Source organism: Chrysoperla carnea, chromosome 1 (assembly GCF_905475395.1).
Source record: "Chrysoperla carnea chromosome 1, inChrCarn1.1, whole genome shotgun sequence".
Lineage (NCBI taxonomy): Eukaryota > Metazoa > Arthropoda > Insecta > Neuroptera > Chrysopidae > Chrysoperla > Chrysoperla carnea.
The window spans coordinates 123,963,373-124,420,322 of NC_058337.1; the positions used below are offsets into that span (position 1 = coordinate 123,963,373).

Here is a 456,950-nt window from a genome sequence, read left to right on the forward strand (position 1 = left end):
TTTGTATAGAGTCATAATTTTTAATTACGAGTAACTTTTCTTAGTAACATTTCGCCAACTTATAAAAAAGAAGAGTAGTTTACCAAAAATAAAAATAGTGATTCCAAATTTTTGGCTACCCTGTACATTATTAAGAAGTTTTAAATATTCCTACATACTTTTCATAATAAGCAAAACTTCTTATAAAGAATGACTTTTTTTTTTAAAATGTAAAATAAGGAAATTTACAAGTATAGTTACCTCTATCTGGGGACACACTATATATTTTTATACCTTGTTTTACTTATACTTAGTGTTAATAGTGTATATGTCGAAGGCAATTAGCTTAATTGGACGTTCAGTTAACAGCTTAACCTTTTTACTAAACGGCACTGTTCAATTAGCGCCGTGAATGATACTCAGCCGCAGCGTCTAATACAACATTTAATAAACTAGCTGACTGATGCTTAGCCCATTCGTACAATAGGGTGCCCATTTGACAGTAAAAGATTAATTATTTGGCATTAGAAATTGTTTATTTGCGTAACTTAAAATTATAACATTCTAACTCGATCTATTTGGAACGCGTAGCCATTTGCTTAAATTAGTATTAGGATCAAATGTTTAAAAAATAGTTCAATTTGAAATATATTGTTATAATAAACATTTTCTTTATTTGGTTAGTTGTTGCATTCAGTATTAGTAAAACATCTATAAAAACTGTTCGCCCATTTAAAATTACCCTTAATTATTACGCTTAAGCTTAAATTTCAAATTTAAGAGCTTTAAAATGAGGGGTAAATCATAGAATTTGATAACCCTGGCCACCAAAAAGTGACTAACTGGATTGCCACAGCGAAAGAAATTGAATTTTCTGAAATTTCGTCGCAATGGTTTGTATCTGCAACTTTTTTCTTACTCAGTTGCAACTTTTTGTCACTACGCAATCAATCTGTGAGAAACACGAACAATATTGTTGCTTGCCGACGCCATATTGACAGTGTGTGAGTTTCAGCTCCCGGTGCATGAAGCATATAGGTAGGAGAACGATTGCTATAGAAAATATTGTCCCCGAAATATGGATAAAATAAGTGAGGCGCTGCGATCAATACGTAGTATCAATAAAAGCGGGCTGTTGTGCGCTAATTTCAAATGATATATCAATTTGTACATTATGCTAACAACAACAGCTAACTTCACAGATACTACTTCTTGACAGCGCGGCTGGTGGCTTAAAAATGAACTATAAATTCTACAAATTTTTAGGGACAGGTACGCTAATGCTTTAGTACATAGCGATCTTTCTCCTGTTCTATAACCTTCATGTCCCGGTGGATGAAAGTGGAACTAAATTTTAATAACTAGGCTAGGCAAGTAGTTAACCATTATCGATCCAAGTCATTTGATTAGCTGTTTGATTGAATATCGTTCAGGCCGCCAGTTGAACGGTGTCGTTTAGTACAAAGTCTAAGCTATTCATTAAAAGGCTAACTAAGCAAGTTGGCTTCGACATATACACCGGGGTACAAAAAGAACATATTTTTAATTATGTTCTCTAGTTGTTTAAGTTAATTAAATACCTATGAATGTTACTAGTCAAACATACTTTCAGTTTTTATATATAATCCCCCCCCCCCGTATTTAGACACCACAAACAATTAATACAAATCCCGACAAGATGGTTGCGAATGAATTTTTGTAATTTCGTTTTTTATTTATTTTATTGTTTTCTAGTTTTTACCAGAAGCCAGATATTATTATCATAGACGTAATTGAATTTATTATTTGTATGCTAGATAATTTGATAGGGAGCTGGTGTCAATTTAGGTTTATGATTTTTTTGGAAAAAGTTTCTTAAATTATTTGTTCATATTCTGACATTTTTAATTTTTATATTAAATTAATTTTTTAAACGCTTTGATAGAGAGCATAAGCGAAAAGTAAAAGAAAAATTTCAATATCTTTAATATTGAATAAGGACTGCGCATTTAAGGTCCCTATATATTAGAAGTCTGAACCAAGGACCATCTTCTATAGTCTGGACAGCTTCATGATTGAAGTCAGGCATGATCCTTCTGTTCTCATCTCTCCGATGTGTTAGAGCTTAATAGCAGATATCGGACATCTCATTGCTTCCATTTATTTCTTTCACTCGCTCGTCCAAAATCATGAGCTGCATCTATTGGACAGACTCAAATATATATAGGGACTTTATGTGCGTTGTAATTGCAGTGCCATCTAGTGGTATGGATATACGTAAAACGTAACTTTGTATCGTAATTATTTTTAATGTAACTTAATTTACTTTTCTTTTAAAATGCTTCTTTAAATCAAATTTGAGCCTGAGTCCAGTAAAGCTAAAATCACATCCTGAACAAAAATTTGGTTTAATTGGACAAAAACAAAATTGTTTAATTTGACTGCGTCATATTTTGAAACAAACTGATTGAAGATTCGAAGGATTCTTTCCTAACTTATTTTAGGCAACGTAAAGATGAAAAATTTCTTAATCATCCCCCTGACGATAATGCTATTTTACAATGTGCTATAGTTGCAATTTTTGGACGCCCCAAGTATAATTTTTATGACCGTTATTCTAAGAAAATTATGTTAAAGACGAACAAATAATTTAATGAACTTACGTGCTTCTTGAAAACATTGTTATTGACTTTTTAATTAATAATATCTGACACAAGCTCCCTATTTGTGAGATTTTGTTCCATATAATGTTTCTAATTTATTTTATGCTCAGAAAATGTTTGTTTTTTCAATAAAAAATATTAACTTGAAAAATCTATAAAATATTGACTCAAAAAAAAATTCTAAAGAATCATTGCATTTACTCGTCCTGTAAATGATTGACCGGCCAAAAACGACCCAGCAAGAATAACCCAATAAATAAAAGTATACTTTATATAACCAATTCAAAATTAATTCAAGAAATACATAACTCATGACAAAAAAGCTTGCGGCAAATGTAGGTATTGACTTTCGTTCCGGTCGAGTTTAGTTATTTTGGGTTGAGTTTTTAATTCTTGAAATGGGAAGAATTTTGATGTTTTTATTTGTTTGATGAATATAGATAAATAAAATCAATAATAATTGGTCTCCTCGGTAATTTGAAGTCAAAGCAATAGCATCCCACCCGTCAATACCCGGCAATCATTTGATTTCCGGGCTTCCCTTCTCTATAATTTGAAGCGTTTATGATGATCAGACCTGTCGTTGGTTTACATTATGAAGAGTAGAGATAACGAGGGCCATCTTATGTATCAAAAAGTGTCCTTCGAAAAGCAACAAATAAGGATGACGCTGCTGTAGCAAAAGTGTAAGTTTTAAAAGAAATGCTCAAAATAATTAGAGTAAGATCTAAACAAGTTGTTACAGAAGAATAGAGAAGTTCACATTAAACACCTTTTGCTAGACAAGCGCCATTCTGGTCAATTTTAGAACTGTTATTTGATGTTTTCAGCTGGACATTTTTTTACTTTGACGAATATTTAAGATGATCCTCCTTACCTCTACCCTCCATAGTTTACGTACATATACAGACCTATCGATTGTTTACATAAATGAGATAAGAAGTGAATTTGCAGTTCGCATTCGGTTAGTTATACTCCTGTTATTTTGAACTCTTGGTAGTTAGAAATTTTTTTCTCTGGGCTATTGAGTGTCGAATTATCGAGAGTTGACTGTATATAAAATGAATTTAAAATAAAATTTAAATCGACAAAGTTTATGAAATATTTTTGTCATGGGTAGATAATTTTTCTTTCCAATTATATTAAATCATTGTATGGGTTAGTATTAACATGGATTTTTTGCTGGAATTAAAAAGTATAAAGTTTGTTCATAGACAAAATTTGTGCACATTTTTCCTCAGCTCCTTTTTTTGGTTCAATAGGAATGTGGAAAATTTAAATGTTAGTATATTGTTATTAAATGGAACATAATCTTAGTCAATGAAATCACAAAAGCCAATTATAAAAATTTGTATATTTATAATATAAAAAAAAATGTGTATATTAATACAATAATTCTAGCGAACTGAAAATCTTGGATTGATAAAAATGGAATTCTAGAACACGCCTATTTTTAATAAACTCCCATTTTTATCTCCATAATTTTAAATATATATATATAAAATTTTTGTTCAGTAAATTTTTATTAATAATCACTCTTAGAAGTTCTGTATTTTATTGCCAAAAAATATATTTTGAAAGGACTAAAGTTGATAACGTCCCTTTTAAGTCTATTGTAAAGGTATTACCAGTTTTCTTGCTCAGAATGAAATAAAATTTTACGTAGCTGTTCTTAGTATAAACTACGAAATAACTGTTCTAAAAAAGACAACCAAACAAGACCAATATAGGGATATAATAAAACAAAAAACGGTCGTTATGAACCTTAGTCCTTCATATGGTATTTATCCACGTCAAACATATCTATCCACTGTTTCATTAAATTTATTAATTTATGCTTCTTTGCTTAGAAATGCAAATCAACTCTCAATAGCTATGACGAAACTGAACTTATATTAAAAATTAGAGCATTTTCTAATTAAGTAAACATTTTCTGTGTGCAAGAGCTTTGACGGCATTCGGCGAAGTTTGATAAAATAAGGCGAATGTTTGATACAGCAATTTTTGTCAGATGTTTAGGGCTACTATTCGTATGTGTAAGTTCTTTGTAAAACTAAAAGATAATTACTAATTAGTAAGGTAAGCTAAGGTACGAAAAACTTTTTTCTCCCGTAATTTACTTCAAAAATTATCGTAAATCAAAGTAATTAAAGTCCCTGATCCCTGACGGTTTTTGAATTGGGAAAATTCTCGAAAACGCGGTGTTTTCTTTCACGGCATCAGGAAAAATTGTAATTAAGCTTAAAATTTATGAATATCCACTTTTCTTTCGCATTTTGGAAGAAGATAATTGAATAAATATAACGCAAATATGACCAACACCCAAAATATTGCAATTTGTGGTGTATTTTATTAAAAAGCATAGAAAACAGCCGAGATTTACATCACCCTGCCCCAGAGCCGAGGGATTCTAGATTTAGATTTTTTAATAATACCTACCAACTAGAAGTGAGTCATTGATATTGAAAGCAGTTTTAGAAATGGCTCTTTCATTCAGTACAAATTTTCTACTTAATATGCTTAAAAATAAAATATTTTTATTATTGAACAAACTCTAAATAATTTGAATTTATCCCATTCAATTATGAGTACAGGGTGCTATATTTTGGCATTTTTGAAAGTCCACTGAGGTATAGAACTATCAGAGATCGTCGTAAGCAACCAACACGATCTTACACGATCAGTATTTAATTTTTGCTTCATTATTTTTAATCTTAAGCCCAAGCTGTTAAAACAAATAGTAACTATTGACGTACTGAAGTGCCAAAACTTACACGATCAGTAATCATACCAAAACCTATAAAATTTTAAGCGGAGAATCGAACCGTCAATATTTGCAAATACTGACCGTGTAAGATCTTCACTAAAATTTAATTCTAAAGAGTGTTAAATCTCGTCGAACTCTGTGATTACCACTGAATGTCTATAAATGCCCAAAAAAAGGCACTCCGATCTAAGTACTCTTAAGGATCTCATTGATTATTTAAAAAATTTGTGTATTTATACAGAAAATGAGACAATAAACTTTAAAACAATGTTATATCAACTTTTACGGTCTAGCGAAAATAATTTTCTCCAACTACTCTCATCCACATTATTATCAAATTCTACAAATTTTTAGATGTAACCTCATGATGACGCTTGACGCTGGCTTTGAGCGTTAAATTGGGGTTCCATGTAACCTCAAGAGACGCTTGCTTTAAGCGTTAAATTAGCGTTCCACCTAGCTGAAAAAAGTAGACTCTACTTTCTAATCAAATAAAAGAATATTATTTTGATCCAAAGGAAACAAAATGGATGATACCATTTTGGGCCTTCACAGTTTAAATAATGTGAGTAATTTCTAACCAATCAAAAGTTGATATTTCATTTATGTTTTATATTTTTGTCGATTAGCATAATATATTTTGTTTACGGTAATTATGTTCAAAATTAATTTAAAAAATATTATATATTTAATTATACAACAACAGTTCGCTTAAAAAATTAGTAATTTATTTAATAAAAAATAAATTGTGTATTTATAAATAAATTAAAAAAAAAAAAAATAGCCTGAAATATTTTTTGTATTTAATTTAAAATTTATATACAAAAAAAAATAATAATAAAAAATGTTTTTAGTATATTTTAATTGATATATATAGTCTTATTATTTGAATAAAATTGAACAAATAAAATTTTAAACAACTTGTTTTATTTAAACTAAATTTTTTATTTACAGCATCACAAATTCAAACGTATAATTATTTATTTTTATTTAAATTTTCAAAAAATTCTTCCTTAATTTTTGCTCGTTCACTTAATGGTGGCATATTTGGTATAATTCCTTTTCGTTTACGACTTAATCGTATTTTATTCTATAAAAAAATTATTTTTTATTTTAAAGTTATGAAATCAGCATCAAACAGATAAGATTGCAAATTTTCGAAAAGCTGAAAATGTTAGAAAAAATCATAACGCTAACGGCCTAACACAATTCTATGCGTTAATTTTTCAGAGGATATCATAATAAATAAGGTTCATAGAAATATCTACATCATCCTAGTTTGGGCGCATAAGTGATATACATTTTTACCATAAATTATTTCTCCAAAGAAAAGCTAATGTAGTCTTAATTTCTAGTTAGATTTCAAGAAAGCTACTAATACGCTTCTAAAAGTTTAAATTTTAAAATAACATCATCTTTCTAGACAAGGAGATTCAGCTCAAACGGGAGAATTGACCAAATTTGTTACTAGTGTTCCTTTTGCACCGATGTGCATAGCACGAAACAAATACGATCATATACGAACGAAACATTACATAAATGCGTCATATTTTCAACTCGCGCGGCGCGCGTTCCACTACCTGGGGCAAAAGGAACACTTCCAACGTCATTTTTTTGGCAGATATTTGGTTAAATGGAGTTGAATCTCCTTGTGAGTCTCCATGTTCCTACTATTCAGAGAATATATCTTTACTGATATAGTCTCTGTACTATTCGTGATTCTAAAATACTGAGCTGCTCCCTATTGATTTAAATATGGAGATATTTCTTGAAGTCGCGAATCGATTTACACATTTAATGAAAATTATTTGTATCCGATATTCATTGCAACTATTTCAAAAACTTAGTATTTTTGAGCTAATATTTAAATAAACTAAGAGGATCAATATTTTCATAAACACTCTGTATATTCAAATAATAAACAAAAACCATTACCCAGAATTCTTTGCAATTGTTGTAATTGACAAAAAACACTTCGCATTTTTCTCGATCGAAATTGTTGTCATTTAAACATTTATATGACATAGCTTGTTCCTAAATAAAATTAAAAAATATAATTTTACAAAATAAATTTATATTATATTTATTCCTAACCTATAACTTAAATGTCTTAAATTTATTAAAATTACCTTCGAACAAGGATTTGCCTCTTCTTGATTTCTTTTCATAGGCATTTCCATATACTTTATTCCAAATTTCAAATCACAAAATTAAAATATTTAATTTTCTCATATAAATATGTCCAACTTTTGTCAAATAGTTATGCTTGTTTGAGTTACGAAAACCCCATCGGTTAATTGTTGAGAGATAATTTATGTAATCTAAACAATTCATTTTTTAGTACAATAATTTTCAATTATTATCCAGAAAGGAAATGAGAAAAAAATGAATATACAAAACAAAAATTGAAATTTACTTATTTTCTCATAACCAATATAAATTATCACTGTACATAATATAGTATTGTAAAATCGTATTTCTTAATTAGATTATTTGTACACGTGATAAAGACTTTCTTGGAATGTTTGTAATCATGGACTTGCCCAACTTTTGGTCCAAGGGGAAGTCAAAACAGGAATTCATGGTCTAGAGAGGGGCTAAGCAGAAATTTTGGCACAAAAATTTCATAAATTCAATAGTATTTTTGCATATAAACACATCCTTGTTGGTTAAATTATAATAAAATGTAAATTCAGATCGAAGGGGGAAGCTCCCTTGGACTAGTAAGTATAAAAAAATCATCATTCAACTCTACAGCTCTATGGCATTTAAGTATTATTATCTCTATGTGTTTACACATAGTCGTGTATATAAGACACAATATAGGCTTATAGGAAAAAAACTTTCAAGATAAGGAAGTAAAGAAGACATAGGAAGTAGATGATAAAGCTATAAAATAGGAAGTAGATTGATATTGCTAAAGCCACAAGCACAAAAACCGCAAGCAAATATATTGTTATCACTTTCAACTTTTTAGACAAAATTTATTTTGTTAGTAGTATTAATAATTTAGTATCGCTATCATTTGAATAACAATTGTTCGTGTCTAATTTTACCGGAGTTGATGTTAACCCCTTTATTTTGAATTGCAAGAGTCAACGAGTAAGTGAATTTTTTACATTATTGTAATGGACCATTTCCCCGAAATCTTTAAAATTGTTCAATAGATAAGCCCTAAGTGATACAAGTAGGTACAAATCGTTTTTAGTATGTACAACCAAGTATTTACGCCGAGATACTTGAAATTTAACTAGCCATTATTGAAAATAATTGAATGCTGAAAGATACTTTTCTAAAAGTATAGGTGATACAAGTAGAAACAAGCAATTTTCGGTTTTCGGAAAAAAGTTTTAAACTAAAATCTTCAAAGAACGTTTCAAGTTTATTAACCCTCGAACCAAAAAAAAATGTGTTATAAAGACCGCTATGTGTGCCTGCCTGTCTGTCTGTGACATCCTGGCATTTAAATGGATGAACCAATTTTGATTTTTTTGTTTCGTTTGAAATGCGAGTATGTTGTCCGTTTCAAGTTTATTGTTCCATACCCAGAACAACTAAAAAATAGGCCATGATCTTCAAAATTGATTCAGTTTGGAGAAGGGTTTAAGGAAAAGGAAATTTAATGGAGAGTGTTCATAGATATGTTTCAAGTACGAGTTCAGGGTTCGGTACCCGAAAAATTTGTAAGGGGCTTTTTAAATTTTGTAAATTTCACTTGTTTTAAGGATGGATGCCATGTCAAATTCGGCTTTACCTACATCTAATTAATTTTTGAATTAATTTTTATAGAGAATCATACATACCTACTAATATTTTTTTTAGTAATTATAAGTATGAAATAATTAATATTGTATCTTTAATTAATTATTTATCATAAAACAAGTATTATTTGACTTGAAATTTTCATAAAATAATATCATAATGACATTTAAATGACATAAAAGTATGACTTTCCCAAAATTGAACTCAAATATTTCTACAAAAACCACAGTAACGACCAATTTTTTTTGCATAAAATAATTCTAAAAAGTGCATAGTTTTCAAAAATTAGTTTTTTTTTTACTTGAGTTCAATTTTACGTATCATATTTTTTAATTTTTTTCTAACTTAAACTACTTCCGGCAAAAATAACCCGGAGTTAAATGACGCTTTCAATTTCGATTATTTCTCTTAAACCCACGGAAAAGTACTATTTTTTTCCATGTAATCGAAAGAGTGGAGTTTATTCTTCAACATACTTTAAATTGAATAAAATAACTTCAAATTTAATATTGGGTATCCATCCTTAAGATTACTGAATACATTTTTTTAAACCAATTGTTGACACTTGTTCAAACGATTTAAAAAAAAAATTTTCTAGAAAGTTGTTGAGTCGTTTTGTATATATGAAAAAAGGAAAAAGAAGGAAAATCGCTTACCATATAATTTCTATTTTAAGATGAATATTTGCTGATTTTTCTTTAATTAAAGCAATCTATAACAACCTTTATGAAATAGCAAAATACAAAATATAATAATAATAATATATTCAATAATTTTAAAATTTGGAATTACAATATATTTCTTTTTTTTTTACATAAATTACAATATTTTTTTTCATTCAAATATATAAATACATTTTTTTTATTTATTTATTTTGTTCATAAAATCCATAATAAAATTGAAATAGTAAAACACAACAAGATTTATAAATATATGTATATGTATTTTATTCTTAAATTTACGAAATAAGTGTAGCATTTTCATTGAAAAATATGAAAACCAAAAAATTCCCCATTTTCTTTTTATAAAATTTATATTTCTTTTTTACTATTATTTATCACTATAGTGTTCATTTTTATTTTGCTTTCTAAAATCTATTTGTTTTTTTACGGTGCAACGCGATTTTTTATACTTGGTTTGTGCGTTTGTGCTACGTTTGGTTTTTAAATTTTAATTTGTAGATGTAGGATTTCGATAATATGAAATAGGTTTAGTTTTATTTTACTATATTGATTTTGTATTGATGATGAAATTTCAAACAAATTTCAAATGTAATAAATTATAACGGGACAAAAAATGTTTTAAGAAGAGTAGGATTACTTAGAGGGACAATAAACCAAAATTATGGAAAATAAACTTACAATTTCGTTTTTTTTTTTTTTTTATTACTTCTAATATTCTGGCTGCCCGATCACTGTAGCGTGTATCAAGCGGAGTGATGGCTACTTACAAGGTATGCAAATCTATAAGACTGTACACTCTTATGTGCAGTGACATTACTATCCTCACCAACAGTCAAGCAGCGCTAAAATCCTTCAGCTCGGCCTATCTAAGTTCAAAGGTAGCACCAGGACTGTCTAACGTCTTACATAAGCTGGTGGGACAAATGAATGTTGTCCTACAAGACAACATTTCGAAAACCTTATATCGCTTCAACGGGCCTCTATAAGCAAAATTGTTGCGGTTATTACTAGACACTGGCTAGACGGCAGGTACGCTGAGTGCCTGGGCCTGACAGTATATCACGATTGTTGCAGGAGCTGTCACAGTGGGGAGGAGGAAGAAACGATGTTTTATGTCCTCTGACACTGCCCAGCTCTTGCCAAGAGGAGATAGACTCACTTGAGCCAACCTTTCTTTGAGGACCTCCCCGATCTAAAGTCCATTAACGTCAAAGCACTTCTACCGTTTTTAAACATCTCCAAATGGTTTATGGAGTACTGACCGAGAGTGGGATAATCCTTTTTCGGTATCACAACGGACTCTATGGTCTAAGTGTGTCCCATCCCAGGACAGCCGTTTTAACCTAACCTAATATTTGAAAACTTAAAAGGTGCCTTATTTTAATATATTATCGCCAGTATTTTATCATGCAAGTCCCCAGTTAAAAAATTACTTGGATGATCAAAATCAACTTAATTTCATAACTGACGAGAGAGATTTACACGTCAAATTAGAACGTAAATAGATTCGGCAAAAATTCATTTATTATTTTTGTCCCTTTTTAACATTCCATTCCATTATTTCGCCAGGAAAGTCCTTCGCCTTAAAATGACCTCCATGAAAACTGTTTGTATCAAAATAGAGCAACTTATTGTAGCCTATAATTTGACTTTGATCTTCCAGGTTATCAATGTACAGAAAATATATTAAGATATTATAAGTTTAGCCTAAAGTCTGCGATACATGTTGAGTGTTGACACGTATTCCGAGTTACATTCCGATTTGTATCTACGACAAAAATTTTTCAAGATCCACTTACTTTTATAAATCGTTTAGTACAAGATCTTATCTACAAATTAAAACTTGTGTTCGGTTTAAATATATTGTGCTTGGCCCTCTAGAAAAATTTAGCAATTAAAATCTAGTAATATGACACACTAATTTTTTTTTAAATTATAGCCACAAGAAATCTCATCTTAACAGAGAATATCTGGGCACACATAATTATTGAGGGAATTTTTTGGATAAAATATGAACAAAATATTCATATAAATCCCAAATTTAAAAAAAAAAAATTTAATTCGTTTTTAGTTACTGTATAATAACTTTGGCACTAAAAAAAATCGGTAAAAAATAGGAATAATGAATGACTTTTACCACCACCATTTGGAAACAGCAATTAAAATACTTAAAATATAAAATATGGCACGAAATAGGGTATTCCACTATTTTTGAAAAAGTACTTCAAAATGTCGATTTTGCTAATAAAAAGCCACCAAAAATTTATATCGTAAAAATACACACGCTTTCTTGTCAAAAACTTAAATTTTAAACCGATTTTTAATTTTAATACTAATAATAGTATTTTAAAAGAAAAAAGTGTTTTTATGACTCGAAATCAGAATATTTAAGTATATTTTTACATAAATTTTAACTTTTTTTCAAATTTCATGATTTATTTTTGACTAACGATAATACCCTATTAAAAAGTTAGCGAGAATTGTTCTACGTTATAATTGTTTTTTAATATTGCAAATTTGTCACTTTATATTTGACTTAAAATCAGCCTTAATCTCTACTAAACCTATTAATAAGTTGACCATAAATTGAAAATAAATAAAGGGCTCTAGGTAGCAGGGATTTATATGAAATATTTTTAAGCGACTATATAATATTCGTTCTCCTAAATTTCAGTTGTGTGAATTGTTTAAATTGAGAATTAATCTTATTCAGGAGGTGGTTCCCGCATTCCATCACTGTGAATTGTTCTTCCAGCCATTTCCAAAAAGGATTGCTGTTCAACATTATCAAGTATACTTCCTACTTTCGTTCCATCATCATCATCCTATATTTAAAAACAAAATAAAATAAAGCTTACCATAAATTGTTTAAATATTCCGAAAAACCGGATTATTACAAATAAAAAAAAAGACGGAAAAAGCATTTTAATAAAAAAAAACAGCAACTAGGGGATTCTAGCGCTAATAAAACGAATAAAATGAGACTAACTGAAGTCAAATCCGTTCGAAACTATACGAGTAACCCGTTAGGAATTCCAAAAAGTTTCAATTCGAGTATCAAACGGATTACCTGCGATTCAAGTTAGCCAAGAAAATAAATGGCGAAAAAACAGTATTTTCTCGAAAAGTTTCGACTGTCTCAACTATGTTCTAAAAAGTTTCAGGCAAACACATTCGAATGGCCTAGGTTTGTCGTAGCCATTTCTTGATTGGGTAAAATACGAAACATCTTGCTATGGCAGGCTCAGGTGAAAGGGGCGTCTACGACGACCCCTCTCGTGACAACCAGTGCCTTGCTTCAACTGAACCAGGTCAGCCTGATTGTGTTAGTTATTGCCAGACGAATCAATTCCTCAAAGCATTCATAGACGAATCGATTCCCTTTTTCTAGGTTCATAAAATTCCACACTAGATAAATCTCCTTGTACTCATCCGTATAAAGGCATTATCCGGGTGGTAGTAAAAAGTTAGGTACATCTCGATCTCATTCTTCACGGATAGGAACGATTACTCTAAATTTGTGAACAAAACGGTAAATCGGAACAGTGGAATTTTCTCTAGGATTCCTGATATTAATTAAAATGAAAAAAAAAAAAAGATTCTTACTTCAGAAGCTGCTGGATTTTCCAAGCCCCACACCTCTAAATGACTAAAATTAAACTCTTTTTGATATGACATTTGCGTATAGCCTTTGTACGTTGTACAACTCTCACTAGTATGTCCTAAGCCGTATTCACTATTTAACCATAATCCACAATAATCAAATTGTCCACCCATACACTAAAAACAATTTGATTGTTACACACAAAATTTAAACAAAGAAATTATCATTCTTACCATTCCGTTTGGCATTGTTTGTTGATTTAAATTTAAATACTGATAATGATCATTATATCCAGTACTTGGAAATATTCTCATTTTTGGTGTCAATGTAAATAGAAAACTAGAATCGTCTCCAACCCATTTTGGACTTAAATTCCATGATACAGGTGCAAAACCACCGAACATATAACCATTTTTGTCTTCGATTATTAACACTGAAGGCCCTTGATTTATTATTCTTCCTGGATAAATCAAAATAATACAATAATAAAACAGGAACAAAGTTTGAAACGACGCAAATAAGTGATACAGTTGTTTTACCCAGTAGTATTATCCCTGTCACTCAAAAGATAATCTATCGTAGACATCTAATTTTATTTTCGTAACGAAGGATTCATGTATAAGAACCTATCGATATATTGGGCGAGTGTCCCGATTTAATAACGTCTAAACACGGAGGATCATTTTAATCTAAAAAGTCGTACTCAAAAAAGAACATTTTTTAAGCACCTTGATCCCGAAAATTTTCAGTGTTCTTTTAATCTCTTATCAGTGACTTTTAGATGACCCTGAAGGTAGAAAGATATAAAGATGCTCCACATCAAACTTAACGTTTTTAGTTTAAAAAAGTGTTCTTTATTTTAATTACCTTTCAAGAATTTTCCCAATATCGGTTAAAACGATCCACATTGTATATGCAGTAGCTTTAAGTTAACCCGAGAAATCTTGAATTAAGTTTATAATATGTATTTCTATCTCATTATTGATTGTTTAAATCAGCTATTCCCAAAATGGTCTATATCGATCCCTTGGGGTTGATTCGATGGCAAAAGAGGTCTACAGTATTAGAAATAAGAATAGGTGGTCTATAAGAATAGAAAGGAGTCTACAGTAGCGAAAGTAAGAATATGGGGTTTATAAGAATAAATCATTTATTTAAGAGCCCCGACAAAAAGGACTGTTGATGGATGAATGTAGGTTAAAAGTTAAAAAATAGTCATGATATACTTGTTGTCTAAAAAAGGAAAAGGAAAGAGGTTAGGTTTTTGTAAGTAACGATCCATAAACGGAAAAAAGCAGCGGGTAGATTCACGATTACTAAAAAAATGCGTGGCGGGGAATTGCCGGCATTGCGTGGCGGGGAATCTATCTAAATAATGAAAAACTGACAAATGGTTCCACTGGATTAAATTTTGACCTTTTTTTATGCTCACCTATTAAAGTTGAAAATGATTCACCATGTATTTCACTTGAAAATAAAAAACGCCATTCGTAACGGTATTTTGCGGGTAAATTTGCATTTATAAAAACTAATTGATTTAAATCCAATAAACTTGGATATGATGGTATTAAATCCAATCCACGACAAAATGGTATTAGATTTTTTTCTCGATCACATATACTTATTTCGTGTGTCTCATCTGGTGAATAATATGCTGTGCCTACAAAAAATAGAAAGATCTTAGTGACCGTCAAATTTCAGGTAAATCGGGTTTATAGTTTTAGAGATCTTTTGATGACTTAGTGAGTGGTATTTTATTTATATACAGAGTGGACCATTTTAATATGTTATGGCTAATAGTTCATTTTGAATTTAATTTATCAAAAACTAACTTAAACAAAAGTTGTAGTTTAATGCGGGACATCACTTTTTGACATCAGGTTGGCCCTTGTTCTCCGAGTTGCTTTAATAGTCAATTTAGATGCTACAAGGTAAGAGATGGAATAAATCTTCAAATTAGAAAATTGATCCTTTCAGTTTTTATTCAGAGCATTTTTTCGATAATCATTAGCTTTCGAAAAAATGTGTTACTATTACATTTAATCGAAAGAAAACATACTAGCTACAGAAAAATGCTTTAGCCAAAACATAAGGGCAAGATAGGACATTCGCCTGTGTTCATGACTATGACCTGAAATTTTTGTTTCAAGATCATTTTACTTTGATTTTCAAATGAAATCTAACGTTTTTCGAAAAAAATGTTAGCTTTTTATGTAGATCAACTTTTTAATGTAAAGTTTTATTCTATCTCTTATCTCTCAGGATCTAAATTGACTAAAGCAATCTGGAGAACTAATAATAATAACTAATTTAAACAATCTAGAGAACTAATGATAATAACAAAAAGAGGGGTACCGCAAATGGATCCCTAGAACCTAGACCAATAGTCCTCTGTGTCCTTGAGAAGGACCTGTCACCCAAAGACAAGACGTCTTCGGATTAGAGGCGCTACTTAAAATCGGATGAAGCTGTATGATTCTATCGAGACCCGACGCCACGCAGAAAGCCCACAGCTTCCCCGTCAGGATTTCTCCCAATCTGATGTCAGAAAATGATGGCGCTCATCGAACTCTACAACTTTCGTTTAAGTTATTTTTGATTGGCTAACTACAAATCGATCCACCCTGTATGTTTAGATTAGTATAAATTTCTTAAAAGTTATATACCTTGCGATTTATCTTTATCCTTTTCTTTCTCCTTATGTGTTATATGATACAAATGATTAAATACATGCTGTAATAATATTCCTAAAATTGTACAACTACCAATCCATTTACTTAAATCACTTTCAGTAATTGTTTGTGTATTTATTGCTAATTCATGTGTTAAACTTTCAGCAAACTTTTGTACATTTTGTGGCGATGAAAATGATCCACGTGATATCCATGATTGATACTGTTTTGTATTTGAAATTTTTTGTATTTTCATAAATGTTGATACAATTGATTCTACAAACTGAAATATTTCGATTGATTAATTTATTGGAAACAATTTAATGATGCTATCGATTGATGTGCGGTCCTAGCTTTTAATTTGCAAATATTAAAAAGTGTCTTCAACAATAGGGAATATTCATGTATTTTTTTTATATTTTTAATTCATTGTTTACACCATTATAACAAAGTAAAAAATATAAATACTGCTTAAAAATGCTGTATTTAAGTGTAAAAAAAATATTTAAAATAAATTATAATTTTGAGATATTTAAACGCAGTTTTTTGGCGCTCTATGTTGATGACGTATAAGAACGTGATCTGTCAATTGGTGACAGATCAATGTAGAGTCAATTTACATACCTTTTTTTAGGGGCAGAGATTGTCACCGGGGGTACTCGACCTATTTCAGTTGGGAGTTTTTCTACCTATAGCAAATGTTAGTTTCGAGGACTGGGATGACCTAAATAAATTTATTTAATGTAAAATGTATACTAGATACGAAATGTATAAGACGATTTTCGGGGGGTGTGATCACAACCTTTTTTGAGGGCTGGATCCGCGCCTTAGCTGTAGATAAGTATTTCAAAATGGTATTTTCATTTGGACCCTTTTCTAGTACTATTATTAAATAGTTACCTCTTTAACTAAAATGTACGTAACATCAAATGGATCAGCAATATCATTTTTTCCTAGACATTTTAGTAATACTTGTAAACGTTCATCCACCGTGCCTCGAATACAAAACACATACATTTCAGCAAATTTCTCAAATTCCACAGTTTGTTGTCGATTTGTAGCACGACCAAATAAATAATTTGTTATATATTGCATTAAACGGCTATCCATTTGAGGTCCCCATAATTTCTATTTAAAAAAAAAAAAAAAAAAAAAACTATTTTGAAACATAAACTCAGTAAAAAACAAAAAATGGATTAACTGTGGTTTTTTTGGGTTTTTGGTTAACCCTTTATCCAGTCAAATTACACTTTGAAGGTTACAAAAATTCCCATAGAGCTAAAAATTGATATGAATGTTCAGGATAATATTATAAATGAATTGTGAAAAGTCCCCATCAATCCCTCTTGTGCAAAAAATTTTATTGAGGGGGAAATTTGAAAAAATGGGTTTTTCGCGTTTTTCAGCAAAACGGTGAGTTTAACAGCAAAAATTGTAGATCATTCAATATGCAACAAAATGTGTCTCTGCACCTTTTTTCATAAGTATTGCCATTTTCGTGATATAGCGGTTCAAAGAATTGAACAAATTATTTTTTTCGTAATATGCACGTTTATATATACATTTTTGTACTGTTATACGAGTAAAAATATGAGTCCCTATATCTTATACATACAAATTAAAAAATTTTTAGAATATAAATCAACGTCAAGAACTCCGTCCCTATTTTTATTTAGTAGCATAGCCTGAGTAACATCTGTCTTCCATTCAATTATCAGCTTGGTGATGCTCATATACCTGCTTCGTTTCAAAGGTCTCATACTCCACAAAATACTGTTAGTCATAAGTATTGAAAGAGGTGGTGAATTTTCGGAGTACCTAAAAGACCAGACATTTGTAGAATTCCTTCGCAGTGTCGAAAAAATTTTACACTCGAAAGAGTAGCATTGATGCTGTGAAAAGACAGCGCCAAAAAGAAGAAGTTGGTTTATCAAAAATAAGTCCTCATATTTTTACTCGTATAACGGTTCAAAAATGTATTACAAAAAAAAAATTTGTTCAATTCTTTGAACCGCTATATCACGAAAATGGCAATACTTATGAAAAAAGTATAGAGACACTTTTGGTAGAGAATCGGATTATCTATAATTTTTGTCTGAACTATTTTTGCTGTAAAACTCATCGTTTTGCTGAAAAACTCGAAAAGCCTATTTTTGCAAACTTCCCCCCTCAATAAAAATTTTTTGCACAAGAGGGATTGATGGGGACTTTTCACAATTCATTTATAATAGTATCCTGAACATTCATATCAATTTTTAGCTCTATGGGAATTTTTGTAACCTTACTTATATATTATGGACTAATTTGACTGGATAATAGTGTCTCGTTTCGTTCATCATAAAAATTTATTACTCAAAAAATGAGAATGTTATTTGAAGTCAAACAATTTTACCTAAGTTATCATTATTTAAAAAAAAAAATATGCTTACAACTAAATCGTCTTCTTTAATTTTCTCTGAATTCTTACTGACAAGTCGAAACGATTGACTAACAATAACCTGTTCATCTTTGGATAAAAACGAGCATTTTGCAGCTAATCGCTTACTATTATTCACTCCCATGATTCTACAACAAACATAAAACATATTTTTTTTTTACAATTTAAATCATTACAAACTCTACTTACATTACTAAGTACTTGAGTTATGGAAATTTTTTGGTCGTTATCAAGAATTTAACTCGATATCGATATGCATAATTGATTCGTTAGATTATGATTGAAAACAAAATAATTAATTTGAATAATATTGTAGTTCTTTTTTTATGGTGACCTTTTATTTTTATTTTATTTTTTAATTTTTAATGTAAACATTGGATAAAAATTTTTGATATTGATTTTTAGATAGGTTGCGCAAACTTAAAATTTTATACAAAATTTTTTAATGAAAAAATAAATTCAAATGTATTTGATCTTAAAACGAAAACTTTCGAAATGTTTATTCTCTGTATTAATTTTTAAATTTACTTACTTTCTATTTTAGATAATATGCTACAAATAAAATTTTAGTAAAAATGTCATGTGAGCTGTAGCGCATGAGGTCCCTTTTTTAAGTAAAAGTGATGTCGAGGTCGACATTTATATTTTAATTAAATTTGATTTAATATAATTTTATTGTTGTATTGTTTTAATCATTATTAATTGTTGCTTTATTTTTGTTTATAATGAATTATTCCTTTTTAAAATATTACCAATAAAAATTCACGGTATTTTCTTCGGTATTTTTTTTAATATTCGACCAAAGACTATATGCTCTTTGTATTCGACATTATTCGGTATTATTGACATATCCTGTCAAATAGCGAATTCTATATCCTGTTTATGTCAGACAAAGAGGGGCATATTGTTTACATTTCATATGATTTAACGTGGATTTATTAAAAGGGACAAATGGAAGATGGAAAAAAATTTGGAAAAAAAGTAGTATTTGTTTATGAACACACAAAGAAAGGTTAATTATAATTAATATTTCAAGGTTGGTCATTATTAAGCAATTACAAATTGGAACGTCTATTATCTGATTAGATAACATATTAACAAATTACGACAAAATAAATATTTATCTAAATCTGTTTTTATAAATAATCGCTTAAAGTCTTCCTAAATTAAAAATTATATTCTAATATAATTCTTCATATCTCTATGAATGTAATCCATTTGTTCCTATCTTCATTCGATTAGACTGGTCGTTAATTCATTAATTTTGTTTTAACCTTGAAAATGACAGGAAAGATGATGTCATAATCATGACTCATGGATTCAGTATGGCGGAAGACAATCTACCATTTTGATTCATGGATTCAATATGGCCGATGTTATTATTCCATTCAAAAGGTCTTTGAAATTGTTGTCAATGCCAAGATATTTGTATTAAAAACATTTATTTCGACTATAATGTATCAATATGAGTTTTAATTAGATAATCGTAATTATTCTTTGGATTTATTGGAACTTATTTGAAATATTACTTAAATATTTCGACTCGAGAGGTATCTTTAATTACTTCGACAATTTAATAGTTTAGGATTTCCAGAAATCAACTAAAAGCTCTCAAGCGGTTTACAAGTCTATAACAATACTATTATTATAAACTGCAGTTTTTGCTCTCTATTTATACCTCACTATTTTAGTTTTATTTTACCTAACTCCAGCAACGTTGCCATGCTTATTATATAAAATGTCATGTTCTACGTTTACATTATTTTTGATTGAAAATTTTCAAGTTTGATTAGAAAAGTTTTGAAAATTGACCATTCAATGAAGATATACATTATTTTAGATTTAAACCTCTTTCTCTCAGTTGGGTAATTTCTTTGCTATTTTCAGTATAAGACATTTTTCTTTCCTAAGGTCGCTATAAATACTTTCTATAATTTATACATAATTTTTTATAAAATCCTTTTGACTCATTATTCGAGGTAGGAAAATTTTCAGCTAAACCCAAAAAATGACAGAATAAAAAATATATTTCAGAAGATTGTTGTAGTAAATTTAAGAATATTTTGTAAAATGACTAATTCCGGCCCTAATTCCAATTCAAGTGACAATGACAATGCAGCTTTTTGCTATTGCCGATAGAGAGACATTCATGTTTACCTAAGCCTTATTTATTATCTACAATTCATAGATAATAAACACTTGTTTACTTAATGATCTATGATTCGTAGAAAAATTTATTGGAATATATACACGACTGTGCTGAGATGTATTTCATATTTGAATTAAAACAATAAAGACATTTGCAAAGTGTTTGCAGTCAGTGTCGGTACATCTACTAAAAACTTGTTTCATTTCTCAACATTTTTGTGAATCGTCTCATGTAAGTAGGACTTTAGGAATTTGTATACGCTTATTATAAATCAGGCTTTAGTTTAATACAAATGAAATGACTGAAATTTAAAAAAAAATATTGAATTGTTTTTCTTATCTTGTGAAAAATAAATTTATGAAATATACTTTTAATTATATTTTACTCATTTGCTGATATATAATTTTAAAAAAATTATTAATTATTAGATAGTGTATATACCAAAAAATGCCAATTATTAAGTTTTAAACAATCAGATCAGCATTATTTTATTTAAATTATTTTCTAAAATAGCAAACAAATTTCAAGTAATATATTTTAGAATTATTAATTACCTATTGAAAATAACATTTAATGTTGGTTTTTTTTTTTTTTGGAATTTATTTTTAGGTGATATTAAAAATGTCGACTACAAAACTTCAAAAAAAACGTATTGCCACAAGCTGTATCACCTTGCCATTAAAGAAAGAAGTGCTAGAAGAAATTGTTGATAAGGCGAAAGATTGGGCATTAATGCATGGAGCTGCTATGCGTTCAAGAACAAAATATGAACACGATACTTTAACACTAGCTCCATTTATATTATTACCTTCACCGTTACCAAAATCGGAATTTGAGAAGGCAGTTGCAATACAACCAACGTTAAATGAGTTAATGCATAAAGTTGCACACGATTATGACTTTTTAAAGGAATCGTTAAAAGATACAATTGAAGTGGATGATTTTACGAAAAATCTGTTTGATATTTATGAAATAATTCATTCAGAAGGTGCTGCACAGGTATGTTTGATGTATTTGTTTACCTCGTTGTTTGTACCTAACAGAAATTTATTCCTTAAAAGTTTTCTTTTTTACTTGAACGAAAATATTATCTAAATAAAATGGGTAAATGTTTACATGGGGTGTACGTCATCACAGGGTGAAAGAAAGGGCCAAAAATCCCGTAGATCTTTGCTAATTCGACTCCATTAAAGGAATGGCTAGCCCGTACATCAAAGGGTGAACGCAAGGGTCAAAAAGCCACTTTTAGCAAAAGTGATTTAAGTAAACATTTACCATAAAATGTATTTGGCTAGAAACCAGACCAAAATTTAAAACGGAAGAGAATGTACCGAATTTTTGTTGAGGCGGGATTATCTTTGTAAATTTTGTACCAAAGTTGATCAATCAAATCGTTTTAACTCTCAAGTTACCTACGATTTTGTCGATCCAAAACCTGTATTCATAGAATTATTTAGTTTGACGAGATCTATCTGTAGAAAATAGTTATATTTGGCCAAAAAACCCGCAGACTTGTGCTAATTCGACTCTATTAAAGGAATGGCCCACCCGTACATCAAAGGGTGAACGTAAGGGTCAGAAAGCCACTTATAGCAAAAGTGATTTAAGCAAACATTTACCATGAAATGTATTTGGCTAGAAACCAGACCAAAATTTAAAACGGAAGAGAATGTACCGAATGTTTTTGAGGAGGGATTATCTTTGTAAATTTTGTACCAAAGTTGATCAATCAAATCGTTTTAACTCTCAAATTACCTACGATTTTGTCGATCAAAAACCTGTACTCATAGAATTATTTAGTTTGACGAGATCTATCTGTAAAAAATATGTAGTTATATTTGGCCAAAAACCCGCAGACTTGTACTAATTCGACTCCATTAAAGGAATGGCCCACCCGTACATCAAAGGGTGAACGCAAGGGTCAGAACGCCACTTTTAGCAAAAGTGATTTAAGCAAATATTTACCATGAAATGTATTTGGCTAGAAACCAGACCAAAATTTAAAACGGAAGAGAATGTACCGAATGTTTTTGAGGAGGGATTATCTTTGTAAATTTTGTACCAAAGTTGATCAATCAAATCGTTTTAACTCTCAAGTTACCTACGATTTTGTTGATCAAAACCTGTATTCATAAAATTATTTAGCTTGATGAAATCTATCTGTAGAAATTAGTTATATTTTATTCCGTATAATTTCTTATTCTAAATATTTTCGAGAGGAATAAATTTCTGTACAGATTTTTGTTTGAAAAAAAATATTTAACACAAAAAAATTATGTATATTTTGTAATTAAATTTTTGAAGTTATTATCATTGGGCTTGATAAGGTCTGATTTGATGCTAGAATCTGTATGTCCAAACGTGGATGATATCAGTAATTTACAATTAGATGATTTAGAGCAGTCAGACGATAATCATTTTCGAACATATTGTTGTTGGAAACAAGTCGAAATTAATACGATCGCGTCTGGTTTCGGATGGCTTGGCCCAATTTCTGCTGCTATCCAGAGGTACAAACATAACATTTCATATTTTGACAACAATTTTCATTTTTTTTTTTTTTTTTTATTAAACATATAACTAAATTAGTTGGTATTGTATTTTAAAATTATAAAATAAATTCTACACTATACGGGAAAAATTATCTATTTTTAGCTTCTTGTTCATATAAAATTTCATAATTTTTACTTTAATATTTCATTAGCATAGAAATACAGAATAATATTATTTAATTTGATAGAAAATACCGAAAATATTCTTCCTGAGCACCGAAATCGAGTACCGCGAGTTGGAAAACAACACTTGTAATACAAGGTGGTCTCATTTTAAAGAACTATTCCTAAAATTTTATTTATTGTAGTAAATTCTTAATCTCTAAGCTGCAGACCTTTAACACTCCTTAAGGATTATTTTCAAGGTGAATACCCACAGTAAAAATTAAAAGAATATTTTGAGAAACGTCCTACCTCTGGAATAGTCGATTATCGGAGGCCGACGGCTTCCCTAATTTGGCTTTATATAGTTCTTTTTTATGGTACTGTTTGAAAATCTTATGAACACCGATTTTCCAGGGACCTTGGATCAACTTAAGAAAACATATGAGGAAGCCAAATTTGATATTCCCGCCTCTAAGCGTGAGAGTGTGAATATAATGCTTCAGTGGATAATAGTGGGAAGTAATTACGTGATGTCATTTTCAGGAATACATCAAAGTATTTTTTAAAAGTCGCTGTTTTGAATTAGATCACCTCCGAGTTTATCCCAGTATCGTTGCTTTTTAGGGAAACAACTAACTTGTAAAAATAATTGTCAAATAATATTAAACTAAATGCTTATGGCATACGGACAGGGTCGGATTAACTATTTCCGTAGACAATGCAATTCTTGGAACCCCTTTAACTTTACTTTCCAGATTAAATTTTTCTCTATGAAACATTTTCAATTTATTTTGTGCGCGCGCGGGACTTCTAGGCAGTTGCCCGCAAACAGAAAATGAACGTGTTCATTTTTACAAATATTTGACAAAAATTACGTTTATTTGCCACAGATTAAGTTGCAAATAAATAGTTAAATTGCGGATATAGTTTCAGTAACAAATTGGATAGATTTCAAAAATTATCTTCAAAGTATTTTTCCCGTATGGTGTTTTATAATTTTTTATAACATTTTACAAATCACACAGTACATTCAAAATTCTGAATTGATATGATTATGAATCATGCATATTATCGAAAAAAAAATGCTTGTTCATTATTATTTAATCCACTAATTTGCAAGTATGCTTGTGTGTTTGAAAGAATTTTGTTTTATAAAAGAATTTTTATAGTTCAATTAAATTTTTTTTGCATGATTTACTAATTAAATAAGTAATAATAAGTTATTGAATTCAATAGTTTATCGTTTCAATATCGTTTATTTAAATTTTTTTTTAGTTTGAATGTATTGAGATCTGTACAATTTCATAATTATTTTTTTTTAAAGAATTTTACGTCATATATTGATAACGCGTTAAAATGTAGTTTGTAGGCACTTAACCAATTTGATAATTTTAATTATCAAATAAAATATGCTTTGGTTGCTAAAATTTAGTTTTATTGAATTTATAAGTTAATAAAAAATTAACAGCCAGCGTATTGTAAGATCCTCGTTAAAAAAACAGCCCATTATACAATGGAAACTACAAAGAGGGATTGATACGCCAAGCGACATAGAAACAAAATGTAGCTACAATACAGTGTATTAATCAAACTTCTGTAGCAGCATAGTAGCTCGCCCCACTATCTTGCGTGGTATAAAGTTGTAGTGCTTTATGTGCTTTAACGTATACGATTTAAATAAGTTTTGATTTTTCGATTGGTTTATGTTCTTTACAGTTTAAAATGGTCCCCACAAAGGTAAAATTGAAGTGATCTAATAATATTATACACAAACAAGTGAAAACAAACAATTGACTGAGTTAATTGTTGAAATACCATGTATAGGCAGTGTTGATAACTCTGTCACATTTCACATACATACATATCTGACATATTTAATTGATATTCTCATATAATGCGCAAGTGTTGATGCGCAATTGTTTTTTTTGACGTCACGTAAATAATAAAAGATATTCACTTTGATATTCCTATATTAATACATACTATAAAATTTGCACCTAATTAACGCCCTCGTGGGTAAACAGTGATGTTTACAAAAAAATGTTTCAAACAAAAGTTTTTTATTTTTTTATAAGCAACATTTTTTACATTTAAACTTTTGTTCTATCTCTAACGGTTTACAAGATGGGTCCTACGGGCCCAAGACCCAACTGACCTATGATGCTCATTTACGAACTTGACCTGACTTTTTACGTCCTGAGTACGCTGTAAAAATTTCAAATCGATATCTTCTTTCGTTTTTGAGTTATCGTGTCCACAGACGGACGGACGGACAACCGGAAATGGATTAATTAGGTGATTCTATGAACACCTATACCAAAATTTTGTTCGTGGCATCAATATTTTTAAGCGTTACAAACTTGGGACGAAACTTAATATACTATGTATATTTCATATATACATGGTATAAAAAGGAATTGGAGTAATTCCGAAAATCTAAAAATTTTAATCATTGATCCGTAAATAAAAAGACAGCTTGGGTTCCATTGTGTAGACAATACTATTATAATCACTTTTTGAATTTTAGAAATTCCCTTTTGGTTTTTACTACGCAAAATTGGATGAAGCCATAATTATAATAAATTAAATTTTTTTAGGCTACCGCATTGATTCTGGGGGAATTATTCAATCATTGACACAGTAGCCAATATAGTGCTATTAACATATAAAACTGCATAATATTATTAGATTGAAACACTGAACTGTAAATGGGATTTATTACCGTAGGCAAAAGTTGTTCAGTTTAACACCATTTAAATAATTTCAAATCGTAATACATATATATATATACTAGAAAGTCCGAAAACAGGAAATAGGCTTGCTGCCTGCTAAAAGTTACCATGCGCTACGAAAGTGAAGAGCAGCTTGAAAAAAACTGCAACACACGCAATCGAAAAATCGAAACGGATTAGAATTTATAGAATAAAGCACGACAACGTGTTTCGCAAGAGAGCTAGAATCGATCGGGTTACATACCATTTGTATGTCGCATTATAGTTACTTGACATTCGATGTTGTCTGTTGCAGTAATTCATCTTTGTAGCGTAATATAACGTTCAGTAGACGACGGGCTAGTAAAATGAATGCTTTTTATTGTGGAATTAATTGTTTATTATTTATTGCAGTATCAAATTGTAATTTTAGTCGTTAATTTGGCAATTAAGCCAAAATAGGGTTATTACAAATGATTCATCAAGCTTTTAAACAAAGTTTTTCGCGTAGTTGTAAAACTAGAATGTCTACCAGTTTGTTCTAGTAACGAACCGAAAGAGTTATATTGTAAACTTGTTGTTGGTAGGTGGATAACAGATTTACAATTTGCTCTTTAGATTAGTAATTAGTATAAACGCGTAGCTATTTTAGATTTGCAACTAAAAAACTTCCAACTTAGTGAAAATTTTGTAATAATTCTTTATATTTTGTCCAAATGGGTACCTATGTAGTTGTAGATTTAAAGCTTTCGGTGATAATATGAATATTGCCTAGGCTAAATTACTACATCGTTATGATGAACCAAATTTCTTATCGAAAAATATCACAACTTTCATGTAATCGTTTTTTTTTTGCCAAGAAATTTGGATCAATCTAAAATACCAATTGGAATAATTAAATTTCGTTGAGTAGTTTCGAATAAATCACCGAGAAATCGTTAAGATTCTAACTGACAGTCTTTACGAAAATTATTTACTTTTTATAATTCAAAAGACGTGTTTTATTTAAAAACTTTGAAATAGAGCTGTACTCGTACTTGTATAAGTCCCGTAATAAAGCAGTCAATATTCCGGGCTACCGTAACTGGCTATGTGCTTGCAAAATTTTGTTTTTGTATTTTTGGATCCTGTTTCCACGGAATCTAGCCGGTTTCAGAACCTGAATGTGGTTTTGTAAAATTAGAAAAGTTTATCTCAACATTATATTGTTCCGTAAATATTATATTTTTTATGATAGATCTCGATGTAAAAATATTGGTGATGCATGGAAATTAATTTATGAATGCATGAGTTTTATTTATTTTATTTTTTTATTAAAAAAAAAAAATCCTAAAATATTTCAAAATTCATAAGTCATGGTTAATAAAATATATTTTAGTGATTTGAAGTAAGTTTATCGTAAAATGTAAATTCCATTTAAAAAAAAATATCATTTCATGACAATAAAAAATTTCTTATAGATGTTCCTACTTCTGGTTTAGCAGCAGCAGCAAACTAAATTTTCATCAAAATTTTAAATTTTATTGAAATATGTATCAATTACTATATTGTTTTCGTAATGAGGTAAAAGTGACATCAAACCAATATTAACATCAATGTTAACATTTCTATAACTTTTTGTAGTGTATTTTATTTTCTAAGTTTAGCCAAAACTTACAGTCGAACCGCAATAATAAAAAATTAAAATTAAGCCAAATGAAAATATAAGTGAATTTGATTATATTTGATTAGATATAAATCCTAGAAAAAGGTGTTAACTCGAATCATAATGTAAACGAAGATGAATTGCACAATGAGTTGGCTTAATTTCAGCAATAGCACCTTTAGCAATTGTTTATGGTCTATTAGCATCGATTCAGGATCCTTCAACTGGGTTAGAAAATTTTATCAATAAGTAGACCATGTCGCGGCAGCCATTTATTGGTTATAATATTCCATTATTAATCCCCTCAAGGTTTTCTTTTATGAAATCTGAAGATTACCACAAAGGATCGCTAATTCGATGACTGTATCCCTGAACGACGTTGTCTCCTGAACGAAGTCAATCGCTTTTATACATCTAGCTCCGATAAAGGGACCATCTTAGTATATCAAAAAGTGTCCATCAAAAAGCAGAAAATAAAGATGGCACTGCTGTAGTAAATGTGTAAGTTTTAAAAGAAGTGCTGATCTTAACAAGTTGTTAGAGAAGGATAGAGAAGTTCACATCAAACACCTTTTGCTACACAAGCACCATATTGGTCAATTTTAGAACTGTTGTTTTCTGTTTTAGATGGTTCACCTTATCTCTACCCTCCATAATATTAGCTTTCATATTTGCAAGCATTTGACATTGCCAACTATTAAGGAAGTTCATTAGCACCACCTGTTGTTTGTAAATACCCAAGGCCCACGTACATAAGAGGGACATTTTCTCATAATAGTCTCCTATATTTCTGCAAAATTAATTGCCATTTATAATTAAATTTATTACCGTAATAAGAAATTGTTTTTTATGAAGTAAAATTTTTGTAATTCGATTTTAACGTTAAAATGTCAGCGCCACAAAAAATTGTAAGCCATACTTGAATAACTAAGCTGATTTTTTCATTGAATGAAAAGGTAAAAGATATCTACTTTATTATACATTTTAATGTGCTGTACTCTTTTATATGTGTATGGTATGTGCGTATGGTTTACAAGATTGCAAACAAACATTTCCGTTAAATATTATGTATCTATGGGCGTTGCGAATTATAGTTTTCTATCGCCAGACAGAGCCTTTCTTAGTATTAAAATTCAAAATGTTTTAAGGTCGTTGTTAACATTGATGGTAAAAGTGTTTATGATCATGTTTATATTTTATCGCATAAACAATAGTAATTGATTCATAAAAAATTATTTAAGTATGTGCGTTATATCTGCAAAAGAATAGAAATTAATTATTTTATTGTCTGTAATCAATTTATGCTACTAAATTATAAATAATTTTTATCATTAAATTTAAAATATTCTTAAATTGCATATAAAAAATCGTGCATATTTAAAAAAATTTAATTAGCCCAATAAAATTAAGCCGTTAATAAAAATCAAAATTCCAACTTAACTGATTTTTGTCTAAAGTTTTACTTTTTATCCTAAACATATTAATTTGAATTGTTTTGGTAACATAAGTGAAAGAATCTCCGTTTATTTGTCGGAAATATCTCTAAATTTCACCACTAGCAAATTATTTTAGCCCTTTTTCTTTGAATCAGCCGTTTTCTACTTTTATTTAAAATATTAGCCTTTTCTTCGAAATCGAGCCTCATTGAAAAAAGTCTTGTAAGAAACATTATTTTTTCCCAACTATTTTCTTTCCAAATTTGACAACCTAAGAGATAATTGCGACAAAATAAAAGTCACATAATTCGAATTAAGATATACCCGTGAAATTATAAACTGAATACAATCGGAATTTCAATTTTATTGGGCTAATAATATCAAAAGAAAAAAAAATGAAGTCTTAACCAAAAATTAACCTTTTTACAGCGCATTTCTTTGGGCTTACTACGTTCAGACTATATGCTGCATAGTGATTGTAATTATATTATAAAGCAGGTCGAAATAAACTCAATCGCCTCAAGTTTTGGGGGTATTGGGTCAGTCCTAGTTGACATAAATAGGTAAAATTATTAATTAAGGAAAAAATAAAAAATAAACAGTGCAGCATAAAATTAATAATTTTTTTTATTACACTTCAAATCTCACAATATAACCACGCCGTTTTTCGTATTTTTATATTTTTATATTTTTGGCTATTTGGTTTTTAGTATTTAATTGTGTCTTGTTGCGTTATGTTTGAATTTTTGTTGTGATGTTATTGTCATGTGTAAATAAAAAAAAAGAGAAAGGATAAAAATTTATTTAGAACTACCTTGAATGGAAGATAAATGGAATATAAATCAAAATTTTGATGGGTTGTCTGTTTATTATATTTCTTAGTATCCAATGCCATTCTCTGATCTTAAGTAACCAGAAGTACCATTTGACCATCTGCCTTCTATATTGATGTCATATTACCATTAAATACACACCTTATATCTTTGTTGCTTCTTGCTCCATGAACATTGTTAGCTTTCGTGGACAGTGGTACTTTTCTGTATGTGCAATGACATTAAGATGGCGGAGAAAGTATCCCCTTATGGTAGGATGTGTAATAACAGTACCAGTTGAATCAAATGGTTTAGAAGGCGAAACGATATAACACTAAAAACGCTTTGAGATAGTTTTTTTTTTCGGGCAAGACAGATTGAGATCAAGTCAATTATAAAATTTGTGACTTATTTTGATTTTATACAATCCATTAATGTTTTGGGATCCCCAGGATGCATTTTCATAAGTGGATCTTACCAAAAAAAATTATCATTTGGTAAAAAAATTAAGAAATCATTGCATTTGGTATTCAGGACGATTTGGTTGTTCACCCTATTCCCAGGATTATCTCTAAATTGTTATAAAATGCATCCAAAATAATTACATGGAGATTTTCGAGGTTGGTGATCACGAATATTTCTAGATTTTCTGCCGCTTTAGTTCGGGCTTCTTGTGTTGTCTCCATGATATCTAGATTCATCTTTTTTGCTTTATATTATAATTATTAGCTGTAGATGATGATATTTTTGTTTATCGAGAAATCAGATAACGTTAATTTAAATTTTTTTAATTTGGTCACTGTTTTGGCAGCTTTTCTATCGCTTGAAATTCGACAACAACAATTAGCTTTATCCCAACAGATAAACCATCAATGTAAAAAATGCTTTAACAGAATAAAAGTTGGTAATGATTAAATAAATTTTCGTAAATTGGTCTTTCTAAATAAGTTTTACTATCCTAATAATTTTAATGCTTAGCTTAGATTTTTTTTGTATATACTTTAAAATTTAGAAATTCTTTTTTGTTGCTTTTGTAGTTGTTTAGTTGAAATAATTTAAATTCAAAAGAAATACGGATTTAGAAAAATAATTTTGTACCATGTACGTTATTTTATTTCTATTTTATATAAATTTAAATCGTCTTAATGATTATTTCTAAATCCGCTTTTCCGTAATTAATTTTTCATCACTTTTTCTTTAAATTTTTTAGCTGTTTCACACTATACAAAACACTTTGAATATGCTTAAAATACAAATTAGTGTGGCTTTTGCCTAATATTTGATTATATGTTTTAGGTTTGTGTTATCGGAATTAGGTTATTATGAAAAATTAAAAAATGTAAGTTGTGATTTATTTTATTATCATTTATTTATTTTAAAATATGTACCACTTTCGATTTTACGGTAGTGGATTTAGGCTTAGGTCCTTGGGACTGTCATTCAAGTTTAAAACGAAAAAATATAAATCAAACCGACCTTATAATAATACATAATAGGAATATCGAAAATGGGTCCCTGGATCTAGACCAAGGGAACTTCTGTGTCCTACTTGAAGTCAGACGCCACGCAGAAATCTCACAGCATTTCCGCTGGAATTTCTGCCAGGATTGATGGATCCAAGATGGACCCAAAAATTATAAACCTTACGTTATGCTGGTCTCTGCAGGTGAAAATAACATGTTTGGAGGTTTCATCGTCATCCAAGCAGGCCCTGCAAGCGTAAGGTTTGGAATGTTTGGATCCTGTGGTTATACACAGTTTGGCCTGCTGCACGTCCTACGCAAAGTCCTAGTAATCAAGATGGATTAATCGTGCAATTCCTTAATTTAGTAAATTACGGAGCATCTTGCTATGGGAATAGCCCAGGGATGAAATGAAAGGGACGTTTGAGACGACCCCACTCGTGCCAAGGAGCCTGCTGCTTTATTCCCTTTAATGCCAGTTTGGCTGTGTGACTTATTTAGTGCCAGGAAGTTAAGTTCCTCGAAGCATTTATAGACAATCCTGGAATCTTAATGCCTCAAGGGCCCGAATTGTGACTTGATTTTGTGAGAAATTTCTGATATGTGCCCCGCTGTAACCTTTCGTGTTACAGATCTGGGTACCTCTGAGCATGACGAAGATTTCTGATTGAAAAACGCGTTGCGCATTGACCAAGAAGAATCGATTCCTTTATTCTAGGTCAATAAAGTCCCGCACCATATAAATCTCCGGTCCTTGACTCATCTGTATAAAGATATGGTCTGGGATTGGTGAAAAATTAGATACATCATAACCCTAAATGAATTATAATAGTATTAATTTGCAAATACATTTTCAGTTACCCGACAATAATGCACTTAGTGGCCTATGTCAAGGAATGATTAAAGCATGGGAATTGTATAATACTAAATCTGCTGTAATTATGTTCCTTGTTGAAGATGTAACATACAATATTTGTGATCAACGATTTCATGAATTCGAAATTCATCGATTAAATCGTGATATTAAAGTAATACGGCGTACTTTAACTCAGGTTGCAAATAATGCAAAATTGGGACCAAACAAACAATTATTAATGTAAGTAAAGTTTTTTTTTTTAATTTATAAACTTAATTATTCCTTAATAAAATTAAAAAGGCAACATAACAACAGTTTCATATCCTCCCTTATCAACGTACCATTCTTTTAATGCTTAATTTAATTAAAGGGAATCCGGAATCGAATCCGGACCTCTTGGTTCAAACAGTTTCTGAATTTTGTGTTACTATTTTTTTAGAGATGGTTGTGAGGTAGCAGTTATATATTTCCGGGCAGGATATGAACCTGGCCATTATCATTCACAAAAGGAATGGGATGCCCGATTATTAATGGAACGTTCATTGGCTATTAAATGCCCTTCAATACATTATCATTTAGCGGGTACTAAAAAAGTTCAACAAGCATTAGCACGACCGAACACATTGGATAAATATTTAAAAACACCGGAAGCAATTGCATCTGTTAATGAAATATTTACTGGTTTATATTCATTAGATTTTGATGAATATGGTGAACGTGCTATTAAAATGGCAATGGAAAATCCTGAAAGGTATCTAAAATTAAAATTTAACTTATTATATGTATGTATTCGTTTTCTAATTTTGTTGTTGTTGTATTTTTTTAGATATGTTTTAAAACCACAACGTGAAGGTGGTGGCAATAACGTCTATGGAAATGATATTCGTGATGTTTTATTGAAAATGAAAGATACTCCTGAACGTACAGCATGGATTTTAATGGATAAAATCAATCCTCCGTTTACACAAGGCTACATGATACGTCCAAATAATCCTGGTCTACCAGAAATTGTTGATTTAGTTTCTGAATTAGGAATATTTGGTGCTATTATCGGGTACGTAGTTTTATTTTAACTTAACCTTAATTGTTAAACGCATTTTTCACACAAAGGCTGTGGTCTTTTGTGCTGTTCCAATTCTTACAAATTTATAATCTCTTTTCTAGTTCTTTAGTTTCATAGATGTCTGATACTGTTTAGATATCTTGTAATAATTTTTGTTTGAGATTCATGCAGGGCCGGAGCCAGGCTGTGTAATCAGGATAGGCTCAGGAAAAGTCATGGTAGGCTGTATACATTAAAGTTTGCAAATTATTTACTTTCCCTAAATCAATGTTTTCTTCTTCGGTAATAGGAACCGCAATTAAGAACTTGACGTTTTCTACATATCTTATTTCATTTTCGTTCAATATCCAGTGTTTCACAAAATATTTCTATGAAATGTTCTTCGTTTTCATCCACGTCTTGTGATCTTCCACCTCGTGTTATCGTAGTATCCTGCAAGCATGGTATGTCACCTTTAGAGACTTTGTAATCGATGTTGATTTTGGCATCAATTCTCTGTAAACGTCATTATTTCTGTATGAAGTAAGCGAATTCACTACTGATCTTATGACAACCATCGAGTCTCTTAAACCCGTTTCGTGGGCCTGAAGTACTTTATCAGCAGGGTGAATAGTTTTTGATACTTTTTTCATGAATACCATGCACCCAGTATAATTTTTCCAAGAATTATTGGAAACTATAAGAGTAACCGCTTGACATTATTAACTTAAAATTTCTAAATCCTTACCAAGCTCTGGCTATCGACTAGGACAGGCTCTAGATTTTCCAGAGAGTACCCCTGGATATGGGCCTGCATTTATGACCTCTCTTAGTTTTGTCAGTCCATAAAATCTTAACTGTTCCGCTTAGTTCATGAGAATGTCACACGTATTTCTGAAATATATATTTACTGTGAAATTTTATATTTCAGTAATGCTGACACGATATTATATAACAAACAACTTGGTCATATGTTACGAACAAAATTATCAACATCAAATGAAGGTGGAGTAGCGGTTGGTATTGGTGCCTTAGATAGTCCGTATTTAATTGATGATATGGATTGAGTGAGTTTTATTCTTTTTTTTTTAAAATAGTGTTGAATTTTTTACATATAATTCCAAATAATTAAAATATTTTTGTACATACATAAAAAAAAATATACTATATTGTTTTTACTTATTTTTCATATAATTTTTACTGTTATTATGTTGGTAGTACAAAAATTTTAAAGAAATATATGAGTATTTTATTAATAACAAAATATTGTGAATTTTTTAAGCCTTTCTTATTTATTGAACAAGAAATATATAAATCTACCAGCGGCCAAGCTTAGTCATTTCAGAAAGATCAATCTCACCTCGACTACATTTTTTTGGACTATCTGTCCATTAGAAACGGTTATACCCTTCCTGGAAATCAGTTCAAACTTGACACAGATGCTATAATTTGGCACTCCATTGGGACCAAAGCTCCCCCCAACATTTTTCGTTTGAAGCATTTTTATCGATAAAAGTTATTTTTCAAGTTTCAAGCATATGTCAACTTAAAAAAACACCTTGTACATAAGTTGAAGGTTCTCAATTTTTTTTAAAGCTTTAATAATTAATTTTTATCTATATTTTTATTGCGAATTTATTATTAAGTAAATAATTAAGTGATAAAACGTTTAATGACTCTTTGATTTATTTTTTATGATTATTAAAATTAATAATTGTAAATTATTTTATCAATATAAATTGATATTTAAAAATGAACGCGTATTTTTGGACTGCTATTTTCACTAATTTAATAAATTTTTCCACACCGGCTTAGATAAATCCTAATTGAGAAATTTTAAAATTTCTTTTTATTTGGTATTTATAATATATAATGCCTCTTTTTACGTAGCTTATAGTATGCAGTACTACACGTTAATAAAACAGCGTAGAAATATCTTAATTTCAGAAGTATTACCATAAATATTATAAAAAATCACACGAGACTGCTTATTTAACGTAGTCGGGATTTAAGTTATGCAAAAAATTATTTAAATAGAATTGAAAAAAATACACTCGAACCCGGACTTCTTGGATTAATGTCAAAAAATTATCTTTTAAAATTTTATGTAAATATTTCAATAATAAAACAAATACTAATTTTATTGAAATAAATATTAATAATATTTTTAATATTTAAACCAGATACATAAATAATTAAAGAGTTTAATATCAATATTTGAAATTGATAAATTTATGAGCGTTTTGTTAAATTAAAATGTTATTAATGGTTTATCAATTAACGAATATTCATTATTATTCTTGTTTTATTGTTTATAATATAAGGCATTTCGAGAGGTGAGTAATAAAATTGTTAGAAATTTAACACCCTATATATAACTGAAGTCTACGGAATTTTCGAAAAAAAGTTTTAATTAAAATCATTTATCTATAATTTTTCTAATTCGTTTCGCATCATACGTGATTATCTGAAGAAATATTTAAAATCTTAAGCCAAAATAAGTAATTAAAAAAAATTTTGGGTTACGTATGCCTCCCGTTGGATCCCTATGCTCCCCTATGACTAGGTACTAGGTTAAGTTGACTGAATGTTCCTTGGGGTCCTATAAGCACACTTTAAAAAGTTTTATTAAAATCGATTCCTTTTCCCAACTGTTCAAAAGTTTCTGAAGCTTGTAGTTCCGAAAAGATCTTTTCTGGATACATTTTTCTTATACCAAAATGCTTGTTTTACAGTATCCTATGACTCCTTGATTATTTACCATTTCTCCATATACAACCCGGCATACACTCAAATTTGCCATTAACGAGGCGTTGATGCCTCTGTTATTATTTTATTAAAGAAAAGTTGGATATTTTTAACTGATAAGGTTTGTATGGATTTAATTTAGCATTAATTTTATATAATTTTATTTCTAGAAGGACTTATTTTAGAAAAAAATAATTTGCAATTCGAATTTTTAGATTAAAATAATTAAAGATGTCACCTGTAAATACTACTTTCAAAAATGGGACTAGTATATTATCTAATGGAATAAAATTACCTTCAGAAAAACAAATACTATTAGAAATTATTGATAAGGCAAAAGATTGGGCAATAACACATGGAATCGGAGTTCGTGTAAACTATGATACAGAATTAATAAAATTTATATCATTTATGTTGCTACCTTCACCATTCCCACGATGCGAATTTCAAAAAGCGATTGATTTACAACCAGTTTTAAATGAATTATTGCATAATGTAGCTCATGACTATGAATTTTTAAAGGATTCATTAAAGAATACGATTAAAGCAGATGAATTTACTAGAAATTTGTTCGAAATATATGAAATTGTCCATAAAGAAGGTACAGCACAGGTATGTTATCCTTTTTTAAATATATAGGGGAAGGTGGGACCATTGTGCTGAGAAAAAGTCTTTAATAATTTAATGACTTACGACGCTATCAGCACAATAGGAGCCTAGCCAAATTGCCTTTTTACGACAAAAAGGGCATGTCTTTAACATGGTAGTATTATATTTATACTACTTTTTCAAAGATTCCCTCATTTGTCGCAGAAAGGCAGTTTTCATTTGTTGAAAGAACGCCAGTTTAATCAAGAACCCTGGTGGAAAAAATTCTCGAAGAAAAAATAAGTCTTAGGAACTCTGAATAACTCTGAATTTCTCAACGTTTTTAGACTGTCTAATTCAGACTTAATAAGTCTGGATAACTCTGAATTAGAAAGTCTAAAAACGTTGAGAAATTCGGAGTTAGTCAGAGATCCTAAGATTTTTTCAGAGTTTCTAAGACTTATTAAGACTTAATATTCTTTCTTTAAATATGTTTTCCACCAGGGACGTTCGCTTCAATCACATTCTTAAAAAAAATGCTAATTTACAAGAATATAAATCTTTGTTATACACAAAAACTTTCCGCAGGATATATCACTTGGAATATTTCGTTCTGATTACTTGCTGGATTTTGGTTCTGGTTCTCATATTAAACAAGTTGAAACAAACACAATTGCAATTGGTTTCGCTACTATTGGTCAAAAAACATACGACTTACATAAATACATGTTAACCGAATTAGGATATAACGAAAAATTAATAAATGTAAGTTCTACACAGTAATTACGTTGATTGGTATCCAGACAAGGTCTGGTAAAATTTTCAACTTCCTTATTTAATGTGTTATTCTATATCTTACCGTTTAGAATCTACATACGCTATTAAAACCCATAGAAGTAGGTCAATCTGATGTCAGAACATGATGTCCCCTACCTACATTTTTTCATTGGTTAACTACACCCTGTATACATGGTGGAATCATTGCGTATATTTCATTCAAAGAACCCTGTATGTAATAAAATTTGTTAAAAGTTTGTTCTTATTACTTCATGGTGGTCCAAAACGTCGTTAGTAGACTTATAGTTTTTAAGCAAAACGTTTTTGAGTTCAAAGGTCCTCTTACTCGTATTACCTAGATCCGAGAATTTCAGAAAAGTGCCCGCATCATAAAGCATTAAATGGCAGTTCAATAAATATTCAAAATGGCTAGTGTACGATATGGATGTGATTGGCAACGCGTGTACAAATGCATGTCGCCCTACCTCACGTAGTAGTTTTCAAAATTGTTGGGCTCTATTCAAGGTCGCGTTTTGATACACTACTGCAATTTGTGAAGTTTTTTCAAAGCCTATCCTGTATTGTTGCCGTTTTAGTTAGTTTTAAATTTGGATACCCATCTGCGAAACATAATAAATATTTTAATCACTTGAAAATGAATTTTTTATGTTGTTTCGTTAAATCTTTTTTCAGTTACCAGAAAATAACTCTTTAACAGAAACAACATTAGGTTTAATAAAAGCATGGGAAATATATAATAATAAAAAATCTGTAATTTTGTTTGTAATTAGTGAACCTGCACTAAATAACGTTTGTGATGTTCGTTTTCATGAATATGAAATTAATAAATTAAATCGAAATTTAAAACTAATACGTCGTACATTAACGCAAATTGCAAATACTGTAAAATTAGGTCCAAATAAACAATTATTAGTGTAAGTAACTCACACAAAATACGTGTTAAAGGTTTTCCAATAAGAACGCCGGTTTTGAGTTTTAAATAAAGCATGTATATTTATGGCATAAATTTGAAACATTTATTAATTAATGATGTACTTTGATTTTACGCTCCGACTTTGTTGGCACAGACGTACTCTTTTAAGGACTGTGTCGAATAAATTTTGCGATATTTCAGTGATACAGCGTTTAATTTTTTTTATAAGGCTTCAATCGTTATGAGTTTATTTACATAAACTTGTGGCTTTAAAAAACCCAACAAAAAAATCCAACGGCATTAAATGGCATGATCTAGGCAGGCAATGCCGATTTCCAAAAAAACACCACCAGGAAATGATTCATGCAGTTACTCAACAGTTTCTCTAGTTGTATGGCATGTTTTACTGGCCTGTTAAAACCACATGCTGGTCTTTTAATCTTTTTGTTAAAATTCGACGCACAGTGGTTAAGAAATTTACACCAATTTCCTGAGTTCTATGCCGAATTGATGTGGTTGAACTTTCTCCAATTCGAGCGACCAAGATGGGCACGTGTTTCTGTTTTCTCGTCATTTACAGATTCAGTTTACTCAAATTTTTTAATTAATCTGCTCACCGTGGCTTCATTTCGATAATTTTTATGACCTATAAATGTACGCATTTTGCGAACTGCGGCTTCGAAACTTTCACCATTTTGACAATGAAAATTCGTTGTTTTGTGTTGTAGCACTCCATTTTACTTAACCCCCAGCTGTCTAACAGCGTACAATTCAAAACCGGCGTTCTTATTTGAACACCCTTTACTTCGAAATTATTATTTTCCTTAAAAACACAAATTTTTTCAGTGACGATTTTGAAATCGCTGTAGTGTATTATCGAACAGGTTTTATGCCGGAACAGTACAATTCAAAAAGAGAATGGGATGCAAGATTATTAATGGAACGTTCATTAGCTATTAAATGTCCTTCAATCCAATATCAATTGGTTGGTACTAAAAAAATACAGCAAGTATTAGCACAACCAAATGTTTTAGAGAAATTTATAAAATCACCAAAAACGATTAAATCCGTAAGGGAAACATTTACTGGTTTATATTCGTTAGATTTTGATGAATACGGTGAACAAGCTGTTAATATGGCATTGGAAAATCCTGGGAAGTATGTTTTAAAATCACAACGTGATGGTGGGGGAAATAATGTTTTTGGGGAAAATATTAGTGATGTTTTGTTAAGGATTAAATATAGTAAGAATCGTGCTGCATGGATATTAATGGATAAAATATCATCTCCAATTTCGCAGGGGTATATGATTCGATATGATAAAGTACAAAAAATGAATTTTGTCTCCGAATTAGGAATATTTGGTGTGATCTTAGGGTATAAAATATACTTTATTGGATATTTATCATTTTCTTAATTTTTTAAAATAATTTCAGGAATTCAAATAAGATTTTCTATAATAAAGAAGCTGGTCATTTGTTACGAAGTAAATTATCAACCGCAGATGAAGCTGGATGTTTGAAAGGAAATGGAGCCACTGATAGTTCATATTTAATTGATTATATAGAAATATAATATATTGTTATTCTACGGTAGTTGCTTAATGTCGACTTTGCTAGATTACACATAAAAATAAAAATTTGAAAGTGAACTTATTTTTAGGATTTCGGGGATTTTATTTTTTACGATTATGTTTCAAAAATAGAAGGGATATAATCTTTTTTTGAAATCGGATAGGTATGCTATAAAAACTTAAAAGGGGCCTGGCGAAGTTTAGCGATAGAAGTATTTGGTGGGTTTTTTTTACATTGGTATTTGTTAGCAGTAGATATTTGACCTCATCCAAAATAACATTTGGACTTGATACGGCGGTTTTTAAAAAAAAATTATTATTCAACTAAATTTAAGACGATAAAATAATTAAATTACAATTAAATTAAATTTACTAGACGTGCAATAATAATAAATATGGTAAACACAATTTAATTTAGATACCTGCATAATATATTGGTTTTATACTCTGTATATATGTAATATATATCAAGGTATATTAAGTTTAGTCTCAAGTTTGTAACGCCTAAAAATATTGATGCTACGAACAAAATTGTATTATAGGTGTTCATAAAATCACCTAGTTAGTCCATTTTCAATTGTCCGTCTGTCTGTCTGCCCGTTTGTGAACACGATAACTCAAAACGAAAAGAGATATCAAGCTGAAACTTTTATAGCGTATTTAGGACGTAAAAAATGAGGCTAAGTTCGTAAATGAGCAACATAAGTCAATTGGGTCTGTTAACCGTTAGAGATAGAACAAAGTTCAAATGTAAAAAGTGTGAGGGCGCAAATTAGGACAAAATTTTAGTGTACATTTTCTCCAAAACTATAAAAGATCGAGAGGTAAAAATTTGCAGGTAGCTTCAACTAGTGGTCTTCTGAAACATTCTCGAAAAATGAAATAAAAATCTAGAAAATACTTTCGAAATTTTTGCAAGCACTTTTGCAAGAAAATTCAACACTTTCTATACAGGTATTTCAACAATTAACTCAGTCAATTGTTTGTTTTTACTTATTTGAATAATTTGATTGTTATGTAATTTAAATTTAACACAATGTATAACAATTGATAACAAATTAAATGAGAATAGGCACGTCTGTCTTGCACAAAGTCTCAATAAAAAGTCCATAATTTTAACCATATCGCAATAATTAAAAATTTAATGCCAATATTTACAACTTATAAATTTTTGAGCGTTTTGTTAAGCTAAACTTTTCGGTTTAATAGTTAACGAATATTCATTATTAATTATTCTTGTTTTATTGTTTGGAATATAAGGCATTACGAGAGGTGAGTAATATATAAAAATACTAATTTAATTGTTTAAAGTTAAACACTCTGTGTATACTGAAGTCTCTTAATCTTACGAAAATTTTTTTTAAGAAAATCATTTATCTATATAGTTTTTCTAATTTGTTTCACATCATACGTGATTATCTATAAAAATATTTAACTGTTTTAACTTTAAACAATATCTACAGGATTAAATGTCGTGGTAAAAGTCTTTTGCAGTGAAATATGTTAATTTTTGACATAAAATGGCTTTTGAAATAAATCATTTCAGTTTCGAAGTAATTTGTGCATAAATTTCTCATTTTTCATGAACGGATTTTTATACGGTATAATGGTGACAGATCAAGTGAGTGATTGAGAGATCAAGAAGGTAATCCACTTCATTGCTTCTGTCTCAAAGGGTCAAAGCTACGTGAGTACCTAAAGTACCTAAAATATAAAAGGATTGAAGCTATGGAATAAATATCCATATTATAAATGTTTCCGATTGTATATTGGTATAGCCCATCGCGATTTCCTCCCTGTTTTTATCAGCCAACGTATCTTATACAGCTCCCGAAAATCAGAAGTTGTGGGTTCGTTCCCCGAATGAGTGTACTCCTCTTCATATTGAATGATTGATTTAAAAAAACGTTAGAAGTACTTCAGAACAATGAAACACTGGGTTTTGAATCCTATTACATATTCCATCAAAATCCATTAAAATCATTTTTTGTGTGAAACAATTTATAAATAAAATTTTAAATAATTATTTTAAATATTTATTTTTATATACATTTTTATTGATGGCATAATTTACAAGTTTTATGTCTCTATCGAAATCGAACGATGTACAATTTTCTGTACAATATTTATGATACAATTCATGTAAATTTTCATCTATAACATGGTCTAAACTTGTATCTTTTGGAAAAAGTAGCTGTACGTTTGCATTTGTAAATTTTGTACCATAAAAAGAATCCCAAAATTGTGTATTCAAGCCCACTCCCATGTGACAAAAATACACATATCTTACATTCTTTCCATAATTTTTAAATACGTGCTGAACCTATAAATTATAAAAATATTAATAAATTTGTCATTATTATTCGCTATCTATAAATCGGCGAAGGCGTTAGACATCGGCGCTCTTATTTGTATTTAGAAGAAAATCTCATTTAAGTACAACATTTCGACAAATCAAAACATCGGCATAAAGTCTTTCGAATTTAAGTATATGAAGAACTCTGGTTTTTTTAAATCTAATTCTCTAAACTCTATTAATTGATGCAAAACAACTTCTTTAGTACATTTTAGAAAATAATTTGGAAGACATATTAAAATGTTAACATAGCAATTATCGTCATGTTTACAGTTTCAATCAATAATGCTTCTACGGAGAGAAGCTTCTCAAAGTTAAAAGTGATTAAATCTTACTAGAAGCTCGGTGAGCTAAAGCTATAGAGAGACTTCCTGCGTTAACAGTGCGATCAATTGAAACTGAAACAGGCTAAACCTAATCTTAGTTAACTTGAGTGAGGATAAAAGCAGAGTTTCAAACGTTTACTCTCTTTAAAAGCATATATATTCTCGATTAACAGTGCGATCAATTGAAACTGAAACAGGCTAAACCTAATCTTAGTTAACTTGAGTGAGGATAAAAGCAGAGTTTCAAACGTTTACTCTCTTTAAAAGCATATATATTCTCGACCACTCTTTTCCTGAAAAACTCTTATTGACGCCTATGATAACCATGCCTTTTTAAGTCTGTACAGTGTCGAATTTAGGGGGGCGGGTCGATCAGGATGCCAGGAAGTGGGGAGGAAAGAGCTAAATTTGATGTGGGCAAAGTATATTTTGCGAAGCTCTCTATTGGCGTACGAAAACAAATTTCATTGAAATAATAATAGATAAACAAACGAAAGTGATGGGGGTGCGACCAATTAAATATATTTCTGACATGGGACATCGCCTGATATAGGACATTTCCAATTTTGACAGGCAGGATTTTCTGGGACGGTAACGCAACGCATGCAAATTTTGCTAGAGTAAATAAAAACCGGTTAGGTTAGGTTAGAGTGGCTGTCCTGAGGTGGGACACACTTAGACTATAGGGTTCGTTGTGATACAGAAAAAAAGGACTGGCCCATCCTCGGCCACTACTCCATGAACCATTTGGAGCTGTTTAAGAACAGCAGAAGAGCTTTGACGCCGACGGACTTTAGGTCGGAAAGGTCGTCAAAGAGAGGCTTGCTCAAGTAAGTCCATTTCCTCTTGACAAGAGCTAGGCAGTGACAGAGAAGATGAGACATTGTCTCCTCCTCCTCTCCACTGTTACAGCTCCTGCAGTAGTCGTGATACATTGCCAGGTCCAGGCATTCACCATGCCTGCCGCCCAACCAGGGCCCTTGGAAGGGATATAAGATCTTCGGAACTCTGCCTGCGTTTGTACTCAGACCATATCTGTCTTGTAGTACCACAAGAGGTGGTTCTCACTCTGTTGCCAAATTCAGTTAGTATATTTTCAAACGTTTCTACAAGCGCAACGCGCGCCAGGTCAACTTAACCACTTAATTTGAATATCTATTTCTATCAATCTAAAGGAAAACTTAACTCAGCAATCAGCATAATAACTTTTATAAACTTATTTCGTGGCATGTTTGTAGTTTTCTATGAATTAAAAAAAAATGGTATAAATTCAAAAGAAGTTTTTTAAATTATAATCAAATAACTATACCTAAAAGGGCGCCAAATGTATTACTCGCTCGGACGCCTAGATGGCTAAGACCGGCCCTGAGTCTGTATAAGTAAATTATATATTTAATTGAACTTAAAAATAATGCATACTTTTTGAAAAAAACCTTGACCTTCTTCAACTTCATATTCAAACGTATAATTACAATTACACCGATTAATTTCTTTATAATCTGCATCAAATAACATAGCACGTAATTCATAAAAACACAATTCACTATCACGACGACTCCCATACCATTCACTTATATAAATTGGCGGTTGATATTCATCAATAAATCGTTGTGAAAGACCAGTTTCTTTAAATAAATCAATAATTTGTATTTTACTTGATTCAAAAGACGATGTAAAACATCTTGTAATTTTACATGCTTTCATTTCATCATTAATTGTACAAATATTATTATCAAATGATTGAATATCTTCAATTCGAAAACTATTCTCATCATTTCGATCGATTACCCAATATTTAAGACCATTCATACCACATGGATTTTTTATTAAATTTTTATAAAATGAATTTTTAAATACACTTATCGTTTGATACACAATATATGAATATTGTTTTTCTTTTATTAATTTTAATTTATTTTTATAATCATCATCTCTCATTAATTCTTGTTCACATTTTAATTTCCATACATATTCCTTAATTGTTGCATTCCATTGTTTACATACCAACGTACAATGTTTGTGCAATGTTTTCGTATCAACGTTAACCAATATCATCGGTAATATTTCTGGTGGTATATTATATTGATTGTTGAATAATAGACCATTGTTGATTGCATTAAATGAGTCGTTATTTGATGAAAATTTTGTTAAATGAAAAAAACGTTTGAATTTTTTGTAAAAATCACTCATTTTTGACATTCACAAGGTTTTCATATTAGTTTTGATAAGTTTTACTTATCTTATTTAATAACATTTATGTTCTAAATCATATGAATTTTATGATGTTTGCTGTCACATGTTTTGGAGATTAGTTTAGGAGATATTGGCATAAATATTTACAAATTAGGATATAATTTAATATTTGGAAAACTTCAAATTATATGCGCCTAAGTCAAATTCGGGCACACAATATAATTTCACTACTTTTTGCCGATCAAACTATAATTTAAGCTATTAAAGTTCTCATGAAGATTTTTGCCCCGATTGAGCCGTTTTCGAGATATTGACCTTTTCGGTTCAAAATCATACCAACATTACAATATGATGACGTCATCGTTGATAATGTTAAATTGTTGAATACATAAAGAATGAAATGGCAAACCGAGCTAGGAAGTCATACTACCATGTATATAAAAACAGAAGCTCGGTCATTTAAAATATTCAATTTGTTCTCAACCCTTTATTACCTTTGAAGTTTCCTTTCCTTTTTAACATGTAGATAGGCCCTTTTTTAGCAATTAGAAATGGTTAGTTATATTTTCAAATAAAATTCCTCAAAAGCTTCTCAAAAATGCGTAAACTCTCTAAGGAACGTTCAACTTTGATAACAGCCATTGTGTACAAATTTTAGATAATCATAGATAATCAAACCTAAAACGTTGTTCCACGTCTATAAAAAATTGTGAAGATAAATACAATTTTCAACGGGAAATCAGTTCTAAAATAAAAATATTAACCTAATAGTGTTTTAGAATTTTATAATGTTTTTCCATGCGCCAATACCTCCTAGATTAATTTTATGACAGCTAATTATTAAGTTTGTTGTTTTTTTTTACTCGGTGTAGTACACTAAGTGTAAGTAGAAAAGGTAGTCCGATTAGAGTGTAATAAGACTATCTTTTTCTATTTGCACTTAGTGTATATAGTGTATTCACTATTGTACAAAACAACATACTCATAGATATGTAATAGAACGAGAGTTGGTGGCCGATTTATTTATTTACTGCTTATATTATTGTTCTTATATTGTTGCATCCAATACTTGAGCATAATACAAGATATGGATATGGACATGCACGGACCGATGGGGAGGGGAGATCAGGTCAGCTTCAAAGCTGGGCTTTAATCATTATAAAAATTATTCAAATTAAGATGAGCATTTCTGTGGGCTGTATTATGCATTTTGTTAAAATATATCCCCTTAAGGACCCACAATAAAAATATTTAGCTAGATTATAAAATTATTAATTAGCTATAGCTACAGTGCTGGATTTACACTAGGGGTAGTCGGGGCTAGCGCCCAGGGCGGCAAATTTTCTAGGGCGGCAAAATTTGGAAAGTGAGAAAACATTTTCTATACAATATATAAATAACTAATTCTTTTAAATAAACATTTGATCTTTCAAGAAATATATAATTGCATTATGTATCAAATTAAAATTTTGTATATTATAATATATTAAATTTAAGTGAAAACTATATTAAAATAAAATTAATTTATTTCCATAAAGGTTTGAAAAAATAAAATTTGATATTTTTTTTTCTGGAATTGATAAATATAGTTTTTTTTTGAAGAATTAAAAAAAATTTTTTTTCTAATATTTATTGAGAACTCTGGACATAAAGCTGAAGATTTGCTAGTTGCTGTATTATCTGTTCTTGAGTTTTTTAATCTTGATCTCTCAGATTGTCAAAGTCAGTCATATGATAACGCGAATAATGTATCAGGGATTTATTCGGGCTTACAGGCAAGAATTCATGAAATTATATCTTGCAGAACATGCTCCTTGTGCTGCTCATTCTATGAATTTAGTTGGAGTTCACGCAGTAGAATGCACCCCAGAAGCTGCTTCATTCTTTCATACAGTACAAACTTTATACAACTTTTTTACTGCATCAACGCATCGCTGGGAAGTCTTACAGTTTCATAATGAAAAAAGAATTGCGTTAAAATCTTTATCTGCAACCAGATAGTTAGCTCGTTATGAAGCGGTTCTTTTTTCTGCAATTAATTAGTTATTCTAATTCTTAAAAAATAAGATATCAAAACTATTAAAATAAAATTTCAGTCATAGGGCGACATTTTCTTTAGTGCCCCAGGGCGGCAGAAATTTAAATCCGGCCCTGTATAGCTAATTAATAATTTTATAATCTAGCTAAATATTTTTATTGTGGGTCCTTAAGGGGATATATTTTAACAAAATGCATTATAAAAATTATTTATATCGAAATCTGAGACATTTTTCTTAAGTAATGTGAAAAAATCGACCCTTTGAAAAGATCACCCTCATTTAGTGATTGGATTAATGTAAAAATTGGCATAAAAGTTAATAAGTAGGCAACTTGTATTACTTATATGTTATACATGAATAAGATTATGTTTCATGCCTGTTTGTCAAATAATAAAAAACTCTTATACATATGTACAACATATATGTAATACAAGTTGCCTACTTTTTAATTTTTTAAGTCAACTTTTACATGGACTGTTTTATTTAATTAACATTTTATTGTTCATTAACAATAGAAACATTTGGGCAACTAATGCATGGTGCACAAATGATACTTGACACCTACAAATGATATTTGACACCTAAGAAACACATTCCACCAGGTGTACACGTTTTACTGTACTATATATAAAGATTAGGTTTGCAAATTTTTGAAAAAGTTACAGCTACAACAAATTTGGTACATGTGTCACCATAATCTTAAGTGTTTTCCCATTGTATTTTTTCCAAATTAATTCAAATTAATTATTTCTAGATTCTATAACTTGAAATTACAAGAAAACTGGTGGTTTAAAACTTTTGAAGATGTCATTTTCAAATACCACTTTCAACAATGCTAATAATTATACTATTCTAAGTAATGGGATAACATTACCATCAGAAAAACAAACACTATCAGAAATTATTGACAAAGCAAAAGATTGGGCAGTAAATCACGGAGTTGCAAAGCGTGCAGAAAATGATTCAGAATTCGTAACTTTTATACCTTTTTTATTGTTACCGTCACCATTCCCGCGCTGCGAATTTGAAAAAGCGATTGCATTACAACCAATTTTAAATGAATTACTGCATAATGTGGCTCATGATTATGAATTTTTAAAAGATTCCTTAAAGGATACGATCAAGGCAGATGAATTTACAAGAAATTTATATGAAATTTATGAAATTATTCATAAAGAAGGAGCTACACAGGTTTGGCTTTTATTTTCAACTTCTTTTTTATACCCTGTATATATGGAATATAAATCGAGGTATACGAATTTTAGTCCGAAGTTTGTATGTATAATATTATATGCTATAAAGTGACCTATAATAAAGTTCCAACTAAAATCGGTAGATAGAGTCTTCTTTTATGTCTTGTGGTCAATAAAATTGCGACACAATCGACATATTAGATATATTTGGCGGTTGAAAAATACACATTATTTAATATGTGTTTTAATGCCACCAAATATATCTGATGTACAGTTTTGTTGCAATTTCATTGATAACAGGCACAATATATATATATATATATATATATATATATATATATATATATCTTATATATATAGGAGACTTTCTATAGATATAGATAGATAGTCACTCATCACGATATCTCTGGAACTATAAGACCTAGAGACTTGAAATTTGGCAGGAATATTTCTTTTGCCAAGTAGAGGTCAGCTAAGAACGGATTTTACGAAATTCCACCCACAAGAGGGGTTGCGGGGGTGTTCATGAATAAAAAATTCATATTTTTAAATTCTGGCTTTTAATAGTTCAAAACTTGGTCAGAATGTTTTAAATTACATTTAGAAATTTTTTTAACCTTCGGAGGGTAGAAAGGTGTAGCGAGAAAGTGGGAAGGAAATATCGAATATTTACAAATATACCTAAGTGGGGTATCAAATAAAAGAGCATGACGTGTACATTACAAAACTGTTATCCAACGCAAAGAAATGTGGAGGGAGGGGTGCAAGTGGGGATGTTGCCCAGCAAAGCGGGTATATTTTACGCCACGCAAAGCGGGCGGGTAACAGCTAGTATATATATATATATATATGTATATGACTGTGACCGCAAGATACATACTCCATTTCTGCACTCCGTGGTAATTACTATGTAGGCTGAGAATTATTTTTTCTGCAGGATATATCATTAGGATTATTCCGTACGGATTACGTGATGGATGTCAATTCATTTTCTAATATTAAGCAAATTGAAACAAATACAATTTCATGCGCTTTTGCATCTCTAGCTCAAAACACGTACCGTTTACATAAATATGTGCTAACAGAAATGGAACATCATGAAAAACTAAAAAATGTAAGCCATGTAAAATTGGAAAATTTGTTTTTTTGACCAAAAAATTAATATTGTAATTCTTGTTCAATTTTTTAGTTACCCGAAAATAATGCTCTAACGGAAACAATAATAGGCTTAATAAAAGCATGGGAAATATATAATAATAATAAATCTGCTATTTTATTTGTTATTAATGAATATTCGAAAAATACTTATGATATTCATTTTCATGAATATGAAATTAATAACTTAAATCGGGATTTAAAAGTAATACGTCGCACATTAACACAAATTGCGGACACTGCAAAATTAGGTCCAGATAAACAATTAATAATGTAAGTAACCTCCAATTGCCTCCATAGGATCAATTTTTATAAATAATTTTTCAGCGAACTCATCTCGGAAAATAAGCAGATGTTAACTGTAGAGCTAGGCTCTGAAAAAACTTTCCAGTCAAATGATAACAAACAAGACTAATTTCGTTAAAATTTTTTTGTCTCGTAGACACTTTTTGCCAGTTTTTCACTATTTAAATAGACCATCCGTCACACAATTTCGGATTAAGATAGCGCGGGGCTCTTAACAAATTGTATCTGAACTTTTTTTTTTGTAATCGTGAATCTACTTCTCTGCTTTTCCTCTTTTATGGGCGATTGTCAATTACAAAAACCTTACCCGCACCCTTTCCCATTCTTTTAGCCACAACTACATCATCATTTTTACCTTTTAACCTTCGTTTATTCACCACATACTCTCTTTTCGGCGACGCTTCATATTTTCGTTAATATAAACTCTTTTCTATTCTCATAAGAATCAACCCCAAGGGGTCGATATAAACTACTTTGGGGCAGGTCTCAAATCACTGCGTGACATTGCCTTATGTATAATCCGCCTTTGCCACAAAGGACTATGGTTATCGGATAATTTCACCTGTAATTTACCTAGACTTATCATTATCAAGTTTTTCTAATTTCAATATTCTTGTTAGCGATGGTTTTGAAATCGCTGTAGTGTATTATCGAACAGGTTTTATTCCGGAACAGTACAATTCAAAAAGAGAATGGGATGCAAGATTATTAATGGAACGGTCGTTAGCTATCAAATGTCCTTCAATTCAATATCAATTGGCGGGTACTAAAAAAATACAGCAAGTATTGGCACAACCAAATGTTTTAGAGAAATTTATAAAATCACCAAAAACGATTAAATCCGTAAGAGAAACATTTACTGGTTTATATTCCTTAGATTTTGATGAATACGGTGAACAAGCTGTTAATATGGCATTGGAAAATCCTGAAAAGTATGTTTTAAAATCGCAACGTGATGGTATAGGTAATAATATTTTCGGGGAAAATATTCGTGATTTTTTGATACATACTAAAGATAATATTGATCGTGCTGCATGGATATTAATGAATAGAATATTTTCACCAGTTGTTCAAGGTTTCTTGATTCAATCAGAAAGGATGGGAATTGTAGATTTAACATCTGAACTAGGCATATATGGGGTGATCATCGGGTAAATTTCATCAGTATTTACTTGATTTCTTTTTTATTAACTTTATTTTTAATTATAGAAATTCAAGTGAGATTTTGTGTAACAAACAATCTGGTTATATGCTACGAAGTAAATTTGCGGAAGCTAATGGAATTGGAGTTATTAGAATAAAAAATGGAGGTATTGACACTCCTTATTTGACTTAGAGTATATGGTCATTAAGGTAGTAAACAGTATCGGGGATCACAGTTCGGGGACCAAACTTCAATATTCAAAATATTGAAGTTTTCTTATTAGTTATAAGAGCAAAACAAGTGAAAACAAAAATTTTACTGAATTAATTGTTGAAATACTCTGTATTATTACTTTCAAACAAAAGTTGTTGATTTTTTTAAGAAATTTGCCTGTGTTATCTTAAAAACTAAAAAATTTTAACTTTATGACGTCATCAGAATCCAAAAAATTTAATTTTGCTCCATCACATTCAAATTTTATCCTTTTTTGATAATCCATAGGTATGTAATCCTACTAAATTTGGGCTATACTTTTCAAATTTGTGATCAAAATTAACCTAGTTCTAATAGGTTTTAAGAATCTGGAGTCCTGGTCCATGAATTAAGCACATAGTTGATAGCTAGAGAAAAACTAACATCACAGCAGAAAAGAATGACCCAAAATTAGTGGGATGCAAAAAAATTCCAATAAGATCGAATCAAATTTGCCTGTGCTATCAAAAAAAAATTTTTTTTAACTTCATGGCGTCATCAGAATCCAAAAAATTTACTTTTACTCTATCACATCCAAATTTTATCCAATTTTGATAAACAAAGTATGTAATCCTAGTAAATTTGGGTCATACTTTTCAAATTTGTGGTCAAAATTAACCTAGCTTTAATAGGTTTCAAGAATTTGGAGTCCTGGTCCATGAATTAAGCACAGAATTGATAGCTAGCGAAAAACTGACATCACAGATGAAAAGAATGACCCAAAATTAGTGGGTTATAAAAACGGACAACCTTTACTTTAACAATAAATAAATATTAATAAAACAAATCGTTTTTCTCTATTTCCCCCCTCTACCTGAGGGATGATTTACTCCAGGTGCGGTTTTCGGCATTTGGACAAAAAATATTTTTTCGATATTTTATACCCAAAAAGATGAAACCCAACCTTCATGATATTCGTAAAGTTGTAGAATCCTTAAAGTTAAAATATGTTGTCATGTTAATCAACCTTCTTGTCATGTTAATCATTTTCCTTTTCTAGGATAAAGAACTCTGATAATATTTGAAATAATTAAGATTTAAAAAATCATATCACTTTATTTACAAACAATTCAACAATTTACAAAATAAATCCTTTTAATTCATATAATTCCCTTCTTAATCTTAACATTTCGATATTCAATTGTAAAATTGAATAAAGCATCCAACTCACCGAAAATATTCGATATCATTTTAAGTAACATTTGGTTTAAAAATAAGACCTTGCTCAATTAAAAAATCGTACAATTTCCTCGTTTTATTCACATCAATACGTATCGCTTTTCTAGCATCTTGTAATCGTAAACCATTTAATTTCTCACATTCAGCTATTAAAATTCGTTTTAATTCTAAATACGATTCGGGAACTATACGAACTTGACTACATAATTTCTTCTCATCGTCCGATAATCGATCAAAACATGGTAAACCAATTATATCTAACGGTCCAGCGATAGCTCTTTTATTCGGCACTGTCGTATTAAATGGAACATCACAATCATTAAAACTTTTATTTAACGATACATCCGGTCGATTAAAATAATTTTGAACGTCTGAATAAAAATCTTCACGACGTTCTTTTAATTTCACATATAATCGCGCACCATGAAACGTTCGTATTCCTTTTAATCGTAAATCTTTTAAACGATGTAAATAATTTTTTAGTTCGGTTTGACGAAATAAACTATGCATTATAAAATCAAAATCTAACGGCGATAAAAATTGTGTAAATCCTAAAAATCGTTCGAGTGTGTGTCGCGGTAACGAATTTTCATATTTCGAAAAAAATAAAAATTGTTTACGAGAAACGATACCATGTGCTCGAATTACTTCTAATCGTCGTTGTCGTTCACGTAAACGATTATTATACGCTTTAAATACTGCACATGCCATATCTTCGTCTACATCGGATAAGTTTTCTAAATTTGAGTAAGTTGAACTTAAATTTGTGATAATTGTCTCAGCATTACTGTCATATGGATACTCAAAATCTGATCGTGCTGCCGAATATCCAGCCAAATTATTGTATGTAATTGAATTTGGTTCACATCTTGGTGGTTCTTCGATATTTTTTAAACGAAAATTGTACGGTGTTACGATGTTCGGTGTTAAAACATTCGTTTTTGGTATTTTTGGTAGTAACTCTGACGGTTTGTTTATGTAAAATGTGTTGTAGTGTTCTTTACATTCATCGGGATTTCTTGTTACGATTCGTCTTGAAATGTTTAACCAATTTCCATAACCGAATTCCGAGATGGCTTCTAATAATGATATTTCTTCAGCTGATGACCAGTTTGTATTTTCAAATAAACTAAATTTTTCAGGATTCATTTTGATGAGAAATAAACTTTTAAATTCGAATGCACATGTTGTACAATTGACATTGACAATCAAGTTAGTAAACACAATTTGACACAATCCAATTTTCAGAAAAGACATGTGTACATGTGTTTAAAAATTGACGTCTTACGCTTAACGCTAACGGAGCCGTATTTTTACTATTTTCGACGTAACGTCTGTACGTACGTAGGTACGTACACGGTGAGTTATTTTATTCGATACATCAAAAAAATTTCCTAAAATACACCAGCTACTAAAAATTCGTTCACTAATAGTCAATTCGTCGGGGTCACTAAAAGTCAATTCAGGCTTCTAATCGATGGGAGATTTAAAAACGATTAAAGTTAGAAAGAGGTTCCTCATAAAAAAGTCATTATTCAATTTAATCAAAAAATAATAATTCAAATACAGAAAAATGGTTTAGATAAAAATGTAAGGCTCCCAAATCAAAATTTAAAAAATACCGTAAATTACCTTTATTTTGGTCTTCGTACGAAATACGAAAAATAAGTTATTATTTTTTTTTCAATATTCTTGACAAATTAATAATTATTCATGTTATCACAGTATTAAATTAAATAATGTTTTATATATAAAAAAAAATAAATAAATAAATAAATATAATATTAGTTCTAATTTTTAGAAAATCATACTTTTTTAAACTTTTTCCATGCGTCTACCATAGATTTCTATGAAATTAGCCAAAAAACGGAGATTATAATTCGAAAACCTGAGACCAGAAAAAAGCAAGGTCATTTAAAAGCCAAATTAAATTTAATTGAATAAGGACATGAGCTTTTAAGTCGTATATTTTTTTCCAAAATTCAACTTTCGAGAAATTTTTCAAATAAAAAAGGCGACACTATGTATACATAAGATATATTTGGTGTTTTTATACCATGTATATATGTAGTATGCATGTAGTATGCAAGGTATGCTAAGTTTAGTCCCAAGTTTTTAACGCTAAAAATATAGATGCTACGCAGAAAATTTTGATATAGATGTTCATAAAATCATTTTATTAGTCTATTTTTGGTTGTCCGTCCGTCCGTCCGTCTGTAAACACGAAAACTCAAAAACGAAAAAAGCGAGTTCGTAAATGAGCAACATAGGTCAAATGGGTCTTGAGTTAGAGATAGAACAAAAGTTTAAATGTAAAAAATGTTCCTTATTAAAAACAAAGCAACGTTTGTTTGATACATTTTTACATATTATATGGGAATATCAGTTATATTAGTTGTATATGTATGACAAGTATGTATGTGTAATGTGATAGAGTAATCAACACTGTCTATGCATGGTATTTCAACAATTAACTTAGTCAATTGTTTGTTGTCACTTGTTTAATGTGTGTTGTGTCACCAAATATATCTGATTTATAGATATAGGTAGTGTCGCGTTTTTATTGAACGCAAGATCCCTCTTCAGACTTTTGAAATGAAAATGACTTACATTGTATGTAAATGAAGCTTGCATAGCCGCACATGGCTGAAAAATTAATAGCTGTAGAAAGTTAAAAACTAAATTCACGACTTTTTTCATATCTATTTATTTTTCACCCTTCACCTTTCTGTGAAATGATAAGTAGCCTCCACAATGTGTTTTTTACAATTTCCAGATAATGGTCCATTTTATAATAAAATAACTTTGCTTAGTGTGAACATGACTTTATAATTAAATGATTTTTTTGTTATTCATTTTAAAATTGGCAATCCTAAATACCAGACATCAACAATGGTGAAGTATTTGACATAATATATAAATAAAAAAACAAATATTTATATTTTTTATATGAAGAACTAATCAAAAATGGCTAGTTTCCATCCAAAATGTGGTAAACGTGTAACATTATTAAATAATAATACAACCGCAGTCCGTAGCGATAGTGAATTCAATCATGGAATAGTTTTAAGTAATGAACCATTAGTATCAGACTGTTTATTTGAAGTTCGAATTGATAGAAAGGTGCATAAATATATCCAAATTGCTCCCCCAATATTTCAAACACTAAATCATAAGCTAATTTATTTAGGTAAATTCATGGTCAGGAAATGTTGAAATTGGTGTCACATCATGTCATCCTGATACCTTGGAATTACCTGCAGTTGGTGTATCGTTACGGCATGGATCTTGGGTATGTCGAAAAATTTATACTCAAATGATTTAATTACATCGTAGGATATCGTTCAGATTGATTATTGATAGTGTAAAACCTAATTTATTACAGGTGATGTCTGGTAACTCAATACTAAAAGATGGGATAGCGTTAAAAGAATTTTATGGACGTGATTTAGATAAATTAAATGAAGGCGATCGTTTAGGTGTAATGCGAACATCAAATGTATGATTTTTGATATTCTCAATATTGGGCCTGCTCTCGATTCAATGATGTATAATTTATTTATAGCTTGTGAAATCTGTTTCATGTACTAACATGAAATTCAAATCCACAAAAGTAAGAAGGTCCCCTTGTAAGAAGGATGATGAAACCTCTATGTTATTTGCACAAAAGTAAGAAGGTCCCCTTGTAAGAAGGATGATGAAACCTCTATGTTATTTGCACCTGCAGAAACATGCATGGCGTGAGGTTGAGAATTTTTGGGTCTGAAACCTTGCATTCATCAATCGTGGGAGAAATCCTGGCCTCTACAGAATCCTATGGCTTCATCTACTTAAAATAGCATCTCTTAACTGTGGACGTCTCCTTTCGAGTAACAGGTTGTTCTCAAGGAGGACCCCTTGATCAGGGTGCTAGGGCTCTCGATTCAGTGGTGTATAATTTATTTATAGCATTCCCTGTTCATAACATGGAGATATCTGAAGATGGGGACCTCATCCCCATCTTCGTAACATGAGGATCTCTGACGATTCCTCTTGTAAGAAGGGCGATGAAACCTCCATACATGTTATTTGCACCTGCAGAAACCTGCAGGTCGTCAGATTGAGAATTTTGGGTCTGAAACCTTGCATCCATCAATCTTGGAAGAAATCCCGGTCTCTACAGAATCCTATGGCTTCATCTACTTAAAATAGCATCTCTTAACCGGGTGCTAGGGACCCATTTGCGTGAGCCATTACAGTGTAAAAGAAAAGCTTAGTACATTTATCTTTTACGTGAGCAGGCTAGGCCCATTTCTAAAGATGTTTTTAAAATAATTTAAAATAAACAAATTTTTTAGAATGATTTGTTAATATTTATCAACGGTATATCACAAGGTGTAGCAGCAACAGATTTACCCACAACGTTATACGCTGTTATCGATATGTATGGGAAATGTGTACAAGTTTCAATTTATAATGCTGGCCCACTAGAACACAATAACGATGATTTTCTAAGTTGTGGCGAAAGTTCACAATTAACTTTAGATAATGAAGTTACTGGCATGAGTATGTTAATTTTTAATATATATTTATATACTTTCTTTTATTAAATTAGTTTCTTTATTCGTGCAAAATTATTTAAGATTTTTTTCTTGAATTGGCTTCGATCGATTATTGCTAGAATTTTAATCATCAGCTTCTGTATATGATACGTTATGTTTCGATTTAGATACAAAATAGTTTTATAGGGATATTTATTTTAAGGGATAATTTAAGATTATCATTTAGATACAGAAATTTTAACATTTAAGGTAGTACCAGCACTAAGGCAATTTTAGATTTAGGGTTGAAATTATTTGTATCTTATTTTCAACTTTGATGATGAATTTTGAACTTCATGACTGCTGGCGAAAAATAAGAATACAATTTTTCAATATCTGCCTTAGTTTTTGAAATATTGAAAGCTAAATAATAGACCTTTTTCACATTTGTTTATCTTTTTTTTAAATGAAAGTAAATGTCTTGATAAATGTTCTAATTTTTTTCCCCGATTTTTTTGGAGCCTGTGGTAGCCGCAACAACTTTCCGAACAGAGGCCATTGGAAGTGATATGAGAACTTCGGAACGTCTGCGATTGTACTCAGACTATATCTGTCTTGTAGTACCACCAGTACGTTCTTCCTTCCATCTAAGATTGGCCTTTTTCAGGATATCACAACCAATGTTAAACATTACCACCTTAAAAGTAGGCATTTTTAAGGTGATACCTCCCCCAACAGACTTAATCCAACTTTATATTTTTAAAAAAATCAACCTTTTTATTTAAAATTGCCTTGGTACTTGTACATTTTTAATTTTTTTGAATATTCAATCTTTTCATCAGAAACATTTTTTTCTTAATATTATTCTCTAATTAGCTCATAAGCCCTTAAGTAGACAAACAATGTTTATGCGAAATATAAAAATGATATTAGGCTTTTTTAGAGATAAAGAGCACATTCTCTTATGGCTGTTTAACTCAAAAATTGTCCACAAAATAGCATTAAAGCGAAGTGTATAAACTAACTTTATGAATACGTATGGTCTGAACTGAACTTTATGTCTTCTTGAACACCAACCCCATCTTAATTTTATGCTACTTGAGATATACGCTAGTGTCGCTCATTTCCATTCCAATAATATGATTGAATCGTCTTATTAAGGTTTGTCTATGCCTCTACCCTCCATATTGATAACTATGTGCATTTACTTGGCAAGAAGCACAATATAATTATAACGACAACATTGGCTAACAATATTAGTTTATATAGTGCCATTATGACGATGAGATTTTAACTTTAAAATACTTTAGATAATTGTAATGTCAAAGACTTAATATTAGATTTTATTTTCGCATAAACAGTGTATTTAGTGAATTTTATTTAGTACAAAATTTCATTATTCATAATAACAATAAAGGTATGAGTTTGGCGTCTAATTTGAGTGAGCTTAGTTTGGATTTACGGCAAGATTGGAATGTAAGTTTAAATTTACCAATAGAAAATGCAAACAACAATAATGTTTTAATACCAGCTAGTGGTGGTGATAATATGAGTAAGTACAAAACATTTTGTTTCTCATTTTTCAACAATTTTTCCCAAGAATTTCCTACTTTAAAATATAATTTTTTTGCGTCTAATTTTTTTTCACAATTTTAAAAACTTATTTTTTCAATACATGTTATTAAAATTTTGAAATTGAACGTCGAACTTTATATTTTGAAACATTCGAGTCTTGGATAATCTGTATTATTTTCATATAATATTACTTCAGGGTTTCAGCCATCATTCCGAGATGATAACTACTTTGAGCTAGAAGACATGTAGAATTTAGAATCTAGATAATAACAATGTTCATTGCCAATCTAAATAGAAGTCTTAAGATGTTACTTCATGATGACGCTTGATGCTGGCTTTGATCGTAAAATTAAGGTTCCACCTAGCTGAAAAACATAGAGTTATTTCTAGAATAAAAATTTATTTAGTTCGTACTGTCAAAATCAATCCTGAGAATAAAAAGCTAAACTATACGTTTACTTTTTTTACGATGTCACGTTGCTAAACTTTTTTCCAGATGGCGGTACGGCCTAAACTGATCACTTGACCTATTTTGACGCTCAAACGCAGCGTCAAGCGTCAGCATGAAAACACACCTTGAAAGATATCGTTAGTTAATCAGATTTAAAATTTGGAATTTTGAAATTTTAAATGATCAAATTAAATTGTAATAAAATTTAAATTTCACCCCAATCCCTAGATAATTTTCTTTGTAATATAAATACGTATTTCGATTACAATATAGTCATCATCAATATAATTTACCAAGTTAGCGACAGTTAAAATCTCTTAGGAGGATAATTAGGATTTCTAATTCTTGCTAATGATGACTACATTGTAGTCGAAATACGTATTTATAATACCAAAATACCTGCATTCATTTACATTCAAATTAAATTGGGAAAATTGATTATTAAAGCTCTTATTCTTAAGCACTTTTTATTAATTTTTTGGTCACTACTTACTAGACGTTTAACATGATTTTAAATATTTCGTAGTTACATCACCAAGAGATCGCCTTCGATTTCATGTACGATGTGGTTCATTAGTTAAATTAACTGCAAATTATCGATCAGCAGAACGTCGAAGACCTTTAGATGAATTTAATAATGGTGTCGTTATGACTAACCGACCATTACAAGATGATGAATTATTTGAAATACGAATTGATCGTTTAGTAGAAAAGTGGAGTGGTAGTATCGAGGTATGTAATTTAAAATTTCTTCTCAAAAAAGATTTTATGTTGAATTTCATTTGCTGAAGGTTCTTTCAATTTAAGATAGTTTTGAGATAATGGTGTGGAAATTTGAAAATTCTTTAAAACTTTTACTGTTTTCACAAATATTTCTGATTTGAGGAAGTTTTTGAATAATTATGAAAATTTGTAATATTTTTGAATAGGTTGGTGTTACAACGCACAATCCAGCAACTTTAGAATTTCCAGCGACTATGACAAATATGCGTAGCGGTACAATTATGATGTCCGGTTGTGGAATTTTAACGAATGGTAAAGGTACACGACGTGAATATGGTGAATTTAATTTAGATGAATTACGTGAAGGTGACCGCGTTGGTATGATGCGTAAATCAAATGGAAATCTACACTATTTTATAAATGGTTTGGATCAAGGTATTGCGGCGTTTAAAGTTGCACATAATGTGTGGGGTGTTATTGATTTATATGGCATGACAATTAAGGTAAAATTATTTATTTTTTACAGGAATTACCTCGCACTAATAATAGGAGGTTCTTCGCCCTTAAGGGTTTCCTTAAGGGTTGTAAGGGGATTTTCTAACAGATTTCCAAACATTATCTTTTTTAGAAGTTGTATCTTTGACCTGTTTTGTTATAGGTAACAATTGTCGATAAGGATGAACGTGAATCACAAAATCTAATCACACGTCGTAATACATTGTTACGTGATCAACATTTAAATATTGTCGAATCTCAATCAGCTGAAATTGATTGTTACGATCGTTTAATGTTTCATCCAAATTGTGGTGCACATGCTGATGTTATAAATAATGGACGAACTGCACATCGACCTAAGTATAAACTCATGATTATTTAATATCGAATATCTCGAATTAAAATATAATTTCGTTTATAGTGCTGTTGATGATTTTAACAATGGTGTTGTTTTAACATCACGTCCATTAAAAACTAACGAACAGTTCGAAGTACGTTTGGATAAGGTTGTTGCTAAATGGGCTGGATCCATTGAAATTGGTGTAACTACTCATTCACCGACTGAACTAGAGTTTCCTTTTACTATGACAAATGTCAGGTAAATGTTTTAACAAATATTTTAGAATAATTTTAAGCGAAATAAACAGAGAAACATTTAATTTATTTTAATTATAAGATCTGGAACATGGATGATGACTGGAAATGGTGTCATGCACAATGGAACTACAGTGATAGATCAATATGGTCAAAATTTAGATCGTTTACAAGTTGGAGATCGTGTTGGAGTCATACGTAAAGAAAATGGTACGTTACACTTTTTTGTTAATGGTATTGATCAAGGTCCGGCTGCAACAAGTGTTCCGGATCGTGTGTACGGTGTAATTGATTTGTATGGACAAGCTGCTCAAGCCACAATACAAGATGCATTAGATTATTCACCAGATACAATGAATTCATGTATTTCAAATACAACACTTTACAGGTAATTTAATTGTTTTTGGTTGTAAGCCAAAATATCGTGAAGCAGAGGCGGATTATGGATAATTCGCCTCTGCGACGTGAAGAGATTATTTGGAATAAAAGTATTTAATTGTAAAATTGATTGTTACAGTGATCTTCGATTCCATCATATTAGTGGTAAAAATGCACGAATATCAAATAATGGATTAACTGCATCCAGGCCACGTGCATTAGCTGAATTTAACGATGCTATTGTATTTTCAAATCGACCGCTACGCGAAGAGGAATTATTTGAAATTGTATTAGAAAAAATGGTAGATCGATGGTCAGGTAGTATTGAATTGGGTGTTAGTGCAGTGCGTCCCGAAGAGCTAGAATTACCAAGTACTGCTACTGATTTAGAACATGATACATGGATGTTGAGTGGTGCTGTTGTCATGGAAAATGGTGTAAATCTTAAAAATGGATATAAATTAGATTTGGATACACTAAGTGCCGATTCGAAAATAGGTGCGTAGTAATCCCGCTCTGATTTTACCAAACGTTCAACTTAATTCTGGAATAAAGATTCTATTGTATGTATCTGATAGGCTACCAGATATTTTCCTGTCGTTTACTACAGTTTCGCTAATTGTGCAGATATTAGTCTTGTACTACCTTCGTCGACAGTAAAGCGGCGATAAAATTCCTTAGCTCGGTTTATTTGCCCTCAAAGCAGAATAGGACTACCGAATGTCTCTAAAAGAATAATTGATAGATGTAATTGTATCACGATGGATATGCTGGACCATAAAAACTACCTAACAAATTATAACTGAACCATAGTTGATCTACCAGAAACCCACGACTGTTGAAGGACTTGCCATAGGGAAAAGAAAAAGACGATGACCTCTACTTGGCTTCTTCTTTTATGCTATTGACATCAATATGCACTTGCTGTTCTTAAACATGATAGTTTTCACGATCACAATGAAATTAAGGGTCTTAAATAGGGTAAGTAATTAAGGGTCCCAGTATACATATTAAATTATTTATTAGCTTACCCTCTATTTAAAATGTCCTGATATCGACAAGAGAGCGAGGTCTATTAAGTTATTTAGTTTATTTAGATAATATAGAACAAATATTATTGCTTTGACAATTTATTTACGAAAGAATAATAAAAGACTTAATTTTTTTCCACTTTAGGTGTATTACGACATGCCGATGGAATGTTACATTACTTTTTAAATGGTGTTGATCAAGGGCCAGCATGTCGTGTAAGTGCATCGTCCGTATACGCCGTAGTTGATTTATATGGACAATGCGCTCAAGTAACCATTATCGGTAACAATTCACGATCAATTGTACCATTAGCATCACCCGTTCAAAGTGAAGAACCTACACCGGCATCGTTACAAGCGAGTATTGTACACAATCCAGCGCATAATGTTATGAATGCTCCACAACCACTTGATTCATATCTTGCACATAAATTCGCTGATTTTCATGGTAAAAATATTATACTCTCAGAGAATAATACAATTGCAACACGAATAAAAGATAATTCACAATGTTTTGTATTTACATCGCATCCATTAAATACGGATGAATTGTTTGAAATTGAGATCATGTCTTTGGCACCACAATATGCTGGTAGCATGAAATTTGGTGTTACGACAATGAATATAGCGGATACAAAAGTTCAAGCCACATTATCCAGTAATATTATGTTAAATACTTTAGTGGCCGATTGGTATGTTACAGGTAATAATTTATTTATTTTTTTAATTTGATCGATTTGATTTCTAGCTAACAAAAATAGAATAAAAAAACAAACTATCGAATTTATTGAGCTTATTATAACAGCTCCACTTTATTACCAACATCTGCATCTGTTGAACTTGCCAACATCTGCTTCTTTTAACTGCTGTATCTTTATATTTATAACGACTACAAATTTTAAAAAACACTTGACCAACATATTCTACACATGATAAGAATTCTATTTACACAAAAAAAAAAAGTTTTCCTCTGTCTCTTACCTGTTTGGAGCAAGAATTCACTTTTGAGTGACCTTGAAAGCTAAGATCTACCTCAAGGTCCAATCTTAACAGAACTCCTTTAGCCCTACAACTTTGACATTAAATTTTTTTTTCTAAAACAATTATTTTTCAAGTTTATCTGCTGTCTCAGTGCTTTGCTAATTTTCCGTATATAACGTAACTTTCCATAAAAATATAACTTCTAAGGCGACGACTCATATGAATTAATTTATAATTTAATTTTCAGGGAACGATATTTATGTAAAATCAAAATTATCAAACATGAAATTTTGTCCAAGTTTAGAGTGGCTTCGTGTAGGTGATCGAATTGGTATTAAACGAAGTCACGATGGAACTTTACGAATTTTAATTAATTCAGAAGAAATGGCTATTATTGCAAATAATGTTCCAGAGGTATAGTGATCAAAGCAATTAAACGAAGGCTGAAACTGAAATGCAGTAATAATTTTAATTTCAATCCGAAATATCATTTCTAGCTAGAATTCCATTCTTATACTTATCGCTTCCAGAAGAAACGGAATATGATTTTATTTAAGATAATCAGTTTCAGTTTACGTCTTTTGAATATTTATTTCACTAAAAATTATCTTGTTATATTCTTTTAGGGTTTATACGGCATGATTACGGTTTGTGGCCGAACGAGTGGTATACATATAACAAGTTTCAAATCACCACCGCCAGCGATGACTACAACAATGTCTATGTCAATGTCACCGTTGGCTAGTTTAAAATTACACGATAGTCTAGAATTAGTATTAGATCCACCATCACATTTGGGTAAACCAATGGATGTAGCGGATGGTACTGATGTTGAATCAATATCAGAGACGGATCGTTATGAATTTTATGAAGTACATGGTAGAAATATTGAAATATTATCAAATCGTGTTACAGCTCGACGTGTTGCATCGTATAATCAAGGTGTTGTTATTGTTAGTCGACCATTAATCAAGGGACAAATTTTAGAGGTAAGCCAAATTTATAAAGCTCGCTTTGTTTTACATGAAATTTTAATTAAATAAACATTACGCGCCCTTAGTCTTTTATAATTGCGATAGATGTCTCGCCGTCGAGTGGCCGGTTGTTCTTATGAAGGGCACAGGGGACCCTTTGGTCTAGGTGCTAGAGACCTATTTGCGATACCCCTCTTATGTATTATTATTATATAAACAAAGGAAAACTAAAATCGCGGTAACTCATATATAATAACGCGTATAAATAATTGATAGTAGCTCATCTATTGTTTTATTTAAATTAGAATACATAGACCATTATATTATAAAAGGCGGGCACAAAATTTATTAAAAACATTTACAAAGACAATTTTGTTTTGGTATTGAATTAGTTCCATCAAATGATGTAACATTTTCACCTCCACCAGGTAAATGTCCACCACGTCTTTGTATATAATTACAATCACCACGCTCAGTACGATGATAGTACACTTGTGGTTTTAAATTTAATATATGACAGTCACCGTCATCATCATCATCATCAACTGGTGAATTTCCTAGTGTATATATATTTATGAATTCTCGCACTAAATAATTTAATTTTTTACGTAATATACGACAATTATTACGTATTATTGATGACATAACTATATATTTTGAATGTAAATTTATAAAATATTTTTATTTAAATAAATAATTACTATTAATTTGTTGCTATGCTTTCAATGAATGCACTTGTTTCTCAGCGACTACAGGGTGTAATAGAAATTCGAGTAATTATATAGGCCGTTTATAAGCTATGCCGTTTACAACCATTTAAAAATCAAATCGCGTTTTTCTTACCTTTAATTAGAGGAACTATAGAACGTACGACATCAATCTTCTTGTAGCCTCGAAAAGTGAAAATGTAGATCTAACTTATGTATTAAATCGTAGTGACATTTCAGAACCGTCGATCTTGCCAGAAATGGAATATTACTATCGTACTTAGCGTTACTTGATAACTAGGTCTACTCTTTGCGAACTATAAGCTAATTCTAAATGAAACCATCCAAGGAAATATTAATTTATTTAATTTAGTTCTTTGTAGTTCTGACACAGGTTCTACAAGAAAAGACCGTTAACGGAAATTGGTTAGAACTCAAACATGCTAAACGTTTGAAAATGCGATACACCATGAATTTTACAGAAGCTTCCACGTCCAATTGCACCAGCTATTTTCATATAGTGATTTGCCCAATTGATTTTCCCACTGACCTAAAATCTTTTGACGTTAAAATCATTATGAAATTCTAGAGCAACTCCAAATAGCTCAAGAAGTACAGGCTTGAACCGACGAAATTTGTTCGACTTCGATATACCGTTTTAGTTATTTGTTGATTAATTTGTTCTAGATTAAAGTAGAAAAAATCAATGAAAAATGGACATCATCATTAATGTTGGGAATTGTTTGTATCCCACCATGTAAAGTAAATTTTTCCGTAACTACACTTCATGGATTCAAAAAACATTGTTGGATTATCTCTAGTGATTGGTTATCAATTAATGGAATTAAGGTTTGTCTGTTCTAGAATTCAAAATTCAAAATTGATTTTAATATTTTCTATACTTTTCATATTTACAGATCAAATCAAATTATGGTATAGTACTTGATAAATTAACAGCTGGAAGTATCGTTGGTTTACTTTTATCGGAAACTGGACGATTATTTCTTTATGTAGATGGTGTTAATTTAGGTCCATTACCTGCTGGATTACCAACGTCGCATAATTATCATGCAGTATTCGATTTATACGGACAATGTGAACAGGTTAGTAACTACAAACTGCTTACGAATTTTTCTCTCGAATTGTAGAGGGTAGAGATAAGGGGAACCATCTCTGTATATAAAAAATGTCCATCTGTAGCACTTGTGTAAGTTTTAAAAAAAAGTGCTCAAAGTAATAAGAGGAAGATAAAAATCTAAACAAAATGTTCAGCTGTACACTTTTTTATTTTAACGCCTATTTAAGATGGCTTTCCGACTGGATTATGTAGCAATATTAAATATTACTTTTTTTGTCTAGATAACAATATTAAATAATCAATGTGATAATTCTGATCTAATTGAACAAAAAACTGCAACATTATCAAATCAATTATCTGCTGACATACCATCAACTTCTGGCACTGATAATAATCAACAATTTGAAAAGGCTGATCTTGAATCTCATGAAAAAGAAACACATAATTCTGATAGTAATTTAGCAGCTTGCTCATCACAAGAACAACCATCACAAACAAAATTAATGATTGCAGATACAGAAACGACAATACTTCATCAGAATATTCAACAACCGCCATTAGTACCGGTTATTATTCAAGAAAATCAATCACAAAAATGTGAATATTTAAAAGAATGTTTAAATTTTAAGAATAGTCTTGTTTTACCTGGTATGTATTAATTTTTTTACAAAAAACTTATTACTAAAGTGTTCGTATTCGTTGTGTGCGTAGTCATGGTAGGGAAAATAAAATCGATGCCAGCGCTTCCAGTGAAAAATTTTGGCGTTAAAGGAGGCTGTTATAACTAATTTGCAATTCTTTACATGTTAATATTATAGAAAATGCCAAATTAAAATTATTGAAAAATACTAATTAATTAAACTTAATGCATTAAAAATTGTGAAAATAAGAAATCTAATTGCACAAATATTATTTTTCAAATGTAAATTATCATAATTATTTATTTAAATTTGTGAGACAATAATATTAAATTTTCAATGTAAGTCATAAATTCAATCCATACAATTCTATAATTAAAGTAGTGTATCATTACCATGGAAACGCCTCAAATAAAACTCACGCACGGAGCGAATAAATCGTTTATTGATTTACAAAATATCCTTAATTATCAAATATGAAGTATAAAAAAAGTTATTTGGGACAAAGACAAATATTGAAATATACTTGTTGTTTTTTTTACAATTTGCAGAAGAATTTTTTTCATCGGATGAACCGATTTGTTATTGTTCAAATTGTTATTATGCTGGTAATGAAACATATTTACGAAAAGGAGATCCACCGGAGGAATATTCAATACCATTCGGCTGGACAAAATTCTTATTAAAATGCCCTGCATCAACAAATGTTATGACTGAAAAATGGCATGTGGCATTTTATGGTACTAAATTAAATGTAATTCGTGCAATTTTAGATAGACGGCAACCATTAACTAAAGGTATTTATTTAATTATGAAATATTAATAGTTAAACTTTTCTTTAATTTATTAATTTTCTATAGAACAACAAGAATCTTCAAATTTATTAAGTTGGCCAATTGAGAAAGGAGAATCAAGCAGCTCGCAAATTGTATTTTCGCCTTGTCTCGAATATGCTACTTCAAATATCAAACATAGGTGAGTACTCAAAATTCAAAACGTAACAAAAAATGATTGCATTAAGGTTGTTATGAAAGTGGAAGATGGGTCTCATCTTCGTCAGGTTATTGTCAGTTTCAAACAATAGATGCTTTTCCTGTTAAACGTACTATATAATATAGTTCATATATGGTAACCCGAAAAAACCCGAAGACATACGATGTACGTTAATTGAGTAGCTATGTAGTCATTATGTATCGATGGGTAACAACTACACTGTGTGCTGTGTCCGTCAGGTGATTTTAAATTTCAAACAATAGTTGCTTTGTCGACACTACACAAGTATACAAGTTATACGTACGCATTACTAAAAAGCACCTGAAACATAACGAGGTCATTCGATCAATAGATTTTATCCTTCATATTTTTTCCTCACCGGGCGCCTTATATGAAAAATCAATTCTTAAGGAGTAAACTCCAAAAATTAAAGGAATGCCTCTATTCCCGTGAGATTATATGATAGCGAGGCTCAACATTTTTTTTTCTTTGGTTACAGCTATATCGATAAATGTACTTCAAATAAAATTCAAGTAACTGCAGCTTTTCAACTACTTGTACGACCTGGTTCATATTCAATAAACCAAGGCACTGAATCGAATACAGATGAATCAAGTTGTACAAGTTCGACCACATCATCATCACAAACATGTAAAACATTACGTTCGGTTAAAGAATGGTATACAAAAGAAACTGGTGCCATTGTATTAAATAGTTTATTATTAAAACTCGAAACATTTTAATTTAAAAAAAAAAGGTGTATAAAGTGTCACAAGTGGTATCGCAAATCTTGTAGATTAAAGTGCCGTAATATTATTACTAGTTACTGTTTAACATAACATGTGTTTTTATGTTTTTTAAATCATTTTGATTTAATAGACTCAAATTTTATCAAAATGTTGTAAAATAGTAGACTTAGCGTGACAGTTGAACCACGAAAAAGGGTTAATCTACGACACCGGTTTTTGAACAAGTCTTCAGCCAATTTTTTTGTACTCGACTTAAAATGGGTACCATGAAGTAGCGAGTTTAATTTTGGAGGACAAAAATAAGTCAGGCAAGACAAAATTTGATAATTACAGTAACTTTCCCATGATATTTATCGGAATTTTGACCATAAATTCGGTCACAAATGCTCTTCATTAAGTTTAAGAATTATTTATTGATTGTCTGTCTTTTCAGGACAGTTTTATGATGGACAATTCACGATGGCCGACTTTAACGATTCTTCCTTGAACGTTTTGTACCGGTTGCAAGTCCGTGTGTTTTATAAAACTTTTTCCGCCTATAAATCTTTTCTAACACTTGTAGCAAGTCGATAAACGATATTTGACGTACTACTAAGTTGTACTGGTTTAACGAGTCCCTGTAAATATAGAAGTTGATCTTGTCAATCGGCTATTATTTTAGACACAAATTTAAAAAAACGATTACCAACTTTAATCATTTTGCTTACTTTTTAAATTATAAATTACCGATACTTTTTCGAAGAATTTATGACAATTTTCATAGTCCATCATTTGATTCCAGATAAAAGACTGCTTCTTTGATATTATACATTAGGCAGCTAGACTACGAACTATAGAAGTTCTTCTTTCTACGAATTATAGAATGAAAAACTTTAACACGCAATAACATTATTAGTATTATTTTCCAACTTAAGGTGGCACTTTAATTGCGTTTAATAAAATACCGCTATTTGCACTATATATACTCTTCCTTATTACAAAAAAAAAATCATACAAATTATACAAAAAAAAACTTTATACGCTTTATTTCTCATATATATATGCGCAGCAACTTTTTTGACAAATTCTAGTCATTGTTTAAAGGTATTTTTCCATTGCACCCAACATGAAAAAGACATTCCGGTTTTGTATTAATTGAAAATAATAAAATTATATAATTTTGTGTTTTACGAAGTTTTCGTCACGAATAGTTTAGTATGAAAAAATGTTTTTAAAAAAATCGTGCGCAAACCATATTTTTATGTATGGTTATACGGGGGTATCAATAAATCTCTGGTAGGGACCTGAAATTTTATTTAAAATGAGAATTTAAATTGATATTAAGACTTTTTAATTTGGATGAAGTATGTCTAAATATTTCTTGATGTAGTGAACAAAATTAAGTTAATACGTTTTCTCTGTCGAATAGAATCAAGAAGTGTTTAAGGTAGTATAGCAGTATCGAGAAGGGGTACAGAATAGTCAAGTCAGCAATCGTTTTTGAATTATTTTTTTTACAATGTTACAAAAGAATTCATAATAAATTAAAATAATATAATATTTTAAAACCCAGTTGACTAAAATTTAACTGTCAAATTCAATGGCCAGCTGCTGTACGAAGTATAAATACAAGGACTCCGAACTAAGATATAGATAGAAGGAGTCAGATAATAATAGTACCATACTTTTACGGTACGGTACGTCCTGAACTCTTGAGGAGTCAGTGGCAGAAAATAGAACTATTATCCGGGTTTGTTATTGTGTACAAGCAATAAGCATTGAAACTCTATCTATTGAAAAGTTGTGTTTTATTTTTTTTAGATGAACTATGTCCCTCAATTTGTGACCCTCGATACTGCTATTGATAACTGGGAATTGCAACCTCGCCATCTGTCTGAATCAGATAAATCCCGCCAACTGGCGATAATAATTAGTGCTAATTAAAACAGAAAGTGCACCCGTTTTCAGTAATTCCAAATTACACTATCAGATTACTTGCCATTGATCAATACTACCTTAAGACACTGGGTTATTAACCACCAGTAGAAGTAACTTTATTTAGATATTCAAAAAGATTGAATGTTAACACTACACTGGGTGTTGTAACCTTTTTTTTTTGACAGCGGGCCAAAATTAATCAAAATTTTCGCGATTTTTATCGTTTTTGCGCTATTGAACAATACTGTAATACAAATGCATGCTTCTTCCTATACATATTCGTCCAAATTAAGTATACGTGCTATTGTTACATAACACATTTATTATTATTGATCTACAACAGTATTCTGACAGAAATTTTTCAAAGTCTTATTATCAGTTTTTGTATTTTACAATATTATATAGAATATACTGATTCACTGTTTTTTATGTATTAATTCAATATTTAACAATTTTGTTTTGTATTTCAATTTAAAAAAGGTAATTTAACAAAAAAAAATAAAAATTCAATATTCATATTTAATGGTTTTATTTTGAATTAAATATAGTAAAAAAATTTACAATTTTAGAGTAATTCTACTCACTTAAAACGAAATTGGTTTTCCAATGTCGTTATATCGCCTTTATAATTAGGTTTAATGAAGAAAAAAAACATGTATTGCTTTCAGATTTTCATCTGATATTACTACAAGAGACGGTATAAGGTTAACCTTCACCCATCTGATAACAAGAAGAGACATATTTTTTAGGAAATTTTATTGATTGATAAACACGCTTATGATAGCTTGCCCATCGAAAAATCTCATCGAAGGTCGACCTTATACGGTCGTCTCTTAGACTATATAAACTTCTTTAATAAAATATGATTCTAGAACAATTAAAATAATAATTATATGGTATATTTTGAACTTTATACTGGAACACAAGAATGCCTTCAATATGCTGAAGTATTTGAAACCCATAATACTAACCATTATACTAAAATTTACTAATTAAATTACGTTTACAAATTTACTTAAAACTATGGCGTTGGATTTTTATGACAGAAATTACAATCGATAATGACAATTAGTAGAGTTGTTAATAATACATTGTTCTAAACGTTAAAAGAACTTTCTATAAATCATAAAATATCGTAAAGTTTCTTTGATGCGAAATCTACGACCAATCTTTGCAACTCTCAGCCCTAAATTTTTGTTTTTTATTCTGTCATTTAATTTTCTGTTACCCAATCAGGTAGTTGGATACATTTCTATATACTCGGGAAAAATAAAAACACGACAATTTTTTATTAAAAATACGCCATATTTGCAGGCATGTAACTTTTTTATCCTTGGTCCTCTTGGTCAAAGAAGTGAATTTGAAGATGTGTTACTCCAATTCATTCGAAGACTCGTAGTGAGCTGTTCTGGCCTTGGCCTTTTTATGAAAACAATTATGATCATTAGAGAGTCCTATTTTTCCTATCTATGTCCTAAAATTGTACGCCTATGAAATGCACACATCAAATTGTAAGGGGAAAATGGAACACTCTAAAGATATCAACAGTTTTAATAAGAAGGCCAAAGGAACACTTGGAAACATTTCGAGTCTTAAAGTAAATTGGTGCAACACATATTCTAATCACTTTTTTGTCCTTTTAAAATAACAAAGTTACGTACCAACAATTTTTGTGTATTTTTAACGAAACAAAAAGTGTCCGATTTTTTTTTCTATATTATATATATGTCGCAGCCAACTAGTTTAAGTAGCTGTTCAATTAACAGCCGTTAATTAAATTAGTTGGTTGCGGATACCAAAATGTGTAGTTGAGTTAAATGAACATAACATCAAGCAAGACACATAAGCACTCATGAAACATTTCAAAATTTCTATAGGAAAACATTATTAGAAATGTGACCTATCCATTGTTAAACAAACTATTTAAATAGCTTATTAAGAATACTATTAAATAGAAAATTTCTCGAATCCTTGAATGGCTGTAAAAACTACTGCATAAACTTGGATAAAGGTGGTTTTATAATTTTATTTATTAAAATCTAAATTATACCCAAACTCGTACATTATTATCCCAACTACAGCTAGCTAATGCCATACCATTTGGAGACATTGCAACGGATGTTACACGATTCTCATGGCCAGATAAAGTACCTAAAAAAAATAACAGTTAGTTATTGCAACAAATTTTTCAAAATAAGGTTTGAAGTAATTAGAGACACATTAAAGCGTCGATGTATGAATAAACATATTAAAATAAATGTTATACCCGTATGTGTAGTTTTTAACGTATCCCAAATATGAACATGGTTATCATCCGAGCCACAAAACAAATGACGTCCACTTAATGATAATGCGCATGATGTGAATCCTGCTGTTCCCGATGGGGAAGCGTATTTTGCTATTTGTTGATCAGACCGTATATCATATAAACGTGCTGATTTATCTTCTGAGGCAGTAGCAAAAGCAAACCCGCTTGGATGAAACTAAAATAAAAGATAAGCATTATTTATTCATACTTACTGCGTGGAAATTACCGGATGTGGTTTAATAAAAATTTAAAAAAAAATTAGGTAGATATTTTGATAATTAAATGAATTAAACTTTAGTTAACTTTAACAATAGTTTTTCCGCCAAACTCAGGGTTCTGAATAAATTTAAAAGAAATAGTAGTTACCTGTGACCCTCTATACTGCTATACTATCTTAAATAGTTAGCAACTGCAACTAGTATTTTGTATTCGGGTAATTGCGTATAAGGGCCACTAGGATTGATAACTCACACCTGCAATGAAGTTTTTTTTTGAATGTGTTAGATTACAATACTTACAGAAACAGAATTCACATCAGAGTCATGACCAAAAAATGTTTGTTTCGCAACTTCTTCACGAACATCCCAAACTTTACAAGTTTTATCAACACTGCCTGTTACATACGATTTAAAGTCTGGACTTAAACTAATTGACACCACATCGCCTCCATGTGCCTCAAAATCAGATGTCTTGCGTCCAGATTCCAAATCCCATGTACAACTATATTCCAATACGAAAAATTAAAATTAAGAAAACCTGTAATAATGTGTATGTTCAAAATTTACATTTTCATGTCACCAGAACCAGTGAGAATTGTTTTATCATCTAAAAATCTACATGAACTTAGGAAACCTTCGTAACCAGCCAGTTCTCGAACAAGCTTTGCAGCTCCTGTTGCATCACGATTATTCACATCATAAACCGTACACATGTTATCCATTCCACCGCAAGCTGAAAAAATATTTGTTTCGGAATAAAACGTAATAAACGTGACCCTAAGTCTCAGTGGCCCAGGCACCCGTAAACAATAAAATTTATTTAAAATAATCCCTAATATTATGGCACAAGTTTTATTCACAGACACAAATACACCCACTTCTATTTATATGTGTACTTACCAACAAAATTACCCGACGGAGCAAATGCAACACTCATAACCCATGATGAACGTAGTGGAATAACTTGAACTTTGTTTCCAGTCCATGTATCCCAAATAATAAGTTTACCATCCAAAGAACCGGTAACACAATGTCTGAAGAAAAATGAAATTTTAGAAAAAATTCGACGTTGGAATTTATAGAATGTTACCAATTACCTACTATCTCCACTAAAATGCACCGAATTGACTTTATTAATGTGACCTTTTAAGAATTTTTTTGTGGACATACGCACTTTTGGAACATCGCCTAAAGATCCACAGGCAGCTTCTAAAGTTGTATCAGCTTTAGCTTTTTGATCTTCCTAGAAAAATTTTTTTATTTTATTACAAGCTTTTATTTCACAATCGATTTTTCATCTGGCTGAAATTTTAAACACAGTTTTGGTTTTGAAGGTAATACAGAATTATGACCGTGATTATAGTTGCAATCATGTGAAGAATATATGCAAGTGGAAGCGTTGGAAAATTAAATTGACTTGTCAATAAAAAGAAATTTTTTTAAGACAAGCTTTTATTTATTTTACTGAACTAAAAAAATGAAAACAAATTAACTTTGTCACCATATTTATGATTTTAAATTAAAGCATTTATAAAGCATAAGGTCGCCGGCGGTAACGAGTGGAGGGGTATGTAAAAGGTTCAATTGCGTTTAATATACTGTACTTCGAAATAAAATCTTAATTTTTCAAATAATAAATAATCATAATTAACTGGGTTTATTAAAATAATTAGGTATTAACATTAAGAAACTATATTAAAATTCCTACACACACTATCGAAGTCGAGTGCATCCTTAAATCCACAATCACAAAACTCCAATTTTCTAAAAATTTTAAACCTGATCATCCCAAGAATTTATTTATACAGGTAAAAAAATTATTTTCTACTTTTAAGCTTATTAAAATAAATAAAATCAGATCTTTAAAAAGGTTTTTTGGTTTTAATAAAATGTTACATTATTAGAAAAATAAATTCGAATTTCTTACAAGAATTTTATTATAAATCCCTTGTAACTCGGTTTTTAATGCAGCCGTTTCGGGATCATCTTTTGGAGGCATTGTGGATCAACTATATAAATACACTGCACGAATGTAATACAAGTTATCGACTAACAATTTATAGTATGTATTTGCCTGATAGAAAGAAAATATGTAATTTTTTAAGAAGCCTTGTTCGAACATTCTATATAATCCAATTATTATATTAAGTTAATAACGAATCAATGGAATTATATAAACACGAAATTTCTAAATAAAGATAATATGATGTTTTTTTATGTATTTTTATATTTATTATTTCATCTACTTATTTATACTCATTATGTGAATATTTTTTTCGAATAATTTCTATGGTTTTTTTTTTACTACTGAAAATTCTTTTGCTGGTGAACTGTAAATACATTTGAACTAATTATTTATTTGATTTTCTTTTAAACTATACTAATGAATCACAAGAACACCCAATCAGTGTCAAGAAATTAACATTTTAGTAAATATTGGTAAATATGAATAGGTAAGTATCTATAAGTACATGATGAGTTTTTATACCATGTATATATGAAATATACATAGTATTATAAGTTTAGTCCCAAGTTTGTAACGCCTAAAAATATTGATGCTACAAAAAAAAAATTGGTATAGGTGTTCATAAAATCACCTAATTAATCCATTTCCGGTTGTCCGTCCGTCCGTCCGGCCGTCCGTCCGTCCGTCCGTCCGTCTGTGGTCACGATTACTCAAAAACGAAAAGAGATATCAAGTTGAAATTTTTACAGCGTGCTTAGGACGTAAAAAGTGAGGTCAAGTTCGTAAATGAGCAACATGGGTCAATTGGGTCATGGGTCCGTAGTACCCATCTTGTAAACCGTTAGAGATAGAATAAAAGTTTAAATGTAAAAAATGTTCCTTACAAAAAAATAAACAACTTTTGTTTGAAACATTTTTTTGTAAAGATTATTGTTTACCCGTGACAGCGCAAATTAGTTCAGAACATAATTGCTATGTTATACAACAAATAGTACCAATTATTTGCATAGCAACAACATTGTTTATTTCAAACATATACGTCACTTATAAGATTGTATTATTCGAATTGTGTATCCGCCTGTGGACACGATAACTCAAAAACGAAAAAAGATATCGAGCTGAAATTTTTACAGCGTACTCAGGACGTAAAAAGTGAGGTAAAGTTCGTAAATGAGCATCATAGGTCAATTGGGTCTTGGGTCCGTAGGACCCATCTTGTAAACCGTTAGAGATAGAACAAAAGTTTAAATGTAAAAAATGTTCCTTATCAAAAATTAAACAACTTTAGTTTGAAACATTTTTTCGTAAACATCACTGTTTACCTGTGAGGGCGACAATTAGGGCGGAAATTTTATAATATGTACTATACTTGATTATCAGTTATGTATGTGTCACATGTTGGTATATGTAATGTGATAAAGAAATCAACACTGATTATACATGGTATTTCAACAATTAACTCAGTCAATTGTTTGTTTTCACTTGTTTAAGAATGCTTTCTTAAAAGTTATCTAAATATTAAAAATTTCAATTCTCTGCATTTCTTTGGAAAAATTAATTAATTTCTTTTTTTTTTTTTAAGATTTTTAGAGGATGTTTATAGAAGCGTACTATCTGAAAAGTAGTCCATTTACAAAATAATTCGCCCATTTGCAAAATAATGCGTTATTTATACGTATCTGAGACAATTTCTATACAATATTACATCAAATATGTAATTTGTATTGCATAAAAAATTACAAAACGAGAATGGATATGAAATTTGATTATTATATAATTTTTCAGTTTTTTGCAATTTTAAGAATGTTTTTTGCATACAGTAATTTATTTTTATTTTTTTATATGAATTTTGATGTCTTTACGAAGAAAATGACCGCCGCTGAAAAGTGCTTATCGTTAAAAAAAAACCTTTTTGAGCGACTTTAAAAAGAGATCTTCTTTACCAAAAATCGTGAATTTTTTTTGTTTGTCACCCCTTTAAACCCCCGCCCTCTTCAAAAATTGTTCAAATTGTTCGATTCAAAAATTGTTATCTTCTCATACGATGGTTTTCGGGGCTCCTATAAAAAGTTATATAGTTTATAACCATATTAAAAAGTTTTAAATTAAATATTACTAAATACTTTAAATTTAATTGTTAAAATTTTATTGTTTTACTTTCACCCGCTTCTGGTTTTGGTCGATTGATCTTTTAGCTATTTAGAAACAAAAACAACCGTTATATAATAGCATTGCTATTTAGTCTTTTAGTAATTTTTGTTATTTTTTGAGAGTAGATTATCTTAAAAGTAAATTATTATCTTAAGAGTAGATTATTGAAAAATTTCCAATTTCTATATTACCTCAACGATATAGAATAATTTTAATTTTTCTATACGATATAAAAGGAAGGTACTTGTTATATAAAGGGTATACTTATATTGATTTATTTCAGTGCAATTCCCTTGAGTATTTTTATACGAAAATACAAATTAATTAATCTTTTCGACAAATTGGCTTAAATTTCTAAAAACATAATTTTTATTTTTAATTGTTTTTTAAACATTGAAATTTATAAAATTAACAATTAAAGTTCTAGACAATTTTTACTTTGTTAGATTTTGGTAAGGAATTTAGAAAAATTCGAGTCCAACCCTCCCCCTTCACGCACAGGATTAAAACCTAAAAAAAGAGGAAGGCGATAAGGTATCCTCCCCTACCGAGACGAAATCCTGGATCCGCTACTGAACAGAGATAATGATAATTAAGCGAAAGAAGGGGAACAAGAGCAAGTGACACAAGCTTACGGGCAGCTTATGTCCAGGCAAAGTCTATTTGAGCAACGAAACGACGAGCAATTATATCATTGGCGGTCAATAGCCTGCACAACGCCGGGTATTTCAGCTAGTGCTAGTTAATGAAACTCAAGTATTATAAACAAAACTAATAATTAAATTTATAATAATTTAACGACTTCAAATAGTTTAAAATTAAAATAAATCAATATACGACTACTATTTGTAATTTGATTTACATGTTATAACTTAAAACTAATCATAATCTTAACAGTGCCGGCCTAAATAAATTTAGTGCCCTAGACAATTATAAACGATCTCAGAGTTTATTTTTTTAACTGATTTGTTCTTTTATTGCTAAAAAATTTTTCGCGTAATTTCATTTATAGTTGCTTTATAGGGAAAATTTATTTTCTACTTTTTATCTGAATAAATGAAAGCTTATAATTTTGTATACTTAAACTTTTAAGTAATTACAGTGGACTCCCGGTAATCTGGTAAATGTTTTGCAGGACAGTGTCGAACTTTGTCATATCATAGAGTACTGCCTAGTCCGCAACTTTACACAAAAGGGTACTTTGTAATCCGAGAATCCGACAAATCACAAATCCAATGATAAGATTCTATATGTTATACTCAATAATTATATCTATATTATTTACCATCTTTTAATATAAAAAAATTGTTAGGATTATACAAAGGACATCGGATCCCGCAGGTCCACTGTAATAAGATTTGTGACATTTTATATCGACAAAAAGATTCGATGACACGCGTTAACTATTAATCGTGTTTAACTTTATGATTTAGAAAATCGTGATTATGAATTCATGATAATCATGATTTAGAAAATCGTTTAATTCGTGAAACCGACTCTTCACAGTTAATAATTCATATAAATATTTTTAAACATATTAATTTAGAATACATGTGCATGAAAATAGTTTAGTCCAGGCAAATTATGATCAAATTACAATATTAAACATTTAAAAATAATCAAATTTATAGGATATTTTTAGTCAAGTAATTATATTGTTATTTTTATGAAAACAAAACAATATTAAATAACATCAACATAGACAAGTGAGATAATATTCTCTGCATTAGTCGTTCAGAAAAAACAATTTCAAGCAATTTTGCGAACTAATCTTTATATGATAAAATATAATGAACAACTTGAAGCAGATGAAGTTATAGAATTCTGTCGAGGCCAGACACCACGCAGAAAGCTCACAGCACCTCCACCGGGATTTAATTATTCATTAATTCCGTAAACATAGTTTTGACACCCCCCCCTGCCACATTATAATACATAAGATTTCTCGAAAGCCCCCACCCTCCCCCATCTTACGTAAGATTCATTCTCGTTTTGCCGAATAATAAAACGTTGTTAGAAAAGGATCAGTTTCACTAAAACTCACAGTTTGACGTAAATTAAAGATTTTTATTCTTTAGCACAGAGACTTTAGTTCGTGATTTACATAAATTATTTCTAATATTAAATTTCAAAACATAAAATCATACGTAAGAATGGGTTTACCCCCCCCCCCCCCCAATGCATACGTAATTAATGGATGGCCCCAAATAACATATGTGTCCTACATATGTACAGACCCTACAAATGGGCTCATCAGATATCCCCATTTTATGAAAGTAGTAATTCAATCGACAATATTTTCTCAAGAGTCCCACCATCCTTCTCAACTGTGCTCTAGTAAGTTTCAGGCGAGTGCAGTCAATTGACCTGTCTGTGGTTATACACAGCCAGGTTATCCCACCCCAGTTATCAAGATGAGCTTGTCGTATCCATTCCTTGATTCGGTTTATTACCGATCATCTTGCTATGAGAATGACTGGCTGAGATAGAAGGAGCGTTTGAGACGACCCTTCTCGTGCCAACGTGTCCAATTGCTTCATTTCGTTTAATGCCAGACTGACCCAGTACTCAGATCAATCTGAATCGATTGGAATCTTGAAGCCTCAAAGACCCGAAGATTGGACTGGCTATTGGCTGTTTTTTGTTGAAAGTATTTGCTTTTTGAAAAAATGTTTGCAGCCAAAGTTTTTAATTATTTTATAAGAAACAACATTATTGATTTTATAGGATGTGTACAGATAGTATAACACACCGATATTTCTAGCGATTATGACCAGAGAATAAAAAATATTAACTTAAAATACATTTTTCTACATAGAATTTTCTAGAAATAATTCATCCAGATCAATATTTGAAAAAATGCAACTTAAATGACTGAACTACAAAATGTAATAAATGGTACACTTTACTGTGACTGTACTGTTTATATTATGCTGTGTTTTATCTCTTCTGTGGATTGTGCCACTGTTCTGTACCTCTCTCAATTTTAACACATTATATCACCCACTCGTTAAAATAACATATAACAAAAACGGGAAAGACAGATGACAGATACACCACACTTGATTAATTCCTTAAATAAATTTTTATCAAAAAAGAAATTGTACGTTATGCTTCATTAAAAAAGTAAAAGTGTTTGTAAATTTTGTAAATAAAACAATCAAAATTATTTCTATCATTTGAATGGACAAAACGAAACGAGCCGGGTATTTTACAATGATATTCAAATTCTGTGTATTCATTTTCTTATTTACAAGTGTTTTATGTGGTAAGTTTTATTTAAAAAAATTGTTTTTAATTTAATTTTAAAATAAATCTCATTTATAATTTTTTCATTTATAGATTATCCAAAAATTTTTGAAGAAGTTGGAACTTCAACATTGGAACGAGATAGTTGTAGTATTGATGATTTAATTTGTAATAAGAAAATTGAAAATGTATTAACTGATTCGAATTTTTCAATTAGTAAGTATTCGCTAAAATATTTTTTTTTTAAATTTTTGGTGGCATAATTTTTGTAATTTTTTTCTATAAGTTCAGATGTTATCAAATATGTAAAAAAATGTTATCTTTAATTTCTTTTGTAAGGAAGTTAAGTTTGCCGGAGGAGTAGGGATTGTGTAAATTAATAATCACAATGTGTTAGTTATTTAATTAAATATATTTTTATATAATATTATGACTTAATGCATTCAACAGATGACGAGATGTGTAGGAAAAAAAAAAGTTCTAATGATGTCATTATTTCGTTTTATAACTTTTTTTAATTGTTGTATGTACGTGACATTTTTTAAGTAGTTTATGGCTGATGGTTTATTTATTTATTCTTGCAATTTTTTAATAGGGAATATTCATGTATTTTTTTTTAAATATTTTTAATTCATTGTTTACACCGTTATAACAAAGTAAAAAATATAAATACTGCTTAAAAATGCTGTATATAAGTGTAAAAAAATATTTAAAATACATTATAATTTTGAGATATTTAAACGCAGTTTTTTGGCACTCTCTGTTGATGACGTATAAGTACGTGATCTGTCAATTGGTGACAGTTCAATGTATAATTTACACTTTAAAAAAATGAATTTACAACACAGAATTTACACTCATTATTATTAAGTTTTATAATAAAAAGCCGTAGAATAGTATAATTTAATAAAATACCATATAAAATGTAAGTAATTAATATCATACAGTATGTCAACAAATTTGACAAGCTCGTACTATGATGTCACGTCCGTATAAAAATTTGAATTTCCGTTTTAGAAATTTTTAAATGCCCTCACTGAATTTGTACTTTTATTAATTAATTTTAAGTAATTAAAAAGATATTAATTACTAAAATAATGGTTTAGTTGAAATGTCCAGTCATTATAGTTACGGAAGAAAAATATTTGAACCAAATTTATATTTCATGAATATTCCCTATTCATCTTTCAAACTTTATTTTTAATTCAACGGGATGCATAAATTTACTCACGTTAAACACTATTTTGCTTTTTCGAAGCAAATAGTTGTGTTAAAAATAGATTTATCTTTATAAAGGAACTTTAAAAAATAAAAATCTTTAAACTCTTATTTAAACTAACATGATAGTTTCAAATAATTTTTTTCGGTCTACTTCCGGTTCGAAACATGAAAAAAATTTTGTTTGACCACTAACTTTCCCTAATGATCGACTCATCTACTCCTTTTCCAATTTCTTTTTCATTTCAAAGGATATAGCATCTCTTCGAAAACTTTTTTCTTCAAGCACATTTCATGCTAGGATAATATTAAATGCTAAAATAAATTTTTAGGTGATATTTTGGTAGTAACAGTTGCGTCAGACTACACTGATGGATTGCAAAGATATTTGCGATCAGCCAAACAATATGACATTACGCCTGAAGTATTGGGATTGGGTAAGCCATGGTTGGGCGGTGATGTAACATTATATCCCGGTGGTGGTTACAAAATTAATTTACTACGCACATATTTGGAACAATATAAAAATGACAATAAAATCCTAATTTTTACTGATAGGTAACTAACTAATAGATCCATATAAGTTGAGCCAGGGAAAGCAAGCAATTAAATTATGTTCAAAACACAAAATTTCACAATCGAAAATGCCATAAAAATGTATTTAAATTGTACATTTTCAAATTCCGCGCGTAATTTGACGAAAACATTGGACGCAGTGGACGTCATATTGGTCTGTGGTCATGACGTCAGTTGGCTGTGTAAGCAAATGTGCTGATATTTTTTTTGATAATTGTTTAAAATTTATACAACCGTATGACGTAGTAATATGGCGGCTGCTATCTCATATTGAGTTAAAAACTGAAAAATTTCTATTGAATTTTCAAATTTTCCGGCTTCAAAATAATATATTGACGATAAATATTTCCATGATGTGTCACTCATTTCTGTTCTGAGTTCGACGAATAAATCTACAAATACACTTGCCTGTTTTTCTCCATATTTTAAGTTTAATTTTCCTGGCTCAATTTTCAAATTATTATTATTCAATCATTGTTTAATCAAATATTCATATTTTTCAGTTATGATGTAATATTTCTATCAAATTTAGAAACAATATTAAAACAATTTTTAAAAATGGATGCAAGAGTATTATTCTCAGCGGAGGCAAGCTGTTGGCCAAAAAAAGATTTGTCAACAAAATATCCATTTATCATAAAGGGTAAACCGTACTTAAATTCTGGTATGTTTATGGGCTATGTACCGGATATTTATAAAATGTTAACGTTGGATGATATTGCCGACACGGATGATGATCAACTGTACTATACGAATGCGTATTTGGATGAAAAAGTACGGGATCAATTAAAAATAAAATTGGATCACTTAAGTGAAATATTTCAAAACTTATATGGTGCTGTTGGTAAGTTATAGTCAAGCGTAATAAATATTTTATCTTTAACAGTTCAAAACGATTTTATCTCTTTATTCATTCCATAAATAGTTATTTTTTTGCATTAGAACACAAAAAAATTTCAGTATGTTCTTATTTTTAAATATCTTGATTGAAGTACTCAAATATGGCTATCTCTGAATATAGGGATCTAACTGTAACATAAACATCGATGAGCAAACATCTAGTTATGATATAGGAATCATTGATTGAAGAAAAGGAATATTGTCCAAAAATATGTTGGTTTTGGCAACATAAAGGTGCGATTACATGGTGACGATTGACGCTAGCTTTTAGCGTCAAATTAGTTCACATAGTATAATTTCAATCAGATTTCAATGACATAGGCTAATTTTTATCCCAGAAAATCCTATGGGATACAGGAACCGTTTTTTAAATAATTTTTTAAATGTTCGTGAAATAAATTTTTGGCGCATTTTTCTTCATTAATTTACACAGTAACGACAAAAACTCTCAAAATTTCTTTTAATCGCGGGTAACACCACGGGGCGCAGCTAGTAATTTATAAAGATATATTTAAAAAAAAATTAATTAATTAAATTTAGTCGTCTGAATGAGCAACATTTTGAACCATAAACTAAAGATTTCTGTAAAAATGTTGAACGACACACAATTCATGGCCACCTGTTTTGATACACTCAATGAATCAAGACTATATAACATTTTTTTAACAAATTTAAATCTGTACATATATTTTACCTGTGTAAGAAACATTCCCTTCCCTTATTTTGAGTTTTATGGGAAGGGAATAAGTGAGAGCAAGGGAGGTGGAGGCTACAACGCGGTGGTCTTTACTTTTAAGTTCGGTAATCGTAGAAAGTCTGAACTAAACTTATTATACACATATACCCTTAAATAAAGAAGAATCTTATATTTTTGACTTTGTTTTCCAAAAAATAGGTAGCTGAACTTCATTTTTTATAGGCGTTAATTTCCATATAAGACTGCCTGAGAAAACTTTTACTTCTTAATCGATAATATTTTCAATAAATAGTAAAATCTTACATTTTTCTAGCTGAAGTACAAATAACATTTGACAATAACGAACCAATGCTAGAAAATACAGCCACAAAAACAGTACCTCTGATTCTACACGGAAATGGTTTTAGTAAATTAGTATTAAACAGTTTGAGCAATTATTTAGCAAATAACTGGAATGCAGAACGTGGTTGTATTGGATGTTGGGAAAATACATTCAGCTTAGATGAAGTAAGATTCATTTACTTTATTAATTAATTGAAATTTTATTGTTTATAAATTTATTTTAGGTAGAAAATAAACCAATTGTATTAATATCAATTTTTATTGAAAGACCAACACCATTTTTAGAGGAATTTTTCGAAAAAATTATTAATTTAAATTATCCAAAAGATAAAATTCATTTGTTTATACATAATACACAAGAATATCATGCCGAATTGGTAAATGAATTTATAGATAAAGTTAATCAAGATTATTTAAGTATTAAATTATTATCGCCCAGTGATAATGTGGATGAAGGAAGTGCTAGAAATATGGGATTGTAAGTGCATTTTTCTATTTTACGCGATTAAGTTTACTCAATTTTAATAATAATAATAATAAGTAAGCATAGGCTGCTTTAACTTATTTCACATTTCCCAATTAATTATAAGATCCTGATATAAATTAACAAAATTTAATAATTAATAAATAATTTTTTTAGAGACAAATGTTTGGAAACCAAATGCGATTTTTATTTTAATGTTGATGCCGAAGCACATTTAGATAATCGACATACATTGAAATTATTAATTGAACAAAATAGGTACATAAAAATTACAAATTTCATTCATTCATAGCAAATCAAAGAAATTATTAAAATTTTTTATAATTTATAGAACATTTGTGGCTCCTTTATTGGTACGACCGGGTAAAGCATGGAGTAATTTTTGGGGTGCTTTATCAAATGGATTTTATGCAAGATCATTTGATTATATGGATATCGTTCATGATAATCGAAGGTAAATTATTTCTACTTATATCAATCTATTTAAAACACAAAATCATCTTTAAAAATAATTGGAATTAACACACCCTATACTGTACCCTCCTTGAGCACAACCCTCAAGAAAGAGACTCCAGGCTACAAGTTCTGTGAAAAGCCAATAAAGCTGTACAGTTCTAATCAAGCTAGAGGCGCTATAAACATTTATAAGATATAATTATATTTTGTAGTCAGCGCTGGATTTATACTAAGGGAACGAAAATGTTCTCCGCGTTATCGAAAATGCTTTTAAAAGTCTAATCGTGTTGGAAACACGATTATTATACCTTGATATATATTACATATATACAGGGCATAACAATCGACTACTAACCAATAATACAGTTATGAGCGTTAAACTTTTAAATTATTTGACAGACGTCTCGCGGTAAAATATAAAATGTTCTTCTTCGTTTCACTCAACAAACTTAACAATAATTTGTAAATGAGATTTTAATAATGCATTTTTTGTATGTAAAGTCATGCTTAGTGAATCATTTAATATATTGCAAAATATTTTATAAAGTGTTTACTTAGGCCAATTTAAATTAATTCAAATTAATTGTATCGCCAAGCTTCTCATTTGGAAAGATCGTTGTATTCCTCGATAGTTAAATAGAGAATATTCATGAAATTTAAATTTGGTTCAAATATTTTTCTTCCGTAACTCGAATGACTGGACATTTCAACTAAACCATTATTTTAGTAATTAATATCTTTTTAATTAATTAAAATTAATGAATAAAGTACAAATTCAGTGAGACATCATAGTACGGGCTTGTCAAATTTGTTGACATACTTTATGATATTAATTACTTACATTTTATATGGCATTTCATGAAATTATACTATTCTACGGCTTTTTATTAGAAAACTTAATAATAACGAGTGTACATTCTGTCTTGTAAATTCATTTTTTTAAAGTGTAAATTATACATTGAACTGTCACTTGGCAGATCACGTACTTATACGTCATCAACAGAGAGCGCCAAAAAACTGCGTTTAAATATCTCAAAATTATAATGTATTTTAAATATTTTTTTACACTTATATACAGCATTTTTAAGCAGTATTTATATTTTTTACTTTGTTATAACGATGTAAACAATGAATTAAAAATATTAAAAAAATTCATGAATATTCCCTATTCATATTCATAAAAATGCATTTCCTCTTCGTACAAATTTTTATTAATTTGTTCAAAGGTAAATAATTTTAGACAAAATTAAATTTATTATTCATATAAATTACAAAACTATTATTATACAATCCATTTGTACAAAAAAAAATTTACTCTCTTTAAAATAGTGTACATATTCATTCGAAACTATAAAAATTATTCAAATTAATTTTTTTATAATCTCAAATGGATCAATTTTTACAAAAAAACCTAGAAACAAAACAAACAAACAAAAAAAAAAACAATTCGTACACTCTTTTTTTTCATCCATCAACAATCAAACCAAAGAAACACACCATTTTGTTATCATATAAATATATAAATAATATTTGTACCACTAATTTCTATTTAAATCACTTTTTTTTTTAATTATTAAAGCTTTAATCAAATGCAATACTGAAATCCGTTTTGAATGATCGTCGATCAATTGAATACATGTTATCCGCTGTACATTCGTATACACCAGCATCCATTTGTGTGGCTGGATCAATTTCTAATTTTGATTTTACTTTGTCCGTACCGATATTCCATTCATGTACCTTAAATGTAAAATGTATTAATTGAAAAAGATAAATCTTTTTGTAGTAAAGTCAACAAAGATCTCAAGATTACCCTTAGATTAGGCTAGATTAGAGTGGCTGTCCTTGGGTGGGACACAGTTAAATCATAGGATCCGTTGTAATACCGAATAAGGGTTGGCTCATCCCCGGACACTACGCCATTAACTATTTGGAGATGTTTAGGAACAACAGGAGTGCTTTGACGTCATCGGACTTTAGGTCGGAGAGGTCGTCAAAAAAAGCAGTCAAGTGAGTCCATATCCCCATGTCAAGAGCTGGACAATGACGGAGACGATGAGAAATAAAAGCTCTCCAGTAATAAAAAAAGCTACTATGCGAGTTAATTTTTATCGACATAATAAAATGTTAAAGAAGGGGTAATTGAAGAATCTGTATCAACTCGGTAAGGTCTGTTTTTTATCTGCCAAATATCACGTTAATGCTTTGACAAGATTTTGGCTCTAATTTGTAAAGTTCCGAAAAATACTAAAAACAGTTCGGTATTATGTTTACCTGTGAGGTAAGCAGTGACTTTCTGTAAGGGAATTTCGTGTTCTAACAGAATGAACACGAATAAAATTTTTTTTAGGGTACAAATGTACATCTTTTCATTCACCTTCTTAAAATTTAATTTGAGAAAGAAGCTATTGGCAAGTTTAGACTATTATTCTCTGATAGTTAAGACACAAAGAGGGTCATCTCAAACGCAATAATGTTACAAATTACTCATTAAGGACATATATAATATTAGGATTCTATCTGTCTTTTAAGAAGTTCTAACAGAAAAGCTTTAGATTTTCTGCATCAGCCTTGGTTCTGAACTCTCACCAGGAGCCATCTGTTGTTCCTGATATTATATTGTTTGTTTTCAGAGTCGATATTTATTACTAGAGACCTATGCGGAAATCTTATCGTTTACTTTTCAGGCTATTCTATATTCATGTTGACTTTACTATAATATTTGTTTTTAATTACATGTAAGTACAAATGTGAGAAAATTTCCACACCATCCTTAAACCATGTAATATGTGGTCGTGGTGTTCCTCGGGCTACACATAAAAATGCAATTTTATGTCCTAATACGTATTCATAATCAAAATGTGATGCCATTAATATTTTTGCACCCTGAAATTACAAAAACAAATATAAGTATTAGAATCTTGAGAAAGAACTTAAAAAAATGTCTTTAATAACTCATGAATTAATTGTTCATTAACTTGCGTTATGAGCATTTTGGTTGAAACTTTTTCTATCTTCATATATTTTTATCTATTTTCGAATTATGAATTATTCAAATTTTTTCAATTTATCCTTAATTAAGTAATTCAGAAATTGTGAAAATTTATCTCATCACGAGAATAAAGGTGTAAGCAAAAAAAATATTAACTTCGGAAATTTTTGGGCCTGTTCGTGTACTTTCGTTAGTTTAATATAAGTCGTACTCAGTAAATTAAACAAAAATTTTCATGGAAATATGGTGAAATTAGTTCAAATGAATTTAATTATTATATATATAATAATATTTTTTTTCTTCTCTGATATTTTCAAACTCGTGAGTCGAAATGAATTATCCATTTACTAAAAAAAGCTACATAATCGTCCATAATACTTACTACCCCACAAATTTAAATAAAATAGCATGAATAATTTTTTCAAAAACAAAACAATTTTTTTCAAGATGATCGAAAAAATAAAGCATTACTTTGGTCAGGTGATAATAGATGATGATATGCTTATGATAGAAAGTCCAAATTTGTATTTAATTAACCAATTAATTAACTTACATTATTATTGTTGTAATATTGATCCGATTCAGGATCACGATATTTTCCGGTGATTGGTAAACCAATTTGAATCTAAAAATATTTTTAAAAAAAGCATAGAAACCGTTGTTTTTAAAAAAAAAAAAACTAAAATTTTACCTTTGATTTAGTACGACCTCTGCCACGTCCACGTCTCGCTAACACTGGGGACATGGTGCCCAAAATAACACTAATTAATATTATAAATTTCAATAACTTCATTATTCCTGATTCTTTCGTTAATAATACTTTCGTCCAAACACACAAATGTTATAAATAATATGGAAAAAAATCAATTGGAGAATCGGGACCCCTCTTTTCATGCAAACAAATATAATCAATTGAAATTAATTTGATACTTTCCTCACTCTGTCTCCGTTTTCATGAGTGATTTATTAACACTTGATAATAAGTAGTGTATACACGTAGGGGGAATTTGCAAATTATAATCATTTCGATTTCATTTTATTGGATTGAATTATTTATTTTGATATATGTTAATTGATTCCTGTATTCTATTTCAAATAATATATATATATTCCCCATGTGAGGTACTTCGAGTATCATTTAACATTGTTCCAGAAGTTTAAAAGAACACAGTATAATCATTCCTTTATTTTAGTATTGGAAAATTTTTGTGAAAGGTAGAACCAGGCCCGTGCGTGGGGGGAGGGTTGAGGAATCAAATCCCACCCTCTGTTTGAGAATCTGTCTACATATTGTTTGAACTAGCCTATAAATGAAGCCATTTACGAATCGCATTTCCACTGGTTAGCTGTTTCGAGTTCACGTTGGAGAAGATTTCAGAAAAATTTTTTAAAAATGTGAGCGAAATCTGCGATGCATACGACATGGAATTACGGAAGACAAGACTCGCGACAAAACCGACTCAATGCTTGAATGTACAAACTGATTCAGTTGAAGATTATTTCCGGATCACAATCTGCATAGTTTGTTTCAAATGCTGCTTGTCTCTTTCCCAACAAAATGACAAATTTTGATAAAGATTCTTGCGCTCAACTTTTGGAACCATATTCTTCAATTTTGTACGATGATTTCCGTAACATTTAGGTCGGCGAAGTTAAACTTACTGACGAAAAAGTATTGCCGGACAGGATTTCGAAAATTCACTCGAAGCTCTCGATATTTTCAATTAAGATTTGTTTCCAAGTCTAACAAATGCTTCTGGCAATTTTACCTATACTATATTAACAGCCATGATTGAGCGCTTCTTTTCTACTTGTCGCCTTAAAACATATCTTAAGGTCGACAATGTCTGAAGATCGGATAAACGGTTTAGCTTTGCTCAATATACATCACGGTAGAGGTCGATGCGCACAGAGTTTTGTAAAAGTTTTTCTACACCTCGCAGAATTAAATTATTGAAAAATAGTGACTGAATATCACATTTTGACATAAAAAAAATATTTTCTTACTCGTAACAAGAGTTTCTTGATTTTATAATCTAACCTATAGTATGAACAACCCCCCTCCCCTTGGATGATTCCTGTGCACGGACCTGTATAAAACATTGATATTTTCATTATGATTTAGAATTATTTTAAGACAGTTTTGATAACAGTTTTATGACCAACATTATTTTCCATTAATTTAATATAATTGGTTTAAAATTCGAAATTAGAAAAGTATATGCATTTTATACAGAGTGGGTCTTTTTAATCTATACACCTAAATATCTCGTTTTGTAGTTAACCAATCAAAAAATAACTTAAACAAAAGTTGCAGAGTTTGATGGGGGACATCAGATTGCACCTAATTTTTCGGGTTTCTTTAATAGCCAATTTAGACCCTAAACGGTAAGGGATAGAATAACACTTTAAATTAGAAAGTTGATCCGCATAAAAAAAACTAACAATTTTTGTTTAAAACATTTTTTCGGAAAAACGTTAGCTTTCGGAGCAAATGCGATTTAAAAATAACTACGGAAACTAGGTCCAATTTGATGTCAGAAACTCTCTAAAAGTCTAAAACATTGATTTTAATTATTTTTTGATTGGTTAACTACAAAACGAGACATTTCGGTGTATAGATTAAACTGATCCGCCCTGTATATGAAATATATCAAGGTATATTAAGTTTAGTCCCAAGTTTGTAACGCTTAAAAATATTGATGCTAAGAAACCAAATTTTGGTATAGGTGTTCATAAAATCACCTAATTAATCTATTTCCGATTGAAGCTGAAAATTTGATAGCGTGGTTGGGACCTAAAAATGAGATTCAGTTCGTAAATGAGCAACACAGATCAATTGGATCTTGGAATCTTGTAAACCGTTAGATATAAAACAAAAGTTTTTAGTGTAAAAAATTGTTTATTATAAAAAAATAAGCAACTTTTGTTTTAAACATTTTTTCATATACATCTCCGTTTACCCGTGAGGGCGCAATTTAGATTATAACATTATATAGTATATATTATATGGGAATATTAGTTATGTGTGTGTGACCCTACAGTCGTGTTATATATACACGACTGTAGCTATCTAAGAGTAACCACATTTTTCTTTAATTACATGACGTAAAAAACAAACGTGTAATCAACACTGTCTATACATGATATTTCAACAATTAACTCAGTCAATTGTTTGTTTTTACTTGTTTTTATTTTTTTAACTGGTTTTAGCGTCTGCTATACAGAAACAGACAGCTATTAACAGTGATACATTTAACGTACAATGCAAAAAAAATAAAAATACTTAAAACGAAAAATTAATTTCATTAGTCCTCCTAGAAAAAAAGAAACAATAAAATGAAATAATAGCTTAATTCGTAAAAAATGGAGCAAAAATTAATTATTTTCGAGTTTAGGACAATTTAATTAAAGCCACAAAAAAAAATAATAATAATGATAATAATAATTTTAAACAGTTGAATAATTAATAACAGCAATTGGTCTAACTAGAATTTTTCGACCTTAATAATTTTTCTACAATCTTGACAACTCATTGACATTGCTAATAACTTTTTCGAAGAGCTTTTACTTTTTGTGAGAGAGAAAGGCAGCAAGCCCAAAAAAAAATTTAAACAGTTAAAGAAACAAAAAAATAAAGCGCCGAATATTCGAAGCATCGTGGAATATAAAACATTAACAAAATGCTTTATAATGCCGAATAGCTATATGATAAATATCCATCATCTACGTAAATGAATCATCAAAAATTTGTTTTTAACTTTTTTTAAATTAAAAATTTTATTTTTGTAAAATTCTTTACATTTTAGTATTAAAACAATAGAAAATTTATGAATATAAGTAATATTAATTATATGTATATAAAAATTTTAGTACGTCATCATTACATAATCAGTTCGAAAGCCACGTCGATCAATTGCATATTGATTATCTGCTTGACACTCATAATATCCAACATCTTTTTGTGTAGTTGGATCAATTTCCATTTTAGATTTTATTGTGTCATTACCAATTGGCCACTCATGCACCTAAGTAAAAAAAACCATGAATTTATAATTTAGAATTCTTCCATAAATTCGCCTTAAAGGGAGAAGAGATTTTATTCGCGAGCGAAAAGGTCTTACATTATGACATCCTATACATGCATCTTAGGTATGTTCAAGCATAAAGAACCCCTTAGCTATGACTTCGATCGGAATATAATGAAAGCTTGTTATGAGTAAAGAGTTGGGCACTATGGCATTAAACTGATGTGTACGTACTGACTTTATTGCTAGCCAAAGATTGATCTGGTGAGGCCAAGCTCGCGTTGTCAAGGAGTTTCCTCAGAAAGACAAAAATGGTCGCTGTGACAGAAAAACTAACACAGTATCTTAGGAGCATCCTATTTCCAGAGACATGATTTCCTCTTGTTAGAGAACTAACTTTAAAAATCCCGCGTAGTGGTTTTAAAATTTCTAACAGTCCTCCACCACTCATAGAGACAGAGTGCAAATCTAGTTCTATCAAATTTATTTTCCCTTTTGGCACGCAAAATCACAACTGACAGCGATGCTATTTCCTTTTCAATACAAATAGTTAATTTCAATTCGCGACTCCAAAGTACTGATCTGACCTCTACTGATTTAAATATGAAATAACGAGGAGGGTGTAAACATTAACATAGAACATATAATAAAATGCAACAAAGGGAATTGCTACTAATTGACTTACGTAGAGGTCTTTCCATCGATTTGCTTTTGTTTCCGACAATTCCCAAAAAAATTTCGACTAAAGAAAATCAATTCTAATTTACCTACTTTGTTTAGCATGAAATGATTTGATTTCTAAATTAACTCTTTGTTTAACTGTTGTTTCGCAGCTAATAACGATTTAATAGCTGCCAATAAGTTAAATTTTTCCGCTAGGTTGAAGAATTAAGTTTGCAGTTGTGAATGATATAAAATAGATTATATATTTTTTTTATATTTATATCATGGAGGCATATGTTTATACCCTCTTTAACTGCCATTACAGTGCCGTCTAGTTTCTTAGAGTCGCGAATACAAATCAAAATTATGATTGACATCAAAACAGACCATACACATCAGTTCAGTGATAATAAATACACCCTCCGCCACCACTTTACTATTTCTTAACGAATAGTTCATTATGACGCATAGAATAAGTACAGCTTTAATTCTATATGCCGTTAATATTTTTATGGTCTATACCACAACAAAATTTTGATAGCAATTTTTATTTAATTTATATGAAACAGAAACCTACTTGAAAAAATCTATGAGAATACAACTCAATACCATCTTTAAACCAAGTAATTTCTGGCCTTGGGAACCCTAAAATTTTACGATTAATTTATCAAAATAATCTTTTAATCTAAGAACATTTTCAACATACCTTTAGCCATACAGAAAAATGTAATTTTTCTTCCCAACATATAGTCTAATTCAAAGTGTGATGATTTCACAATTTTTGCACCCTAGAAAAAAAATAGAAATTTTAACTATTCGAATTTACCGAATTTTTAAAAACATCACTACATCTTTATGCTCATAATAATTTTGCGATGCTGGATTTCGATGTTGAATAACTGGTGGAATATGTGAATTAAAAATTCTGCCACGCATTTTTCCTTAAAAAATAGAAAATCAACACACAATTAAATTTAAAATCTTCGTTAAAAATTTTATGCGAAATATTTACCAAAACCTCTTCGACCGCCACTTCGACAATCGACAAAAATGAAAAGTACGATAAATGTAAAACATATCAACACTAATACTCGGGTCATTGTATAAGTTGGAATGTTGCGTTTCAAAAATGTTTTTTTTAATAAATTTAAAAAGAGTCGTCAAATAATAAATGATTTTATTTACCTTCGTTATAAAAATTACTCTCACTTAATAATAAGTGATGGTCCCCTTATTTAAATTAATTAATATATTTTTTGTTGGAAAAATAATCAACAGTTCAATACGTGATTATTAAACGGTGTAAATATATTTAGCTGTACTCCCAATTACAAAAAAAAAACTACGAAAGAATTAAACCTCGATATGATAAAATTTTAAAGAAAGGACACAGTACAAAAATTTAAAATCGTGATAGAAAACTAATTAATTTCCCCCCTGAAAATAGAATGTAAAAATAGGGTATTACAACCATTTTTGAAAAGTGTCTCAATTAAATTCTACAGTGTTAATAAACAACCACTATAAAAAAACACACAATTTTTATTCAATCGATCAGTGCCATAAAAATGCATTTACAATTTACATTTTCAAATTTCGCGCGTTATTTTACACAGCCGTATGATGTAATAACATGGCGGACACTATTTCATAGTGTTAAAAAACAGATTTAAAAAACTGAGAACTTTGAAATGAATTTTAAAATTTATTTGGTTAATTTATATACTTAAACTAATATTTTCTCATACAGAGTAAAATACACTAAATAAGAATGAAAATTTCTATCTGTATGATATGTATAACCTCATCAAAAACTTCTCGAAAAAAAGGGGGGGCCCGCGCGCGCACAAAAGAAATGGAAAATGTTTCATGGAGAGAAAATTCAATTGGATTTTGCGTCCAAAAAGTTACAAAACTATTTCCCGCTACAAAACTATTTTCTTTCGTTTATTGACATTGTATTTTTTGCCTTTAACAAGAATAAAGTTTAAGCTAAAACACCCGCGGGGGCCCCGATGATTGCATTACCAGAGATTGCTCATGCATGATTAATCCGCCCCTGCCTACAACGAAATTTTTGATTATTACAATAGGTGCACTTGGTTTAACTGACCGCTCAGTATAAACTCAATTGATTTGCCGCAAGTTTTTTAATCAACGCAAAAAAATTATGAAAAAATTATAAATTTATTGGCAAATATGAATAAATTTAATAAAACAATAAAAACTTGTGAAATTATTTGCAGCAGTTTAGGTAATTCATCCGTAATTTATTAAATAATTTTTAAATAGCTAATATTTCCTTTAAAATTTTTATTGTTGAAATTGATGTGAACAAAGCCTTTTTATTATGAATATTAAAAAAAGTAATAAATAAATTTAAGATAATTATTTCATTTAATAAATATTAATGATTTTAAAATGTAACTTAAATAATTTGTTGGGTCAACATTTGTTTATAAATCGGGGGTCAAATCAATTTAAAATCGTTATTTTTACTACGAAATACATTGAGCTTTGTAATGCACATGCATGCGAATTTCGTTGTCCTTACGTACACGACAATTTACAGACAGTGTCCTTGTCACCGCTGTATTAAACAAAAATACTGGAAACTCGAAGTGTTCAATATAGAAAATTAATTGTCACAATTAAGCATCTCTTGGCTTTTCCCTTCAACTACCGTTTAAAAATATAATTCGGAAAAATAACGAAATTTGTTAGATCAATCGATTGGATCAAGGGAAAAATATTACGTTGAATTGTTTATAGCTGACACACTCTGTAAAATATGCCTTATGTACAAAAATCATTTTTATCGTGGCCATAAGTCTGCCTGCAAAGTTTCAGCTCGATTGAATAACGGAAAAAGGGTTAAAAGTCTATCCAAAGTTTTTTTGGTAGACAAGCAGAGCCTGCGAGTTAAAAGAAAGGGAGTAAAAAAACAAAATGTTGGGTAGGTTGCTCCAACATCGAACCAAATCTTGTTTTAATTAATCCTTCAGACTGGATCACAATCATTACATTTTAACGCAAGACTTTGTATCCGAAAACATATTAATTTTTTTGATTTTTTTTAGAGGATTGTGGAATGTTCCATTTATAAACACATGCTATTTGGTCAATTCAACAATATTACAAAAATATTCACGCCAGGAAATCAATTACATAAAGGAAGGATTTGATTCCGATATGATCTTTTGTGAAAATTTACGTAATTTGGTAAGAACTATTAAACAGATTGTGATGAATCTTCGTATCAATCGTTGGCTAAAATTTAAATTTTTTCCAGAATATATTCATGTACGTATCAAATCGAATGGATTTCGGGCATTTAGTAAATCCTGACAACTTTGATATAACACGTGCATCACCTGAAATGTATGAAATATTTGATAATCGTTACGATTGGGAACAACGATACATACATGAAAATTATACGGAAAATTTCAATCCAAACAAAACGGCTTTACAACCATGCCCCGATGTGTATTGGTTCCCCGTAACAACAATGCGATTTTGTAAAGATCTTATTCACTTGGTGGAGTCATTTGGACAATGGTCTGATGGTAAAAATAGTGTAAGTTTAATAACATTTATTCCAAAGGGTCCTCTTCCATTTATTTTTAGTGACGCTTTCATTCCTTATCGCCAAATTAGCTACAAGAATCAGTGACGTAGCTTCCGAAGGGCTAGGTATTGATCTGCCCCCGAACCCCTAATCTGCAAACCGCGTATTAACCTTACTGAAAATTCTCCCACCTAAGCAAAGTAAATAAAATAAATTGCAACACGACTTTAATCTTGGCAAGTCATTTGAATGAATACAGGCAATTCATTTTCAAATCGAATATAATCAGCAGAAATTGAAATAAATGTATATTTTAAAGGATCCAAGATTGGATAGTGGATATGAAGCTGTACCCACACGTGATATTCATATGAATCAGGTTGGATGGGATAGTCATTGGATGTTATTTTTGCGTGATTTTGTTCGACCATTACAAGAAATGGTATTCACTGGATATTATCATGATCCGCCAAGATCTTTGATGAATTTCGTGGTACGGTACAGACCTGATGAACAACCGTCTTTGCGACCACATCATGATAGCTCAACGTTTACAATTAATCTGGCGTTAAATACCGCAGGTATGTTGATTAATGTTAAAATTCACATTTAAAAATCGTTCATTCCAATGAGATTTTTATCATTTGTAAATTATTCACTGTCGTTTTGTGACGATTTAGGAACGACAATATTTGCTGTTGAGAGGTGAAGAGGTGTCTAGATTTGTAACTCTAATGTGAGAGTTACACATTACAGTAAAGTACATTTCAACATTTTTATCCTTAAAACTTGCAAAATTTATATCGAAAATTGTCTATGAATGCTTCGAGAAACTAAACACTGTAAAACACGGTCAGGCTAATCTCTATACCGGCCATTCTGACGTGAAGGAATTGATTATTTTTTATTTCACGGAGAGCATGTTCATAAATAGTCCATTTAACCATGCCTGGTTGAAACCGACCAGGATTTGGTCGGTTTGAGAGGATGATTGTACTTGTAGGGCTTAAATAAAAGATGATGAAACTCTTTATTCATGTTATTTGCATCTGCCCAAACATGTATGGACCTTTCCATTCTGAGAACTGTTTGCTGTGAGATTTTTGCGTTTCTTCTAGCCTCTTAATAGTTTAATTTGATTATAAATAGCCCCTTTCATCAGAAGACACCTCTGCTTCTGGTGAACGAGTCAGGGAAGACACAGAACCTATAAGTCTTGGTGCTTAAGGATCTAATTTTGAGGAATCCATTTTATTTATTGTTATTGATAAATGTTAAGTAAGCTGGTAGTATAAAATGGAACACTGAAAATGACCCCAATTCTTGTTTTAATTAGTACGAATTATTATCGCCGGTTGGTGGAATTTATCTGATTCGATTATTTTTATTGGTCTTCAAAAATGGCAAGTACAAATGTTGCCATCTGGCAGTCTAAATTGGAACTACTGAAAAGGGGTACACTTCCTGTTTTAATAAGTACGAACTATTATCACCAGTTATCAGTAACACCCAATATTGGAAATTTAATATTTATCTTAATTAAACATGTTCAAAAGTCCGTTAATTTGTTTTCAGATGTCGATTACGAAGGAGGTGGTTGCCGATTTATTCGATATAATTGTAGTGTAACAAAAACAAAACCAGGATGGTTATTAATGCATCCTGGACGATTAACGCATTATCATGAAGGATTATTAGTTACAAAAGGAACAAGATACATTATGATTTCTTTTGTTGATCCATAAATGTTTTTATTAAATTTGTTTTTTTGTTTTTTTTCCTATAATATAGTTTATAATATAGTTTTATAATTTTTGAGACTTAACCCCCATCGAATATAGTTTTTATTTAGATATAGTTACACGCATTTACTAAGAGTTAAGAATAGAGTCTAGTTTATTTTTTGCAGAATTTAGTACAAAGTAATATTAATAAATTTGAGTCATTATCGAGTTTTATTGTTTCTTTACATAATATCTAGTCTGCTTAATATAAACTAGGCTTAATATATGTATACGTGTTATTATTTCTTTGCCTATTTCTTGTCTGGAAGTTATCTAGCACCGTTAATTGATATTCTAGAGATATACATTAGTTTTGAAGCGAGATTCAACTCTCCGATTGCGATAACACAAAAAAATATGTAGGCTCAATTTTTCCTTTTTAAAATTTTGCGGACCTAATGAGTAAAAACCATACCATAAAATACATGTAAGACTTTGTATATAAACATTTTTGTTGTAATTTTTTTACGTATTTTTTAACTGCCAATGAAATTGTAAATAAAATATAATAAATAGTTTAAGACATTAATAATTTTAATAATTTTTTATTTTTAACTCCTGGCGCAAAATCGGGATAATTGCAAGTTTGATCGCTGTATGTGTGTGCGTCTGACTGTCTGAAGAAAATCGGTTCAGTTTGGTGAAGGAATAAAATTCATTTGTCCGAGGGTTTTTTAAATTTCGTAAATTTTAAATGTGTTATTTTTGTAAAAAGGATACACTGAAAAAGGTATAAAAAATCTTTATTAAAAGTAACTATACATTATGTACAAAATTTCTCTCTGTAAATTTGACTGAATAATCTGTTTCGAGATTCTACTTTAGATTTGATTGAAAAGGCACTGCCGTCAATAGGAACACACCCATATGTTACCCTTACATTTTTTTCTGTTTATCGTTTTTTCCTAATATCTGACCTTACCCACAAAAAGCAAAGAATTTTCCCAAACAAGAGGAGTATACCTATTTTGTATTTTCCCAACAGATATTCACAGCTTTCTCTTTCCTTACTTCAAAAGATTTTCCAGTTTTGGTGTTGAGGTCATCGTTTTGCGTCTCTATACTGAGTGTTATTCCTCCCTTATTTTCCATCGGTTAACGATAACATCAGAGGTGGATTATCCATAATACAAAGTAGGCACGTGTTTGCAGGCGCGAGATTACAAAGGGGCTGTCCTATTAAATTATTTTAAAGTTTTTTGGTAGTCCCCTCCATATAAAGCAAGACTTTCACTCTGACTCTCTGTGAATGGATGGATTTTTTTCATTTTTCCAATAACAATAAGCTTCAGATTGAAATTTGGTAAAGAGATTTTTCGTTCGTTTTGATAAACTTATTCAGGAAGTGTAGAGTTCTGGAGTCAATTATAGAACACCCTGTATATAATAATCCAGGAAAATGATTGAATAGTTCAACTTTTCTACAATGTTACGATTTTAAATGAACTTTCATGTGAGTATTCAAGACATTTTTAAATCCAAACTGTTTATCACAAATCGTACACGAGAACGGACGTTCCCCGGTATGTGTTCGCATATGATTTTTCAATAATACTTTTGTATGAAATGCTTTATTACAAATCGAACATACATGCGGTCTAACATCCAAATGTGCACTTAAAATATGTGCTTTAACATGCGATTGTAATTTATAACTTTTACCGCAAACGTGACATTCAATTTTTTTCATATTCGAATGCATTATAATCATATGTTTCGTTAATGTACGTTTACTCACTAAAACTTTATCGCATAACTTACATTCAAACGTTTTTACATCAATTCTATGTTTTTCGTTAAAATGCGTCCGTAAAGCAGTTTTACTGCTATAAATTCGATTACAATCGCTACATTTAAACGATCTTTCTGCTAATGTTTTATGTGAATCTAAATGCGCCCGTAAACTAACTGGTAATATTAATTTACCACATATGTTACACATTTCTCGACGATCTGCTTCATCATGTCGTATTTTTATATGTATTTTTAAATTAAATTTTTGTTTAAATCCACGATTACAAATGGAACATTTATATGGCCTAACATCAGAATGTGCACTTTGATGATATTTTAATTGATAATTACGCTTAAATATTTTACCACAAACATCACAAACAAATGCATTCTCTTTTTCGTGAAAATTAAAATGCTGTTTCAATTGTAATGGGTGGTAAAATATCGCAGGGCATTTTGTACAAGTTATAGGAATCGCATTATGACTTCCTTTACAATGTGCACCTAGGGTACTTAAATAATTAAAACCTTTATTACAATCTGAACAAGTGTATTTATACGTTTTTAATTTCACTTTTTCTGCTTTTAATGATAAAGTTTCTTCATTTTCCGATATTTTATCTTCAGTCTGATGTACAATAATTGTTTGTAAAGTTTTAGTTGCATGAATACAATCTTGTTTGAATTCATAAACAATCTTCAATTTTAATAAACAATTGTTGCATATTTGATATGGAAAAGGATCAAAATATGAATCCTAAAAAAGTTGAATTTAAATTTTGTTTACATTTTTAATTAAAAAAACAAATTTAAAATATGACTTACATGTACGGGGAAGCATTCCGTTAAAGTATCCAAATAATTTGGAGAAGTTAATGAAGAAATTATGGTCATTGATTCGTAATTAATTAAACAAATTCGACAAATTAATTTAATGTCATCTCTTGTTATCGGATTATTTTTGTACATTTTAAAATCAAATAAGATGTTAATCAATATGATCAAGAAATTGAAAATCACTAACCAAGGACATATATACAGTGTGTCCCCGGATAGAGGTAACTATACTTGTAATTTTCATTATTTTGCATTTTAAGAAAAAAAGTTATTCTTTATAAGAAGTTTTGCTTATTATGAAAAGTATGTAGAAATATTTAAAACTTCTAGATAATGTACAGGGTAGCCAAAAATTTGTAATCACTATTTTTATTTTTGGTAACATACCCTTCTTTTTTTATAAATTGGCGAAAAGTTACTAAGAAAAGTTACTCGAAATTAACAAATAAGACTCTATTCAAAATTTTAAGATGATCTTTCCAACTTTGACAATTCCATTCTTAGTGAATGTTTATCCGAGAAAATAAATTTTCTTTTTAATTTTCTTGCCTAGTCCACAAAGAATAGTACATGTTCATTGATTTATTATTATTTTCTTTGTTACGTTTTTTTATAAGACAGCTTATAATTTCAAATAAAAAATGATGCTATAATTAAAGTACGTGGATCTTCTTGATATTTTGTATAGAGTCATAATTGTTAATTACGAGTAACTTTTCTTAGAGTCTTCTTTTATAGAGTCTTATTTGTTAATTTCGAGTAACTTTTCTTAGTAACATTTCGCCAATTTATAAAAAAGAAGGGTAGTTTACCAAAAATAAAAATAGTGATTCCAAATTTTTGTCTACCCAGTACATTATTAAGAAGTTTTAAATATTCCTACATACTTATCATAATAAGCAAAACTTCTTATAAAGAATAACTTTTTTTCTTAAAATGCAAAATAAGAAAATTTACAAGTATAGTTACCTCTATGCGGGGACACACTGTATATATATATAAAAACGTGAAACTCGAGTGGAAAAGGTAGCAGAAAATAGGCGCCTATCTGGGCGAGGTCTAGTCCTCGGTCGTTGCATACTTTGTATTTCGCATAAGACTGTTTTTAGCTTTTCAATTCAAACTATTTCTATTAAGGAATATAATTTATAAATGGGACATCATCAGTGACGGAATAACCATTAGGCATATACTAGGGATATGAATATTGTTAAAGATAATAAATGAGATTTCTAGGATATTTCGAAATAAATTTGCAGTCCGTGACCAAATTAGTAACGAGTAACATACACAATAAGAAGCATTACGATTAGCTAATTCATACTGATGATGACTTCTTGGTAATCCGGCACTGGACATCATAATTACTGAGTTAAATGATTGTTTTTACTTTCAATTTAAAACAAAAAATTATTTTTAAAATATTGTTTTTTATTTTTTATCAGATTAAAAAACTACGAATAATATGAACAAAACATACAAAGCGTATTAAAAAGAAAATCGAATTATTTATTATGAATTTTCATGTGAGTTTTCAACACCTCTCGATATCCAAAAGCTTTCCCACAAATAGTACATGAGAAAGGACGTTCCCCTGTGTGTGATCTCATATGGTTTTTTAACAAGACCTTTGTATGAAACGCTTTATTACATGTGGAACAATTAAACGGTCGTATGTCCATATGAGCGGCAGCAACATGTGCATCAACATTTTTTTGTGTTTTATACGTTTTCCCACACAGATGACAACTTTTGCGTACATCCGAATGCACGAAAATCATATGTTTCGTTAAAGTTCCCTTGGTGCCTAAACTTTTATCACAAATTTTACACGTGTACCGTTGTTTATCCGGATTACTTGTATGTTTCTCTTTAACGTGTACCTGTAATCCACTGCGTGTCGTATACACACGATTACAGATGTCACACTTATTTATTCGACTTGTATCGTGCGACTCTAAATGTTTGGCTAAACCACCCACAAATAATTTTCCACATACGAAACACATTTGTCGTCGTTCTGTATCTTCATGACGCATTTTTATATGGGCAGTTAAGGTAAATTTATGTTTAAAGCCTTTGTTACAATGTACACAAGTGTACGGTCTATGTTCGGAATGTGCCACTTGGTGATCTTTTAATTTGTACTTTAAATTAAAAACTTTTCCACAAACATCGCATATAAATTCTTTTTGTTCGTGAGTTTGTTCGTGTTGTTGTAGTTGTAAATTATGGTAAAATTGTAAATCACATTTTGTACACTTTACTGGTTCCGCTTTGTGTTTTTCTTTATTGTGAAGTGCAAGTGCACTTAATTCGTAGTATCTGTAATAAAAATCAGTTTTTATTTTTGCAGAAAATATAGACTTATGCACTGTATCGCAAGTTAACAGAGAGGGATCGAGGTGTGATATATATATATATATATATATATATATATATATATATATATATATACATACTAGCTACGCCTCGCGGTGTTACTCGCAATTAAAAGAGATTTTGAGATTTTTTGTCGTTATTGTGTAAATTAATCAAACCTTATTGAGAAAAAAACGCTAAAAATCTTTTTCACGAACTTTTACAAAACATTGTTCCTGTATGCTTTTCCAAAGGAACCGTGTTTTTTCCCGGGGTAAAAATTCGCCTACGTCGTTTTCTGACTCCTAAACTACCACTATCTATGCAAAATATTATGTCAATCCTTTGCTCTATGAAAAATTAAAACAAATATATCCCACGGAAAACATACATTTTACTGGGATAAAAAAAACTCCTATAAGCTATTATAATCTATCTCCTTGCCAAATTTCATCCGAAACAGTTCGGTAGTTTTTGCGTGAAAGAGTAAAAAACATGCATCCCTCCATCCAAACTTTCACGATTAATATATTAGCTTGATACCCACTCGCTTTCACTTAAGAGTAAAAACCACCGCTTTATAGCCTCCACCTCTCTTGATCCACTCGAAGGGATCTACTCATCTCCCTTCCATAACACTCGAAGGGATTGTTTTAAAATGATGATCAAATGATGATTATGGTTCAAAGAGCAGTAAAATGTCAGATTAATGAAATTTTTAAATAAATTATAGCTCATGTGTTGTTCTGATGTATGAGTTATATTATTGTACAGTTTCATTCAAATTCATTCGGTAGTTTTTGCGTGAAAGCGTAACAATCAAACAAACAAACATCCATACTTTCACATTTATAATATAAATACCTAGGGATATTTACAACCTTCGTTAACCTTCGATACTATGCATAAGTTTGGGGGACTATGAATAATTACGTACCGCTTTAAACATAGTTCACATTGATAATTAGCTTTACCCGCGTGTCGATTAACATGTTTATTCAAATTACCACGATCGTAGAAACCTTTATTACAAACATGACAATGATATTTGAATATTCGATTTGTGCTATGTGTTTCCATGTGCCGTAATAACGTTGCCCGTGTACTTAATTCTTTTTTACATATATTACATGTTAAATCGTAAATTTTATATTTTTTTATTAATATATCAGCTAAGGAATTCTGTTTTTGATCATCCTTTTCTGAACTTGTGTCATCATTCTCTTCTTCTAAACCCTCTTCCTCTTCATCATCTTCATCATCATGATTTGATAAACCTTCTAGTCGATTATCTGTATAATCGTCTTCATCACACGTTTCATCGCTGCTTTCATCACTCTCTTGTAATTTTTTTTCATCAATATTCTCATTTAATTCAACTTTTAACGATAAATTTTCGAAATCTTTGTATTCAATTGGTTCAAATTCTTCAGTCTTAATTAAAATATTTTCGTTATTTGAGGAATCGATTGGTTTTTTCATTTTCCCGCAGAGACTACTTGTAGCGCGTAGTTTATCTCGTACAGCAAATATTAATTCATTTTCAATTGAATTTTTATTTTCAATTTCTTCCGATTCTAATAGAATTTCGCAAAGAATCTCGAATGATACTACATATTGTTGTTTAAAATGATACGAATTCTTTAATTGCCAATAACAATTGTTACATATTTGTTGTGGAAATTTTGCATGATAGGGTTCCTAAAAGAGAAAATATTGACTCAGAAATAAAACACAAACTGGGTAAAAATTAAATTCTGATGCGAACACTTAACATACGGACTGTACAATGGAAAGTGATGTAGAGAGTAAAATTCTAAGTAAACAAGTGAAAACAAACAATTGACTGAGTTAATTGTTAAAATACCATGTATAGACAGTTTTGATGATGCAATCGTTTGTTTTTTGACGTCACGTAAATAAAGAAAGATAACCACTCTTAAATAGCCACACACACATAACTGATATTCCCATATTAATGCATACTACAAAATTACATTTTCACCTAATTAGCGCCCTCGTAAGTAAACAGTCATGTTTAAAAGAAAATGTTTCAAACAAAAGTTGTTTATTTTTTTATAAGGAACATTTTCTACATTTAAACATTTGTTCTATCTCTAACGGTTTTCAAGATGGATCCTACGGACCCAAGACCAAATTGACCCATGTTGCTCATTTACGGACTCGACCTCACTTTTTACGTCTTAAGCACACTATAAAAATTTCAGCTTGATATCTCTTTTCGTTTTTGAGTAATCGTGATGACAGACGGACAGGCGACAGGCAGACAGGCAGACAGACGGAAATGGACTAATTAGGTGATTCTATGAACACCTAAACCAAAATTTTTTTCATAGCATCAATATTTCTAAGCGTTACTAACTTGGGACTAAACTTAATATACTTTGTATATTTCATATACATGGTATAAAAAGCCTCTTGGAAAGTTTTTCGATTCATTAATTCAAGATACCATTAATGGGATAAGCCTTAATTTTAAGAATTTTGGAGGATGAATACTTGTGTTTACAATTTTGTATTTACCTGTACAGATGTGCATTCCTCAATCATGTTTATTATTTGTGGCGTGGAATATGTGGTCATATTTTCCTTTGAAACCAAACATATGCGGCATATCGTACTAAAATCATTAATACTGATTGCATGGTGAGTCATTCTAATTAAATTTTAGCGATTTTAATTATATTTGTTTACATTAATTGTAGATGAATGTACAAATTTGATAACATCAATTTGACATAACCTAGAATCTTTGTTTTAAATATGTGGGGTAAAATAATATAAAGAGATTAGCATACGCGAAAAACGCACGGGACCTATTATTCTCTTCAAAAATGCTTCAGGCACTTTTTTCGCTAAAAACAAAAGTGCAGTAGTTATTGCAAAAAAACAAACTCACCCCCTACAAACCAAGATGGCGGTCTTCCCCAAGGGGTAGCATTGCGGCTTTTCAAATTTAAACTTATCTTTGACAATCCATACCGTAACCAAAAAGTCGGGCTTCCTTCCTCAAATGCGATATTCCATATAGCATTTCGGCTAGGATTACTGTAATACTAATTATGACTGTAGTTTGTAGAAATTAAAAGATCCTCCTGTCCCCAAATTTTAAGCCGAAATTTTGGCATCTGTTCTGGTTTCGGTCAAAACCGAATTCATTTAGTTAGAATTATTAAATATTCTAAAATTAATTGTGCTTTTTTGTGTTAAAATAAAAAAATGAGCTGCGAATGAATTCGATTGGTCCATCGATGTCCCCACAAATTGCAAAAAACCATCGATTTTGCTCGAAATTTCAAAAATTCATAACTCTTGTTGTTTTAAAGATTAAAAGCTGAGTTTTAAATAGATTGTAGCTTTTGTGCCCATGAAGTATCACACACAATTTCAGCAAAATCGAATGTATATACTTTTTGCAAACCGCAGCTGAATGCAAAAAAAAGGGACTTTTGTAAAATGGCCCTAAAAAAGTTGTGGTGCAGTAACGCGCTATTTTTTTACGTGATCATATACTTCAATAGTTAAAGAAATACCTACCAAAGTTCCAACCTCTTATCTTTAGTAAAAGTTAATAAAATAATTATTTTAAATTACTATTATTTTAAATTACAACATTACAATAGGATGGGAGTAATGGGAGCAATTATTAAGAGACAGAAGTGATGTGACAGTATATTTAAAATAATAGTAATTTAATTATCTACTTAATTCAATTTTTTTCTCCGAACTCAGAATTAAAAAATTCAAAAAGTTAATTTGATCACACTAGTATAGGCATAATTGGGCTTATTCAGCATAAAATACGCTGTATGAAAGTGCGCCCGACCTTTCTGAAAATTTAATTTATTCTCCATTTCTTCCCTACCACAGAAAAAATATAAAAGGCGTGCTAAATTAACAGGGATGATGACCACGCTTTTGTTATGCCGAACAGACACATTGATATCATTGCAAGCCATATTTTCAAAAGAGACGAAATAAATTTTCTGGCTTTTCAATAAAGTTTTAGAAACTCGTAGAAAATGGGGTTTAAAATATGCAGCAGGTAGGAATAAATAGGGCCTCATTTCCAATCACCGTATACATATGTATACATATTACATAAAAATTTGTGCGTATGTACTATATTTTCATATTTACTAACGTAGCAAATTTTTTGTGTGTGTTATAAACTATGAAATTTTTATCAATTTCATTCTCCCTATGTTCATAAATAAAACATAATATTGGACTTACATAATAATAAACCACCAAATGTATTATTGATATTTACAAAATATTTCCATAGCAACCGTTTTCATTTAAAATCATAACACGACAATTGAGTGAAAGTGGTAAAAGAAGTAAATGAACTTTTTGTTTGATCTAATCAAAATAAATAATAAAATAAATAAGTTTTTAATTAAAATATGGAATCATTAAAAATGGATTGGAAACGAATATCCGAAACAGATGAAGAGAATTTATCGGATCAAGAAAAAGATACATTGTATACGATAATAGCATGGTTTGATGTTAATCAAATCAAATTAGATAAACATCAATTAACGCATTTATTTAAAGTAACACAAGAAATTGTTAAGTATAAGGGTGAGCAAGTTGAAACATTATTAGCGGAATTAGATGAGTTAGCTGAACGACAAGGTGAAGAGGAAATTAAATTGCAAACAACTATTAAAGATAAAATTAGTGTATCGAGTACAGGTAATGCGAATCTTAATAAACTCTTTTCTGGCAAGTAAAAGTTCTTCAAATGCTTTTGGACTAAACTTTTAACTGTCTGGGATCATTTACTTAAAATTGTTCCAAACTCCTGACATGAACTTTTTACTCCCTACGTATTCCCATGATTCTAATTCGAACGGTATGGATTCGAATTCAAACCTCCGGCGTAAAACAGTTTTTTTTTTTCAAATTTGTATTATGGAAGTATAGAGAAATAACACACAAATTAGAAAAATTATACCAATATTAAAATTTTACTTTCCCAGTACTTCCACGTTTATTAGGTTTCTACACAATTACGAAAACATTAAATAATATTCAACGCCGATTAGATTTTTATCGAACATAGCTAATCTGCATATAAATTGGGTTCCGTTTTTTACAATTTAAACGGATGCAAACTACCTTGAATTGAGCCGATTGTGGATGTGCTTATTTCTATCGATGATAAAGCCGTTTGCGCAAGCGTAAGACATTATTCGAATAAAGACCCAAATATTTCACTATTACTAGTTTTGACCAACCAATAGAATTGAAAGCGTAAAAAATAAATTCCCGAAACCGATTCTGTAATGTACAGATTCTGTAAATAGAGTCCCGAAATTGTAATGATATATATATATTTGTTTACAAATTTGAAAAAACCAATATACTTTCTAACGAAAAAGAAGTAAACAGGAGCGGACTGACAGGAAACGAAGCACCGGGAACTCATACAAGGTTCGGTCCAAAGTGTAAAAAAAGTTAAACGGATTCGTCAGGCAAAACATTGAGCGACCACGCACTTCAATCTTCAGAAGACGTATTCGTTAACATTTTCTTGATCTGAGCTGAAATGAGCTTTTATACGCAATTCAACGAAATTTGAATTGGGAATTCAATATTCGAGTACTTTAATTACTTGAATCTTCCAACAGAGTAAAAACGTATATTTATAATTGAAAATTCAATAAACGGAAATTTTGAAGCGACCATTCAAGATCATTTTCTTTCTCTTCATTTTTAAGGCTCGCCTCTGCAAGTAAAGACTTAATTTTGTATCTTATTTGATGTAATTGAACTTACCTATAAAATTTTATTATATAAACTAAAATGGAATTAGAAACTTCTTGACTCTCCTTCTCGCCGAATAACTTCTAAGCTAAAATGACTGGCGAGAAAATTTTTGGTCTTAAGTTTCTCGTTTTCTTTGATAGCAAAGCCTCTGCGTTTCATTTTAATAAAAAAATTCCGATCTTTGTAATCATCATTTGAGGAACTTTAAAATAATTAAACTTTGCAAAATAAAAATTTGATTATAACTTTTTTGAAAATACTAGACAATTTAAAAGATGAAATAGAACAACTTACAAGAAAAAATCATGAACAAGAAAAATATATTGAAAAACTGAAAAAAGAACTTACAAAGGTATTTTTTTGTAATCAAATTATTTTAAATTCTTGTAAAATTTACTGTATAAAAATGTTTGTAGTTATCTCGTGAAATATCAAATTTAGAACAACAAAAAATGGATCTTCAAAATCAATTACACGATGCACAAAATAGTAGCGATCAAGATTCATCCGATTATCATACTCAGCAACATCAGCATGCATCTGATGAGCGATACAATAAATTAGTTGAATCGTTACACCAAAAAAATAAACATATATCAAAATTATTAAATGATATTGAAATTACGGAAAAGGAGAATAAGAATTTAAGTGATAAATTAGAATTATTACGTGATGAATTACAGGATGCTACCAAAAATATGACACAAGTTACCGATCAATTGAATGGATTGAAAATATTACATCAACAAAATTCGGGTATACTTTTTATAAATTCTTTATATTCGGTTTAATTTTAGGCTGAAAAATCACCGAATTTAGGTCGTCGAGAGCTCACGGCATATTCCAAGCAGGAAAAATTGACACGCGTATTTGGGTAGGTCGGTGTTGCCGGAAAGTAAACCCAAATGGTTGGAAAACGATCTAAAAAAGTATTGAAAAAAAAATTGAAAGTATTGAAGTTTTAAACGCTTTTACACCATGATTAAATATACGGTATTTCAAAAGTAACTTTAAAATAATTATCTCTCTTTTCAATTATTTTTCTAAAAGTGTATTTTCATTCTGACGCTTGACGTGGTGGTCAGTTTAGACCGTGCTGGAATTACTTTTGAGTATGTGTATCTCAAAATATCGACTTTCGATAATGATTAACTTTCTTGTCGCTCATTTTTTAAATTTAACGCTGATGCTTGGCATAACTCTATTTCTTTCAGATAACTGGGATTTATAACCGCGCAAACTAGCGATAATGATTCGTACTAATTAAAACCTGTGACTAGCCCGTTTTGATTAGTTTCAATTTAGACTACCAGATGGCAATACTTGTACTCACCAATTATCAATAATAAATTTAACATTAAAATTAATTTGTCTATTATATTTTTATTGCGATACAAAATTTAAGCTTTTCTATATTTCCGAAGGATTAATTCAAATCGAAATATGATTTATTAATAATTGTTTTATTTTTGTGAATACTTTTTATAGAAAAAATTGAATTATTAAGTCAAGAAAATAATGCTTTAAGAAATCAAATTGAAGAATTAGTCAAGCAAAAGGAACAACGTGATTTACAAATTGACGAATTTAGTGAAGCACTTGATAAACGAATTGATGATTGGAAGGTGATAATAACAAAAATAATTTATTTTCCCCTCTATTAAATAAAATTTCCAGAGTGTTAAATTCAGAAGCACTTGTTTCTGTTATTACCCCACAAAACTTACCTCTGAAACAGAACTCACTCAAATTTTGAAGTTAATTTTTCCTGAATTAATTAAAAACGGTTTATTTTTTTTTTTAAACAGCAAATATTAGAAAATAAAAATACAGAAATTGATGAATGGAAACAAAAATATTTAAAAATTAGTAGAGAAATACCGACAAAATCAAATATAGATATTGATTCAAATCGTTATGTTGAATTAATGAAAACGATCGAAGAACGTGATGATAAAATTGAAGAATTACAAAATCAACTTGAAGCGGCAACAAAAGAAATGACTGAAACTGTGTTATTAATTGATAAATTAAAAACAATCAATAATACAAAAATTCATAGTGATCATGAATCAAATATTATCGATAAGTTACAATTACAATTAAAAGAATCGAATGATCAAATTGTGGAACTTCGCTCTTCTTTGTTGAATGCCGAAGAAGATGCTAGAATTAAATCTAAAGAGGTAAAAATCTAAAGACCCTCATTTAATTTTTTATCATATTTATAAATTTTATTTCCCGTCAGGTTAACGAATTAATAATGCAAGTTCAAAAATATGAAAGTGGTGAATATGGATTATCAGAAGCTGTTGCCAATATACAAGAATTCAAAAAGAAAATTCATGTTCGTGATAAACAAATACAAATGCTTGTGCAATCTTTAAATCAATTAAAGAATGAAACAGAGCAAATTGAAGAACAGAATTTAGTATTACGGTATTTAATATTTCCTTTATAATATTTCCGGGTCTGGGGGGGAGGCAAATCGGGGCACTTGTCCCAGAAATCATGATATAAAGTGTTGCCTTTGAGACGGACTTTAATGACCTAATCGATTATCACTCAGAGACAAAAACAGATACTAGTGAGTTTTTTTTTAACAATTTATCTCACGGACGCTATTATTAAATTCTTGCCCAGGTTAAAAACACGTAGATCTGGGACAGGGACTTAAAATTTATTTTATATTAAATATATTTCTTAATTTTTAGTCAAAAGTGTGGTTTAAGTGATTCTCCAATTCGATCGAATGGTATTGCAATTAAACAACGTAAACAAAAACAATTAATCTCAAAATTACAATTACAAATTCATAAAATTAATGAAGAGAAAATCGAATTAAAATTAAATATACGTAATTTAAACGATACGATTAATGAATTAAAAAAACAATTAAATGAATTAGGACACGAACCAAATATTACATCGAAAAGTTTAGTTGTTATCGGCAAAGATCAAACTGATTATGTCAATGAAGTCGATGCATGTCATAATGAACAATTACGTGAACTAGTTATTGAAAATGAAGCGTTACGAAAAGGTTTACAGGAAGTTTTAAATAGTATTCAAGAGCAAGCAGGTAAATAATTTCATCTACGTAGTAAAATTAGTCTCGATAGACGAAAGACTTCTGATAACCAACTCACTGGATTTTATTTTTAACCCTCGAATCAAAAAATGGTGTGTTATAAATTTGATCGATATGTCTTTCAAACATATAATTTAATGTAGAGTGTTTTTAGCTAAGTTTCAAGTGCGAGTTTAGGGTTCCGTAGACGAAACAAGTTAATAATTAGGCCATTTAACTTGTGAGTTTCACATTTCAACAATAAAAATGAAACGAAAATTTAAATACATTTTCGTGGGTAAAATTTTGAAATCATTTTGCCTCCTTTAAATTCGTTTGGTAAAATCGTTCGTGAAATAGAAATACTCAAGTGAAAGGGGACTTTGAGACACCCCTCTCGTGTCAACGAGTCCTCTGCTTATTTAGCGCCAGAGTGGCCCCAGATCAGTTTGACTGTGTTATTCAGAGCCAGATGGTTCTTGAAGGTAGACAATCCCCGAAAGTGTGGGCTCCATCATGACCCCCACCGTGACAAAATTTCTTAAAAAAGGTCTACTGAACACATATACTTAGTTTCGTCGCTTGACTCAAAAATCCAAAGTGATTTCCCTTAGCATATAAATTATAAAAGCTACAAATCATTTAATAATTTATGCAAAATGTATTAAATCTTTTTCAGGGCAATCGTTAATAGAAGTTAAGTCACAAGTGCTAGAAAAATTGATAAAAATGTTAGATGTGCGAAACGTAGCAGGCTGGTATACACCAGCTATGCGTTTGCAAGCTGAATTACACTCCTTACAAGGTGGAAATGCTGAATTGAGAGAACAATTAAAAAATTCTAGGTAGAATAGATGCTATACTGTATGCTTTGATTTCGATTACAATTTTCTTTGCTTATTATAGATTAGAAAATTTGGATAATTTGGAACAATTACAAAAAGTAAAAGCTGAAAGTGAAATACTTAAATCACAATTAAGTAAATCAACGGCTGATATTGATTATGATGCACAAGATACAATGCGTAATCTAGACTTATCGGAAGATGCATTTTCTAGTGCAAGAACAATACCAAAATCTGATTATCCTGATTTGTTAACAGTAAGAATTAATGATAAAAAATTTCTCAAGTGCCTCATCTGCATTTTATAATTTTTAGCATGCAAGGAAGCTAAATCTTAATGTATTCATGTCTCTTTATGTGTTTCTTTTCCTGGTTCAATAGGAAGATCTCCTAGAAATAATAATCTTATTTAAGAATCACCGGATGATTTCTTTATATTGTTTTAAAGTAGTCATTATTGCTGCGAGAAATTCCCCACGTATCTCCACCCAATGAGAGATGGACCCTAGCACCTAGACCAAGAAGTCGTCTGTGCCCTCCCGAGAACAACCTGTCAACCGAAGACGAGATGTTTCAAAGGACGAGATGCAATTTTGAACAGATTAAGCTATAGAATTCTGTCAAGGCCAGATGCCACTCAGAAAGCTCACAGCTTTTCCACCGAGATTTCTCTCAGGATTGATTGATCCAAGGTTTCGGATCCAAATATTAAACCTGACGTTCTGCAATCATCGTTCTCCAGTCAGGCCCTACAAATGGGATTATACGAGATCCCTTTGTTATGAAGGTGGTAGTTCAACCGACAATGTCCTGTCAAGAGTCCCGCCACCCTTCTCAACTGTGCTATAGTGAATTTTAAGCGAGCACAGTCGAATGGTCTAGCTGTGGTTATATAAAGTTTGATCTATAACATGACCTACGTAAAATCGTGCCAAAGAGTCCACTGCTTCATTCTCTTTAACACCAGAGTGGCCCGATATCCAGATAAGTTTGACTGTGTCATCCAGTGCCAGGCGATTCAGTTCCTCGAGGAGTTCACTGACAATCCTCGATTGGGAATTCGAGGTTAGAGAATAGTCCTTAATAATATTATAATTTTAGGAATATAATACCGAGAAAGAGAAAAATAAAGAATTACTCGATCAAATAGAAAATTTAGAATCTGAATTAAACAATTGCAACAAAAACAACCAAAAATTACAAACAGATAATGACATATTATCCGAACAATTACAAGAATTAAAAACACATTTAAATCCAGAAAATAATGCCGAAATAATTGAACGTCTCGATTTAATTTCTGAATTAATCACAACACGTCGTAAATATTTATATTTAGAAGAAAAAGAAATTCGATTAAAACATGAAATCTATGATTTAAATGAAAATCATGTTAAATATAAAACTCTAAGCGATGAACAAATAATAAATTTACAGAATAACATCGAAAAACAGCAATTAGAAAATACATATTTAAAAAATTCATTAAATGAAATGGTACCATTAAATAAATATACAAATATCGAAAAACAATTATTAGATATGACACTAAAATATCGACAAATAATTGATCAAATTAATAACAATAACGTTGATAATAATTACCTCGAACGAATCAAACATTTAGAAAATTTAATTCAAAATGAGAATCAACAAGAAATTGATGTATCAAGTAATGAAAACATTCAGAAAAAATTACAAGTCGAAATAAAACGTTCAAACAATTTAACAAATCTATTAGAAATCAATAAGGATCAATTAAAATCATACGAACAACGTATGAAAGATCTCGAATCGGAAATCAATATGTTAAAAATGAAAAACATCGAGTTACAAACAACCCTCAATGATATACAAACACAAATTATAAACTCAGTATCCGAAGATGTTTACAACACAATTCGTTCGGAAAAAGAACAATTATTAAAAGAGTTGGAATTATTACAAATTGATTTTGATACAGTTAAATCGAATTATTTATCGTGTATGGAAAATATAAGTTCGTATAAACAATGGCGTACTGTTGATGAACAAGAATTAATCGGTTTAAAACATTTAATTGTTGATTTACAAGCGATTAGTGATGATAAAGCAATTATTGCTAAATTAAATTTTGATATTGAGATATTACGGAAGAAGGAATTTGAATATTTAAGTAAAATTGAATTGTTGCAGCAGGAAAAAGAGTTATTTTATCGAGAAAAAACAATAAATTTAAATTCGGATAATAAACAGTCGCAGCAAATTGATGTGAAAATTTTTAATGAATTAAAAATTAAAAATCGGTAAGTAGAAAATCAAATAATTTATCTCTTTCCAACTCCAAAATACCAATATTATCAAGTTTACATTATTTTTCTTTTTCAAATTTAGCAATTTAAAGAATATAATTTTGTCGCTACAACATCAATATTTGGGCAGTGTACCATTGTTAGTAGCCGAATCGTTTATTTATAAATTAAATGAGCTCAAAAAAAATAAAGAATTAATTACAAAAAAATTATATGAAATTAAAGAAATTGAAAATGAAATGAATATTGCAAAGGAAGAATTAGTTACAAAAATGGAATTGATAGATAGTTTAAAAACATGGATTGAAGATCGGAATATTGTTAATAAAATTATGGATTGGTATCAAGAACGGAATGAGTTAATTATTCAAGTGAGTATCTTTTAGAGACAGTTATTTTATGCTTTTTTTCGAGTACAGGGGCGTAGGGCTGCCTCAGCCATGAACTAAAGCCTTCCTTGAATGTAATCTTTTTTCTGGAGTTGATAAAATCTCATTATTCTTTTGAAGAACACAGAAAAAATTATTTGTTGGATTTTTCCCATGACAGATAGATTCAAAATTCTAATGGTAAGCAATACTTGCTCTTGATTATAGGAACTCAAAGCGCGAAGATGTTATGAGTTCAAAGATTTACAACTGCAGCAAGCTCTAACAAAACTTCACGAACAAGAAGATGAAATTCTACGTTTAGAAGAACATTTGTTGAGGCAAGTTGATTACAACAAAATTCATTATGAATCTTATATCAAAGAACCCGAAATACAAGAAAAAATTGAAACCACACAAAAATCAATTTCATCACCAAAACCTGATGAACCAGAACAAGATAAAATTATACAAAAACCAATTTCAGAACCAGAAAACATTGAAACCATACAAATACCAATATCTGAACCAGAAAAAACTGAAACCATTCAGAAACCTACACCAGCTCCTCGTAAATTATCCACAATTGAAATAACAACACAAACTGACCCAATCCAAATAAAAAATGTTGAAGTAAATACAGATATTATAGAAGACTCAAATGAGAAGAAAAAGAAAGCAGATGAAAACGAAATTGAAGAGGAAATTATTGAAGAAGAGATAGAAATTGAATCTAGTGATAAGAATAATGAATTGTTTGAACAAAAATTATTGGAAAAAACAAAAGAAATCGATGCAAGCAATAAAAGAATCTTAGAACTTACCGAAGAATTACATAATTTACGCAAAGATTTAGCATTGAAACAAGAAGAAATTTTAGTAAATCGTAGTTCACCGGAAAGAAAATTATCAGAAGACAATGAAAGTGAAAGTCAAATAAAATCAATGAAAGGTGTTATTGTTAATTTACAACAGTTAATTAATGAAAAAGATGAACTAATACAAAGTTACGAAGGAAAATTAAAAGATATGAAAGACGAACATAGTCGAGCAGCGGCAAGAATGCAAGATGAAGTACAAAAACTTCAGGCGGCTTTATTGGATAAACAACAGATGCAATTGCAGTAAGCAAAATTAATGAACAAACACTTTCAATTTGAAGTCCGATTAATGTATGCGTTTTATTTTTTGTAGGGAAATTGATAAAGTACCAGCCGCCACAACATCCGAGGTTGCCACAGGTGATTTAGCCGTTAATCAAAAAGCTGTTCAGCATTATATGTGTCAAGTACATACAATGGAAGCCCATGTTGGTGAACTGCATACAGCATTACGTGTTTTAGAGACACAATTAACATCTTCTCGTCAAGAGGCAGTTCGATGGAGGAAATTAGCCGATGATCGATTGTATTCAATGGATCAATTGCAATCAAGGTAAAAGGACCTGACACAAATTAAAAATTGTGAAATGTTATAGATTTGGACATTCTGATCAAAAGTTATCATTAGCCCAAAATGATCCTATGGATAGTTTCGGAGATATACAGGGGGGAAGTTTGTGATATTGGCTATGGGCTTGAGTTAATGTAAATTGAGTTCCGGTCGATTTGGCAATACCAGAATTTAACATAATTATGTTTCAAAAACCTCTTTCGAATCGAGTTTAGTTTTAAAATTTTTATCTGTTAAGATCTAATTTTCATTTTATAATTTTAAAATAGATTAGAAGAGCAACATCAAAAAGAACTCGAAATTTATAAGAAAGAATGGCAACGTTGGCATGATGAAGCAGATGCATTAAAAATAGAATTATCCAAAGCTCGAATAGAAGTTCGTGAAGAAGATACAATCATATCGAAAACAATTCACGACAAAGATTTTGAAATACATGAGCTAAATCGGCAAATTAATGAATTACGCTTAAGTTTACAAGCTGCAATAGATAAGAATAAAATAATGACTACATTAGAAAACTCAATGGGCAAACAAATGAAACAAGAAAATGAATCATTGAGAAAACAATTACAAGCGATGAAATCTAAAGAAAAGGAATCGCGTGAAGAAATACGAAGTTTGCGTGGTCAATTGATTAACAGGTATATTATACTATTGATATTTTAATTCTTAGCTTAATTTTGGCGTTCAATATTTAACGACCGACTATCAAGAGATATACGCATGGCGATTTTACAAGTCTTTTTTCAAGTAAGTCTCCTGTATCAAAAGTGCATTTCGAGAATTTGAATTCTGCGTGCTTAAGCAATCCTCCATGTTCCCCCCTAAATTTATTTTCCCTTATATATATATCAGTAATTCAATCCGACCAATAGATGCAGAGAAATTCCTTGTCTCCTGAAATCTTCCTGGATTTGAATATTTAACTGTCTTATTTTACAGACCTGTACTCACAGCACGCAGCGATCGCGGTTCAAGTGGTCGAGTGACATTGCGCGAACAAAGACTACAAAAGAAAATATCAACATTGGAAGAGGAATTAGATGATACAAGACAAAAATTAGATCAACAAATTGCAATAAACGAATCACGTCGTGCCAAAAATATTGAAGGTTTACAACTATGGAACAAACAAAAACAGTGGCAACAAACAGCTGAAAAGTTTAAAGAAAAATTAAAAATAAAAACTGAAGAATTTGAAAAAGTCCAACAAAGTTATCTAATGTCTAAGAATATAATAAATCGTTTAGAACGAGAAAAAAATGTACTCGAAATACGTTTAAAAACCGCTCGAGGTTCACAAGTTTTTGTCGAAGATAATAATCGTATTGAATTGTTAGAACATGAAAATGCTAAACTACAAATGGAAATACAAACTTTAAATAATAAATTAGAAATGTGTCATCGACATTCTGGTGGTTTAGGTGCGGCCATGTTAGAAGAAAAACTAGAAGCACAAGAACGTAAAATTGCTGTCTTAGAATTAACATCCAAAACATCTACCGAAATTACAGATGAAATTGAACGATTACAATGTATAAATAGTCGTTTGCAAAAGGAAAATATGCAATTGGAAGCGTTAAATTTAGAATTGAAAATTGATTTAGAGAAAATGAGTAGTGAAACACCACGATTACGAGATCAAATTGACCATTTACAACGGTATGTTGAGGTATTGAAGTTAGAAAAAATGCAACAACAGCCATCAACGTCTCAAATTATCGAGAATACGGCACCACCTCTATCATATGCTGCACAAAATAGAAAAATATCTGAATTGGAAAAAACATTATTTGTTATGAAACGTGTTGTGGAAAAATTACAAACAGAAAATAAACGGTTAATTGCCGGAAAGCCACAATTACAAAAGGATCGTAAGGTAAATTTGTTTCTTTAATCACTAGTTCTCATATTAAGAGTCAAATAGGAATACTGCCTTGCCTAGATGAAAGAGAGTACCTCTAAAAAGATTTTTATTCTATATACCCGCATATATAGCCTTTTATCAAGACACGTTAGGTTAGAGTCTCTGCCCTGTGGTAGCATACACTTGGACCACAGGGCCCGTTGTGATACCGAAAAGGGATGGTTTGGATCTGTTTAAGAACAGCAGGAATACTTTGACCTCAATGGACTTAAGGTTGGAGAAATAAACAAAGAAAGGCTGGTTCAAGTGAGCCTATCTCCTCATGGCAAGAGCTGGACAGTAACAGAAAAAGTGAGACATCTGTAACAGCTCTTGCTATAATCGTGATGCATTGACAGACTTAATTGTTCAGTGTGCCTGCCGCCTAGCCAATGTCCGCAGCGATTTTTCTTATAGAGGCCCCATGAAGCAGTTTAAGGTCTTTTGTACTCAGAGCATACCTATCTTGTAGTATCACAAATTTGTTCCCCCCTCCATCTAAGATTGACCTTTTTTAAGATATCTTCATTCACGAGCAATTTGCAGTTCGCAAATGGTACTCCCGGATGTTATTGATGTCTAACAGCTTTGTGACATTTCTGACAAGATAGTTAACTTCACAATTTCCTGAAATGTCCTGGTATCCATATCAGGTTTACGTTCATTTGTTCCACCAGGTCATTTAAAGGCGTTTGAGGTTAGATGGATATAGGTGAAGGATTTTAACGCTGCTTGGCTGTCGCTGAGAATAGTAATATCACTGCATATGAGAATGTCCAGCCTTATATATGCTCAACCAAGTTCTCATCCCATTCCTGTAACACACGGTAGAATAATGATATAAGTCAAGAAGCAACAATTTTCACTACCATAAACGTCGACAAAAGACATTCGAATACATTTATTTTAATTTAAAAAATTTTTTTTAATATTCCCTAGGACTGTGAAGAACGTTTAAAATCGGATTTATATCGTACTCGTGAACAATATAAAGAAAGTTTACAGACAATATCACGATTAGAACAAGAATTATCAGATGCAAAGAAACATATATTATTTTTAGAAAATAGTATTACACCAGAAAAACCTAGCGAATCAAAAACAGCGATCGAATTTGAATTAGACGATGTGAAACAACAATTAAAACAGAAAACTGAACTTTTAGACAAAGTTAAAATACTTTTACATAGAGCAGCTGCTAAAGAAAAGGCTCTAGATGAACAGGTTAGTAAGACATATTTAAAAACACAGTACATTTCATTCATTCATTTTATCCAACGGGTCAAATAATTTTGGATCATTTTAAAGCAGGGCTTCTTAAACTATGGGTCGCGACCCCATTTGGGGTCGCGTAGCAAAATTCTGGGGTCGCGAGAGCTAAAAATACAATTTAACAGAAAATGTTTTTTAACTTGTAAAATTATTGTTATAAAGATAAAATAACAATTATCGTAGATAAATATATCATAAAATCTTCTAGTTCGGAAAGATTGTTTGTACCTGCATTTCTATTAAGAGTATTATAATAACTTTAATAACATTTACTATGAATTATGAAATGTTATTGGAATTAATAAAAAATATAAATTTATTTTTGTCAATCTCTAAAAGCCGAAATAATCCCGAGAAATAATTATCAACAAAATTTCTAGGTATTAATGCTGAAGAAACAGCTTTAACACATATTAAATCCCAATATCGTTCAGCGATAAAAAATGTTCAAGAGGTCTTACGTTCAGCAGTTTCAAACATTCCACCAAGATTTGATTTGTTATGCAATAAAAAACAGGCACATCCATCTCATTAAATTTTTAACTTATACTTTAATTTAATACTTACCACGCAACTACTTGAATATATTCGAGAGAATTAAGACGGTCAGAATCCACTTTTATTTTTGAAACTATAGTAAATACAATTTTATAATTTTTTGTGCAATTTTTAATTTTAGATTTTTGTATGTTTCAAAACGAATTCTAAACTTATATATTTTCATATGTATATGTATATTGTTACCTAATAAATAAATCATCAAAAAATATTTATTTATTTTTCTTTTATATTTGTATGGGGTCGTCAAGAAATTCGCAATCATAAATGGGGTCGTGAATTACAAAAGTTTAAGAAGCCCTGTTTTAAAGTAAAAAAATTTTTGGAAACACTTTCGATAATTGTCAAATTCTTTAATAGGTTTGGAAAAAATGAACATCAAAGTTTTGTCCTAACTTTCGATGTTTACAAAAAATATTTCAAATCAAACTTGTTTATTTTTTTATAAGGAACATTTTTTGCATTTAAACTTTTTTTCTATCTCTAACGGCTTACAAGATAGGTCCGTGTTACTCATTGACCTATGCTAATCATTCATGAACTTAAACTCCTGTTTTACGCCCTGAGCACGCTATAAAATCTTCAGCTTGATATCTCTTTTCGTTTTTGAGTTATCGTGTTTACGGACGGGCAGACGGACAAACGGAAATGGATAAATTAATTGATTTTATGAACGCCTATACCAAAATTTCGTTCGTATTATCAATATTTTTAAGCGTGCCAAGAGAATCGTGAGAGAATCTCTCTAAACAACCCTACTGAAGGGTTAAAAATTCTTTAGGAATTCGCAATTATCAAATTTACGAATTTTATCACGATCACCCTGTATAAACACATCATGATAGATGATAAAAAACTTTCACTAATTTGTTTATTTCTGCAGGTGAAAACATTACGTAATTTAATACCACAAAACAGTTCTCAAGAGAGTAGTGAACAATCGAATTCAATTAAAGATGGTGGGGATTAGAAACACATAAAACAAGAAATACAATCATATGTAAAAGAAATATAATCATATTTAATTATATTTGAAATAATTAAAAACTAAAAATATTATTTAGTTAAAAAAATTATTGCTATGATAAAATGTAGTTGTTAATCTATTTTGAACTGATAAGCAGTAAACATGTAATATATTATTTACTTACGTATACATATCAAATAAACAATTTAACATTCAAAATTTCGTCATCATTTCATAAACCCTATTTATTTTTTCGTTTAGGTCAATAGGTTATACATTTTAAATTTTAAATATTATAAAGTTTTATCAATACAATCGATAAATCAATTGCAAAAAAATATGAGAACTTTACGTGGAAATCAGTTATTAAATCAAAAAGTTTTCGAAAATTTAACGTTAGTTTTTAAAAATTATAAAAATGTACGTTTCTCTTCACATTTTACGTATGTTCCCGATGAAAAATCACCAGTTTCAGGTAATCAAATATAATTTTAAATATACTTATTATTTTATGGCTTAATAATAAAATGACAAGACAAAAAGTGATTCTTGATGCAACAGTGTTTACAATATAAGCAAATCAGAAAATGGTTTTTATTACTCAAACAACTAAATAAACCCGAAAAAAACCGGATTCAAAAGGCATTGATATAGAGAGTACAAGTTGTACTATATAATAGGCAGGGCCGGATTAACCAGGACAACCTGGCTGTACACCTTATCTCCAGGACTATCTCTAAATTATTATAAAATGCAGCCAAAATAACTACTCAGAGGTTTTGAGGTCGCTGATCACGATTATGATGTTTAAAATACTCCTCGATGTACATAGAGACCAAGGTATAGTAGTTGCAGGTTTCACCTCCAGAATTTTTCACAAAGCTGGGGGTCTGTAATTATTTTTCAGCGTTATATTCATTATCAGCAGCCTCCAAAACCCCGGAAAACTATTGTGTATATCCTCGGAGTAATTATTTTGGATGCCTTTTTCAAAAATTTAGAGATAATCCTGAGGATCATGGGGATGTACGACCAGATTGTCCTGGTCACTAGGTTCATTGAGGAAATTTTCGAATTTCTGATAGCGGCCACCCATTGCGGAATCATAGAATGAAATATTCAGTTGGCCTCCATCCCACCAATAAAATTTCACTGGGATTAACGTAAACCTCGATATTATATGTTAGAAATATCCTTCGTTTTTAATAAAAAATATATTTTAATAAATTTAAAAAAAAATTTATTTTTGAAGGTGAAACTGCTAAAATGAATATGTTTCAAGCGATTAACAATAGTTTAGATTATACTTTAAAAACAGACCAGAATGCGTTACTATTTGGAGAAGATGTTGGTTTTGGTGGTGTGTTCCGATGTTCGCTTGATTTACAAAAGAAATATGGTAAAGGACGTGTTTTTAATACACCCTTATGTGAACAAGGTATTGTAGGCTTTGGAATTGGAGTTGCAACTGCAGGTGCAACAGCTATTGCTGAAATACAATTTGCGGATTACATTTTTCCGGCTTTTGATCAAGTAAATAAGTAATGAAATTAAAGTTGCAAAAATGTCCCCTTTTTAAGAACCACCCTTCAATTTTTATAAGCATTCATTGTTCCACCTTTCTAGAGTTCCGTAAAAATATAATTTAATTTCCATATTTAAAAAAATATATATATTTTCGATATACGGGCTGTTAAATATCTGGAAAGGCTAAATTGCCTTTTTGTTTTCTACCGTTTTTTAAAATGTTACACTTCTCAGCCCCACCGTTTGTAACTGATACAATAAACTCCTATTGAAATTGAAATATGTCTGCAGTGGGACATTTTTGAAACTACAACCAAAATACTTTTAAAAAAAGACAATAAACTTAAAATATTTAAAATTAGATTGTAAATGAAGCAGCAAAATTTCGTTATCGAAGTGCAAGTCAATTTCATTGTGGAAGTTTAACAATTAGAGCTCCATGCATGGCAGTTGGTCATGGAGCTTTATACCATTCACAAAGTCCCGAAGCGTATTTCGCTCACACACCTGGTTTAAAAATTGTTATTCCTAGAGGTCCAATTGCCGCAAAAGGATTATTAAATGCATGTATAAAAGATCAAGATCCATGTATATTTTTTGAGCCTAAAGCATTGTATCGAGCAGCCGTAGAAAATGTTCCTGTTGAAAATTATGAATTATCGCTTGGAAAAGCAGAAATTTTAGTAGAAGGTAAATAATATTTGTTATAATAATTTTATTTTAATAACTTGCGAAAATTTTTAAGGAACTGACATAACTTTACTGGGTTGGGGAACACAAGTACACGTTCTTCGAGAAGTAGGAATTTTAGCAAAAGAAAAGTTAAATGTCTCATGTGAAGTTATAGATCTGCAAACTATTTTACCTTGGGATAAGAAAACTATCGTTGAGGTAAATAAAAAAATGAATTATATATGTACGTGAACAAAGATTAATTATAAAATTTAAAAATTTTAGTCAGTCAAAAAAACTCACCGAATAATTATTGCACATGAAGCACCATTAACTGGTGGTTTTGGAGCAGAAATAGCAGCTACAATTCAAAATGAATGTTTTCTTCATTTAGAAGCACCGGTGCAACGAGTTACTGGTTTTGATACACCATTTCCTCATATTTATGAACCTTTTTACTTACCAAATAAATGGAGATGTCTTGAAGCAATTGAAAATGCAATAAATTATTAATGAAAAAACTTATTATTTTGAAAATTGTGTGTTCGGCTTAATGCACTGTTCGAAAAGCTACGACGTCATATAACAATTATTAATAAATACGCGGAATACAGTGCAAAAAGCCCAACGCATCAGAAATTGTGATTTATGTGAAAAACCCTCAAATATTTATGTAATAATAAATAGGATGTTAGACGACACATTCGTATTATGCCTTTAGTAGATCATTTTTAGTGGGTCATCGTTAGCTTGGTGTGAGCTAAAATAATGACGTTTTTACCGCGTGCTCGACTTGTGAAACGGCTGAAGAAATATTTTGATCGTTGCGACCGCTTAGTGGAATGCAACCAGGGTTTCCGCAAATGTTTTTGTTAGATTAAATACATTTGAAGTCATAAATAACTTTTAAATGCCAATGTATTTACACGAAGTTAGATTTAGTTAACATAATTTAAATTAGGAAACAATGATCAAAATCTTCAACTTATATTAAAAATATTTATTTATTTCAATCATAATTGTATTATAATAATTTTTATCTGTAAGTAGTTTACATATGATTACATAATCCAGAATCTCAATGATGCTGCCATCTACATTGAGGTTTTCGCATATGATCTGTTTCGCATAAGTAAGAAGAGTTTTTATGGACGTTATTATGTATTAGACAAAGAAAGAGTCTTCAGACTATGTATTGTGTGTGTGATGAGACATTTTGACGAAGACGACTGACCTACGTAAATCGGCTATCGTCACGTATACACACAAACAACTAATAAATGAAGATTGCGCGCGCATCACACACAATACATTGCTGAAGATTTTTCTTTGCCTTATATATAAAACTCTTCCTACTTCATATATACGCCCATAAAAACTCTTCCTACTTCATATATTTTAAATGGCTAACGAGATGATTGCCAAAATGTATATGTCCTCTACATGGGTATACCGAGAGGGGAGCGTTCGAGTAGATGCCCTGGACTTACCATTGATTTAATTGTTTAAATTTTTGTACGAAATCAGTAAAACTGACGAATGTCAAATTTCAGGCACAAACTGAAACAATTTTCATATATTTATTTCCTCTGAATGGTATCTCTTCGCTGGAAAGATCGTTTACTATTACAATTCCTTTGTAATGTTTCTGTAAAATTTGATTCAAATCCATATTTAATGTCAATCAAAGATATTAACGGACGATGGTTCTGCGCGATTATGTCTCCTTTCCTTTTGTAAGAGAGTCTTTCGTAATGTTTGACAGAAAGAACAACGTTTTAACTTTGCAATTAAGGTACATCGTTCGCTATGCCACATTCCAAAACAATCAATAAATTCATGTTTTAAATTACAGTGATCGTTGTTTACCAACGTAAAACCGCTGCATAATGTTTTACTTTGAAAAACGGATAAAATATTTGATACATCTTCAACATTAAAAAATAATGATGAACTCATATTTAAAACAGTTAAATCTACAGGACGTCCGTGAATAAAGTACTTTAAATTTTTGTTTGTATCCAATTTAACATGTCGACAAGTGAAAGGAAATTCTATACCATTCTTATTTATAAGTATCGAATGGGTAAACAAAAAATTTTCACCATTTTCCGAGGGAATATTAATAACACCCCAACTTTTAGGTATCAAAATGGGATTACGACTACTTATATTATTTGAAAATGTTATGCGTTTACTATCAGAATCAATATCAATAGTTCTTTTTGAATCATTCTTATCTTCACTTTTTATTACAACTTCTTCGTGTATAGACCCTTGTGTAAAATTTTCAGATGTAACAGAATTGTTATCATTAGTTGTATCCGATGTATTCTCATCTTCATCTTTTATTTTAAATTCTTCATGTATAGACGACCCTTGTGTTATATCTTCAGATGCGATGGGATCAGGTTCACCTAAAATTTTATTTAAATCAATGTAAGTAAGTAGACTCTAAAATTATCGGATTCGACCATTAGAAAGATAATAGAAAGAGAAAACTATTAAAAAGTTTTTTTTTGGAACCTCAAGTTTGCCTATTTTATATATTTATTTTCTGAATTATTGATCATGGACACTTATAAGACCCCATATATTTTTACATAGTTTTAATTAATTATATCTCGTGAACTATGCGATAAAAAAATATGATTTCTTTTCTATAGATGCATTTAAGAATAATTGTTAGAAAATAGATTTAAAAAATGGGGGGGGGGGTCATGTTTAAGAGATTTGGGTAACAAACTACCTTTTGTAGGTAGTGTACAATCATCTTATCAGTATAATAAAAGTTTTCTTATATACATACTTTTGACTGCAACATGTGATAGATCAAATTTATCTTCAGATAAAAAATTCTTATCGATCCATACATTCAACATAGGTTTAATATCTGGCGTTTCTTCGTTTATCTTTACTTCAGGTGTATCTAAATTTGTATCTACAGGTTTAATATCTGGCGTTTCTTCATATATCATTACTTCGGCAGCGTCAAAATTGGAATTACTATTTTCGTTTTTGAGTATTTCTTGATCGGATTCATTGTCAAAGAAACATGGAATAGCTGTCTCAGACAGACGAGGTCGTTCAAGAATACCCTTAAACCAATGAAACAAATATAATAAGTTAATTAAAACAAATTATGAATAAAATACATACCACTCCAATTATTTCACCGGTAGGACTTTTAAAATATCGTTTTCTTATAATATCATCACTTTTAAAATGTCTTTCACAGACAGAACTTGTACTACTCAAATCTGTAATACCGGGAATCGCAGCTTCCCATTTTTTTCTCAATTCAATATTTTTTGGCACTCTAAAACTTTTTACATTTTTCGGTGCTTTACAGTTTTTCACGATACAATGTTTCATTTTATAATAAGTAGTCGGTCCTAATTTTTCACAGAAAGAACACTGTTTTAACTTTGCAATCAAGGAACATCGTTCGCTATGCCACATTCCAAAACAATCATTAAATTCATTATTTAGATTAGAGAAAACGTTTTTTGTGTCATTAAATCCGATGCATAAATTTTTACTTTCAAAATAGGATAAAATATTTGATATATCTTCAACATTAAAAAATAATGATGAACTCATATTTAAAATAGTTAAATCAACAGGACGTCCGTGAATAAAGTATTTTAAATTTTTTTTTGTATCCAATTTAACATGTCGATAAGTGACAGGAAATTCTATACCATTCTTATTTATAAGTATCGAATGCGTAAACAAAAAATGTTCACCATTTTCCGAGGGAATATTAATAGCACTCCAACTTTTGGGTATCAAAATGGGATTACGACTACTTATATTATTTGAAAATGTTATGCATTTACTATTAAAATCAATTTTAATAGTTCTTTTTAAAGCATTCTTATCTTCATTACTTATTATAATTTTTTTGTGTATAGACCCTTGTTTTTTTCGTGTATAGACCCGTATATTTTTAGTTTTAACAGAATTACTATCGTTAGTTGTTTCCGGAGCATTCTCATCTTCATTCTTTATTGAACATTTTTCGTGTATAGACACTCGTGAAATATTTACAGATGTATTATTATCGATAGTTGTTTCCGAAGCATTCTCATATTCATCCTTTATTATAAATTCTTCATGTATAGACCCATGTGTTACATTTTCGGATGCGATGGGATCAGGTTCACCTAAAATTTTATTTAAGGTAGTTTGTTACCCAAATCACTTAATCTTAATTCCGCATTATTCTTATATTTATTCGAAAGATTATACTTAAATGCATAGGAAAAAATCAATATTTCTGCCAGGATATACCCTGGCACACCTAGTCCATATTGTACCTATCGTTAAATAGTATTGATTCATATGCGAAATTTCGAAATCCGTATAAGTGCAGTTTTACTGTCACGGGCTCCAGAGCTAACAAGGATATTCAACTCCATGTAACCAAATATCTGCCAAAAAAAATGAACACCAGCTTTGTCAATTCTCTCGCTTAAGTTGAGTATCCTTGTGTAGTGTCCATGCAACAGATCATTGAATTTAGCAGTTAATTTTAGTCAATTCAGTTTTTGAAAATGTTTTTACGATTTTTAATTGTTGTTAATACGTATTAAATTTGATCAATAACATATTATATTGTTATTTTAATTTATTATAAATATTTTTGTATCATTAGCTGTAAAAAAAAACAATTCAAAAATGCTCTTGCGATCATTTTTCGTCGATTTATTAACTACCAAGGCATAACTGGCCCTTTTGATTTTACTTATTAAGTTTATATACATAAAAAACGACAGTAGTTTTCTAATATACATACTTTTGACTACAACATTTGATAGATCAAATTTATCTTCAGATAATAAATTCCTATCGATCCATACATTCAACATAGGTTTAATATCTGGCGTTTCTTCGTTTATCTTTACTTCAGGTGTATCTAAATTTGTATCTACAGGTTTAATATCTGGCGTTTCTTCATATATCATTACTTCGGCAGCGTCAAAATTGGAATTACTATTTTCGTTTTTGAGTATTTCTTGATCGGATTCATTGTCAAAGAAACATGGAATAGCTGTTTCAGACAAACGAGGTCGTTCAAGAACACCCTTAAACCAATGAAACAAATATAATAAATTAAAACCAATTACGAATAAAATACATACCACTCCAATTATTTCACCGGTAGGACTTTTAAAATGTCTTTTTCGTATAATATCATCACTTTTAAAGTGTCTTTCACAGATGCAACTTGAATCACCCAAAACAGTAATCCCGGGAATTGCAGCTTCCCATTTTTTTCTCAACTCAACATCTTTAGGCACTTTAAATATCGATCTTTTTATTTTTAAGTTTTTCAATCCTGAGTTACAGTTTTTCACGACACAATATTTCATTTTAATACACTATCAAACTGTATTCTTCACTGAGAATACATTATGAGGATTTCTTACTTAATTTAATGAATTGTGTTCGATATTGAACTTTTTAATGCATGTATTTTAATGTCATAAATTTTATGAAATAAAAATATGATGAGAAATAATCTAAAATTTGATCAAATTTGTCGAACTTGTTTATCTGATCAACATTGTTTTAAAATTGAATTATTTCCGATTAATGAAAAATTAGACTTAATGAATACAACAATTATTGATATGATAATGGCATGTGCTTCAGTTCATGTATGTAAAAAAATTTAATTACTTTTCATTTAAAATAATTTTAGAATAAACAGTAAATAGTACAGCAATGTACAAAATAGCAAGAGGACAATCATTCTATATAAATGTTAACATTACGATACATATAATGGACAAAGTTAGATACCGAAATTCGAGGCAATACGGCGTCTAGATACCGGTGTTTTGCTGTATGAACTAAAATTAAGTAATCTAATTATTGTGAGGCTATTCGGACACTATCGTGTGTTTAAGATAATTAAGGTTTCAAGCTTTTCTCACACTTTGAGAATCAATGAATCAACGCTATCACAGAGTCAATCAAAAATCCAATAAACCCACAAACCCGCGCTAACTCGATGCCACTTAAGGCATGAACAATCCATAGATCAGTGAATAAACACAATCTAAGAGAAAAACTATTAATTTTTCCATAAATCCTATAACGGATTCGTAATCTACGGAATCGTAAAAAAATGCTTTAATTTTGTTTTTTACCTGACGTTCTAGGAGCAGAAAAAATGGTATATATCTAGTGTCTTAATAGCCTTAACGAATTAATTATTCCATCAAGTACATCTACTGCTCCTCCCTAGGCTAACTGTTTGGTAACTTTTAAAACATTATAAGCGTAATTTACCCTAAAAAGCGAAAAGGATCCTAAAAACATAAAAATCCAGCTCATTTGACGATATTTTAGGCGATATCTCAAAAACTACACATTTAATTATTAAATGAACCCGATTTTTGTATATTTTGTAATTTTTTCGAATTCATAGCGCTTTTGAAAATTGTGAGAAATCGAGAAAAAATTGCATTCATATTTGACCTTAGACCATTAAGTACATAGACTGAGCATCGCTGCATCGCCTATCTTTCTAGCTTACTTTCCAGATGGCACACTTTCGAACAGTGAGGGGCGTGCCATCTGAGGTAATTGTTTGGGTCAGCTAGAGACATTTATCAAAAAAATACATTTATCAAAAGAATATTTATCAAAAAACATATACATTGAATATAAGGACATTTATCAAAAAAATATACATTGAATGTCAAATTTTCATATCACAAAATGTTTTACATAAAACATCCTGAATTGACTGAACTTTTTCGCTTTTTGACTTAAAAAAATACTTCACACTTTGTTTTGGCCTTTCCACACCGTTGCCATGATGGATTTGACCCAAGCAATTACCTCAGATGTTTGCACACTTTAAATCGTTTGACGCTCAGTCCTTGTATTTAATGGTCTAAGTATAATAAAATGAAGTAAAGTAAAATAAAATGTTTTTAAAAACGGGTCCCGTTTTCCTGTTTTTTAAACAAGATATAATCGGCAAATTTATACATTATCACTAATAAATGATCTGAATTTAATTCCAGATAAGTCAAGATGACAAACTCCCTAAAAAAATTTGCGATGAATGCTTATATTTAGTAAAATTATTTTATAAATTCAAATTAAAATGTGAAGAAACGGATAAAACTTTACGTGAATATTTTTCCAACAATTACGAAGAATGTAAAACAAACTTTGATAAAATTTCAACCAACTTAGAAAATATTTCATATGAAAATGCTGAAGAAAATTATATTCAACAAGATAATTCTCTTGAACCATTATCAGAATTATATGAAAATTTAGAATACAGTAACTTAGAAAATTCAAATCCACAAATTGATATTATATTAGAAAATGTAAATGGATCTGACGACATTAAAATTGAACATGAAAAAATTGATTTATTTTGTAATACAGATATTAAAGTTTTCCCTGACGGACAAAATAACGATAAAAGTGAGGAAAATTTATTTTTTGAACCATCAACAAACTTATCAATTTCTGATATAGAAAACTGTTTTAATTCGAATCATATTGATCATGAAGAAAATGTTATAAGTGAAGAAAATATTGTTGAAAATGATGGAAAAACTCCCACTGTTACGAACGAAGAAAATAATTTTTTATGTACGATATGCGGTGAAAAATTTAATATTTTAACTACATTAAAAAATCATTTACGCTCACATAACGATGTTAAATATTGTTTATGCAACGAATGTGGAAAATGTTTTAAGCGTAGCTCAGATTTACGGCGACATATGCGTATTCACACTGGAGAAACACCCTTCCATTGTTTAATATGTAATAAAGGTTTCAAACAAAAGTTTCATTTATCCGAACATGAACGATCACATGAAAAGAAAGAAACGTACAATTGTACTGTATGTGATAAAAAATTCACACGTTATGGTACGTTACGTATACATATGCGCACACATACAAAATTAAAACCATACGCATGTACAATATGCGAAAAACGGTTCGCCGGATCCGATATATTAAATAAACATTTAAAAACACATACCGGAGAAAAACCTCACAAATGTGATTACTGTTCAAAACAGTTTACACATGTCGATCAATTACAAACGCATTTACGTATTCATACGGGGGAAAAACCGTATAAATGTAGTGAATGCGATAAATCTTTTACGCAATATAATGGATTGAGCACACATATGATGACACATACCGGGGAAAAACCATTTTTATGTAGTGAATGCGGAAAACGTTTTACACGTGCGGACGATTTAAAGAAACATATTCGAATACATACCAAAGAGCGTCCGTATGTTTGTAGTATATGTTCACGTGGTTTTTCACAATCATTCCATTTATCCGAACATAAACGTATTCATGGCAATGAGAAACCATTTAGTTGTGATATATGCGGGAAAAAATTTCGACGAAATGGTACGTTAAAAATTCATATACGAACTCAACATACTGAAAATGGTACACGAAAATTAATACCATGCACGTTGTGCGATAAACAATTTACCGTTGCACATTCGTTAAATAAACATATGCTGTTGCATACAGGGGAACGACCGTACGTTTGTGTTGTTTGTAGTAAAACATTTGTCCAAGCTATACATTTAGAAATACATAAGAGAACGCATTCGGGGGAGAAACCATATGTATGTAATATTTGTGGAAAAGGTTTTGGTTCATCGTCTCGATTAACTGTACATTGTCGAACGCATACGGGGGAAAGACCGTATAAGTGTACGTTATGTAGTCGAGGATGTACAACGTCTACGGCACTTAAAGTACATATGCGTATTCATACCGGCGAAACACCGTATTCATGTGTAAAGTGTAACAAAGCATTTTCTAGATCTGATTTGTTGAGTGCACATAAACGGAATTATGGACATTAAATTTTATCGAAATTATTAATAATAACGTTTTTTTATAATTAAATTTTGGATATTATTTTTATTCCTATCCCATATAGAACTTTCCCTATTGCATACTTCCTTATTAGTTGAAACAGTATAAAAGTATTCGAGAATTTCAGTGTTTGATTATGAGGTAAATGCAGGGCCGTAGATAGGGGTATGATGATTTTACCCAGCTCGTCCTGATTGTACAGCCTGGCTACGACCCTTGATAAATGGCGATCACTCCATGTGAGTGCGCTAATAAATGTCGTTTTAAAAAGCTATCAAAAGCATGGCTATCCAATATTTTGCGTTTTTTTTAAAGCAGAAACTACTTCTGTAATTAATTAATTACATGGATCAAATTAATTAGTCATTCATAAAATAAGTCACTGACATATTGTTCTGATGATACATTTCAAATTTCCCTCATTATGTTAGTTAAAAATGGCGGGATAGATGAATTATCATCTAACGAAAAGAAAAATCTAATCCGATATTACTTTTATTATATTTTCAATAAAAATGTTTAAAAAAACTATGTTAAAGAATTACTTAACAATTTTACGAAAGTGAAATATATTTATATTTGGTTAAATATATTTCACACAGAGTGTATCAGTGTACTTCTGCTCGTGTAAATTAAATAATAACGATGAATGTAAACATCCAAAATGTATCTAATTTTAAAACAATTTGTCGAATTTGTTTAATAATAAAAACAGAAATGGTTTGTGTAAATAATCAAACTAATCAGATGATAGAATCATTTCTTAGTTCAATTCAGGTAAATTATTTAAAAATTTTTTAATCTTTTTCCTCTTACTTTCAAATATATTATTATCGGATTCATAGATTATTTTTGAACACAAATATTAAGTTGATTCACCAGAAAATATTTCGATTTCAAATAGTCTTTGATTTATTTTATGTAATAGGGGCCGAATTTATTGTCGCTATCAGTTAACCAAAAAGAATTTCATCTCCATTTTTTATCCATCATGGATTTCCTTAAAAATTGAGTGCTCGAAGTAATCGATTTCAGAGTATAGTCCACTTTTGTGTGTCTAGTTAGTATCTCCGACCACTTCTTACCTACAAATATCTAAGCATTCATAATTATTTGCTTAAAATTTTTTATTTCCGTCCTGTGGTTGCCGGGAGGAGGGTGCAAAGGAATGCCTTTGAACGTCGGGAAAGCAAATACACAGAAAAATAATATGAAATTATTATTATTAAGTCACCGTTGAATAAAAGCTTAAGGTGTCTGAATTAATGTCCAAAGCTTATCTTCTCAATAAATTCAGTGTCCTCCTTAAGTCTTTTGAACAATGAGCATGCATAGGCTTTTTAGTCTTGTAACTCCCATTGTTGACTGATTTCATGCCTTGACGTGTTAAAAGTACGTTCAATGCTGCACGTTGTTGCTGGAGAATAGTTAAATAAACTTTGATTGCCTCACATCCCGCTTCGAAAACTCTAATTTGTAGGAATATTTCCAAAAATAAATGAAGTAAAATCATATTTTCTAAGATAATTATTAAAAACTTCGGAAAACGGTATGCTTTGAACTTTTGTGATCAACCGTTTGGCGGTGACTTTGCAACTTTATGGTGTTATCTCTATGATTATTACACTGTAAATTTACAGGTGGGGGCCCTAGAAATATCTTTCATATGGTATACTGATGTAATGTTTCCATTTTTTCTCTATTTTGTCTAGCAATTACATTCTCAAGATAAATACCCACAACAAATTTGCAACGACTGTTTAATACAATTAAAAAACGTCTACCAATTTAAACAACAATTTGAATTATCTTTAAAAATACTTAACAAAATTATCACACAAACTAATCGATCCACTGATCAACTTGAAAATGAAAATAATACTCAACAATATGAAGTTAAGATAGAAGTTGAAGAAGAAGAGGAAAATTTGGAGGTAACAATTAAACAAGAAATTGTAGATGAAGAATCAACACAACAAAATATTGAACTAGATGAAATTAATATCAATGATGATTGGATTAAATCAGAAGAATTTGATAATGATAATACTGATAAAATTTCGTGTAATTTTCAACAAAGTAAAACAACTGATAATGAAACAAATAATGTGATAATTAAACAACATAAAATCTCAGATTTTATCTGTAACATTTGTAAAAGTAAATTTATTAATCGTAATCGATTAATAAAACATATAAAAACCCACATAAAATTCCAATCAAACGATTTACTTGAAACTGATCAACAACAGGGTAAATTTAAATGTGATAATTGTTTAAGAAAGTTTATCACATTAACAGAATTAATCACACATTGTGAACAAGATCATGAAGCTAAACCGATCAAATGTAAACAATGTGACTTAGAATGTGTTAACTATTTACAAATGTTAAAACATGAACAAAGCCATTCACGTAAATATGTATGTGAACATTGCGGTTTAATATTTAATCAATTATCAGTCTTAGAATCACATAAACGATCATCTCATTCCGATAAGAAAGATCATGTTTATGTATGTTCGATTTGTGATAAATCGTATCCAACGATATCGACATTAAAATCGCATGTGAAAACAATACATGCAACACGTTTAGAATCGTGGGATGTTTGTACAATTTGTCGTAAATTAGTGAAATGTATTAAAATACATTATTTAGAATTTCATGGACGTATTAAAAATTGTAATACTCAAAGTATTAAAGTACATTCGTGTTGGTGTTGTGATGCAAAATTTGGTTCATGGTATGCATTAAAACGACATATGATTAAACATGGTGTTGAACGGCCGTTTATGTGTAAAATTTGTGATAAAGGATTTCGATTTGATACTATTCTTGAAATACACATCCGTACACAACATTGTAATTGAAAGTAAGATAAGGGGGGGGGGGTTAAAACTATTCATGTTAGGTCATAAAGTCAATAAAAACAAGAAGCTCTTTTTTCGAATAATTTCATATTTTATTAGGTCAAAATGCGATATTCAATCACTATTTTTCAATCAGTCAATTCTGCGAGATACAGAAAAAAACTTGATGTTACGGAAATGATCGTGCAAAATTGAAGAGCATTGTTCAAAAAATTGAGCGCAAGAGTCTTCATCAAAATTTTTCATTTTGTTGGGAAAGAGACAACAGAAAATTTGATAAAGTATTGCCATGATTCAAATTTCAAAAATCAATCCTGTAAATGTGTCAGAAACAAATTGATGTACGGTACGTCAACTGAATCAGTTTATACATTCGAGCGTTGAGTCTGTTTTGACATTAGCCTTGGCTTCCGCATTTCCATGTCGTATTCATCGCAGATTTCGCTTACGGTTTTGAAAATTTTGGTGAACTCCAACGTTTCATCTTCTTTTAATCAAAATTTACCAAAAAAACATTCTCCATGGAGGGAAGGGGAAATGTTTCGACACCACCTCCCTCCGTGCGCACGGGCTTGCAAAATATAGAATCGATATCTCGCTGACAAAAAATAGTATCGACTTCATTGTAGTGTCGATCGAGGCGTATTAACGGCATTAAAATCCGAAAAGAAAATTCATAACATTCGACGAGTTGTTTTGGAGAAAATGGACACTAAAGTTTGGTTTACAACAAAAGTTGTTTATTTTTTTTTCTAAGGAACATTTTTTACCTTTTAACATATGAATGTGTTGAACACAGCTAGTTTTTTTTGTTCGAGTAACCCGATTTATTAATTTGAGAAAAATAAACGCGGCAGAAGTTAATTTTCGTGCGGCCTCTTCTGCAGGATGAGCACTCTGGTACTGCTTGACGAAGATCGAACATTTCAGAATAATAAGACATCTTTATTAACCAAACGAAAATACAATTGGAAGCGTGAAGCTACTCAGAAGATGGTTTAAGAAAATTTATTAATTTAGACGTTGATCTCAATACTGACTTTTCACCTTAAATGTGAATTTAATATTTATAAATATATATATTTATATTTTAAACTATTTTTGTATTCGCCAATGACCAATTTTTCCCAATTTTATGGATGGCAAGAGATGGAAATGTAACAAATTTATTGTAGTATGATCGATTCCTCTGAAGTGAGAAAAGCGTATTTGGATTGAGGATGCGTTATTTTTTCCTGCTGGATAAATGAGGATGAGTTATTTTAAGGTATTAAATAAACAAGCTTAATTTTTATTTAGTTTTGAATAAAAGTATTTAGGGTAATAGGAGACGTCGTATATAGTGGATGGTAGGGTAAGGAAATCCAACTGTGAATCTATCCAAGATTAAAAAAATTATTAAAATTAATATTTATCATCCAAATATTTGTTCTCCAATGTAATTATATGATATTACGATTTAGGAGCAACAGTGAAACAAAAAGAACAAAGGTTTTTCTTAAAATTTATGGCCTTTTATAGCCTTTTAAAATTCAATTTAGACCTTCAAAATTTACGACCTTTTAAAATTCAATTTAGGAATAAAATATCCAAGTTTGTTTCGCTATCGTAAAATTTTAAAATCCCATTTTTTTTATTAATTAATAAATATTTGTGGCATATTTCATTTAATGGTAAATATTATAAATGATTTTTATATAATTAATAAATAATCATTATGAGCCAAACATTAACATTAAAAGATTTTGATACAATTTGCCGGATTTGTTTATCGTCAAAAGATCCGGCAATTTTATTTTGGAACATGGAAATAATACACATGTTAGAGGCATGCTCTTCTATACAAGTAAGTACAAAAACAAAATTAAATAATCAAAGATTGTCAATTATTATCAAATAATGCCAAATTCAAATATTAACCAGTAATGTTTAGGATCTCCAAAACCTCATGATTCGATTTTTATATGATATTTGAAATAAGATATTTGATTTTATAATTGCACCCCTAAAAATTAAAAACAATTTTCATGTCCTTATATCAATCTTTTTCTCGAATCCCAAAACTTTGTTGATTCCTTTTTATATTCAGGAAAGTGCGATTCGTACATTTATTTGATTCCCCAAAAGTTTTCTTCAATATTTCATACTCTTAATTAAGAATTATGAGAAAATTTAACTTTTGGCATAAAAAAAGATTTTTGAGCCCTTTAGAATAAAACGTACCTTGTCATTTTTGAAAATGTTGACCGCCTAAAGTCTTAAGTTTTAATTGTTAAAAAATGCTTTATTTTTATTAGCCATAGAGATGAAGTACCTCTTAAATCTGAAATCGGTTGCATTATAATCAACGTGCAATGCGCGTTAGTAAAGCAATCGAATTTCTGGCTGACAATTTAAAATTAATTATTTAATTAATTAAATCATATTAATGTTAGCAACGGCAAAACTGTCTGGGCAGTTATAATTTAGTTCAAGTTCAAAATTATTTAATATTATCGTCAGTCTACAAAGTTAAAATACAATACATCTTAAAATCTATAGTTCCTAGCCTAAACTTTACCTATAACATCATTCTTGAGCAGTTGTAATTTATATTGCTAAAAGGAAATGAAAAATAATTTTAATATCAGCAACTTTTACAATTAGCAGTTAATTGTCCTCAGTCGCCAGGCATACTTCATTCCTACTTAATTTCAATTAGAAATGAAATAATCAAAATTCAATAATTAAAAAAAATCATTAAATGAAAATTTCATTTTTGTTTAATATACAGTTGTGTATTTATAGATGGTCGCATATGAAATTTCATTAAACTAATTTAATTAAAACTATGTCTAGTCTCTTTAATAAAATCATTATAATGATATCAAATTTATGTGAATTAACTGCGTGGTTTTCATTAACGAACATAAACATTTGAACTCTTATTAAATGCTGTTGTTTTACTTTATTTGTTTCAAAAGGAATCAATGGACGAAAAATTTCCTAAGCACATTTGCACCACTTGTTACAACCAATTAAAAATAAGTTTCGAATTCCAACAACAATACATGATATCATTACAAATCTTAACCGATATTGTTCTAAAATCGGAATCAAACAAAACCGAATCAATCAAAAATGAAACAGACGATGATGAAATAAAGTATGATATAACCGAAAATTATTCATCATTACCACTCGAAGTAGACATCATTAAAACAGAAGAAGAAAAAACTGAAGAAAAATCTGACGAAAAAGTATTACGGAAAAGACTACCGCGTACCGTAAATGAAAAGAAAACAATAGATAACACATCAGATAACGAATTTCTAAACGATGACGACGATGTAGATTCTTCATCCTCCGAATCGAATTGTAATGAAAACGCTGAACCTGAACAACAACCTGAAAAGAAGAAGATAAGAAGAAAACGATCAACAAATTTGGTAAGCAGCGCAGATGAACAAACCGAATGGATTTGTGATATTTGTGGGAGAAAATTTTCAAAAAAAGTCTATATGAAAAAACATCAAGTGTTGCATTCAGATGCTCGACCATTTGAATGTTATATTTGTCACAAGACATTCAAATTAAAATGGAGTATGAAAGAACACGTTAAAACACAACATACGGAACGTGATAAACGTGTTATGTGTCCGATATGTGGTCAATTAATACTACCGAAAAGTGTTACATATCATAAGAACAAACATAAAGAGAATAAGGAGAAATTTAAATGTCAATTATGTGATAAAGAATACACACAAAAATCCGGTTTACAAATGCACATAAACGAAAAACATTCGGATAATGTTAAAATATATTATTGTGATATATGTAGTAAAGGATTCGTGGCAAAGGGTTCATTGCGTATACATAAAAAATTCACACATACGAAAGAGAAAAATCAAACATGTCCGATATGTGGAAAAAGTTATAAGAAAGTTAGTGATGTAAATGCGCATGTTAATGCAGTACATAAGAATTTAAAACCGCATGCGTGTTCTATTTGTAGCAAGGCATTTTATTCAAAATCGTTATTAAATAAACATATGATTTGTCATACAGGCGAACGGCCATTTACATGTACAATTTGTGGAAAATCGTTTGGATTTAAAAGTGTTTTAACGACACATATGAGAGTTCATTCTAAATAGTATTAAGTATTCGCTTTTAAGATAGTTCCCAAAAAAAAAAGTTTGACACTGTTAGAAAAAAAATCTTAAAACATGTTAGAATCAAAAAATCATGTGTGGCCTCTCACGCTATCGAAAATGATTATAAAATCGACAAATCTAATTTAAAACTTTTAAAATCAGTACCCAATCCTAGCGAATTAGATGCCCATGAAAGCTTTGGAAATCAATTGGGGGAAAATCTCGGGAAACTTTTTAAAAAATTACCTGTTCAATAAAATTCTTTTCAAGATAATGGTAGGTTAGGTTAGGTTAGAGTGACTGTCCTGGTGTGGGACACACTTAGACCATAGGCTTCGTTGTGAAACCGAAAAAGGGTTGGCCCACCCCCGGCCACTACTCCATGAACCATTTGGAGATGTTTAAGAACAGCAGGAGAGCTTTAACGTCGACGAACTCCAGGTCGGAGGGGTCGTCAAAGAGAGGCTGGCTCAAGTAAGTCCATCTCCTCATGACAAGAGCTGGGCAGTGACAGAGAAGATGAGACATTGACTTCTGTTCCTCACCACTGTGACAGCTCCTGCAGTAGTCGCCAAGCCCAGGCGTTCAGCATGCCTGCGCTCAACCAGTGTCCTGTAATAGCCGCAACAACTTTGCGAACAGAGGTCCTTGGAAGTGATATAAGATCTTCGAAACGCTTGCGATTGTACTCAGACCATATCTGTCTTGTAGTACCACAAGTACGTTCCTCCCTCCATCTAAGATTGGCTCTAAGATATCCTTTTTGAGGAGCAACTTGTGGTTCGCAAATGGAACTCCCGAATATTTATTGATGCTCGTGCCCGACAGCATTGTGCCACTTCTGGCAAGCTCGTCGGCTTTGCAATTTCCTAGAATGTCCCTGTGTCCCGGTACCCATACCAGGTTTACATTCATTTGTTCCGCCAGCTCATTTAAGGACGAAGATAATGGTAAGAAAAATCATTCTTTTGGGAACTATCTTAAGTTGGTTTTTTTAAAGAAAAAATGATGAATTCTCAAATGCCAAAAATACTCTTTGAATAATGAAAACTCGATGATTATTTTTATATGAAGTTTTTTTTTTATTTTATCTTTACCCTCTTGATAAATATTTGTATCATTTGTAAACATAAAACATGGATTTCACTTCTTTAGAAGCAGTTATACTCTACAACAACAGAGAAAAATTTATATGGCAGCTAAAACGGTTACGAATTTAATTTCATTCAAATTTTATGAAACATATTTTGTTTGGAAGTGATTGATTGTAATCGCTTATATGATCCATGTCCTATGATTATAATTTCAATAAAATCTATATGAGTTCAAAAGAAATAATAATTTTTTAAAGTTTAAAGCCATATGAAAATTCTTTTGGACTTAGAGTTTTAATTGTAAGGAATTAACATAATATAGTATTATTTACATAATGTTTATATTTTACGTTCGTTTATAAATTTTTCGAAATATATTAAATTTTTATTTAATTTGTCTTGATTAATTTGGAAAACAAATATTCCTGTGTACTAGTAGCTCAGTTGGTTAAGGCGTATCCAATTCCGGTCGCGGAATGCCTATAGGGTAGCGGGTTCGGTTCCCATCGTCACAACAAAATTAATAATGTTCATACTGGTATATGTATGAACAAGATGCATTCAGCCAGCACGAAGGAGGTGCACTCAGCGTTTTTTCCATCTCAATATTGTTCATGTTATTAAGATATTGAGATTGAAAAAACTTATAATTCGTTCATTTTTTTGCAATTATACTTTTTTAATCAGAGTTTTTTTTTAAGTATATTTACTACTAAACTACTCACTAGTCCCAATCCAAGTGAATATTAAGCCTGAACCGTGTTGTCAGACTATTTCGAACAAAAAACGTCGGTACACGGTAATTGTAAAAAACGGTAGATTTGATAAAAATACGGTACACTGTTTTTTTTTTACTTAATGGCTTCGCATGATTCTTCATTATTATAAATGCGCCACCTAAATAATAAAAAACGGTAGATTACGAAAAAGAAACGCTATAACGATCAAGGTACGGTAGTCTACCGTTTTAACGGAAAATATGGCAACCCTGAGTACGAACATATCTCTTGAAGCGAATCTCTGATGAATTCGAGATATCTCGCCATTTCTATTTCCATTATACTTTTGAAAATTTTTTGATTGAGTTAAGAAACTTATTGAGATTCCAACTTATTCACAAAAGATAATTTTTAACCGACTTCAAATAAAAAAGGAGGAGGTTATCAATTCGACTGTATTTTTTTTTTTTTTATGTTACCTCAGAACTTTTGACAGGGTGAACCGATTTTGATGATTCTTTATCTATTTGAAAGCTGTTGCTTCCCGTGTGGTCCCATTTCATTTTGGTCGAGTTCTGACAACGGCATCCATGAGAAAACCATAAAAGTCTTAAGTTTGCACGACAAGAGGACGAATAACTCAATATCACGCCAGCCGATTTGGATGATTCTTTTTTTACTGACAAATTAGTTAGTGTACTTCAGATTCACTAAAAATCACTGAATAAAAAAACTTTTAACAAAAAGAAAACCGACTTCAAAAGGAAAACTTTTCCAAAACAAATTAATATGCACTAAGAAGTAAAAAAATAATTTATAATATAATGTAGTTAAAATTATTGTTATTTTTGGAGCCGGTGTCAGCCAAGGAAATAACTCTGACAGACCAGTTTTCTACATTAGCTTGGCTGACACCGACTCCAAAAATAACAATAATTTTAACTACATTATATTATCGTTATTTTTTTACTTTTTAGTGCATATTAATTTGTTTTGGAAAAGTTTGCCTTTTGAAGTCGGTTTTCTTTTTGTTAAAAGTTTTTTTATTGGATCTTCTTATTAGAATAGTGAAGTAACAATCCGAACCAAATTTATGACCAATTACATCCAAATTTAATTATAAGGTTGCGATTAAAATTTAAAATCTAAGATAATCAACAGCAATCAAACCACAATTAAAATTTACCGTAATCTAAAGTGTAATCATGGAATGGAAAACTGGGCCGGGTACACTTTAGGCCAGTAAGTAAACATTTGATACACATACAAAAAATTTATTTTACATATATCAAAAATGACAATGAATAATTTAGTAAATTATAAAGATTTTGATTCAATATGCCGTATTTGTTTGAGTTTCAAAGATGCTGAAGCATTATGTTGGAATCTTGAAATAATTCATATGTTAGAGGCATGTTCATCCATACAGGTAAATATAAATATTTATTAAAAAAAACTTTAAAATATTTATCAAACTTACTTTAAAGGAAACATTAGACTCAAAACTTCCGAAACATGTTTGCACAACCTGTTACGATCAATTAAAGCAGTATTTTCAATTCCAACAACAATATTTGATATCAATACAAATTTTAACAGATATTGTTTTAAAATTAGAAGAGAATAATAAGGATTCTTCGATTAAAAATGAGACAGACGATGATGAAAAATTTGATATCCCCACAATCCCCGCAAATTTCACTTTACCCCTTGATGTAGACATTGTTAAAAAAGAAGAGAATAATGATTTGATGGTTTCTTCGATTGAAATTAAACCAGAGAACTCTGTTAAACGAAAACGAATTCCAGTAAAAAAATTAATTTACGCTAAACCTAGGATTAAACTACGACGTAAAATTAAAGAAAAATTAAAATCCATTTCACCACCTGAACCATCATCTTCGATACCCGAAACTGACGAAATTTGTAACAATGACAACGATTTCCCTCATGATGAAGAAGATGGCATTAGCGAAGGAGATATTGATTTTCAAATCCCTGAGAAGAAAAGTAAAGGTCGAAAAGGACGACCAAGTATACAGGATGAACAAACTGAATGGATTTGTGATATATGTGGGAAAAAATTTTCGAAAAAAGTTTATATGAAAAAACATCAAGTTATACATTCGGAAAATCGACCATTTGAATGTTATATTTGTCACAAAACATTCAAATTAAAATGGAGTATGAAAGAACACGTTAAAACACAACATACAGAACGTGATAAACGTGTTATGTGTCCGATTTGTGGTAAATTAATACTACCAAAAAGTATTAATTACCATAAAAATAAATATCACAAAGAGAATAAAGAGAAATTCAAATGCGATAAATGCGATCGACAATATACACAAAAAAGTGGCCTACAAACGCATATCAAAGAGAAACATATGGAAAACGATACAATGTACTTTTGTGACCTATGTAATAAAGGTTTTGTATTAAAAGGCTCGTTACGAATGCATAAAAAGTATACACACATGAAAGAGAAAAATCTAGCGTGTACAATTTGTGGGAAAACATTTAAAATGTTGAGTAACATGAATCATCATATTAATGCACATCATAAAAATTTAAAACCGCATGCGTGTAGCGTTTGTAATAAGGCTTTTTATACGAAATTCTTGTTAAAGAAACATATGATTTGCCATACGGGAGAACGGCCATTTACGTGTACAATTTGTGGAAAATCGTTTGGATTTAAAAGTGTTTTAACGACACATATGAAAGGTGTGCATTCGAAATCATGAATAACGTAAAATAAACGAAAAAAAATTGTAAATAAAATTTTTCTTCCATGAAAAAAAAAATCCTTGGGTGCATGTAGGATGTTTGAACGGTTAAAATTTTTTACAATTATAGTTAAAACCGTTCAGGGTAGCACCATATATTAGAAAGAATACGTTTCAAATAATCGTACCCTAATGCATACATTTCTGCATTATCCCTGTCCATTGTGTGAAAATCACAGCGCGCATTTAAAAGTTTTTTTTTTTTTTTTAATTTTGAAATAACTATGAACGTCAGAAGGTCACATTACATGTAATACATTATTAACCGACTTCAAACAAAAAAGAAGGAGGTTATCAATTCGACTGTATTTTATGTTTGTTACCTCAGAACTTTTGACTGGGTAAACCGATTTTGATGATTCTTTATCTATTTGAAAGCTGTTGCTTCACGTGTGGTCCCATTTAATTTGGTCTAGATAACGGTATCCGTGAGAAAGCCATAAAAGTCTTAAATTTGCATTAAGTATGCACACGGCAAGAGGACTAATAACTCAATATCACGCCAACCGATTTCGATGATTCTTTTTTTAGGTAGTGTTCTTCAAATTCACTAAAAATCACAAAATAAAAAGAACTTTTAACAAATAGACTTCAAAAGAAAAACTTTTCCAAAACAAATTAATATGCACTAAAACGTAAACAAATAACGATAATATAATGTAGTTAAAATTATTGTTATTTTTGGAGTCGGTGTCAGCCAAGGAAACAACTATGACAGAACAGTTTGCTACATTAGCTTGACTGACACCGACTCCAAAAATAACAATAATTTTAACTACATTATATTATCGTTATTTTTTTACTTTTTAGTGCATATTAATTTGTTTTGGAAAAGTTTTTCTTTTGAAGTAGGTTTTCTTTTTAAAGATCTTTTCTTTTAAAAGTTTTTTTTATTTTAAATATTCTTGTATTCATTAAAACAAATTTCATTTCAATCATTATATCTCGAAATTAAATATTTAATTTTAAATGTCTATTAGGGGGCATAAGTCTAATAGATAATTACGAGTACAGCGTTGTCAGATACTCAAACTAACCGTAGGTCCATCTATGTTTTATTTTTATTATAAAAGGTTATTATAAATTAACTTTGAAGTTATATTAGCATGGTAATTAATGTTTTTATTTATGATTTATAAATTCTTTTTAGTTTCATGTCATTGCGAAAGTTTTTTTTTTTTTTTATTGAGATATAATACCGAGTCCGTTAATTTTAAAAGTAAAATTCGATAATTTTGTTTCATTATTCGATAATTTTCAAGCCTTTATTTACAAATTTCTGTAAGCAAATTGAAATAGAACAGTTATAATAAATTCAAAACATAAGTTAGGTCTACGTATGGACACATGCACGATTAAAATGAGACACAAATTAAGATTAAGTATTTGGGAAAAAATTGTATCATAATTTTGTAAAAATTGATTATATAATATATAAATAAAAAATGGAATTTTTAAGTTTAAATTGACTAATATGAAATAAATAAAGAGTTTAGTTTAAGCTTTGTTCTAAATTGTATTTCATACATCCCTAATTCCAACTCAGATTGTCACAAGCTTTTATAGAAATATAGGTAATCGAATTAAAACCGCGTCATTCGTTTGGAAGTTACAATGCCACAGATCGGTAGATTAAATGAAGAAAATCATAATAAGAACTGTAATATCAGAGGTCGTGGGTTCGATTCCCACTTAAAGCTTGTCCATGTATATAGACCATGGAAAATAGAACTACTAAGTCTTTATGGCTGTTTGCCCGCCTGTTGCCGGATTCCTTGTCGCATACATAATAATATAAATATAAATAATAATCTGTGAGACAAGGAATCTGGCAACAGACAGTCAAACATAAATGACAATGAAGGAACTATTTTGGTCCTTTGCGTCCTTGGTAAATATATCCTTATCATTTACTAAAAAAGGGTTGCCTTTACACTTGTCTTTTTTGTCAAGGGAGTAAAAAATAATAAAATTAATAGATTTTGTATTCTAAGAGAATGGCAGACATTATTAAAGCAGGTTTTGAGCGTAATTAAAGGTTCTGTAGTATTTGGTTTCAGAAGTTAGGATTCAGTACCGAATAATTTTATACGAATGTCGTTGCCAGTAACAAATGTACCGTTGGTACAAAATAATTTTAAAGTTTTGAATATTTCAATCATTCTGATGAAAATATTTTATAAATATAATGATGATTAATGATAAAAATAGTTTTTAAATAAAAATAATTGTAATATTTTACATAACATGACGCCATTATACTATTTAACTGTAAAAAAATGGTACAGTTTGTTTATTACATTAAAATTAATATTTACTCTTTATAATAAAAACTAATAAAAATAAAAATGAGCCATTCAATAAGTATATCAGATTTTTATGATATTTGTAGAATATGTTTAGAAAATAAAGAAAATATGTTAAATGTAAATAGTGAAATATTATTTATGTTAGAAGAATGTTCTTCTGTACAGGTAAATAAAAACAAATCAAAGTTAATAGAAATAAACATTTATTTATGCCATAACTTTTCACGATAATTGAATAACTGGAACCGATCGATGAGTGTATATATATTTATTAATAAGGTTTCCATCCTTCATATAGTTTGTTTATCGTTGGGTCTGATTATCGTTACCTATATATGAAGAAGGGTTTGGTCAATTTCGTTTATATTTAGTTACTTAAATCATTTAACCGAAAGAAATATCGATTCGTTTCATTTATTATCCAAAACAATATGCCCAACTAAGTAATTCTAAACAAAATTTAGCCGGAATGTTGTTTAACCGGAAAGTGGGCTTTCAGAACCACAGACCTAAATTATACATATACTCTAATATGGTAAGAAATAGCAACACATTCAAGATGTTCAGGTTATACTTCTTTAGGATTATTTCTGACAATACTGATGTATTATATGCACAGACTTATATTAAATATAGACTGGTAATATTAGGTTTTATAAGATATTGTTGCTCGCATTAAGGTTGCAACACACCGTGGACTGTGGGTATAAGGATCCTTCATTTTTGAACTGACAGTAATAAGTTTGACTAAAATATTTGGTATTCATTTTATAACATTGGTTATCAATCGTAAATTTAAATTGATAAGGTATACAATAAAACATTTCACAATAGACCTTTTAATTTAAAAAAACGAACCGTTTTTGTTCCGGACAGATGTCAAAAAACTGTTCAAGTAAAGACATATCACATATCTTCTATCTTTTTCAAAAAGCGGCGTTAGATAAACGTAAAATATATTTATTTTCTTTATTTGAATAGTTTTTTGACAACTAAGTAGTTACGAATAATTAAGTACGGTTCACAATTCATTTATGATTAACGATTTGTATTAGTGATCTATTTTTATTTAATAAGTCTGTGAATCTATATGAGCAAAATATTAATTTTAATAATTTATTTCTGCAATTAGGAATCCGAGAGTAAATTACCCCAACAAATATGTAAAAGCTGTAACAATCAATTGAAAAAATCTTATGATTTTCGACAAAAATGCTGTGCATCGCTAGAATTATTGAATGAAATTCTCGAAACGAGTAAAAACGGAATAAAGAAAGAAGAACCCGAAACACTAACAGATAATTATGATATGCATCTAGAAATAGAAATCAAATCCGAGGATAATCAAACAGCAGATGACAATGATTCGCAAAATTTATTACATTCACCCGATCCCGATATAAAAGAAGAAGATAGCGACAACAATAGTACGGATAATGTATCAGAAATTGAAAAAACAGAAAAAACAAAAAATAAAATACGAAAGTCAAAAAAGAAAACCGCCACATCCGAAGAAAATTTTGATTATATTTGTGATTTATGTGGTCGGACATTTAAAAAACGATCACACTTGAAAGTCCATCAAAAAACACATATAGGTCCGAAAAATAATGAACCTGATCGTCGTGAATTATGTTATCTTTGTGGAAAATTCATTATACCAAAATGTTTAAGCTACCATTTAAGTACCCATAAAAAATTACAAGAGAAATACACGTGTAAAATATGTGGCCGTAATTATGCCACAAAGAACATTTTACAAAAACATGTGAAAAAGAAACATACGGATGCGGTCAATATACGATTTTACTGTGATATTTGTAACAAAGATTATGTGTCACGTGGTTCATTAAAGATTCATAAATCATTTGTACATAGCGAGCAACGTAATGAGAAGAAACATTGTTGTCCATTATGTGATAAAAAGTATAAATTAACTAGTCATATGAAAGCACACATTAATGCAGCGCATAAAGATTTACGACCGCATGCGTGTACAATATGTAGTAAAGCGTTTCATACGCGAACGTTGTTGAAGAAACATATGCGATATCATACTGGTGAACGTCCGTTTGTATGTACGATTTGCGGAAAAGGTTTTCCAACGAAATACGGTTTGACCACACATATGAAGGTACATTCGAAATAGTTTCGCGATTGAAATGAATTGTACATTTTTTTTGTATATATAAAATAAATATTTTAACAATATGCATTCGATTTTTTTCCTCTTAAAACTTTGTGTTTCCCTCACTTTCAACAGATGGCGCGGTTGTTAGTATACAGCTGACGAACTTGATAAACCCCCGATAAAATTAGTTCATAGTTTTTAAACGGTTGAACTGATTTTCGTGAAAAGTTTTGAATTTACACGACATGCCGTTTTATTTAATACCCCACTTAAGTATATTTTAAAATAGACGATTGTTCATCCCCACTTCCATCCCACTGTAGCCCCTTACGTCGGGGTTTAAAATAGATAAAACAATCTTTGAAGCGGGTTGTATCTCGTGTTTTCGAAATACTTTAGTGTCTGAACACCAACCCCCCCCCCCCCCCAATTTAACTCTGGGTCCGCATCTGTTATTACGTTTTACATGGCATAAGTTATTACGTACAATTTACATAAAAACGTTCAGCGGAAAAAAAGTTATTTTATTTTTGATGTGAAACATCTATAGCCGCACGTAAAACCGATTTCTGGCGTGGCGACTATTGACTAGCTACTATTAGCTACATAACTAGCACATATAGTAAAAACCAAATTGTTTGTTTTGTGGGTTTTTTAAACGGTAGATTGTTAGGTCCTGGACGGCGTTATCCTTAAAAACGTGGTACTAACACACAAATCAATCAAATTAGTATTATTAAGTAATAATATTTTAATAATGTTATAACCTAAATTGTAATAGTAACATGGTTTGATTTATTTAGCTGGTCAGCAAAATTAATATTTAAAATTTACGTCACAATATTTCATATTTTGACCTAAATGTTTTATATTTAAAGGCAAGCTAAATATTCAATTAATTCATTATACAGTGATTATTACAACTACAAGTTTCAACTTATAACTATAAATCAACAATAAAAGTGATAATTTTAAATATAAAATATCGTATTCATCTCAAAAGGATTCATAAAGTCTCTCCTTTTAAAATATTAAGACTTTTGGTGGCAGCCTAGTAACCGGTACACAACAAGATATATGAGATATGCCAAAAAAAAGTCATATTTTATACTGAACCCTAAAAATCAATTAAGTGTACAGTGTACACTTGTTCTTTTTTTGTAAGAAATTTTATTTTACAAACAGGGAGTAAATTTTATCGAATTATGAATCGATCAATAAATTTATCAGATTTTTTTTCAATTTGTCGAGTTTGTTTAGAATCAAAAGAAAATATGCTTTACGTCAATATTGATATTATTAACATGCTAGAAGCGTGCACATCTGTACAGGTAAATAATAACATTTCCGAAAATATAACAACATAGTTAACTATTTAAATACCCTGTAAATTGAAATCTATTGAGTTTACGTGAACAATTTCAATCAAGAGTTCTTTATTTATAAACAAGGGGTAGTTTTAATATTTGATCTCTTCTTATATCTCTTTACCGGTTTAAAATAGATTTGGTATTTGTAGACTAAGTAATAATGTTATTTGTTGATGAACTGCGAAGTTACATTTTAGCTCTAAAACACGCTATATGATGAAGAGAGATGATCTAATTTGAAGTCTATCGAATTTTGGCCGCTTTTAGAACTCCCGTCATTTTAAATATTTTGGAATATTCCAAACTGTGACAGGACACTGTCGATTGGACTACCACTTTCATAAAATGGAGATCTCTGATGATTCCACTTTTAGGGTCTGTATGAAGGACGATGAAATTTCGTTAGACGTCAGATTCAGCATGTTTTGATCCGAAAATTTGGGTCCATCAATCCTGGAAGAAATCCCGACGGAGAAGCTGTGGACTTTCTGCCTGGCTTCTGGCCCCGATAGAATCCTATAGCTTCACTTTCTTACAAAAGCATCTCTCTCTCACAGAGGACCCCTTGGTCTAGGTACTAGGGACTCATTTGCGAAACCCCTCTTATGTTTTATTATTTTATGATTAATATCATTAATAATTAAATTTTTGTATAGGAATCAGAGAATAAATTACCGCAACAAATTTGTAAAAATTGTCATTATCTATTAAAAAATTCATACGATTTTCGACAAAAATATTATTTATCATTACAAATTTTATCAGAAATTCTTGAAAACAATGACAAAACTGATACAGATAATGCAATAAAAATAGAAACAATTGATGTTAAATGTAGCATATTGAACGATTGTAGCGCACCGGTGATAAAATCTGAAAATATTAAATCTGAGGAACAACAAACTGTGATATCTTCATCATCTGATGAAACTGATAATGAAAATATTGAACCAACAACAACCGAAAATATACGTAAAACAAAAAAGAAACGTCATCGATCATGTAAAGATGAACAAGACGATTGTATCTGTGATTTATGTGGACGAAAATTTACCAAACAAAGTTATTTAAAAGTACATAAAATATCTCATTCAAATGAGAAACCATTTAAATGTACAATATGCGATAATACATTTAAGTATTCGTTTACGCTTACCACACATATGAAAACACAACATACCGAACCGGAACGACGTGAAATGTGTTTTATTTGTGGCAAATTTATAATACCACAAAGTTTAAGCTACCATTTGAGTACACATAAAGAGAATAAGGAAAAATTTAAATGTCAAGTGTGTAACAAAGAATATACACAACAAGGTACAGTAGAGTTAAACTTACAAATCACTATTACATAGTGACAGCAGCTATTGTAGATTCAGACATTTATAGAATAGATGTTTGCTTATAACTTACACTGTTACGTGACGATTTCTACCAGTTAGTTAATACTCGAATCTTCCCTTATTCTAATTATCCTGTTCCAGGTATATTACGTAAACATATTCAAGAAAAACATTCAGAAGCGGCAAATAAAAAAATTTATTGTGAAATATGTAACAAAGGATACGCATCAAAAGATTCACTTAAAATACATAAAGCATACGTGCATACGGAAGGGAAAAAATTAAGTTGTCCAATATGTGGTAAAAAATTTAAAATGATGTTTAACGTGAATGCACATATCAATGCAACACATAAAGATTTACGTCCACACTCGTGTAACATATGTAACAAAGCGTTTCATACGCGTACGTTATTAAAGAAACATATGATTTGTCATACCGGCGAACGGCCATTCGCGTGTACGATTTGTGGTAAAGCATTTGGTACGAAAACTGTTTTAACAACGCATATGAAAGTTCATTCAAAATGAGAAAATATTTTTTTGGAAATTGTTTTTAAATAAAAGTTTTTTTTAAAGTAATTATTGTGTCTTATTGTTTATAAAAATCTCTGCTTTCGAAAATATTAAAATTGATGTTCAATTCTGTATAACAAATTTTATTTACAAATATTTACAAAAAAATATACACAAAAATTATTCTTCATTTTCCCATGCTTTTTTCTCTTTTTCAATAATATTGTAAAATTTTCCATGTTTTCCAACACCAGATAAAAATCTTCTGGCACCATCCACTGATTCTGATATAATATCATCACTAATACTATTTATTTTTTCAAAATTCATAGCATCGTCTAATGATTTCGCTTCGAAAATACTATAATACATGGATTTGCGATCTGTATTTAAACTCAATTGTGAATATTTATTTACGGAACTGGCTAAATTAATTGCTTGACCCAATGCTACAAAGATAAATTAATTACTAAATACGAATCGAAAATTAAAAAAGGACGAGATACGAATAGATTATGAAAATTGCCTCCAAAATGGCGAATCTATTTTAAAATTCATAAAATATTGGAATTTATGCCATTTTTTTGAGATTTTCTATTTTTATCGTCATATATCATCGAGACAAACAAAAAAGTGATGCATCTTTGAAATTTAGCAGTTGCTTATTTGGTTGCAACAACTTCGTATCGAAAAATCGACTTCTTAAAGGAGAGGGGGGGGAGTGGCTTCGAAGAAAATCCAAAATCTACGATCTCGCCCTTTGTTGGTTACTAACATGTTCCGCAAGCTACTAATCTTGTAGTTAATCCACGCTCTAAAGCTTCTTTCCCAGTAACACCACGTCCGGTTAGTAATAAATCTAACGCATATGGTAATCCAACCATTGAACTTAAACGTACTGTGCCTCCATCAAGTGTCGGTATCCCTGTTATTTAAAAAATAAAGTCCTTTTTATAGACTTAAGTACGTGTGTCTAGGACGAAGTAATTAGTAGAACAGAAGAACAGACTATCAAAATCCAGTTTGTTCGGGCATTTTCCATAATAAATTCTAGCCTCTCCTGTGTATCTTTTTCATATTGTGTTACTTTTTTACTCTCCCCCCAAAATTATCTAGCATACGAGAACTTATTGAACCGAATAGAAAATTTAACCAGATTGATTTTATGAAATCTATCCAAAAATTCAGTCCAGTGAGAGTGGGGGGACTCTTGACAGGACACTGTCGATTAACTATGGAGGGCGATGAAACCTCCATATATGTTAGTTACACTTGCAGAAACCTGCAAAGAGTCAGGCTTACAATAATTGAGAGAAATCCCGGCAGAGAAGCTATAGGCTTTCTGCGTGAGGTCTGGTCTCGACAGAATCCTATAGCTTCATCTGATTAAAATAGCATATGTTACCCGGAGAGGACCACTTGGTCTAAATGCTTGGAACCCATTTGCGATACCCCTTTTATGTATTATTATTAACAGAGACATTTTGATCAGATAGTTTTAAAGACAAACTGAGAATTAAAAGTCTGCCCTTCATTCTGATATCAATTTACCAAATCGTCGATTTAAAAAACCTAAAACCGCTGTATCTTCCATAACACGTAAATCGCACATTAGAGCTAATTCCATACCACTACCAACAGCATAGCCGCTAATCGCAGCCACTAAAGGTTTTCTAATAAATCGACGCGTAAGGTTCTAAACAAAAAAATAATAAAATTTACTGAATCGCTTAGCATAACTGCGTATAAAAAATCGCACCACATTACTTATAGTTTTAAAAAATGATTCGGCGTTTTCTTTGCTAACTGCAATTTCATTCAAATCGTAGCCGGAACAAAAGTTTCCGCCAATACCATATAAAACCGCTACATAGGCTGATTTATCGTTTTCGAATACTTCTACTTCATTTGATAATTGTACTAAAGTTTGTGAGTCTAAACTGTTACGTTTTTCTGGCCTATTTATACCTATTGTTGTAATTGTTCCCAATTTTTCAACTACAATTTCTAAAGTCGAAAATATTTTTTTAGGTTATGTTTTGGTTTTAGAAAATATTCGATCTTACTTTTATCTAAATTTTGTGTTGAATAATATCGTTTTGTGTAAGAATTCAAATGTTTCATTAGCTTTAAAGTTTTCATTTTTTTATTTTAAAAATATTTCTAACCTAATCAACAACAAACTTTTGTATCTACCATAGACATGTAAGAAGTATTTATCGAATTGTAGACCATAGACTAATACATAAAAAAGACAACCTAAATGTCAGACTAATTAAAGTTGGCAATGCCCATATTGCCTACCGTATTGGAGCACTAAAAAATATTTACCTTAGTATGACGTTAGTATACCTTGGTATAGTCAATGTCAGAGAAACAAACGTGGTGTCCCACAGTCTATTATTTTATAAAATTTGTCTTTTTATAAATTGGTAAAAATTTTCTACAGTTGTTTATATGTTGAGCAATTGAGTTTGAGAAAGTTGGAAAATGTTTTATCCCTCTCTTCAATTTAAGTAAAGAATAAACATATTTATTATTTCCCCCTAACGCTAGGCAGCATCGAATTTGATGCAACAATGCAACCCTTTTTAACACCCACCGCTACTTTTCTTTAAAAAAAAGAAACTAAATATATGCAGTGTATGACCTTGAATGGACGTTCTTATATATAAAACAAAGAGGGAATGTGTACCGTGTGTTATGAAGTATTGTATGTGTGCAACTTCAAGTAATGAGTCTGACCAACTGTGTTCATGTATATACGTGAAACGTCCATAAAAACTCTTCTTACTTCATAAAATATAAATGTCTAAAGATTTATTTTACTATCGGTATATGTAGAATATATAACCGTAAGGTTATATATTCTATGGTAGGTACCGGCATATGTGATTATGACAAGGTCAAACTCACTAGTAACCTTCTCTCTCGATGCACGTATCGCATCCACTTACAGGCTAGCAGACCCTTGGCTTTCTCTATCTGTATTATTTCTATGCGTATATGTATTGAAAATTATTAGCTCTCAAAATTTTTTTGAAATCTACAACAATACACAAGCAAATTTTTGGTAAATAAGCAGTGTGGAGAAAGATAGAGAGGGAAAGTTATGAAGGATTTATTTTATCAAGTTTTAAGTATGAATTTATCATTTAAAAGAATCCGTGGTGTCCCACGGTCTATAAGAAAATGATGGATATTTTAAAATCAGCGTTTATGTCGGACACCCTTTACTTTGTAACCAATTAAGTCTATAAAATAAAATCTTGTTTGAAAGAAATTACTATACTTTTAAGATAATAAATTTTTTTTTTTCTGAATTTATTAATAAAATTAATGATAAACTTCAATTCAAAATGAAATTATTAGATTTAAAGACAAACTATTTCATTACCAGACAGAAGAAGATAATAAATGTTCAATGATAGCTGTGCTTTATATTATACAGTTCTGTATGTTAATTGCCTATATAATAAAATCTATAATTTTTTTTCTTAGGACATCTAGTTTTAATTTGTGAACTTAACACCTTTTTAAGTAAATGCTCTATATATCTTTCTTTGTTTATTCCGAAGATATTGTAATAGTATTTATTTTATCTATGGTTTATTCATATAAGCCATCTGGTGTGAGCATTCTATTTAAAAATAAATGGTCTATTATCTAAAAATGGTTGTGTTTAGCCGAAATGAACGTTAGGTAATATGACATTGGATCGGCCCCCTATGTATCATAAAGAAAAAACATCTTGTTGATATTCAGGGTGCCGGTACAATTGAGATACCACACGCTTATTTCGGTTGGATGCAAACATTTTAAGGGATTGATAGATAACAGCGACAGCTAGCCGATTATTTGTAAACGATATAAAACGGAGTTAAAATATAGTGCTTTTATTTTTTAATATTGGATAAATTATGAATACAAAGCCGACAGACGAATTTTACAACCAATCAGTTGGTTATTTTATTAATGTTATATTTCTTCCCTCCACTTCTGTCTTCATATACCGGTAAACGAAGGACTACCTACTTCAACTTTCTTTAATAAAATTTAAAAATATTATTGTTTGTTTTTTTTAAATTTTATCTTTTAAAGTAAATTTAAATATTTATTTTTTTTTAAAAACTTATTTGTAAATAATATATTGTGTGTATTTTGATTTTTTTAATTTCTTTAACGAGGTATTTATAATAGTTTTTTTTTTATTTTAATTATTCCAAAATATTTTTAAGAGAGGTGTACTTGTTCATACTCCTAACAAAGCGTCCATCAATTAGCTTTCTGACTTCCATTAATACAAAAATAAACCGTATTAATTTCTAAATTAATTATTATTCTGTTAAATTGTTTTTAAATTATTGAATTCAAATTTTACTTAATTTATTAATTAAGATGTCGAGCAATAAGAGAAAGCGAGCACCTGCTAAGAAACCAGTGAAACGAGGTAAAAAACAACAAGATGACAGTGATATGGAATCAGATTTAAGTAACGATAGTGATGTCGAAACCGGTGGTGGACATCAAGCTGATGAAGTTTTAATTCCTGGTCATGATCTCGAGGAACCCACAAAATTACCGGAAGTAAGTTAATGATTTTAAGATTATTTAAAAAAAAAATTTACTCCCGCTAAAATTGTTTTGATATTTAGGAATTGTTAAAAACGATGATAAAACCTGCAGGTCAATTACTTATCTGCGGTCTAGTTAGTTGGGAATTAACTGGTAAATTAAATGCGAAAAAAGGACCGGCTAGAGTTCAACCAAATCTGTACATTCCACATCGTTTTACTGATTTACGAATACGTTATGCCGTTTCGGGTTGTAATGCGGCACATACGGTTGTTGTTACCGAAGAAGGTAAAGCAATGACATTCGGACGGAACCAGATGGGACAATTAGGTCATAATGATACAAAAACTCGTGATGTACCAACTGAAGTGGCTGAATTGGTTGAACATAATATTATTGGAGCCGCTTGTGGACGAAATCATACATTATTTTTGACTGGTAAATCATTTTTCTAAAAATTTGGACTTGAGGCGTAAATTTCTTAAAATTTCATTAGCTAAGTTCACGTTAGGTTTTTATTTAGGTAGGCAGTTTAAAGGGATGGGTTTTGGATAAATTTTATTCTTATCGTATTTGTAAAATTAGAAATAATATTATTATCCAGTCAAATTAGTCCATAAAATAAAAGTAAGGTTAAAAAAATTCCCATAGAGCTAAAAATTGGTATGAATGTTCAGAATACTATTATAAATGAATTGTGAAAAGTCCCCATCAATCCCACTTGTGTAAAAAATTTTATTGAGGGGGGAAGTTTGCAAAAATAGGCTTTTCGCTTTTTTTAGCAAAACGATGAGTTTCACAGCAAAAATAGTTCCGACAAAAATTATAGATAATCCGATTCTCTACCATAAGTGCTTCTACACCTTTTTTCATAAGTATTGCCATTTTTGTGATATAGCGTTTCTATGAATTGAACAAATTATTTTTTTTGTAATACATTTTTGAACCGTTATACGAGTAAAAATATGAGGACTTATTTTTGATGAACCAGCTTCTTCTTCTTGGCGCTGTCTTTTCACAGCATCAATGCTACTCTTTCGAGTATGATTTTTTCGACACTGCACATGAATTTTTACAGATGTCTGGTCTTTTAGATACTCCGAAAATTCACCATCTCTTTCAATACTTACGACTAACAATATTTTGTGGAGTATGAGACCCTTGATACGTGGCAGGTATACGAGCATCATCACGCTGACAATTGAATGAAAGACAGATGTTACTCAGGCCATGCTACTAAATAAAAATAGGGACGGAGTTCTTGACGTTGATTTATATTCTAAAAATTTTAAAATTTGTATGTATAAGATATAGGGACTCATATTTTTACTCGTATAACGCTTCAAAAATGTATATAAACGTGCATATTACGAATTGCTATATCACGGAAATGGCAGCACTTATGAAAAAAAGTGCAGAGACACATTTTGCAGCAAATTGAACGATCTAAAATTTTTGTCTGAACTATTTTTGTTATTAAACTCATCGTTTTGCTGAAAAACCCGAAAAACCTATTTTTGCAAACTTCCCTCCCTCAATAAAATTTTTTGCACAAGGGGGATTGATGGGGACTTTTTACAATTCATTTATAATAGTATCCTGAACATGCATACCAATTTTTAGCTCTATGGGAATTTTTGTAACATTCAAAGTGTAATTTGACTGGATAATTAGTTTAAATAACATTAAGGTAAAAGAACTTAAAATTTTGATATAAAGTACTTAAAGAATTATTTTTCACAAATATTGCCATGAGTAAATTTAAACTAAATCAAACTTAAAACAATAATTTTTTTTATCAGTAAAAATTTGATTTACATTAAATTCTTTTTGTGAAAAATTGTAGTTTTTAAGGTTTTTATAAATTTTAATTATCCTTTACATTTTGATGTTATCGAGAATTAGTTGAAGATACTACAGTGTGATTACGTCCATCTTGTTTCTTTACCAGTTAGCAATCCTTATTTGCTATTAATTTTACGTAGGCATTCGTATTCCCTTGCGTAAAATAAAAAATTATTTTTAATTTCATAAACAGGATGTTCCAAAAGTCAAAAACAACAGAAATGGTGAATAGGAGTAGAAATTTTAATTCGAAATATCTTTGACATGTTTCGATCAGGTTATTTCTTAACGAGAGTAGACCTTCGTTGGTGGATAAAATATTTGAAGAAAGAATAAGTCTTAAAAACTCTGAAAAAGTCTTAGGAACTCTGAATTTCTAAACATTTTTGGGCTGTTTAATTCAGAGTTATTCAATCTGAATTAAACAGTCTTTTTCTTAACGAGAGTAGACCTTCGTTGGTGGATAAAATATTTGAAGAAAGAATAAGTCTTAAAAACTCTGAAAAAGTCTTAGGAACTCTGAATTTCTAAACATTTTTGGGCTGTTTAATTCAGAGTTATTCAATCTGAATTAAACAGTCTTTTTCTTAACGAGAGTAGACCTTCGTTGGTGGATAAAATATTTGAAGAAAGAATAAGTCTTAGAAAATCTGAAAAAGTCTTAGGAACTCTGAATTTCTAAACGTTTTTGGGCTGTCTAATTCAGAGTTATCCAATCTGAATTAAACAGTCCAAAAACGTTTAGAAATTCAAAATTATTCAGAGTTCCTAAGACTTTTTTAGAGTTTCCAAGACTTTTTAAAAGTTTTTAAGACTTATTCTTGAAATATTTTAGGTTACTGACTTGCCACAGCCCCACTCAAAGAAATTAGACTCTCTGAAATTTCGTCGCCATAGTTTTTTGTATCTGAGTGCTGCAACTCTTGCCATTCGCAAATTCTGGTTTGAAAACCAGTTTTTAATAGTACCATACTTAGTTCCAACTTTTTGTCAATACACTCTTCATTGTCTTTTTTTTTTACGTAAACGCAATCAAACTGTAAGTAACATCAACAATATTGTTGCTTGCCGACGCCATATTGACAGTGTGTGGATTTCAGTGTCAGGTGGCAGAAATTTTAACTTAATTAATATGACTAGGATATGAAAAAGGCTAGGCTGTTAATTAAACGGCTAATTAAGCTAGTTGGCTGCGACATACATACCATTAGCAGATGAGTATACTACCAAGGTTAAAAGAAAAAATTGTATATAAACTTTCTTAAAAACAATTAACCAAAATATTAAGTTAATTTTTTGCGGTCATTTCTTTAAATTATTAAATCGATAAAAACGTATTTCATCAAAAATTTAAAAAAAAAATCCATTTTGGGTACAAACAGATGGACGTAGGACACAGTGTGATCTTAGATCAGATAAATTTCAGGACTATGAAAACTCAGTGATAACTCGAGCTAGGTTTTATTTCACATATAAGATCTACAGAGTGTACCATCTTTTATGTCGGTATATAAAGATTGAATAACTTTGACATTTGACAACCGATTGGGTTGATTAGGCATGTTTTTAAAACGTCAATTCAGTACAATTTTAACCATGAAATGACGCTCCGAAATAGTGATGCTATACATTGAAAATAGTCGTTCAGTTGTGTTAACTCAACGTGCATATTGTCGAAAATGTCGTGGCCAACAGAAACCGCCTGACAACACTATTCAGCGTTAGTGTCAAATTTTGTTGAGCACGAAACAGTGGAAGGTCGACAACAGGCCCTTTATTATCGTTCTAGTCGTACCAACGGTTGGCACTGAACCTGCTTTTTGGAAGCAAATTCTGATGACTAATATATATTCTCTTTCAAATATTGCTAGGTCCAGTACATATTCTCTAGCGGAAACAATTCAATGTTTACTTATCGAGATAAAAGATGGCGCACCCGTTATATCTACAAATTGATAATGATATAAGCATTATAAATGTATCAGAATTTCAATTTTTTCAGGTTTCCTTAAAAATTGATGAAATTTTTGGGAAATTTGAACTCATAAGCAGAGTTATGCAGCATATTTAAACTGCAATAATTTCAAATGGCTTTAAAAAATAAAAAAAAATAACGCCCTTAAAATTATTTTCGTATTATATCTAGATACTGGCACCGTGTACGCTTGTGGTGATAATAAATCTGGACAATGTGGAATTGGTACAGTTACACCAAGTGTTTTAAAACCTACACGTATTAATTATCGTGGAGCACCAATCATTAAAGTTGGTTGTGGTGCAGAATTTTCAGTTATTCTAGATTGTAAAGGTGGTCTTCATACATTTGGTTTACCCGAGTATGGTCAACTTGGTTAGTAATAACAAAAATAATATAATAGAACCTCGATAAAGTCCAAATAAAACGGTGCCATGCATACTTCATTCCTATCTATTTTCAATAAGAAAACAATTATTAAAAATTTAGCCGACCTGAAATCAAATTTTTCGTGATGTTGCCAAGCTCTTATACTATTATTAAGTTGGATTTACACTAGGGGCAGAAAGGACTAGTGTCTAGAGCTGCAAAATTTCTGAAAAAAGAAACGTAAACATTTAATTCTAAATGTTGTCTTATCCAGTCAGACTATTTAATCTCACTGAAATGTCTGTAATTCCTCGTTTTTTTTTGCAAATTAAACTTCAAATTTTCAAACAAAAAATTTGTACATTGACCTTTTTTCTTAAATTAAAGGAATTTTAGGAACACAAAGGTTTGAACTATCGAGGTTCTACTATATTATTGTAGTGAAAAATGGATTATAAATTTACATTTTATTTGTAATAGGTCATAATACTGATGGAAAATTTTTCCAAACATCAACCAAACTCGGTTTCCATTATGAACCAAGTCCAAAGCGTGTTGTTCTCTATATAGAAAAAACTAAAGATGGTCATGTTACACCTGTGGACGTTACAGAAATTGTTGATTTTGCGTGTGGTACAAATCATACGGTAAACAATTTTTTTTTTATTTAAAAGAGATCTAAGTCAGGCGAAATATTTGACAGTAATTGCGAAACCGCTAGATATTTTCAAGAAAATACTTAATAGCTTTTTCCTCTAGGTAAATGTTCATATTCTAGAACTTCTCTTCTAAAGGCTTTGGAAAAGCATTCTCTTCCAAAGGCGTTTTCATTGAGGAAAAAACTCAACCTGGACAATTTCTCAAATTTCCAGTCGTTCTGAAGACTTGTCAAATACTACACCTGCTTTAAATATTTTACTATTAAAACAAAGGTATAATATTAGCAAATGTTTTGATTATTTTAGGTAGCAATTGATTCGAAAAAACGTGTATTTTCATGGGGATTTGGTGGTTTTGGACGTTTAGGGCATGCTGAACCAAAAGATGAATTCGTACCACGACTTATTAAATATTTTGATTCACAAAATCGTGGTGTTCGTAGTGTGTATTGTGGCTCTACTTTCAGTTTGGCTATATCTGATTTTGGTAAATATTACAGTTTTTTTTAGAGATTTCACAAGAAGTAAAACAAAAACTGGGTATCCGAAATAAACTTTTATTGTTTTTACAGGCAGTTTATTCATGTTTGGACAAACCAAACGTACCGGTGAAGCTAATATGTATCCAAAACCTGTACAAGACTTAGCTGGATGGGATATTAAACATATTGGGGTTGGTAATACAAGTATCATGATTGCAGCTGATAATAGCGTTATTGCATGGGGTTGTTCGCCCACTTATGGAGAATTGGTAAGTTTAAGAAAACAAAAAAGATACTATATTCTATTTTTTCAAAGGTATTTTTAAATATTTCATCGTTTTTATTGGGAGATGTTTGATTGTAAAGGCTCGAATTTGATTTCAAAATTGCTCCATCAAATGTAAGTAATGAAAAATTTTATCTTAAAAGTTCGTTTTGTAGAACGAACTACATCCAGAGGTGAATTAAGCAAAAATTAATGCTGTGGATTCTAAAAGCTACGGATTTAGGATACTGTGAGCAACGATTCAAATATCCTGGAAAAGGCACATTGTCGAATACAAGATAAAAACTTGGACAATATTAGCACAGGAAAATACATAATTTTAAATAAATAATGTTAAGTTTAAGTATCGTAATAAACCAAAATCAGGGTGGCAATCAACCAGAAAAAGCTAAAAATGCCAGGAAAATGATAAAAATATATTATAGGTCCCTAGAATTGAATTTTGAAGGCATAGTTATTTATTTCAACGCTAAAATCACATGTATTAGATTCGATTTTCCTTACTGTATATTTTTTATCAAAACCTCTATTTTTATTTTTTATTTTAGGCGCTTGGCGAAGTTACAAAATCATCAACTGTACCAAAAGAAGTGAATCGTTTTGAAGGTGTACAAGTATTATCGATTAGTTTGGGTTATTCACACAGTTTGTTCATTGTAAATGATAATACTCCTGAATTAGCTGCAAAATTAGAAAAATTCCCATTATTCGAACCATAAACTAAATAATTCCAATATTACACAATCAAGCAATCAATCCTTTTGCGCATAATAATATTTATCCTTGTTTAGTATACTCAGGATACGTAATAATAATCAATCCCATTTATTTAGATTTGATCAATTATTGGTGATATGAATTTTGAGGTATTCTTCATTCATAAACCTCACCAAAAATAATTTAACAGGAATTAGCCAGTTCCCTCCGATAATTACGATGTCATTCGTATAATAATAATCTTCGAACCCTGCCAATAAAATAAACTATCTATTAGTGAACATATAAATATTAAACACGAGAAAATATTGTTTTAAAGTTGCATTTTTTTGGTTATTATTTTGAAAAATAAAACGAATCTTTGAATATAAATTGACTGATAAGCCGTCATATAGGAAATTAGGAGATATCGAAAAATTTTAATCATATTTTTCGACTACATTCTTGAAGTTAAAACAAAATTCGTCATCAAAGTTAGGTACAAATACTTTTAATCCTAAATCTAAGCCTTGGGCCTTGAGCCTTGGTGCTCGTACTACTTTAAGGGAATATTACATGCAATATCAGTCGATCAATATCAGGGCCGTATTAACCATATTGGGCAATCGGCTGGAAGATAGTTTGCACCCCTCGAGTAAAGACGGTCCTGGATTTAGATTTTGAAAATGTCTAGGAGAAATAGAGCACTCTTCTAACTGAAATTATTGCCGTGTTAATATTGATATGTTTATTTCGTTGCGAAGAGGTTTTGAAAATTTTCAAAAATCGTTAAAATAATTTGTTACTCTGCAACTACCTCAAAATAATTTTTTAACAAAAAAAAAAGTAACAATAATAAAAAATGTATTTGAAATTATTATTAAATGACAGCAAATAATATACATCAGTATTTTATAAAAAAATAAAACATCGTTTTTTTGTTTTAAAATATTACATTATTATATCTTCCCCGATTTATGACTATTTAACCCCGGACTTAATTTTTTTTTGTGATTTTTGAATATGAATTTTTGTGATTTATTTAAATGGATAAATTTTGTTTCAAGTTTCAAATCGAAATTTGTAAATTAAATGTTCAATAATCGAAGACATTTTATTTGTTTTTTTCTTTTTCTTTATCATTATTTTGAACTTGAATCATTTTTCATTTGTAAAAATTCTCGATAATGTGCCGTTTTGAAAACTTTTGAAGTGACAATCATAAAATAAATAGATATCCACAGACCTGTGTGCAGGAATCAACCAAAGAGCAGGGAGGGGGGGGGGGTTCAATCTTTAGTGGTGCATTTAGAAACTCATTGCAAATATCGAATGCTTCAAGTGAATTTTTGACGTCTTGTCCGGCAACTAGTTTTCGCCAAAATTTAACTTCTTCGACTCAAATGTCACGGAAATTATCGTGCAAAATTGAAAAGTATGGTTTAAAAAGTTGAGCGCAAAAGTCTTAATCAATACTTTTCATTTTGTTGGGAATAGCATAATTAGTCTGTACATTCGAGCATTGAGTCGACTTGACGCCTGCAATTCCATGTTGTATTCATCGCAAATTTCGCATACTTCACGTCAGCCAGTTCGGTAGCCTCCTCAAGATCCTGGTTTTCTGTGTGAAGTACTCGATTAAAAATCGAAATTTTAAATGACTGCATTTACAGGACTATATTGTTATTTCAAATTTATGTGGAGAGGTTCTCAATGAGGAGATTTTGATCCCCAAAATCCTCTCTGTGCGCACGGATCTGGATATCTGTTTTTTTATACACTAATAAGAAGATAAACGTAAGCCTTGGTTGATTTTTTCTAACAAAAATGTTGAGTAATATTCCTATCTTTCAAATTGTCATGATTAAAAACTCAAGATTGTAAATTTTACTACAAATTTCCTTATTCTAAGAAACAGAATAAACAAGCACATTTTTAAGGCACATCATCCCATATTTTCCCTAATTTCATTGGTTAAATAGTCATTGCTTATTTGAAATATATTGAACAGATACGTGCCTTAATTGGTACTTAATTATTTGTTAAAACAATGCTTTTATTACGTTATCTCATTCATATGCATAATAAAACTATTAAATATATTAACTTGTAAATTGTAAAATTCTCGATTATGAGTTCGTTTAACTGAAAAAATCACTTGCAAGCACTTCAAAAATCAAAGTTTTAGAAAATAATCAAGGAACGGTTTATACAAATGTATGACAGTTTTTTTTTTGAAGTACTTGCAATCGATTTAATTGGTTAATCACAATCAATTTTATTCGAAAAAGGCTAATTTTCATATTAAATATTATAAAACGTATATACATCCCTTGATTTTAAATTTCAAATTATTCAATTTGATATGTTTTTCAAATTTGAATAATTTTTTCAGCTACAGCCGTTTTAAAACTGTGATCAGTTGTAGCTTTTTTGAATGTGTAGTTTTTAAACATAATTATTTTTTATAATAATTTATTCATTAATTTACTTTTTTTTTTGTGGGAAACTTTTGTAAAACTTAATTTACCATCGTTCGATTGAATGGATACTTTCGATGTGTAATTATTTTTATTTTTTAAATTGTAATTTTAATTTTTTTTTATACTTTAATATTTACATTAAATTACAAATTTTTGTAAAATATTTATTATTGTTCTTTCTTTTCAAAACACAGTTGTTTGTTCTTAGAAAATTTTTAGGGCTTTCCAAAAACAATTCGAGTAGAAAGTTGGAGTAAATTTTCGAAAGTAGTAATCGATAGACTTTCGTGCAAAATTATGTTGGAGAGAAGTCGTGATATATCAGTGTGTCCCCGGATAGAGGTAACTATACTTGTAAATTTTCTTATTTTGCATTTTAAGAAAAAAGGTCATTCTTTATAAGAAGTTTTGCTTATTCTTAGAAGTATGTAGGTATATTTAAAACTTTTTAATAATATACAAGGTAGCCAAAAATTTGGAATCACTTTTTTCTTTTTGGTAAACTAACCTTCCTTTTTATAAGTTGACAAAATGTTACTAAAAAATGTTGTTCGAAATTAACAATTATGACTCTATTTTCTCGAAATTTCAAAACGCTCCAATCATTTTTCGCCTAGGTATAACTGTTTGAAATTTCGAACGGGAACCGCAAGTTTATTTGTATATGACATGCACTGGGTCTATTTTAAAATAATTGATTAGTTTCATTATATTTTTAACTAATATTTATTTGAAAAAATTTTTATATAAAAATTAACAATATTAAAATAATAAATGAATAAATTTTGCAATACAAATATGCAAATTAATTTTATGATGTATATGGCATCTTATCTTTGATAAAATATAATATAAAAAAGAAGTAAATTAGGAGAGTGATTTTTAATGATGGAACAATCGTAAATTAGTGTGAGCTAATACAATATCATGTTCATTACATGCATCAATGACAGCTTGATCATTGGTTGAACCTGCTGGACTTCCAACGTAGGATACGCCGCTCTGTTAACAAAAAAGAATAAAATTATTACGTTTTCTTAAAAGTTACAATAAGAAAGCAATTTATAGCGAATATGATTACTTAATAAAAAATTGGAGTTCCTTTAAATTGAACTAAGAAATAATCGATTTTATTGAAGTATTTCTATCATTGATTAAATTTTTATACCCCAACTAATACATCCTTTCGCAAATTCGATTATTCTATTATACTTGTAAATATAAAGACATTTCAAACACGAAAAATTCATTTTTCAAGTGAAAACTGTTGACAGGTTAAAATTGATGATAGACCCATCTCGTTTAATCTAAATTTCGATCCTTAAAGGATTCCGCAATATTAGATAGAAAAATGACTTTCTGTGAAACTTTTTCTAAACCACCCCAAAATATTCTTTGGATCATTCTGATCAAAAGCCGTCCCCAAAATGTTCCTTAGATCGTTATGATCAAAAACTCTCACGATCACAAAACTTTTCAGAGGATCATACGAATTAGAAATTGAATTCTTATACTAACCAATCTAGCTCGATCAATATTATCTCTGAATGGGAAGAATGCATCAGATCCTAACGCAACACCAGACAATTTTTTCATATGTTCTTGTTTATCAGCTTCAGTTAATGGTTTCGGGACAACTTCTACCATGGATGCAAATAATGCAGCATCCATATCCTTACCAACGGTACCATTCACATAATTATCAATACAATTTGAGATTTCAGCCCGCTTAACACCTTTCTTAAACTTCATGCCAGATACATTTGGATGTTGACGCAACCACCAATTATCAGCTTTTTCACCAGCTAAACGTGTACAATGAATACGTGATTGTTGACCAGCACCGATTCCAATCACTTGCCCATCTCGTGCATAACATACTGAATTACTTTGCGTGTATTTTAATGCAATTGTTGCAACAATTAAATCACGTACAGCTGATTCTGGTAAGCTTTTATTTTTTGTTACAATATTTGAGAATAATGTCTTATCGATTATGGCATTATTACGTTGTTGTTCTAATGTTAAACCAAACAAGATTTTTTGTTCGATTGGTTTAGGTTCATAGGTGGGGTCAATCTGTAAAAAAACAAAATAATATGTGATAAAATTTATCGTAAACAGAAAAATATGTTTTTTTACAGAAATCATTAATTTATTAAATTATTTATAATAATAAATGTTTATCTATTTTTAGTAATATAATCAATCATTGCCCTTAGATATCCCCACTTTTCACATGTATACGCAAACACCCATAAAAGTCTGTCTATGAATTATTGATAACGTCGGAGGAGTTGTTGGCATGGAAAATTTTTTCAGTTCATGGAAACAAGAACAAAAATGTCTTGTTATGTTCTCAAGAAATACTGGTAAAATTTTTTGAATGAATTAGGTATTTTCAATTTTGTATCCTTTTTAATGTGTGTATACTCCCAGAAGATTTCTGATGCGATTTGCGTGGTTGTTGTTTTATTCAATTAGGGATGCTCTCAAATTGTACCCATCAAAATTGTGTCTAATTGAAGACTTTATTATCTGTATCGGCTCACTAAACAGCTAGGAAAGGTTATGGTGTGTTAAAAACATGGCAAAGACTATTAGATCTTATTACGGATGGGTCAAGGGCCAGAGATCTATCTGTTGCGGGAGTTTATGTACCCAGAATAAAAAAATCGATTCCACTTGGTCAATATCCGACGATTTTAATGACACGTTAATATATGACAGGTTAGAGTGTGGAACATATTAGTATCTACTCAGGCAGTCCGCAATTCGGGCCCTTGAGACTTCAAGATTCCAAACGAAGATAGCCTGTGAATGATTCGAGAAGCTGAATCGCCTGGCACTGAACAACACAGTCAGACTGATCGGGGTACTGAGCCACTCTGGCGTTAAAGGGAATGAAGCAGCGGATTAGTTGGCAAAAGAGTGGTCTTCTCAAACGCCCCTTTCATCTGATATTCTCATAGCAAGATGTTCCGTGAGAAGGGTGGTGGGGTTCTTGACAGGACACTGTTGATTGAACTATCACCTTCATAACATTGGGATCTTTGATGATCCCGCTTGTAGGGCTTGTATGGAGGACGATGAAACCATGCATGTTATTTGAACCTACAGAATGGTGTTTATATAGAATGAATAGAATGTTTGGACCCGAAACATTGGTTCTATCATTATTGGGAGCAATTCCGACGAAGAAGATGTGAGCATTTTGTGTGGCGTCTGTCAGAATCCTATAGCTTCATCTGTTTAAAACAGCACCTCTTACCCGAAGATGTCTCGCACTAAGTTTTCTTTACACTAAGTTTTAAAAGAAAAAGGGAGTATCTTTTTCTGTTTACACTCTGTGTACTATACTGAGGAAAAAAGAACAACGTTATCTTACTACTTATCTTTTACGCATGTTTTCTTCATACGTGGTAACAACTGAAAAAAACTAACGGATATCCGACACATCATAAATTGTTATCATATAAAATTATATTATTGAAATTGACCTTTGCAAAGATAAGAAACATGCCAAAGTTTAAAAATTTGACGTCAAAATTTATTTCTTTTTAATTTTAAACAGAAAAATACTTTTCTATCCATCCAATACTTTGCCCAAGAAAAATATTCGATTAAAAATAATATTTTTTTTTAAATACCTGTAAAATACAATATCCTCCATTTTTCTTTTTCTTTAATACTTCCAAAGCTTCGGCACTGTAACTTGGAGCAATAATACCATCAGATACTTCACGTGAAATAATTCTAGCCGTTGGTAAATCACATTCGTCACTTAATGCAACAAAATCACCAAATGAAGACATACGATCGGCACCACGGGCACGTGCATATGCAGTTGCAATTGGTGTTAATTGTTCTAATAAATCGTCAACCATACACAATTTTGCCTAAAAAATTAAAGTTTATTATCAGCCAAGTGAAAAATTACAATTGTAAAGTCAGTGTTTCGTAATAAAGTTATTCATAAGACAAAATGTTATAATATTTCGGGGAAATGTATTTCTTTCTAACATGATGTTCCGTAATTTATCGAATGAAAGAATGGATACGATAAGCCCATCTTGATTACATGGGACTTGACTGTTGTGTTCGCCTAAAACTTACTTAAGCACAGTTGAGAAGGGAAATAAAACGGACTCTTAACAGGACACTGTCGATTGAACTACCACGAAAAACTTAACTACGCCTTTTAAATACTATTAAATTTTATAATTTTTCGTCCCTTAAATGTTTCTGCCCTAGGTCTAAGCCTAAATCCGTCTCTGTTTTTAAGCTTTTGAAACACAGTTGCAGACCATTTTTAACTCCCTACGTGTCTGTGGCATCGAAGTTCTTAAACTCCTGAACGGATAAACCGATTGTAATTTAATAGTGAGTGTTCTTAGCTATGTTTCAAATACGAGTTTAGGATTCAGTACGTATCCGAAATATTTGTCGGTTTTTTTTTTGAAATTTTGTCAATTTGAGTACGGAATAATAAAAAAAATTATTAAAAAAAACATACTTGTTCCAAATTTAAAGGATTTCCAACTGCAGCTCCAGCTGGCGATACATGTTTAAAACTTGTAGCTGCTGGTAATCCTAATGCTTGCTTTAATTCTTTAACAAGTTGATATCCATTTAGGGCATCACATAGGTTAATATAACCTGGGGATCCATTAACAACTGTCAATGGTAATTTTGATAAAGTAGTAAATAATTGAGCGGGTTTTTGGTGAGGATTCATTCCATAACGTAAAGTTAATTGTGATTCACCAGCTGAATACTGTTTACGGAAATAATCAGAAATCGCTAAATCGTAGTCTGCTGTATGTGTGAATGCTTTTAACGCCAATGTTTGCCTGTAAAAATATAAATGTTACATGTTATTTCCTGGTGACAAAAGCATAGTCACATATTCAAAAATTACAGGGATGAAATGAAATAAATATTTTTCATATGCGACTCCAACGATAATTTAGGAGCGCCCTATAAATATCTTCGATATTTATTGTATTATTTTAAAAGTATTTTAAGAATTTTTATATGGATGAGGCTATTAAGACACTATCGTGCGTCCCACGTTAAGATAATTCGGAGTAGATGATTAACAAGAGTAGGGTATTATCGAAGTTTTTCCAGCCTTTCTCAATTTTTCTGAGAATCAGCGAATGAACGCAATCACAGGCATAGCCAAAAAGCAAAAAAAAAAACCGCACATCCGTGCTAACTCGATCCCATTAAAGGCATGGCCAACCCGTAGATCAGTGAGTGAACGCAATCACAGGGTTAACCAAAAAGCAAAAAGACCCGCAGACCCGTGCTAACTCGACCTCATTAAAGGCATGGCCAACCCGTGGATCAGTGAATGAACGCAATCACAGGTAAAAACTATTAATTTTCCACCATCTCCGATAACGGATTCGTAATCTACCTAAAAAATACTACAATTTGGTTTTTTTCTTACGTTCGGGCAGTCGCTAGACACGTGATAGTGTCCGAATAGCCTTACGGTTGTAATATATACACACAAGGGCGCACAATTGAAAAAAAATCTTACTACAGGTATTCCCGGGATGTCTCGAGATTGAAACTATGTAGAATGAATAGGACAAAATATTTTGTATAAAATAATATTGTTTCGTGAGAAAAGAATAATTTCTTCAAGATATAATAAGAAGGGAAAGGCCTTTTTATGATTCTCCGACTGAAATAACGCATGCATTTGGAATTCTAAAAATTTACCTAGTGTTTAATGAAGTATCTTTATTCGTTGAATTTTTCATTTCATCCAAAACTTTATCATAATCATTTGGGTCACATAAAATTGTGACACGTGCATGATTTTTGGCAGCTGCACGTAACAATGTTACCCCACCAATATCAATATTTTCAACTGCATCTTCTATTGTTACGCCTGTTTTTGAAACGGTATCCACAAATGGATACAAATTACAAACAACAACTCGAATTAAATCATATTTTTGGGCAGCTAAATCAGCGAGATCTGATGAAATTAATCTGCATACATATAAAACGATTAATTAAAATTTATAAAATTTCTGAAATAAATATTTTGCATTACCTAGATAAGATACCCCCATGAACAGCAGGGTGGAGTGTTTTAACACGTCCACCCAACATTTCTGGGGCACCCGTAATTTCTGAGACATCTTTTACTTTAAGACCAGCTTCACGTAAAGATTTTGCAGTTCCTCCACTGGCTACCAATGTTAATCCAAGATCACTTAAATTTTTTCCGAGTGTTATTAAACCAGTTTTATTTGATACACTTAACAAAGCTGTAATTAATAATCAAACTAATTAACACACCTATCACGTGTTAAATTAGGTAAAATATGTAAATTAAAATGGCCTTAAAATTAAGCAAACCACTTGTTGAAATATTATATGAGAGAAATTGAAAATTTTAATTTAAAATCCTACAAAGGAATAGTAATAAATACGAAAAATTATACCTAAATCGCCGGGAGATGCCATTTTTAATTTGAAAAGAGTTAAGTCGAATTAAGTAATTAGCTTAACAACCACAGACTGAATGTTAAATTACTACACAAAAAAGATAAAACGCCGGCAGTCAATAACAGTGGTCAATAAACACTAACTGCTCTGAATCAAGATCAAGGGTTTATATCAATACATTTTTTTTATAAACTTATTTATATTGCGGGGGGCTTAATAAGGTCAAAAAGTTGTTCAAAACAAATATTTATCATTTAATGGATGGAATAAATTACATCATATTTGATTTATTTATCTCATTTATCAATAAATTTAATGCAAAATAAACAACTTTTTGAACATCACAAACTAATTTAATAGCTACCTAAATTCAACATTTTCTTGAATTTAAGACAAATTTTTACTTTTGGAGAATGTATATTTTCTGCTCCTAGAAAAAAATAATTGTAAATTTTGGATGTAGGTTTTTAACCACATTTTGAACATGCTTTAAGAAAATTTAGTGTGAAATACTCATGCAACCTCTATATTATATGATAGCTGTTAATTACCGCTTCGCTGTACAAGTTCCTTTCATGCTAGTCTTGTTTCGTTTGAAGTTCTTAACAAAGATTTCTAGGCTTTCAGCTTCCAATTTATACAAAATTCATCTTCCAAATTTTTTCCCAAAAAATCATAACCGTAATTTTGTGATATTTTTCCAAGAGTTCTTAACAAATGTAAATCATGTTGTGAAATAAAATTGGCACCATCGACGTTTTTAGATATCAATGATATGAAGAAAAATTGCACTCGCTAGTGAGAATTTACTTTGAAAATTGAAGCCAAAGGTTAATATCTTTCAATAAAACTACTTGATTTTTATCATTGGCCACGTCCAGCCGATGTGTCTAAAAGGGTTTCCACCTCTCCAGATTTGATCGGGAGACTCCACAGAAACCAGTAAATACTGAGATTTTTGGATTATTTGTTTTTCAAATTCAGGTAAATTCGACTATTTGAAGCATAATAATTTAAATTTTTAATTATGGAAAAACTGGGTGTACAAATCATCAAAAATATTGTACAGTATTATGATTCGGTGATTTAATTATATTAATTTTATTATTTTCTGACTTTCTAGTTAATCTCCCGACATTCTGGAACTTTGAGGTAGTAACCTTAGTGGCTACAGAGCGGAAAGGTTTTAAGATAGTACTGGTTGCCAAACGAAACGTTTCGGATAGTTGTCAAAAAACTATTCAACTAAAGAAAATCTCATATATTTTACCTTTATCAAACAGCACTTTTAGACAAATATAGAAAATATGTAATATGTCTTTACTTGAATGATATTTGTCCAAAACAAATAAGAATCTATCTATTGGCAGCAACAGCCCCTATTCGTTGCGTACGTAGTCATGGTAGGGATGTAAAAATCGATGCCAGAGCTGCCAGTGAAAAATTTTGGCGTAAAAGGAGGCTGTTATGACTAATTTGCAATTCTTTACATGTTAATGTTTTAGGAAATGTCAAATTAAAAATATTGAAAAACACTAATTAATTAAACTTAATGCATTAAAAATTGTGAAAATAAGAAATCAAATTGCACAAATATTATTTTCAAATGTAAATTGTCATAATTATTTATTTAAACTTGTGAGACAATAATATTAAATTTTCAACGTAAGTCTTAAATGCAATCCATACAATTATATATGCATCCATACAATTCTACAATAGGACTTTTCATCATGTTATAAGCGTAAGTGCAGGGTTTATTTTTTCGTACTGACAGTAATAAGTAGGACTAAGATAGAAGATATTTGTTATTCATTTTATCACATTGGTTATAAATCATTTAGTACGAAACAAAAGTGAATCGTGATTTTAAAATGAAAAGCCCTATTAAAGTATGCATGCAAACGTCTCCAATAAAACTCTAAAAATGTGCGAATATCACATTTTACACTTATCTCTACATAGAGGTGCATCCTTCATACTATTAAGAATAAAACGATGCTATAGTCTGTATATAGAGGTAATAATGCAAAAGAATTAATGAAAATTATTTTAAAATAAACATCTAAATATGAGTTTACAATTAAGTTTGAATGATTTTAACGAAATCTGTCGAACATGTTTAGTAAAAAAAGAAAATATGGCTATTTTCAAAAATATTAAAATTATAAACATGCTACAGCAATGCTCTTGTATACAAGTAAGTCCTTTTAAGGTGGTACATGATCATACATTCAAACTGACTCAAACATCAACCTTTTCCAGATTCCCAGCGACGATAATTTACCAAATCACATTTGTATGGATTGCTTAGATCAATTACTAAAATCATATGTTTTTAAACAACAATGCGAATTAACAAATGATATTCTTAAACAAATTTCCACGGATTCAATTAATTCCGAAGAGTCTTTACTAGAAAAATTTAACAATTTCCCATTAGCGCCATTACAAGCAGCGGAATTAGATCGAATGAAAATTGAATTAATACAAAATGAATTTAAGATCGATTTAAAATCGGAAACAGAACCTACACCATCGATTAGCGATTCAATTGAATTCCCAGCAGAAAATTCAACAAACGAATCATGGCAATTTTCTGACGTAAAAGATGATGATGACGAAGAAGAAGACGGCGTTGAAGATGATGAAAGTGAGGATCAAATGAATTTATCCGATCGTGTACAAAATAAAACACCAAAAAGTCAAATTTTAATCAATCATATGAAATTAATGGATGGGGATAAGTGTACGATTTCCACGCTAACATGTAACATTTGTTCGAAAACATTACCGAGTATGTTAGCATTAGCACGACATCTGAATACTCATAGCGAGACCGGAATAATACAGTTAAATTGTACAGTGTGTAACAGAAGTTTCTCGGATCCCGGTAATTTAACAAAACATATAAATCGTCATAAAGGTAATCCACAATTTAACTGTAACATTTGTAACAAACAATTTTACGAATTACATCCACTTGCATTACATATGAAAAAGAAACACGAAGTAGAACCGACGAAATGTAAAGATTGTGGTCTAAATTTATACCATCCATTACAACACGAACGGCATGAACGTTTACATGCCCAAAAAATATGTAACGTTTGTGGAAAAGTTTGTAAAACAACGAAATTATTAAAACGTCATAAATCGTCACATTCCACTGATCGCCCCTTTAACTGTGATATCTGTGACAAATCATTTAAGTTTAATTTTGAAGTGACCAAACATAAAAAAATCTGTCATAGTGGTCCACAACCTCGGGAAATTTGTGATTTATGTGGGAAATCGATATTGTGTCGAAGTTTACAAGCACATTTGAGATCACACGACAAAGGTACATTTTATAAATGTGACTATTGTGAAAAAGGATATTATTGTCAGGAAACGTTAAAACAACATGTTAAACATAAACATACGAATAAAGATTGTCATTATAAGTTGTTATGTTCGATATGTGGACGTAAAGTGATTTCACCGAAGGATTTAAAGATACATATGATGTCACATACACAGGAGAAGTCCTATCAATGTCAACAGTGTGATAAACGATATAAAACACCGGGGGCCTTATTAACACATGTACGGTACACGCATGAAGATAAACGACCGTTTCCATGTAATGTTTGTTTTAAAGCGTTTCATACAAAAGTTATTTTACAGAATCATATGCGTACACATACCGGTGAAAGGCCGTTCTCTTGTACGGTTTGTGGTCGAGCATTTGGTTCGAAATCGATCTTAAAAACACATATGAAGACACATGATATGAAATAAATACTTGAAAGTTGAAAAAAATTTATGTAATAAAAATATTTTCGAATTTAATTAAATTCTCTATGATTCTCGATTAACCACATATTAGGAGCCGTTCATAAAGTACGTTCGCATTTTAGGTAGGAGAGCTAAATAGTACAAGAGGGGAAAAAGGGTGTCTAATGAAACGTGAATTTCATACTTTTGCAGTTCATTAAACAATTCTACTATAATTTTTTCTTGATTTTTAATTTTATTTTTCTGCCACGATAGATGTTTATTTGCAGTGGGGGATTAAGCATTAGGTGGAGAAAAAAACAAATTTGTAGGAAATGAGGGCCAAGGTGATTGACGAAGACTGATATCCGCGACCTATGGGCCCAGCATGCGTTAATCAGACCCTGTTTACTTGCTTGTTATTGTAGATATTTATTGTTTTATTGAAATAATAAATATTTTAAAACATCAATATTTGTCTACTATTAATCGAAATGATCTATAGGGTCTAGGGGTCTAGCTTTCGTGATGTAATATTTATAAGTCGCAAAGAGTGTGATGAAGCGTGAAGGGGGAGGGTCAAAAATGGCGAAATGACGTAGCTTGACGTCTAGTTTATGAACAACACCTACTGCATACATAATCATTTGAGAATGAAATGAATGTTCGAATATTGTTACATCACAGCGCACAGCCTAATATCTCGAGAGCGTAATAAATACTCAAGAAACTAAAAATATTAATAAATATTATATCAACTGAGATCGAAAACAACTCAATATACATTATGGTATAATTTTTGTTATTTGATTAGTTTAATTTTTTTTTCTTATAATGTAAAAAGACTTAAAACATTTTACAGATATTTCTTAAATAAATGACTTATTTATAAAAAAAATAAAAAAATTTATTGAAGAATTTATTTAGATAAGAATATTACAGTATTGGCTTGAGGTTAAATTCTGCCCTGTCAGTGCTCTTAGTGCTTTCACTTAGCTAGCTATTATCCCTGGTGGCAAAAATATTTGAAAAAATAATAAGTCTTAGGAAACTCTGAAAAAGTCTTAGAAACTTTAAAAAAGTATTAAGAACTCTGAATAACTCTGAATTAGACTAGCCCGAAAACGTTGAGAAATTCAAAGTTCATAAGACTTTTTCAGAATTTCTTATTCTTTCTTCAAATATTTTTTCCACCAGGGATAGCCATTTGTTTTTTCTCCACTGATCATTAATCAATCAGAACAGAGGTTCGGCATTGTTTCAATTTAGAAATAGGCTTATGTTCCTTTTTACAGTAAAAAACATTTATTTAATAAAACTCTTAATTTCAAAAACAGATATTAATGCACACCGTAGACCGATGGATCTAGGAAATCAGTCTCTAAAGAATTAAAATAAGAGAATTGAATTAGTAACACGAAGAAAAATACATTTAGACAATGAGTTTTTCTTTGTTTTACAAATGACTTGTTTTGAGGCAATTTTAAACTCTTATTTTGTACAAGAGTCTCTAGAATGATCATACCCTTATTAATCTTTTATCAGATTCCGATCATATTTACTATATGATAAAATACAAATTCAAATAATGGTGGTCTAAAATAAAGATACTTCATAAATGAATTATACTTTAATTTAGTGCATCATTACTTAATATGATTAAGAAATAATTTGTTTCTTTTTATATATGTCTCTTAAAATATGAGTAAAACGGTTGAATTTAATGATTTTAAAATAATTTGTCGAATATGTATGTTAAATAAAGAAAATATGATATCATTTTCTACACCGCAAATTATTTATATGATTGAAGAGTGTACATCCGTACAAGTAAGTAACGTCTCAAACCGAATATACTTAACAAATATAATATTTAAAAAAAATCAAACTACTTTAATAAGTAAATTCAATATTTTGATTTTTACACTGTCAATTTTTTAAGTCCACTCTTGTTATTCCTATCATAGACATAGAGAATGGACTAAGCAATATCCTCAAGAAATTGTCCACTCTCTAGAAAGAGAGCTAGGGATCGTGTGGCCAATAAACTGTTTCTTTTCTGTAAGCCTGTAGCATAGACATAAAGAACGATCAGCTAACCGCACGATAGCTTTGCCTCTCTTATAAATTTCTGCTTTTATTTACCGTACAGTTAGATGGAAACGTTCAGTCCATTCTCTTTGCCTTTCTGAGCGTATGTGTTTGTGAATTAATTACTAAAAGTTAAAAGCTAGATTCCATTGACACGCCAAAATACATACATTTACTAATCAGAAACCAGCATTTGCCTTACTTATTTCCGCGAAATGAACGGCTGCCAACATGGCTTATGATTACTTAACGATACATAACGCGAGTGTTTGCCACTGTATAACGCGCCATGACTTAATTGATGCGTCAGTATAATTACTTCATTTTGGTAGACATCAGCTTTAATTATTATCAGTTTGACATTACTTGATGTTCAAATTGAACAGAAATGAAAACGTACTTTTAGCCATGTTGGAAACAACATGAAACAAGTAGTCCCTGGTTCTTAAATACTAGATAGCTCCTAATATAATAACGAAGCTCCAAGTATCTATAAATGGTCTAAATAATTTGGTCATTATTGTATTTCATTGTCGTCTTCAGTGAACTGAATTTCATATTTTTTACTAGATACTTATTAACGAGAAATTGCCACAACAAATTTGTAACAATTGCCACAGCCAGCTAAAAAATGCTTATGATTTTAAACAACAATGCGTATCTTCGTCGGAAATACTATACAACATTTTATTACAAGAAGAGAAAACGAATGAAAATAAAGATGACATTGATATGAAATGTGAAATTGAATCCGATAATGAGAATAAAATCGACTTAAAAATTGAACAAGAAATTGATATTAAATCTGATGAAGATTTCGCTGCAAATGAAGAGTGTTTATCATCAACATCATCAATGCACGATGATGAAATCGATATAGTTGATGAAGACGACTTATCAGATAAAGAATCATCGTCGCGACAAAAATCATTGGCTGATATTCTAGTGGCCAAGTATAAAATATACGATTTAACATGTAATATTTGTAACAAAGAATTAAGTACACGAACAACCTTATTACGTCACATGGAGACACATAACAAAAATCGATCACTAAAATATAAATGTGAGACATGTAATAAAGGTTTCTATGCCTTGGAAAATTTAAAGAAACATCAAGTACGACATTTAGGTGAAGCGAAATACGCTTGCGATAAATGTTCAAAAAAATTCTATGTATTAAGTGCATTAGGTGCACATTATAAAAATACTCACAAAATGGAAGCAATTCATTGTGAGAAATGCTCAATTGAGTTCTATCATCCGTTACAATTAGAACAACATACTCAACAAATTCACTCTCAAAAAGAATTCATATGCGACATCTGTGGCAAAGTATTCTCATTAAAGTATAAGTTAAAAGATCATCAAAGTGCGCACTCAGAAATGCGACCATACGCATGCTCAATGTGTGATAAAAAATTTAAACATAATTTTGCATTAACTGCGCATGTTAAGCTACAACATATTGATCCGGAACGCCGTGAAATGTGTTTTGTTTGCGGTAAATTAATTGTACCGGGTCGTTTAACGGTACATTTAGAATCACATGATAATACAACGACTCATAGATGTCATATTTGTAATAAAATTTATAGGAATAAGTATGCATTACGTGGACATGTTAAAGAACGTCATACAAGAGATGCAATTATTAAAAAGTATACATGCAAAATATGTAATAAAGTTCTGGGAAGTTCTGGATCATTAACAAATCATATGGCGATTATGCATTCGGATGTAAAGAAACATGTTTGTTCGATTTGTGGTAAAAGTTATAAATTACAATCGCATGTTAAGGTGCATATACAGACCGCGCATATGGATGTGAGACCACATATATGTACTACATGTAATAAAGCGTTTCATACAAAAACATTATTGAAAAATCATATGCGAACACATACCGGGGAACGTCCGTTTCCTTGTCCGGTATGTGGTAAAGCTTTTGGTTTCAAAAATGTATTAAATACTCATATGAAAGTTCATGCTAAATAAATGGAAGGTTTTTCTGCGTTTTTCAATAAAACTACCAGAACTGAAAAAATGATTGTGCCGGGAATGGAGGAATGTCGTAAAGAAATTTTAGACTGATACTACATTATTCTAACAGTATTATTTTATTAATTAACGTATAAGTATCGATTAAGGCAAATAAATTTCTATTTTATAAAAATGCTAGGAACAAAATTATTATTTATTTTTCCTTTCTTTTCTTATTCCCGAAAAATACTCAAACACGAGAATACCGACAAAAGATTTTATACAGGGTAGACCATTTTAATCAATTAGAGCATATAACTCGTTTTGTAGCTAACCAATAAAAAAAACTTAAACAAAAGTTGTAGAGTTTGATGTAGGGACATAATGTTATGAAATCAGATTTGACATAGTTTTCCGGTTGTTTTAATAGTCAATTTAGATCTTAAAAGGTAAAGGGTAGAATAACACTTGAAATTAGAAAGTTGATCTTCATAAGATCCTCTAAATATTTTCTTGTTTCGTATATTTTAGAGCGTGATGTTGTAGTCGTCGATATTTTTGTCTTTGATCTTTTTTATTTAAATTATTTTGGAGTATAAAATACTGTTAATTTATACTTACGTGTTTTCTACATAGTGCTTTGATTTACAAGACTCTTAAGTAAATCAAAGTACTATGTAGAAAACACGTATAAATTAAACATTAGTATTTTATTTCTAATTTACTTACCCTCGTTGTAAATTATATATTATATTGTAATATCTTTTAAGCCCATAACCAGCGGACTATCAAGACGCTGTTAACATTACCTCATTTGTCAAATTATGGTTTTGACAAACGAGGTATCGTTGATAAGTATTTTAGAAATGATGAGGGAACGGATGAACATACATACTATTTAAACACATAATCCTCAGCGTCATCGTGGTAAAAAATTTCGTATGCATTGTCAATTAACATGAGAATATACAACTATACTCTGATCGAAAAAAATTTAGACGCAAATTTTGAACGTCCCAGCGTCTCCTTCTCTCTCCAACGTTAATGAAGCCCTGATCATCTGACAAATACTGCTTTGAATGATTCAAAAAAATTGATCGAAATGCAATGCACACAGTTCTGAAGGGTTTTTGTATATTTTGTAAACGGCCAAAATGCGCGACGAGTCAATTTTGAAGTTTTTCTTTGTTTAGTAAAACAATGATAGCTCTTACTATCAGAATTCCGGTTCGTGTTTCTTTTTGAGGATTTGAAAAACTTGTTTACCTTAAAAAGTCATCAATGCAAAATATAGTTGGATATATGAGTCTACAGCCTAATTAACAAGGAAATTGTTATCCTCAGAACAACGTAACATTTCTTGTTGTATTCCTTCTATTCTTAACAATAAAAAAATTTAATTGTACAGAGTCCTTGAAATTCGAAAGTCTAAAGAACCTCGACCATATAATTGGAATCATATGTTTAAGGGAGTATGATTCTGTAAAATAAAATACAAATGATTTTTATATTTAAGTTAAAAAGAAATTTTAACAATGAATTCTGAAACAATAAGTATAAACGATTTTAATTCAATATGTCGAATTTGTTTAGTTTCACGAGAAAATATGACACCATATTCAACGGCACAAATTATTCATATGATTGAGGAATGTACATCTATACAAGTAAGTGCAAGAATTCGAATTACTCTCTAACTGATTTATCATAATTTTAATATTGAAATGTTTAGGAAGAATCGTTTCATGATAAATTTCCACAACAAATTTGCTACAACTGTTATTGGCAATTAAAAAATGCTTATCATTTCAAGCAACAATATGTATTTTCCGTTGAAACACTCTGTAAAGTTTTACTAAAAGTTGAAGAAAATGAGATAATCATTTCTATTCGAGATAAATTACGGGAGGCAAGCAAATCTTTATTCGGTGAAAAATTCGAATCAGATCAAACAATTTCCATACCGGATACAGGAGCTACCAGTGATAACAACTGTATAAAAAATGAGCAAAATACTCAGGACTTTTATAAAATTGAATACGATCAATATTCAGCATTAATTGAAAATGTAGAAAAAGAAAATCAAGAAAAATCTGATTCAAAAACAAATGAAAGTACAACAGAAGATTTAAAGCATATATTTGAGGATAACGACGACAATCAATTTGAAGATGATTCAAATCCGGAACGCCAAGATGATGATTTTAATGAAACAAATTCCGAAGAAAATCTTGAACAAAATAAAAAATCTCTTGTGGATATTTTAATACGTAAATATAATATATACGATTTAACGTGTAATGTATGTAACAAAGAGTTAAGTACACGGGCTACACTGTTACGTCATATGGACACTCATAATAAGAATAGGAGTTTTAAACATCAATGTCCAATATGTAATAAAGGTTTTAGTGATCGTGGTAATTTAAATAAACATTTAAATCGACATGAGGGTAAAGCAAATTATAAATGTGAAATTTGCTCAAAACGATATTATGAGCTAAGTGCGCTTGCGTTACACAACAAAGAAAAACATAAAATCGAACCATTTAAATGTACAAAATGTTCGTTACAATTTTATCATCAATTACAGTTACAACAACACGAACAAACTCACGAACAAAAAGAATTCATTTGCGATATTTGCGGGAAAATATTTCCACATAATTGTAAACTTAAGGATCATCGAAGTACACATACCGGAGAAAAACCATATTCGTGTACGCTATGTGATAAAAAATTTCGTTTTAATTATGCGTTAAAAGCTCATATAAAATTATCACATATCGATCCCGAACCACCAGAAATGTGTTCAATTTGTGGTAAACTTGTTATACCAAAAGGTTTACGACGTCATCTCGAATCACACGATAAAACTGCCGCGGTTAAATGTCAATTTTGTAATAAAATGTATCGTAATAAATACACGTTACGGGCGCATATCAAAGAAAGACATCCCAAAGATGGGGTAACTAAGAAATATTATTGTAAAATATGTAATAAAGCGTTTGGTAATTCGGGATCTGCATCGAAACATATGACATCTGTACATACGGATGTGAAGAAACATGCTTGCTCAATATGTGGCAAACGGTATAAGTTGCAGGCGCACGTTAAACAACATATACAATTTGCGCATATGGATTTAAGGCCTTTCTCGTGCACCGTATGTAATAAAGCTTTTCATACGAAACGTATTTTACGGCTGCACATGATTAGTCATACCGGGGAACGGCCATTTACGTGTACTATTTGTGGGAAATCATTTGGTACGAAAACTGTCCTGAAAACTCATATGAAAGTTCATACGAAATAATTTTTATAGAAAAATACAGTATCATTAAAAAATTTATAGTAATTGTTCATTAATTATAAATTTTTTCCTTCTCTTAAAGTCCGAAAATCTACGACCTTCTATCGTCACCATCCCTCCGCCTATCTATCTTTTACAATTTTCAGAATTTTACTTTTGGCTTAAGTCTGGGATTTTAACGCAAAGATGTCAGTGGCACGACTTAAAAAATGTTAACTATATTTGTTATACTCAGTTGATTTTTTCATTGAACGAAAAGAGAAAAGATGTATCATATTGATCTTACATTATGTTATCATACCTGGATGGCCGAGCTTTGCTCGTTATTTTAAGATTATAGTTTCCGAGATAAAACGACGTTTTCTAAAAATGAAACCTAGCTAGATCGATTTTCGCTCCAGAAACCCTCTACATACTAAAACTTGTCTTCTGTTAAGCATTTTATTAAATAAGTTTGTCAAATTCAAGATTATTTTAAGACATCTCTTTACGAATAACAATACTTTTTTCTGGAATTTTTTCTTGTTACACCCAGTAGTTTGTAATGAAACTTGCACACCTTGTATTTGATTTCCGTTAAAATTTTTTTGACATATTCAAACATCCGGTGAAAAAAGTGTAGCTCTGAACAAGTAAAAAAAAAAGATAATTTTGATTAAAGAAAAATTAGTTTCGAATAATGTTTTTTTTTATATATTTTACAATTTTATCTAATTACAAATCTCAATGTTTTAGTTAATTAAATATAAAAGTTAATGATTATTTTCAATCTGCCTTACATTAGCATTACTGATCGATTAAAAAAATAAAAATAAAAAAATGTCAATTGTCCGACACCCAAATATTTAAATTTAATAATTTCATAAATTGTTCAATAAAATCTTAATTAAAATGAGTATTAATTTAAGTGATTTTAGTACAATATGTAGAATTTGTTTAGTTGCTAAGGAAAATATGAAATGTTTGACAAGTGAAATTTATCACATGATTGAGGAATGTACCGCCGAACAGGTAAAAGAAAATTTAACAAAGTAGACCTTGATTCTATTGGGTGTAAACATTAATAAACGTTGTTTTTTTAACGTTATTAAAAGATAATATGATTCCATTAATTTATTTTGCATACCCTTTTCGTTTGAGGTCTGATAATACCTCAAAAACTATAATATAATTAGATAAGTTAGAATTTTGCTCGAAAAAGTGCATCAGTTTCCAAGAGAGAAGCGAAGAGAAACCTTGAGTAATCACCCGTCAAGCTATACGAGGTTTTAATATACGCCTAAAATCGAAAATTTATTATTTTACATCAAATTTTCTCTCTATTTGTACATTTAAATCTTTTATATTTTCTTAGTGTTTGATGTTATCCAAAAATTGATTTCACAGGATATTTTGGGTCAGTAGCCAACTCGAATTGAAGCAATAAAAAAATTTTAGGACACAGGCCTATTCTGTTAATGTAGATATCTCTCTTCAACTATAGTCGTTTCCGTTCAACAATAAAATTGATTAACTTTGCGTTATTATATTTCAACAATGAAACGGTCAATAGTTTTGGCTTTTTTAACTCTTTCTAGAATTTAAAAGCCTCCATGTTAATTATTCGAACTTTATCAAACTTATCTCGAGTAAGAGGCGGTCAATCGAATAGGTCCGAAACAACAGCCTAAAAAAAAGTTTATAAATAACTCTCTTTTTTTGTATATTTAGGAAATGTATCGTCAAGATAAATTTCCACAGCAAATTTGTCCGGATTGTTTAACACAATTGAAGAGCTCTTATCATTTCAAACAACAATACGTTTTATCCTTAGAAATATTGTACGATATTTTGTTAAAAACTGAAAAATCCGATAAAGACGACGATAAACATAACGTAAAAAATGAGATTAATGAACAAGAAACATTTCAAGATCAATCTGTGATAGATAAAAAATCGATTAAAGAAGAAGAAGAAGAAGAAGAAGACCAGGATGATGACAAACTCGATGTTAAAAGTAATCATTCAAATAGTTCAGACCCTGATTATAACGATGCTGCTGATAATGACGATGACGATGAAAAAGATGATGATGATGGTAAGGAAGAATCTCAAAATAGTGGCGATGAATTTGATAAAGAGCGTAGTGAATTAGCAAAATCGATGGTAGAGCTTTTATCAACGTCTACGTATAAATTACTCGACTTAACATGTAATATTTGTAATCGTAAATTAGCAACACGTTTTGCATTAGTTAATCATATTAAAACACATATTAAAAATCGACCGTATAAACATTTTTGTAAAATATGCTTTCAAGGATTTTATTGTACCGTTGGTTTAAACAAACATATGCAAAAGCATGAAGGAAAAGCAGAATATCGTTGTGAAATATGTTCAAAAGATTTTTACGAACTACGACCATTTGCTATTCATAACAGCACCAAACATAATACAAAACCAGTGCAATGTACGCAATGCAAACAAGAATTTCTACATCCGTTACAATTAGAGCGACATGAAAGACGTGTTCATCGACAAAAAGAATTTATTTGTGATATTTGTGGTAAAAAGTGTGCAAGAAATTCACATTTAAAACTACATCGTGCGAAACATTCCGATGAAAGACCGTTTACTTGTTCACATTGCGGCAATACATTTAAGTTATTATCCAGTATGAATAAACATATACGTAATGTGCATACGCATGTAGACGATGCCCAACGACAAATGTGCTCAATTTGTGGTAAATCGGTAAAAAATTTAAAAGTACATTTAATCGCACACGAACAAACACGTAATTATAAATGTCCGGTATGTTTAAAAATGTATAAAAATAAATACTTTTTAAATAATCATATCAAAGAAAAACATCCATCCGATGGTATTGTTAAGAAATATTATTGTCCAATATGTAATAAAGCATTGGCGGAACGTAGTAATTTAGCAAAACATATGGCATGTGTTCATGAAACAGAGAAAAAACATGGATGCTCGTTTTGTGGTAAAAAGTATAAATTAAAATCACATGTTAATAAACATATTCGAACGGTACACATGGATGAAAGACCGCATGCGTGCACAATTTGTAAAGAAGCATTTTTCTCGAAATTTATTTTGAGGAATCATATGGTTACGCATACAGGTGAACGACCGTATGCGTGTAACACATGTGGAAAAACGTTTGGAACTAAAGGTGTTTTAGTTACACACATGAAAGTTCACTCAAAATAAACTCATGCTGTTTGTTTATAGGCCACAAGCCCATGCTGAAATTTTTCGGGTGAAATGACCCACCAGGAAACATGTTGAAAAAGATGCTTCTATATGTAAAAGTATGTTTGAGCACCATGGCGTCAGTTTTGCACAGTACAGGTGGAAATATGAATGTCACACTCATTGGTATCTCACCCCTGTACCAGCAAATATGTACGGCCTTGCTGGATAACTTCGTATACTCATGCTAACTTTGCATGAGTATACGAAGCGATTTACATAAATGCCGTACAGAAATTAACACGAAGGGCTTCGGAAATTGACGGGAGATTAAAAGCTTTTTTTAACTTCCGGTACCGAAGTTATCGGATTTATTTCTGTACGGCATTTATGTAATTCGCTTCGTGGATTATTTCACCCGAAAATTTTCAGCATGAACTTGTGGTCTTATTAATTCTTATTAAAAAAAAACAACAATTTAGAATTAGGGAATAAAATCCCGAATATCTTTCGAGGTCTGACATTTATGATAGTCGATTCCAGAATTAGAATTTTGCTTTACACAAGTAAAATTTACAAAATTAAAAAAACTGCCGACAGGTACGAAATCCTAAACTCGCTCTTGAAACATAGCTAAGAACAACCTTCGTTAAATTACCTTTTTCCTTATAGCTCTCTCCAAACTGAATTAATTTTTAATTTCATCGCCTTTTTTTTTAGTTGTTTCGGGTACGAAACCTAAATTCGCACTTGAAACTTCATTAAAAATTACCTTTCAAAAAAAACTTTAATCGGTTCATCCGTTCAGGAGCTAGGATACCACAGACAGACAGTACTAGTAGTAAAAAATTCAATAATTATACATGGTCTCCACTCTGATATTCGGGATTGTATCCCTGTCTAAAACGTTCGTTATTTTTCGGTCTCTTATTCTAAATGCGAAACGATATTAAAATTATATGCGTTAGAATAACGTAGTAAAGAGCAAAAAAACATATTTCTAATAATCATTTTATTTTAAAAAAAAATTTCGCAACAATTGTAGCTTTATCGTATTATTTCGAATTCGAAGCTTTTATATGTTATTTGTAAGACTTATTAAATATATTTTTATGTATTTTAAATTATTTATATTAATTAAATTTTTTTATTACAAGAAATTTTTGATTTCCTTGAATCCATGTTCTATAAAAAAATATTCAATAGATACCCTGTTTTAGTTAATCTACACTAATATTATAAAGAGGAATGATTTGATTTTTTGTTTGTTTATTTGTAATAGATAAACTAACAAAACCACTGGATCGATTAAAGAAATTCTTTCACCAATAGGCCTTTTCATCGGTTTGGTTTTTTTTCGGGCAGTTGTCCAAAAACTATTCAACTTCAGAAAACCTAAGTATTTTACCTTTTTATCAAACAGCGCTTTTTGATAAGAATAGAAGGTATTTATTGTGTCTTTACTTGATTGATATCTGTCCGAAATAAAACAGAATCATTTTTTAAAAGAAAAGTCCTATATATAAAGCTACATTACCCAATGGAAAAAATATTTGAAGTCTTAGAGACTCTGAAAAAGTCTTAGGAGAATATGTTATTTCATAAAAAAAAATTAATTATGTCAGTCCCACTTTCCTACTTATGTCATAAATCACTCTTCTGTCAGAGGGTGGGAATTAATATAATTATTAATATTCCCACCCCCTGATTGAATAGTGATTTATGATATATGTATAATTGACATTATTTATGACAAGAGGGCGGGTTATATAGATAATTTTAACGATAAAAAGAGTGGAAAATTTAAACATCAGGAAAAATTCATTTAATTAAATTGTAAAAATATTATCCCACACCAAGACTCGAACCAGCGTACCATGGTTTCATAGTTAAGTGCTCTAACCAACCTGCCACCCGTCTTATTTATAATAATATAATTAACTTAATACTTACTTTGATTAAATAATTAATTATTTGATAATTTTATTCTGAAACAAAAAATTGGATAGAAAATTAAAAAAATAAAACAAAATTTAAAATAAATAACGATTTTTATTTATTTATAACAAACAAACAAGAATGTTTTAAATTTTCATGATAAAGCATATTGTACATTTTCATAAAACAAATTAACAGATATTCTTCTTTTCTTATTAAAGTTTTTATACAAAAGTAAAATTCTATCACTTTTATATAATAATAATAATGATAATAAAGGGTGAAAATTTTGTGGGGGGGCCAAATTACGTTAGCTATTTAGAGAGTATTGCCGGGAGCGCCGGTTAATTCAATATTACCTGGTTATTTACATTTTTGATTGAATTTTAACAGATTCATATACATTTTTTAAAATCAAATTTAATGCATTTTAGCACTATTTTCAAAAGCACAAAAATTAGTTAATTACTTAAAAAAAGCATTTTCATTAGTTTTTGGGTAAAATCGGGTAACTTTTTAACTATTTTCGGGTAATCAGCCAATTAGGCATTGGCAAAATGGCAACACTGCAAATTTATCAATATGAAACATTTCCACATATTATTCTATGATTTCCACGAACTGAAGAATAGAGTGATTATAGATTACGTATTTTTGTTAGAAAATTATTAGGATTTTTACTAAATCAAATTATTATTACTTATTATTTTAATAAAATAGTTAAATTAAGTCATAAATAAAAATTCATTTTTTTAATCTTCAACAATTTAATTCAAGTTTTAATCAAAGTGGAGTGTACTCCTGAAAATATTAATGAATACAAAAATTATAAAATGAATTCTAATCTTTTAACTGTAAATGATTTTAATGTTATATGCCGAATATGTTTAATGGCAAAAGAAAATATGTTATATTTAACAAATGAAGAATTTCGAATGTTGGACGAATGTACTTTGAAGCAAGAAACATACCCAACAGACAAATTTCCACAACAAATGTGTATAGATTGTTCAACGCAATTAAGAAATTCGTATCAATTCAAGCAACAATGTGTATTATCCGTAAAAATATTATACGAAGTTCTTTCAAGAAAGGATCGATCAAGTGAAATTATTGTAAAACCTGAACCAATTACATTTGATTTGGAAACAAACTCGGATCATAATTCGATAAAACTTGAAACAGAACAAATTGAAACTACACTGATAATCAAAGATGAAGATGCTGTTAATTTTGATGATGATTTAGTTGATGTTGACGATGATAAAAATTCATTGCATAACAGTGACGATGAGGAAATGGATCAAGAGAAACTTGAATTAGCAAAATGTAAAATAGAATTATTAGCGAATACATCATGTGAATTACTCGATTTAACTTGTGATATATGTAATCGAATATTTCGACATCGTTCGAAATTACTGAAACATATTAAAACACATCTTAAAGATAAAAAATATTCACATTTTTGTAAGCTATGTGATCAAGGATTTTATTGGATAAGTAGTTTAGAACGACATACGCGAAGACATTCTACGGGACCAAGTTTTAAATGTGAATTATGTTCAAAAGATTTTTTCGAATTACCCGCATTTGCTATTCATCATAGAAAGGTAAGAATAATAACTACAAGCATATTTACGTATGGAGTAATAGGGTATTTCACTATTTTTGAAAAAGTACTTCTACATGTTGATTTTGCTAATATAAAGTCACCAAAAATAAATTTCGGAAAATACACACGCTTTCTTGCCAAAAACTTAAATTAAATTTTAAACCTTTTTTAAACTGTCAAAAACGCGGGCATCCAATTTGATGACGTAATATGGGTATCACTATATGAAATAACACAAATAATTTTGACAGATATTTTCACAGACATCTGATTATAATAAATATAAATACTTATTATCTATGTATACATTATACCCAGCTGTTTACACTGAACGAATTGATGGTCTATGACTCATACCGCTATGACATCACAGCAGGGCTTACACGCGTTTTAGATCACGTGATATATAGTTTAAAAATTACGATTATTAATTTTAATATTTTAAAAGAAAAAAGTGCTTTTATGACTCGAAATCAGAATATTTAAGTATATTTTGACATAAATTTTAACTTTTTTCAAATTTCATGATTTATTTTTGACTAACGATACCCTATTGGAAATGCTTCGAGAGTACAAACTAACTCTGAGGCTCCAAAGCCCGATTGAATTCTTTAGTTATTTTTTATAACATTATTAGACTATAGTTATTTTCTAGCGGGATATAAGTTTAGTATACTACCTTACTTTAGTTATTTGTTTAGTTACACCCTAGGGATTTAAGCGTAACCGACAAAACCTGCGAAACAGGGCTAGCTTGGGAGTTTACGTGAAGTACTGTGGATGTTCTTACGAACTATGAAGAGAATATTGTTATATTCCGTGAGAACGCCGATAAAACACCACAAATACTTCGGAAAAACAACAGCAATACACCGTTTATATGAAAAAAACCGGCAGGCCTTCTTCAAAAAATCCGCAATATTTCACGAAAACCCCGTAGGAAATTTGCGTTACAAATACACATAAAACTACTTGTTTTTCTGGGCAAAAACGCCGTCTAAAATCCACCTATACTAAGTGAAAACTCTACAAAAGAGTATAATACACAGAAACTCCGAGTTTCCGGGTCATCAAAACCACTAGGGTTGGCAAATAATCGATTTCAATTTAAAGATCTTTTGAGTCATAAAAGTAGATTATTGTTTTATTATATTAAAATTAAAAGTCGTAATTTAACTGTTCATACGAAAATCCAATTAATTCATGATTTAAAAATTACAGGTACACAAGAGTAAACCAGTTAAATGTGAAGAATGTTCACGAAGATTTTTACATCCCTTACAATTGGAACGTCATCAACAACGTGGCCACGGCGTAAAAGAACATGTATGTGATATTTGTGGTGAAAAATTCGCACAAAATTCACATTTAAAGCGGCATCGTACGAATCATTCAAAGGAAAAACCATTTGCGTGTACTTATTGTGATAAAAAATATAAACACCAATCGGCTTTAAAAACACATGTGCTTACCGAACATACGAAAACTGTTCAAGACACTACTGCACTATGTTTTGTATGCGGTAAATCTGTTAAAGATATCGGTACACACTTACTTTCGCATAAACAAACGTCCGATCATAAATGTTCAATATGTTCGAAAACATACAAAACGAAATACAAACTAAATGCACATATAAAAACAAGACATCCATCCGATGGTATTGTTAAAAAATATTATTGTAAAATATGTAATAAATCGGTAATAGAACGTAGTAATTTAAAAAAACATATGGCCGCTGCACATATAACGGTTAAACGGCACGAGTGTTCGTATTGTGGTAAAATGTATAAATTAAAATCACATGTTAATCAACATGTACGAAGTGTTCATTTAGAGGAACGATCTCATATTTGTACGGTTTGTAAGAAGGGTTTCTTTTCGAAGCATATTTTAGAAGATCATATGATCACACATACAGGTGAACGACCGCATACTTGTAATGTATGTGGTAAAACATTTGGCCGTAAAAATCATTTATATGTGCACTCGAAATCACATTCTACTTAGGATATTTTCGATATTTTTTTTTTTAATTTTTTACTACAATAAGTTTTTTTGTTGCTTATAGAAAATTAATAATAAACAAGTAAAAACAAACAATTGATTGAATTAATTGTTGAAATACCATGTAGAGATTGTGTTGATTACGAAATCGTTCTTCTCACTCCCTCAGTTGATATAGTATATTCTATAAACAAACAAACAAACATACATATGTAACGGATAAATTAAAAATATATACAATACCTGTATGCATACTATATAATGTTTCTTACCTAATTTGCACCCTTGCGGGTAAATGATAATGTTTACGAAAAAAATGTTTCAAACAAAAGATGTTTAGTTTTTTATTTAAGGAACATTTTTTACATTCAAACTTTTGTTTTATCTCTAACGATTTACGAGATTAGAAGATTACGGATCCATGACCCATAGACATATGTGGCTCATTTACGAACTCGATCTCACTTTTTACGTCCTAAGCACGCTATAAAAATTTCAGCTTGATATCTGTTTTCGTTTTTGAGTTATAGACAGACGGGAGGAAATGGATTAATTAGGTGATTTTATGAGCACCTATGCGAAAATTATGTTCGTAGCATAAACTTTTTTAGACGTTACTAACTTGGGGCTAAACTAAGTATACCTTGATATATGTGTTCGAATTATCTCGTCAAATATTTTTTGGTCGTAAAAATAATTTATTCAGAATAGGGTATTAATTTCCATTTTATTTATTTGACTGGTTTTATCAATTTTTTTTAATATAAATCTTGGCTATAAAAAACAGAGAAGTCAAAAAATATGAATGAATTATTATGCAAGTAAATAAAAATAGTTTTAATATTTTTATCATGTTTTTTATTTTCCATACCTTTTAACAACGTGAAAATTCTTTATTTATTTCTTGTATTCTAATAAACAAAGATAAAACACATGAAATTTTTCTCCATAAATTCTCCAAATTGATCACAATAATAGGGAATATTCATAAAATTTAAATTTGGTTCAAATATGGCTGGAAATTTCAACTAAACCATTATTTTAGTAATTAATCACTTTTTAATTACTTAAAATTAATTAATAAAAGTACAAATTTAGTGAGGGCATTTAAAAATTTCTAAAACGGAAATTCAAATTTTTATACGGACGTGACATCATAGTACGGCCATGTCAAATTTGTTGACAATACTGTATGATATTAATTACTTACATTTTATATGGTATTTCATTAAATCATACTATTCTACAGCTTTTGATTACAAAAATAAATAATAATGAGTGTAAATTCTGTGTTGTAAATTCATTTTTTTACAGTGTAAATTATACATTGAACTGTCACCAATTGACAGATCACGTACTTATACGTCATCAACAGAGAGCGCCAAAAAACTGCGTTTAAATATCTCAAAATTATAATGTATTTTAAATATTTTTTTACACTTATATACAGCATTTTTAAGCAGTATTTATATTTTTTACTTTGTTATAACGGTGTAAACAATGAATTAAAAATATAAAAAAAATACACGAATATTCCCTATTATGGTTGTTTATCCTTTGAATTATAGTATTATACTAAATGGATTTGGCAATAGAGTGAGAACCACCTTTCAAAGAAGATTGAGAAGGATAATAAATGCCAGTTCCATAATAAATATTCAAAGAACCTAACGGAAATAAACCTTACTAAATCAAAAGTTGGTATTGATGTAATTTAAATAAAAGTGGAGTGTACTGCTAGAAATGTTAAAATATCAAATACTCAAAAATGAATTGTAATATTTTAAATACTGATGATTTTAATATAATATGTCGAGTCTGTTTAATTTCAAAAGAAAATATGACATATTTGTCAAATGATGATTACCATATGTTTAAATGCATGTTAGAAAAATATATTTCGGAATTTGAAACATTACGAACAGATAAATTTCCACAACAAATATGTATAGAATGTTTAATAAAATTACGCAATTCGTATGATTTCAAGCAAAAATGTATATTTTCTTTGAAAATATTATACGATATATTACCAAAAATAAATAAATCGAATAAAATCGAACTAGATTCGAAAAATGATTCAAATAAAAATTTATTAAAACATGAAAATGATTCCGGGCAGATTGAAAGTACGCCTGATAAAGATATCAATTTTGATAATACTAAATACGCTTTTTATATTGTAGACGATGATAATCCGTCTTACAGTGATGGAAATGAAATTGAACTTACGTATGTAGATTCAGAAAATTTAAAAAATGAAATTGAGGACGATAAAAGTGATGATGAATGGGACAAAAAGGAAGTCGAATTTTCGGAAAATAGTGATAAAAATAAGAATGAATTGAATGAAGAGGAAACTGAATTGGCGAAATCAATGATTGAGTTTTTATCAAAACCATCAAACAAATTAATCGATATAATTTGTAATATATGTAATCAAACATTCTCGGCTCGTTCAAAACTAGTGAAACACATTAAAACCCATGTTAAGGGTGCCGAATATTCATACTCTTGTAAACTTTGTGGTGAAGGATTTTTTTCTAATAGAGGCTTAGCTCAACATGTAACATCCCATTCTACAGGACCATCATATCACTGCGATTTATGCTCAAAAGTTTTTGCAAAACTAAATGCATTGGGGAAACATAATCGCACGGAACATAATGCAAAACCAGTTGATTGTACAAAGTGTTCCAAAAAATTTTCACATCCTTTACTGGTGGAACGTCATGAGCAAGAAGCTCACAATGAAGTGGAACATGTATGTGAAGATTGCGGGGAGAAATTTTCAACTAAATTAAGTTTCAAACAACATCGTTTTAAGCATTTTAGTAAACGATTAACTTGTATAGATTGTGATAAAAGTTTTACAACATTGGAGACATTAAGAAAACATGTACGTGTGGTGCATGAAAATGCTCAAGTGCCTCTTGAATGTAAATCATGTGTGGAAAATTTTGTAAATCTTGTTGAAATCGAACGTCACGAACAAACATTTCACAGTTCTGAAGAAAAAAACTACATATGTAATATTTGCGATGAGAAATTTTTATCGAAAGCATTCTTAGACTTACACAAAATAAAACATTCAGATTCACGATCGTTTAACTGCTCGTACTGTGATAAAAATTATAAAAGACGAGGTGAATTAAACAAACATCTACGTTGTAAACATCCAAAAAATTCGTTGAATTCGGAAGCAGTAGTAGAAAATTGGCCGCGTTATGGACGATATTCTGAAATGTGTTTTATTTGCGGTAAAGATGTGAAAAATTTAAGCGTACATTTAAATTCACATAATAGAAAAAGTATTAAGTGTTTAGTATGTTCAAAAATATATACATCGAAATACATTTTACGACAGCATATGCGCATTCAACATCCAGCGGATGGTATTGTTAAAAAAGTTTACTGTCCAATATGTAATAAAGCGTTAGCTGAACGTAGTAATTTAGCAAAACATATGGTATGCGTACATTCAACAGTTAAACCACATAAATGTCCATTTTGTGAAAATAAATATAAATTGATTTCGCACCTTAATGCACATATTCGAAGTGTACATAATCATGAAAAACCTAATGAATGTACAATTTGTAAAATGGCATTTTTTAGAAAATCTAGTTTAAAAAAACATATAAGAACACATGAGGGTAAAAGACAGTATGTTTGTGATACGTGTGATGAATCTTTTAAAAACAAGAATGATTTGGATAATCATATGAAAATTCATTCAAGTGACTTAGGTACATAAAACAGTACGGGCTAACTTAAGGGGGCTTATTTGCCCCGTGCATAAATTAAGTTACCATTCATTATAACGGTACATTACTTACTATACGTGTATGGATGGACTTATAAGTTTATATGGATTCTGTATATGTCTAACATTGAAAATTGAATACTATTTTCTAACAAATTTAAATAATTATGTTAATTTATATTTAATAAATATTATTTATGCAATATCGTCTTTTATTTTCAAAATTTCTAATTCAACAAGTTTAATTAATTGGGAAATTATGAAAAAAACCGAAAGCCAGATGATAAAAAGTGAAATTAAAATTAAAATCGATCAAGAAATACGGATGATATAAGCATTTTAAAGACAGATATTAAACAGGCAGATCAGTTAAAAACAATGACTGTGACCCCGATAATTCAAAAACAAAAAGATATCAAGTTAAAATGTTTATAACGTGATCAGAACATAAAAAGTTTAAAAGTAAACAAGTGAAAACAAACAATTTACTGAGTTAATTGTTGAAATACCATGCATAGTCAGTGTTGATTTCTTTATCACATTACACATACATAACTGATAATCAAGTATTCGTTGTGTGCGTAGTCATGGTAGGGATAATAAAATCGATGCCAGCGCTTTAAGTGAAAAATTTTGGAGATAAAGGGGGCTGTTATGACTAATTTGCAATTCTTTACATGTTAATGATATAGAAACTGTCAAATTAAAATGATTGAAAAACACTAATTAATTAAACTTAATGCATTAAAAATTGTGAAAATAAGAAATCAAATTGTACAAATATTATTTTTCAAATGTAAATTATCATAATTATTTATTTAAATTTGTGAAACAAGAATATTAAATTTTAAATGTAAGTTTTCAATGCAATCCATTCAATTATATATGCATCCATACAATTCTATAATTAAAGTAGTGTATCGTTGTCATGGAAACGAAACTCACGCACGGAGCGAATAGTACATATTATAAAATTTCCGCCTAATTGGCGCCCTCACGGGTAAACAATGATGTTTACGAAAAAATGTTTCAAACAAAAGTTGTTAAATTTTTGATAAGGAACATTTTTTACATTTAAACTTTTGTTCTATCTCTAACGGTTTACAAGATGGGTCCTACGGACCCAATTGACCTATGATGCTCATTTACGAACTTGACCTCACTTTTTACGTCCTGAGTTCGCTGTAAAAATTTCAGCTCGATATCTTTTTTCGTTTTTGAGTTATCGTGTCCACAGACGGACGGACAACCGGAAATGGACTAATTAGGTGATTTTATGAACACCTATGACAAAATTTTTTTCCTAGCATCATTATTTTTAAGCGTTACAAACTTGGGACTAAACTTAATATACTATGTATATTTCATATATACATGGTATAAAAAGTGCCTAAAAAATAAACAAAATATAAATGAAACTTTTTTTTAACATCATTGTTTATCCGTGAGGGCGCAAATAAGGGCAAAACTTTGGGTGTAACTTAACCCATTTATTAAGTTAAAGTTAATAACTCCGTAACTCAATGAAATGAAACTATTTTCCTTTAAAGAAAAATTATAAGTTTTTCACTATATCTCTGCCAACGCACTCGTTATCTACTTGAATCGTAAAAATGCTTGAATTTGATTTTTTCCCTGGAATTCTAGGAACAACTGCTTTAAGGTAATTAAAACTCAAAACAAACATGAAAATGTATTTATTGTTGAATTGTTGACGAAATTTTAGATACATCTTATATTTTCTTCCTCTGTTTTACACAATAATTTCCTGATAATTTATTTGATTGAATGAGCAAAAAATGCACCATTTTAAAATTGGCATATCTCGGTCAATTTTGAAGCTAGAAAGTCGAAGGAAAAAACAAGCAAGTGTACAATAAAATCAGTTAGAACTTTAATTTGAATTTTTTCTTTATTTGAAGTATGCCTCCCAAAAAAGGAAAGTTAGGATCAAGCCCCGTCCTCTGAGTGATCGATTTGTTAGGGCGAAGTTTTCACAACCAAATAAACAACAGGGAATATTCATGTATTTTTTTTATATTTTAAATTCATTGTTTACACCGTTATAACAAAGTAAAAAATATAAATATTGCTTAAAAATGCTGTATTTAAGTGTAAAAAAATAATTAAAATACATAATAATTTTGAGATATTTAAACGCAGTTTTTTGGCGTTCTCTGTTGATGACGTATAAGTACGTGATCTGTCAATTGGTGACAGTTCAATGTATAATTTACACTTTGAAAAAATGAATTTACAACACAGAATTTACACTCGTTATTATTAAGTTTTTTAATAAAAAGCCGTAGAATAGTATAATTTAATGAAATACCATATAAAATGTAAGTAATTAATATCATACAGTATTTCAACAAATTTGACAAGCCCGTAATATGATGTCACGTCCGTATAAAAATTTGAATTTCCGTTTTAAAAATTTTTAAATGCCCTCACTGAATTTGTACTTTTATTAATTAATTTTAAGTAATTAAAAAGTGATTAATTACTAAAATAATGGTTTAGTTGAAGTGTCCAGTCAATAAAGTTACGGAAAAAAAATATTTGAACCAAATTTAAATTTCATGAATATTCCCTACTGTGGAAAATTTCAAAGATTTCAACCCAATAACATTTCTTTTTTTAATATTTCATATGGAACTTGTATTTTTTTTTTATAAAGTCCAATAATTTATTAAAAATACCCTGGTGGGAAAAATATTTGAAGAAAGAATAAGTCTTAGGACTTTTTAAGAATATTTCTTAAAAAGTCTTAAGAGTTTCTAAGATTTTTTAAAACTTATCTTCGATGATTTTTTCCACCAGGGTATGTAAATGAATTAAAAATTTATAGAATAAAAATAATGATTTAACTAATAGTTTTTAATTTTCCAAATTCAAAAAGTATCCTTAAATATATCCAAATATTCAGTATCTAGATTCATAAAACCTGTATCCTGTATCTATATCTAGATACATTTTAAAATTATCTATTACAGCACTAAATTAAAAATGATCATTCTTTATTATGAATGACCCTTTGATGTTGAACTAAATGACTTTTCTGACTAAATGGTTTATTACAAATATCACATGAAAATGGTTTCTCTCCGGTATGAATTCGTTTGTGTATAACTAAACCATTCTTATTTTTAAATGGTTTATCACAAAAATCACATGAAAATGGTTTTTCTCCCGTATGAATTCGTTTATGATCAATTAAATTATTTTTCTGAGTAAATCTTTTATTACAGATGTCACATGAAAATGGTTTCTCTCCACTATGAATACGTTGATGTTGAACTAAACTACCTTGCAAAGTAAATGTTTTATTACAAATATCACATGCAAATGGTTTCTCTCCGGTGTGAATTCGTTTATGTTGAACTAAAACTTGTTTATATTTGAATTTTGCATTACAAATATCACAAGAAAACAGTTCTTCTGCACTATGAATTCGTTCATGTATGGTTAGAGCCGTTTGTGTGGTACAATTTTTATTACAAATAACACATGAAAATGGCTTTTCACCACTGTGCAACCGTTTATGAGAATTTAAATTATTAAGTTGACGAAATGTTTTATCACAAAAATCACATGAAAATGGTTTCTCACCAGTGTGAATTCGTATATGTTGAGCTAAAGTTTGTTTATAACCGAATGTTTTATTACAAAATTTACATGAAAATAGTCCGCCTGCATTATGAATTTGTTTATGATTATTTAAATTAGCTCGAAAATGAAATGTTTTATTACAAATATCACATGAATATGGTTTTTCACCACTATGAATACTTTTATGATCAACAAAATGAGTTTTTGTACTAAATTTTTTGTTACAAATATTACATGTAAATTTTTTTCCCCCCGTATGAGTCAATTTATGTTTATATAAACACCTTTTAGTTTTAAATGATTTTTCACATAAATCACATGAAAATGGTTTTTCTCCCGTGTGCGTTCGTATATGTTCAACTAAAACTTGCTTATAATTGAATGTTTTATTACAAAAATCACACGAAAAACCTTTTTCACTATGAATTTGTTTATGTTTACTTAAATTACCACGTGAAGGAAACGATTTATTACAAATATCACATGAAAATGGTCTTTCACCACTATGAACCCGTTTGTGACTAACTAAATGAGTTTGTTGTCGAAATGTTTTATTACAAATATCGCACGTAAATTTTTTTTCTTCCCTATGAATTAATTTATGTTTATCTAAATACCTTTTAGTTTTAAATAATTTTTCACAAAAATTACATGAAAATGATTTTTCTTCAGTGTGAATTTGTATATGTTCAACTAAACCTTGCTTATAATTGAATGTTTTATTACAAATATCACATGAAAATGATTTTTCACCACAACGATCCCGTTTATTTTCAATTAAATGATTACTATTATTAAATGTTTGATCACATGAATATTGTTTTTCTTCATTATAAACTTGCTCTGGTTCTAATTCACTTCGTTCAGATTTTATTTCTAGTTTTTCACATTTAATTCCTACATATTCCATTGTAACACTATCTTCCAGAACTTCATTCTTAATTGGTCCACATTCCATTGAAAAACTATCTTCGCGAACTTCTGTAATTCCTTTAATTTCCATTTTAACATCACTGTCTTCTAATATTTCCTCTTTAATTATGAGTTCTGTATTAAGTTGTTTTTCAAGTTTAATCTTTTCTTCAATGATTAAGTGAACATCTAAGCTTCTGGTCCCAACCTCGGTGATTGCAGAAGAACCGGAAGTGTCAAGCGGAAAAAAATCAGATGTTGAGGAAGCCGTCGTTGACTCGTCGACCGTCGTTTCACCAACAGCTCCAGCGGACGTTAAAGAAATTGAGCGTGCAAGGTCTTCTTCAATTTCTGCTAACGTTCTTGCGTGACGTAATTTTTTGGCCCCTGGTCTTTCTGTTGAGGTCCATGCTCTTTTTCGGTCACTTTGGCAGTCGAAAAACGTTGGCAGGACATCATCCTTCAAGAGAATGTTCGCATTCGGATCAAGCTTCACCCTCATATAGTTTTTCAAGTCGTTTTGCAACTGAAAAAAAAGTCAAATAATTATTTTCTTCATTTTATACAGGTACAAATTTTACAATACTGTTTCTCATAATTTATTGGCAGCCATTTTTAATGAACATTTTTTGTTGTCAAGATTATTCGAAGAGCTTAGATGCAAAACCCGCCAAATCCATATTTTCTGATTGTGAAGAATTACGTTAAACGTGTTTTACACAATAAAGTAAGAGAAAAATGTCAAAAACTTTCTACTTGAATAGTTATCAAAAACTATTGAAATTTGCGTGTTTACTCAGATTTAATTATTGAATAAATTAATTTGTAACTTTTTTGGCGGATTTTGAAACTAAAACTGGGGACTTGGCGGGTTTTGAAACAGAATGTATGAAGAAATCGACAGAATAATTTCCTTAAAAAGTGTACTTGGTTTCTTTCAAAATAAAAGATTTATCGAAAAATAATAAAATTAAATAAGAATGATGAAAAAAATTTTTTTAAACTATTCAATGTCATCTTTTTACACCTGCTGTTAAAATTTGACATCTATTGACTACTTAACAAAGAAGATATTTAAATTTGAAGTTTGAATTTTTTCTATAGTCTTACGGCGAACAGGAAAGAAAAGGTTAAGAAACTGACATTTTAATCAACTGCAGGCGAAGAAAATGTCAGATTTTTTCAAAAAAACTGCTAACATTTGATTCAATTAATGAGAATTTCAAAAAGCTTGACAAAATTCATTTTTACTACACGATTTCGGAGATATAACCGGATATATTTAAACATTTTCTGATTTTCATTGATACGTTCGACTATGGTTGGTACACTGGTACCGTCGCATTAAAGAGTTCGAGTAAATTGTTACTTCGCATTTCATAATAACGACAATTAATTGTTTAAAAAACCAAATATGCCAAGGGATTTTATTAATTAATAATATAAATTTATTATACTCTTACTTTTGATATAAATTGCAAATTTGTTTAACAAACTAACTTTTTAATCTTCGACATCCCACCATAAAAGAAAACAAAAACCATTTTTTAAGTTCCATATTATAATTATTTAATTTTGGTTGATTATTCGGTTTTATGGTTTTAAGATTTCAGTTTAGATTCATTTCACGATTAATGTTTTGTTTTCCAAGTTAACTTTCGTGTCCCAATTTTCATTTTTTTCAAGATTTTCATTTCCGATTTTAAATGTTTGATCTGATTTTTGTTATTTAATTCCACTAAATATCGTCGGTTTTACAAATAACACGCCGCAGAGCAGGGCAATTTTAGAGGTTATGTTTACATTTATGCACTTTTTTAAATAAAAAAAAAATTGAGAAAAATGAATTTGTTAAGAAATGCCATTTTTATAATAATAAATAAATAAATACTTACGTCAAAGTGATCTTCACAACAATGCAATCGTGATGTTGCTGAAACATCCAATGGGTATCGAACTTGTTTTACCCATTTAGCTCGTTTATCTCCTTTGGGCACCGAAATAAACAGCTTTTCTGGGGTGCTTTTCGATGTGTTTTTGCATTGGGGTACAAAACAATACTTGTACGAACTTTTTCCGCGAAGATTTTGACTATTTTCACCGAGTTCCATGTTAAAGCCGTATGCTCCGAAATGTAAACGTGCATCGTGACTTCACAGCAACATGGCGGCACATTCTCAGCTTTTCAAACGGTGTTAAACTTTAAATGCTTAAATTAATAACTAAAAAATTTTTTTAAATCAAAATAAATATAAAAACACGGATGTAAGTATATTCAAAACTGATCAGTAAAGTTCTTTGATGTAAATTAGAAAGAATATATCGGTAAAGATTATAATGCACAGCAAAAATATGTATATCAAAGATGGCGTCACAGAATACTTTAATGCGCGTTTTTGCATCCTCTCCGAGGGTAGGGTAGACGAACTGACTCGATAAATAAACCAAAGAGTATAGGATAGAGAAGGAGCAGGAATATAATACATAGTGACATCTGGAGTCTGTGGCGATCAACTATTAAGTTTGTCGGCCTTTGCGGGTATGACTATTAAGTTTGACTACTTTGCGAGGGCGACTATTATCTATTAAGTTTAAAAGCCTTACTCGGTAGAGGCGCTGAAACTCGTATACCACGATTTTACATTAGCTCATATCAAGAATCTAGTAATTATAGTAGGGATGTAGTATGAAGTCCTACTTTAGGCGAGGGGGATGTATCACTCAGGGGGGAAGCAATGTGCCCACTTTTGATTGGCTGCGGCTCTTATTTGCTGGAAATTCAAATAGAACGATAATATTTCGTGTTTCTTAGATTTTAATATTTCTATACCCATATTGCCTCAAGCAATATACCTGCTTTTGATTGGCTGCGGCTGTTCGCACTCTCAATTGCGGGAAAATTTAAATGGATATTTTTTTTTTAAATACAATTTAGAAATTAACTACAAATATAATATTTTTAACTAATTACCTTTTGATGAAGGAATATACCTTTAATATTCCTATGACCGACTAATTCCCTAAAGAATATATCGTAAATAATTCGTAAAATAATAAAAATAAAACTTATTTAAATTTAGATTAGGTTCACGGGTATATAATTCAATACATAAATAAGTAATAATTTCCCCAAATAAAATTTTACATTAATTTCATATTTTAAAAATTCTATAATACGTTGAAATTTAGTATTGAAAATTAATCGACGTATTTTCTAGGCATTCTTAAGCCTTCTTTTGAATTTCATTAGTTAACTTATAATAGTCGTAACACTAGGATTGAAGATTGAATATTCACTAAATTGAATAAAATATTGTTGCGTTTAGGTTACTTATATCGTTGAAAAAATTGTTTTAAAACAAGCATAAATACTTCACGTATTCATTTTTCTTTACAAATTTTACTTTTCTTTTGAATATAAGATTATTTATTTATGTTGTCCACACACGTTAACCATATGTCAAATATGTTTCCATGCTTACAAACGAATCAAAAACACTTGAAGTTTTTGCGCATACTTTCAGCATGCGCCTAGTTAACTGCCATAGAGAGTAGGCACAATGATATCCTACCTCTTCCCCCTGAGTGAGACTCACTCCACTCGGTTATACTCTATCCCTTTTAAAATATTCCTACATCCATGGCTCATATGGGCTGCTCTCCTCCATCCTATCCTCTTTGGTAAAAACTAAAAATTTTGAAGGAGTTTTAATAACAGAGGAGTGTCCTTCCAAAAAGTAAAAAAGTTAATAAGTATTCAAAAATGAATCATTTAAATATTGAAGATTTTAATATAATATGCCGAATATGTTTAATATCGAAAGAAAATATGACAAGTTTAACAAATGATGAAAATCAAATGATGATTATCATAAAATGTATTTCAAGATTCAAAAAATTACAAACCGATAACTTACCACAACAAATATGTACAGAATGTTTATCACAATTACGCATTTCGTATGATTTCAAGCAAAAATTTATATTATCTGAGAAAATATTGTACGATCTACTTTCAAAAACAAATCAATCGAATAAAACTAAACTAGATTTGAGAAGCAATTTCGATGAAAATTTAGTTTTATTCAGACAAGAAGATGAGTCTGGACAAACTATTAAAAAAGAAATTGATGAAAATTGGGACAATGAACATGAATTGAATCAAAAGAAAATCGAATTTGAACAAATTAATGTAGTTGAGAAATTGAAATCGCCTGAAATTGATGAAAATTGGGATAATAAAAATGAAAATGACCCTAATCAAAAGAAAATTAATGACGTTGAGGAGGAAAACAAAAAGGATGAATTAAATCAAAAGAAAATCGAGTTAGTGAAATCAATGTATGAATTTTTATGTGCGGATAAGCCATGTATTAAATTAGACGATTTAGTTTGTAATATGTGTAATCGAAATTTCTCTACGCGTGAAAATTTACTCAAACACGTTAAAACTCATGCTAAAAGTATTGACGGTTTTCAATATTCACACATTTGTCCACTTTGTGATGAAGGATTTTATTCGCTAAGTAGCTTAAATGGACACATGAGAGTTCATTCCTATGGTCCATCATATCGCTGTGATTTATGCCCAAAAGTTTTCATAAAACTAGATGCATTTGCGAAACATTATAGCACGACACATAATGCAAAACCAGTTGATTGCACTAAATGTTCAAAAAAATTTGTTCACCCCTTACTGGTGGAACGTCATGAGCAAGAAGCTCACAATGAAGTGGAACGTGTATGTAATGACTGCGGTGAAAAATTTTCAACTAAATTAAGTTTTAGACAACATCGTCTTAAACATTACAGACAAGGAATATTCTCTTGCATGAATTGTGATAAAACTTACACAAGATTGGCAACATTAAGGAAACACGTTCGTATTGCACATAAAAACGTGCGAGCTTATCTCGAATGCAACAAATGTTTGAAAAAATTTGTACATCCGATACAATTAAAGCGTCACGAACAATTATTTCACAGTCGTACAGAAACAAACTACACATGTGATGTTTGTGGTGAGAAATTTATGGCGTCCATTAAATTAAAGCAACATAAAAAAAACCATTTAGATGCAAAGGACGGCAACAATAAGGCCGAATTGAATCAAGACACAACTGAATTAGCAAAATCAATGTATGAATTCTTATGTGCGGATAAACCATGTAAATTAGACGAATTAGTTTGTAATATATGTAAACGAAATTTCTCTACGCGTGAAAACTTACTCGCGCACGTTAAAACTCATGCTAAGAGTATTGTCGGTTTCGAATATTCACATTTTTGTACACTCTGTGATGAAGGTTTTTATTCTATAAGAAGTTTAAATGGACACTTAGCACGTCATTCTTATGGTCCATCATATCATTGTGATTTATGCTCAAATGTTTTTGTAAAATTAAATGCATTAGGGAAACATTATAGTACGGCACATGATGATGCAAAGCCCGTTGAATGCACTAAATGTTCAAAAAAATTTCCACATCCCTTACTAATGGAACGTCATGAGCAAGAAGCTCACAATGAAGTGGAACGCGTATGCAATGATTGCGGTGAAAAATTTTCAACTAAATTAAGTTTCAGACAACATCGAATTCAACATTACAAACAAGGATCATTCTCTTGCATGAACTGTGATAGAACTTATACAACATTGGAGACATTAAAAAAACATGTTCGTATTGCTCATAAAAACGTTCAAGATCATCTTGAATGTAAAATATGTTTAAAAAAATTTATACATCCGATACAATTAAAGCGGCACGAACAAACATTTCACAGACGTAAAGAAAAAAATTACGTATGCGATGTTTGTGGAGAAAAATTTGTGCTGTCTTTTAAATTAAAGCAACATAAAAAAAAACATGTTGATTCAGAACTGTTTAAATGCTCATACTGTGATAAAACTTATAATGCACAACAAAATTTAAAACGTCATATTCGTTTACAACATGCGAACATGGGTAAAAATCCCGAGGAAGTAGAACAGACAGCAGCGCAAACTGATATCGATTCTCAAGTATGTTTTATTTGTGGTAAACATGTTAAATATCTTAAAATACATTTAAAATCGCATGCTAAATCCGAGAATAAATGTCCGGTGTGTTCAAAAATATATACTTCTGAATACTGCTTACAAAAACATATGAAACTTCAACATCCAGAGGATGGTATTGGAAAAAGAGTTATTTGTCCAATATGTAATAAAGTATTAGCTGAACCTGGTTATTTAGCAAAACACATGGAATGCGTTCATTCAACAGTTAAACGACATGAGTGTACATTTTGTGAGAGCAAATATAAATTGAAATCACATCTTAATCAACATATACGAAACGTACATAATAATGAAAGACCTCATAAGTGTACAATTTGTGAAATGGGATTTTTTGCAAAATTTTCTTTACAATCACATATGAGAAAACATGAGGGTAAAAGACCGTATGCCTGTAATAAGTGTGATGAATCTTTCAGAAAGAAAAATGGTTTGGTTAATCACATGAAAATTCATTCAAGTGGCTTAGATATATAAACCAGTAGTATATTCCTATTTCGATATGTCGATATTGAAGTTATTCCTGATTTCCATATGAGAGTCTTCTATGTTTGGGGAATACAATTGTATTTAAAAAAATATTTTTATATGTAAAAAAGTATATCAATTAAAATCGTTTCATATTGCATAAAAGTCTTTATTTTATTACCATGAATCCCTCGGAACTTTATATCCGAGTTTCCCTTTTAGATTACCAAGACAAATTATTTCGAAGAAACATAATGAAATGAAGAATATAAATAACTGCCTAATAATTTCTTTAATATAAATATTTTTAGTGATTTGTGTAATAATTGGTAAATAACTACATTAAAATTCATATACACACTATCGAAATTAAAATCTTCATTTTGTTCGGATTTTATTATACCTACTAAATTTTCTGGAAGTTAATAAAATTAAAATAAACGGTCCGAAACATCGGACAAGACTTTAATATATTATAAAATTTATTATTCTTGTAATATTTTTATTGAAAGCAGCCAATTGTAAGAATTATTTAAAAACAAGTAATGAGGAACAGGCTTAGGTATTTATTGGATTTAATACGATCTTTAGAAGGATGTAGTTTAGTAAGGGTGAGGTTAAGCAAAGATTACCAAGTTACAAAAGTTACTTAAAAAGACATTTTAAATAATATTTGATAAATTTTGGGTAGGGTTGATTTGACCACTTTTGACGATTTCATCCCCTCCGGCTCCACGGCTACAGGGGTCCCAGAGGGGAGTTATATCAAACCTAGGACCTTGTTGATATAAACCCTGATACGAAGTTTCACTGCTGTCCCCTCAGCCTCTCTCTAGAAAATCCCATTTTCCTGTATTTGGAAAGGTTTTCCCAAGGGTGTGGCCCTTCTCGAATTTTCCCGGATATGTGGCTTATACCAATCCTAGGAACACCTTAAGGTCTAGCCTTGTGCCTAGTTTAATCGAAATCGTTTTTGAGAAAACCCCAAAAATCCTGTTTTAGCCTAGAGGGAAGTACCCTTGAAAAAAGGCCTAGGGAAAAAATGAAAAAATCGTCTGGAATTATGACCAAACTGAACCTATGTACCGAGTTTGAGAAAAATCGGTTGAAAATGTCTGTCTGTTACCAAGGCTCAAGCTTGGTAACAGACATACCGACGGACGCAACATTTTTTAAAAACCACTTTTTTGGAATCAGGGACCCTCAAAACGTGTATTTCCGTTGAAACCCCGATATTGATTTTTTTTTCGATCACAATACTTTATTATATTTATAATATAATAAAGTAAAAAGATCAAGAATCGATGCAGAGTTAGTATAAACAAGGTAATTAAACAATTAATTTTTTTGGAGTAATGTTGTTATTAAACCACATTACTAAAAAAAACTTTTTTGACAGACAGTGCCTTGGTGGCTCTCTTTACAATATTGAAAAATATGGTTGAGATGGATTTCAAACCGATTCAAACAGAAAAAATTTGTAGAACATGTTTAACAGAAGCTGGTACCATGAAATCCTTATTTGATTTAAATGATTTAAATGGCCAAACTCAAGCAGGGAATGCACGATTATTTGAAGTTCTTATGGCATGTACTTCGGTTCAAGTAAGAACTAAAACTTATTTGTTTACAATATTTTTATATAAAAATTTTTACAAATCAATTTATTAATTTTGTATAGATTATTGAAGGAGATGGTTTACCCTCACAAATATGCACGGAATGTATTCACTGTATGCATCGTGCTTTTAATTTTAGACAATTATGTGAACGGAGTGATACAACACTTCGTGAATTATTAGGGAAAACATTTTTATCTGTTCTTTCAACAAATAATGAACCAAAAGAACATCCAACAAACACCTATGACTACAGTATTACTAGTAATGGAGTACTGCCTCAAAATATTTCTTCAAATAATTCGTCTCAATTATCAAATGTACCTGTTGTTTCCATTGAAACGGTGGAAAATACAAAGAATAATATATATCAAGAAGACTCAAATTTAATTGAACCAAAAATCGAATTGCTGGACAATGATCATTTTAAAGATGCAGATCTATTTGAAGATAATGTGGATCCAAAAATTGAAGCTAAAACAGAAACTGAGGATGGAAATGATGATACTTCTCAGCCCATGTACCCTTGTCTATGTTGTACTCAAGTGTTTACGAATGCTAAGGATTTACGAGTAAGATTTGATTTTACTTCTTTTAGTAACCGTTTAATAGTCTAGTCTATCTATTTTGAGCACAATGTTAAATTTTAGTAACCGAGATACAGCAAACCAATACATGTAAAAAGTCGTAAATTTTCCGTAGAATTCAATGCACTATTTTTTTACACTTTTAAATTACCGGAAGACATTCAAAATGGCTGCCAAAGTTGCTCGAAAACAGTTTTTTTAGGTTTTTTTAAAAAATACGCATTGTATAAAAAAAAGTTTCGAACAAAAAATGCGTAACTTTTAATTTCGAATCGATCTATCCCAGTTAGATGTCAAAAAATTATAAAATAAAAAATTTATTGAAAAAAAACTGTTTAAAAATTGCATTTTTTTGAAACGCCCATATCTCTTTGAAAAAAATATATTTTTAAACGACCCTTAGTGAAAAGTTTGTCCTTAATATGCCTAAGAAGATCGTTTTAGTAAATTTGAAAAATATTGAAAAGTTTGGGCAAAAATCGCTTTTATCGACCAAAAGCCATGTTTCTTTAAATTCCAATAGCTCATATACGCGTGCTTTTTTATAAACGTTTCTGTGCTTAAAATTTTCTTTGATAGTAGCCTGAATATGTGCGGATATTGCGCGCTTGATTAATTGATCGATAACATGCGAAATATCGGTTGAAAAATCAGTTGTGAAACATTTTGAAACACTATATTAATTATTTTTTCAATTTTTTATGTAATATAATTGCTTCTAATTGATATTTTATACTATTAGTGATGTCTTAGTTATGGATGGAGGTTTTTTTCTTCACAAATTTGCTTGGGCATCTCGTAAAACTGTACTAGAAGTTTTAAAATTGTTTCCAAACTGCAAGCAAAATCGTCTTTTTTTACGGTCATCCGGATGATGCTAGAGTACTAAGTCAGTAGAACGTATACATTGACAATTGATAAAAACCCGCTCTTAAAACAGAATTTGACTGATAATAATACCGCCAAAAGAAAAATTTTTTGTAATGAAAAATGCATCGGTACTGAGTCGTGATTTTGGTACGGAGTGATTTGAAAAGTTTAAAAGTTCAATATGTAGGTGGTTACTTAACTTAGCGAATCTTCCACCTACTGAAGGTGGTGCAGTTCATCACTCATATCGTACTTTTTTGCAATAAATATTTTTTTCATTACAAATAATTTTTCTTTTGGGGGTATTATTATCAGTCAAATTCTGTTTTAAGAGCGGGTTTTTATCAATTGTCAATGCATACGTTCTACTGACTTAGTACTCTAGCATCATCCGGATGACCGTAAAAAAAGACGATTTTGCTTGCAGTTTGGAAACAATTTTAAAACTTCTAGCACAGTTTTACGAGATGCCCAAGCAAATTTGTGAAGAAAAAAACCTCCATCCATAACTAAGACATCACTAATAGTATAAAATATATTACATAAAATTGAAATTATTATATAAATATTACATAAAAAGAAGCAATTATATTACATAAAAAATTGAAAAAATAATTAATATAGTGTTTCAAAATGTTTCACAACTGATTTTTCAACCGATATTTCGCATGTTATCGATCAATTAATCAAGCGCGCAATATCCGCACATATTCAGGCTACTATCAAAGAAAATTTTAAGCACAGAAACGTTTATAAAAAAGCACGCGTATATGAGCTATTGGAATTTAAAGAAACATGGCTTTTGGTCGATAAAAGCGATTTTTGCCCAAACTTTTCAATATTTTTCAAATTTACTAAAACGATCTTCTTAGGCATATTAAGGACAAACTTTTCACTAAGGGTCGTTTAAAAATATATTTTTTTCAAAGAGATATGGGCGTTTCAAAAAAATGCAATTTTTAACAGTTTTTTTTCAATAAATTTTTTATTTTATAATTTTTTGACATCTAACTGGGCTAGATCGATTCGAAATTAAAAGTTACGCATTTTTTGTTCGAAACTTTTTTTTATACAATACGTATTTTTTAAAAAAACCTAAAAAAACTGTTTTCGAGCAACTTTGGCAGCCATTTTGAATGTCTTCCGGTAATTTAAAAGTGTAAAAAAATAGTGCATTGAATTCTACGGAAAATTTACGACTTTTTACATGTATTGGTTTGCTGTATCTTGACTATGGCTCGAAAAATTTAAATTGACCAGTCTAAAGTGTAATATAATTAAACTAGTCGGCCCGTGCGGAAATCTGAATCGCGGCATCCGAGGTTTAAAACAGGCTAGAGAAATAATATATAAAAGTTATACAAAATATCAACAGAAACTTACTTTTTTGTATTGTGTATAGGCAATTTTATTACAGATATGATATACACATTACATATTGAACAAAATTATATCTAAATAACCAAATCGGTGTGGTACATTTTTAGACCGTGGGTTTAGTTTTTTGTCGTTTTAGCCAGCACGATAAACTTTAAAACGAGGGGCAAATCATGGAATTTAATAAAGGAATAAAGAAGATTTTGCGGAGTGACAGAAAAGCAAGCTAGAGAAATAATGATATAAGATACTGAGCTAGTCTAACTTTTGAAATTTCTCTTTTCTTCCAAGCTCCTTAAGTATGTGCTTCATTAGGATGCTTACACGGTTTAAGCGCTTTCCCTTATACAAAATTTGTTTTGAGTTTGTAAGCTCCTACAAATATAGAAAAACTTTTGGAAAAAATAAGTCGATTAGAAGTGATTTTACTCGTTTATTACAAATCAATTCATGGTTTTAACTGATAAGCGAAAGAACAAAATCTTAAATTAAAAATTTATTCTTAGAATACCAAACAACTTTTTCATCTCTCCGGGCGAAAAGTTTTTGATTTCGCCCCGCTTTGCTAAAGGAAGTTGCCGTTTTCTATCTCCGCCAGCAGAAAAATAGTATACACACCACGGGAGCAAGTCAAGAATGTTTCAGATCTCAAGTTTGTCACCTTCGGCTATGAGCAAACATGAGATCTGAGTCATTCTTTACTCCTGCTCCTTAGACGTGTAATATACTATTTTCATTCGAACAAATATAAAGGAACGAAAAAATTACACAGAACCTGAGATTCGAACCTGGGTCCTCTAGATATTCGGACTAGAACGTAACTAACTTCGTCACTCCGGTTTTTTTGTTTAAACCTTATAATTTCGGTAAAAGTTAAATGAAAATTTTATCCATACTTGTTTTCCATTCAAATTTGATTAAATCTAATCAATTAAAAAAAAATCCAGTGAAAGATGTTGGCTTATTTATCAAGATAAACCTTGTTATAAAAAGTTTTTTCTTTATCTCTAACATAGACTTTCTAACTAAAAATTTTTCTCTATCAGCTACGAATATAAGTTAAATTTTAAACGACCCCGGAAGTTTAGGCATCTGTTGGATACTCTTCTCTGAGTAGAACAACTTTTACTTCGATTATTTTTTCCAAAAACGCTTACTTATGAATTTACACTTGGTTTGTTTATAATGTTTTTTTTTTTTTTTTTACACGCGAAATATATTCTCTAAATTCGATTTTTTGTTTATATTTAAGATTCATAATAAAATTCATCGAAAAGAATCGAAACATGTTTGTAAGATATGTAATCAAGATTTCGCGAGTCCTAGTACCTTATGGAGACATATGAAAGTAAGTAAATTTTAAAATTGAGACAAAAAATTTATCTATAATCCGTTCTTGTAATAAATTCATTATTATTAAAGGTACATGAAGGTGTAAAACGGCATTTATGTGCTGATTGTGGAAAAGGTTTTTCACGATCGGATGATTTAACACGACATATACGTACGCATACCGGTGAAAAACCATTTCCATGTACAATATGTGATAAAGCATTTGCACAATCATTTCGATTATTAGAACATATGCGAGCACATGCTGGTGAAAAATCATTTGTATGTCAAACATGTGGAAAATCATTTAGTCGATATACAAGTTTAGCAGCACATATGAAAACACATAGTGGTATTAAAACGCATGCGTGTGATGTGTGTGGTAAAAGGTAAGTTGATAAAAAAAGAAACAACTTAAAATACTCATAGTAGAGGTGGATTAAGAAATTTTACGCCCGTAGACATTTTTAAAAATTAGCTTTCCCTTCTATATCCTCTTTGTGTCCCTTTTATATGCTTTGACTATTGAGAATTCCATGGCTTGCTGTTCATTTTTATAAAAATTTTCCCTTTCTGCAGAAATTATATTGATTCAGTCAATATAGACGAAAAAAAGGCCGGACCTGGAAAAAATTACAATGGTGACTCTGAGGTTATAGATCGTTAGGGGGTCATGTAAATAACTTTAAAAAAAATTAAGAGAATTTTTCGTTCCGCTGTTTTTGAGAAAATCCAAAAAAATGGGGAACAAAAATTTGGAATGCGTTTTTCTCGGAATCTATTGGTTTAAGGGAAAAGTTTTTCAAATAAAAAATGTAGAAGACATTGTCAGCTACATTTTATGTCATTGGAGCAACGTCATACGAGTTAAATTACAAAAAGTAGGTGGCGTTAAAGTATCAAAAAACGGTAAGTTTTACAAAAAAATTGTTTAAATAAAAGTTGAAGCTAATTTTGAGTCAAACAACTTTTTCATTTACACTTTTACAAAAAAATCATTTTTTCTTAATGAAAACCGTGGAAAACCCTTTTTTTGATACTTTAACGCCACCTACTTTTTATAATTTAACTCGTATGACGTTGTTCCAATGACATAAAATGTAGCTGACAGTGTCTTCTACATTTTTTATTTGAAAAACTTTTCCCTTAAATCAATAGATTCCGAGAAAAACGCATTCCAAATTTTTTTTTCCCATTTTTTTGGATTTTCTCAAAAATAGCGGAACGAAAAATTCTCTTAATTTTTTTAAAGTTATTTACATGCCCCCCTAACGATCTATAACCTCAGATCCACCATTGTAATTTTTTCCAGTCAAAATGCCAGATTTACTGTACCATATGAATTAGATTGTCATACATTTGAGTAACTGTAAAAATGTGAATGTAAATTGCAATCTCATCCCTACTTTGCTTTATGGATAATCCGCCTCTGAGTCATGGTGTATTTATATTAAAGCGACGAGCGCAAAGCGGTATGCGATAGAATTGTATATAAAATCATGATTGAAGCATAGATTTTTCAAGCATCAATTACAACTTCATTCAGTTCATTGGACATTCTTGCATCTTATTGCGTGCCGCTTTGATGTGAATTCAAATCAGTGCAAGAGATCGCTTCACAAAAATTAAAATAAAGCATCATTCATTATTTATTTGTCAAGGTGGAAGGGGGCTGAATCTTGACACCCTTGAAAAACACTTCTTTGGCACTACCTAAATTAAGCTTAATTTTGAAAAGTTGTAGTGATGCGCAGTCTTAGAAACCGCGAAAAATGTGATATTTCGGCACGAAAAAGGAGAAGATGGGTAGTAAATTGATATCCTCAAATGGCACTCCCTTGGCTCTATTTCAAGTCCGTGCACAATTTGTAGAGGCAGTAGATGTGGGCAAAGACCTAAAGACGTCGAAAACAGCCCTATTCAGTTTTGGGTCTGTCGATGCTAAGACCGTGGCATAAACAAATTTATTTACATTCCAGGTTATGTGGATCAGGATCTTTAACTATGCATATGAAAACACATACCGGTTTAAAGGATCACATATGTCCATTTTGTGGTAAAGGTTTTACAACACCTAGTAATTTAATAATACATAAACGTACGCATACAGGAGAAAAGCCGTATATTTGTGGTACATGTCAAAAAGGATTTCCAGATCCATCAAGACTTACAGTTCATATGCGTTCACATAGTGGTGAAAAACCTTATGTATGTACGTTGTGTAATCGAGGTTGTGTCTCCAGTTCACAGTTAAAGAAACATATGCGCATACATACAGGTAAAGATTTATTATTAAGAAAAACAAGCTTGAATCTACTTTGTTAATTTTTCTTTTTCAGGGGAAAAACCATACATGTGTACATTATGTCCGAAAGCATTTCCACGTTCAGAAGATTTACGAATACATATTAAAACGCATACAGGGAATCGTAATCATGTGTGTACAGTGTGTAATAAGGGTTTTTATCAAGCATCTACGCTTAAAGTTCATATGCGTATACATACCGGCGAGAAACCTTATTCCTGTCAATTATGTGAAAAATCTTTTTCACAAACAGGACCATTATCACAGCATATGAAAACTGCGCATTAATATTATATCTAGAAGTACCTAGTGGTAATATTATTTAAATATTTTAAAATAATGAAGAAAATTGTGATTCTTGGGAAATTTAAACGCGTTTTTATGTTAGGTTAGGTTAGAGTGGCTGTCCTGAGGTGGGACACACTTAGACCATAGGGTCCGTTGTGATACCGTAAATGGGTTGGCCCATCCCCGGCCACTACTCCATGAACCATTTGGAGCTGTTTACGAACAGCAGGAGGGCTTTGACGTCGACTGACTTTAGGTTGGAGAGGTCGTCAAAGAGAGGCTGGCTCAAGTAAGTCCATCTCCTCATGACAAGAGCTGAGCAGTGACAGAGAAGGTGAGACATTGTCTCCTCCTCGTCACCATTGCGACAGCTTCTGCAGTAGTCGTGATACACTGCCAGGCCTAAGCGTTCAGCATGCTTGCCGCAACAACTTTGTGAACAGAGGCCCTTGGTAGTGATATGAAAACTTCGGAACGCCTGCGATTGTACTCAGACTATATCTGTCTTGTAGTACCACAAGTACGTTCTTCCCTCCATCTAAGATTGGCCTTTTTCAGAATATCCTCTTTCAGGAGTAACTTGCAATTCGCAAATGGAACTCCCGGGTATTTGTTGATGCTTGTGTCCGGCAGCATTGTGCCATTTCTGGCAAGCTCGTCGACTTCACAATTTCCTGGAATGTCCCTGTGTCCCGGTACCCATACCAGGTCTACATTCATTCGTTCCACCAGCTCATTTAAGCAGGCGTTTTTTTGTTAATTTTGGTTACTTTTTTTTTTAAAAACTGATTCATTATGAATATCTAAAATTTTAATAAGTAATTATTTGTATGATTTTGTGACGATATCCTTTGGTCTATTTCTTAATTGTTGCTTTGCGAATGATCTCAAATTTTACAAAAATGTACTAAATATCAATTAAGTTTACAAAAAAAAAGTATTTGTACTTTTCTTCAATCGTACCCTTCAAGATATAAATTTTGTGGCAAAAATTAAGATATTTAAAAAAAAAAGCATTATTTGATCATTTTATGAGCACTCGTCGTAAGACTTTTGATTTCTACGATCAATATTTGTAACTAAAACAACTTTTGACAATACATAGTATACAAAAATAATTTAATTGTTGTTTCAAAATAAATTGCGGATCAGAAGATTTATGTTTTCAAAATAATTTCGGATAGGATTATTTATTGTTGTGTTAGTTAAAAATTTATGTATTTATATCGTTTTAAAGGCAGGATTTTTTTTTTAGTTTTAAGTACAGTACAATCGCACTAATTCGACACTATTAAAGACAACAGAGTGTCGGATTACTGACTTATTTAGAAAAAATCATAATAAATATCATCACTGGCACGAAAATTATCTTTTTGGTAATTTTTTAAATAAAATGTGCGATTGTCGGATTATTGGACGTATCGGTCTATTGAAGTGCCGGATTGGTGAGGTTTTACTGTAATTTTGTGAAAAGTATATTGTTTAGAAGTAATTAAGGAATAAGTAAATGATATAGGTAGAAAAATATACGAAAATTCATGGAAATTCATGAACTATTTTATTATAATATTAAAATATTACTTAAAAAATATATAGAAATTTACTTTTTGTACCAAAATAAATAATTATTCATAAAAAAAGTTGTGTATTTTTGAAAACCTGTGAGTCTGTGAGGTAGAATGTTCACGGCGTTCAATTATTCTAATGCCAAATTTTTCGTAATCAAAGCGTTTTTGAATAAAATTTGCCAAAATAAATTGTTTTAGGGGTCCGTACCAAAAAAAAAGAAGTTGTAATTGCCTTGTAAAGCGGGTGGGTAAATGCTTACTTCGTATATAAATCATGAATTACGTTGAAAGAGTAAATTGTTGGACGTTAGTTGAATTTAAGAGGTTTAATAAAAATGGGTTTGACATTGAAATAATAAAACATATTTTAAAAAATTGCTTACTTTAATGAAAAAAACAAAATATAATGTTCATTCTTGTTCATTGATAACATGTTTCTGTCGTTCTGGGACATGAGGTACAGTACCACGTTTTGAATGTCGTCGTCGATTACTTTCCTTTCGTTTTTGTTTATCTTTAATAACACGTAATTCTTTTTGTGCATTCCAAATATGTTGTGGTACTTGTCGATGACGTGCAATCCGTTTGATTTGTGGATGGCTTGCATATTTTTCTTTTAATGCTTGATTATAATTTTGTGCAGCTCTTTCACGAGGTTTCAACTAGAAAAAGATAAAAATACACTCATTGTAATATTTAAAAAACATTCAGTTTAATGTCTTTGTTTTCAAAGCGCGTTGATTTTTGACGCTCATCGGACCCACAGATCGGGGAAATACGATATACGTCTAGACGTATTAACAATATTTCCATGTGAATGCAATTCTCCTAAGATATGTTCCAATGGCAGGACACTAAAGTGTCCTACAAAGGTTTCACTTAAGTTAAAAAGTTTAACCAGTCCTCCGGTGTCTTCCGGAAGTTTCTTTGGCGTAGACATTTGGAGAATACATTTTCTAAAAAACCTACATACTATGTCAATGGATTGTAGTCTAGCCTGTCTATATTATTCGGACCAAAGCCAATATTCAAGAAGCCTAGACATGCAAACAATCGGAAATTTTCTGTAGAATTCAATAAACTATTTTTTGTTATAAACTGGCATTCGATAAATTAAATGATGACCTACATGTTGAACTCTTAACTGAACACATCGTAAATAATTGTACTAAAGTAAGTTTAGTTTAATGGATTTATTTGGAGTTTGCTTTATCTGGTACGGGATCCTGTATAATATAACGGCATCTTAAACAGGATGTTCTGTTATTAACTGCAGATCGTTGGCATACAGAATAAGCTCATAAAAACGAACAAAAAAGCTCTTTACCAAATTTCGATCTGAGGCCTGATTCGGGAGATGTGACTATGGGAAAATAGAAAGATTTATGAATTCACAGACCTATTAAATTTATTAAATTAGTAGATGTCACTTTAGAATATAGAGGAGACTATCATAAAACAATAATTGGTTGTAAATTGATTTAATTGGGTAGTGAATACTAAAAAAAATATTTTGTTGTTAATAATTCACCAATAGACAGTTAGATATGAGAGGTATCAAATTATATATTAATATAGGTACGGGGCAGGGGGGAAGAAATTGTGTAATACAGAACACAAAATCTTAAACATTGTATCACTTTACAATTTCAACACACAATATAAATACTTTGGTTTGTCTCGTTGTATATGTATCTCAGCATATATTATGGTCCGTTTTGAAAAATGTATGCTTAACATATGTGATATTCGCACGATAAGTTGCGTACATCACTTAATTTACCAAGAAACGTAGTGTAGGATTTAATGAGTTAGTTTTTATAATAACAAAAGTAGCCAAATAGAGTTTTTTGTATTAATTTTGCATTTAGAAACGCCTTCCACAATGATAAAACACATCTTCTCTTTAAGTAGTGTTTTATTGGTTTCATTCAAAATGTTATTGAACTGTGATTCGCTAAAGATATATTAATTTATTTTGTTAATTATCTCGCAAAGCAGGCCTCAGATCCAAAAGTGGAAAATAACTTTTTCCTTCGTCTTTATGAGCTTTTTCTGTAGGATGACGATCTGTAGTCAATAACAGAACGCTCTGTATAATATAGAAAACATGCGACATTAAATAATTAAGTAAAATATATATAATTACCACGCCTAATTTTTCGGATGCTTTCGTCTTCCAAATTCTTATATTCATTTCATCCGATCCGCTATAAATATATTTATTGTCTAATGACCATAAGACACAAGTTAACCGTTGCATACGTTTCGTATGATAAATTTCCCTTGAATGTCCCTTATGTGTTTCGTAAATTCGAATTGATTTATCATAGCTTCCCGTCACAAATTCTTTACCAGTTGGTGAATAATCGATACCAGTCACTGCAGCAATATGATCCATATGCACATTAATCGGTGCTTTTAAACTTCTCGTATCAAACGTATATAAATTATAATCTTCATTTGCAACGGTAAAATTATACGCTTCCATTGGATTCCAGCATATTTTATTTGAACGTAATTTCATTAAAACTTTTCGTACCGGTCCTGTATCACGACAATCGTATAAAATGATACTTCGATCGCTAGCACATGCCGCTAAAACATTCGATTGGATTTGATTGAACATAACATCGTGTAAACTATCAACACCCCATTGAAATGTTCGAATTGGTTCGTTACGTGTTTCTTCCCATAATTGGCATATTTCCCCACAAGTTACAAATTCGGATTTTTTACGATGATGTGAGATCCCTGTTACACTTGTTCTACTTAACATTGTATTAACTGGATCTTCATCTTCTGGATTTGATGTATTCCAAAATTTAATTGATTTATCATCGCCAATAGTGATAAATTGTTCACCGGATGGTGTGAACGCTACGCCTCGGACAATACCTTCATGGGCCATAAATGATCGGAAACAACGTCGTTGTGGTATATCCCACATACGGATTTCACCATCGAAGGCTCCACTAACCATAATTGACAACGATTGTGGATGTTTTCCCAAACAAGATACTCCATCTTTATGTCCTTCTAAATTACCAACGAACGGTTTTGCGAATACTCGTTCTAGTTTTGTGGCATTTAACGCTCGAACATATTCACGCGCTGCTTCGAATGGATGTAAATTTGGATCATAATTTCTGGGTACTAGAAATGATTTTTACAAAAATTAAAATTTTGTTTAACAGTTTTGTTAGGTGCCTTAGTTTACCTTTGTGAATATCTTTCTTGGTTTCACGTAAATGTTCGTCGGGATTCCGACTTAATACTTTAACTTTCATATTTTTTAACTTGTTTTTAAACTTACTTCATTTACGTGTTTACTTCAAAATTATCACATGGATTCAAAATGAATTGTGGTCAGTGTTGCCAACTTTCAACTCTAAATCCCACTAAACAGGCGATAGAAAACCACTAAAAAACAACCAGAGAGCAATAATATTGCCAGAAATGATATTAAAATATTAAATTATTTAAATTATTTTCCCACTAAAGGTAGAAAAATAGTAGAAAAAAACCACTAGTTTTAGTGGTAAAACTACTAAGTTGGCAACACTGATTGTGGTTAAGTATTTTAACGTCAACAATATTTCTGTTATTATGACATCTATTGACATTTTAATGAACTGCTCACAGTTTTAAACCACAAAGGTTAAACTATTTGCATATATGTAATATATATTGCATAAATGTAATGTATATTGCATATATGCATATAATAATTTTTTAATTACTGTTATTCTTATTCAATGTTAATTAACGTAAATGTTCGTCGGGATTCCGACTTAATATAAACTTTCATATTTTTAACTTGTTTCTAACCTTACTTCTTTTATGTGTGTACTTCAAAAAAAAATCACATGGATTCAAAATTTGTAGTTAAGTATTTTAACGTCAACAATATTTCCATTTTTATGACATCTATTAACATTTTTACGAACTACTCACAGTTCTAAGCCACAGAGGTTAAACTATTTGCATATATGTAATATATATTGCATAAATGTAATATATGTTGCATATATGTAATTTTTTAATTACTGTTATTCTTATTCAATGTTAATTATTTATAAATAGTGGAAAAAATTAAATTAATTAATCATAAATAGGTGACTCATGTACAAGAAATAATTTTTGTAAGATAATTGTTTTTATATAATTGAAATCTCAATTAAATGAGTCATATTTTGAGAAAAATTATAGTGCGGTTGGTACGTTTTTTGATACTACACTTTTGAGCTCATAAGAACTATATTTTATCCGAATGCATTAAGCTCTGATACTTTACATTCAGTATTCAGAAATAATTGTATGAAATTGTAGCCCGATGTGACTTTTTTTCGACGGAAATGAGTAATAGTTCATCTTTAAGTCGAATCGGGTAGGCAGTGTTTTTATTCGATTCGCCATGATTGAAATATCTGTGTTTCATGCCTTCTACGTCCGCTCATGGATTATTTTCACTCTTCAAAAAGTCCAGGTTTACTGAAAATGTAACCTCCTGGTCAAAACGGACTTCAATACCAGTTTTCATCCAAAAAATTGGATCACATGTGTACGGTTTCAGAGCTGTATCCGGAAGTGTAGCGTGCAACAGCTCTATACCGACATTTTCATACTGTACCGACAGTACTATAACTATTATTTTCTTGTTATGGTTCAAATCCTTCTTGCTATGACCAAAGATCTTTCTCCTTGGATGTGATTTGAAATTGATAGATCCTATGATAATATTGTAGTTTAGAAAAATAAATAGATATTTAAAAAAAAATGTATTTCAATTAATTTAAATCTAAAAAATGAGAATATCTGTTGCGAAACATTTAAAAGTAGCTTTATTATATAAGAAGTTTAATTTTCTTAGGATTAATTTGGAAAACTATTATTCATTAGTTAAAAGCATGGCAAATACTTTCCTATGAAGAAAATTATAAGAAGTGGCACTCGTTTTTCCATAAAATACATTTAAAGTGATGAAATGATTGACATTTGTGTGTTATTTCTTCTATAAGTGATTTTCTCTAAATCTTTAGGCATCAATATTTTATAAATTATGGTATATATCGAAATATTTTAATTTTATTTTTCGTCTAATTTTCCTAAGCTCTAACAGAATCCACCCCCAAAATTTGATACGTAAGTCTCAAATATTTGCATACACTCATTTTTTTGGGAACGTCCTTAAGTTTCTGCCAAGTTAGTGACTGTTAATCGATTTCAAATTTTGATGGTAATTGTATTATAATATCCTTAATAAGATGTACCTACAAAAATTTTAGAATTTTCTAACACTATGCCAATAGCGAGGCAACAACTTTAAATGGTAAATAGTAACATGTGCACTTCTTAACCTCTTTGTAGTGTCCTCTTTTCAAGAACACCTTATAGGTAATATGTATAAGTAAATAAAAATTTAAGAATATAATATGCATATAATATAATAAAATTGAGAGAGGGTGAGAAAGGGACAAGGTAACCCATCTTTAAAAAGCATGTTTATCTACAAAATGTAAAAAAATAATAAAATAAAAAGACAATAATTAAATATGTATATGTATAATGTTTATATGTGCTTATATTTTCTACATTAATTTTACCTTCATTAGTTAAGTCTTCGTATGTAAATTGTTATAAAATAATACAATAGTATGGAAAATACAACATATGAAACAGGGATGTATTCAGAACATGTAATTTAGAAAAGGTATAATCAAAGTATAGTGGAAGGAATGGGAAGAAAATAGCAACTGAGCTATCATAATTTTTAAATTCGTTTGCACCGAAAAACAAAAATATACCACACAAAATTTTTTAAGAAAATTTTTTTTTAAACCAAATATTTTATCTATTTATAGGTACATATAAAAGAATAAGTGAGTGAGTGACTGACTGACATATCAACGAACAGTCCAAACTCTTGAGGCTAGTAGCGTTAATATTTGTGTGTGGGTTTCTTTGACACTTGGTAAATTTAACTCTTGAGGTGGTGAAAAAAGGGATGAAAGTTTGTATGGAAATCCGTCTTTTTTGAAAATGGTAAACTTTACTCTTAAGGTGGTAAAAAGGATTAATTCGCCCTCGTTGATCCGAAACAGCAACTGTAAATATCCGACAAAATTATGAATACGACTTCGGAACCGTAATCAGAGACCCTAAAAACTTCCGAGTATACTTTTTTTGGCACATTTTATAGAATATTTACAAAATATTGCTGTTTTTGACCAGCAAAGGGTAAGCTATCCCAGGAGGGGATAGTATATCGAAATTCGGAAATGCGATCAGTGACCTTAAAAGCCCCCGAATATACTTTTTTGGTCCATTTGTCGAATACTTAGATGTTTGAACGAGCAGGGTGCACTCCCTACTGGTTTGGACAAGCAGGGGCCGAATTGCCCCAGGAGACGGTAGTATATTGGAATTCTAACTTCGGAATCATGATCAGAGACCCTTAAAACCCACCGGGTGTACTTTTATTGCCCATTTGGTTCAATATTATAGAATATTGGTGTTTTGGACCTGCGGTGGGTGAATTACCCCAGGAGGGAGAGTATATCGGAATTCCAGCATCGGAATCGTGATTAGTGAGCACGAAAACCTCTGAGTATACTTTTTTGGCATTATTTTGTTGAATATTTTCAAAGTTTTAAAATTTCCAAAAATCACTTCAGAAATTGATTCCAACAATTGGCTTATTTGGCCAATAGCAATTTCCAAATTTTCTAACGTCACAAAGTTAGATGTAGATTTTGATCTATGCACCTTCCAGAAAATTAAAAAAAAAAAAACATTGAATCAATAGGTTGACGTACAAAAAAATTCCTCATTTTACATTTTTTTCGTCCAAAATGATTCTATATATAATAATTACCTATATACTTATACAAAATAATTGAATACAGGCCTGATGACTCCCGCATATTATAACTAGATACCGATTGTATAATTTAATTTCACACGCCTTCGATAACTCTTTTAGTTTAGTGTGTTTATACGCTCATATAATATTTTTATTATTTAATTTTTATTTAGTTTTTAGAACCAACAACTTCTGTACTTAATAATTTAATTAAACTTTTTTTAAAAAATTTATTTATGTGTAATTTTTCCACCTTAAGTGATTTTTCCGACCAAAGAAAATGAGTGTTTGTGTACAATTTTTCTTAGTGATAATATTATTGATTAATCAATTAAATAGTGAACCACAATTGGATATACCACAATATTCCACGCCGAATCCATTTGCATATCCAAAGCAAGTACAACCTGGAGGAGCACCTATATATCCAGGATATGCAGCACCAACACGTCCACCAGGAAGTTATCAACCTGGCTATCAACCAAATCCACCGAATTTAAATTATCCAGGTGGTGGTGTGCCAAATGTTCCTTATGGAACACCAAATCCTTATCCTGGTAATAATCCTAATCCCACCTATGGACCACCACCTCCAGGTCCACCTGGATATGGTAATCCAAATACATATCAAGGAAATAATCCAAATCCAAATTTATATAGTCAAACAAATAATTTACCCAATAATAATTATGGATATCCGAATGCATATTCACCCAATAATGGATATACAAATCCTACCAGTGGTTATCAAAATGTATATTCACCAAATAATGGATATGCAAATCCTACAAGCGGATATCAAAATGGGAATTCTCGAAATGATGACTATTTAAATAATATTAATAATAATTATCCTAATAATAATCCAAATTATGGTACAAGTGGTATTCGAGATATACAACAATTGTTAAATAAATGGGATTTACAAGGATCAGAGGAATGTACAAATAATGTTGCGGCACAATGGAATTTTGAGACAAATGTTAATCAAATTACACAACTAGCGGCTGTAAGTTTTTGAATTTTGTAATATAATTAATGATATTGCATTACTTTAAGTTGCGGAGATATTTTCGTATGTTGAAAAGTGTAATATCTCAAAAAAGCATTGAAATTTCATTTTTGAAAGAATCTGCTTTACGTAAAGTAGACTCTCAACTAAATAGTACAGTTAAGGATGCTACAAATAAGGGAAAATGAAAGAAACCGCTCACATTTTGCTAAAACCTCATGGAATGTGTTTCTTAGGTATCAAATATCATTAGTAACCCATGAGTTAGTGGTGCAAATGTTTCTATTTGTTAAAAAACAATAAATTGTTAATTCAATGGAACGATTAATGTTAAAGTTGACTTACAAAATTAATAAATAGACAACTTGAATTACGTATACGTTATACATGTATAATAGTTTTCGATTATTGGACAAATACTTAACATTTACGTTATATAAGTTGCCCAATTACGAATTTTTTAAGTGAAGTTTAACATTGATCGATCCATTGAATTAACAATTTATTGTTAATTAACAAATAGAAACATTTGGGCCACTAATTCATGCTTTATTAATGATATTTGACACATAAGAAATACATTCCATGAGGTTTTAGCAAAATGCGAGCTGTTTCTTTCATTTTCCTTAATTAGCCGATTTTTGTAACATGTTTACAGTACTATATAGCCTGTGTAAAATAGAAATAAAATAAAATTAGATAAAAACTTTCATTTTTAATTTGCGCGTTAAGAATAAAGACTTTTAGTTAACTTTTTTCTTTTTTTGTTTGTTTATTTACATTTACATATTATCTTTTTGTATGTGAATAATTATTTTCAAATTATCTAGAACAGTAAAACTAGTTTTCTAGTTGAAAATTAAAATAATAATAATAATAATATTTATTTATAAAAAAAAGTACTTAAATTTGTTATAATAAATGTTTGAGAACAATATTTTTATATGTTTAATTAAAATCATCTCTTTTTTATTTCACATCATTCGAATATGTGCCATGATATTTTTATTATACCTACATAATCCTATACTTTCTTAGGATTGCGTACCAATATAAACTGTGACTATAACACATAATTAAAAAAATTTAAAGAAACTCCGGACAGAAAATCAGGTCTAATCGATTCGTCTGTGGTATCGTATGTCCTAAAACGGATGAACCAATTTTGATTTTTGTTTGTTTGCTTGAAAGATGTGAGCTCTGCTTGAAGATCATCACCTCTTTTCTAGTTGTTATCGGGTACGGAATCCTAAACTTGCACTTGAATCATAGCTAAGAACACTCTTGATCAAATTACCTCTCAAACAAGATAAAAAAAATCAATACCTGTTCATCCGTTTAGGAGCTACGATGCCACAGACATATACACAGATACACATAGACATGTTAAACTTATAAACCTCTCTTTCTTATTCGGGGTTTAAAAAAATAAGAAAAATATTGGTAGATAGGCCCTTGATTCTAATCTACTACAGATTTTCTGCCTCTGGCCGGCACAGAAATTTGTGTTAGTATTATAAGGTCTTTGATTCTATAATTTTTAAAGAATCTATACAGCTCGATAAAAAAAAGGGACATCTCGGCCTTTCGGACTTCGACTTTATTACTTTTTATTTCCAAGGCTAATATATCTAACTTCGTTCATTCATCGTAGCCTTGTCTTTCGCACAGTGACGGATTTAGGCTTGCTGTCGCCCTAGGCCCCGTTCGATGCGCCGCCCTTTTTGATAGAATGAATTTCATTAATTTTGATCCAGTTTTTTTATTTTAAAGTAACTTAATTTATTAAAATATAATTTTTGGATTAAATAATTTCAAGTCATTTGGATTAAATAATTTCAAAATGCTTCATACACGTGAGATTAATCTCACTAAAGGAACAGAAAGTAAAGAACATTACTTGATAAAGAATATCATTGATCGATTAAAAAATTAACATCTTATCCACACAGATTGAGAAGTAGATTAATGAATTGGATTATAATATTTTCTATCGAAAATTTCTTATAAAAACTATTCTGAACCAATTTTTTATAATTGATTGTCTTTACTTTTTTGTGACTCTAAAATTTTGGCCTTTCATAAATTTTGCCGCCCTTCTAATTCTGCCGCCCTAGGCCCGGGTCTCCTGGGCCTAGGCCTAAATCCATCACTGCTTTCCCATTCATCCATCGTTTACCCGTCATAGCATCTTGCTTCTTGTCTAGAATTTTATTTGTTTCCGTATTTATCTTCTTCGTCTTGGTATTTTTTCGAGGTGTTCGGATAATGCAATATTCCTTCAGGAGACAATGCATAAATATCTCCACAAAGAATTGTTAAATTAGAGACATTGAATTTTCTTTTATATAATACGTTAGATTTCTATTTCGTACAAATTTAGACTTTGTTTTCGATCTCGTTTTTCGCCAAAGATGGTCTTATAAAGCACTATAAGACTATTATTTTCTATTTTTGCCAAATATAAAAAGTTTAAAAAATGCATTCAAAATAAACTTTCTAATTGAGTTGAGCGAACATTTTATCTTAACCATTTAACTCAAAACTTCTTCAAGACAATAAAACAAAGTTCGATGGTTTTATTCAAATTAAAATTAATATTTATCTGCGCTTCCACCAAAAATAATAAGAGTCTCGGCGACAATACAATGATAAGAAGTACCAGCGACTAATTCCGGGTAGTTAAAGATAATTTTTTAACATATATGAGTCAAATTTCTAAATCCGAGTTAGCAAAATAATGCTTCTCACTGAAATTTTTCAAATCTTATTAACATACGTTGAAAATTTAAGAAAAATATATGATCGATAAATCGAGTGTCGAATGCCTGAAGATCGCTTAGTAAATTATTACATATAAATAATTTACCGGGCGTTTGTTTTAGTCAAATTTATTGAAAAATTTCCTTAAAAACAAGGAGTGTAAAAAAGAATATCTAAATCAAAAATTTCTCTGCAGAACCTTTGAATTAAAGTTCATACTTCATCTTCTGATAATTTATATCACGAATATAAAATAATATTTAGACCATTTCTTTTGTATGTAATATCAATTATAAATAAAAAAAAGTTTTACTTTCTCAGGTATATCATTAATAATCCATTTCTTGTGAATTACTTTTTGCTTAAGATAATTTTCTATGATTTCGTTTAGTAGGAAATTGGAGCAAACTTAATCATGATTGCATAATAATAATAATCTATTAATTCGTTTCCTCTATGTTTTAAAAATGCAATGAAATCGGTAAAAGATTTGTTTTATATACCATTTTAATCTCTCTAATTTTAATAATAATCTCTAAATTTGGCAGATGTGTTGACTTTTAACCCTTTGACATCCAATGAATAGCTATTACTAAAGTAAAAAAATAAAAAATTCGTTTTAGGCTTATTCAAAACTGGCGAAAATGATTCCCTTAACTGAAATCCCTTTCAAATTATCATTCTAGAGATGCCAACTTCACTGGGCCCAAATTTATAATCCAATGGATGAGTTGAATTGTTGAAATAAACAGGCAATAAATTAAAATAAATTTGATTTACGTTTTGCATTATGATTTTTGAGATATCAGTATCAATACGTGTATGGTCAAGTAAAAAGATATATTAGGATTTAACGACCTGGCAAAGAACTTCGTATAAAATTCAATCACCTAGAGGTACGACGAATTTACTTAGGTCAAGGAAAAACATTTAGAGAATTATGACCTATTTGCACACAAATACTTTAATTAAATTTTAATAAAATGAAAATATTAGGATATCCTTCAATTCTTTTAACAAAATAATAAAAATATTTTACCATCATTTTTATTAAAAATAGTAATTTTTTTTTCTCCAAAAAGCAAATTAATTTTTCTATTGTTTTCCAAAATTATTAGCTGAGATCATCATATATTTTAAACACGCAACCATTAATTTTTTTGATGTATTTCTTCTAAATGTTAATCAGTGTATTTTATTTTTTTAATTTTTAATTATTTGTTATAATAATTAAAATACATAATTAATTCCGATGATTTATATTCAGCTATTTAGTTATACACATATTTTTTAAATTAATAATCAAGTAATTCTACATATCCTTTTCGACTCATGGGTTTTTCTATGATAATTAACTGCACAAAATGGCGATTAAATATGCATAGACTCAGGCAGTTGATTGAAAAAAAACAGATTATTCGAAATGAAATTGCCTTTTATGACTTTTATGGGTACCTATACATTAATAACTATAGATACTAATGTTGGATAAAAGGCTTGTTTTTTATATGTAGTTGCACTAAGTCTAAATCAATCCTGAAAGTTTTAGGAGGGTTGCCCGATTATTTGAATGAATGAACGACTTCAAAAGTAAAATGACTTCAATTTAACAATGATTTTATGGGAAAACGGTAGATGGATGATATGTTTTCATAAATTTATCCAAAACTAGTCAAAATTCAAAAAATTGAATCTTTTATTTTCGTTGAATTTTGACTAAATTTGTGGGAATCAGTTGTCAAATCATGGAGCCTTTTTACAAAAAAAAAAAGAAAAAGATTTCATATGTGCATAAAGTAGGGTTGGATCTGCCTTTTTTGCCAGTATTTTTAATGTAAAAAAACACGCAATTTAAATTGGAGAATCGTAAATTTATATCAATAGAATTAAATTTAAATATGAAGAAAAGTCGAAATATTGGGTCAGTTGGAGCTTATTATTATAATGAAAAGAAGAGTTTCTATTTATAGAATGCACGATTGCTAAACAGCATCATTGAGAAAATGGAAAATTTTATATTGAATATTAAATTACCCTTATATAAAATTGGTTATTTAGTTTATGCAAATTTATTTACTATTTTACCAATGAAACATTTTAAAATTACAAATAAACTCATTGGTATACGTTGGCATACGTGTACATAACAGTAAGCTTATTTTATTCAACATTAAGTATAAGAGCTCACTAAACGAATCACTACCACGAAAAATGAAAAATATGACCCAAAATTAGTGGGTTTCAAAAAAAAGTTCACTCAAATACGATAAAATTTGGCCAAAATATCCAAAAAATTAATTTTTTGAACTTTATGACGTCATAAAAATCCAAAAAATTTGTTTTTCTCAAACAAACGCAAATTTTGTCTAATTTGAAGCAATCAAGTACGTAATCCCACTAATTTTGGAGCATATTTTTCAAATATTCAGTCAAATTCAACGTATCTACAATTAATTTTGATAATGCAGTGCCGTGGTTTCCACATTTGGTATAAGGGCTAATATAAAAAAATAACTACCACTTAAAATAAAAAATATGACCCAAAATTAGTGGGTTTCAAAAAAGAGTTCACTCAAATACGATAAAATTTGGCCAAAATATCAAAAAAAAATAATTTTTTGAACTTTATGACGTCATAAAATCCAAAAAAATTAATTTTGCTCTATGACACGCAAATTCTATCCAATTTGGATCAATCAAGTACGTAGTCCCACTAAATTTGGGCCATAATTTTCAAATATTTAGACAAATTTAACATATTTGTCTGAGGCATCGTAGTGCCTAAACGGATAAACCGATTTTAATTTATTTCCGTTTGAAAGGTAATAGATATATCATCCGATATTTGGGTGCACTCGCCAATATACATTAATGTTAATTTAGATATCGTACTATTTCTATAACGCCCACAGACATTCTAGTTTCAATTGTTTCTATAAATTATAATTACTTAAGAAAAATTTTTATTTTACATAATAAAAAAAAACATTTAAAGGAAAACATGTCAACTGTAAGATAATTTAAAAAAAAAAAGATGTTATGATATTATATTTATAAAAATTACTTTTCAAAAAAACCATATTGTCCTTCAATAATTACATTTTTATAATGTATTATTATTATCTATCATTTCTTATTGCAATAAGAAAACGACATCATATTATACGACATAACATACATAAATACATACATACATACAAATAAAAATAATACCTAATCATTTTAAATTATCTTGTGAATTGTTCCCGAACAAGGACCATGAAAACTTTATTTTTCCATAATATATTGCATAATAAATTATTGTATTATCTATCAAACATACGTACAGTCATTCAGTCAGTTTAACATATACAAGTAGGGGAGAGTGTTGTATCTAAGACTTACACATAACATTTTCGACCATTCACAATCACGACACTAAATTTCATCGAAGATTATTTAAATATTTGAAAAGTATGACCCAAAGTTAGTGGGATTACGTACATGATTGATCCAAATTGGATAAAATTTGCGTGTGGTAGAGCAAAATCAATTTTTTTGGATTTTTATAACGTCATAAAGTTCAAAAAATCATTTTTTTTATATTTGATCCAAATTTTATCGTAATTGAATGAATTTTTTTAAAACCCCTTAATTTTGGCTCATATTATTCTTTTTTTGTGGTAGTTAATTGTTTATAATAGCCCTTATACCAAATGTAGACACCACTGCACTGATACTGCATTTTCGATATTTAATGAAAAATTCGTTAAATTAGTCCAAATATTTGAATAGTAAGACTCAAAATTAGTGGGATTACGTACTTGATTGATTCAATTTGGATAAAATTTGCGTGTTGTAAAGAAAAATCTTTTTTTTTTTGGATTTTTATGACGTCATAAAGTTCAAAAAATTAATTTTTAGGATATTTTGGCGAAATTTTATCGTACTTGAACGAATTTTTTTTTGAAACCCACTAATTTTGGGTCAAATTTTTATTTTCGTAGTAGTTATTCATTTATAATTGCCCTTATACCAAATGTAGAAGCCACAGTACTTCATTTTCGATATTTACTGAAAAATGTGTTAAATTTTGACCAAATATTAGTATGATCCAAAATTAATGAGATTACGTATTTGGTTGATCCAAATTGGATAAAATTTCTGATTTCCCAGTTGTGTCGTTTACTTTCTAGTAAATTTCGTCTTCGTCTAGTGTAGATATTTCTTAAAAGAAAAAGAAAGAATTCTGAAGGATTCAAGATACAAGTGAGCCGAGGCACCACACCTTACCCTTATTATGCTATTGTATTCAGTCAAATACATACTTACATGTTATCATAGAGTTTTTAATTTTATTTATATGCAAAAGTTTGTGGTTGAATAAATAAATAAATAATAAATATAATTATTATTATTTTTATCTTAAAAATCTATTTGTTTATTTTAAGCGGTCATAAGCGGTATTTATAGCGAAAGAATTCGGTTTTGGAAAATGAAAACAATCCTTATTTTTTAGTTTTCACATGTTTATATAAAAAAATAATTAATCAAATAAAAAAATAAATAATAAGCGTAAATTTTATGCTTACCCAATGAGAAATTATTAATCTGTTTTAATATACTGTTTAACAAAAATTTAAATAAAAAATACTTTTTCATACATGACGATTTGTAAAAGCTGAATGCAGTCAATATAAAATATCAAGTATGATTCGAAGCGCCTCAAACTTTTATGTGCCATATGTAGCCAACTTAAGTATACACCCTATATAAAACGTATGTAAATAAATGTATGTAAATGGTGGAAACAAAGGGAAAGTCAGGTCATACATATCATACTTATCGATTTACAATCGAAACTTGGAAGTGGGTCAAATTTAACTTTGATTACAAAATAGGGACATGTGAAACTAAATAAAAGCCTGTAAAAACTATTTTGGGTGTCTTTCAATTTATGAATTTCTTTTTTAGGTGTATAGTTTTGGTTTTATTAACGACTTTAATTATTATTTTTTAAGGTGTAATAGAACAATTAATTTAATATTTTTAGGGAGAGTTAAGTATTTTACTTATTTAAATAAATTTGTCAATTATGTAACAAATTAAAACAATTTTTGTGTAATTATATTCAAAATAATTTTTGACAACAGAAAAACAAAAATTAAGTCATTTAATTTACTAAAAGACTTTAATTAAAGTAATAAGTATATTTATTTACATAAAACTAAACAATTGTTTTTACTCAGATATGTATACTCATATTAGTCCCGGTGCCCATCAGCATAAGTTATCACTCATAAGTACACCTCTAGAAATTTCAGTGTGGCTTAATTTTGGTAATCTTATTAACTTTTGAGAAAGTTTTTGATCGTACAGGCAATTTTCAATTTGCTTGATATTCGTCTACTGGTTTTTCTATTAGGAAGCTAATTGAATTAATAACCAATCAAAAACTGTTTTTTCCAAAACTGAATAAAATATTGTTTTCCTTGTTCGATTTTTACTATCATTAACTTGTCAACGGGCATTCATTCTTTTACTCAGTGCCGAACAAACGATTTTTTAAATTTTTATTCTGTTACATTTCTAAAAGAATAAAAAAAAAGTATAGGTGTTAGGACTCAGGACAGGAGTGAAACTGCACTCGCTTTATACTCAAACAAAATTTATATAAATTAAAAATATTTATTAAGTTGGACTATTTAGACTTAGGTTGCGGGTTCGAATCCAGGCAGCGGCAGTGAGAACAATTTATAATTAATGGGAGTGCAGAATAGGGTCTTCCAGATTTTTTGAAAAATGTTTTTAAATTCATTTTTTGGTTCTTTAAGTAAGTACCAAAAAAATTATTAGCATATTTATTTTGATTTAAAAAATTTTTTTAGTTATTAATTTAAGCATTTAAAGTTTAACACCGTTTGAAAAGGCGAGAATGTGCCGCCATGTTGCTGTGACATCACGATGCATGTTTACATTTCGGAGCATACAGCTTTAACATGGATCTCGGTGAAAATAGTCAAAATCTTCGCGGAAAAAATTCGTACAAGTATTGTTTTGTACCCCAATGCAAAAACACATCGAAAAGCACCCCAGAAAAGCTGTTTATTTCGGTGCCCAAAGGAGATAAACGAGCTAAATGGGTAAAACAAGTTCGATCACATTGTCGTCGCTTGGATTAGAACAAAGTAACCGACTTCACCCACATCAAAAATGTAATTGTAAATATGAATGTAATTTAATAAATAAGGATTAACAAATAATGATGTGGGTGGCCTCTGTGATAAGACGTATGTCATAAAAGACGAAGGTTAAACCCCCATTATTATTATTATTATTATTATTATTATTATAAATTAAAAATACTTATGATTGATTATATAGTATGGCAATAAATTTAAATTGCCATCTTGTGAAAAGGGAATTAAATTTTAGTACACAAGCGCTGTCTGTAAATGGAAAATAGAACTATTGTTAATTTTAGAAAAGAAACGGCACCTGTAAATCGAAAATGATGAGAAACCAAACGCAAGTTTCGTAGCATTCTATGGTGATGACGTCACGTTTTTTTACTGATTCACTCAATGTATAATTTTTTTAGTGGTGCGGGTAAAGAAGTTCCACTTCAAAAAAAAGAGTAAAAGAATAATAAGATATTATAATAACAAATTGAATTTCGCCCACGCGATCCAATTTCCAAGAAAATCATGTAAGAGAAGGTCTTCTTAAAGAATTTTCGTAGATAATAAGTTCGCAGATATTCAACGAATATATTTGTCAATGAAAATGTGTGGTGCTTTGCACCGGGACTATATATTTTGTATTTTACCTTTAACAATTGATAAACCTAGAATAACATTTATAAGTAAAATTATCAATATTGTTATCAAAATTTATGGCATGCCTACTAAGTAATATACCTAGTTTTAGATATAAACATTATGCGTTTTGACTTTTCCTTTCTTTGTTATTGAATATTTATTTTCTCATGAAATTTTATTGCATTTCTGTTCAGTATGTAACAAGGAAAAATAACAACTAGCAGAGTTAACTGTTTAAATACCTAGCTATGGAATTTTTACTTCAAATTTTTATAATATTTTTTACGATAATATAATGTAGTTAAAATTATTGTTATATTTGGAGTCGGTGTCAGCCAAGGAAACAACTCTGACAGAACAGCTTGCTACATTAGCTTGGCTGACACCGACTCCAAAAGTAACAATAATTTGAACTACATTATATTATCGTTATTTTTTTACTTTTTAGTGCATATTAATTTGTTTTGGAAAAGTTTTTCTTTTGAAGTCGGTTTTCTTTTTGTTATAAGTTTTTTTATTTTCTGATTTCTAGTGAATCTAAAGTACACTAACTAATTTAGAATCATCGAAATCGGTTGGCGTGATATTGAGTTATTCGTCCGGTTGTCGTGCATACTTAATGCAAATTTAAGACTTTTATGGTTTTCTCATGGATGCCATTGTCAAAACTGGAACAAAATAAAATAGGACCACGCGGGAAGCACCAGCTTTCAAATAGATAAAGAATCATCAAAATCGGTCGAAAGTTCTGAGGTAGCACACATAAAAAAAAATACAGTCGAATTGATAACCTCCTCCTTTTTTGTTTGAAGTCGGTTAAAAATAGTTGAAGCCCTAATTTTACAGAATCCTAAGTTATGAATCAAAGCTCTAGAATTTTGCTTAAACATTAAATATCAAGGTTGTATTCAATTTAAACAAATTTATTATTAGGGTCGTAGAATATTTTAAGACAAGGTACTATTAATTAAAAATAGTGTAATGAGAACAATTGATTAAATTTCCATATCTAAGCAAAAATTCACATAATAAGATGACAAACATAAAAAAATTAATAGCTTCCAAAATGTGTATTGTTTATTTTAAAAACACACAAAAAGTATTTCAACATAATATTTTTTTTGAATATACAAAAGATGTCCAAAATTATTTAACATTGACCAAATAAAAATAAATAGTACGTTTTAATAAAATCACATATAATTAAATTTATCAAAAAAGAATATAAATTAAATTTATTTAAAAGAGTGTTGCAACATTGCAATCCAAAGCCATGGCCATTATTTTTATTAATTGTGTCACTTAAAGACGTATTGGTAACTATCAAAAATAATTTTTCACCGACTACTATTTTTCTTATATAAAATTTTAAACTTTAACAAGCCGTGGGTAGGGTCTGGTGCGACTTTTAAGGTCCACAAGAATAACTTCCCAACATAATAAACGTTTAAAAAAAAAAAAACTCGTCGGAATCGCAAAGACTGGACCGAACATTGGGAAATTATTGTGTTATCATATTGCCGTTGATATATACGCTTCGTTCGACACCCCAACGAAGTCGATATCATTTGTTGTTCACACGACAAAAAAAATGTCTACGGACGTACGTACGTACGTACACATACACACAGACATTTCGATTTCGAAAACCGGACCCATTACAATAACTTCCTATACTGGGAAGTTAGAAATATGGATTATTCTGTAGAAAATACAGTATTATACCTAATATCAAACTTATAATATGATTACAAAATACGATACGAAATTACGTGGTGTAAGTAGCGGGAATAATATTTTAGTTTAGCAAAAGATCTAGCACCTACGCTTTGAAATAAAATAATACGCTCTTTTATATTTAGAATAAAATTATATTATTAAAAAAAGATGTGGTCAAATTCATAAAAAATATATTATACTTTTATAGTAGTCAACTTGTTCATCGGGTTTGTAATGTACGTTGCATATCTATTACTCTCCATGTAAAGAAATATAGATAGATTTTTTTAAAAATTTTGTATTTTATTTAAGGTCGTTTTTTAACAAATAGGGATAGTGGATTTGTTTATCTCTACTTTAGTGTCGAATCGTACAAGCCGGACCGTTTAAAATCGTCAAAAATTCGCATTCGTAGAAAGATTGTGAATCGCTTCAGGATCCTAAATACCACGATTGCTTTGAATATTTTAAATATGTAGTGACCTCTAAAAGACGAAGATTATGTCTGTAATTCCTCGTTCTTGATTTTTAGCTTCTTAGCGCCTTACATATGCAACATATTTTTTTGCTGATAACTATGCTTTGACGTAATATAATTGTATTTACTTATTTCCGCATTCTGTTATTTTCTGCTCAACCTTAATTGTTGGAGAACTGTTCGTTATTCGAAAAGCACAAAACGTTAAACGTCTGGGTATCTGTGTATTTGTGTATCTATGTGGGTATCTACGATGCCTGTGGCATCGTAACTCCTAAACGGTTGAACCGATTTTGATTTCGGTTTTGTTTCTGTTTTGAAACGTGTCCGATAAGAACTGGAAAAGAAGTAATGTTCTTTAAATGGCTGAGTAGAAAGAACACTATCGATCAAATTACCTTGCAAACAGAAAAAAAAATCGGATCATCCGTTTAGGAACTACCATGTCACAAACGCATCGATTAGATCTGATTTTCTGTTGGTGGTATTTATAATTTTTTCATTTAATAGATATCATTTATAAGATATTTTTAAAAAAGCAACTAGATTAATATTATGCCATCATAAATGTTAAATCTAGAAAATTCTTTGTGTGTTGTTAACAAATCGATATTATAATAAAATAATATGAAATTAAAAATAATAACATTTATTAATATAATTAAAAAATTATATATCATGTATCAATATTATTATTATGTAATGGATTTACATTATTTATTAAACTGCACTTAAATATTAAAATATCTACACCTATCTACTTAGTGTGAACTACGACAGCTCGACGGCTAACGGTTTGTATAATATAATTATAACTCAAAATCTGGTTTTCTTTGTTAAATAATAATACAAAATTCATTCTTGTTATATAGAACTTTCGTTTTTTAATAATGATCAACATTAATATTTTTACACTCGGATTTATCTAATTTTATTGTATGCACTAGTTGAAACACGTTGAAAACAAATTAAGATATTTCTATCGTAGTGATAGAGAATGCAATATCTTAGAAAGAGAAAAAATATAGTTATCCAAATAGTAGTTGTATTAGTGTAGTAAATCTGTCAACGTCACAACGCAAAACACAATACTCATCTATGCACACAGTATAGCAAACATCACATGGTTACAGTACGTTGGTAAATTGATCAACGTTGTCGCTTGTCGCTTCTGGGTTAGACTAAATATTCATCACAAAGTAATCTTTGTTAATTGGTTTTTTGGTAAACTAAACGGTCAATTACAACCTATTTAGGCTTAAAACATCCCGGATTTCTGCAACAAAAACGCGAACAAAAAATGTTCAAAAATATCTTCTAAATACGAGTTTCTGTATTAGCTAAATATCGACAACTTTGAAAATTTATAGCAGCTAACAGAGACGGTCAATGCATCTACAAATTTTTTACAACTTTAGGCAAAACTATTTTCTTTTTTAGAAATACTACTTCTAAATACAGGTGTTTCAGTAATCGGGAAAATTCGAGAAGCGCTTATTAAACATGGGGATACTGATACAAAATTTCAAGTCTTTTGTTACAAATATGGTGACTTTTCATACTTTTAATTACGTAATATTGAAAAGAAAACCATAACAAAAGTGCAGATTGTTGTAGCGTAATCGCAGGATGATAAATCGAACTACAATTAATCGTCTTACGATTATGCTATAAAAGAGTGACAAATTTGTAACAAATGACAAGAAAATTTGTGTTTGAGTCTCCAAGTGTACTTTAAGCGAATAGTGTATTAAAAATTGGATTTGGGGCTACGGAAGTCAGAAAATTTAATTTCTGATAACCGAAGTGTGAAATATTGGTTCAATTGTATTTTTATAAGATTCGAATAATATCATGGGCGAAAGAAGAGCAGAACCAACCCAAGTTTTTACCCAAAACTTTTACTTGAATCATGTTCCGAGTTACGATTCATTGGGTTTAACTAATTTTAAAATACATGAAACAAAATTTGACATATCTCCATGCGTTGCAAATTCATGGGACTATTTTTTGCTATATTGTGGGCCATGCATCAGAAGACATAAGACAATGAACATGCAAGAAAATTGAATATATGTTTATTATGTAAAAATATCAATTAAACAGATGGTCAATGGGTGAATTATAGAATTACACGAACACGAAATATAATTATTTCTATTATTAAACATTTATTTCAATATATACAGTATGAAAATTAAACTTTATCTGTTTGATTACTCGAGTTAATTAATTAAAAACGTGTTAGCTTTCAAATTACTATAATATTTGATTTAGATCATTGGTTTTTAAGTGTTTAGTTTAAGGCAATGTTCAATGAAAATTTTGGATTCTTTTTATTGTAACAATTTGTTTTATTAATATTAATAATACAAATTAGTCGGGTAGTTCTCCAGGCGGGGCTTGATGACGTACGGATAGATTTCATAGCTGTAAAATATATTGTTTAAAATTTAAAAAAAAAAAAAATTGCGAATGCGAAAAATGATACGACGTATCAAGTAGAGTTATTAAATTCGATCTTTCGGTCGGGAACTTTTAACTGGTCTTGAATTCTTCGTATAACTTAATAACTATTAAAGATAGTTATTTAACTAATTAATTGTTCGTTAATATACTTATAATATTAATTATGATATGCAACATGATTACTTTCTATTTTAATTTATTATAACACATGTTATTACTGCATCATAATACGTATAATATATTGTCTAGTGCTTATTGCAGCTCCATTACTAAGGTCATATTTTACCGTCCATAGGCTTTAATTACCATGGGTTTTTCTTTAATAGGTAATATTCATGATATTTCGACATAAAATATAGGTGGAATAAGGCCTGAAACCTTCAAAATGCAACTTTCTTGACACAAAAAGCACTTAATCTAGACAGATTTTCAACCTTCTTGAACAAATTGGAGGTTGCGAGGGCTACACGAGGTTAACTACTATCTTTTTGGAAATATCTTAAAAAGATCATGGTTCCTTTAGTTAAGAGACAAACAAATTCTTTTTTACCGTACAGTTTAGGAGATTTAATAAAAAAAATAACTTTTTAATAGATAGAACTAACTATGTCTCAAGTACCAAAAACTTTTCAGTATAAACGAAATTTTGAACAATTGACTATGTTAATAGTTTTATCTTTTGCTTTATATATTTATTTCCGTTGGACAGTTTTTATTTGATTTTATGTTATATATGTTTAATATAATGTTTTAACAAATTGTTAGCTTGTAATAATATTATAAGATGACTAAAGGCAATTTATTTGAATAGATTGATTGATAACTTCCGTACAAATTCATTTCTTTTTTTATCCATATTCAACATTTTATTAATATCTGCTTGGGTATGAGCTGTTTTAATCAAAAATTAGATCTCTTAAATATTATATAAGAGATAAATTTTTGTACAAACAGAAAGAAACGAAAAAATTACACAGGAACCCGGGTCCTCTAGATATCCGGTCTAGAACAGAATGTACTCCGCCATTCTTGTTCTATGTGAATTATATAAATTAATTTACAAAATCGCTCCCCGAGACTGGCGTCTATTCGAAAATCATCTAAGAGTAAAATCTACTTAAATTTACATGAAATTAACTGATAAATACACTTGAATTTTGTCACAATCTAGAAAAGAAAATGAAAGTGATACAGGAAGAAATTACTAATTAAAAAAGAATCTTTGTTGTTTTATCGATATCGATTTCGACATATCTTCATAAATTCATGATGTAGAACCCCCATGTAAACATAGATCTGATATTCTTCCAGAGTTAGGAATAAACTTTTTTGGTCGTAAAAAAATTTCAGATATCTTGCAAACAATGTTTATAGCTTCTCGATTTCTTGCTTCTTTTTAGTAATATAACTGAAATTTTGACTCAGACTTTGAACTAAATTTTTTTACATATTCTTGCAGCGATTTTCTTGTTTCTTTTACAAAAGTGTTTAAAAGTACATAGTGTTATATCTTGTATAATGGTATGAAACCCTTCAATACCAGCAACATTTGTTCGAATCATTTTTTCAAAAACCCGATAGATAAGGCAGAAATTTGACTTGTTATATAAAATTTTTAATGCCTGTATAGCTCTGAAGGATAATAATTAATCAAGTATCTGGCGAATTTTTATTAAAACTATAATTTCTTACAATTATAATCACTTTAAGCTTCTTATTTTTTATTTTGAATTATTGAATGATAATTTATTGATTGTCCAATCTAAGGGTGTTTTCAATTTCTAGCTACAAGCTCAACAACAATATACAGACTTTCAACATCATGTTTGGGATCAATTGAAACATATCAGTCCAGAAAATTTTATCAGTGATCCACGCATTTATCGTCAATTACGTTTTCTGTCGGCTGTTGGTCCAGCTGCATTGCCTCCAGATCAATTGGATCGGGTAAGTTTTAATAAAAAGTATAGCTTTTGGAGATATTGAATTTCTCTGATTAATTTGAATATGTTTTTTGATTGGCAGTATAATCGACTAATCAATGATATGCTATCAATATATAATAGTGCCTCGGTATGTGCATTTAATGAGCCTTTTCGATGTGGTTTACGCTTACAACCAGATTTAACGTTGATTATGGCACGTAGTCGTGATTGGGATGAATTAGCATTTTATTGGGCTGAATGGAGACGTTTAACTGGTACACAAATGCGTGATTTATATCAACAACTGATTGATGTTAGTAATAAAGCTGCACAATTTAATAGTAAGTATGATAATTTTATTCTTGAAGTTTCTTCTAAAACTATTTCCAATGAGATTGTTATCAGAGATGTAGGATTTTATCAGGATCGACGTCGCTTAATTCTTCTTAATCAGTAGTAAGCTGCTGGTTGATTACATAAAATTCCCCGATTCTAAGGAGACATTCTTCCAAATACAGATTAGGAGTAAGTTTTGTTATCCAAAAAAAGTAATTGATTGACCTTAAATTGAGACACAAAAGTTTCAATAAATGATAAGGATTCAACAAAAGTATATTTTAACTTCAAACTTCATGCTAACGAATTCTTAATCGCTTAACTATGCAAAATCTAATTTTTCGGTAAAATTTTGTTTAATGATTTAGCTTTCGATATTTCTAAAACCAAGACATATATCGAAAAATTTTATTATTATTTTTCGTCTACATTCATGAAGTTATAACAAAATTAATTACCAAAGTTGAAAATAAGGTACAAATAGTTTCAACCACAAGTCTAAACTTGCCTTGGAGTTCGTACTACCTTAAGTAATACATTACTTTCAAAATTAGGTTTCTATTTGTTTTTTAATGAAACTGTACTAATAAGCTGATAAATATCTCATGGACGACTTTTTTTTCTAGATTATACGGATACTACTGATTACTGGAATTTCCCATACGAATCGCCAACATTCCGTTTGGAAATAGAAGACGTTTGGAATGAGATTAAACCAGTATATGAATTATTACATGCGTATGTTCGACGAAAATTACGTGATTTTTATGGACCTGAACGTATTAATGCACAAGCACCATTACCCGCACATATTTTGGGTAATATGTGGGCACAATCATGGAGTAATATACTAGATATTACGGTACCATATCCGGGTAAAAATTTTCTGGATGTAACACAACAAATGATTGAACAAGGTTATACGCCTATTGAAATATTTCGATTAGCAGAAGAATTTTTCGTTTCGATGAATATGACACCAATGACTTTAGATTTTTGGCATGGTTCAATTATTGAACAGCCAATTGATTTAGCTGTGATATGTCAACCATCAGCGTGGGATTTCTGTAATCGTGTTGATTATAGGTAAGTTTTTCTGGTGTATTCCACATTTCGCCTTACGATTGTTATCTTATCATCATTGTCCAGGTATTAACCTTAAGTATAGCTTCTTGAAAAGAGTTTATAAGAAAAAATTTTCGTGTTAATTTTTTGCTTTTCAAAAATCTACATGAATGCTTTGTGTTTATTCAACCTAAACTGTTTGAATAGAAGCGCTATCCACAAATAGATGCAGGGGGTGGAAAAACATTTAGTTTTCCAAAACCTTTAAATCAATAAAAATTTTAAAGAATTGACAAAATGTTATAATCAAAGTTGACTGACTACCTAAATATAATTTTTTATATTGCAACCTAAGGCATTCCCCACATGGATGCAATTTTTTGCAACTAGTTACGAAAAAGTTTTTTACTATCAAAATGAAATAAATGCAAATAACCATTAAAACCCACTGGTTGGAAACTAATTGGAAACTAGTAAATTGCAATCGTGTAGGGAAGGTATAAGGCGATAGAATTGACCATAATTGATCCAACATTGGAGTTTGGTGTCAATTAATGAAATATTTGACTACAAAAAGTAGTATCACTATATTTGGGAAGAAATTAATTTTTTTTTTGTGATTTTCAGGATAAAAATGTGTACAAAAGTTAATATGAAGGATTTAATTACTGCCCATCATGAAATGGCTCATATACAATACTTTTTACATTACCGAAATCAACCTAAAGTGTTCCGAGATGGTGCCAATCCAGGTAACTATATTACTAGATAAATTTTTTATTGTAATAAACCAGATAATTAGGAAATTTAATTCAAGGATTCAGGGAAGATACACGTTATTTTATCGTTCCGTCTTAATCCTTACAAAAGTTTTGATAGTCTTGCCAGATGTTTCTTTTGGAAACTCCACCAATTCTATTTAAAGAATCGAATTTAATTCCATTATTAATTATTTAAGTTTAGTTGTCGTTCGGCTATAGTTCCGTTATACCTCGAAAGTATTCGATTTACAGAAACAAAAATCAATCGAATCTCTTTAATATTTGGTGATTTTTATAGAGACATTGTACTTTATTTTTTGATTGAGAGTACAGTTTTCGAGATATACATTGAAAAACTGATATTTATGGCTACGCGTATGTCAGCTGAATATAAAGAAAGTACTCATCGTAAAAAGTGACATATCTCAGTCCATTTTTACGTTAGAAAGTCAAATATAAAATAACATGTGCAAAATTACATCAACTACAACTTTTGTATGCAATTTTTTGTAGTTAAAGCAAAATTTTTAATTTATTTGAGTAAAACTGATTTTTGAAACGTAAATTTTCAATTTTTCTTTTCTCAACATTCATGGTTGCTTAAATTATTATTTTATATCCTATCAACTCTATCGAAAATCAAATTTTCACTTAGGTTTTTGCGCTATGGCAATGCGCAATATGAGCATACTGTCTGTATAATAATAGAGTATATTAAGCCCTTTCACTCATTTTGTACTCAATAGATTAAAATTAAATAAATTATTTTAATAGGTATATGCGGGTTCCAATTATCTTAATATAAATAAATAATTAAATATTTTGAATAGTAAATAAATAATTTTTTTTTTTGTATTTTAAATTATTAACACAATTTTTATAATAGATTAGATTATTTTGTTTGTTTGGTTCTCTGAATGTTTGTAAGAAAGTGTTTCTAAGTTTTCTCTTTTATAATAAACTTTAATAAAATTGTAAAAAAATGTAATATTAATTAAATTAATATAAAGAATTAGTTTTGAACATGCACATAAATAGAAGAACTTTTGTATGACATTAGATAAAAATTAATGTTGAAATAACAGTCAGAAAAAAAATGGGCCACTGTTAAATACACTAGAAAACACTGAATCAATTTTCCCGGGCCAATTTGGTGATACTCGTCAATAGATCGAATAACTGATGATATGAAAGCGATGAACATAAATTTGAAAAATCTTAATGCCAGTTTTCCAACCTATTCAAACTGTCGCAATACCGTAAATGCTACAAATATGCAATTTTTACGGGGGTTTAGTGGCTGTGAGAGTATGGAAGCCATGGCAAATGTTTAATTAAGAAAAAATTTGCCGTGCAAAGACCAGCACGGTGATACTCATTTTTCTTTTAATAATTTCCTAATTCGATCTATTAACGGGTCATAAGGTAATAAAAACCCGAAATTTTTTTGTCAGGGTCTCCACGATATATTAAAACATATTAATTAAAATTTTTCTTATTTCACTGTAGAAAAGAGAAAATTGGGAAAATTAACAGGATTTTCAAAAAATAACAGTACTCATAACAGGTAGAATATGAATACCCATAACATATCCAAATTTCAAATCGATATGGTAAAGAGTATAATCGCAGTGCTTGAAATTCAATTATAACTTTAACCATTCTTATCTGGAAAACTGCTTTTCTTTATAAATTTTTTTTTCATCATTGAATATTTAAGAAGATACTTAAAAAAGTTATAAAGTTTTACGCCAAGAAAAGAATGTTTAAAATTTGTAGATAACAGCCTTAACTTTTATCACTATCGTTAAAGTATAGCATCTACGTCTTGTACTTACAATATTTTATTTCTTTTCAGGTTTCCATGAAGCTGTTGGTGATGCAATAGGTTTATCAGTGGCCACACCACAGCATATGCAAACATTAGGTTTAGTCTCAAAATCAGTGAATGATTTAGCACATGATGTAAATTATCTGTATTCAATGGCGCTAGACAAATTAACATTCTTACCATTTGCATTAATAATGGATAAATGGCGATGGGATATTTTTGATGGTAGTGTTTCAATTGATGAAGGAAATTGCCATTGGACGAGATTACGGTAAGGCAATAGGAAAAATTTTTTCAATGAATCTTACTTTTAAATATGTTCGTAACAGTGACATATTATGGTGATCTTAATATTGACCTTGACTTGTAACGTCATTTGAAGGTCAAGGTGTTAAAATTAAATAAAGAAGATTCAAATAGGTAAACTTAATTGGTCAAGTTAGCCTTTTTTTACGATTTTCCGTACCATAAAAGTTTCATTTTGACCAATATTAATCGAGAAATTTTTAAATTACAAATAACAATTTACGAAGTTCCCTCTTGTTACTACAACATTCAATCCAAAAGCTGCAAATGGACTTTCATCTTAGAATTCAATCCTTAAAATCACTTTGCATTTAATGAGCGATAGTTTTGGGATAACTCATACATCTGTAGGGTATCTTACAAACTTGTCTCTACTAGTTTTCCCAACCTTTGATTAGGTGAAGATGGGTTAGAGTGGTTGTGGAATGCGACACTTTAGACCATATGATCCGTTGTGATACCTACAAGATGCTTGGTTCATCTCTGATCAATACTCCATGAACCATTTGGAGCAATTTAAGAGAAGCAGAAATGCTTTGATGTCAACGGACTTCAGGTCAGGCTGGTCGTTAAAGAAAGGTGGACTCAATCTCCTCATGGCAAGAGCTGGATAGGGACAGAGAAGATGAGAAATCGTTTCTTCCTTCTTATCACTAAGACAGCTCTTGCAATAATCGTGATGCATTGGTAGATCCAGTCGTTCTGCGTGCCTGCTGCCTATTCAGTGCCCTGTAGTAGCCGGAGAAATTTTGCTTACAAAGGCCCTTTGAAGCAAAATACGATCATTAAAACGCCTACGATTGTACTCCATAACATATCTGTTTTGTAGTACCACAAGTGCGTTCTTCCCTCCATCTAAGATACGCTTTCCTTAAGATATCCTAAGATTGGCCTTCCTTAAGATATCCTAAGAATGCTTTATTCAGAAGCAGTCTACTTCATAATTCCATAAAATGTCCCTGCGTCTTGGTATCCATACCAGGTTTACATTAATTTGTTCCGCCAGCTCAATTAACGACGTTCAACAGTTCTGTACTATCTTGAAGGTTAGGTAGACTGAGCTTTAGGATTTTTGAGCTGGTTGGCTGTCTGTGACGATGGTAATGTCGCTGCACATGACAGTTTTCACTCTTATTCATTCGCATACCTCGTTAATAGGCATCACATCCGCTTGATAGCTTTAAATCTAGATCTTTTCTAACCTGTGCTTTATAACAGAAAATTTTGACAGATACATTTTTTTTTTTCAGTGAGCAGTATGCTGGTATTAAACCACCAGTTTTACGTTCAGAGAGTGATTTTGATCCTGGATCAAAATATCATGTACCAGCGAATATACCGTACATAAGGTAAGTGCACTTGTTTTATTCGATTACTGTCTATTACTTACACTTATTGAGCCTAAGTGGCCGAGCGGTCTAAGGCATTAGTTAAAGACCGTTAGTTTACTTAGACTTAGGTTGCGGGTTCGAATCCAGGCAGCGGCAGTGTGAACAATTATAATTAATGGGAGTGCAGAATTGATCACATTGTCGTCGCTTGGATAAGAACGTAGTAACCGACTCCACCCACATCAAAAATGTAATTGTAAATATAATTTGTAATTAAATAAATAAAGATTCACAAATAATGATGTGGGTGGCCTCTGTTATAGGCGTATATGTCAGAGAAACGGAGGTTAAACCCCATTATTATTATTATTATATTATTATTATTACTTACACTTATTATTATTCATTTTCATATATATATATATATTATTTATAAAGTGAAATTTTATGACATATCTGCAAGCAACCATTAAATATATAAATATACTCTTTTTTTTTTTTTAAATACTAATTTTTTTTTAAAATATGAATTATAAAATTATACACATTAGTACGATGAAAGTTGATAAGACTACTAGGTACTTAGATCGTATATTCACGCATTTTAAATATCATATTATCATGTTATTTAATTGAAATAATTATATATGTTATAATTAATTAATCTATGTGTACATAATTATAACAAAAATGTTAATTTAAAAAAAAATTTATTATAAACAAAAGTTTTAAATGTTAATGTTAAAGGTCATTGAACGAAAAAGTTTAATCAATACGCGATTTTTTGGTTAATATACAAGATCTTCTTTAATTGACTACATAATTCTTGGCTTTCTAAATAAGCTTATAAAGACGCACGAAAATGCTCTTTCCCAAATTTCCATCTAAGGCCTTATTTCGGAGATAATTAACCAAATCGATTAATAAATTTATCCAATGACAGAGTATTTACAAATAGAAAGATTTTAAAAATGAGATAGCTATGATAATTAAATGCACCGATAAAGACATCCTTATATTTCTAAGTGTTCTGTTATTAGATATATTTATTGATTGATTTGAGTAATTATCTTGGAAATTGGACCATAGAACAAAATACAGAAGTTTTTCGTTCGTCTTTATAAGATTATTTAGTAAGTCAAGAGTTCTGCAGTCAAGCATAGAATAGCTTTTATATTCTACAGTGCCGGGAAAAGGCTCGCCAACACTAAAATTACTTTCAAATGGTTTTAAATAAATGGAAATTTAGGTATATGAGTTCACTCACGAAGGTGCCTTAGGGTGTGCCAAGAGTATGATGAAATACTTTTTTTTCAAAGTGGCCCATATCACTCGATGGTTGACTGATGTTTGAAAGGCAAAAGAGCAAAAAGCTGTTTTTATTACAAAATTCTGTCTTAAATACACATACTGATTGTTTTGGTCCGAATAATTTTTTTTTTTTGAACATAACGAATTTGGTACAAACTGAAGAAATGCGTTTCTGATTAAATGTTCTTTATCTTTCTCTTTGAATTGGGGCAGCTTATTCAAAAACGCACTAGTCAAAATATGTGAATCCACATTTGAGGCGATTCTCGGATTGGCGTTTGGAAACTTTAGGTACTTTTGTTGTATTATACTCGATAATGAAATTTTAACAAGTAATAAAATCAGAGAAATGGAAGTGCAGGGCCCTAGTATATGTGCCACTAGTATATATTACATCTGTCTTACACACACTTCTAGATTTACGTATAAACTTAAAAAAATTATTTTTATTTGTGTACTAAATTTTTGTATACAAATTTAGATATTTAAGGCTTTCGATTATGATTAATGTTTATGATACAATGAAGTACACTATAAAGACAAATAACTTGAAGAGTAACATCTCAATTGAAGAGAATTGAAAAAATATACGTCGATCAGAAATTGAACCCTAAACATTTAAGGACAATCTATTTTAAAAAGCAGGAGGGTTCATATTTTAATTCATTTATAATTGAAAATAGTTATCCTATTTCGATACGCTTTGTTTTTTTCTTATTGTAATTTTGCTTGGGCAAATGTAATTTCCACACAGTGTTATTAAGAAACAAGTTTCGTAACAGAAAGATGTGAATAATTTCCTAGACAATTGGATGTTCTTTAACTTTCATAGTAAGTCATATTGATATTCAAGTTACAGGAACCGAAATTCTCTACTCTTAGTTAAAATATATCGAATGATCAGAAATTTTGACGTTCACGACTATTCAGACTTATATTTCCTTCTTCAATCTCTGAGAATCATTTTTATTTAAGGACTGTGCGGTGTCCTATCCTTATGAATTGACATATTCCTTATCATTCTTTATGGCATATCATGAATATTCATTCTGTAGTCTCATATTAGGAGCCATAATTTTAAGCAAATCTTGGATTCTGTAAAACTTTTTTGTTTTGTTTTATTTATTTTGTTAAATTGAATAGAAATAAATATAAAAGACATAATTAATTAATAACAAAAAAATTTATTCAAACATAAAAACGTAAACAAAAAATAAAAATGCTTTTTTGTAAATAATAATACTGAGATAAATAGCACAGCAGTTTGCGATATGAGCGTTGCGCGTTGTGACTTAATTTTTTTTTTAAATATAAAAAAAGGATTATTAAATTCTAATGATAACTTCCTCCTTCATGACCTCCACTAACTTCTTCATAACTTCCACTAATTTGTTCGTGACCTCCACTACTTATTTCTTCATGACCTCCACTATATTCTTCATGTCCACCCAATGATCCACCATGATCGCCTCCTCCACTTTCAAGTCCATGACCCTCGTAATGTTCTTCATGTACGGGTACAGCAACTTTAACTTCAACTGGATAAGGTACTTTCTTTTCAACTGGATAAGGAACATGTTTTACTACTTCGTATGGTACAGGACGATCCACAGGTACTTTAACTGGATAAGGAACTAATTTTTCTACTGGAACTGGTACTTTTTTCTCAACTGGGTATGGATGTGGTACTGGAACTTTTACTGGATATGGTACAGGTTTTTCAACTGGATAAGGTACTGGGCGATCTACAGGTACTTTTACTGGGTATGGTACTAATTTTTCTACTGGAACTGGAACTTTCTTTTCAATGTGAACTGGATATGGTTTTGGTACTGGAACTGGGACTGGACGATCAACTGGAACTTTTACTTCAACTGGTACATGTTTAATAACTGGATATGGTTTTGGAACTTCAACTTTTACTTCTACAGGGTATGGAACTTTCTTTTCAACGGGATATGGATGAGGAACTGGTACTTTTACTGGTACGGGAATCTTCTTTTCTACTGGATAAGGAAGTGGTACATGTACTTTAACTGGATAGGGACGATCGACTGGTACTTTAACTGGATATGGAATATGTTTTACAACTGGATATGGTTTTGGTACAGGAATGGGTACTTTTACATACTCTTTAACGGGGTACGGTACTTTCTTTTCAACGGGATATGGTTGAGGTACATGTACTTTTACTGGGTATGGTACGTGCTTTTCAACTGGTACATGTACAACCTTTTCAACTGGATATGGAACGGGTACTTTTTTGACAACAGTGACTGTTTTCACGTGCTCTTCATGGTGACCCCCATATCCACCATGGCTACCTCCAAAATCACCACCAAAGCTACCATATATACCACGTTTATCTTGTTTCTTTTCATCTAATTGTGTTTCTGATGTTTTTGTATCTTCAACTTTTTTAACATCTTCTGCTTTCTTCTCCTCTGTGGCTGAGGCAAGAAATAAAAGACTGATGAGCACTACGCACCCCTGTAAGAAAAAAAAATTCGAAACTCAATTTTGAATGATTCAAAATATTGAAAATGTTTTTTAATTTTTTAGGTTTTGGTATTTCGAAAACCAAGGCATATATCGGAAAACTGTATTCTGTTTTTCGTCTACACTCATGAACTTCATTACAAAATTCATCATTCAAGTTGAAAATAAAGTACAAATAATTTCAATCACCAGTCTAAACTTGCCTTGGCATTCGTACTACCTTAATTTGCGGCAATGCTGTCATAAAAAGGAATAATCCAAAATTGCGTATATTTTAAAGGATTGGGGCTTTTTTATAGTGATTTGTAACCTTGAACCCACAAAATATGCGCTTGATTCTATCGACAATAAAGTCGTAATGAAATGTTCTAATTTTCAAGATTATTTCGAAGATATTTCTTTATATCGGCATATTAGTTCGATTCTTTTACTCGTAATATTTTACGTTAAAATAAATTTGGTAATATTTTAAGTTTGTTCAAATTTCTTTCGTTACACTTTCTCGAATTATAAATAACCTGGAATGGTCGAGTTTTTCACTCCAATATGTGTTTAGAAATTTAATCTGTTCAAAATATGCTATGGCAATCCATCTACATTGTCTGTGAAGCTTAACTTTCTTGTTCGGGTTTGTAAAATGGAAAGCACATGAAGATTATCCACTCTCTAGAATCGAAATAGCGAAAAGTAAAACAAATCACTATTTGGTAGTGACTATTCACTATTTTCACTATTTCAAACTTAAGAGAGCACATGAAAAAGATATTGAAAAAATCCATTGACCCTCTTAGACCGGAGTCAAGCAGACAATTTTAATATACGTATTGTGACAACCATTTTTCACTTATGTGACCTCGACCTTAAATTTTCCGCAATTTAAACGTTTTTTTGCACTTGTAATTCACAGAAATTTGAACAAACTTGAAAATCACCAAACTTTTTTAAACATAAATCACACATCAAAAACACTTGAAAAAAAAAAGCACTTTTCACAATTTTGGATTTTGTTTTTCTTATTTTGGAATATTTTGTAAATAAAAAAAATCGCTCTTACCAACAGTTTCATTGCTATAATTCTTTAATTTGTTTGCAATCTAAACTGATACCAAATCGAATAGGAAGTTCTTTATTTATATATTTCTTGTATGTGGTAAATTCATAAAAATAATAAGTTCACTTTCGCTAAACAAGATTGATGTACAGTACAAAATAGTTAAAAAGTTGATCCCACTCTATGTATGTTGTATCTACATGCATAAAAACATATGTGAAATGATGTCTTCGCTACGGAAGAGTAGTTTAATCCATAGGTATTAGGTACTATATTGGTTGAAAATTCTCTCTATATGTAAGAGAAATGAATTTTTTAATTTTTTTTGGTGCAGCGTAGCTTTAAATTTAGAACCTTTAAGAGGGTCCTTTCGCCAACAATGTCAATTAAAAAATATTAGTATCGTATAGTGAAATTTCGATAATACTTTACCTTGTAAATTTTTGTGAACATTTGTTAATAGTTTTAGGAGAAAGTAAGACTCTCCCAACTGTTCTTGAATTATACTAGGTACCAGTTATCGATTAGATGGAGTGAAAAAAACTGAAAATTAGTTTTTCGAAATATTCAGGTTTCAGTTTTTGCTCTAAAATATATAAGTTAAATATATAAAACTGAAAAAAAAGTACTGGCAGGAAAATTTGCTCTTAAGGTGATTGTAAACCTACAGTATTGTAAAAAAAAGTTTTGGTTTATTGCACGGTACATACATATAAACCAAATACATACTTTGTAGTCAAGTAATGAGTTATTTTTGGCTTTACAATACCACTCAACTACAAAAATATATAATATATCGTGTGCAAGTGATACTTATAAATTTGATAATGTAGATATCGCTCTTCAATCATCAATACTCTAACTATAGTCGTCTCTGTTCATCAAATGATGGATCTTCGATGAACTCATAATTAAATTCAAATTTTGTTTTTATATCATAGACAACCTTATATTTTTATGGTATTATTATAAACTACAAGATTGTCTAAATATTTTAGATAGTTTTTTAATCACACACTCTAGATTTTTTGATATAGAAATATCCAATTGAAAAGGATAATCTATATGATTCATCATTTTTTCAGCCAACTTTGAACGATACAATAATAATAAAAAGCCCGGTTACCTAGGAATTGTTTTGTGATTTTTGGAAACTTTGTTAATCAAAAAATGTATTCATAATTATTGAAGTCCCTAGTATTATTCAATCCTTGCATATCTCCTTAAGGCAGCAAGTAAATACTTTGTTTTAAGACAATATTTTTTTGCCTTGCTTTAATTTTAAAGAAGTCAATTTTATTGAATTAACGACGTCCTTCCGCCGTCAATGTTAATTTGAAAGAAAATGTACAATTTACTTCCAGTCAGTGAAAGAACTTCCTTTAAATTTTAATGGTAAAGGGATCTAAATTGGATTTCCTAATTTTAATTTAAAATTAAATACACAAAAAGTAATATTATCTTAGTTGAGCCGCCTTTGGACCTTCTGCAGAACTTTATTTTGTCCTTAACAAAATGTGTGCTTCAGCATCTTGGAAGGTTTGGTTAGCTGTACACTAAATTTAGTAATTTATTATTTATCTACTTGAAAATGCCTACTACAGCGTTGTTCAAAAGGCCGGAACAATTAGTTTATATCCTTATATTTTTATGAATACATATACATTTAAAAAATAAATAAATTTTATTAAAATACAAATATATTAAAAATAATATAAAAGTTAAACTAATTAGTGCACATATTTTTATATATTCTTACAGACAAAATAAATCAGATCACTAACTATTTCAATATTCACGCGGGGTTTTCTAGAAGATAAAAATATAAAGATTTTTGATCTTTTGCTCTGAAGAAATTTACGATTTCTTCTTAATCTTTTATAAGAATATTTGCCGGAATCTGACAAAAAAATGCTGATATCACGTGATTGAAAACGCTTTGAATTGGCTGTCGTTGTGACGAAATAAATAAATGAGTTTATATTATTGTGAGAGTTAAAGGCGATTCCAAAAAATCCCGTTTTCTTAGGATTTTAGAATTAGGATATTGAAGTGTTTTTAAAGGTATGCTTTAATATATAGCAAGGCTAATTTTCTTAAGATTAATTTGGAAAACTTATTACATTACCTACAAGTGATTTTCTCTAAATCTTTAGTCATCAATATTTCAACAACTATGGTATATATTGAAAAATTTTACTCTTAATTTTCTTCTAATTTTCCCAAGTTCTAACAGAATCCACCCTCAAAATTTGAATCGTACCTAAATCTCAAATAATTTCATTCTATTGTTTTGGGAACGTCCTTAAGTCAATACAAATGAATTTTTTCAGTGGATATAGAATAAGAGCGCACTCTTTGGATAATTTTAAGTCGTAAATGTCTTATAATTTTGTCTAAAATCCAATAGAGAAGGAGTCCCCAAAGAAAATAGTCAAGTCTGTGTTTTTTATTTTTTAAGTTTTAATTTTCAAATCAATTTAATGACTGAATTTAAAAATTTGGAATATACTAATAGCGGTTTCCTGATAGAATAATTCCTAATAAACAAGTGTGCTTAAATGTGCATTGTAATTGTGTAGAAATACTTTTTCCTAAAGCTGATGAAGGACTTCCTGTACAACAAGAACTTTCCGACGAAGAAGCTATTTTAATATATTCGAAAATAGTCCCTCTAAAAGTGTAAAACGAAAATTTTTTAATTATTAAAACATTAAACTACTTTTAATGAAAAATATCTTAACTCTATTGGTTAAATCCAATAGTGCCCAGAACTCCTTAACTATTGGATTTGTGACACAAGTATATTTGGCACTTTCGACATAAAACTTTCCAATGAATTCTCTCGTTACACTCTGTATAACTATTTATACTAGAATGAATTAAAATTTAGAAAGAAACTCAAAGATCAAGAATAAAGAGTAGAATTAAAATTGATCGAATTTCTTTGTGTATTAGTGTACTTTCAACATTACAACAGTGAAATGAATGTGATTTTTATCTGTTTTGTTAATTTTTATATAAAGAATTCTTTATTCATCTTGTAATAAATTTCTTTTTATGTAATGACAATAGTAATATGTTTAATTACATTTTACACATATGTTGTTGCATAATAATACTATCTGAAGTGTTACATGACTATTATTATTATTATTATTTCTGTGGTTATTTTAATGTCGAATAAGTATATTCTAGACTTTATAATATGTACATGATATATCATAAGTCACACAGCAGAGTGTATCGTTACTCAAAATGAGTCGAAAATTCTTCAAAAGTTTTTTGATCCAATGTTCTATATTAACGCGATAGGACTTCGTAAATTACCTTAGTTAATTTTACAAATTTGTCAATCAATATTGACAAAAATTGATGAAATGCTAAGAAAATAAATTTTACTACAATTTATCATCTTAGCGTTTTGTTGCCAAGTTTCAAATATACAAAGATTTTTAAGTTCTCAGTTCTAAAATACGAAATTGAAAATTTTGGTATTTATTTAAAAAGTTTTGTGTTTTAGAACTTTGAATATAAGTAAACCTACCTGTCAAAAATAAACTTGAAAAAAATGACCAGGTAATAAATTGTAGTAAAACTTATTTTCTGCATTTTTGATTATTATTGTGGTTCTAGATTCGCTGATGATTTTTGCAGGGATATAGGTGTTTGAAATTTGGGTAAAATTTGGTATTAAAAAATGTTATTTTAATTAAAAAATCGAAGTCGCTGTGAACTACAAAAAAAAAATCATCACAATCACTGCATCAAAATCCGTTGCGTAGTTTTAAAGATCTAAGTATACATAGGGATATAGGACATTATGCATTGATGACAATTTACTAAAAATAGGTTTTGTAACGTGATGCCTTCGTTAAGGATGTATGAGCATGAAAACAATGTTTGATTTAAAGGCTCAAAATTTGTTTGTAGGTAGTCTTTTACTCAAAGAATATGTGGTTAAAATTTCAGCTTAGGTATCCGTGCAAATTTTTAAGAAAAAAGTCATTAAAAATCGATATAAAAGACATTGGCTCTTATGGAGGAATCTCAAAAAACGACATATTTTGGAAGTTTTTGATAATTTTCATTTGGAATGAATGAAAACAAATTAAAAAAAAACTTTTTAATAGAAAGTAAACATATTAGCAATGAATTAGAAAAGAAAAAAACTAAGTGTCACCGTCCATATAAGGGATGTAAGAGCAGGGTAGATTAAGGGTTGAAATTATTTTTATCTTATTTTCAACTTTGATGATGAATTTTGTTATAACTTCATGAATGTAGACGAAAAATAAGAATAAAATTTTTCGATATGTGTCTTGGTTTTCGAAATATCGAAAGCTAAATAATTAAACAAAATTTTCAATTTTCGATATTTTGAAAATTAAGCCAGATATCGAAAAATTTTAGTCTTACTTTTCGTCTTATATCGTCAAGTAATAATATAAATTTATCATCAAAATTGAAAATATCTATTTTTGAATTTGTGCCCCCACTACCATGCTCATACATCCTTAAGGACTTGAATATATTGACACTTTTATTTTGCTTTTAAAAAGCATTGAGGAATATCCCCTTTCAGTTTTTATATTGTTTTACTTAGGAAATATCCTGAATTGCTTGCTTTCTACTTTGATGAATTTAAACAGATAATTTTATTTATTTGTTTTTGTTTCATTTTCATATCTAACTGCAACGATACATTAATAATGTTCAGTAAACACTCTACACAATAGATATCTACATACAAGGTATTTAAAAAGTTCTGATCTCCCATCTCCGATTTATTTATCTCCAAGAAGGAAAGATGATTGAAATGAAAACATATGTTCAAAACTGATAAGTGGAAAACTTCAAATTTAAAAGTTATTCCATACAAAAAACAAAGATTTTTGATATAATTTTCCTTTTGAAAATTAAATAAATTCGGCAGAAATTGAATGTAAGTTTTTGCCCGTAATTGTCTTGTCATTCTATTTTTGTGGAATCTAGTTTTCGGTAAATTCTTTGAAATAGTAATTGTTGGGTTATTATAGGAGTTATAAGAAAAAATTTCCTACAATCAAATCTCCTACTTTAGTTTAATATAGTAAACGGAGGACCGATACTGTTTAGTAGCCCTGTATATGTAGCCCTGTATATGTAATAATTAGAACCAATTAAATTTTTTTTTATTTTTGTAGCTTAATTAAAATGTAATTAATATGATACTTAACGAAATCATTTCACTAATTCAATTAATTTTTTGTAAAGAAATAAACAAAATATATTTTGCAATAAAACATATCTATAGAAATAATTTTTAACATAATAATGTTAAAAGTGCACTTAGTAGGGAAGTTAGGAAATAAATTTTCGTGGTTGAGTACCTTAAATTAATTTAATTTTTATTTGTTAATTTAATTATGGCATCTATTTAATTACTAATAAATTTCCAAACACAATCAATGTCGTAAATAAATTTTTTGAATGAAAATGTTTCAAAAATTTTGATTATGTTTCATATTCCCGACGAATTTTTGACTTTACGAAAAATGTTTCGGGAAAATTTTTCGCTTCTCTTTTTGTGATTTTAAAGTTAGTAAAACGAACATATTTCTTCCTTCTGTACCCCAATAGCCGTCAATCTATTACTTGCGAAGTAAATGCATGTACACTTGAATAGGAAATGCGAATGAATAAAGTTGGTAATATAAAGAAAAAAGATGTAAGGGAAATATGTAGTATTGGGAATCAGAATTTTTATTCATGTGTTTTTAAAGTCTATGTTGATAGCACTGTTAATTTGTCAACAGAGCATTTTTTTTATCGATAAACGTGTGAACCATGGTACAGGACCTTCATGTACCAAGAGTCACCTCCAACGATTGTATCTGAAGGTGTTCTATTCAACATATAAACGTTAATCTTTATAGGTTACACCAAAGAGTATAAGATAGAGGAGAAGGCCTCCATTACTGGCAATGTTTAAAAAGAATTTACAAATTTCAACTCCTCTAGTGATTGTATCCAGTCATAGACGCTCTTCACCTCCATAATTTTGTTCCATTAGCAGAGTTTAGTTTCGATCTACGAACCTCTGGATTGTGGGACCAGTACGCTTCCACTGCGCCACTCTATTACCTAGACTTGTTAAGTTGGTATATACGCCTACACTTGACAGGAAATTCAAATAAATAAAATTGCCAATTAAAAAAAAAATTGAAAATATTAATTATTATATAATAGATTTTAATTTAGATATTTAATTTTGTTTGAAAAATAATTCAAGATAATTCAAGATATATAATTTTTATATAATATTTTTATATAATTATGTTGTTTGAAAAACTAGAAATTTCTTACTTATTATATTTAATACTCTTATGATAAATTATTAAAAAAAAAAAAATTAACAACCAGATGGTTGGTTCTGTTTAATAAATAATAACATGCTTAATATTTAATGTTCATTTATTTTATTACTAAAAACTAAAAGTTATAATGCATTTTTATTATTTAGTAGGTATTTATAATATTGCAAGTATTATGTAATTAACTTATTAATAAAATTAACAATTACAGTGCAACCTTAATATAACGAACCTCAATATAACGAATTCCTCGATTTAACAAATTTTTCGCAATCGCCTTGAATTGTCCATAAGAGTCAATATAAAATATACCTCTACATTTCGAATATTTTTTGCGAACAGTCTCTTTATAACGAATTTTCAACTATAATAAAAAATTTAAATACCTCTAAATAACGAATTTCGTCAATTCAAAACCTTTATATAACGTATAAAGTCCCACCAATATATGACAGTTAGTATGCTCCATAGTATGTAATTCATGTCGCGAGAGGTTCCGATACTTTTTTCCTCTTTATAACGAATTTTAGACCAACTTAACCTCAATATTACAAACCTCAGTTTAATGAATTACTTGATATAACGAATATTTACTGGTTCCCTTCAGATTTATTATATCGAGGTTGCACTGTATTATTATTATACTATGTATTTAACTAATATACTGCGGCTGTACGATTTTTCTTTTGCTTGGTAAAATCCGTAGGCTCGGTAAAATGCGTTAATGAGTAGGTATGAATAATTTTCGGAAGGAAAATTTTTGCAGAATCTGATTTAAAAAGTGCTCCTGAATGTAAAAACGCAGGTTTCCGGTGGGTAACCCGATAGGATATTGTTTAAACTAATTTTTTTTAAACAAATAAATAATATTGACCTAATCTACCGAATTTTATCATATAATTGGGATCAAAATGAACAAAAAATGTTCTCAGACATTTTTCTCTAAGCCCTCCAGTTTTCAAATAAAAAGTTCATAAAATTTGAAAAAAGCAATTTTGTTTATTTTCATTTTCTCTCAAAAAACCATAAAAAAATAACGATTTCCTGTTCTATACATGCTAGAAAGATGAGATTTTCACCAATCGACTCAAAATAAAGTCAAATTAACAGAAAAGTTTGATTTTTAACAACGAAACCCTACGGAAAATTTGAAAAACCGTTTTTCCCATTGAACAGAAGATAATTTTTGGATAATTGATTATATTCTTAAAAATCATTGTTTATAAAAAAGAAAGCTGGTGGTTTTCAAATTTTTTATTTCCATCATCGTGTAAGATACGAACCGTTAATAAATCAATTTGTCCAAAAATTATTCCAAAATCGATGTTTTTCACTTTACCACGTCTGTGTCTACTAACCAACTGTTAAGTTGTTTAATTTATTGATTATTTTACAATCTATGTGTATTTAAAAAATGATTAAGGAAGAAACTAAAGAATAAATTTATAAATAATAATGTCATCTTTAATTAATTAAATGTATTATTTTATGTTAATATAATACATACACAGGACGGAAGTTGAACTAATTTATATTGACAATTGTATATCATTCATATGTTTATTAAAAAAACTGGATATTGTATTGAAGAAAGAATGTTTAGTCTAAAACAAGCTTACTACAGCCATATTATCATCATTTCTACAACTCATTTGTATTCAATAAGTTTTTAGGGTGGGGTTTTAGGAAGTAGTGGATGCTAATCGATTCTTTTATAGTTCGAAATTCACATTTTAGCCCAAAAATAAATTAAAGAATCCAATTACAATCCATTGTAAATCAATTATTTTAAATTTTCCATCATAATTGAAAAAATATTTTATTTTTATATTTGTGTCCTTACAACGGATGTTTTTGGTTTCAATAATTTATTAAGATTTTAACTTTAATTTAAAAAGTTTTTTTTTTTAAAATTTCTACCTACTAGTTTTGGAGAAATTTATGAAAATATATCATCCATTTACCGTTTTTCCATAAAATCAATGTTAAATATGCCTAATTTTAAAGTTATTTATTTATTTAAATAATCGACCCCTTCAACCGGGTGACCCCCCCCCCCCAATTTTCAGAATTGATTTAGACTTTTATCCAAAATTGCTCTGGAGCTCGTAAGTAAATCAATTACATTATATTACTTATGTTCAGGTATGGATGATACATTTATTTACATAGGCAACTTGTTTTATGCATCATATAATAAAATGCCTAAGTAGTAATATGAAGCTAAAATAATTTTTCTACAAATTATTCTTAGTATTCTTTATTTTAATAAAGTAAAATATTTATGAATTATTTATCAAAAAATACATATTCTTTAGCCCCAAGATAAATGATATATAATGAATTTAGATGATAGATAATCTAAAGGAATTATGTATCATTTATCTTGAGGACAAAGGATAGATATGTATTTCATTACTTTTATGGTGGAGGCTTCGATTAGTTAATATTGTTAAACATGCATTATATATAATAATTTGTGTTTCTTGCGCTTCCACCATTTTTTAAACTTAAATCCTTGGAAGAAATAAAGATAAAAATTATTCTTATTCATTATTAATGGACAATAACATTTTTGAGTTAGTCCTGATGAATAAATTTGTGACTTTGGTCTGAGGCTTTCATTATTAAAAGAATCTAATTCTTAGTTTTATATAATAATGCTGTTATAAAATCTCAACCACAACCAAAAATATTTGTATGTATGGTTTTTAACTCCACACTTAAAAATTTGTTTTATGGTTAAAGATGATTTATAATTTAATAATCGAGATTAAATTTGATTGTACAGTATGTCCATGAAAAAAAATTGCAAGCAATTTACTCTTACCGTGCATATATTCCAATCTCTTTTACAATATTGTAGGAAGACAACGGTTGCAATTTTCTTAAATGCTTTTCTTTTCAATTTAAATTGATAACAAGTGAAAACAAACAATTGACTGAGTTAATTGTTGAAATACCATGCATAAATAGTGTTGATTACATTGTACATACATATACAATTTATATAATACATACAATACAATTTACGCCTAATTTGCGCCCTCACGGATAAACAGTGATGTTTACGAAAAAATGTTTCAAACAAAAGTTTGTTTATTTTTTTATAAGGAACATTTTTTACATTTAAACTTTTGTTATATCTCTAACGGTTTACAAGATGAGTCCTACTGACCTATGTTGCTCATTTACGAACTCGACCTCACTTTTTACGTCCTGAGTACGCTGTAAAAATTTCAGCTTGATATCTTTTGTTGGTTTTGAGTTATCGTGCCCACAGACGGACGGACGGACAGACGGGCGGACAACTGGAAATGAACTAATTAGGTGATTTTATGAACACCTATACCAAAATTTTGTTGGTAGCATCAATATTTTTAAGCGTTACAAACTTGGGACTAAATTTAGTATATTACATATATGCATGATATAAAAAAGTAAATTTGGAAAAATGGATTAGATTTATTTCTACAGCATTTTCAAAATCGTACACACTTCTTTACCCTACCCTGTACCTATTATAAATATTTGGATACCATTTTGTATTTTAAAATGAGCAACCTGTATTTCAATAAATAATAATACAATTTACATTAATGATGTTTTTAATACAATTAGAAATAAAATAAAATTCTAATTTTCGGTAAATACAAATATTATTCATTCACTTCCCACTTTCGCTTCAGAATGTTATGTATGTATATAACATATAATGTTATGTTATATCTGTCTTATATATGTTTTAAAAATTGATATGGAGAACAGAGTGCTAATTAGTCGTCAATAATATTATTCTATAGGTATTATATACGTGTATGAGTGTATTATAAAATACATATAACTAACTCATTACTTCCTTTTTTTGTTTTACAAAAAGATACAAAAAAAAAACAATAATGGACATAATTTGCTTATTACATATAAACAGGACCGAATTATGCCACTGTATACTTATTATGCACATATCGTTTATAGAATTTGAAGTATTTAGATATAATAATTTTGTTTCGAACGCACGAGAAGAAATATATAGATTTTTAAATAGTGATTCAATTATGGCCAATAACATCGTTCCAATGAGCGAACAACTCGCATTGTGCAAAAGTTCGAGGAAACTTTAAGCATTGGAGATGGAGTAAAGTGTGTATATTATAATAGCGTGCGTTCAGCCAGGAATACAACATTGGATTTAATTTTGTGGGGTTTTCTTAAGAGTCACGTCTATAGCAACAAACCTGCACCGTAAAAGCACCTAAAAGCTTATATCCAACAAGTTATAGCCGAAATAACTGCCTAAAACTTGTGAAAAGTCACACAAAATTACCTGGAACGAATAAACTGCTGCAGAAGGTCCAGATGCGGCCAATTGACTGGCATCATTTTTCATATTAAATGAAGTATACTTATATTCAGTATATTCAATTAATAAAAATGTAACTAAGATAATGTTACATTTTTTGTTAGTAAAAAAAACTTAGTTAGGAAACTCAATTTTAATCATCCTTTATAGTAAACGTAACTTAACTAACTTGTCAAGTCAAACCTGTTCAACTATTTAAAGATTATTGTCTTTTTTTCGAGTAGCTTTAAGGATTACCTACTTTACTAAGAATAAGGCCGGATCCCAGTGTTACCACGAGTTATGTAAATGAAACACTAATGAGAATTTTTGCTTTTTAAAGGTTTATTTTTCTAGGTCGGGGTTTTTATAATTTTATAGAGCTCATATCTTTAAATGATAAGCCATATTGTTTCCAAATTTTGAATCCGCCCAATCAACTGCCCATATTTTATAAATCCAAGTGTAAAAAATAATGAATAATGATTCCTTTCTTAATAACGATCTAATCTTATCTAAGATTTTCTGAGGACAATTTCGAGATTGTTTTGCACCTTGACAAAATATCTTTATTGTATTCACATGCATATCCAAAATGTTATTAACTAAGCATTTTTGGATTTTAATGTTAAGATGCTAGGCGTAACTAGAGCAAAAAAAAGAACACCATTTTGTTTTATTAAAATAATTACCTAATCGATTGTTTACTTTTTCTAATATATAATAATGGGGGTTTTACCTCCGTTCATCAGACATTTATGTCTCCAACAGAGGCCACCCACATCATTCTGTTTTAATCTTTATTTATTTCAAATACATTCGAATATATACAATTACATTTTCATGATGTGGATGGAGTCGGTTACTTCGTTCTTACCCAAACGACGACAGTGTGATCAATTTACCACCCCATTAACTATTTTTGTTCACACTGCCGCTGCCTAGGTTCGAACCCGCAACCTCCCAGCCAGTGATCATAGCAAGCTAAGACGCCTTAGCGAGCTCGGCCACTGGACCGGTTACTTTTTCTAATATATTTAACGTTTTATAACAGTAATGATTCTGTTTTCAACCTCTCAATAGTCTTTTTCTTAGTTGAAAAATCCAACAGGGGAAGTGTAAAATAAAATTGCTTGTTTTTCGATGATAAAATCAATAAATTTTAAACCCAAAATTAAAAATCTAACAAAAGCTTAAAATACTTTCTCTTAAATCTTTTATATGAAGATCGAAGTATAAATTTTCTTTAAATCCAGACCTGTACAACAAAATATAATACTTTAAAGTACTTACTATATCAGCAATTAATTGAATGTAATAATATATCCTTTATACAGATACTATACTTACAAAAACTCAATATTATTATGTATTGAATTCACTTATACTTGGATTGTGCTATGAATAAAAAGTAATTTTTAGAGCATGGAACGAACGTATATAATATAATTAATGTTTTATAATATATCTTTAACATATACTCTACATGCACGCGGGCAAAATTTTATTTTTAGTTTTTTTTCTTTTTAAATTTTTGTTTGTACAGAAATTATATAGTATGAATAATTTTTGTATTAACTTCATGATTATAGTCATTAATTATGAAATCAAAATGATTTGATAAATAGTTTTTTTTTTTTTTTTTTGGTGATCGATGAATTGATTTTAAAAATACTGCTTAAATAGGAGAAATTTTACCATTGATAAAATAAATTGATTAAAATAGATTATATCAGCACGTCGATATTAAATAAAAAGAAATATACAGTTATCGATTGTCTAGGAAAACTTATGAAAATGTTACAAAATTTTTCAATAGTGTAGTTGGCAGTACCTCTTGTGGGGAAAAAAACCTTGACAGAATGAATTTTTGGAAAAAATCGCGGTAAATGAAGCGTTGCAGTAAACATCCGGGAAATGTTTACTTAGTGAATTCGAGTATCCTATATAAGAGAATGGTTTCATTTTTAAAATCAAAATATGTTGTTTGAATACTCGAGTTTATAGTTTAATAGAACTTCTTGCAGGGATAAATCATGTTTTATGATAAGTAGCAAATTCAAATTTTCGAATTTTGGGTTCCAACATAACCCTGGTGGAAAAAATATTTGAAACAAGTGAAAACAAACAATTGACTGAGTTAATTGTTGAAATACCATGCATAGTCAGTGTTGATTTCTTTATCACATTACACATACAAACATGTGCCACATACATAACTAATAATCAAGTATAGTAAATATTATAAAAATTTCGCCTAATTGGCGCCCTCACGGGTAAACAGTGATGTTTACGAAAAAATGTTTCAAACAAAAGTTGTTTAATTTTTGATAAGGAACATTTTTTACATTTAAACTTTTGTTCTATCTCTAACGGTTTACAAGATGGGTCCTACGGACCCAAAATCCAATTGACCTATGATGCTCATTTACGAACTTGACCTCACTTTTTACGTCCTGAGTACGCTGTAAAAATTTCAGCTCGATATCTTTTTTCGTTTTTGAGTTATCGTGTCCACAGACGGACGGACGGACGGACGGACGGACGGACAACCGGAAATGGACTAATTAGGTGATTTTATGAACACCTATGACAAAATTTTTTTCCTAGCATCATTATTTTTAAGCGTTACAAACTTGGGACTAAACTTAATATACTATGTATATTTCATATATACATGGTATAAAAATAATAAATCTTAATAAGTCTTAGGAAACTCTGAAAAAGTCTTAGAAACTTTAAAAAAGTATTAAGAACTCTGAATAACTCTGAATTAGACTAGTCCGAAAACGTTGAGAAATTCAAAGTTCCTAAGACTTTTTCAGAATTTCTTATTCTTTATTCAAATATTTTTTCCACTAGAGAACCTATTACCTCGTATCTTCCTAACGTTTCAATGGATTCCAACATTTAAGGTATCATTATATTTGTCTCAAAAACCCAAGTGTTCTTAGGTGTTTGAAAAAACAAAACAAAATGGCAGATTTTTGAAGTGAAATAGTAACCGTGAATAAAAAAAAACAGAATTAAAGAAATTGAAAGGGGATTACAAAAATATAAGTTAAGTGATGTTTAAATTTAATTAGAAAGAATGAATTGGTTTAAAAATTTTAATATAGCGTTATAAGAGGGTTTTTTTAGTGCTAGGACACTAAAAAATCTAAAATAAAATAAATAATTAAAAAAATTAAACTGCTTTAAATACAATCTGAAAGAAAGAAACAAGTTCAGTAGTTTACATGGTGACTATAACAGTCGGGGCCCATTAAAATCAGACCGACTCAAACCTCAAATTTTCAATAATGGCAAAGAATACAGAGTACCTAATAGAACATAATTTGTATATACGTATCCGAACTGACCATTTTGGTAGTTTGAACTACTTCTCAAGAGGGTTTAGGCGTTAGGTATTCTGTATTCTTTGATAATGGGCTCTGAAATTTAAAGTCGGTATGTAAACTACTGGATTTGTTTCTTTCTTTACAGATTTTATTTAACGCAGTCGAGTTTTTATTTTTTTAAATTATTTATTTTTATATTACCTAACAAATATTATATACCTTAATTTAAAATAGATTTTATAACCTTAACAATATAATATACATATAAAAAAATACTCTTATGCAATAAAAAGTATATTCTTCCGGCCTCCTATCCATTTGAACAAACATATGTTGACATACTTTAAAAAAAAAATAATATACGTTTAATTTCATTATACACTCATCTACTTTAAAATGGATGAAATTATTATTAAATGAGCTTGTTTTAAAGATTTTGTTTTCTATATAGCGAAATTTATTTACTTATTTATTAACCGACTTCAAACAAAAACGGAGGAGGTTATCAATTCGACTTTTTTTTTTATGTTTGTTACCTCAGAACTTTTGACTGAGTGAACCGATTTTGATGATTCTTTATCTGTTTGAAAGCTGGTGCTTCCCGTTTGGTCCCATTTCATTTTGGTCTAGTTCTGACAACGGCATCCATGAGAAAATCATAAAAGTCTTAAATTTGCATTAAGTATGCACGACAAGAGGACGAATAACTCCATATCACTTCGATTATTTTTTTTTAGTGAAAAATTAGGTGGTGTACTTCAGATTTACTAAAAATCACAAAATAAAAAAAAACTTTTAACAAAAAGGAAGCCGGCTTCAAAAGAAAAATTTTCCCGCACAAATTAAAATGCACTAAAAAGTAAACAAATAATGATAATATAATGGAGTTAAAATTATTGTTATTTTTGGAGTCGGTGGCAGCCAAGGAAACAAATCTGACAGAACAGTTTGCTACATTAGCTTGGCTGACACCGACTCCAAAAATAACAATTATTTTAACTCCATTATATTATCATTATTTGTTTACTTTTTAGTGCATTTTAATTTGTGCTGGAAAAATTTTTCTTTTGAAGTCGGTTTTCTTTTTGTTAAAAGTTTTTTTTATTTTTACTTTTCTATAGCGAATCTAATAATTTATATGTTTGTATAATAATAGTATTTATTGATTGTATCATCATAAATTAATCAGAAAAAAATTATATTTAATTATTGAAGGTAGTATTAGCGTCAGGGCAAGTTTAGACTTGTAGTTTAAATTATTTGTACCTTATTTTAAACTTTGATGATAAATTTGTTATAACTTCATAAATGTAGACGAAAAATAGGTGGCAAATTTTTCGATATCTGCCTTAGTTTGCGAAATATCGACAGCTAAATATTTAAACAAAATTTTTAATTTTCGATATTTTCAAAATAAATAGAAAAATCGAAAAATTTTATACTTACTTTTCGTCTTATATTGTCAAGTTATAACATAATTCATCATCAAAATTGTAAAAATATAAATTTTTTAATTTGTGTTCTCACTTACCGTGTTCATACAACATTAATTAGTCGGGCACATTGGTTTCTGTTTTACATTATTTATTAAGGTTTTAACTTTAATTTGAATAGTTTTTTGTAAAATTTCAACGGACCAGCTTTGGAAAAATCTATGAAAATCATCCATCTACCGATTTTCCATTAGACCAATGCTAAAGGTCTTATTCTAAAATTTTCATGGTTGATTTAGACTTAGTTCAACTACATCAAGCCTTTCTCCAATGTTGTCCTGGCGCTCGTACCTCCTTAATATGGTTTGATATTTTATAATTGTGTATAGCGGAAATGCTGGTGGCATTACTTACGGAAATGAATTTTAAAGAAAAAAAAATTGTTATATGCGTTTAATTGTTATTATTTACAGTTTTAATTGGAGACGGAAAACTCATTGAAAAATAAAAAAAACTTTTTGGTTGAATAGAAAATGTCGTGTAGGTACAGCAATATAAAAATATTGTCGTTTTCTTTTTTACTAGTTGTCTTCCCGAACTTTGTATCCGAATTTCTCTTTTGGATTATCAAGTCATTAAGAAACGAGAACTCCACCGATGTGTTTTCGTAATTATATTAGTTTTTGTTTATCAGTTTATTATTTTCGGGATCCTTTTTACCCTTGATATTTATCTACAAATTAAAATTGATTGTCAAAAATTGATATAAATTTTGAAGTCTATAATTTACTAAATGAGTCACTGAGGGAGTTTGTCCCATGATCAACACAATAGTTATTAAATTATTAATATTATTGATAATAATTGAAAATTCCTTGGTATTTACCGAGGTATAATTTCGGTGATACTTATCGACAAGTTCAGAGTCCAACACTGGATGCGAATTGGGTCCCGACCCATTTTTAAACCGTACAAAATCACACAATATAATCTTTGCAAGATTTATATTCATATTTATTATGGTAAATGAACCATAAATAAATTAAAAATGACAAAAAATTTATCAATATATTAAAAATTAATAATAGACGTATATTTATTTATTGCGGTTTGAAATATTAACATTAAAAAATATTTTTTTTTTTTAATAAATTTAAATAGAACATCGTAAAAGTTTTTTATCTTTTATATTTTTGTATTTATTATTACCACTATAAACAGCTTAAGTATTCATTACATGTTTTTAATATTTTTAATTAATATTTTAGATAAAAGTAATTTACATTATTGCATTATTTAAATTAAACGATTAAGTTTGAATAGCGTTAATTTCATACCCTACCGCAGGAGTAGGATGGCTCAACGCACAACCTAAACCGCTGATTCTAGAGATCTGAGGCTTGGAGGGTGTGTTATTTGTAAAACGTAGGAATTCGATAAGAAATTATACCCCTAGGGTTGTGACTTCTAATTTTGCATAATCATTCATTGATGGAAGTCGTATGTCGTATTTTATTGAAACTCGTCACCTAACGGAGTTGAAAAGGGAAAGAAAGTTATTTTGGGGGTGATTTGCATCGAAGTTGATATTCATCATTTTTGATTTAAATACTTAACTCGATTTTAAAAATTATTTCACCTGTAGAAAGTTACATTATCAGCGAGTACCAAAAGAGTAGATAAGTGAGGTCAAGAAAAGTGAGGGCTCTAAAACGGTAGTCTTTGTTTTTGAAGTTGAAATTTCCCAGCAAAACGTGTGGGTATTGCTAGTTATTATTAAAAATTAAATTTCGACATAAATACAGCATATGTTCTCAATCAAGAAACGCTTGATATTACTCTGAATCAAAATTTTTTGGAGAAATATTGTGAATTGATAGGCACTTTCATAAAGGTATAATTTTATAGACTGCCATATAAACAAAGCTTTCCTTGTTAGCTCTACGAAGAATGCCGATATTTAAACATCCAACAGAAGCAAAAAGAGAGATATTTCTTTTGAAATCGGTAGTTCCTCTCCTGCTCTGCACGCCAAGTTTGCAAATTTTCGTAAGGTGCATACAAATTAAGTTCTAAGAAATTAAAATCAATGTTTAAAATCATGTTAAGATTCGATGGTGGTAATTAGCGTAAGGACCAACACTCAATAATGCAACAAAAACTTGCGAAGCAAATTGATTTTTTCTTGGAAAAAACATTTTAACACTCTAAAAGTGAAAAAGTATTTGAACCAAATATTTTATCTAAAGACATTTTGTTTAGCAACACTTTCAACCGACCAAACAATAATTTTTTTTGCAATAAAAAGGATTTCCTACAAAATACCAAAAGCATTATACTAGCCAAAGATTTGATTGTTAAACAAAACAATTTTATCCATGCAAAAATATTTTACGTTATTGCAAAAGTTACTTTTTTGGTACGGACTACTAATATTATTTTATTAATCTTGTAATAAATGAATTTAAATATTATATATATTTATAAATTTTAATTAATATTTATATTTATTGCACAAAATCTAAACAATTATTACTTATAAAATACAGTGATTGGTTACCTATTTAGATAGAATTGCATATTATATTATTTAAATTAACACCGATAAAATTTGAATAAAAATAATTGTAGAATTTATTATTTATTTTTTTGGATTATTACATAATTTTAAAAAAAAACTCGGCAATTTTTTCCAAACTGAATAGATTTTGGAGATTGTTGCCTATTTTTTAGTTGTTCCATTTACGGAACCCTAAACTCGCACTTGAAACATAACTGAGAACACTCTCCATTAAATTATCTTTAATCGAAAGAAAAAAAATCAAAATCGGTTCATCCGTTTAGACACTACGATGCCACAGACAGACAGAGTGTGACAAACAGACACACACACATAGCGGTCAAACACCCCTTTAAAAATAAGTAATTAAGTAGCATAGGTTTAAATTTTCAAAGCAATTGAATTAAAATTTAAGAATATATCAAAAACAAGTGAAAACAAACAATTGACTGAGTTAATTTTAGAAATACCATGCATAGACAGTGTTGATTACTCTTATCAAATTACACATTCATACATGTCACACATATATAACTGATATTCCCATATAATACATACTATACAATTTACGCCTAATTTGCGCCGTCACGGGTAAATAGTGATGTTTACGAAAAATGTTTCAAATAAAAGTTGAGTTATTTTTTTATAAGAGTTATTTTTTACTTTTAAACTTTTGTTATATCTCTAACGGTTTACAAGATGGGTACTTTGAACCCAAGACCCAATTAACCTATTCCTCAGTAACGAACTTGACCTCACTTTTTACGTCCTAAGTACGCTATAAAAATTTCATCTTGATATCTATTTTCGTTTTTGAGTTATCGTGTCCACAGACAGACGGACGGACGGACAACCGAAAATGGACTAATTAGATGATTCTATGAACACCTATACCAAAATTTTGTTCATAGTATCAATATTTTTAAACGCTACAAACTTGGGACTAAACTTAATATACTATGAAATATATCATATATGCATGGTATAAAAATTATGCGCGATGAAAGGGTATCAACGATGCATGTATGATATATACGTTTTTGGGTTTCGTGTCTATACGTCTATTGATGTCTTTTCATATATGGGATATGTTCCATATCTATATGCATGTTGATTTTATTATTAAATGTAAATTATAACAAAATTATAAAAATTTATAAAATAATTTAACGGATTTTAATTTTAAGTAGAATTTTATTTTTAGATTTTTGATTCATTCGTGTGGTTTTTTTAAACAGTGATTTATTAATATCTTCTTTTGCGCTACAGACGAAGAAATAATAATTGTGTTTACATTGAACAGTAACTGTCAGTTAATTAATAGTTAGCGTTATGGTACACAAATTTTGCAGAAGTGAATTTTTTCTGCAAAAAATTTGAAAATTTCTATTTGAACTTTTTGGAATCTTTGCTTTAAGTGAAAGGCTAAAAATAGGAATATTTACGCTCAAAAATACTTTAAAATTTCAAGTAAAACGGAAATCTAATCTCAATTTTTGTTAGCATTATAAATAATTTAGACAACACAGTACGAACAAGACGTTTCTATCGATAACTCATTTGCCAAATTATGAGGTAGTTTAGAACCTAGGTTCGAACAGATGAACATAAATATCGACCAAACACATAACTCTTGCCATTATACAGTCGGGGTAAAAAGCAGTGTATTGGCTTACAATTTCATCTATTTATTATTTAATTTTAATATCCCTATATATTATAAATGCGAAAGTAAGCATGCTTGTTTGTTACGCTTACATGCTAAAACTAGAGAATGGTTTTTAATAAAACTGTACAGGAAATATAGCTTATACTTCAGAATAACACATGAGATATAATTTATAAAAATATATTATTAAAAAAAAAAATTATAAATTAATTTAATTTGACATTTAACGCTACCATAAATTACAAATTTCTGTAAAAATAGTCAATATGAAATATTTCACGGCCATCTTCTCTGACATACTCAATGAGTAATTACTATTATATATTAAAAAAAAAATAGAAAACCATACATGAATTTCACCTGTGTAAAACAATTTTTACCATTATTTCGAGTGTTATAGAAAGGTGATAAGCGAGAGCAATCTTTATTAATCTTTACATTTAAACCCAGCAAAGCGGGTGGGTATCACTCAAGTATTTAATATTTTAGAATAAACAATACTCTATTAGGTATATATTTAATTCACCATTAAACGTAGAAAAATAAAATAATATTTATTTTTAAATAAATAAAATTGTTTTTCTCCTATTACATTAAAATAATTTTCAAAATAAATAATGTCGGATATAATACAAAATAATATAATATAAATTGATTAAATAACAGGTAGTGTAGACATTACATAATAGAAAATAATTTTAATAATAATAATAATAATATTAACTTATTTTTACTTAATTTAACACATATTACAAAATTAATAATTATAATTTATAATTATAATTTATATTTCGTAAATTACGCATGTAGAACTAATTGTGGTTTTTACTTTTTTTATATTCTATTTATACATCTTGACACAACTGATTATGTGCATTTGTCACAATAATGTTGTCGGAGTATTTAAATTTCCGACGTAAAATATCACATCATGTGTCCTTGCTACAATAGCATCATCAAGCAATTTTCTACTATAATTTTAAAATAAGTAAAATTAGAAACAGTTTGAAAAATTGTATGTGTCAGTTCCGATGCACGACTGGAGCTTACTTTTTATCTGTTTTATAGTGTGCTGTTTCCGCCAGGTTATTGTCAGTTTCAAACAATAAATGCTTTGGCTGTTATACGAACTATGCAGTATAATTTATATATGGTTGTGTCGGTGAGTAACAACTACAATGTGTGTAATGTCCGTCAGGTTATTGTTAGTTTCAAACAATAGATGCTTTGCAGACAGCACACAAGTATACAAGTTATATACACGCATTAAAAAGTAAAAGATGCCCACGATAAGTTGAGCACCAAAAACGTAACGAGGTTATTCGATCACCAAATTTTACTCTCAAAAAGTCTCCCGATTCAGTACGGAAGCGACTCATTAAGGAAATATTAAATTATTTTTACGGAAGCTTTGGTAATTAAATTTTTTTAAATTATCAGTAGTAGAAAATCCATATCCTTCGGCTTATGTACTATATTTATCAGATTTTTACATAACTAGGCACACATTGACGTTAAAAATGGCTGATCAAATTTTTATCAAATATAGCCATTCCAAATCAATAGCCTTAAAATGTAAAAAACCATTTTGAATTCGGTTAATCTTTTTGGGAGCTACGATGGTGCAAAGATATCTTAAACACACTTTTTGCTTCGGAGCTAAGACGATACTTTTTTTAATTTGTTTTTTAACAAGTCTTGTGAATGTTCCAAAAATTCTTTGTTTAAATGATTGGGAAGCACTGAAATGGAGACCAAAATATAGAAAAAGCGTTTGTAAAGAAAAGAAAGTATCTGCTGTTAATTTTCGGTTACACTCGAAACTATGTTAACAAATGTTTTTAATTTTCATTGTAACGAGCATGGTCATCAACTTTGAAAAAAAAAAAACGATATCTATATAAATTTCGACGAATTAAAGTAATAGATTTTTGCACAAATTGTATATGATAAATTTTATATGAGTTTATGATTTTGTTAGCAAATTTAAAATTCAGATTTTTTTAGCAAATTTAGCAATGCATATTCAATTTCTACAGAATTTTTATTGAAATTCGTTATAATAACTTCTTAGGTAGGAAAAAATGCTGCTATTAAAAAAAATAGTTGGAATTAAAACAACAAATTTTTATAAAAAAATATTTATTTTTTTCTAATTTCTTTCAAAAGCATGAAACAATTGTTTTTCAAGGCGTTATAAAAATAAATAAGAATAGTAAAAAAAAAATCATAGAAAAATTAACAAAATAAAAAAAAATTATTGAGCTAGAAAATCACAGAGTATAAGGATTTATACTTTTTTTTTTTAATAAAAAGATCTTTATTTAATGATGATAACTGCTGAATCCACCACTGCCTGATGATCCAAAACTTCCATAGCTACCACCACCATGGCCGTATCCATGAGATTCTTTTACATAAACTGGTACAGGTACTTTGACTGGATAAGGTACTTTCTTTTCAACTGGATAAGGAACATGTTTCACTACTTCATATGGTACTGGATTATCAACTGGTACTTTAACTGGGTAATGTACAACTTTTTCTACTGGGACATGTACAGTCTTTTCAACTGGGTATGGATGTGGTACAGGTACTTTAACTGGATAAGGTACTGGTTTTTCAACTGGATATGGTACTGGATGATCTACTGGTACTTTTACTGGATATGGTACAATTTTTTCGACTGGTACTGGTACTTTCTTTTCAATATGAACTGGGTATGGTTTTGGTACATGATATGGAACTGGATTGTCATATGGTACTTTTACTTCAACTGGTACATGTTTGATAACTGGGTATGGTTTTGGTACTGGTACTTTAACTTCAACTGGGTATGGTACTTCTTTTTCTACTGGATATGGGTGTGGAACTGGTACTTTTACTGGATATGGGATTTTCTTTTCAACTGGGTAAGGTTGTGGAACGTATACTTTAACTGGAACTGGGTTATCGACTGGTACTTTTACTGGATAGTGGATTGTTTTTTCAACTGGGTATGGATGTGGTACTGGTACTGGTACTTTCACTGGTACTTTTACTGGATATGGAACTTTCTTCTCAACTGGATATGGATGTGGTACTGGTACTTTCACTGGGTATGGTACATGCTTTTCAATTGGTACATGGATAGTTTTTTCAACTGGATATGGGACCGGTACATTCTTGACAACAGTCACAGTTTTTGAGTGATGCTCTTCAAGACCGCCACCGAAACCATGGCCATAACCACCGCCATAACTACCACCAAAATCTGAGCCAAATGAATGGCCACCACCAAAGTGACCACCACTGCTTCCCAAATCTAAACTCTCAAAACCACCATGGTGCGAACCAATATCAAATAATCCACGTTTATCTTGTTTTTTGGATTCTTCTGATTTTAGTGGTTCGGCTTCCACTTTTTTGACATCTTTGGTCTCTTCGACTTTTTTTTCTGTTTTATCGTCGGCAGCTAATGCAACTGCAGCTGCGATTAAAATCACAGCAAGCACCTATAAATCAAAATTATTAAAATTTTATTATTTTTTTCTAAACTTGAAGGATTTAAATCAATTTTTATGTAAGCGATTTTCGTGAATTATTATTTATCGAATGTAATTTGATAAATTTTGATAATTAAGCGGATAATTTTAAATAATTTTAGACAATTTCCGATAAATTTAATATTACGAATTATCACATCCCAAGTAAAAAATGACATCGTGAGTGAAATTTTTGAGAAACGTATTGAACTCCAGGAGTGTCTTCTACACTTGAAAACAAAAATCCAAATATTGTTATCCGATTTTCGATACACAAAGAGACCCCTCAAGCAGAGATGCTACTAAAATCGCCACAGATTCGTTGATATAACTTAAGAACACGTTATACTGCACAAAATTTCCTTTTACCGAGTACAAAAGGAGTAATTACAGCAATGATCACAATATTTTGATATTATTTTCATGTGTAGAAGACACTTCTGGAGTTCGGGAGTCTTCATGACTCATCTTGTATAAACTTTCGGCTAGTCAACTTCAAAAATTTCAAGATATTTTGAGAGTACCGAATAATAAAAGAGATTGAGATTCATTAATCCGCGGTAGATTACATCACTGCACAAAAAATTATAAGAAAATATACAAAACTATCCCGAAAAAAAAAAATAAACACCGTTTTTTTTCACACAATAGAAAAATTGAAAAATTCACTTGCACTTTGTTTGATTGTTATACAAACAAATAATGCTTACCAAGGATTTCATTATTTTTATATTTAAGTCACACTGTTATTTGTGATTGAGAGTTCAGCTATGGAAGTCCAGGTAGTGACTGGATACTATTGACTAGGTGATATGCCTATTATATATATATAACTCATACCACTCTCAAAAAATTTTTAGTCTTCTTAATCTACTTTCGAATTATTAATGTATAAAAAAAAAAATTGTACTGTTTTGAATATATTAGTATGTGCGCGATGATTATTATACACATAAATACATACATAAATACATACATACATGCATAATTGTTTGACATTCCGTGAAGTTAGCGAGAGAAGGGTTCTTTGTACTTTTATTAATATAACCGAAGAATATATTTTATAGTAGACGCAATATGATTATTTCACCGCATATTTTTTTTAAATTCATTCAATTGAGTTAAAAATATTTGTAATTAATTTATTTTTTTAGTATACACTTGGTTAAATTTTAATAAATTGGTACATATATGTACTTCCTAATTTAAATACAGTAGAATCTCGATAACTTAAACCTCGGTAACATAAAAACCTCTGTTACTTCAAAAAATACTATGTTCCCTTCCCATCAGAGCCCAAAACCTCTATAACTTAAAATACGCAACCTCTATAACTTAAATAAATAATCTCTGTATAGGCCCTCAGTAACTACATAGAAACATGTACATACCTCTATATTAACTAGGGTACATAGAAACATGTACATACCTCTATATTAACCTTTACCTAACATAGACCCTTGATAACTTAAAACCTCTATAACTTAAAATATTTTGTGTTTCCCTTGGATTTTAACTTATCGAGGTTCTACTGTATATGGTTTTTTTTTTTTCGATATGCTTTTTAAAAAAGCGGCCGGTATATATTTGCGTAAAATAAGTGATTAAATTATGCAGCTTTTGAGAAGTTAAAATACGAATGTTAATTCGTTTGAAAAATAGGTTATCGTATTTTATTTTCTGTTAAACTAAAATACTATATTATTTGAAGCTGATTCACTGACTTAATTATTTACCGTTACAAATTCTAAGACACTTCTAGACGTGCTAGTAAGATACGGTTTTCGGCATATGATGAGAAATTCCTTGAAAAATGCAGGAAAACTTCAACTTTGTCAATGCAACCCTATGGAGAATCGGAACATCCCTTCCCAGTCACGTTTTTCTGTTCTATGCATGCTTTAAAGAGGGAATTTTCACTTCAATCAATCCGGAATAAAGTCAAATTAACAGAAAACTTCGAAAAAAATTCAAGTTAAAAATTGAAACTGCCCGAAAATGGGAAAACCTCCCTAAAACTACCCATTTTTTTCTTTACAAGCTAGAAAGATGATTGTTTTTTACATGTAATGATTTTTTCTGTGGCGCCGAACCAAGTAGACACCACCACGGGAGTAAAAGCGAGTAATTATAATATTTATTAGCTCTTTTTTTCAAAACTGGCTTATTTGAAATAAAAGTGTTCTTATAGGATTTTATCGCGTTTTAAGGCGTTCTTACAAAAATTTTTCGAATATCAAACTTATATCCAATTCCGAAACAAAATTAATCGCAATAACACATAAATTGAAAATTTAAAGAAACCTATGACATAAAATCAGGTCTGTTTGATTCGTTTGTGGTATCGTAAACGGTTGAACCGATTTTTATTTTTGATTGTGTGAAGTTTATTTGATCTAGAGTTTTCTTAGCTTCGTTTCAAGATAATCTACTCGGCTATTTGAAGATCACCCTATCATTTCTAGTTGTTTTCGGATACGGAACCCAAAGCTTGAACTTGAGACATAGCAAAGAACACACTTCGATTAAATTTCCTTTCGAACAAAAACAAAATCAAAATCGAACTATTTGCGAGGCAGATACAGAGATACACTGATAGTTAAACTAGTAACAACCCTCCGTTGTTAGTCGGGGTTAAAATAACTAAATTGTTTTTTTGGCAATATATCAAAGTGTCTAACAATGAATCTGGGGAGCGGTCTAGCGGACGTTGAATAAAATAGCTTTGCTCAATTGCAGTGTATATAATACGGCTATAATTATAAAATTGAGATTTGAGTAAAAAAGAGTAACTTAAGTCTCTGTACTGAACATAATTAACAAAAAGATACTAAATATTTGAAGAGTGATATCTAAAAAGCGTCTCCTTATTGCTCAATCATCCTGGTCAGTCAGAAGCGAGCGTGTGCGCTGTTTTACAGGGATAGGTACTGCCGAGGATGCAATTATTGACAGGAATACAATGAGATTAAAGCCTTTAAGTAATTAAATTATACGTTTTTTTCTTCGATTATTTTTAGCTGCTGCAATTACATATAATTAAAACATCCTAACGCTTTGATTCTTCTTTATTGTTTTCCTTGAGCGTAAGCGATTTTTTACTTTGATAAAATTACATAAGTATAATAAATAAATCAATTACGTTAATTCTTTACTGTCATCTTTATTTTTATCTTAAAATTATTAGAAATTTAGTTTAAGGTGTTTTTTTTTTCTTGGTGAGAGACATTATAACAAAAATCTACAATCTCATTAGCAATAATGAAGAGTATGATGTACTTAATCTTTTAAAGATATAATTTAGCTAGTTAAATTTTTTTTATTGAAATGATTTAAAATTATATAATTGAAATCTTAAATCTATACGTATTGGATCACAGGCTTGAACCGCACTGATATGAAGTTTTAAATAAAAAGATCAGGCGAGTTGGATAACCTTTTTTTCAAATCAGTAAATTGAAGAGGTAGGTGACTATGTTGATCAAATTTATTTAAAAAAAATGCGCAAAGACAAGATGGTGACAAAAAATAATTTATAAAACAACGGATTTATTGTTTAAAAATATGTTTTTTTGGCTCCAATTTTTATTGTTTTGATGGGATCTGCATCTATAATAGGGTATTTTTTTCCCGGCATAGGGGATCAGAGGGCACCCCTTAACCTAACTCCCTCTTAAGACTAATTACGACCCTTTATTTAGCCCTTCAATTGTTATAAACAAATTAGGGGCAGAAATTATCAATTTCTTTGTGATATGTTTTCTGCTGAACAAAAAGTGGTCTGAATATTTTATTTCGGTCGAATTGTTGGCTTTTTGTTCATAGGCAGACACATTTCACATATTCTGCAATTGTTTAAACAAATTAGCTAATTTTTTTTATAAGGGATTTGTGGCTTTCCGTGGCAGCCTTTTCATTTCTCACTCCCAATGAGTGTAAATACTAATAAAAACTTACAACTGCGCAAGTTCTTGCCAACAAATTTTTATTTTTTAAGGACTCTCCCCTCATTTTTTTAAAGTAAGTTTGAAAAATCGGGACTTTTCACCGATTTTTCCACAAATAATTATTTAGAAGCAATCGAATTTATTGCCGATTTAATTGGCTAAGACACATAACAGATATAAAAAATAATTTTGTGGTGCGGTTTTTGCACATCGCGGTTATGTCTAAAAAAAAGTGAAATGATTTTTACATGCGCATGTATGATCTATATTTTTCATTTTTATTTTTATTTTTTTTTTAAATTAAACATATCATTATAATTAGTTTTAATAATAATAATAAAATTTTCTATAATCTATTGTGAAGACTGTTTCAATAAGTAATGCTTATTAATTTTTAAAGTCAACAAGTAATTATGTTCCTTATTTTACATAAAGTGTAGTTTTTTTTACAAGGTGTTCAAATTAAAATGCTGATAAAAAAGGACACATTCAAAAGGGTGGATGCCATCCATCTTTTGTGTTTGACCGATTTCGTTTTTTTTATCACGGTGAATGGAATATTTTATGCCCTTTCAAATGATGCATAACAAGGTAGGAAGTGTCATTTGAAATTTCAAAGTTAGGTGGCTTGGCGTGAAGGGGTGAAACTTAAAATTCTCTAGTTATCATTTTTGAACTTCCCTCTCAATATCTAAATCGACTGAGGAGTTATCAAGAGTGGATACTTTTGAAATGATCAGACTGTATAGATAAATTGTGTTTAACAAAACTTGGATTTCGATTGTTCTTGATGAGTAAAAAGTCTTAAAGGGTTTAAAATAGGTAATAATGTACGCTGTAGCTTATTAAACAAGTGAAAATAAACAATTGTGTAAATACCCTGTATAGAAAGTGTTGAATGTCAGTGATTGCAATAACTTTTTTTATAAATTAGAAAAGTTTAAAAGACCAACACAATTATGGCACCTTTTCGGCCATCGTTTGTTTTGTTTTCGAAAATTTCGATAGCAGTTTCTAGAATATCTTTTTGATTTCGAGAATGTTTAAAAGACTACTAGTTTAAACTACCTGCAAATTTTCAACTCCCTATCTTATATAGCCTTGGAGAAAATGGACACCAAAGTTTTGAACTTGCACCCTCACGGGTAAGCCACGAGGTAAATCATCTTTACAAAAAAAAGTTTCAAGTAAAAGTTGTTTATTTTTTATTACATTTTTTACATTCAAACTTTTATACTATCTCTAATGGTTTACAAGATGTGTCCTAAGGACAGCTTGACATCTCTTTTTTTAAGGGTTACTAGAGAATAAAATTAGTATACCTTGATATATATTTCATATATACATAAAATAGCTCACGCAATAAGCTGAATTAAATAAGTTTGCCTCAATTTTATTTACAGTAATTTTTTATTTTCGTGCACTTTTATTACGAGTCACCACATTTTTATCCTTCACCTGACTTTATGCTACTTTGATAGAGTGTGAAGGAGGCATAAGGCTACTACAAGGCCAAGAAAAATAAAAAAAAACAACAGTTTTGAATTATTTCTCGACCACTTTATATTTGTATAACATTCATTTGAGTGAAATGAATATACATGAGATACAATAATTATATAAGATATATACATATAATGTTTAAATATATGTATATTGTTAAGTAATATTGTACTTAGATAGTCTTGTATGGACTGAAAAGTAAGTAATAAGTTTTTTTTGTTTGAAAATATACTACGTATTCACAGACATACATTCCCACAAACATAAAGGATTAAATAAATAAATAGATTGTTTGTTTATATTTATATTTTAAATACCTAATAAATGTAACTTTTGTAACTTTTTATAGTAATTGAAATTTAATAGCTTTAAAATAAAAATAAAAATAAAATATATTTTTTATTAAGTATTTTTTTAAATTAAATATATTTATGTTTTTATCACATTTTATTAATATCAATCAAACTTAATTGAAAGCAAGTGAAGATAATAAGCTTAGTTGTCTCTTACGACTTTATTTTTTAATTATTCTATGCAGAGGTGGATGGAAGGTTAAAAACTATTGCGCCCGTAGGCAGTTTAAAAAATTAACGCCCTTCGTAATAAAAATTAATCAATTAAGACTTTTTGTTCTTTAATTTCAAATTCTTTATTTATTACAACCTGTAAAATCGCGTTGGTCGTTTGAGGCAGTCCTCCGACTCGAACTATCGTTGTTAAATAAAAACGCAGATGAATACTTTAATCGAAAAGGTCTTTTTAAAATCATCAGAATACATCGTTACTACAACTTGCTTTATTTTGAACTTCTTCGGAAAAACGGAAATTAACTGTAAAAATTGCTGTACAATTCTCGCTTCTTTTGAAGTTTCACCACAAGTTTGTCTAAAATTACTAAATATCAGGTTAATCTAAATATTTCCTGATCAGTTAATGAAGAAGTAACAAAGAGCTTTTTCTTCCGTATTCTCATTGTGTCCTTTTTATATTCTTTGACTATTGACAGTTCCAAAGCTTGCTGTTCATTTTTATTAAAATTTTCCCTTTCTACAGGAATTATGTGAATTAGACTGTCGAAAATTTGAATAACTGTACAAATTTCAATATCAACGGACTGTAATTTTTTGTATATTTATACAATTAATTTTATGTTTGTTTAAAAACTTACACGTGCGTACCCCGTAGTAACCTCGCGCCTGTAGGCACTTGCCTATTTTGCCTTATTTATCTCTGTTTCTATGTAGGCTTGGATATAATGAAATAAAAAAAAAGTGAAATTTCAAAATTTTATTAAGTCACCGATTTAAAACTATAAATGTTTAAGTTGTACGAGCAAAAACTATTAAAATATCAATTTCAAAGTTTAAATCTTAAGACACCAAATAAGACAACCATTTTAAAATTGGTTCACCTGAGCAATAATGTCTGAGACGGATAGAAACACACAAATCCTAGTTTAAAGTTCCCAAATGTCGTTGGTATTAAAAAGAAGCCTATCAGATTTCAAGATTAGTTGGCTAAAGCGGAGTTATATTAGATTAGTTTCAAAGTAGCGTTAGTCTAGCCCGAAATATATTTACATTTATACATTTCCTGTGCTTCCATAGTCAAATAATAATAGATTAATTTGTATTTGTCGGATGTTTCAATTTTGTAAATTTGTATTTTGTTTAAAAACATTTTAAATTTCAAAACATATTTTTAATAATTAGTTATAATTGTACCTAAAAAGAAATTAAAAAATTGAGTGATATTTTACTGTGTTCAATTCATAAAGAAATATTTTTTGAATTAATGAAAAATTTATTAACCATTAATTTTTTGTTTTCGTTTAATTACAAATTTCTGTCAAGGTTGACGATATAATTAAAGATAAAAAATTAATTTAATTATTTTTATTATTGCTTAAGTTTTGTTCATTATATACCTACTTAAATTGTTCTTTATTCTTTATTAATGGATTGTTTTACGAATAAATCCCTTCTATACCAAATACTAAATAAAATATTACTCTTTCTTCGTACATTATATGCATCTAATATCACGTCTTTGTATTACAAGTTGCACTCCAAATCAGTATATTGGTGGGTATTTATACTTTTCATATCAAATTTGTATATCAAGGTATACTAAATTTAGTCCCAAGTTTGTAACGCTGTTGTTCATCTGTCTGTGTTCATGTGTCTGCCTGTCAGCTAACGGTAACTAAAAACAAAAAGACACTTCCAGCTAAAATTTTGAAAGCATAATCAGGACGTAAAAAAGGTATTTTGAGTTAGTAAATGAGCGAGATAGGTCAAGTTTGTCTTGGATTTATAGCTTCTTTCTTATAAACCGTAACAGATAGAACAAAGGTTGAAATACAAAAAATGTTTCTTATATAAAAATAAACAACTTTTGTTTGAAGCATTTTTTCGTAAATATCTGTATTTTTCCTTGAGGATTCAAATAAGAGCAAAACTTAATTTTTCAATTTGTCAAAAACTTTAAAAGATAGAAAGTTTAATATTTGCAGGTATCTTCAAATATTGAATTTATTGATTTTAATTTCATATTTAACCCATCCGATAATATAAAAATTTTTAGACATATAATATTAAATGTTTTAAGAAATTAAGATTCCAAAATCGAAAAAAAAGTGCTAGAAAGTCGGGGAAAAATGCCAAATGGTCTCCATTTCATCCAAGATGAATATTTTTGTTTTTTTAAAACTTATACATATATTTATATGATATTCAATACTGCCAATATAGGGAATTTCCACAATTAACTCAGTCAATTGTTTACTTTCACTTTTAATAGTAAATTTTATTGACTGCCAGTAGACAAAAAACCATTGGGAATGCCAAACTCGAAATATATATGTTTTGATTGCAATTAAAAAAATATTTTCAAACTTCCAAAAACGTTTGCCAATCTTGAAGGTGAAAAAAATCAAATTCTTTTTATTTCATCTGGGCTAAGGATATTATAAGAACTGATTTTTGAGAAATTATTTTCAAAAGTTACTTGATTCAGTATTAATTTGAGTTGAAAATAAATAAGTAAACTTTTTTTTAAAGATTTATTTAAAAATACAGAATATTTACAAAAAACAAAAAATGCATGTAACAATATTAAAGAGTCACTTGGAAAAAGGTTCATTTGTGTTGAGCTCTGATGATTCAATTCGGGTCTTCAATTCAACAAAAACAACATTTGCTTTTATTATTTCTGTGGAAAGTAATTCAAAAATTTTATATTTTTGTTATTATTTTTAGCCACAATTGTAAAGATTTTTATTGAATTGAATCGTTAGAATCCATTTTTAGACCTGAATCATTATTTATTAATTCAGTTATTTAATACAATACGAAAAGTTATTTTAACATAATGGTTTTTCTGAAAATTAGTTTTCAAATTTTATGAAATTGTGTCCAAAGTATCTTGTTTTCTTTACATTAGCACAATTGGTGCGCAAAGCGATATTTGATTTTATATTCTCAAAAACCAATATTCAGGCTAAATTCTCAATTTATCGATTAATGATTACAATTTATATTAATCGTGTTGAGCTTTATACCTCGTGGAACTTCATTATTAATAATCTTAAAAATATATAGTGTATTTATTTGCATAATCCACTAATCCAATATATGAGCTTTTTGCAAACCAAGTGTTTTAACCGAGAAGGTATTTTTAAAACAGTTAAGGTCAAAGTATATATGATCTTTCTGTAGGAACTTAAAATTTTAGTGTTGGATTTTACAAATAAATACATAATACTTTGATATATTTCAGCTATTAAATTTCAAGCAATGACTTTGTGGCACAAGATACGTCATTGATTTGCGGTTATTTCGGAGGTTATTTTAATTATGTAAATTTCACTTGTTATTTATTTGCAAATGTTGTGACCCGTAGACGGATTGTTGATGGAGGCATGGAGGCAAAACTGGACTTTTTTGTCTTCGTAAATCTATCTGGAGCCCTTTCTCCGATACAGTTTCACTTTCCTGCTACTTTTTTATTTTTTCTTTTTTTTTGGCCCTTCTACGCCTTACGCCTTAACCAATTCCGTCCGCGGTATGCTTAGGGTAGCGGGTTCGATTCCCGCCGTCGCAACAAGATTAATTTAATTAATAGTTGTGATGGGCTGGTGTAGTGCATGGTATATGCATGAAGGAGGTGTACTCAGCTTCTGAAATTGAGGAGCTGATAAATGAAATTATCAGTGGAAAGGTGGTAACACACATATATGGTATCACAATGGACTCTATAGCCTAAGTGTGTCCTTCGTGGACAGCCAATATAACCTAACCTAACCTCACCTTGGCCCTTCTAAATTTACCTGGTGTTTCACACGGTAGCCCTTTTACAAAATTTGTATTTAAATGTGAAAATAAGCATAGCAACAATTTTTTTTTGTGGTAATTTTTTTTGACCCGCGAACAACTCCCCAGCCGTTTTTAAGGGTAAATAAATTTTTATATACCCGAAATAATAACAAATTTACAATTCTGAATAAGAATTCATGAATTTTCGCTCGGCATGCAAATTTGTTTCTACTTTACAACGACTTATTGAATTTTTACTTTCAAAAAGTGGCGAAACACCTCTTTATATAGAATTTATATGCAAATTTTCATAAACTATTTTTCACTCAATGAATATACAACATGCCTACTAATAAAGAAACAGTCGTGATATCATACAGATTAAAAAAATTAGTATACAATAAGTGACTGAAATAACTGACAATAATTATTATCAAAAATACCGAATTCAACTTTGCACAGTCACGAATTTTAAAATATTAAGTGTTAAAATAATCGGTATCATAAAGAATGATCCAAATTGAGTTTCTTAACTTGAATAAAAAAAAACTCAAAATGTAATTATCCTAGTAAAATTTTTATAATATGAAAATTTATGTCAGAAAAATGGCCACCTCTGGGCCTTCTGCGGACTAGGACTTTTAAGAAAAGCCCACATAAAGATATAAAATGGCGTATTCTCGGTCAAACGCACGCCACGATGATATACATGCCTGACTCTATCTCCAATGCTTACATTGGCCATAATCTTCCCATAAAAGTGTATATATACAGTTCTTATCGAGTTGTTATTTGTGTAGAACAAATGAAAAATTTGAGCATTGGGCGTTGTTGAGCGTTAGTTGAACAATTCATATTAAATATTTCAAACTTACATTTCAAATTGGATCACCCTTTAATTCAATAACCACTTTATGCTTCAATTAAATTTTTCGATTACCTTATAAACTAATGACAGTTAGACAATAAATATTTCAATAAAATTGGCACAACCTATAATTAAATAATTAACAATAATTATCCAAAAAAAAAAACAAAACAAAAGACCAATCATCGAAGTTATTCAATCATACTTGAGAACACTTTCTTACAGTGCAATATTACATTTCTGTTGATTGATTTGTTAAGTTCTTAATGTTTATAAGTACGAACTATAAACTGAACTTTAGGACAAATGTTGTCATAAAATGGTTTAAATAAAATCAAAATTACTTTCGACTTTGGTTTATAAATATCACAATAAATTTTTTGAAATGTTTCTACAACTTGATCCGGTATTGAAGGTACATGATCTAGTCATTCCCGTTTTTCAATTACATCAACATTATCTTCGTCATCTTCACCGGGTACAATAATCGGTACTTTCACTGGAACCGGTACTGGAACTTCTTTTTCTAAGTGTACTGGTACAGGATTAACTACTGTAACCGGTACAGGTCGTTCAACTGGTACCTTTACTGGAACCGGTACAAGTTTTTCCAATGGAACGTAAACATTTTTATATATTGGAAATGGTGCAGGTACATGAACTTTAATTGGATAAGGTATCTTTTTTTCAACTGGTACTGGAACCGGACGTTCTACTTCAACTTTAACAGGAACTGGTACCATTTTCTCAACTGGAACATGTACTTCTTTTTCGACTTTCACTGGATATGGTTTTGGAATATATTTTGGTACTGGACGATCGACAAAAACTTTTACGGGATATGGTACTAGTTTTGTAACTGGTACGGGTTTTGGGACGTGAACCCTAACTGGAACTGGATAAGGAACTTTTTTTTCTACTGGATACGGATGGGGTACTGGAATTCTTATAGGGATTCTAATTTCTTTTATTACTGGATACGGTTTTGGAATATAGACTTTAATTGGAATTGGTCTGTCATAAGGTACGTGGACGGGATACATGACTTCCTTCTCAACGGGATATGGATGTGGAACTGGTACTGGAACCCTGATGTATACTTTGATAGGGACCATAACTTTCTTTTCAACAGGATAAGGTTGTGATACATATACTTTTACTGGATATGGTACATGTTTTGTGATTGGTACATGTGTAATTTTTTCCACTGGATATGGAACTGGAATTTTTTTGATTATTGTTAAATATCGTACGGTTCCCGAAACTGTTTCTGACATTAAGGAATCATTTAACGCTTGTGATTTTATATCATTGATTATTACATCGGGTGTACTTTCAGCTGTTGCATTATCTAATAAGATAATTGTATTGTTTGAATTACTCTCATCGGCAACTAAATCATCAACTCGTTCATCCATACGATCAATTATTTTGTGATTTACGGTAACTGTTTCAGGCGTTGTGGTTGTTGTTGTTGGGACTGTTGTTGGAATGGTTGTTGTTGGAACAATTGTTGACATTTCGGCCTCTGTTGTTGTTTCATATTTCTTATTTTTAAGATCTAGTTCTTTTTCAGCTAAAATTCGTATTGTCGGAAACAATGTTAATATTAATAAGTTGTTCTGAAAAAAATACAAAAAAATTTGTAAGATGATTTATTTTCGTATCACGCAATTTATTCAATAAAATATTTTAAACTATGTGAATTATTTTGATTCGCTCTGATTAGATTAGTTAATGGTTTAAAAATTTCTTAAGATATTAGGCCCGACACACACTTTGTGGAAGTATTTTTTTATGAATTGATATATTTATAATTTTATATAAGTTATATTAATTTCAAAACCAACGCACTTTGACCAAACTGACGTTTTGAATGGACTAGGTATTACAAATCTTGTGCAAACAAAACGTCTTATATAAACATGTCCAACCAATACGTTTTACCAATAAAGTGTTGCATTTTTTAAAAATATTTTACTAATTTTTACATAGCCTTGAACATTTTTAGTGCGCCCGTAATATTTCAAATGCCGTTTTGATGGATTATTTATATTGAGTATTTCTATTTGTTATTATTTGAAACAGAAAAATGCATAACAGAACTAAAATTAAAATTTCTTATGAGCTCTATTAATACCATTTAATAATCAGAGATGATTTCCAGAATCCAGTCAAATAATACCGTATTTCAAATTTATTATTTGATGGAAGCGATGGGAAAAATACAATATTTAAAATATACTATTTAAAATAAAAAACTCGCCAACGACAGTAAGTTTGAATTTATGAATGACTAAAAATTGATTATATGAATGGATACGCTAATATCCCTATAGGTAATACTCTATCTTATCGGTGTCATTTTTCTGAGTTCCGACTATGGATACAAAACTCGACTTCTAAAGGATGATTTGTTTAAGCTCAAATACTCTAAATTGAGTTTCCTTTTAAAAATAAACACACAAAATGTAATGTTGCCATGGCCTTGGTGCATCTGATCTTCCACAGTAGTTTATTCGTTTGAAGTAATTTTGTATGACTCTTCAAAAGTTTCGAATAGGTTATATTAGGATAGATTATATAATAGATTATATCGAATAGGTTATAAATTGGGGGATGCTAGCTTTAAGGTTCTTCAACGTAGCAGGTTTATTGATATAGACATCCCTCTTAAGAAAACTCCACGGAAACTTCACTCCAATGGTTTATTATTGGCTGAACGCATGCTACAATGATACACACGACTCACTCTATCTCTAATGCTTACAGTTCTCGAGCTTTTGCGCAATGATCATAATTGTTGTAAAGTCAATAACAGTTTTTACCAAGCGAGTTAACAGTTTGAGCGTTGAGCGTTAGTTAAACGATTCATATCGTCAAAGAAATGTTTCAAGCTAACGTTTGACGTTTGAAATTAAAAATGCATTCACAGTATTCTAATTTACAGAATTGCAAACGTAGGAAACTGAAATTTGATAGTATTTTACTAACTGAATTATATAATAAGTGTTTTTATCTCAGTAGTGGTTAATACATCAAATCAAAATCGTTTAGAGACTGCTTAGAATTGTTTTGCTTTTGTTTATATTTTCCATCCCATCCGTGTGGTATCGGAGAAGAGTCGAGGGCGACAGTGAGGTCCCAATAACGCCCAGTAAATTGTCAAAGTATAATATAATAATCATTGAAAGTAGTACTTCATCATTGAGTTAAATAAGGATTTTGAGTTCGAAGTTAATCTGTAGAAATTTCTATTCACATTTGATTCTATGATTAGTCATCATGGCTAATAAATGATCTCTTCAGCTTTAAGTTAGGAAATTCTTCAATATTTGACGTGATTAATCCTTTGACTTATATGAATAAGAGCACAGTTTCTAAGCGAGAACACTTTTAATTCTAATTATTTTTTGGATAATATTATAACCAAATTTCACACGATTATTCTCAAATTATGATTCGTATTGCAACAAGTAAAAGATTGATTGAATTTGATTTAATAGAACTTTAAACTCTTTCACAGATACACATTAATACAGACACTTTTGGAACTCCCACAAAAATAAAAATAAACCGATATCCAAAATAAACACAATTTAAGAAAACTCACATTCACAAAATAATTTTCATAATAAAATATTTACAACTTACAAATAATTTCATTTTTTGTCTAATCGATTTGAACTGTTTTGAAGTCAGCAATAAACTGCTTATTTTCTAAATAGCTTTTCTACTAATATATATATTGTAGGGCAGTTATTTTTACTTTCTTCGCTATCCCAGTGGATCGTGTTAACATGAAAATAAAATAATTTGATCAGACTCATTATTTAAAAAATATTATTATTAATAATTCTTTAACATTTGTTTAAAAATAATAATATTTAGCATGTACATTTTAGAAATGTGTAAATACAATAATTATATTTAGTTTTGATGAATTAATCAATGAGCATTACATGGTATTTTGTAAGCATGGGTGTATCATTTGAAACCATCAAGATATTTGAATTACCCAACCACTGAATTGCAACTTTTAAGGCTGCCAAATCGAAATATCAGTAAATCCGGATATTATCCATTTTTAAATCTTCGTAAATCCACCAGGACCTTTTTTTTTGTGAATATTAAGTTTATTTACAATGGCGTTAATATATAATAGTAAGTCGCCTGAGTATACTAGCATCGTTTGTAAACTCCCTAACTTCACTTACCTACTTGAGAGTTCTCATTTCAGCTACTATGAGCTCTTTTTGACTTGTTTAATTGGCTTATTTCCCCTCCAAAAGCGCCCTAATTAGTTAGAGTGATAGAAAATTTCATTGATTACCGCAATTTGAGAGATTGAAACCACCCTCACTTGATTTAAAACCTGAGATTCGCAATCAGCGATTGCAAAAAACGGTTTTCAAGGTGAAATTTTGAATTTTGAAAATTTTTTTTACCACTGTTGCTATTTGGGGTGAAAGGGGAGGGCAGAGAGTTAATTAATAGCAAATGAATTATTATAAAATATATTTTTTTTGTTAGCTTAGAACTTATTAATTTATAAACGTATCAGTTTATAAAAATATGGTGGAAGCGTCAATAAATGCATATCTCATAATAAGATTTAATATGCTACATAATTTAATTGCGTTTCCACCATTAATTTTTTTTTTTATCTAAAGCTTTGGAGTTGTCCTATTTTATATCCACAAATGGAAGTTGTAAGATATAAAATAGGTTTAAAATAGAGTTGTAAGCTGAAATTGACGTCCATATAAACTACCATATTTCAGTGTATTATTATGTATTATCTTAAAATACTCGATGAAAATTTCGTTAGTTTTAACGCTCGTGTGACTGAAGTACAAACAGATATATTTACTCAATTTATTCAAAAATTTTTGGTACCTATTATAAAGTATTTCTTGACTTAAAAAGTGAAAATTCAAAGTACTGAGTAAATTTACAGAACTAGAATTTTCTATGATTCAATTCTTGTGAAATAATAAATAGACCTCCGCTCGTGGAGTAAAACGCATAAAAATGCATAATAATTGTTTTTCATACATGTTATATTTTGATTGCATTAGAGCATAAAATAAATAAGTATAATAGGTATGATGCGTAATTATTTACAATATATATCTATAGCAATAATTATTCTAAAGTGAAATTAATAAGCATCTGTTAACATTGCAATCACAACTTAAAAAAAAAATAAACAATTATAGAAATTACTAGTTGAAACCCGATGGAAAAGTGTACAATCACATAAGTATCGAGGCATGCCTATGGACTATGTGCAAGGGGGAGGGTCTTAGGTTTGGCAATACACGTGGCGCGCCAACGGAAAAATGCCGAACTATTTATACGCCAGCCGCCGACAATGTACATTGAAAATACATTGACAACTACTTTTAATATAGAGTACAAAATGTAGTATATATTGTAAAGTGAATTTATATTATACTAGTATTATACATTGGTAAATATTTCGAATTCTACCTATTTAATCTCAGTTTAAATATTAAATTATTAATGTTATTTTATCAATAAATTTTTATAATCAAAATAAGGACACAAAATATAACGATTTTAATATATGGGTCTTTGTTTAATAATTAACGTTGTACTTTATAATATTCAATCGACTTCAATCTTTAAGTGTGAAATAAAGATTTTTTTTTAGTCCATTTTGTGTATAATGTTATCGTTATTTAGTTGTTATCTCTCTTTAATATATAGTGTTTAATATTTGTGTATTTGGTATCCTTGTTACACTTCTGTTTAAATATGATACCAATTCCACATGGTGGTTGTAAAATATTGTGTACTCTTTTTAACACACATCTAAATACTATAACGCTATTTCATTCTTCTACATTTAATACACATTTTTATTGAGAACGAGTTGAAATAGCTAACGAATGTTTATTTAATAATTACAATACTTTTTTTACTACATTTAATACACATTTTTATTGAGAACGAGTTGAAATACCTAACGAATGTTTATTTAATAATTACAATACTTTTTTTACTACATTTAATACACATTTTTATTGAGAACGAGTTGAAATAGCTAACGAATGTTTATTTAATAATTACAATACCTTTTTTGGCGTTAGTATATAATAATTATAACAAGTATTGCAAAAAACTTTCTGCTCTTTTTACATGCAGTTCAATGTATACAAAGAAAAACAATGACCGCATGACAGGTGAATAGTTCTACACTTTCCACTAGTTGGCGCCACTTGGCTTCATGCACATAGTCAATACTCAATCAAAAAATTTGCTAATAATAGTCAATACTCAATCAAAAAATTTGCTAATAAAATAACCGTGTAAATCACTGAACCCCTGAAAGAAAATATACCGTATATTGAAAGAAAATTTATAAAAATTAGAAATATATTTAGAATTGATTATGTAGAACGGTAATAAATTTCCATCTGTGAATGGGAAATATAACTATTGTTGAATATTAGAACACAAGTGCTATCTGTGAATTAAAAATGGAACTATTGTTTAATTTAGGAACACTAGATCCGCCTGTGAGTGGGAAATACAATTAGATAATATATTGTATTTATGCTGGAGTAGACAGTGTGAAGAAATACGGACTGTTGATGGAGGAGAAGCCAAACGCAAAGTTTGTAACCCATCAAACTGATGACGTCACTTTTTTACCAATTTACTCTCTGTGATATTATTTTCAGTGATGTGCGTAGAGAAGTTTCAATCGAGTATATTTTGAGGATCTCAACGTCGCGATAGTAAAAAAATGAACTTTTCATTACGTCATTCAGCTGATCGTTTTCCTTGAATAAAAAGATTATAGAACGATTAGAGAATTCGTTGATATATTTATTTATTTTGAAGAAATTTTGTATTATTGTGTTTAACGCGAGCTTTTGAGTTTTGACCAGTGCCGGATTAAGCCCATCGGGGGCCCTAGGCCAATAAAATTTTGGGGCCCCCCTTTTTTGAATAATTGTAAAATTAATCGTTATTTTGAATATTTTGAGTTTCAAAATACATATTATCATGAAATAAATTGGTTGAAAAGAAATTTTTTCGAAACTTGAAAAAAAAAATAACTTGAAATTGAAAATTTTTGTTCAAAAATAATCATATCAGATTTTCGTGGGGGCCCCTGCCCGTCGGGGGCCCTAGGCCATGGCCTAGTCCCGCCTAATGGGTAATCCAGCACTGGTTTTGACAGCTGATTCTTTATCGTGTTGAGTGTTTTTCTTATAAATTCTTTGGTTTCAATGTGTTACTATAATTAAAAGTTATATTTATGGCGAAGCCGTACATCTGTATAATATTCTATGTCTATAAAGTGACCTATAAAAAGGTTCCAATTAAAATCGGTAGATTCAGTCTTCCTTACTAGGAACCATATCATAATTATTTTCCTGTTTTATACCAGAGATTTTTTATATGTTATAAATTTTGTTCTTTAGTTTTGAAATATTGTTTGGAGAATGAACAGAGGACATATATGGATTCTAACACCCAAAGCAATTTATAGTGATGATTACCTATTTTATATATATATATTTCAAATAATTATTAAAAATTTCTCTTAATTCACTTTTAAATTTTTAATAATAGTTAAGAGTATTTATCTAATAATAATACCTATTATTTATTATATTGTTTATTAATTGTTTAAAAATAATATAATTTTATGCAAAAATAATAAACAAATTATTTAACTTCATTCATAAATATCATAAAAACATATGTAAATAATTATATTCATTACTTTTTATTTATTATACATTATTTTATAATTTTTAGTAATTAAATTAAATTTAATTAAAATTTAATGTTTACAAATTTTTCAATTTGTTTATTCGGTTTTTGTTCCGGAGTATTTTATTTAATAACATCCTGTTTATTTAATTTAAAAAGGATAATTAAAATAATTAACAGTTAAATTGCACAAAAAACCAAAATATTAGGTAGTAACTAACTAAACTATCAAAATTCAAAAGTCTTAGTTGGGAAAAGGCAATCTTTTAATTGAGCTAAAATCTTAGTTCATTTTATCTCAGTTCATAAAATGAAAGCTAATTTTGATGGTTTAAAAAAGTAAAAATCTAGCGATCAGACAAAATACTTATGACATCAAGCAGTCAATATGATAGTCAAAAGCAGCAGGCGTTTCGATACCAAAACGAAAGTGTTACCTAAAAACTGAAACTTTGTGTGTCAATTATAACCATTTAATACGCCTTCTGCATAAATTTTAAGTCGATTCTCTGAAAGGTTTTCGTTAAATTAACTATTAAAAACAGCCGTTTTTACATGCTTGTATATGAAGTCGTAATAAATGTTGGTTTTTTAGTTAATAAGAGCTTTAAAAAATGTTACCATTTACATAAAAACTTTTATCAATAATATTCCTCAAGTTTTAAGCTTTAAAATCGAACCAAAATTTAGAACTGTGTATACTTTTTTTTCTTTTTTTTTGTAAAAGCACTGACTTTGATATGAATTTTTTACGAAAAACGTTTAAAAGGATGATTATAATTGATAAATAATTCAAATTTTTTTGATTATTTTCATTTTTTCGATAATGAAACCTTAAACCTCAAAAAAAACAATAGTGAGCTAAAGAATGACTAAATTCAAACTGTGAGCTATGTTGTATTAGACTTAAGATTGTAGGAGAAAATATCACATTTGAACAGTATGGTGGTAAATTACTTTGGTTTCTTAATATCCATTTATGTTTTCATCGCCTGTTATTGTAAGCCTATTATCACAGTTCTAATTAAAGGCACCGGTTGTTAAAGTCTTTTTTTGTGTAAGAGTGAGATTTAGGAATCTGATATGTGGTTATTTATAGGACGGAGTATTCCTATATAGTATATGGTGCAAAACTTTTAATCTGTTTTATGAATTTTTTGAATGATTCTTTGTTTAATAATTCAAAATTCTTTTGAAAAATATATTTCATGGTTGTAGTTCTAAATTACTCCATCTTTTAACATTTTATTTAATTAGAAAGTCCATAAATAAATTTTTATAAAAAATATGTTTAGTTCATTCACATTCTTGTAGAGGACGATACGAAGTGTATTTTTTATACTAAATCTTATACTCAGCTTACAGGGTATTGGACTCTGGAAACCATCTCGGATTAGAGAAGTTTTTATAGAGCCCATAAGAAGAGTTTGCTTTCAACAAATAACAGTTATCTATGCCACATTTGTGATATTTCAAATATATCGAAATTACTAAAATTAAAATAAGTTTTTGCTGTACTTCCAAAATACAGATAAATAAACAGGGTTCTCGCGAACATAGCTTAAGACACTTTTAAGTCAAAAAGTTCCTCATATACTTTAGTCCAAAACTCAATAATCAAGGAATTATGGCCACTATTAAATTTAACCAATAAAGTAAAACATTTTTGAAGTAGGAAGTTTAATGTTTTATTTATTGAAAATTTTTCTTCGTACACTACTAGAAGGACTATTTTCGAAGATGATAAGAGTAGCTTCTTCGCCGGAAAGCTCTTGCTGTACAGGATGATCCGCGTTAGCATTGGGAATATTACCATTTTCTGCCAAATGACGATGTATATTTAATAGGACACTTGTTTATTAGGAATTTTTCAATCTGACAACCGCCGCTGATATTCCCGCACTGACGAGAATAAATAATAATATATCCCCTTGTTTAATCCGAATGAGGTTTAACAACTTTACGATTTATATTAACATTTATTGGATTTATGATACCCTCATCGCTTTTGGATCGATCCAAAAAATCATTATACTCATTTAATTTCTTCGCCAAGAAATAAATTTCAGCTAGAGCAATTATTAACGCACATATAATACCTAACAACAAACGAAATCCAAAATTTAAGCTTCCAACCGCTAATTCCATACCCAAAAATCCAAATGCAAAACCAGCCATCACTGACATGATAAATTGTACCACAACAATTAATTGCTTATTGATTTCTTTGATTTGAAATGCGATTGTATCTTCGGGTAAACGAGATCGAAAGTTATCCACATTTTTGGTTATCGTACGATATTCTAAATTTTTCTGACTTGCCCGTAATTTAACACATTGTTCTTCTAATTGTTCGTTTCGTGGTATCACTTCGTTTTGGGGCACGTAAATCGTGCAATCTTTTAGTAATTCGTACAAAGGTTTACTGCCATCAGAAGGTAAATTTTCTTTTAAACATTTTAAATCCTCAATTTCCAAATATGGTTTCTTTGGAACATTTTCATCTAATTTTAGATTAAATAAATGCGCAGGTCTTTTTATGACGTCAGTTTTGGTACGTAATGTTTCAATTAAATCCAATTGTTTTGGAGTTGTAAGAAATGTTTGGCTTGGTTCGAAAATTTTTGAATTTTCTTGATTGTTTTTAAATTTTTTATGAAATTTACGTAGATTAAGAGTTAATTGATTTGGTTGATCTATTGAATTGATTGCAGCAATTATCGATTCTGACGGAATTATTTTTAATTTTGTATCTGTTAACGGTTGTTGCATTTTGGAAGATGTTTATATTAAAAATTTCTTTTTCAATTTGAAAAATTTTATTCGCCAATACTAACGCTTTCGGTAATGCAGGTAAATGATTTTTCGCAGGTAAGATAAATCGTCCAATTTTAATATCACATATATCGGTCACCGTTTCAAGCGTGCCTAATAATTGATCAATTTCTGAATCCTTTCATTTTTCTTCAAACTGTTTTTATACAAACTTTATAATTTCGGTATTTAAAGATTCACTATGATCAAATAATAATTGAACTAATTTTTTGACATAAACTGGGACGAAACATTTTTTGTAAATAAAGTGAATATAGGCATATTATTGATTTGTATAGACGTCATTAATACTCCAGTAAGCGAGGAGAAAAAATGACGAAATCTCTAAATTTTAAATTAAAATCAATACTATTTATTGAAAATGAATATCATCAATTTTTCAATCTAATAATTTGATTAAAATTACTTTTATTAGAAAGGGTTAATGTCAGAATACAGCAGAAATTTAATTTCAAATAAATTACTTTGCTAATTGACGTATTTATATCAATTTGTATATCAATAAATCAATGAATTATAGAGATTATAAACACGGGATGTAGACAAAAAAACAAGCATCTTTTTGATTGTAAAAAGATATTTAGTACCTATTTATGGAAAATAATGAGTCTGGGATTTGGAATCCGAAAAAAAATATTTTACATTTGAAAATTTATTGAAAAAATGACGATTTTTGTTTTATTTAACTGGAAATATTAGGGCCTAAGTGTCCGAATGGTCTAAAGCGATAGACTTTTACCGTTTATCTAGTTAGACTTAGGTTGTGGATTCGAATCCAGACAGCCGCAGTGTGAGCAATTATAATTCATGGGTCGGTAGAATTGATCACATTGTTGTCGCTCGGATAAGAACGAAGTAACCGACTCCACCCACATCATAAAATAAAATTTTATACATAGATGTAGTTTAATAAAGATTAACAAATAATGATGTGGGTGGCCTCTGTTGTAGGCGTATATGTCAGAGATGCGGAGGCTAAACCCTTTTATTATTATTAACTGGAAATGAAATATTTTATCGCTGTCTATAGCAAGGCCTATAACTTTTTTTTAAAATGTAAGCCAATACGTGGTTCCGTATTTTAGGATTTTCCATCCCGTTTTCGAAATACAAGGAGCATAATTTTTTTAGAAATCACTTTGTATGAATCTATATTCCTATTTGTTGGTGCTTTAGGCCTTCAGTATCATTGAGAGATTAATATTTTCCCCTGGAATATAATATATTGTTTTCCCAATAATTTTTCTCCTCGAATCTGTAGCCCCACCTTTAAAATATACAAACTCTTATTTCATCATATAATAGTCAACAATAGCGTACAATTTGATAAATATGCAATATATAAATATTAAAATGATAGACCCATAATAAAATTGATATTTATGGACCGTTTAATATGTGGTTTATCACATACTTAAAATATTAAAATAAAATTGAAAATAATGTAAGTATTAAAACAAACATATTTTTAGCCTAAAGTCTTTATATGGAATTGTAATAAAACTAAAATTAATGTATATTTAAATATTTTTATTTATTATTTAATATATAATTTTTAATTAAATTCTCATATTGTATTTTGTATAATACAACTATGATATTAATATCTTTCATGTTAAATTGAATCTTTATGAAATAAATATTATTGTATAGATAGATATACAGGATGATCTAATATTGTGGTACATAATATTTGGAAAGAAAATACGAAAACACAATATATTTCAAAGATATGTTTTGTTTCAAATTATCAAATTGAAACGTCGGTTGATATTCTGGTTCTGATAAATCATGAAAATATAATAGAAATCATAACAACAAGCATGAAATACCATAAATATGGTAGACCATATATACTATTAATGGTCTAGGGTCTAAGAGACGGTAAAAGGTCGATCTTCACCCATTTGATAACCAGATTAGACATATTTCTTATGAAATTTTATTGATTTTTAAACATTCCTATAATAGTTTTTTTTTTATCGTAAAGTGTTCGTAGCTATTTTTAATTAAATTAATTTTTAATTTTCTCCACGAACAGTTTTTTTCAGGAAAGTGTATATCTTTTTTTGCGTAATTAAATGTGAAAGTCCGTCAGCTTGTTAGTTTCAAACAATAGATGCTTTGTCGACAGCAGACAGGTGTGCACAATAGGTTTCACATCGAAAACGTAACGAGGTCATTCGCTCACTAGATTTCACTCTTCTCTTTTCTTTCTAAAAAAATATGAATAATAGGCCAATAGTCCTAATTAAAAATGAAACAACTTTTGTTTGGAACATTTTTTCGTTTTTGATGAAAAACCAGTGTTTCCAAGTCAAAATCGCCAAAATCTGACATGAGGAAAAATTTTCGAGGATTTTCGAGACAAATAACATATCAAAAAACCAAATATACCTGATTTGATACAACGTTCACGTCCTTATCATGTTTAATTTGATTGAATCATAACCAAAGCACTTGTAGTGCCTCTAGAGAGAGACTATATAAATAAAAATCACATTTTGTTTTATTTAATGGAATTAGATTTTTAGTGCATCTAGTAAGCAAATTTATGTTCCTTAGAAATCAAAATAATTGTGAATGACATATATTGTGTTGCGATTTTATTCATAGATCACAGACAAAGAGACTGAAGCAGACTTTTTTACATCTATACATGGATTAAAATACTTATCTAAAATCTAGAGATTATATGTTCAATTTTTTATGTTTGTAAGTGGAGCAATCAGTTTCCAAAAATACCATTTTTAGTGGCATCGTAGCGCCTAAACGGATGAACCGATTTCGATTTTTTTTGTTTCGTTTGAAAGGTAATTTAAGGGGGGGGGGGGGTGTTTTTAGGTATATTTCAAGTGCGAGTTTAGGGTTCCGTACCCGGAATAACAAAAAACTAGACGTTGATCCTCAAAATCGGTTCAGTTTGGAGGAGATCGCTCTAAGAAAAAAGGTAATTGTAGGTGGTATTTTAAATTTTGTAAAATTTCACTTGTGTAGTTCTTAAGTTGAGATAAAAACCATTTGCTTTTTCCACCTTACAGACCTTAAGGTAGTTCCTCCGCGACAGTCCAATCAAAAAGTTTTGGACTAATACTATCATTCAGCGCATTAACTGTGCTATGACTACTATGACTATACCATATATTATTTTCACAAGACTGTAGTTCCTCACTACTGTATCTCCTATACGTATAAACACACACACACTATGATATATACCTTTACCATTAGTCTTTATATCCTCTCCACAATAAATCATCGCTAAAACGAGTTATTTATTTAAGTTTTTTATCGAAACTATATGGTAAATAATTTTAATTTTTTTTAATATATTTTCTAAATATAGTATTCTACATTATATTAGTTTTTCATAGAGATGGTGAACGTCATTCATTGATAAATAAATATAATATTTGTAAATTTGTGTATTTTTATACGCTTCTCCCATGTACACGTACAAATTGCGTCACTTTTAATTGCTAATATCTCATGTATGGCATGGTAAATCATCTTCTAATTTTAACAGCATGTGTATTATGAATTGCATATTTTATATTCTGAGTTTTGAGAAAATCTTGAAATATCACTTTCGTGTAGGTACTACCTTAACTACACTACGCGTTGTAAACTGTAGACAGAGGTCGTATCGTATATATCATTCACATCAAATAAATAGTTTATTAAAGAAATGTGAATTAAATTCGTATGATATAATATCTATTATACAAGTACACATTCATATAATATAATATAATGTATGATATAATCTGTAATTCATATTGTTTTGTAAAAAATATGAGAATTAGGTATCTATTGATGTATGTAGGTATGTATGGTATATACTTATTATAATAAAAATATGTGATTATCATTGTCTTTAATTTGTGACGGTATATACTTTTTTTTTTATTTTGTTCCGGATATTTTTTCTTTTATTAAAACAATTGAACCGATTTAAATACAATAACATCTGTTTTATTATGTGAACAATATTAAAGATATAAATAAAAAATTGGTCAAGAATCTCGAGTGTCACGTTGTTTTACAAATAATATGAAAAATTTGGATTCACGAAAAATAGACCGAAAAACTCAACCCAACCAATAATATTTGGACCTTTTAGAGTGTGAAACTACGAAAACTTAGAGATTTTCACCTAGTACTTAGCCAGCCGCCATTGTTGAACCTAGTTTTCGAAATTTTTCAAAGTATTTTCTAGAGAGCTAATTTTTCGTTCGAAAAATTGTTTCAAACGAAAGACGTATATAAATTTTTCAAGTATCATATCTCAAAAACTATCAGACATACGGAGATGTGGGTTGCCTTCAATTGTTTCTAATTTTATATACGTTCAAAGTTATGGTAGCAACTAATGTCAAAAGCTCATAATTTTTGAATTGAACTGCAAAAACTAAAAAAAAGTCCAAAAACGCTGCACGTCAAGAATTGTCAATCCAAACGTCAACAGTCTACGTCAAATCATACAAAGTATTATTAAATGAATTGTATTATATTATCAATAATTTCGAAATTATTTCTAATAAACAAAGAAAACAAAATAAAGTTTAGATAAAAGCACTTTTATTTAAATAAATTCCTATTGAATAATAATAATATGTAATAATAATATTTAAAGTGTTAATTTTCTGTATAATTAGGGCGTAAATTCATTTTTTTTTTCTAAACATGAATAGATACATTCTTCTAATCATTTTTATATGTAATCTGGGAAGTAAAGTTTCAGAAAAGGCATCCGAACTAAATTTTAAAAAATAATTCGTACACATTGTATCTTCTTTGGCTTCTATTCGCAGTTTTAACATTAGATGGTCTTTGGTCTCCCATTGATAAGAAGAGATTTGTGGTTTTAGTGGTTTATTAATTGACTTCTTCAAACGGAGTATCTATGCACTCGTAAGAGTAGCTGTGAAAAGTTCTTTCTAACAAATTATTTCCTTTCATATGCTTCTTTTTCTAAGTATGATGACTGTTTCTCAGAAAATCTTTTAGTAGAATCTTTACAATTACCTCATACTGATGATGACAGCGTTGTAGTGAAAATACGTGTTTATAATACAAAAAATGATCTAGGTATTGTTCCAGTCATCTAAAATAAAGAACCTGGATAACCGAGCTTTGCTCGGTATTTTTAAAAAGTTGAAAAGACATAAATTTTATCATTAATATAAGAATCGCTTAAAATGTCTTTACACAAATACCAATTTGAATGTCCCGGTAATACACATTATTTCGATAACTACGATATATGTATATATATCAATCACATCATCTATCTATCAACCAAAACTGACAAAGCCATACGGACTTCACACTATACAATACATTCGAAGCGTACTTCTTACAAAGTATATACTCGACAATAGATGCCAGGAAGAATATTTTAAAATTTATGTGTTTTTCCTGAAAACACGCATAAAACGACGTTTTCTAAAAATGAAACCTAGCTAGCTTGATTTTTCGCCCCCGAAACCTTCTGCATACTAAATTTCATGAAAATCGTTAGAGCCATTTCCGAGATGGTAGATATGTATATACAAGAATTGATCTTCCTTGCAGTTCCTAAATCGAGGACTTTCCACGATTTTTCTTTATTTCCCTGACTAAGTAATAAACATTATCGCATTATTGGAGACATTATTAATTTAATATATTACGTTTTATTTATTTTATTTTTAAATATTCGGTTTTTTTATATATTTTTATTATGTTGTATGAATAAAGCAGCAGTTAGTTAGTTAGTCACTGATAGTGAAAGTGTAATACAGTACTTTAAAGTATAAACATAAAGTAGTTACTTAGCTAGGTTGTTAAGTATAAACAATAATAATATATTACTATTATATACTTACCTATACGTATGAATGTATACTGTTTGTTTGTGACTCAGATTAGTTTTATAAGTAACATAATATTATCAAAATACTATAATATTTACAACGTGTATGCATACATGTAGTTATTGTCGAGATTGTAATTCAAGACCTTAGATTTATTATGCATTTCACGGTCAATATTATTGAATATTGGATCGGACTAAATGTTTTTATCACTTCAGATGAAGAATTATCACTTCACGAATAGAAGAATGAAGTTGGTTTTTAAAAATTCTTACTATTATGCAAGATATGAACGTTTAAAATTCCTAATTAAACAAAGAGGAATATGGCTAGTGACGTCATACGTGGATATCGCCATTACATATAAAACTTTGTTTTACTAAAAGAGGAGATGAGCAACCTTTGAATACAATCTTTTAATGCTTATAGCTTGTTCGTTTTTTAATCAATTTTAATTTCACTTTTTAATTTTGTCATTGTATTAAGTCTAGTTTTACATTTTCATGGGTAATATGGCCAATTCGACATGAAGATCATCTCCTATTAAAAAAGTTAATTGTTTTCGAAAGATGAAAAATCATTTTTGAATCCTTTTCGTAGTTGTAAACTCTTTAGCATACAGAAGATACAAAAAATTCACCGAAAGTTATACGGAAAATCGAAATACATACTAGATTTCTATGAATTATAACAAATTTTCTGAAAAATGGATACAAAAAGAACCACGGAAATTTCGCGTCATTATGGGCTTTTCAGTCTATCTGTATGGTTTTTTTACAGTTTTATATCAAGTAGAGATATCATTTACTTGATCAACATGAAATTTGAAAATACGTTTGAAATGGAAATTTGGATATTGATTTTCTTACTATATCCGGGATATTTAAGAGAGGCCAACCTTTTGAACTTCAAAATGTGTTTTCGAGCCTAGTAGTACAATTTAATTGATTTGAATTTGTAATTTTGCTAAATATAAGTTATTTTAGTATAACCAATAAAATTCCTACTTTTTTTGAATCATAAATTTAAAATAGATAAAATATGAGAAATAAATACTAAAAAAATATCATATGTCGTAATAAAAAAACATGCAACATTATCGATTGGATACGAAAAGATGTATGTTTTTATATCAAACAGCATCCCACAGTTTTATCAGAGCGTCAGGGTCCCAAATTTTTCTTTAGAAAAGTGAAAAAAGGGGAAAGAAATATATTTTGCAAATATCTCATAGGCAGCGATGATCCCCACACAAGAGGAAAATTTAAGATAAGGATTCAGAAACACAAGTTCAACTTTATATCCGACAGTTTAACTGTATTGGCAATTACTTTAAAAAAAAGTACTTTATCCTTACTTTAAAAGCCCTTTTGATTTGAAAGAATAATAAATATCTAAATATTAAAATTAGGCAAAGATTCATACTTAATTCAAATAATGACAAGACGGATATGCGTGTAATTTTATTTCGTGTTAAACTTAATTGTTATTTTCAATAATTTTATACACATTTCTAATATAGGTAATTTAAATATCCACATGTGAATTGAATAACGGAATTGTTACAGTTTTCATAATAATAAAGAGTGAAAACAAAAAAAATGTATATCGAATTAATGAAAGGAAAATTTATAACATTTACTGACAATTATATATATACCTTATTATACAGGTTGTTTCATAATATCATCAAATTATTGCTAGAAAAGAACTCTTAATCACTTAAATTTACAAAGCTTGATCTTATTTTTTACGATATTAAAAAATTCTTTCGATACAATTGGAAAAAAAGGTAGGAGAGTTGAAAAAATCTTTTTAGAATAGAATATAAAAAAAAAATATTATATATTAATTTTCATTTTCGAGATATTAAGTTGGACGTAATTTACTCAAAATTTGGAGCGAAAGAATAATTATCTCATGTTTTAAAAGGTCAAAATTTCTGAAACTTTGAGATTTAATAGTTCTTTCTCTATTAAGTTCATAAATCAAATTTATCGTTAAATTTTTTTGAAAACAAATTTTACCATATCGTTAGCATATCAACTTCAAATACCATGCTGAAAATACCTTAATATCGAGCTATGATAAGTACCGATGTATGTTCGAAATAAGGCCCACATGAGAAGTTTTTAAAAATGATTTTGTTTTTTAAAGAAGTAAAATTTTGCCTGTTGAATTGTATTTTGATTTTATTTACAAATAAATGTGGAATATTGTGATAAAGTTTGTTTTTATAAATTATGTTTAATTTTTTATTTGGGTCATCTTAAGCGCAGGTACCTGATTTTCATTTAAAATTGTGGTCTTTAATTTGATTAAACTATCTGTTCCCTGTTGGTTAATTACCTACTCTAAAATAAATTTAAAACCGCAAGCAACCTTGGTATAAATTTTAAGCATAACTTTCTAAAACAAATCCAGAAATGTAGGTTTGAGGAGTATCCAATATCAAACTTTAACCAAGGAACTGATCTCTTTGAGAAAAATATCCTTGTATTTTGCTTTATTTTTAAAGAAAATTGAAAAAAAAAATGCTTATAAAATGACAAATTATTTTGAAATAATTCAAGGAATACCTTGAAGGAATACCATTTTTTGTTTCGAAGGTGTTAATAATTGTACATACTGTATATTATTGATTTCTAAAATACTTGAAAATTGTCGGTTTTGTTTATAATTTATATCATATGCTGGTGTTTGTCCCCCGAGTCATAAACTAATTACAAATTGTTTTTCCTTGTTTTTCTCAAAAATTACATACTGTTATGTATAATTTCAGTTAATTATGCATAATTCGTTGAATGAAGAATGTAACAAATTCGTCATAACTACAAATTGCTTTTCCTTGTTTTTCTCAAAAGTACATACTGTAACGTATAATTTCAGTTGATTATGAATAACTCGGTGATTGACGACTGAAACAAATTTGATACAAAATATAATCGCAAAAACTTTCATTTTCTTTTAATAATGTTTTTCCGATTTTCTAAGTTATTTGTTCTTTTTTTTCTAAATCCTTATCGTCAATAATCACTACAATTTTTAATGAAAAATAGAAGAAATTCTGTTAACTTTCCCTCTCAACTTGAAGAGGTTTAATTTTTTGCTCTTTCAGGGATAGTGAAGATAGATTTCATAATTTTAGCGCTAGCAAGGGCAACCACTTCGGAAATCGGAAAATAAAGCAGAAAGTAGGCAGATAGTTGAATTAATCTAATTATATCACCGAATCATAATTCTATTTGTTGTGTGCGTAGTCATGGTAGGGACAATAAAATCGATGCCAGCGCTTCCATGGAAAAATTTTGGCGTTAAAGGAGGCTGTTATGACTAATTTGCAATTCTTGCCATGTTAATATAATAGAAAATGTCAAATTAAAATTATTGAAAAATACTAATTAATTAAACTTGATGTGCATTAAAAATTGTGAAAATAAGAAATCAAATTGCACAAATGTTATTTTTCAAATGTAAATTATCATAATTATTTATTTAAATTTGTGAGACAATAATATTAAATTTTCAATGTAAGTCATAAATGCAATCCATACAATTATATATGCATCCATACAATTCTATAATTAAAGTAGTGTATCGTTACCATGGAAATGCCTCCAAAAAAACTCACGCACGATGCGAATACGATATTACTGACGTTTTGTATTCCCACTTATTCCATAATAAACAATTTTTCTACATATTTTTCAAATAGTTTAAAATAAAAGTTGCTTAGAATTGTCCAATTTATCTGAATCAAATAATCATAAATCTCCTTATTTACTGAAATCTGGAGGATTTATCTTGATTAAACTAAACGATTTCTGGAGTCGTTCGATTAAATTTGTAGAAGTGTCTAATTGTGGCAAAATTCTTGTTTTAAGAGGGTAAATGCTACTTTCAACATTATTAATCGTTAAAGAACAGAACTATTGATTTTGTATGCATTTTTGGAACCTGAAAGATCTGTACCTCAGCAACCTTCACAAGTAAAGTCGGTGACCACCTCGTTATTCATACATACTTCGAAAATTGTGTATAAAATTTCTCAACGTGTTTTCCGTCTCCCGTCAAGAATATAAAATAAATAAAAATATTTGTTTTTGTTGTAATTATTACAAATATGAAAAGTAATTTCCTTTTTGAAAGGTCATTTCTTTGTATTTGTTTCTATATTTCTTTTTTTTTTTTTTATAACAACCGATTGTGTAATATTATTTTATGTTTAATAAAATTAATAAAAAACAAACAAAAAATTCAAGAAGCCTGAAGTACATTTCATTTTATTTCAAATTAAATTAAATAAACAAACAAAAAACAAAAAAAAACTTATAATTGAGGTTAAACTTTTTGTATTTGGGAAGGAAATTTGTTTTTGATTTGTAATTTTACCTTGACTTTTTTTTGAAATTTATTTATGACATCTTAAAAATTAAAAGTTTAATTAAGATAATTTAATCCATAAAAGTATTTTAATTGATTTTTAAAATAATTTAAATTTTAACTTTTTAAATAAAAATTAAAGAATTTGAAGATATTTATAAAAATATATTTAAGTTTATTTTGTTGAACATAAAAATTAGAGAATTTTCCATATTTAAGTGAAAAATGATGCTTTAAATTTTACAGAGATAATAGAATTTCGTAGACAAAAAAGACAAAAACAAGCAAATTTTGTAGAAAAAAATTGATTGGTCTATTTTTGAACTTATTTTCAATTTGCTACGTTTAGAATTAAAAAGCAAATCCCAAATTCTTGCATCTTTTAATAATTTTTTTGGGTTTTTGTGTACAAAATCTAATTTATTACCAAATTAAATAAACATTTTTACAATTTAAAAAAAAAAAAATTATTTTCTGAAAAACAAAAATTAGGAAAGGAAAAACACAAAAAATTAAATAAATTGTATATTTTTTATTTTTCAAAATAAAATTGGGTAACTTTTCTTAAATATTTTCTGAAAAACTAAATAATGAAATAATACACTAAAATTTAAAAAAAATAGTTTATTTTTTGTTTTGTTTTTCAAAATAAAGGAAAAAAACACATTAATTAAATATATTTTATACATTTGGGCGTTGTTGTTGGTAAAAGGGGGATTCCTTCATTTTTTTTTCATTTATTTATCATTTTTTTCAGTTTTAAATATAAATTATATAATACACAATAAAATACTATTTTTCGAGGCTCTTATTACGTAATACAAGAGGAAAAAATAGAGAAAATAAAATAAAAAAATAAAAAATAAAAAGTTTCAACGAGAAAAATTATAAAAAAAAATGAGATAAAAAATAGTTCTAAAATAGATTCAGGTAACAAAAGACAGATTAAAAAAATAATCAAAATCAGTTCCTCAGCATTCAATTACAAAAAAAAATATTAAATATTAAAAAATTCCACCTAGTTTGATCCATTTAGAGAGAGTTTTTTTTTGCTTTTCATCTCCATAAGATATATGATGATGATTTTTTTTCGTCAATCCAAATTGTTATCCATTCTTCCACAAAAAATAATACCACAGTTTAAATTTATTTAATGATAACTACTGTAACTGCCATGTCCATAACCACCTCCATATGAGTATTCGGAGTGACCGTGGTGTTCGTGGACTGGTACTGCAACTGGTACTTTAACTGGGTAAGGTACTGGTCTTTCAACTGGATATGGTACTGGTTTTTCTACATGTACTGGGTATGGTCGGTCAACTGGTACTTTTACTGGGTATGCAACTGGTTTTTCTACTGGATATGGTACATGTTTAATTACTGGGTAGGGTTGTGGTACTGGTACTTTGACTGGGTATGCAACTGGTTTCTCAACTGGATATGGTACTGGACGATCAACTGGTACTTTGACTGGGTATGGTACTGGTTTTTCAACTGGATATGGTACGTGTTTTTCAACATGTACTGGGTATGGTTGTGGTACATGGACTGGATATGGACGGTCAACTGGTACTTTTACTTCAACTGGAACATGTTTGATGACTGGGTATGGTTGTGGTACTGGTACTTTTACTTCAACTGGATATGGAACTGGTTTTTCAACTGGGTAGGGTTGTGGTACATGTACTTTCACTGGGTATGGTACGTGTTTTTCAACTGGGTATGGTTGTGGTACTAATACTTTGACTGGGTATGGACGGTCAACTGGTACTTTAACTGGGTATGGTACGTGTTTGTATACTGGGTAGGGTTGTGGAACTGCATAAGGTTCTTTAACTAATACTTTGACTGGGTATGGAACGTGTTTTTCAACTGGGTAGGGTTGTGGTACTGCTACTTTCACTGGATAAGGTACTGGTTTTTCAATTGGAATTCCAACAGTTTTTGTAACTGGATATGGTACTGGTACACCTTTAACTAATGTAATTGTTTTGGTTACATCAGCACCCAAAAGTTGTCCACCATAACCGCCATAACCGCCATAACCACCATAACCGCCGCCAATAAGACCACTTCCTAATGAGAGTCCACCATGACCGAAATCACCATGTCCTAAACCTTGACCAACTAAATAACCATTATCAAAATCACCACCATAACCGTAGCCTAATCCTAATAGACCACGTTTCTTTTGTGTTTTGTCAGCTGTCACCGACTCTGTTTTGGTTTTCTTCTCCTCGGCCTCAGCTGATACTATGACCGCAACGGCCAGGACTAAGAACGTAACATAAACCTGCAATCAAAATAAACACAAAAAAATTAGCTCAAAATAATCCACACAAAAATTTTTTTTACACTAATTCACTTTAAACACAAATTTTCACAAAAAAAAATTTCACAAAAATATTTCACATAAAAATATAAAAATTTCACATAAAAATATAAATAAAAAAAATAATAATTAAATCAACTAACCAAAGCCTTCATTGTGACTCGTATAAAGGAGCTGAATTATTGAAACTTAAAACTGAATATGATATCTGTTTGTTACAATACATGTCTTTTATATCATTTTGAAACTTTCGCTAATATTATTTTTTTTTGGTTTGAAAAAAAGAATATATTTTTAAAAGTAGTGGTTAAAAAATTTCAATATATTCATGTAAAATGTAATAATACAAAAACCACCTCTTCATTTCAACTCTGTTATAGGTATTTACTTGATTTACCACCCCCTTTTTACAAAAAGTACCTAGTTGTGTAGATATGTGTGTCTTTGAATCGCAGAAGAGTAACAAATACATGCGTTCACTTATTATATTATTTATATTATTATAGATTAAATAATACGTTTATTTAATAATAAGTGATTTAATAATTATTTGTTTATATATTTATTTATCTTTTAATTTATAAAATTGAATTTAACTTCATCAATTTAAACATTTTAAAAAAATATTATTTCTCTATGAAATTTTTACTTGTTATTTATTATAACTCTTTATTATTTTGTATTAATCTTTTGAAATATATTAAGAGTGTATTTCTATGGGAATACGATTCGTAATTTTGGAATTTTAGGTGCTTTTTTGGATTATTCTTTCATTTTAGTGAAGTGTTTGATGTGTTTGTCGAGTGATTTTTTTCGTTAGGAAAATTTTGGAAGCTATTTGGAACCTTTTTTTATTCTGGCTTTGGAATTTTTTACTCTCGCTAATCGTTTCTCAACGATCTTGAATCATTTTTATGGATTTTCTCAAATATTGTGTGTATGTATCTTGACGCCTTCTACATGAATTTCTAAGTAGAAATTTGTCCAAATTTTGTTATTCGAAAAACTCAACAATGTTTACAATCATAAATGTTGCATTCTGTTGACCCTGAGACGTCGAGGGTTTTTTAAATAATGAATATACAGTTGAAGCTTCGTGAATGGCTTCATTTTCATGAGTCTACCAAACTTTTCTCGACAATTTTTTTTGCGAAAAGTCTGCGTTTTCAAATGAACATGATAGCGTCATTTTTGAGTTATCGTTTTGAAAAAACGAAGCAGATAATTTGTCGGAAACTATGACTACTTTAATGATAATTAATAATATTATCAAGTGGTCATCGTATCCGACAAATTCTCTGCTGCGTTTTTTAAGAACGATAACTCAAATATGACATCATCATTTTATTTTAAAACGCAGCCTTTTCAAAAAAAAAAAAAGTTAGATGAAAATTTGGTAGCCTCGTCAAAAGGAACCAACTCACGAAGTTTCAAATAGGTATGTATTTACACATTTTAAAAAACCCGTGGTGTCTCACGGCCAATTTTGAAAACAAAAGGATGCTAAATAATTTTTATTTGCCAGAACATTTACTTTTCTGGAATAAAATTTAAAAAAATTAAATTTTTACTTCTTTAAAATCTACCGACTCTAATAATTTTTCTACCAAAATCTATAAGCTTTAACCAAATCTTATTTTAGAAGGAAATTTAAAAATACTTATGCACGATACAAGTGGGATAAAAGCATTATTAACGTGGGCCTGCGAAATTTGCACAACGAGTGCGTACCACGAGTTGGACAAAACTTTATCTACTCCTCTAAAATGTGAAAATAAACAATAAATAATCATTTAAAATTTGCCATGGCTTAATGAGAAAAATAGAAAATTTAAAAAGTTACTAGTAACTGAATTTATTACAGCCCTTATAATTTGTCGAGTTCAAACAGTAAAGTCAATAAGATTGATTAAAAATAATTATATTTCAATAAAAAAAAAAAAAAAAATATTCATTATAAAATAAATCTACTTATCTATTTAAAATATTGTGGGTAGTTGTTTTTTGTTTATAATAATTTAAAGAAGTAATAATTCTAAAATAATTTTCATTTACATCATAATATAATTTTAATATAATAATTCATAAAATATGCAATAATAAAAATACTAAGAATATTTACACACTTATAAGAAAGTGTTACTTAAAGTTATTATAATTAATTATCTTTAATAAGTACAATTAAATATTGTTTATTTAATCATCTGTTGTGCTTAGCAGTATCTATATGAATGGGTCAATGGGTGGTTATTCAACTTTTTAGTAATGATTTAAACTTACAAAGGGCGTACATACATTATTAAAATGTGTAATAGTTGTTATATTAATTTTAATGAATGAAAACGAATTTTATTAAAATTTATTAAAATCAACAAGTTAACTGGATTGACACACCTTTTTCAACTTTACTTCCATTTTATGTACAAAAGAAAGGACAAATTTTTTTTAAAACGACATTTCACTCATAATAAGAATAATAATGGAGTTCTTCCTTTGTTCATCAGATTCATCGGTCCATAAAAGTTCATATTAAACCTGCCATAAATGGAAGACCCAATCTAGAGGGATGTGTGACTGAATTCGGAGTTTTAAGTGCTTCCTATGCCGATATGGTGTTTGAGAAGGGGAAATTGCAAATATACCTTTTAAATCAGAGCATTTCGTTCCCTTTAATACAATTATTGACAAAGATAAATGGCGCTGCCAAAGCTTGAATCAATAACATCCCACTAACGAGTAGATAAGTTTTGCGTCGTATGCCTAGCAAAAATAACAATTTAGACAGTATAGGAGTTCTACTGATATATATATATATAAAACACATGATAGTGGATGGTGTCACAAAAAGCGTTGGGAATAGAAGCCATGCCACGTAAAATATGCCCGCAAATAAATATGCAACAATAATGCCGATACATCGACCATTGCTAAAAGTATAAATCCTAAACAGATTAAGCGATTTTGACTTTTTGAATATCTGTCTCTATACCATACCAGCATTATAATAAATGCCATGCATTTCTTACCGTGATAAAAGCTCACCGACTATCACAATTCCCTTGAATGTTCTGGTGTCCCGGTACCCATATCAGGCATACATTCATTTGTTCCACTTTTGAGGCTAGGTAGACCTTGCTGTAGGATTTTAGCGCAACTTGGCTATCAATGAAGATTGTCGCTGCACATCTCCTTACTAGGAAGTTACAATTCATAGAAAACTTATTGAAAGAAGTGTTTCATTATAACGTCATCATATTTTTTTATTAAATGGAAGTGTATTGGCAACAGTTACATATACTAATGTCCATTATTAAAAACATTTTGTACCTTTTAAATTTTTTATTTTATTTTTAGTACATAATAATTTAAATTAAATCGTCTTTTTTATTCTTGTAAAATTTTATTGATAATTATTATACCGTTGATAGTATTTTAGTATCTATATTAACAGAGTAATTCTATACCAGCGTACAAAGAAACCGAATCACTAGATATAATCAAAACAAAATTAACTATCATTCGTCATTCTCAAAACTAAAGGTATACTATTTTTAAAATAAGTTAGGGAGAAATCGGAAAAAATTAATTTAACAAAGAATTCTGGTAGTTCTCCATTAGTGGTTAGTAGTCCTAGATAGTAATCCACGAACTGTGTATAAAAAGTGAAGAATTTTAAAATATTGCTGCTTGAATATCTTGTTGAAGATTCTTTATTTTTCAGGCATCCTGGATTATTGACAACCGGGAGTTGCAACTCATCAACTAGCGATAATAATTCGTACTAATTAAAATCAGAAGAAGACCCGAATTCAGTAGTTTACAATTTCGACTATCAGATGGCAATATTTGTACTTACCATTTTTTAAGCCAATAAAAAAATATTCAAATTCAAATCAGATAAATCCTGACATCTGACAATAGAAATTTCTAATATTAGACAGGAAGTGGACCGCTTTTTCAGTAGTTCCAGTTTAGATCACCTGATTACTTACCATTTATCAATATTAGTTTCTCATAATGAAGCTAATCAACAGTCTTTTCTTTTCTTAGCATACTTTTCTTCTTTCTTATTCTAATACGATGATAATCGACTTCCCGACCTTAAACTAATAAAATTTAAATTCTCAAAGAATCTGATTACGAAGATAGCGGTTTATTGAGTGGCGAACAGAAATCGATAATATCACAATCGTACAATTTTTGTAAAAGAAAATATTCGCTATTATTTCGTGCAATTATTTTTTTCTAAGCGGTGTTGTTATCTTTTCCAAAGGGGTATATTTTTAGATTGCGAGTCTATTTTTCGCCAGAAAATAACATGATAAGCATGAAAATTAGGGACGACTCAAGGAATAAGAAAGATAAGGGGATAAGAAAGATATGAAATTAGATAAAAGAATAAGAAAGATAAGGTATGGTCAGAAAAAACATTCTGGCCAAATAATATATATGTCGCTAACGAAATAAAAAGTCCGATGGCAGACATACAGGTAGACGGACGGATGACCAGCGGAGTCTTAACAAAAGGGCTCCGCGTTGGTTACCATTCAAGTACGGACGTATAATTATTAAAAAGCAAGTATCTATAAATTTGAAACGGGAGAGGGGCTCAATTAAAATTTTCCGGACTAAGAACTTAAAAAGCGCAGCTTTTTTATCATCATCCTTTCTCAGTGTCATTTTAATGTCTTAAAGACTACATTCACACAAATTTTTTACGAGTTGAAAAAAAGTATAAAAAAATGTACGATAATTTTATACCAAATAGGCACATCTTTGAACTTAGAGTGACTGGATTTCAATGGTTGTGAGTGTCTATGCACGCTAATATATTTATATGTGTAGGATACCTTTCTCAGTGTCGTTTTACTGTCTTCACAGAACTACGGTCACACAAATTTTTGACGTGTTGCAAATAAGTACAAAAAAGGTACGATAATTTTATACTATCTTTGTATATATAGTATGGTACATCTTTGAACTTAACGTGACTCGATTTCTTTGTCCGTGAGTGTCTGTGCACGCTAATATATTTATATGTGTAGGATACATCCACATATAACTACACTGAAGAAGAAAGTGAAATTATTTAATATGAAAAAAAAAATCACATAATATAATTATATTACGTACATTATTATGTGGATCAAGTTTTTTTTTTTTAGTTTTATTTCCGTAATAATCTTTGCTGCTGTTGGTCTGTTTTTATTTTTTTACGCATTTTTTTTAAATACTTAAATTTTGGTTGGTTTTATTAAATAATACTCGCATCTTTGAAATATATATTCGTGTGTAAAAAATTATCATGAGATAATTATTTCCTTAAAATTTTATGATTGGTCAAGAAATCTTTTTTTAAATGTTAATGCGGCATACAAATCTTTTGAAATAAGGTTACTGCAGCATTTAATGGCTTATCTAAATAAACAATGCCATAAAAGGCATATATTAAAGTTAAGGAGACAAAATTAAATTTTTCTTCCCCCTGAGTGGAAAGAGTCAACTTCTCGCAGTGCCAAACGAAGTAATATATGTGTAATATTTTATTTCTGCATAGTACATTTTGTTCCTGTGTAGATAAGTGCAAGAAAATAATAGGTTAGGTTATATTGGCTGTCCACGAAGGACACACTTAGGCTATGGAGCCCATTGCGATACCACAGTATGTGTTTTACCACCTTTCCGCTGATAATTTCATTTATCAGATCCTCAATTTCAGAGGCTGAGTGCACCTCCTTCATGCATATACCATGCATTACATTAGCCCATCACAACTATTAATTAAATTAATTTTGTTGCGACGGCGGGAATCGAACCCTCTACCTTAAGCATATCGCGGACGGAATTGGTTACACCTTAACCAACTGAGCTAATAGGCAACAAAACATTTTGAATTATTTTACTTTTTCAACTGGTATGAAACCGCCGTCATATAATAAGGCTCTAATACAAACAAAAAGAAATGTAAATAAAAAAACAAAAAAAATTAAAAAATCTATTCTCAATGTAAAAAAACTCACCTTTGTATCATACACGACATATTCTTATCATATGTATTTTGGTAAAGGTCTTCATAAAATCACCTAATTAGTTCATTTCCGCATGTCTGTTTGTTTTTCTGGATACACGATAGCTCAAAAACAAAAAAAGATATCTAGCTGAAATTAATAGCTGCTTAAGACGTAAAAAGAGAGGTTTAGTTCGTATATGAGCAACTGAGATCAATTGGTTCGTAGGACCATTCCTGTAAATCATTAAAGAAGTTTAACCATTAAAAATGTTCTTTATAAAAAAATTAAAAACGTATGAGTGAAACATTTTTTCGTAAATATCTTTGTTTACCCGTGAGGGTGTAAATTTGGCTGAACATAATTTCTCCAAAACTCTATAAAATCTGATGGTGAATGTTGTATGATGTTGATGACCTAGAGTTGGTGTTGGAAGAATGAACTATGAAAAATTACGTTCATTTGTTTCAGATGTTCATTAAATCTAGACGGTGAAGAAATGTGTGACGTTTACTACAATGCTGGTATGGTATAGAGACAGATATAAGAGTATCTATGGTAGCATAAGTAATAATACAGTAATGAATAGGGCTTTCCACCAAAATTAATGTGCCATCATCGCAAGTTTATTTTATTTTTTCGGGCTGAATGCAATAGGTTGGACTAAGATAGAAGATATTTGCTATTCGTTTTATCACATTGATTATAAATCTATTGACACTGCATTGATTCGTCAACTTGCCAATACAATTGCTAATGCTAGTATTTCCTCAATACAGTATACAATATGACGTTCATATCGATATAGTATGGCTTCAAATCGATTCTGACATAGTGATATCTCCAAAAAAGGTAAGTTTCTTACTGTGTGGAAATATCGTTAGAGACAGTACTGTACGTTCATTCTTTTGGCTTAATAAGAGCTCTTATATTTTCACTTGTCGTACAAAAAAAATTGCTCATTTAAACTTGAGCGCAAGTTAAAAATTTACCAACAATGGGACTATCAATAAAAAAACCAATAATTAATTCACATTTCACTCTATATGCAAAAAGTGATGGTTGATTAACAAACCAGAACAATACCTTAGTTAGTTTTTTTTATATCTATAGATATATAAATGTAATTGATGAATATGTCAGAGATTTTCTGCTTTTGTTTTTTTTTTTTAAATTTTTTATGTCTAGCTCTAGAACATAAATAAAAATGTAGTGAATGCAAATTAGAAGGGACATTAATATAGTGGGTAACATAGACATATATTATACATTTTTTTTTATAATTCTTCTGTTTGATAATATATTTTGTTTGTATTTAAATGACACACAATACCCAGCCGTTAAAATATCTCATTGATTTTATTTTATGGTTTATTTATTATAAGTTGAAATGCTACGAAAAGCTGTACTTAGTTGAAAGCTATTTAAAGTATAAAAAAGTATAAAGTGCCCGGGATGAAGTCAACGCTCGCACCAAATACTTCAGTATTCCCAGTAGATAAGTAGATGGCATAGGTTAGGTTCGGAGGGAGGGATATACTGACCATAGAGCCCAGTGTGATTCCGAAAAGATTGACACATTCCCGGTCATTATTCCATGAACCATTTGGAGCTGTTTTAGAACAGCCATAGTGCTTTGGCGTCGAACTTCTGGTTGGAGAGGCCGTCAAAGAAAGACTGACTCAAGTGAACCTATAGAGCCGAACAGTAATGGAGAAGATGCTACATAATTTACCCTCCCATCTCCACCCCCCACTGGGACAGCTCTTGCAATAATCGTGATGCACTAATAGGCCCAATCGTTCAGCGCGCCTGCCACTAGGCCAGTGTCCTGTAATAGACTAGAATAAATTTTCTTAATTGCAATACCAGAAGTCAGTTCATCTCACCATATAAGATTTCCTTATTCAGGAGCAGCTTGCAATTTGCAAATGATGCATATTAATGCTTATGTTTGACAGACTTGTTCCATTCTAGCAAGCTCGTTGAATTCACAATTCTCTGGAATATCTCAGTGTCCCGGTACCAGAGTGTATCAGAATTACATTCATCTGTTCGGTCAACTCAACTAAGAATGTTCGACAGTCCTGTGCTATCGTTAAGATTAGGTAGACGTACTTTAATAGTCATCAAACTTGCATAGCTTTGGGATTGATTCTAATTCAAGTATTTCACTCTTCCTGGCGCTTCCACCAATTTATCTAGGAATACAATTTTTATAATAACCAATAATCAATAATCAATATTTCCAAACGTTACAAATTTGGGACAAAAATTAGTATATCTTGATATATATTTCAGGTATACCTTGCAGTACATACAGTTTATACAGCTTGGAATTGTTTGAAGCTCGATAGAGATGATTTTAAAATATCAAATTATCTTTCACATCGTCTTTGACTATTTTGTCTCTTACAATTTATCTGCTAAATTATAAATTGTAATCAAATCGTATAGATCTTTTTGGTTTGAACAATATAAATAATATTGAGGTTAAATAAATAAAAATAATTGACACGATTTATAAAATTAAAGAGATCGCATCGCATAGCATCGTTATTGTAGGTCTGTCTGTTTATTCGTATAATAATTATACAATCATTTTTTATTATAATTTCATATGATGATGATTGATTAGAAAATATTTATTAGAAAAAAAAAAGTTGATGTTACATAATTTCAAATAGATTTTGATTTTATAATGACCATTTTTACATCTAGTTAAACATTAAACATAATATTATATACATTTACACATAATACGGATAACCTGTTGAAAAATTAATGAGAACCTTTATTTTCTAATATTTTTATACTATTTATTTCACTATGAAAAGTAGAAACATTTAGAGAGGTTTGTCCATTGGGTAAAAAAAATTATAATTAAAAAATACTTTTTATAGGACAAGCTTATATTGTACTGAAAAGCAGAAAAAAATTTCTCCATACATGATGACTATTTATAGAAGCTAGACGACCTGTAATTAAAATATCAAGGATAATTTGGAGCGGCTCAAGCTTTTACAAAGGCATATATAAGTGGAAATATTTTTTTAGTACAAAAAGAGATTCTCTTTTTTACCTTTACTTAGAATTATCTTGGCAAGTTATTTGTTAACTTCAATAATAATCGAAAGACTTCGACGATTAAATTTGTACACAAAATTTTATAAATAAGTATAAAATTATAAATAAATAAGTTCATGTTGACAAAGAATAAGCCAAAAAAATGTATGCGTCAGTCCAAAACTAACAGCGTCAAAAGTGAAACTTTTTTTGTAATTCAAAAACTGTCAATGAGTGTACAAAAAAATACATTGCAGCAAAGAAAAATTGACTGGAAATTATAATAAAAATGATTTATAATAAAAATCAAGAAAAATCTACAGACTATCCCGAATTAATTACTACGGAAGTTTCACTCGTACGTACTATTATTTACATATACATAAAACTATATACATATACGTACAAGTGAAACTTCCGTAGTAATTAATTCGGGATAGTCTGTAGATTTTTCTTGATTTTTATTATAAATCATTTTTATTATAATTTCCAGTCAATTTTTCTTTGCTGCAATGTATTTTTTTGTACACTCATTGACAGTTTTTGAATTACATAAAAAGTTTCACTTTTGACGCTGTTAGTTTTGGACTGACGCATACATTTTTTGTATCTTCATTGACAATAACTGAGAATAAAAACAATATTAAAAAATTTTTAATATGAAATAATTTAATAGACATATACATATATATATATATATTACATATACATAAACATTCTTCTTTCGTAATTCCATAAATAAAGCAACACTAGTTACAACGACTTTCTCTGATGAACTGAGACTTACTTGCTCTTCTACGTACGTAAGATTGTACAAGTCTAAACTAGTCCTAAATTTTATATAAATAAATAACATCAATACTGCTTGACTCATATACAGAACATATATTGATTTTCCGCCTCTCTCACTCTGCTAGAGTAAATGGTAATAAGAAAGAGACAAGGAGTTTAAATACTGCTTGACTCATATACAGAACATATATTGATTTTCCGCCTCTCTCACTCTGCTAGAGTAAATGGTAATAAGAAAGAGACAAGGAGTTTAACAGTTTTGTTAGCTCGACGAGTTAACTCTCATGACAAAACGCTAGTGTCCCATAAAAAGTTTCACTTCAATAAAAAAGATAGCCAGTCACGGGAACTGTCGACGGAAGTGAAAACTTTAAACTTTGGAATAACTGGTCTTCATCAGCCTGGTTGGAGTCTTTGGCAGTGGAGGTCGCTTTCATATAGCTTTAATAAATACCGATTTACAATACCTGAATAATTATAAATAATGTCTCAATAATATTCTAAAAGCTGTTATAATTCTAGATAAATATGGTGGGAGCGCAAATAAATGACTAGCAAGATTTAATGTTATATATTATTATATGCGTTTCCACCATTTATTTCAAGGGTTTTAATATTTTTATGCGGCAACCCTCATAAGTAGAACCCTGAAACATACACAAAAAATTTCATCAAAATCGGTCCGTCCCTTCAGGAGGCATTCAATTATAAACACACTCGATGGCAGTAACGGTGACGATGACGCGAGTTCCATGATTTTTGTTTCACAAAAAGTGCTCAATGTGCCAAAAGAAGTTTGAACTACAAAAGTTTTCACTTCAAAAATTGTTTTGTTGAAAAAATTTCACATGGTGTCTAAAGCACATATGGCCCAGTTAAATTATTCTTCACAGCATATTCTGTGATTTTGTTTTGATCATTTTTGCCAAAAATGTTTCGAGTGCTATTTCTAAAAGGAATATTTCCTTTAATTTCATGGAAGAAATCATTCACTTCAAGGAAATCATTATGAAAGCTTAGCCTTTCAAAGTGAGATACACATAAGTTTTCCAGTTATGAGTTGACATTAGACATCGAACAAAAGAATTCAAGACCACGATTATTCGTAAGTAGATATAATAACAGTTTATTAAAATGTTTATTTGTTTGTATATTTTATGTATTTGGTTATGATGCGCACAATATTTCGCCTCTCTGTCCGTTGTATATGTTAGTCACGTTTGTATTTCAATAGGTACATAAATGTATTGACATAGTACCGACAAAGTATACCTACGTAAAGTATATTTAACTATAAGGTACATTCTATACCTATTTTATATTTATAGTCGAACAATTCACAAATTTTATAGAATGGCTAGGAATCTTTGAAGGATTTTAACTACTGCTGATGTTCTAACATGCATTAACGAATGTACCTTTACACTGTTTGGAATAAACTTTGTAAGCATTTAATTTTGTGTCACGCTTCAGCCCAAGTTTTGAGTTTATATTTCTATTTTAAGATTTGAAAATTTAATTTTTTGTTCTGATAAATTTTGAGAAAAACAGTTTGCAATCGAGAACTGACATGGTTTTTAATTTTATTTTTTTCGAAAATTTACTAAAAATAACTAAGAAATTAAAAAAAAATTGTTCATGCAATATTACAATTGAAAATGGTTTTTCTACACTATAAATTCAAACGCCCGTGACGTCAAAAAATCGTTTTTGGCAACGCCACCGCACGAGGAAATGATAAAATAACTTACTTTATAAATTTACTTTCAATATATTATAATGTAATTTTCCATAGAAACAATCTGAAAAATGTAAATTTAGCGTGATTCCGATTGGTTCACTGCCTCAATGGGTGTAAATACGCCTCTAGTGTTTTGATTATTCAAAACAAAAAACAAAAAATTTATGCAAGTTTTATAAACCAACAACATATTGAAGTTGAACATCGATGTCTCTTCTTTCTCTCTATCATTAAGTTTTTTCTCAGACCTATTTTAAGGGTAAGTGAGTAGTTTTACTTTTCTTCTTTGGAAAACGCGTATATCGATCGTTGAGCTTTAAAAATCGGTTTTCATATCTACGTTAGTATCGTTGAGTTTACTAGAAAGAGTCGTGCGTCTTCTATTAATTTCCTGACAAGTGCGTCTTTCATTAAGTTCATTCACTCCCTCACACGCATATCACTCCTTGCTAAGGGTTTTTTTTTAATCTTTATCTTTTTATTGCTTGGTTGCTAAAGCTGCCAGCATTTGAACTTTAGTAGAGGAATTTTATGAGGCTTCTTAGAGACTTCTTTTTTCAATGTACAACTGCCAGTTTAATATTTACGTGCATTTTGCTTAGGAATTAATGCTTGGTTTTATTCATTCTTTTTGCGTTTTTCTTCCATAATAGATTGGAGTGAGAGATAGATTGCACTGCTTGTAGATATCTTTCATATTCGGAAAAATTCAATTGCTTTGCTCTAAATATAAGGAGGATTGTAATCCTTAGGAATTTTTGGCAAAAAATGTTATTCTAATCTTATTGGGATTGATTTCTAGATTATTTCTAGGCTAAATTTGCTTCTGTTTAAACGAAAATAGAATCTCATTGATCACAATTAACTGAAATATGTTTGTTACTTTTTAAATAGAAAAAATTTTTAGCAGGACTTTGTTCTAAGCGAACTATGAGAATCGAGAACTAATGTTTATATTTACGAAGTGTCATTATCTTCCACTATCTAACATTTTATATTGACTCGCATGCAAGTATAAAGACATTTTATAAAATACCGAATTATTTCCACTGTGTGTGTAATATTTCTTACTACTTAAAAATGTTTATTTTATAATTAATAGCCTAATGTTTTTTAATAAATACATGTTGTTACATTATTTTTATAGGTTTTCATTAATATTTGCATTGCATTTGAATAGTATATCCTATAATTTTTTTTTTTATTTCCTGATAATAAAAAAAAACATGTTTACATACTTTTTTCATTGATCTGATTGGCTATAAAGCAAGTACATATTCAAAGCAAATATTAAAGCAAGTATATTTTATTATCATTCCTAATATGTGTCTAGTTTTTAAAAGTTCGTTTAAAAATTTTGTAAAATTATATCACGGCTGTGGTTATTAATAGTAATTGTTTGCTATAGATTAAGGGGGTCCCTTCGCCGCTAATGTTAAGTAAAAAATACTAGATTACAAGGAAAAATAATTTTTGTATAATAGTTGAAGACTTTATGGTATAGTGAAGTTTCGATCATACTTTATCGTGTAAATTTTGTGTCCAATTTTTTTTTCAAAAATGCTAATATTTGTTAACAGTCATCTTACACTATACTAACTACGTTAATTCACAATTTTTACCTTATAAATGTTTATCTTATACAAACTTAATTAATGAATTAATCATCTTTTTCCGATTATAAGATATAATAACCAATATATCAAAGTGTAATGGACCAGGAAGAAGTTCAGGTTTCAGATACCTAATTTAATTTTTTTTGATTAACACTATTGAAATATCTTGTTTTTATTGTAATATGTATGCATTATATAAATTGTAGCAGTTGTGATAGTCCTCATTACTATGAATATCTCTTTTACTAGCATCAAAAACCTGTTCAAAAATTATAGCTTTTACGCTTTAAATATATATTAATTAAACGGAAGGATGTATAATTACTTTATTATGTAAGATTTATTTAAAAAATTTAAAATTATTTATATAATTAAGCAGGGACAGATGCGTATATAATTTTTGGTACAAAGAAAAAATTCCCCCAAAATTTAAAAAATCCCTCATAAATTTTTCGGATAAAGAACCCTAAGTTCACACTTGAAACGTATCTAAATACACTCTCCATTAAATTGCCTTTTTCTTTAGAGCCTTCTCCAAATTCCGATTTTGAAGAAGGACCTCCATCGAGCTCGATTTTGAGGATCATCGCCTATTACTTATTTGTTCCGGGTACAGAAACCAAAACTGGCACTTGAACTAACTTGAGCTAAGAACACTCCTCATTAAATTACCTACATAAGTTTTGGTGCTACGATGCCACAGACAGACACACAAACCCGCAGACACACAGACAGACAGACAGACAGACACACATAGCGGTCAAACTTATAACACCCCCTTTTTTGGTTCGGGGGTTAAAATTAATGCAGAATCATTAACAGAACGTATTCGGAATTAGTATACAGCATAGCTGTTTTCTATGTTATATATACGATACATTAGTAGTGGGGTAACTATCTATTTTTTTGTATTAGCTACATATTCGATATACATAACTGTAGTGATAGGTTAATAACGTATACATTCGTTTTATTATTATAATATTTTTTATACAATAATCCAGACTGACGAGTTGGCCAAATGGGCTCGCAAACTTTCTGGGTAGACCGATCCAATGTGTGATTACATCCGAGTACTTTATTCTAATAGATAATATTTTCAGCTTAACTTATAATATTAACTGTAACATATCTTGGTTATTTTATTAAATTAGCTCCACTTTTATATTCAATGAACTACGCTAATGACATCAAATAAGAATCACTTACCATATGACATATTGTTTTGTAATAAAATCATAAAAATAACATTAAATTTAAAAAAAAAAAAAATTGTACATTTTTTTTCTACTGTTCTTGTTTGTTGTGAAAGTGTCCTTGTTTATTAAATAATAATAATAATATAATATGTGATATAAACACACATATAATATAATGATTAAAATCAAACATATGTTATACTACTCTTTTTTTTTTAATATATATTTTGGGTAATATACACACAAAAATATTTTTAAATAGAAATTATTTTAAATTGTTTTAAATTATGTATATCTTTTAAATTGTTATCAAACAAGTAGTTATTTTTATGTGTTTTAAAAATATCCAAAAAAAATAGTTGTTTTTTAAGAGATCCGTACCCAAAGTATTCCCCAACAAACTATTGTCAGTGAGATAGAAACCATTGACCTGGAAATAGGAATTTTGGTTTTATATCTTCCGTATCTATAGGAATTCATAGGCGAATTTTTTCTTTTGGATTTATAAGGTAATACGTGCGCCAAGACAAGTTTAGACTTGTGGTTGAAATTATTTGTACCTTATTTTCAACTTTGATGATGAATTTTCTTTTAATTAGAGTAAAATTAGTTTTGGAGAAATCTATGAAAACATATCATCCATCTACCGTTTTCTCATTAGTCCAATGTGCCTACTTTTATCAGAATTGATTTAGACTTAGCCCAACTTCATGTGAAAACTTGCGGTCTTACAGTCTTAATATAACAGTTTGATTTCAAAAACATTTCATAAATCCTTAATCTTAAGGTTAATTTCACTTAATTCTACATAAAATTATAAAACTTTAAGGTGAATTATGAATAAATTAATAGGATATCCATAAAAATTATGACTAGTTTAATCATTTGCTAATATGCAATTTTTATCGTCTCTCATCTATCTCAAATGAAACATTGTCATTTATACAGGAAATATAAAAAATATTAACTTTATTGCTAAAAATTTTATTCAAAACATAAAAGCTCATAAAACTTAAGGTTAATTATCGATACAGTAACCAGTTTCCCATCAAAAAGAGTGTAAATTTCAGGTATTACATTTCTCAATGTGACTTTCGATATCATTGGTCTTGGATTTTCCAGATAAAATTATTACCAGCATAAAAGCACTTGTCGACAGATTTGGCCTGTTTTTTTAACAAAACTCAGAAAAACGTTAGCTGTGAGATTCCAAAGTTACATAATTTTTGATCGTTTAGACCGCGAAATAATCAGCTGCAAACTTTTCGAGGGTCAAAGACACTTAAAAAATTGAAAAAGAAAGAGGGCAGTTGAAAGGAATGTCGTAAGAAAAAAGGCATCACGTCAATTTGTCTTCGAGATATTGTTTTGTCGTAAGTTGTCAAAATTGGGAACTTATGAATTAATTATCTCTTGTTTTAAAAGTAAAAATTTCTGAAACTATGGGATCTAATATTAAGCCCTATTCTTAATCGTTAAATTTTGTCTAAAAGTGGGTTTTATCGTGGTTTTAGCATAGAAACTGCAAATACCATGCTGGAAATACCTTAAGAGATACATTATCTAGCCTGAAAAAGTGACGCTTTGAACTTTAGAGAAAAATGATTATTTGACATAAATTAATAATATGACATAATTAACATAATTTTTGTTATTTTTCTATGGACTTAAAAGTTTTCAATATTGGTAAACAAATATTATATGTTTTCTATAAAACGAATTCATTAATTTGCGGAAATTATAATAAATTCACACTTGACCAGTTTTTTTCAACTGATTGCAATTTCTTCTTTAAGGTGTGATAATAAATTTAACTATATTCTCTTTATAAAACAGGTAAAAGTGCATAGGTATATTATATATTGTGATATGAATCATTTTGTTATAATAATTCATTTTGTTGTTTTATAAAAACTTTCTGAATTATAATAATAGAATGTGTGTGTGTGTGATGAAGGTTATGAAATATTAATTTTATATCTATTATGTAAAACAATATATGTATATCTGCCATTTGCCATTTATTTGCAAAGGAATTTTTGAAAATGTTAATTTAATCGTTTTTGTTAATACCGGTTGTATATCAGTTCGTGTCGTAATATGTATGATAAGTTCCTTCCTATATAAAAAAAAACCTTGCTTTTTTCAGCAGCTCCATTAAATTATTAATTAATTCACCAATTGATTCATTTAATGAATCAATGATTCATTTAAAGAACCATTGATTCATTTAATGAACGTGTCTTGTCCTCACTTATTTCAAAGAGAAAAACCAACTTTACTCTCCACCCCTTGTAAAGTTTTCGACTTTACCGTAAGTAGAAATTTCACGTTGAAGCAAAAATTCCCTTCTTTCTAGCATATATAGAAGAAACAAGATAATTTTGAGGTTTTTTCCCCATTTTCAAAGGGGAGTGGGACTGTCGTCTCGTCGTCAAATAATGTTTTTTAACTCCTTTATATTTTTAAAGAGGCGGTAAGGTTAACGTGTCTATCTATCTGTGTGTCTGTCTGTGGCATCGTCGCTCCTAAACGAATGAAACGATTTTGATTTATTTTGTTTTTTTGAAATGTATTTTGATCGAGAGTGTTTTTAAGTATGTTTCTAGTTCGAGTCTAGTTAAGTATGTTTCTAGTTAGGGCTCCTTATCTCGATAACAGCTAGAAAAGAACTGATTATCTTCTTGGTGATAACCTTTCTTCGTAGTTACTTTTCAAACTACAATGCTACAAACAAAACGATAAGACTTGATTTTGTGTCGGGGGTTAATTTAAATTTTTGTGCTCTCGATAGGACGATTTGTAAGTTGACCATGACAAAAGAGAAAAAAGTCAAAACTGACAAAAGAGAAAAAATATTTAAGAAAGTGTTTTTATATGAGCTACGAGTATTATTAATTTATCAGTTTTAAGAGAAAATACAAATACGATATTAATCGTAAATGCAAGATTCATAAGTATTTAATAATACTTATGAATCTTGCATTATGTCACAACGAATTAAAAATTATTCCATTGACATTTTTGTAATAATTTTAGGGCAATTTTTGTAACACTTAATACTTGTTGATAATTTTTACATTTTTAAAGCCCCTACGGTAAAAAGTTACTTCAAACTGACCTAAGGAAATCGCATCATAAACAAGATTTATGATATCTGTCATGTTTTGATCTAATTCTTAACTCTCATCAAATTACATAAATACAATTATATATAACTGTAACAATTCGAACGCGGTTATTACATAACAAATAGGTATTTAATAGGTAAAGATATTACCTTTGCTTACCTTTGTACAAATAAAATTGATATAATTAACTGTGTAAATGTATAATTTATTATTTTGTATGGTTAGTCTGTCTGTTTTATTAAATACCATCTATTAAATGCGTACATATTTTACTGAAATATGTATGGTAAAGGTTCAGATAGCGCGTCAAGTTGGAGTGGCTGTCCTGGAGTGGGAAACACTTAGACCAAAGATTCCGTTCTGATACCGAAAAAAGCCCGGACCCATTCCCGGCTATGAACCATCTGGAGTTGTTTAAGAACAGCAAGAGTGCTTTGACGTCTACGGACTTCAGGTTGGAGAGGTCGTCAAAGAAAGGCTGCCTCAAGTAAGTCATGGCAAGAGGTGGACAGTATCAAAGAAGATGAGACATCGTTTCATCCTTCTCCAAACTGTGACGGTCGGTGGAAGATCCAGTCGTCCGGCGTTTCTTCCGCCTGGCTAGTATCCTGTAATAGAAGCGATGATTTTGCTTATAGAGACTCTTTGAAGCGAGATTAGATCTTCGGATTCATCTAAGATTAGCCTTTCTTAAGATTACTTCATTCAGGAGCAGCTTGAAGTTCGCAAAGGAAACTCTCGGATACCAAATAATGTTTGTGTCCAACAACCTCAAGCCATTTTTTGCAAGCCCGTCGGCCTCACAATTCCCTTGTATGTTCCAGTGTCCCGGCACCCATATCAAGGTAACATTTGTTTCACCAGCTCACATAAGGAAATTTGCCTGTCTTGTTTCGGAGAGGTCGTCAAAAAAGGCTAGGTCAAGTGAATCCTTATCTTAATGGTAAGAGCTGAACAGCGGCAGAGAAGATGTAACATCCTTTTCTCCTTCTCCCAAATGTGCTATTCGCTGATATATCCAGTCGTTTGGCGTAGTATCCTATAATAGCCGCAATGCTTTTGCTTATAGAGGCTCTTTGAAGCGAGATTAGGTCTTTGGATCCATCTAAAACTGTCCTTTCTTAAAATTACTTCATTCAGGAGTAGCTAAGTTACCTTCAGGCTTCTTAGATCCAGTTTAAGGGTTTTATCGCTGCTTGATTGTCGGAGTAGATATTAATCCTTACGTAAGCATCTCACTCTCTGAAACGTATAAGCCACGTATTTGTCCAGCATTCATGCACGTCTCTTATCATTACGCAAATTACACCCAAAGAAGACGAAAATCCTTTATTTGCAAGAATTAAAAAATGAAGCCCAATTCTAAAAATTAATACACATGTCGCGTTCTACCTTATTTTAGATTCCTTCGTCTACCGCGTCATCTTTACTTCTATTGAAATCGCGTTACTTGAAGGCTATCTGTATTACACATAGATGAATATTTATGTGACTGAATGCTCATCGGTCAGTAATTATTCATGGTATAAATAAATGTTTTATTATGAAAAAAAGAAAAAAAATGAATATAGACATATATTTAAAAACGTAACTCTCTCCTTTCTTTTCAAAGTAACAAGGCAGCAGACATAATTCAGTCGACATCAATCAAAAGTCATCAATTATTATTACTTAGGTACTTATTATGTATGTATATTACTGGAGTAAATCTAAGCAAAAAAAGGCTGTTATATGGATTAAAAGTTCGAGCAACGAAACTTTGGGGTTTTTCTTTTCACATCAAAATAAGTATTTTTTGAAATTTTTTACTTTCCCGGAGTGGTGCAACATGTTTAAAAAACAAAATGGCGTCAAAAATGAAATTTTTTTCAGAAATTTTATCATTTTTATTTTATATTCGCAAAAGGAGACATCGGTGCATATCCAAATTTGGTAGGTTTGTAGTCCATGTTAAGAACTACTTCTCATAATTTTTTGGTGGGGTTCCGTCCCTTCCCCTCCCAGTTATATATATATGTATACATACATATGGTAAAACAGTTCATTTGACTATAACTTGAAAAATATTCGATTGATTTTAATGAAACTAATATCAATAGTAGGTTTTATTATTTACAACTTTCGGTTAAAATTTTAGCGAAATCCGTTAAATAGTTCGGCCAAAATTTCCAATTTAGGGAATTGTTTAAAATGGCTGCCATTTTATGCCATTTTGTCCTACGAGGTTAATTTTTTTTTTAAATTGTAGCATTTTTTATTATCTTTCGATTTTATAATAAGTGGCTTACCCGTAAAATGACTCCTTGATCCATATTTTTGCGAAAAACGGAAAATTTAACACTTTCTGGAAATAATTGTTTGGGGGGTGTATGGACTGGCTTTGGGGGGTGTTTTTTGCTTTGGCATGAGAAAACTATTTTTAAAAGAGGTCTATATGGTTTAAAGCAAAATTTTTAAGTTTTAACCCCCGCGCTGTAAGGGGGAAGGGGTGTATGAAATAAATGTATCTTAAAAGATTTTAAAAAGAGGTCAAAATAGTTTAAAATGCTAAAGTAACCCAAAATTTTAGATGCTTTTATTAATATAGCACTTTTTACAACATCCACCCCTTCCCCTCCCGCTTTCCTATTTTTTGCAAATTCAAAATTTTTATGACGTATAAAGGGGTTTTGGGGGTCGCTGATCTCGAACTTTTGAGCAAATAAGTACACCCCCTAAAAATATTACAATTGTTTTTGATAATCTATTGCAAAATTCGAGATCAGCGACCCCCAAAACCCCTTTATACGTCATAAAAATTTTGAATTTGCAAAAAATAGGAAAGCGGGAGGGGAAGGGGTGGATGTTGTAAAAAGTGCTATATTAATAAAAGCATCTAAAATTTTGGGTTACTTTAGCATTTTAAACTATTTTGACCTCTTTTTAAAATCTTTTAAGATACATTTATTTCATACACCCCTTCCCCCTTACAGCGCGGGGGTTAAAACTTAAAAATTTTGCTTTAAACCATATAGACCTCTTTTAAAAATAGTTTTCTCATGCCAAAGCAAAAAACACCCCCCAAAGCCAGTCCATACACCCCCAAACAATTATTTCCAGAAAGTGTTAAATTTTCCGTTTTTCGCAAAAATATGGATCAAGGAGTCATTTTACGGGTAAGCCACTTATTATAAAATCGAAAGATAATAAAAAATGCTACAATTTAAAAAAAAATTTAACCTCGTAGGACAAAATGGCATAAAATGGCAGCCATTTTAAACAATTCCCTAAATTGGAAATTTTGGCCGAACTATTTAACGGATTTCGCTAAAATTTTAACCGAAAGTTGTAAGTAATAAAACCTACTATTGATATTAGTTTCATTAAAATCAATCGAATGTTTTTCAAGTTATAGTCAAATGAACTGTTTTACCATATGTATGTATACACATATACATAACTGGGAAGGGAAGGGACGGAACCCCACCAAAAAATTATGAGGAGTAGTTCTTAACATGGACTACAAACCTACCAAATTTGGATATGCACCGATGCCTCCTTTTGCGAATATAAAATAAAAATGATAAAATTTCTGAAAAAAATTTCATTTTTGACGCCATTTTGTTTTTTAAACATGTTGCACCACTCCGGGAAAGTAAAAAATTTCAAAAAATACTTATTTTGATGTGAAAAGAAAAACCCCAAAGTTTCGTTGCTCGAACTTTTAATCCATACACAAGGCGTAATTTCACTCTACTATATGTATATTTTGTTTATTACATGGCAATCACATTAATAGGCATTTAAAAAAAAAAAAGTTATATATTAAGGGATAAAGTATTGTACCTTGGTGACAAATATACCTTGTTGGATCATCATTCAGCTCCATGAAAGGAATTAAATTTATTGATATTTGGTTGACTTCATGTGGAAATAAACTTCTGGATACTATTGACAAGTACAACCGACTCGTCAAAGACTGCCTATAGCGAAGAGGCTCAATTTTTCGAAGAACCCATCTTCTTCATATCAAAGAACATTTAAGGGTTCCTCGAAATACCCTCCCTAGCAACCAAAGAGAAGGGCTTAATACCTATATACAGCCGTTGCATGTTTTGACCGAGCCGCTATTGGTGCTCGTAACGTGAAATCCATCTCCGGCAACTTACCAATAATCTATATTCTATATTCTATTCTAATATAAACTATATTTACTTTAAACAATAATTTCTCATAACAAAAATATAAATATTGACTGGGTTAATTGTTTAGATACCCTGTATATAAAGTGTTGAATGGCAGTGCGTACATTATTGTTTTATAAATAAGAAGAGTTTAAAAACCAACAATATTATTTGGTGTTTTTACGATTTTCGTAAATATTGTTTAGAATTTTTTTCGGTTTACGACAATATTTCACAATACCACTAGTTGAAGCTACTTGCAAATTTTCAACTCTCTAACATTTATAGTTTTAGACCAAAATGGACAGCAAAGTTTGTTCTAATTTGCGCCCTCACGGATGAACAGCTTGATTTTTACGAAAAACTGTTTCAATCAAAAGTTGTTTATTTTTTTCATAAGAAACATTTTCTACATTTAAACTCTTACTCTAACCGTTTACAAGATGAGCCCTGCGGACCCAAGGTCCAGTTGACATATGTTGGTCATTTACCAATTCAAACTTACTTTTTAGGTCCAAACCACGGTATAAGTTTCAGCTTTATATCTCTTTTCGTTTTTGAGTTTTCGCTTCGCAAAATTGGACAAGCGGACAAATGGAGTAATTAAGTAAGTTTACGAACACCTTTACCAAAAGTTTGTTCGTACTTGGGATTAAAATTAGTATACTTTGATATATATTGCACACAGACAAGGTATAAAAACTGTTTTCAGTAAACCACTTATAAATTATTTAATTACAAAAATTGATTAATCAATATTGAAGCTAATTAAATTATAATAAGGTGGTAAGTTATAATTTAAAATAAAAATTAAAAAATTTAATTATTTCTATTTTATTTTTTTATTTAAACTATATTAACGCACTTAAATATGAATTTCAATAAGCAATAAGTATAACATATTCTTAATTAAAATTTTATAATTGACCTACTTGCATATTACACTAGGTTTTTATTTTTATTTTTTTCTTTATAAAATATTATTAAAAAATTTTTCTTTTAATTAAATGATTACATAATTGTTTTGTATAATATTATGTGACAATTATCTATTTAAAATTGGATGAGGAATTCTGAATATTAAAATAATTATAATAAATAATATAACAATCAAAATTTCTAAATATAATTAAAAAATTAATTTCAATGATAATTAAAAATATTCTCTTTTTTTTTGCAATTTATTTGAAGAATGCAAAAAATTAAAAAGCCACAATTGAAACCATACGTAACGTGCTATATATGTAAAATATATCAAGGTATCCTAAGTTTAGTCTCAAGTTTGCAACGCCCAAAAATATTGATGCTACGAACAAAATATTGGTATAAATGTTCGTAAAATTACTTAATTAGTATATTTCCGGTTGACCGTCCATCCGTAGGCACGAAAAGTCAAAAACAAAAAGGTACATCAAGCTGAAATTTTTATAGCGTGCTCAGGACGTAAAACGTGAGTTCATAAATAAGCAACATGGGTCGATTGAGTCTTCTAGAAAACCAGTAGAGATAAACAAAAGTTTAAATGTAAAAAATGTTCTTTATTAAAAAATAAGCACCCTTTGCTTGAAATATTTTTTCGTAAACATCACTGTTTACCCGTGAGGGCGAAAATTGGAACAAAACTTTGGTGTCCATTTTCTCCAAAACTATAAAAGCTAGAGTGTTGGAAATTTGCAGGTAGCTTCAACTAGTAGTCTTGTGAAAACTAAATAAATTGGCGGTAGACATACAAATGATTTTTTAATTTATCAAAAAAATAATGCAAGCACTGATATTCAACACTTTCTGTACAGGGTATTTTAACAATGAACTCAGTCAATTGTTTATTTTCAATTGTTATACCATGCGTATATTCGTATATGTAATATGCAAGGTATGCTAAGTTTAGTCCCAAGTTTGTAACGCTTAAAAATATTGATGCTACGCACAAAATTTTGGTATAGGTGTTTATAAAATCACCTTATTAGTACATTTCCGGTTGTCCGTTGGTCCGTGGACACGATAACTCAAAAACAAAAAAAGATATCAAGCTGATTTTTACAGCGTACTCAGGACGTAAAAAGTGAGGTCGAGTTCGTAAATGAGCAACGTAGGTCAATTGGGTCTTGGGTCCGTAGGACCCATGTTGTAAACTGTTAGAAATAGAACAAAAGTTTAAACGTAAAAAATGTTTCGTATCAAATAATAAACAACTTTTGTTTGAAACATTTCTTCGTAACCATCAGGGTTTACCCGCGAGGGCGCAAATTATCCGTAAATTGTATAGAATGTATTTTATGGGAATATCAGTTATGTATGTGTGGCATGTATGTATATGTAATGTGATAGAGTGATCTATCACTGTCTATGCATGGTATTTCAACAATTAATTCAGTCAATTGTTTATTTTCACTAGTATACTCTAAGTTTAACTTAACAAAAAAATTTTTGCATAAAAAATAATCAATTTACATATTAGACAAGACTTCATGGTGTCTTGTACATGCAATTGGGCGAAACTGAAAATCATCTAAATATTTAAGTTAAATGTGTTACCAAAAAAATGAAATTACATGTAATTATATATTTTTTTTTTAATATTTACATAATTTATAAAAAAAAGAATTCCAATGGAGTATATAATACAAAGCGCAATACTGTTGTAACCACTAAAATTTAACGTATGCCAATTTATTTATCATGTATGTCCAATGTTTATTGTCTTTTGAAAATTTGTCTACGAATTCAATTTCATAAACATGCTAAGCTCTAGTTTTTACGTTCGAGTTCCTTTAAATTTAAAACTACTCTTCACGACACTTTCACCTTCTTTAACACTCTTTTATTAGTTTCATACGTATGTTAGTATGTTGGTATGTAACGGAAACTTTGAACATAAATTTGACCCCCTTCAAAACGCCGGATTAACGAAAATATAAATTTTGCATACTTATCAAGGACCGATTACAATACAATAATTTAATAAGTTTATTTGATTATTATTATTTTTTATTTGATTTCCATATTTGAAAATATATACATTTATTTGCGCTTCCACCATATTTATACTGAATTTTTGATAAATAAATATTAGTCTAAAAAACTAAAAGACACAAAATAAATAATAGTTTTAAAAAACTAAATAACACGATTTTGTAACTAGCTGAACTAAAAGGCAAAAAATAATATCTTTAAATTCAAAATAATCATTTTATCGTAAAAAAGCGTGGGGTGCTTTTTAAGATATTTTATAATGACTTTACTTTTACCAATATCTGTCTACAAAATATTTACATTATTTGAAATTTAGCACTTCGTGTTTTTTTACGTTAAAATGATTTTTAGTTAAGTAGACAAACGGTTAAAGTCGAACTCCTTAACTCGCTTGGCTAGTTAGCCTCTCAAATTCTCTATAATCGCATCATTTGAATTTCAACAGGTTTAATCTAATAAAATTATTTTAAAGTACATATTTTAAGGTACAACAAGTGTACTCATGCATTATGGTTAAATTAATAAATTAATTAATTAACTTTAATAATGATGATTATTTAATTATTATTATTTCGTATGTAGGTAGGTAATAGTGAAATTTAATAAGTAAGTCATATGAATAATTCAGTCAAGATTGTTTGTTGTATGCGGTTTAACATTTATTTCTACACATTGTAAAATGTATAAATGGGTATTCATGAATTCGTTTTACGACACTTAAAAAAAAAAAATTAATTTCAACGCTTTTATAAGTTTAAGTGCTCTCAATTTAAGTGGTACAAAGAAGTATAAATCAGAAGTGAATAGAATTTTTAATTTGTTTATTGTGAAGAAAAAATGGAATTCAAACACTTGAATGAAAGGAAAATAGAAAGATTACGCAACTCTGAATGCAAATTGGATTAATTTAGTAGTCAAATTTCCTTTTGTTGTTCTTAGTTAAAGTCTATTAACATGCTCATAATAATTTATTAATTTTATTCTAATACCCTGACTAGGATCATCAAGATAAACGATTTTATCTTTATTATGTTAATAATATCATTTTGAAGCATTTATCATAATATAACGTAACGTCTACAGTACCCGCTTCGCATACGAAAGATCGTCAGGTCGAAACCCAGTCACGTCAATATATTTTTTTTTTAAATTCTAGTTTGTTATCCAAAGAGTAAACAATTTTTAACTCAAGGAGGCTAAAAGAGTAAAAACTTATCAACTTTTCAGTAAAATAGTTTTTTGAGGTGTTTCGTTACCAAAAAATTGAAATTTGATGTGCCAGTTAATGAGTATTTAATACGCCTTCTGTATTAATTTCAAGTCGAGTCTCTGTACGGTTTACGATAGATTAATCTTAAAATCAGCCCTTTTTACATGGTGGTATATGAAGAAGTCGTTTTGTTGGTTTTTTAGTCAATAGGCGCTTTTAAAAATATTCTACCATTTACATTAAAATTTTGTATCAATGTTCCTTAAGTTTTAAGCTTTAAAATTTTACTAAAATTAAGAACTGTGCATAAAAATGAAAAAATTAACTTTCTTTTCATAGATTTGAAATTAAGAGAAAATTTTTACTTTTTGGTTCTGCGTTAGTGATGTGCTTGTTATTAGTGTAAACAACCATATATGAAAGAGTCATATTACATTTCATGCAAAAATTGATGTCTATATACGACTTTAGTATAAGTGGATGCTCTCTCTGTGTCTACATTCTAAGATATGACCTACAAGGGCTTTACTCTCCACAACTTGTAATAGAAATAGTAGCAACTGCTTATGTAATGTATTTGAATGTACATTAAAATATAAAATTAACATATTAAAAACATACATACACTTTATAAATTTTTATCCTCAATCAAACAATCTTGATTACAATTTAAATGATATAAATCTAAAAATTTTATTCTATTATTATTATTTAAATACCACACTTTAAGCAAACAAAAACATTAAAAACAAATTGTGATAAATGTGGCTTCTAGAAACTAAACCAATAGCTTTCTGGTGGCTTTAATTTTAATTTGATTTAGGTTGATAATAATTAAAGAATGTAATTTTAATTTGCCATAAAGAAATTCGGATGCTTTCCTAACGAGAATTCCCAGGTGGAAGATGTACATCAGTTAAATGAGGGAAAAAAATCGAAATTCAGCCGTCTTAAAAAAAATTCTCTAAAACGTTATCGGGTCGCAAATGACACATTCCAAAGTTTCTCGTTTCAACAACTTGACCATAGATAGATCCATATACTCAAACAGTTTAATAAAATTGATCGTCCAAATTTTTTAAAATGTTTAAGGTTGTTCTCTTGCTACAATATTATCAAAATGTTTTGAATTATATGCGCGACAAGAGTATATAAGCTTGAAGTGAAATAAAGTCCAAATATTCATCTATATACTATACCATTCAACTGCATCACATACAATTTACAGTATACGATGAATGTTAATATAGTTATTACTCTTACAACCACAATACTCTAACTATTTTGATGTTTCTGTTCTACAATTCATGTTTTCCAAAATATAAAAACTTGTTAAAAAACACAACCTCTCCTATGCTTTCCATGTGAATGATCCGAACTTTAAATAATGCTATCTCGAGTTTAAGAAGATCAATCGATTTCAACTTTTGTTGGTATTCAATACATATAAAATCCTTTGTACCGTATGACTGATTGAGGGAGCAACGCGCAGCCTGAACCGCTGATCGTAGAGACCTGAAACTTGAATGGTGTGCTCTTCGTATGACGTAGGCATGCGGTAACAAAGGATCTTACTAAATTCTACCCCGAAGGGGATGAAAAATATGGGTAAAATTACCAACGCAATTCCCTGGTCTAGCCTATTTCAAATTTTGCATAAACAATCTTTAAGGTAGTTCCTCCGCGACCGTCCAGTCAAAAAGTTTTGGACTAATACTATCATTCAGTGCATTAACTGTGCTATGACTATTATACATATACCATATATTATTTTCACAAGACTGTAGTTCCTCACTACTGTTTCTAGTATACAAATAAACACACACACTATGACATATGCCTTTAACATTAGTCTTCATATCTTTTCCACAAAAATCATCGCTAAAACGAGTTATTTATTTAAGTTTTTTATCGAAACTATATGGTAAATAATTTTTATTTTTATTTATATATTTTCTAAATATAGTATTCTACATTATATTAGTTTTTCATAGAGATGGTGGACGTCATTCATTGGTAAATAAATATAATATTTGTAAATTTGTGTATTTTTATACACTTCTCCCATGTACACGTACAAATTGCGTCACTTTTAATTGCTAATATCTCATGTATGGCATGGTAAATCATCTTCTAATTTTAACAGCAAGTGTATTATGAATTAAATATTTTATATTCTGAGTTTTGAGAAATTCTTGGAATATCACTTTCGTGTAGGTACTACCTTAACAGAATTGATTGAAGTATTTGTATGTATTTAAAATTCAAGTTACCCAACCAAGCGGGTGGATAACTGCTAGTCTTTTCATATAAAATGCTTTGTCTTGAATGACTGATTGACGGATCAACGCACAGCCTAAATTGCTGATCGTAGAGACCTGAAATTTGGAGGGTTCTTGGAGGGATGTATTATGTAGGCATCAGATAAGATTTGCCAAAATGCTACCCCTAAGGATGGTGAAAAATGAGAGCAAAATATATATCAGGCAACGTGAGTCCTTGTTCCAATCTACTTCACATTTTGCATAAAGAAATCGTCCACCGAAGCAGGCAGATAGCCGCTAGTTGTATTATGCTGTCTTTAATTATACAAAAATTTAATTTTTTCTGGCACTAGGCCCATAGTAAGACAATAGCCTTAAAGAAATTCTAAATATACGATATGCATACATTTACGTGGTAAATAATAATGACTTTCGATCAAAAAGTTATAAAAAAGAACTTTATATAAAAATTTTTTCGATTAAAAATTCAAAACATGAATTGTGCATTCACCACTGACGGTACGTCTGTTGTATATGTATAATACCTAGTATGAAATATTAAAAGATTTTAAGATAATATTTTATAATTCTTATAAAGTGCCAGTCTTTATTTTACTTTACTTTTTTTTTTGTGTCTATGTAACAAAAAAAAAAATTTTCTAATTAAAACAAAAGGAGGTGTTTTGTGTTTTTTTGTTGTTTTTTTTTTTTTCAGTGTAGAAAGTAAAAACACATAATTTAAATATATTCTCTATTGTATATTAGATGGATATTCCTTAAATAGAACAGCCGCTACATGCCTAAGTCACCGGTATTTTTTTAATAATAGTCGGTGTATTTTAAGAAGATATCTTCTACCAAAACAGCCCTTAATACGGTCATTTATATAATTAATAATTAAGTGGCCGTGCGAGCTAAAGCGCAATCAACTTTACTTGTTTGGCTACTTTGGCAGGGAGGTTGTGGGTTCGATTGATCACAGTGTCGTTGCTTGGATAAGAACGAAGTAATCGACTCCACCCACATTATAAAGTTAACTGTATATTCGGATGTAGTTTAAAATAAAATACAGATGAAAAATAATGATGTGAGTGGCCTCTGTTATAGATGGATATCTGAAAAACGGAGGTTAAACCCCAGTATTATTATAATTTAAAATGTGCAAGAAAGTTGAATACCTAAATTACAATTTTCACCACTCGTAAGAGTCGATCTATAAATTACTCCACAAAAATTTTATGATTTTTTATTCTCTCCCTTATTTTTGTCACAGGTGGTCTCATTTGTGAAAATCCCTCCCCCTTGGTAAGAGTCATACATTTTTATAAAATTTAGAAATAATTAATTATGGCATTTAGGGCGAACTTTGCTTATTCGATCCAGAGCTTTTTGTATATTCCTCATGTTTTTAACTTAGCGATTAAAAAGAGGGGTGTTATATGTTTAACATGTCTGTGTATCTGTGTGCCTCTCTGTGGCATCATAGAACCTACGTGGATGAAGCGATTTGAACTTTTTTTAAAGTTAACTTGAACAAGAGTTTTCTTAGATATGTTTTAAGTGCGAGTTAAGGTGCTGTACCCGAAACAGCTAGAAAAGAGGATGATTTTCTAACGAATGAGTAAAATTTCTTGAAACATAGTAGTCCAATAGCCAAGATCATTATCAAAATCGGTTCAAAAACCGGTTCATTCGTTTAGGAGCTATGCTGGACACAAACGAATCGATCGGACCTGATTTTTATGTCGATGTTTTCTTTAAATTTGTGTTTAATTATATTCATCTCATTGTAGAATTAGACAAGGTATGTTTTTGCGCAGGTAGGAGTAGGATTGAGAAATTCTCTCACTCACGGTAGTCTCTCTCGCATAGTACCCAGTCAACTTGGTCAATGTTTTTGAAAGAAACAATTTTTTCATTACTAAAATCAAGGATTGCTCACATAAACGTATGCATGTTTTTACAATATTTGAAATTTGACGGGAACAAGTTGAGATAGCGTCGACTGAGTACATGCGCGAATTGAAAAAAAACTCGTCTTCCATCGAACATACCTTGAATAATTCTACTATGATTCATCTTTTCTCACCTAGCGACTATTTTACAAAGTGATGTAGAGTTATATGGGTATTTCAATGAAGAATAAAAAAATAGATTCATAGCAAAAGATTTAATTAAAAATGTCGTAATCATTTCTATAGTTTAAATCTATTGTATATATAATTAGTATGCAAAAACAAAATTTTGCTAAAGGATATTATATATACATTATCAGATACGATTATTATTAATATATTATTGACAGTTATATAACTAATTGCATCAAAACATGCTACAATTTAATTTAAATCTTTTTTTCTATTTTTAATTCACATATAATAATAGTTATATTTGTTTAGTTTTAGGCGAAAAATTATTATTCACTTGTTGTATAAACGCTTAAGGATAATTAAAAAAAAAAATGTAAGTAATGTTTCCTACAAAAACGACTTAGTTTTTAGCAAAATCATAAAACTTTTAAATATTCGAACATAGAAGCCGTGTACATCTAGAAATAAATAAACCAAAGAGCAAACTATGAGCAGTAATAAAAATAAAATAATTTTTTTTTTCAATTAGTATGTTAAAAGCCATCTATGAACAATAATCAGAAGTTAGCAAAAATTTGAATCGGAAGTTATTTAACAAAGTAAAATTTTTAAAAATTCGATTGATGTGAATGTGTTTCACAAGCACGGTAGCCACAAGACTAAAGTCTAACCTTTACTGCGGAGGATAGACATTTTTTGTCTAGTCGCTATCCGGCGAGCCTGCGATAAAGAACATAGTTTCATAAAAAGCAGACAAGGGGTATATATAAAAATATGTAAGTTAAGGTTGTAAGAGCACCAAAGAATTTTTAGATTTATGGTTGAAACTATTTGTACCTTATTTGCTACTTTGATGATTAATTTTGTTATAACGTCATGACTCTAGACGAAAAATAAGATTAAAATTTTGCGATATCTTCCTTGGTTTTCGAAATATCGAAAGCTAAATAACTAAACAAAGTTTCCTATTTTCGATATTTTGAAAATTACTTAAGATATCAAAAAAGTTTATTCTTACTTTTTGTCAAGTTATATAACATAATTCACCATCAAAATTGAAAATATAAATTTTTTTGAAAATTTGTGTCCCCACTACTGTGCTTATACAATTGGTCGGGCACAACAGGTTGTTTTGTTTTCAATAATTTTTCAATGGTTTTAACTTTAATTTAAATAGTTTGTTTTGATTTCCACCGACTAGTTTTCGAGAAATCTATGAAAACATATCGTACATCTACCGTTTTACTATAAAACCAATGTAAAATATGCCCATTTTTTAAGTTATTTATTTATTTAAATAATCGGACAATCTCCCCCTCTTTAAAATTTTCCGAATTGATTAAGACTTAGTTGATCTTAGATATATAAAAAAATGTCTTTATTTAAAATTGCGTTGGTGTTCGTACATACTTAAATTATCTCACATCAGTTAAAATTATTAACACCATACAGAATAGTTAGTTAACCACAGATTAATAAATTATTTCTGAAATAACATTGATTAATTTGATTTGTTGGTACATAAAATATAACATACTTTTAAATTAAACACCCAAAGTTATTATGCAAAACAAGAATCATACACTTCATTAGTCATTACCATCCTAAATTGCTGTCCGGAAATTTTTTTATTTGCAAATTCTAATAAATATTGACTTTTATTAAAGTAAATTATGACTTCTATAATATATTTTAAAAATTTTGATGTCATTGAAAAAATCTGCAAATATTATTGGAAACAGTCGAACTAATTTTAATAGTATTAGATGGTTGGAAGATTTGTAAGAGGGGGGATTGCTTAGTGTGATGAAACACTGCAGGCAAGGGGAGTGAAGGATTCTATAAGAAAAATTTGTGTTTGCAGTTTTTAACTGATTTTTAAGGGGAAGACATATAAAATGTGACGTGATATTTTCGTTGGAGTTGCAGAAAATATGACTCGACGTACAGGGGAGGGAAGAAAATTTCATTTAGTTTTTGGGCAAGAAACTTAAAGGAAGGTCGTGCCTTCAACCTTTTTCCTTTACGAACATTTTTCTAGCGGAAGATTTCTCCTTCACGAAAATCTTTAGGATTTTTGAACGACGACAACCTTCTTTGTGAAGGATCTAACCTGAGCTATCTTCTTAATTTTAACCCCCGACTAACAAAGACGGATGTTATTAATAAGTTTAACATGTCATGTGTTTGTCTGTAGCATGGAGCTCCTAAACGGAAGAACCGACTTTGATTTTTTATTTTGAAAGGTAATTTTATCGAGATTGTTCTACGCAATGTTTCAAGTTCGAGTTTAGAGTTCCGTACTCGATAAAAACTATAAAAAAGGCGATGATCTTCAAACGTTTGAGCAGATTTTCTTGAAACGTAGCTAAGAACACTCTCGATCTCATTACTTTTCAAACAAAACAAAAAAAATCAAAATTGGCTCATTCGTTTAGGAGCTACGATGTCACAAACGAATCGATCAGACCTGATTTAGTAGCGGAGGCTTCTTTAAATTTTTATTAATGTGTTAATAATAGCGTCCTTATTGAATATTAATGAATTTAAAGCATGCAACAACACACTTAAAAATTTACCAAGGCCTTGAAAAAGAAATGCTCTCTGGATAAGAAATTTTTCGTACAGGCAAAAGTATTTACACATGTCCTTGGCAATAGTCTATCAAATTTTCATTTTAAATTGAACTTTCTGATATATTTCTTATGATATAGAAAAAATGAGTTCAAAATTTTTAATTTTCTATGTTATAACTGTTGAGTCAAATCCAACTTAAACCAAAGTTTTGTACAATAATGGGAGTAAAATTTCTTGATTGTAAATCATTTTTATGAAGTGAGATGTACCTCCAATTATCAACTTTCTCGTCTAGCTAAATGTGTATAATTTATTTCTTTCTTATAAATTTATGTAATACGATACAATTAATATTAAATATTTAAAAAGTAATTTTTTTTTTTCACTTGTTTTGTTAAAGGTATTTCGTGGGCACTGTTTTACAATTTCAAATATATCGTGCAATGTGTCGTGCAGCAGGGCAATTTGATCCGAATGATCCAGATAAACCGTTACATAAGTGTGATGTCTACCGCAGTAAAGAAGCTGGTAGAGTTTTAAGGTATGTATTATTAATACATATTAATATTTAATTTTATGAAATTATTAAATACTTACTCTTTAACCATCTTACCATCTCGGAATCGATGTAGAATTTTGAAAATCTATTTGAATATAAAATTAACTTGGAAATGTGAATCTTCAGACTGGGGGAATTAGGTTTTTCTAAATTTCCCCTTCAAATACAATATTGAGAATTTGGTGTCCATTATTCCAATTCGTTAAAGTGGAACTACTTTTTTATTACACATCGATGATCGAGAGTAACTTTGAACAATAATTTTATCGCAAACTGAAGAACTTAAATCCATTTTCAAAGAGATTGGAAATTTAAACGTTTTACTACCAAAAATATACTTTTTAAGGGTACCAAATCATTATTTCTGGAACTTAGAAGATAAGTCAAATTTCAATCAATTTGCTTATCATATATTGTTCGAATTATTTTCTGCGGTACAACTATTCTACCCTAATTCACGTTTATTACGAGATAAAAAATATTATTATTCACATTTTATACTACATTAAAACCTTTTTCAAATCTATTTGTCGTTAATATTAACACTCGTATTGGCGTATGGGCACTAGTAGTTGGGATTTTAAGCAAATTTAAAAAAAGTCAAATATATTATTTGTAAATTACTTTGTTTAATATATTTTGTCCTAGTGGCGAATCTGCACAATGAATCCTGACCCATTTTCAATGCGCTTTTAAGTTTAGATTATTTTTTTCCGTAAGATTTTAGTGGAAAAATATTGTTTCAAAATTTCCATACAAATATCTCTAATGATTTTATTGAAACCTAAATGCATGAAAATTAAACATGTCATCTTTATAAATATGGCGGAAGTTTAAATAAAAGTAGAATACGGTAGAAAGTATTTGAAAACGAATCTCAAAAACGGAATTGTTTTAACAACTTATATTAAGGATGTATGAGCATAACAACAATGTTTGATTTAAAGGCTCAAAATTTGTTTGTAGGTAGTCTTTTACTCAAAGAATATGTGGTTAAAATTTCAGCTTAGGTATCCGTGCAAATTTTTAAGAAAAAAGTCATTAAAAATCGATATAAAATACATTGGCTCTTATGGAGGAATCTCAAAAAACGACATATTTTGGAAGTTTTTGATAATTTTCATTTGGAATGAATGAAAACAAATTTAAAAAAAACTTTTTAATAGAAAGTAAACATATTAGCAATGAATTAGAAAAGAAAAAAACTAAGTGTCACCGTCCATATAAGGGATGTAAGAGCAGGGTAGATTAAGGGTTGAAATTATTTTTATCTTATTTTCAACTTTATGATGAATTTTGTTATAACTTCATGAATGTAGACGAAAAATAAGAATAAAATTTTTCGATATGTGTCTTGGTTTTCGAAATATCGAAAGCTAAATAATTAAACAAAATTTTCAATTTTCGATATTTTGAAAATTAAGCCAGATATCGAAAAATTTTATTCTTACTTTTCGTCTTATATCGTCAAGTAATAATATAAATTTATCATCAAAATTGAAAATATCTATTTTTAAATTTGTGCCCCCACTACCATGCTCATACATCCTCAAAGACCTAAACTATGTGAAATTTACAATAAATAAAAAAATCATTGAATCTAGTTAGTTGAACTTGATTTGCAATAATAGTACGTGAATAAAATTGTATAATATTGATTTAAGTAGATTCAGTTTGTAGCCAATATCAATAATTTCACTTGACTTTTATACAAAAAAATTTTTATGCAAAATTTAGCTAGCTATTTGTCATTGCACAGGAAATATCGAGGAAGAGAGTGTATAACTATTTTCGTAATAGGTAGTATTCTACTATTTTTCAAATTTCATGATTTATTTTTGACTAACGATAATACCCTATTCAAATCAAAATTATTTAGTGCAATAAAGCTTGGTTTTGGGTAGTTGTTTAATTTATACTATAATTTAATAAAATCTTTAAACCAATTTTTATTAAAAAAGATTGTGATTAATAAATTTCATAATTTTTACGTAATATATTTATCAAAAATTATTGAAAAGGAAGTCTCATAAGACCTATTGTAGTGTGTTTCACGAGTCACGATATTGATTCAATCAACTTATGCACTTTACATTTAAAAAAAGAAAAAGTAAAATTAAAAATTATAACTTTAATAACCCCAATAATGAAATTTTAATAACCCCAAATTAATACCTTGTTTAAAAAAAATCTTACACCAAAAAAAATGAAGAAATCATTTTAATGCGCCTACTTACTACGTTTTATATAAATAGAAAAAAAAAAATTAATAATTTCAAAAAATTTCTTAATTGGTTTTGGGTCTTTCTATTTCATAAGTTATTGCAAATGGGCAATTATCTGGTTATGATTTAATTTTTTAAATCAGTCTACATGTTTTTTTAAAATGAAATCATTTTTTTTTCGTACCTGCACTGGTAGCACAATTTGAGCTTCGATCGTTCACACTCTCGGGAAGTAACACGCAGTATTGCCTGTCTGCTATTACGATATCCTGCCTGATATCATCTCGTCTTGCATAACTTCGCTTAAAATAACTTCGGTTTTTTGTGCCGAGTCAAAGGCAGCAAGAGGCATCCGCGCGAGTAGAGGCTGTTGCCTGCTCTTGCCACTTCGATCCCAGTCATAGCAAAGCGATACTTGCAAAGTAATACGATAATGTGGTGGTGAAGTCTTCACTTCAGCTAACTTTGCCGAGTATAATCGGCGAGGATACTTCGTGAGAGTGTGAATGGGGAGTTGGAACTAAAGTTGTTTGTCGTGTATCTCAAACTTTTTACGATAAGCATAAAGAGGAAAAGATCTACAGACTTACGGCTATGTACAGACTCTCGTCTTAATGTGAATATATTTAAATAATTCCACCCTCATAAAAAATACTTTAAATGTGGAATTGAGAGTCAAAATGGAATTGAGAGCCATCAAAGCCAAAATTTCTCGATAACTGTATTAAATGGATGGAGTAAAATCAACGTGTTTTCAAGAATGAACTGTATGTCAAACTTTTAATGGACACCATATATATTATGGACACCATACATTATTATCTTGTCAAAATTTTTCTTGAATGAATAATAATATTAATTATGATTGAAAAAAAAAACGACACTTCACTTCACATTAAGTAATATTAGTTCTTTTCTAAGGTTCCGTTCATTACCCTGCAAAATATTTGACAACGAGTCAAACTGCCTATTAAACTTTATAGCATTTTTAAAGAAACATTTTTTCATTGATATAACTTTTTAAGGTAGTTTGAACGTAAAACAAAATTTTTTTAGAGTTTCATCAAATTAAAATATAGTATTTAACTAGGTGTATCTACTTTGTCAAAAAAAAAAAGAAGAAATTTTTCAATCGATTAAATGAGATATTGATAATTGAAGTGCAAATAATTAACCTGCTGGCGACAGTACGCCTGGTTAAACGTTTAGACAGTGATACTTTTAGCTATAATTAATGATAGGAATATCCATGTTTCACGGAGCTAACGGTACTTAACGTTTACGGTACATTACGATCCAAAATGATTTTCATACGAAACCATCTATATTCAAGTCAAATACACACTTGCCCAATTAATTTGTGTACGTATTTTTATAATGTATACGTTTCTAGTTCAATGTTAGCTAAATTTTAAATAATTAATTTACGTTACATAACCAAACATCCACAAAAAAAAAAAAAAACAGAATTAAATTTACTTAAAAGTTAATTATATGTATTAAAAGTAATTTATTTAGGTAACTTACTTACTTGTATCTTTTTAGTGTAAGTACAGTAGGTACTTAGTAAATAAGTATGTTATAATAATACAGAGTGGGGTAGGGAAGTGTGCGATTTTGAAAACTCTATTAAAGAAAAACCTATAAATTTTTCCAAACTATTTACATAAAAAGGTATTGAAGAAAATTACATTGTGAGTTTACTTGAAAAAAAATATCAAGAAAAAGTCAATCCTAATAGCTCAGAGCGTAACCAATTTCGTTCACGGTATTCCAAGGGTAGCGGGTTCGATTCCCGTCTTTACAACAAAAATTATTTTAATTAATGGTTGTGATAGGCTGGTGTAGTGCATGGTATATGCATGAACAAAATGTACTCACCTTCTAAAAATGATTGAGGAGCTGATAAATGAAATTATCAACGGAAAATGTGGAAAAACACAGATATGGTATCACATGAGCCCTACGGCCTAAGTGTGTCTTTCGTGGACAGCCAATATAACCTAATCTAATCTTTGAAAGAGAAGAAGTGTACCATGATAATTGACAATCGTTGAATCTAGTTTTTGAACTCCGTTAAGTTTTCAAAAGTACAATTTTTTAGTTAAAAATACAATTTGTAATTCACTTGAAAATACAATTTATGTAATATTCTCAAAGGTTTTTTTATGTGTTTTAAGATGATGGAATAACATTTTCAAAATCGCACACTTCTTTATCCCACTCTGTAATATTCATCTGAAATTTCGTGTTAATGTATTTATTAAAACAATTTATGTACTTCATTGAAAAACGGGACACCACATTCTAATGAGTGTTAAAAATGGTAAAAGTACATTTATTTTTTTTTTTATAATTGAATCAAGTAACGCTATATAGTTTTTTATAACGAATACCAAGGTTTATATATTAAAACAAAGTGTAAAAATAATCGCAGTTTTTCAATATTGAAATGATAGTAAGATTTAAATTTTAAATGAAAAAGAAAAATTGTTGGAAAATAACTAAATTTTATACTTTCTACCGCTTTCACATTTTAAGCCAGTACCCCTATTTTGAGGCTTACTTTTTTGAGGTACACACTTTTTTACGACCATGAGGGATGGGTTTTTAAAGTTATCAAAAACAAAAATGAGAAAAAGATTTTGCCTCGGAAAAAAGGCGAGTTTTGGTTTTTTTAGAATTGATTTTCGCTGAAAACATTAAATGGAAAAGTTGAAGATAATTAATAATACGTATTTTGAGCTAATTTGAGCTAAGAAAATTCGACCCTTTATCTTTATCCGTTCTCTACTTATAAGTAATTTTTGAAGTTTTTCCTATGAATAACAAAAATTATTAAAGGAATCGAAAAAAAGGAAGGCTTTTAATTGGATACTACACTCATTTTTATCTTTTTTTTGTAATGTATTATAGAAAATTCGTAATATCTTTGAATATAAATAGAAAGTAAAATTTTTTTTTTTGGTAACATTTATCATTTTCAACAGTTTTTATAGCCTAACATCGAAGTATTCTATTATTTGAACAGTAAACGGATTCTATATATCCTAGAATTCGAAAAAAAAGGAAAAATAATGCAGCCCGTAAATTTAATTCTTCTTGAATTATTTCAACTCCTTATCTTAATATACAATATAATGGAGATATCAATAGGTGTATAGACAGCAAACTTATTATTAATTTTCACAATAACACTGAAAATTCAGTGAATCAGAGGCTTAAAGCTTGAAAATACTTTCTTTTTTTTAAATTTCGATACACGCAGTTTTCACTAAGATGCAGGTATTATTCAGTGGGTGAATTTATCCTATTCGTTGTGTGCGTAGTCATGGTAGGGGACAATAAAATCGATGCCAGCGCTTTAAGTGAAAAATTTTGGAGTTAAAGGGGGCTGTTATGACTAATTTGCAATTCTTTACATGTTAATGTAATAGAAATGTCAAATTAAAATTATTGAAAAACACGAATTAATTAAACTTAATGCATTAAAAATTGTGAAAATAAAAAATCAAATTGAACAAATATTATTTTTCAAATGTAAATTATCATAATTATTTATTTAAATTTGTGAGACAAGAATATTAAATTTTAAATGTAAGTCTTAAATGCAATCTATACAATTATATATGCATCCATACAATTCTATAATTAAAGTAGTGTAACGTTACCATGGAAACGAAACACACGCACGGAGCGAATAGATCGTGTTTTTATTTTATTCTCTTTATGTTATGTAATGAACAGAATCAGTCGATCATGCTCGATCTTAAACTTAACTCTATAGGCATGATCAAGCCTTTTCTCACAATTACTTCGAAAGATTCGAAAAAAAATGACTTTTTTTGTTATTGTCTTATCTTTACAAAATGACTTTTCAATGAATCATTCTTTAAAACTTGTTGAATCACATATGTTAAATCAACTATTTAATTGAATAAAAACAAATCTAATGGAGATATCAAAAGGTGCATAGACACCAAACTTCCTATTGATTTCCTCTAATAAAAATAAAATCTAGATCCTTCCATTCATAGAACAAAACACTACCTTATTAATCTTTCTCATATGTTTAATGACCCCTACAAACAATACAATTTACTCAAAATTATAATATACAACACCCAAGTTATGAAAGTGGAAATATATATATATAGAAATAAAATAAAAAATGGTAATAAAAATTAAAAAAAAATAAATAAATAAAAAATAAAACAAGTTACTTTCCTATTTCCGATAGCAATATTGAATGTCATTACTTAGCTGTGGAGTGCAATGCAATGCAATTCTTTTATAATACAAAAAGGCACATGAATAGAATAATAAATACATATTTATATATATTTTTATTAATTAAATTCAATAAGACAATATCATTATCAATCAATTCTGAAATAGTTTTACTATTTGTGTATAAATTAACGGTAAAGTGTTGTATCTCTAGTTGATAAAGTATCTTGGCATCGTTGGATCATACTTTAGTTTCTTGGAGTATATTAAAGGTTTTTATACAATATTTAAATGATACAGAGGTAAAATTTCAACATTTAACAGGAAATACTCGAACACATTAAATTCATAATGTTCACAATCCCAAAACTTCACACTGACTCACTGATATATGGTGGGGAGGATGGCTCACAGGTTCGGACCATCTTGTATTTTTATGTCTGATGACTGAGGGCTAATCATGGTATTATCTCTGTCTGGTCAAGTGTTCGATGTAAATGCCGTGCGACCTGCGGATCGTATCTGACACCAAAAACCGAGCCAAAGTCAGCGTATACTTGATTGCCATTTCCAAAGACTCCGCGATCCCAGTTCTTAATTGGCCAGGACCCGAGCGAACCAACGACGTGGTTAACTCAACAGTAAGTTGGTTATATTTTTCGGGCTTTTACGGCCGAGCAACCTCTATAGCATCCGGAGCACCATCAAATGGAATGCAAATGTTGATGATCTTTACTTTCTTGCTAGATTTATTCGGAACCACCAGGTCAACGAAGAGTTCTCTGTACGCCTAGTACCTGTCTCTGGATGTTCAAGGAAGCAGCTGAAGAAGCTAGTAGAAAAATAGTTTTTTCGATGTCGGTTTAATAGTTAGAATATACAAAAAATACATAGTATGTAGAAAGAATTGCGCTAAAAAAATAGACTATTTTCATTGTAATATTTAAATTTATTTGAAAAACATCATAAAAATGCCAATAGGTTACATCGATGATTGTTTGTTTGTTTTTTTCTGCTTTAATAAAAGCTTATTTATGTAACAAACAGCAAAGAATTTAACATGGAGTTAATTTGGAAAACATAGTATGTGACGTCAAATACTATGTCCGATAAAAAAGTTTTTAATGATATTTAAAAAATCATCGATTTTTCCTACTGGTATCCTAGATTCGACACTTTCTCCTTTATATACGTATATGTATTATAAAACTTGTATAACCAGGAAAACAATAACCAATCTATATTTTATACAAGAAGTTACAAACTAAACATGTGAATTAACAGCCAGCCACACCTAATATCTAAGTTAGATACATGTACATTATACACACACATATGGATGTTTTATAAATCTAGATACATATTATATTTATCTTAAAATTTTTTTTTTATATTATAGCTCGTAAGACCTACAAGATTGTTCAAAAATCTTAATATTACATAAGAACGTTAGACAAGAAAGTTAGCTTTACTAATTCGCTTCGTGTGTGAGTTTCGTTTCCATGACAACGATACACTACTTTAATTATAGAATTGTATGGATGCATATATAATTGTGTGGATTGCATTGAAAACTTACATTTAAAATTTAATATTCTTGTTTCACAAATTTAAATAAATAATTATGATAATTTACATTTGAAAAATAATATTTGTACAATTTGATTTCTTATTTTCACAATTTTTAATGCATTAAGTTTAATTAATTAGTGTTTTTCAATCATTTTAATTTGACAGTTTCTATATCATTAACATGTAAAGAATTGCAAATTAGTCATAACAGCCCCCTTTATCTCAAAAATTTTTCACTTAAAGCGCTGGCATCGATTTTATTATCCCTACCATGACTACGCACACAACGAATAGAAAAAAATCACAAGGTGAATTGGCCTGTGGTCCATTATACACTATCAAGGTCTTGTACCATGGATCGTATATTAGTAATAGTAAACTAGCCAAACTTTTTGGCTCCATGAATTAAGGCCTATTTTAAATCTATAATCATATGTTTAGAAAAATTTTACCACAAATATGTACTTTGTTTATGACGGTCATTTTGTCAATTTTTTCCCGTTTTAACTAAAATCTAAATCTGTTATAGCGATATAAATACCCATATTTTGTTCCTTATAACGTACTAGTTCGAACGGCAATTGGCATCTAATACGTATATACAATGTGTGGGATTGAAGATGAACACACCCTCATATTTTAGTTATTTATAGGAATATGGATTTGGAATTTCGAAAAATTAAAACATTCACATTTTTTCAATTCTCTTTAACTAAGATTACTAGGCTAGATATTTGTCAATACTTAGTTTACGCTGTATGTATCATATTAAAAAAACATCAATCATAATCGAGGGACCATGATGTAAATAAATATCGTATACATGATTAAAGTAAACAATAACAAAAAGTAATAAAACATTAACTTCTATAACAAGTATGCTTGGGAATGTAAAAACTGGGCAAATTAATAATTTAATAGTGTTATGTATTCAAATATTTCAATAAACTTGAATAATTTTGAGATAAGTCTAAAAAAAATTAAAAATGCAAATCGTGAAAATTGGTATATGGGTGTACAAAATATTCTAAACAACTTTTTCTAATAGTTTTTTTTTCGATGCCTCTAACCATCTCTGACGCTAGGCAATTGAGAATCGCCGTATTTGTCAATTTGTAGAAGGCTGAGTTTAAAGTTCTGATTTCGGTTAAGTATCTTAAAAAATGTGACTCATAACCTTGTATGTCCGCGCAAAAATTCAAATCGATATTCCTATAAATAACGAAAATATGAGAGTGTCTTCATCCTAAATTCACACAGTATGAGGTTAATAAGATCCGAAACAAAGTTAATAATATAGGGATCAAAATAGTATTATTTTGTTGGTTTTTTTTTGACTGAATTATAACGAATATTGTTCGCTATAGACGATATTTCGTTATATCCGATGTTGTTTGTGTTTATATCGGCGGCATTCATAGTTATTCGATTACGACTTTTTATTTCGTTTTCATAGTCGGTCCGTCGTTAAAGTGGTTTTGATTGTAATCTGACTGATAATGACTGCAGTGGTTTTGTTCGTAATAAGTGGTTTTGACTGTATTTACAAGATACATAATCACCAATTGAATTTAATGTCATAGTATTTCAAAATATAATTCTCACAATCCAAAACCGATTGAATAACCGCAGCTACTTAATACTATAAATTGCATTTTGTATTTGTTTACATTTTTTTTTCGTGTGTAAATAATAATTAATACCTTCAGGTCAATAAAACTTTAAATACATACAACAAACTCTTTTAAGATATTTTTTTTTCATATATTAAGTTACCGGAAATTAACGTTTAGTGAGGTATACGAACGATATTTGATATAGTTCCGTAATAAAGACATATAATTATTAAGTTTAACAATATTTGTTTTTTAATGTTTTATAGAAAAGTAAGTTGTATAATTAATGTGTGAGATTATTAATGGAAATATTTCGAAAAATTTGTAAACAAATATTATTATAGCTTGAACGAATTTTAAGTTAGTACGTATATCGATTATTTCGAGATTTTATAAATAATTATTGCTGTGGTAACTGTTTTATTTGGTAAAGAGTATTATTGAGTCCTTAGATAGATTCAATTTATTCTTATTGCATAATTTTATCTATACTGCTTGTTTCACAGGTTTAAATTTTTGGCAGTATACTAGAACTTGAACCCATTATCGGATATTTCAAAATCTGGGATATTTAGCAGTTTGTGTCCTTGTGACACATACATTCACGAATCTTAGCTATCCACCCTTTCTGAAAGTTTCAGACAATTTGATTGAACGGTCTTTTGCATTTGATTTGTCCAATGTACTTTGGAACTTTTGCAGAAGAAAAACGTTCGAAAATGTCTTCAAAAAAATATAAGTAGCGAAGTTGCTTATTTCTTACATTTAATTGTTTATGAATATTTATCAAGTAGCTAAAAATGCAGATCTGCGATTTATCTTAATTTTAAAATAAACTAGAATAGTCATTTAAAAAACCTATTAAAATAATTCAATTACTTTAAAAGGTATTACAAAATTATGACATTCACTTCTTGAAATCAACAACGATTTACTTTTAAGATTTGAACTGTAACAGATTTAACCTTCATACTCATTTTTATTAAAAATAATCATTTTGTGTTCACTTCACATAATCACATTTATTTATTTTTTAGCGAATTTCATTTTCAAGAAAGCCAAGTCATTGTATTTCCAAAACGTCATACATCAAAATCCACATTTAATAGGAAATATTCATGAAATTTAAATTTGGTTCAAATATTTTTTTTCCGTAACTTTATTGGCTGCACATTTCAACTAAATAATTATTTTAGTAATTAATATCTTTTTAATTACTTAAAATTTCTAAAACGGAAATTCAAATTTTAAAACGCAGGTAACGTCATTATATTATGTGGCTTGTCAGATTCGTTGACATACTGTATGGTATTAATTACTTATTTTTTGTATGGTATTACATTGAGTTATATTATTCTATGGCTTTTTATTAGAAAACTTAATAATAACGTGTGTAAATTCTGTGTTGTAAATTCATTTTTTTTTAAATGTAACCAATTGACAACTCAATTCACCAATTGACAGCTCACATAATAATACGTCATCAAGAGGGCTACAAGATTTATGGTAGTAAAATTGAAATTTTTATAATAAGGAATCTGATTAAATTTTTTTTTTATCACTTCGAATGAAGAATTCTTGCTGGACGTGCTGAAAAATGAAGTTGATTTTTAAAAATCTTTACTAGTATGCAAGGTATGAACGTTTAAAATTCTTAATTAAACAAAGAGGAACATGCCCACTAGTGACGGCATACATGGGTATCGCCGTAGAGATTACATTTTGCTAAAAAGAGATGGGCAACCTTTGAACGCAATCTTTGATTGCTTATAACTTCTTCGTTTTTTAATCAATTTTATTTTCTCTTTCAAATTTTGTCATGGTATCAAGTCTCGTTTTTACATTTTTGTGAGTAATATGGCTAATTTGACATCAGGATTATCCAATATTATCAAAGATGATAGATTATAAATTTTATTCATTTATGGTCTAACCGTTTTACGTTATATTAACAAGAAAATGCATCCTTTCTGGAGTTTGATTCCAGAGCTGAAAGTTTTTTTAGCTTTTTATAATAATTTTTTTAATTTTATTTAATGTTAATAATAATATTTATAATTTCTTAAAAAGTGAATTATCTCATAGTTTACGCAGCTTCTGTGTGTCCAAATTTATTTTTTGTTAGAATCTCTACCTATATTTATTGAATAAAATAATAAAATAAATATAATTATATATTAATTTACAATTTTATTATTAAAACGGATATGAACAATTTAATTTACTTAATAATTTATCTTATTGGATTTTTTTGTTTTGGTTTATTTGCAGACAAAAAAAGATAAATACCGTTACTAATATTTACCTTTTGTGTATACAGCAAGTGATTGTTATCTAAATTAAACTGTTTATTAACCATTTAATTAGATTATGAGAATTTGTTAAATATAGTAAAACCTATAAACCAAAATTCAAGAATAAAGTAATTCACGATTTTTATATATGTGAATTACGTTTCACTCATAATTTCTGCAATGTTAATTCAAGAGAATTTAAAAAAAAAATTCTCCCTTACCAAGAGTGTCTTGCCGATATCACTATGTAGGTTAGGCTAGGTTAGAGTGACTGCTTTGGGTGGGACACACTTAGACCATAGGGTCCGTTGTGACATCGAAAAAGGGTTGACCTATCCCTGGCCACTACTCCATGAACCATTTGCAGCTGTTTAAGAACAGCAGGAGAACTTTGACGTCGACGAGTTTTAGGTTGGAGAGGTCATCAAAGACAGTCTGGCTCAAGTAAGTCCATCTCCTCATTACAAGAGCGGGGCAGTGACAGAGAAGATGAGACATTGTCTCCTCCTCCTCAGCACTGTGACAGCTCCTGCAGTAGTCGTGATACACTGCCAGGCCCAAGCGTTCACTATGTAAGGTTTCGATGATTTTAATTTCCTATAAAATTTTAGATGATTTTACAATTAAATATATCGGAACATGAGCAACAGTTAAGGCACATGAGCCGATCTCAGTATTAAGAGTGTTAAGCCTATACTGACTGGTGATATCCATAATACTTTTGGCAAATATTAGCTGTTAACACTGTCATGTTACTGATGCTTCTAATTTCATACGAGCAATATTTATTGTAATGACAAAATTGGTTAAGAATAATAGAGTGACGAGCAGTGTGACAACAAACATTTATACCTATACCGAATAGAATAGGAGCGTTTAAACCTATACTGAATAGAATCGTAGTTCAATAATGCGTATTGATAAACGCGCCGAAAATCATAGCGGGAAAAACAAGTAGCACTGCGACGTCTGCAATATAGTGGTAAGACCATTCTATGCACTTTTCTTTTCTGAAGTTCATAGACAATTGATAGATATTTGAGCCTTTGAAGTTCCGAATTATTCCTATACTCCAGACGTTATTATCACAAAAGAATTCAATTAAGAATTAAAAATCTAAATAATTAATAATAAATTAATGGAAAATAATAAAAAAGCAGCACACACATTTAAAAATTTTTTTATCAAATTGGATAATTATCGGATCATTTCTGACATTATTTATTAAATCGTTGTTTTTATTTTTGTGTACCCATAATTGTTAATCCTTTTATGGGTAATGAAAAATTACAATGCAATTATTAATTTAATCTAATTGATAAATAACTGTTTCCATTCATACATACAGTGAATGGCTACTTAAAATATGATTTAATTTTTTTTTTTTTTTTTTTTCAATCAACCTTGCAATAATTATCTTTGTTTCCACGATTATTGTGTGATTTAGATACAGTTGTTTATATTATATTTTTACCTCTGTGTATACACACTTTTAGGTAGAATTACCTAGAAAATTTAGTTTACGTGATTAAGCCGATTTTTTCTATTAAAGAAAACTAAAATTTCAGTTGTAGCGAAAAAAAATTAATGCAATTTCTCCTAGTACAATAAACGAACTTAAAATTATTTGATTCTTAAGAAAAATTGTTTGCTGATCTAAAGTCTTAAATTGTCAAAAAATTGTACTTTTTATTTCGGGGGTAGCTAAAAAAGGGGAGGTGAAAATTGAATCAATTTGATCATTAATTCAGGATCAGAAACTTTAAAAACTCTCTTAGATGCCTTAATAACTTTATATTTTCAAAAAAAAGGTTTTATTTATTAAGGGGTTCTTCTTATGTTAGCTAAAAGAAGTAAACGGGTAGCAAATTAAGCATTTTGACCGAAAATTCCAGATTAGTTACCCTAAAAACCCCCTTATACGCCATTAAAAGTTTTAATTTGGAAAAAAATGGTCTATTTCATTTTGAGTGTCTTTCAGAAAAGTTCCGCTTTGAACCATATCGCCTTTTTTAGGATAATTTTCTGAGGCCAAAAACCGCAAGTTAATACACCCAGCAAATAATTTTTTCGAAGAAAAAATGCACGTTTACTACTTACACTTGATTTGATAAATTCTTGAAGTTGGGTAGTTAAGAAGATATTCATTTTCATTTTTATTTGTTAACATTTAAGGTAGTTCCTCCGCGACAGTCCAGTCAAAAAGTTTTGGACTAATACTATCATTCAGTGCATTAACTGTGCCATGACTATTATACATATACCATATATTATTTTCACAAGACTGTAGTTACTCACCATTATATCTTCTATACGTATACACACACACACTTCTTTATATCCTTTCCACAAAAAAACATCGCTAAAACGAGTTATTTATTTAACTTTTTTATCGAAACTATATGGTAAATAATTTGTATTTTTTTTTTATATATTTTCTAAACATAGTATTCTACATTATATTAGTTTTTCATAGAGATGGTGAACGTCATTCATTGATAAATAAATATAATATTTGTAAATTTGTGTATTTTTATACGCTTCTCCCATGTACACGTACAAATTGCGTCACTTTTAATTGCTAATATCTCATGTATGACATGGTAAATCATCTTCTAATTTTAACAGCATGTGTATTATGAATTAAATATTTTATATTCTGAGTTTTGAGAAATTCTTGAAATATCACTTTCGTGTAGGTACTACCTTAAGTAGAAAAGAATTTTTTTGTTTAGTAAATAATTTTTAATGTTTGAATTTTTGTATACACAGAAGTGATACAAAAATTGAAGATATGATTGATTGTATCTGATAGATCCTTGATTATATTCGATAGTATCTACAGAGGTCACAAGAGTGTCTATTTAAAATCGTTTTCTATATCAAAAAGCATTTAATACATAAATAAATAAATATGGGATTGTATAAAATCTATTTTCAAATAAAATGTAATAAATTTATTTAAAATAATTGATTTAACTTGAACATAAAAACAATTACCGATCTTGTTGCAGTAAGTTACACAGTCAGTTTATTTATAAATGATCTGTAAACATCTTGTAGAAATAATTTTCTTTAGTATTTTGTAATATTTCAAAAGATAATTTATTTAATCTTTCTGGCATTTTAAAAGATAAAACATACTTTGTTGTATTCTAATTTTATAATAATGGTTTTTATACATTATTTAGGTACCTTCAAGACTAATATTTTAAAATTATTTTTTGTTTAACTAATTTTGTTTAGTTACGTTTATAGAATCAATTATTGGTTTCTTGTAAATAATTTTATAGAATCTGTAAAGCTATACACGCGTACCAAATAATATTTGTTCAATTACACGATAGCATTGACTATGAATATATCCATGATATCAGGAACTTAATAATATCAGTAAGTTAAATTTTCGGAGCAGCCAATTCTTGTACACATTGTGAGCTATTATTTCATTATTTTTTAATTATAACATGATAAAAAATAGGAAAATTTTCGAATGATTTATGTTTCCAAATTCTGTTCTCGTTGATTGACGGTTTTTTTGGCAGTTTTTTAAAACGGAAATTGGCAAATTAAAATAGTTTTTATTTGAAAATTAAAAAAATTTATATAGCTGAAAGTCAAAAGTAAATCAATTTTTGTCAATTTTTCTTTGACAGTTAATAACTCCCTCAAAAAAGATTGTACGTCAATGCTAAAGTGATTTTTCCAGTTTCGAATAAGTTTCATATAGTCAAGGTGATGTCAGTAATATTCAGTTTCCACATAAATATTATGGCTTATTATAGCTCGTTTTATAGTTAGAAAATCGTTAGGTTTCGTAGGAAAAACGACTTAAAAATATGTTATTATTGCATTTAATCGAAAGAAAATTCGCTAGGATTCGATTTTTTAGACAAAAATTATCAAGGACAATAAAGGTCATTTCCTGTGTTAATAACTTTTAAGCTGAGATAAATTTTCAAGATTATCTGAAGATCAAAGTCAAATGACCTTGAAACTAAAATTTCAGGTTAAAGTCAAAGACACAGGCGAATGTCCTCTATAGCCCTTAAAAACTATTGGCTAATGCATATGATACGAAAAATAGCTCAAAAAAATGTTTTTAATAAAAAATGATTTTTTATGAGGATCAACTTTCTAATTTTTAAAGTGCCAAAGTATTCTATTTCTTACCTTTTAGAATCTGAACTGATGTCAGAACAAAATGATCCTCGTCAAACACTGCAACTTTTGGTTAAGTAATTTTTTGATTAATTAACTACAAAATGATCCATAATTAGCCATAATAGATTAAAACTAGCCCACCCTGTATAAAATTAGACAGATCCTACAGATCAAAGGCAAGGCTAAACGCTGCATTTTTATTTTAAATAAAATGAAGTGATAATTACACTATAAGGTTCTATAATACATGATAATGTTAGATTTAAGGTTACACGTTTCTGTAATTAAAATTTTTCATTACTAATAATAATTGTTTGGTATCAACCCTAAAATAAACGGATACTTTTGATTTAATCGATAATAGCAAACGAAACCTTGGAATTTAATTGTTAAAGTGGTTTTATTGTACCTACCTTAAAGAACTTGAATGTTAGCAAGTAAAGAACAGGAATTCATTCTATTTAGAAGACATTTTTTAACATTTTTAGTTAGCGTTTTTGAAAGATATACGTAGCTTAACAAAACTAGAAATACGCTTACAAATTAGGGATGCTTTGCATGTAATCTTAATTTTGTCAACTCTAGTAGCTCAGTTGGTTAAGGTGTAACCAATTTCGTTCGCGGTGTGTCTAAGGTAGCGCATTTCGATTCCCGCCGTCACAACAAAAATTAATTTAATTAATAGTTTTGACGGGCTCGTGTAGTGCATGGTATATCCATGGAGGTAGTGTACTCAACCTCTGAAAATAATTCAGGAATTGATAAATTAATTTATCAGCGGAAACGTAGGTAAAACACATATGGTGGGCAGCTAATATAACTATATTGCTCATCGCTAGTGCTATTGAGTTAAAGAGCAAGCTTGCAATAATTATAAACATCATATCGCAGATTAAAAGTGTAATTGCCGTCAATTGTAATGCATATCGTCTATCAAAGATAATGGAAGCATAAAATCGATATTAGTAGGTTGAAATCTGCTTTTTAATGCTCTGCTAAATGATTTCTGGTACCAAAGAAGTAGATGCGCTAAGTGGTGCTTCAGAACCAAGAACTCTTGTAACAGAAAAACAATGATTTGCTAACTTTATTTGAAAAATTGTTGAATGCATGTAAATGTAATTAAAGTAACGTCCATTTAAGTAATAACAATTGTAACATTAAAATGATAAACATTATGGTTTGAATTAAGTAATATGCTTTATTTATTTTAGTTAAATAAGTATATTATTTAACATATTATAATTTATGTATATATATCTTATATATTATTACTCTAGCAAGTTTTTTTTTCAGTCCTACCCTTATCTTCCTTATTCTTTTATCCAGGCATGGGCGACTTATTTTTAGTCAAAGTCACCATTGTTATAACTTTATTGTGTGCCTCTTTATACAAGTCCGCATTGCTCATGGAAGAGGAAGCTAGACGAAGATACGACTCTTCTACCTATCCCAGTTTCTCTAATAGTAATGAAATAGGTAGAAAAAAAATGTTGTCTCTCTATCTTACTCGTATTTTAGGTTGTCACTGGTTAGGTTGTCATTGTCTTACTCGTATGTTAAGTTAAGAGTCCGAGGGACGCAAACGATGGGCCACGTTTGCCCATGGCTGCTTTTATCAAATTCCATGATTCACCCCTTATTTTCAAGTTTCTCTTGTGTATTTTGACGAAAAATATACTCATGATCTAAAAAGTTTTTATTATAGATGCTCTCATAATCTCCCAAGGCATATAATTACTATTTTTAACACATGTTCTCCAAATATTAATTTAAGAACTTTTGATTATTTTCACCACTTTTCTATGAAATTTTGTTGTTTGTTGTTTTTAGCCACGGGTACAGTGTAGCCACAGGTTATGGTAACTACGGGAGCGGAATTCCCTCACGGGTCGAGCTAGTTATGCATATTATGTTATGTTTATATGTGTAGGATATAGGTTAAATTCTATACTTATATATCTCCTAACCGAACAAAAATTATATATCGTGACTCAAAAAACTTGAGATATTTTTGTTATGTTTTGATATAAATTGTGATCTTTGTGTTATGTAGAGAGGTATATTAGCAAAAAAAAAAAAAAAAAAAAACATTGGTTTTACATTTAATATTGTTGTATATTTTAACATAACTTATTTTATACTATTTTCCATCGAAATTTTGTTCTTAATCAAGATCGTTCACAAAATTGTAAGCATAAGCAGCTAGTAAGTAAAATAGAGCAGGTAGTAAGTATAGTTGACTTCGTAGCCTTGGGTGTCCTTAAAAATCATAGAGATAACGCTATAAAGCCGTATGGAGTCGCAAAGAGAAAGGTAATTTAATGGCGAGTTTTTTTTAGCTACGTTTAAATTGCGAGCTTAGGGTTCCGTTCCGTGAAACGATTGTCGAGGGCTTTTAAAATCATTTAAGCAAAATATTTTATACATGATTTCTGACCGCTAAATAGGGAAAATAGAATCTTGTAGAAATGAGAAATTATTACAAGAATATAAAATACTTTCGATAAGACTTTTTTTCATTAACCTTCAAAAAAATAAAGATTGGAAGCTTTGAACATCTCAAGAGGTATACGTTGATTTGCATTGATTAACATATTTTCATGAACATTTATTTCTAGCTTCTCTGAGAACAGTGTGAGGATTAGGGTAAGCTTGTAATAGTTGATCAAAACTTTTGAGAAAACTAGCGAACATATTTTAAAAATCAATTGTCTAATTGGTCGTACAAGCTTGTTTTTCTAAAACAGAAACTACGAGGCAATTCATGCCTGGTGTTGAATGTCTTTGCACTAAGAGTTGATGACGTATAAAGTATCATCTAATGATCAGTAGTTACAATACTTACTTTAAATAACTCGTATGCAAATAACAACGACTGTGTAGGAGCTACAAAAACATTATAAAATAAAAATAATAGCATAAATATTTTCGATAATACGTTCTTTCTTTGCGTACTACTATACGACCTTTTGGGTGACCGATCGGAGAAATAAATGGCTTTTCTAGTTAAGTTCCCCAATAGACAATCATCCTCGGTCCCACCTACGTTATAAAAAGGTGAAGATTAGGTATACAACTCTTTGTATTAATTAACCATGAAATATGATAAAAAATTTTATTATAACTGATTTAACCTAGATAAATTATTCACAATAGTTACAAATCTGCATTTTTTTAGAAATGAAATTTTGATGACAAAAATAAACATGAAATTGAGTATAAAATATAAAATTTTTTCTCATGGTTTATGCTTATTATCGATCCATTCCGTAATAATTGTAAATAATAATAATAACAAAGTAAAAACGTAAGTTCTCATGCTAATAAAATTAACTCTTAGATTGTTTGAAAAGTGACAGCAAATGGTCACGAAACCAAATAACCTTTTTTTTTCTATAAAAATTTTATTTTATGTAGGTTTTAGATACAGTTTTCAGATATTTTTATCAAATCAATTTTAAGGTAGTTGTATCCCTGCAGTCCAGTCAAAAATTTTTGGACTTATTTATTATCCTTGCTATACGTAAAACTTTTTTTAAGTGTTACTGTACATCTAAGGGGCTATTCATTAATTACGAAAGCATTTTATGGTGGAGGGGAGGGGGGCGTTTAAATCCATTCTAACGTAAGATTTTATGAATTGAAATTTAATATGAGAAATAATAGGTACATCGCGAACTGTAGTCTCTGTGCTTACGTAAGTAATGAATAGCCCCTTACATTACTGTCTCACACATACACTAAGAATGAATACACATTTATACCAGGATGAATACACATACACTCTCCTCCATTAAAAATAATTCTTCTCTTCTAAATATTTGTTTTTTATGAAAGCGGTAAGTTTCCTTCACGGGAAAAAATTAAAAAAATTTCCCTGCTCGCTCACTTATCCCCTGCTACGTGTGTTAAAATGTCCTTTATTAATTGTCATTATCTAATGTTAGGCGTGGTTAACTATATTCGAATTATGACAGCGTGTTCATTCAGCTTTTAGTTACCCATATACAAAGTTTTGAAAAATACTTGGCTTTTTATTTGTGAAGGAATTAATAAACTTCTATCTCTATTTATCCGAAGTGCTGATTACTATTAAAAACTAAGTGGTTAGTTTTAAAATTCAAACAATAAGAGAAGCTGTTAGACTATGAAATGGCGTGACCAAAAAGATATCCAATAATTTTACAGATTAACAGATTTAATTACGCTCAGCTCTTTAATTAAGAGTAAAACTGAACTTAATTATTATTCTAAAGTTCTAAAATAAGAAGAACTCAGTCGCAACTATTAAAGTTAATTCTATTTGTTAAAGAAGGCATGGTGGAACTGAATTTCAGAAGCTTCATATCTCGTACGAAATTATTAAACACTGCTATATGACTTAATAAATAAACGCTCCATCGTAAGGAGATGTACTTCTAAGCGAAATTCATATATATTTCTTTTTTATATAAGCTCAGTTTTATCTTGAGAAATGTAGTATTGTATAGCAGTTGTAATGTCGATGTGTTTAAATCAAACTATATGATATTTAAATATGATCTGCCCTTGATATTTAAATTTTTAGCTAATTTGGAAATTTTAATAAATCTACAAGGATCAAATATAAAATTTAACACAATTAAAATAATCTTCTTTGCATTGTAAATAAAATCAAGGTTTTTAAAAGAATTTTTCTTTTAATTTAATTTTTTTTTCTTTGTAATATTTAGAAAGTAATGATGATAATTTGATAATAAACAAAAAGAAAACAAACAATTGACTAAGTTAATTGATGAAATACCATGTATAGACTGTGTTGATTACACTGTCTCATTACCAATACATACATGTCACACATACATAACTGATATTCCCATATAATACATACTATATAATTTGCACCTGATGTGCTCTCTCACGGGTAAACAGTGATGTTTACGAAAAAATGTTTCCAACAAAAGTTGTTTATTATTTTTTACATTTTTTACATTTAAACTTTTGTTCTATCTCTAACGGTTTATAAGATGGGTCTTCATATACATACTCGAACTTACTTTTTATGTCCTGAGCACGCTGTAAAAGCTATCGTTTTTCGTTTTAGAGTTATCGTGTTGACATACAGACGGACAGATAACCGGAAATGGACTAATTAGGTGATTTTATAAACACCTATACCAAAATTTTGTTCGTAGCATCAATATTTTTAAGCGTTACAAACTTGGGATTAAACTTAATATACTATGATATATTTCATATAATATACATGGTATAAAAATTGCGTATAATGTAAACAAAATTGATAATAAACTTTTCTGAATGACAAAACATAATTCTGTTTTTTTTTTTTTTTTTTTTTTTTTATATTGAAACATCTTCAAATTTCAACACTCGACATATAAAAAGGAAATTACTAATAAGTATAATAACATTCTTAAAGTGTTTTTAAAATAAAAATTAATTAATATATACATCTATTAATTTAAATTATATTACTGGGTTTAACGTTATATTATATTTCGTTAATGAATTTTGTATTTTTTTTTAATATGATGTTAATTTAATGTTTAACAATTTCATGCATCATGAATACTTAGGTTAATTAACCTAAATATATTCGAGTATAAAGAATATATATGAACTTATTAAATATGGAGTAATTTAAAGTTTTTTTTACAGTTATTAATTGATTTGATTTTAACACTTTTTGTTTTTGAGAATCTATTTCAATTACTTTGATTTTTAACCCCCGAACTAAAAAAAGGGGGAGAGCATACAAACTTTCATCCCCTATTTTACCCCTTTAGGATAAGTTTTCGAAAAATCCTGTCTTAAATGATACCTACAGTACAAAATCAATACCCTCTCTTCAATAGTTTCTATCATCAGAAAATTAGGTTGGGCGTCAATATATTAGTCGGGACATTGACTTTTCCACCTCGAGATTATTTCGAAAAATGTTTCTGGTTTTAAATAATATACAAAAAGAATCGTTTTTTAATAAATCATCAAAATCGGAGCTGCTATTGAGGACTTCCGGGTAAAAACATTCATTGATACGACTGATAGTCTTTGCTGAGTACTATTATCGACACTTTTTTCAGATTTGTGTGTTGCATGCATCGTTTAAAATTTAGAGGTGGGACACAATTTTTGCATCTTTTGGAGCTTCGTATCTGGCGTTATGTTCATTTGAGTAGAAAATTGTTTATTATTCTCTGAAAGAAACAAGGGTTTTAAGATTTTTAAGTATTCCATTTTTAATCTTTAGAAACCTTTAAACGTAAATAGCACCGAAATAATAACTTTATCTGTGAAAACAAATCCAGTTTCGTTAACGTCATACTCTAATGACTCCTCTAGTGGAAGATAATCGAATATTTCAACAGGATATCCAACATAATTTAAACATTCCTCTCAGCAGAAATTAAACATTCAACTCTCATATCATATATTCATATAATATCCTTCAATTTATTGCATTAATAAATAAATCAAATTGTTATCCTTTTTGAAAATACACGTGTATAATAAAATAAATAACTAAAAAAATTAAAAACCCGACTGCGATAAATAAAATATGAAAAGAAAGAAACAAGTCCAGTAGTTTACATAGCTTGGAAAGATTTGAGTCGGTTTAGATTTTAATGACCCTCAACTGTTAAAGTCGCTATGTAAACTACTGGACTTTTTCCTTTCTTTTCAGATATTATTTAACGCAGTCAGATTTTTTATTTTTCTTATTATTTATTTTGTTTTAGACTTTTTAGTATCCCAGCACTTAACTCTCTTATTATATTAAATCTTTTATACCTACCTATTTATTATTCCTAATTAAATTTAAAAAAATATAACTAATATATATTTTTGTAATGCCCATTGAATTTCCTTTATTTTGATATCCTACTCGATAGGCTTTGTTAATTTTTTTTTTTAATATATTACTATTTCGCTCAAAAAATCCGCCATTTTGTTTGTATTTTTCAAAAACTTATCTAAGAACACTTGGGTTTTTGAGACAAATATAATGAAACCTTAAATGTTGAAATCCATTGAGCTGTTTGGAAGATACGAGGTAATAAGGAAATTTATAAACAAATATACATACATACATACATGCATACACTCCTTGACAGTCGGGTAATAAGATATAGGTAATTATAAAAACATGTAGGTAATGGGGTAATGGGAATTTTCTCATTTAGTTACATTATGTCGCATAAATTATTAGTGATAATTACTTTGCTTACACTCATTAGTTCTGTATGTTAACTTAATTAGATCAAACATATTTCATGCATGCAGTACTTAAAGACGTGATACAATTATTATGTATAATAATAATTAATCAATAATTTTTTCCCCGTTAAATATGATTCACATAAAGATTTATGTCTAATGGGAATAGATCCTAACCGGTGTTAAATATACAAAAGCCAACTATCCGAATTTATCTACCCAGTATAACAAAGAAGAAAGAATAGTAACATTAAAAATAGTATTCGCGTCAGGCACATTCTGGTTGGCGATAATCACAATACTTCTGGTGGATAGCCCTATTCAATACTGTAATATTACTTACGCTAACATAGATACTATAGTATATGTCTCTCTATACCATATCAGCATTATAGTAAACGCCATCTTATAGTTACCATGGATAGGAGGTAATCGACATCCATACTGTAGGTCATGATTCTGTCAAACTTTCCCTCAATTTTACCATTATAAGAAAGCGTGGCAGCCATGTTAATAATCGAAATAGAAATAGTTTTTATAAAATCGAAAAGAGTACCATGAACAAATAAAGTATTTTTCAATATTTAATACTCACCACCGGCTTGGCACACTCTACAAATCGGCTGGTGGAACCTATTCTATTTATTTTTTAAACCTTTTTATTCATTCTCAACAATAATTTATATATTATTATACATTACTTAGAAGGTCTGTTTCATTTTTTAAATTTTTATTAAAAATAATCGGAACAAAACTGATCATTAAATTGTCAAGTGTTAGTTGAAGAAATATTGGAAAAGGGTTCGATAATATTTATAATGTACAGCAATTATGTCGTGGCCATTGATTTATTTTCATACTATTCTGAAACCTATCTTAATATCTAGTCCCCTCGATTGCATAGTGATGCCAATTTTTCGGTCAAAAGGACGATTAAATTTGCCAAAATCTTCCCATATTAAAGTTTATACACAGTTCTTACAGAATTGCTATTTCTGTAGAACAAGTGACCCATTTGAGCATCGAGACGTATTCAGCATTAATTCATATCGTAAATGGAATACTTGAAACTAACATTTGCAAGTTTTTACAGCATTCTCTAATTTTGCAATCATAGGAAATTGAAATCGGGGCCATCCTTTCTTTATTCTCGGTACTTCATCTTACCCTATTAGATCAGTCGGTATAGGAAAAACTTTGGTCCTGTCCATTTTGCGGCAACATATTTATTACATTAATACAATATCCTAAAGACAATAATCATAAGAGTCCTTCGACACTTTCATTTATTATTATTCAGTATTAATCACAATTATTGATCGATAATATGGTCAAGTAATTATCGACAGAATGGTAATAATAATATTTGTTCTATTATGAGTTGGCGAAGAGTCGTGAGCTTCTGTTATATGAATGACGTTCTATTTAAAATAATATAATATAATAAATTAAAAGTATGCGGTGGGGTAGAGAAGTGTGTGCGATTTTGAACTGTTTGTGAAAATAAATCCTATCAATTTTTTCAAATTATCTTTAAATCGATAATTCTAACGATATGAAACTAAAATTAGTTGATTAGTATGAAAAATTCCAAAAAGATAAATTTCAACGACGTAAAATTGTAATTGACCGTCTTTGAAAGCGGCTATAAATTTCCAAAGTTGTCGATATTTAGCATGTAAAGAATAAGAAACCATATAGTTGGATAAAGGAATACATAAAATAGGCATTCTTAAGGAGTCCTTAATAACAGCTCCAATTTTGATGATTTTTTTTTCAAAATGATTCTTTTTGTATATTACTTAAAATCAGAAACACTTCAGAGAGGGGAAATAATCTGAAGGAGGAATGTCGCAACTGATATATCGACGTCCAGCCTAAATCTCTAATGATAGAAGTTTGAAATTTCGAGAAGATATTGATCTTATACAGTAGGTGTGACAAATGAAAGGATTTTTCGGAATTCATCCAATAAAAAAGTGAAATAGGGGATGCAAGTTTGTATGAAAATATATACAAACCGTCATTTTTGAATTCACCACCGATTTTAAAAATTCTTTCACCCATAGAATGCTACAATAAATTCGATAGTACGATAAATTCTTTACAACTAATCACATTTCATTTTCTTCAACACTTAATTTTCATAAATCCTTTTTTTATGTAGTTAGTTCGAGGTAATTTGAAAAAAAAAATGGTAATATTTATTTTTACACAATTTTCAAAATCGCCCACTCTTCTGCTCCACTCTTTATATTACATGTATTTAGATTAACATTTAAGATATATGAATGCAATTATATTCATTTTTATTTATAATATGTATTATTTGAATCCCTTTCTAAATCAATATATGTTTTATTTTATTAGAAATCAATAGAAATATGTTTGAAAACTGGGCAATATAAGATTATTTTGATGTATGGAAAATCCGGTATAATGTCCGTTAAAATAAATAAAAGTTTGAAGGTTATTTTAATAAACATGAGTATATGAAAAAAGTGTTGGGTTAATAAAATTATTATAATGCATGATGGGAAAGCCCCCGCTTTAATCCAGCTATTAAAATTTGATTAAGATTATTACCTCCTTTAAACACGAATATAAAGGTCAGCGTACAGTTTTTGGATTAATTTACAAAAGTCTATCTACCAAAGGTATAAGCTATTTCAACAAAAGTCAGGAAGATGACTTTTGGATAAATCACGCTTTAAAAGTTGACAGGATCCGGTTAATTTTTAAGATTTGTTTTACCCGGGTAATATTGGACAAAAAACATAATTATGATTCAATTTCAGGTTTAGGTTACAAAAAAGCAAATCTCTATTTAACACTATGATTCTAACAAATGAACGTTTCAATCAACGTGGATTTAAAAAAGCATTAAAAGCGAGCTCTTGTAGTATATGTTTGAATTAGCAAAATTATTTGAAAATTTATTAATTTTTTACATAATGCTATTCATTTATATCTATAAATTACATAATAAAATATAAAATAATAACTTCTTTCGATTTTCACACATTACTTTCATTATTTCTGGACACTAAAACAGTATAATAAAAGATTGGTTCACACGATCATCTGAATTTCTTATTTGGAATATTAATTAATTTGCAGGTTTATAATAGGGTATTATCGTTAGTCAAAAATAAATCATAAAATTTGAAAAAAGTCAAAATTTATGTAAAAATATACTTAAATATTCTGATTTCGAGTCATAAAAGCACTTTTTTCTTTGAAAATATTAAAATTAAAAATCGTAATTAAACTGTATATCACGTGACCTAAAACGCGGGTAAGCCCTGCTGTGATGTCATAGCGGTATGAGTCATAGACCATCAGTTAGTTCAGTGTAGACAGTTGAGTATAATATATACATAGATAAGTATTTATATTTATATTTTAATCAGAAGTCTATGAATATATCTGTCAAAATTATTTGTGTTATTTCGTATAATGATACCGATATTACGTCATCAAATTGGATGCCCGCGTTTTTGACAGGTTAAAAAAGGTTTAAAATTTAATTTAAGTTTTTGGCAAAAAAGCGTGTGTATTTTTCCGAAATAAATTTTTGGTGGCTTTTTATTAGCAAAATCAACATTTTGAACGACTTTTTCAAAAATAGTGGAATACCCTATTAAATAATATTCCGACCTTAAATGGTTAGTAACAATAGTGACTACTTGACAAAAAAGTTGATAAGTATTTTAAATAAATTATACCGAAGATGTTTCAAAAATTTCCAATTGTTTTAACCAAAAAGGCTCAGATTTATAAGGTTCAACCTAACGAGTCAAAATGACTAAAACAATCATAATATTTTTTCAAGCTCTTTTAATACATTGGAAACATAGATATCAATACAAATGAAGCAGAAATTTAACAAAAGAAAGTTAGCTCAATTAGATCGAGTAAAAATATTGTTCAAGTAAAGACTCAATAATTAAATAAACCCCGGTAAAATTCTCTTGAAATTCTTGTTTTCATTCGACGAAAACAATTTCAATGTAACATAAAATTCAAATTATTTTATCAATTAAAATTTTTTAAATTAATTGTAGTGCATTTTTTTCACTTGTAAATTATTTTTATAAACATCATACAGACTCGTAGCTAGTGAGTGATAAATGGGTGGAAAGGGGGGATTAGTCTTTCTTTTTGTCTGCTTATGTGTTTACGGTAATCTTTAACGCTTAATCCGATTTCAATGAGATTTTTACGAGCAAACTCAGTAAGTTTCACGAGATTTTTTAAGCTAAGAATAGAAGGAGAATTTCAGTATTATTTTCAGCAAAGGTTTCTCGGTTTGAATCCTTTCCACGCTTTATATCTTGGTGATACGAAAGTAGAACGGATTTTAGTTTTCATAGATGATAGTTACAAGAAAAATATTCAAAATTTTAAAGAAATTTGAAGACTGTATTGATTTCATAAAAAAAGGTATAAATTTTGTTGAATTTTGAATATACGTCCAAAATATTTACTTTAATTAAATTTGGGTTTTACTATACCTCTATATATTATAAATGCAAAAGTAAGCATGTTCTTTGTTTGTTTGTATATTTGTTACTCTTTCAAGCTAAAACTAGGGACTGGTTTTTAATGAAACTGTACAGCAATAAAGCTGATATATCAGAATAACACATGAGATATAATTTATAAAGATATAGAAATAAAAAAATAAAAACAATTTAAAAATTAATTTAATTCGACACTACCATAAATTACAGATTTCTGTAAAAGTAGTCATTTGGCATTACCATAAATTACAGATTTCTGTAAAAATAGTCAATATAAAATATTTCACGGCCATCTTTATGATATACTCAATGCATAATTACTATTATACATTTAAAAAAATAGAAAACCATTCATATATTTTACCTGTGTAAAACAAACCTTACCATTATTTCGAGTGTTACAGAAAGGGGATAAGCGAGAGCAATCTTTATCAATTTTTACTTTTAAACCTAGCGAAGCGAGTGGGTATCACTCTAGTGAGTAAATATTTTTATATACCAATCAAAATCCCCTTAGACCACCTTCTGGGAATAAGTCCCTGATTACTCTATACATGCAATTATTAAATTTTTTTTAAATTCACTTTAGAAAATAACACATTGTTACCGTATAATCATTGCATTTTTTAATTAATTGCGTTTTAATTACTTTCGTTAAAAAAATGAAAGAAATATAAGAATGTATTTTTTTCACTTATTTTTATTTACATTTTTTTTTAAGCGTAACGCTTAACTGATTTTACATACACACATATGTTTATTATGTAATCTAGTTTATTAAAAACGAATCAATATATTTCATTAAATATTATAGTAAAAACTATTTCTGTGACCGCTATTAAAAATCATCTCAAATCAATAATCATCCGGCTTTATTAATCCATCAGAACTCGCGTCAATCGTTTGTTAATCTTCTAACCCGTGAGATTTTGTCACATCTTCTGCGCATGCGCCAAATATTCTATATAGAAAATTAGTATGCTTATTTATAGGTTATGTACTATCTCTATCTTCTCTATATATTATAAATGCGAAAGTAAGCATGTTTGTTTGTTACGCTTTTACGTTAAAACTAGCGAATTGTTTTTAATGAAACTGTACAGCAATATAACTGATATATCAGAATAACACATGAGATATAATTTATAAAGATATATTAATAAAAAAAATTTAAAAATTAATTAAATTTGACATTACTATAAATTACAGATTTCTGTAAAAATAGTCAATATAAAATATTTCACGGCCATCTTCTCTGATATACGCAATGAATAATTACTATTATACATTTTAAAAAAATAGAAAACCATACATGTATTTTACCTGTGTAAAAAAATCCTTGCCATTATTTCGAGTGTTATAGAAAGGGAATAAGCGAGAGCAATCTTTATCAATCTTTACATTTAAACCCAGCGAAGCAGGTGAGTATCACTCTGGTTATAACTTAAATAAGTTAAAAAAAAGGTGTATCAACCTCAACGTTATCGGCATTTATTAAAATTAATTAATAATTATTCATTATTATCACAAATATTATCACTTAAATAAATTCGTAAACGACTTTTTTTGGGCAAACAAGAAACATTCAAACTACGGAAGTACACGAACAGGCCCGAAAATATGCGAAGATAATAATACTTTTTTCGTTACGCGTTTATGCGCGTAATGAAAGAAAAGACCACAATTTCTGAAGGGCTTGAAAAAAAATATTTTTAAAAACTGTTGAAGAAATCGGAAAAATTCATAATTCGAAAGTTGGTAAAATTATAGGAAGATAGAAAAAGTATATTTATTCTTTGTATTCAAAATGCGTTCACCATATTAAGTAATGTCTGGAAGGCTTTTCATTTGAGGTATCTATTGCAGGGGATGAAAGGTCAATACTCCAGTTTTAGATAGTTGTAATAATACTCCACCTTATATGCTCTACTATTTTTATAATAAATTTCTACGCTCTTACATTCATCGAACTGATATGTCCTTTAAATGAAGGCTTAGCACAATTTTTACTGTATTTCACTTGAGAATTTAAAAAAAAAAAAAAAAAACTATAATTTTATAATTTTTTTTTATTAACTGTAAATATATAAAATATATTTATAAACAAATAAATATAAGTAAATAATTACTGAAGTATGAAATATAAAAATAATATATATTTTACATGTAAATTATGATTATATAATAATTATTATATTATTTATAATTATATTATAAATTTGTTATTATAATTGTAATATTATGACATTTTATCTACATCAGTATGAATGTTTTTTATTTATTTTTTTTTTTAGATGAAAAATTATTAATATTGTTTCTTATTTATTCCAGAAGCATCCATATACTTATATATTTTTGGTATTGATATTAAAAGTAATTGATTCTTTTTCAAAATTCATATTAAAACAAGTGAAAACAAACAATTGACTGAGTTAATTGTTGAAATATCATGTATAGACAGTGTTGATTACTCTATCACATTACTCATATATACAAGTTACACATACATAACTTATATTCCCATATAATACATACTATACAATTTACGCTAAATTTGCGCCCTCACGGGTAAACAGTGATGTTTACAAAAAAAATGTTTCAAACAAAAGTTGTTTATTTTTTTATAAGGAACATTTTTTTATATTTAAACTTTTGTTATTTCTCTAACGGTTTACAAGATGGGTTATACGGATCCAAGACCCAATTGACCTATGTTGCTCATTTACGAACTCGTCCTTACTTTTAACGTCCTCAACATACGCTCATACGCTATAATATTATAATTTCAGCTTCATACCTCTTTTCGTTTTTGAGTAATCATGATGACAGACGGATAGACGACAGACGACAGACAGACAACCGGAAATGGACTAATTAGATAATTTTATGAACACCTATACCAAAATTTTGTTCATAGCATCAATATTTTTAAGCGTTACAAACTTGAGACTAAACTTAGTATACCTTTATATATTTCATATACATGGTATAAAGATATCCATTTTAAACAAGGGACGTAATAAGAGAGTTTGATTAGGTTAACTGGAAGCAGCGTTGGAAAGTCAAATAATATTTTATACTTGTACAAATACGTGTTCATTTTCAAATTTTGTCATGATATCAAGTCTAGTTTTACATTTTTATAAGTAATATGGCCAATTCGACATCAGGATTATCGTCTATTATTTTAAGGTTGAATTTATAGAGAGATCAATATTAAACAAACTTCTTTTTTATTAATCTTGCACCCGGTGGTTGCAACATTAAACACGTTATATAACTTCATAAATATTAAATTTAAAAAAAAAAAAATTGTTTAAAATAAAAGTTTTAGAAAATTTGTAGATTTAAACGTCAAGTTTTTAGCATTTTATTGTTGAAACAAATATTAGAAGACATATCGATCACATAATCAATAAGTAAATCGTCATATGCCTATAAGTCATAAACGGTTAGTGATACAATAAAAAAAAACTTTTAACAAAAAGAAAACCGACTTCAAAAGAAAAACTTTTCCAAAACAAATTAAAATGCACTCAAAAGTAAAAAAATAACGATAATATAATGTAGTTAAAATTATTGTTATTTTTGGAGTCGGTGTCAGCCAAGGGAACAACCCTGACAGAAGAGTTTGCTACATTAGCTTGGCTGACACCGACTCCAAAAATAACAATAATTTTAACTACATTATATTATCGTTATTTTTTTACTTTTGAGTGCATTTTAATATGTTTTGGAAAAGTTTTTCTTTTGAAGTCGGTTTTCTTTTTTTAAAAGTTTCTTTTATTTTGTGATTTTTAGTGAACTTGAAGTGCACTAACTAATTTATCATCAAAAAAGAATCATCGAAATCGGTTGACGTGATATTGAGTTATTCGTCCTCTTGTCGTGCATACTTAATGCAAATTTAAGACTTTTATGATTTTCTCATGGATTCCGTTATCAGAACTCGACCAAAATGAAATGGAACCACACGGGAAGCACTAGCTTTCAACTAGATAAAGAATTTTCAAAATCGGTTCACCCAGTCGAAAGTTTTGAGGTAACAAACATTAAAAAAAAATACAGTCGAATTGATAACCTCCTCCTTTTTTGTTTGAAGTCGGTTAAAAACAAAATTATTTTACAAAAAATATAGGAAATTTAATTATCTACAATAAAGACAATTACCATCTTTGGTCTAAAGTACACGGTTTTGAAGATATAGCCCAAAACGGAGGCACTTTTTTTAAATGGAGGCACTTCCCCCGCCTATTTTTCTAAGGATTTTGTGCATTTACATTCAGTACGTAATGCTGAACCTATTTCATAAAAAAATAACTCCTGTAATTTAATGCATTATGGACAAGAGTAACAAGCTTCTATATAACGTGTATTAAATATATCTAGCAAATATCATAAATTTTATTTCACAATAAAAGAATGGATAACAAATTTTATTCGTTAATAAATACTTAATACAATATTCCAAATACAAAATCAAAATATCATGTATTATAAAATATATGAAAACAAAGAAATAAACTGTGGCTACTTAAAATAGGCCTTAAAAACATTTAAACATATAAAATTTACAATCAAGGAAGTGAATTATAATTTTGTAAATTACAATAATTTTTACTTTATTCAATCAAACATATATAAATTCATGATATTATTTAATATAATTAATTATTATATATGCAGCAAGTATCTGTATTAGGCTGGGCACTAGCTTGTATTGATTACATCATCACACGGGGGAAGTATTATTTCTTTCATTGGTATAGGGCTTTAGCAAAAAAAGTACCGTAAATTATTTAAAACTAGAGTGATACCCACCCGCTTCGCTGGGTTTAAAAGTAAAGATTGATAAAGATTGCTCTCGCTTATCCCCTTTCTATAACCCTCGAAATAATGGTAAGGATTGTTTTACACAGGTAAAATATATGAATGGTTTTCTATTTTTATAAAATGTATAATAGTAATTATTCATTGAGTATATCAGAAAGATGACCGTGAAATATTTTATATTGACTATTTTTACAGAAATCTGTAATTTATGGTAGTGTCGAATTAAATTAATTTTTAAATTTTTTTAATTTTTTTATTAATATATCTTTATAAATTATATCTCATGTGTTATTCTGATATATCAGCTATATTGCTGTACAGTTTCATTAAAAACCATTTGCTAGTTTAAGCGTGAAAGCGTAACAAACAAAAAAACATGCTTACTTTCGCATTTATAATATATAGAGATACTCAATTTTACAGCGTCGCCAATACTTATAATATTAAGATACCTGCGATTAAGAAGGTTTACTTTCAAATTGTAATCAAATTGATGAAAGGGGCCCATGAAAAGCTTTCCATATAATATGATAATCCCTTGATAATACATTCAATCAATAAAAAATAATATTAAAATTTTTTACTTTCTGCAGATAAGTTAATCAAATCTGACATTAAAAATTTCCAATCAGCATAAAAACGATAATATTGAGTTCTGAAAATTTTGAAGAGATAAACTGGTTACATTCGTATTTCATTTGAACAATGACAAAAGTTATAGCTGTAGACTAGCTGGTTACATTTACAAAAGTCTGAATAAGCTTTTCTTAATCATTTGCTAAATATTATTTTAAAAACCCACATTCCAGCTGTATATGAATGGTTTACCTAATTTACACGTTTTCAAAAAAGGACATGAAAGAAAAAGTTTTCGGATTAATTTAAGTAAATTATTTTAAGATATCAGAGTTTTTATAAGGATAACCAGTGCCGGATTTACCTCTGACGGGGCCCCAAGCAACCTCAGGTTTTTGGGGCCCTCATTGTAAAATACCCCCCCCCCCCTGATATTTCAAAATAATGAATAACTAGTTAATTTTGCATAATCAATATATTTTACTGTTAACTTATAATTTACTATCTAAATTACAACATTTTTCTACTTTTCTCAGTCGCAAATTGATGAATGACATCATCAAAGTCAAGTTTTTCAAGCTTGTCTTTTTCGATAAACAGTAAGCCTAAATCACTAACTTTTTCTTGACACATCGATGATCGTAAATAATTTTTGACGCGTTTTAATGCGCTGAACGATCTCTCCCCTGTACTATTAGCTATCGGTATTGTAAGGAATAGCCTGATGAGGCATTCAACATTTGGAAACGCTGAAAACAGTTCATCGACGGATTCTGTAAAGAAGCTGATACTTTTTCAAATTCCTGGAGGACTGATAACCAAAAAATTATCATGAAAACGAATTCAAGTTGCTCCATACTCCTAACTAAACTTAATACTTGGTTCCGAGTATCACCGTCGAGATCACGATCATCTGCCATCTTTTGCCAAGTATCAGCTATTTTATCATAGTTCGTCGAAACGGCTGACACAGCCTTCTTTTTTTCATGTGTTATTTATTTATTTTTTTCAAATTTTCGAATGTGTTTTCAAAATTTTCCATTTTTTGGGGCCCCTGTCCAAGCGGGGCCCAAAGCAATTGCTTCCTTTGCTTCCCGTTAAATGCGCCACTGAGGATAACATTACATTATGTTTTTTGTAAGGGATTTTATTCCAAAAAGGCGTTCTCTAAAAATTTCTGGAACCCCATACAAGCTAGCAACGCCACAGCTACTGTAATGCTCTTTACAAATGTTTCCCATTCGAAAATTTTACCATTGTACTACCACTAAAACTAGTCTTTTTAGTTCTTAATTCTTTTTTTTTTTTGAATTTTGAGTGGAATGCAAGTGAATGGTGTGTGAATGAATTAAATTTTGAATGGTAATTAAATTATCTTTCTTCTGATATCAATTTCGATTGACTAACAGATCGGTGTGATTACTTATATTAACTTATCTGCTCATATGTGATGAACAGATCTGCACCGATCTGATAACTAATTGAAATTGGTATCAAAAAAAGGATAATTTAATTACATAAATAAATTATATATAGGCTTGCCTGCAAAAAACTGCCCATGATAAAATTAATTTTATTAAAAATAGTCATGTTTATTTTTCGATAGAAAATCTATGTTAGAATTGTTTTCATAAAAAATATTTTTCATCTGGTTATCAGATGGATGAAGCTCGACCTTATACCGTCTCTGTTAAACTTTATTGCATTTTGAATATTCAACACAAGGTAGTTCTTAATTCACATTCTGACCGATTCACAAACGATCAAAGTACCTATATTATTTATACTTGAACGGTTAAATCATAGGTTGAAATATATAACACGCACGTAATTATTTAAAATTAATCGATATATAAATTAGATATTCTAAAAAAAAAAAATACTTTATTTTGTAAAATACATAATTTTTAGAAGAAATTTATTATATTAATGGCTAAACAGTATTGAATAATTAATTTTAATTTTACCTATATATTTAAAAAAGTGATATACTTACTTACTTTCCAATAAACACTAATAAATTTAATTCATCGAAATTTATTTCTTAAAAATTGCACATTAAATAAAGGTATAAACTTTAAAACGAAATTAAACATATAAAAATAAATATCTGGATGACCGAGCTTTGCTCGATATTTTTTTAGTTAAAAAGCCATACATTTTTTTTACTAATATAAGAACCGTTTAAAGCTCCACATAAATACCAATTTGAATGCCCCGGTAAAGTACTTTATTTCGTTAACTACGATATACACCAATAGATGTCAGGAAGAGTCATATTTTGAAGTGTATGTTTCAGTTTTTCATGAAAAGACTGATAAAAGGACGTTTTTTAAAAATTAAACCAGAAGATTTTTGTGATCTGAAAACTTGGATATTAGTTAATTTGATGCCTAAAATTTTTCTTTAATTCTCTATCGAATTTCTTTCTGAAAAAGACAGAAGAACCTTTTTGTGGTCTGAAACGTACCATAATATATATTTCTTACGTTTCGTATATTAGTAGTAGGTTTTATGAATTAATACTATTCCTTCATTCCTTCCTTTAATTATTACCAAATTGAGCCGTTATATCCTTGATTATTGCGTTAGGAGGCCAATAATTAGGTAAAGAGATTTCGTGTTTTAACTCTTCATTTACACCCACTTTAAAAGCAGAATATGACCCTGTCGTTTTAAGTTCTTTGCACACAAAATCATTGTAAAGTGGAAATTTTGAATGTAAATGTCGAAGCATATCTTTTTCCGATACGCTTTCATCTAAATTTCCAACTTGAATCCAATATTTTTTCGGTGCGGTGGAATGCTGTGTCTTTGCAAAACTGACACCAGTTTCTTTAGAACTTCCAGGTCTATTCAATTGGTTAATGGATTGTAGTTTACGAGGATCAATCTCTGCTCGAAAAAATGCCATTTCTGATGAATTTCTTTGTACTTGACTGTCAATTGGTTTCTGTTGCTTCTTTGTTGGTGATGCGAAAAAGTTTTTACTCACATTAATTTCATTCGTGAATTCAACTGGTTTAACTTTCTTTGACGGTGATATTTCTGATACTTTATTTTCAATACATGCATAATCTCTTGGCTCATATACATTGGAAACCGTTTCTTCTGAATATAAATCGATTACTTCGTCCGAAGTTGAGGGCATATTATATGAAGTAGATGGTCTCGATATATCAGCTAATAAATGATCGTTGGATTGTTTTTGTGTTTTAATAACAGAATTTGATATATTCAAATCACTTTTATTTTTAATTTTTCCGTTAGAAATATCATATAATGATTTTATTTCACGAAGCAATTTTGGATGTCTCTGAAACAAACATGTTTCAAAAAATGCGATATATTTTTCTCTTTCAGCCAAACTCTTTCTTCGTTTAGTTGGTGTATTCATTTTTCTTAAGTCTGAAATAAATAAATCTTCATTTGAATTCCTTGAAGGGATTTAAAAACGAGAAAAAATAATTTTTAAGTTAGTGAATTTTATTTTTAATATTTTGATACGAATTTCTTAAAAACATTGAAAGTTTTGTAAAAAACCCTCAGATAAAGTTTTTTTTACCGGTTTTTACTTAAGGATCAATAACTTACGGATACTTACGGACAATCACAGCTTAGTCTTAGAATTATGCCGTGAAGGCCTTGCTAAGAACGATTTTGTGAAGGATTTGGCACTTACTTAAAAAAATTCCTTCACAAACCAAAATTAAATCACTTTACGAGATAAACACAGAATACAACTTAACTAAATGAAAATATATTTGCAAATTAATGCAAATTATATTTTTTGAATTTAAAATGCAATATGACTAATGCATTTCAAGTGCAAGTGATATGAATTATAATTGAAGGTCAATATTATCCGGTCAAATTAAATAAAAAAAAAATATGAGAGATGGTTTAAAACGTACATTATTAATGAAATCTAAAAACTCATCATCGTTACGAGGGGTAGGAAAAAATTTACGCGGTAGGAAAAAATCACAAAAACGGTTTTTTTGTGATTTTTAGCTATACGGTAAATTTAATAATAAAATTAGCTCAGTTGTAGATCAAATAATTAAATATAAAAATATCTCCATCCTAGTTTTGCTAAGAGCCACCGTTTCTGAGATATAACGATTCAAAATGTTGAAAGAATTCCAATCGTCAAAATATGTATAATTTCGCAACGTACATCACTGAAGCTGTAATACAAATAAAAATATAGTTCTATCGGTCAGTGTAACTTACATATATATACACAATTTTTACTTGTATTTATCCGTTGGGTGCGTGGTCATGGTAGGGACACTCAAATCGACACCAGCGCTTGCAGTGGCATAATTTTGGCGTAAAGTTGGTTGTTATGACTAATTTTTAATTCTTTAGATGTAAATGGTATAGTAAATGCCCAGGTAAAATTATTGAAAATATCAATGAATTAAAATTATAACTGCGCAAATAAGATAAGAAATTGTATAAATATTATTTTTCATGTGTAAATTCACATAATTACTAATTTAAATTTTGTTAGTCGTCATAAAATCATATGACGATTACAGCTCTTACAACTTTTTGAATCGTTATATCTCAGAAACGGTGGCTCTGAAGAAAAAACAATTTCCGTCTGAGCTAATTTTTTTATAAAACTTACCGTTTTAATGAAAATCGCGAAAAGCACATTTGCGTGACCTTTGAACCCGCGTAAATTTCATTTATGATGATGTTTTGATCAATCAAACTAAATTTCAGACGGACGCAAAGATTTGAGCTTTCAAATGTTTAAATTGATCGGATTAATATGCGTTTAACCACACTCAAATGAATAGGATGTTATAATTTCTAATCTAATCTAAATGTATTTTAATTAAAAAAAAAAGCTTGAATATTGAAAATATGAAAAATTTTATAATTCTATTGTCTATGGAGACAATATAAGGAAGAGTAAGTAGGTCAGGACACCTGCCTTTCTCTGGACCATTATTTATCATGATTTAATGGTTAAGTGTGCCAGAATAATAAGTTTTGCCTTCCTATGTCCCAAATTCTAAGCACGCCCATGCTAAAAGCAGTTTTTACACTTAAATGAATTACTTATTAACGGTATGGTTACTTTTGAGTAATTGGCAAAAACTGAAATAAGGTCTAAATTTTCGAAGTTTTCTTATTTTTCGGCATGATCCGGTCGTTTGCCAAGCAACATATCAAAAATACAAAAATATCTGATTTCGTGCAAGGTTCAGCCTCTTTTAATGTCTAATTTGACTGAATCAAGAATAATCTTAGATGTCTCAATTGGGAGTTTAGGGTTCTGTACCCGATAACAACTAGAAAAAAGGTGAAGATTTTGTAGCGGATCAACAGATTTTCTTGAAACATTTGTCTAGAAAAAAACTCTCGATCAAATTATCTTTTAAACAAACAAAAAACTACAATCATTTCATCCGCTTAAGAGCCACAAAAAAATCGTTTAGACCTGATTTTATATTTGGGGTCTTTAAATTTTTAACTTAAAATTTTTAGCAGTATTAGTAAAATACAAAGTAATTATCAAAAGCGATATTTTAGAAAATAAATTTCACTACATCAATTTATCAAATTGAACAAACTCAAAAAATGTTGTAAAAAATTTTCATCGAGAAAATTTCGACCTATTTTATTCTTATCTAGTTTTAAATCAAGCCTATTAATATTAGTTATTTAATTGTTTTATTTATTTTGGTTTTTTTTACAGTGAATTAATGAAACCTGGATCAAGTATACCATGGTCCGAAACATTATTCCGTGCAACGGGAGAATCACGTTTAGATGGATCTGCGTTACGTGATTACTTTCGACCATTAGAGGATTGGTTACGTAGTGAAAATTTACGTACTGGGGAATATGTTGGTTGGCTATACGATGGTGATTATTGTAAACAAAGTTTAGAAACCGCTAATTTACAAGTATACGGTGGATTTTATAATTCAGCACCATATTTAATTAATAATAATTTCAATAATAATTATTACATGTATATAATTTTAATTAGTTTTAATATAATGTATTTTTTATTAATTAGATAATTCGAATATGTACAGAATGATTCAATTGGAAATTTTTGCAGTTGCAAATTTTTTATTAATTCATAAATTTTGCAGTTTAGGGGCATGTATAGAAGATCTTGATGGCACATTTTGCATAAATGTTACTGAATGGTGGTTATACAGATCTGAATAGGGTATTATCGTTAGTCAAAAATAAATTATAAAATTTGAAAAAAATTAAAATTTATGTAAAAATATACTTAATTTATTCTGGTTTCGAGTCATAAAAGCACATTTTTCTTTTAAAATATTAAAATTAAAAATCGTAATTTTTAAACTGTATATCACGTGACCTAAAACGCGGGCAAGCCTTGCTGTGATGTCATATCGGTATGCGCCATAGACCATCAGTTAGTTCAGTGTAGACAGCTGGGTATAATATATCCATAGATAATCAGTATTTGTATTTATTATAATCAGATGTCTATGAATATATATGTCAAACTTATTTGTGTTATTTCATATAGTGATACCGATATTACGTCATCAAATTGGATGTCCCGCGTTTTTGACAGTTTAAAAAAGGTTTAAAATTTAATTTAAGTTTTTGGCAAGAAAGCGTATGTATTTTTACGGAATAAATTTTTGGTGGCTTTTTATTAGCAAAATCAACATTTTGAAGTACTTTTACATAAATAGTAGAATACCTTTTTCCAAAACTTCCAATTGAATTAGTTCTGTATTAATTTTGTGTTTTATTTTCAAGTGTGATAATTTTGAGTGTAAAATTTGTAAGTGTAATATTTTTAAATTAATAAATTAAAGAAAAAATTTAAAAATTAAAAATAATCTCGACTACAAATTATTTATTAGAACTTTTTAATATTTTCAGACAAAACTAAAGAAACGCATTAAGCTTGATTTATCGATACTAATGATAATTAAATTATAGTCGAAATTCTAAAATTTGTGTAGACATTGTGGTAAATTAATAAACCTATACAGATGGTTGGAAAATAAAATGGTAGAATTTTCTTTTCATTATGGACTAACAGTCTATAATATAAAGTTAAAATTGGTCCAAATTTGTACAATTGATTACAATGAAAATGTTAATTTTAGAGACGGGGTACACTTAAAAGATGTTGCAGAAAATTTGCAATTTCTGGGTGATGATTTAAAAAGTGGCAAAATTTAGATGTTCATTTCTAAATTATTTTTAGTTTTACAAAAGACATGTAAACATTGAGAAAAAAAAGTATTTTGTGTCAAATGATTTTCTGTTGTCTCAACTGTGGAGTTGGATTCAATTAAGCCCGCTAGACGTTTACTCAATTCCCTGCGACGCAGTTGGCAGGTCAATTTATCACTTCATCCTAATAATTATCAATTCAGTTTGATTATTATTAATTCACAAAGGAAAAACATTTGATTCAATTGAGACACAAATTAAAAAAAAAAATTTTTTTTCAATTTTGTTGGTGAATTATGTTATAACTTGACAATATAAGACGAAAAGTAAGAGTAAAATTTTTCATGCTTAGCTTTTGATATTTCGAAAAACAAGGCAGATATGGAAATATTTTAGTCTTATCTTTCGTCTACATTCGAATTAAAGTTAGAAAACTTAATTTGGATCATCTTTTACATAGAATTATCCATAAAAAAAGGTACTGAATCACAACTACACCGAGGCCTTAACATATATATTCACAAATTTTTATTCATATTACACTGCTGATCTATTTCAAGAATTTTGTGCAGATATACCTAATTACTATTATTATTATGCAACAATATTAAAAGACAAAGTGCAAAAATCCAGAAGTTAATAATTAAATGCATACCGGATATTCATAACTATCATTACCGTCCGATAATATATATGTCGAAGATAGATTACCGAATCTGCTGTTTTACATAACCGTTAGTTGAATAACCGGCTCAGCAACCGAGCGAGTTAAGGTGCCTTTATTTGCTTTTACAACTGGCTAGGAGGTTGCGGGTTCGAACCCAGGCAACCGCAGTGTGAACAAAAATAGAAATAGGACTTTTGTAGCTTGGATAAGAACGAAGTAACCGATTCCAGCCACATCAAAAAAATAAATTGTATAATCGGTTGGTTGTAGTTTAACAAATAAATAATTATCAAGTTCTATCAGTTATTATATAAGTAATTATCAGTTATCAAATATTTTTAGCGAGTTTACCAAACTTTCCTTTACGAATTTTTTTCGAAAAGGCAGCGTTCTCAAAAGAGCATGATGACGTCATATTTGAGTTATCGTTTTGAAAAAACCCAGCATCGAATTTGTCGGATACTATGACTCGATAACATTAATAATTATTAAACAACTTAAGTAGGTACGGCATGTTCGACGTGATATTCAAGCTCATCGGTGTAATATTTTTGTCGGGCAAAATATTTTACTGTTTAATTATTATTAATGTTATCAAGTGATCATAGGGTCCGACAAATTCTCTGATGCTTTTTTCAGAATGATAACTCAAATATGACGTCATCAAGCTCATTTAAAAAGGCAGCCTTTTCGAAACAAATCGTCGAAAAAAGTTTGGTAGGCTAATCAAAAGGAAGCCACTCACGAAGTTTCAAGTATGTATTTATCATTTAAAAAAACCCGTTGTGTCCCACGGTCTAATTAGCTTTAAGGAACAAATTTAATATAAACTTATCAGAATTTTTGGAAAGTCAGTGCGGGAACTTAAAAAGACCTGTTCAAAGTGATTTATTTTACTTTTTATAATTATTTTATTTAGTTTTTAGTTATTGTGTTTGCTCAACATCTTTCAACGATTATGCATAAGGAAACTGTTTTGTAAAACAACTAATTCGGCAATCCATCTGCGACATTTATACACATTATTATAGCCTGTCCCATGTCCACTTATATTAACATAAATATTTTACAGAACAAATTTATATCTCAGCATAACAAGCATATATAGTTTTAAGATAATAAATATTGTTAATAACTACAATGATGTTCCAAAATCAAAGAAATTACGTAATATAATAAAGAACGGTATAGGAAGAAATATTATTGGGTGTATCTTCCAATATCTTTCAAACATGGGCATAAGCGAGAAATTGCCAATTATATCAACTTCTCCTAAGGAGACTTACTAGAAATATATTAAGGTATACTAAGCTTAGTCCCAAGTTTGTAACGTTTAAAAATATTGATGCTACAAACAAAATTTTTGGTAAAGGTGTTCATAAAATCGCTTAAAAAGTTAATTTCCGGGTGTCTATCTGTCCGTGTGTGATCACGATAACAGAAAAACGAAAATAGATATCAAACTGAAACAGCGAACTGAGTACGTAAAAAATGACCTTGAGTTCGTAGATGAGCAACATACCTAGGCCAATTGGACCTTTGGTCTGTATTTAAACTTTTAGTCTATACCAGAAGTTTAAATATAATAAATGTTCCTTATAAAAGAATAAGCAACTTTTGTTTGAAACATTTGTTCGTAAAGATCACTGTTTACCCGCTAGGGCGCAAATTATCTAATAACATTATGAAGTATGTATATTATATAAGAATATCAGTTACGTGTGTCTAAAAAAAACCTGGCTATACATGGTATTTCATCAATGAACTCAGTAAATTGATTATTTTCACTTACTATTTATAATTATAGAATGAATTCTATGTATTGACAGCACCCCATGCAACTTTATTTTAGTTATAATTTTAACCACCAGACGTCATAATCCAATGTTAGTAGTAAAATTGATCAGATGGCAGAATTCCATGAGGAGAATTACGTAGTTCTTTCACATCCAACTCTCAGAATGCATGTTTAAAATTATTCACAATATTTTAATTTTTTTTGCATCATTGTACATTTAAACTGTAGAAATAATAACTATATTTAATTTATTGCCATAGTTTTCGTGAAAGTGTTTATTATATTTTATGAATTTTTAAAAGAAAAATAGATATTAGATCATTATTCCTTACATGTGCGAAACTTTGTTTTTTTATTACTATTCATATTTAATGTAAGTACAAGACATAAATTTTATTCAGAGATAGGTATGTATTCGAATGGTCATCTCACATGGAGAGGTCAATAATGGCATTGAGCAACAAATGAAATATATCCATTTGAATATAAATATAATTTTATACAGTTGTCGGTATAAAATTACAAATCAAGAAAATCTTTCATCTAGTAATCCTAATGAGATTCTGTGTCTTAAGATGCTCCATTCATGCTCAGTTAGTGCCATACACAAGACTGCAAGACTCATATCAAAGGGAGAGAAGGGGGGATAAAATGAATTATTCTTAATTGTTTTTATTTAGAAACTTTAGTTTCGTAGGTAACATAAGATTTTCTTTGCCTAAGAATTATGACAAACAGAAATGAAAACAAACAATGGAATGATTTAGATGTTGAAATAACATGTATAGACAATGTTGATTACGGAATCGTTTGCTTTTTCACGTCTTGTAAGCTAAAAGAGATAGTCACTCTAACATAGCCATTCATACATACACGTCACGCACAAATGACTGATATTCAAATATAATACATATGTACTATATAATTTGCGCCCTCACGGGTAAAAAGTGATGATTACGAATAAAATATTTGAAAAAAAAGTTGTTAATTTTTTATAAGGAACATTTTTACATTATAACTGTTGTCCTATCTTTAATGGTTTGCAAGATGAATCCTACGGACCCAAGACCCAATTTATTTATATAAACAAAGTAAAAACATTCGACGAGTTGAAAGAATTGCACTCTGTGTCTAGAATGGCCCAATTGGTTTGACGATTGGCATGAAATCCGCATTCGAGTCCTGGTTCGAGTTTTTTTTTTTTCAATTCTCTTTGATCAATATTCCTATGTTCTCATTTACGAACTCGATTTCACTTTTTCCGTCCTGAGCACGCTGTAAAAACTTCAGCTTGATAGCAGCTTTTCGTTTTTGAGTTATCGTGTTGTCAGAGAGACAGGCATACAGACAGGCGGACATACGGAAAAATAGACAATCAAAAATGGACTAATTAGATGATTTAATGATCACCTATACCAAAATTTTGTTCGTAGCGTCAATATTTTTAAGCGTTAAAAACTTTGAACTAAACTTAGTATACCTTGATATATTTCATATATGTATGCATGGTATAAAAATCTTTTTTAACAGACTCATTACCAAAGGAGCATATATTTTAAGTTCACATATTAGGTTCTACCTAAAAACATGTTTTTCTGTTTTTTAGCATTTATAAATTACTAGATTAACATCGGCCTAAAATATATACTAAGGTATTCCTGAGAAAGTCCACATGAAAGGTTTTTCAAAACGTATGTTTTTTTAAAGAAATTTAATTAAATATATTGATTTGTATATTTTATTAACAAATAAATGAGGAATATTGAATTATGTGCCCAACATTTAGCTTGTAATAAGGATATTTTATCAGAGTGCAAGTAGGCTGAATACTGATTGTCAATGTCGTTTTATAAAAAAAAAGTACAAAAAAAATCGATTCTTTTGACTGCTTATTCGCCAACTGACCATTGCTGCCCTTATCACTTCGTACAATATTTAAAAAAAAAGTAAATTATTTAGAATCACTGACCTTTAAAGCTAAATGGTTAAAGCTAGTTAACAATTAAAGCTAGTCTCTCCGACTTATTTGAAGTTTGACTATAGTCTTACTCATATAAGATATTAAAAACAATTTATATGAATATTTAAATAACATTGTAGATAAGTGTAGCAAATAATTTATAAATTATCTCATATGTAATCTTGTAAAATAATAATATTAAATAATACACTTAATTAATTAATGATTTAAATAAATGTAACTTTAAATTATTACTATAACGGAAATACGTCCTTCATAGTAGTTTATTTGAATACTATATGTATGTACATGAAATAAACTTATGTATTTATTACGTCCATATAAAATATATATACAGGTCAAATTAGGGTCATACATTTTTAATCCTTATCCCTATATATTATAAAGATGAAAGTAAGGATGTTTTTTGTTTGTTTGTTTATTTGTTACGCTTTCACACAAAAACTACGGAATGGATTTGAATGAAACTGAACATTAATATAGCTCAAACATCAGAGTAACACACATAAGTTTTTAGGATTCCGTACCCAACAATTCTCGGGGTTTTTTAAATTTGTAAATTTCACTTGTTATAATATTTTCTATTTATTACTTACAATTCCAGCTTAGTTTACTTAGTTAGATAGTCTCATTATCGTTTAATAAAATTTTTAAATTTGGTAAATGGAATTGGCTATTTTTGAGTATACTTGAACGCTGCTCATCGGTGGTTTTTGTAGAAATTTATTTGACACTACAGCCTAGAATGAATTGTAACATGTTGAATACATAGAGGATGGCTCCCACTCAAGAAAAGCTTGCGAGGATGCCATACCAAGAAGGTCTTCACAGATTAGGAGATAATCTGAAAAACCAACAATTAAAGGCATGGACCAGCTACGAGGGAGGGCGAATCGCCAAAAGCCTGTTGGGTGAAGGAAACTCGCGCGGTAACAGAGCCTAGGAGATCTTGAAACTAAACAGAGCTGATATTAGAGTCGTCGTAGAGTTACTCACAGGGCATGATAACCTGAACAAGTTCCAACATCAGATTGGAAAAAGACAATCTCCCGCGTGTGACATGTGCGGAGAAAATTCAGAAGAAACATCGATCCACTTTCTCTGTTACTGCCCGGTGCTCATACAGCAGCGAAGGAAATGGTTTGGTCCGGCCATAGTCGAACCAGAAGAAATTAGGAAACTCAGCACTAGGCAAATCCTGGGTTTTCAGTACATCAGTTGGTTATAATAGCCACTGAAAAGCGTAGCGGGGATAGAGTACAAGGGTCTATTTGGCTAGGTGCTCAGAACCATTGCTTCGAGGCGCGATGTTCGATACCATACCATACCATACATAGACGATTGTGGAGTGTCTTTCACAATGAGTAGTATAATAAATATAGTTACGCGGTCAACTTATTATTGTGTTCAACATTAATAATATTGTTGCAACAACGATTTACAAACAGTAAATATTCCTCTTTTAAAAACAATATACCTACCTACAATTTATTGAATGAACAAATAAATAAATAGTAGGGGATACGATCGGAACCTATTCTATTACTATCAAATCTCAAATGTCGGCCGGCATAAATTAGAGATTCGATCGCTATCAAACTAGATATTATCATAATTCTATATATAGACTATAAGTCCATGCTGAAATTTTTCGAATGAAATGACCCATCAGGAATCATGTTGTAAGTTTAAGCTCCATGGCGTCAGTTATGCGCGGTACAGGTGAGTTCAGTTGGAAACGGAATGTCACATCACTTGGTGTCTTACCCCTGCACAAGCAATTATTTACGGCGATGCTGGATACTAACTCTGCATAAGTATTCGAAGCGAATTACATAAATTCCGTACAGAAATAAATCACGTAGATTATAGGGCGTATTAGATACTCATTAATTGATAGAGGGCGTATTAGATACTCAGATTATATTAGAGGGCGTATTAGATACTCATTAATTGACACACAAAATTTCATACCTACAATAGGGTTTTCCACTATTTTTGAAAAAGTACTTCAAAATGTTGATTTTGCTAATAAAAAGCCACCAAAAATTTATTTCGCAAAAATACACACGCTTTCTTGCCAAAAACTTAAAATAAATTTTAAACCTTTTTTAAACTGTCAAAAACGCGGGCATCCAATTTGATGACGTAATATCGGTATCATTATACGAAATAACACAAATAAGTTTGACAGATATATTCATAGACATCTGATTTTAATAAATATAAATACTTATTATCTATGTATACATTATACCCAGCTGTCTACACTGAACTATGACTTGATACTTACCCGCGTTTTAGGTCACGTGATATACAGTTTAAAAATTACGATTTTTAATTTTAATATTTTAAAAGAAAAATGTGCTTTTATGATTCGAAATCAGAATATTTAAGTATATTTTTACATAAATTTTAACTTTTTTCAAATTTCATTATTTATTTTTGACTAACGATAATACCCTATTGATTGTTTTATAAAATTCAAGTTTATACACGCACAAAAATTCTTAAGCATAATTTTTAGATATCTCAATAACACTCATCCAAAAAGCCAAGCCTGGAGAAAAGGCGAAAAATTGCAGAGTATACCAAGAAATACAGAAAGGCTTCCTTTTAAAAGAATAATCTAAAGCTTATTGAAAAAGAACTCTTCTTTCTGAATGTAAGATAATAAACCGCAGAAACTATATCACATTTGATGATTCAACCACTATCTCAGACATTATCTTTAAATACTTTTTAAATGAAACAAAAAATTCAATTAAAAAATTAAATTTTATATGTCTTAATTAATTAAATTACAATAAAATCAAGACATGTTAAAATTAAAAAGGTTTTTAGTGTAATAAAAACTGAAGGGAATATAAATCATTGTTAATGTCATCTTTAATAATAATTTTTATTATTGACAAATTAATAAAAGTCTGAAATGTTTTGTTAGTATGTTTTTACTGTGCACGTTCATAACTGGAAACAGTAAAAAGAAGCTCCAAATATGGTTTTTTTTTTTTTTGAAAAGTCATTGAAATATATTGATCAAAGTCGGTAGAAAATTTGAACTAGATTACGTTTTTATCGAAAATCAGTACAAACTAGTCAATTTGAAACCATTATATTTAAAGAATAACGATAGGAAAATCAAAATTAAACGCGTGCGAAAGAAAAGCCAATAGCAGGATTTTCTGGATACGTTGTAGAGAGTGATATTATACGTCGAAATCAAGTAAAAAAATCATGAATTAATTTTTGAGCCCTAAATACCAGTTTAACACGTCTGTGTATCTGTGTGGCTGCCTATGACATCGTAACTCGTAAATGGATGATCCGATTTTGAGTTTTTTGTTTTTGTTTGGAAGGTAGTTTGATAGAGAATGTTCTTAGCTGTGTTTCAAATGCAAGTTTAGCGTTCTTCTCCCCGAAACAACTTAAAAAGAAGCGATGATCTTCAAACGGCTGAGTAGATTTTCTTGAAAGACAGCTAAGAACGATCAAATTACCTTTCAAATAAAAAGAGATAGTCATTCATGGAGACTGCCGACGGAGGTGAAAACTTAAAACTTTGGAATAGCTGAATCCTTCGGCAGTTAAGCTCGCTACGCTCAATACTATTCAAATAGCTTTTCACAATTCTAGATAAATATGGGTCGGGCGCAAATAAATACATTTAAATAGTAAGATGTATTGAAATATATTATTTATATGCCTTTCCACCATTTATTTCATGGGTTTTAATTTTGTGGTGCGGAATCCTCAAAAACAATTTGTAATGGAGCGAATCAAAGCCATCCTCGCATCCACTTGAACACGCACTCAATCAATCCATCTGTTTAGCAAGAGTTCAATTAAAAACATCGATGACGCGAGTTCCATGATTTTTGTTCACCCAAAAAGTGCTCAACGAGTCAAAAGAAGTTAACACTTAAAAAAAAATCCTTCAAAATCGATTAATTTTAAGTTAATATTTTCTCTCACTTCTTGAGTCTCATAAAGCCCTTAGCCTTGGAATTTACGTACAAAGTCACGGGCACCAAGCTAGTTATGGAATAAATTACATGATTTTTAGACTTGTTTTACTAAATAAAATATTTATTAATTTAAATTATATGATATGTCTCGCACATGTAGGTAAACTGTCAACATTTGAAAAGAAGAATATGTAATTAACAAATTCATTTGATGATTTTAAATTAATTAATTAATTAATTATGAATCAGCATCAATAGCATTTGTTAAAACAATAATTTACATAAATATTAGCTAATCTATATATTAATAGACTGGGAGACACTGACACAAAACTACAAGTTATTTGTTACAAGTATTGCGACTTTTAAAAGGTCGAAAAATGATGGTCACAGATGCAAAACATGGAAACCGATACAAAATGGTCCCTTCAGAATGAAGAGCTTTTATTGAAAACATGTTTTCGTAAATATCTTTGTTTTCCAGTGTCCAAATTAGGGCAAAACTTGTATTTTCATTTCATATTAAATCCATTTGATAATATTAAAGTAGTGCAGGCACAAAGGCAAATTTAGACTTTTGGCTAAAATTATTTGTACCTTATTTTCAACTTTCATGATGAATTTTATCATAACTTCATGAATGTAGACAAAAAATAAGAATAAAATTTTAGATATCGAAAAGTTGTATTCTTACTTTTCGTCTTATATTGTCAAGTTATAATATAATTCAAAATCAAAATTGAAAAAATATATTTTTTTATTTTGTGTCCCCACTACCATGCTCATACATCCTTGATTAGTTGGGCACAATGAGTATTTTTTGTTTTTCATTAATTTATTAAGGTTTTAACTTTAAATAGTTTTCTATGAGAGAGAAATCTATCCAAACATATCATCCATCTAACATTTTCCTATTAGACCAATGTTAAATATGCCTACTATTGAAGTCATTTATTTATTTAAATAATCGGGCAACCCCCCACCCTAAAATTTTCAGAATTCATTTAGACTTAGACTTTTACTTATATAAAAAAATCAAGTATTTACTTGAAATTTATATCAAAATATATTAATTTTAGTCCCAAGTTTGTATAGATGTTCTTAAAATCACGTAACTAGTCCTAATTAGTCATTTTCCCTTTAGCCATCCACCAGTCTGTCCGCCTGTCTGTGAGCACAATAATTCAAAAACGACAAGAGATATCAAGCTGAAATTCGTAGTATACTGAGGACGTCAAAGTGAGATCGAGTTCGTAAACCGTAAGTAACATTTTCTAAAACTATAAAGATAGGGACTTGAAAATTTTTTAGTGGCGTCAACTAGTAAGTCTGGTTACATTTACTTACAATGTCCAGATAAACGTTATTTCATAAAATAATTAATTAAAAATATTGAAAATTCTACTTTCAAATGTCTGTTAAAATTCGAACAATATTTTATATGCCGGAAATATGTTTAAGATTTAATATACATAAATTGTATTTGTAAAAATATGTGTTCCAGTAATTATATTATTGTAAATACATTGTATTTGAATATTTTATTATGTACTGATTGAAACTTATTAAAAATGAGCAGTTTATAAATAGTTTTTCAAAATTTTAAGTATTATTTAAGCTTACTCAAAATATCTTTTTTATCTCTTTAACGTCAACTATCGATTTTTTTAGCAGTAAGACGGATCTTTCTCATTTTTTACTCGAGGGTTTTGGGGGCTGCTGAACTCGAATATGACTGCAAAAAACTCGTTCCCAAAGTACCTGTTGCCCAGGGTGGGCAAAATACCCTTCGCCTTTTGAAGAATATAAAACATATTTCGTCGAAACTCGTTACCCGGAGGTTTTCGAGGCCATTGAACACGAATATCACTATCACTATCACTAAAGTGGCCTCCGAGTTACCTAGAGCATAGGGCGAGCAGTATTCAGCTCGTATCATGGAGTTTTACAAGAATATGTAACATATTTTGTCCCCCCGAGTAACCAGTTTCGATAAAATATGTTACACATTCTCGTCAAACTTAAAAAATTTCCCACAAAAAATTTTTTAAGTAATTTTTTTTACAGATTCTTATTTTTTATCGAAAAACAACTTTTGTCCCCGAAATTGCTTTCCTACACTATTATTAAAGTTTTCTTCCAAAACAAATAATGTAATATTAGGTACCGAAAATTGAGATCTAGCAAAAAATATTTGAAAACAAAAGTGGCTTATTTGTGCTTAATAATAAGAATGAGTTACAAAAACTTATATTGTTTTTCTATTTCTTTTAGCAATGACCTGATATTTGTTTTCGGGTTTTTTGTCTACTCAATCCGTTTTCGAAATATACAAGGCAAAAACGTTGTTTTTTTTTAATCATCTTATACATTTAAAGTAGTTAATACTTAAGTTTACTGATAAACGAGTAGAGAAAGACAAAACAAGTTTAGTGTACTTAAAAAATTAATGTTTATGTAAACTGACGCTTACTATTATAAATAATGTTTCAATTTATTATTGTAGACAAAACAGTTAACTTAAATTTTACGAAATCGAGATGTGAAATCATTACTTCTAATGTTCTTTTAACTATCTATGAAATGAGATCTATAATAGACTGTGCGTGTATAATGAAGCGAAATTTCTATGATTCATTTTGCCTACTTTTTCGTCTCATATTTTTTTTATTCTATTTGCCAGAGCAACGAACGGTTAAAACTTTTCTTTATTACTGAACTACATCAATTCTCAAAAATCAGAAAAAATTATTATAGAAATTTGAGAATGAATGCACTTTTCTTTTTTTTTTTTTTGCATATCTTCAGACAAATTTTATCTTAAACAATTATTTGTTTAATTAAAGAGAATTGAAAAAAATACACTCGAACTAGGACTCGAACCCGGACTTCTTGGATTCATGTCAAGCGCCCTACCAATTAGGCTATTCGAGTTCTAGACACGAATGCAATTTTTTCAACTCAATGAATTTTTTAATTTGTTTATCCACTTATTTATTATTATTACTTACTAGCGGACCCGACAGACGTTGTCCTGTAGAAACGTAACTTCAATTCATTAATATCTATACTATGTTTAGCTGACCGCTATGCCCGCTAAGCCCACCCGTTAGCTCATCCCAACAGGCCAACCAAACCCAAATTTTACTCTTATCTATTACCTCTTTTCTATCCCGCTAAACCCCAACCCATCATCCTTCGGCCTAGCTGGAGCCTTTAGTAGTGTAGCTCGCTGCTAAAAATGCATAGTACATAGTTATTTGTAATAAAAAATTAATTTTAATATTAATCAACACCTCAATACTAATAAAAATGCATAGTATTCGCTCCGAGCGTGAATTTCGTTTCCATGACAACGATACACTACTTTAATTATAGAATTAATGGATGCATATATAATTGTGTGGATTGCATTGAAAACTTACATTTAAAATTTAATATTCTTGTTTCACAAATTTAAATAAATAATTACGATAATTAACATTTGAAAAATAATATTTGTACAATTTGATTTCTTATTTTCACAATTTTTAATGCATTAAGTTTAATTAATTAGTGTTTTTCAATCATTTTAATTTGACAGTTTCTATATCATTAACATGTAAAGAATTGCAAATTAGTCATAACAGCCCACTTTATCTCCAAAATTTTTCACTTAAAGCGCTGGCATCGATTTTATTATCCCTACCATGACTACGCACACAACGAATACAGTAAGTCGCAATAATAATGAAATACATTATTTATATGCGCTCCCACCATTTAATGAAATTTAGTATCTTTGGTGCGGAACCGTCAAAAACAATTGTAGCGGACCTAATGGTGAATCTAAACCATCCTCGAATCCCCTTGAACACACACACAAAATATCATCAAAATCGGTCCAGCCGTTTTTGAGTTTTAGCGAGACTAACGCACAGCAATTTATTTTTATATATACAGATTGTTGTTGTTTACATTTAATCATGCACACGATATTTACATCATGGTCTATTCGACTAATTTTGATGTAAAATATTACATCAAAATATAGTCGAATACTATATTTTGATGTAACATACTACATCAAAATATAGTCGAATAGACCATGATGTAAATATCGTGTGCATGATTAAATGTAAACAACAACAATAAGAAATAATTATTTGTTTGTTTTATAAATACTTTAAACAAAGCTAAACTTCATGACATGTTAACATTCGTTAATTATACAAAATACTTGAACTAATAACAAGGAACAAATATAAACATGAGAACCTGCAATTTAAATTATATCATTGAATATGTAGTACTTAAAAAAGAGACATTTTTTTTTTTAAATACTAAACATTATTCTTAAGCAAAATAACATATGGGAACTAGAAATGAAACCATTATAAAATTAATTACAATAACAATATACGCAGACAATATATACTAGACTACAAGCCCAGGTCTAAATAATAGGGTATTATCGTTAGTCAAAAGTAAATTATGAAATTTGAAAAAAGTTAAAATTTATGTAAAAATATACTTAAATATTCTGATTTCGCAAATTTTGCAAATTTTGAGTCATAAAAGCACTTTTTTCTTTTAAAATATTAAAATTAAAAATCGTAATTTTTAAACTGTATATCACGTGACCTAAACGCGGACAAGCCCTGCTGTGATGTCATATCGGTATGAGCCATAGACCATCAGTTAGTTCAGTTTAGACAGCTGGGTATAATATATCCATAGAAAATCAGTAATTATATTATTATAATCAGATGTCTATGAATATATCTGTCAAACTGATTTGTGTTATTTCGTATAGTGATACCGATATTACGTCATCAAATTTTATGCCCGCGTTTTTGACAGTTTAAAAAAGGTTTAAAATTTAATTTAAGTTTTTGGCAAGAAAGCGTGTGTATTTTTCCGAAATAAATTTTTGGTGGCTTTTTATTAGCAAAATCAACATTTTGAAGTACTTTTTCAAAAATAGTAGAATACCCTATTACTGATAACACTAATTGTTAAAACTTTAAGAAAACGTACATATGCATGGTCGGATCTACCGAGAAAATTTTCGAATTCAGTTTCTTTGCATATACCCGTTTAAAAGAGGTTAATAAAGAAAGTCAAGAAGAATTTGTTAGAAAAAAATCAACATTTTTCCAAGAACTAAGGTTTTTCGGATCAGAAAGGAGGAGTCAAAAAGGTCTGTTGTAATTTTTTACTTCACACGGTCGCATTCGCTGGTAAACAATTCTTTCGGTTTCGGTTTCTTTGCATATTCCCGTTTGGAAAACGTTAATAAAGATCTAGAAGAATTTTTCAGGACAAAATTTGGTTTTCGCAAAGCCTACCATTTCCGAGATATTAGCAATTTAATGTTTAGAAAACCTGCAAATAGGCCTTTTTCAAAGCTGAAAACAATGCTAAAAAGTTAAATATTTGAGCTTACCAAAATTAGAAAATAATCATTAGATAAAGCAGGTAAATCGAATCTGAAAATTTTTTTCGGCCGATGCGCTCGTATTTGCTACTCTATTTGTATAATATGTGGTCTTTATGACAACTTCTTACATAAGAAAATTCTCAGTAACCGAGAGTTCCCTTTCATTTTGGAAAATTATTATTAACAGAGAGATAATTTGTTTTTACAGTAAAATAATCGGGTTTTTTACTTAACAGGAAAGTAATCGATTAATATATGAAAAAATCATTTTGTTCGGCCGATTCGATTAAAAAAATCGGATATCCATATCAATTTGAAGCTTATCCGGACAATGACGAATTTTCCGAACTCCTTGGAAGTGAACGTCCCTCCAATGCGCAATAATTATCAAGTTTTTCAACAGGATATAAAGAACACGTATTGAAAGTTTCAACAAAGTTATTTTGGGCGTGTGCTTTCGATCTAAACAATTTGTTGTGATACCAGTGCTACTTAAACATTTTATAATTAAAATTAATTTTTATTAAATTATTATACGAACATTTAAAAATAATTCAATTACACTATTTCCAAGATTTCCGTTTTTAATTGCAAATTTTTATATTATAATTTAATTTTTTCCTTTTAATAAAAATTGTTGATGAATTTTAATATTATAATTTTTTTCTTGTTAATTGAGGATATTAAATAAACTCATATCCTAATAACCATATCATTTTTATTAATAATTAGTATTTTTAGATTAATTCCGGAATAGAATTACAATTCAAATATTTCTAGAAAATTCCAGTAAGTATGAGCACCCATCTAATTTCGTTTTATGTAAAGATTAATGAATTAAGAGCTATACATTTTTAGGTAGGAATAAAAACAAAGCGGTAAAGGATATCAATAAGGCTATATTTTCATTTTTAAACAAACGATTCAATCAAAACTCCAGACCACAAAACCCACACCAAACTGAATGTAAACAGGATTTATGAACCTGAGAGATTACCCGGAAGAAGTATTTGAATAAACAAAATTGCCGCTTTGGAGTTCGTGAATCATGTATAAATCCACAAAAAGGGGATTGGGTGTAGGGAAGTGTTAATGGATTATATTTTTCGAGAAAGAAAATAACATTACTGTTATCGCGTGAAGGCGCTCATTTGCCTGAAATAATTTTTAAATAAAAATTCCCTAGGGTATAATGATCCCTCGTTGTATTAGGTGAACCATTAAAACCATCTAGTATATTTATCGATAAATGGCTTCCGTGCAATCAAATTAATGGTTCAGCAAAGACTTATGGTGATGTATAAGCTAATTTTTATTTCGTAGTAATAATATTAATTTTTTTCCTTATAACTTATGGTAAGACAAATTTCAACGTAAAATTTCTTTTTTTTCTGTTAGTTTTTGCCGGCTGATTATTTTAGTTGATTATTGTATTTAATAAAATTATAATACATTTTGATAGGCGTATAATAAATTTGAAGGTCGGTTTTTATGACGATATTCAAATATGTAAACAGGTAAAATGATCTCCTTTATATACGTTAAAATGATCCCTATTTTATATGTAAAATTATAATAAGTAAAATGATCACTCATCATGTAACGAATCTTGAATGTGTTGATTTCGATGATTTTACCAGAGATTTTTGTTTTCATACTAATCCTTGCTGCAATGCAAAAGAACAATTAATATTTTATGTGAACTGTTTGGTAAAAAATGCAATGGGGTCATTTTACCCACTACAAGGCCGGTCAAAACGATCCTTTTTGAGAAATATTGATTAGTTCGAAAAATTTGAACAGATCAAAAGAAATTAACATGTCACTATTATAACATTCGAATAAAGTACCCAAAAATACTTCGACGTTATACATATGTCAAATAGTTTGGCTATAAATTATATTTTTTCTAAGAGGGATCGTTTAGACCAACTTTCCCCTGCGTCTTTTCGTTAAAACTGAATGGGCTCCGTACAATTTACATTTTTGCAGAAGCGAAACTAAGTTTGTTTAAAAAAGGAATTACTTGGAATTAAAAGAATAATAAATTTGCATAAATATTATAAATCCTACGCGTACAAAGGTCATAAACTCATGAGCTAATATAATTTATAGTTCAGAATCTCTGCTCTTAATTTAAAAGCGTCAATATAAATAAATTAATGTTCCATAACTATATAGTTTTAATTTCACATAGTTCAAATGATTATAATTTTTAACGTATTAGGTAGTACTTATCGACTCTCAGAGGTCCACATTCAATGGAGGATTATTTTATTTCACTGATTAAATTGAGTATACCACATATATTATATTCAGTAGCATCTATTTAAATATCGTATTATTACTATTAAATACGAGATAAATTATATTAAGGACGCTTTAATCAAATGTATTTTTAACTCCCATTAATGTAAAACAAACGTGAAGTTATTATTTTTTGTTTGTGTACTAAATTTTGTATACAATAAACATTAAAAGCCTTTCGATTATTAATTATATTTATGATATATAGATATCAATCTCTGAATTAAAGAGAATTGAAAAATGTCGCCAGGAGTCAAACTCGGGGCCCTTGAATGCATGTTGCTTCCGTTATGGATCAAACTACGACGCGGCAATCTAAGAAAGTAAGAAAATATTAGTTCGAAGGTGGAAGATAACCTGCAAAAGGGACCATCTTGCCTTCCGCGTTACCCACTAGGATGCTATGGGGTATACTGAATTCATAATTATACTTTTCCATATATGTCGTCTTACTCGACTAAAAAGAGGAGTGTCATAATTTTAAAATGTCTGTGTATCTGTGTACCTATGTATCTGGGTGTCTGTCTGTGGAATCGTAGCTCTGGTAATTTGACCGAGAGTGTTCTTAGCTATGTTTCTAATCATAGCTTAGGGTTGCGTACCCAAAACAACAAAAAAAGAGTCGATGATTTTTAAGCGGCTGAATAGATTTTCTTTGAAAAATAGCTAAGAAAACTCTTGATCAAAATCAGCTCATCCGTTTAGGAACTGGAGCTACGATGCTCATCCAACCTGATTTTATCTTGAGCCTTTCTTTAAATTTTTTATTTAATATTAGTCGCATCAAGGAATACATAAAATTTCAGATGGTGAAATAATCTGAAGGGAGAAAAACATTGTTCTGACTAATCTATCAACGCCCAGCCTTAATCGCTAATGATGGTTAGGTTAGGTTATATTGGCTCTCCACGAAGGACATACTTAGGCTATAGAGCCCATTGTGATACCTCATATGTGTTTTACCACCTTTTTGAGAGCTTTGCTTTTATATTGTAGGTGTCATTTAAAAAACGATTTTTTGAAATTCATTTCCTAAAGGGTTGAAATAGGGGATGAATATGTCTATGAAAATATATAAAAACCATTATTTTTTAGTTTGCTTCTACTTAAACGATTTTAAAAATTATTTCACCTATAGAATGCTACATTATCAGCAAATGGATTTTAGCTTTTAGTGATAAACCATTATTTTTTTGAAAATAAAATCGATTTGTATATATTTTCAAACAAACTTTCATCTCCTATTTCAACTTGTATCATTTGCGATTTAGCCTGGACGTTGATATATAAGTCGGGACATTGTCTTTTCTCCCTCAGATTATTTCCCATTCTGATAGATTTCTCATTTTAAATAAAATAAAAAATCATCAAAGATGAAACTGATCCGACTTTTTATATTTTCTAGAAGAGATCATTCTCCATTGTCGCCCGCGATACTAGACTCGTTACAATATGGAAGTAAATTATGATGCAGATCAAAAAACAAATGTTTTTAGTTGTTTTTTTTAAACATTGCATATACAATGATGAACATTAAACAAATAAACATATGATGACAAAAATTAATTTGAATATGTCACCATACAAGTTTATTATATTATATGATTCGATCTCATCATCACTTTACGGTTTAATAATATACGGTTTTGTTTTAAAAAGATAATGATAATGTGACGTTATTTAACACCATCATGGGGGATTGACATTCTGACTGATTATAACAAATTATTATTATGTGTTGAATTTAATTAATTTAAAATATTTTGTAATCGAAATTTTTGAAAAAAAAAACTTGAAAAAGTTTTGTGTAACAAACTAAAGTTTTATGTAAATTTTTGTTGTTGTGGATTAATGAATTAATTCATTTAGTGTGCTAATTTATAGGTGATAAATCTGCTTAAAATTGAAACACCTTGGATATTTTATACAAAAATTATGTTTAATTTAATAAGAAATATTTTTTAAATAATTAAAAGAAAACTAGATTTAAATTTACACAATAAGTATTTATATAAAAAATCATTAATATTTCTCTCAATAATACAAAATTTTATTAAGATATTAAAAGAAAAATGTGATTGTTTACAAAGTGGCAACAAGTTTACAAAGTTGCCTGTTGCATGTTAATTATGTTTTATCAATAAAATCTAATATTTAGAAACAAAAACAACATAATTTTTTACTTCGAGTCATTAGCAAAAAAAAATTTAATAAAATAACGCTTTTTAGGAACAAAGTTTAATTATACAAAGAAGTAGAAAATAATTTTTCTTGTGAGTTCCTCATGCATGACTATTTGTAAAACTGGGCCTGCCTAATTTAAAATAACAAGGATGATTTGGAGCGCCTCAAGCTTTTACAAATAGTCATGTATGAGAGACTCCAAAAAAAATCCTAGTTTTTAATACAATAAAAGCATGTCCCCAAAAATTATTTTTATACCCTGTATATATATATATATATATATATATATATATATATATATATAATATGAAGCTTAGTCCCAAGTTTTATACCCTGTATATATGTCTTATATATCAAGGTATACTAAATTTAGTCCCAACTTTGTAACGCTTAAAAATATTGATGCTACGAACAAAATTTAGTGTAGGTATAGGTGTTCATAAAATCATCTAAAGAGTCCATTTCCGGTTGTCTGTCTGTCCATCTGTGATCACAATAACTCAAAAACGAACTGAAATACCAAGCTGGAAATTTTATACTTTGTCTTGGATCCGCAGGACCTCTATATTATTTACCTACTGTCAGAGATAGAATAAAATTAGAAATGTAAAAAATGTTTCTTATGAAAAAATTAACTACTTTTTTCTGAAACATTTTTTTAACAACCTTGCTTACCCGAGAGGGCGAAAATTAAGACAAAATTTTGGTGCCCATTTTCTCCAAAACTACAAAAGAAAAGGATTTTCAAGTAGCTTCAACTAGGGGTCTTGTAAAAATTTTAAACAATACTTTTATTTTCGAATTCTTCGAAAAATAAATAACTGGCGTCCGAAATGCCGCTATAATTTTGTTGGTTTTTAAAACTCTTCTAATTTATAAAAAAAAATAATGAAAACACTGACAATTCAACACTTTCTATACAGGACACTTTAACTATGAATATCACATAATCGGTTGAGAAACCTCTTCTTTTTTGATAAATTAAATACACCTGAATTAACACTATATTTTAATTTTATCCAATTCTTCTCTGCAATTTTTTCTGCTAATTTTGCTGTTAATAAATTTCTGTAAAAGTAAGCGGTAGTCATTCTTATTCTGGCTTAATCAATTATGCTAATGACAGTTAAAAGGAATCGTAGAAATTTCGCTTCATTATGAGCGCACGGTCTCTAAAGTCTTATATAATATTCCAAATTATTCATATAACAAGTGAAAACAAACAATTGACTGAGTTAACTGTTGAAATAACATGTATAGACAGTGTTGGTGACTCTGTCACATTACACATACATACATGTCACACACATATAGGTAACTGATATACCCATATAATACATACTATACAATTTGCGCATAATTTGAACTCTCACGGGTGATAGTGATGTTTACGAAAAAATGTTTCAAACGAAAGTTGTTTATTTTTTTATAAGGAACATTTTTATATTTAAACTTTTGTTCTCTAACGATTTACAAGATCCAATTGACCTATGTCATGCTTATTTACGAACTTGGCCTGACTTTTTACGTTCTCAGCACGCTAAAAAAATTTCAGCTTGATAACTCTTTTCGTTTTTGAGTAATCGTGATGACAGACGGACAGACAGACAGACAACCGGAAATGGACTAATTAGATGATTTTATGAACACCTATACCAAAATGTTGTTCATAGCATCAATATATTTTTAAGCGTTACAAACTTGGGTTGGGACTAAAGTTATTATACCTTGATATTTTTCATATACATGGTATAATAAGGTATTCCACAAATTTAATGGTATTGTTTTATAAATAAACACCATATTTAACAAAAAATTTTATCGATAAATATAAATCCCAATAATCTTACAAAAATGTAAGAATGTTCAATTTGTTTATCAAAATATGAAACGAATAATATTCGAATAACAACGGAATTTCATAAATATTACTAACTTGATTAAAATTTCTTTACATATGTAATCAATATAATGTGACTGCCAATTTCACATTTGCATAAAGTTTATCGAAAAAAATTATCATAATCAAGACATTTTTTCTACCAGACCTACGATCATGTTCGGAAGTTTTTAGCCAAATTACAAAAATCAAAGTGTTAAATTAATTTAGTATTGTTTTGTTTTGAAAATATGTGGTTGGAACATAGATTCGATTTATTTTTAACAGTTTTAATTTTTAGTGATTTTATTAGAACAGTAATTTGTTTAACGGGTGATAATATTTGTCTGGAACAAGAACGGTATGTTAAAAATTATTTATTTATTTTTCTTTTTTTTTTAAACCTAAAAGTAAAAATTATTTTAGAAATAATAGGGAATATTCATGTATTTTTTTATATTTTTAATTCATTGTTTACACCGTTATTACAAAGTAAAAAATATAAACAGTGCTTAAAAATGCTGTATTTAAGTGTAAACAAATATTTAAAATGCATTATAATTTTGAGATATTTAAACGCAGTTTTTTGGCGCTCTCTGTTGATGACGTATAAGTACGTGATCTGTCAGTTGGTGACAGTTCAATGTATAATTTACACTTGAAAAAAATGAATTTACAACACAGAATTTACACTCGTTATTATTAATTTTTCTAATAAAAAGCCGTAGAATAGTATAATTTAATGAAATACCATAAAAAATCTAAATAATTTATACCATACAAATCTGACAAGGCACATATTTTGACGTCACGTCCGTTTTAAAATTTGCATTTCCGTTTTAGAAATTTGAATTTCTCTCACTGAATTTGTACTAATATTAATTAATTTTAAGTAATTAAAAAGATATTAATTGCAAAAATAACGGTTTAGTTGAAATGTCCAGCCAATAAAGTCCGGATATTCACTATTAATGATTTTTTGCAGTGTAAACTATTATATTAATCAATTCAACTCGTACTGAAAAAATAAGAAAATTATTTCTGTGCTATTTCATTGTGTTTATCGTCAGTCGCAAGATAAAGATTCGATAATTTATCTTATTCTTTCATCTTTCTGACTAACCAAAAATTGTAGAAAAAAGACTAATTCTGCCTCGATACTTTGTGCCATAAAAGCAGCACAAAATTACTTAAATTTTAATTTTAAAAATAGATGGTTTTAGCATACTACTAAGTATTTAAAACCATGATTGTTAAACTTAAAATTTTTAGCCTTTCGTAAGGCGATACATTTAAACAACAATAACAGACGTCTTGTAATACCAAATTGTTACAACATATCCGTTTTACTTTTGTTTATTTAATATATTTTATTAATATTTAATTATTTTTTATTAATAATAAATATTTTTTATATCTAGTCCAAAAAAAATTATGATTTTTGACCTAGTTTAATTTATTTTTAATTTATATTGATTTTTTTTCATTTTTTTTTTTTTTTTTTTTATTAAATTGTAACATCCGGTCAGTCAGTCATAAACTTTCTCTAAATTATTTTAAAAAATTTTATCTGTACAGCATGTCATAAGAATATTTACATTATATTTGAAAAACTATTGACAGGACAAGAAATTTTGGGAAAGCATGAATCTACATTCCTTTTTATTTTCCGTCACTTCAACCGTATATGCTTTTTTATCCTCAAATTAAAAATATAAATTTTAAAAAATATTTTTACTCTTTAGACGTTTTTAAAACGAACTAAACTTACTTTTACATATAGGAGCATCCTTTTCAAAATGATTCCTGATAGGTCATTTTTCTAGAAAATATCTAAAAAATATCTTCTTTTCTAGAAAATATTTAAAACTTAAAATGAAGAACGTTAAAAATATTTATTTAATGCCCTACAAAAAATAAACTTAAAAGCTAAAGTTCCATAATTTTCTTTAAATAATGAAAACTAGGTATTTTTAATAAAAATTCCGATTATTTCACTCGTAGAAAAGTCCGATTATTACACTCGTAGAATAAAAATAAACTCAAAGATCGATTTAAAAAAATAATTGCCATACTGCCATTTATGACGCATCACATGTGTTTTCTCCGACATGTAAAAAAAAAATTGTGGCATTACGATAACGCAGATGTGAAATTATGTCATTTAGTACAGGCGCAAATGTCTCTGTTTGTTAAAAAACAATAAATTTTTAATTCAATGGAACAATCAATGTTAAAATACACTTAAAAAATTAGTAATTACTTATGGAACTTGTATGACGTAAATGTTAAGTGTTTGTCAAATAATCGAAAACTATGACACATGTATAACGTATACGTAATTCAAGTTGCCTATTTATTAATTTTGAAAGTCAACTTTAACATTATCCATTCTATTGAATTAACAATTTATTGTTTATTAAAAAATATAAATATTTGCGCCACTCATGCTTTACTAATGATATTTAACACCTAAGAAATATATTCCATGAGGTTTTAGTAACATGCGAGCGGTTTCTTCCATTTTCTTTTATTTGTAACATTTTTAACTGTTAGTAGGTGAATAAAAAGCATCTATTTATTTACTAATGACACAATTCTTAGCATTTCCTGTAGTTTTAAACTCTTGTAAACTTAATGACATTCAAAAAAAACCTATTCAATTTCAAATGTAATAAAAAATGATTTATTTAATAAAGCAAAACAAAATAAATAAAGGAATTAGCAATTATGTAACATTTAAATTTAAAAAAAGTCAAATTCAAGATCTAATTATTTACGGCATATATAATACAAAAGGTAGTATTTACACACCTACTTTTGTTTTAGTAGAGTGAAATTACGCCTTGTGTATGGATTAAAAGTTCGAGCAATGAAACTTTGGGGTTTTTCTTTTCACATCAAAATAAGTATTTTTTGAAATTTTTTACTTTCCCGGAGTGGTGCAACATGTTTAAAAAACAAAATGGCGTCAAAAATGAAATTTTTTTCAGAAATTTTATCATTTTTATTTTATATTCGCAAAAGGAGACATCGGTGCATATCCAAATTTGGTAGGTTTGTAGTCAATGTTAAGAACTACTCCTCATATTTTTTTGGTGGGGTTTCGTCCCTTCCCCTCCCAGTTATATATATATGTATACATACATATGGTAAAACAGTTCATTTGACTGTAACTTGAAAAATATTCGATTGATTTTAATGAAACTAATATCAATAGTAGGTTTTATTACTTACAACTTTCGGTTAAAATTTTAGCGAAATCCGTTAAATAGTTCGGCCAAAATTTCCAATTTTGGGAATTGTTTAAAATGGCTGCCATTTTATGCCATTTTGTCCTACGAGGTTAAATTTTTTTTTAAATTGTAGCATTTTTTATTATCTTTCGATTTTATAATAAGTGACTTACCCGTAAAATGACTCCTTGATCCATATTTTTGCGAAAAACGGAAAATTTAACACTTTCTGGAAATAATTGTTTGGGGGGTGTATGGACTGGCTTTGGGGGGGTGTTTTTTGGTTTGGCATGAGAAAACTATTTTTAAAAGAGGTCTATATGGTTTAAAGCAAAATTTTTAAGTTTTAACCCCCGCGCTGTAAGGGGGAAGGGGTGTATGAAATAAATGTATCTTAAAAGATTTTAAAAAGAGGTCAAAATAGTTTAAAATGCTAAAGTAACCCAAAATTTTAGCTGTTTATATTAATATAGCACTTTTTACAACATCCACCCCTTCCGCTCCCCCTTTCATATTTTTTGCAAATTCAAAATTTTTAGGACGTATAAAGGGGTTTTTGTGGTCGCTGATCACGAATTTTGCAATAGATTATCAAAAACAATTGTAATATTTTTAGGGGGTGTACTTATTCGGGCCAAAAGTTCGAGATCAGCGACCCCCAAAGCCTCTTTATGCATCTTAAAAATTTTGAATTTGCAAAAAATATGAAAGGGGGAGCGGAAGGGGTGGATGTTGTAAAAAGTGTTATATTAATATAAACAGCTAAAATTTTGGGTTACTTTAGCATTTTAAACTATTTTGACCTTTTTTTAAAATCTTTTAAGATACATTTATTTCATACACCCCTTCCCCCTTACAGCGCGGGGGTTAAAACTTAAAAATTTTGCTTTAAACCATATAGACCTCTTTTAAAAATAGTTTTCTCATGCCAAAGCAAAAAACACCCCCCAAAGCCAGTCCATACACCCCCCAAACAATTATTTCCAGAAAGTGTTAAATTTTCCGTTTTTCGCAAAAATATGGATCAAGGAGTCATTTTACGGGTAAGTCACTTATTATAAAATCGAAAGATAATAAAAAATGCTACAATTTAAAAAAAAATTTAACCTCGTAGGACAAAATGGCATAAAATGGCAGCCATTTTAAACAATTCCCAAAATTGGAAATTTTGGCCGAACTATTTAACGGATTTCGCTAAAATTTTAACCGAAAGTTGTAAGTAATAAAACCTACTATTGATATTAGTTTCATTAAAATCAATCGAATATTTTTCAAGTTACAGTCAAATGAACTGTTTTACCATATGTATGTATACATATATATATAACTGGGAGGAGAAGGGACGAAACCCCACCAAAAAAATATGAGGAGTAGTTCTTAACATTGACTACAAACCTACCAAATTTGGATATGCACCGATGTCTCCTTTTGCGAATATAAAATAAAAATGATAAAATTTCTGAAAAAAATTTCATTTTTGACGCCATTTTGTTTTTTAAACATGTTGCACCACTCCGGGAAAGTAAAAAATTTCAAAAAAAACTTATTTTGATGTGAAAAGAAAAACCCCAAAGTTTCATTGCTCGAACTTTTAATCCATATAACAGCCTTTTTTTGCTTAGATTTACTCCAGTATTTAGGTATTTTATATGTAAAGCAATAATTATCAAATATGAAGATGTTATATAATTATTTTTTTAGAAGATTTGTAGGTGCGTTAGTTTAATAAGAAACGACTTCTAGATGAATGGGAATTTTAAGTAAAGGAAAGTTTCCTTTGTTTGCAACTCTGTAAAATAGAATTCTGCTAATATTTTTGCATGTTTCAAACGATAGTTTGAAACATTCCATTAACAATATAAATCGCTTAACTAACGCTTAATAACGATTAACGCTCAAATTGTTCACTTATTCTACAGAAATAAGAATTCCGTAATAACTGTGTAATCGTATCATTGTGCAAAAGCTCGAGAAAACTGTAAATATTGGTGATAGAAAAAGGCGTCTGTATTATCGTAGAGTTCGTTCCGCCGAGAATACGCCGCCATTGGATTAGTTTTTGTGGGACTTCTTAGGAATCGGGTCTATATCAACAAACCTGCAACGTTGAAGCACCTAAGAGTTAACATCCACCAAGGTATAGCCGAAACAACCCCCTGAAACTTGCGAAAAGTCATAAAATTATCCTCAAATAAATAAAGTGTTGCTTAGTTATATTTTTATTAATCGAATATTAAGTTTACTCCATTTAGTATGAAAAATAATGCCAGCCAAGAAGCCTGGACTTTCTGCAGCAGTTTATTCGCTGGAAGTCATTTTCTATGACTTTTCGAAAATTTCGGTTGATATAGACGTGACTTGTTGATATAAACACAACTCTTAAGAAAGCCCCATAAAAGTTAATCCAATGGCATAATCTTATACGCCACGTTTTATCCCATCTCCAATGCTTAGAGTTTCCACGTACTTTTTACAATAATGCGAATGGTTCGCTCATACTAGACTGAATAAATTGTCCATAGACTTTCCGTAAAAGTCTATACACAGTTCTTATAGAATTGATTTTTCTGTTCTGGTATAGAACAAGTAAATAATTTGAGCAATGAGCGTTAGTTAAACGATTCATATCGTTAATGAAATGTTTCAAACTAATATTTGGCTTTTGAAACAAGCAAGTATTCATACGGAGTTACAAATATAGAAAACTGAAATTGGATCACACTTTATATGAATTATCTACGTCTAAATTGAACCTTCGGGCTATTTTTGAAATTCCTGCAGATCATTTAAAGTAATTCCATTCTTCCAGCATCGTATTAGTACTTGAAAATACCTTCTCCAACTATTTACGGCATAAAACAAGATTTACACACCTATTATCGTTTTTGGTAGTCTAATCAATAACAATTAATATAATTTTCTAATCAAGATATTATGTAACCCTTTTTTTTTTGGAGGGTTTGTATGTTAATAAGAAATCATTTTTAATTAGATGAAACATTTTTTGAAATTGAAAAAATGCAATAAATTCAATCAGTAAAGAAACAACTTAACCCATATGGGGTGACCGAGCATTTTGCCGAAGACCGAACCTTGGGCGATCCTCGGTTACCGTTGATTTGCCGAAGTTCGGCTAATACCGTGGCGTCAGAGACAATTTTCTCTATAGAGAGTATACTCGAGTCACGGCTGCCGTTCGTGTGCCTAACCTTACTTTATTTATTTTTTTTTTTAAATGTCATCAAACGTCAGTTTTCAAATGTCAAAAAGAAAATATGAAGATATGTTTAAAAAAACCATAAAAGTGAGGTTAAAGCGAATAAGTGCTTTTTTATTATCAAGGATAATAACAATATTAATAATAATAATAATAATAATAATAACGTCAAAATTTATATATTAAAAAATAATGTCCGTCAAAATTTATATATTTTTTAAAAATTGTTGTTTTACAAGAAAAATTTTCCAATGAATAATAAGAATGACATATTTCTGGAGTTCCTAGGACCTAGATAAGAGTAAAAAAATTAAGTTGTTTAACAAAATTTATGTTTTTATTTTGCTATTTTAAAATAGCTTATCTTCGGTATCTTTATCTAGTGTATTTAATACTTCAAAAATAATACAACTGGCAATTTAGGTTAATTAAGTAGATTGGTAATCATACGGTAAATGGACAAAAGAACATCGGCCATAAGCTGGTAATGTGCTCAGCCGGAATTAGGCCGAGGCTCGGAAGCTCGGCCACCGATATTGGCCGATGCACTGCCCAGTGGTAAAACCCCATATGGGAATGTCGACCAATAATAAATTAAATTATTTTTAAATCTAGGAAGTTATTTATAATTTCCACTTTTACTTCCAAACAAAAGATTTATTGTTTTTTAATCAAATTAATTAAAAAAATTTTAATGAACACAAACAAATTCTTAGATTATTTAATATAGGTGTGTTGTATGCCTACTTGTTTTATTATTTTTCTCTGATTAAAATAAAAAAATTTAAATAAAAAATACTTTTTTAGGTAAAACCTTTTATTGTACTCAAAAATTAAAAAAAAAATATTTCGTACGTGTCACTATTACATGTCTATTTGTAAAAGCTGGGTGCGCTTAATTTTAAATATCATAAGATGATTCCAAGTACCTCGGGCTTTTACAAATAGTCATGAATAAGTGGGTCATAAGAAAAAAAAGTTTTTACTGTTTAGTACAATATCTTGTCCCTAAAAAGGTATTATTTAAAACTAAAAACGTTTATATATGAAATATAATCAAATATACTTACCATAAAAATGCATAGTCATCCGATTTACAACATGCATGCAAGATTTCATCTCAATCGGAAACCGGGAAGTGGGTCAAATTTTACTTGCCAGATTTGATTACAAAACGACAGAAAACTTTTCATTTTTTTATTTTACTGAAAGGCTTAGGAATCGAGATTTTAATCAAGGAATCAAAAGCTTACACATGCTAAAAGTCATACAAAATCGGGTAATTAAGATATGTGCTATCATTTTTCAAAAGCAATCAATAAGAAACGCCTTACGGAGCTTCTATTTGGCAAAATATTCAACTGAGAGGAAAGAAACAACACTATAAGAGTGTACCAAAACTTCTTCTGAATGATACTGAGAGGTAAAACTTTTTTCACTCATTTAATTGTGTGAGAAATTTTGAATTCACCCTTAAAAAGAATGAAACTTTTCAGGAACTTTTCTCCTTAAGCGAGTACTACGCCAGATTTACGCTCTCAAAAACGTGTCTTAATAATTATTGATATCAAAAACCTGAATTTGTCAAATTTGTAGAAATTTATACCTGTGATTGTCCTTATGCGAGTTTTGTTACCTCTGACAATCAAGATACTCTAAACTAGTTAGGATATCAAACAATAAAAGATGTAACATGGTTAATCAATATCAATATATTTCTTTTTATCCAACAGATATCTCGAACGTATAAACGCGGCTCTACACTACTCCGATAGTGATAAATAATTGAAATAAAAGATGATTTTATTGAATGTAAATTATTATTTTATAAATTATTAATAAAATAAAAATTGTGTAGATATATATACACATTTATTTGCAATATCCCTTTTGTATTGAGTAATTTAGATTTGTTGGCCAAGTTTATTTCTTAAAAATATTTTTAATACAAAAAAAAGTATATAATTAATTTAAATATTGTAGGTATATTATACATTCTATTACTAAATATATACTCGTTAATTAAGACATATTTGTAGCGAGAGTTTTAATTATTTTTATTATTCTAACACTATATACAATGTTTATTTATTTATTTATATACGTTTTAAAATTAAAATTAATTATTATTTTTAGGTAATAATAATTTCATTGTAATTTTCATTGTCAATGCTAGAGTTTTTATTATTTATGTAACTACATAAAACTAACAATAAAATTAATTAATAATTTAACAATTTTACAATTTATTCTGCTGATGAACTTCAAACAGCTGAGAAATTATCATAGGAGCTTTTAAAATCTTATATATTTAAACGAGCAATTCTTGTATATATATATATATATATATATATATATATATATATATATATATATATATATATATATATATATATATATCAACGATCTTGGAAATGGCTCCAACGATTTTCATGAAAATGAGTATGTAGGGGTTTTTTGGGGCGATAAGTCGATCTAGCAAGGTTTCATTTTTAAAAAAACGTCGTTTTATCCGTCTTTTCATGAAAAACTGAAACCGGCAATGCAAATTATAACTCTTCCTGGCATCTATTGGTGTATATCGTAGTTAATGAAATACAATGCAAATTATAACTCTTCCTGACATCTATTGGTGTATATCGTAGTTAATGAAATAAAATACATTACCGAGACATTCAAATTGGTATTTATGTGGAGACATTTAAAACGGTCTTCTATTAGTGATAAAATTTGTGTCTTTTTAAGAATACCGAGCAAAGCTCGGTCATCCAGATATTAAATAATAAATGAAATTAGGAAAATAAATAATGCTGAAAGCGTTCTGCTTTCGGGTGTATAAGTTCTGCAAAATTTTATTAAATAAATCGATACAAGCCAAAAGTTTTACTGTGCTCAAAAATACTGAGCAAGTGTAGCATTGAGACAGCTTTGTTTTTTAAGTACGAAGTCTGCCATTTCAAATTGCGCTACAAGATTATTATGGATGAACATCTGTTTTTTAAAACCCGAACCCAAAAAAGAGGTGTTATAAGTTTGAACGCTATGTGTGTCTGCCTGTCTGTGGCATCGTAGCGCCCAAACGGATAAACCGAATTGGATTTTTTTGTTACGTTTGAAAGTTAATTTAATGGAGAGTATTCTTAGCTATGTTTCAAGTGCGAGTTTTCACCTGTTAATTCTAATAAAGAAAATCAAATAGTAAAATCGTTCTTTTTGATACACATTGAAACAGATGTCTATTGTTCAACAACCAAAAAATTGCAATTTTCATAGTATCCGAAAGGTCGACATCGGTTTTATCGTTAACAAAAAAACTATATATCATCAATTTGAACCTGTGACCGTAAATATAAGTTAGTTATCATTCTCAGAAGTAAGACATTTGAGGGAAAAGATAAAAACCAAATATTCTGAAGATATTTCCTAATAAATACCAATAAAATATACATTTTATTTTTTAAATCATTCTCAATCATAACAGGAGTCAAGTCTAGCATAACTCTCAAAGCTACCATTTGCAGGCATTCAAATAAGCATGGACTATCTAAGTGTTTACTGACTAATCGATAAATAAGTAGTTCAGCTTGAAATTTAATAATTAAGTATATAATTTTTAAACGAATTGTATTTTATTTTTCAGATATGTTGCTGCCGTTCGTAAACCATTCAAGAAACCTGTTCATGTACGTGAATATAAGTGGTGTTTACAGATACCACCACGATGTGAAGAAGATAAAATTATTTACGTAGACGATTATAAGACTGAGGTACAGTAAAAAGTATAAACATATCCTTATAGTCTATAAACAAATGCAATTAAAGCTAAGTTCTTTAACTGTAAATTTAACGTTAACGACATGGTGACATTATAAGATGACTTACTCTATATATAAGGTCCTGGATCTCAAATAGCTAGTTGAAGTTACATAATAGAGAATCAATTCAAAATAAAATAATAAAATTATGTGTAAACGATTTATGGTAATATTAAAATACCTAAAATTACATTATATTAATATTGTTAGAGGCCATGTAATGTACCCTTCACAAAAATTAGATATTAGGAACTGACAAATCGAGGCACGCAGTCTGGTGGTAGAAAAATAAACTATTAATGGGTTACAATTGTCGAGTAAATACATACTGTTTATATTAGCAATAAATTGTTTATAATAAATTCTCGATAAATAAAATTTAAATGGAAGTTGGAATTTTTACAGAACGTGTTAAAACAAAAAATAGAGTAACTTGTGCAGTAAGAGTAAAGCAAATAAAAATTTAAACGTAGTTTTCCCATTAATTTCCAAAAGCAAGCGATCGTACAGTGTTATTAGAAAATTTTTTTAATAACAATTTTTTGTTACAACAAATATTATAATAATTATTTCGAAGTTAAATTTGTATAATAATAATAATAATAAATTAATTAATTATTTTATCGACAGTGTAATACTTTGGGCATTAGTAAGATCTATAAAAATCTTTGTTTTTCCAGTTTCCAGACTCCAAACACTTTAGTTTGTGAAAAGATCATAAAAATATTTTTTATTTCGCAACTAATTCTGTCTGCCGCTTACATAACATTCAATGTGACTGCCAGGTATTATCTGGTTATTATAATTATTCTGAAGTTGAAGGATTTTTGTTTTTGAGTAAACACACCTCATGTAATAATCGTTCAAAAAACGCCAACTTTAAAGGTTTGAGCATAATTATTACGTAAATTTCATTAAAGTCTATATTAATTATAAATAAATTTTCATCAACAAACGACGAATAGAAAACGAAAAAGGTTTTTTTAACGTTTTTTTGACTATCACCTGGGTTAAACATTTAAAAGTGTAAGTTACTTTCCGACATTTTTTTTAAGCCACGCCTCCATGTCAGTTCCCAATAGGTCTAGAAGTTTGGAAAGGATGGTTGGTTACCATAGTAGTTATAATAATAATCGAATTGTCAGATTGAATTTGGACACCAAACTAATAGTTGTATTTCTAATCCTTTTATTAAATCGCCCACTTCTTTTAATGAAGTATTTGTTTTATTATTTATTTGAATCCAACAATATAATTAAAAACCCTTTTAAAGATACTTATCCGTGCTGGTGTATAGATTTTATAATACACTAAAGAAAGAAACATTACTATGTCAGTATATGTTCTAAAACTGTCGTATAATAGAGTTACCAGTTCAGATATTAAAAACACACAAACTTAATTTAAATATTTTACATAAAATATTATTTTTTCGTGAGTAGCTTATAAGTCCATCTATAAAATAAAATTAATTTCGATATTAAGTCAATATCCTACCAATTATCCGTAAAATAACTCAAATTGATATTAAGGAAGCCTTTATAATAATTTCACACACATACCTACATATTTTTTAAAAGTTATTTTTATAAAATATTTAATATAGATTATAATAATGTCTTAATTAAATTTCTAGACAATAATTTATAAACAAGTAAGTTATTAAAATTATTACTATGATTAAATGATTACATAAAAAAACAGATTTAATTTAATTACCAATTAATTATTTAAAAGAGGAATGAATTTATTGATGCATTTATTAATGATACCTACACACTAAATAAATATTCAAAAAAAAAGAAAGATATTAGAAAAAAGAATTAGATGTATGTGAATTAAAAATAATTATTTATTAGTTAATGGTTTATTTTCTAAATATGTATATTTATATCTTATTAAAATTAATATTATGCAATAAAATTTATTTCTAAATAGTATCTTTAATTATATCATTGAGATACAGAAAATAGTTTAAATTCTTACGAAATATAAGAAAAATCATTACCTACACTGAAAAGTTTAGACAATTGAGCTAAAATTTAACGTATTTGGTAGAATTATGCTAAAATTGGTAGTTCACCGGCAATGTAATTCATAACGTTTCGTTAATTTATTTAAAGTTTATCAAGCTCTAAAAAACGTTTGGAAAAAGTTTAAGTATTAATTTCTTTTATTAAGTTCGACTGCAAAAATGTAGGCTTCTATACAAAAATACCCTCTTCAGATTAAGTTCGGCAATAATTCTCATCTATTGGACATATACATATTTTGAAATTCAACCTAGGTCAGATTAGGTTAATTTAGAGTAGCTGTCCTGGGGTTGGACGCACTTAAACCAAGGGTCCATTGAGATACCGAAAAAGTGTTGGGTCATTTCCGACCACTAATCCATGAACCATTTGGAGCTGTTTAAGGACTGCAGGAGTGATTTAACGTCAAAGAAAGGCTGACTCAAGTGAATCCATTTCCTTACGGCAAGAGCTGGACAGTTACTGGGAAGATAAGACATCGTTTCGTCCTTCCTTCTTCTATAATCGTGATCACGCCTTATAGTGGCCTTTTGCAGCGATATAAGATTGTCGGAACTCCTTCGATTGTACTCAGACCATCCTGTATTACCACAAGTGCGTTCCTCCCTCTATCTAAGATTGACCATTTTGAGATATCTTTATTCAGGAGTAACTTAAGATATCTCTATTCAGGAGGAATTTGCAGTTCGCAAACAGAACTTCCGGATTACTATCGATATTTGTATCGCGTGTGCCATTTCTAGCATGCTCGTCGGCTTCACAATATCTGGAATGTCTTTGTGTCCCGATACCTATACCAGATTTACATTGATTTATTCCACCAGCTCATTTAAGAACGTTCGAAATGCAACCTAAAAAGTTTAATTTTAATTAATTTTAAGCAAGCAAGTAGCGCGATTTCTCATAAAGATAATTTCTCAACAACAAGAAGCGATTAATTAAGATTCATGAATATACAAGTTTTCAATATATATCTTTGCAGATCCATTATTACTAATGGGCGGTATGTGATTATAAAATAACATGATCGAAATATATTAAAATTATAATCGTTAGATATGATAAACTAATCCATTACATCATTTATTTTAAATAAGTGAAAGTAATGAGATCGAATCTATAAAGAAATTATAATTATTATTATATTAGCCATCCACTAATTAAAAATCATATTATTAGCTATTATTAGGTCGCTCTGATTATAAAAAATCAATTTTGCCTTTAGCACTAAGTTACATACCGTCTGTTATATGAAGATACCTATACTGAGTAAAGGATGATCAAATGAGAGTTATATATTTTTAAATTGATATAAAAACAAAACGGTATAAGATATCAAAATGACTTTCTTTTAACTTTAGATATTGATTCATGACAATGTAAAGAGTGATTCAAAATTAGTTTTCTAACATTAATTTTTTTTCAAACACACAAAATTTTATTTTTTTTTTTAGTCGAATATAAAGTATCATTTAATATTAAAACAACTATGTTAGCAAAATGGCTGCTGCTTGTGCAGCAGTTTATTCGTTCCAGGTAATTTTTATGACTTTTCACAAGTTTATGGTAGAGTATTTCAGCTATAACTTGACGAATGTTAGCTTTAAGGTGCTTCTATGTTGGACGTTTAATAATATAGTCGCGGCTCTTAAGAAAACACCACAAAAATAATTCAATTTTGTACTTTGATGTCTTCGCTCACTAGGACGATTAAATTGGCGATAATTCGTAAAAATCTATTCGCACCGTGCGTGAGTTTTTTTGGAGGCGTTTTCATGGTAACGATACACTACTTTAATTATAAAATTGTATGGATGCATATATAATTGTATGTATTGCATTTGCGACTTACATTGAAAATTTAATATTATTGTCTCACAAATTGAAATAAATAATTATGATAATTTACATTTGAAATAAAATATTTGTGCAATTTGATTTCTTATTTTCACAAGTTTTAATGCATTAAGTTTAATTAATTAGTGTTTTTCAATAATTTTAATTTGACATTTTGCATAACATTAACATTTAAAGAACTGCAAAATTTTTCACTGGAAGCGCTAGCATCGATTTTATTGTCCCTACCATGACTACACACACAACGAATACACAATTCTTACAGGATCTTCAGTTCTAACAGTTTCTCAAATTTAAAAAATTTCATTGATATCTTATACAGTTTTGTGTTTACTTCAATTGAACAATAATTATTTGATCACCTTTTACCATACAGTTATTTTTACGCAATATATTTATTAGAATTTACTTTCACATAAACCTTGAAATCATCTGTATCATACATTTAAATGATGTAAGTTCTTTAAATACAGATGGTCAATTACCGATTACTACGAAATCGTAAGGAGGGTCAAGTATTTGGTAAAACCATCATATTTAGAGTAATTATAATTTTAAAGAGACAACTTTCTCAGGAAATGTATTCTTTCCTGGGAAAGATATGTTGTTAATCCGTTTAAAACAAATTGCACGGCTAGGATAGAATATGTTTCAATTGCAAGCTTGAGATTTTATGAAACAGAAAGAATAGGGTACTTTTGGTAGTGAAAACTAAATTATGAAATTAAAATTTGTTTGGTAAAAATTAAAATTTATGTAGAAATATACATCAATATTCTGATTTTGAGTCCAAAACGCACTTTTTTGTCTAATTATGTTAAAATAAAAAGTCGTAATTTTTAATCTGTATACCACGTGGCCTAAAATACGAGCCGCCATGATGTGACATCAAATAAACAAAATAATATGCATTAATTACTAATTTGTTGATGACTTTCAAAGTAATAGTAGGTTTTGCTTAAAGAAAAGGCCATTCATGTTACAAAAAGCAAAGAAAAACTATTTTTCGAATAACTATTAAAAACAAGTGAAAACAAACAATTGACTGAGTTAATTGTTGAAATACCATGTATAGACAGTGTTGATGAAGCAATCGTTTGTTTTTTGACGTCACGTTAATAAAAAAATATATCCACTTTTAAATAGCTACACACACACACTGATATTCCCATATTAATGCATACTATAAAATTTGCACCTAATAAGCGCCCTCGTGGGTAAACAGTGATGTTTACAAAAAAATGTTTCAAACAAAAGTTGTTTATTTTTTTATAAAGAACATTTTTTGCATTTAAACTTTTGTTCTATCTCTAACGGTTTACAAGATGGGTCCTACGGACCCAAGACCCAATTGACCCATATTGCTCATTTACGAACTTAACCTCAGTTTTTAGGTCCTGAGTACGCTATAAAAATTTCATCTTGATATCTCTTTTCGTTTTTGAGTTATCGTGTCCACAGACGGACGGACGGACAACCGGAAATGGACTAATTAGGTGATTCTATGAACACCTATACCAAAATTTTTTTCGTAGCATGAATATTTTTAGGCGTTACAAACTTTGGACTAAACTTAATATACTATGTATATTTCATATATACATGGTATAAAAACAAGAAAAAAGCCATCAAACATTTGTTTGTATCTCTTTCTAGCAAAACATAATTTAACATGGACTTCTTATGGCAAATAGACGACGTCAAATATTATGTTCGATCTCTCTGTCTAATATCTGTCTAATTAATAGTTTAAAATGCTTATATCAATCGTATTTCTGGGCCGATTTTAATTTTAATTTCAACTTTTGTCATCTCTTTACAGTATTTTCATATTTTGTTAAGAAATTCGAAAAAAATTTGATATTCCCTATCTGTGGATGATTTTGTAATTGACTTGACCGAATAATCCCATACATATGAAAATTTCAATACTTTCAATAACAAGTGTTCAATATTCCTCAACGTTAATCGAGTGTGTATCGGCTCATTTTGTTCACCCGGAATATAAAACTGAATTTCTATCACTTGGAAAACTACCTTAGATCTCTGATTGATGAAATAATCGCCAATTCTAAAACGATCCAAAATAGGTCTCACTCTAAATAGCTGAACCTCCTTAATTAAGTGCTATTGAATTTGTTTCTAACTAAATAAAAATGACTTAAATAGTGACAAGTTAAATATAAAAATAATGATGGTATTGAATTTAAATTTGTATTAAATATTATTTGAATTTATATTTAAAAAACAAGAAATGTTTTACATTTATTTATGTACTACATGTGTGACTTGATTTTAAAACATATTTATCTGCTTTTAATTTATTATTTTTATTTTACATAACATTTGAATTTACTTTCTTCACATAATATGTGATCATTTAGAAATTTTAATTATTTTTTAATAATGTTTTTTGTATTATATGTTTATTCAACATATAAAATTTTTTTGATATTTTTGGGTTTTTTTGTAAAGAGAATTCATATGAAATACCACTTTTCAAGGTTACGTTAACTTTTTCCTATAGTGAAATAATATGGGGAGAATATTACGTTATTTTTATTTTTTTTTAATTATTCATACTTAAGGATGTATGAGCATGGTAGTGGGGGCACAAATTTAAAAATAGATATTTTCAATTTTGATGATAAATTTATATTATTTCTTGACGATATAAGACGAAAAGTAAGAATAAAATTTTTCGATATCTGGCTTAATTTTCAAAATATCGAAAATTGAAAATTTTGTTTAATTATTTAGCTTTCGATATTTCGAAAACCAAGACACATATCGAAAAATTTTATTCTTATTTTTCGTCTACATTCATGAAGTTATAACAAAATTCATCATCAAAGTTGAAAATAAGATAAAAATAATTTCAACCCTTAATCTACCCTGCTCTTACATCCCTTATATGGACGGTGACACTTAGTTTTTTTCTTTTCTAATTCATTGCTAATATGTATACTTTCTATTAAAAAGTTTTTTTTTAAATTTGTTTTCATTCATTCCAAATGAAAATTATCAAAAACTTCCAAAATGTGTCGTTTTTTGAGATTCCTCCATAAGAGCCAATGTATTTTATATCGATTTTTAATGACTTTTTTCTTAAAAATTTGCACGGATACCTAAGCTGAAATTTTAACCACATATTCTTTGAGTAAAAGACTACCTGCAAACAAATTTTGAGCCTTTAAATCAAACATTGTTGTCATGCTCATACATCCTTAAGTTGATGAAAAAATAAAAATCTTTAAGTTTTCTTTTTGGTCGGAAGTCCTCCTGACTACTTATCTTTTTTTTTTTGAAGAAGGTAAAATTAAATTTAAAATAATATAGTTCACTAAAATAATTCAAAATTTAATTTTAAACAAGTGAAAACAAACAATTGACTGAGTTAATTGTTGAAATACCATGTATAGACTGTGGTAATTACACTGTCATATTACACATACCTATATAACTGATATTCCCATATAATGCATACTATATAATTTGCGCATAATTTGCGCTCTCACGGGTAATCAGTAATGTTTACGAAAAAATGTTTCAAACGAAAGTTGTTTATTTTTTTATAAGGAACATTTTTTATATTTAAACTTTTGTTCTATCTATAACGGTTTACAAGATGGGTCCTACGCACCCAAGACCCAATTGATTATGTCCTGAGCACGCTGTAAAAATTTCAACTTGATATCATTTTTCGTTTTTGAATTATCTTGTTGACAGACAGACGGACAGATGGACAGACGATTTAAACTTTTAAAAATTGTTTAGTTCAAAAATCACGAATGACTATAGCAGGTGGATACATTAAAGGATTTCTGAAATTTTAAGACCTCGTCTCCGTATAGTCTTGGAAAAGTTAATGAAACCATGTCTTTAATTTTCTGCATAATCTTGGAAAAGATAATGAAACCATGCTAACTATGACAACTATAGTTTTAAGACTATTTAATTTTTTCTCGGCATCCATTTCTTGTATATCTGGCGCCTACATAAATTCAAAATCGCCGTAAGAAATAAAGTAATTAGAACTATTATTTTGAAAATTTAATTAAAATACAGATTTTAATTAAAAATATAAGTCAAGTTATTTGAACTTTTGTCATCTGTAGACATTACCATTTTGTCATCTGTATAACATTACTATTTATATTTTAATTATTTAATGAATTAGTTACACATTATTACACAATTTTATAAAAAAGAATATTAAAACTTGATATATATTTTTGTATATAACTAATATAATAGTACCACATTAGCTCACCTTTCACATGGTACTTTCACAGGCTTTTAAAATTTAATATTCTAGACGGTTCGTTGTTACGCATCTTAATACAACTTCTTGATATTGTAATTATTATTATCAATGTTGTTTAAAGATTCCGTATCAATATACTTGTTTTACTAAACCGTTAGTTGTTGTACAAAACAATTTTCTCTGTCACGCAATTTAAATATTTTAAAAGAAAAATGTGCTGTTATGACCCGAAATCAGAATATTTAAGTATATTTTTACATAAATTTTAACTTTTTTCAAATTTCATGATTTATTTTTGACTAACGATAATACCCTATTATAAAATAATAATAATAATAATAATAATAATAAAAAATCTACCGACTCGAAACGACTGAATGTTACGAAATTATTTTCGAATATTATTATCATTAGTAATACGCTTCAATCAACACCTCAGCGAAATCGATACCAATTTTTTGTTACGATCAGCGATATCGATCAAGAAAAAAATGGCCACGAACGTATACACACACACATACTTCTTCTCAAAATTGATGTTAATGCCTTGTCTTGACCATAAAACCTAAAGGACCCATAACTATATAGGTCCTTCTTATACTAAGAAGTTAACAATAATCAAAAATAATTTGTTAGTCTTAAATATTCTTTCATATAACAACTGTTTAGAATGAATTGCATTTTATTATAGCTTTGATTAACTTTAAATTTTTTAATAATAACTATTATTTGTAATTTTTGACAAAAACTTATGCTGATTTATATAAGACAAAATTTATTTATTGGGAAAAAAGTGGAAATTAATTCCACTTCTATTTGTCAACTTGAAATTCTGCAAACTCCTAATAACAATACATTATTTTAATACCATAAATAATTCATATTGATATTTAAAATAGAAATTTGGTGGAACCGCTTCAAAGAAATATATACAAGTGAAAGAGCGCTAATTAAATAAATTACCTTTATTCTTAAATTATAATTTCTTTGTCTTAAGAATGCATAAATTTTTTAAAAATAGTATAGAAACATATCTAAATTTAGCTCAAAAAGGTTAAGGTAACTATGATTTTGATTCCATTTATAGCAATTGTTTGGCTTTTTCCTGAACAACAAGTCCACTTATAATGCTAGTCTACTCTGATAATTTCATTTTTCAATACAAAAATAATATTTAAGAGAGTAAACATGGTGCATAATTTTCGCGTATATAAATACTGTTTCGAGTCCCACTAAAATATTACGAAAATTCGAAAAAATTTAAAAATAATTCTACAGAACGGTGTTATGTAGATAATAAATTGATTTCCACTTAATATGTAATTATTTTATGTTGATTATCTGGTTAAAATTTCTTTTCTTTTTTTGTATATAAATAATGATTCAATCAATATTTTTCCAAAGAAATGAAAATACTTTAGCATCCGTTCCATAAAAAGAATTTTAAAATAAAATTATACATCGCACATTTTAATTATTTCATTTTATTTAAACAACTGATGCAATAATTAATTATTATTATTATTATATTAATCATTTATTCACTCCTTAGAGAAACTTTTAATTCTTTGAGTTAAAGGAATACTATTTGAGTTAAAAACATACTATTTGAGTTAAATTTATTTGCAATTTTTAAAACCTTTTTATAATAACGTTAGCTTTTTGGGCAACATTCTTAAAATATTATCTAAGTAGACACTAACTAATCAGTCGGGATTACGTTTAATGTCCTAATCATATTGCCAGGGTCGGACCTACAGTGGGGCCTCACCGAGTTAGTTTTGCGGGGCCTCCAGTCTAAGAGACTCCCTGTTAGGGGAAAACTATACAGTTATTTATTATAAAATGTCCAGTTATGCACAGTTCTGATGCTATTATAAACACAAAATTAGGAGCAATTATATTAAATTCACAATCTTAAATATCCTGCGCTGATTAAATTTGATAACATTTGTAAAAGGGCCTCATTACCGAGATAGCCATTAATACAAGAAAAAAATATGGGGAAAATAGTGCATGAATCGAAGTCTATTAAAACACAAATAAGTAAAAGTAAAAATTTTGAAAGGTTTTGGGTTTTCTACCCCTACCTAGATGAGCACGCCGAAGTAATGTAAGTATGTTAAGTACAGCGAAGTGAAATAAATCAGTACAGCCTATTTTGGAGCTAAGTTTGGATTGTGATACGTAAATATGCGTTTTTTTTATCGCCACCACCTCGAAACGGATTCTGAAATCGAGCCGGGTGGTCACCTATTGTCTTGATTTACAGTTGCAGTTGGTTTACATCTACTGACCAATTTGAACACATACAGCAACGTAATAGGCAACATCCTGAAGATAGACATTACCCGAAAACGAGGGCTCCACCATGTCGAACCGAAAACAAGGACCCACCATATCATTTCTTAAATGGAAAAGCAAGGTCTAGTGAAGTTAGGCCAAACTTCACTTAACATATAACACACTATATTAGCAAATTTAGAATTTCATAATATTTATTTTAGAAGGTTTACTATTAAACATATTTATCATACATTTAATAATAAAATAAACAAGATCCCGTGGGAACGAAATTTACTAATTATGGTTCAAATTGTTTATTTATAATAAAGAAATGTGAACAGTAATCTGACTGAAATGAAATCATATTTTAAAAATAAATGCCTAGTTTCTTATAGAAAAAAGTAATCAAAAAACGTACAAAATCGCTATTTTTGCTTGTCCTTCCTAAATAATACATTTATAGTACTGCCCTGGTGATTTAAAAGGCCCTGGCTTTAACCATTTTCCAAATACTATATTGTAGCTTTTTCGAATCTGTTTAAAAGAACACACCTTTTAATTTAAATTTAGATAGCCCCGGATTTCAGTTTGGGATCGTTTTGGATGGTTCTATCTTCTTAAAAAAAAATTAAAAATTAATTATATTAACATAAACGCAAAATTTTGGGCATTTACTCATTAAAATCATTTGAATTAATCAAAATTTCATTTAAATAAAGAAATTTGTTTTTTTTTTAAATTACTTTTAATTTAATTAATTACTACACAGTGTCTATATTACTACTACCAAAGATTATTCTACCTCGAAAAGGTTTTCTCAATAATAAGCATCAAAAATTTGTTTAGTAAAGTTTTATTTCTTTTGGAAATAAACTGTAATTTAATCCCATAATCTAAATAGACGCTACACCAATGAATTTAATAAACAATAATTATAATTAATCAATTTAAATTATTTCAAAGATATCATAAACAAATTTTTTGTTTTTGTTTGATTTACCATAAAAAGATGGTACTTCAACATATTTCAAATAAGTAATTTTATTAGAATCTATGTAACTGATATTTTACTACAAATCGTGTTATCGAATGTCAGTTTCACTTTCTTTAAAGATGCTGTTGTCCAGCACGGTATGTACTTAAAACAAAACACATAAAAACAACCAGATATGTATTTAAAAAATAATAATTCCTTCAAATTCAAAAAAAAAATCATTTTATCGTTAAAAAAGCGTGGGCTGCTAAATTTCAGTTATTGTAAATATTTTATAGACAGATATTGGTAAAAGTAAAGTCATAAAATATCTTATACAAGTGAAAACAAACAATTGACTGAATTAATTGTTGAAATACCATGTATAGACAGTGTTGATTACTCTATCACATTACACATATACCTATACATGTCACACATACATAACTGATAATTCCATATTAATTAATATGTATTAATACATGCTATAAATATAAAATATAAAATTTATATAATATAAAATTTGCATCTAATGTGTCCCCCCGTGAGTAAACGTGAGTGATGTTTACAAAAAAATGTTTCAAACAAAAGTTGTATATTTTTTGATAAAGAACATTTTTTATACTTAAAATTTTGTTCTATCTCCAACGGTTTACAAGATGAATCCTACGGACTCAAGACCCAATTGATCTATGTTGCAAATTTACGAACTTGTCCTCACTTTTTACACCCTGAGTGCGCTGTAAAAATTTCAGCTTGATATCAGTCTTCGTTTTTGAGTTATCGTGTTGACAGACGGAAGGACGGACGGATGTACGGACAACCGAAAATGGACTAATTAAATGATTTTATGAACACCTATGACAAAATTTTTTTCGTAGCATCAATATTTTTAAGCGTTACAAACTTGGGACTAAACTTAATACTACTATGTATATTTCATATATACATGGTATAAAAACATACCACCCTTTTTTACGATAAATTTTTTTGAATTTAAAGAAATTGTTTTCTACCTTTTAGTTCAGCTAGTTACAAAAGCGTGTTTTTTAGTTTTTTTAAATTATTATTTATTTTGTGTTTTTTATTTTTGAAGTTATACTTCTTTTGGCGCGTTAGGAAGAAATGATGAGGGTAGGCAGAAATGATGAGGGTAAATTTTTACGATGCGCGCGCACACCGTCACGAAAAACCGACATGATGAAGTTAGCTATAGTTAACATTTTAGTTTTTCAAATAAAGGTACCAACAAAGTAAAAGTAAGGACATCTACGTATGTTTGCATGAGAACTGACAACTGTATTCACAATATTTCTTTATTTAAGTATTTCTGAACCTACCACACGTGTTTTGTATCAGTCCGAATAAAATATATAAAAATATACATATTTTCTCAAATAATACCATAATATATTATAAAATAATTTACTGTGATTATAAGTGATAATAATTGTTTTTATATATTACTTTGAGTAATTATTTTAAGTGATAAGAACAGTTTTTACATATTACTTTGAATACGTTTATAGAATTTGGGGTTAGTTGACGGTATGTATTATTTATTTCTACAAATGTAAAATAAGGCAAAAGATAAAATTTTTAAAAAGATTTTTATCTTGTTACGCCGAAGAAGTATAACTTCTAACGCGTGTACATAAGTACACACACACTTTTTTTTAGACTATTATTTATTTATCAAAATTTCAGTATAAATATGGTGGGAGCGCAAATAAATGTATATTTTTTCAGTAATGGAAATCGTTATTTCAGAAAATCCTGACTAGGAAAATCAACCAAACTTATTAAATTATTGTATTGCCATCGGTCCTTGATGAGTATTCCAAATTTCAAGTTAATCGGACGTTTTGAAGGGGTCAAAATCATGTTCAAAGTTTTTGTTACATACTAACATACATATGAAGCTAATAAAAGCGTGATATTAATTAGTTTTTTAGATGAATCTAAAATTATATAATTGAGCAAAAATTCGAATAATTAACTAAATGGGTATATATAGTGTATGAATATTAATTTTTAAGCTATTCGATGGATAAGAGAAACCTGATCATCGCGTGCTCTTTTAATGAATTTAATAGGAATTTCTCAATTATTCAAATGAAACGAATATTTTAATATTTAAAAGTGGCGCCAACCATAAAACAATTGTAAATTTAAATAAAATTAACCTGGAATTTTAAAATTCAAATCAAATTTCACTAATTTATCAAATATTTTGAATTAATTATGAAAAATATATACATATCTAGGCAAATTATTTTTATAAAAACAGGTTTATTATTTAAGAAAAAATTTAAATACACATCTGTATATCGAGTAGTTATTTTAATAACTGTTTTATTATTATCGCATGCTAAAAAGTAGGTTTACAAGTTATTATAACAAGTTATGTATACGAGTTAATAGTTTTTATATAAATAATGTATTGAAGCACTGTGGCTGTCTAAAACAAAAAACAAAGATGGTTTTTTTTTTGTAGTAGATGTTGTTAGAGGATTAAACGGAAGGTGAAAGCATTCTTTATTTACAACTAGGTACTTCCATATCCGTATTTGTAATATCTGTTGTTTAGGTGTTATACAACTTTTGTACAATAGATCATGTAATTTTTATCATTATCATGTTGCAGAAAACATTTATTTTTCAATACACACAGAACATCTAAAAGCATTTTTGGTTTGTTTAGAAGTTAGGACTGTGATGTTAACAATTAACCCAACAATATAAATAATCCATCGTTATAAACAAATCTTAAAAACAAATGTAGTCTAGATAATTCTAAAAAGAAATAAACATATCGTTTTATATTTCTTAAATAAAGATAGAAAACATATACAAGTAAAATATATGCAATAGAACATACGTGACAGTTCTAGAATTTGCTAGACTATATGGTAACAATTGATTTTAACTATATTAACAGAGCACAGCGATACCGGGAGATTACAATACAGACTCTTCAACTACAGAAGGAGTCAATTTTTATCATCAATCAGAATAACATTAAAATGAAAGTATTGTGATAGTACGTAGTAAATAAAAAAACTTAACAATAAAAATTCGTATAAGTATTTGGGTATAAACAGTCCATTTTTTCATTACACAAATTTGATTACGTTAAACCCGCTACAGGACTATTACTGAGCTCAGATTTCTAGATTTTGGACGATATTTTCTTCGTGATCATAAAGTAAAATGGCTTTACTGTCCATAAATTATATCTACCATTTTAGGCTAAATTAAGCTTTAGGGCTTTATCAGCAACGCTGATACGCACTCGGAGTCCAATGGCCTATTGTGTTAGCCTTTCTGTATTGAGACCTATTAACTTCTCATAAACTGTCATTTTGAGGCATTTCCAGCTATTCACAATATTTTTTCGAGGTCCATTTATAGAAAAACTTTAAAATACTGGTGTTCCAGTGATGTACATCGACAAAACAGATTCGCTTATTCTTCGTCATCATATTCTGCGCGATAGATATTGTCTGCGAGCCCCCGTCTACGAAGTTTCTCTCGACTACACAGTTTCCTGTAATGATTCCGGTAGTTAAGCATCAAGCTTCGAACAAGATTCAAATTTGAACAATTTTCGAAGAGTAAAATTATCTTGACCTGCTCATATCTCTGTCTCCTTTTTCTTCTGAATTCATTGCTAATGTTCTTTGCCATTTGATGGGTAACCCAGGGTCAGCATAGACTGACTTTTATGTAGTTTTCCTTCACGAGCTCCAAGTAAGCATCGTCATAGCTGTTATTAAAAATATGTCTGTAGCCGCACAAGCTTGAAATTTCCAACTCTATCATCCACTTGCATGATAAATATTGTTAGTTTATTCAGTCTATTATTGTATGAAAATAAATGTTAATAATTTATATTCCAGGATGAAGAAAGAATTCGCATCATTGAAAAATGTTGTACCGGATATAAAGAAAATACAGAGACAAAAACATGTGATCCAATTTCTTGCTCGCATTGTGTTCATGCAACGTGTAATGCAACTATTGGTAAATGTCTATGTGATGATGGATACATTGGAGAAAATTGTGATACGCGTATGTAACTTCTTTGGAAATCTAATATTTTTTACTAACCCTTCCTTATCTATTCTTCTTTTGTATGCAATTTTTTACAAATTTTAATCAGAGGATAGTCGTATTATTGTAGAAAAAGCTTATGCATTGGCAATGCATACTGTCGCGACAATATGACATAAATTTTCCAAGCAATCAGACGGTGACGCCGGTCTAAAATTTCCACTTTAAAGTAAAGAAATTATTTAAAAATACTTCTGGTAATTTCTGCCTATTTAACTTATAATTAATCGCGATTTTCGAACATGATTGACCATACTTTATTTCAGTAAAATTGGCTGTCGAATTTGAACTGGCAGTGGGTGATAAAAGCGGTTATTAGAGACTTACCTATGTGGGTATGACCACCTTCTGACTACTAATTGTAAACGGTGAAAAGAGATCACTTTTTTACATTTATATTTCCCATCCAATTCATATTTTAGAGATTGTCGCCGTCTTCTATATTATCAACAAAATTAAAAATTAAATACAAAGCAAAAAAAAATATGTATTGTACTTCGAAGAGTACGGACATCATGAATGTACTGGTTTAAAATTTACAGACGCGTTCGAGAAAACCATCTAACATTATTCTTGAATTAAACTCGAATGAAAAATCTCGAAGTAATACAGAAAACAACACTTGAATAAACAAAAACTAGGCATCATATCCTTTGAATTTACAAATAAAAATTAAATACACTACACTTATCAAATTACACAGCTATCAGTTATTTAACGCTTTCAAGCATGCTAAAATATGTAAAGTAAAAACTTTTAACAATTAACTAATTATATTATTCAACCAAAAATATTTCTACATCAAAAACTTATATTTCTTAAAAATAATTTCTAATATAATAATAAATATAATTATTGTTATTTACATTAACAAAAATAACTTGCATTACAATTTTGCATGTCTTTAATATAACATAAAATATTTGAAAAAAAACAATTTCTTAAACCAATTACATAATAATTAATTAAATAGACTATATTTTTTTAAGGAATATAAAAAAAAGGTTGGATTTGTCAGCTATCCTTTAAATCAACAACTTCCTTTCATTCTGAACCTTTTCGATTGTGTTTTGTTTCGTTTCCCAATCACTCTTTAAAAATTTTCTTCCAAACCTTTAGTTATTCATTTTTTTTTATTCAAATCTACATTATGTAGGCTGTTCATCTGGAAAATGGGGACCTGAATGTGCATTATCGTGTGACTGTAATTACAGTACATGTCAACATACAAATGGAACTTGTATTTGTGTACCTGGATGGATAGGCGAGAGGTAAATTCACATATTATCTTTTCAAAAACTTCTACAAAGCTTTTTTGTCCAAGCCAAGAATTTTTGTTTTAGGCAATTCTCTTCTAGAATATCGAAAATCTCTTATATTCACTAATATCACTTTTTATTATTTTAGATGTGATATACCATGTCCAACTGGATACTACGGTGAAAATTGTAATCAAAAATGTTCAAAATGTATATCGTCTTGCGATCCAATCACCGGTGAATGTACCAAAGAGAAACGTAAAGCCTTAGAGAATAGTTTAAACAATTCATCAACCGAAATACCCATTAAACAAAGCGAAAATTCTTTATCAACAATATTCTCGAACGATTCTTCAAGTAATAATGATATCCGATTGGTAAGAACTACATCAGATGTATTTGCCAATTTATCAACAGAAAAACCATCCAGCACTCAATTTCAGAATAGACGAAAGTATTTTCCCTCAACGTCACAAGATTATGTTCCAAAATATATTAAAATAATTCAATCATACTCATCAAATAAACCAATTGATCAAGACGTTAGTACAAACCGGACAAATTCATCAATTGTATATATTAAAAAACCGATAGAATCGATTAAGAAACCTACCACGGCAAAGCCAACCGATGAGACACTTCAACAAATGACAACAATAAATTTTATTGATATTATTGGTACAACTGAGTCATATATACCAACATCGAATGATGAAGATAATTTAGAAACAACTACCGAGCCATTACCCATAGTTTATGAAATTATTTCATCCAATTCAAATCGAAATTTTGAAAATAAAGAAACCACAATTGGAATAGAAAATCTAAATAGGAATACAAACATTTTATCGCGTAATGAAAATGATGAGACCATGGAAATGACAACGACAAATATTTTTGTAAATAACCGTAAATCCAATATTGATGATACAGAACTTTTGGATAGACAGAAATCACTTTATCATTCTACTGAATCATCAACAAATTCCTTTTCAGTTCGTACAAATGAGAATGCGGAAAGTCAAAACAATTTACCGAAGATAGATTCTCCTCCCAAAGCCGATGATGAACATGAAAATATTCAAACAACTGCAATTCTTCCGGAAGAAAAAGATGATTCGGTGGATTTAAATATTTCGAGTTCACCACAAATACCTCAAACTTTACCTGAAATAATAGTTCAGGATACGAAAGATATTGATTCACTAGAAACAACTGAAACAGAGCCATCAGACAATTATCGGACAACTGAAATAATGGATTCAATTCAACCAGAAAAAACTCTTAATAATCAAAATAATTCCCATCTATTAGACACATTTCAAGCAACTGAAACAACTGTTCAAACTCAACCAGAAACTACGAGTCAAGAAAATCAAAGAAATCCTGTTATCAAGGAAACATATCAAACAACTGAAATCCAACCAGAAATAACAATTGAGAATCAAAGCATTCCTGTCAGTCCTGAATTAACAACTGAAATGCGACAAGAAATAGAAGTTGATAATCAAAACAATTCTGATTCGCCATTAATGACAACTCAAACTCTATCAGAAATAATAGTTGAGAATATGGCAAATATAAATAATTTTGGTACAACAAAGATACCTCAAATTGAAAGACTTCCAGAAACAACAATTTTACAGATGGTAGATCTAAATACTCTTTATCCAACCCAATTACCTCAAACAACGGAAGTTCTACCGAAAGCAACAATTGAGAATATGGGGAATCTAAATCAACCATATTCAACGGACAAAGCTCAAACAGAAATTATATCGACATTTAAATTCCGCGAACCTGCGACAACAGTTACAACATCTTACACCACCCGCGAAAATTATGTAGGCGATACTGTTACGATTCATGGAAATCAGTTAGAAATGGAAATAACATCAACCAAAAAATTAGAAACATTCGATGAAAACTTAAACCTTTCACAGACTAATTTAGGTGGAAACTCGTTAAATACCATACAACCATATTTTGAGATCGAAACAAATCGAAGTCGATTTCCTTTTAATAATAGTACAAATATTAGAGATCAATCTTTCTCAGATGTATCAGAACAGGATCGTAAGCGTACTTATTCCAGTTATTTGGAAGAAATGACTAGTACAACAGAAACTTCTAGTACAGCGCTAACAACAACTTTTCTTACAAAATTATTGGCAACGGCAACTCCAACCAAAACAAATTTGTTGGATAGAACCAATGAACCAGAAGATATTCTCAATAAGGCGGATAATAAAACAATAATACCATCTTATGAAGAACCTAAGACTACTCCATGGTATAGAGCTACATTTATGAAACCGGAAGTCCAAATTCCGATCAATATTAATGATAGTACGTTAGTAAATCCAACCTATCACAGCATAACATCAGATCAAAATTCTAATGAAATGAAAAAAGAAACTGATATTGCAACAATTCCAAACAAAATTTTTTCAAATGATGGTTCCATTCATAATATGGAAATGACATTAAATAACGATTCAATAAAGTTATTTATAACAAATCCAAATTTGTACAAATCAAAATTATCTAATTCATCTGAAAAAGAATATTACCCAATATTGACGCCAAATTTTAGTAACACTGAAACGCCAAAAATACCAAATTCATCTGAAGAACGACAAGATTTATTTATCAAATTCATCCGTACCACCGTAAGTCCACCGGAAGAACAAAGAGAAAATTTGTGGACGCCAAATAATAATTTTGTTGCTACCGTAAACCCGAATTTATCACATCAAACTAAAGAACAGAAAGAAGACTGGACACCCATTAACTTTGTTGCCACCGTAAATCCTAATCTACCAACTCCATTTGAAGATCAGAAAGAAGTTTCATGGACACCAATTGATTTTGATACCACTATAATACCAACTGCATCTGCAGAGCAGCAAGAAGATTCCTGGACACTAAATAATATTGTTACCGAAAACTTGCAATCGCCAAATTTAATTGAAGAATACACACCAGATACATTTTTTACCACAAATTCAACACAAGTTGATACAATAGAAACAAGAAACAAACAAGAATCTTCACCCGTTATACAAACAACCACAAATCCAACAAACACTGAAGCCACAATTGTAATTCCATTAATGAATGATACTCATTTGAATAAATCACAAACAAATTCAACCGTTTCAGATATAATTAAAATGTTAACCTCCAAAACATATTTCAATCAATATCAGATTTCAACAAAAATTCCATTAAATACAGCAAATCCTATGCAAAATTTCACAATTAAACTAACACCAAATACAGAATCATCCACAATAAAAATTGAACCAGTTTTGCATCCAACAAATCTAACCACACATATTAATCAAACACAAGCTTCGCATGATGATATAACCTCACAATCAGAAAAATTGTTACCAATATTTACATATCCATCCACGAATAATACGTACAATTATTTTATCTACCAAGGGAATCATCCTTTGAATCAAACTTTAGATGAATTACTAAATCCACTTAAAGAATTATTACTTAATTCTCAATCGACTACACCTTTTGTACAAACAAAAAATAATCTCATTAAATTCACCCCAAATACTTTTAATTTTTCAGAAATTCCTAGCACAGTACAAACACCTTTTTCGGTCTCTCCAACAACTGAGAATAATAGTTATGAAACATCAACGTTGATTAATGAAAATATTAAACTGAATTCTGAAATATTTATAAGTAAAAATATTTCAATAAAAATATTTTCAACACCTGCACCAGAAAATAAAAATATCACAAATGAATGGCCAAATATGAAATATAATCAAAAGAATTTAGACGATTCAGATATTATACCAATATTACGTGAAATATTTCCAAGAAGTACCACTCAAAAAATTGAGACGACAACGAAATCATTTGGTTCAAATGATGATACAACATTTGTATATAGCAATCAAACTGATGTATTCGATTACGAAACATATGAAGAAGTTTCAACTAATAAAAGTGTTCAAACGACAGAATATTCAATAAAAGACGAAAAACCAATAAAATATAATAATTTAACTGATGTTATAATGAAGATTTATAACGACGATGAAGTTATAAAAGATTTGGAACGAAACAATGATTTATTAAGACGTGTACACGATGCTATTGTTAAAGATTCGATGAATAATAATCAAACATTATTGATAAATCAATCAAATACACAAACAATTTATCATACAGTTATGATAACATTGTTGGGTATCGCGATTGGTATATTTTTAGCAATTATTATAGCATCTATTATATTATACATGACTGACACCTCGCGGAAAGTAGCGAAACATACACGAGCACGATTACAGAATACTGTAATGAATAAAAAAGATTATGTACCAAATTCTGTACATTATATACAACGAGATGAATTTATGACGCCATTACAAGGTATGATTGTTTATTTTTTATTTTAAATAATAGTTTTTGAGTTATTTTTAATCTGATTTGATAAAAAAAATTGTGATCGTTTGTAATTGCGTTATTGCATTCATAAAGGTAGAATATGAGATGTGAATCATACGACTCCGTGGCGCAACGGTAGCGCGTCTGACTCCAGATCAGAAGGTTGCGTGTTCAAATCACGTCGGGGTCAAGAGTTTAATTTTTTTCGTTATTAATAATTATATGAATAGTTTATTATTAAATTATAACAAAAATTTTAATTTTAATTTGTATTGTTATTAGTGATCGACAAAACCACATTTTCAGTCGAAATTTCAGATATTGTCTGCTTTAAACCGAGAACGAATACCAAAATCTATTTAGGTGTTAAAATTGATATCGTCCTAAATTATTTTATGTTTTTTCAAAATATCTGAGTTTTAAAATCTCGACAGACTATTTTTCAAGTTTCAATTGAGCCAAAAGCCCAAAGCTTTGGCCGTTTTCGAAATTAAACCGAAACCAATTTTTTTGGTCGGATTTGTACAAACCAAAACCGAAATTTTGACCAGATATTAATTAAATGATTATGTTTTATTTTCTTTATAGAACGAATTACAATTTTCAATCCAAAATTTACGGCAGAACCTGAATCAACCTTTGGAAATCTATTAACAACAGATTGTCGAGATAAGGTGAATCGATTTATAACGGATACATTACGAGGTAATTCCATACAACTTACCATTCTTTAACCCCGGACTAATAAGAGAGGCGTTATAAGTTTAACGTGTTTGTGTATCTGTGTGTCTGTCTGTGGCATCGGAGCTCTTAAGCAGATCAATCAATTTTCAGCTATGTTTTAAGTGCAATTTTAGGGTTTCGTACCCGATTACAACTAGAAAAAAGGTGATGATCTTCAAACGGCTGAGCACGTTTTTGAAAACTGTACATATATTTTGCCTGTGTAAAGCAATCCCCACTCCTATTTCTAGTGTTATGGAAGGGGGATAAGTGAGAAAAAGGGAGCTGAAAGCTATATCGGAACGGCTTTTACCAGAATTTACTTTTAAACCCAGCGAAGCATTAATATGTATTTGTCGTACGTGGGGTACCTAGCTATCTTTGGAGGTGGGTATCAAGCTAGTACCTAATAAAATATGTCTATTTATTTCTAGTGGTTTATGACAACACATACGATCATCCACAATCACCGCCAACAAATGGACAATTTGTGGGTAGTACATTTTTTGCATCAAAATCAGATCAATCTGCTGAGCATTTATACGATGAAATACCAGCATGGAAACAACCTAAACCAATAGCACAAGCACAATTACCTCAATACAGTGAAACATGTGAATATGTGACAAAAAGTGATGGACCTGATATTATTACCACTAAACTATAGTTTTAAGTTTTTTTGTATATGTAGGTATTGTTTTTTTCAGGCGTTATTGTAAGAATTAGAGATCGTTTATTCGTTACTTAAAAAAGGTGGTTCCACTCTCAAGTTCGATTTCTATTTGTATGATATGTAATTACCGCACCACAAAGCGATTTTGATACCGAGAATATTATTATTAGCTATTTTCTATGAAATTTAACCTATAGAACACGGGAATTGCAACCAAATTTTTCTGTCATATCTGGTTACTAAGTTATAACTGTTTCGTTTATAGGTGGTATGTTAATATGGTACTCCTGTGCATAAAGTGCTCTCTCCTCTAAGTTGCGAAAACACTTTATTTGTATTATAAATCCAACATGGGGATAACTCAAAGAACTTGGTTATTACGAAAAACAAGATCTCAACTCTTTTACTCCTCAACCACACTCTCCTGGAGTATCCTCGTCAAAGTTAGCCGAAATGAAACACTAACTAACACACTCTTGTCTTAGTACTTAGCTACCAGCGCCTTTTTATTTATTTTCGAGTCCGAGTGCGGCAATTACATATAACCTATAACCTCTCGATCTCCTAGCATTTTTGTATATTACCCCTAATGGCTAATATTCATTAAATGAAGAGATCACATAAAAACCCCCCAAAAATGTAAATAATTTTGTAATACGCTACATTTGTCCCAAAGACAGGGTCGGATTAACGATCTTTAACTGATTTTTTTGTAATAATTTATGTAACCATAATATTTTTGTTTAAAATAAATCGGAATACATTATTTATTCCAGCATAAGTCTTTATATCATATACCAAGAACGAGTTAATGAAGGTAGGTTCAAACTCATTATCATTTCCGAAAGCAGCGCTGAATTAACCTGGTGGATAGAGGATTAACTTATTACTTACTAATTTTTGCAATGAAATGAGATTTTTTCACGGAATAAAAAGATACTTATGCCCTTTGACAACCCATCATCAAACTGTGAGCGAAAAAAAAAAGAATTAGTTCTATATTGTGACGTTGTATCACAAATTCTTGCAAATTTTACAGCAATGTGGAAATCGGAAATGGTATTAAAAGTATTATTGGCCACTTATTATAAATAATAGTCTTCATTTCTAAGAATTTTCAATTTTGCTTGAAATTTTATGGAATAAAAACAAACTATTCTATAATTGGGTAGGTACGTTCATTGCTGTAAATGAAGTATCCAATGATATTTAGAAGGCACAAGTAGTTATTGCAGTCCAGTAAATTGAAATAAATTACTATTCAAAAAGCAAGCCTGTAGTATAGTAATTGTACGAGAAGTTCAGTGCATGGTACCAACTAGACCTGCCATTTAGTATATATTTTTTGCCTAAATGGTTATAGCTGTTTTAAGCTTGTGGGTGTATATGATTCATATGTAATTTTCGATTAGTTCTGCAATAATTATTGTGAAATTGGTAAGTTATTTTATTACATACACAACCTTGTACTGCTAGGTAAAACTACGTACACAAAGAATATTCGTTGGTACTTGATACAACCATTTTTACCTCTGTATACAGGTTTCGCTGTAATAGTAATAAGTGTGGCAACCAAGCAAGGATCGAGGAAAGAGTATTTGGAGAAATTTTTCCCTGTAAAGAATACAGAATAAAAATTTTAAGATTATCCTTTATTCTCTAAATAACTCAGTAAGATAATTTCAATCAATTGGGAAAATTTAATTATCGACGATATGGATAAAAATCATTATCGGGGCCTCGGGGGGTTCTATCCCAAAAAATACAATATTCTAACAGAAAATCTACTCAAAACACCAGAATCTTTTAACGTAACGAATCTTGTAAAAAATGAGTACGTAATTTGTATTTCATATCTGTAATAAAATTGCCTATAAATAAAAAGAAAGTAAACTACACTGGATATTTATCACTTGTTTTAATCAATTGTACCACAATGCGAAATTCCAAACGGGTCAAGCCAGTAAATAATGATTACTCTCGATGGTTAGTCTCAAAATTAATCTCCAAATCTCCATGTGGGTATACAAAATAATACAATACAATTAATTCTATTACATATAGAGGTATAGTTCACACCTGACTTTTTGTAACTAAAAATCCCACGTAAAATAAAAGAATTTATATAAAAATAAACTATTACATCAATAAAATACTTTTTTTTTATTTAACATAGTCTAGAGTTGATTTCATTAAATTTACTTTTTTGTGCGCGAACGACGAAAAATCTATATTTTTATTTCACTATTTTTACAAAAGCTGCATTCAAACTATCAAAAATACTCATTACTTATGGACGTTCCTCGAAGTGATGAAATTATCCTAAGCGGAAAATCGAAAGGTCAAAATATTTTTGCGTACAAGTGAATTTGATCTTATACATAACGAAAAATATTGAAGATGTTGAAAAAGTTTTATACTTTTGAATTTCACAAACATATTCTCAACCAAACTTATACTGTAAATCCTGATTCATTCCTGAAAAAATGACAAATTCTTAAGCATATAGATTCGATAAAAAAGATTTGCATGGAATTTTTCTCTTCAGTTGAATTGTATTTGTATTTTATTGTATCAGAACTAGCTGAAGAAACTTAGGGCGGGATTTTTTGCCATTCCCTAAGGGCGGCGCTTTGCGAAAATCTGGCCCTGTCCCTGCGAATCGAAGTAAATAAAATTGTTTTTAAAAATACACCCTTTGATCAAATCACGGCCGCTTTGAGATATGAATAGTATTTAATTTAAAGAACACATTTTTTTTCACTGTAAAGAATATTTATCGATTAATCACTTTTCCATTTAAATAAGCTTATCAACGAATATGTCATGCAATTATATTTGAATGTCAACGGAAATAACAATATCTTTATTCATCCGGAATTTGATTTGAAATTTACATGAATTCGTATATCAGTCATAACAATGCTATTGCTTATCATCAAAAATAAATTTTAGTTTCTTAATTTTTGGCAAATGAAATTATGAAATACCTGCCCACATACCAAAATTTAATGCATATATTCAATGATTATGGCCATAAAATTACGTATTTCGATTCCAAACGTATTTATTATTCGTAGGAGTTATCCATAGGGACAAGTAACTTTTCCAAAACTTTAATTTTTAAATAATTCGTAGATCAAAAAATTTCTATGCAATATTAAAATCGATAAGCCATTATTCAATTGCGTAAAAATTTTTGAACTCAATAAATGGGCCCCCACCAATACGTTTTATTAAATTATCGATTGTTATTCCTACTCGTTTCAGAAATTTGAAAATTGAAATGAATTTTCTTCAGGACCAGCGTAGATTTTTTTAAAAAATGTTTACAAAAGGTAATATAGGATCAAATTGAGTTTATACATTATACATTTTTAATTAGAAATAAAAACTAAACGGTATGAGATATCATTATGAATACTTTTTAATTTTACACATTGGATTATGGCATTTTTAGTCAAAAATGATTTCATGTAAATGATTGGCTCTTACAGGTAACAAAACATAACTATATTTTTTTCAAAAATATAGCCAATTTACACTTCCATATACCACACCAAACTTAACTCCAATAGTGGTAGTTTATTCACGATTCACGAAGGGCTTTAACCAAAAAGAATTGATATCTTTCGATTTTTCAAAAATCGTTCGTTTCACAAAATTTATTTAAAACCATAATTTTAAGTTAATAATTTAAAAGAAACCCCCAACACTAAATCGGGTCTGTTAAAACACCTGTTTAAAGAACGTTACTTTTTTTCTAGCTTTAATCGGGTACGAAACCCTAAACTCGATCTTGAAACATAGCTAATAACACTCTCGATCAAATTACGTTATAAACAAACAAAGAATCAAAACCAGTTCATCCGTTTACGAGATACGATGCACATACAGATACACAGAGACGTTAAACTTATAACAGCCCTCTTTTTGCTGTTCTTTTAATGATTTTTGGAGCGATTTTTGAGAAATCTACAGAAATCAAGAGCAGAGGTTTCTCTAAATCTTATGTTCAACTACTAAATGATTTTCCCGCACCACCTGGGAAATCGGTGGTTTCACTGGTATTGCTGAAAATAAAATTATTACTTTTATAAAAGATAAATAATAATTATCCTCATACAGAATCCAGTTTAACATAATCGGATAAATTTGTGTACAACTTAACACTCTCGGTTTATCCGACCCTGGTTTTAATTATTCGATCTAAGCCAAGTTGTAATATTTCCTTTTTCAATTGAAAAAATATAATTGGAAAATACATTATTTACAAATAAATTCATTTTATCACTTAAAAGATATTATGAGACCATCACCCCCACTTTCACAAAAATACACATCGAGCGCGTAATTTTTTATTTAAAATATTACACACATTATGCAAATTAGTAAAAATACATCCTTGGAACTAACTTAGTCGATGATTAAATTTATAAACAATACAATATGAATTATTTTTGTTATACTTTATTGATATTATTAATTTTTTATACAAAATGCTTACGAATAAAAGCTGATGAAGCTAACGACGATGTTAAAGGCGGTGGTAATAAAGGGCATTTTATAAAAGTATCAAGTAGATTTATGGAAATGAACGATACAGATAAACCATTACCACCGAGGTCAGGAATTTGTTACAAAGAAGTTCCGTAAGTAATTTTTATTTAATTTATTATATAAAAAAACTTTTACAAATAAAATTGATTCCTTTAGATAGGAGAATTTTTAAAGTATGAATTTATACTTCGTACGTTAATTCCAAGATTCTAGGCCTTTTAAGGCAGAAAGTATTCTCCCTACGCCCTCTGTTCGTTATGGAAGAGGTGTAGAAACAAAGACCGTTAAATTATCTGAAACTACCTGCTGCCCATATAGGAATAACATCTTCAAAAAAAGTTTTCCAAAAAAACATTGCGATGAATAATGTCCCTCAAGAGGTTTTTTTTTTGCTGAATTCAAATTTGAAGTTCTTCAAATAATTCAAACTTGATAATACAATCAGGTAATCGAAAAATAAAAAACAAAAAATAATCCACAATTTCAGTAATTTCAGTTTTTACATACAGTAAGCTTGATTGTCCCTTAATTTTTTCCCTCAAGTTTTTCGTATGTCTAACAGTTATCCTTTTAGAAACTTTAAAATAAAATAATAAATAAGAGATTTTTAAAAAATATTCTTAATTTCTTCAGACTTTAGACCAGTACCTAATTTTTTTTGTTTATCCAGTTTGTATTCGTTTTAAACGTGCATAGGATTAAAAGCGCAATTTTTTTGTGTTCGTGTTGGCTTACATTGCTCAGCGTCAAAGTAAACACTAAGCGTGGCCTGTGAGCTTATAATAAAGCGTGTGAGCAACAAAAAAGAATTCAGCCCTTTATATAATATTTAAATTTTGTTTTAGAGCAGCACAGATACTGAAAAATACACCAAAAAATTACTCACCGAGAACAAATGGGGTAAGTTAAATATAACAATAATCTGCAAAGAGACTTATTTTAAACTACGGTTTTTAGATGCTCTGGTCTAATTACCGAAGATTATCTTCGGATTAATTAATCTTGATTAGATTAGATTAATCTTAAGGTAATGATTAGTCTATGAATATAAACCAACTTAAACCGGCTGGTAGCTGAACTTGTTAAGGCGTCTTAACTTGCTGTGACTTCTGGCTGGGAGGTTGTTAAAGTTAATGGGGTGGTAAATTGATCACACTGTCGTCGCTTGGATAAGAACGAAATAATCGACTCCACTCACATCATAAAATTAATTGTTTAACAAATAAATAAAGATTAAAAATAATGATGTGGATGGTCTCTGTTATAGACGTGGTCTGAGAAACGGAAGTTAAACCCCATTATTATTATAAACCAACTTCAAAACTTCTAAAACTAAATTTCTTAAATTTAAAAAAATTTTTTTTAGACAAAACCAGGTTTTTTTAAAATTCCAATATGTTGCGATGGTTACAGACGCAAAGCACATTCATTCCATAGCTGTGAACCAATTTGTGAATACGATTGTGTAAATGCAAACTGTACAGGACCAAATATTTGCACATGTTATCCAAATTATGTATTGGATCAAGGAAGAAATTGTGTACCAACATGTCCAATTGGATGTTTAAATGGTGTATGTAAACCTAATACGAACAAATGTATGTGCCATCCAGGATTTAAATTAGATGCACGTGGCAAAATTTGTGTGCCAGAATGTAAGGATGGTTGTAAAAATGGTAATTGTACAGCACCACATGTATGCGAATGCTTTAAAGGATTTAAAAAGGATGCTAATGATCAATGCAGTAATCATTGTGAAGGTATGCAAATATTTAAACATTAAATTTTCAAATTTTGAAATAAAATTGATACTTTCGAGGCCTTAAAAATTGAGACAATAAATTTATTTAACTATCACGCATTTTGTAATGCCGAAAAAAATCACAAACATTCTCGAAGAGAAGTATTACGACTTATCCATGATTTTTCTGTTGTGTTTCCGAACGTTGAAATTGTCTATAAAATATTTATTATCATCGCAGAAAGGCCGTTTTCTTGTTTGAAAAGAATAAAAAAGTATCTGCGCTGCACGATGGCAGAAAATCGCCTTAAGGAAGTTCAATCCGTTCTGAAAGTTTTAGGGGAGAGTTGTTGTGAAAATTTTAGGGGAGGGGAGAGCTGAATGAAATATATTCATAGATTTCTCCAAAACTAGTCGATGAAAATTTAAAAAAAAAACTGTTGAAATTAAAGTTAAAACCTAAATAAATTCTTGAAAAAAAATAAAAGACGTTGTGCCCGACTAATTAAGGATGTATGAGCACAATAGTGGGGACCAAGGCAGATATCATAAAATTTTATTCTTATTTTGTTACATTCATGTCTACATTCATGAGTTATAACAAATTTATCATCAAAATTGAAAATAAAGTACAAATAATTTCAACCGCAAGTATCAACTTGCCTTGGCAGTAATTCTACTTCAAAACGAAAAAAAAAAGTTTAGTAATTTTTCAATTTTTAATTTCCAGATGGATGTCAACTTGGCGAAGAGTGTGTAGGTCCAAATCAATGTGCATGTATCCAAGGTTACGCCAAAAATAAAGATGGTGAATGTAAACCTGTCTGCGAGAAAGGATGCGGTGTTGGTAGTGCCTGTACTGCACCAAATATGTGCACATGTTTAGCTGGTTTTTCATTGGATGAGGAAGGTGTCAAGTGTAAACCAGATTGTTCAAAACCATGCTTAAATGGTTATTGTTTAGGCCCAGAAAAATGTGAATGTAATCGTGGCTACACTAAAGATCCAAACAAATGGAACAAATGCGTAGCACATTGTCCTAATGGTTGTGTAAATGGTGTTTGCTCTGCTCCAAACTTTTGTATTTGTAATCCTGGCTATGTTAAAGATTCGGGTGTAAAAGATGGCCGTTCTTGTGTTGCAAGATTACGTCGATCAATTATTCATGAGTTACTTCCAAGACAAGATATTTAAATTAATTATAATTTCAGATAAACATTTTCACTTTTTACATATGTAATTTTTCTGAATAGCTTTTACAATAAAATTTTTATAATATTTTTATTTCATAATAAAAAAAAAAAAAAGTAGAAAAAGACTATTTTCTAACAGCAAGAACTCTAGGGAGTAAATTTTTTTTTTTATATAGAAAAAAAGTAGAAAAAGGTTTTTAGGTTTTTTCTAACATAATGGATTCTAGAGAGTAAATTTTAATGAAATAAAAAGTTTCCCTCTGATTTTTGTGTAAATGCACTCAATTTATCCAAACGTATAGGTGAATGAGAAAAATTCATTAACATATACGCAATTTCCATTGAGCTAAAAAAGGAATTGAATTTTTTATTATTTGTTTGTTTTATTTTTCTTCTTCTTGAAACCTATTAGAGCTAGGTTAATTTTGACCATGAAAAATATGACCCAAATTTAGTAGGATTGCATACTTCGTTTATCAAAATTGAAAAAAATTTGGATGTGATATAGAAAAATTAAATTTTTTTGATTTTGATGACGTCACAAAGTTAAAAAATTCGAATTTTTTGATAACACAGGCAAATTTGATCCGATCTTATTGGAATTTTTTTTGAAACCCACTAATTTTGGGTAATGCTTTTCAGCTGTGATGTCAGTTTTTTGCTAGCTATCACTTATATGCTTTATTCCGGGACCAGGACTCCACTTTCTTGAAACCTATTAGAGCTAGGTTAATTTTGACCATAAATTTGAAAAGTATGACCCAAATTTAGTAGGATTGCATACTTCGTTTATCAAAATTGAATAAAATTTGGATGTGATAGAGCAAAATTAAATTTTTTGGATTTTGATGACGTCACAAAGTTAAAAATTCTATTTTTTTAATAACACAGGCAAATTTGACCCGATCTGATTGGAATTTTTTTTGAAACCCACTAATTTTGGGTCATTCTTTTCAGCTGTGACGTCAGTTTTTTGCTAGCTATCACTTATGTGCTTTATTCCGGGACCAGCACTCGACTTTCTTGAAACCTATTATAGCTAGGTTAATTTTGATCACAAATTTGAAAAGTATGAATCAAATTTAGTAGGATTACATACTTGGTTTATCAAAATTGAATAAAATTTGGATGTGATAGAGCAAAATTAAATTTTTTGGATTTTGATGACGTCACAAAATTAAAAATTCTATTTTTTTAATAACACAGGCAAATTTGACCCGATCTGATTGGAATTTTTTTTGAAACCCACTAATTTTGGGTCATTCTTTTCAGCTGTGACGTCAGTTTTTTGCTAGCTATCACTTTTGTGCTTAATTTCAGGACCAGGGTCCAGATTCTTGAAACCTATTAGAACTAGGTTAATTTTGATCATAAATTTGAAAAGTTTGACCAAAATTTAGTAAGATTACACCCTTGGTTTATCATATTTTTACAAAACCAAGACTTAGACTAATATAGCAAGACCAATACCAACATTCAATTGTCAACACCAAGGCCATGTTAACAATGGTCTTGGTCTTGGTGTCGCTCATCACCAGTTTCATATATAATTTTGTATAGCTAAGTATTCATTCTTTACATTTTTTTTTATTATTATTATTGAAAGAAAATTTAAAATTGTCCAGCGAAGCGGGCGAATAATGGCTAAATATTATTAAACATCAATTTTTGGTATCTAATACTTTAGGTATTAATTTCCAAACTTCTAAATAGGTAATAATTATCAGAACTATGCTAAAATTGTTCCGCATTTATTAATTATTTAAAAGATAATTGAATTATATTATAATTAATAAAATAATTGATTAATATTTAATCACTTTTGTAATTAATCAATACCTAATATAATTTTTGTCGTTATCTTTTTTAAAAACCGTAAATTTGTAATCCTGGAATCATTAAAATAAAATTTATTGTATTATAGGAATTCCCTGTTATTGTTATGGATTCAAAGTTGAATTTTATCGTTTAAAAATATAATTAAATATTCGTCATATAACTAAACGACACTGATAAATACAAATCAGTCATCATCATATCCTTTCAAAATAGAGAGTATTTGTATATATTTTGATTCTTTGTGCACAATTCATGATTATTATTCGATTATCATTCGTAAAGTGAAAATGAATTGGAACGTTATTATTTTATTGATTGTTATAAATTTGTTTGTATACAGCGCAGCCAGTATTGACGGAAAATGTCCACGATGGAGACGGTAAAATTTATTTTTACCTAAATTACCTACAATTTTATTTTATTTAAATAAAATTTTTTTTTTTGTAATTTAATTTAGTGTAACTACTTATAAAACTGTTAAAAAAACGATACCAAAAGAGGTGAAAAAATGTGGATGGTTTCGGTGTAAATATCAAACGGAATATATTATTTCGTACGAAAATGTAGTAAGTAATTGAAATGTTTCTTTTTTTAATGTTTAAGGAGAATGCAAGGATTGAATAATACTAGGGATTTCAATTAAAATTTATAAATACATTTTTTGATTAACAAAGTTTCCAAAAATCACAAAAAATTCCTATGTCATCGGGCTTTTTATTATTATTTTATCGTTCAAAGTTGGATGAAAAAATGATGGATCATATAGGTTATTATTTTCAATTGGATCAAAAAATCTATAGAGCATGATAAAAAACTATCTAAAATATTTAAACAATCTTGTAGTTTATAATAATACCATAAAAATATAACGTTGTCGATGATATAAAAACAAAATTTTTATTTAATTATGAGTTCATCGAAGTTCCATCATTTGATGAACAGAGACGACCATAGTTAAGAGTATTGATGATTGAAGAGAGATATAATATCAAATTTATAAGCAACACTTGCACACAATATATTATATATTTTTGTAGTTGCGTGGTATTGTAAAGCTAAAAATAACACATTATTTGTCTACAAAGCATGTATTTGGTTTATATGTATGTACCGTGCAATAAACCAAAATTTTTTTACAATACTGTAGGGAAACAAACACCTTAAATCTATATAATCCGAGAAAATAAGAATTTGATTCGTTAAATTCTGAAACGAGCAGTTTCCTTTTTTTAATTTGTGTACGTGCTGAAAAACTTTAAACTTCTATTTATGAAAGTTAGCTACTTGGTACTTGAATACTAACAGCTACAAGAGTAAAGCTCAAAATTTTAAGGGAAAATTTCTCTGTTTAATTTAAAGCAGTGGAACAGTGACGTCATACGTGGGAATTGCCATAGACATTACATATAAAACTTTGTTTTGCTAAAAGGAGATGGGCTACCTTTGATTGCTTATAACTTCTTCGTTTTTTAATCAATTTTAATTTCTCTTGCAAATTTTGTCATGGTATCAAGTCTAGTTTTACATTTTTATAGTTAATATGGAATAGAATATAATTAAATAAATTTTACATAGAATCACAACACTTTCATTTTTCAGCCAATGGAACGTTTAGAAGCAGTAGAAGAATGTTGTATTGGATTTAGAAAAGATCCATTTCAATACAAATGCTACCCAATATGTAGAAATGGTTGTACGGCACACAGTAAATGTGTTGCACCAAATCATTGTAAATGTGATCACGGCTATGATTTAGTTGATAACAAATGTGTTCCAATCTGTAGTAAACCCTGCGTAAAAGGATTTTGTAAAGCTCCTGAAGAATGTGAATGCCCGAAGGGTCACATCCTCAGAGATAACATCGATTACTATGAGTGTGAACCAGTATGCGCTGAACAATGTATTTCCGGAACATGTATTGGAGCAGATACGTGTCTATGTGACCCAGGATACAAAATGAATCCATATAACAAATATGTTTGCGATCCAGTATGTAGTGAAAAATGTATTAAAGGCAAATGTAGCGGACCGGAAACTTGTAAATGTGAGAAAGGTTATAAATTAAGTTCAAACAATAACTATGTTTGTGAGCCATCATGTTCTCAAACTTGTGTTGAAGGAACATGTACTGCACCGGAAACATGTACTTGCAACGATGGATTTAGATTAAATTCCAGTAATCCATATGTATGTGAACCATTATGCCCGAATAAATGTATACAAGGCACATGTGCTGGACCAAACACTTGCATTTGTAACGATGGCTATAAATTAAACGATCATATTAAACATTTATGCAAACCAATTTGCTCCAAAGAATGTATAAATGGAATATGTACCGCGCCAGAAACTTGTACTTGCGATGATGGATATCAACTGAATTCATCAAATTCTTACCAGTGCGATCCAATTTGTTCAGAACAATGTATAAATGGAACATGTACTGGGCCAGAGACATGTTCTTGTAATAAAGGATATCACATAAATCCGAACAATCCATACTTATGTGAACCAACTTGCACAGATGAATGTATCCAAGGTACATGTACGGGACCAGAAAAATGTACTTGTAATAAAGGATATCAATTGAGTGTACATGACCAATATATTTGTGAGCCTATTTGTACCGCGGGTTGTAAAAATGGAATATGTATTTCACCAGAGGTTTGTATTTGTAAGGAAGGATACCTCGCAGATTATTTTTCAGATGTATGTGAACCTTTTTGTCATGAAAAATGTTGGAATGGTACATGTACTGCACCAGATACTTGTACTTGTAATGAAGGATTTCGCTTAAGTGCAGATAATCCTTATGTATGCGAACCAGTCTGTTCTCAGGATTGTCGTAACGGGGAATGTGTTGCACCAGAAACTTGTCGTTGCAATGATGGATTTGAACCAGGTATAAATTAACTTTCGATTTTTGCCCCAATTTTCTATAATAAGGAGCCAAAGAAGGTATTTGTGTAGTACTCGAGCTCATCTGATTAACATATGATGAGTTCCTGGAACCTTTCTTAGTACCACTTCCAAATATTAGCCCTAAATGTGGGGGAGGCGCGTAGGGCAGACGATCAGATTAGTAAAAAAGAAATTGTGATAGGTGAATTAACTTTTTATGAGTAATTTTGTATTTTAAATGTCAATATCAGGTGACAAAATACTCGAATATCATCTCTATAAGGATCATGCTCTTTGGCCAAGCACTAGTCTACATTGGTCAAGCACTACTTAGAACAGTATAAATTGCAGGCACATGAAACAATGAATGCGCAGACCATCACCAAATCAGCAACGAGAAACATACACAATAAGAGCAATTACGATTGCCTAATTCATACTGATGGGGAATACTTCGGGTAGTCGAAAAACATATTTATATAATACAAAAATTGATATAGGAAATTTGGCGAAAATCGAAATATCCTAGAGATCCCATTTATTATCTTTGATAATATTTTATACAGGTATAAATTCTCCATATGAATGTGATCCAATTTGCACTAAAGGATGTATGGATGGAACATGTACTGCACCAGAAACTTGTACTTGTAACGACGGATATCATAAAAATCCCGTAAATCCATTTGTATGTGATTCAACGTGTAGTGAAGAATGTGTACACGGAACATGTGAAACACCAGAAGTTTGCACTTGTTTTCCAGGATATCAATTAAATGAAACGAATCCTTATATTTGTGAACCAATCTGCTCGCAAAATTGTATAGAAGGAACATGTAGCGCTCCAGAAGTTTGTACTTGCTTTAATGGGTATGGTTTAAATGAGTATAATAAGTTTTTATGTGAACCCATTTGCGTAGAACAATGTCTACATGGAAAGTGTGTGAAACCAAATCAATGCGAGTGTTACGATGGTTATAAAAAAGACATAAAAGATAAATGTGTACCATTTTGCGAAAACCCATGTGTTAATGGAACATGTGTAGCACCAAATACTTGTACCTGTAACACCGGGTACACATTAGTCAATTTAACCAAATGTGAGCCAAAGTGTACGCATGAATGCATTCATGGATTTTGTTCAGCACCAGAAACATGCACTTGTCATCCAGGCTACATTCGTAGTAAAAATAATTTATATTTATGTGAACCAAATATTTCGATGTTGGAATGTATTAATGGAACTATTTGTATGGGACCAAACAATACTTGGATTTGTGATAAAGGTGATGAATCTACTGAAAGTGATTGTGAAGAAATAGAATGCTCGAATAATATATGTAAAAATGGTATATGTGTAACTTCTGGGAAATGTGAATGTTTTGAAGGATTTGAAATTATAAATGGTAGTAATAATTGTGAGCCAAGTGAAATTATTAAAAAAGAATATATGTCTATGATGCTAAATTCTCCAATAACACAGTAAGTATTAAAAATTGACCAGAGGTAGCCCTCAGATAATGAACATATACTGGAACATGTTGAAAACGCGATGAGAAGTTACGCTAGAAATTATAATCGCTAAAAATCAATTCCAAATAAAATAATTCAAAAGTAGTTTTGATCTGCTGCCAGTTTTGACTGCAACACCAAGAGGTGGACTTCCCGGGACAAGAAACAGCATGTTGTCGATTGACATCTCTTAAAGGAATAATTTACATCTAAAGGAAAATTTAAGAACTATCCGAATTTCAGTAGGGTGGGCCTTACTACTTACTACGGCCTTATTATCATGTTAGAATTGTATATGCTAATTAAAATTTTGTTTTTGTATTTTCAGAACAATTTGGATTGTATCACTAGCCATATCTGCATCGACAATACTGGCAATAATATTATATAAATCGTTTAAGCATCACAAGAAACATGATTTTAAAATACCAGGTAAGAATTGAAAATTTAAACTTATATCATCTCCAATAAACAAATCGCTTATAAACCAATGAGGGACATAATAACAATATTTGATAGGATTTAGAAGAGGGAAACTAAAGCATGCTCAATTGCGCCCTGGCCATCTTTTTAAATTATTTTTAGAAATTGGCATACCATCAGTTCCCTAAATCGTACTCCGATATTTTACATAAATTTACATCAGAAACTCTCATTGATCACCAAAAAAAAAAATCAAAAAAACATTTATAATTAATAGTTTAATAGTCCATTGAAATGTTACAATTTTAGGGCCAAACTGAACATTTTTGGGAGGACGCGATTTTATTTGTGGAACATGTGGGGAGGGGGGTCAATACAACCTTAACCCCAAGTTTGTGGGGTTGGCGCCCTTGTCCCCCGCCCGCCATCTTGAAAAAAGGGGTGGAAACATATTTTTAGCTGTATCTTGTAAACTATTGATTTCTCCAAAAATTTGTAAAGGCATAATTTGTAGCAAATTGTCGTGGCTACAATTTTGTCTATGTAATTTTTTGCAATAAACTTAAAATTTAAAAAGTTATGAGCAAAAAAGTGACAAAATTTTGTCAAAAATTTTTTTGTTTAATAACTTTTTTTCTTGTCATTTTATCATAAAATTAGGTCAGAGCACTATTATAGAGAATACGTTTATGAAAATTTCCCCGCAAATTTTATTAATTTTTCTTAATTTTTAACGTAGTATCAATGCGCATGATAACTCTGCTAAAACAACATGTTTACCTTATTCTCGTTTTTTAATAACATATTTAATAAGCTGTTTCTTCTTCGTCATGCTATTCTTTTAGTTGTGCTACATAGTTTGCCACATGTAGACGTATTGAAAATTGTGAATATTATTTTCAGTTTAATCAATAATATTTTTACACACATATGAGAAAGGAGCTAAAAATATGTTTCCACCACTTTTTTCAAGATGGCGGGCGGGGGACAAGGGCGCCAACCCCACAAACTTGGGGTTAAGGTTGTATTGACCCCCCCTACATGTTCCACAAATAAAATCGCGTCCTCCCAAAAATGTTCAGTCAGTGTAACATTTCAATGGACTATAAATAAAATACTCTATGAAATCTTGTCAAATATAAAAATGATAGTAGTGTTAGTAGCAACGTTTAGAAAAATATCTGTATGGTATTCCTAATAAAAGTGTCAAAATATTATAACAAAACTTACCTGAGTTTGACATTCTTATTTTGATCATTTAACCGCTATTTAAAACTGCAATTTTTTTTTGTCTTTATAACCCATTTATAAAAAAAACTTTAGTTTATCATTTGATTAATTATTTACGGAAAAATTGCGCCCAAAAATACTCCCTGCTATGTTTATCTCAAATGCTCCGGTTACCGGCATTTGATATACAGCTCCGGCAAACAAAAAATTTATATAAACAATTTTTTTTTACAGATTTACCAAATACCGTACCTGTGATGAATGCTGCATTTAATGATGAGGAAATCAGCTACGATGATTCACCATATTGTATTTCATGAATAATTTTAAAATATTAAATTAATATAATGTATTTTTCTAAAGATGAATAAACTATTATATCTATAATAAACTATTATAACTGAAAAACTGAACCAGCCCCAACAGTCTTAAATAAAACAATACCCGGAATTATGTTAATCATAAATACATCGAAAAAAACTGTTTTAACGCCTCAGTTAATCACCAAAAATCGAAAATAATAATTAATTTTCTATTCGAACAAAATCAGTCTTATAAACATGCGAAAAGCGTCTTGAAACTAAAAATTCTTAGAGCATATTGGTTTTTTTTCAAAAATGTTTCTGCTTAGGCCAGGAGTAGTTTTACTAATAAGATCATATTATACTGATATTTGAAGCATAAACTTGAAAATATGTTTTATTTAAAAAAAATGCTTCACACAAAATAGTTGAGCTTATGTACGCAAATTTTACGCAGATGTTGAATTTGACCATGGCTTTTAAGGTCAATGAAAAACTCACTCTACTTCATAACTGATAAGAGATAGAGGGAGAATACTTTATTTTAGTAATTTTCTTGAGCGAATAAACTAACATTTTATTCGCTCACGAAAACAGGTTTATTAACTTACTAGCGTCTCACGGCTTTGTCCACGTGTAACTATACACTCCAGGGCGTCATATATTTAGTGAACATCACTTTTGTAAGAATGCATTATTTCCATCATGAGCGAGTTTATACTTCGACTCGCACTTGGCCGATTGTCAGGTGGCTGTGGCTACAACCTTTTTTGAGGGTTGAATCAACTCCTGCTGAACGTATTTTAAAAAATAATATAAAAAAAATAGACAATGGATTAATTTTTTTAAATTTCATATATTTTGAATCTCATTGTTTTGTGGGTTACGGATATATAATAATAATAATATTAATAAAATTTTCTTGTATATAAAAAATCACACTACCAATTCTTTGGAAAGATTAATATTTAAAAAAAAATATTTTATATAGAAAGAAGACACGAAAAAAATGATATCTAATAAAACGTAAAAAGCTAGTTAAAATGTAGCTTATTAACTAGCGCACTACAACATAATAATTAAATATTACTTTGATTTACTAATTTAATTTTATTGATATAAATAATTTTGAGCTTTTAATTTTTCCCTGAATTTCTTTTTTCATTTGAGGTAGAGACGAAATTAATTAATCATTAAACATTCTTTTTGTTTTATTTGCCTGCCATTATAGTTCAGGAAAAGGAGGCACTTTGCGAAAATGATCAAATAAAAATTTTTTTCAGTAGGACTTATCATTAAATATGATTCTTTTTTGTTTCGGACAGATGCCAATGAAAGTAAAGACATATCGCATATCTTGTATCTTTATCAAAAAGCACTCTTTGATTAAGAGGAAATATATTAGATTTTCTTTAGTTGATTTTACGATAACTGTCCGAAACAAAAGAAAATCGATGAAAAGGTCTATTAAAAATCTAAAAATCCAAATTTGTTTTTTGATTGAAAAACTTCTTTAAGCATATTATAACTCAAAAATCGCGAATTTTTAATCGTTGAAAACAATCTTCCTCATCAAATTTGATCGAACTATCCCATTTTGTAGTTCACTTTTTGCTGAAAATGACTTTTAGAACCGATATCAACAGAACAAGTTACAGTGCGTTCTCGATAAAGTACAAATTTGAAGTTAAAATACTTTAGACCTGATACATTATTATCAAAAAATGTTTACTTTTGGGTTTGAAAATGAGATAATTCGATCAAATTTTTAACCAGATTCGATTGAAGGGATTCCATTCGACGTGTTTTTTAATAGATTCTACATCATGGAAAATCGAAAATTTAGTTCCCATGTTCAGCTTGGATAAAGAAGCTCTAACACTCAGAAATAGTGTCAATTGCACACGAGAATGAAGTTCGTGCTTTTACCACTCGAGTGCGTAACAGACAATTTACATGAACTAATTTTTTATGCCCAATTAGATGTCTGTTTCTGCACGATTTTCCGTACAATAACAAATAGTTGAACATTGAGTGGGGAAAATTTATTTGTCGCACAAAATGGTCAACTAACTATTTGACGCTCGGGAAACACTACGGGGAAGACTACTTATCCTGCATGAGACAAACAAATTTTTTCTTTTGGTCAAAAATCAGGTTTGGATGTGAGTTTGAAATAAAAAAAAAAACTTAATTAACAAAAAGTTCAAACATTTAAAAAACTTAGTTTGACTATTTTAAGTAATTACATCTCTCTCTCACTCACTTTCAACTTTTACGCTTGTTTGACACTCCATAAAAAAAAACTGAGCATATTAAAAAAGAATAAATAAAAAAAAAATTAGTAAATCAAAATAAGTTAAATACCGTTTTTTTTTTCTTTAATTACGTAATAATATTTATCAAACAGTCTTAATTGCACTGATTTAAGAGAAATTATTTTTTTTCCATTATTTTTCTTTTGTATTTTTTTTATTTAAAAAAAATTTATTGTTATAGTTTGTCATTATTTTATGAAAATTATGAAAAAAAATGACGACACACCGGTACAAATATATATTTATTTCAGTAACAGATGATGATCATTTTTTATTTTAAACTATTTTTGTAAAGATAATAAAATTGTTTTTTATCATATATATATTTTTTTGGGATTTTTTTGTAATTTTTGTTTTTTTCTTTTTAGTATAAAATTTGTAAGAATTTTATATATATATATTTATTTATATATATTTTTATTTATTTATTTTTTTGTGTGTGCAAATTAATAATTACTACATGGATGACATGACGCTCTAATTAAAAAATTTAGATAGGGAGTTGTTGTAACCATTTCATTAAAAATACCTATTGGATGTTTAGTCTGGAAAGCAGGTGAAAAAGGTAAGAAAAATTATTAACAAATTCTTAAGAATATAACCAAGGAGCTGGTCCTACTCTTTGCACTCATGAAACAAAGACGATTAACATTAAAAATCGCAAAAGTTAATTCTAGTTCCCACAAATTTCAACGAGACTATAACCAAATCCAACTCTGATCGATTTTCCAGATCAATCAGACAATAAATGACAGATCTTATAAGTCCTTTTCCTCGACTTCGATCATATTTTCAAGTGCTTGACGACTGTTTTTCTTATCCTTTCAGCTTACTAATCAAGGCTAATTTTAATTTAATACTGGTGTAAAAATAGCACAACCGTTGAATTCAAAATGAAGCGAATGGTTTTTTTAATGAAGTTTAATAACTCCCTGAAATTTTATATGTTGCAACCAACGAGCTTAATTAGCCTTTCAATTAATAGCCTAGATTTTTTGACTAAACGGCGTCGTTCCACCAGCGGCCTAAACGATATTCAACCATTAAACAGCTAGGCAAATGACTTGGATAGATATCGTTTAACTACTTGCCTAGCCTAGTCAATAAAATTTAGTTTCACTTTATACCACCTGGTGCTGAAACCCACGCACTGTCAATATGGCGTTGTCAAGCAACAATATTGTTGATGTTTCTAACAGTTTGATTGCGTTGATGCAAAAAAAATAAGAGCCAGAGTTGCAGCACTTAGATATAAATTATAGCGACATAATTTTAGAAAGTTCAATTTCTTTGAGATGCTGTAACATTCAGTTACGTTTTGGTGGCCCGAGATTCCAAAAATGCAGTTGTAAGTCTGCTGTGAATCAAAGTCGTACTAATAGAAGTGCTTATTTTAAAACAAGATTCTTTACGGATTCAAATTCCTTTGTTATTGAGTTACGCTATTTGATCTCATGATTACTAAATAAATAACAATATGTTATATTTTAAATTATGTAAATAAACAATTTCTAAAGTAAGATATTTCATCTTTGTTTGTGAAATGTTCACCCTATTATATGAATGGCCTGGGAATCAGCCAGCCAGTTCATTAAATGTTGTATTAGACTCTCTACTGCTGAATGTCATTCAGATCGCTAGTTGAACGGCAAGTAAAAAGGCTAGTCTGTTAACTGAAGAGCTAATTAAGCTAATTGACTGCGACATATACATGTTAATTTTTACTTGAAAAATTTCTAAATGATTTTTAGAAAAATAATAAATGACAGTAAAATTAATTTTTGAAAACAAAAAAATACTTAAAAAAGTGTAATTTTCTTTTACAGTTCTTTTCTACATAGGGCACGTTTTCTTTGTTAAACAAAGGTAAATCTTTACATCTTCTTACAAACGAGATTTAGATACCAACGTTTTATTTACGTGCTATCCCATGATTTAAATAATAGGAATATTCCCCTTTTTTAATATATACATAACGCTGTTAAGCGGAAAACCCACGTTTTTTAATAAAAGAAACGTTTCAAAGATAAAATGGAGCTAAAAAAATCGTAATAAAAAAGAACCTTAACTTACAAGAGATTTAATTAATAACTGAAATATAAGTATTTTTTTAGTGTTATTTTTAAATGAAACGACTGGTCGCATAAATGGCAGTTAAAAATCTTCGTAAACACGTTTAAAGTGTGCTGGTAGACTATATACAAGAATATATTTTTAAAAGAAATACTTTTTTTTAAATAGTTTTGTTTCATTATTCGCGTTAATCGTATTAAAAATAGTCCAATAAATGCAATAAAACACGATTTATATTATTTTATTTCACTTTCGATTCCCTTTTGTTTGGTTTTAAAAACTCTTACAACTCGGTTTTTGTATAATAGATCCTAATTAAAATTCTTACGGAGTGTATAAAATCTAGGCCAGGCTAAAGTCGAAATTAATCTTCAATAATCCAGATTTTTGAAGGAATGTTAATTCTGATAAAAATCCTTGGACTAATATTAATAATTAGTATTTCTATTCGAGAGTTTGGATACAAAAATTTAATATCTTCTCAATTGATAATAGAATACACTATAAACGATTTTCCTGCGCCGGAACAGAAGAATGGACGATTATGGAATATTAATTCCCGTGGGTAATACACAACCTACGTTTGATTCTTTTGTTACGCCCGATTCGTTTGATCCTTTTGTTACGAATGTTAAGTCTCTTTTACCACATGGTTTCCCATGCGACAAATACTTGATTACCTAATGTGTTCTCAAAATTTACTTCCCATACGTAAATCCCATATTAGTAATAAAAGAGCAATCGTTCGGTTTTTCTATGGTCTACTTTACCAGAAAAAGAAAGAATGAACTCTGCTCGTTTTCGCAAAAATACACCTCGGTGTATTTTTTATTTCCGATTCTTGTTAACCTTCCCTCAAAATTGGATCAACTGATTTTGTACAGATTTAGCCTACACTAAATCAGAACTCGGCCTACATTAAATCGATAGAATCAACCTCATTTTACTCGTCTTAAAATACTAACATTTCAAATAGCATTTCGATCGATTGTTTCCACGACGTATTTATTTTGAATGACTTCTTTCTATCATATTTTTACGCACCGCTAAAATCATTACGGATTAGGAGTACATGGACCAAGTTTTATAAGGTAAGGACGTAAAAAAATAATGAAACAAAACTATTAGTAATACCATATCGTAAGATTTATTTCAACTGACAAATCAACCCAAATGACTATTATAAAGTAAAGCGCTGATGATGATTCACAATAAAAAACGAGCCGCTCATTAGTTGAAATAAATCGATTTAAAAAAAAATAATAATATGATATTAATTTTGAATTTTACAAAATTACTAAAGTTGAATTTTGGTAAATTCCAACTAATAAATAAAATGATGTATATAATAAAATTAACAAATTAAAATAACAAAGACACTTATTATTTTTGATTTTCTCTTCTTTAGAAACAAATTTCTAAAAATTTTTTTTGTTTAGTCACATCAAAAATCATTCTTTTTAAATTATTACATGAAATATTTTTTTTTGTTTTCTTTTTTGATTGAGCACCTCTATATAAAATATACCAGCTAAAAAAAATTTATTTTTAAATATACATTTTTTGTTTCATTTCATTTTTCTCAAATCAATTTAAATTGTTGCAAAATTTATTGTTTTTTTTTCTCTTTTTATTGAGCAAATTTCGACTAGTTTACCCACAAATACAACCTAAATTATTTTTACAACCTTTTTGGAAAAAGTATAGGTTTTTTGCTCTTTTTAACCACCATGAATATCTTGACACGGATCTTCAGAAAATTTCTTCTGTCTTAGTACCGTTCTAACTATTACATAAGCAAGTTTACAGGGAATTGAGAGGGGAGAGGTTAATATTATAAATATTACTTTAAAATAATATTTAAAATAAGTTCAAAATCACAATGATTTTCTTGCTAATCTGAAGAAGTAGGAATCCAAAATCACCGAAAGTTTGCTTATGCAATACTTTAACGTATGATAGAAAAACATTTTGAGAAGAGCTGTGTCAAAATTTCCAAAGACAACTATTTAAATCAGAAAATGTCTAATGAATTATGAATCAATCTGTATTTTTAACTATTAATATTTGTATATCTATACTCAATTCCAAACGATATTTTCGTCTGAGAAAAAATATAATACACACTCAATGATTATGTGGACACAGTAGAATGGACAATCACTGATTTATCGATCGAAACGAAGATCATTTAGTCTTCAATCGCTGGTGTGATTGAAAACTAAATGCTCTAATAATCTAGCTCAGTCAAAGCTAAGCTTGAATTAAAACTTTCGTATGATTGCAGCTTCAGATAGTACTTATCTTTCATTTAAGTAGATAAGCATGGTTCGTATACTCATCCTTGTATCCAAACACGACCGTCCTTATTTGTTCAACAATATACTATTATTCCTATACCGCAGACAATAAACTACATTTACTGGCAAATATTTCAAAAAATTATTCTGTAAATTAGTATAAACGATCATAAAATTTTGAAACAATTTAAATTGTTTAAATATTTTGTATAAATATATATT

General features: G+C 29.4%; 43 protein-coding genes and 1 non-coding gene across 50 annotated transcripts; 26 read left to right on the plus strand and 18 right to left on the minus strand.

Moving 5' to 3' along the window:
* Positions 1-6,340: 6,340 nt before the first annotated feature.
* On the minus strand, positions 6,341-7,682 carry LOC123298446 (coiled-coil-helix-coiled-coil-helix domain-containing protein 7). Its single transcript, XM_044880449.1, has 3 exons — positions 7,518-7,682; positions 7,324-7,422; positions 6,341-6,478 (listed from the first exon to the last, which is right to left on the minus strand). Exons 1-3 carry the CDS (start codon positions 7,566-7,568, stop codon positions 6,365-6,367), a joined length of 264 nt encoding a protein of 87 aa, XP_044736384.1. The 5' UTR covers positions 7,569-7,682; the 3' UTR covers positions 6,341-6,364.
* Positions 7,683-8,438: 756 nt separating this feature from the next.
* On the plus strand, positions 8,439-34,404 carry LOC123298120 (glutathione synthetase-like). 2 transcript variants are annotated; one of them, XM_044880032.1, is made up of 8 exons: positions 8,439-8,490; positions 21,305-21,694; positions 23,000-23,205; positions 31,253-31,295; positions 32,277-32,515; positions 32,715-33,026; positions 33,102-33,329; positions 34,249-34,404. In XM_044880032.1, exons 2-8 carry the CDS (start codon positions 21,317-21,319, stop codon positions 34,382-34,384), a joined length of 1,542 nt encoding a protein of 513 aa, XP_044735967.1. In that variant the 5' UTR covers positions 8,439-8,490; positions 21,305-21,316; the 3' UTR covers positions 34,385-34,404. The 2 variants fall into 2 exon arrangements, with proteins under 2 accessions (XP_044735967.1, XP_044735974.1); XM_044880039.1 differs by lacking the exon at positions 23,000-23,205 and adding an exon at positions 29,574-29,707.
* LOC123298192 (MTOR-associated protein MEAK7) lies at positions 12,269-19,313 on the minus strand. Of its 2 annotated transcripts, none has more exons than XM_044880140.1 (8): positions 19,299-19,313; positions 18,539-18,674; positions 17,010-17,237; positions 16,104-16,392; positions 14,870-15,097; positions 13,671-13,897; positions 13,440-13,613; positions 12,269-12,655 (listed from the first exon to the last, which is right to left on the minus strand). In XM_044880140.1, exons 2-8 carry the CDS (start codon positions 18,668-18,670, stop codon positions 12,539-12,541), a joined length of 1,395 nt encoding a protein of 464 aa, XP_044736075.1. In that variant the 5' UTR covers positions 18,671-18,674; positions 19,299-19,313; the 3' UTR covers positions 12,269-12,538. The 2 variants fall into 2 exon arrangements, with proteins under 2 accessions (XP_044736075.1, XP_044736066.1); XM_044880131.1 differs by lacking the exon at positions 19,299-19,313 and adding an exon at positions 19,079-19,232.
* Positions 34,405-36,296: 1,892 nt separating the features above from the next.
* LOC123294203 (glutathione synthetase-like) lies at positions 36,297-39,939 on the plus strand. The gene is made up of 5 exons (XM_044875317.1): positions 36,297-36,677; positions 37,242-37,418; positions 38,124-38,365; positions 39,211-39,741; positions 39,801-39,939. Exons 1-5 carry the CDS (start codon positions 36,297-36,299, stop codon positions 39,937-39,939), a joined length of 1,470 nt encoding a protein of 489 aa, XP_044731252.1.
* Positions 39,940-41,632: 1,693 nt separating this feature from the next.
* On the minus strand, positions 41,633-44,822 carry LOC123294214 (F-box only protein 44-like). Its single transcript, XM_044875329.1, has 3 exons — positions 44,039-44,822; positions 42,012-42,260; positions 41,633-41,641 (listed from the first exon to the last, which is right to left on the minus strand). The coding sequence occupies exons 1-3, from the start codon at positions 44,816-44,818 to the stop codon at positions 41,633-41,635; spliced, it is 1,038 nt and encodes a 345-aa protein (XP_044731264.1). The 5' UTR covers positions 44,819-44,822.
* Positions 44,823-47,655: 2,833 nt separating this feature from the next.
* On the plus strand, positions 47,656-50,871 carry LOC123294224 (glutathione synthetase-like). Its single transcript, XM_044875341.1, has 5 exons — positions 47,656-48,042; positions 48,982-49,158; positions 49,234-49,472; positions 50,126-50,656; positions 50,715-50,871. The coding sequence occupies exons 1-5, from the start codon at positions 47,656-47,658 to the stop codon at positions 50,839-50,841; spliced, it is 1,461 nt and encodes a 486-aa protein (XP_044731276.1). The 3' UTR covers positions 50,842-50,871.
* Positions 50,872-52,033: 1,162 nt separating this feature from the next.
* On the minus strand, positions 52,034-53,288 carry LOC123298261 (transcriptional adapter 2-alpha). Its single transcript, XM_044880222.1, has one exon. The coding sequence runs from the start codon at positions 53,227-53,229 to the stop codon at positions 52,093-52,095; it is 1,137 nt and encodes a 378-aa protein (XP_044736157.1). The 5' UTR covers positions 53,230-53,288; the 3' UTR covers positions 52,034-52,092.
* A 1,906-nt stretch (positions 53,289-55,194) lies between these two features.
* On the plus strand, positions 55,195-69,457 carry LOC123297909 (neuralized-like protein 4). Its single transcript, XM_044879742.1, has 20 exons — positions 55,195-55,203; positions 55,271-55,372; positions 55,466-55,579; positions 56,418-56,625; positions 58,018-58,152; positions 59,153-59,358; positions 59,556-59,852; positions 60,008-60,204; positions 60,266-60,442; positions 60,521-60,791; positions 60,954-61,314; positions 61,993-62,550; positions 63,076-63,242; positions 63,455-63,817; positions 65,197-65,358; positions 65,427-65,612; positions 65,869-66,235; positions 66,777-67,022; positions 67,086-67,200; positions 67,718-69,457. The coding sequence occupies exons 3-20, from the start codon at positions 55,469-55,471 to the stop codon at positions 67,959-67,961; spliced, it is 4,371 nt and encodes a 1,456-aa protein (XP_044735677.1). The 5' UTR covers positions 55,195-55,203; positions 55,271-55,372; positions 55,466-55,468; the 3' UTR covers positions 67,962-69,457.
* A 1,240-nt stretch (positions 69,458-70,697) lies between these two features.
* Positions 70,698-74,452, minus strand: LOC123298301 (guanine nucleotide-binding protein subunit beta-2). The gene is made up of 7 exons (XM_044880267.1): positions 74,338-74,452; positions 73,508-73,653; positions 73,311-73,444; positions 72,978-73,143; positions 72,711-72,912; positions 72,151-72,367; positions 70,698-72,035 (listed from the first exon to the last, which is right to left on the minus strand). The coding sequence occupies exons 1-7, from the start codon at positions 74,407-74,409 to the stop codon at positions 71,929-71,931; spliced, it is 1,044 nt and encodes a 347-aa protein (XP_044736202.1). The 5' UTR covers positions 74,410-74,452; the 3' UTR covers positions 70,698-71,928.
* A 5,026-nt stretch (positions 74,453-79,478) lies between these two features.
* LOC123298000 (procollagen-lysine,2-oxoglutarate 5-dioxygenase) lies at positions 79,479-97,967 on the plus strand. Its single transcript, XM_044879853.1, has 12 exons — positions 79,479-79,795; positions 79,870-79,992; positions 81,327-81,552; positions 82,074-82,414; positions 83,481-83,674; positions 83,734-83,987; positions 84,150-84,251; positions 84,325-84,447; positions 95,213-95,354; positions 95,425-95,712; positions 96,023-96,284; positions 97,279-97,967. Exons 1-12 carry the CDS (start codon positions 79,711-79,713, stop codon positions 97,446-97,448), a joined length of 2,310 nt encoding a protein of 769 aa, XP_044735788.1. The 5' UTR covers positions 79,479-79,710; the 3' UTR covers positions 97,449-97,967.
* LOC123298393 (immunoglobulin domain-containing protein oig-4) lies at positions 85,868-88,314 on the minus strand. The gene is made up of 4 exons (XM_044880387.1): positions 88,133-88,314; positions 87,995-88,066; positions 87,186-87,335; positions 85,868-86,189 (listed from the first exon to the last, which is right to left on the minus strand). The coding sequence occupies exons 1-4, from the start codon at positions 88,232-88,234 to the stop codon at positions 86,031-86,033; spliced, it is 483 nt and encodes a 160-aa protein (XP_044736322.1). The 5' UTR covers positions 88,235-88,314; the 3' UTR covers positions 85,868-86,030.
* LOC123298384 (immunoglobulin domain-containing protein oig-4) lies at positions 91,301-93,293 on the minus strand. The gene is made up of 5 exons (XM_044880375.1): positions 93,145-93,293; positions 92,982-93,073; positions 92,839-92,920; positions 92,710-92,777; positions 91,301-91,469 (listed from the first exon to the last, which is right to left on the minus strand). Exons 1-5 carry the CDS (start codon positions 93,230-93,232, stop codon positions 91,311-91,313), a joined length of 489 nt encoding a protein of 162 aa, XP_044736310.1. The 5' UTR covers positions 93,233-93,293; the 3' UTR covers positions 91,301-91,310.
* A 949-nt stretch (positions 97,968-98,916) lies between the features above and the next one.
* LOC123294243 (zinc finger protein OZF-like) lies at positions 98,917-100,190 on the minus strand. The gene is made up of 2 exons (XM_044875363.1): positions 100,047-100,190; positions 98,917-99,978 (listed from the first exon to the last, which is right to left on the minus strand). The coding sequence occupies exons 1-2, from the start codon at positions 100,188-100,190 to the stop codon at positions 98,917-98,919; spliced, it is 1,206 nt and encodes a 401-aa protein (XP_044731298.1).
* A 1,321-nt stretch (positions 100,191-101,511) lies between these two features.
* Positions 101,512-105,172, minus strand: LOC123298054 (gastrula zinc finger protein XlCGF26.1-like). Its single transcript, XM_044879949.1, has 3 exons — positions 104,964-105,172; positions 103,357-104,120; positions 101,512-102,383 (listed from the first exon to the last, which is right to left on the minus strand). Exons 1-3 carry the CDS (start codon positions 105,093-105,095, stop codon positions 101,564-101,566), a joined length of 1,716 nt encoding a protein of 571 aa, XP_044735884.1. The 5' UTR covers positions 105,096-105,172; the 3' UTR covers positions 101,512-101,563.
* Positions 105,173-106,864: 1,692 nt separating this feature from the next.
* Positions 106,865-120,956, plus strand: LOC123294252 (centrosomal protein of 290 kDa-like). The gene is given in 22 exon segments (XM_044875375.1): positions 106,865-107,144; positions 108,485-108,573; positions 108,638-108,928; positions 109,019-109,095; positions 109,750-109,846; positions 109,899-109,978; positions 110,095-110,407; positions 110,470-110,660; positions 110,936-110,994; positions 111,058-111,303; positions 111,971-112,136; positions 112,198-112,393; positions 113,238-113,457; positions 113,677-114,291; positions 114,653-114,798; positions 115,024-115,919; positions 115,990-116,265; positions 116,517-116,891; positions 117,193-118,129; positions 119,096-119,225; positions 119,280-119,380; positions 120,870-120,956. Coding segments are annotated over 22 exon segments (5,868 nt in total).
* Positions 120,957-121,265: 309 nt separating this feature from the next.
* On the plus strand, positions 121,266-123,677 carry LOC123298269 (2-oxoisovalerate dehydrogenase subunit beta, mitochondrial). Its single transcript, XM_044880234.1, has 5 exons — positions 121,266-121,428; positions 122,206-122,486; positions 122,843-123,170; positions 123,226-123,371; positions 123,438-123,677. The coding sequence occupies exons 1-5, from the start codon at positions 121,293-121,295 to the stop codon at positions 123,663-123,665; spliced, it is 1,119 nt and encodes a 372-aa protein (XP_044736169.1). The 5' UTR covers positions 121,266-121,292; the 3' UTR covers positions 123,666-123,677.
* Positions 123,678-124,191: 514 nt separating this feature from the next.
* Positions 124,192-128,565, minus strand: LOC123298134. Of its 3 annotated transcripts, none has more exons than XM_044880058.1 (3): positions 128,300-128,565; positions 125,962-126,250; positions 124,192-125,569 (listed from the first exon to the last, which is right to left on the minus strand). In XM_044880058.1, the coding sequence occupies exons 1-3, from the start codon at positions 128,528-128,530 to the stop codon at positions 124,833-124,835; spliced, it is 1,257 nt and encodes a 418-aa protein (XP_044735993.1). In that variant the 5' UTR covers positions 128,531-128,565; the 3' UTR covers positions 124,192-124,832. The 3 variants fall into 3 exon arrangements, with proteins under 3 accessions (XP_044735993.1, XP_044736000.1, XP_044735986.1); XM_044880065.1 differs by lacking the exon at positions 125,962-126,250 and adding an exon at positions 127,954-128,242; XM_044880051.1 differs by lacking the exon at positions 128,300-128,565 and adding an exon at positions 126,312-126,780.
* Positions 128,566-128,770: 205 nt separating this feature from the next.
* On the plus strand, positions 128,771-132,043 carry LOC123294261 (gastrula zinc finger protein XlCGF57.1-like). The gene is made up of 2 exons (XM_044875387.1): positions 128,771-128,822; positions 130,419-132,043. The coding sequence occupies exons 1-2, from the start codon at positions 128,771-128,773 to the stop codon at positions 132,041-132,043; spliced, it is 1,677 nt and encodes a 558-aa protein (XP_044731322.1).
* A 730-nt stretch (positions 132,044-132,773) lies between these two features.
* On the plus strand, positions 132,774-134,929 carry LOC123294271 (myoneurin-like). The gene is made up of 3 exons (XM_044875399.1): positions 132,774-132,833; positions 133,769-134,696; positions 134,763-134,929. Exons 1-3 carry the CDS (start codon positions 132,774-132,776, stop codon positions 134,927-134,929), a joined length of 1,155 nt encoding a protein of 384 aa, XP_044731334.1.
* Positions 134,930-136,595: 1,666 nt separating this feature from the next.
* Positions 136,596-139,308, plus strand: LOC123298222 (zinc finger protein 33A-like). The gene is made up of 2 exons (XM_044880177.1): positions 136,596-136,775; positions 137,893-139,308. Exons 1-2 carry the CDS (start codon positions 136,647-136,649, stop codon positions 139,066-139,068), a joined length of 1,305 nt encoding a protein of 434 aa, XP_044736112.1. The 5' UTR covers positions 136,596-136,646; the 3' UTR covers positions 139,069-139,308.
* Positions 139,309-142,046: 2,738 nt separating this feature from the next.
* Positions 142,047-151,359, plus strand: LOC123294280 (zinc finger protein 91-like). Its single transcript, XM_044875410.1, has 6 exons — positions 142,047-142,310; positions 142,369-143,619; positions 147,115-148,116; positions 149,325-149,444; positions 150,140-150,803; positions 150,971-151,359. The coding sequence occupies exons 1-6, from the start codon at positions 142,176-142,178 to the stop codon at positions 151,357-151,359; spliced, it is 3,561 nt and encodes a 1,186-aa protein (XP_044731345.1). The 5' UTR covers positions 142,047-142,175.
* Positions 146,025-148,146, plus strand: LOC123298281 (zinc finger protein 26-like). Its single transcript, XM_044880244.1, has 2 exons — positions 146,025-146,147; positions 147,115-148,146. Exons 1-2 carry the CDS (start codon positions 146,091-146,093, stop codon positions 148,129-148,131), a joined length of 1,074 nt encoding a protein of 357 aa, XP_044736179.1. The 5' UTR covers positions 146,025-146,090; the 3' UTR covers positions 148,132-148,146.
* Positions 151,360-151,454: 95 nt separating the features above from the next.
* On the minus strand, positions 151,455-153,531 carry LOC123294288 (2,3-dehydroadipyl-CoA hydratase-like). Its single transcript, XM_044875423.1, has 6 exons — positions 153,411-153,531; positions 153,104-153,351; positions 152,896-153,040; positions 152,120-152,269; positions 151,547-151,793; positions 151,455-151,473 (listed from the first exon to the last, which is right to left on the minus strand). The coding sequence occupies exons 1-6, from the start codon at positions 153,484-153,486 to the stop codon at positions 151,455-151,457; spliced, it is 885 nt and encodes a 294-aa protein (XP_044731358.1). The 5' UTR covers positions 153,487-153,531.
* Positions 153,532-155,277: 1,746 nt separating this feature from the next.
* LOC123298156 (protein RCC2 homolog) lies at positions 155,278-162,927 on the plus strand. 3 transcript variants are annotated; one of them, XM_044880085.1, is made up of 8 exons: positions 155,278-155,359; positions 155,743-155,931; positions 156,000-156,357; positions 159,911-160,114; positions 160,589-160,755; positions 161,074-161,254; positions 161,340-161,518; positions 162,084-162,927. In XM_044880085.1, the coding sequence occupies exons 2-8, from the start codon at positions 155,743-155,745 to the stop codon at positions 162,252-162,254; spliced, it is 1,449 nt and encodes a 482-aa protein (XP_044736020.1). In that variant the 5' UTR covers positions 155,278-155,359; the 3' UTR covers positions 162,255-162,927. The 3 variants fall into 3 exon arrangements, with proteins under 3 accessions (XP_044736020.1, XP_044736012.1, XP_044736029.1); XM_044880077.1 differs by lacking the exon at positions 155,278-155,359 and adding an exon at positions 155,457-155,531; XM_044880094.1 differs by lacking the exon at positions 155,278-155,359 and adding an exon at positions 155,616-155,659.
* Positions 162,928-165,531: 2,604 nt separating this feature from the next.
* On the minus strand, positions 165,532-171,338 carry LOC123298046 (bifunctional purine biosynthesis protein ATIC). Its single transcript, XM_044879936.1, has 7 exons — positions 171,185-171,338; positions 170,791-171,007; positions 170,451-170,726; positions 169,231-169,567; positions 168,365-168,613; positions 166,233-166,793; positions 165,532-165,716 (listed from the first exon to the last, which is right to left on the minus strand). Exons 1-7 carry the CDS (start codon positions 171,204-171,206, stop codon positions 165,597-165,599), a joined length of 1,782 nt encoding a protein of 593 aa, XP_044735871.1. The 5' UTR covers positions 171,207-171,338; the 3' UTR covers positions 165,532-165,596.
* A 1,921-nt stretch (positions 171,339-173,259) lies between these two features.
* Positions 173,260-175,634, plus strand: LOC123294297 (zinc finger protein 502-like). Its single transcript, XM_044875436.1, has 2 exons — positions 173,260-173,388; positions 173,454-175,634. The coding sequence occupies exons 1-2, from the start codon at positions 173,260-173,262 to the stop codon at positions 174,969-174,971; spliced, it is 1,647 nt and encodes a 548-aa protein (XP_044731371.1). The 3' UTR covers positions 174,972-175,634.
* Positions 175,635-176,581: 947 nt separating this feature from the next.
* LOC123298111 (zinc finger protein 883-like) lies at positions 176,582-179,184 on the plus strand. Its single transcript, XM_044880020.1, has 2 exons — positions 176,582-176,777; positions 177,609-179,184. The coding sequence occupies exons 1-2, from the start codon at positions 176,649-176,651 to the stop codon at positions 179,034-179,036; spliced, it is 1,557 nt and encodes a 518-aa protein (XP_044735955.1). The 5' UTR covers positions 176,582-176,648; the 3' UTR covers positions 179,037-179,184.
* Positions 179,185-180,556: 1,372 nt separating this feature from the next.
* Positions 180,557-182,337, plus strand: LOC123294301 (gastrula zinc finger protein XlCGF57.1-like). Its single transcript, XM_044875450.1, has 2 exons — positions 180,557-180,688; positions 180,754-182,337. The coding sequence occupies exons 1-2, from the start codon at positions 180,557-180,559 to the stop codon at positions 182,335-182,337; spliced, it is 1,716 nt and encodes a 571-aa protein (XP_044731385.1).
* Positions 182,338-183,153: 816 nt separating this feature from the next.
* LOC123298090 (zinc finger protein 287-like) lies at positions 183,154-186,230 on the plus strand. Its single transcript, XM_044879997.1, has 2 exons — positions 183,154-183,345; positions 184,045-186,230. Exons 1-2 carry the CDS (start codon positions 183,226-183,228, stop codon positions 185,545-185,547), a joined length of 1,623 nt encoding a protein of 540 aa, XP_044735932.1. The 5' UTR covers positions 183,154-183,225; the 3' UTR covers positions 185,548-186,230.
* Positions 186,231-188,211: 1,981 nt separating this feature from the next.
* LOC123294309 (zinc finger protein 2 homolog) lies at positions 188,212-191,092 on the plus strand. The gene is made up of 2 exons (XM_044875462.1): positions 188,212-189,080; positions 190,304-191,092. Exons 1-2 carry the CDS (start codon positions 188,301-188,303, stop codon positions 191,090-191,092), a joined length of 1,569 nt encoding a protein of 522 aa, XP_044731397.1. The 5' UTR covers positions 188,212-188,300.
* Positions 191,093-192,929: 1,837 nt separating this feature from the next.
* LOC123294320 (zinc finger protein 84-like) lies at positions 192,930-194,941 on the plus strand. Its single transcript, XM_044875471.1, has 2 exons — positions 192,930-193,035; positions 193,156-194,941. The coding sequence occupies exons 1-2, from the start codon at positions 192,930-192,932 to the stop codon at positions 194,844-194,846; spliced, it is 1,797 nt and encodes a 598-aa protein (XP_044731406.1). The 3' UTR covers positions 194,847-194,941.
* A 2,839-nt stretch (positions 194,942-197,780) lies between these two features.
* LOC123294332 lies at positions 197,781-201,525 on the minus strand. Its single transcript, XM_044875475.1, has 3 exons — positions 201,275-201,525; positions 199,278-199,905; positions 197,781-197,821 (listed from the first exon to the last, which is right to left on the minus strand). The coding sequence occupies exons 1-3, from the start codon at positions 201,488-201,490 to the stop codon at positions 197,781-197,783; spliced, it is 885 nt and encodes a 294-aa protein (XP_044731410.1). The 5' UTR covers positions 201,491-201,525.
* Positions 201,526-203,208: 1,683 nt separating this feature from the next.
* Positions 203,209-205,957, plus strand: LOC123294348 (zinc finger protein 555-like). The gene has a single exon (XM_044875477.1). The coding sequence runs from the start codon at positions 203,209-203,211 to the stop codon at positions 205,912-205,914; it is 2,706 nt and encodes a 901-aa protein (XP_044731412.1). The 3' UTR covers positions 205,915-205,957.
* Positions 205,958-207,324: 1,367 nt separating this feature from the next.
* On the plus strand, positions 207,325-214,463 carry LOC123298080 (gastrula zinc finger protein XlCGF57.1-like). Its single transcript, XM_044879986.1, has 6 exons — positions 207,325-207,510; positions 207,587-208,096; positions 211,611-211,706; positions 211,781-212,079; positions 213,670-213,968; positions 214,030-214,463. Exons 1-6 carry the CDS (start codon positions 207,343-207,345, stop codon positions 214,281-214,283), a joined length of 1,626 nt encoding a protein of 541 aa, XP_044735921.1. The 5' UTR covers positions 207,325-207,342; the 3' UTR covers positions 214,284-214,463.
* Positions 214,464-216,220: 1,757 nt separating this feature from the next.
* On the minus strand, positions 216,221-219,215 carry LOC123298204 (DDB1- and CUL4-associated factor 13). Its single transcript, XM_044880152.1, has 3 exons — positions 219,072-219,215; positions 218,001-219,007; positions 216,221-216,513 (listed from the first exon to the last, which is right to left on the minus strand). The coding sequence occupies exons 1-3, from the start codon at positions 219,139-219,141 to the stop codon at positions 216,262-216,264; spliced, it is 1,329 nt and encodes a 442-aa protein (XP_044736087.1). The 5' UTR covers positions 219,142-219,215; the 3' UTR covers positions 216,221-216,261.
* A 3,760-nt stretch (positions 219,216-222,975) lies between these two features.
* LOC123294364 (angiotensin-converting enzyme) lies at positions 222,976-380,117 on the plus strand. The gene is made up of 10 exons (XM_044875478.1): positions 222,976-223,725; positions 239,743-239,904; positions 239,983-240,223; positions 240,845-241,304; positions 241,911-242,035; positions 243,903-244,146; positions 245,432-245,530; positions 340,632-340,772; positions 379,767-380,028; positions 380,094-380,117. The coding sequence occupies exons 1-10, from the start codon at positions 222,997-222,999 to the stop codon at positions 380,115-380,117; spliced, it is 2,487 nt and encodes an 828-aa protein (XP_044731413.1). The 5' UTR covers positions 222,976-222,996.
* On the minus strand, positions 248,156-261,119 carry LOC123306032 (proline-rich protein 4-like). Its single transcript, XM_044887895.1, has 2 exons — positions 261,057-261,119; positions 248,156-249,313 (listed from the first exon to the last, which is right to left on the minus strand). The coding sequence occupies exons 1-2, from the start codon at positions 261,117-261,119 to the stop codon at positions 248,156-248,158; spliced, it is 1,221 nt and encodes a 406-aa protein (XP_044743830.1).
* LOC123298233 (proline-rich protein 4-like) lies at positions 272,321-274,382 on the minus strand. The gene is made up of 2 exons (XM_044880188.1): positions 274,309-274,382; positions 272,321-273,568 (listed from the first exon to the last, which is right to left on the minus strand). The coding sequence occupies exons 1-2, from the start codon at positions 274,318-274,320 to the stop codon at positions 272,399-272,401; spliced, it is 1,182 nt and encodes a 393-aa protein (XP_044736123.1). The 5' UTR covers positions 274,321-274,382; the 3' UTR covers positions 272,321-272,398.
* LOC123298242 (repetitive proline-rich cell wall protein 2-like) lies at positions 305,739-307,607 on the minus strand. Its single transcript, XM_044880200.1, has 2 exons — positions 307,545-307,607; positions 305,739-307,362 (listed from the first exon to the last, which is right to left on the minus strand). The coding sequence occupies exons 1-2, from the start codon at positions 307,554-307,556 to the stop codon at positions 306,217-306,219; spliced, it is 1,158 nt and encodes a 385-aa protein (XP_044736135.1). The 5' UTR covers positions 307,557-307,607; the 3' UTR covers positions 305,739-306,216.
* LOC123298336 lies at positions 376,511-377,732 on the minus strand. The gene is made up of 2 exons (XM_044880315.1): positions 377,652-377,732; positions 376,511-377,455 (listed from the first exon to the last, which is right to left on the minus strand). Exon 2 carries the CDS (start codon positions 377,442-377,444, stop codon positions 376,593-376,595), a length of 852 nt encoding a protein of 283 aa, XP_044736250.1. The 5' UTR covers positions 377,445-377,455; positions 377,652-377,732; the 3' UTR covers positions 376,511-376,592.
* Positions 380,118-401,707: 21,590 nt separating the features above from the next.
* On the plus strand, positions 401,708-431,686 carry LOC123294380 (rhoGEF domain-containing protein gxcJ-like). The gene is made up of 8 exons (XM_044875479.1): positions 401,708-401,817; positions 411,550-411,676; positions 427,043-427,214; positions 428,413-428,527; positions 428,664-429,254; positions 429,348-431,021; positions 431,112-431,619; positions 431,681-431,686. Exons 1-8 carry the CDS (start codon positions 401,708-401,710, stop codon positions 431,684-431,686), a joined length of 3,303 nt encoding a protein of 1,100 aa, XP_044731414.1.
* Positions 431,687-432,285: 599 nt separating this feature from the next.
* Positions 432,286-435,050, plus strand: LOC123298308. Its single transcript, XM_044880280.1, has 3 exons — positions 432,286-432,925; positions 433,529-433,645; positions 434,098-435,050. The coding sequence occupies exons 1-3, from the start codon at positions 432,301-432,303 to the stop codon at positions 434,328-434,330; spliced, it is 975 nt and encodes a 324-aa protein (XP_044736215.1). The 5' UTR covers positions 432,286-432,300; the 3' UTR covers positions 434,331-435,050.
* Positions 433,059-433,130, plus strand: Trnaw-cca. Its single transcript has one exon. It is a non-coding gene; the product is annotated as a tRNA-Trp (tRNA).
* A 3,668-nt stretch (positions 435,051-438,718) lies between the features above and the next one.
* On the plus strand, positions 438,719-450,055 carry LOC123294396 (fibrillin-2-like). Its single transcript, XM_044875480.1, has 10 exons — positions 438,719-438,988; positions 439,742-439,796; positions 440,263-440,656; positions 441,368-441,828; positions 443,858-444,048; positions 444,127-444,235; positions 445,269-446,571; positions 447,137-448,052; positions 448,411-448,514; positions 449,970-450,055. The coding sequence occupies exons 1-10, from the start codon at positions 438,786-438,788 to the stop codon at positions 450,053-450,055; spliced, it is 3,822 nt and encodes a 1,273-aa protein (XP_044731415.1). The 5' UTR covers positions 438,719-438,785.
* The last annotated feature ends 6,895 nt before the right edge of the window (positions 450,056-456,950 follow it).

Bases quoted from the DNA above. Each gene is read 5' to 3' on its own strand.
- LOC123298446 (XM_044880449.1), bottom strand. From the start codon at position 7,568: ATGGAAATGCCTATGAAAAGAAATCAAGAAGAGGCAAATCCTTGTTCG. The intron at 7,423-7,517 runs GTAATTTTAATA...AATTTTATTTAG, and splicing joins AGGCAAATCCTTGTTCGAAG to GAACAAGCTATGTCATATAA. The intron at 6,479-7,323 runs GTAATGGTTTTT...ATTTTTTTATAG, and splicing joins ACAATTGCAAAGAATTCTGG to AATAAAATACGATTAAGTCG.
- LOC123298192 (XM_044880140.1), bottom strand. From the start codon at position 18,670: ATGGGAGTGAATAATAGTAAGCGATTAGCTGCAAAATGCTCGTTTTTA. The intron at 17,238-18,538 runs GTAAGCATATTT...TTTTTTAAATAG, and splicing joins TTAAAGAAGACGATTTAGTT to AAATTATGGGGACCTCAAAT. The intron at 16,393-17,009 runs GTAACTATTTAA...GAAATATTTCAG, and splicing joins CGTACATTTTAGTTAAAGAG to TTTGTAGAATCAATTGTATC.
- LOC123298120 (XM_044880032.1), top strand. From the start codon at position 21,317: ATGTCGACTACAAAACTTCAAAAAAAACGTATTGCCACAAGCTGTATC. The intron at 32,516-32,714 runs GTAAGTAAAGTT...CTATTTTTTTAG, and splicing joins CCAAACAAACAATTATTAAT to AGATGGTTGTGAGGTAGCAG. The intron at 33,330-34,248 runs GTACGTAGTTTT...TTTATATTTCAG, and splicing joins ATATTTGGTGCTATTATCGG to TAATGCTGACACGATATTAT.
- LOC123294203 (XM_044875317.1), top strand. From the start codon at position 36,297: ATGTCACCTGTAAATACTACTTTCAAAAATGGGACTAGTATATTATCT. The intron at 38,366-39,210 runs GTAAGTAACTCA...AAATTTTTTCAG, and splicing joins CCAAATAAACAATTATTAGT to TGACGATTTTGAAATCGCTG. The intron at 39,742-39,800 runs GTATAAAATATA...AAATAATTTCAG, and splicing joins ATATTTGGTGTGATCTTAGG to GAATTCAAATAAGATTTTCT.
- LOC123294214 (XM_044875329.1), bottom strand. From the start codon at position 44,818: ATGTCAAAAATGAGTGATTTTTACAAAAAATTCAAACGTTTTTTTCAT. The intron at 42,261-44,038 runs GTATGCATTATT...TATAATTTATAG, and splicing joins GTCAAGGTTTTTTTCAAAAA to GTTCAGCACGTATTTAAAAA.
- LOC123294224 (XM_044875341.1), top strand. From the start codon at position 47,656: ATGTCATTTTCAAATACCACTTTCAACAATGCTAATAATTATACTATT. The intron at 48,043-48,981 runs GTTTGGCTTTTA...TTTTTTCTGCAG, and splicing joins ATAAAGAAGGAGCTACACAG to GATATATCATTAGGATTATT. The intron at 49,473-50,125 runs GTAAGTAACCTC...TATTCTTGTTAG, and splicing joins CCAGATAAACAATTAATAAT to CGATGGTTTTGAAATCGCTG.
- LOC123298261 (XM_044880222.1), bottom strand. From the start codon at position 53,229: ATGAATCCTGAAAAATTTAGTTTATTTGAAAATACAAACTGGTCATCA.
- LOC123297909 (XM_044879742.1), top strand. From the start codon at position 55,469: ATGTCTGGTAACTCAATACTAAAAGATGGGATAGCGTTAAAAGAATTT. The intron at 59,853-60,007 runs GTAAAATTATTT...GTTTTGTTATAG, and splicing joins TATATGGCATGACAATTAAG to GTAACAATTGTCGATAAGGA. The intron at 61,315-61,992 runs GTGCGTAGTAAT...TTTCCACTTTAG, and splicing joins AAGTGCCGATTCGAAAATAG to GTGTATTACGACATGCCGAT.
- LOC123298301 (XM_044880267.1), bottom strand. From the start codon at position 74,409: ATGCCTCCAAAAGATGATCCCGAAACGGCTGCATTAAAAACCGAGTTA. The intron at 72,913-72,977 runs GTAAATTTTGAA...ATTGGAATATAG, and splicing joins GGTTCTGGTGACATGAAAAT to TTGTACATGGGATTTGGAAT. The intron at 72,368-72,710 runs GTAAGTATTGTA...CTTTTATTTTAG, and splicing joins CTGATGTGAATTCTGTTTCT to TTTCATCCAAGCGGGTTTGC.
- LOC123298000 (XM_044879853.1), top strand. From the start codon at position 79,711: ATGGACAAAACGAAACGAGCCGGGTATTTTACAATGATATTCAAATTC. The intron at 83,675-83,733 runs GTAAGATTCATT...AATTTATTTTAG, and splicing joins ATACATTCAGCTTAGATGAA to GTAGAAAATAAACCAATTGT. The intron at 83,988-84,149 runs GTAAGTGCATTT...TAATTTTTTTAG, and splicing joins AGTGCTAGAAATATGGGATT to AGACAAATGTTTGGAAACCA.
- LOC123298393 (XM_044880387.1), bottom strand. From the start codon at position 88,234: ATGAAGTTATTGAAATTTATAATATTAATTAGTGTTATTTTGGGCACC. The intron at 88,067-88,132 runs GTAAAATTTTAG...AAATATTTTTAG, and splicing joins GAGGTCGTACTAAATCAAAG to ATTCAAATTGGTTTACCAAT. The intron at 86,190-87,185 runs GTAATTAAAAAC...TTTACATTTAAG, and splicing joins TCTCACATTTGTACTTACAT to GTACATGAATGGAATATCGG.
- LOC123298384 (XM_044880375.1), bottom strand. From the start codon at position 93,232: ATGACCCGAGTATTAGTGTTGATATGTTTTACATTTATCGTACTTTTC. The intron at 92,778-92,838 runs GTATGTTGAAAA...GTAAAATTTTAG, and splicing joins ATTTTTCTGTATGGCTAAAG to GGTTCCCAAGGCCAGAAATT. The intron at 91,470-92,709 runs GTAGGTTTCTGT...TTTTTTACTTAG, and splicing joins ATTCTCATAGATTTTTTCAA to GTGCATGAGTGGCCAATTGG.
- LOC123294243 (XM_044875363.1), bottom strand. From the start codon at position 100,190: ATGTACAAAAATAATCCGATAACAAGAGATGACATTAAATTAATTTGT. The intron at 99,979-100,046 runs GTAAGTCATATT...CAACTTTTTTAG, and splicing joins CGGAATGCTTCCCCGTACAT to GATTCATATTTTGATCCTTT.
- LOC123298054 (XM_044879949.1), bottom strand. From the start codon at position 105,095: ATGACTCACCATGCAATCAGTATTAATGATTTTAGTACGATATGCCGC. The intron at 104,121-104,963 runs GTAAATACAAAA...TTTCTCTTTTAG, and splicing joins AGGAATGCACATCTGTACAG to GAACCCTATCATGCAAAATT. The intron at 102,384-103,356 runs GTACGTAATTAT...TTTTTATTACAG, and splicing joins TGTGAACTATGTTTAAAGCG to ATACTACGAATTAAGTGCAC.
- LOC123298269 (XM_044880234.1), top strand. From the start codon at position 121,293: ATGAGAACTTTACGTGGAAATCAGTTATTAAATCAAAAAGTTTTCGAA. The intron at 121,429-122,205 runs GTAATCAAATAT...TTATTTTTGAAG, and splicing joins TGAAAAATCACCAGTTTCAG to GTGAAACTGCTAAAATGAAT. The intron at 123,171-123,225 runs GTAAATAATATT...AAAATTTTTAAG, and splicing joins AGCAGAAATTTTAGTAGAAG to GAACTGACATAACTTTACTG.
- LOC123298134 (XM_044880051.1), bottom strand. From the start codon at position 126,755: ATGAGTTCATCATTATTTTTTAATGTTGAAGATATATCAAATATTTTA. The intron at 126,251-126,311 runs GTATGTATTTTA...CATTGGTTTAAG, and splicing joins CCGGTGAAATAATTGGAGTG to GGTATTCTTGAACGACCTCG. The intron at 125,570-125,961 runs GTATGTATATAA...ATAAAATTTTAG, and splicing joins ATCACATGTTGCAGTCAAAA to GTGAACCTGATCCCATCGCA.
- LOC123294261 (XM_044875387.1), top strand. From the start codon at position 128,771: ATGAATACAACAATTATTGATATGATAATGGCATGTGCTTCAGTTCAT. The intron at 128,823-130,418 runs GTAAAAAAATTT...ATATTCAACAAG, and splicing joins ATGTGCTTCAGTTCATGTAT to ATAATTCTCTTGAACCATTA.
- LOC123294271 (XM_044875399.1), top strand. From the start codon at position 132,774: ATGGTTTGTGTAAATAATCAAACTAATCAGATGATAGAATCATTTCTT. The intron at 132,834-133,768 runs GTAAATTATTTA...TATTTTGTCTAG, and splicing joins CATTTCTTAGTTCAATTCAG to CAATTACATTCTCAAGATAA. The intron at 134,697-134,762 runs GTATTAAAATAC...AAAGTATTAAAG, and splicing joins TTGTCGTAAATTAGTGAAAT to TACATTCGTGTTGGTGTTGT.
- LOC123298222 (XM_044880177.1), top strand. From the start codon at position 136,647: ATGAGCCAAACATTAACATTAAAAGATTTTGATACAATTTGCCGGATT. The intron at 136,776-137,892 runs GTAAGTACAAAA...TTGTTTCAAAAG, and splicing joins AGGCATGCTCTTCTATACAA to GAATCAATGGACGAAAAATT.
- LOC123294280 (XM_044875410.1), top strand. From the start codon at position 142,176: ATGACAATGAATAATTTAGTAAATTATAAAGATTTTGATTCAATATGC. The intron at 149,445-150,139 runs GTAAATAATAAC...ATTTTTGTATAG, and splicing joins AAGCGTGCACATCTGTACAG to GAATCAGAGAATAAATTACC. The intron at 150,804-150,970 runs GTACAGTAGAGT...ATCCTGTTCCAG, and splicing joins CAAAGAATATACACAACAAG to GTATATTACGTAAACATATT.
- LOC123298281 (XM_044880244.1), top strand. From the start codon at position 146,091: ATGTTAAATGTAAATAGTGAAATATTATTTATGTTAGAAGAATGTTCT. The intron at 146,148-147,114 runs GTAAATAAAAAC...TTCTGCAATTAG, and splicing joins AAGAATGTTCTTCTGTACAG to GAATCCGAGAGTAAATTACC.
- LOC123294288 (XM_044875423.1), bottom strand. From the start codon at position 153,486: ATGAAAACTTTAAAGCTAATGAAACATTTGAATTCTTACACAAAACGA. The intron at 152,270-152,895 runs GTAAATTGATAT...TTTAAATAACAG, and splicing joins TTTTTTAAATCGACGATTTG to GGATACCGACACTTGATGGA. The intron at 151,794-152,119 runs GTTAGTAACCAA...TTATCTTTGTAG, and splicing joins ATTAGTAGCTTGCGGAACAT to CATTGGGTCAAGCAATTAAT.
- LOC123298156 (XM_044880085.1), top strand. From the start codon at position 155,743: ATGTCGAGCAATAAGAGAAAGCGAGCACCTGCTAAGAAACCAGTGAAA. The intron at 160,115-160,588 runs GTTAGTAATAAC...TATTTGTAATAG, and splicing joins ACCCGAGTATGGTCAACTTG to GTCATAATACTGATGGAAAA. The intron at 161,255-161,339 runs GTAAATATTACA...TTGTTTTTACAG, and splicing joins TTTGGCTATATCTGATTTTG to GCAGTTTATTCATGTTTGGA.
- LOC123298046 (XM_044879936.1), bottom strand. From the start codon at position 171,206: ATGGCATCTCCCGGCGATTTAG. The intron at 171,008-171,184 runs GTATAATTTTTC...TATTAATTACAG, and splicing joins GGCATCTCCCGGCGATTTAG to CTTTGTTAAGTGTATCAAAT. The intron at 165,717-166,232 runs GTTAGTATAAGA...TTTTGTTAACAG, and splicing joins ATATTGATCGAGCTAGATTG to AGCGGCGTATCCTACGTTGG.
- LOC123294297 (XM_044875436.1), top strand. From the start codon at position 173,260: ATGAGTTTACAATTAAGTTTGAATGATTTTAACGAAATCTGTCGAACA. The intron at 173,389-173,453 runs GTAAGTCCTTTT...AACCTTTTCCAG, and splicing joins AGCAATGCTCTTGTATACAA to ATTCCCAGCGACGATAATTT.
- LOC123298111 (XM_044880020.1), top strand. From the start codon at position 176,649: ATGAGTAAAACGGTTGAATTTAATGATTTTAAAATAATTTGTCGAATA. The intron at 176,778-177,608 runs GTAAGTAACGTC...ATTTTTTACTAG, and splicing joins AAGAGTGTACATCCGTACAA to ATACTTATTAACGAGAAATT.
- LOC123294301 (XM_044875450.1), top strand. From the start codon at position 180,557: ATGAATTCTGAAACAATAAGTATAAACGATTTTAATTCAATATGTCGA. The intron at 180,689-180,753 runs GTAAGTGCAAGA...TGAAATGTTTAG, and splicing joins AGGAATGTACATCTATACAA to GAAGAATCGTTTCATGATAA.
- LOC123298090 (XM_044879997.1), top strand. From the start codon at position 183,226: ATGAGTATTAATTTAAGTGATTTTAGTACAATATGTAGAATTTGTTTA. The intron at 183,346-184,044 runs GTAAAAGAAAAT...TTGTATATTTAG, and splicing joins AGGAATGTACCGCCGAACAG to GAAATGTATCGTCAAGATAA.
- LOC123294309 (XM_044875462.1), top strand. From the start codon at position 188,301: ATGAATTCTAATCTTTTAACTGTAAATGATTTTAATGTTATATGCCGA. The intron at 189,081-190,303 runs GTAAGAATAATA...TAAAAATTACAG, and splicing joins TTGCTATTCATCATAGAAAG to GTACACAAGAGTAAACCAGT.
- LOC123294320 (XM_044875471.1), top strand. From the start codon at position 192,930: ATGACATATTTGTCAAATGATGATTACCATATGTTTAAATGCATGTTA. The intron at 193,036-193,155 runs GTATAGAATGTT...AAATCGAACTAG, and splicing joins TAAATTTCCACAACAAATAT to ATTCGAAAAATGATTCAAAT.
- LOC123294332 (XM_044875475.1), bottom strand. From the start codon at position 201,490: ATGGAACTCGGTGAAAATAGTCAAAATCTTCGCGGAAAAAGTTCGTAC. The intron at 199,906-201,274 runs GTAAGTATTTAT...CTTTTTTTTCAG, and splicing joins GTTGTGAAGATCACTTTGAC to TTGCAAAACGACTTGAAAAA. The intron at 197,822-199,277 runs GTGATCAAACAT...AAATGTATCTAG, and splicing joins TGAAGAAAAACAATATTCAT to ATATAGATACAGGATACAGG.
- LOC123294348 (XM_044875477.1), top strand. From the start codon at position 203,209: ATGACAAGTTTAACAAATGATGAAAATCAAATGATGATTATCATAAAA.
- LOC123298080 (XM_044879986.1), top strand. From the start codon at position 207,343: ATGGTTGAGATGGATTTCAAACCGATTCAAACAGAAAAAATTTGTAGA. The intron at 207,511-207,586 runs GTAAGAACTAAA...AATTTTGTATAG, and splicing joins TGGCATGTACTTCGGTTCAA to ATTATTGAAGGAGATGGTTT. The intron at 208,097-211,610 runs GTAAGATTTGAT...TTTATATTTAAG, and splicing joins CGAATGCTAAGGATTTACGA to ATTCATAATAAAATTCATCG.
- LOC123298204 (XM_044880152.1), bottom strand. From the start codon at position 219,141: ATGAAAGTTAAAGTATTAAGTCGGAATCCCGACGAACATTTACGTGAA. The intron at 219,008-219,071 runs GTAAACTAAGGC...AATCATTTCTAG, and splicing joins CAAGAAAGATATTCACAAAG to TACCCAGAAATTATGATCCA. The intron at 216,514-218,000 runs GTAATTATATAT...ATCTTTTTCTAG, and splicing joins CATCCGAAAAATTAGGCGTG to TTGAAACCTCGTGAAAGAGC.
- LOC123294364 (XM_044875478.1), top strand. From the start codon at position 222,997: ATGAGTGTTTGTGTACAATTTTTCTTAGTGATAATATTATTGATTAAT. The intron at 223,726-239,742 runs GTAAGTTTTTGA...TTCAATTTCTAG, and splicing joins AAATTACACAACTAGCGGCT to CTACAAGCTCAACAACAATA. The intron at 245,531-340,631 runs GTAAGTGCACTT...GTTTTGTTAAAG, and splicing joins GCGAATATACCGTACATAAG to GTATTTCGTGGGCACTGTTT.
- LOC123306032 (XM_044887895.1), bottom strand. From the start codon at position 261,119: ATGAAAAATGATGCCAGTCAATTGGCCGCATCTGGACCTTCTGCAGCA. The intron at 249,314-261,056 runs GTAATTTTGTGT...TTTTTCTTACAG, and splicing joins CAGCAGTTTATTCGTTCCAG to GGGTGCGTAGTGCTCATCAG.
- LOC123298336 (XM_044880315.1), bottom strand. From the start codon at position 377,444: ATGAATACACCAACTAAACGAAGAAAGAGTTTGGCTGAAAGAGAAAAA.
- LOC123294380 (XM_044875479.1), top strand. From the start codon at position 401,708: ATGTGGTTGGAACATAGATTCGATTTATTTTTAACAGTTTTAATTTTT. The intron at 401,818-411,549 runs GTATGTTAAAAA...TTTATTTTTCAG, and splicing joins ATTTGTCTGGAACAAGAACG to ATATGTTGCTGCCGTTCGTA. The intron at 411,677-427,042 runs GTACAGTAAAAA...TTTATATTCCAG, and splicing joins TAGACGATTATAAGACTGAG to GATGAAGAAAGAATTCGCAT.
- LOC123298308 (XM_044880280.1), top strand. From the start codon at position 432,301: ATGAAATATAATCAAAAGAATTTAGACGATTCAGATATTATACCAATA. The intron at 432,926-433,528 runs GTATGATTGTTT...TTTTCTTTATAG, and splicing joins ATTTATGACGCCATTACAAG to AACGAATTACAATTTTCAAT. The intron at 433,646-434,097 runs GTAATTCCATAC...ATTTATTTCTAG, and splicing joins TATAACGGATACATTACGAG to TGGTTTATGACAACACATAC.
- LOC123294396 (XM_044875480.1), top strand. From the start codon at position 438,786: ATGAATTATTTTTGTTATACTTTATTGATATTATTAATTTTTTATACA. The intron at 439,797-440,262 runs GTAAGTTAAATA...AATTTTTTTTAG, and splicing joins ACTCACCGAGAACAAATGGG to ACAAAACCAGGTTTTTTTAA. The intron at 448,053-448,410 runs GTAAGTATTAAA...TTGTATTTTCAG, and splicing joins CTAAATTCTCCAATAACACA to AACAATTTGGATTGTATCAC.